Raw genomic sequence first — 576,716 nt, forward strand, 5'->3', positions numbered from 1 at the left:
CCTTCTCCCTCCTCGCCCCCCGCGAGTAGGTGAACCTGCACATATACGAATAAGGTACACGGTATATGATAGGATGCACAATGGGAATATGAGCGCACCGCATTTCTGTGCCCTCGAGCTTTCGCGACTCTCTTGTAAATGGAGAAAAATATGTCTCCGCGCAGCTATACTATATGTATTTGTATCTGTCTCTTTCACGGCGTTTACTCATTTCAGGGAACTCGGTGTGCGCGATGCGAGAGAGGCCACAGGGTAGCAAAACAATCAACGGCTCGCCGGCGGAGGAGTAATTTAAGAAAATTGCGAAAGAGGAATTTAATTCATCAAGTTTATTATATTTGATGGAGTTTTAACAATTGCGAAATGAAAAGTATAAACAGGAGAGAAATTCGACTTGGCCGGCTTTGATGAATTTCCTCGATGTCGTTATTCATCTGAAAAACTTTGTCTCCGCAAAAGAACACGCGATAAAAAAAGATTAAAATCATTCCTCGCATATTCCTGCTGCTGCTGCTGCTGCTGCTGCACGAGGACCCGGCGGAAAGTGGCTGTCGAGGCTGAGTGAAATAGAAAGAGGGAAAGAGAAAAAGGGCGAACGAGACAGAAGGCTTCCTCGAGATTTATCGGTGCGGGTCGAGGTCACGACGTTTGTCGTCGTCCACGTCGTCCTTTCTCTTCCGCCCTCCCGTCGTTTTTCAACCCCTCGTTCCCTCCCGAGGAAACGGCAAAGAGGGCGACCTGACGTCTCCGTATATAGCCTGCCTCTTTTCTATCACATTCCTCTTATATAGTTTTCCCTTCGAAAAACCTCGAGGCACGCATAAGTGAATGACCGGCTCGCCGTCACTTCACCCCCGGAATATCAATACAAATGCCTCAATAACTCATACCACTGAAAAACATCGTTTTTCTTTTCGCGTGCTTATTATAACTCTCGCGATCTTCCATTGGTTATTAAACGAATCTGCGAGGGTGAGAAAAACTTGCGCACTCCGTTTGATGACCAGCGACGACGTGATAAATATTTAGTATATTTCTACAACTCAACAGCGACAGTGTCGAAACAGGACGGAGCCTCTTGGAGGATTTCGCGATAGCGAAGAACATTTATCCGAGACGGTAGAACCAAGAAATCCACGCTATTATGGAGGGACGAAAGCCTTGAGCGGCGTTGGGCGATCCAACCAATTCGGAGGATCTTTTCATAGCGCAGCACTCGCTAAAACTCACCCCGATTCTGGGCTCGATGTTTCGACAGAGTCGAGCCAAGGACGCTTCGAAAAAGATATCACACGCCCACGGAAAAATAGGTAACGATAGTAATTAACACTTTCCCAACCGGAAGCGGCTCGATGGGACGCCAACCCTTCCGAACTGACGGCCCGTTAATCGATTTCGCGTAGCCGCGCTTCAATCAGCCGATCACGTGTGCGTGGCTCGCAAAAGTGTAACTACGAGGGACCAGCGAACTGTTAACAACACTTTTTCTGCTCGATATTCCAGGGGACGATTGAATCTGTATGAAAATGGGTCGGGAACGGTTCCGGCCGAGTTTCAACTCCGATTAAGCGGTTCCCCTCGGCACCGTTCAATCGATATTCCGCCTCATGATTTCACCGTTAATTACGTTTTTGATTTTCCCCAAAATCGTACCAACAACGGAGCCAACTTCTCACGTAATTTGGGTAAATCAATTACTCAGTTTAAGACTCTCCGTGCATAAATTCACACAGATATAGACATGTTTCTTCGCGATCTCTTGTGCTTCTCCTCGAATCTCAAAAATCTTCTCGAGACGTTAGTTAAGTGGTCGACCCGAGTCAAAGTAAGTTTGGAAACTCGCTTCTTCGCTCCTCTCTCTCCTTCTCACCCTCGCTCACTCCGGATGCGGGCGGTGGTCCTCGTGGCTTCGCTCCGGACCAGTTACCTGTACCTTTCTCGCGTATACACCAACGGCGCAAGGAGAAAGAGCGCGAGTGAGATCCAACATATCGCTCCTGTACCGGAGCAAAGTGTTTCTCCTTGGTAAAGTTCGCAACGCATTCGCTAGCACACAAAGTCTTGTACATTTCGAGAGCTCTCTATGTATATACGAGCACGTGTAATCACAATATCCGCTCAATATATATGTCTGTGGATGTAACTTTACTCTACTCTATGGATGTAAGATGACTGTAGCAACTGTATATCATTCTCTAGCCTCTCTCTCTCTCTCTTTCTTTCTCTTTCTCTGTCTCTTTCGCCAGTTTGGTGTCTACGTCACGAGTGTAAGTCTTAACCAGGCTTTGTAGATCGACCCGCATTAGAACTCTGGCTGAAACCCAGTTTCGAATCAAACCATTCCGTAGCAATTGTTCTCGAGTTGCGATTCAAGCATTATGAAATGGCTCTGGACCAAATGGTTCCCAAGTGCTATTCCACGAATGGATATATTCGTAAACCGGTGTAAAAGTGATTAGGATTATTGTTGTCTATGGGTTCGACTGAGTGATGAACGTCTTGAGAATTCAGTTATTTTGTTCGCCTCGGGCACGTCTAACGTTGATAACAATAGGTCGGACGGCAGGAAACGTCGATGGTGAAGAATGAAATCCATCGACTTTGTTCCGCCTCGATGGGATCTCGGTGTGTTTATTTACCGAATTGGCTGCGAGTGTTAAATCCGCAAATAGTTTGACTGGACGATCAATCGTACGCGTTGGTAAATATAAAAGTGAGGAGGGAGCAGGAAACGAGAGTGAAACGAGAACACAAATTACAGAGTTCGGCCTACCGAGCGGCTCCGAGGCGAGAGAGGATTCGACGCAAAGCAACGAAGTATGAGAGAGATCAGCTTACGCGGGTGACATACTGCAGTCGAAAATCCGGGGAATGAACTGAGATAGGGCGAGATACAGGAGAAAAAGGGGATGGAAATATGTCGGTGGGGCTACATTGGAAAGGAAAAGAAATGTGTATGTGAGCCAAATTTACAGGCACAGTTCGACTAATGGCTCTCGAAAAGTAATTGGGATACCAGTTGCACGTGTCGAGATGAATTTCATCCCCCCGAAGGCACACGTATGGGCCATTCCAGTTAAAACATATCGTTTCCGACCCTTTGACCCGTGGCATCTGATCGGCTGCCTCGCTTTTCCCTCGATCATGTAACGAGCCTGGCAACTTTTCGTGTGTTTTATATCCAGCTGTCACTCTTCAGATATATTTCAGGCCACGAATAAACAAGCATTCGAACCAAGCAGTAATCTTCACACGGCGAAAACAGGACTCGGCATCCGACAGTGTTCTGAATATTTCATACCGAATTTATTCCTCCATCGAGCCAAAACGAGCCAAAGCCTGCGTTCAAAGACCCAGTTTTTTAATCACTTGCCCAATTAGTTCGAAACATTTTCTTTGCTGTTTGGAAAAAAGCAAGAAAATAACTAAAATACAAACTGAAGAATTGCCAGCTTTGGGAACTGATTCTATTTTGTTTACGTCTAAATTCAAGTGCTCTTCACAAAATCCTCTTTCATACCGTTGATCGTAACACCAGAGAGCTTGCGACTGCAAGAGATCTGTCAATTGGAACTGAACTTACCCATATTACGATGCATACCCTTTCTTCGACGTGTCTCAACGCTTTGAGCACAGACTCACCATTCCATGCATTTCTCTCTGGTAAACACTTACGCACACAAGTATCATTATATCTTGTACTATGGAAGTTATAGAGACACAAGTCAATGGCACACACAAAGGTGCATTTGCAATTGTACGGAGGCTGCATCGGGCTCGCGATGAATGTGTTTGTGTGTTAGGGGTTACGAAACGACGGAGAGAGAGAGAGAGAGAGAGAGAGAGAGAGAGAGAGAGAGAGAGAGAGAGAGAGAGAGAGAGAGAGAGAGAGAGAGAGAGAGTAATAGATGAAAGGAAAGCAGAACGTGGGTATTGGGGATTCGACGCATTAACCAGTGATCCGAAGTGAAGGCGCAGCATAGGAAGCAATTGTAGGCGAAGTACGGAGAGAGAACCTACTCGGTAATACACCAATCTCCCGGTTTATACATGCAGCTTTCAATTTACAGGTTGATGCAAAATGGTAAAGACTCTTATCCGCTTTCAGGGATGACTCAAGTGAACAACGCTGCGTGAGCGATTCCAAGCTCTTCTTTCGTGTCGAAATGAATAATGAATTTTTACGGATATTCTTATCTTTTGTGTGCATGGACTCCGTGATATTTATTAATTTATATTAAAAGCCAGCAAATGCTCGGCTCTTACATTATTTTTCTCCTGATTTCTGCAAACGTGTTTTTGTCTGGAAACAGCCAACAGTCGGGTTATTCGGAGCTCAAAACTTTTCGTGATACTCCCTCGAAATGATACATTTTTCATGAGAAAAACACTCCACTCTACTTTCGTGGCAAAACATTCGGGTGAAAATGCACATTTCACTCGTTTCTTCCTTTATTTGCATTTTTCATATATATTTACTTTCTTTGGAAGCTTTTTATCACGAGCTTCAATAAAATTTGGTGCTATTCCCCATTCGAAACACTGAGCCACTTTCGCAGCCTCGAACGCACGCTTTATTGTTTGTTTTTTTTTTTTTCAGTAAACAAGACGTGAAAATAGCTGAATAAATAAATGCTCATGGAGGACTGTAAACACGCCAGGAAAACGAGGAAAATCTGCTCTCACTCTGGGCCTCGCCCCATCAAGCTACTGACATCTATTAATGAACAGTGCCGTCGGCCGCGCAAAAATATCAGCTCGAAGCGTTTGTTTGAGATCAATGACTGCGCGACAGCCTTTTTTGTTGTCTCTGAATCCGCAAAACCCTCTCGCTCTGCGTTACTTGCTCCTAATCGTATCGATTTACTTACAATGAACGACGTTTCCATCGCTTCTACTTGAGTATCGAATCGTCCTAATTGTTATGTGACGCCTGACATTGAATATTTCCTGGAACAAAAAAATCCGGCGATTTTATAGCTCTTAATAAATTTGACCAGGGTCGATTTGATCCGAAGTGTACTCGATCTCATCGAGAGCCCTCTGGTCGACTTGAATTTGAAAAAAAATCAAGAGACACTCCAAACCTCTCTCAGTACGGGGGTGTCAGAAAAATTTGAAAAATATTGCATTCAATTGTTTCAAAAATTTATAGAAGAACCTGATTTTCGAACTTTTGACCACTTTACTGAAAAAATTGGTTACCGTTGCATTCGAAATCAATAATCGGGCATAGAGCAACGGGAAATGTCATTTTAAGAGGAAAAAATATAAAATAATGATTTTTTTCACTTCTGGAATTGGATACGCGCGTGAACATGAAAAGTCCTCGGAAAAAAAATTATTTTAGCAGAAATGAGAGGAACGCGAATGATTTTCAAGAGTTTATTTTCCAGCGGGGACATTGAATGGGATTAAAATGATTTCGGGTCAAAGTGAGCCAACGTGTTGAGGTAGGATTGACAGCCGCGAGTGTTTTGACCCGTAAGAATATTTATGAAATTTTTGCTTCGATGCAGGAATGCATTCAGGCATTGAGAGATCCGCGGCGTATTTAGTGAAAATGAAATCTCTCGCTAATGGCAACGTAAAGAGTGGTCAAGTACGAGTCACACTCGCCCACTTGGGTTTTTGTATCATTAACTGCGCTCGGTACGAATAAAGTCAGTTTTCAGACTTTTCACGAAAAATTCCCGAGTTTTCTCATAATCTCAACGAAATAATGAACGTTTTACATATTTCTTCAAGTTTTCATCGTTTAGTTTATCATAAGTCGATTAAGAAATTGAAAGATCAACGAAGAGATCAAGGAATTCGAGGAAATATCTCAGAAACTTTTGCTCAACCGTGCATACACGTCGAAAACTTGGCCTCGACGCGACCCAACGATAAATCCGATAAAAAGTGCGCTGAATTAACACCATTTTCATATTTTCCAAGAATCAAGGATATACCTGAAAGCACTGAATTCGCAAAGGGATAAAAAAAAACTTAATGAATAATCAGGGAGAAAGCACGAGAGCTGCTCAACAGCGGATTGAAGAGCGAGCCGTAAAACTTTAAGCCCTCAGAATTCTGGGAGTTTAACTCGGACCACCTGAGAATTATATTCGTTAAAATCACCGGAGTCGAGGGACGAGGAGGCATAGCCAGAAGCGCGTGAAAAAATCGTTATTTTTGAACGAACCTGTGTGCAAGTCGACGAAAAGCTGTCGTTGCTCGCATGCACCCGTGATTCTGGTCCACGCTCGTCCGCTGCGAGGATGTCTTGTATACGTCTCAAGTGGCATTACGCGCATGAATGCAGTTGGAGTAAGAGCAAGAGAGAGAGAGAGAGAGAGAGGGAGAGAAACGGTCATAAAGAGGGAGAGATGGGGAGTTCGGGAGAAGCAGAGTTAGACGCGGCTGGTGCGTGTGCGACGTGACAAGCTATCAAGTCAGCTGTTTGCAGCCAAGTTTGACAATGCAGCAAGCGGAGAGATGTGAGATTCCAAATTCATGCCATAATCTGACGTATCTGTATGAGGAGTGCACGGATACGTTGATGGGTTCTGATAGGACGGTGACTTCGTCCCTTTGTTGTAGTTCGAGCCAATGAACATGGAATAATTGAATGCGCGCATTGGAAGGGAAGTATTAGCGGCACTTAATTTATCCATGTTTCGAGCAAATCCGCATGTGGAATTGCCCTTCGACAGCCAGCATTTCTCTCTCCCCCAAGATCGATACACATCCGGCGTGTCGTATATTTATTTATACGTACAAACGTGCATTATTATGAAGTACGAAGGAAGAGAGATAGACGATAAACCGCCGGCACAGCGTTGGTGCGCCGCGTATTATTCTGCATACGCGGCTGTGCGCGCATCTAATACGAGAGTCTCAGCAGTGCGATAACTCTCCATATCTTTGGAACGATACAGCGAGCCGATAGAGGATGTGGAGTAGATTGCTACTAGTGCGTGATATATAAGGCAAGACGTCTCGTATTCGTGGGCACATGCACAGTTGCCTGGGATGTACGGCGGTATATGCGGCTGCTCGTATACAAAAGAGGCAAGTGCATAACGATTACTTATATACGCGCGGAATCGCGGGAGATCGTTGTATATGTGGGAGGGACGTAAATATTGGTATCGATGGCCGGATAGCATCGCACGAGGCTTTTCCGCGTGTGAAGAATGTGAAGATGCTCGCGCGTTTACCGGGGGCGCAGCTAAATCACTTAGGAAGAATTTAGCACTGGTGCGTTGTATGCACATTGGTGAGAGTCCAATATTACGTATGCACGCAGCCATACAATTATAGATAGGTTGATGTGTATATATAAATATATTGGAGTGTATTCACGTGCCGGGGGGGCCAGTCTCGTGGGATGCGGGAAAAGTCGAGCCCGAGAGGCGAGCGCATGCGCCTATTTATTAGCGCGAATGAAAATCGATATCCGCCAAGAGGTAAGCGCACGAGAGAATCGCCTTTTTCTCTCTTCCTTCCTTTCTTTCCTCCTTTCTTCGGTACCACTTTTTCCTAGTTGATGCAGTAGATGCGTTTCACCGTCGTTGTGCCCGTTTTCATCGGGTCGCCTTTTCTTCGCGTACACACAGCGCGCATCGTCTTATTCGGTTTCTATCGCGTCGTCGTTATTCCGCATCTTCTCGCCTCGCTCCTTGCCTACTCTCGTTTCTTTTCATAGAAATATACATTATTCGTGTGTATACATACTTTCACGCCGCCTCGCTACTCTCATTTCACATCTTCTCTCCTCGTCACGAACAGCTTCTCTCTGCGAGAGCGGCGCGAGGAGCCGGCCTGAATTACGCGGACCCGGATGTATAGCACGCGAGTGTCAGAGATGGCGAGAGCTTTCGAGCATTCGCATTGGAAAATATACACTTTCCACATGCCCTCACTTTTCCTCCATTTCTATTAATCTACATCTATATAACCATTCAAATGTATATTTGTGTCGGTGCCGCTCGGCTCATGCTTGTTACGTAGGCGCGATATTCCCTCGCGTATAAGTGTGCACCCCTCTTCCTTTACACATTTATATACCGATCTCTATACCGACGTCTTTCGACGCATTCGCCGAACCGTGTAATTCCCACGTACAGAAGAGCTCGAATCCCAGCATTCGCATGCTCGCTCATGTTCCCTCTCTCTCTCTCTCTCTCCTTCGTTTTCACCCTCGCACACATATCGTCCTTCTCATTTCCACCGTGGATATACGGATGCATGTGATGGTGCGAGCTCTTTAAAACCCGACCTGTACCAACTAGACGCGCTCCGAACTCGTTCGATGCACCCTTGCCCTCGTACACACGCTCGACGGTTTATACTGACTTCGCTCACTCCCTCGGAGACTCGCATATTCGCTCACTCTCGTCTCTATAAGCAACCGTCTCTATATACCTTGTTTGCGTAAGGGTGAACTCGCCCTACGATTCAGCAGGGCACGGAGCAGCTCGAGCGATTCTCGCGATTCCTTCCGACAATATCGGGAATCACGGTATACGCGTGTGGGACGATTTGAGAACGTGAATCGTGGCCGAATTTGCACTAAAAGAAGGAATTCATGGAACGGTGCTTTTCCATTAATTCACCGTCGTCAATTCGATGCTTTCCGGTTCGCCGTAACGATCATCAGACCGTTGCACAAGTTCTTTTGAGTTAATGAAAGCTGCATGGGCACAGCCAGTGGTCAGAGGATATACTTAATACTTAATACTCGATGACGAGCTCCGTTCGTTATTTGGACCGGTACTCGGAAAACATCGCTATATGCGGAGGTTTTTTCAGGCTTGTTTTATAGCCTAGCACCACGAGTCTCAGCTGTTATGATCATTGGAATTAACTGGGTCTGACGTTGAACCCACACAATCCACTTTTACGAAGTTGAACTCGATGACGGGGTTGAAAATGACCTCAATCGCTTCTCTTGCGGGCATTAAATGTGCTCTGTGTGCGGAGAAAATGGTTAAGTCGCTTTTAGTATGTAGAAGGAAAGAAAATTTTATGTTGGTTGAAGAAACTTTTGGAAAAAGCAGGGGACGAATTTTTGAATAATTGAATTAATAACGACTTCGACAGGGTTTCGAGCTCACTGAATTTATTGGGAAAACGCATCAGAGCCCAAAATCAATCATCTCTATTTTCATGACGCTGAAGTTTCCAACGTTGGAGTTCAACGAAATGATCGCAAAAAACTCTTCAATAATTCCAATAATTCTTCTATTTTGTTCCCTGCCAAATTTGCGATTCGTAGTTTTTCAAGCTGCACCAACGATTCGTGAAATAAAAAATTGGTGAATTACAAACGTTTTTTTCGTTCATTTCGTTGGACTCCAACGTTGGAAACTTCAGCGTCGTCTATTTTCACGACACCGAGCGTGTGCATTTTCATGAATTTGACGAAAATCAGACAATCTTGACAATGAAATAATTCATAGCGTTCGATTATTCATACGACCATATATTTAACAATGTCGGATAACCTTTTATTATATAAAATATTGATAGGGTTAAACTTACTTTGAAAATTAATCGCATGAAAAGTGGAATAAATTGTCGAATTTAGTCCTGCTGTAACGTTGCATCAAAAGAATTTCATCGCGACAAATCTTCATCTACGTGTTCAATATTACAAACCCAATGTTTCATGTTAAGGGGGTCACCAGGTGTGGCAGCCGGATTTTTTGGGGTTTTTTTGCGGCGAGGAAAAAAATTCGACTTTTGAAATTTGAAGGGTTCATTCATTGGTATTTCAACTCTACGATAGAATTTTTGAACTCTGGGTATCAAACACAAAAGTTCAATTTTCAAAGATGTTTCGAAGCGCGAAAATTCTTCAATATTTAATATTTTTGTATGATTTTAGTTCAGGCTTTAGCTACTGTTTTACAGGTCAAAACTCGTGAAGACCATGGAAAAACGTATCGATTCCTGAGGAGTAGTTTTACACCGAATCGACCCGAGAAATCAGAGTTAAAAAATTATCTGTCATAGAGTTAAAATACCAGTAAATGAACCCTTAAAAATTCAGAATTCTATATTTTTTTTTCCCGCCGCAAAAAAATGGGGAAAAAGCCCGAAAAAATGCAGCTGCCACACGGGGTGACCGCCTTAACAAATATTTACGAGTGACGTTTCCTTCTCGATTGCCAAGTAAAGTATCGAAAAATACGAATGAAAAGAGCAAAATAACCAGAAGGGATGAAAACATGCAGCTTGAAAAGAGTCGGTAACTCCAAAAGAAATGAAAGCTCTTCGTTCATCCTGATGTACCAATATTGGCCACTGTGTCATATTTAACGGTTCGTATATTCCCGTGATCGGATCGTCGAGCATACGCACAGTACTACGAGATCGATTCGGTTTGATACGATCGGGTAATTTGGTGCTTCCGGGGATAGTAAGCCGCGAGAGACAGAGCGCCGAAAGTTGAGTAGAGCGAGACGCCGTCGCGAGAGCCGGGGATGGATAATCCGTCGATTAATTCCATTCCTATAAGTCGGAATATATCCTGGACATTGGGTCGGTTCCGTAACGCTCGCTCTTGGTGCATGCTTCGCAACGATCGGGCTATTAGGGCTGCGCGCATATATAGAATTATAGTTGGACTACTACACGCTTGCCAAAACGAGCGATCGAACTGAGCACATACATACATGGGATACGTGCGATCTCTGTACATGTAGCCATAACGAGAGGCCACTATATCGAAGCAAACTGCCTCGCGAGACTCGAGGAGAAACGATTTACATACAAGAATGTATAGGTGTAGATACAGAGATACATTCGTGAAAAATGACAGGGCGCAACTCACTTTGCTTCGTGGCTTTAGCAGAGTGTGCGTTGCAGCCTTCCGAATTCAAGAAATTCTGATACATGCCGGCGCTGTTTAATCCTTTCGCAAATATCGCGCTAATTATTGAACGCAGCTCGCGGCGCGTTCGTCTCTGATACATAGTATGCAGGATGAGGAGAAACGAGACAGATTCACAAGTATTGGTGAATAGTGCAGAGGGAGAGAGGAAGGGAGCGGCAAAAGGGCTGCAGAAAGAGAGACAGAAATGGAGGCTAATGATACAACTCGGCGTTGGAGGCGAGTCGGAAGCTCATCCGTCATAAAGTTATATGGGAATTCTGTGTTTCCATCGGTATTCCCATCTCCTGTCTCGTTTTCGCCGGCCTGAAAGAGATAGAACGAGAGCAAACTCGCCTCGGGAATATCATCGCCGTCGCTGGCTATTATAGCGCACCTGCCTCGCGCTCTTGTGTGTATATATGTGTATGAATATAATAAAAAGCTTTTCGTACACGCTCGTATTTATTAATATACGAGAGCTGCTGCTGGAGAGAATCCGGAACTGAAACAACGACGGGAGGCACAAAGCAGTTGAGACGAATCAATGACATGCTTAATGCTGCGTTTCCTTCATTGTTGTGGCAGTGTATTCCGATGAAGGAATTAAGCCGATGGGGGGGACTAATGCTCTTCAGTTAGTGGGAGTTTCAAATGGAGGCATTCGGTGTGCGAAAACATACGAGGACGTGGTGACAATTACAAGAATATTTACATTTCATTGAGGAAGGAGCAGATTAACCGATCTTGAAAAATTTCATCGAACTGGATAAAAATCGAAACGCCAGCCGAATATTTACGCGAGGACGCGACGACTCACTGACGATTAAAACCCATCAAAGCATCGAATTGGATCAGTTCTCAAATCCCAGAAATTTCGATCCACTTTTTTTCCACCGTTTCGTACGAATTTAGAGTGGCAATTCTAACGGATAAATCCTTTGATCCTCCGGCTCGAATAGCTTATGCATATAAAGCCAGAAATAAATATAATTGGAAAAAAGTCATTGCGATAATACACGAGAGGGTTTTCATCATTCGAAAATCGGCTTCCACCTTTTTACGTACGCTCGATGGCGCACATCGATCGCAATGGTACACATTTACGTGGAAAGTGTACAGAGCACAATCGAGCTTATTATGTCGGAATTCACCGAGTACCTTCCACTCGATGTAGCCTTGAATCTGGAATCGAATATGAGAGCTATTTCGAGTGGATGCAGTAGAGATACCATCCTGTGTTCACAAGTGAGAAAGAATATCGCCAATTCTCTAATAAATATTTTACTCGCAACGATGATTCTTCGACTTTGAAGAAAATTGGCAAGGGTTTTTATGGCTAATCATTTCGCGATGTTTCTTTATAGTTATTTCGTAGGTTCTTCCTCAAAGTAGTTCAGCCGTTCTATGACCAGTTCACAACTACTTTATGTTGATTGAATTCATGTCTAAATTATTAATAAAATTAATAAACACTTATATTGAGAATATTTTTATCACAAGAATGTAATAAAATGCTTTAAGAATATTATAAAAAAGATCAAATTTATACTTCAACTTGACTAGTTAATGATTGAGTCGATATCGGTGACACTTAAAATACACATAACCCAGAGAACATTTTTATAGTGCGAAAGAAAGTTTATATCGGTGTAACGACACCGAGAAAAAAGGATGGTCAACTCATGAAAAAAAGCAAAGCTACTAGACGAATAAAAGTACGTGATGAGTTAATCTCAAAAATAAATTTAATAAAATTTCCGTGATTCCCGAATTAGCCCGAAGTTCAATCAGCTGTTACCAGCAGTCCAACGTGTAATGCCTGACGTCCGCTTTCGACACGTCGAAAACTAAAGTTTTTTCATGTTTTCTTTTTTAAAAGCCCCGTAAGGGAAAGTTTTTTTTTTTTTTTTTTTTGAAGGAACGGAGTCTGATGGATTTTTTTCGCGATATAAACTTTTCGGAAATTCGAAGACCGTACAAATTTTTCACATATTACTGCGAGTTCTCCATTAAGGTATCGTGTTTAAAACTCAAAATTGTAAACGTAACAATTCAAAATTTTGCCCTGTAAAGCCCTGTACTTCAAATATAAAACAACAGACGAAGCTGACAAAGTCTCGACCCGACGCGCAGTACTTTTCAAATAAAAAGTAACCGCAAAACGTCAAAATCTATCAAGAACGAGGCAAGAATCGTCGGAAAGTAGTGCAAAGATGTCCTTAAATTGAAAAAGTGGTCCCAGCACGAAGGGAGCTGTAAAAAATATCCGCAGTTGTCACACGGTTGCTTTTTCGTTTTCAACTTTGTTAACACTCTCCCCACAACGTATGAAACCGTTAGTTTGTACTTGTCTCAAGGATTAATGACATTTCGATGTGGCTTCCAGGAGCATGGTTGCCTTCAGGTGCGTCTGGCTGGACCGATCCACTAAAGAACTTATCACATTTCTACACAAATCCACTATATAACTATTTGATCAAGTTTTTAACAGAATTGTGAAGAAGCTCTTTGGGAAAAGGGAGCTTTTGTTCTGCACACCAGGGAAGCAATGCATCGATATTTTCTTCAAATCTCTGCTCACGTGCACACATTGAGTTGTGAGGCATGCGTTAGGTATTATTCAGGTCTACACGTACATTTTAAATCTCTACAAACAATTGTGCTCTATTAAGCTGGACCGCCTTGCACGAAAAGTTCCTGGCTCTGTGAGCCAAACCTGTCGTCGTCGTTTGCACGAGACTTCTGTACGCCAAAGAGAGTGAGAGAGAGAGAGAGAGGGGCAGGGGAGGGAGGGAGGGTTGAAATAGGAAGAGAAGAGCAAAAGAGAGTTGAACTCGACAGTTGGAGGGACATAGTGCTATATAGCGTATATAGTCACTAGCGGAACGCGAGAGCGGTGAGAATGGACGCCTGCCTGCTCCAGATCTAGCTCTTTGTTCTCTTACTCGCGCTCATTTCTCTCCTCGGCAAGCTTCCTTTTTCCATTCCCACCCTTTCGTCCCGAATTCTCACTCCGCCGTTCTCACTCTCCTTGCGAACCCTTTGCCACGATTCTCCACTGTTCTCCAGCAAGATCCCGCGAGCCCTCTCTGCCCTGGGTTGTAGAGATGAGGGTGTGTGGGCGCGTCCGCAAACGAGTGTTTGTGACCGCGATGTCGCCGCCCTGTCCGCGCGCGAGCGCCGCCAAACGAGAGCGTCGGTGTACTACGCGAGATCCATCTATCCATAAACCACGCGATTCGCTATAACTATTTCTATCGTGATTTTTCTTCGGTCCAACCGCCATCGGAATTTTAAGTCTTTGACCGATTTTCTTCCCCTTTCACCTACACATCTTTATGTTTTTTTTTTAGCTACCCATCAGCCCCTCCCTGCCGCACTCATTTCTTTTCCTTTTTCACTGCCCCACGCGGGCAACCGCGCGTTTTTACTCTTTAAACCTCATTCTTCTCGACTCTGTGCACGAGAAAGAGCCACCCGCGAACGACAAGACGCTCGTTCTTTATCCCAATTCTGAATGTCTATATAGATAGTTATGTTCACAGTTCCCACGGGCAAGATTTAAGGATATAATCTGCAGGATTATATTTTTCGCCTCTGTCTTTGTCACTATCTTTCACTCCATCTCTCTGTTCTTCCCTTCCTCCGTCGTCCACCCCCCTCGCCCCTCCTGTTCCCACTCTTTCTCTCTCTCTCTCTCTCTTTCTTTCTATCTTTTCGCAAAGTATAATAAATTATAGCAGAGCAAGAAAAAGAGATTACCAACCGCACTTCTTTATTGTTTTTTTTTGTTCTCGCAATTGTATTGTGGTCCGCGCAGGAAAAGGTTGAAGAGAAAAATGTATAGAATACGAAAGGGTGAAGAAAAAAACGATGGGAATGAATAGCGCGTGGGGTGGAGACGTTATCAAAGAAGACGTCGCGCCCGTTCCTTTGAGCAACTAAGAAGATTGGAGCAGCTTCGATATTGAGTCTACTCTGTATGTACATCCGAAAACGTCGAGTTAGGTCTTAGCTCTATGTGGAATCTTGTCGACGCGGTGCGATGCAAGTGATTTCTGTATTTTTGTTTCAACAGTCGTCGCGCATGTATAAACGTTGCGGCATCGGTGGAGATCAAACGACGGATGATACGGGCTTCGAGTAAGGTCGAATCGATACGTCAACGATGATAAAACAACCGAATCAAGCGATATGAAAAATTGGCCGAGGAGAAATGAAAAGGGAGCGACGAGCCACGAAAATTCAAATGAAGAAGGCATGAGCTACGCTATGAAAATCGTTGCCTCTATACAGTGCTGAGAAAAGCTTCGAACCAAAGCGGTGGATATCATCAAAGTTCAATAAAGTTTGATGAATCTTTGAACTATTTTTATATCAACGAAAATATCAAAGGCTTTGACGCACACACGAATCCCGGGAGAGCAAAGTTTTGAGAAGCAAAGCTCAGCAAACCATCGCGAATGGATTTGCTCTCCATATCCGATTTTAGGTAACCGAAAATACTCCATCAGAAGGATAACTCGAGTGCCGGAAGTAATCGAATTTCACTCTTCATTTGTCTGTTTAAAAAAGTAAGTCGCCGCTTCTCGGATCGTTTGACTATTGGCTTAGCCCGCGTTCATCGCGCCAACGTGGAACTCGCTTTTTATACAGCCATTCGCGAGGCTCATTATCGCACAGCGGCGAATTGGAATTATCGACGAATTAGGGGCATAAGCCTTAGAATCAATTATTATCGCTGATACCGATGAGTGCGCTGAGCCGCGGGGGAGTGTTTCCCTGCATACTGAAACAAAGCTTTGCGAATGCATCCCTCGTATTATCCGGATACGAATGCTTCGCGTACTTGTACGTACCCTTGTAGCTTTGTAAGCTCGATGCCGACAGCGAACAGCTACGAAACCATTGCGTCTGTATCAGGCTGACCTCGAATCACGCTCTCGTACGCGTATTATTCCATGCGATCTGTCGCAAGCTCGCAAGAACTAATGATCCCGGCCTCCCATCAAAACATCTCGATTCAACTTTTTCGTTTTCTATCAGGAATCCTTTTCAAGGATTTTTTATCAGAGGCCCAAAATACTAGCGTCCTCTTCTCTATTAAAAGTGCTTCCAAAATCTTTTTTCCCGTCAAATTTGTCGGCTGTCCGAGAGTTGACACAAGACAGCAGAAACTAAGATTGATTGAGCTTCACATTCTAATCTTCTCTCCTGTCGACCGAATTTCTCCTTTTAGCTCATTCAAATTTCGCCTTTTAGCTAATCTTCTTTCCTCTCCACCGAATTTCTCCTTTTAGCGGATGACTTTGAATCGAGCGTACAGTTGTCGGCCTCAATTATTGAATATAAACCATCAAATGTGAACGTTGAAAGTACAAAAGGGTCCAAAACACTGGGACACTGCAGGTCGTCGCAAAATTGTTATTACCAGACTTCGTTATTCCAATTTCAATGCCTCCATTGGATCAAACAATGATGACTCCGGATGGGGTAATTTGGCTTCGACAGAATGCTATGCTTTTTCGTGTGAGTTATTTGGGTCTGGAGAAATGACTTCAAAATAACTTCATTCCTGATTCGAAATTTATGTCAATACTGTTGAAACGCGTGGCGGAAAATTCTTCATTTCACATCAGGACTTCCGGTCAGTTTTCGATGTGGAATTTGGCTGAAAAGCTGTTGGGAAATGTTTGGAACCGTAGGAAATGAATATTTTTCATTCTTTCGGATTGAATTCTTGGTTCGCCTGTTCATTCACAAGTCCGCTTCTTTATTTCCAGCTTTTGCAGATATCGATAAATTTTTTCTCCATTATTCAATTCGTCATTAACTCTCAACTTTTTTGAGCTTTATGACTGAACTCAATATATTTTGCGAGAAAAGAAAACTCCGACGGAGTAGCAGATTTTTGAAAAATTCCAAGATTCGATTTCCCAGAATGCAATCAAAATCGTTTCGTCTGTTGAGCTTAACTCTTCGTCAGCTAAGAGTCAACTTGAAGAGGGACATTGACCTACAAAGTGAAAAAATGATGCCAATCTGACCTTCGGCGCTGTATGGAATAATAATTATTAAACCCAAATCCACATCCGAACGGTCGCTACAATATTTAGCAGCAGCGATACGGTTGCTCGGATGAACGATCGCCGAGCCATTTGCTAATAGAGGTATCGATTAGCAGCGACTTTTTTCACAAGGCTCGCAGTTGTTAATGCCCGGCATTTATACTCGTACGAAGACCGACGACTCGGAAAAGAGATAAAACAATGTTTATCGGCACTGGTTGTCCGGGGTTTTCCTGTGTCATAGCTGCTGGCTTAATTGTAGTCGTTAGGACACTGTAGCAACTGGACAATTCATGGAGACTCGAGTGAAAAAAGTAACGCGAATCGAATGGAAAAGTAAGGAAACGAGTGAAGTCGAAGAAGCCTGTTGTTTTGAGCAGGAATTAAAAGTGAAAAGTGCGTGATTAGAAATTCTGATTAATCGGCCTGCTTCGTGAACTTCGTCAGAAATAAATTGACTTGAAATTTAATCCGGAAGTAAAAAGCATTTAATTCTGTCAAATATTATTCCGTCATCAGAGATAAACCAACGGGGCCACCGGAAAAAGCGAGTGAAAAGACATAAGGCATAAATTATTCTTGGATTATATCGGGATATCGCGATAATCGATTAGCAAACACGTTCAACGGTTATTACGATCCATCGCTTTATACGCAGCGTTCGTATCAGGCTTGATTATTCCGGCGGGCAACCCAACTACCCTAATTTACATTTCATCCATTTCTTGCTGCTCAATCCCTCGACAAACTATATATAAGCTAGTAACTAACGGAAAGTCGTGATTCGAACGATCGAACGTACTCAAACCGATTAAACGTGCCCTTTTGTTTCCTACCTCTTCGTCTGTACATTCGATTTAATAATATTCAACGTTTGCACAGTAGATACACTGTGCAAACGGCAAATTTGAGTAACTCCACTTTGCGAGGGTTAATTTTTGGTGGAATGGATTCAATCGAAGCCTCGAAGTCTCTCTTCATTCTTCGATAGCAAAAGCTGTATCCAAGTTGCTCCGCGAGGACTAACTTTGCCTTTTCTTTCGATCGAATATTCCCGGAACCTCGACATTAAAATCGTCACTTATCGATCCCTCGTTTCACTTCCATTTTCCTCCTTTCCGATATTTCCGATCCGGATTTACGCTGCCTCGCGTAATGAGTTGCGTTTCTCATGCGCACGAGAATTACAAGAGTTTCGAGTGACTATGCAAGGGGATCGTCAGTGACAGTATCGTCAAACTTTCGTCAATGTACTTTCGTCCGACGTTGTCGCGCAGGCTTCTTATTTGAGAACTTTGTCTACGTTCACTTTTTAGTGTCACGTTGAGCGAGCTTTCTCTGCCATTCATGTTGTTAAGCACGTTCTGTGATCATATTTTCTGAAGATTTGAATAATTCCAAATCATTTATGACGCTACAGGAAAACCGAAGAATATTCTCGTTAGCGTGAATTACTCGAAGTCGCTAATATAGGAAACAATTCGGTGTGTCGGGAGCTCGGAAACAAGATTCAACGTCGAGAAGTTATCCGAGGGAAAAACGAAGACAAAATAAAAGCACCGAAGGGAAGAGATTTTCGACGTTCCTCGACTACTTTCAACGGAGGAGTACATTGTTTTATTGTTGTAACTTCAAATCCAACCCTGTGCTAATTCACTCCGAGGAGCTTTTCCAAAATCTAGCTATTTTCACCAAATGTTTACACTGCTGAGAAAAACAAAGTGCAAAAATATTCCACCGCGATCGGCTCCGGTGTGAAAACTTTCCATCGTGAAACACGGATTTTTCGAGGAATCGTAACAACAAGGCAGATTTTTGCACGGGAAATTCTCGCGATTGTAACCGGAGCCGGAATCAACTCGAATGTACTCTGGAATAGCATACCACCAGTGAGGATAATCGTTGTAAAGGAAGGTGAGGAGTTTTAACATTCAGTGGAAATATCAGCTGAACAATGAATATTTATACAACGTTTTATCAAAGTAACAACTTTTTTCACAATGTGGTGACAGTTTATAAAATCATAGATTCGCGTGGCAATTTCCGTATTAAATAATCTGCAGGTGAATTTTAGAGCCTCATAAAAAAGCACCTCGTTATACGCGGGCAGGTGATTGTCGCGCGAACGTGATGAGAATTCAATGAGAGGAATCGCCAAATAGCCGTAATACGAATAGTAATCTGCATTTTTTTTCAAGCCGTTTTCAACGACTCTGACATTGTTGCGATGCTCACTTTTGGAGCGTATTTTTTTGGAAAGTTCGACCGGATAATCGCGCTCCTCGTAAATATGAAGAGGAGCGAATATTGTTTCACTTAATGTAGGTCACGCCATGGAGGTTTGTACAGGTATAACGTCGATTGAATGCTTGACAACTTCTGGAAGTTCTAGCTCTTTGTACTTTTGCACTGTCTCGATCCCGGTACATCGCGATTGTTGCTCCCTTGGTCTTCGTTCACCCGCTACAAGAGCGGGAGAAATATCTCCAGAGAGTAAATACGTGCTGTATTAACCCCCGGCATCGCGGAGACGCAATATTGCTACTGGAGCGAGAAACAACAAGAAGTGGAGAGATTCAGGTCACGCGTAATCGGTGTGCGCAGCAACGAAACTCTCGGATTCCAGGCATCTCTCAGACACGATCGTCGATACGTATTACGTCCTACCACATACCTATGAAGCAATTTCTATCAAGTTTCATTCTACATTGATGACCGTTCTACCAGCATCGGAGAAATCGCGACGAAACGCTCGTCCATGTTTTGATGGATCAACGAGAAACCAGTCCCGGTTGGAACGCGGGGCTCGGGTGGACATCGCGGGGACTCAAATTGAGTCCCAAATGCATTTTCAAGTCGTTTTTACACCGAGCGGAAGGGAAGAGAGTCTCGTTTTGGACTGAATTTGGGTCTTGTTGGTTCACTCGAGTCCCGAGTCCGGATGAGGATTTTTTAGAGGGCATAATTCGACGAATTAGAGAGGTCAGAAGTAATCAAAAGTTTTGATTGAAAGACCATCAGCCTCGTTGCGAAAACGTTGTCAATTCCGAACGGTGCGGAAGGAGCCAAATAGTTCGAACCCAAGTGAAATTCGGCGATCAAAAACTTCGCGTTATTACGAATGCGTATTAGAAACGATGGATTTATTTGAAAGCACAAGTTGACAAAAATGCGTCATTATTGTAAACGAAGACGCGGATATTTTTCGCAAATGTTTTCATTTTTCGTACTCGGGGAATGAAGGAGAAAATATAAAATACGTAGAGACAGACGTGAAAATTGCGATACCCTCGTATCGTTCTCATCAATCTTTCCACTTGCATAATTCAACGCATATATCGCGCCTCGTATCATAGTCATCAGATTGATTAAAAGTGTCACATTACGATGTAGTACACTGAAGTGGTATTTGAGTGCTGGGAGAAAAACGCGTATACACGTATGTAATCGGGTTTGAAAAATCCTGAATAAATGTCTTATCAAGTAAATTGCGGATGATTCCAAAAATATACGAACGAAATATGTCTGATTTTATTTCCCTGGAAGCAGCTGCACAAACATTTACATAAAATTACTTCAGTCTCCGGTGCTCGCGTTTGTCATTTGCGAGAACGTTAACGAAGTTTTTCCTTTGTCGAAAATCGTTTTCCGCAAGCTCTCTTCTTCGAGCCCTCGTGAAATATGTAATAATTGCACTATATGTTAAAAAGACTGTCGTAATTCTGGCTGTTGATCCGGAGGTAAAATAAGCAATTATCCGGAGGAAAGTTGTCAGAGGGAAAACTCATTGGGGTCGTCGCAGCCGTGCACTTGTTAGGAATATTTATAGCGGGTGTTCTGGCTGATTAGTTGAAAACAAAAAAGAAGTGAGCTCGTTTCCAGATTTCTAAATGAGAGGAGGAAAGAAATTGATTAAAAATGTGAAGATTGATTGGAAACTGAAGGAATATTGCCTCGGTCTTTCCCTCGTGAAATAAAAGACGGTTAAGTACGATCCATAAAACTAGTTTTCTGCTTGGAAAAACATTTTTCCTCTCATCTCTTATTCACCAATAGATCCTGGAAGGCGAGGATGCATGGGGTAAAAAAAGTGGAAAAATAAAAGAGAGTGAAAAATCCGTTGATTCTCACCATAGCAAGAGGAGCAGATTATCCGCTCGAGATCTGTCCTCGCTCTCTCGATCACGTCTCCGATCGATTTATATACCGTTACGATACGAGAGAGTGTGCAGAGACTTGGCTTGCATCTTGGATATATCTCAGTACCGAACAGAGAGGAGGAGACCTATTCCTGAGAGTTCATTGGAAAATTGAGTTTCGTTATAGGTACTCCGTCGTAGTCGTCGGCGTCGTCGTCGTCGTCGTCGTCGTCGATTCCCGAGGTTCGAGATGAACGTGGTTGGCTCGGTGTACTGTATAGAGAGAATAAGGCGTATACAAGGAGGGTGACAGTTCTCGCGTTCGCGAAAATTCGTTCGAGCTAAAAGGACGTATAGATACGTACACGCCTATAGCTATACACAGCCGTAGGTGTAGTTCTTCTCGCTGACTCCGTTCGTACAGCTCAGCTTCTGTTACCATCGAGAGTGTTTGATATATATGCCGCATGTAGCATACAGGTAATCGTATATATATTTCGCAGCTTGCTGGCATCACTTGCATGCAGAAGCGTCTTCGGTTCCCCGGGGAAAAGCCCTCGCGTCTCTCTTATCCTGCCTCTTTCTCGGTCCATCCTTCTTTCTCTGGATACCCGGGTCGTTTCCACAATTTGGTATCGACACTATTGTACTGTACTTTTGTTCGCTTTCTGTTCTTCCCGCTCTCCCTCCCTCTTTCCGTCTCTTTCCGGCTCTCTTCTCCTCATATCATTGCACGTGGTTAAATTTTTGCTTGATACGAGCACACCGCTGCGGCTCTATATTCCGTTCTGGTTATACGTGTACCAAAGTGCGCGGCGGGCGAAGGGGGAACGACAACACACCGCGAGGGGCCGACATTAAAGATCGATTCTCGCCGTAGTACCGCGGACGCGAATTAACCAACGAGCGAACAAGCGTCGGAGAGAGACGGACGTCAACGAACAAAGCATTCGGAGATGGAGATAGAGAGCGAGCGGAACGAGAGAAGGAGAGGCAGAGAGGTAAAGTACCGTCGAAACTAACAGAGCGCACTGGCTCGATCGATCGAGCCGGTCTATATATTGGCGGTGCACCCCACGTGCGTTGCACACCCGATATTCGATACCCCGACAGACACGTCTCTCTTTTCTCCGTTTTATTCCCGCAAATTTTGCGCCACTTTTCTCTCCCTCGCTCCCTCCCTCTTTGTCTCTGTTCGGCCCTCTCGTTCTCCGAGTCTTTTTCGCTTATGTCGAGTTCCGTCTGTATAACCGACGAAAATGCGGCATCATTCGATCACCACAGAAATATAAAACTCATCGAAAATCTCCGCCTTACTAATTTCTGCGTATCGCTCAATATCATCGCGGTAATCGTACACGTTGTTGTATCGTGCAAAATGAAGAATCAACAGGTTAAACGAGAGCTCGAAAATCGAGCAACGACATATATATTTGCTTTATGGATAATGATAGTTTCGTTTTGATAAGCCTCGCGAAAGGTCAACGGATGAGTCGCTGAGAAGTGGAAATCACGTGGCGCGGCTCCAATCCAAATGGAATAAACAACGGAAGTGAAACGCTTTTATGCTTTCTTATTCGAGTCGAGCGACAACCCAATTTCATGGGTCTTCTCTTATCTATTTGTTAAAATTCCAAAGTTCAACGTCCAAACGAATGTTCTACGTTGAAACTGCACCCTCCTGCTCTGACCAAAACGATGCAGCTTCACTTGTAATTATCGTAACCTTTTTCACCGGGGCGTACTCTTTTTTCAACGGATATGTTTGTTGCTTTTTTGCCAAATGTGGTTTTCCGTTTTTGCCTTCCCACAGAGGTTTACTTTTCAGTGGTTTAAAAAACAGCGTGTATTCCATTTAAACTTGTTCCAAATGTAGCGCATGTCGGGAAATCACATTTGGAAGAAACCTCCGGACGTGTATGTACGTGTGCTCGCGTGTGTGCTGGATATGCACGCTCAACTGTACTAGCCCTTCACAAATACAATGGCTGTAACTCGAGGACGGCTTTAACTACGGCAATGCAATTCCCCGACGCTGTGTACCAGCGAAACGAGTAAAACCGTATGACCCCTTTATTCACTGTAATGTTTGCAGCGATTCATTTAGCGGCTCAGATTTTATAACACTTTGAATTTTCATGAAACATCTGTAACGACTGTTACTCTGGAAAATTGAGAGGTTTCCAATTTTATTTCCGCTATAAATCAAGCTCGTTTTTTTGCGTGGGTAACGAACGTAGATTTTTGGTCTCGCTTCGTTTTGCTGCTGTGGCATCTTTTTGCGTGTTTATTTTACTTCGTTATTCACCAATTCTTGCTTTCTTATGCTCGCGGCTGTCTCTCCTCTGTCCACGGCTACGATTCACTTGTTTTCCATTGCATCACACCCGTTGAGGGCCAAGGGAATGTTTCTATACGTCGGTTCCGACCCGATTGATCAGTTAGCGCTCGGCTAACTCGTCTGTATACGATGAGAGTCGCTCGTCGAGGCAAGCTTGCCGAGGCGCTTGCGGGACCCGGATTCATGAAAGGTGAGTCCAACCACCAGAATAACAGCAAAAACAACGAGTCCTTTGTCCCCTTTTTGTTCCCGTTGGCTCCGAATCGAATTTCGGACCTCGTGATCGACGGATTAAACGTCGCATGCCGAAAGACAAAAACTACTCTTGCTCTCGACCATTGTTGCTCACCATTCGGCACTCGGAACAAACGTCAGCTTCGACGGATACGTCGGATCGGGGAGAGCTGCGAAGGATACGAAATGAAAAGTGACTCAATGAAACCTCGCCGAGTCAAAAGTTTTGCAAGTCTATTTTCAAGCTGAATTTTCTTAAAACCGGGTAATAAGTAACGAACTGTAAATATGCTCAAAATACGAATATATCGGAACGGCGTCAGAGCTGCAAATCTGCTTTGCTATTACAGATTCAGAAGTTTGTTCATCATGAATGGAGACGCCGAGTTGCTGAAGCGGGCTGACACAGCGGTAACGCAAACAAGATTAAATTCATGAATAGTTCGTGTTCTCCAAAAGCGTAATTCGACGAAAAAATAAAAAAAGTGAAGAAGTCAAGGGAGAAAAAAGTGGATCATTCGCCTGTCGACCTTTCGTGAAAAGTTGACTTTTCTCCTCGCTCTTCCTTTTTACGCTCACAATATATTGATATGAGTGTGACGATTGACGATTGTTGAAGAATTCAATGCAGCGTGCAAAGTGGAATCGTACGGACGCATCGTTAAAAAAGTTTGAATCTCGACTTGGTCGTTCATAACGATTTCCTAGAGCTACTAAACTGTAGTTGTGCACTTTTTTACAGACATAAAGGGACCTCGGAGCGTCGAATCGAGAATCCTAACGACAGTACACTTCCTCTACGGTATAAAGCGATTGCGATCTATAGTTACACGCGTTCGATGAATGCGGAAATAACACGATATGCGAATAAATGCCGAGCGCATTATTATAGAAACGGCAAAACGGTTGCGACGTCAGTGTTCCAACGGGCATTTAACAAGCCTGCTTTCAAACGAATATTTATAGGACGACATGAGTAAAAATCAATTTGAAAGAACAATGCTTGTGCTCACCAACAGGTGGCAATGTGACCGAAGTTTAGTGGCTCATTCCATTTCAGGAAAAAAGTAATTAATAAGGCTGCTAATACTTTTGATTGCTTTGTCGTTCATTTTATCGGTATATTTTCAACTTCTTTTCTTTACTGTTTATTTACATTTGTAATTTTTCTTGTAAAAAGCTTAAAAGTAGCAATCACTTTAGGAACTTTGATGCTGAATTTACGATTTATACAATTTATTTATTTATTATAAATTATATTATAAATAATTGTATATTTATTAAAAAAAAAAAAAAAAATTTAATTAATTCAATTAAAAATATTATTATAAATTAAGATTTGTACAAAAAGCAAAATGGAAATGATCATCAGTGTCGTGCGAGTAGTGAAACGGAAGACTTGTATATTTTTACGGTGCAAATTTTCGTCAAGAATACTCAAGATTGTGTGCCAAAATAATATTTCAAGAAATATCGTTCCTCAATCGTCACTGAGTGGCTGCTTCCACTTCACTCACCTTCACCGGATAATTTGAAAGTTTTGCTTGAATCTCTGGCGACTCGTGAGAAGGAGAATCTTCCAAGCGACTATCGTCGAGCTACGATACTGCTCGAATCACGATGTAATTTAATATAAATGATCGCAATGATTTCACGAAATGATTTTTCATTGCAATCGCAAGGCCAGAAAAACGATTCGCAGGCAGCTGTTGATAAAAACTATAAAAGTGAAAATCTCCATTCAATTTTAACTTCAACTCAGATGCAAAAGTGCTCGGAAAAGAGCGAAGAAGACTTGGCGCTTCACTGTCTGGCGCAATATACTTCGAAAACGAGGGTTCATCTGCCAAAGTCGACGCATTGTTGAAAATATTGCTGCCCTAATATCCGACAAGAGATTGACCTGCTTTTCTCTTCATTTCGAAGCTAGAGAATCGTTTGTTAAAGAATCTTTGTGCATTTTCAGTTTCATGAGACAAAAAAGAGCAGCACTACTTTTGGGTCGCTCGATGTACCATCTGGTAATTCGCAGGATCGTTGTTACAAGTACGAAACGTTAAAAATGTATCAACGTGGTCCGTCGGGCTTGTACAAAAAGTTCGCGAATCCATTGTCATCGGTCAATCAAACATTCATGTGCATTAAAATCAACTAGACGTTCCTGAAATTGATTTTCCTGCTCGCTCGCTCCGCATTGAGCAAAAATACGGCCGGGTTCCCCTAAATGGACGATAAAAAGTGTTCAAATCTGTCACTCAGCGTATCCATTTAAAGAACGAATAATTAATAGGTTTATTGAAAAATGACTATCGAGGATGTCGGGTATAGAGAATTTCGATGAAATAATCGCACGATCTCTCAATTACCAGAGTGCCTGGAACAGATGCAATGCTCCATGCTCTATTGAATCTTTAAAACATCCGGAATTGAGATATTCGAGTAAGGTTTTATACAATAATGCAATAATCTAGGTGACATAATTCGTGGATAAAGATAGCGCTCGAGATAATTTGGACATGATAGAAGAAAGGAGAAAAGGCAACGAGAAATGTGGGTATTTAAGGAAACGCGATAAAAAGAAATCTTGGTGATAAAATTTGGAATGAAAGGGTTAGAAGTATCGTTTTTTTCTGGAAACTTTGGTGAATGTAGTAGCGTTTCATAGCGAGCCCAACGCTGTTGAAAAGTGGAACGAAAGAGTGGGGAGAAAAAAGAAAGTGGAAACGAGAGCGTGGAGGAAGAATGGTGGGAAATGGAAGAGCGAGAGAAGAAAGAGAAAGGGGAAAAAGTATGCAGTCTCGAGAGTCCTCGGAGTCTAATTTTTCTCGGTGGAAGCGGCGACAGAGCGGGCTGAGGAGGGTGCACGAGGGAGGGAAAAAAGGAGCGAGTCCTTGCGCCCTAAAACGCAGTCGACTGGGCAAGAAACGAGAGGAAGAGAGTGCGAGGTAAAAAAGGGAGGGAAAATGGAAACTGAGCTGTGGTTTTTTGAGGTCGAGTACCGCAGAGCGCGGTCCAGCTATACGTGATGTCGGCGAAACGAAGCAACGGGAAGGAACGGAAAAACCTTCGGCAATCTGCTTCTCTCCAGGGAGGAACCGACGACGGGGACAGAGCAAGGGAGAAGTTGTCTCGGACGATCAAGATTTCTCCGTCTTTTTCGGCACGGTTTTTCTTCGATGGGAAAAATACTTCCGATGTGATATGAGTGAAGGACACTTTTGAATCCGTGAACAAGAAATATCCATCACGAATCCTCTTCAACATCTGTAAATCCATGAAGAATCTTCATTGTCTCGAACATCTCGTATTCGAGTGATGAAACGACGTGGATCGAAGTCCCGTCCAAGTCCGGAGTACGTCAAACAAGAAAAAACCTTCGAACCATACAGCAACCGAATAAAAAGATGAAGAATTATCTTTTCAAGTGAAACTTTTTATCCCCTGTAATCAGTGGATGAGTGTGGAAAGGAAAAACGAGAAGGAAGTCAGCGTGTTCATGAAAGCTCAAATATCGAGTCACCCAGAAACGGGGAGGTAACGATTAGTGTCTCCCCACTTTGTACGCACCGCATTATAATGATCACCAAGAAAATATTTTCATTCGGAACGGAAACATGGTACCTCGTTCAATTCGAATCCAACACTCGTTTCAATTAGTTTTATTCATTAGCAAATCAGCCATAAATCCATTTCAAGTCTAGACACACATTCATTTCTAGTGTGACGAGAAATCGTATGACCTAATTTCAATAATTTCTATTCCTGTAAAGCTTGCATGCTTCAAGATTCGGTGAGATACCGATTAAAGAAGTTGAGGCTGTACAGTCATTTTTTTACCCAAAAGTTATGACCTGCACCTTTCAAAAGTTAGGCCAGTTTACAGTTTGGCAATGTTGCATACACTTTAAAGAAAAGTTGGGGAAAAAAAGACGAAAAACTGGTGAAAGCTCAATCGAAAACACGAACGGTGACGATCCTAGCCTCAAAAAACTGCACGGGAAACAGATTATTATTAATATAATCTCAGCAAATCTCCTAAGAAATCTGAAAAAAATTGACATTGTTCGGCAAGCCTTGCTCATGTTGCCCAAAAAATTTCATATTTTTAGCATCATTTTCAACGGAGATATCACTGAATGTGTCTTGACTTCCATAAGATTACATGTTATTTGGCCCAAATTGTTATTGATTTTTCTCAGCAACAACGCTCCTAAACTGTCTGAAAATTTAACTGATTTTTTTTTTACACTTCACTTTATAAGATGCAATCGGTTTAAAAGCGATAACATCATTTTCATTCTAATGCCTCAACTTCCTTAAGCATGAACTCCGAAACACGACGATGTTTCAAAGTAACAATTGAGACAGATGTGACCGAATTTAAAGCGTGATGGAACAACCCACTTCGCTGTATTTTCAAAAATTCCGCAGCACATCGAATTTCTCGAGAAAAAATTCAAGAAACGGCAATAAATCGATATCGATTCCTTAACCTCGTTCTGGAATATACGAAAACTGAATTTTTTGGTGTTTTAGTAACAACAACAAGAAAACCTGACAAAAAAGTGCGTTCATTTTTCTTTGAGAAAAAAAAAAATCGTTGCAACAACGAAATGTCTTTGGTTGATATTTTTGTTGCTTAACCGAACTAACATTCACTTGCGATAAATAAGTTCATTTATCCGAATCCCTAAATTTTTCCTTATGTGAATAAACTAAACGAGTGAAACCAAATTTTTTGTTCGAAGAACTCGAAACATTTGTTTATTTCTACTTAATTCACATACGCTTTTATCATATATTTATTTGAATATCAAGCACTGAAGTATATCTAAACACTTTTGTCGAGGATGACAAATATTTTGTAAAACGAATTATACTGGTTATATTAGCCAACGCGATTTATGCAAAGTAACAAATAATAAATCAATTGTCTATACAAATGTCTACCTCGAAAGAAAATTTCAGTATATTTTGTACCATTTTGTTTTATTCAGCAGGAGGTTCAAAATACAATTATTTCCCCAGCAACCGAATATGACGCTAGAGTAACCCAAATATCGTCACACAACCCTCAATTTCGTTAATCCAAATCGCCCTCTGTTTGAATAATTATCTAAATATTTTGTGAAATTAAATAAATATATTGTCGTGCATATGAGATTAAATATTTCAGTGAAATTGAACACTTTTCAAGTGTTTCAACCGGAAATTTTTGTCTCACTGCAGCATGTTTGTAACTTCATAATAAATTTGTGCCATCTCAATAATCAGAATTCTCTACCAATTTAATTACAGCCTGCAGAGATTTCGCTTCTGCGGCGTCCTCGTCGAGCACGCACATATTTCGAGGCCAGTGTTCCCCGTCGCGATTTTTCCCGATATGACAAAATATTCAAAACGAATAGGACAGAGACGCCGTCGTCAGCAGAGCATCTGACGAACGAGCCAATGAAATTTTTCCCGATGTCACCGACATAACTTGTCATTCAGCAGCAGCCAAAGTAGATCTGCGTCGACGAACGGGGATGAATGAGAAGGCTGCTGCGGCGATGGGGAGACGATGCATTCCACTGAGTGGAGAAGATGCCACGGAGAAGAAACGCTCTGGGACGACAAAGCTCGTACGAATACCAGCCGAAAGCTTCGCTCACCCCGAAGTCGCGTCCTTTTTCTTCCTCCCTTTTCTTTCTCTCTCTTTCTCGTTTTCTCTCTTTCTACCACTGCGTTTCGAGCGTACCGCCATCCTGTTTGCGCGACACTTCGCTTCCGCAACAACACTCCACCTAATGCTGTAGAGTTATAGCGAAAATGTAGCATATAATGCGTGCAGATATGTGTATGTTGCGTCGGATCACATACCACCAACAGTAGCGACATTATAAAAACCCGGTGCCACACAAAGGATTCTTACTTCCGTTGTGTCACCAGTTTTTTGCCTGCATATCCCCCCGTGTGGCTTCGTAAATGTCTGCGGGTGTGTGTTGAGGTTATAACTGAAAAGACAGAAGAAAGAAGGAGGGCGGCGAGAGGCTCCAGTGGAGACAGAAAAAAATTAAATGTCCGTCTACAGGGTGTCCGGGGATCGATGATGGCTTCGGCGGACTTGAATTCGCTGGCGGATTCTGCAGCGAGGATTATGTTTTGCCTTGCGATTTTCCGGACGTCGAACGCTTCGCGGATAGTCGAGGAGCTCCGATCACCTGGCTCTTGATAAAAGTTCTACTGGGAAGCACAAGATCGCCACATGCACTTTCCAGTCATCTCGGAACATTGGAACACTATTAACAAGAAAATTCGGGGCTTCGACGCAACTTCGTGGGAGTTTATAACTTTGGGGCTCGGATTCCGGGCCCGAAGTTGGCATTTCACGGATTAACTTCGGTCGCAGCGCACCCGGTACGTGTGCCTGAAAGTGTACCGATATCTCGAACGATCTCGAAACAATTGCGGAAAATCGACGCCGCGACATTTCTATTTTCTCCGATTCCGTGCTGGCTACGAATTTTCCTCTTTTCTTCTGCGCCCATTTTTTCTTCACCACCGAAAAACGGTGCTGATGCGACCAGCTATTTCCCATCATAAAGTTGTAATCGAAACACGCGCGTGTTCGCGCCTTTGTTTGTAATACAAATTGTATAACGACGATGGGGGACACGGGGGACACGGCTATGAGATACGGCGTCGTAAATATCCTCGTCGCGCGAAGAAAGCCTCTCGGAAAGACGTTTGTAAGAGATTTTTTGAAGCCGCTATTCCACGAAGAGGAAGATTCTTCAGTCGCAGCTTATTCGCAAGTAATAAAAGTAACCGGACTCAGACAACGTTTGTTCGCGAAGGGAAATTAAATTCATAAACTCTGCTACCCCACTCAATTATCTCAAGATCCTGATAAGTCCGATCCACCGCAGAAGCACTCTTGCGAGCTTCATTACACGTTTGTTACACTCATTTGCCAACGGTAGCAAATTATCCTCTGGTATATGGGACAGTTTTAAGGCCTCCGGTTAATCTCTCTCTCTCTCTCTCGCGTATTTATTCTTGGATCCAGCTAAATGGTGCATCTGGCCTTACACCACCTGCGGTTACTTTAATTATCCACCAATTTGAACATATCGAGCGAGAGTTTCGCGTCGCACGATTTACCGACAACGTTTGAATGAGACGTACCGATCGATTTCTCGAATCACTAACGCCGCGTTATATCAATCGTGGCTGCATGGATTTTGACCCTCAACTTATTCTCGGGGTCTGACGAGCCCGAGGGCAGTTTTGAGCCAGAGCGAGACCACCTGGTCTCATTTACTCCGATACGTTTCCATTTTTAGTCGACGAGCGAGAGCTCTTTTGTCTTCAAAAAAGCTGGGAACTGATAGACAAGTTTTTTTGTAGCCTTAATATTCGCATTACTTTTAACTTGGCAACGGTTCAAAGACGCTGAGAGGCAAACTTTACATTGCAGCGAAGTGTACACGTCGGAGTTAAAATACCGAAAAGTAAAGAACTTGTAACAGAGTCCTTCGGCCCACAAATTATGAAATGCGAAAAAAAAGGATGGTTATCACAATAACACGCTTGATTGAGCGCACAGAGAACGCTGAAAATATCAAGTTGTTTTACTTCCAGTTGCTCAAAGCAGGACAGCAATAATTCAGCTTCGGAACTTTGTCGATGTCAAATAATTAAAGGAGCAACGAGCGTCAAACAAATCGATACACATTTCCCTCGTGTTTTCATTTGCGTATACTTTCGAAAAGCGTCGAACATTACAAAACATTTGTTACGCTCTGAATGCTTCCGGTTTTGCTTTAACGGAGGGGTGGGAATTCAATCGAAGAAAATTGTGTTTCAATGATTGAAGTGCAGCGTAACAGCGAAAAGAGTGGCTCGTTTGTGAAAACGATATTCGACACCGAGCGTTGTAAAGAGTTAATTGAAAAGGTCAATCGAAAGGGCGGTATTAATTGATTCAACTAAAAACTTGTATTTTTGTGTACGAGAGAACGGGTCATGTTCCGGCAATCGATATTCCTTCCGAGTCGAATTGAAGCTTTGATCGAATGGGAACTGAAGCTTCGTATTTCTGCAAATGATCTCTTATTTATAGGACTCTGTGGATGATCGAACTCCGCTGAATTGTTGAGCTCGGTCGAATGACGTTCGCATCTGCATGTTTCTCGAAGACACATGTGAGTTCAATAATATAATTAAATTACATTCTGATCCAACTTCGGCAGCTCGCATCAACTATTCCGTTAAATTTGAATTGACTGGCTTGTGATTTGATAGGAAATCAATTCGAGGAACATCGCTCACCCAATAATTCAGCGAGCCGATATTTTTAAATTACGTTAACAGTCTGAATATCTGCTCGAACGAAATGGATCCGGCAATGAGAGCACGGACGAAGCCAAATTTCGAACGTCACAAAAACGATATGCGTCTACGAAAGGGATACTGCAATAAAATCCACACACACAAACACAGGCTCGAGTACGAGCTCGGAAAAAACTAGACAGAGAGTTAATTGAAGCGCCTCCGTGACCGTATGGCATCGGACGAGACAGTCAACGACGATGATGTGGCTCACGCGCACGCCTTGTTTCCCGGTAAACGAATCGTGCTTATTTAGTTTCGTTCATATAAAAGTCCTCGCAGCAGTATAGAAATTAGACGGCAGCAGCTGCTTTTTGGCTGCTGCCGGTTGGGCAAATGGCTCGACGCCGTGACCAATACAAAAACATACATTAACACGAGGAGCAAACAAAAGGGCTTAACGCAGGATGCTCGACGCGTCAAGTGTCGCTCCCCCGAGGCCCTTTTATTTTCCAGCACGCGATATGCTCGTCGACGTGTTCGCTGGTCAGTACGAGGGTCAGGGACATCGTCATCGAAAAAAATTTCGAGGGGTTCCTCAGAGAGCAGACTCGCGGAGGGTCACAGCCCAGTGAATTCGCTCGACCTTCGCCAACCGAATAGATCCGTCATCCGCTAAGATCGTCGCTTATTAAAGAATGCAAATGAATCTTGTGACCGAGCTAATTTTACGTCTGTCTTTATGACAGATCGCCTCGAATATTCACTATTTCATAACTCACGTACTCAGAGACGGATTTAAAACGCGATGGAACGTTATACAAGAGTTTAAAAGCTGCGACTGCGTCGAAATTGTCCTTTCGAAGCTCAATTATGCTTTGTTCATTTATATGCGGTGGGCACGATCAATCGATTATTGTATAGATGAAATTAATGTCACTCTATGACTTCCCCCCCGGTTGAAGCGTCTTCGGACATTAATCTGATAAACGGGAAAAAAGTTATTAGAATAGTCTTGTCATCCTCCTTGTCTCTTTTCATTTTTTTTCTTAAATGTTCAAATTTCAAATTCGTCTTTCCTCAAATAGATTTATGCCGAGTATCCACATCCCAAATCAACTATAGCCTCAAATGTTCTTCTTAAACGACTCTTTAGGAGGCTAGCTTTAATCTTGAACAATCTCAATCTCAACAAAATATTTCTATGCAAGAAATACTTCTGCAGTGAGAAAAATTTTCGTGGATCGCAGAAAATGCCATTTACTTGGGCGAAGATCGAGTGGGCTCGACATTAAAAAAAAATATACTTTTCATCGTCTGTGCTTCCGATCAAACGAATGGCATATTCTTCTACGAACAAAATGTTTTTTTCTACGATCCTAAACATTTCTATGCTCTGATAACTTTATTTTGCAACATTGCGCGATGTCAGAGATAAAAAATTGAAACTTTAAGGTTTTCGATGACATTCGAGCTTAGAAATGCTCGAGAATAAAGTTATTAGAACGCGGATTTGGATGAGAAGAGACTTTAAATAATGTTTACCGCAGAGAGTCATTGAAGATTAGAGTAACAGAGCTGCTTCGAATGAAGATATTCGACGTAGAAATGTTTTGTGAAGAGAGAAATAAAGATTATAGAGTTATTGTACTGTGAGGACGTTTATTTGTGTGTGCTACGCTGAAGAGGAAAGAAAAATTGAGAAAAAGTGGAAAAGATAGAGATCGGGGAGACAAAAGTTGTTGGAATGATGAATGTTCCTGGAAAGTATACAGAACGAGGATTGCCCCGTTCGTATAAGCAACGATGAGGAAAATGCGGGTACGTATTCTCCACGAGCCGCCTTTGGCTACGAGAGGAAGAACAAAAAAGTCTGAATCCGGTGAATATACATTTAATTTGACTAATCCTGATCCCCGTTTCGCTCTTTCACTGTCTTCGTTCTCATGGATCCGGACAAGAGATCACGGCGATGATGTATGTGTGTTCTTGGCGCATCCAAATGAGCCTGCACCGCAGCATACCAATGCGTCTCATCCGCAAAGCTCCTTGCCGCGCACAAAAAAAACGGAACAAAAGTAATGGGCACAAAGGAACGAAATCATTTGATTCTTCGGTGCTCTCTCGAACGTCAGGGCAAACAGGAAATAATCGAATGAAGAACCGATCGAATGCGGGGATTGATGAAGAGGAGAGAGAATAATTCGATTCCCACATCCACTCAATAAATCCTTTAACCAAAAATGTCCTCGAGTCTCCTCAATTTCACGAGGATTCGTTTAAACATAAACATTCAACAAGAAAACTCGAGTGAAACATTCCGGACAAATGACTTCGGTACAGCAACGTCGGTCGAACTGTCACCATAGAACAATTGGCCCGAGTGGCTTTTCACCTCTCCGCTCTCGTCGGTTTCAATTCGAATCAGGTAAAAATTCAATGAAACGATAATAAAAGCCCTTCAATATGATGCAACCGGGCTAATAAATTTCGCACAAAGCGAGCTTTGATCGAGGCCTCGGTTGGAATGTAATCCGAACTTTTGAGCCTTCCGGAGAATGATGATCCGCAGCGATATAATTATAAAACAAGATCGACTCTGGCCATGAGAGCGGAAAAGCAATCCATCAAGCACACAGCGCAAAGCTCGAAGAATAATCCGACCTCAAAGATTTCAGAGCTGGCACCGAATTCATCATAAAAACAGCGTCTCTATTATTTTTCTTCGATCCGTGTGATACGGCTTATTTGTTGATAGCTCCCAATGGGAATCGCGAGATTGACGTTACGTCGGAATTTGCGTCAAATTTGCGGAAGACGTCTGGTTAGCTCTCAGCCCTGAGCCCTCGAGACTTTCATACACGAAATGTACAGTGATAGGAGTGCGGGAACGCGCGTATGTATATCGCGTTATAATATATGGTGGTAAGGTCCGGGCACAATCTGTGTGTAGCAGTCGTGAGCGCAGGCGCTCTCTGATCCCCGAGAGTTTCCCCATCGCACGAAAATTCCCCGGTTAGCTCGGGCTAGCCGTCTCTGCAGGGACTACACCACCGAAAGCAGGCTTTCGTTCGTGCGAGGAGGAGGAGGACACGCGTACGTGTGCGTTGAGCGCGGCGAGGCCGTTCTCGGTTGCGTGTTTCTATCCGCGTATGTGTCTTATGTATTCATGGCTCTATATAGATTGTTAGGGTGGAGATGTGTGCCGGTACGTACGTGTGCAGCCCTCTGTGAGAGCGTTGGTTGGTGCGGGTGTACGCGGCGATAGCGCGGAAGGAGTGGCGCCATTTGCTGGTTCTCCGGGTGGTATCGGGACACCCAGTGGCAAAGCAGAGCCGGACGAGAGCCCGCGCGAGCTAAAGCGGAGTGGAAACGAGCCGAGAAGGCCAGTAGTCGAACGGCGCCGGTGCGCGCTTCTCCGCATAGGGACACGAGAGCACGGAATCGAGTAGGAGCGGAGGAGCGAGTAAAAAGGAATATAACAAAAGAGCTGCTGTCGCGGGCTCCGTTCGAATGTCGCATTCGTCGGAGAGCTGGCAAACGCTGATCGACGACGCTTCTTTTTCCTCGCGTGTATACGCGCATAAGGAGGCAAATAACGAAGGCGCATTAATCCATTATCGATAATCGAATCTTTCGTCAATAGCGGATAATAAACCTGATGAATTTGTTAGCGGCTCGTGCGTTTGTGCTGCTGTTTCAACGAGATAACGACAACCGAGTTAACGCCGAAGGTTACCATGAGGAAAAACAATAATTAAAGGATATCGGGTTGTCCGAGGACTGGCCCGGGGCAATTGATCGAGCAGGGGGTTCGTCGAAGAATCAAAACATTCCACCCTTATCGCCCTGCTTGCCTGCGTTCTACGTTATCGTGCCGACGCGGAGACTCTTTTTTATACAAGAACAATAAACGACTCTCCAGTGATATTTATTCAGATGAGAAAGAAGGGGGAGGGGGATGAGAGTATAATTGCGGTGCAACTGGCAAGGGGGAGGAAGCACCTCGCAGTTACTTCTTTTTATCCCTCGTTCTGCTAATTGTTTGCTCTTCTCGTTTTCTTCATATTTTTCTTCGCTGGAAAAGCTACTGCTAATTGGAAAGTTGATAAGCGCTCTGGGAACACGCACGCACGATAACCGCCTGGTTCTTTATTTTTTTTTTCGATCGACGACGCATACACCGAGCCTTCGTGAGATGCCTTTCTAATAGCGAAGAGATTATCAGTGGTGCTCTCGGGGCCGGATAATTTGGTGATAAACGGAGCCATCGCGCCAGGGGAGTTGATATACGGGAACTCCAAGAGCAAAAGAGCAAAAGAGACAGCGTGCTTCGGGGAGGGAAAGTGGGAGACAGAGAACGGCTAAGAGGAGGGAGTGAAAAGAGTGGGTTGGTCGTGGCAGTGTGGCGGTTGCAGCACGCCAGAATAGTGCATTCACACACAGTGCAACCGTGCACCCAGAGGGTGTGGAAGGCAGGAAGTGGAAAGGTGGGACTGCGGAACTATCGACGAACTTTTGGTGAATTTGCTCGCTCATTCTCTCGTATCCTGAAAAGTGCGAGAAACGGAGACGAAAACGAGATCACGCGCGAAAGAGAGAGAGAGAGAGAGAGAGAGCACGAGCACAAATAAAAGTGAAAAAGCATATCAGGAGAACGGGAAATGTGTGCAGTTGTAACTTTTGAGTGTCGTGTTTTGTGCATTTGTACACATTATTAACCTGCCGAAAGAGACTGCTTTATAGCTGACTCTCCTGTGCGCGTATTCGCCTCCGGAGTACCTGTTCCAAGTGATTTTTTATTCTCTGTCTTTCGACTCGTCTTTGTCCCGCCACGTGCATCTCCTCGCCAGAAATCACCTTCAGCCAAGCAGCATGGATTGCTTACGAAGAACGAGCCACTTGGGCTTGCTCTTTTTTCTCATCATCGCCGGTAAGGAAATTATTTATCGAGTAGTACAACCCTCTCTGCGGTCAGACTTTTATGAATTCATTGATTATTCCGCCCCCGCAAACTCCGCTCGTATTTATCAGATAGCAATCGTCATTCCGCTGTCATCGTCCCACTACATGCTGTATTTGTAAATAGGACTAATATTTTTTCAGAAATTAAATGAGTTATCGAGAAGAGAATAAGCGACATCAGCATGACATTGTTGTTCCTCGAAAACAACGGATTATCGCGGTTAATAAAACAAGCTTCGAATCCACCACTCTCGTAATGCCGATTGATTGAATCGTCGCGAGAATATCAGTCGCTGAATCGACGCGACTATTCGATTCCAGTATCGTCGAATTAGAGACGATGCGAAAGGGAATTAAGAGCTCGGGGAAAGTAGGTCGAACATTCATTTTCGCCTCGGACAATTCGGCTCCGGAGATGGTTAATGAATTTTTGAGATAAATGTAACATTTATTTTATGGAGCATTAAGCCTGGAGCGTGAGTTTATTCGGCTTTTGACGAGGGCATTCGGGAGCACAGGAATTTTAGAGCAATCAGCATGAAGGCGTAACAAAACAATGGAAAAATTGATAGAGCAGTAAAAATGGCATAACCCACGAAATGGCCTACAACAGGTGCATCAACTCTCTGTACGGCTGGGTGCATGCGTTTGTTTTTTTGTCTTGAAAAATGGAAACGAATAACAATCGACTCGCAAGATTTAGAGTGGAAACTCGTGTTTCCGTTTATGACTGCAGTAGGCGTTTACGCGCACTAAGAAAAAATCGTATTTTTCGAGGCACCATTCGACAAATATTCGGCTACGATTTGCACGTCGTAATTCCTTCGTCCCCCCCCAATAGCCTCGCACAATGTTGTATCGCAACTAGGCTCGGGCTGGGCGAACGGCAAATAGAAACGACGCTTTGTCCTCAACTCGCTCCAGCATTATTTTCGTTAGGCATCGAATCAAGCGATCATCGGGAGGATTTAATCGTCACTGTTTGACGCAACCTTACCCGCGAACCTCCGGATGGCTTTCGAGCGAATAGCTCTCGATGCGAAAATCGAGTGACAGTTTTAAATGCTCGATTGTAAACAGGCTTCATTACAAATGCAAAGAGCTCCGAGGAGCGAACTAATCGTCTGGTATCGCTCCAACTCGGACAGTAAAGCCAGCTCGAAAATGAATAGCGAATATTTTTCAATCGAGCTGCTTCCACTCGGTCAAGGATTTTTCACAACGTTTCTCTTTTTTTTTTCCTCCCATTACGAGGGAATACATGTGATGGTTAATGGAGCACGTATTTACAAGAATTCAGCGTCGTGCGTGACTTTCTGTCGGAGACCATCCGAGCGTTAATGGGAAAGAAAAAAATGCGGACTTACAATAGCAACAGCAGGATTCCGGTGCCGAGTGCGGGCTTATCAAGATTTCTATTGTAACACAAATATCCTCGGTCGCTAAGTGCACGCGTTATGGATGTGCATAAATTTTTAATAATTCTCAGAGAAGCATGGGCGAACGGTGTTTCGTGATGGGCGAGAACGATATCGAAATAGTGTAGCGTAGCTCGTTGTAGCCGCGAAAAGAAATTTTGCGGAGTGAGCAAACATCAGATTTGTCGAAGAGGACCCGCACGACGCAGGGCCCGCTTCTCGTAGGCTGTTCTTTACGAGGTATTTACGGGGGTTCGTAAAAACGCAGGGCGATGGGTAAGAAATATGAGGATATAAATCTATCGGACGTTTTGATATAATAAGTTCGTCGAGAGGTTGCAGGTGAGCACACCTCCGGAGCGGCTTTATCCGTGTACACGTAACTCCTCGTTCGGGTGTTCCTTACGAGGCGAGCTTCTCATTGCTGCGGCGAATATCGAAAAGAAAGATGGAGGATGCACGTGAGCGATGGAGAAAGGGAGATGATCGAATGTCGAGGGCGATCGTACAGGTATATAGGAAGACGAAGAAAGCTTCGGAGAGTCCAATGAGCCGGTGTTAGGGAGGGTAAGAAAAAAAATTACGACAAACTTTACGACGTGGCGTATACACATAAGCATATTATACGTACGTGCATATACGAGGGAGGGAAAAAATCGCTTTATCGATTGGTATTTTTCTGCTGGTGCTTTGCTCCGGCACCGGCGGTCACAAGCGAATGTGCACCGCAGAAGCTTCTATATTTCACGTAACATTATATACAAATACGAGGGAGAGCATAGCTGTATATAACGCGGCGGGGAAGAGCTGAGATTTTTGTGTCGTAAACGTTGAATGGGTAGAAGATCCGATAACGCTTGCCAGCGCCGCGGAGAGCAACGATCAAATGTTTTTTTACGCTGTCATACACACCTTTACGCTCGAAACATAAAAGCACACCGGCCGAGAATTAATCACGTCAACGCGAGAGCGGGCTGCGGCGCTGCGTGATGGAAAAATGAGCTTACGCCGGGGCTGAGGGTGAATACGCCGCGCGCTCGGTATACGCTCATCTTGTATTCGATTAAATTAAATCGCTCTCCTATAACGCGATAACGATTTTCCGCAAATCTGCACGCCTATACCTCGCGCTTCTCACATTTTCTTGTCCGATGATCGATCCCGCCCCCGTGTGACGCGCGGCATGAAATTTCATTCGGAAGAGAGACTAACGAGAGAGGGCAATATCGACACATGCACGAGTGAATACGCAGTCGCCCTCTCCACATATTCGTTTTCATACTCCGAGAGATTCGGCCAACGCGGCCAACGCGGACGAGCCTCCATTGACGAGGGAATCAACCCCTTTTCCGGAGCTGCGACATCGCATCGCGAGCTTTCGATACGTGCGTGAGTGGTTGCGTGAAGAAGGAGAGAGAAAGGATAACGCACTCGGGGCCTCCGGTGACACGAGAGATGAGAGAGATTGCTCACACGCTCTTCCCGACGAACTACTCGAGTGAAAAATTAGCGTATAGTCAAGCGCGTATATCGCGCTCGCGGAAACTCTTCCTGCGCAGAGGCGATCACTGCCGGTGAAAAATTAACCGGTTGATACAAAGGATACGGACGACGCTCAAACGCACGCACAGACTTCATCAAACGGTGAAAAAAAAAAAACGTAATAAAAATGATGAAAAATAAAAAGGAGAAAGGGAAATAACGAAAACGCGAAACACGACTACGAATAAACGGATCCCGCGCCACATTAAATGGATTCCCGCTGCTTTTCTTGTTATTATTATCAATCATGCGGAATAATCACATTTCCTATACGCGGAAAGAGATCCCGGCGCTATGTAGAAATACTCCGAGCATCATTGCGCAATCGGGAAAATAAATGAGAACGATACATATAACTAAATCACCGAGTATGACACGAATGAATGAAACGATTTGCGCACAACGGCTCGCTGACTTGATAAAAATACGCCATTTTTCGACTTTATGCGACGATTTCACGGATCAACGTAATCCTGATTGAAAAATCTCTGTTTACGATCGTAAATTGCTTTTGGCAGAGCCCAAAAGCATCGAATATTCGAGTTTATCTTGTTGGAAAATGTCATTCGCATCAATAGGAGAGTAAAAATCCTCTTACGTAAAGATCATTAGTCCCTTTCATATAACGCAGGCACGCGAAGCGTAAATTGGCCTCTCGTTGTCATCCCCTTTCCGCCGTTCTCATTGGTTCGACCGAGTTGCACGCTGCTCGTGTTTCGCGTTGAAGCTCGAGCATCGAATCATCATTTCGAAGTCATTCGCGCTGCTCTGAAATGTCACGATGACAGCGAAGCCTTCCAAAGGTTTATATTCACAAGTCTAATCCGTTTTTGACGCATCGAAGGCACGGAAAAACAGTGGCGGATCGCGATTAGTCGCAATACGCTTCGGGAAAATCAGGTTTCATTGGAACGTGGAAAAGTGAATTACGAATAATAATCTTTCACGTTCGAATCACATATTTGATCGATTTCGACGGTTTTATTAATGCTCGGGTCATTTTTCCATTGAAAATAACGTTGAGGGCGGGCGCGTACAGTCGCGAGTTTCAATAGTCAAGCGAGAATAACATCGGGAATGAAATTTTGATTTTTCGATTTGAACCCCAATTTGCAGCATTTGTATACGAGCGAAATGAATTTTCGCAGTGTGTGTTCGGCTATGAAATGTGGGACGATAAACGAAAATACATTTCATTGCTTCCCGTTGATGCAAATTTCAGGAATCAAAGTTATATCGTCGACGATTAACCGAAGCCCAGAAGTATTCGGAATCGAATTTATTTTGAAGTGAAGACGCAACCGTCTCATCGTGGCTCGTTCCCTGCTGCTGAACGAGCGTACAATTTTCTCCATTGGGGATTGAAATTTGCATAACTTGAGCCGTGTGCAAAGATAGAAAGCCACTAAATAAAATCGCATTCATTTTAGTGGGGATAAAAGCAGCACCGATTTGCGCACTAACAGACGGAAACAAACGGTCTTGGTCAACGAAGTTGTGGGTGCCGACTTCTCTGTCAGGCGTGGAGGGAAGCTTGAAAGCGTAATTTAGTAATCACGTCGAAAGATCAATGAAAATTAATGAGAAGTTTGAGCGTCGAAAGAGCGAGTGTAACTACCCCCCGCTCAACGATGTTTCCTTGTAAACTGACCTTTTCAGCACCTTTCTCAGCACCAGCCAATCAGTGAACCTATAAAAACTACAAGCGAGCGTTGCTCAGATATGATCTCGGAAAGAACTCTTTTAGGGGAAGAGAGCCCCTCGCTGATAGCTGTCTGAAAGCCCGAAAGCACCAGAGATAGCAAGAGACCAAGTAGAAACGGGGAGAATAAAAAATAAGGGCTGACTCTCGTCGAGTTTGTACATTATTATACTAATTTGCCAGACGAGAGGGTCGATGTAAGATTCAACGTTGATGTATTACAACGTTGCGAGATCGAGCTAGAGTTCTGCAAAGAAAGAGAAGGGCGGAAAAGGAAGGAAAAAAATAGAGAGCCAGCGAGCAGGGGAGGAGGGGGGCGCGAGAGGCATAGAGACAAAAGCGTTTTGCTCTGTTGGAAGAAGAGATAGAGACAAAGAGATTGGCGAACTTGCGGTAAGTATATATACACCATAACCATACATACATGTATATACAAAGGCCCTAAGCGTACGCTAAACCGGCTCCGACAGTAGGTTTGCCATATAGCTCGGAGTAAGCACCCCAACAAATTTACCCGGGACGTCATGCGGTCACGTAGCCTAGCGAGAGGGCAACGGAAAGAGAGAGAGAGAGAGAGAAAGCTCGCAAGCTTGGTGCTCCGCGGTAAACGTAAACGGAACGGGCAAACGTCGTAAACCAACGACTCGAAAGAGCAAACACAGGTTGAGTGTAGCCTGGCGAGGGGGATGGTACTACGGTATCGTGCGCATATAGCTTCTAATACGTACAATACACCAGCGCGTTTTAGTATCGTCCAACCTATAATGTACACACCGCGATGCACGTGCATCCATACCTCTCGCTGTTTGGCATATTTGGTACATTACGCGCGAATCTATATTACCGCCTACACACCAAGACCTCAATCGTCGAAATAACGCACCCCGAATTGCGGATTGATCATCCTCTCCTCCTCGCATTCACCCAGATTTCAAACTCCGTGCATTCACTCCCCTCTGTATGATGTACGCGCGCGCCCGCGTCCGTCCCTCCCCCCCCATCAGATCAGCATTCCCGGAGATTTCGATATCAGGAATTACTGTTTCCGTCGTACCGTGTACCGCCGATACTAAAGCTGCGTCCACCTCGTTTCATCATTAAAGCCACCTGCCTAAATTCACAATAATGGACCTTTCCAAAGCTTCTGCCTAAAGTTTACGACTGCTTGCTTGCCGGTGGCGATTTTATCGACCCGGGCCACTCGATCGAACCGTTCACAGAGACAAAAAGACGACGGGGAAACGACGGATCAATTCTTTTGATGATCTGCGGAGAATTCGTTGATTTCAATACCACTTCAGGTTGGGATATTAATATCGAGAGCAGGTGGTTTAATAAGGTTGTTGGATTGGTGTGGAAAGAGCTGAAAAAAATGAGGGAACTCTGTCAAACGTGGGCTGCTGGAAAGAATGGACGTTATCGTGGCAGAGAAAACTGACGTTACGAAGTACCGGACGAAGGATTTTTTCACAATTTCATTTTCGTCTCGCTCCTTCAGCCCTTTATAAATTTATAAATAAAATGTTTTACGCCGAAAGAAAAAACGTGAAATTTTACTTTGCTCTGAAATAAAAAAGCTATGAAATATCTCTTAAACAATGGCTCCATTATTTTGACCATCGCTCTAACCTCGAAATGCTCGATTCGGATATCCGAAGAGCTGAGATCCGAGAGAGCTCTTTACGAGCTCATTGGCCTGGATATAAAATCATAGAAAACAATTACAGCACAGCAGCAGAAGGACAAAATAAAAGGGAAAAAAACGTATTTTATTATTACACGTACAACAGAGAGAATCTCATGAATTTTTTTACAATCCCTGAATATATAGTCCACGTTACTTCATCCAATTTGGATATTTTGCCCATCATAAAAGTCTCTTCCTCATTACTCCCGCAGACACGACGGATCTGCTCGTATTTTCTAGTAAATTGCACCGAGAATTCCATCGCAAAAGGGAAGAAAATTTTTGACAAGTATAGCGCGCAGAGAGATTTTACAGTATCACAATATAAATGTAATTATGAGAATAGACTGGAGCAATTAAAGGCTCGTATTGCGAGGGGGATGTTTGGCGAAGGTACATCTGCGAAAATAATGCGCGTGCGACGTACGCGCTCTATGTACGAACAGCGCAAAACACAAGTATAACTGTGTGCAATTTTCATACGACTAATTGCACGAGAATAAGCTGGAATCCAGATGTAATCGTCAGAGAATAATACAATGTAATGGAGGAAAGTGTGTCTCTCCGGTACACTGTAAACCCCTGCCGCCGTGGCATCCCATCCCTTTCGAATTTAGCTACAAGGAAAATGTGGGTCAGGCGTATGGCGCGACACCGTGCGCGATGAGAAAAAGATAGAGAAATGGCTGAATAAGGGAGTAGAAGGGAAACGGAGAGAGGCGAGTGCATGCGTACCGTCAGGAGCTTTTTTCGCACTCTTTTTCGTCCATGTATACGCTCTTATTTTCTCTCTCGCGGTAGTTTTTTTCGTTCTTTCTCTAGCACCGAAGGCCCAGCGCCGTTCCAGTATCTTCCCCTTCCACTTTTCCATCCCTCTTTCTCCCGTCCTCTCACTTTCGCTCCATCTCGCTGATAAAGTTGCTCGGGGCTATAACGTGTCGTATATACTGAAAAAATAAAAGCATCCTCCCGGGGGCGCGCACGGGGGACTCTCCGTCGCCGTCGTCGTCGTCGTCATACACGTACGAAAACTCCGGTTTGAGTGGATCTTGTACAAGTGTAGAGAACACAGGGGAGGAGCAGGAGGTTAACGTCAGGATGGTCCAGGGAGATCGGGCGCGTATGTGCTGTATATATATATACGAACGCAGCAGCTTCCGCGGCCATCCGAGAGCAGCCCCTGGCCGCTCTTTCCCTCTCTTTTTCCTCTTTCTCCCTGCCTCAGTCCCGAGGGCACTCGTACCGCACGTAAAAGTGTACTTCCGCATATTACGCCGTTATAATACGCGCCAGGAAAAATTCACCGATCCAGCACCCGGCTCACCGAATAAACCGAAATACGAAGTGTGTACCCCGAATGCCTCGACTCTTCCCTCTGCATATATTTATATACAAATGTAAATAAATTTTCAAATATATACACTTGCTGATGACGGCATATACACATAAACCATACTCTCCGAATTTACGCTCGCAAGAACGTACAACTTACGCTTCCAACTTTATATATATAAATATCCGTGTGGACGAAGGTGGCTCTGTGGGTGTGTATCGCACGCATATACTGACCTGATATTATGTATGCATCTTATATTAATATAATCCCCACTGGTTTTTCCTGTCTCATACTTTCCAGGCAACATTTACGTGTTGTTTTTTTTTCTTTTTCTTTTTTTTTCTTGTTTGCTTTTTTTTCATCTTATTCAGGCTCTCGCGAGCAGGTCAAATATTTAACGAAGAAAATAAAGTTATCCCGGAGTACGAGTCCATGCTCTCCGAACGTAGCTATTAACCCTCCTGCAGCCATAATCTTTCTCTCATGCCCGATCTCCCAACGAGCTCAAACGTACTGCTCGCACGCTTTCCTCCGCGCGCGCGCGCGCGTATATGTACGGAGGGCATGCTTCACTCGGTCGTGACGAAATATGCACTAGACACTAAATCCCCTAGGCAATGTACGTATGCGAACTTAGGGGCTGGGGAAAAAATTCTTAACGAATAAAAAACGATCTCTCGCACTCGGGCCACGGGCTTTAAACGGACTCGGCATCAATTCTTATTCCTTTAGCTTATTTTTCATTGGATTTGAGAATTAATTAAAAGTTGCTTAAGAATATGATAATGTATGCGTACTTCTTGGGAATAAATAAACTAGAGTTGGCCCGTGGAGGGGGAGCGATGCGGTGAGCTCTGTTAATGAGAAACTGTGACTCATCGCTTCTCGGAGCTCGCATATAAAGCTTCTTTCCGAGCGGAGAACGCGCTCGCGAAAATAATAAGCGCGATCCAAGTTTTTAAATTGGCGAACAATTATCGCGCGAAGGGTGATTGAAGCCGGGCGTGAAAATCGGCGCGTTTGCTCGACGATCGAATTGCAGATTCGTGGGATCCTCTCTGCGTCTCCCGGTAATTTAATCGTCTTCATAATACTGCTCGTCCGGGGGTCGAGGCTCGCTCGGAATTACCCTCCGGATCGATGCGGAGCTGCCTTCATTGAATCTTTTTGAGGAAACGACTCCGCGAGGCCGAGTTTGCGGAGGGATTAAAATTCGGGGGGAAGATCGAACGCCAGGAATTTAGGCAGCTCGAGGACTCTCCCCCGGCTGAACGGAGTGTCTCTGGAAGACTAATTTTAGGCTACTTAACGGAGGATCGCTCCGTTCGAGCGGCTTCGTATTCAGGGTCGTTTCTAATTCGGCAAGTTCCTCGTAAACTCGTTGCTCGGCAAGTTCGATGCCTCGCGAGACCCTCGCCATGGCCCGCAGATCCGACGCTGCTTTCAGTTGTACTCGAGACTCCAAATTAATCGGGATTAAAAAAATTGCCCGCGCTGGCTACTCCCGCGTGGAGTTCGCGAGACGCAGCCTCCCCTTCGCCGCTATATACGTTTATCTACATTTCGTATACACTCGTAAATTGACTCGTTTTTTCAATTAACGACTGTTGACCGATAAAACGCTGGACGGGCAGCCGGCACGCGTCCGCTCGTTGCCTCTCGTCGCCGCATCCCTCGCGCTCACTTTTCCCTTCGCTCTTCTTTACTTTTTCGGTACATCGCTCCGCTTCTTTCTCTCTCGTTCTGCAAGCATTTTTCCCTTATACGCCTACGTATGGTCTCTCGTGACGAGAACCATCTGGCACTCCGGCTCGTCGGATAATACAGATATATATGTGAAGGCGCACCCGGCTCTCGCTCGCTTCGCATGGCCGTATTCTCCCCAAAACACGCCAAAAGAGAGAGAGAGAGAGGAAAGTGAAGAGAAAGAGGGCGGTATAGACAAAGACGAAGAGAGAAGGAGAAAGAAAATGGAAAACTCTCGGTAGAGTTGGCGGAGAGTCGAGAAGCGGAAAAAAATATGCGCGCAGGGGTGATATGCGAGGAGGGAGCATAAACAGTGAAATTTTGAGGTGGTGCAGCAACGGAACCTTCTGTGACTCCTGTGTGTCGGAAATTTCATATGAAACTCGACGTTATATTCATAATAATTACACCACACGAAAATTTAGTACATATGCGTGTGTACCTAACGACACCTATATATTTCACCGTGTATTAATTATAATTCACATCTCGTGAGCACCAAATGTAAATCCGAGTAAATTAAATTTTGGCTCCAGTGCGAATATGTTTCGAGACGTAATACATATATTAAAGAGGTTGAAATGAAAAAGCTTCTTCGTGGCGCTGATTTCGTTGTGACCAACATCGCGTTCATAATCATGCAACAAAATGAAATGTTATTGCTTCTCGCTTAACAATTATTAATCGAGTCGACGAAAAGTCGTTTCATCGAATTTTCAATCTTCGTAGTTGTTCGTTCACGCTGGGTTATGAAATATAAAAGATGGCGAGGTCGTGCGACTGTTTTAAAACTATCGAGCAGGGAGCGATAACGGAGTGTTCGCGTTTGAATAAATAGTCCAAAGTATCGATATAACCGAGACGTTATATTTTCGTATTTTGTCGTACGAGAGCCTCTGCTTTTAAAAGCGGATTCAACGATAAATCGAATGAATTTATAAAGGAGCGAGTGAGTATTATTATTTCACTTGTGAATGGTCGGGGTCGAAACGTCAAAGACTCGGTAAGAAAAACAGCGTCTTTCGACATATGTGCTCTCGAGAGTGTCACGGAAGTCATCTGAGATCGCTCTCGTGTGACTCGTTTTCTAAAGGCTGTGTATACACACGTATACCTGTATATATACCACAAATACGTGTATAGCTTTCGTGTTTATTGAGTAAACGAGAGCAGTCAAGGGGAACGATAAAACGCGGGGGGGAGAGGACGAGGGGGTGGAAAAGGGGTAGTAGAACAGCAGAGAGACGATGTCGTTCTTCAGTAGCGAGTTTCCTCGAGAAAAAACGTTTCCCCCTCTCTCCTATCTTCTCCCCTCCTTCTCTTCCTCTCTGTATTTCTGCACTGTGTAATGTGTGTGCCCTGAAGGGATCACGACGTTTCTCGCTTCATGTAAGCTAGATTGAGCTCTTTTCCTTCGCTTCGCTCCCCTCTGCCTTTTCCACCCTTTCACTAAAGCCTTTCTCTCTCCACAATCTACCAGCAGTTTCGTACCGGTCCAGCCCATCCTTCCACTTCCTTTCCTTCGTCTTCTCCTCTCCTCCCGCCTCGTTTCCTCGCAGCTTCTATTTCTCCCTTTCTCGCCTGGTTTTCTCTTCCGGAAGCTGCTCTCCCAACGCTCCCGGCCTCCTTCCAACGCTCGTTTTTCCTGTCCTCTTTCTCCGTCAACCCTTTTGCCTCTTAGTGTCGTAAACCAAGCGCCAACCGTCAAGTACCCCAGCTTATTTCAACCCCGTCTTTGTCCATTACGCTCCACAAGCTCCTTCGCTCATTCACAAAGTCATGCTCCTCTGTTTGGACAGTCAACTTGACTCTGACTATTTGTTATTTATGCGCATTTTTCTCTTTCCCGAGCTTCTTACTACTACCTCCTTTTTCCTCACTAAACCCGCCATTCGTGTCTCCTCAAATACCAAATATTCAATGACCATTCGACACGTTTCTCGTCCTTCGAATTATCTCTCGTCCTTTCCTTTCCCTTATTAATTCTTCAATATCATTTTCCCTCGTCCACCAACTTCGAACGCTACGCGTTAACGCGACATCTCGTGTCACACGAACTTCATCCTACGACCCGCTCTGCTCTCACCCCATATCGATAAATACGTTTTTTTTATTACTTATTATAACAACCTCGAAGCACCTTCTCTTTGTACATTAACCGCTCACGAACATTAATGAGGGAATTATTCAAAAGATACACAAGCACGTCGAACTCATTCTTACAAAACTCATGGGTTTTTTTTACCTTATAACTCACGACCAGGGTCGTTTTTCACCTCGTTCTGACGTGGTTCTGGCCCTCAAAATTAGATCAGGTAGTTCATGCACGAAACGATTTTCTTAAAAAAGTCTTGAAATTTACTCAGAGTCTAAATGGGTAGTCGACTGGCACGCATATCAAATTTTAAATGGTTCGTCTTATTGGTTATTAAGATAAACGTGTTTAAATATGCAGAAAAACACACGAGGGTTAAGGGACTATGCGTTAAAAATTGTTTATCTTTTCATATAACGAGGGAACGCTTCTTACGAATTTTATGAAAAAGTACACAATAACAATGCAGTATATAATGAAGATCTGGGGGAAAAATTCGAGACGATTGTCTTACTAGTAATACAAATATATTACGTTGAAAATTGAACGAAATTTGTAATGAGCACTATGTAACCTCACATTTACTTATTTCGGCATTTTGTTTCTTCATGGCTTGGGCCACTCCTCTCACAGCCTTCTGTCTTTTAATCAATACTTTTTTCTTGATTCATTCTCCTTCGTTTTTTCCCTTTGCACTCTTAATGCGATTTTTTACATAAATAGCTATTATGTTTGGTCAGTTATGGATCCCCGATTAATTTGGATCGCTCGTAATTTCATTCGCCAAAAGATCAGTTGAAAATATGTATTTACAATTTCGAATTACTAACTCTGACATTAATTTAAAGTGACGATATCTTTAATTAAGAAGTAAAAATCGACCCAATAACCCATAAAATACGATCTCCGGGCATGATCTACCTTAAACAGTGATAAAAAAACTTTGTCACCATTTGAATCTTTTCGTTTTTTTTTTTTTTCAAACGAATAGAATCACATACGATAAATGCGATTCCATGATAAATAAGTTGACAAAAATCTAAAAAGCAAAGAACTCAGAAAATCGACGAGAATCACATTGCTCTCTCTCCGAAGATGGTTTCACAGTCAGATAAACGGGCTTTATCAGGAAACGGATCACTTCGTTTTCCGATGAGGGACAGAACGATATACGCGGTAAATTGAATCTCATGGAAAATGAGCTGACGAAAAACGTACTTCAAGACCGAATAATTCTAAAAATGAATGAAAAACAATGAAAATTGAAAAAGTAATTGAAAAATCAGTAATTGCGAAGGTAAATCAGTATTTTTCGACATCAAGAAATGCTCATCGGATGAGAATTCTGCTTGAAATCTTCTCGATCCGATAATGATATTCCCGGGATTTCGGTACTCGCGATTATAAACGAACCTCGGATAAATCGAAACGATACCGATAAAATAATCAAGTTTTTGATCGTAATTACCAATCGCATTTCACGAGCCCACGTGACTGAAAAATTATACGAATTATCTGGATTCGGATCAACCTCGATTTAATCACTCATTAATAACTGCGTACTTATCGGTATCGAATCAAGCGAATTAAAAATATCGATATAGAGTCGTTTTTTGATATCGGATCGCTTCGTTTTCCTATTCTCGTGGACTAACACCGGGCTCACAGTTGGTGGGAATCCATCAGAGACCTTTCTCTTCGGGTCACAGTTACGAGATCGAGTTTTCCCATTGGCTTAAACGTACGTGCGCTTTTCCGCACGTTCGTGCTCCACTTTTTTAGGAATCACTTTTTATGAAGCGAATATATCGAAGCCTACGGAGCTGAGAAATATCCATGTAGTTATGGGGCTGACAAAAAGGCCTCCCTCTTTTTCCCTCAATGTATAGATATTTATGGCTGCGCGAGTATTTTCTTTCGTGAGGAATATGTGACAAGTTCCCTTTGACTTTTCTCCTTTCCCGTCACGCCCTCGAATTTTTTATGAGGTAAGACGTACAGAGCGGTTCAAAATTATTCTCAATTTTTCCCACGTTTCAGTGCACCATCATTCCTCAAAAATTTTTTTCTCTCAACATATTTCCAGGTCGATCGTGAGAAAAACCATTCGTTTTTTGGACGATAATTTGTTTAATTTTCTGCTCAATCACTCACAACGTATGAACCTCAATTGTCAGTTTACTTTGGCGATATTTGTTTGCTTCGACACGATTTTGTTCGACTGCTTTGAAGTTTTGTTGGTTCGACTAATAACTAGTTTTGGCACTCAGAAATTATTTCATCTCATCACAAAAATATCTCTTCGTCCATATCGAAATGAATATTTTGGATGAGAGGAGTGGAATTTGATTTAATCAAAGTTTTTTCGTCGATGCTAGTGAACTGAGCGAAGCAGAGCTCCGGGAAATTCCATTTCTCGAACTCGTTGATTGAGCTTCCGCTGTAATAATTCACTTTTCGAAGCAGAAGCGACCGTAGTAAAGTTTCGAAAAGTCTTCTGCTCGGTCTGAATCACTCTGTAGGGCCTGGAATGATCGTATGACAATACGACATGGGGAACAATCGCCGACCCTCGGCACAGTCATTTATTATCTTGTTGGCAAAAAAAACGAACGAGATAATGGAGCTTTGGTTGAGGAAGAATAAATACATAAATGAATCTGTACAAATAATGAATGATGCATTCGGAAGAATGCTCTTCAAATACGAACGAAAGTTTGCTCGCCCATTTTGTGCATCAATAAAAACTCCGGCGTACAGCACAGTTGTTTCAAAAACAAATCGTTACTTCTCTGCATGCTCAAAGAATATGGAGAAACGATATTTACGGTTTGTTTGCCTCCTTTTTCTCGCTTCTTTACGCTCGTGTATACCAGCATTTTTTCATCTTTTACGAGAGAAACAGAACGTTTGTGGAAAAAGACTGAAAAAGGGTTGCAAAAATTTTGAAAATAATTAGAAGTTACTTTGCATCGAGCTCAGTAGCAATTTTTAAAACCAAAAACAAAGAATTTCGTAGGCCTTTTTGAAAAAAAGAGGAAGAAAAGGATCCTAGCTGCTAATTCAGACCGTATGAATTAATAAAAATCAATTATAAAAACAATAATAACCTCTTTCGAAAGTTCCCGACAACTGTAGTAAAATTTCCATCGTTTACACACGTTTATGACTGCGAAGAATTATTAGAAGGCGCGTACACACGAGGCTTTCGCGTGAAACGATGAAAATCTTCCTCCGTCTCGCTTTCCCTCTCTCTCTCTCTCTCTCTCTCCCCGAGGTGCCCACACTTTCTGAATAAGCTCGCGTGTCGCCTCCGATTTACGGTGCGCTTTGGGTTCGTCGCAGAAACGAGAAAATACAGAGAGGGAAAAACTCGCGCGATTTCCAGCTGGTTAAACAGGCGAAAATGATTTTTTTCCGTACAGCTACTATCGAAGACTCTTTTTTTTTTATTCCTCGTTCGATAAAACTGGCCGGGAAATGTTAAAAACGAAATAGTAAAAGGGAAAAAAATGGAAGGAGCCGAGTATAGACGCAGAGCTCTTGCTCCACACGGCCAACCTTATGGCTCCGAGTTTACTATCAGCAGAGACTATTCTTTCCCGCATACACTGTACTCAATTTCGGTTTTTTAAACGTACGCTTTTTTATATCTGTCCCTTTCTCCAAGCTCTCCGAAGCCGATTTATGGTTAAAGGTCTGTGTCTGTGAAACAGCCTCGGGGAAGGATGCGAATTACGAGCAGTAGGGAGAATTCAAACCTTTACAAACCTTCCGGGTTCACTTTTACCTCTCCTATATATCAAACCTATATATATTGGTCCACATGTTTGTATACATATATATTGAGAAAGCTGGAGTAATTTCTCTCCCGCTTTGCAAACTGGGGTAGTGGAGAAATCGAGCGTCGCGATGCTTCAACCCCTGCTGCTCTATTACGGACGAATTTTTTCTCCTTTTCTATCAAGATAAATTTGAGACAATGTGCTACGTGGGCAAACCGCTCTCACGTCCCGACCTCAAGCTCCGTCGGAGCATCCGCCGGAGGAAAAAAGAGGAAAAGCTCGTGAAACGCACCTCCACGCATTTCCATCTATCGACGTTTTCCCCTTGGTGCTTTCGATAGATTTCTTCGAAGTTGTAGCGCCGAGGATCTCCTCCTCGTCCTTTATGTGCGTTCCGCTCCATTCATCTTCGCCTCAAATTGATGTATAACCGAGAGGCGAAAAGGGATGGCAGTTGAAAATCAAAAAATTTCCAGCAGCCCCTCAACAAAATATCGAAAGCAATTTCTCTTCTCTCGAACCGAATGCTTCTGGGATGAGATAAAACAATTTGTCGATGATGAAACTAAAGGGAGCTTCGCAGCATCGGAAGGAAATCACGGCGAAGCAACGAAATTTCGTGGGAATTCATCCGGCCAGTTGGCCTTCGCGGAACTTGATAATTGAGATTCCATAATTAATTGCAGTGGAATATAAAAAATTCGTCCATATAGAAATTTGGCTGAACGAACAATTCATATTTCTAAGCTCGATGAAAAAGTGCTCGTAATCAGTTCGGAAGAGATCAAAGTCACAACCCGGAACGACAAATCTTTGCGGGTGAATGTGCGAACAGAAGAGTCGCGGTGATACCGATGAATCGGCGGCGGGTTCGAGACAAAATATATCGACGAGGAGCGAGCGATTGAACGCGTAGATTCAATTTCGCAGGCTCCGGGCCATATTGTCATATTCCAATATAATATAGTGTGGCAGAGCGAAAGCGGCTCGCAATGTATTTGCATTTATCAGAAAATCGTGTGTGTCAACGAAATGGATACAAAGTTACAGGGCGGAACGCGCTGTTTGGGAAATAACAGAGAACTCGTGGTACGTGTTATAAACGCGTTAAATTGTTGGAAAATTGGAACGTGTGTTTAAATGCATAAAATTGTGTCGGTAAACCGATTGAAATTCACGCGTATCGGACAACGAATTTATCTGATTCGTTAATTGATCGACGTCAATTATCTATAACGCGTGTATGAGTTCGCCGTTGTGGCGGCTTGGCCAATGTAACTTTTGTCGCGTTCACTCTCCGCGTGTATTTTTCCCTATTTTCCCTCGGGCTGTATGAAGCCTCGCTCGCGGATCGAACGAAAATGCTTTTCCTCGTTATTTTTCAATTCCCCAATTTTTCGAAGGTTTCGCCTATTTTTCCGCGAATTTTGTGGACACTTTAACGAAACGAGGAGAAAAGGTTTCATCAATTTTCGTTGTCTAAAAATCCAACAAAGCCCTGCAGACGATATTGGAGAGAAGAAAAAGTGAATTCCGTTGCACTCCGGCGATGCAAACTTCAAAACGAATTCACTTCTTCGTACTAGGATAAAAAAGTAGAACGAACGTGATGCCAGAGCTGGAAGACAGCTGGAAAAATGAGCTCCATATAGCCGAGCATTTTGAAATCGTTTCTCGGTCCTTTGACAAATAGTTGCTTGTCAGTTTCTCAAACGTCACGATACGCCATATTTCGACTTGTCCTTCAATTGCCATCATTCGTCTCAAGATTTCTAGCGATTCGTTGCCCCCGTACGCGAGCAACTTGGCTGCGGAAAGAAGAAAAATTTCGTCATCGATTTCCTGGAATTGAAAATGTGCGAGAGGTGAATGAGCATAGAGAGAAAAAGTGCTGAGATTGAGCGATCGCTCCATCGGAAGCTGCAAAATTCTGGGGCCCTCGAAGCCGCTCGCATCCCCCAAAACGAGAAAAAATAGGGCGACGATGGATTATAATATTATTTTCCTGTTCGGTCATTAGTTATTTCGAGCTGCTATCGAAAGATGACTATTTGATAGGTAAATGTTTTCAAATACTCGTTGACGTTTTTAGTGCACCGGCGGGTTGAGGTTGAGCATAAAATCGACGAGGACGAATCTCGTCGTCGACACTACCCCGTAGCGGCTGTCAATACAACTCGCACGTCTCTCGCACAGCCCGCAGCATCATCAGGGGACTAGCTGCTGGTGTTCTCGCAGTGGGAGGGCGCCAGGGCACAAATTACTTCCGCAATTATCCCGCAGAGCAGCAGTTGTCTACGCGTCGTCGCTTCTCGTCAAAGTCCTCCGATTCAATATATATTCCAAGCATATACGCAATCACATGTGAGAAACTTTGGAAGGAAAATTTTCTCAGTATTTTACGGATATAATCGATTTTGTGAATCAGACCGATGACGGTGGTTGCGAGGAGGCCGATGACGACCGACGCTTTTTGCTGGCTGTTGGCGATGATTCATCGCGTGGCACATCGACAAAAAGGGGCCGGAGCATTTGGAGTCGAATCCCCTTATCGTGAAAGGGCTGCTCGATATACGTACAAATACGGCTCTGACCGTGATCATTTCATCTGTCATGGATATTTTTTATCTCCTTTTTTTTAATCTTTCTCCTTGGCCGAGGCTTCGTCGGGGTGTAGTCAAGTGGAGCGATGTTTTGTGCGGAGGTCTCTATTAGTAAAATCGAACGAAAAAAATGGGTGACTGCAGGCCCATAAATCTTGTCGGGAAAATAAATGTCCGTGTCAAAGAACGTTGATTCGTCTCGTGCCGAGATTTCGGAAGGTCGCGAGCCCTTCGTAGCCGGGGATCTGGAGCTGGTTGATTTTGTACAAAAAGTACAAATAAACGGTTCTTATAATATCGAAGTAATGCCAAAATTAACAGCAGGGTATAAATAATGACGTAAATACTGCAATTGTACTTATAATTTAATGGTAATCAGAATCGGTAAACACGAAGGGACGAAGGGCGATATAAAAAAAGTTTATTCGCACGATAGAAGCAATGCCGAAAGCAGTGAAAATTCGAGGAGTAAAGTCGTCCCGGATTATCCGGCGACGTAACGTTTCATTGGCACAGAGACGAAAAACCTCGGTGCGGAAATGTAACTGCGCTCACTCGTTCGTGAGATAAAAAGTGTAAAAAAAAACGAATATATACGAGAAAGATTTTAATGAAATAGGAGAAGTGAGAGGGAGCGGGGGGGGGGGGAGGAAAAAGGTAAAAAGGGAGATAATTGTATGCATTCGAAATTCTCGTTGGTTGAGCTCGTGAGCCTTTTACAGGAGGATTGTCGTGTATTATCCAGAATCGCAGACGATAAGTAAACGAAGCGTAACGCGAGCGCTGCACGAGCAAGCAGAGAGGCAAACTTATCGTCCAGTTAGATACAAACTTCCGGCTTGAAGGAGTAGAAGGGTGTTCCACTCGGCGTGCGACCGAAAGTGCATTGCGCCCCGAGTGCGTTCTATACCCTTAACTATTCCTCTGTATACGTATACATGTCGCTCAAGTTCTATGAACGCTTACACAGATATGAGTATTTGTGTACAACGATATAAATACACACAGGCACACAGAGACTCACAGAAACACATAAAAGCGTATTATAGAGGCGTAACAGAGCAGCTTCTCTCTGCGTTTTGGAGCACAGGGACGTCGGGAAAATATTTGTCGACGCTGCGAGAGAGGCACTGCTCGAGGGTTGCTGGCTTCTGCTACTTTGGCGGCGGAAAGCTCCTCTTCCTCCTCAGCCTCTCGCACTCTCTCCTCTCCGCGTCGCTATCTCTCTCCTTTGCACCGGGAAAGATCGATCTTGCCACGGGAGAAAAGCTCTCGAGACGCGCCTCTTCCTTCTCCTCCATATCTACTCCTCTTCCTTCTCACCTCTCGCATACTCTCCGCGAGCCTGCCTCGCACTCACCAACTAAATATACCAGCTTCTATACCGATATGCCACTGTGTACACACGAGCATCCCTTATACACATAGAGCTGTAACCACTTTGCCCAAAAGCATCGAATTACCGGGGACGACGTTGAAGAATATATATACACGGATATATCGCCGTACACTTGCATCTTTCGTCTGCCCATGACAGACGAAACGGCTAATTTCCGCTTCTCACGGAGTCATATCCATCGCTCGAGATTCTTACGCAAAATTTGTCTTTCGTTTTTCTTATTTTACTGGGATACATTATTCCGAGAGTCAGCGTCGAAGATTTCGCTGCGTTCCTCTGTTGCCGGGCTCCCGGACGGGAGCGCAGCTTTCCTGGATTTTTAGGGTCGATCGATGGATCTAGTTTTTTCATGGGTGTCGAAAGATTTGAGGATTATTTAGGGACGAATCGGTATTTGCGCTGCTGGCATTTTTTATCCGGAGAAAGCTTCCTTAGAGTCGCTTCAGGGACAGTTTTTTTTTATGAATTGGTGTGCGGCGGTCGTGGATTCCTTCGGATCGCTCGGCCCGCCCGAAGTGTCATATTTTACGATCGAAAGTTATTCAGAAGGCTCGAGTCGCTTACCGCGCGGAGAAGCGCGCCAGTGGAGGCTCCCAAATACGAGAGGACGATTCTTTTCTTTATGAAACGCACGATCGGAGCGCAATTTGAACGACGTCGCATTGAGAATGAGAATATTCGCAATTAAGGCCTTGATTGCGAGACGAAATCTGATCGAAACAACTGCCCCATCGCACGGCTCACTCCGCGCGAGCTCATCGATCTCCGTATTATGCTTGAAACAATCGAGGCGTGCTAGCGGATGAAAAAAATTTCATCAATCCGTCGAGAGTTGTGAGACGTTATTATATGCGAAGTCTCTCGGTGTTTGCCCATTTTTCTATTATTTTTATTAAACTTGACAGGGCTTTAAGAAGAACGCTCAGGATTTATGGTGAAATTATACGACTCGTATCGCGTATCTTTTCTCTGATAAATTCAACCTTCTGGATATTATGTATCGATAGGCTTTATAGGAGTAAAAGGTCGAGACCGTTTTCAGGGTGAGGCATTCTCTATTGTATTATACGAGGGGTTGCTACGTGTGACGCTTTGCTCTCGAGTGTGGCAAAAAAGAGAGGAAAAAAATGAAAAAAGGAGGGAGAGAGGAGGAGACCGGGAACGAAGAAATAGAGGAGAGATTTGAAAAAGGGAATGGCAGTGTCGAGAGACCGAGAGGGAGGAGCGGGCCTGATTTTTTCATTCTTTCGATCTCGCTCCCTCTCGCCCCCTCCCCAAAGGTCGGGGACGCATCGAGACACCGAGAATCCTCTCGATACGCGGTCGGCTATATTGCAACACACACCATGGCGTACGTGAAAAAACGTGGAGGAGGAAAAAAGTGCGGTAGAAAAAGAGAGAGGAGACGAGAGCTGATGTCAGCGTGATTTAAGAGTGGCTCGAGAGGTGTGCGTACGTGTCTTCTTCGTGCTACCTGATAAATATCGCCACTCTCGTTTTCTTCCTCTTTTCCTTCTCCTTTCGTTTTTCATAAGAGAGTCATGAAGAGCGAACCGCGCAGGGGTCGAAAAATTCGCCCGGTTTTGCGGGCGAACCGGGCCGAGTGAAGAAGAATGGGGGTAAGACGAGACTCGGATAAGTGCCGGTGAAAAAACAAGAAAAAATGTAATCCGGAGAAAGTATTGAAAAAAATTTGCAATTCAACGTGGAAATTGGAGTGTAAGAGCTGCCAGAAGCTCGAGAATACTTCTCCGAGCGGTACATACATACAGTCACGTGGCAACGAGAGAAATCGTACTCGACAACTGCCTCGAAGATTTTTCGCTCTTTCCCTCTCATTCGGCAGCGAGCGTACGCCGAGCTCACTTTTCCCTCATGTTTTCACTGCATTTTCACGTGTTATTCTTTCTCCCTCGCTATCTCTATGAAACAATGTACGAGGACAAGCGTGATTGTCGTGTCTGGTTGCACCCCAGCGCTCCACAAAAAACTAATCTAATCTTTCCGGCCGCGCTCCCCCTCTCCGATCCTCGTCCCTTTATCCGTCACATTGTGACTTTAATTCACACGCATTATACGAGAGCGATATTGTAGCGTGGCTGAAAAACACTCTGAAAAACTAGTGAATTTGAGCAGCCTCGAAATTGGCCGAAATAGCTGCGTTGGTGAAAGGGCTTTTTGAAAAACATCCGACGCAGAAATGGTGCGAGCGATGCCCACGGGGAACACTGTGAAGAACGCAAAATTCACCGGGACACACGCGCATTCGCGGACACGCATCAAAGAAACGGCGGGTTTAAAAACACCGGGATGGACGCATCATTCTCGTGGATGCTGCCATTTTGATGTTGAATATCTATCCACTCTACGATTGGAATTGCCGATAAAATTTCACGGATGTCTCGTATCCGGTTGTTTTACTGACCCGTTGGTTATACCACTCGCGTTTTGTGGATACGCGCTGTCAATCCTTTCTACGGACTCGCCATAGAGCATCACAAGCCGTGCAAATACCCAGCACCTATGTGTGTACTCGCGGCGTCACATCTACCGGGTGATACGGCACACGCGATATACGCTTGTTTTCCTTTTCGTTTGCGCGAACCTGCTAAAATCCTGCCCGAAGCTTTTTATCCCAACGATCGAAATTGCGGGCTATTTTTCCATGGACAATTGTCCGTGTTGACCCCACGGTGAATAAACCGGGCGAGCTCGCTTTTATTTTTCCTCACAATATCATCGGAAACGTTGTAAAATCTTCGCGTTCCTATATCGGAAATTCCCATTTCGGATCAGTAACGTGTTTTTTTCCTTCGTTTTTTTTTCTCGAATTCACAGTAACTCGACAATCGAACCTGCAGCCTCAAAGCGAAAAAATGCTCGAATCCCCGTGGATTCGATACTATCGGAGAGCCCGATGACGGGACTGGAACTCTGTGCGTTCGTTTTCTATTTTTCAATGCTACCGTGGCTTTTTGAATGTATCGTCACTTTTTTGAGTTTTCAATCCGACGAGGACACAAAAAGTTATTTACGAAGCTCCAACCCGCCCCGATAGATCGCTTCTGCCAGGAAAACTTCGGTATTTGACGCGCATCCAAACGCGATCTCCCAACGAAATATTGCACAGATATTCATCATGCTCGAAACAAACAAAACTCGAAGACAAACCTCTAGTCGAGAATAAACGTCGAGTCGACAAACGAAGAATCGACTCATCGCGGCTCTTCTCACCGAAGGAATTTCAACAGCGCCATGGACTGAGAAATACCTCACCCTGTATATTGTCCGAACGTATGCGGGTACGAAATTCCGCCTGCCTTTGGGGCAGAATGGACTTCGGTATCTATACATTATCTGCTCGTACATATGTGTACAGAAATAAAAAATGTACAAAATACGTTGGGTGCAATGTCACTGGATGATGTTTTACCGGAGACCAGAGAGACTCGCTTGACTGGCAAACAGTATCGGGGAATTTCCGGAATTCATTTTTTTGCCTTCGCCATTTAACTTTCTATCTCGCTCTCTCGCTTGATCTATTCTATACTTGCCGGTTATCCCCTGCTTCTTTTATTTTCTCTTTGCGTGGGCGTCCGTCTGTTGTTGTTTTTTCTTCTTTATATTCGTTTTTTTCGCCGCGGTTGACGTGTCTCTTCGGGTGCGGTGACACTGCTGCGGTCCCTCTAACCACGTATAAAATCCCTCACCGTTTCTCTCCCCTCTGGCCGCGCGTACGTTTTCTGGGCGCTCTCTCTCTCTCTCTGTCACTCTTTCTATCGAACGAGCGCGCGCTTCGGCTCGGTGGTGCGATAATTAAAGGTGCAGGAGAAGCCCTGCGTGAATCCCCTGCTTCACTGTTTTTTTGTGTGCGTGTGTGTGTGTGTGTGGGTATCTGTATAAATATAGAGAAGAGCGTTTCCGGCTTGAAGCGTAGGTTGGGTAACGCGTCGCGAGCAGGGTTTGACGTATCCCCAAATAGCGAAATCTGCCACAAAGAAAGTTGACAAACTCGAATTTATATATGTTTCAACGGTACTGGTCGATTTGCAGGAGCGGACTGGGCCGCGGGAACAAAGACATTTTTTCTACGAACTTAAATCACGGGGGAGGAGGGAGCGAGCTGATGAAGGCGAGATTTGAGATATTGTCCTCGCGGAGCAGAGAGCTTTTGTTCCTTTGAAAATGGACTTTCGGTAAACCATAGAGAGGAAGGGGCAGGGGAAAAGCACACAGTGGTTCGCCATGCTTAAAACGTACGATCGTGATAATCAAAAGTCGTTTGAGAAGTAGGAATAAACTGGTGGCCATTGAGAGTGACGTTCGACTGGGAGATTAAAGTAGACAAACAATGCGAATATATACGTATGTCCGAAATAGACCGGGGCTTGGCTCGATTTCAGTAAACAATTGGGAGAGCGAGAGAATGAGAGAGAGAGAAATAAATGAAGAAAGAAAGCGAGAGCATGAAATTCCGGTACGCGAATAAATGAAGTAACGAATGGTAGATGACTGGGAAAACGAGTCGAGTGAGTGAACGAGGTAGATAGAGCCTTTGTCGTTTCGCAAATGAAGTTCCGGCAGGCGGGCTACCCTACTTCATCTATCGCTCTGTCACCCGCGCCGAGCAGAGACGAATTTTCCGCGTTTTAGAGTTCCATACATCTACGCTTATACGGCCAACGCTTTGCTTGATTCCTCGTATGCCCGTGTAGCAATGTGCTACTGTCGTTTCTGGATTACTATCTCTGGCCACGCCTCGAGTTCCTCTCTAACCTGGATGGAGCAACATCTATCCTCCCCGGCTGCTCTCCCTCTCTCTTTCTCTCGCTTCCACTCTCGATATATACACTTGCCGCTACACCCTGTCCCAGTCAGCAGGAGCGAACGAATTCGTCTCTGCTCCAGTAATTCCTCGTGAGTTTCTTCTTTTCCCTTCCTCTCTTCTGTCCTTTCTGTTACAGAGGAGAGTAACTGGCATACATAGAATCAGCACGGAGTGACGATACACCAAAACGCCTTTCGGAGACACACACACACACACACACACGTACACAAAGACAGACAGCTCTGGTCCTCGGCTAAACTCTTCATCGCTGTCCATCCGTGCGGCGGTGCAACGCCTCCTTTAGCCTCGAGGAGTTACGAAATAGATAGAGAAACCGAGTGGATGTGACGCTTCGAGCGAACACGAGGGAAGAAAAGTGGCAACGAAGTAAGGAAGCTGCGAGAGAGAAAAGCTTGGGACTAAAAAAAGTAGGACGTTCCACTGAGTGGTCCTGGAAGGACGTTATTAGTAGGTACCTACAGGACTCTTCTCCTATCCTCAAGTTCCTTCTAGAGATAGCAACGAGAGTAACGGCCCAGGAACGTCCTCGCGCCGTATCACTAGACACATTCTCTTATTTTTCTCCCTCTAATCCTCTTCCTCACTTTCTCCCTCTTCTTCCCTTTCCTTCTTCTCTCTTTTCGACTCTTTTATTTCTTTCCTGTCTCACTTTGACGCTTGGCTCTTCGTGTTTATATAGAGCTACTGAATTTATACTTCTACTTATATTCACGAGCGAATTAAAACGCCCCTTCTCCTCTCTCTCTCTCTCGTTGTGTCCTCCTTTCGAACCCTCGGCGAAATGATCTCCGGAATGTCCTGTGCTCGATACCGCTCACGACGTCCTTTGTCTTTCTCCCTTTTTTTTCTCTTCTTTACAACCCCCCATCAAACTCGCTCAAGTTTTCGGCTGTTTCCATCTTCCGTAATGAGGCTACATGTCAGAGTACACTCACTGTGGATTTGAAGATCGATCGACTCGCTCTTAACCAAATTAAACAAGCTTCGCAAGAAAAAAACCGCGATGGAACGCACGAAGCTCAACGACATCATTTGTGTTTGTAATTCAACGTGCTAAATTCGTCTTGACGAGTATACACTGATGCGGCGAAACGTTTCTGGAACTGGAATTTTTGGTAACGCGTTTAATAAGCGACATTTTGAAGGGAATTAATTTCATCGCACTTTTTGCTAAAAACGTTCTCCAACTTTTTCTATACTCACTACACGTTATCGCGTGTTTTTCGGTTTATTTTTCGACCGCTGCAGTTAAGCTGCGAATTCAGTGGGAATGTTTTCAATGAGTTTCTTTCGGGGGGAATCTTAAGAAGGAGAGCTTCAATTACGTTTTTCAACGAGTTCTACCCGATTTTTTTGCAGTTTTATTATTTTCAACGAAAAAAAATGGAATTTAGAAAATGCCAAGTAACGCGAGAACTTTAAGGTTCTGGTGGCAATCTCAATGAAGCGAAAATGGTAATTACACCCAACTTTGGCTCCCCTTACAATTCGGCAATTCGTTTTTCAACCAATCCCATCGTAACGAAAACATCGTGGTTGTTGTTATTACGTTATAGCATCATCGTATTTATCGAGGGAAAAATGTCCTTTAAAAATCAAAAATATCGTTAAAGCGATCGCAACGCAGATTGGAAATGAGAAATGGAATTTTGTGATTTGTATACGATGCAGGACGAAACATAAACGCGTTTGACAACATAATTCCGGAAAAATGCGAAACTTCGATCGGAATAATTCTCATGAACGCTGAAACGTACTTTCCTACTTTTACAGTTGGCATCCTCCAATTTTTACATTTTTAACAAAATAAAAACTGTGAAAATATTTCTCCACCCCTCTGATAAGTGGAGCTCACAGAGTCGTAATTCACCTTGAACTCTGTGATGCGAAACAGTGAGAAACATGAGATCACAGCGAGCCAATCAGAGTCGAGAAAACGTGATGACATTAACCAGACACGTCGCAACCCTACTTTAGGAAAAGAAAAAATTAATCGAAAATAAATACCTCGCTATTGTTCTCTCCTCTTAATAGCTTCTCAAGATCGCGAATCCGAGTAGTCACAGTCAGATAAAAAACCAGTTGTCATCGTGAAACTCTGGAGCAGAGAGAATCGCAAGAGTCACGATTCGACTTAAGCTTTCTTGGTCTACGCGCAGCGTCATAGCGAGCCAATCAGAATGGCGAAAAAGCGATGACAATCAACAGCTAATTCACGCGTCATAACTCTGCGTTTCATAAAAACGGATAATAAACTTTGTACAAAAGGATTGCGACGTAAGTCTGAGCAGATTGAATGGTATTATCTTCGCCGCGCGAGCTCCAGGCGAATTCGTTGAATAATTGAAGAATTCATTCCCACCTTCGAACGTCTCCATTCACTGGCGAACAAGCATGAACGTTTACGTTGGCACGAGATTCTCGAAACGTTTCTCAGACTCGTGTCAAACCTGTTGGAAATGAGATTAGCAATGAAATTCAGTCAAATTGCGCTTGTTACGTCCGTCCCAACAGTGCCCACATGCCGAGCTACTTCATACGCTCAACCCCCCTCTCAAAGCGAATTGTGTCCTGTGGCGAATAATTTGGAGTAATCCTGATGAAAATTGGAGCAAAGTTAGTCGCACAAACGATATGTTTGCGTTGTTCCCGATCGTGTTGTTTCCTCTGGGCTTTCTCAGGCCCGAGTCCCGCTCTCTCTCCGCTGCTCTTTCAACGCGCACAGACGGAAACCCTATGGGACAGGAAACCCCAAATGACTTTCGTATCGGTGGGCGATAGTCCATATTATATCCGCCTGATGTGTGGCATCGGATGTTCACGTGTGTATATTACGTATGGGGAAATGGACTTGGAACACATTGCCGGTGTGTACGTACAAGCTGCGATGGCAACCCTCTCGTTCCGTGTCGATAGCCCGAGGCGCGGTGCGAGCGTGCCAACGGCAGACGGAGAGCCAGCAGCAGCAGCGCTGTACTCTCTACGAGAAGGCTATGTACTGTAAAGGGTTTGAGGCTGTTTCGTCATAATATACGAGCAGTACTCGTGGGAGGTTGCGCAACCCTTCTCGATTTCGCTCACAGCGTGAGTACAGAATCGAGGCTACGAATCGATGCCTTCGGAGCTTATGGCAAACCGTCCAGATCACATCGACAGGAAGATGAGAGGGAGGCAGGGAGCAGAGCGAGTCACGGATCGTGAAAGCAGGGTGTGATGAGACTCATCGACGCAACGGGCGAGTGGCACGTCTGCATTTAAAGGCTTTGCGACCGAGAGCCCCGGGCACGCTCTCCAAATATCCTATCCCTTATCGGATGATAGATAACTGATAAGAGATGAGAACCCTTGGAGGACGGTCATCCACGTATCGCGGGCAAATCTAACTGTTGAATCAAAATTAGGAGCTCTTCTTGTCTGGAATTCCAAAACTGTATATGTCTCGCCTTCCAATTCCCCACAAATCGGATCACGATCTCTCCTCGAGAAATTCACGTTTGAAGGGAATATTGAGAAATCGCGCGCATATCATCGAGATACCGGATCCTTCGATCGGGGAACGCGCCTCATCTTTTTCTCTGTCAACGTCGCGAATTAATCGGAGCTTCGAATGATTAAACTGTTTTACTGCGACACGGAGTAAGCGGATTGCGCGATCAAACGGAAGGAAACGAACGATTCGCCGTCAATTAAGAAATCAAAGTTATTCAATTATCCCATTGAAGCAGATGCAAGCAGGTACGATTTATCGCGGCGTTAAAAAAACAAAGTATACGCAGCGGAGATATCCCTGGACACGGGTGAAGCGTATTTATCAAATAATTGAAAGAAAAGTGCGATAAAACGAATCCGAGTAAACAGGAGTTCACAAAGGGCTGATTAATCCTTCGTTAGCATGTTGATTGCAGTTGGGAAAGTACTAATTTTTGCGAGGATTGCACCAGGAATATCAAACTAGCAGGTATAGAGGGTTGAATTTAGTTTGGTTTAATGGAGCTAATCATCGTGCACAAGTCACGATCTCTTCGTGTACGTTTGTACGCTTATCCCATAATACAATTACCATATGTACAAAAGGATTGTTCAGCGCTGAATCAAGACTACGAGAATGGCATGTAAAGGGGTGAAAACGAAGAAAGAAAGAAAAAAAAAAAAAAAAGCAGTAAAAGTGAGAAAGAGACGAAGAGAGACGACGCGAGGAAAGGGTGGGAATACGACACCCGTTTGCCCTCTGCTCGCACGCACTTAGAAGCAAGTCGAGCCAGTGTCAACCCTCTCGTCAAGGGGGATGAATTGGTCAGAGGTGAGGATGAAGCGCGAATTAACGTCGAACGCTACCGACGCACGGGAATACCACCGACACGCGCATCAACTCATCACGTTTCAAGCGAAATAACGAATGGAATACACAAACACGCATTCTGCAGATTTCTGGCTTCCCTTTAAGGCCTTTCCCCGACGAGTGCTTTGCATCTCGTTTTTCCTATTCTCATGCTCATTCTGCTTCTCGCTTTCTCCGCTTCTGCTTCTTCCAAGTTCCAGTCCCTTTTATTACTCGTCTGTGTCTATGCTCCCAATTATAAGGCCGATCCTAACTCGTCTGGGTGTACGATTTCCCCTCGCGTAAACCGATATCAACGAATAAGAACGTAGCCATGCACATGCCAAGTATCGTCCAACTATGGGGGTGGAATACCATCAAAAGCGTCTCGAATTGATGAAAACTTTACGATTTTTTTATGGGTCTTCGTACTGCGAAAAACAGTTGGCACTTAACATTTTCAGCGGAAAAACACGCGCACGAATTTCTTCGTTTTTTAACCGTTTCCGACACTCCCGATGTACCTGCTCGAGCTTCTTTGCAACTTTGAAACTATGAAAATGCAATATAGATCGCTGAGTGACGAGGCTGGAACGACAGAGGACAGCGGACAGAAATCTTCGTCTTCGAATCACGAGAACGATGAAAATATATTGGAAATACCTTTGCGCAAGTGTCCTTCAGCAGTTTATCAATTAAAATCAATCCAAATGATAGCCATCGCGCCGCTTTGAAAACTCAACGACGAGAATCGATCGGTTTTTGGTGAATAAAAAAAAGAATTGAATTGAAAACCAAACGGAATGTGTGTTCGTCGCGTTTGAACAAGGTGGGGGCTGCGAGATCGATGAAAAAGTTTCAACGAAAATGAATTCGAAAAGATGTCCGGTGGGTTTATCGGAGCAGATGAAAAATCGATATGTCGAATGGTTCCTTCGGTGTGCAGAGTTAATTGACATGTAGAATTTTACGATCGACATTTTGTTTATGGAGAGAAAATAAAATGAAGCGCAGCGAGCGGTTGTAAAGTAGTTTTATGGTTAAAAGTGAATTCTTTAAAAAATGAGGGAGTCGTTGGACACGAATGTGCAGAGTTGGATCGTCGAGCGAATGGAAAGGCTCCCTCGTCGGGAGGCGACACTGAGGAAGGGCCACGACACCTGACCTCACCGTTGTGTCTCACTCCCCATTGATATATACACAGCCCGGTGAACTTGCAGCCGAACCTCGACACCGACTACCACGAGCTCACGTTTACCGGTGACTGGACACGACGGGGGTGGCTTCCGGCCTTCTGTAACAGAGAGCGTCGCGTCGCACCAAGAGCCTGGGGGTCTTGTCACGGCGTCTCTAATACGACGGCTCCCTTTCCCTTGGCCACGTTTCTCCCGGCCACTTTCGCCCTCCTCCCGTTCATTCATTCTCTTTCTGTTTCTGTAGGACTTCGACAAAAATCTAATTGCATGGTCCGACGATTCGCGATCTCCGCGGCCAAAGGGGTGGAGGAATAAAGTTCTCGTGTCTCTTCGTTACTTCTGTCTGTCCGGAGTCTACGCTTCGGGGACGACCGCCCGCCCGACAGCGAATAAAAAGTGTCACCAAAATAAGTGAAATAAAAGAATGAAAAAGTAAGACGAGAGTAAACTCGGATTGTATTGTCTACTTTGAGAGAGACCAAGCCGCGTGTTGAGGCGAGCTACGAGAGCGAGGGAGTCCCTTAATTGAGAAAATTGCAAGCTCGCTTGAACTCGTGTAAAGAACCGAGTCGAGCTCTCGACTCGTTTTCTCTCTTGGACACTCTTTCAGCTACTATATCATCGTTGTCGCCGACGACGTCGTTCCCAAAACGGCCGAGAAGTGAGCAAGTCGCGAAAGAACGAGGGAGAGAAAGCAGCAGAGAAATAAGACAGAAAAAGGGAGAAAGTAGGAGGAGACGAGAGCATAATTGCACGATTTAAGATCGTGTCGAGAGGAGGCGAAAGCGATACTTGAAGCAACGCTCGCTACGTGGTCTAGTTAATCGTGTGCGCATTGTCACACGAAACAATTGGCCATAAATTCGAGACAATAAATAGACGAGCTCGTCCATATAGCGAAGCAGTAAAGCTCGTAGAAGCAGTAAAACCGATTAAAAAGCGTCAACGAAAGCACCACGAAATCGTAAGTGAGGAAGAGAAAAATATGTCGAATTCACCAACGATGACGAATGAAAGGCGCCAAAAAACTTAACGCACGCACTATTCGAACGAGCTACCCCCCGCTTCTACTTTACACCGTGCACTTTATACGGCAAATGATTCATGGAAACGAGACTCGTGAATGATAACTCATGCATATTGAACACCGCGGGTGGTGGCAAAAGGAACTCGGCGACTGGGTCTCGAAGATCGAAAGACATTGCGAGCACACCGTACTCTCGGATTGTTCGCTGTGTGAGTCATCGCCGGAGAGCCGAGCTCGCACAGAGAGAGCACGAACCAGAAAGAAAGGGAGAGGGAAGCAGAAAGAGTCACTTCCGAACGTACACGAGGGGTTGAAAAGCCTCTCTACTTGCTCGCACCCGCCACAAGTCGTCCCATGCGATGAATAAGAGGCCGCTCAAGCAACCCAGAAGAACTCGTCTATAACGTGTACGTGAGTTGGCCAGGATACTTAGTGAAAACCAGCGCGTCTTTCATCCGCCATACCACTGCGCAAACCACTCCATATTGTTGCCTACCTATACGACGCGGTGTACACACAATTGTGTACACATAAATGTGTACGGTATACACGCCCGCGCGTCTAACGTCCCGGCATGTAAGCTCGGCACACTCAAACTACCCTTCGCTTGGCACGTCTTCCACTGCGCGACGGTACCTCAATTTTACACAGTTCGCATGAGCTAATCCGCGCAAACACGATCTACTCCTTAACCCCTCGCGGGATTTAATACAGCATTTTTTACACGTTATTCCTTCGGAGACAAACGGTCCGTGCTTTTTTTCCTCTTTCTCAGGCGTCCTGCCGCGTGGCACAGGAGTCGACAAAATCGTTGGGAACGAAAGATCATTTGCTGGGGATTATGCAGTTTGGATACTTTTCCGAAAATCGATGCTAGTTTTTTTCTTATCGAAGTTGTTGCATGGTCGGACTGTAACAAGTGATGTTGCGTTGTGGAAGACTGACATCCTAATTAATGTTATAAATGCGAAAGTGTGTTTGTTTGTCCTTGGAGTTGGTCGAAAAGATGGAGAGCAACATTGGCTACTTTCGGTAATGGAAAAAAATCAAATTCCCAAGGGAGATTTACAGGTATATTCGTATTTTTACACGAAAAATTGCCTTTCGTTCACGTCCTAACAAAACAACCGATCGACTTGATTTTTGGCATAAAGACAGTTGAAAAGACGAAGAGTAAGATAGGCTACTTTTACTCCTAGTCGGCGTCTTATTCTTCCTGGTAAAGTTTTCAAATTACCACGCGAGCCAAGTTTTCTATAAAAACCATAAGTTATGAGGTTTTAAAGTTTTTGGAAAAATTTGATGAAATAGAGTAGGGGAACATGGGGCAAATTGAACACACGGGGCAAAACGAACACCGTGTTCGTTTTGCCCCGTGATCGCGAAATCCGGGGCAAAACGAACACGACTCGAAGCGAAAAGTTTAATATTAAAATTTCCTGTTTTTTTTTTTCTTTTCGAAACCACAATGGGAACTACGAAAAATTCTTTAATTCTTGAATTCCCTTATTTTTTAAATGAAATGATGAACAATGTAAGAAACAAAGAAAATTGAATTCATTGGAATTGTTTTCTACAGAAATCGCAATGATACAATTCATCCGTCTCCGGATGAAATATAATCCACGGTGAAAAAAATTGAATTCATCCCAGCGTCTTTATTGCGAAAAAACTAATTTTTTGATTTTTCATGCCTCCCAGAGGCTGAGTTCGTTTTGCCCCACATTTTTTTTTTACGAGATTCGAGAAAGAGGGAACGGGAAAACTGATTTAGAACATAAACATAGTTGAATCATGATTTATATATTGGTGCAGTGAATTTGGAGTTAATTTTTTTCATGTTATAAGAAATTGGTGAAAAAATCCGCGACTTTAACCCATTTATTCGTCTCGGACATGAAATAAATGGGCCCGAGGAGGTCCCATTTCTTTTCTCACATAGCAGAGCTCGTCTTACGCGCGGACGCCGTCGCTTCCAACGCGTTGATTGTGAAAAATGCAATTTTCGGATTTTTTATGCCTCTCTGAGGCTGAGCTCGTTTTGCCCCACAAATCGTTTTTCACGAAATCCGACCTACGGGGAACGGGAATCTGTTTCAAAACCTAAACATAATTGAAATATCGTTTATACCCTGGCGCAGTGAACTCCAAGTTAATGTTTCACATGTCACCAAAAAATGGGTTTAGAAGCGATCTGCGACTTAACCCCATTTTTTCCTCTCGTGCATCCAATAAATGGGCTCGAGGGGGTCCTATTTCTTTTCTCGTATGCCAGAGCTTGCATTACATCCGGGAGCAGTCATTTCCAACGGCTGTATTGCGAGAAATATATTTTTATAATTTTTTTTGCTTCGCAGAGGCCGAGTTCGTTTTGCCCCGAAATTTTTTCTTTTCGAAATTTGAAAAATTAGCGATGGTAGTCAGTTTTGGGACTCAAATACAAGTGAAAGACCGTGTGCTCATTAATGAATTTGTCTTAGTTTCTTAAAAGTTCAATTTGCCCCATGTTCCCCTATATTTGAATATTTTGGAATTCACATTGGAACAGGTGGACACACACACACACACACGCGCTCACCTGGTCTGGGAGTATTTCCGGAAGCTGATAATCAAATGACGCAACCGTAGACATCAAAATAATCTTCGGATTCGATTCGAGTCGATCGATATTCGTTGTGAATCGAAACTCGTATCGAATCGACAACCGATTCGAAATTCAGATCGTTCAATCGCAAAAAACGTTTCTTCAACTGTCTCTGCTCTCTTCAATATCACCCTTCAATCTTTGGCTACTTCAAACTGGTAGGTTTTTCGCAGAAAGCGGTAAAAATAGTTGACAAGTTGTCGCGAGCTCGCATATCAAATGATGCGATTAGGAGAAGGATGAGAAGCGTGAGTTCTCGCCGGTATAATTCAGGAAGAGACGACCCTGGCTGATTTTCCGTCGATCATAAATACCGAAAATATTTCAGGATGTCCGTTAATTGAACGTTCAAGTCTTCAGCTCGGATGTGTATTTAAGTATGTGGCATTTCCGTGTGTGCCGAAGCCCTCGTTGACGTTGAATGTCTCATATATTTTCCCTCGCTTTTCCATACGTAAGCGCACATGTTTGTATACGTGGAAACGCGAAGCAGAGTATATCGCGTGTTCCCCGACGAAATTCCAAGTCAAAGGTAGACGCCTTGTGCGAGCCTACCCACGAGCTACACCGGGCTTTGTATGCACACATGCGGCTACACTAATTAGAACGAGCGCCGGCACTTTCGTACATAACTATTGGGAGCGTGCACGAAATACAGTGATGAATAGGTCCGCGTGTATTGTTGTGTACGTGCATACTTCCAGCGCTCCCTGGCTCGAGGAACATTTGAACATCTTTAAGGTTCAAACGTATATACATAGCAGCCCGGGGAAAATGAACGCCTCCAAGTGACGGATTCTGCCGGCCGGGGTGAAGCGCGCCGGGTGAACAATCAACCCTTGCGAGTTTCGGCCTACGAACTTCCGCCCTTTCTCCCATGACTTTGCTTCATTTTTCTTCTTTCTCTCCAACGTCAAATCTCCGGTTTCAATTTTTATCCCAATGAAAAAACTACACGCGCCGGTGTTTTGTTTTGTTTTGTTTTGTGTTTCTTTGTTTTTTTTTGTTCATTCGTCATTTCGAATGATCTTCCAACTCCTCACAAGCTGTGGACTTATGCCACGATCGTTGTAACGATTGTTCCGACGACGATGCCACGATGCAGCATCGGTCACGATATCCGTCGAGCCCGAATGACAGCGTTTGTTCAGACAATTTGAGGAGAAAGCTCCGCAAGCGCGGAAAGCATGAGCTTCGGGAAATAGGATATTTGATGAATTTGCAATGCGTACGCGGGATCCACAGACATATTTATCGTCTGAGAATATATCCGGTGGAAATGATATGCCGCCACGACAGTACGTACGACGGCAATCTAATTACGCTCAGTTCCCATTTCACTCGACGTACCGAATCTAAAGTTTAACATGTACGTGCGAGAAGACCGAACGAGTAACGATAGTACTGTTTTTCATTGAATTATAGAATCAACGTGCCAGATACGCGATAAAGGAACGTTTCCATTAGGCGGTATTCAAATGGCTCGTACTCCGGAGCGGGAAATTTTAAGAGATTATATCGTAAAGTCGTTCCGACCGACACTCCAACGAGCAGACTCGAGAGTACGAACAAACTTCATAATAATACTTCGTTCACCGTAACTCACAAGAGAAATAATAGATAACGAAAGAGAATATTCGAGCGAATTATGTGCCTCGCCACCCCGAACTTCGAGGACACGCTCACAATGGCCCGACGCAAAGACACCTTTCATTTAATTATTCTCAAGTTCGATCTATCGCGACTAATGACGAAAGCTTCGAAATTTTTTACCCTCAACTTTCCAACCGGCCGAGTTAATGTTGAACTTATAAACTTTTCGATCCGCATTCACCGGCCAAGTTTCCCATTCAAGCCTCCTGTTTGTACCCTGCCACGTTATTAATTACACTTGCCACCAATTATCCTCCCAAATTGTATTAAGCCTTGGGGCCGCCGGGGAATTTTCAAAGGGAATATCGCCCCCCGAATCACGACGGTTCAAAGTCACCGAAGTGAGCCAAAAATTTTGTTCGAATAAATGTCAGTTCGAGTGTCTTCTGCGTTCATTCTGAACTTTGGGTGACAAAAATTTGCCATTTTCACTCAAGATCGACCATGTGCCTCATCAGATTTATTTTCATGCGTGAAGAATGAATAAAAGCTGGCACATTTCCGAATGCGATAAAAGTCCCCCTAACAGATATTTCATACAGGTTTTCATGTGCTGGCAATAAATAGACAAAGGAACATCTCGTCGTATCAGGCCTCTCGGGGTGGCCTGGGGCCTCGAGTATACACGAATCCTATTCACACCAGCTCATTATGCCATCATAATCGCCCTTTCTCGAACTGAGTTTACAAGTAGGTCGATCGAAACGGTAGATTAATTCTAAAAATGATTCCCTTGTGTGCGAGTCGAGCAATGAATATATTTTGGAGTCGAGAGAACTTCGAAGTATCGCAAGCGATCGCAAGCCTCGCTTATGTGGCTAGAAAAGGTCACCGTGTTTTCGAGACTATTACACTTCGAAATCAATACCCTTAATAAGTTGAACTCGGTCCATTTTGGACCTCCGACTATCAAACGGAAGTTATATACTTATCGCTCAGAGTTAACCTCCCATTCGGTTATTTATATCCTTATAACTTTGGGACATGTACCTTCTCAAAGGCTTGTTTCATTCGTATCAAAATTTCGTACCAAGTTATGATGCTATCACACGGGCTTCATTTTACCCTGAAAATTATTATGCTTTTACAGTTACCTCCAACTACGATACACCGTAACGAGGAAAGTTCGGGTAAACAATGTGAAGAAACGATATTATTTAGTGAAATTTTCCACCAGCCACACTGAATATTGCTGTTATTTTACGATAAACACGCTCAATTTTCGTGTGGGGCGAAATGCTTTCATGCTGCTATGAAAACACGCATTCTCAATCGAGGCGAATTTTTTTTCTCAATCGAGGCGAAGGATCCAACATCGGAGTGAAGCCTCACAGAAATCCGCTCAATTATGATTGCTGTGACACAAAACGTTTGAAACCAAGATTTTTGGGACGCGCCACTTTTTCCAGGAACTTTTTTGAGAATTTCGACAAAAAAAACTGGGGAGCATTTTATTGTCGGAATAAATGAAAACGTAGCTAGAAATATCCTCGCGGAGATTTCTTCGCCAAAAAGTCTCGGTTTATCGAGGTGGGAATTCCAGCAAAATAACGATGCTCTAAAAAACGTACCCGGGTGGAAAAAAAATTGCAAAAATTATTCAGAAATAGCAAAACAAAGCTGAAATTGACTACCTCAAAATGACGTTTATCGAATCGAGTTTTTTTTCGAGATATTCGACTTTTTGGGTGAATTAATTTTTTTACTTCCAAATTTGATGGCGTTTTATTGTGACATCGCACGAGCACGGAATTACTAAATTAAACTCTAAACGTTATACAATAGTTTGACATAATACCGAATTAGCCCGTTACGAGGTTCACTAAAGTTGCATGAAGGAAACGAAATGAAATTTAAACGGTCTTTGCATGAGCTCTGCTTTGGTTGTTTTCGTTTCAAGTTGATTTTCGGTGGGGGTCCGGTCCTCGAGGAGTAAGTTCACCTCGTGCTTGTTCTACTTTTCAATTATAATGAAGCCTGTTTTATTTCGGTATAACGAAACAAAAGAAAAGTTGGAGAGATGAAAACAGGATGAAGAAGTGAATTTCGAAGCGAAGCCCGCACGAGTCCTTCCACTGAGAATTCGTTTTTCGTCTAATTTCTCAATTGCCATCAGCCACGAGCGAGTTTCCCCGAAACGCTTTTTTTACTCGGATTAAGCAGGAATCTCCCTCCCCACGATCATCTTCCAATTTGTACCGCAGCATTTTGTACCAGCACAAAAACACTTTTACAACGTGCGTTCATTGTCAATTACCCAACAGTCTCTCGAGCTAATATCATGAATAAAGAATCTAACGAAAGTGCATAATTTCGTGGGATAAATACGAGGAGGGGGCATAATTTAGCGGTAGAATGGGATCGTGCAAAATGGGAGGGCCCGCTAAATTGGCTCTAATAAGAATGATAAGGAGAAAAGGGCTTACGGAAATCGAGACGACGAGGAAGGGTGGCGAGCTTCGTACGAAAAGTTCTCTCCTGCTCGAGCTAAAAGTTGGCGATCGTGCGTTCCGTTTTTGCTCCATCAGAGGGTAACTCCTACAGATCGTAGCGAGATATCATTTCGTCGGGTTCGGTGTGACTCATTGAAAAGGGAAACGTAGAATGAGCGCCGGGCTTTCTCGTTCGGAGTTTCGCGCCCAGAGAAACGAGTGGTAAATGGCGTGCGACGATGTCGAGCCGGTCGTGGGCGATGGTGCGACGAGAGGCAAACCGGAACGAATGAAAATTCGTTGTGTCGGGTGGCAGAGCGGAGAAGCCGCACACATCAGCCCCCGATCGCGGACAAATGAATCGCGTGACTCCGAAATGTAACCGAAATTCGAGACGCTCGCTGTGCGTCCCGCTAATTAAGGGCCACTTTTTCCCCTCTTTTCTCTTCTGCCGTCCCTCATCGTGACGAGTTTACGCAAAATTCACGCAACTCTGATTAGCGGAACACTCAACTCTGATGAAATCGCGTTCGAAGCAATTTCGCGGGCTCGAGAACTCTGACAAACCCTGCAAATGTCTGTTTGTACTCTTCTCAAGGGAGCGACATTTCCGGGCGGAGTCAAAACTCTTGACGAAAACATTTAAACGCACCGAACACTCGCTAAGAGATTTACAGTTTATCGAACTCCCCACCCCAAAACGCCAAAATTACCAGGCACGCCGAACAAGTTCGATGACAGTTATTGAGTAATTACTATCCGCAAATCCCACGCGCTCCACTCCGCTCGCGACCTCTCTTGACCCCACTTTTCGTCGAAATAACTTGCAGAGACAATTTTTCAAGCATCGATACGCCATCGAGTAGATCCTCCCATTAAAACCTCGTCCGAGTATTTTAAGACGGAAGGCTGCTAAGACACGAGCTCGTTTGCGCTAACGAGCATCGATTCAAATCCCTCCTCGCTTACACTCCGGGACTCGAGAGCCCCCGCACTATTTCTACATCGCTTACGCGTTCGTTACACGTTAAATATGACGAACCGCACTCGTTCCCGAGGATCAATGACTTCTTGATATGCTCACCATAAGCCCAGCTAATCTGAACTTGTACGATGAAACGTGATCGATTTATCGAACTCTCGAAACGTTACGAACGCGGAGCAACGTTTCTAGAAACGAGTTCAAAGAAACTGAGACAAGAACGAGGGAAAGAGCGAGCCACGTTACAGGCGACGAGACAATTCGAACTTTCAACATTCCTGCTCGCTTCTGTCGTAATCTCGTAAAACTCTCACCCTCGAATCAGACTCTCCAAAAGTCTACCACCCTTTTTCAACGCTGCGAAAGAATTTGAATAATTCTCGTAGAAATCGTGAAGAAACAACGAAACAGAATTTTTTTCCAAGTGATCTGATGAGTTTTTCTTTCCAGTCAAATATTTCGAATCACGAATCGAAAAATCTGTTCCGCCAGAAACACCGGCAAGGAACGTATTAATTAATATTAAAATTTCGACAAAAAATTGATTTTGAGCCTGTCACAATTATTCATTTTTTGAAAAACTCTTCATCAGCGATAAATACGAGAAAATATTTCGTCTCGCTATATTTCATCATACGAAATAATCCTTCCTGCAGCCCAGTCGATCAGAGGCGCAGTAGCGACGAAAAAAATAGACTCATAAAATTCTAATAAGATAACGAACAGACGAGCAAACTTTTTTAGGTTCCTTGATAAAGTGGTTATTTATATGTACATTTTATTTCCAGGAATTGATGCCCTGAGGATGTTGGAGCTTCTGATACCCCAGCACGTGGTACGAGGCCAGATGGTAAGGCTCGAGAGCACTTTCGACCTGGACAGCGAGACACTGTACTCCGTCAAGTGGTACAAAGATGGCAATGAGTTTTATCGCTACGTACCAAAAGACATGCCGCCGGTTCTGGTCTTCCCGCTTCCCGGTGTGACCGTTGACGTAAGTTATCGAGAATTAACTATTTTTTCCTGATTACCTTTTTTTTTATTCAATATTCTCGTAACGATTCTCGAAAATGCAGCGATTACGGGTATCGAGACTATCGAAAACTATTTTTGACATTTTTTCGTCACCCTCTTTCTGAATCACTTTGAAAAAATGCTCTTCAAGAATATTGCCAAGACTTTCATTTTTTTCTTATAGTCATACATTTTTTTCAACACTTTTTAGCGAGAAGAGAAAGATTTTTGGGTCCCAAAGAGACGAGAGTCTTCGATATTTCTTAACGTGCAAAAATACACATTTTTTCACAGAGATTTTCACGAGGTACGACGGCAGTTAAGGGCGGGGAACGTAAATTCAGTGAAAATAGTTTTTAGGAATATTTTTAGACCCTACACATAATACGTGTCTATTTTATTGATTGTGACATCATAATTCGATATATGAACAAGATTTCCTGAATTTTTAATACTCGAATATGAAAACTCGGTCGATTCTTTTTGAAATTTACAATAACAAAGAGGCATATTTTTTAGGCAAAAATCAGCGTTTTCACTTGCAAGTGAAAAAAATCCGCTTCGATTTATACTGTTGACCGATGGCAAACTTTTTTCTGAAGTGCCTCTGAAGATTTGCTGCCATCGAGTTAATTATTGATGTTCGGGTTTTGAAAATTTCGAAAATATTGTTCATACATTGTAACATGACCTCACAATGAAAATTGATTTGTTATAACCCGTCGCGTCTGAAAAAATTCTTATAAAATTGAGCCTTAATTTTCCACCGATTAGACGTTACCCCGCCCTTAAGGCGGTTAAAAATCACCCGTTTTTTTCATACAATATAATTTCATTCGTTGGTACGAATACAAAGTTTGTTTTAGAAATAATAAATCCATTAGAGAAAATGATAACTTTGCCCCTGGACGGCTTTGGTGCTCGACTCTTGGTTTTATTAAGTTTTCATGCAAATTCCTTGATTTCTTATTCCGACAGTCATTGCTATGTATGCGCAGTCTTTCGCGAACTATGGAAATCATAATTTATTAACTTGATTGCATATATCCGAAGGCTGAGCATCGACCTCCCATTCCGTAATCTGCGCAAATAACGAATAAAACAAAGCTATCGAGGTGTGTGGCACACTTTCGTGAATACGCACACACCGCAAATATGCGCGGGGCTCATTTTTTCTTTCGTCAAATTTGCCGTTGCTTCGCCATTGTTGAAGATGCTTCATTCTCAATTAGAACGTCCTAGGACTTTGATTGCTTCGTGAAAATCTTCTGCGAGCCGCCTCCAACGAAACGGAAGGAAATAACGAGTCTGAAATTCTCATTTTTCAGATTCATAATTCGACCGAGAGATCGGTCGTGCTCAATTCAGTGAACCTCATGAGCTCGGGGCGATACAGATGCGAAGTTTCTGCCGAGGCACCCTCCTTTCAAACCGTTTCGGAGCACTCGGACATGCTCGTTGTCGGTAAAGATTTTTTTTAAGTGACTAAAAATATCCACTCCTCTGATTTCAGGAGGAAAGGAAAGTCAATTGAAAATGAGATTTTTTTTCAATGGATTGCCGGAGCGTTCGGCGATATTTTTACTCTTTGGTGAATCGGATGCTTGACAATTACTTTCCATTCGTTAAAAAACGCTTGTTAGCTCTTCCTGCTCGATATTTTAAAATGTTTTGTTCTAATCCGGGAACAAATTTCATTGAAATTATTGAAATTATTCCTCAACGCATGGAGGTTCGTTGTATAATTGAAAATGATTTTCAATGAAATTTATTTTATCGAAAAATGTACAGAAATTCGTAGAAAAGTTTGATATTTGCTTCTTCTTATTTTGCATATAAAATCCATGCGCGATGCTCCGGATTTCACTTTTTTTACTCTGTATTCGCCAGACCAGAGTTATTTATCCGATAAATTTCTTGGAAAATACATGAAGCTCGACTGCCAGGGAGTTTGAAATAGAATTATCGGCTCTTTCATTCTCGTGCGGCAAGTCCGTGCTTTTATACTTAAAAAACGCTCCCGATCACTTAATTTTCCATATTCGTTTTAAGCTCTGCCCGAAGCCGGACCAGTGATAACCGGAAGAGCAGGGAGACCGCGTTATCAGGTGTCCGACGTCGTCAGGTTCAACTGCACTTCGGTGAGATCGAAGCCAGCTGCCATGCTCAGCTGGTTCATCAACCGTGAACCGGTGAGTTTTTATACAAGACACGAGCCAAGAAAATCCCAAAATATTCAACATTTTCTACCCTCGAGAACGAATTTTTTTATAGAACAATAGTCGACCTGTTTGGGCAAATTGAATTCAGACGTCAAAAGGTGTTCGATCGGGCGCAAAAGTGGCGAGTCGTAAAACAGACCAAAAAATAAGCGCAATACCGAATTCGCCGGGTGAATCGAACATGATATTTTTGAATTGTCAGATAAATCATTGTTTTTTGAACGCTGCAATTCAGTCGAGATTGAAAAATAGAGTGGGAGTTTGGGGTTCGGCGAGGATAACAGAAGCGTAAAAACGATAATGTATAAAAGAGGGAACGGAAAAACCCGCTGAGAATTGTTGCGGATATCGCGAACTGTGCATTAGGCTTTTCGAGATAAAAATCGTCGACCGAATCCACGTAATAAATGGTCGAGCAAGAAGAAAAAAATGAAGAGTTGAAAGAGAGTGGGAGAGGAAGAAACTTTTAACTTCTTTGTACACAGGTCGACCCACAATGGTTACGAGGACCTCACATTATCGACGTCGATCGCGAGGGTCTCGAGACCGCAGTTCTCGGTCTTGAATTTCGCCTGCAGAGAAAACACTTCAAACATGGCGACATGAAGATTAAGTGTTTGGCTACGATAGCGACCGTTTATTGGAAGTCGAATGAGCTCAGCATAGAGGGCGAGAGGCCCTACAAGGCGCCGGTTATGGAAAGCAGAGAGACCAGGGCCCAGGGTCACACGCACGCCGAACACATTTTAGGTAAATCGATTTGCACAAATGAGCTATCCGCGTGTCTGTCTCTCATCGCGATACTACCTTCGACCGAATATATTTCCGGTCATTTTATATAACGCTCTTTTTTCGTTTCCTTGCGACAAAGAAAAAGCCTGAAAATGTGAAAAGTTCACTCGAACCAAGGAGACGCACGACACGCGCCAGTTTCCTGTCGGAATTTATATTGCTGCGACGTTGCAAAAATTCTTCCTCTTTTCAATCAAATAACATCGTATGAAAAGTCGTGCTCAAGTTGGAAAAAAAAACTTTTTTACATATTCGAAGCATGCAAACTTAAGCATCGAGGTGAAGCGCGCAGCTCTCGATGGGCTCGAATGTGCTCGTTTTTCAATCTCGGCTTATTTCGCATCTCAAAACTTTTGAAATGTTTTAAAATTATTTCAAGATATTTAGCCTCTCGCGTGCATTGATCGAGTGAACTTGGTTTTTCGTCAGAAAATTATGTAAACGTCCATCATTCCGTGTGACAATTATTTCTACCTTGATCAGTTCACTTTTCACACTATTTTCGAAATATTTTACGATAATTGTACTCCCATAATACTGATAGTCAACAAGTTTCGTGGTTATTGATAAAGACAAACGTGAAATCTCATTTTTTGAGATAAAATTTGAAAATCAAAACGAAATTACGAGCCGGATGAATTTCAGTCTCGAACTAAAGTAAAATACTCGAAAGAGTGCTAAATAAAAAAGCGAATAAAGAGATTTCGTATGATTCTAGCACCTAGTCAAGGTTAATAGCAGTAAAAAGAGAATTGAGGGCCAGAAAAAGAGGTGAAGAAAGAGTGTGCGAGACAGAAAGAACGTTCCCTATAATCCAAACTTAATAGAAGGGCGGATGGAATAACGTAATGTGTGATTTTATTACAGCAGGTTCGAGTCGAAGAGCCACTGGGTGTGTTCTATTACTCGTACTAACAGGACTGTTGATTCTACGGTAGAAAAGGTACTTTCGTGAAACTGCAAGAACCATTGCGAGTAAATTGTTGCCCGAAAATAAAGAAGAAGAAGAAGAAGAAGAAGAAGAAGAAGATGAGGATGAGGATGAAGAAGAAAAAGAAAAAGAATTTGAAGAAAAAGATGAGAACGACGACGATGAGATGTTGCTATTCGAGCCAAGGTCGTCGAGTTATCTCTCATCGTTCCAATGAGTCAACAATTCGAAATATGAATATAAATATATGTGAATATATATATGTCGAATATCCATGTATATGCACATATACGTATATGACGTATAACTTCTATAAATTATCGTTGTTTCTATTTTTTATAATCGCACTTAGCGTACCGTACCGAGAGAATATTGAAATTATGAAGCGTCAACGACGTATCTATAGATATATCCATTACTTCTAATATCCAAAGAATTACGAAAAGAAATTTAAAAAAAAATCACTATGAAGTACGTCTCAAAACGATAAATGTTCTATCGTAACGATCGAATGGCCGAATATTCGATTGCTAGTCACGTGAGGAATAACAAACGATAAAATCGTCGTAATCGTGTCTTCGCGCTATTTCCATTACGTTTCCGACTCCGATTCTCACGGATGCGTTTGACCAGGGATTGAACTTTTCGTTCCGGATATTGAACAGTTTTATGATTCCAGAAAAGTATTTCTGCATGAAGGGTGCTGCTGATAGATTTTGTGGCTAAAACTTCCTCGTACTTCGTTGAAATTTCATTGGACTTTTCGGTATTTTGAAATTCTTCAATTACGTGTACCGAATGTGATGTTCTCAGATTTATGTTTCCTTTTCTCGTGAAAATACTCGGATGGTGAAACTCGTTCTTCCAACGATTGTAGAAACTCGATGATTTCGCTTGAGGATGCATTGCTGATATTTCACAACTAAATACTGCGTGCCGAATGTTTACAACTGGAAAAAAATCAAGACCAATTTCAATCGTTTTTGATACTTTGCGTTCATTAATGATAATTAGGATTGTAAAATCATAAGATTGTTGAAAGGAAATAACGGTTGAGACATAATTACTTTTTTTTCGTTACACGTAATAAATTTAAACATTTTTCTCAATGTTTTTCTTAAAACTTGAAAAAAAAAAGAAAAAATTCATGAATAATCATAAACTCTGCACATATTTTTGTAAAAATATTCAACATCAAATTCACAAAATTGCTGAAATTGCTCAAACACTTTCTGCAAAAGAAAGAAAATAAAAGAAAAAAAAGAGATGTAATTGATGAACTGAAATATCATTCATTGTCGAACGAGTGTTGGAACAGTTTGTCAAAAATTGATCAGCTAAATTCGTTTAGATCTCTTGAAAATCGGCAAAGTCTGGAAATTCGATGAACTAAAATCATTGTAACTTCTCAATGAACGAAACTTCTCTTAACGAAAATCGAATTGATTCACAGGAGCATTACAATTTTTTTTCATATAGAAATTATTATTTCATGAAATAGATATTTCAATAGACACAGGGACGAAACGAAGTTCAATCGATGGTCAAACGCACGTATTACATGCAAAAAAATGACAGTAAGAAAAAGTGTATATGTATACAGCGGTGGAATTCACGAGGAAGCGTGGGTGAAGAAATGTTCTCATGAACGCTTAAATCCTCTAATATCGAGACGAATCCTCTTCTCCCCAATCTCGATTAAAAGATGTTTTCATTTCCAGCTTTTACTGATCTAGTCCATAAAGATACTTACTCGTACGTTACACTAATCGTAAAGCGAATAAAAAAATAAAAAGAATCATTTTTAAATATAAGTTATAAAAATATATATTCTGTACACCGCGATTGGAGGATTTAAAGAGTAAAAGGATAAAGAAAGAAATAAGAGAACGCGAAATAATTGTACGAAAAAAAGGCGTATAAAAGTTGTTTATGTATAACTGTATTCATCGAATTTCTAGCGTTAAATTTGAAATGCTACAGAAGGGAGCGAGAACAAAAAAACATTCCCATTGTTAACCGATTGGAAGTAACTTCATTGAAAGAAAAAAAAAACAGACGAATTCTCGTTGGAAATCTGAGAGAAAATGCAAGGAAACGACAAAAAAATACCTTTAGCCTTTCACTGAGTGTCACGTGTAAGAAAACTTTGTAAATATGTATATATTGAAAAATGAATGATACGACTTTCTTTCTTTCATGATCTAATAATATCAATAATAAAGAATGTTACATGTCGATAAGTGGAAAAAGAATTGAGAAAAATATTGATTCAACGATTAATCTACCTCTCGCATGGATCAAAGAATTGTTAGAGATCGACAGTATTGGTGAGACAACGATCGGAAAAAAATGAGTGTTTCGATCGCTGAGCTTTCCCTGAAGCCGGTGGTGTGCGAGCAAAAAATTTCAATATTTTAGGAGCTGCCGGAGATTCCGCCTCGTCCTCCACGTCTTCCCACTCAACCGCGAGCGCTTTAGACTCCAATATTTTCTCTGCGGTCGACCAACTGAATCTCACTATTTGTGGGAATCCAAAAACTTGGTCAATGTTTTCAGTGAGCCATTTTTTTGTCAATGGATCGTTGGGATATCCACTACCATATTCTGAATTGTAGTCTCCTTCACGAAATTGCCAAGCTCGCAATGCGTGATCTCTCGATACTTTGGCACATATACTTGCAGCACTCACTATCGGATAAGTTGAATCAGCCTTCTTAGCCACTGTGATTTTCTCTATATCTGGAAATATGGCTTTCAATTTCGCCTGATACTTTTCTGGCTTTCCTACTGTATCGACATAAATTTCTCTCACGTTGACTCCTGCATCAATCGCTAGTTTTATCAGATTTATCGCAGAATTCATTGACACATCGTTCAGCGATACTTTGCTTCGACTGTACATGCTGTTCGCTATCACATTTGGCGATATCGCCTCTATTGACCATCCCATCTCCTCATGCTTCTCACATATCTTGTCGAATATCTTGTCTCTCTGTTCCTCCGTCAATGTCTTAGAATCTGCACAACCTAAATCTACCAATGTTTGCTTTCTGCTCAACGGCGCATAAGCTATTCCGTAAGACATTGGACCTAGCACCGGCCCACGACCAGCTTCGTCTACACCCAATTGACATGGTTCCTCTTTACAAATTTTTGGCACCTGACAGAAGAGAGATTTATGGAGAATTAGTCTTCTTGAATAGTGGAGCCGTCTTTGAGAAATGAATGAATAAAACTATTTTGGTTCTGAAACTAAGGAATAAGAGTTCTTGAAATGTTTGGAGAATCGAAACTGTGACTTATCAGTCTATTGTTTGAGTTCGATTTAATGTGTGGGATACATATTTTTGCAAAAACCTAAAGTTTTGGAAAATCTGTATGTTGGACTATCCTTAAGAACATAAATGGTCAAAGGTTTCATTTTTTACCAATGAACTAACACATTTGAGTTGATGGAAATTTTAAGAAAAATACTAGTTCTCAGGGAAGTAGCGATTCTAAGAATTTGAAACTTTACAATGCTTCCTCTTAAGAAATGTTCATATAATTGAAAAATCTTTGATGAGAAATATGTCAAATCGAGTGTTCAGAATTCTTTTGAAATTGGGTAGAAGTTTTTTAAAAAAAATTGGACGAAACAATCATAAGGAAAAAAGTCGAGCAATAATTCAAAATCATTTCTACACAGAGAATTACTAATGAATTTTGGTACGATACCTTTGAGCAATGTAATTTGTTGATACTATTATCAATCTTTTGAAAATACGGTATCAAATCCTGTCTACACGTTATTCGATCCTCGTCTTGGTATTTATCAATCGTGCCAGCATTATTACCAGAATCGTTGATTTTCCCGGAATCCACCAATTCTTCAGGCTCGCCCATTCTGAGTTCTTATAAAATTTGGAAGAATTCAATCAATGTTTATGAATTAGCACTGCGAGTAATTAACCTTTTTGAAGAGAAGTGTTTTTTTCAGAACAACCGCCAAAATCGACATAACAAAATTCAGGACGGTGAAAAAGTAACCGGATTAAAGGTAGAGAGGTAAGCACACACGACAATCCAACTCCAACCCCATTTAGCGTCCCTCTGACGACGACCGATTCAAGTGTGTTCCGACTAATGGGCAGTATCATTTTTGCAATTGATATATTACTTCAATATTTGAAAACTCTATTCAATCGAAATTAACTGAATATTTTGAATCCATGATAATTTTAAAATGGATCGGATTTTATAAATTTGTAAATATTCTTCATTTATTACGGCTCGATTGGTAAAACACACTATAATCGACTAACGGTATATATCTACGGCAAAATAATACGCACTATGGCCCTCTGGTGTGAATCGATAAAGACGGAAGTGACAGAGCAATGGGTGAATTTTCACAGCGAACACGATTTCCGCCTAGAAAATGGTGCCATTCGTCGAAATAATTTAAAAGGTTACCCGCCTATCAGTATCATTATTCATCACTGTTCATGTCCGTTGGATCGTGAACTGTAGTAACAATGACACGACGAATCATTTGATGTGTATACGTGGATCGCAAGAGATTCGGGGCGCATTTAATAATCGTGGGGATCGTGGGGTAAAAGAGGTGGTCTGGTAAGGTGCGCGAGGTAAAAAAAAAATAATACGTATAAGGAGCGAGAAAAAAAAGAGGAACGGCTGGAGCGATAAGTGTTTTCGGGGGGCGAAGGCGAAGGCGAAGGGTGGTTACAAAAACAGACGGTGCGTGAGGAGGCACGAAGAGAAATCGAAAAAAACGTTAGGAAAATAAAACAAAAGCTAAAACAGATATATAAAGAAATAAAAATATGAGTGACACGAAGCCTCAGCACGGTACTCAGGAAGTGAAGGGCTGGCTGTTCAAATGGACGAATTATCTGAAAGGTTACCAGCGAAGATGGTTCGTTCTGTCAAATGGCCTCCTGTCATACTACAGGTATTTTGTTTATTATCATTTTTCATTAGAAACAAAATGAAATACCCGGAATCTCCCAAACGTATTACGAGAGTCAGCTGTCAACGTGGGCGAGTATTTCGCAATTCCCGGAAGTACTCCCGTCGAAAATTCGTCTCGTCGTTACCGAATAAATGAAACAGAAAACTCTGAAAATGCGATTCAATTTTTTCTTCAATCTTTCGATAGCCCGTTTTTCTATAATTATTGATTATCACCCGCTGTCACGCGTACACAAACACGCAAAACGCATGAATTGAAGTTTTCCTTCAGAGACTACTGCAAACCACACGTTAAACTTGCTGTCGCGCGTTGACCTCTTTATTTACACTTTTCCTTCCACCTTGTCTCTCGAAACTTATTTACCAAGCAGTCCCTTTCAATAGCTTTTGCACCCTTTCAACAAAACCCTTTTGTTTATTCCTCAAACTTGAAAAACTGTGTCAAACATAAACGCAAGGGATTGACAATGTTCCTTGTTTATAAATCAAGTTATTGTCATCATTGTTATTATTAATCTCATTGTTTGAATACCTTTTCTCTTTTGAGTTTATTACAAATCTTTGTGCATCCTTTTTCTATCGTTCCCTTGCAGTAAGCTATGCATGTACGAGCTTTGTACGTAGCCTAAAGATTGAACGTTCCGTTACACCCGATTCAATTGATTTTTTTCTGTTACACTAGTTTTTCGGATTCGATACACAATTTATCATATCTAATGCATGATGTCAAAATACCTTTTTCGTTAATTTTAAAGGGTACAAAGAAAGCTTATGTAGTTTAGATAAAATTCTATTTTTTCGTCTATATTTTGTCATAAATTTATTTTGGGAATGTTACAAAGCTGAATAAAGATTTTTAAATATTTTTGCAACATAATTTTTCAAAAAACTGGTGCGCAATGCTAGCATAGAAAAGGCTTTTATTCGAGCACTGCTTAGTTGAAGTTTATCGCCAATGTACGTCTTTTGTTGAAGTGAAGCACAAGTTCTACCTTGATGTGTTATTTTATTCATGGGGAATTCATTGAATAATTCCAACTTAGCATATATCAGGCTTAGGCTAAATAATATGGACATTTTTTCTATTTTGAAGATATAACGGAGTTTGTTTTCAATCGGTTTACAATGAATTATTTATTTCCAATCTCTCATAAACATAATGATGGAACAAGTAACAGAAACTTCAGGATTTACATCATTCTAGAACTGGAAACAAAGAAATTTTGTTATATCTGTGATGAAAATATTCCAATTGTATCAAACCAAAGTAGACAACCCTCAAGATTTTTCTAAATCGGCAAAAATGTTTATAAAGAAAAAAACAACTGACAGAGCTTCCTTCTCTAAATATCCACTGGCTTCTCAATTAGCATTTTTTTCAATAGCTCAATTCAACTGCAAGGTTTATCTGAGGAATGAGGATTCAATGAAGATACAAAAAGTTATTAGAATTCGAATTCTGCTTGGATTAGGTTTTCACCTTTCCATTGCTATTAAAATTCAATTGGTGCGCTATAAAAAGGCAATAAAAACTTTTTTGTCAGATCAAATGGTACACAGGGACAGTCTGTAAAAGTTTCCTGATGGTTTTTTTTTCAACTTCTCGAGGAAAAAAATAGACACAAAACCATCTGACATAAAATAACGACATGACCAAAAATAGAACATTTTTATTCATCACGGTTAACATCATTACCACAAAATGCCTAATGAAATAAAACCAAGAGCAAAAGATTGATACCCGACAAATAGAAGCTGTTACAAAACATTCGAAATATTTGAGAAGAGAATTGAAATACCCGCACGTTCCATATTCCGCATGAAAATAAATACTTTGCTAGACCAGTAACTAATTGTATTGTGACCCCGATGAGCATGCACAAAGAAACATAAAATTTACTGAATCAGCGAATAAAACCTCTCTAGAAGAGTTAAATGGCTGAAAAAAAAATTATAAGAATACAAATACGTTAATCCATCTTCAAAATAGAATCTATATAACACGAATATTTTCATCTCTTCGAACCATTCCAATGATTTTTCATCTCCATTAAAAATAGAACGATTTCGAGATGAGTATTTTGCCGAGAGAAAGCCTCATAATAATATTGTGCAATGATAATTGATGTTTCATATATTTTCATTCCCATCATCGAGAGGATTGTCGTTGTATATAGTTGAACGAGTATTATTCTTGTAATAGCACATTGAAATTGATAAATCACTCGCATGTTTGTGAAAGCAATTCTCGCTATCACATGTGGCGGATTGTTATGTTACTAGACCGAAGACTCGTTAGCGCCATTTAATGTTTTTTTTCTTTTTTCTCTGCCTCTGTCTTCTGGCCTTGCAGACCTTGGCACTCGATGCAAAGTACATATATGACACTTGTATATATATTTTGCGTCTTTTCCTGTGTATATAAATGTGTGTTGAACATTTGTACCATTCGTAAGGAAACATATCGAACATAAATATTTTTAGCCCAATGTGTCGTCGATCATTTAACAGAGGTTACGTTTCCGTTTACCGCCATTGTTATATTGAGACGTCAGTCCTTGGTTATCGACAGAACCAACAAATCGATCATTATTTAATTCTGATAATTATGATGTGAAGCAGAAAAATTTGATAGTTCTTCGTTTGAGAGAAGTGAAAGAAAGGACAAAAGGTGAATGTCGAATTCCTGAATGTTTTTCCTCCTCGTGCGTTCTGTCTTATTTCCCCTTGCTAGATTTGATCTTCGGTTACGTACTTGTCTTGTGCCTCGCAGTGTCCAATCCCTAATTTAACCTGTAAATTGAAAAATAATAAATTCAACAAAATCACTCAATCGAAGCATACGTTAGACTCGCCAATTTACTGAATTCGTAAAAAAGAGAAAGAAATACATTCGAACGAAAAAAGCTCCGATTACCTTAACTTCAAGGCCTTCATTCAAATCCAATCTAGACCGAGCCTCGATCGATCAATACGAAATTAAAGACAAACGGAATTACGAGAAAAAAGTAAGAGATAAAAGAATCGATTGAGAAAAAAATACAACAAAACCCTCTTTTTTTTCTTTAACAATGTGCACCAAGTGAACGTGGGCCTATTTGTTTTGTGGACTGTTTAGGGCTGAACCGACAGGGGGGCCTAAGATTTCGGCGCGACGCAAGCGGAGGGCTGGCAGAGCCTCCGAGTAAGTAAAAAAATTGAAAACAAAAAACGAGACGTAAAGACTAAAAAACCAAATAAACAAAAAAAAAAAGATGCGAAATGAGAATATAAGAAGGGACTCTGAAAACTTTGACCTTCCGAAAACTCCTTCTCCGAGTACCGAATGTCTTGACAACGACAAAAAACCACTTTACATTAATGAATTCTCGAGGAATTCTCATTTCTCAAAAGATCGCAATCTCTTTTTATTCAAATGTAATAATTCATTCTTCACGCGACAAGATCGTTTCTCCACGCTCCCTTAATCCTCGTCTCCTTATTTTTTTTCATTTATTTCGCACTTTCTTGCTTTTCGACCTGCCGCTGGTGCTTGACACGTTTCACTTCAATTTCAATTCTTCACGGAATCATTCCTCCCTCGTACACGACCTTCCTCACCAAACGTTCGACTCTATCTCGCTTTAATACATCGCTACAATGGCCGATTTATAAAACTCCATAAAAAAGTCTCGAAATATTAAAAAACAATTCACGTAATCCCGAATCGAATCGTTCAATCCAGGGCATCAAAACTCCGCGGTTCGAAAAATCGGAATAATTAGTAATCTGCCAAGTTTTACGAACATTCATTTCCGACAAATTTTTTTTTAGTTTTCTTCTGGAAACGTTGGATGAGCGCCCTCGATATTTATTTCAGGATCAATGCAGAGCTAAAAGACACGAAAAATAGTCTTCGCCTCGGGGCAGTGTTTTGATTTTTCCGGTACTGTGCAGAATAGCAATGACACGTAACTTTCTGTTCTAATTTCATTGTTCGTTGTTATTTATCGAAAAAACTCTTTCAGTCTCATCTACATGGAACGAATCGTTTGAGCGAGCGTGTCGGAGGCACGTGTCTCGGAGAGTTATTTATTTTTTGTAATAGTCACGATGTTGCATAATGCTGCGTGTGCGTAGACACACATGAAGGAAGTACATGTAAAACGACGTGTATTGATAGAATCGAGTTTCGAGTTATTCCGCACGGTGGAGCTGCGTTCGCGTTGTAGTTTCCGACGAGCGAGGGAAACTGCCATGTAACGCCATGTTTTCCCTCGTTTTTATGTTCCCATTCCTCATCATCGTAAAGCTGCACACCGCAAATGTGTCCTCGGCAGAATATTACACTTTTTATGTCGCACAGTGTCGTTCATTGTTTTGCAAGATGTCGCAACGCTAACGTTCGATTAAAAGCTGTTGAAAATAAACGATTCGTCAAATAATATCGAAGAAGTTTTGGGAGGTCTCGTTCTCTCAAAACTTCGTTAATAATTAACGTGGAGCTAAATATCCAAGCAAATTCTTTCGAAGATACGCACAATGAAAAACAAACATTTAAATATTCCATTTAAAAAATGCGAAAAACGTTCGGCACAAAAGCTTTCAAATTCCTTCGCACCAAAATAAGAAACGGACTATTGCAGACCGTGCGCTTACGGAACAACGGGCTTTGAAATTGCACAATCTATGTCGGATCGATGCTCAATTCGTCCAATTGAATTTTCATCTTCCCCGATTGAGATTCGATTGATTGTCCCACGAGGATGCATGGCATCGATATACGCACCATTCTTGCTACGATTATTATCATTTACAATATTTATTTAAGGCGGTACGAGGAATGTCACGTTTTTCATGAGCTCGTGCTTTATTTACGATAAGTTTGTTCCCCTCGAAGGCGATGCAGATTATTCGTGCTGTCATTTTGTGGATGGGTTTACTCGTCAGTTGAATCGTCATGAATCATTATCCTCGAGCTCCTTCCATCGATTCTTTGTCAGTCATTAAAACAAAGAGAAATAATGCATTTTTTTTCCACGTAACAATCTTTTGGTTTTGTCGCATTTATATTAACGAGTATTCGGAGGTGTGCTATCGAGGTTTTGAATTGAGTTTCTTTGCGCACATTATGAAGTATTTTTTACGACGATACGTCCGTCATCCCGATCCCAATATTTTCTTGGTACGAGTAGCATAGAGAAACTCGTCTGTTCACGTAATTTGTTTAGAAGCCCAGCCGAAATGGCGCACACCTGCCGTGGAACGATTTCGTTACACGGGGCCTTAATACACACCGTCGATGCTTGTACCTTCGTCGTCAGCAACGGTGGCACTCAAACCTTTCACATCAAAGCAGCAACAGAGGTCGAACGACAACAATGGGTCACTGCGTTGGAACTTGCCAAAGCCAAGGCCATTCAGGCTATGGAATCAGGTTCGTTCGAGCAACCTTAATGTTCAACATTCTCCTTGCACTCTCCAACGTCTCTCGTCCTTCTCCATATTCCTTTGCTCTTTGTTTTTAATTAAAATATACGAGAAAAAATTTGATGTCTCAAGAATTGTTGAATCTTTTGAAAACGTTTTTTTACTTACTTTAGTTTCATTCATTTGTCACCATTGGAAGTATTTACGAATCTCTGAATCTCGTTTGTTGAACAAAATTCGATGATCTTATTCAAAAGTTCGAGTTTCGAGTTCCCAGTTCAGTTGAAATTCAATTTTTACATAAAAACGAAAACTCTTTCCCTCGAAGATGAAAACTCGTGCAAGAGCCTTTAAAAATAGTCCAACACTCTTCCGGTGATGGACCGAAAAATTTTCTTTTCGTAAATAACTATTTCTTTTTGTATCGAAAAAAAGTAGCTTTAAAAGTGTTCGTTTTTAAAAGAGAAGTTCAAAGATCAAAAAATTCATTTCTGTCATTGATTTCTTGATTTATTGAAAAATATGTACGTCTGAGATTCGAGTGTGTCCGGAGATTGCTTCATGCTGATTTTTTGTCCAGAAGAAGAGGAGGAGGAGTATCAAGACAACGAGAATCAGAAGGGTGAACAGGCCTCGATAATAAAAGATTTGACGGGACGTCTCGAGGATTTGCAGACGTGTAACGACCTCATAGCAAAAAGAGCAACGAGTCTCCAGCGTGCTCTCATTGATTTGGAATCCCTCGAGCCCGGGGTACCCGAATTCTCAGCGAAGATCAAAGCGGTTCACGAGCGAGCGATAGCCTTCCGAATTGCAGCTAATGCGATGATAGGTGTAAGTTTCTATAAGCCGATTTTCAATTACCACGAAACAAACATTTTGTAGGGAGGAAAAAAATAATCCGACACAAACGATTGCGATTTTGAGATATTTTAGCAGCGAACGTATCGAGGGACGTCACGTAACGAGCTGGAATTTTCTCACCTTTCGGAATAATAATTTCGACTTAAAAAAAAAAAAAAGTAATTTTCCCTGATTTTTTTTAACCTGAAATAAAGAAAAACTTTTTTTCGATTCCATTTAAAGGTAGCTAGAAAAAAAAAGCAGAATTTCTGCGTTACATTCCATAGTTTTTATGTTATCGACAATTGTTTCGTGTCTGGTACAAAATTTTTTCTCATTTTTCCAACAAAGATACTTTGGCAAAAACGTTGAATCGAAAAAAATGTGTATTTTATTGCACATTGAAAATTGTGTGAGGTCGAAAAAATATTGGACTGGTACTTCGTTTTTTTTTTAATTCAAGCAATTTTTTAGCATGCTTCAGTTAATTAACTGTTCGATAAAAACTGTCCATGGACTCCAAAATCTCTCTTGAAAAATTCAAAGTACTTGATTTTTTGGCTTAAACCCTTGGAAGAAAATTCAATAATTGAAAAAGCTGTAAATAACTTTGGAAGAATGTTGGTTTTTTATTCGCAGACGAGCTCGGACTATCTCCAACTGGCTCAACAGCAGGAACCCAAATGGAAAAAGCTACTTCAGCACGAGCGCGATCAAAAAGTACGAATAGAGAAAATGGTTGAGCAACTTGCACGTCAACATTCTCATCTCGAGGAAGCAGCTCAGCATGCTCTACCGTCGTCTATACCGGCAGGTGGACACAGACCGTCTCGTAATGTTGCATTTTGTTACTTAATACTTAATAACTTATTTAAACATTTAGTCCGACTAATTCAATGACCAGCAATGTGCTTATTATTCGATGATTTTTCCACTGAGGCGTTGTGTCCACAAGCTTTTGCTTTTTCATCCTGAAACCCTACAACGTGGAAAAAAACGACCCAAGATTCTAGTAGAAAAATGTTTTTTTCTATTTGTATTAAAAATTTTTTGTACACCGTTCTCTTCGTCATTAAAAAAATGAAGAGAACGCTGTATAGTTGAATCTTTTGACACATTCCAAAAGCATTTTATAATAAGAAAAGGTTGGAATCGTTTCTGACTCTGTTGTGGGGTTTCCTTAAAAAAAATGAAATTTGTGTAGGATAGAATCTCGCTTCATAAATTTTAGAGAGTTGTGAAGAGCACCTTTGACAGAATTTTTAGCTCGAAGTTGTCATATCATCGCAGGGAGACTCCAGATATTCGAACAGAAATAGTGATCTTAAAATTAACGCGTCAGAGTTAGTTTTTGAATAAGAAACCTTTCGGTGTTCGATAATTCAAAGTAACGCGAATTCATAGAGTGTCGAAAAAAAATTAGTGCACCTGCCAAGCATTACCATTGATTTTTACACCCATGTTTGAGGAATTTTCATAATTAATGTGGAGTACAATTTAATGTCTGTGTAACTATTAATTCTCTAAGACAGTAACGATGATTTAACAGTTTTTTCATAATTCCTATTCAAGGTTTTCTCATACGATTCCTTTTCGTCGACCTTTTTATTCCGCTAACTCACAATAATAACGACGTAATCAACTTTCGAAACGAGTTCAGTTTTTATTTGGGAAAAAAAAACTGGATACAGGAATTGTCGAATAACTGAATTATAGAACGGTCGATATTTCGAAATTTTAAAAGTTGTGATATCAGTTTGGAGAAAAATAAGTAATTCGAAATTCTTATTCTCGATCGACTATTCAGCAGATTGCGTATTTAATTAAAAATTCCTTCTTTGAATTCGTATTTACCCGAAAATATATATTTCAATAGTTTTCATTTCGAATGCAATTTTAACAGACCATCCGAACGTGAAAAGTTCATATTTTCGAATTCAAAATGGAGAGTAATTGTTTTACAGACAGACCAGCAGAATATCGAGTAGCAAAAAATCGAAAGTGAATTTTTCGAGCCTATAAAACTTAGATATGCAAAAAAGGCGAAAGTCAAAATGGCGATGTTTAAAATTGGAGATGACCGGTCTAAGTAAGTGAGTGAGTGAGACGCGTGTATTTGGAGCTCCACTGCATTTCTCTATTTTGATCGATCGACTTTCTAACGTTTCGCTATTTTGACTGTTCGACTTTTTGGTGTTTCAGTATTTCAACCTCAGTAATATTTGGTCTTTCGTTATTATATTTTCAAAATTGTGAATTTTCACAGTATCACTGACTAGTAATTTATGAATCGAAAGAGTGATAGTCGAATTTTCGAAAAATCGATATTTTAGTCATCGTCCTATGGGCGATTGTTACATTCTATTTTCCCTGTAAACGTGCTTCGAACCTTGCAGTTTCTGCTTTATTTATTTTAGGCATTCAAAGCTCCAGTCGAATCTATCTGTCTCCATATTATCATTTGAAGTTTATAAACTCGAGATTTTAGCTGTTCGAAATTTGAGTCATTCCAACATTTGATCCGAGACTTTTCTGATCGTTTCATTCTCGGCCCCAAATTCTAGGATCGAAAGATACTTTTTTTGACTCTCAAAAAATTTTCCACAATATTTTCCTGCAATGCCACAACGAAGTATATGTTTTTTAATGTGATTGCCGATTATCTCAAATCAGGAATGTTTTTATCATTGAAAACATTTATTCTCAGAAGTAGTAGTAATTATGAAAAATGAATAACCAAAATATTCTTCGTCAGATAATCAGACTGACGTTTTTCAATATACTAAACAAATTGTGTAATTGTTCCAAATGCATATGGACAGATCTCGGGGCGAAGTAAAAAAATCTGAATTTTACCGCGTTAACTGAAAGGTTTATTCGAATTAGCATGAGATGGCGCTGAAGTCGAATGCCCGTGCTCGCGTGCACCGCGGGAATTGTTATTACTCGATATACACACATCACACATCGAAGATTCGCATCGATGATTCAATCTCGTCCCGTAACATTACAAAACTGGCTTGACACAGTAGATTGACGAAATAACGTGTGTATTGCTATTTGAGAATTTCGCGATGTATATAATGGTGTCAGAGAGGGAGGGAGAGAGCAAAAGATAAATCCCCCACTTTGACACCTTTCTCGAGTGACACTGACGTGGATGGCCTTGTCAGACTTTGGTGGCTATTTTATTTTTTTTTCTTCCATATTTCGTCGATCATTCCTGAATTTCTTGTAGTGTCGTCGTGGTGGGGACTCGAGGGGGCAGGGGAGGGTCTCTCGAACGACCATCGATAAATTGTATGAGTGAAATAAAAAAAGAAAACAAATATAATTCGAATTCGAACACGATAGAACACGAGCGGCGGGATAGGGGAAGAAAAGGAGAAATATATGTGAGATAAGCAAACGATACGATTGACCAGCCAAACGAACTAAAGTTGCGGTTGGCAGGCGCTTTTAGTAGAGTTCACGTCGAGACCGCGTCGACGCTTCCGACGATTTTAAATGAATCTTTTGTATTAATATCCTCGAGGTCCACCAGGTGAACGTCTATTTTATTTATAATATACTATCAGTGAATATGCTCAAACGAGCAAGAAATATGTAAAATATTAGGCAAAGTATTTTCCAGTTTTGATCAATGTCAGTGTGTGTTCACTTTGATTTACGTGAATTTTGAGTTTTTCAAGTGTGCTTCACTTTTTTCGTGGATTTCCTATCGTTTTATTTTCGAATATCGTACTTTTCGTATTATTTTTAATTTTTGCAAATTCATTGTCACGTTTTTGTCCTTTCTAATCATCAGGAATTTTTTTCTATCAAGCGTTTGATCTGATTTTTTAAACAAATAATTCATTCTTGTCGGATGCCTCATCAGCATAATCGATTCATTTGTTCCCCTGTGCATTCTTTATTATTTAATTTCCCTAATTTTGGATAAATTGCAACTCAGACGTTCCGGCAAACACATCACCGTCAGAAGACGAAGAGGACGGCGTGGAGTTCTATGATGCTCAAGAGTCGGATACATTCACATTGACTATACCGAGCGGTGCAACGGGAAACTCACTCTCGCACGAGAGAAGCAGAAACGATTCGCAGGGTAGTGACGATGGATCTAGTTCTGAGGGAGATCCTCAAATGCCACTATCAGGAAACGATACTTCTAGAGGAGAATCCTACCTCATCGTGACCGATTCCACTGCTGCCACTGAACCGGCCCAAGGCGCTTCCATCACAGAACTGGACGACGTAAGTATTGATTTCTTTTCTGATGATTTTGATAATCTTCGAAACTGTTATCGCTTCATAAAAATTCGTCAAATATTTCTAACTCATCCATATTTATTAATTCTTCTATCTAATATCACTGGATTTCTTTCAGATTTTTGCGACTCATTAATTGTGTCACTATACTCTAATTTTGTAACCTACTCCCCTAATTTTTGATGATTTTGTCACAGTTCCCTTAAATATCCCGAGCGCAGAGAGTCTTTCCTATTGTTGGGAATCTGTTGCAATTGAGTAGATGCTATTTTTATCAGATTTTGTGTCAGTAAATACAGTCTTAAACTCACAAACCGTCTTTTTTTGTAATCTGGAAATCTTCCATCAATCTTGGATACTTGCACATTTTATTTCTACTCTATTCTCCAATTTTTCAAACATTGATGTTTAAAAAAAAATGTACAATCATCTAAATAGTGTCCAAAGTGCTAGTTTGGATCAGATTATTAATTAATTTACTGCATTCGTCATCTTCTTCTTCACTCATTATGATTTAAAATTTCCCTATTATTTCTGCTATAAAATTTTCATATGTAAATGAAAATATTCATTTAATCTGGTTTCAATTCCTCTTTGTATACAATATTAGAATATTTGTAATTGGTATTATGATAAAAACATATCTAATAGTCATTAGCGAAACCCACGACTCCATTAACATTCACATATAAATGCTCATATTAATACTAAAAAAAACTACACAAAATATTGATTGTTTTTTGAACTGGATCATTTCTTACCACTGCAGATGTAAAACAATGCCGCGAATTGTTATTTGTTTTCACAGACGGCCTGGCAATCGAACAATGGAGGAAGTAGCTCCGGGGTAACAACGATCTCGCAGCGAAAGAGGAGAACGCGAGTACCCGAGAAGCCCAACTATCCTCTGAACCTATGGAGCATAATGAAAAACTGTATTGGCAAAGAACTGTCCAAGATTCCAATGCCAGTCAATTTCTCCGAACCTCTTAGTATGCTTCAACGACTCGCAGAGGATTACGAGTATGCAGAAATACTCGACAGGTAAGAATCAACCAAGAGTGTAATCTAATTTCGGCTACGAGCATCGCTCCAACTGTTTTAGACCTTCGTGAAAGTCCGGGACGAAACAAACGGGGAAATTCGGACAACTTTTTCATATTTAGGACAAAAACAGAGATTTATTTGAATATAAAATGCGCGATCTTTGATCAAAATTTTCGAACAGTCGTTTGACATAAACACGAATTACAAGCTCTCGTTACGTCGGGAACAAAGTTTTCCGTGATACATTTGTAAATTGAATTATAGTCGTAACATTTTTCTACACATCAAAAGCTGGTTGGTAGACTATTTTTTTATTAAGTAAAGTTATCTTTTTGCATGTAAAACGAGTTTAATATACGAAGAGAATAGAAAGTGGGATATTTTCAAGAAAAGAGAACAAACAAAAAGAATCGATGCATATTCAACGTCTGAATAATTTTCGTTGGTTGCAAAATCTGCATGTAAATTAACACTTTTAATCTCCTTTTAATAGTGATGCTCTTGTCATGTATGCATTTATTCACATCAATGAAAAATAAATGAGCTTCTTACGAAGAAGGGGAAATAAATCTAGAATTTATCTCTATGAAAATTTGTACGAACGATCAGAAAGAATAAAAACTCGTAGGTGTGATTTTTACCCCCTCTACGATCGTCAATTACGATTCTTTCCTCCGCAAAAAATAATAGATCTTTATCGTTAATTGTCTTCTTTACTTTTGCGCAACACAGGGCAGCCGAGTGCACAGACAATTATGAACAAATGGCCTACGTCGCCGCATTCACGGTTTCGAGTTACTCGACGACCGCCTCGAGAACAGGCAAACCCTTCAATCCTCTGCTTGGCGAAACTTATGAATGCGACAGAACCGATGACCTTGGATGGCGTTGTGTCTCGGAACAAGTTTCACATCATCCACCGATGGTTGCCCAATTTTGCGAAGGGCGGAAATGGCGATGTTGGCAAGAATTCACTATGGCTTCCAAATTCCGTGGAAAATATTTACAGGTAAAGAACGAATGGATATTTTGTTTATTCAACCACCTCGAAATTCAGCGAATCAATTAGTTTCCTGAAAATTCAATTATTCGTCGATCTTCCAAGAAATTCAATTAGTCGTTCATTTTTGGCAGAATTAAATTGCCACTCAATTTCACGCGTAACTTATTTCTCAATCGAATGTGAAAATTATTTATCGCGAAACAGACAGTATTGTTAAAATTGGAAAATCAATCGAATAAAAATGGAGTTCAAAAATTGCTTGCAGAAGCTCAGCTTTTTTTGCTCGACCATCAAATCGACAGGATGCTTACAAACAGAAAAAAGTTGTACATTTTTCGTTATTAATATGTTTTTTATTATTATAAAAAGTATCGATTTATACTCCACAACATAAGTATGATATAATAATAAATTGTCAAACGTTTAGAAATTGCACTTTAATATTTATTGTATTGGTGTGAAATTTGATAAATGATGCAGATTTTTTAGTTATTTATGTTCGAAAAAACCCACGAGGTTGAAAATAAAACGGAAATTTCATTTCACTACAACTGTTCTATAAAAATGTAGTTAAATATTTGATGCTTGAATATTTCGATCGACGTCCGCAGTCCGCTTCATCCGCAGTCGTGCGTGGGCGTAACTTAAAATCAATAATCGAGGCGCCAATGAAAAGAAAAGAGTTTTTGAAGTTCGCTGGTTGGTGTGGAACGATATTATTTCTTGTATTTTTCAGCAGATATCAAAATTAGTCTGCGACATTCGTCTAATATATGTGTGTGACCCAATTGTGAGAAGAAATTGAGTCAATTTTCAATTCAGTGAAGATTGTTTTCGCTAGATTCCAAGGTTTCAAAATTTAAACTATCAAAGAGAAAAATGAGCAAAGAATTTTGAGAAATTGTTGATAGAGCTGAAAATTGTACTGATTCGATACCTAATGTGAAATCGAAAATTGGCAGGTGATACCGTTGGGAACCGCTCATCTTGAATTCAACAATTCGAAGAATCATTACACATGGCGTAAAGTGACTACGACGGTGCACAATATAATCGTGGGAAAACTTTGGGTAGATCAGAGCGGTGACATGGACATAATAAATCACAAGGAGGGCATAAAGTGTCATCTAAAGTACATACCGTACTCGTATTTCTCGAGGGACAGTCAGCGTAAGGTCAAAGGTGTCGTGATGAATTCGAGCAAAGAGGTCAAGTGGGTTGTACAGGGTACGTGGGACGCCAAGATCGAAATCGCTCCGGTAATCAACACTTCCGGTACTCCCGACAATCCTGTATATAAAACGGGACCCTACACACTTGCTTGGAAACGTCGAATGCCTCCGTGAGTGTAAAAAATAGAATAGATGTGGAAATTAAATTTTACTATAAGACTGAAGTTTTGCGAAATTTCCCTCTGGATTTCACCTACAAAAGATCACTATTTGAAACAAATATTAAAATTATGGGATTTAAGAACATTTTTTCAGTTCTATCATTGTATAGAGATATTGTAAGAAAATAAGGAATTTTCTTACAGTTACTTTGGTAGTGTGCTGTTTACACTTGAAAAAAGAAATGAACGAGACTTTCGTTGAGTTTTGAATGTTGATATTTATGGATTTTCTTGTACATTTACAATGCTTTTTGAAAAAGAACAAATTCTAAATGGTTACAGGGATGATTGCGAAAAGTATTACTATTTCACGGAATTGGCATGTCAGTTGAATGAGCCCGAAGAGGGTGTCGCGCCAACGGATTCCCGTCTCAGGCCCGATCAAAGATTAATGGAAAACGGTCTTTGGGACGAGGCCAACGCGGAAAAGCTTCGTCTTGAAGAGAAACAACGCGCTGTGAGACGAGCGAGAGAGAGCGAAGCAGAAAAAGCGACGGATCAAGGTGACACAACTTTATTTTCTCATGAGCTTCCACGTATCGTACGCGTGAACACGTAGAAATAGCATCGAATCGATGCCTTTTTTAACAAATTCGTTTTCACTCTGTTAAAATATTAAAATGATCGATGTAGATCGAACCTTTTTTTTTGTTAATTGAAGTAAAACTTCCGTTCAATAGTTGTATTCATTGAATAGCGTTATATCGAGAACTGATTCCGTCATTTATCTGGGTTAAAATTATTATTAGATCGTACGTTTGAAACTTCGCAGATAGAAAAAGTTGGAAAATGTACAGCAACGTTTCGAACGCCACAAATGCTGATTTTCAATAATTTGCATTCCTGAATTTTTTACTAAATTAAAAATGTTTTCAACTAAAAATTACAGGTTTACCTTACGAGGCCTACAAGCCATTATGGTTCGAAAAGCAACAGGATCCGTACACGGACAGTCTCTATCACGTTTACAACGGTGAATATTGGGAGTGCAAGAAGAAAGGGGACTGGACAAGATGTCCGAGCATATTTTAGTATGTCGAGATCGCGTTCTTACTAAAAGTCTTTTAAGGTAAAAGTTCGATGATGACAAACTTGAGTTTCGCTAAAAGTTCCCAAAAGCTGGAGGAGGAGAAAGGTCGTCGGTAAAAGGACAGATGGAGTGTGTGCGCGTGTAAGAGTGCGTGATATTGGGCAAGGATGAGGTCCAGGGTAACGGCTTAAGCTCCGAATCTCTTTGAGAGATGTTCCAACGAGGACGAAGGCTATTTTGTTTATCGGTTTTAAGGAAATGCAAGAAAACATTTCCACGAGCCCGAGCGAGTCTGGGCAACTCGCTCGTGATATCCCGTTCTTTGGCATGTCGTGTAAATTTCGTTAAATCATGCCCCAAAAGCGTAGATGCGTAGTGACAAGTACGAATTATTTGATTTTTGTAAAAAAGATAAATATTATAAAGTCAGATTAAACAAAATAAAGAAATAATTAAAGAACAAACGACTATAATCGAAAAAGTATGCAAAATCAGCTACTGCTTTGAAAACTCTACTTCCGGATCAACTTGTTTTCTTTTCGAATCACCGCCAGGATGAATTTGTACAGAAAAATAATAAAGCCTCGCTCGTGCCGTTGATAAGGAAAATATGAGATTTCGAGCTAACTGATGTGAACTCAAAAAACTGCGTCCAAGCTTCCTATCTAAAGAAAAGTAAGATCGAACGAAAATAAATAATAATTTATGGATGGCCTCGAGCTGTGTTAACAATGTTTTGAAAAAAAGCCTCATTTTCTTCTTTCTCGCCTGCAAATTCAAATTCGTTGACATTTTTTACCAATATATGTACGATATATGCGATCTTTGAGTCAACGTATGCATATTATATAATGACATACTAGAAAAATCCAGTCATAAATCCGCCCTGCATCATCTTATGATTATGGCCACGCACACTGTTTCGTTTGAAAACAAAACATTGAATAACGTTTTATTCGTTCGAGCAAAACTTTTTTCGTACGTCCGCAAGAAAAAAAAACCCACAGTTTGCCCGAATGACTTCGCGCGAAACAGTTCGATTAGCTAGCCAAGGTTTTCAATGACACGAGTTAAGTCGCCCAGACTGTACTATAATTTTAATAGTCGATAATCAAGGAAAATTATATGTGTGTGTATATATATATATATATATATATTTAAATATAAATATACATACATATATATGAATATATATATTTACTTGTAAACAATATGAATACAAATTGATTATTACAAAGGAAGAAATAAAGTAATTTAAATATTTAAACAACAAAATGTATATGAAAAAAAATCAAAGATGTTGAGCAGATCCGCTATGTCTTGGACAATTTTCGGTCTTGACTCTTCATCATTTTTCTATTAATGATTTTTCGAGAGATATCCTTTGAAAGAAATTTAGCTAAGTCATATTTTCAATGGTTGTAATCGTCGTTAGCGACTGCGACTCATTTTGAGGCTTACGACTATTCACAAGTTTTAAAATGCTCGTCGAATTTTTTTTTAATAAACTTTCTTATGTTTCATTCTTTTAGAAGCAAAAAAGGAAAATTTTCAAAAAGTGAAGAAAATTAAACATCGAAAAGTCTCGAAGTTATCGCTGGGAACGTGAAATTTTCGAATCCTCGCTATAAAAATTGCATTCGAAAGGGAGGAATCATCGACTGAAAGGGCCGCAAATCCGACAAAGTAAATCTTTTTCGTATTTTGGTGCGGAATAAAACAATTGTAATCTGAATTTGAAGAAATATGGAAAAAAATAATACGTCGTCGAGACTACAGCTTTAAAGCCGAAATTTACTTCATGAAATTGCGACAGAATTTACATCTTTTTTGTATATTTATACGAACGCGGTTTTAGGACCCGCAATATGCCTTTAGAGGAAAGTTTTGCTAAAGTAGAAAAGACGGTCGGGTGATATTGACTAGTCTAAAACGCCGCTCCTTAGCATAGTTTAATAAGCTTGTTAATTTTTTGCGACTGTGGCCTCCCGTTATTAGCGGGAAAAGTGGTTTCCATCGTTCGAAATTGTTATAAAATCACTTGAGAGTGATCGATTGACTAAAATATGTATTTTTGCGTTATAAAACTATATTTTCCGGTTTCGTGATTTTATTGGATGTAGAATTTGACGAGATTTAGTTTTGTAAATTTCTTTACAATCGTTTCAACGTTTTCTTAAACCTTTTCGTTTTTCTTTTATTCCAAAAGTTTAGAACACTCAATGTCTGACACGACTGTACGAGACATAGCAAATCTTCTCCGAGCGTCAAGAGTTGGGTGAGTTTGAATGATTATTAGAGCTTGTAGATTAGCAATTCGTTTGTAAGTTGTTACGCAATGGGATTCGTTTTTTCTCTGTAATAGCAAATAAATTAGAGAGTGTGAGGAAGTGAGAGAGCGAGAGAGAAAGTTGAAAAAGTAAAAAGTAACGCCACGATTTAGTAGTAATTTTTTAATTGAACATGTGAGCGATCTTTATTGTCGTAAGTGCCTAAGATTTCTCGTTTTCTACCAGAGATCGACACATTCTGAATATCTTATTTCATTGTTTTGTGATTATGATCATTATTATTGTTGTTCAAACCGTTCTGACGTTTTCCGGATGTTTCATATTATTTGATAGATCGTGCGTGAGTGTGTCTGAGAGAGAGAAATAAAATCGTAATTTTTCTATGCAGTTAGAGAACAACGATTTTCCGCTGTTTTATAATATAATTAATCGTTATTTCCGAATATCTTGGCACACGAGCAACTGAAATTATCGACTGAGCAATCGATACCCTTTGTATATATTATATTTCTTGTCACAAAAAATAAAAAGAAGTCGAAGCATCGGTTGGAGGAATGAGGATTCGTTCCTTCGGATCCAATTTCCAGTCGAATTCGCGATTCAGAAGTAACGAATTGGAAATCTATGATTTTTCACTCATACTCGACGCGATTACAGCCACCAGCTAATTTAGAGCGCTGTGGTCGAGAGATGCACAAGATTTTTGACGAACGCATGAACAAAGAAAAAGCGCTAACGGATCTGTCGAACAAGTTTCAATTGTATAGTAGTTTTGACGGAATAAAGAGAACGCAAAAACAACGTTTTTGCAAAGTCATCAGTCATTGTTCTTCATCCGCTCTTCCATCCGAAACTTCGAAAATGTCTTCAAGTTAGGACATCGACGAATCGAGAATTTCGCTGCTGTTTCTTTGAATTGTAATCTTCAAGAAAAATATTGAAATTGAATTTTATGCACTACTCCTCCACTAATGATTGTTTTACTTGAAGATTTTCTAATTTTTACAGATCTTTTGCGTTTTTTTTGGTTATCTCATTTGGATGAGTTTTTTATTCAATTGTTGGAAATTATATTTGAAGAAAATGGATTCTATAAAACAATTGTTTCGTCAATACGTTTTCTGTAACATATTTGTGAAAATTCGGACGACACATTCGAAACTCTTCCAAACATAGCGACTTTGCAAAAAGTTTGTGGCAGTTGCCAATCTGCGCTACAAAGACGAGGCGTTCGGAATTTCGGAAACCGTTTACTTGTGGAGAACGATTGAAATCTCATATTTTTGGGTTAGGGTTTCTTAGTTGTTGTGATGAATAACACAAAAGGTAAAATTTATCAAATGTGGGAAACTTTTATACTTCCCATGTTCCATTACGTTTTGACTTACTTTACTTGAGATCATCGGCGCTGAAGCTGAAATCTGAAATACCTGAAATATTATTTGCTGGAAAATTATCGAATTACAATATGGCGGCGATAGGTCCCGGCGCGGGAACGACTTTCAATGGCGCGAAATTTGAATCTAGTAATTTTCTCTTGTAAGTGCGTCGCCCGAACGTTGGGGACTTTTTCGTTTATGCAATCTCTTTTTCATAACGACGACAGAAAACTATTGACAAACTTTTGAAATTTGAATATCGGAGAGCTTCGAAAGAAAAAAAAATAGCTGTTAAAAACCACGTTGTTGTTGATACGAAAAAATGCAGAATATCAGTTTTAAAACTATTGGAAATTGGAGAAACTTGGCGTTGGAACACACTTTATTTAAATTTTTTCTTGGTTCCGTAAAGTTAGCAATAAATTTCGAATTTAGCGCGCAAGAGCCATCTATCGTTGCAAACGATGTTTTTTTTCACGCGTTTTCTGCGCATGAGAGCCAATCGGTGAACCGCTAAAGTTCCATTGGTCGGGGAAAGCGTTTCGATCCGTACGCAACTCCTTTGAGAGTTATACCTGTATGCATAAACGTGTTTATATATTTGCACATAAGATATTCCAGCGAGGGAGAGAGACGGAGACGGAACTGATTCGATTCGTCCCTTACCGGCGTCAGTGTTCTCCAGGCGTTCCGTAGTGTTATATTAACCTCGAAGTGAAATACCCGATTCGGTGAAGATTCAATCGAACGAAAATATCATTTTCAAATCCCAAAAACAAAAACGAAAAATCTGTCTAATCCGTTCGTGTTGAGCGAGGGAAAAATTCAAGAATAAAAAAACCCGGATAACCGATAAGCCGGGAAAATCTAAAAAGAGCAGTGTCCGATTCATAGAATACATCGAGCACGAAGAAAATTGATTTCTGCCATTTTTTTGGTGTTTTCATTTGTCCCTTCGTGAAGCGAACCATCCTTTTTGAATAATTCCAGTGTCGTACCTGTCTCTCTCTTCACGTCTCTGGTGGCGTTTCGTCCGTGTGACGTCACGCGCGTAGTAATACACCCGCCGCAAAGGAGAGTGTAGCGCTGTTAGAGATCCACTAGGCCCTGGGGTTTTCGGTGTTGGTGTCTCTTTCTGTTGGACGATTCTGCGCCGCAGGCCGGGGGGAACTGCTTTCGATTGTTGGCGGGCGCCGCCATCTTGGTCAGTGAGCTCGCGAGCGGCCGTACGAGAAGCCGTCCGTTAAAATCGTCAGAAGCCCGTGGCGCACACACACGCGTTACAACAAAATATATATACATATATATTTGCAAGAAAAAAATTACTTTTTGTCCCCGTCTCTCTCTCTATCCCCCCCCCTCCGTGTCTGTCTCGCTCGGTTAGTGTGCATCTCCTATAATCAGGAAAGAAAGGAAAAAGAAAAAAAAAATTTCGTCGTCCCCCTTCCCCCGTATCATCAGCGTGTTACCGCCTCGCGAAATACAACGGCGCAAACGGAAAAGCTAGAGAGAAGCCGAGAGGAATAATAAACGATTAAAACTCTCTCTAACGATTTAATCGGTTGTGTTTCATTTGAAATCCGCGAGCATCCAGGATGTCGGAACGGGAGGACAATGTCTACAAGGCGAAGCTGGCCGAGCAGGCTGAACGCTATGACGGTAAGCGCATATTTCTATCCACTTTTTTCCGGGAGTTTTACGGACAAGGGGAAAGGCAGGGTGCTGCGGGAGTAACGCGCGATATCGCCTCAAACCCGTGAGTCCGCTACGGCTCCACGATTGAGTGAAAAAAGAGAGATCGAAGCAGGATCGTAAAGAAACAAACCCCACGATCCTTCAAACTCGATAATCCTACTATCATTCGCCTCGAATTCTTTCGACGTGAATCCCATTTTTCGTCTTTGCCTTTTTTCCTTTCGTCCTCGAGACTCCGCCGCTGGACAACGTAGATGCGTACCGGGGAGGGGGGAGAGACTCGAATTACGTGGGTTTTTCGGTACCGTCACAAACGTGTGTATCCTTAGCTCGCTCTCCAAACGCTCTCCAACAATTTTCCATACATTTTCATAACGCATAACGCATGCATACCCTGTCAATTCGGCAAGAGAGCGTTTTGCACTGAGAAACGTCAAAAGTGACTTGTGAGAAAAGCGCGCCGCGTTAAATTCAATGAAGCCGGTTTTACCCTCTCTCTCGCTCTTTCTCAATCGCCGTTGACGCACCCAACCTCGGATATATATATTTCGTACCCCCGTATTTTCCGCGGGATTACCGGATTCCTGCCTCGTGTCATTTCTCGACTCTCCGCGAAACATTTCCTCCCGCATCTAACCAGCATTTTTCATTTTTCCTCGGACATTCATAAATAGTCTCGATCTTTTTTTCCTTCGTGTACCAGCACACTCGGAAAACGCGTGGAAGCTTCTCGTAGCCGTTTCTCCGTCCTTTTCTCCAGTCATACATTTCTCTTCCCGTGAGCCACGGGAACCATCTCTTCTTGAAAAAGAGAGAAAAAAGTCGAAGGAGGGGGCAGTTTCGCACGGGAGCAACGTTGCTAGGCGTGCTTCGCGTGTAACGCGAGGTTCCCCCTCTCAATTTCATTTTTTTTCTCTCTCTCTTTCCCCCTCCCCTCCCTCCCCTCCCTCCCCTCCCCTCCCTTCCCTTCACTTCCCTTCCGCGGCTCCCCCTCTTCGCCCGGCCGTTCCTGCACACGACTTTATAATAGATAACCCGCTCGACGACTCGGTTCCTTTACACTCGGGTGACGCATAGAACCCACCAACACCCACACGAACTCCTCTCTCACCTCCTCGGAAAGAGAGACACACAGTAAGACAGAGAGATAGAAAATCTCCTTTACTACGTACGTAGTAACGTGTGCCCGACTCCTCGCCCTCGGCCTTGAAGGCAGACGAACCCAAGATATGTTCAGCGGAATTTGACCAGTAAAAGAGCAATAAAATACCTCCGGATTCTCCATACGTCAATCTCAATCCCCTTTCCCGATCATTTTTCGTTACGTTTCTTCATCGATCTCTTCCGATTGACCGAATTTTTCTCTGTTTGCTTCGTACCGACTCTCGTCGGGTTCCGATCACTGGGAAACATTTTTTTACGAATTCTGGAGAATTGAAGACGAAACGTTCGTTGGAAGCCGAAATCGTTAATTTACGTTCGGGGTGGCAAACTGGCGTGATGCAGGCCAATGAAATAACAAATCATTTCGAGAGTTTTTTTCTCATCGACTCCCAATTGGAGGCTTTCGTATGACGCGTCATTGAAAAAAATGAAAACCTGGCTTTACGGTCGTTCATTTTCACCGAAATTCAATTGAAAAGTTCAAGCTGCCAAAAAAAAACGATAAAACGGAATCGCGGCTGAAGGTCCGACGTAATTTTCGTCGGTTCTGCAACTTGACGACATTTTTATTTCATCGTGTCAATCGGCAATAACTTCGCAAAGCCTTGAACGATTCTCTGTGTCGGGGACGATAATCCTGATTAATGAAATCGCTTTCCCGAATTCACAATTCCCTTCGACGAATGACAATTTTCCGGGAAATTTATGCCCCTCATGTTCTTGTCCAATTTTCACGTTTTTTCATTGGCTTTTGTCAACCATAATTGTCGACATCATTGGGAGAGCCAAAAATAGAATTAAAAACGGTTTTTCCCCTACCCGTTCCTCCCACCCTCGAGCCTGTTGTTTTATTGATCACGTTGAAAAAACGTAATTCTCAGTTGCATTCGAGGCGTTTATTGCTTAAATTTAGTGTCAGTAAACTACGATAAACGAAGTTCAATGACGAGATAAAAAAGTTTTCCTTCGCCGCGTCTAATCTCGTTGCACATCGTGAAATTTATCTGCGCCATCTTCGGCGTGTCATCGAGATTTCATATTTGCGAATGGAAAGGAGAAAACACAAAAACCAATTCGTTTTATAAAAGTTGACAAATAATAAAGCAAGCGCGACTCGTCGAGAGGGGAGCTCACTCCACCGGAGAAGTTCAAAATGAGCTATTATTTCTGCCTACTCGAAACTCCAAGTACCGGAAACGAGAGATCTCGTTAAACGCCATTTAAGATAAAAATAAAAATGAAAATAAACAAACGAATGAAAAAAGAGTTTTCTGCAATTGCCACACGAGCCCAAAAAGTAGTGCGGAGCAATATTTTTTTTCATCCCCGTCGAAAACCGTTGACAGTTTATCGAATAATAAACGGGAAAATGTAAATAAAAATAGCGCCCTAATACGATCGGCGGCTCTGTTATGTCGAGGAAAAAAAACGTCTGCACACACGTATTTATTTGATCTCAGCGTGAAAAATAGGCGCGAAGGGGATGGGGCTTAAAATTTGAGGGTTCGCGAGAGCCCGAGAGAGACGGAGTGTGTGTGCCGGCGGAGGGTGCCGCTTTGCAAGGAGGGCGGGAGGGAGGGGTGAGAGAAGGGAGGTCATAGCTGAAGGAAAGTATTGATCTGTACCCGCCATCCTCTGTTTCTGTATAAACCACCGACCCTATACTGCCTTCATACTAATTCACAGCCTCATTACGTAAAATTTATTTTATACATTAATCACGCCTTTCACCGAGCCGTATTCCATCAACGTTTTCCTTCATTATCAATTTCATTGGTTGTATACTCGGTCACGAGTAAAACTCGAAATTTCAAATTAAAATCGCTCTCCAGTCTCGCCATTTTTCATCTCGTCCTCGAACCATTACGAAATTCTAAATGAATTACGTATTTACGAGGATAATTCAACGTTTCATCGAGCTCGGCAAAGCGTATATTATTACTTTGAAATTCCACATGATTTAATCACAGCACACGCATTTACAGAGTGGCACGTTTTCTCTAGCAAGAGTTTACGCTCATCCGATTGAAATATAAATTCGAATATATCGTTGTAGAGATTTTTTCCGAAATTTTCTATTTTTATGAAAAGAAAAAAGAATAAAAACCACATTGCTGGAAACGATCGTTGATTTCCACATCACTTGATCCACCTCGTGCTACATTTGCTCATTCACAGCGGCCGGAAATCCAGATGGATTTGGCCGGAACGAAGAGACTTTCGTTCGAGCACCAAAATTTTTAAAATGCTTGATTTTTCATGGAGAAAGAGCGACAAAAAGTTTTGAAAAATAATCGTCGATGACGGATTTTAAAGATCTCAATAGAGAGGAAACATTTTTACGATGCTAGAAGTTGAAAGTAGATTCGACAGAGTCAAAAAGATGCATAATATGGTTGAGGAGAAAAATGTTACGAAAATCATTTCGATAAGAAAGCTGAAAATAAATTGGACACCAATTAAACCAGCTTTCGCCAGTCACTTTGTTTTCTTTAATAAAATTTCATACTTTGATTGAAAGATTTTTAACAAATGATTGTGAATATTTCAGAGATGGTTGAGGCGATGAAAAAAGTCGCCTCCCTCGGTATCGAGCTCACAGTCGAGGAGAGAAATTTACTCTCGGTGGCGTACAAGAATGTGATAGGAGCGAGGAGGGCTTCCTGGAGAATAATATCCAGTATCGAACAGAAGGAAGAAAACAAGGGTGCCGAAGATAAACTCGAGATGATTCGTCAGTACAGATCTCAGGTTGAAAAAGAACTCAGAGACATTTGCGCCGACATTCTGGGTGTACTCGACAAACACTTGATTCCATTCGCATCCACCGGAGAGTCCAAAGTCTTCTATTACAAAATGTGAGATTCGTGCGAAAATGATCATCTTCGACATCGTTTACATCGTTTTTTTTCTCGTTCTATCATTTGATTGTACGACCGAACGACTTTTTCGGGATTCAAGGAATGGAAGTAGACTCAATTGGTCAAAGAGAATCCGATAATTCACAATAATCTGCAGCACGCATGATGATCGTGCACTACATTTTAACGTAGCAAATCACAATGCCATTTTTCATGGTATTGAATTTTTCGATAACGTATACCAACGATCGAATTTACTCGAGGCTAAACCAATTATGCTGAAATACAATTTGAACGAATTAATATTAAACCGGTAATACCTGAATGCTTCGATTCGAATTTTCGACGCTATGTTCAGATGTCATGAAATCCAAAGCTCAAAGTCGTTGTGATTTCAATATTACTTAGTGAAAAAAAAAACGAAAATTGTCAATGGAAACAAGAAATTAAACATCCCTGATCGCTTCTGCGCAAAGTTACAACATTTTTCTGAAATGTAAAAAGAACGAATAGTTTTTACAAATGATAAGCAAATAATGACGAAGATTTTTCGTTTCCTTCCAATTATGCGAGCTTTTCAACGTTTTTTTAAATATTTCATCGATATATGTTGATTATTATTGAATGTTCGACTGTTCCGAACGATTATAGGAAGGGCGATTATCACCGTTACTTGGCGGAATTCGCGATCGGTACCTATAGGAAGGAAGCTGCTGAGAAATCGCTCATAGCTTACAAAGAAGCGAGTGACATAGCGATGATAGAACTACCACCAACTCATCCAATTCGTTTAGGATTAGCCCTCAACTTCTCGGTCTTTTATTACGAGATATTGAACAGTCCTGATCGGGCATGTCGCTTGGCGAAAGCGGCGTTCGACGATGCGATCGCTGAACTCGATACGTTGTCCGAGGAGAGCTACAAAGATTCCACGCTCATCATGCAGCTCCTCAGGGACAACCTCACCTTATGGACCTCGGATATGCAGCTCGATGGTACATGAATTCAATATTGGCCATTATTTTCTATCATCTATTCACAAAAACAAAGAGAAAAATAATCAAAGTAATTATTTTGTTATTCGTTCCGGTAATTTTTTTTTTTCTAATTGTGACAACGTTTCGTAAATCTAGACAACGAAACTGAAAATCCAGTTCCAGAAGCATCAAACCCCGTGCCAATTCCTACGGACGCTGTTCAACCCTAAATTCCTCGTTGTTTCCCATCGCTCGCAAGGGTACCAGAAATCCAGAAATTGGTGTTGTCGTTGTCCGGATGCAACAAAACTCATGCTAATTAGCATGAGAAAATTTGTTTTGTTCTTTTATTATCAAGCTGTTAAAAATGGTCGATATTTAGTTTCGATATCCATTACAAAAATCATCAAATCTCTATAAAAAAAAAAATAATAAAAAATAATAAAAAAATTGAACGTTGCATCCGAACGATGAGAATTCAACTCCTTTTCACCTATTTTTAAAGTTGCTGAATTCACAACTATTTGGAACAATAGTTACACTTCGTGATATTAAATTTTGATTATTGGAACAAGCACATCTTTCATTTTTGTTCGACATTCTTGCAACGTTAAATCTTCAGAGATTGTTGATTGATAAATATTACAAAAAATAAATCTATTTTCATCAGTACAATTGTTCCAGCTCGAAGCTGCAGTGAGAATAATGAGAAAAAGTCACTTAGAAGATAATTGTGCTTCAACGCTGAGAATCTCAATAAGCTTTAAGCAATAAATAAATTCGAAATCCTTCAATCTTAATTATAATTTCTTACGTTCCCAGGTGAAGGTGAACAGAAAGAGTTGACGCAGGATGTGGAAGATCAGGACGTATCGTAACTCTAGTTGCAGTGAGTGTTATTTGCGCATACAAATGAGACACGAGAAGAAGAAAAAAAGAAAAGAAAAACAACAACAACAACAAAACAAACTCTTAATAACTTTTAAGCAAAACAAAAAAGAAACACGCGATTTAGCAGGTGGGTGGCCGGGGTGGGATATGAGAAGAAGATGAACGAGGAGCGGAAAAGGGGCTGCGCGATAAAAGTCTGAGGGAGTGGAAAAGGGGAAATGGATCTTTAGAGATCGCGTAATCCGAAATACGCATGTACGGTTATTCCAAGTAAAAAAAAAAAAATCGAATCAACAAAATAGAATGTCTTATGAATAATAAACAGAATAAAACAAAAAGAACACAACCAATCGATCGAAAAATCACTAAAATACCATGTCGAAAAGAAGTATAAACGATGGGCACGAACAGAAGTTTTTGACGACAATGGAACCCACGCACCCGGCGAAAGTTTAGTGATTTCATTGGAGAGTTTTAGCAGAGGCGTTACAACAGACCAACTTTTTTCCCCTCGAGCAACTTTAAATGAGGTTAATAAAAGCCGGCGAAAGAAACAAAAACCGGAAAGTTTCGTTCAAATCCTTTTCGCATTCGTACCGAATGTTCAAATTCCTCAATGATCAAAGCTCTGCGTTCGTCATTCAAGCAAAATTCAAACAAACCTTCACTTGAACTCTCACTTCATCATTACCGAAATATTTTAACGTTTTGTGCCTGCGTGGACGATAGCCGAAAAGAATACGCGATTAACAACAGCAACAACAACAACAACGACAGCAATGACAAAACAGGATGGAAAAAGGAAGGAAACCCTTGTCACTTTGTCAACCTTTATCGCTTTTTCCACCTCTTTGTAAAACGAGCTTTTCTTTCCTAATCGATGTTAAGAACTGTCGATACTCCAGTAGCAAGCTTTATCGAGCTTCGATGTGGAATTTCTTTGGAAGAAAAATTCTTTCTGAGTGCAGTGCTGCAATGAATGTAATTATTGAATTTTTCGTCTCCCGCTTCGTTGATTCTTCGCTGTGACCACATTCGAGATCCTTCGGATTTTCCTTTTGTTTTTATATATTCATTCGTAAAATAATACGAGAGAGAGAGAGAAGAGTGAGAGTGAGTTGAAAATGATAATGAATTCGTGAGTAACGGAGCGCTATCGTCCAACGTTGATACAGCAAAAGGCACAAAGTTGAGAACGAAATGAGAAATGAGAAAAGTAATTTAATAAAGGAAAAGGAAAGAAAATAATCGAAAGAACGAAAGTAGTGTATAAGAAAATATCTCGAACCCATTGCAATAAAGAAAGAATAAAAAAACAAGTATAAAATTTAAAAAAAACTCGTCGGTATTTGTTAGCTTAGCACCTGTAATCAAAGATATAGAGCTTGCTACGGGGCAATCTCTCCGTAAACGTTTTATCCACCCGAAACGAGAGGAGAAGGCTATTTAATTTATATATCACGAGTAGTTGATTGTTCGAGCGCGACAAAACGTTCGAGTCGAAGAATGAAAAATGAAGGAAGAAACTTATTTACATTAAATTCTCACGGATTATGTCAAAACTCCAACAATTATGAAAGCAAATTGATGTTTATACGGAGATGAAAAAAAAATAAAAGTACAGAACAATACACAACCGATCGATCCGTACCGTGTCTCTGGTCTCGTTTCATTACTTTCGAAAAGAGAGCAACTCTCCTTCCTCACGAACGAATGAATTGTCACGGAGCTCCGGAGAATTCAAACGAGAAAAACAAAGCAGAAATTGAATATAAAATCAAATCGAATTACAATTCAGGGCATAACACGATCGTGCAGAACAATTAAAATCGTTTGCTCATCGCTGAAGAGAAGCCAATTTAGCCGCTCCCGCATTCATACCGTATAACAAAGCAAAAAGGGGACATTGAAACACACGAGAAAAGGAAAAAACAAATGATTATGAAATAAACCTAGGGAGCTAGGTAGCTTGTAATTGTGAATGTACGTTTGCATATGTCCACTTATGTGAACTGTATCCGGTAGATGTGGTATGAAGAAAATGAAGAAAAAAAAACAAAAATGACAGAATAAATGGCTCTCTGTACCCTGGGTTTTTTTTAACTAATTTTCTCTTCTATTCTCGTTCTTATGTTCAATCTTTTTTTGTTTCTCACTCTTCTTCCTTTAGTGCTACCCTTTAGGCCTCGATACTCGTCTCTCACTCTTCAATTATATGATTATATAATATACATAATTGAACTATAACAGAATTTCTGTATTTCGGTATGTCAGATTTTTTTTTAGATTCACCTCACGAATATTAGCTGAAGATTTGATTTCCGAGTTTGCTTTCTTAGAATCGCATGCCAAATCGTGGAATTGAATATGAGGGCGAAAATTGTTTATCGTATTTGAACAGTTTTAATTTTTACTTCATCTGTTCTCTCGTCAAGTCATCTGGATGGAATCTTTTATCATTTTTTTCTCCAACTAATCGATTACCGGAGAGATTGCTACTCGTTCGCTGAACAACGATGACTTGCTTATTTTCTCTCTTCCTCTCTCTCTTATCAATATTCATGCAACGGCTCATAGGTTTTTGTCGTTTGGAGCTCGAAATATAGGAAGCGAAGTGATAAAATTATTGGGCTGAAAACTAATTTTTCGTTGCGGATTTTGTTTTCATTTTTCATGCATTTCTTCTCAAGCCCGGAAATAAGAGAACGACTGAATTGTAAGGTGTAGAGTTTTAAGGTTGATTGTAAAAGACGATGAAAAGAAAAGCAAGGAAAACTGACATTTGAAATTGAAAATACTTATACGATGACAGAAGTATACCGCGGCGTGTGCGACGTGCCCCTGGCATTTAAGTATTATATCACTAATATTGATAATCATGTTATGAATATATTACAAAGAATAACATTAAAGTAATATTGATAATACCGTAAGTAAGAATAACAAGGTAATAAAATATTGTAAGGAGTTGAGTAGAAATTAAAGAGAAAAGAAAAACGAAAAATAATGAAGATTTAACTTTTGCAATAGAGAGGAAGTGGAAAAATAACGAAAGGCTGACAATGAAGGTTGAACAAAATGTAAAATCCCACGAGGAAGGGCCCCCTGCGAAAGGAGCGAATTAACGCGAGTAAGATTCCATAGAATCGAAAAAATATTAACGATATTGAACGTGAGTTGCATTTTCGGAGGAATCTAACTCTCAACGCGCAAAAACAATTGAAGAGAGAGTAGTTCGTGTTCTTTATTGAAATGATGAATACAAGTGCGAAACGAGACGAGTTTCAACAAAGTAAAAGAAACATTAGCTAATTTCGACCGAATTTCACGTTCGCTTTGTATTAGAATTTTAAAAAATGAAAACAAAATCCACAAAAAAAAACAAAAAGAATGCCATTTTTTTCTGTAAAATTGAAGAAACGTGCTGAAATACTCGAAGAAAAATAAACTGATTACAACTCTGTACGTCGTGTTTGGCGTGTCAGTGTTCTTTTATTGTCGACAGAATATATAAATATATAATGATTTTCAGGTATTTTTTCATCATTTTTCGAATTTATTAATAAGTCATGACCCGTCGTACCAGCTCAGAGTAAAATAATAGTCAAACTTTCATTCGTGACATAAAAGAATAAAGAACAAGTATGAAATAAATAATTCTTGTTAATGTACAAATATAGAATCTCCCATGAATCTTTTCCGTCTTGGAGACTGGTAACAACCGAAGCGCTGACTTATTACGCTGGTTATCGTTTTTTTCAATTCCCACGTATATTTGTATTTTTATCTCTATCACCAGCTCTTGACTTTTTTTTTAGTACGACCGTTCGGCATCGATCCATCCACCAGCAAAATTTACTTCCAAGGATAATGAAATTATGCGATTATAGAACGCGACACTTTGTGCCTCGGCTCCTCATTTGCCCATGGATATTCTCGTGTCACGTTGTTCTCGCTTCTCGTCGGACTTGGTAATCTTCTCTTCGATGCTCTCCTTGGATTACTCTCTACTTGTCGCAAAATTCTACTCAGAGGACTCACCGTTCCACCCGCCATTATCGGGGAAATACTCATACTTGGTATCGGACGATTCTTCAGAGAGTGCGCTCGCCTCGGCGACCTTGAACCTTGGTCGTTCGATACTCTCCTCGTGGACTTCAATTTCACGTTTCGAAGCATGTCCAATGAAACTACGGGCCCTTGCAGCGCCCTCATAGATGGTTTTATATTTTCCTAAATGAAAACAATTTTCGTTTTCAACACGAATGAGGGTGGGAAGAATCTCAAACAAATCAATCAGATTTAAAGTTGTTCAAAAAATCATTCGTTGTTGACTCTTGTGCTTCGAAATAAATTTGCAAATTTTTTCTTCCGCAATTAATTCGATTGTAATTATATTCGTTTTGTGACATTGAAACTTTTAAAGCGTTATTACTTGGCTATTCTCATTTATTGTTTAGGTCAAAAGGCAAACTCGAAATGATGAAAATTCTCGGAAAATCTTCAGCAATTCAAGAGATTCTATTTTTCCTCTAATTTGTGTAGTATTTGGAATATCAAAATCCCCAAATGGAAAAATGACAAATTCGAATTCCGTACAGAAAACAAATATTTGATCAGATTTTGCTTCCGGGTGTCCGGTAACGAGAATTTGACGTTTTAAAGTTTTACCTTGTTATTCTGAGGAGCTTTTTTAAGTGTTACTTTGAGAAGATCCTCAACCGTAATTGGTGGCCTGCTATTGGATAAAGGTGTCGAGCACTTCCTTGTTGGAGTACGAATCGCTTTTTTCCTGCTGCTGTTCGGCGTTGTTGGGATGTTCGGTTTGGAAGATGGTAGTGGCGGTGGAGGAGGAGGCGGCGGTGGAGGAGGTGGAGGTGGAGGTGCAAACATCGGTGCAAATTTGGTACTCGTTATCGGTGTCGATTTGTCACGTCCCTCAACGAAACTTGTAAACTCCTTCGTTAATACTTCGTTGTTGTCCGCAAGTTTGCTGCTCAAACCTCTCAGCTCTCTTATTTCGGTCCTCAGCGATTCCAAATTTGTCTCGTTGCTGAGACGAACCTGTTTTGCAAAATTTTATCATTTTATTCTCACACATAAAAGTACGTTTGGAAAGTTTATTTTATCTGAACAAATTTTCTATTCAATCAAATACTTCTGATGATCTTATCATTCGTGTTTTTGAGGCCATTAATTTCTGTAAAGTATTCTTCGAACTTGAAAGGGTTTACACTAAAGAAAGTAAAAAAAATCTCGACTCGACCGGATCGATAATTGAATAAAAACAGAATAATTCAAAATATTAGGATCGTAATCGGTACTTTTTGTAATCAATTTCTCTTCGATGCTCAATTGCTCAATGCTGATTCAATGCATTAAGATTGAATATTCTCGCGAATACTTTTTTAAGTCAAGTTTACTTTAACAGACCTGAACAAGTTCGTTCGACAGGTGATTGACTTTCTCGACAAGAATCGAGAGTATACGCTCGTTTTCTGAACGTATCGCTGACATAACTTGCGTCAATTCTTTGTCCGGTTGTGATGCCAAGTTCGAGTGAGATGATGTTAAAGACGAAACGAGAATAGAACGAATTGCCTCGTAGCTCTGTCAAACATCAAAAAGGTTAACAAAATATTAAAAAATAAAATATGATAAGTCAAGATTAATATTTTGAATTCTGGTTACAGAATGTTTGACTCGCTTTCAGACCTATCGAGAAATCAAATTAATTACCTTTTGCAGAATAAGTATAATTTTTTTCGTAATCCATTGATAAAATGCAGTGAGCTTTGCGTATAAAGTTTTCGTATCTCCACTTGATGAAAGAGCGTTTTTCGTAAATTCATTTTTATCCGTTGTCTTGTCCATCCTCACATACGATTCTGTCTGTGAAAATATGAAACAAAACATTAAGGGCATTTCAATTTTTTAGTATTGCGAAAGTTTATTTGGAGTTGGAAACTGAAACAATCGATTTAACTTTTTTGCGTTTTCAATATTGTATTACGAAACATCTTATGTGAAAAAAATACTACATTTTAAAAATCAAATTTGGGAAAGATCACGAAAGTGAAAAGTAAGAAAAATCATTTTGATGCTTGGCAAATTGTTGAATTGAAGGTCATGAAAAGTAGTCAGATTTATAAAATACTTCTATTTTGCTGTACTAACTTTCACCATTTTATAGTCCAAATTCAATGCTGATTCAGCCGACAAAAGATTTTCTGATAGTTCGTCCCAGAGATTTTTTGCATTCTCAAGGGAGTTTTCATCATTTAGACAAAGCGTTGAAGCAGCAAGAGGTTTATGAATTTTAGCGGGTTGAGGTATCAGTCGAGGTCCTTCAAATTCTTCGAGTTTCCGAGCAGGCCGATTTCTTTTGATCGGTGGTGATTCCGAGGAAAAGAGATCAGCAGATTTGTCCCCATGTGGATTTGAATTGTCGGAACATTTACGTTTGGTTGTTTTCATATTTTCTTTTTCAGACTTTCCATTCTTCGTTTGTGAGCAAGTGCTCAAAATTTCTTTTCTTTTCATAGAAGACACAATGGGTCTGTAGCGAGGAAAGTCAGTGTACTGGAAATGTTTTGCTAAAGCATCTTCGTCGACACTTGACGCAGAAATCCTACAATTTTTTCCAGTTCTTTCAGATAGAATTTCTGGTGTTTTGAAATAATCTTTCGTCTCAGATTGTTTAGGGGGAAAAGCTTCCTCTGCAAACTCCATGGAACAATTTAATGGCAGTTCTAATGATACAGAATCACTCGAAGCTTCAAAACCCAGAAATGCTTCTTCGCAATGGAAAACATCATTTTTTGGGGTGACACAAAGTGCAGAAGCTTCTTTAGGAAGCTCCTTTGTCTTTTCTAGAGTTATATCAAAAACTCTTTCAATAGAAATTGTTTTATCCAGCGCATAATTGTTGATGATCTCACTCTTTAATTTCGTATTTTCCAAAGTCTGGAATTCCTTTTCAGGCATTTGGAAAACCTGTTCTTTTTTCTCTGTTATTGAATTTGTGCGATCCGAGTCATTTTCATCCAAGGTTGGTTCAGGGAGATCCAAATTCAGTCGTACCTTTGGCATCCTTGATACTATTTTTGGGCTTAGATCTTGGCAACATGATAATTCTCCTGATTGCCATTCCAAAAGCACTGACTCTGGAGAACGGTTATTGGGATTGGGATATTCCCGGTCAATCGACTTGGTAATATCTTCGACTTTGCAAATCAAGCTCTGTTGTGATTGCATCGTAGATTCATGGGTTTCTTTCCGTTGAATATTTGGGTTTTCTCTCTGGAATCTGTGCTCAACTTTCCAAAACTCCTTGCAGGACTTGTTTCAAATTTAATATTTTTGGAGGAAAAACCCACATCCTTATGGCTTCTAGTATGGTATAGCTTTGCCATTTGACATTTTTCTATTCTCCATGGAATAGAGAACTGCAATAGGGCTTATTTGAATATTTCACTCAAACTAGCAGCAAAACAGGAAAAAATGTAATTGAAAACTTGCGATGGATTGGCCTAATGGATTAGATATAGTTGAAAAAATAAATAAATTCTTCAGCAGAATAAACGGAAATTCGAAAATATTCGGAAGAAAAAGTTTGTTGAAAATTTTTTACCTGTTCCACTAGGAAAAGTTTACGTTTCTTTCCTGTTGTGACACCATCCAAAATTTATTTCTCTACGCACTTTTAACTGAGGCAAAGTTTCCATCAAACATTGACTGGATAATCAACGAAAGTTTGGATGAAAATGATACGGATATTTGTGCAAGTTAGTCCAACGAGAGATGTACTCGATCTTCAAATAGTCAGAGGACAGAACGTCCAGTATTTGTAAACACGAATAGAATTGCCGGTACATTTCCGAAGATGTATATATTTCTGTATTTCACGCGAATTGTAAGAACGTAAACACCGAGGTTCGGGCTAAACAAAGGGCTTCAGATCCAGAGCATGCAGAGCAAGGATCCAGAGGAAGGGTAAAGGGTACGTAATCTATCGAAGAACTATGTTGAAAGAAGTTTCGATGAACAGATATTAGCTGTCAGTTATTGTATATACTGATGAAACAACAGCGCAACGATATTAAAATTAGCGCCATGATGCGATAGAGATCACAACGTTGCCGACCGCAAGTAGCATGTTCGTCGTCGTTTGCATTCGGTAAGCAAGGAACTTGTTAAGCCCGCACTTTTCTACCGCGGTTTGCGCGGAGAGCATGCAGAGAAAATATTGACACTTTTCTACATTATATTATCGTTAACCTCTGTTGACACACATGGGTCTGTGGTGTCCGGTCTGTTTCTGTAAATCGGTAGGTCCTAACGGTTAGATCATATTTCGGGTTTTATCCCTGCCTAAAAAACTGTATTGGAGGAACTCAGGCACCAATAATCAGCAACCTTGGCCCACAGTTCGTGGCGAGCCACCAAGCTATTTACGTTGGTAGTGGGCACTGTAGACCCATGTGTGTCTGGGGAAGTATAGTGGTTTAAAAAAATTATTTTTTAATTCTTTCATTTTTTCCTTATATATTTACTGCAACAGTATATGTAAAACCTCAGTAAGATCACAGTTGTCCTTTCAAATAAAAAAAAATCGCAATGTGCCGCTTTATAACTTTTTTGAGTTTTACTTTTCAATCTAATAAATTTTCAATATAATCGAAGTAACCGTAAGCAGTATCAATTCAATTTTTATGAATAAATTATAGTAAACCGAAACAAAAAAGTGTTGAATTTTGACTATAATTAAGTTTAAAACCAAAATTTCCCGAAAAAAGAGCAATTTTTCGAGTAAAAATTGTCGTTTTTCAGTAAGCCAAATAATTAAACTTTTTTTTGAATTTCATAATGCTATATATTTTTTCTTTAATTAATGATTTTCTCATTCTCTGTATCATTTTTCATTGAATAAAAATAATAGAGATTATTTTTATCCATTTCTTAACGCATGCTCTCGTTCTATAGATATCAAACTACATTCCTGAATTTTTTCAGATTTTTTAAACGAGTCTAGGTATGATGGGAAAATACGGTAGGACACTGTAGACCCATGTGTGTCTAGGGAGGTGCGGGAAAAATATGTGTGTCAACGGAGGGTTAACTATATGAGGTTGGAAATAACCCGAAGTACTTTTTTTCCTGGTGAAGTTTGAAAGGATTTTTCGAAGCTTCATATTATCAGGACGAAAATATATCGAACGGTAAGTTAAAAAAGTTTGATAGCGAATTCTTCAAATTCATATACACAACGTTCAAAGATAAGATTTACAGGTCGGGGAATTCGAATGAGAAATGAAAGTCTAAGATTGAAATTTTTAACATTACTTTTATTAATCGTTATCAGTGTAATATGCCATGATATATATATATATATATATTTATATATATCTCAATGCATACATGTGTATGCGCGTGTGCGTATAAATATCCAGGTATTTATGTATACGCACGCACACACCCACACACATACGCATGCACACCCATACGCACGCAGTACTCGACATTAGCGATTGTTATAAATTATCTACAGTCATGTGTGTTGGCCAGTGTCGATGTGTTGTTCGTATATATATCTATATATATATCAGTTTCGTGTATGTTTTTGTATATCATTTCCTTTATGGTAATATTACCATTGACGTCGGCGCTTCCGTTATAACCACAGAAACATTTACTTATTTTCAACTTCGTAAATCGTTCTTTCCTCTTTTTTTTTTCGTTAGCAATCTTTCCGCCCATCACACGAATCTTGACACGCTTTACGTACCAGTCTCTCTCAATAATAAATAAATTATTACCTATATAAAACATTTACGTTTCCTCTCGCGATTCTCCCGCAATATTTACAGTTTCATGGGCAAGGGTGGGAGGGGGCGGAGGAAAAAAAGATCGCATTAAATAATAACACTCATCAGCCTTTGATTACGCTTGCGAGCTGTATTCATGTGACGTAAGTAAATACAACTTCCTCTTCATCTCACATATAAATTCGATTTTTTTTCAATCTCTCGTCTTTTCTCTTTTCATCATCTTTACAAAGTTAACCTAAAAAAATTACGCCTCGAATCCTTTTACAGTGATATGGATTACTTTTACATGGCTCTAGGCTTTCTCTCTCTTTTTCTCTCTCACTGCACAGTCTCTGATTCACATTTTCCCCGCTTATTATTCGCATACTAAAGACAAATGTGCCTTGAAATCAAACCTTTTTTTCTTAGTTTATCACTCCTCGGTCTTAGATTTATTAAATTAGGGAGGTCATCGATGTTTTATTTTGTTTTCTTCGTCACTGAAAACACTGCGGCTCGGCTGATTCATGTTCGAAATTCAAGGCACGTCAACTGAAAAACAACGCTGTCGTGGCATATGATTCGGGCGGGATTGACACTACAAGTACGGATTATGATATACCCTTCTAAAATTAGTAATCTCAACAACGTGTGTACTCGTATTAACATCGAAAGTTCTGAAGAGCCAAGCTCAATTTGTAGAATTCCTAACACACTCGCGGTGTTTTAATGGGAATTTCTATTATTCTCATACGTGCTTTTTTCTGTACTTCGGCTTCTTGTTTCGTGTTATGATCTGTTTGTGTTTTTTCGTACGCTGGAGCTATTTTTTATTATTATATTCATTCCAGACTATTACCACAAGTTTTCGTAACGGCGTCAAATTCACGGATCGATTCACTTGTCATCATACTTAACGTATAACGCTTGTAAAATAATTATAATATAAAAAAAACAATAATAATAAGAATAATGGTCATTATTATACAAAACTAAACGCACGATCGCATCAACGACCCAACGACTCTACAGGGAAATAATAATGATAATAATAATACATTATGCGTTGATCTCCATTCGAGAGGGCGCTAGCGCTCTGGTAAGCGTTCCGTAAGAATTCCCGTTTCCCGTTCGAGCCTGCCAAGATGGCGATCGTTCACTCTTTTCGGTGAGACTGTGGTTTTTCGGTGTTCGATGAGTTTTGACTAAAAAGTTATTACAATTCACAGATCATCGAAAAAATGAGTTTCTACCAACTTCTATGCATATTCGCATTATTTTTATCTCTATAATTACATCATTTGAAATTTCCATTTGAAAATAAAAGTCACCGTAGTCTTTGGTGTTCGACTGATTCGAAGTTTTTTGTTATATCAAGAACATTCGGTACGCACTTCTTATTCTCGAGGGTTGGCTCATCATTTTTATTCGAGCAAAAAACAAAAGAGATGAAAAAAATGCGAATTTAAGAGGTGGTCATGATTTTTTCGTTGATATTTGAAAACTCGTGAAAACCTTTTTTCTGTGTGGAACGTTTACATGTGCTAGTTTTGCTGGATGGATTTTAAACGATATTATATTCTGGTTATTGGTACAGTTAAAATACCCATTACGTTTCTCGTGTCTAATAGGTTTCGCAGCTGTGTACGTGTTTCGTAAAGTTTTTTTTCCTCTCGCAGTATTCGAACGAGAGTAGTTTTATTGAATAATTTTTCAGGAGGAAAATCTTCTTTGAAAATATTTTCAAATCTCATGACCTCTACTCGATTGCAATCACTGAAAAAATGAGCTTCGTATTCGATTTTCTAAGAAACGGTTGGCAGTGATTTTGACAAAGAATTGTGCCATAAATGCGGTCCTTGATCACGTTATATTTTAATACTCGAGACACACGATGCTCTAAAAGCGGAAAATTCCCATCACTTCGAGGAAAAAAAGTCAATTCTTTTTCATCATTCTCCCAAATTCATCAGCAGTTTTCTAACTACAGTTTTTCCATTCTTACCACAAAAAAAAACGTATTTTTTTCACCTATTTGAACACAATCAATGGATCATTCTCTTTTTTTTCGAAGCAACGAGAAGAATGTCATTTCCGTTTAGCAGTGAGATTCACCTCTTTCAGGCAGTTGAGTTCGTCATCTATTTTATTATTTAAATAATTACATTGAATTTGAGCGATTATATGGCTTGTCAGGGCGGGATTAACTACGATAGTTTCTTATTTAAGAAACATATATTTATATACTTCGCTCTTTCTCTCTTTTCCATATGCACCAGAAGATTTTACATTATTATAAACCATTCATTCCTCTCTCACATTACACGTTTCGCTCTTCTACATTATTCGTTAATATATTTATTTAATCACTCTGTATTCACAAGGGAGATATCTACAGATGAGAGATTAAAGGGAACTTTGTTCGTGCCAGACAGTGCGATCTTGTGTCAAGTATTTTTGTTCCTCGACCTTCATACATGAGATTGGATCGAACTCTTTTTTTTTTTTTTTTTTTTCTCTCATGATTCCCGAGAACCCTCCATCCCGAAAGAACATTTCTAAACTCAGTTTGAACAACCCAATAAGTTTCGTTCCCGAAAAAAGAACGATATTTTCCACAAATATCGTTCGATTACTCAGCAATTTTCGACTGGCATTCTTCGAATTTAACCCTCCTTACGTTTTCGTACCAAAAACTAAACATTTTTTCGACTTCGCATCGAGATTCAAGCTGCTTCGTAGAAAGGCCAACACACCCATCGGAGATTCGTTTTCGAAACTTTGAAAGCCTCGATCGTCGTGCTCCCAACACTTCAAATATCGCCTGTCACATTCACATTCTCACTTTATTTGTCACGGCATTGGGAAACGAAATATATTTCCCTATACGACTTCCGGTACACTCGTTTGTGTAAACTAAAATAGATATTTATATATTTATTTATATAGACATACAGTGATTCGTATGTTTATATAGATGTTAATAATTAATGATACGTAAATTAAAAACTAGTGACTAAACTTGTTTATAAACTTTGTACAATGTATACAAAAACCACTTGATATGATTATACAGCTTACTGTGCTATTCTTAATTATCGCATTCGTAAATCGTTAACATTATTTATTTAGTAAGTATATTTGTTTTCTGGAAGAAATATATACGTCGATTATAATCGCGATAGTTGGCGACCATACGATTTTTCGTCTTTTTTTTTTTCTTTCTTATTATTATTATTTTTTTTATCTCGTGTGAGTGTGTTTGTGTGTTTGAATTGAATTTTCTCCGGTTAACAGTTAGGAACGTTATATCGAAAATAAGGTTCGTTATTTATCGCGTGACGATGCGGAGAGTGAACGAACCGGGGCGTAAAAATAAATGCGATCATCGTGTATTTTCGATAGTTATTTTGTCTGTTTTTGTGTTTTCGCTCGGTCGATTGTTCGCTCGTGCGGAACGACACGGGCGTTCTCGCCGCGTTCGAGGCTCTTCGGACTCGCTGGCGACGGCGCCTACGAAGTTTTCGGCGAATATTCCACGATCATACGTGGATGAGGTTCGCAACTGGTCGATTCGAATTTTACTACACTCGTCATCGTCGATTCGAAAAGCCCGGAGAATAAAATTCCGCGATTCGATTATTTGGGGAGAAATAACTCCCGATCGCAACGAAACGCGATGCATTCCTTCGAAAGCTCCTGCTTCTGGCTTTCAATGCACTTGAGCTTTTCGGACTTGACTCTCGACTCGGGGTCGCCTTTTTTATTCCTCTTTACTCACTCCCTACGATGACACGCTTTCGCAATCCTTTTCGCTCTCCTCTTCTCTCTCTCTCTCTCTCTCTCTCTCTCGGCCTCTCTCTTCGTCAGAGTGGCACTTAACTGTCTCGGTGGTCGCTCAATCGACTCGTTTCACTCGTCCCGTTCGGATTGTTGCTCGCATTCATGAACAGACTGTTCAGCTTGTTGTATCTCTGGCTCCCCGAGCTGCTCATCGTGTTCGAAGCTGACGAATTGTGCTGGCCGTACCCACCGGATCTCGGAAAACTAGGCACTTTGTCTGTCACGAAGGAAATAAATGTGAGTTATTCCATTCTCAGTGAGTCGCGTTGGCAACGATGAGAAATTTATTGAATCGAAAAACGCGCGTTTCTGATACTAAGACAGAGCAGTCAAAGGTTTTCGGCAAGAATAATATTGGCGCAGAGTGTAACCGAACTCGATATTTTTTTTCAGAATTGGTCACCGGTGGAAATGGACTTGCGGAGGAAATGACAACTGCAGCACGTGCGAATTGACGTTTGAGACTTAATCGAACGGGACGACTTTTTGGAGACGACAAAATCGGAGGGAAGAAAGCAGCGTGCTGACACGATCGGAAAAGTTGGAACTACGAAAAAGACGAAACTGAAAGATGGACATGGGGAAATTGAGTTTGATTGAAACGGATGGAACGTTGAGGTTCTTATGAAAAATCACCGGTCACGAAGTTATGAATCGAGAGGATTTGAGGTGAGATTGAAGAGAGGATGAAAACGAGGACTAACCTTTGCTACGATTGTGCCTGAGCCTTTCCTGTGAATTGGCTGGTCCGCACTGTCTCTGAGGAATGCAAGAGTAGTTGCTATCGCTGCTGTAGGTGGGTGAAGAAGTCCGATTGTTTCTTCTCCGGGGGCTGCGATTGTTGCGATTTCTAGAAGCACTGCCACGATTGTGAGCGCAGCTCGGTCCGAATTGGTTGTTGTATTCCATCGTGTCGGCGTAGAGGCAGCTCGATTCGGAGCAGGAACAGCACAGCTCTGAGTGGGTGTTGGAATCGCACGACTTCCGGTCCCACTCGTCGTTTTCCGGCTGGTAGATATTATCGCTCCGGAACATTTCTTCGTTGTGACGATAAACCTCGTCGTTGAGCGTGCCGTGATCGAGGTGGGAGTTGGGATGGTTGGTCCGATTGTAGGCGGAGTCGTGGGGTCGATAATCATCGGCGAGACCGTTCTGATGTCCGTAAATGACGGAGCCACTCTCGTATTCGTTTTCCTGGTTCTTGTAATCGTAGTGATTGAAGCCCTGAGGAAAAGAGGGAACCGGAGGCGGGTTCGTTTGCGGCGGCAGAGTCGTGTAGCGTCCCCCTTGCTCGCGATGGTTCACGTGATTCGGTTCGATCTGCGGAGGCACTCCGTTCCACGGGGTCGGTGAAGAGGCGAATGAGTTTCCGACCCTGATCGGCGGGGTCGGTGGGCTCTGAGAGTTCGTGGAATTACCGGCGTCGAGGTCGTTCGGGATGCTGCGTTTTCCCAGGTGAGGACTGAAGGCAGCTACTTGTTGCTGCATCCTTGCCGACAGCGAAGTTCCAGCTGGCGGTGGATGTTCCGGTGGCGGTGGGAGCATGTCGCACCAGTTCGGCATGTTGGGCTGTGCGTTTTCGCCCGTTGGAATTCTGTACTGTGGCCTCCTCTGTTGTTGCTGCTGCTGCTGCTGCTGCTGCTGCTGTTGTTGCTGCTGTTGTTGAGCGTCGCCGTTTTCGTCGGTGTAGACGCTGCTGGCGTTGTCGCTACTCGGGGACATCGTTGACTGATTGTGATCCTGATTTGAGTCAAGATTCGAGTAATCCGGTTTCAGGCAGGAATCACTGGAGTTGGATTTCTGGCCACTCGTCTCCATCGAATCGGGACTTCGGTTACCGACGCAGAGGGTCGTCGTCGCGTAAGGCTCCGGTGGCGCCTGCAGCTGTTTCCTAGCGTTGTAGAAGGTCGTCAAATTCACCTCGGCGTACTCGGAACCTGCCATACTGACGATTCCAGGGGCAAGCATTTGCTGGTTGTTCAACAACTTCGTCTCGCAATCCTTGTCGTTCGAGCCCTGAAGCGTATTCGTCGGTCTCCAGCCTCGCTCCAGCCACAAAGTGTCCTTGTTCAACTGACAAATGTCGTTCGCGGTCCCAACAGGTACATTCAGGTGGCCCAACTGCTTGCGCATCACTTGACGCCGCTTCACGTAAAGCGCACCGACGAGACCAGCCACCAGAGTGAACACCATCGTTATCATCAACACCAAAAACCACGTTTCCGTTATCACCGATGCACCTCCGTGACTCGGATCCGTACGCGGCGGCAATTGAGTCAATTGGCCCGGGTCCATGTTCAATATTGTCGGCGATGAGAACGGACCTAAACCTGCTCGGGTCAACCCAGCCACCCGAGCCGTGTACAAACCGCCGGTCGTCAAACTGTTTATTATCACCGATGTCGTCGATGCGTTCAGTGACATCTGACCCAATACTTTGTTGCTGCTGTTACTCTTTATCTGGATCTGGGATTTAAAAAAACTATTATTACTCACTGTCGATGAAGAAACGAGATTTTGGGGGGACTTTGGGGGGAGACGAATTGCTTTTTATCCATTTTTAATGAGACGCTGACCAGTTTTTCCAACGTTCGGCACTTTCTTTCTCCGTTTGCTGAAATTTGTGCCAAAAATCCAGGCAAAGATAGTGCAAGATTTGAAGAGAAGAAAAATAAACTTTTTGTTTGAAAATACAATCGTTGAAGCCGAAATGGAATTGAAGTCAAAATTAACTTTGGAATAAAAAAATGCAAAAAGCAATAAGAATAATGAAAAAAAAAGTAAAAAGTTTTTCTCGCAATTTTTATGATATTGATTTTCCATAAGATTCCATAAATTTGTGCTGATTGAGGAATGTTTTTTGATGTTTTGTATTCGAAAGGAGTTTCTTAGAGTTTCAAGAAAGCACTGAATTATTACCTTGTAACCGACAAGCTGTCCGTTTTGTTCATTTTTAGGTGGCGGAGCCCACTGTACAAAGGCCGAGGTCAAATTGATCATGCCAACGTGAACGTTTTCGGGTGATCCGGAAGGAACGTCCTCGAGTGTCGTCGCCAGTTTTACGTTGCTCGGTCTTCCTTCTATCGTTTTGTAGAAGGGGACGAGAAAAAATTCGTAACGAGTGAATTTCCGGAGATTCGTCAACACGTAACTCGTCGCACCGGCGTTCAGCACCGTGACCATTTGGTATTCCGGTTTATCCGATATTTCTCGGTACCGGATGTAAAGACCTTCGACCAAATCTGCTGCTCCAAGAATCTGCGAGTATCGTTCGATATTGTTATCAATGATTGTTCAGCCTCGACATTTTCGTCGAAAAAGTAAGGTAATGAGAAAAAATGAACTTCAATGTGACTTACATCCCACATTATTTTAACGCTTGTGCTACTGATCGGTTGAACTTCGCGCAAGTGCAAAATTTCCCGATTCAGTCTGTCTCGAGCTCGAATCAATTCGGTCTGTGGCACAGAGAATTGATTGACGGTCGTTGTGTGAGCGATGTCGGACAGCGGTCCGGGCAGCGAAAGTCCGTGACTGTTTTCAGCCCGGACGAGAAACACGTATTTCGTATCGGGCTTGAGATCGGTTATCTGTTGGCAGAGAAACACAATTTCATTAAAAACTCCTTCAATTTATTATCTTTTTTGTCAATTATCCGATTATCCCGTAATCCAGTTAATTCGATTGGCGCGTCGTTCCAATAAAACGCTCCGACGCTTCTCCTGTTCATAGTATATTTTTAAAAATGATAAACGTTTCATGCATTCAATGAAATCAATGATCGTTATTTGTTCCACCATGAACTTGTTCAGCTGCACCAAAGCTTTGGTGGTTTTACAAATCATTTTGCCTCGTCGCTCTTATCGATCTTCCTCGTTCACGTTATATTTTTGATCTTCGTTGTTCTCTTTCGTTTTTTTAAATATGATTATTGAGTTTCAGAGAAACGAGGTTTGTTTCCTGCGTGCTTTTATCAGCGTATGGAACTTACGGTGATAGTGTCATCGGTGACGCCGGTCGCAGCGACGACCCACCCGGTGTTCAAATTGCTGCTGAAGTACTCGATGTTGTAGCCGATTATTTTGCTCTTGCCTTCGTGACCCGGGCTCCAGGTGAGGGTCACGGAATTGCTAGTGATATTGACGATTCTCGGTTTCGTTGGGTTCTGCGGCAGGGCTTGCATGTCCGGTGTCCTATGCAGCGTCGTCGTCGAGCTCACGCTCAAGGTCGCCGACCACGAGGTGTTGCCCGATTCCGATGAAGCTATGCACGTGTAAAGCCCCGCGTCTGAAGTTTGTATCTCCGTTACAACGAGAGTTCCGTTCGCTAACATCGTCACTCTGCTTCCCAACTGGACGAGAACTCCGTCTTTGTGCCATTGCACCTTCGGCGTTGGGGTGCCGACTGCCCGGCAAGGCAAATACGCTGCACTCTTCACTGGCAGAGTCTGATTCGCTGGCCCCAATTCGATTATCGGTGGGGGAACTTCTTCTACCGGAGTTACCTGAAATTTACCTCAGTTTTAGATATTTCGAAAACCTCAATTTTTTCTTCATTTCTCTTCTTTAGAAAATTTTCCTTCATTTCTGTATTTTTTGGTTTTTATCCATTTTTTTTACCGACAAAATACTTCGTGTCATCACCATTATCACATAATTTTTTTAAGGATCTTTTTCTGAACCATTTACGATTAATTGAGGATAAAAAAATGCAGAAAGTGATTTCAATAATGAAATTTAGGGTCTAAATTCATACTTTTTGTTTTTTCAAAACTTTTCAACAAAATTAGTTATTTTTTTGCAAAAATGGTGTAACGATAATACGAAACTCGGAGGAATGTATTCGAAAAAGATTCGTTGAAGGGAACGAATCGTTCTTGGCTTTGTGTACAGCTGCAATTCAGATTTGATGAATTCATGAATTAATTGAAGTTTTTTTTGTTACCTGTAGATAAATCGTGGCTGTACTCGCTCCGGCTTGGCTGATAGCGCTGCACACGTAGTGACCTTCGTCCTTCTTGATAGTTTCCTTTATGTGCAAACTTCCGTCGTCGTTGACGGTGTAACGTCCCTGATAGACGTTGCCGGGAAACATCAGCTCTTGGGAGCCCTCGCGAGTCCAGAATATCGATGGTTTCGGCGCGCCTTTGGCCGAGCAAGCGAACGATACGTCCGAACCCGTGTTCACTGACTCGTCCTTCGGGAAATTCGTGAAAACGGGACGAGCTGCAAAGTAACAAACAAGCGTATTTGAAATTTCAGCTACTTGATCTTTTCCATATTTCGACGCGCCAGTAAATGGACCGAAGTCTCTTTTTCGTACGCACACGATTCTTAAATTCCAACACCGAATCAAGCCCCGATTCGAATATTTTTAATATTTGTTAAAAATCGATTAAACTTTCGTTCGCCATGAAATTTCTCGAATTTTCAAAATATTTCAATCAAAATTCGCCGGTGAGATTCCCAATAAATTTTTGCGTATTTTTCAACGAAAATGTACGAATTTTTCGCCACTTTGGCTTGATTTTTCGGAGCTAAATATTCGAACAAAATGGAAAAAAAGAAAAAATTGATAAATTCTCTTTGAAATAAAAGAAAAAAGTGTTCGAAAGTTTGAATTCTCCTGATCGAATGGCGACGCAACTGTTTTTTTTCTCAAATTGTTATCGAAGATAAAGATTTCGGTCTGACGAAAATTTGAATATTTCATGTAAACGTCGCTACATTTATAAACTTACACTGAACGGTGAGCGTTGCACTGGCGGAAATCGCACCGACTCCGTTTTCGGCGTCACATATATAAGTCCCCTCATCCTGAGCCGTAACTCTCTCGATACGCAGACTCTTGTCATCGGTGATGTGTCCCCTACCGATTGGCATCTTTCCGTCGTTCCGTCGCCACAGAATTTCCGGTGGCGGATCGCCCCCTACGCGGCAAGCGAATTCCGCGGTTTGATCGGTCAGGATCGTTTGATTCATCGGCGTTGCGAGGAAATACGGTTTCACTGCGAGCAAACAAGTTCCAAATTAACTTCGTCTTGTCACGCCGAAAAAATCGATCAACGAGAAACAAATTGCATCAGCAATTCAAAAATTCACAAGTTTCCATGCAAAATTTCAAGCTCAAATAGTGCTGAAAATGAGAAAAAGTCTCTTGTCGCGAGCTTACCATGAACGGTGAGAGTCGCGATGGCAGATTCCTTTTCACCGACGACATTGGAAGCGACGCATTGGTACCTTCCCTGGTCAGTTTGTTTGACATCGGATATCATGAGATTTCCGCCATCGACGAGTGTAATTCTGCAGAGAAAAAAAAGGGAAAAAGAATGGTGAATTGTTGAAAATTAACGGACGCAATTGGAGTGAGCGATATAACAATCGGAGCTCGACAAAGTTGGTATTTTGCTGTCGTATTTGGAGAATCTATCGATAGAATTGTAATTAAAGCATGGAAACGCGCGTGCACCGTTACATATACGTTTTCCGGGCTTTGTGGAATGTCAGGTTCCTCTCGTCTATGCGGAATTCTCTGTTTAGCGGTATGAAGGGATGAGAACGAGGAGAATAGGAAGAGGCAGGGGGAGGGGGAGGAAACATATCCCTCTGGCTCGACAACGTTCAGCGAAATCGATGGCTCCTCGATTGTGTCCTCTAATTTATAGTATCAATTAATTCTGTTGACGGGGTTCACGCCGGGAGTAACTGCAGAGAGCTGTGTCCCTTGGGTTCGGAGTGGCTTTCGTGCGATTCTCTGTGCAGCGAGATCGGGCGAGGGAAGCTCCTCGAAACACAAACCTGTACGCCGATGGGAATGGATTTAATTTCTATCAGTGCTTCTAATTTATCGTCTATTCAGCGAGCGTTACACGAGCTTGGAGTCTCTCAGAGTCCGCGTAGATGTGTCCAATTTGGATCGAACGAAACTTTGAAAACGTTCGGAGCAACGAATTCTCGTTGGGGATTGACGGGGCGGTGGCGGCTTATTGAGCAAGGAGACGCACAAAAGTCGTGATTCGATTATAAATTATCGATAAAATGAAGAAATTCCCTGTTTCCAAAGCATATTCGAGTGATAATACGAAACGCGAACCGCTCTTATAATTCAATAAGTACAGAGAGACTTCGGAATTACGGCGATTATACTCGATGGATAATTTTATGTATGAGACATTTTACATCTCACTCCGTCTACTCCGAACTTATAAATAATGAGTTCGTTCCTTTCACGAAAGGAGAAGAGGTCCGGGAGAAGAATGTGCAAGTGTGTGCAAGAGAGAGAAAGCGAGATAAAGATGGAGAGAAAGTACACGAAGATAACGCGACAAGAATTATGGGGGACATCCTTTAGCGCCATTCTCATGCAAATGCGCGGTAGATTACGAAGGCCCTTGTGTCTTCGGATTATTACCATTGGTCGTGCCGCTCTTCCCGAAGAGCTCTGCTCCTCTCTCTCCCTCTTTATCTCTTTTTCTTTTTCTATTCCGTCCACTTTTATTCCTAATATAACTGTATATCTTCGAGAAGAAGAGCCAAAGGGACATATACCACCCTCGCACGGGTCTCTTCTCTCCTGAAATTCCTTTCCGAGCTGTTTATATATATAAGAACAAGGAAAATTGATGATAGGAAATTACGACGCTGTTCTATACACTTTCGGAGAATCTTCCTTGGACCTTACACTCCTTTTTTCAGCTATTTAACTCCCTTCTTCTTAATCCTCTTCCCAACCTCTTTTTTTATTAATCTTCCCATTGTTATTTTAATCCAAAAACTTCAGAAACGTTCCTACTCTGATGGAAATTCGTTTGGAAATATTGGACGGTGAATTGTCAAGGGAACTGAAATCGTTGGACGAAATGATCGGGTTCAATGCTTCTAACGTGTGTTTCTAAAAAAAAATCTCGTATTCCGATTCTTCATTTTGTTAATTTTTAAGCAACTGATCGAACGTGACGTTGAGTTGTCAAAAGTATTTGATTGGAATACAGCTTTTTGGGTGAGGCAATAGAAATGTTAATTTGGACGAAATAATCGAATGGGCGATTCTAATAAATTTGAATTAATCTTTTTTCTAGGTAACCGTAAATTGAAGATTCTCCTGATTCGCTGTTCGTCCAAAAGCCTCGAGCGGGATGAAGAAGACGTTGGAACACCTTGTCGCGGTTGGATAGTTGAAGAAAAAGACTTACCTCTTGACAGCATCGATGTCCAAAGTGTGTCCGTTTTTCTTCCAAGAAAGAGTTGGCTCAGGATGACCGCGGGGTGGACCGCACTCGAGAAGCGCTGTCTCACCGGCTGCGACCCTCGTGTTCTGAGGCTGAGCCCGAAACTCGTCTCGCAACACTGTTAACAATCGAGAAAGTGCAAACGAGATTAGCCGATGGATATATACATAGAAAAGTGTGTGTCCGTGCGTGGTATATAGAGGGAAAGCAATTAGTCGTAGACTTGCAAGTCCCCGAGGTCGGGGAAAGGGTTGCAATTCTGTTCCATGTCGACGAGCATTTGGGTGTGGTTTAGTAAAGTCTCCCATGCGTTTCTCATCATAATAAACCGTGCGAAGTTGGCTCAAGTTTAAAGAAGATCGAAATCTAACTGATGAAATCGCTGCCGGACTTCGGTCCCGAATAATTATATCGGATATTTTGAGAGGAAACTTTTGACGTCTTACTTTCAAAAGTATTGAGAATACGTTTAAATAACAACGAACGAATAACCGTCTCCGAATGTACCAACTATAATAGTTTTCGAAATCTCTCGTTTTCGATATCTTAATTAAAAATGACGACGATAGGAGCGTTCAATTATAGATAGCAAAACGTTATTTGCTAATTAAGAAGTTTCGTTCGGTCGCCGAAAGACGTTTGGGCGGTACGCATACACGATTTTTCACTTATCTCGGTCCGGCTCCGTGCTAATTAAATTTCTCTACACTTTATTAACGTGAAATTCCCGGGAGAAAGTCGGCATTGGATTAGATTCGTTGAACAAGCTGAGCATTCATGAAAATCGTGCTTGTTTCAACTTTAACGCCAATTATTAAGGTTCATTATGAAATAACTTCAAAGATTACGACTTTTGGTTGGTAGCGAAGACGAGAGTGTGACACACGCGCTCGCTATTTATTCGAGTGCAAAATATATGAATAAAATATTCGCACAGCGAGAATAACGCGGCTTTTGTTCGCGTACATTCGCAGCTTCAATTGGACACACCGCGGCATATAAAAGTAGTGAGTGCGCAGTCGAATACGCGCTTGATGAACGTCTCGGAAATACAGTAATAACGACGTAAATAAAAATGCATCAGCAGTCTAGCAGCAGTGGCGAGGAGTGCAAAACACGCGAAGGACGCAGCCACCCACGATTCCCTTTTGACACTTCCTCTCTTCATAAAATTTTAACGAAGCAAAAATCCGCGCTCGTTACTTTTCCCCCGCGGCTGCGAATTTTCCACAAGAGCGTGAATTTTCGGTCCTGAAAATAATGCAATGCGGAAATGACCCGTGATCACTCCCCCTGCGCAAATATAACCGTAACTAAAGAAAAATCGAATAAAACGAGCGTGATAAAAGAGACGAAAAAACAAAGAACAAAAATAAGCGAAAAATTAACGCAAAGAGACATGGAGAACGAAGAATACATAAAAGAGGAAACGCGCACGATAAACATTGTTCGTTCGCCAAGCTCCGGCGTATGAATAGCCGAGAGAAGATTATAAAAAAACGTACAAACGTAAAAAAAAACGGTCGCTGAAATTTTATTGCTAATTGGCTGTCCCCACGGCTTTATCCGCTCTCTACGCCATCAACTCACACGCATATACATATCAGCGAATATATATACACGTATAAGGACGCCTAGAAATGTGTTTTGTCCCGACGGTATAGAGCGTGCATCCCATATACAGCGTACAATGCATCGGAGAGACGTATACACGCGAGAATTGCATTGTACACGTGAGGTTACGAGATGCGACTAAGGGAGGCGAGCGAGAGAGCGAGCGAGAGAGAAGCGATGCATTGTACGTGCGGTATTGCGCGTAATTGCGCGAATGGTGAATGGTCCGAGCCGTGCCAGGATTGGTATAGTGCAGTCGGGAGTGTTCAGCTGTTATGTGCTGGCCAGCGATCTCCGGCAAATCCGGTTAACCAACGCCGTCGAAGAGGGAGCTCGAGAGATAGGAAAAAAGACGAGGGATGAGGGAAGCTGTAGGATTTTCCAGTCGCTCGTTCGACGCGGGTATGGGAACGAACGGGTCGGACGAGAGTTTACTCGCGAATGTAGAAGCTCGCGAAAATCTACGTGCACGGGGACGAACCAGGGCGGAGAGATTGATTGCGAATCGTCTCGCTGTGTCCTCGTGCCACCAAGTGCCAGTTTTTCACGAAAGAGACAACGATCGACTCGCAACCGGTGCTGATGCGGTGAAAAGATCTTCCGGAAACTCGCAGTGGCTGAGGATCTCCCGAGACAATGAATGTCCCGAGATTTTTCGAGCTTCCTCGCCGAGTTACCCTCCGTCACTGACATATACTTAGCCAAATTTGTCGTTGACCGAAAATCGGTTTATTCCATGTGGAATAACCGGCACACGCGGGGGGATGATAGCCGCACACGTCCCATTTCATATTCAGGCCACGCGTCCTCACGAGCGTGACGTACCGTCGGCACGTGACCGTTTTGTTCACCGCGCATACACTCACTCGCTGACGACGCGTTTGTATACGCTTGGGATAAGATAGAGCGTGGCACAGTCTCTCCGGTAAAACACACACCGATATCGGCTGTTAGCACAAAAGGGCGTATCCAATAAGAGATTCAACACGTCAAGTGATATATTTTGTTTTGTTTGCTTCCAGCTGATACGGAGATTCCGATCGTGGGTAATGGCTTTGGGCGGAGGCAGTCGGCCTGCAGGAGGACACACCAGGGTGGTCTTTCGACGAGCAAACCTTCGTGGATTTTATAAGGAAGTCTTGAAGTTTCACGAGAGTGGGTCATTGCCGACGAACGACGTTCGATTGTTCTTCCAGGCACGGACATCGGCACGATAAGAGGTCAGTCGTCGCGTCATTGATCATTGAACTTGCTGATGTGAACTATCGTTACGGCGCGAGAGTCTGCACAACTTGGGAACAAAGCGTTTGATGCTGGACAGTTTCAGTCTTTGTTCAAGACCAATGTCCCAAATCACTCCGATGATTTGGAATTGTTTGGGAAACGGACAGTGTCCGATGATCGTGACACACGTTTCGATCAAATGCACTGATTAGGAGATCGGGGAGAACACGTTTACTGTGAGAATCTTTTGGTATGGAACGAATCTATGGAAACGTGACTGCGTGATCTTTGTGGATGTAGGAAAGAGGAAAACCGTTTTTATTGTAGTGAGAAATACCGATTCGAGCCAACAAATTCATGGTGCTCGATCAATCAACCAAATTTTTCTTTGAGTCAACGATTTTCATTTTGTTCACTACGATTCAACGGACTAAGAAAAATCATTGAATAAGCAAATCCCTTTTCTCAGTTTAAGCAGGGTCTCGCATCGCTTCAGTCGTATACCCGAAGAAAATTAGCCAGTGAGAAGTTCGAGTAAACTCGGAAAGGCCAATGAATATTATTCTGCGTCGCTGTATCTTCTTGGTTTCCTCGTGCAAACGTCTCTCAATACGGACCTGGCTGCAAATAGGAGGACAGAGCTCGGCGGGGGATTTGGATAGAAGGGTTCTGGAATACGTGAATGTGGTCGATTGAGGTCGATCGTCGCGAGGCACCGAGTAGACCAGAATACTTCGTGTACCTGGAGCATAACCGTGCGCAGTTACTGGCGTTGCATCATTGATTTCCTGGAGGCTCGCATTGGCCCGAGTTCCTGGGGAGAGACAAATGCAATAACTGTTTTTTCCTATCGTTCAAGATTGCCAATAGATTCAGCGTCATTCGCTCTCCACGACCTTGCATTTTCGTGCTCCGCCGTCAAACTCCGATGTAAATCGGGCCCGGTGGGACAACTGATCCATTCGAATGTCTGTCTCGTCGTTCCCGATTATACGTAACCGCAGAAGCAGCGGCACGTAACCGGCATTTCCGTCGGTTTCTCCGGCCACAATCTTAGTCGCTTCGCTTCTTCGCCAATCTGCAATCCATTGGCCTTGCGACTGCGAGTTCAATCGAAGAATCAATTGCCTCGAATGTACTCAAAGGTGAAAGTTTCGCTCTGGGAGACACAGAAGATTGGAGTCGTGCTCGCATATTCAACGCTCGCCGACGCGATTTAACGCACCGTGCAATATTCATTTCCGGTTTTCTCTTCACACTCGGAGCCGACTTGAAACGGTTGACACAAGAAAACGCGCGTTCTCTACTTATGAAAATTTCGTCCCGTTTGGTATTCCGACTTCTGGTGTATTCCCAAGTTATTTCGCTCTCATTAGCATTCACTTTTGTTTTTAATTCGAGCATGCAAATCCACCGGAATGAAGGAAACGTGAGAAAAACTGAGATTCGTCTGGTGCGTAATCTTGCAATCTCAAACCGGATTCTCATTTTCGCTATGTGACATCCGTGCTGTACGCGAAGAGCAGCACGCTTTTTAATGCCATCACGAAGCGTCTGAGTGCTATGTACATCGCGCAATAAAGTCTCCCTGTTACCTGCTCTATCTACACCTTTTTAATTAATGAAAATGGTAACGCTCTTCCAGGAATTCCAGAATCGTTTCATTTGAAACGTGACGAGAAATAAGGGACTCGGTATTTGCACAAAAAACTGTGCTTCTCGCCCTTTTGAGTGAACTCATTGGAAAAATGGAATCAGCGGAACGACATCGAGGCTCCAATATTCTTTGCATTAAACTGCAGTAACAAAACCGCTGCAAGGCTCACTTGTCCCTACGAGCACAAAGGGCCTTTGAGCCCCATTACGTAATTTAAAGCCCGAACGATTTCTCCCCCCTTCCTCGACGATCGTCGCGCCAAATGATCCGTGATACGATAATTGTTTCAACATTTTGTTCACAGAGAATAAGACGTAAGCAGAGCGGGTGCGAACAGAGCCAGAGTAGCATTCAGAATCCAACTCTCTCCTGGTGGACAAAGTTGTTCGTCGGTCGCTGCGTCCAGTCCTCGCCGCACATACACGGAGGGTCGAAGCCCTCGGCTCTCTTTGTCCACACAGGGGTGAATTCAACCCCCGCCCTTCCGCCCCTGTGCGACCAACGCGGCGGACAGCTAATGTAGCCGAGCGTACGTGTTAGCCGGTGCTAAGGGAGCGCAGGAAAAAAGGAAGAAGGATCCACCGGTCGTGGGTTGTTACGAGAGTCGATGTTTATATTAATGCCAGCAGGAAATCCAGGGAATGAGGAAGAGGAGGAGGTGGAATCGACGTTCGTGTGTGTCCGCGTCTCTCGGCTCCCCTCTTAATGCACTTTACACTTTGTACACTCGGTACATGTTTGTACAAACGCGGATGTGTCCAAATACACTGGTGCGCTTGGAGCTGAGAGTCGGAAGGGCGCGCGAGGCTTCATTTTCAACATCGGACGTTTGAAAATACGTCCGGACGGGATCGAACCGGCGTCACAGAAAGTTCGATGGGAACGCGATCGTAAACCGTAACTCTGACGTGCGGGTAAAGCGACTTGTTTGAACGCACACGCGCTCCGGGAACGGGGGAATTCGTAATTCGCGACATTTGTTCCCTGTTACCGCGAAATACACGCACGCAGAGGATTCCCCCGACAGGAAGAACGAGAGGAGTGTAGCCTCGTGGAAATTAGATTCTCACTGCGAAAATTGGGGTAAACTACAACCGAAAAGGGATCCACCCTGTTTTTCTATCTTCTAGAGTCCTCCTTTTTTCATCGTAGGGATGCATTTACGTGTATAAGCTCCCTCGCTCTTCCTGTGCCATCCACCAATTCTCCTTAATTATTCATTTACCGAGGACCGGAGAAATATGGAGGAAAACACACGAGAATTCCTCCGGCGTCTGGAAGCAAGCTCCCGTCATCTAATTTTCTTTAATCCGGATTTCCGGGTCAGAATTTCATTAGGCGGAGCCGAGAGAACGGCAATCTGTCCGAGTCCCCCGAACGGTATGACACGGAATGACGAAATGTTTTGTCGCTAGGAGAATCCTCGTGCAAAATTTATTCCACTCGGTAAAATCGACCGTCGTTGCATTGCCCACCGTTAGCTTCCACAAAGCAGTCTCTCGCCGACTTTCAACTGATACCGTGAATTCACATTAGAACTTCGTTTTTTCCACGTTAGTAAATGGAAATGGTCGAAGAGAACGAGAAAATAGTTGTAGAGAAGTGTGGATTAAGCGGCGAGCCCAGGGCATAATGGCCTCGGCGAAGGTCAATTTATAGCCAATTAAGACTAAATCCGGCGATTCCTTAAATTACATACATTCATACGGGAACGTATATGCAACTGTATTTTACCGGACAATGGAATCGCGAAGCCACCCTCGACCATTCAATATATTCATATTATTCGGTCTAGACAGGAACTTGGTAAGCGCGGCTTGAAAATCTCCTCTTCGTTGCATTCGCGATTCGATACTTTCCTCTCGATCGGCTTCGATCTTTCGCTTCCCATTAACTATCACTTTCCCATATTACTTTGTGTAATCCTCGCTGCCGATGAAACGGCTAATTAGCAGTGCTCTCCAGCAGTGTTATCCTCGATAAAGGAGACGCGAAAAAGTACAAACGTTCTCGACAAACGTGCCACGGTATTACAGCGGCGAATAGTTTAATAGAGTTGAACGCTCGATTCCTCGTACCCCGAATCGGCTCGTGCAACGTTCGATATCATTCCCAGAGTCGCTGATGCTCCTTTCATTAGCTAACCAAAAACTGTTCCATTATCGACCAATCAAACTTGGAGCAACCGCGGTTTGCCCAAATCCCCTATTTTTCCACTCGATTATTCTGTGATTACCCTCGTTATTTTTCTCAAATTAGAACGAGAACCATCAGGAGGGATTTCAACAGTTGTCGATTACCGAGCAGTTTTTCATTTTTTCCACCCGATGCATTGACGTTTTCCTCAAAAGTTATTTGGCTTTCCCAGCACCAGAATTCTCGAAATTCCCATGCCCCAGGGAACGAATATTTGTCGAAATATAAAAATATATATTTTCTTCTACGCAAATTCAACGGAACATTCCCCGTTCGCTTCTCCAAATATTTCGGTAAACGTACAGAAACGGCGGTTTTAGTCTGTCAACTTGACATAAACTCTTAACTTTAACATAAAAGGTACAAAAATGATAAAACCTCTGTCTCTTTATCCCCACGAACACGATACTTTCGACGTAAAGCCTACTCCGTTCGTCTCTCACACGATATTTATTGAAACCGTATATAAAAAGCGGATTAGAGTCATTGGTGGAAGCACGGGTTAGGTATAAGTGTACGAATTACTGAGACGAGGTCACGTAGTAAGGGGATGAAGGGGGTTCATGTAAAAAAGGTAGAAATAACAGGTTCGATGTACGCCTCTATGGATTTGTTGAGTGTATATTCTCGGAGAATCATTCTAAAATTAGTGCAGTAAAATTATCTCGGCTGTTGGTAGAGCGAGACGACTACGGACTCGTTGAGCTATACGTGTGTACATCGATCTGAACAAATATACGTGTATGGTTAAGAAAATCGCATTTACATAGGAATGGCGAGCGTCGTAAGTAGAGCTTATTTATGCCCTGGAGGGGGGGGGGGGGCGGTTCGCGGCGAGCTGGAGCCGCGGGCACGCGATCCCGTTTTGACACGATACGAGCATGTACGTGTGCGATTTATCCAATACCCGTGAGTTGCTCTCACATGAACATGAAATTCCGTGTGCCAGAGGAGGAGAGTGACCGGTCCGGTGCGGTTCTCAAAGCAAACATTGTTAGCGAGCCGCTCGTGCGGCGCGAGCTCTAATGCTGTCGCGATAATTAAGGGGTGGGGAACTCATCGCCTCGAACCTTCTTTCGTGTTTGGGTAGCGGCAACGAATAAAAATTCGACGCTGGCTCATCGGAGCGTGTTTTGTGTTACGGGAATCTCGAGAGTTCTGTTCCGCGTCAACGATCAGTTCTCACGAGCATGAAACCGGAGTCGATTGCTCGAAAAAACTAGCTCCGGATTCATTATCGACGCTCTATGTAAAAATGCCGATTTTGGCTCAACATTTATAATAAAATGACATCGACTATTTAGAGAAACGTTTCCTCACAACGTCTCAGGTCTCCTCAAGCATCTCGACGTCGGAGGAAATGAATTGGGCTGCTCCAAATCCTCCAAATTCCCAGAAACAGCGAAAGTCGAATAATTTTGTGTCGGCGCGGCCTCTGGTCGGTGGTAAATGAAGAGAGACGAACGCTGTGGATAAACCGTAATCACTTAATGTCTCTGGAGTTAAGTGCGGAGACGGGATGAGAGAAGGGTGAGAAGATTCTTCAGTTTGATGAGTAAGTAGACAGGGCGAAAGGTCTGTATATACGAGTAAAGTTGAAGATGAAAAGGGCGTATGAAGAGTACACGAGTGAGGAGATCGAACGTGCTGTTTCGATGTGTTTATGTTCGCAGGGAAGCTTTTACCGCACCGAGTGGCTTCTCTCCGGGCTGTATCTACTACTTAGCGCAGTGTGTACTTAGCCCCTCCGTGCATCAGAATCTATCGTCCATTTGGCGTATTGGATGCACACGAGAAGGATCGAGAGCGGGAAGGCGCGAGGGCCCCGAGGGCGTTCTCTCCGCGATTACTTTGAGGTTTCCGCAAGGACGAACTAAGACGGGGAAGAGTTTGGTGCCCGCCGACGTATAGCAGCATTCGTAGCAGACTGACATCAGTGGGGTGGCGTGTGCTTGCTGCTGGCTTTCGCGTGTGCCCTCGCAAATACCGTAACAAAGTTATGGCTTGTGTGTACTCCGGCTACGATGTGTCACGGTCCCTCTCTCTCGCTCGCTCTCCATCTATCATCCCCTGTATCTCGAATCCTCCCTAAGCATGATTGGGTTAGCAAGATCAACTAACCGGGAATCGTGAACAGACGCCAGGGAGGTGAAACTACGCGAGGTATGCGTACATACGTATAGAGGGGAATGCAGAGAAGATTGTGCCCTCCCGCCGCCTCGGATTTTCGCGATCGTCCCTCAGGCCGCCTTCGGGAGTATTTGATCGAGTATACACGTGATTTGGTGCCTGTTTGGCTGCTAAATTGCTCCGGGTCTCGCCGATTTCTTGAGGACAAAACTCCCCTTAACGAAATGCAGGAACTCTCGTTAATCGCTGAGCGCGTTTAATCGGCAATTCTCGGTCCAAGTTCGGTTCATCCGGTCCTGGCTCGTGTGATTCTCGCGTTCGATAGAGTCGAGCCGAATCCCTTCGAAAATAAACAGCAATGGCTCTCCATTTTCTATTGTATATGCGTATTAAATGGAATTACAGAAGCGTTAATTGTCGGACGATTTTGCTCGAGCAAACATGTACGTGATTGGAGCTCTCGAGGCGATAGCGTGTTCCCGCAATAATAATATTTGTGTGCAAGCTTCACAAGCAGGATCGCGTACACACTCTCGAAGACTCGTATATACACAGGCGACCTATATGACGTATAATAATCACGGACTGATCGCACGCTTATGCGATGTAACAATATCGCACGTGGATAACCATAACGTGCGGAGCTTTACTTCGTACCACTAAACCGAGAGCTTTAACCCACGTGTATACGTCGCTGTAATCAACTCTGCATATATCCACTTTGCCCCGGCGTGTACGCTGACATCGGCTAAACAGTCTGACTAATTAAAACAACGACGACGGTGCAAAAGCCGCGAGAGGATCTCGCGACGTGACGCCCCGTATATCCCGACTCCTAAACCGAGACATTAACCGCGAAACACGCGGCTGCTCGTGACGAAAGAGCGAGCGAGAGAGCCAGCGAAAAGGAAAAAAGTGAGTGGAGAACTCGTGCACGAGTTTCCTTTCTTTCCGCGTACTTTCTCACTGGAAAAAATCGATCGTGCAGCACCCTTTTCGCTTTTACGTGCTCATAATACTCACGTGCATATGCATCCACGGGCATACATATGGACAGTCGAATAAATGTACACCCGAAGTATAAATACTGCAGGTAAAGCGAGACTTTATTGCTCGTACTTCAAATCTCTGTAGTTACTTTAACCACACACGATTATATGCCTATATTCTCGCATGTACGTTCATACGTAGACGTTGATAGGAGCACAGAGACACAGTCTCGTTTCGGATCGTGTAGCACGTCACGCGGTCAGCGCACACGACTCACTTCGCGATCGCGTGACAACGATTTCTCGCTTCTCCGCAACGCGACCGATCTTTTCAATAACTTTTCTTCCCTCCTCTCTCTCGCTCTCTCTCTCTCTCTCTCTCCCCCAATCTTTCTTGTTTTTTACTTCACTTATTATGTTCCCTTTGAAATCACATGTCGCTGATTAAAATTACCGAGGTCTATCGTCCTCGCGGAGTTTATCGACTATGGGAAATGTGTGATAAAAACAACCGTATTTATGCGACGTAAATATTACGGCTCGAAGACACCTGCCGGCTGTTTAAGGAAGTCGAGGCTGTACAGTCATTTTTTTACCCAAAAGTTATGACCTGTACCTTTCAAAAGTTAGGCCAGTTTACAGTTTTTGGCAATGTGGCGTACACTTTAAAGAAAAGTTGGGGAAAAAGACGAAAATAACGGGTGAAAGCTCATTCGAAAATACGAACGGTGACGATCCCAGCCTTAAAAAACTGCACGCGAAATAGAGATTATTATTAATATGATCTCAGCAAATCTCCTAATAAATCTGAAAAAAATTTATCTTATTCAGCAAGCCTTGCTCATGTTGCCCAAAAAATTTCATATTTTTAGCATCATGTTTTAAGGAGGGTGGCTACACTCGTCGAAATGATAAGAAATTGATCAAATTTGGTGATAATGTTCTTCAACATCAAGTGCGAAGACACCATTTTTTTCAAAATTTTCTTCTGCTTAGTTATCGAGTAATTACGCATTAAAGCAGATTTCTTATGCCCGGAATGTATACCTATATATATGGAAACGCTATGCTTATGCATTTGAACTTTAGTGATCAATTACTCGATAACTGTACAGAAGAAAAATCTTAAAAAATTTGTATTGCCAAATTTGGCCCTAAAGAATATGTTCACCAAATTTTATTAAATTCTTATCATTTTGAAATTTTTGATGTATTTAACATGGTTTAGCATGGCAACATTGTATCGTCGGTAGCCACCCTCCTTAACGGAGATATCACTGGACGTGTCTTGACTTCCATAAGATTACATGTTATTTGGCCCAAATTGTTATTGATTTTTCTCAGCAACGACGCTCGGTCGCAGTCGGTTTAAAAGCGATGACATATCATTTTCGTTCTAATGCCTCAACTTCCTTAGGGCGAGAAATCTCTTCGGAATTTTGGAAAAATTGATTTTTTTTACATATTTCGAAATAAGTATGATGCCCAAAGAATGTGCTGACCGAAGGAAAACTCAAAATATTGAATATTCGCGGAGTAATCGCCTGTAATGAAAAGTCACTACAATTAATAATTTTCCCATGTTAAAACTTTAAACGCGATTATCTTGGAACTACCTTTTCAAAAACTGCTCGTGTCGTAGCTCAAAAAGTTATCGACCGATCCGAGAATGAAATTTTGGGAGGTTACTCTCGGTAATATTATCGGAAGGGTGCGCCTAAATTTTGAAAGGTGGCGTGGCAATAAATCATTTTTTTGGGGTCAAATGTGTCGAAAAATGGCCAAAAATTCGAACTTTCAAGAAAAATCGTTCGCAATTTTTCAATTTCGCACTTTGTCATCATTTTTCAGGTACATCCTTTCCCTCGGTATGTCAGTAAACGATTGGCATTTGTTGAATCGTTTTCAGTTGAACAGAAAAGCGTGACAACTGGCGCAGTTTTCGATGTCGCGGAAAACAGGCGTCCGAAGACCCTTAATAACACCGCTATTATCTTGGTCATCCGAAATACAAAATTTTTTTTTCTAACTTGACAGTTATTAGAAACTCGTCTCAAAATTTGAAAACGATCACATTATTTTACCCCCTCTAAAAAAATTCTCGAAAAATACCCATTTTTTTACGCTCTCGAGGGATTTCTCGCCTTATTAACGAGCTTTCAACACCGATTTTCCTCCCTTCATTTTTTACGAGCCTTCTCAGCAAGTTTTTTCCCTCTCGGTATATTCGCTCCGCGCTTTTTTGCGATCGCGAATCGAAAGCATGTCCAATCCCGCGCGTACCAATCGCGTAGGCTTTCCGTGGCGTTCCCTTCGTCGTTTTCACCGGTCAAGTTACCGGCTCCGGAGCAATGTGAACACCGTTACGTTTTGTCGAACGCGATCATTTGTCCGTGACAGCGAAACGCAAGCTGCGAGCGAGTCGCTGAGTTACGCATACACGCGGATCGAGATATCCCATAAATTTAATAGTCCGAGCAACACCGTCGCCTGCATTGCGGCCACATGACCAAGTACGTTTCTGTACAATTGTCTGCTGCTCCGCGTGTATGCAGACTCGTATCTCTTTCGGTGCGCGAGCTCTAATACCGGTAAGTGTTCGCACGCGTGCTGCGGCTGCTGACTCCTTTTTTCCTGTTCAATGTACCGTGCTTATCTCGGATTCGTGTATACAACCGAGATCGAAAATTGTGCGTATAGCTTTAGTTTCCATAGGAGCAGCCTCGTAAGTATAAAACGCGCTGGCGCATGCGGAGCGTGCGCAAAGACCGGAGCACTCGGATGAGTAATGGCCAAATCGTTTGGAATATTCGAATATCCGTTGACAGCGGCGGGGGAGTCTGGGGGGAGGGAGAAATCATTATGTCGGTGGAGTGCTCAATTTCCTTATGGAATAACTTTTCGCATCGACTTTACGCGCGGAAAAATTGATCGGCCTGATGAAATACTCTCGTTAACTCGGAAGCGACGTTTGCGTACGATCGCGGCGGAGTTTGAGAAACGAGGGTATGGAAAGTGGAGGAATTTGGTAAAAGTAAAGAGCATTGAAAGTGAGAACGAAACTTGTGTATCGGGAGACTCTAATGTACTTCGGCTTTCCCCAAAGGGAACAAAGCCCTCGGCTTATTCTCTAGTTCGAATAAAGAGGCTGCTATGAGACTAAGAATTAGCTGTGCAAAAAAGAACAACGATAAAAGGAGTATTGAATTTTCTCGTGTACGTATATCGCGCTAACGAGGAAACAAAAAGGGAAAACTTGCCTTTTAAGAAGTTCACGTTTTTTCTTTCTGTTTTTATTTTTTTTTTATTTTTTTTTTTTTTTCATTTATTTGATAACTTTTGAAAACTCCGGTTCGCTACCTAAACCTCCGCTCGGGGCCACACGGCGAGGAGGAAAGGGATGGTTTCCCAACGCTCCGGTCCTTCGCGTCTCGTCCCCGCCTCTCTCGTTACGCGTTTAATGGTATTAGTCGATGGCCCGAGACCTCGAGTACTAGAGAAACGAGGAGGAGGAAGGAGGCAATGGGAGAATAGCGAGGGAGCAAGATCGAAGGTATATAGTATACGCGCGAAAACGTCGAAGAGTCAGGGCTCCCATTCTATGCCCTAACCAACACGAGCTTCGATGGCTTCCATGCCCTCGCACCCACTCTCGCAAAACTCCCGTGCGATATTCTGACGAGAACAAACTTTCCTCTCTCATCGATCAAAGGAATTTGATTTTCGTCGAGAGTTCTTCCTGCATCCCTTTCTCTCTCTCGGTCTCTTCGCTCTTGCAGGCATCTCGAGCGTCCATCTCCATCGGATAAATAATACATACATTTCGTATAGTGTGTTTACGTCCAATAGGAAATTCATTGTTGCTGTGGGTTATGGAATCAATCAATTATTCATCGAATCTTACAACATTTTTCTTCAGTACTTTGCTTCCTTTCTAATATCTTCCGAAGCTCGATCAAGGTGGTTCGAGTTTTGGCAAACGTTGAGTGCTCTCGTCCCTGAAGCTTCCAACCACGCGTCCAATCAGTTCGAATCCGCTCTTCCCTTGTTTACGGATTTTTACCATTATTTATTTTTTCCTCCGTGCAGATTGCAGCGAAAGTTTCAGCAGCAGTAGCAGCAGCGGCAACAAAACTCAAACGGAAAATACAAAGCCATTTCCGCCCGAGTCGTTCAATCATCTTGATTGCTATTGTTTCAACCCCGGGTCATTGGCCGCGTGGAGTCCGGAAGGGAGAAGTTCTCGAGAGATCGGAACTATTTCGGGGAATGACAAGCAGCTGGATGCCGAGAGTGGACCGAATGGCGTTGGGCGTCGGGCGCTCTGCGATACGCGTTATACATCCCAGTGCAAATGTACACAAGTATGTTCGTGGTCAGCAGATAAAATAGTCGAGAAAGCGAACGAAGAAGAATGAAAAGTAGAGCAGCATCGAGGAGGAAGAAACGATTGGCTTTCAACGGCGATCATCGACCGGTGCCGGTTCCGTTGCCGGAGGCGAATCAACGAGAGCGAAATAGAAAAGGTCTCGGCTGCGTTCTCGATCTTCCGTTTCCTTTCTACCGCAGCCTCGTACGAGCCTGCTTCATGGGTTTTTCTTTCTTCTCGTGTCATAGCTGATTCCTACATGTGTCTGGTTCACTCGAAGCGAGTACTTTTTCTTTTTCCCCCATGTGACTCATCGCCCCCTTGGCCGGATCTGGCAACCGCCCTGCTGTTGTACTTGTTTCATCATCGTTAGCGAAAGCTTTGTACTTTTGCCCTATGGACGCTGGGAAGCAGGACAAACAGGGGAATGAGAACAGCCTGAAAAATACACAAACAAACACGAGGAAGCATTGGAAAGGAGCGAATTGCCTGACGACTTATCCCGTGGCCTTTCTCGGGGTGCGAAGAAAGCATCCCTTGGCCATCTTCCTCCTTAATTCACCCCTGCCGGGCTATTGCAGTCACGATATTCTCCTGAATCCTCCTCCGTTGTGGCTCGCGCACGTGACTGGTCAAACTAAGAGTTTAATTAGAACTCTATCATTCGAACGTGAGCCCTGCACATAAGCCTTTAACTCCGCTTCTTCCACGTTCTTTCCATTCATCGTCTTTCTTCATCCCAGCAACAACCCTGGCACCACCGTCTCTCTTCTAATTTACAAACTACGCTCAATACATATGAAAACATTCTCTTCTACGAGTAAAGACAATGGGAAGGAGGCCACGGAAATTTCCAAGTTTCTTCCATCGTCTCCGTCCCCGAGAAAATACCTGATTCTCGCTCTAACAAGAGAAAAATACTCGGCTGAACGACCACTTGGACGAGGCAACAACAGGCGACACCTCCCTACCTCGGCTCTTCTCAGCGTCACAATTCATACGCACGTACTAATACGTGCTCTTGCCTGTATTAAAGTAACTCGGCGTACACACATAAAGTGTGTACTGCTTGCTCGTGTTGGATGGAGCGACCTCCAATTAACAAACGTTGGATTTGGAGCGAAAGGATTGAAGGGCTCTTTGGCCCGAGCTCCCTTCCTGCCTCTTTTACACCCACCGTTCCTAGCCCTTTTTTACGTCGCTGGTCATGGCTTCTCTTTCACGATGCTCGCACGCACATACGCACATATGAATTTTGTATACGCGTCTCTCCTCAGCGAGACTCTCGTCTAATGAGAGAGCGAAACTTTGGCACGCGCATACTCTCGTTTCTTCTTTTGGTATTCTCGGTGGCAGAGACGCAGCAAGAGCTGGGGCGGGTGAGGGTCGATGCTGGGACAATCTCGAGGCCTCCTGTAGGGCGTCCATGCTCCGACGAAACAATTCGCACGATGCGACCGCTCGGAGCGCGCCCCTCTTTCTGCACTCCGCTTTCTCTCTGCTCTTTCTTTCCTTTCGAGAATTCAAGGATCTCCCTGCGACGTACTCGCATCTGCATACGTATGTATACGGCAACGATTGGAGTCGAGACAATGAGGAAAGAAATCTTGTCCACACCCTCGCGAATCTCCGCGCAGATGCGCGCCCGCGTGCATGCTTCTTACCAGCGGGCAGCAATTCAAGACTCGGAAAGGGGCTGGAAAATTATAAGGGGCGCATAGTTTGGAGCATGTGGCGGCTCGCCACTGCGAGCGAGAGGGTTGCAACTTCGACTGGATTATTCAGCAATCTTGCCTTGTCAGTCGCTCGGAATCTTTCCTGGTGGCGATCCGCGCCACGAGGCTTCGTACAGTTGAGCTGCAGTGCTTGCAGTTTTTTCTTCGAGGGTGTGTTTGTCCCGCCGCGGAGGGCGCAGTGGGCTCTGCGGTGTTTCTGAGAGGGTCGCTGTACACACCACTCACGATATGCACACAGGCTCCTTCTTCTTCTTCTTCCTTTATTAATCGAGCAAAGAAACGGGCTTTGAGATTGCGCGTATTCGAAACTCTGAAACATTCAAAGGGCTCTCGGGGCGGGCGCGTTTTTTCCTGCTCGCGTTGTATGGTCGAAAAGACTCGACTGCCTCGGAGAGCTATGTGACTCGCGATATTGCATCTCATTAGTAAACGGTGCGTGTATCCGCCATATTTATCTTTCGCTATTGTCCAATGACTGACTCGAGTCCTCAAAGGAACACGAGAGCGCGTGAGACTTCTGAGAGACTGAAAAGATCGTGAAAATTCCGGTGAAATTGTGAGTTAGCGGGGACAGACTAAAATCCGTATCGTTTAAAATCTTTTCTCAATTTTTAAATTGCCCTCAGGATTGCCGGGCACCGGCTTTCCCTGTGCCTCTTGAGAAGCTCTTTGTTGAACATTCTTCCGCGAAGGATATCGCGTGGTATTCTTAATGAAGGCAAACAAATGAATAAAAGCGAATTTAATACGCATTTCCAATGATTCGATCGCAGGGTTGTATTGGTTGTACGATGGGAGACGGGGGCAAGTTTATTCTGTTTTTCACGTTCCTTACCGAGGCTCGAATGCTGCACTTTGGTGTGCATTGTGTATTGTTCGCCGCGTACGGAAATGCCGTACTCTCGGACAAAAGAGGGGCGCGGATTTAACGCCAGCATTTGCATCCCGCGCGGCACAGTAGCGGGTGCGACAACGAGAAAAAAGGAAGAGTAAGAAGAATAAGAATAAGGAGAATTGAAGGGAAGAGGCTCTTACAATCGGGATGAGAAGAGAAATCACTGGGAGAAGAAAAGTTGTGTGAGTCAGAGTAAGAGAAAGAGAGAGAGAGAGAGAGAGAGCCGGGGCTAAAGCGTTTTCGATATACACCGAGATAAAGGGGGAACAAATGCATGTGCGGAGTCTCGAGTGGCCCAGTTGCGTTATCCTTTTAAGGTTTAGTGCGGGTGCGCGACTCCGAGTGGACAGAGTCCACGATTTTACTCATTTTTCTTTCTTTCCATAGCCTTTTATCGGTTTGCAGCTGCGTGCGCTTACACAAACAGCCCTTTTGGCTCGATCATCGGTCTTTTAATGAGAAGCTCACGGCAATGAGACCTCGCGAATATCGCATTCGGTATTTTATTATTCCCTGTGAATAACTTTCGTAATTTCTGAATCAGCCTTTCTCATTAGATTCCGATGGAGATAAAAAATAAAGTTATTCACCCGGCGAACGGTTCGATTGAATAGTTCCCTCCTACAAGTCTCTCGAGCTCCCGATTCTAAAAAATATTCTTCACGCGAGCGCGTACTCGAAGACACGGAGGCTAAAATATGCCCATATGTACATGGACGCGTACACCAGGAAAGCGCGCATATAAACTATCGTTCCAAGCTCCCTAATAGCGCGAAGGGTATCCAGTGCCGCTCCCGGGATCCACGCAGGCTACGAAAACGTACGTCCTCTCTGTACCTTCTCGCATATATATTCCTCGGCTCCTCTTCCACGTATATATACCACTCGGTGTAACTGTTGCTCATATATACGTACGTATAACACGGGACCATTATACACGACGCGCCCCGGCTCTCTCCCACACCATATTTGATATAATTAAAGTCCATAAATAAACACAATGGTACAAGGTACCGGGTGCAGCAGCACCGACGTCAGACCAAGCTCTATCTACTGTCTACACACGCATACGTATCATCCCAACACTGTACACAGCCAGTAGTAGTTGTAGAAGGAACGAAAGACACGAGTAGCTAAGGGTATTCAATGCAAATGCCCAACGGTCTCCCTCTCGCTCGCTCGCACGCTATTGCTCTTCGCGCGCGTCATCCTCAGGATACGGGGACTCTCGCGGGTTCTCCACTCGCCAGTAGATACTGGCCACGAGCATTACCTGCTTCGTCCCCTCTCTTTCCCTGCTTCTCTTGAGTCACAATGTCTCCAGGCAGTAATAACCATCGTTGTTGTGCGAACGTGCAAGTAGACGAATCATACGTTTTTTCAGGGAGCTTATATTCCTACGTAAAAATATCAATCTCCATTTATCTTTACGCAAATTCCTGAAAACGGGACAAAAATTTCCAGGAGGGATGATGGCTCAGCTCGAGAAAGCTCAGCTATCGAGGAGACTATGCTCGAAGGACCGCTCTTTTTCTTCGCCTATACGCTGACCCTTCGTTCAACGCTGTATCTGTATGGACATCAGTTGCATTATAAAAAAACTATTTCAAACATAATGGATCAAATGAATCTGCTGAATTATGCCAATTATGGTAATGCGTGAAAAATGTTTGATTCTAAGGAACAAAACGCGTTGTCGAATAAATGCAAAAGTGACGAGTACACAGGATGACGAATGAAAAAAATTAAAAACTTCATGGTATGTGAAAAAAAAATTACGAAACCAACTGTAAATAATTTCAACACAAGAATTAAGAACAAAAATTCACGAATCATGAAAAAACATTATATTTAAATAAAATACAAATCTGTAATTATTTTGTAAAGTTAAATGAAAAGTTCAAATGGAACGACGTGATAAATGAAAAACCGAAAAATCGCGCTTGAATAGCGCATATATCAGATGTTACATTTTATTATCTATACGACTTCGGTCTCATGTCGTACACGAAGCTAGTTGAATGCATCATCATTATTAGCATCATAGCCATTATCGTAACATTATCATTGTTATCGTACAAAAGCCTCGCGATAGTATGTATTACAAAACTGAACTGTACGTCTCATCACGAATCGTGATTATCATCGTAATCCGACCAGCATTGGCTGTCGGTAAAATAACGTGGATAACGAGCGTGTTATGCCTCGTTTCTCGCTACTTTCACTGGGTAAATTAAATGCAAATTTCTCGTGATCGCGATATCGAGGTTTAGGGCACTCATTTTGGCGTATCTTTCGTTCTTTTTTTTTTTTTCGTATAATTGTGACAGGTCGATAGGGGGATAAGAGAAAATGAGAAATGTAAGTATAGCTGATGAATGGAGGAATGAAAGCGAATGGAAAAATGTACGATTTCACTTTTTTTCATTGCTCTCTTTCGTCGACACTCGTAGAAAGAGTATCGTGACAAGAAGAGCTTGGCATGTACTTTGTAAAGCATGGGACAGCTATCACGTCACACGGAATTACAAAGAAGAACGAAAAAAGCTAGAGAAGGAGAAAAACGCTCGTGCCCTCGGGCCCAAATTGCATCGCAAAACACTCGGCATTTTTTCCTTCAACTTCAGCCCCCCCCCCCCCCCCGCCCCCGCCCCTTCTCGCTCCTTCCCCTTCCATTCCTTCTCTCTCACTTTGTCCTCGATACATACACCTTCAGTTTTCTTCCTTCGAGCTGTCCTCGCCCTTCCGTTTCACGTTCGCTCTAGCCATGGAATGAATTCCTCTCTTGACGGAATGAAAAGAAGCTCGCAGGCCTCGTTCCCTCTCCTCAGCAATGCTTTTTCGCACAAACTCTCGTGCGTTATACACACAAATCGTCGAGATTTCGAGCCGAGGTTCTCCACGTTTTTCGATAGCTAGACGCACACTAAGCAAAAAAGTCCTTGTTTTTTTCTCCCTCTTCTTTCCACTATCGATCGGAGGAAGCAAGACTAATGATAAGGGCAAATTAGATGAATTCGCCTGAAGGGGGTGATTTGAAATAGGATTATAATGATAAAAAATATTTTGAAAAATCATTTCAAAATATCATTCTTTTCGTTCTTACTTTTGAAGTCAATTCATGGGAGTAAAATAGATGGAACAAAAAACAGTGACGTTTGTGATTACATGGAGTGTCCGATGCTTTAATTATTTGATAAATTTGTAAATTTCATGTGACGACTCATTGGTTCACCAGTCGAAAATTAACGGGAATTCGTATTGAAAATATGTGGAAAAGCGCAGATATTCGATTTCGGGGATAATGAGGAGCAGCATTAATAAACAGAAACCGGAATAAATTTATAGCAGAAATAAAGCGAATGTTGAGCTTTAACTGTCACGTGATTCTCGGAAAATCGTGGTATTTCGATCCGGTTGATAATTAATCTGAAATATTACCGCGCATTTTGAGCTACATTGTCCAGAGAATCCGCGGTGTTTTACATTTCGCGAGTAGATTAAAATAAATAATGTTTATTTTTTTCGTTCGTAGCTTCGATTTTGTTATCGTTTTGGTAACGTCAGCCAGATCAGTTTCGTATGTGTCTCGACTGTCCGATTCAGTGGTCGGGAATGAAAAATCTTCTCATTACTCATGTAAATTTTAAGCTGGTCCTCCCGAGCGACGTTCGGTGAAAATGAAAAATGCATAAACGTACCGTGACTCCGAAACATTAATTTCCAGAGGCCGCAAATAACCGTGTAAAAATAGCAAAACCGAAAAATTTGTCTTCTTCCTTTTGTCACAGTCCGACGAAATTGTGTTATCAATTAAAATGGCAGCGGAATATATTCTTCGAGCATTAAGACCGAGAGCGCGAGATGAATTGTGAAATAACTGGGATCAGAGAAGAAAGATAGTTTTGTGCGTTCGTATGCTCATTGCCTGGGGGATTAGCCGAGCGAACGTCGTTGGGAAACCCGCGTGAGTTTTTAATTGGACGTCACATGAGCGGTGCAATACTTCGGATTAATCTTTCCTCGCACGGATGTTTATACGCACGTTTTATCTTCTGGAAAACGACGTTCCAAGCGAGCAAATTAATATCCATGATTTGCAGGATTACGAAATAAACGAGAATGGTGCATGCTGAGGAAAGTAAAGATAAGCAGAAAGCAAGTGCGTACGTTCGCGCGCGCTCGGACCCATGAGCAGCGTTAACAACGTTGAATTTTCTGAAATGTTCAAATGTCACAGAGATAAAATCTCGACTTATCGAACGTCTGGACCGTTTTTTGAGGGGTGCAAAGAAAAAAAATGGGAAATCTATGAGTTACGATTATCCATCGCTCCAGATCGGATTGTATTTAGCTAACTGGACGATTTCATTGGTGCATATCTATCGGTGAAGGAGGGGCGGGGGGAGGAGTGTTCTACGGCAGTGCGTCCGCGCTTATCCGGCCTCGATCTCACTGGACCAGTTTGGCTATTTGCATCGTCACTCGGAGCAAATCTCGGTGGGATGTAATTGGCAGTGTGCGGTGGCGGTGCGGACTTATCGGCGGGCCGAGCAAAAGGGGGAGCAGTGAGACGGTGAGAGAAAGAGGGGGGTGAGCGCGCGTGAACATCTCAACGTATGAAAGGTCGCAACCCGGACGCCTCAGCATCCGAGATCGATCGTGTTACGGCGTTTCGTTTCTCAGGATATGAAATTCGTGTCTTCGCACACATGCGCATACGCATTTCCTCCTAAATCTGGACATCTCTGCCGTGTGTTTCAACGAAGGGAGTCGGTTCGAGGGAGCGAGAGCAATGGAGAAAGATAGTGCGAGACAGAGGCGAGCTGTCGATTTAGGAAGGGTTAGGATTGTCGCTACGATTGGTATGGATACTCGGAGAATGCGATGGGATCCCAAGGCCCGAGTAGTGGACGAAACTATCGATGTGCACGTGCACACTAGTTCAGTTTCGTGCCATCAGTACGCAGCCATACTACTTCTTGGGGATGAAGAGCAAGCGACAGTTTGCGGGTGTTCCAGTTCTCCCTTGGCATCTTCCTCTCTCGCTCTTGCTCCGTTCTTGGCCCCATATCGGAGGGTCCAACTAACGTAATCTACCCCAACACGTGACACGTGACCGGCTGGCTCCCTCTCCTATTCTCCCGTGACGTAATTGGCGCCTGATCCGAGGCGTAGAGCACAACTGAGGGTAGTTTCGAGGTTCCGTCGGACATTCATGTATTAGGGTTGATGCGACGTATGCTTCGATATATCTATAGATAGAGGTGCATGTGTGTTTATATGTATACGGAGTGATAGTTGGAAGGCTGAAGGGGAGTCGAGCCGGACGTTATCTTTCGTCGGTCGTAGCGGCTTATAAATTACATCGACGTCTCGTTCGCCGCCGCAGCTTATTCCCTTCCCCCTGTCCTCGAGCGGCCAAGTATCGCAGGGAGTTTACGCTTCGCACGTTATACATTCTCCGAATTGCACATTTGTGTGTCCCTGCGTGTGTGAGTGTTATTTATGTGCAACCGTACGCGAGCAGCTCTCGATGTGGGAGGAACGAAGGCTTTTGTCACCATTTTCCACGAGTGTTAAGATAAGAGTGCGGCCAGCAGCATCCACGTGGGGACGATCTCGCGATTTGTTCGAAACTTTATCTCGAGCGAGTGCGTTGCACGCATGCGGGAGAGAGCGGGCGGCTAATCGCGGAGGCTTGGATTCTCCCGGAGGGCGAGCAACGACGCGCCCGCCGCGTTTAGCGATCACAATAAAAGATCGATCCTACGATCGCCGATAAAACGGTGACGTGGGTGCAACGAGCGCTTCGAAACATTGGAACCGACTCACCCGGGTTATTGCTGCTTCTCATTCACCAATGATTTACTCGACTGCGGAAACGTACCTGAAACAGATTAAAAAAGGGCACATTAATCACCCGGTACAATGCCAGCGACTATAAATATCGCGGAGAAAACGTCAGCGAGTTTGTTTTTTCATCCAAGTAACTACGGATGTTGAAACGGAAAATTGGAATGATTTACAAAAGCGAATAAATGCCGATTAATCGGAACGCGCGAGAAAAGTATAAAGATATCGAAATGGCTCCTCAGCTCGGGGAGAGCAATTACAGGCGACCCATTTCTTCGGCGATATAACGAAGCCGCACGACCCGCGAGCGCCGTGCCTCTCTCACCGAGCCCCGGAGTCCCTGTAAACTGCAGCCTCGGCTTTCTGCTGGAGCTCCGCCAAATCCGGTGACAGAGAAACAGCACAGGAGACACTGAGCGCAGAGTGAATGTGAATGCTATATCGCCTATTATAGTACCCATCTACATTTCCACAATGCCAGAAGGAGAGAGGTTAGTTAAAGCCGGCTTAAGTTAGCCGAGCTCCTCATCGGAGGGACGGAGCCCCTCGAGAATGTATTGCCATCGGTCCGCGGCTTCTCTCGCTCCTTGTCAAATAGAGAAAAGGATATTCTGCCAAATGGCACACGCTCGCTGATATAAAACAGACCACGTATTATCTCGTTCATGGAGTACTTTGTGTCTGCTTTACGCGAATACCATACTTCGGGATACGCTACTGCGGGAGTTAACCCAGATCTCGGAAATATTGCTTCGCCATGCTTCTGCATACTCGGGGGCCAAAGTGCACCGGCAATTTTAACGACGCGGGCACCCCTCTGCCTCGTATATACGCCAGCCTCCAAGTGGATCGAGCGTAGAAGCGTTTTATGATTCGCATATACACATTGGATTATTAAAACCGGAGAGAAATAGATACAGAAAGGGAGAGAGAGAGACGCGCGTTCTCGTTTCAATTTCTGTGGGTCCGGTTGCTTGTTCATTGAATCTGAATTAATCGTTCATTACCCTTATCGGCGATGAATCATTGCCCTGCGCAGAGAACCAATATGGCTCTCGCGGATTGTTCGCGTTGATCCGTCATCCGTTCTCGAATGTCGAGAAATTACTCGTTATTCTGCCCGGTTAATCTTGATTTACACTCGCACTCTCGTTGTTTCGAAGCTTCGTCACGAAAATTTGTACGAAATCTGAAAATCCGATCGGCGATCGCAGTGTATGCTCGTGTTTATGCAGCACTCGCATCCCTATCTTTGCATACGTGTCCAACTTCGATAATCTACTTTCTGCCAGCGAAGAATGCTTCGATCTCGATAACTATGTAGCCGCACTTCTCTCTTTCTCTTCGCGTACCGAACGGGCGATCTGATAACGAGAAATTATTCCAGGAACGACAATGTACCGCGGGAGGAGGATGGGAGAGAGCGCGACTCTGCCGTGTGTCTCGCAGAGCCGATCTCACTCGTTCTTCAGTGAGGCGCGGTTCGTTGCTCGAAAAATCATTTTGAGCTGTACACACGAGTATTACTATCTCCGGAACAGAAGCGATCATTAAAGTGCAATAATGATAATACTCGGCGAAGTACGCTCGCGATAGAGAGTTATCTCGTCGGAGCGATCGATAATCCAGATAGATAATCGCTTGTCTATAATAACTAGGCTCGAAAATTTCTCGGAGGAAGCCACGCGAGGGCTCGATTTTATATTTCAATTGTTTATATGCACCGAATGAAATCAGATCGGCCCTCCGCGTCCGCACTGTATTTATGCAGAAGAACAATAAGCGATAAACTCCCGAGCGTATCACTAGTTTACATATAAAATAGTGAAACGAGTGTTCGTGTGCGCGGATAAAATGATTCGCGAGATTCGAGACCGCTGAACTTTCCGTCTTCTCTGTCCCTTATTTTTTCTCTTTTCCCTCTCATTTTTGCATCCTCGAAGTATGTTGAAAGCGATAGAAAGAATTGATCATAATCTCGACGATGCAGCTGTTATTCGCGAGAACCTCCAACGAAGCGACCAGCAAGACTTCCGTTCCGAATGCTCCACGATCGGCGCTCCATCTCAAGATACAATGGGAACCGATAAGGACAACGAACACTTTTTCCAAACATTTTCTCCGCGCTATCTCATTTTCATTCCTATTCATTTCTGAGGGTATCGAACCACACGAGGAACAAATATGGTGGGGCACTATATTCGAGACCAGTTTTCTATCCTGATCGGAATAAAGAACCGATTTTCCGATGGAAATATCGTCCGGATTGCTGGGGAGGATTTTTTTATTGAAGGAAGTTGCTCCCTTCGTCAAATTTCTTTTTTACCTCGTGACAATCTTCGCTAATCCTCACTATTTGTACACACATTTGTATCTCATTATTTCTTTTCCTTTGCACAATTGGTTGTTACTCAAACTTCTCCGCTGCGGCTATTGCCCAGTGCCTTAGCATTGTCTCTTCCTTCGCTACATAGATTAAGGTTGTTACTTGATCAGTACTATTTACATTAACTAGTCTTAAGTATCCTTAGCTCTGCTCTTATTTTGGTCAACGCTTGTCAAACTCACTCATTTCTCTATTTATAAATTGCTACATATGTTCTCTTTGTTTTATTTATAATCACTTTACCATGTTTTCCAAAGTTGTGCTGGAGCATAAATATATCAATCAATCAATCAATCAATCAATTCCTGTTTTTGGAATATTCTATTGAACGTGAGTTCTCAAATTCTGTTTCGTAAAGATTCTTTAGTCGAACTGTAAACTGCATGAGAGGATGGAAATGTGACGTATTGTTTGTTCGAGGGATCAAGTTCCGGGGGCACGAGGTGTTCGAGGTAGGAGAAAGGGAAGAAGAGAAAGAAAGGAGGATGGCGAGCAATTATTTAGCCTGGAATCATCAATCTCGAGATTCTCACTCGTCTTCGTCTTTGTCGTCAGGGCGTCGAGTCTCCGCTCGGTTATTTTCTTTTCCGTTTGCGTTCTTTCCACGCGGTTATACCGCAATCTGCGAAAATTAGGAGCATCCACGAGAAGCGGGGAGGGAGAGTGTGCAGGAAAAAACAGGCGAAACTCATTAGTCTCACGCGGGTCATTCCCACCATCATCATCAGGCGTAGTGCGTGCAAGAAACACTTCATTTGTCACGATAGTTTCTCGAGGTTTCCTCACCTTCGAGGTCCGATAAGACTCGTCGGCTAAGACGACGGAGGGCGAAACAAAAGCTGTGCTCGCAGGGGAAGCTCCACACTCCGAGGACCGAGAGCATTTTCCTATCGAAATTTCCGCACGCGCCAAGAGCTTCGCGGGATCGTTGACCGCATGGAAAATACCATGCGCGAGTTTGGATTTCTACTATCAGAGAAAAGAGGAGAAAAGGAGGGAGAGAGAAAGTAGAACTTTTTCACGAAAGTGGAACAACGCGGTTCATCGTCTTCGGAGTCGGCGTTTCCGCACTGAAGTCGCGCTCCCGCGTCGGCGAATGTAAAACAAGCATGAGCGTATTTCGCGTGGATGTAATACGCACCCGTTTTGTAGTCCGGAGAAAACACGACGCGATAAAGAGAGCGAAGCGAGAAGTTGCGGTTTCGTATGTACGCGTCGATGTGTGCACGGGAAACATTAAGAAAAATCGCTTTGAAGCTCGCCCCCCGTTCGAGATCTTAATTAGTGTGCCACTCGCTGGGAGTATAATTATTTTTGCAGCGAAGAGAGTCCACAAGCAGGAACGACGATCGTTATTTTCTTTCTTCGTACGCCAAGAGAGGAGAATTGCTCTCGAGCGTTTTCACTCCCTGCGCTCGCGCCCATGCCGGTGCCCGGTAACGTACGTTAAATCACTTATGCGTATTTTATTTTATCGCAAATACATTTTTCCCTCCCGTTCTTGAGGTTAGATACAGTTATCGACGTTCATGGGCCTTGCGAGGACACGAGCAATATATCTGCAGATACATTGGAGCTCGCTAAAAATACGTTTCCCCTCGCAATCTTAATATCTGCGGGAATATATTTTAGCGCAGCGAACTAGTTCAGCTGCCAAGGAGTTTCGTCGACCTGGCTAAATAATCAGACACCTCCGGCGCAATTTATGTTACGGTACTCGTAAAGGTCCGTGGCAAAGGACTTATCATCGCGATGGACGTCCGAGCAGCTAACTCAGCTCGAGTTCTCCCCGGTAGCGGTTGCATTAACTTTCAACGTGTCTCCTGTACGCGATACCGGTGCTCGGACGAATAGACTCGCGTATATTCTCAAGATTTTTACGATTTCGTTCAAGTGACACGAGTTTGCTGAGCGCCTCGCGGGTGCAACTGGAGGAGATGATCATTATTTTATTTTAATATCTCGTGGAAGAACGCGGAGTCGTGCGTAAGATAGCGGAGCATGGAAGTGTCGGATATATATCAAAATAAAATGATGAACTCCTTTCGCATGTGCGGCGAGATTGGCCAGCCGGATTAGAGTTAAATCTCATTGATTATTCCTCCGAGGCGCTGGTCCATACGGGAATTCCTTCAAGCCCTTTGCTCCCGTTCGAAATCCCTACAGTTTTTACCTTCGGTATCCCAAGGGCCGTGTGTAATCGAAAGTCCGTAACGAAATAAGAGCTCGAGGGACCGCGAGATGCTGCTCTCTTTTTCGCATCGTCTCAAGAAGACACACGATTCGGTCCGAAGGAATTTAACGACGTCAGCTTTATTGGCCTGTCAACCACTTAACGGTGCGGATACAGCGTCGCAGTGTCGGCAAACGTATTCATGCATGCGTTGGACACGAGCGAGTTCTCGCCCGTAGCAGCGCTTCGTACACGCGAATACTCTCGGAACAAGCTTTACGAGCCAAAAAACGGAGCAGAGGCTCGAGCAGCTTCTCTCGCGCAAGATCGGCAGAAAGAAGAAGGAGATTGAGAGAGTTTCGATAACTCGGGGAGCTAACCTTTTAATATTCTGCTGTCAAAGCCCAGAAGGGCGCGCTCCGAAAGGTGTCTCCAGCGAAAAACAAGCTGCCCTCTTCCCTTCTGGCTCTCAACCGTCGATTTGTATCGTGCCCTGCAATGTATATCCTTCCATTCGAATTACGAAGGTTCGATGTACGCCACATAAGAAACGCCCTCAGCCCTCTCGAGCTCCGATCGTAATTCACCATTCGGCCCTCCAGACTTGATTCCTTTATAGCAAAGGGAAGGAAAGGGCAGGCTTTCCGCTCCCTGCAATATCCATTCTCTGCTTTTTATTGTTCAGGGCTCGACCTTATCGTTTGGCCTGTCCCTTATCATTATCATCATCCATTTTAGCCCCGACCCTACATTTCCGTTTCTTCAATTTCTTTTATTTTCTTCATTATCCGCGAAACGAGGATATAAACGTTGTGATATCTATCCCCGAATATCAATAGCCGGGCATCCGCGAACACTGTTTTTGTGAAACTCCGAGATGAGAGCAGCACTTTCACGTGTGCTCGATAATCTCGAGTCGTCTTTGCCAACTTTTACTGCTGTTTGCGGTTCAAATGTCACGTTGTTTTTTCTCATTGACACTCGTGATGAAATCCCATCCTTGGACGACCACGCGGACAATGCCTGCACTGAGCGTCCGGCAAAATCATCTCGAGAGGAACGTCTGGTGGGAAAAATACACCGTTGGATCGAGGAACGCGTAAACGAACGGCAGAGCCGACACTCCGCACGTGTCTTTATTACGTTTCTGCGTTTTATTCCAAGAGCCGCGGCTCTCGGTGCGGCTACGTTTATTTGTCAGAACCCGCATCATCTTTTTTTCTTCAAATTTTCTCTTTCGTCGCTGCGGTACTCCCCGCGCGAGAGCCTCCGCGGCAACTCTAACGCGAAAAAATAAGAAGACGTCCGTTTCTCGGACGTTCCAATCTCGGGAGATGTAAAACTCTTGGTCGAGCGACTCGCTACATTGTCACTGGCGAGTTATGCCCGTTAAACGGCTAATACAATTGCCAAATTTGACGTCCCGCACTCCCGCAGCTCGATGAGGCCATATATTTAGAAAACTCATTACGCCTAACGCTTCCTCACAATGGGACCCATTCACGTGTGCACCAGCCAATAAAATGCTCACACTTTTACCGCCGCGGGGTAATAGCTCACCGAACCATCAAACGCCTCTTATTTATTCTCATTATTGTTGCTGTTACTTAACGTTTCTCCTATGAAACAGTCACTTTGAGCTACGCCTCTATCCGGAGAACGTCACTCCCGTAATATTCAAGGCGATAACAAATTTAACATTTTTCTCGAAATTAATTAGAAGAAAATCCACGCGATCCCGTTCGACGTTTTTATTCCGATAATTTGGCGAGCTCTGACACGATGATTCTATTCTTTCTAAGTCAACTTCACAGACCAATATTTCGTCGAAGTAAGAAAAAGCTTGTGCGTTTAGTCGACCGAACGAAAGTTCATTGCTCAGTTGATGAATTAGTGAATAATCAATGAACGATGTAGACGAATTATTTCATTTTTGCACACCGAAATTGCACGAGTTTTAACCCGTAGACACCACACTGGTGCAAATTTTCACTTTGACTTTTCAAAACTTTCTATTTCATCCATGAATGTATGCGGAATTAATCTTACAACGAGACTTTTCAGGGGTAACAATTCCTCAGTAATCGATTACAATCATTTAAAAAATTGAAAAATCAAGTTTTATTATAGAGAAATGACCAAATTGAAGAAAGGAATTTTGAAGTTTTAGACACTTGAAATTTTCGTGAGTGCAAATTTGCAGTGTCTACGGGTTATTCCTTTTGTCTCACTATATTTAATCAGTAAAACTGTCAATTTATGACCAGTGATCATAGCCACCTTGTCACGTAAAAAGAGTTTTTTTGACCTCAAATATCCGAATTTTGGAGTAAATGACAACACTCGTACAGAAAGTCCTCCTATAGAAATCGCCAAAAAAAAGTCCATGCTCGGTGTAGAACACGCGCGATTAAGCAAGTGAGAAAAAAGTGTCATTGACCTTTTTCCCGAACGACCGGGCGTGCTGATGTCGAAAGGAAATTAACGCCTCGTTCTAGTACTGAGGCTGCTTCATTGTTTGTCGGCGTCGGCATCGGCGGGTAAAAAGCCCCGGGCCGGGACATCGCCGGGATAAAAAAGTTGCTAGGACACGAAACTCGGATCGTCGAAAGATGATTCACGTGGCTGTCATCGTTATGGGTATGCGAGCATACGTGAGAAGCCAGAGGCTGATGTAGGGCCAATTCGAAGAGTGAAATCTGTCAAGTCAGTGTTCCCCGTGTATAGGCGAGGCAACGTAGCAGAAAACGAAAAGCTCTAAACTTTTAAATGAAAAGCACTTTCTCCGCCGTTATTCCAGATATCCGCGAGAAAATCGTGAAAATCAAGAAACGTATACGAGCCCCCATTAATCAATGGAGCGCCAGGAACATTATGAATCGGTCCACGCATAAATGCAGCTCGTCGCCATATACACAGTCGTAGGAGAGTAAAAGTTGGCAAGGATGATTGATCTCTTTTAGCCATTAACGTGATATTCATTCCGAACGAATATACTCGAATGGGAAGCGTATAAATGATGACGAGACGGTACACGCGGACGAGACAATCGAATATGATGAACGTTCTACTGCGATCTTTCAATGTTGCCTCGAGAGCGCCTGCATAATATTGAGTTTGATCTATGCAGCATCGCCCGGTTCGTCGGCGGTGTGCGCAGCCGAGAGGAGCCTCGTAAATACGGGTTCATTGTAAATTCGACGATACTCATCGACACTTCGGTTCAGTGTTACAAAGGTTACTGTAATAAAATCGACATGGAGACAAGTAACTTTTGATTGAATTTAACAAGACCATAGGAAAAGGAGTCGAAGGAATATTAATCCGTCGTTGTTATTTCAAGTCAATAGCATTTAGAATTGTCATTGAATTCAAAGATGGGTGATGATGTGCTATTGGATAAGAGGGTCAAAGAGGCACGAGGTGGAAAGAGAGCCGTCGAGCAGAGCCATGCAATTTGTCCAGACTTGTTGCCGTTGCTTAAATTTCCAGGCCCAAAGTCCCCACGCTTATTCTTCGCGCTTTCATCTCATGCGGCTCTGTTTCTATGCCGACGAAATAAGAGGCTCCGCTATATCTATGTTTCAGCTTTTCGCGGCACAAAACCGAAAAGAGAGAAAATATGTTTGGTGGAAAGGCGAGAGCGACTCTGGTATATTGTGGAAGGTTTCTTCGAGGTCTGCTGTGTCTGTACGTGTACGTATGTACAGAATGGAAGAAAGACGCGTACCAGCTCGGTGTACGCTAACTTTATTGGGCCATACTCCGTTCTATGTGTGCCTATACTTGTACAAGCACAAGCGAACGGAGAAGCTAATAGCTCTTTCGCGTTCGAGACGACGAGAAGCTACTAATGCTCTTTCACTCTCGCGGTATATTCGCCACATTCTCTCGCTTATTCTCTCGGCTCTCCTTTCCTCTCTCTTGCGCGGGCCGAGTGAGAGTCTTCTCTCGTGCATCCAAGGGGCACATTAATCTCGTGCCTTCCACGCGCCCTCGCCTTCGCTAAAGTGCTTCCGATGCTTGCTTCACCTTTCTCTGTGTGATGCTGCTCCGCCGCCAGGCTCGCTATACTTTTTATATACCTTCGCTTTCTTCCTCTCGCTCTTTCTCTCGCTTTCTTGACAGCCCCCTGCCGCCCCGACTTGAGAGAGAAGCCACGAGGCTCTTTCCCGAAAGTACGCTCGCTATATACAACTAATCTTCCTTCCTTAATACTCTCTCATTACGCTGCGATCGGTCCAATGACAATGCTTGCTGAAAAATAAGAAAACTATTTTCGCAAGTACTCCCAGGAGTTTTTGTGTTGTAGCTCCTTTTATTGAAAAGTTTACTTCGAATTCGAAAGTATACAGTTTTTATTTCAAGACTCTCGTGCATTTTGAGTGCAAAGTTCCAAATGCACGCTTGAAATAACCATTTTCATTCGACGAAACGTACTAATGGATTGCGCAATTAATTAATCGATTGATCAACGTTGATTGCTCACTCAAATGAGCTCTTCGTATTTAACGTGTTTTAGAGCCAGACAGTCCCTCGGCATTCCAATATTCTCTGCTCATGGGCGCGGTCTCCTTCAACGTTTGCGCATATTTCGCTTATTTCGTTCCAAAAGAATCTCCGTGACAATTTAACCTATAAATACGAATTTAAACCACTCCAATTAAAAGCAATTTTGACTATTTCTGCTTGTAACGTATCACCGTTCGATGTGTCCCGCGATCCACTCGAATCTCATCAATTTTGCATTTCGCAACTCGAAATATATTGAAGCTCTCGTACCAATTTTATCTCGTTCGTTCTCTTATCGGTGCTCCACGCGAACCTCAATTTAGATTTGATTTCAATGTACATTCTCAGCTTTGCTATTCAAATGATTTTATTTATATTCCATCAATTCATGTTCTCAGATAATTGACGAGTGCTTTATTTTTGTATGAGCAATTCCCGAGAGTGCAGGCCTCGTGGGTTTCGGAAAATTTTGCAGCAGGATTCGCGTTCTTTTATAGAATTTTCATCGACACCGCGATATTTATATGAATATTCATCAGTCTATGTTAATATCGTTTTATGTTTGGGAAAAGGGCAATTTTATAAATATCCTGGAAGCTTCGACGGCTCGTGGGCTCGGGATTTGTGCTGATCTTTTGTCCGGAATCCATTTGGAGGTAAATTTGACTGTGAAAAACGTTCTGTCGCTGACGCTCTGAAATCTGCCACTCGAAATCATTTTTCCCGAGACTGAGATAGCGAGGACACCCACGTGCGGACGTCAGCGGCGTGACAGCTCTTCGGCAACCGAGAGCAAACAACGCTCGGCCATCAGGAGTGAATACTTTTCGTCGCGATTGATGAACGATAGACGTCAGACACGTCACGAGGTATGAATCCTTTTATTGTGAATTTTAACGCCCCTCTGGCGAGCTCTACGCTAAATACGCTCGTATATGTAACGGATATTTGTTGCACGATTGTTGTTCACGTGGCGATACGTACGTGTGGATTCACCAGCGAGACTCAAAGTGATTTCCATCGGAGAGTGATGAGGCGAGGTGAGGACAGGACTTGGGCGTAACCCGGAAACGTCAATCAATCTTCGACGAAGCTCCTACTCAATTTCGATTATTCCTGCGCGGTGTGTAGTACGTGTATGAAAACGATTTATCAGCGCGTCTCGACGAAGACTGATTCGTGTAGTCGCGCGTATTATCCCTTTTTTTCTCGTGTCTCAGCATCCTTTTTGTTTTTACTTAACTCGATTGCAACGATCCTCCAAGTTCTGCCGCTGGGCGAGGAACGGAACCAGCGCGCGAGAAATAGGAGCAGCGTGTACGGTTCGCTGAAAAGGACAACCGCAGGGCGAATGTTCCCGGTATTTATTAGGCTTGTTTTGTTCCTAGCGTTAGTTAAAAAATAAAATGGGCATTTTGAAGCGATAAGAACTGGCACGGGGGAAAGATAAGGCTATCGCACACGTTATCGCGGCCCGAATGTCTCTCGCTAATTTTCAATCAGCTATTCATGCACGTATCTCTAACGATATCTAACGTCGTAACATATATTCTGAAAACGATCCAATAAAGGAGAATTTTTGTCAATTGAATTGAATCGGAGGGGGAAAAAATGGAATATGTACGCGGCGTATATATTCCATCGGGATTTCCAATGTTGTTTTTACTACTCGTTTTATCGCATTTGCGATTTTTCGTCTCTCTCTCTTCTCCGGTGGAAATGCACATAGTCGAAGTGGCGGTGCGGGTGGGCGGTCGTGCAATGCACTGCGCCACAGCGAGCGCTATATAAGAGTTGTAGAACGAGTCAGATGCGCGTGCTGCGAGGTTCCTCTCTCTCCTCCTCTGTCCGACAAATATCGGGCCTCGAGCAGCTCCGCTCCGATTTACATATTTGATTGTGACGCACGGGCCACCAGGCTCCCGTAAATCGCGCGAACCACACGATCTCTACCGATGGGAAGGAGACGGCGAATGAGAAGTATCGCGCGCTCGCCTCTCGGAAATTCAAATCTTCTACACACCCGCGCTGAAAAAAAGAGAGAGAGAGAGAGAGAGAGAGAGAGAAAAAGGTATTGCGAAAATACTCTCTCGTACAATGAAAAGACGACGTGGCTTCTCATATCTTTCACGCGGTTCTCCTTTCCCCCATATAATTGCGCTTCTAACGCTCGGAAAGTCTCGGCAAATTTACGATACTCCTTGCAGATTCGCCCCACTCCCGCGGATAATACATCTCGGAATTCTCCAGAGTGTGGGTTCACAACTCGGCTATTGTCCTGGGGAACGATCTATGATGCAAGCCACGATTGTTCTCCGCTGAATTAATCTTCCACCGAGTACGTGCATCTATACTAAACTTAAATATACTCAAAGTGCTGTGAGTAATAGACAAATTGCTCATAGTTGGGGTTGGAAGTCACGAGACCAAATAAAACGTGTCAACGCTGACGAGACGTTTATGGGGAACCGTCAACGAAATGGAGTCGAGTGAGAATTTAGTGGGGAATTATCGACGGCGGAGATCTGAGGTGACCGAGAATTTGTTGCCAACGAAGTGTTTTTTTTCTTCGAATATCATTCGACACCAGCGTTCGAATGTTTGGAATCTCCCGATGAAAAACTGGCGATGGGAGCTCTCTTTTTTCGGCCTCTTCTGAAATTCGACTTTGAAATTTTCCTTCAAAGTTCGAACACCCGACGAGTGTTGTTGCTCCGCGCAGATGATCGCTCCGTTTTGACGGCTCGCTCCGCAGCTACAAATACAGCTTATAAACGCGTCCCATCCATTTTTTGCCCTCGTGTTTTTTAAAAATGTATCCACGAGGGTCCATTTTTTTAACTTTTGTTTATAATCCTCCATGCGAAGGAGTCAACGTCTCGGGGATTTTCTCCGCGGAGGAAGCGGCCTGCGAGCGAGCAGGCCACGAGACTAATTCATCGGGACACAGTTTTTACGCTTGGACAGAGGAGCAACGAGATGTTGGGATTCCAAGGGCAATGAGAAGGAGAGCGAGCAACAGGGTGAGAATGAGAGAGAAAGTAAGCGCCTTGACATCTCTCGAACCCGTCAAGGAAGACCTCACAGACGGTTTCCTCGTTTCCTCCTCCCTCGTTCCACGGGCTGCTCCTCCATCTCGAGAATTTTAGGAGCTCTGCATTAATTGAGACTACAAATTGCTCCATTAATAGGGAATTTCTTTGTAATTTACCGCTCGGAGCTGCGCGTATCGCGGTTCGAGTACCTTCGAGTTTTCTCCTCTCGTTGCTTCGAGGCCGCTTCAATATTTCAATAACAATCAAAATGGAAGAAAAAAATGTACAGGCGGTTCGAGACAGAGCACGAAAAACACACGGAGCCTGTCGCGAGACAATTAAGACGATCCGCCGGTTCGTCTCAACCCGCTGATGAGTTTGGGGCCTCGAGAAATTAGTCGACAGCCGCAGGAGACTCCAAATCTATAAAACGTGACGCAGAGATCGTGAGGGAAATACTGTACACGGAATCTGAACAGTCCTCGGGAATGAGTGCCGCCCGAGAAGCCAAAAAAGCGACGAGGCTCAAAAACTCCTTAGCGTCTTAATTTCGTTCCCCGACTCTCATGCATTTTTCACAAACTATATTGAAAATCGTATATCTGAATATTCTCCACTCGATTATTCGAAACACGAGTGAACGTGGCTTCGCCTTGCTCGCCTTATTTATCGAGGGATATCTTCCCTGCACCAAACAGTCGAACAGACTTGTATCGCTTCTCATCCCCTCCGTTCCTCCCCCCGCCCTCGGACTTCCCCTTTTTGCGACTCTTCCTTTCTATTTTACTCTTGTTTCCAAGTCTCCTCCTCCTCCTTTCTTTCTATCTTTCGCGCCACGTGGATTTGCAAGTCAATGCTAACTCCGAGAAGTTATCAGCCTATCCATATCTCTGACATTCTTTTCTCGTGCCAAGGAGAAGAAAAATAAGAAGAAGAAGAAGAAGAAGGAAGGACAAAAAGACTTTCTTGTCTCCGGCGTATCCGAGTCCTTTTATCCCGAGATGCAAACCAACTCTCTTCACTTTCTCTCATCTTTTTTATCTCCAGCTCACAGAGCCTGTCTCTCCTTCGTATCCTCGAAAAACAAGACTTCCCCTTCATTCGATACATTGCACTCTTGAAGTTGTGCAGGCACAAATTGTCTCGCTAACTCATCCGATCGAAGACCTGGTGCGAACCTTCGGTCCTGAAATTCTATAGCTGAACAAAGATTCGGTTGATTCAAAAACAAAAGTTGCTGACTCAAACGAACGTTGTTTTCATTGGAGTTCAATATGGACAAAAGTTTTGTTGAAATCAACAAATTTCCTTTAGTTTGTCACGATTTATTGATCGACCAAGCAATTCTGTTTCATAAACCAATTTCCGATAATTTTAGTGCATCCTTTATATTCTCCGTGCGGTGAATCCAACAATTTGATATAAATCAGCACTGAATCGCACTAACCGAACGAGTTGCGCGAGCATTCGAATAAATTCGGAGCCTTGACCGAATAAAATTGAACCGAAAATAAATCAAATTAAGTACCAAATTAAATTCTCTAATAATGAATCGATTTAGCGTGATAATGAGAAGCCGGGACGGTAACCAAACTTACACATTCTATAATTAAGCCACTTAATCAACAACGTGAATAAACAATGCGACTTTTTGCAATAATTACATTATTATTAACCGTTGAATATTCATTAAAACCCGACTGGCGCGACGAGCGTCATCCAGAACAGAGGAATATAAAAGAGTTTTCGTAGCCAAAGAGATTTTTGCTACGTGCCAGGATTTTTTTCGAATTCCTTCATTAATACGCGAACCAAAATTGATGGCTTGTACCGAGGCACAGGGAAGAGGGCGATAATGATCGTAATGAGAGGATGAGCAGACAGTTGGACGGGATGAGATCACGGATGGCATGCTTATCGAAGTTTTGGCACGTTGTACCAGAACTCTCTTCATATTTTACCGTTTAAATATACGCTTGCACAAACGTAACTGTCATAAGCACGTTGTCCCCATGTACAGAGATGGAGGGAGAGAAAAACAGGAGGATAGTGCCAGGAGCATGGGCCAAAAGTGTCCCACATTTACGTACTTCTTTTTCAAACCGTTCTCCGCGGTTATCGTATCGACCACGAAATATATCGCGCATTTTCTGGCTTCGATATCAGGCACTTCTCTCGAAATGGAGTTTACGATAACGCTTCATGAAGCGAGAGGAAAAAAGGGAGTGGAAGAGCAGCGTAGTAACGGATTAAAACTGCATCATTTCTGTCTCCGTTCGGATTAATATGTGAAATATTATCACGGAAATAGTATACAGTAAATGTGTATAACCAATATATGTTCGTATGTACGGTCAGTATTTAATATACTCGTTATTCCGATTCATTAATCCGGTGAATAAATAGTGCGCCTATCTCGAGTCTGCATGGAACATCGTTAGAATTTTAGCTAAATAAAGTTAATTATACACGGAGAAAGCGGATTCGTTTTGTGTTGTGAGAAATATATGATTTTTCAAGAATTTTCAAACTATTTAGCCACCGCGATTACAAACAGCATAGTATTTTTTGAATTTTACAACTTTTCGTCCCTTTATGTAGATAGCAAAAAATAATGCTCGTGAGAACTACATTTCGTTTTGTTTTCGATTGTTTTTCAACGTGTCAAACTAGCACTTACTGACTAGTGGAAATGTATTTTACGTCACAAATTTTCACTGTCAGCACAGTAAATTTTATGATAAATGCACACACCGAATACGAACATTTCAAGTGGCTGAAAACATTTTTTACTACGCTTATTGAGATAAAAACTCTTGAGTCCTTTGAATAAAAGGTATTGGTCTTTTTACTATGATGGACAGAACAATTATTCTTATTACTGCTTTTCGAATTAATGCTGCAATTCAGTACGTACTATATGCTGTCCCCGAGATATTCCTAGTAATTTCCTCTAGAATTTTCGGCCTCGTTTTCTCCGCGTACATCAGCGTGCTTTCGATTTATATAAGTTTGTGCGTGTATTACTTTAAAGAGAATGTTTGCAGGGGCTTGATACGACTTCCGGTGAAAATGGCGATTAGATAAATCGTGAGTAATTACCGTGATCGCTAATCCCTGTCTCAGGTTGAGAAACTGCGTGAGTCGGTTGCGCACATGCACGCGCGGGAAAGCGAAGCTTTTATGCCGAGGCGCGGTGTACGAGAGTTTATTTTGCAATCGGATCAATGACAGGTTACTTAACCTCAATTAGCAACGGCGTGACTAACAATAAGACGAGTGTGTAATTTGCACGAGTTTGACGCGCTCTGTTCAGTAGCGACGTGGACGTCAAGATAGCCGCGCGCGCGCGCATGTAAAACTTCCTTCGCGTACTCTTATTTCTCTTTCTCATTAATCGGCGTGAGGTCAGCGAGTGTGGAGAATGCATAATAGCATGCCACAGCTGATCTTGGCTGTGGCGCCGCGAGACTCGACGCCTCGACGTCGCCGCGTTTCATCGAGTCAACTATTATCGGATTTATGAGGTTAGCATTAAACCAAGTTCAACGCACGTTTCTATTCAGCTCTCTAACCCACCATTTTAGTCCAACTTTTTCGGCGATATCGCACTCAAAAAGTCCTTTTGCATACGCACGACCGCAAACCGAAACTGAAACTCAGTTCAGTTTCAGTCTCATCGGATTGCGAGATCATACGAACGCCCCACGATGCTGCGTGAATTTGTCCACTGGCATGCGACTCTCTGTACGTTGGGAATTGGATAAATCGAAATATTAGATAAATCAGCACAGCGGGTGTCGGAATTGGAGTAATTTATAATAATAATAGGAAAGAACACACGGAGGGACTTTTATACGAATATTTCGGATGAATTTGCTAGAAAATTTTCTATGTTCTATAGCAGTGCTGTTCTACCTCGCCATTCTATTACATTTCACCAAAGTGCACAATAATTTTGATGCCGAAAGCAATTCTCTCAAATTTTACTATGTACGACAGGCAAAATTCAGGTCTGCGACATTCTTACATCGAACGATGTATCGATATCTGAATAATGTCACTCGTGTCTTTGGCGAAATGTTAAAAATTGGCGAATTGAACTGGAGAAATTGCTTGAAATTTTACTATGTGCCACTGGTTAATTTTCATCTTTATGCTCGCAACGCCTCATATAATTGGCATAGGCGCATGAATTTTGCTGTGTTATTGAGCAAAATTCAGTGTGGTGAAGGGGAAAATACGAAATTATGTAAATTTTTCGTATAGCACAGAGAAACGACTGCTATGTTATGTCCTAAATTTTCATCAAATCATTTCATTATTTACTATATGTTTTTGATCAAAATTCGCTCGGTGTTCATTTTTGATATAGTACAGTTTACTATAAATAAATAAATAAATTTAATATGAACTGTGGTAATGGTTCCCTAAACTTTTGACATACTCTGTAGCGATTATTATTATAATATCGATGTGGTCCTGGTTTTACTATAAAAACATAGCAATTTTTGCTATAAAAGTCTCTCCGTGCATGTTCGTTTCGAGGAAGAGGTTTCAGAGCATGGAGAGCCGAAAAGTGGAATCCCCTCCAAGGAAATTTGACTGATGAAACATCCGGCCAAGTCAAAGTCGTAATTTCTGAACAGGGAAAAACTCCACAAACCGATTCCCATCGACGATCTTCCAGTAACGAAATTTCATTCAATTGAACAACAACGTAATTTCATGTCGAACATCCGTACATGGGTTTTGGATTCGCGTACCAATGTTCGTGCTCGAGGCGAGTTGTGCCGAATTTCGGTGAGGATATCCTATAACTCGCTGCGGACAGGAACCCTTATAAACCCCCGAAGCGGAATGTTTCCTACCGGTGCGGCGAAAACAAGCAACCTCGCTAAAGCAGCAGCAGCAGCAGCAGCCTCGAGATCCTAATTCCTAAGTAAAGTTTAGTCAAGCCGGCGCCGGTGCAGCACAGGTCTATGATTTATCGGTCTGCTTTCGCGCCCAGACTCGACTTCTCTACTATGCGAAGCACCAGAAACTGCTCGGGGGGCCATGTGCCTTGTTCCCCATACGTACACACCTCGTATTGTGTGTATGTCTCACGCATCTCTGTACAGTTATCTTCGTCGAATATATGTGCTGCGGACGTGTAAGTAATATCCACGAATCTTTTAGTCCCCTGGGTATATTCGCTTGTGATACTCCGCTCTCGAGTTTACACCCGAACGAACCGATGAACGAGTTCAAGACTCCGGGACCGAAGCAGGACTAATGCGGTGGGATTGGAGCTGGAACGAGCACCGAGACGTTGACGACGATACGTATTATGAATGTTTGTTTGAATCATGCCCTCAGTCGAAGCGACGTTTTCCATGTGTCACATCATATGCTAAACTCGGGTCCGAGCGTCATTGGGAGGCTCCGGAACTCGATTATACACCCAACTTTCGCAGGTACTTGGATCTCTTCAGTCATTTCGTGCCTGCGTGAATTGCCAAGGCTCTTTCTCACTCCTCCTCGCTCTGTTCCTCCTCTCTCGTTAGTTTTATTTCTCTCTCTTCTCTGTTAAGGTTATTACACCATTGGCTCGTTCAGGCAGAGCGCTCTGCGGTCGAGAGGTCTTCATCTGCGGACCGGAGGAGAGATCGCGAGCGAGGAATAAGCGGCGTTGGAAAACCAGTCTGGTCAATTCTCGCGAACAAGAAACCACGAAGTGTCCATCTTTCTCATCTCGCTGTACATACACGGCTCGTTGAATACCGAATATACGTATACACGAGACTCTTTGCGGCATTCGTTCTTTCGTGATCAACGGGCATCTTTCGCGTCATGTTCACCCGAGTCGAAGACGGAGAGAGAAGGGGCGAAACGAACGGAACACAGAAACAGACGGAGGAGCCTCGGGACACAACCGCCGATCTTGCGGGTCCCGCAGGGTCGATCGTAAAAGTTTGACACCGAAAAAATGACCGACAGACGCGCGCCTGCTAGATATATAAGTGAAGCTGAGAGTTAGAGAAGGAATCGTATAGAGAAATGGAAAAAAAGAGAGCGGTGTGGTAAGACTCATCGAGTTTTATGAGTTTAGTTTTCAGGGGGCGTTTCCTCTCCGCCCGCAACGCCTGCACGCTGCGGGGCTCCTTTTTTATTTTTACTCCTTCACCATTTTTTCTCCTTCCTCTTATTTTCCCGCCCGCGTAAGCCTGGCATTCTGAGGCGACCACGAACATTGTTCCCATCGCTGTTTGGTCCTTCGTTCCAGAGCTCTTTCCTCGTCGAACTATAGTTCGAAGTGCTCCGATTGCGTGGCCATTCGTAGGGTCTGCTCTAATGAAGAGTAACTTCGGAATTCAAGTTTCATGGTTCCACTTGCTTCCAGCTCGGATTTGATTATTTTCATCACTTTTCGCTCGTCAATGCAGAAACGTTTGTTTGCAGCGGTGAATACGAACACTAAAAGCCGCGAGGAGGTGGCTTTCGTGGCCCAAAAGACCGCGCGCGAATCTTTTTCGAAGAAGAAAGGGGCAAAAAGTTGCGGAGCAAAAACCTTGACCGGGCTAAGGCGGGTGATGCTGCAAAAGGAATAAAATCTTGGCATTTCAGGGGATGAGACGGGAAAGAAGGAAATAGAGAGCGAGAGAGCTCTCCGGATTCTGCTGCATACAATTTGCCTTCACGGACAAAAAGAAATAAAAGAGACATGCACATACCTCGGTCGAAATTTGCGAACGCGCCATGTCGGTTCCTATCTTAACAACGTATTCGCCGATAAAGCTCGGAAGGGTTAGAAAGGCCGGAGCGTAAAGTAATAGAAAAAAACGGATGAAAAAGAGGGAGCGAGGCGGAGCGAGGAGATCGGCGATTGGCGGCAAAGTATCGGGGGCCGCGTCGTGGAGCGATCCGGTAACTAAGAGCCGCGAAAAAAATATGCGGCGACTACTCGCGGAAGACTTATTCTCCGTGAGCTTATCGGTGCGCGGGGTTCAAAACAAAACGAGATGAAAAAGGGCTCCCTCTCGTCCTTCCCTTCGTTTCTCCGAGACCCTAATTTATAATTGGCAATGCTGGGCCAGATAATAATTTCGGCCCGAGGAGTGTCAATCGCCGTGAAATATATCGAGGCGCATAAATAAAAAAACAAAATATCACGCGCAGGCGATAGCAACGCGGAACAAAAAATACGCTCGGGTCCGGATAAAAAGTTTCCTCGAGAAATTTGTTGCTGGCTAGAAATCAGAAACGAGGAAATGTTTGTGCTTTTCGATCAATAAACTTCAGCATTTAATATTCGCGTGTAAATATGATGCTTCGCTGGATGAAAATATAATTACAGGTGTTGGGGCCCATTACGAAGTACATCGGGCCCGATGCGACGCAGCTTTTGCGGTACTTAAATACGCATTCGTAAGAACGCTTCTATATCTATACATTCTCATATATAATATGAGAATAAAAATTGTAAAATAATATATGCAGATAGGGCTGGGAATATAGGCGATAATTACGAGCGTTTAAGAGAGCCGTCTCTCGTTCTTTCTTTCGGTATCTCCGTACCTCTTGAACTGTGGCGAAAGAAGGTTCCGGGACTGGGTGAGCGTGCTTTGGCATCGCGTGGGCTGACTCAATCTAATAACACGTTTCGCCAGCTCGATATGTGTGTGTGTGTGTATGTTCGTTAATGCAATATCAGAATGCTATATACAAATACATACGAGTTAATAAAATATTGGTTAATTTATATACTTCGAGTGTAATATCGAGCTGGGGAGAACGAACCGGGTATTCTTTTTCCCCGAGTTTGATCTCCCGGCAATTATTCCGTTTGGCGTTTTGCTTATCCAACAATCGCAGCAAACTCGTAAAAATTTGTTGGCCTTTCGGGACAAATAGGGTGAGATTCGAAGGAACCTGAAGGATCAGTGGACGGTGGAAAAAAGTTCGATGACGCGAAGGAGGCAGGTGCGAGAAGGGCTGAAATTTCGTTTTCTTGTTAGATAAAATTGGAAGAATGAAATGAGAAGTTTTCGCTCGACGGCAAGTGCGTTGTAATATCCGGGGATAACTGATATTTATTAACGTAATGAGTAACAGGGATTATGGCTGGTTTTTCCTCTCACATCGGAGCCGGGACTCCGGTAAACTTTGGCCTCTCGGATATGTGGTGCTCGGCGTCTTGGGCGGCACGTGCTCTCGCGCGATTTATCCTCTCGCTTCCGAGATGAGAGAGGCGTCGCGCCGCCACGTCTCGGTGGCATTCGCTAGCAAATATACGTAGATGTGGATGGATACGTGCACGTATAAAAGCGTACACCCGTATGAGCCTCCGCGCGTTTCAGTGGGACAGGGCATGGGGCAGGCGTGGGTGGTTTCGTCTCTCTCGCTCTCTCTGCCTCGCTTTCCCGGGGGTTCTCTATGCAACATGGCGAAACGCTTGGCACGCGATAACACCCGAGGAATGCGCTATAAAGCGGAGAAACAAATGACTGGCGTACCTCTCACTTGTCTAGCACGTTGATGTGACAGCGGGTCGCGTTCACGAATGACTTTCGCGCGACACCAGATCTCTCTCGCCCTCTTTGTTTTTCGCTGTACCGCGAGCTCGCCAGAAAGAGACGATCGTTTCTTGGCATTGCAAGAGCAAGGCGCTCGTACTCGGCGACGATTTTCTCTATTTGCTCGTGTTACGAGGCCCGCCGCGCGTACCCGCGGACTCGTCTCGTGTTTCATACTTATGTTTGTAATATCTCTATGGAATACGAGCGTCAAATGGCCATGCATAGACTCACGTATATAGTAAATAACATTCAAATATTTATGCACATTTATATACGCGAATGAGGTATGAGTCTCCGGGATAGTACGTTTGCCAGGATGATCTACGGGCCCGTACAACAGTAGGGATCTCCCCTTCAATTATCTTGATCTTCGTACAAAGTAGCCTTGCGTAATACGTACTCGTGCATACGCCGTGCGAGCAGCCTTCAGCCTCTTCACAATTACTCGCGCGCTCGCTCTTTCTTCTCTTTTGTACGGGAACGAATCGAGCCCTACGAAAAACCCTTGAGCCTCGGGAACGCTCATCCCTCCGTGCGTGCATTTCTCTCTCTTCACACACCTACGAAAGGAGCCGTACCTACGCCCGCGCGTACACGCTCGCTCGCGTACCGCGGAGCTACACATAGAAGCGGGCTGCCCGGAGAGTCTCGGCACGAACGGACGATTTGTCCTTCACTCTTGGCCAGGAATCGCGAGATTTCACGGCGCCCTCGACAGAGATAGAGTTACCGGGGGAGAGACGATCGAATGAGTACAACGATTTGTTCGTAACTCAAACGAGATCGCGGCTTGTCTATAACCTTAGCTCCGCTTCGAGCTTTCTTAGACCGTTACAGGCTGCCTCAGAATTGATATTTTCATTATTCAGAGGAGACCGCGCGCCGTCGAGATTCCCGGCAGGGAAATCAGAACTTTCCGAAACTACTTTTTTCATAATTTTGTCGAGATTTTTCAAGCGCGGTTGATCTTCCGCTGCGATCAAGTCTGGAAATTTCACTTGGAAGCTCCGTTTCAGGCTTCAGCTACGGAATGGAGTTGCGGGAAAAAGTGGAGAGCTGGACAGATATAAATTCTTATTAGAGATGCAGCTTTCGGTGTCGCAGATCGTGGCAAATGCAGCGATCCTGGATCGCCCTGTAGATCAGTCCAGGATATATCGTGGGCAAAGATCGAATCTCGTGGAGACAGCGCGTGTTCGAGCAAGCCCACGTGGAAAGAAAACCGCGAGAGAGAATATAAGGCGCTAGTCCCCGCTCGATTGCCATTTCTCCTCCGCAAGTTAATTCTTCGTTCGGTTCTCGCGCGACAACGATGATTCTCCGATTACGGAGATCACGATCCAATCTACATCCCGCTGCATGCCCGAGATCCTCGAGTCCCTCGCGATCAATTCGTACGCGACAGTTTTTTAAACCCCGACGAAAATCGAGGATAAAATCAATGTTAAGTCAATTTACTCGTATATTATTCCTCGCTGAGATACACAGAGGTACGAACCAACACATATTCGATGGATGAGAAATATAAGTATCCCGAGTTAAGCAGCGCGGCCGCGAGGATACGAAAGATCCGAGACGAGTTCGCTCTCCCTCGTCTCGCTTCACCGTGGGACGATCCATATACGGAGAGATCGAGATTTTCTCGAGTCACTCTCCACCGACCGCATGATTTTGTCCTCTCTCTCTTGCCCTCTTCCTATTTCACTTACTCGGGGGGTGCACTTTCTCAGTGTTCATACGATCCACAACCGCAATTTTCGATCCGACACCGTACGAGATGTGATACGACGACGAAACGTCGAAACACGTATACGACGAAGAAGGCGGTGTGCGCGTCGTGTGCGCACTTGTCGAAATTCATGATGGATTATCGGTAAAAGTGGTAGAATTCCTCGAAAAAATGAGCGCATGGGAGAACCTCGCGATCGATAAAATGAAATGAAAACGGACTTTGTAACTGGGCGATTCATCTTATCAATACTTTCGTTCAATTGGTGCGGTTCGACGTCGATAATGAAGTCCTCATTTCATTCAATAGATTTTATGAGAATAATGAAAGTGCTCGTACGAATAACGGGTCTCGATGATCCACGAGAGATCGAGTCGAATTATTCTTAATTTTCATTGTTAATTAGATTTCTGAGAGTGCGGGGGAGGGCCCGAGGATGATAATTGAATTCTCGATGCGGGATATCGACGTACGGAGACTCATCGGGTTAAATCAATCCAATAATCGGTTCTAGTTTTTTTGCCTGCTCGTGGTACTTTTTATTTCCGGGTATTATTCACTCAAGCAAAGCTCAACAGTTTTGCTGGTCAGTGAGGTGAATTATCCCCTCGGTTGAATGAGACAGTGGTAATATCGGTGCGGATCAAGTAGGAAGGTTCGTTCGTGTTGGTCCGGCGGTGCTCATAAGAGGGAAAAAAAGGAGTGAACGCGAGCCAATATACGTATGCGGAGAGCATTAAAGCGCGAGGGGAGGCCATCGAGTTCCGAGGGGGGGTTAACAGGACGTCTCTGTGCTCTCGTGCGATCGCGGACGTTCCGCCGCGATTGCGTTCCTCCATTGTTTAATTTAACGTGTCTCTTTCGCGAATGACGCGCGCTCGAGAGTAAGAGCGCGAGAGAAAAAGAAGAGATTAAAGTGAGATTAAAAAAACGTACGAGAGGGACGAGATCGTTGGGAGAGTCGATCAGAAACGAGATTCCGCGAGGGGTTATATCCTCGTTGCACTGCGCTCGCTCGCTTCGATTGCCGTTGCTCCGTCTCCCTTTCTCTGTCAAGAGAAAAAGAGAGACAAGAGATTTTACTACTCGTATACGATACTCCAGAGGCTCTGTCGATCTCTCTTCCGATATATAGACGCGCGTATACAAACGAGCGTAATGCAGATATGTGTCCGGAGTATAACGGGAGTCAAAAGGGCGTAATTCGTTTCTCATTACTCGTTGATTCGAGTGATCGGAGTCCTTTAGTTTGCGAGGATTCGATATACCTCGAGCCCGCTCCGCTCTTTGATTGGATAATGTCGAGCGAATTAAACCAATCGTGGGATTAATTGTCTCTCCGCCTCCTTCCCTCGCCCGTGGCAGAACAATCTCTAGATATATTTATGTGCCCTGCTCCCGGTATATGCTTGTCTCCTTCTCCTCTACACGTCTATGCATATCCGGTGCATATCGATTTATATAGCCGGCACCGCGACTCTCGATTCCACGTTCCGAGTTTTCCAGCTTGCTCGACAAATTGTTCGCACTAATTGGGAACGACGAAAAAGAAATAAAAACACACAGCCCCGGTGTGCTCGCTCCATCTCCCACGCGCGGGGCGGACAGAGTTGCGGGATGAGGACTGGACGGGCGCGAGAATTCGCGCTGTGTGATTGCGCTCCTCAAAACCGGTGAACTATGCATCGATTTTTTAACACATTCATATACGCTCGCGTACAAAGTGTTTTGTCCATTGGGTTTGATCGAGTGCGGGCTGAGATTGTGAATTCGTAATACTGGACTGAAATAATGAGTGCATTGTCGAGCACCCGTCGAAGTATCCGCGCTCTGGTAAAGCCCTCGGACAGCATCAATTTTACGTATCGTTTATATAAAAACAATTTTCCCAGTATTATTCAGACGCAATGGGAAATTTTTTAGTAAATCAACGCGTTTAATTCTTTTCTTTATTTTTCATTCGAAAACTTTTTATTTTAGTCCATTTTATTTGTACATTTTCAATGTTGAAATGAATCTCTAAAAAAGCTGCGATTTTTTTCTCCCTCGCTCGCGATTTCTATGGTACTCGATTTTACGCTCGGAATATCTGGAATGATTTTATTGGAGGATTCGTCAAAAATAAATACTTTGCTGAGCACGTGAACACGGAAAATTGTTCGATTCTATTCGGCGACTAGAAAAAGTGTGTTCTCGTCACTCTCGCTCGACACTATTTACGTAATTTGGAAGCTCTTTGCAATCTTATCGAGTCAATGATCGCCACACCGAGTTGAGAGCCAACAAGGCAACACGGCCGCTAAAACCCTTAAACATTATTTGCCAGGACCGTGAAGATTGTCATTCCTGTGGCTGGCCAGTGTACATACGCAGATACATGTAACACCCTCGCTTTGTTTTCATCCCGTTCGCGTTTTGGTGACTGTGTAGTACGTCGCCCCTCGGCACACACCGGACAGACAGACAGCGGCGACTGACGGGGTTGCTCGGCCGCGAGACAGAATAAACGAGCGGAGGTTCGATTTAACTGTCGCATTTGGATCCGCGAGGCAAAAGCTTCCGAAGCGAAAGAGAGAAAGCAAGGGGGCAGCCAGGGTGGAAGACAAACTCGACGAAGAGAGCAAATGCACGGATACACCGACGCGCAATGTAGAATCGTGTGCTCGCTAACCGGGATCGCGTTCTCCACTCACCCCTTGCTCTTCATCACCCCCCAACCGCCCATTCCCTCTTCGCTTAACATTTAAATTGCATTGTTTCTGTCGTGAGCCGTGCCGTTCGACCTCATCCTCCTCGAGCTCTCTCTCTCTTTCTTTCCATTTCTCCCCCTGCGTACAACCGGATGAATGATATAACTAACCGTCGAGGGGTGTGCGGAGCCTCCCTCACCGCGTCGGGCTCTCTCTCTCGCTACGATCGAAACGCACGTTGCTTCGGCCTAAACGAGAACGCATTCCGCAATTCAACTGGTACAGTATACCGTGCGACGTAAACTGTATATCAACGTATAGAATGAACGCGTTGCGTCAAAAAGGGCTGGAGTCCCGAGCACCACCCTCGACAAACGATCCATGATACGTCCTTCGGTGTTCCGACCCTCAAAATATTTATGCATGAGCCATTCCACCTCCAGTGCACCACTTTTCGGTTAAAAATTTTACGATTTTAGCCGCCCTGTAAAATTCCTCCTCCTCCACCGACCTGCACCGTCGTTTCTCGTCGGTCCAATTTTTTCTCAATTTATTATTTTTTCATTTTATTTTTGCACATTCCTTCGTAAAAATATTCATCAGCGAGCCGATCCGGTTCGGATGTCGTGTTAGCACACCGGTTAAATAAAGATTGAATCGGAATTCATACATGAAAACAGTTTAGTGGGTTATGAAACGGCATTTTTTCACAATTCCAGTTTTCCCGATACCGATACCGCCCCTTCGATCCCCAGCGTTCGTATTCGTCGTGCAGTCAACCAATAAGCGCGTTCTTTCAGTTCGATGTCAAAAAAATCATGCCAATAACTCGAAAAATCATATTTTTTCTGATTCAGAGGCGGTGGAATCCTTAAAATCTGATGCACTTTTCCTCATCGGTATCGCAATCAAAATTGAATCACTTGATCGCAGAACTTTTTCAACGAGGAACCAGCAGAAAATGAAAGTCATGAAAGTACTTCAAAAAGTATTGAACGTTTCGCTGTGAACCGGTTTACTCGACGTGGAATTTCCTGTACGAGCCCGGGACTAGAAGGGGAGGAAGGGAAGGTTACCCTGCCCGGAATTATTCCCGGGAGCAGCTTCCGTTGTAGAAATATCTGTGTAGATAGCCGACCGTACAAAGCGGTGTCCACCGCAAATCGATATAACATTGAAAACATGAAACTCCTTATGGAAAGTTTTTCCGAGTAAAAAATAAAGAAATGTGAATGGGGGGAAAAAAATAAGGAAATGAAATGAAATAAAAGCATCGCGTAGGTTGGATACGAGGGCCGGATCGACGGTTCCGCGAATGCTACATAATACGAGGATGTACAATGACGATTGTTACGATTCGATTCCGCTCGTGTATCGATTTGTGCTTGGCGAGGGAGATAAATGAGAGAAATAACAAGCGACTAATGGAGAAGGGGTTGTGGAAAAATGCCTACGTGAGATACGGAACGAGCGTCGAGATGGTGCAAGGAATAATGCGAACGTGTATGAGTAACTTTGCGAGAGCAGGTGGGCATGATATTTTTTCATCGAATAAATTGCATCTTCAAGGGGAGACCCCCAAGGGCTGTGTACGATTGATTTTTTGCTTCCCGAGCCCTCGCGTCTGTATCTCTCGTTTTTCGATATCATTATCATCGTCTTCTTCTTATTTTTTGTTTTGCTCTTATATTTTTCTCATCGTGCAGTATCTATCGCGATTACGCGACGCGGCGCATCGTCACGCTCTCACAGCAGTCAAAGATACGAGGGAAAAGCACTTGACTCTCTTCTTCGAGAATCCCCTTCAATCTCTCGAGACGATCGAACTCGCGTCTGACGATTCGCGTTCTCGAACGCGTCCGGAGGGGAAATTTCTCTCGCTCGGGATTCTTCTTCCCTTCCGATTCTTTAACGATCTCTCAGCCTCGGTCCTCCTCTCTTTACATCCAATTTCGCTTCGGATCTTCTGCTCCCTCCGGCCAAAGCGGATTTCGTCATTTATGCATAAGTGACTCCGATTATTTATCTAACGAAGTTAAGTCTCGCAAGCTCTCTGAGAATTCTGTATGCTCGCTCTACAAGTGCATCGCCTCGCCCGAAGCATTTAAACGGGACGGAGCCTCTGACGTGTAGCGATTAATCGCCCTCGCTCGGGCATTCTCGACGACAGAAATGGGACCGAGTCTTGAAATATTTTTGTACTTCTGTCTCTGTACACAACTGATACGGACTTACCCACGTGACCGCGATGATCGCAGGGGCATCGTAAACTCACTGGCATTGCAACACTCTCGAGAAACATTGCTGTGGGGATTTTAAAATGCATGGACAGAAAAAAAAGCCCGGGAATGAGATGAAGAGCAAAGTCGAGCTCACTCGTTTTCTTCCTTTCTTCCTCGCCGATGATACATTCTCTACCCCCGGACTAACCCGACAAAATAAATTTGCGTTTTCGCCCGTACGATGACAAAGTTGTCACACTTTATCCCTTTCCTTCTCGTCCTTCCTGCTGCTCGAGTTTCGAGAATACTTTCGGGCATGTAGCTTCACACCTTCTGGATAACGTATTCACGGAGCAGACGTTACACGAGCCTGTGTATGATGCGAACACACTACCTTCTGATAACGTACGAGCTCATAAACCTCCCAATGTCTCGTGTGTGCGCTCGAGACCGAATTCGCGCTTTATAATGATGTGCATACACGGAAAATCCCATCGCCTGCTTTTTATATCATCGAAATTGTAAAACTATCGTTTACGAAGTTTTTGGGGGATTAAACATCGAAAAGACACACTTTTTGATGAGGTAAGATCCCAAAAATCCTGAGTGAACGACAGTTTTGTTAATATAGAATAGTGAGAAAAATAAGTATTGAAAGCTAGTTGAAAAATTCAGGAACGCAGTAATTGCGATTTCGGAAAATGAAAGATTCATTCCCAAGAATTGTACCGAAATTTTTCCAGGCCTTAAAATCGTACATACCGTCTCACGACTTTGCCTGCCTGGAGATTCGTCAAAAGTTTTCGTCTCTTACCTGAAACAAGAAGAAACAAATGTCATGAGATTATGGAAAAAAAAATTGGATAGACGAAAATAAAACGTCGATTCATAGTTCCCCGCGATGATTTCAGTCTCATGAATTTTTCAATTACGCGTCAACAGTACTGTGAAAAAAATAGCCGGGAGAGATGAAGCTGATTGGAAGCGATGGGTTCTCGAAAAGCATGGCTGTCACCGCAGAGCTTGAGGGCAGTTGATCCCAGTGGGAAGAGAGAGAGTAAAATATGGCGGTTTGCCAGTAAAAATCCTCGCGATCGATGCATATTAAACGGAGGCTGATTACTTTTTGAAATTTCGTTGAAATTGTTAAATGGCACGTTCGAGGGCGATTATCGCGTATTAAGATTGGTGTAACTGGTTGTATAATTAATCGGTAAAATCGATCATGATGTGAAATGATCACTTGAACGTTGCATTGAAGTGGAGACTGTAGCTCGAAACGCTCGAGCTACTCTGTATATGGCATATTAACCCTCGGACGTGTTTCGAGGTGCCAACACAGCGAGGCCACTCGATCACTCAATTAGGCTTTGGCGTTGGTGGGCGTGACTCTCGCCGTCTATGGACCTCATGTGCGTTTATGTGTGCACATACACATTCGTTAGGTTAATATGTGGGGAGAAGGTATGTTAGGTACGCCGTTGGTGCCGCCGCGTGTATAGGCAGAGCAGAGAGCTTCGCACCCTGACGAGATCCTGTATATTAGGTAACGCATTAAACACGTGTATGTATAGCTTCGTGTAGATCGGGTTCTGAATCACCGACAGCCGTCGAGGCTCGCACCATGAATTTACTTCGACGTGTCTTGTCGATTATTACACTTGGGGTGCGGCGTCATACGTGTCAGGCGCTCCTACCCGCAAAAGATTTGTTAACTTTGCCCTTAACTATGAAGGAAATAAAGAGATGTGAGGCGCCCCTTTTGTTCGGGTTTTCCCCATGAAGGATGCCCAAATTCTGCCGAAATTGAGATTTCATTGAGTGAGTGAATCGGGGATGGTAATGTTTGATGACGCGAGACTGCAAGACTGCTAGGAGCGATGGTTAGCTCTTGAGAGGCCGATTATGCGCGACTTTTACGGGGATAAATGACAGGGAATATTCCATTTTTGCTGTATTTCGTTAAACAACATGCGTTGTAACGAGAAGTTTCGTCATCGTCGTGTTTTGTGTTCAACGAACCCGCAAAGACGAGGACGTCGAGAGGACGACAATAAACGAAGCGCTTCCCGTTTCGTTTCTTCGTCTCTGGTCTTCGTCACTGTCGCGTCTTCATCTCGTCCGCTCCTCGAACGAAGGAGGAAACCGCCCACGCATTATGTAGTCTACCGAAGCTCTGTGTTCCCTCGTTGCTGCTGTTTTTGCTGCAGGACGCGCGCTACTTTCGTCTCTCACCGTAACGTTGGCTCACTCACTCCGACTCCGTATCTTCCTCGACGTACCTCTCGTCGTTTCGTACCGAGTATCGGCCTCACGGGCTCTTGGCTGTCGCGGTAATTAATGCAATTCCGAAATATGCTAATTCACCATCCCAGTATCAGTCGCCCGCTTGCGTTTTTAACGCTTTTTTTCTTTCCCCCCCCCCCCCCTCTTTTTAAAATCTCTCTCTCTCTCTCTCTCTCTTTGTATCTTTTTATTTTCTTTTCTCATTCCCTTCGCCCATTCTTCGCGGATATTGTAGATGTGTATACCGGCGCCGCCACCACCGCGCCACATTTGCCGTCTCGAGATTTCGCCCTGGTGGTCGCGTCTTTGCGTTCTGTCCATTTACATATTTCGCGCACTCTAACGGCCGAAACCTCTTTCTCTCTTGCCTTTTCTCCTCCCCCCCCCCCCTCTCCCCCCTCCCCCCTTTGCCTTCTTCTTTTCTCTCTCCGCTCGAGAACTCCAAAGAAATCCTCATTCTGTCCGTCCTCCGACGTTTTCTTAGTCTACTCTTTTACTCGTATTTTTTGCTGCTCCACTGTGGCATCGCACAATGGAACTCGCCGGGCTCTCTTCGGAGCTTCAGTTACCCTTCAAAGTAACGGTACAAGTATATGCAAGCATTTGACGTACTGCTATCTCTGAAAAAGTCTTTCCATCTTCCAGAGAGATTAAACGATCGAATATCCACTCAACTCCGTCTCGCTGTTTCTTTGACTTGACTTTCTGGAGCAAAAAATAGCACGATGCAGAGGGAGCCAAAAAGCTCTTTTCCACGAGTGCCCACCGACTTTTCTCGCTCTATTTTTTCACTCCTCCGCATCTCCCGGTTATACTCCATCGAGCCTCGAGGATCCTCGGCGTCCGACATAAAATCCCGGAAAGCGATCGATCGACAGGAAAAAACTAGTGGAAGAAATAATGGAAAAGTTCATCGCGTCCGTTATTAGTGGGGTGCGAATAATACGCGAATGAGAAATGGAAACAAGCCTTTTCGACCAGATTGAACCTCTCCTCGAATCCGTCCATTATCTTCTGGTACATTTGATTTTCACATGACGTTAAGCTGGCTGTGTGCATGTGTCTGTGTGTTTTTGAGATATATCGAGAGGACTGGAGTCTCGGGAAGCATACGATTGGCAAATTGGCTCCGAGTAAATTGGGAGTAGCGTAGAGTAATCCAGAGTTATTGACTCGCTCTGGATTTGGTCGCGAAGATGAGGGAAGCGGAAAGTGTATATGCGCAGGAGGAAATGGGGGAGAAAGAGTTTTCAGGGAATCGGAGTCTCGTGCTGGATTCTTGAGAGGGAGAAGAGAAGCTCGGAGATTCGGGGGAGCGTCACACCGAACGACGCGATAAGGAGGGCGCGGGGAGAGGCAGGGTTGCCTCTCCAGCGGAGGGTAATTACGATAGGTAAGTGTCTCGTATCCGGTCGGGCGTAACCGTACTGGATATTGGAAATTTGTTCCAGTCCCCGGCGTTCCCTCGGCTCGGGACGAGACCGGCGAACGAAATGGTTAACGAGAGAAGGAGAAAAGAGAGGAGAATGAGAAAGAGAGCAAAAGTTAATTCTCCGATACGAATACTAAAATATCGAGATAACCCCTGCCCCGAGCTCGGATTTATGCCAGGATTCCCGGACGATTATCTCGGAGCTCTCTTTCGTCACGTCTTAATACGCCATCCGGATATTGCTTCCGTTTCTTCGATGCGCTTCTATAATACGTCCCTACCATAGCGGAGCCACTATGAATTCAGACTTCGATCCTTTTGCGCTAAGCCAACTAACTCGTTTTGATCTTCATCTCTCATATAACTTTTCTACCTTAAGCCTGATTACATCTTATGGAGGTTCCCGAAAGGCGGCGACTCTATCTTCACTTTTGGCTTAATTAATTGCTCCGAACCGCGCTCGCGTATCTTGGCGAACATAAATTTATCAATAAATATGGCTCTGATTTATGTTAGCCAATGCTCTAATGCCAGGAGATCTCTGTCAGCGCGCTTTATCTCATAATCCAATAAAATGGAGAGCCAAATCCCATCGCTACCTCGCAGTCCAAAGTCCCAAAGTCGCTCTGCATCGTTGTCGTCCTGCCCGACTACACTAAAGCGAGAGTACTCCAAAAACGCGACATTCCGTAGCAATTGAATTTGTGCACGCAGAGTCCTTGGGATTTCGGGTAAAGACACTACATCGCGTATACGCACGTGGGAGGCGCGTCTCTCCGGGACTCTGTTCGACGCCTCGGCTCAGAGCATCGCGCACCATTATGTATGAAGCAATTTTGTTTGCTTGTACGTAAATCATATACATATATATTCGTATGTAGAGAAAGAGGAGTCGACTTTGCTACGCCATTCGGTAATTGATACATCAAAGGCCTTCGCTTCCTGCGTATACATCCGCCGCTCTCTCGCTTTTGACATCGCTAGCCTGGGATGTACGGGCGACGACTGTATCGCGCGTCGTGTATATACGAAGCTCACCGCGGGTTGCTCGTCTCTCCTCGTGCGTTTGGAACGCAAGCTGCGTAAACGCTTGGACCCTGATAGATGAGAGAGAGAGAGAGAGAGAGAGAGAGAGAAAAAAGTGAGGGACATCGAGAAAGAGGGGGAGAGGCGGGGCGGAATGAAATGTTGGTGAGCGCAATAATTTCCGTTCAGCGTGTGGTCGCATGCTGACTTTGCTGGGAGTCCGAATGGCAAAGCGGGTCCACGCGAGCGTAAAATTTGCTGCTAGTCGTTTTGTAAAATATGTTTAGTCCTCTGTGTAGAGTCAGATAAAGTGCGAAGGGAACAAGCGAAAATTAGTGGAATCCGGAAGAGAGAGAGAGAGAACGACACGGATTGTGCGTTGGATTGTGATGGACCAGGAAGACAAACAATATCATAAATTCCTGGCAGTTGATGCTCGGAGCTGGAAATATCGACGAAACCCTGGCGTTACACGAGCAAAATGAATAGGGCAACGAAATATCTCGAAACGGAGAATTCCACTGACTTTTTCGTCGAGGATATTTGGCTTGAAATTAATAATGTGGAAGGCGAAGGCGAGAGAAGGCGAGAGCTCGCATGTTTGGTGAGCTGATCTGTGGCTCGCTCGAGGAGGGTTGAATCCGAATCGTATAGCGCGCACATGAGCTCGGTAGGTTTGGATCGACGGGCCTGGAGGTGGAAGGAAAAGCGAGTGTGAGCAAGCGGCTCACCCTTAGTCTCTCGTTCACAGATCGAGCCGAGGCCAATTCTTGGATCACGCGATGTACCTCCGCTGCCGGAAATATAATAGAAATTCAGGCGGCTGGCTGTTTCTCCTGCTCTCTTTCTCTTATTTTGCTGGCTCTTTCCCGCGAACGTGCCACTCCTATTCACCAACGCGATTCCAGTCAGTTTGCTTCCCGTCTCTTTCACCTTCTTCTACTCCCATTGTGCCTCTCGAATCTCTTGCTCTCTTGCACAACACGACACCATATCCTTGCGTTCCCCCCCCTCGGGCCACGAGCCGCGTCCATCAGTCGCATCGATTGCACACCGCTGATGTGCTCGAGACACGCGAACGGTCAGAGAGCCCGAGGGTTGCACGGTACGGCAACGCAGACCGCGTGGATCTCTCTTACACCCCCGCAAGATACGAGCTCACGAATGTATCCGCTAAAACACACGCGCGCACACCGACGTCTAACCAGCGCTTTTTCTCATCCCTTTCCATCTCCCTGTCTTCCAATCCAGTCGCGTCCACCCTCCCCTCTCCGTCTCTTCCTCCCGCCGGCACATATCCCGAGATATAATTCAACTATCGATTCAACGTTGCGTTACAACTTGATTGCTTCTAGCTGTTCCAGTGATATATCTGCGAGAGATATTCTTCCGGGTAGTGTGTATGACGTGTAGACAAAATGATGAATAAATCCGAGAGATATCGCGCGTTCGAATAAACGAATTAAAAGGAGCCGAGGGAAAGCGATTATATGGATTGGAATATTTATCGAACGTCGTGTGTAGGACGCACACGTACGTCCCGCGGCTTGACGACTCACCACGACACACATTCCAGCACCGAAGATTTTCACCCACTTTGCACACCGCTCGTGGGATCTTATCGAGAGGTTTATCGATTGCCGGTAAGCTGAGGCCTTCCGCAGAGGTCCTTAGTCTTATCTTTCTAAACGATCCAACCACCTCAATCTCCCTCTCTCTCTCTCTCTCTCTCTCTGTCTCTCTCCTTTCTTCTTCATGTCGCACACTCCGTCGCTGTAAGAGCTAACGATCCTCGTGAAGCTTCTCTAACGATCTGCGAGGGTCGTTTGGAGAAATCGTCATGGTTAAGTCCCACTGCGTGATAACCGTGGATGTACAATTCATTTTGTATTATCTCGCGAATCTTTGCGCTCTCGTAGCAAAGTTTCAAAAGTTCGAACGAGTTTTTATTGACAGGTGCGCTTTTTTCTTTTACGTTGACCGTTTCAGCGATGCGCATCAGCTCGACTGCTCTCCGGCGTAAATTACGTAACGAGAATATCCGACTACAGAGAACTTTTGCTGATCAAAATAGCTCGGGTGTTACAGAGTATTTAGTTCGTTATTGAAGCTATCATTGCGAATAGCCATCTCCGTGGCTGGGAGGATGATAAAAACATAGCCATCTTTCCGTGTACTCGCACGAGGGGATATTTCGGCGGGCTGGACATTCGCATAAATCACTAAATAAACACTGGCTTCGAACAATTTAGGTGGATTACTCCCCTCACGGCGAATTGCCCGGAGCAGTTCTCATGATGCAAACAAAAGCTGTGTGGGCTTCCCCCCCTGCTCTCGGTCGGTACAAAAAGGTCCAGCCAGTACTCGTTGGGGTTGTTCTCGGCCCCTTTATCGCTAATACAGCCGTCTTAATTAACGCCCTGGGTAGTTTCCTTCACACATGCTCAGAGCCCTAAATCGCGGGCACGCGGAGCGCAAGGCAAAATGAGCACGTTTGCTTTCACAAATTCGTGAAAATAATAGAGATTCGCCACGCCCCGGTGTTGGATTCACGCGCCCCGAACTCACATAGTTCCATGAAAATCGTGTAAAACAAATTGAGGAAGAAACGAGGGCGACGAAAAAACATATCGTCGGCCGATTAAAACGGTCGCTATAAATCTGGAGCGACTTCCGACACGTTCAGGGATGCTTTATTCCCATCGTTTTCTTCAACGCGTAGCCTCTCCTCGTTTAACGTATCGCGTTGATGAGCCAAACGAAAAAACGAGCCAGAGATGAAAGGAAAAAGAAGGAAAGAAGCGAGTCTATTTTTTTCGAAAATCTTCTCCCTTAACTATATTCCCGGCTCTATGGAACAAACAAGCACTTCGTGTCGCCCAAGAGTACACGATGGACGAGCTTTTACGAGTGACTCGTCGTAGTAGCTCGCCGAGTCAAGCTGGAGGCTCTCGCAGGCCGCGACGATGTCACGGACGACGACAACGAGTCGATCGTTACCTCGCGATACGACCCAATAAAGTTCCCGTTGATTTTACTGGGCTGTAAATCGTTCCTTAGCACACCGATCTCTCGATCTGTCCCTCCCTCTCGCTCTCTTTCTCTCATTCCCGGTCTATCTGGCTATCCCTGGGCGTGCATGCGTACACGCACCAGTACGTTACCTTCTCTATGGTCATTGCGTACAGTAATAAAAGTAATAATAGAAATGATAATGATGATAATAATTCTGAAAATGGCCGAGTCTGATTCATCGTTCGTATACATGTGATGCGATCGTATTTCACTGTTCCAGAACGTTAGGCGTTAGCATATCGTCGTGAATGATTGCCCATACAGACTTTTGCCGAAGCAGCTCATTAATCAATCAAACTTTATTTGTTTTTCGTGCCTTTTATTGCTTCGTTCAAGCGAAGGGCTTTCGTTCGAAAAATAAATGAAATATTTTTCAAACCCTGTCAAACCTTGCTTTCGTCCCAATTAACTGTCCATTCGAACGAAGCCTCGAGAGCTGTGAACTCGTGTAGGATTCGACAAAATTGATTTTATTCTCTAGCCCCGACGAAAATCCGCGTGCTCACTGACGTAGGAGACCAATGAGAATCCATCGGATTCGAATCACAGCAGGAATGTTTTGAAAAAAACTTCAATGGAACGAAGAAGAATGCATTTTGGATCCAGCCGAGCCTCGCCCTCGAGACCTACGCCACAAATTCTGATCCGCCTACTCCACGGTCCGATTATCCCCATAATTCTAGCGTGATAATAGCCAGGACGACTCTCATCGATAAAAATGAATGAGAGCCACGAAAAAGGAAGCCACGATCAATGCGGGGGGTCCTTTCGAAGCTGGGATTTTCCGCAGCGTTTTTGGAGCTTGTCCTCAGGCCTCGTGCGCCATGCGGGTAGACTGCATTAATCCGCTAATGCAACACGGTTCAGCCATTAGTAGTGCATTTCTGCAGTCTCCAGGGACAACGCACGCAGCACCGGTGGCAGCAAAGTACGGGGAATACGTACGCAGTTTGCGTGGACCAGTGCCAGATACAGGGCTGGATATATAACGGCAGTAGCGCGGCTGACAGCGATGGTGGGGCTCGGAAGGCCCCTTTTTGCCCTTGTTCTTGCTCCAGTAATTTTTACAAAATGGCTTTTCGTCCCTGCTAATGGTCACCAGTCATCGTCAACGCGGTTGACCAAAGTGGCAAAGACACAGAGGAACTTTGCACTAATGACATTTAGCCACGGTCGGCCTGCTCCTTTTTCGATGCATTCGTTGTTTGAATGAGTCAAGTTTCCTCGTTATCGAGCAAAGTCGTGGAAACGGCGCGGTATATAGTTATTTTGAAAAACTTTCATCGAGCTCCTCGAGCGCGCCGTAATTTATGTTTATGGGGGAATAATTGTACGAGGAAAAACGGTATCGTGTTTATGTTCATTGAAGAGAATAAGTTTTTTTTCCATCATCATTCGTTTATCCTCGTTTCGGCTTCTTTGTGTACCGCTCTCCATATGTTAAGCAGAAAATAACTGTATCGCCCGAATAAATATATGCTTTCTCGAGAATGCCCTTTCGATACTACAGATTTATGCGCGCCCGATTGCTCCTCGGCTCTCGGGCTCGCATCGTTATATTTCTTTGCTGGCTAATTGGCACGGGGGTCCGGCGTAGCTTTCTTAATTGCCTGGGTGCAACGAGTGCGCGACGGTGCTGGCGACACTTTGGACACGCGACCGCATCGCCAACCACCCAGCATGACAGACTGACACACCGGAGAAGTGTGAAGGAGAAAAAAACCAACAACGAATTAAATTAGGAACGTGTGTGACGAATTTTGGAAAGCGTGCCATCGTCGAGCGGGACGCTGAGATGATTGAGCGATCGCAGCACCGTAATAACGATCGGGCACTTTTTTCAATCCATTTTTTTTCTCAGCTCCTCGCAACGATGGAAAAAGAAATTGCGATTTGCTCAATCTGTCGTTCTGCTAATTAGGCTTTTGGGGGAGGAAAATATCGGGCGCGCTAGTCGATTCAATCCGGCACATGGGAGCAGGCTTTCGGGCCAATATTTGTTTTCTCAAGCTGATGTCATCGAGGATCTGCGTCAAGTACTGTGGGGCGGGCTTGGCAATGGTGGCGGCAAAAGCTTCAACAGAGCTCCGTACGTTCTCTTATTTTGCTGGCTCCGCACGTTTTTTTTTATCCCCGTTCTGACTAGCTCCATGAAAGGCACTAATTTCGTAATTTCTTAACGATCCGAGTGCTGCTAACGAGAGTGCCCGAACGACATGTGTGCTTTCGCTCCCCGAAGCTTCTTTATGTCCGCTGGGCATTTAATTTTCTCCTTTTTTCTCCGAGGCTCCGCCGTTTTTCCTGTTTTCTGGTCGAGGTATTTCCGCCTAGCTTTCCTTTTTCATGGGATTCGTTATTTTTTATCTTGACCGATGCTCTCGTGGCGTACACACCGTTCATCGATCATGCGTTTTTTTATCCTCATTCGCCGATACACACACTTGAAAGCTTTGCCATCTTCTTAATTAGCGGCAGTGATATCTCGCAGCTTCCCGGAAAAATCTATTAGAACACACTCCATCATGTTCGATAAAAGAGGAAAAAATACGAGAGACAGTTTTCCAATCACGGTACCGATATACCTCGAAAAAAAAATCGATTCTTTCTACCCTCCGTGCGCGTCGTCGTCTTCGCTCTCTCCGCCGCTCCCGCTCGCCTCGTACACTCCACCGCAGATTTTTACTCTCACCCCCAACCCCCAACGTCCTTTCATATGCTCGGAGGCCTCTCGAACAGAGTTGCGTGTGTGCGTGGGCTCGATAAAAGCACCGAAATGCGATTAACCGAATGAGATAGCGAATGAAAGAGCAGCGCCGTGTGAGTCTCGTCCTTCCCTCGACTCGGCCTCTACTTTTATTAAATGCACGCTGCGCGGCGTCCCGGTCAGAGAGCTTCGCGTAAACGCTGCACATCGCCGGGCGCGGAGAGATTTCACTCTTGAATATGAAAATTTCGATATATGAAAGCGCTCTATTTTGTATGAGAAAAACGGAAATACATTCTTGCCAATAAAAATTGGCGGCGTTTGTAACTCGAGCATATTTTTCGACCGATGAATCATCCTCGTCCAATGGAAATGAAATAATTCGAAAAAATATGAGTTTCAGAGTTCCGTGGCACTTTAGCCCTTTTTGCCACTCTTTTGAAAGCCCAAATCGACGAAGGGAGGCTACGAAAAATGCGACGATGCGGAGACACCGCGGGGATGCAAGCTTTTTAGTTACACACAACGGCGGCTCTCGCGCCGGGTGCATCCGCGGAAAAAAAATAACGAAAAAGGGGCGTGCGAGCCGAGATAGCGCGGCTGCAGCGCGTGCCACGCGTCGATAAGTCGAAAGCTCTCGTTCGTGAAAAACCTCTGGAATATCATTCGGTGCTTCACACGCCTCTCATTTTCTCCCTCTCTCTCTCTCTCGATCTCTCCCCTCGCAGCCTTTTCTCCTTCAACGCCAATAATTCTCCCCATTTTGGTGCGTTGTCATTTCTAAACGTTGTAACACACGCGACTAGACTGGTGTGACTCAACCAGGCCGATAGCAACGCAACGAGTGCCTAAAGAGAATATAAACGCGTTAACAACCACAGCGATTTGCGTGTTTCGAACTCGATATTGTTTAACGAGAGCTTTACGATACTCCGCATACTTTATTGAGCCTCGTTTCATTCGGAGGGGAATTGGGAAGGCTCTTGGTACATGAATACATCGAACACTCTCGTGCCCACGAATCGCCATTGAGGATAGTTCCCTACACGCGAATCGATCTAAACGAATTTCGTTTTTATCGACTAAAATATTTGCTCTGAAACGAGCAACCAGATATGCTGCAGGATTAAGACGCAACGCGAGTTCGCTCGTGGTCCGCGTGTTTCCAATAAAATTTGAAAAAGTACAGAGATTTCCATATTTTCTATGATTATTTTTGGTCCGCGAGGAAAAGGGTTTTGCTTGCATTCGAAAAATGTAAGCTGCTCCCGAGCGAAGAGTCTTGACAGGTCTCGGCAAAAATTCCTTCCCTCCGAGTATTGAATTCCGGTGAGTTGGGGAAAAAATTCCGTCGGTTCCTTGGCAAAGTAAATGCACTGTCATCGCCGTTTCTGTACTACAGACAACCGGAAAGTCTCGGTTCTCTGAAGAACCACGTGAAAGTCGGATGGGTGACGTTCCAACAAGTAGATCAACCGAGTTTCCTCATTCCGGCGAGTGCAATATACATTAGTCGAAAGAAAGCGACGAAAGTATTGTATACCTGCACACAAATCCGCGAGCTTTTCTTGAATATCTGCCTGACAGCTTGACGCATCATATACTGGCTAAAGTTGGCGAGAGGGAAAGTACGTCGACGTATATTCGGAATCCGTAGCTCGTAAACTCTCATACTGATATTAATGTTAATACAGTTATAGCGAAACGATGTGGAATGCTCGCGATGTGATATGTTTACTTCTCACGAGTTGCTGGAAAACTTTACAGTTCGGAGTACATGTTACAACGTTCGCTAAATTTTCTTTCTTCATCTTCTTGAGAATGGAAGAAAAATATCGAATAAAAAATACTCTGTAGGAGAAACAATCTCAACTTTTGGTAACCCAGAAACGATTGTCGAAAAGTTGACATCGATATCCGCCTGTTTTTTCAACGACTCACAACGTTGCTTATCCGATAAGAGAGAAAAACCTGGAAGAAAATCGTGCTTCGAGCCCAAAAATGGGGGACGATCTAAGAAGCCTAAAAGTCGAATCGAAACAACAAATTCATTGTGGTACGACGGTGAATGGAAGTCGATAATCGCGGTGAAAAAGCATCTGCGTTCGAGGCTCCGGATGTCTTGCGGACATTTTTCCAGTGTCCCGCGATTTGCTCTCCTAATCGCGCGGCTATCAAGCACGCGTGTCATCTAATCTTCGCGACCTCCCGGGGACGTGAGTAATAATGATTATTATGAAAAAGGAGGACGAAGAGGGACAAGAATGAGGAGGGAGCCGAAGGTGGGAGTCGGACATTGCGAATCGCTCCAGATAATGACGCGTGCCCGTTGGGCAACGTCGGAGTGCCCGTATGAGAGATAATATATGAGAGAGTACGGGAGAATGATGGAAAATAAATAGCAAGAAGAAAGGATGGCAAGAAAGAAAGAGCGCTACGCAGAGCAGGCTGGGAGTGCAAAGAGAATTATACTCGGAGTTTGGAGTTTCACTATATTTATATTTACTTACATGTAGGTACGGATATATGGCAAGGGACTCTCGGAGAAGGGAAAAAAGATAAGTGCAAGAAAGGAGGTGGTAGCCGTGAACGGGAAGAGAGAAAAGAGAATAGCATATTCTCTTCTCGACGTTCCAAGCCTCGTAGTATTTTCTTTTCCTGCGAGGATGCAAGCACGGCCTCGGGCCCAAGAGCCATTATAATTAGAACAACGATAATAATTCTCACTGTGCAAGAGTGCGAGCGCGGAAGCCCTCGAGAGCCAAAAGAGCGTTATGTGCTACTCCCAACTGCGTTCCTACGAATATATCCGTGTGCGTGTCTTCACCTATAGAGGAAAGCAGAGTGTATACCGTGCAAGAGTTTTTTCGGTTTACGTTTAGCCGTTTCGCACACTTGCATACCCGCGACCGCGAAATAGAGCTGGCGTGCTTGTATATTACTCCATATTCCATTGCGCACTCGGAGCCAACGCGGACGACAGACTTGTTGCAGTCTCGCGGTTATCGTCGCCTCGAGGATACCGGGTCGAAAAAAATTATGAAAGTTCCGTCTCCCTGTCGATCTTTCTCGAAGCTCGTCATCGCTTATATTTCCCAGAGGCCTTCTTTCCTCGTTACAATCAAGGAAGTTTCATCGTGCTTTAATTAAAATGAAATACTTGTAAAAATTGATGGTCCTCGAGAGTTTGAGGCTTCCGCGGATACCTGCTTTGTTGGGCTTTCAAAGTCATTTACGATTCTCATGATGCTCGAGCGTTTCGCATAATTATTTTCAGCACGTATAGTTGCAAACTGAAGTTCATGATGTTCGTGAGAAACAGAAAAGTATTCGAGGCCTTTAAATCCCCGATCGCTCTACAGAGGCGATCCGAACTCCGTGACAATGCGCCGAACGTCTATTTCGAGAGCGCATTCTCCCAAACGTATGTATACGCGCAGCGACCGAATGGCGAAGTGCATCATGCACACTGGCACACGCAAACACAAATGAGACATCCTCTCGGCAGAGACGAGACCCTCGAATAACCCGCGGATCTCGTCACCCGCGGGGTCGCGAGCGTTAAAGCTATTCCGAGAGCTTTATTCGCCGGGGTTCGAGTGCACGGGAACGAGAGACTTGCCAGTAGGACTCGGGGCGTATCGTTGCCGCGAAAGAGGACAAAAAGATGTTGAAAACAAGCCTCGAAAAGAAGGGAGAAAATACATCTTTGGGAAAAAATGTGTGCAGCTTCGCATTAAAGCTCCCCGAGAAATCCTCGTAAACGTGCGCACGCACGTTTGAGGTTTCGAGGTTTTGTGTGACGTTGGCCTGCGCTCCAGTTTGCGTCGACGGGAACCAATAAACGTCCCAATAATGACCAGCCCGCCGTTATTCTTGTCTGCAAATATTTACCGAGCGGGATACTCCTCCTCCCACAGTCTGTGCAGCTCGCATCCTCCTCTCGTATCAGAGGCGGGCTCGCCACAGTTGTTAAAAGATGAAAGAGGACAACCGGAGTCGAAAACGCAGTAAGAAAACTTAGGAATTCGGCACCGAAGAATTTTCGCGAAGTGGGACGATCCACAGACGTTCTAACTCTTCCCAAATGCGACGCTCTTCCGAATAACATTTCCTGTCGTGCATTAAATCGGCGCATCATCAGATACGACTCGCAGCAAATTTTCGAGTCTCGAGTACAGAAAATTCGAAGAAAAACGAATTTAGAATCTTCCCAGTTCGCCTTTTCACTCGAATGAACTTTGCTGCCTTCGTCAACTTCCACGAAACTTTGTTTTCGGATGGAAGATAATGAAAGATATTCAAAAATAGGCTGATTCAACAGTATGATTTTATTATTTCTTCGTGTACGACACACAAATGAATCGCACATTGGAATCGTCCTCGGCCATATACAAGAGCGCGTATCGATATGATCGCTCGTTAAATCGAGAGGATTGTGGGTGTCTGGCGTGGGTGTCGCGGTTGGAAACCGCGCGTTCACATTACCCCTGTGCATTATGCGTTTTATACTAAACGCTGTTGAAGAGACTGCTCCTCCGGTATAAAGGTCATAAGCGAACGGAATCGTACGGCTGTCTCACGCAAGCAACTCGTGGACATGCTTTTATAAGGAGAAAACCCATGGGATGAAAAACACAGTGAAAAAAGGTTGAAAAGATGATGGGAAAAGAGAATGAGACAAACGGAGAAAGAGATAAAGATGGAGAGGAAAGAATTGCACACCGGTAGCGTTATATTATAAAGTGTTTGCATTACGTGCTGGAAATAACTTTAGCCTTTCGTGCTTTTGGTCGGAGCGATTCAACCTTCGTCTCCTTACGAACTTGCTATTTATTTTTAATCCTTTTTCACGTACACCATTGGTTAAAATCTCTTGTAAATTCCACAGGATCGTTTCAATCATGAAGAATTTCGTTGGATGTGCCATTGTCATGTTAATACGGAGGTATATTTTACTTTGAATATTATGCATTATAACTACCACTCTCTGTATCTTATGTGCTTGCCCTGCGACCTTTTCGCGTTTATCTTCGTGCGGTTTCGCCCTCGCATCCCTTATTACGAAGCTCGTTGCATCGATGCGTAGTTACGTGTGCCTTTGTACACAGCATTCGGTTGGTGAAAAACAGCGTGAGATTCATCTAATGGTGTAACGTCTTTGGGAAAAATGAAAAGCAAAAGAGTCGCGAGATTGTGAGCTGGGAATATCAGTTGAAGCAGCAAAATCTTTAGCTGCGCGTCGGACCGGTAGGCGTATCGCTCTTCCAAGCAGAACGAGCTGCGCTTCGTTATTCTGTTCTTTTAGTCGAGAAAAGTGCAAAAAAGCCAAAAGTATGAGAAAGAGAAAGGGGGGGAGGGAATGAACAGCGCAGCATTGGGACTCGGGGAAGAGCAGTCGCGGGAAGACCGGTAGATCGCTTATGGGGCTGCTTGTCGGTTGTCACAGCAGCAGCATAAGCAAAAGTCCGTCCTCGGCAGCAAAAGACCATAAACCCTGTAACAGACTTGATATTCCCTCTCGCTTTTCCCTTCTCTCTTGCTCATACGTTTCACAATTCTCTCGCGTCCGGATGATGGATGCTGCTCGTCGTCTTTCGCGACTCTCATCTTCCTCTCTCGCACGAGCAATATTTCTTGTTTCTTCGCTCATCTTGTGCTCATCCTCCTGCTCCCCCTCGCTCCAACTCCCATAATCCCTTGTTCGCCCATCTATTCGAGATCCCACCAATGATGGCCAACTGGACACACTCCGGTCCAGCGTGCGCGTCTCGAGCTCGCTTCGCAAAAGCTTGTAAACCCTAACCGATTCTGCGTCTTCGATTTTTCCAGCCTCCTCGTCATCTCTCTTTCGCCACGCTCTCGCACTAACAGATGTGACTAGATGTACGTTTTTGTACTTGTCCTGACAAGACAGTTCTGATCGATCGGTCTTACGGCGAATCCCTTCGCTGAGGGTTAGCCACGCAAACGATTCGTTTCATTCGAAAAGGTGTCATTTGTAGCGAGTGAAAATAGTTATTACCGACGAGTAGTTGTGAATATAATCGATCGAAATTGATTGGGTCCTCAAAACGAGTTCATAAAACGCTCGCTTTTTTGCTTCCTTATTTTTCAACTAGCAAGCAACGTTTTACACTCAGGAATCCTCGGCGCACTTATCCGAATTTACTGGTCGGTGCGGTTGCGTATATCATCCGAGACTTTCCCTCTTTCGCCTGTTTTCCTCTATTTTCGTATTTTCGTATTATTTTTCCGTTTTCTTTTTGGAGGAGGAGGCGGTTGAAGATTTCAAGAGCGGTATCCCCGGCAGAGTCGCCGCGCCGGAAGTCTCGTCTGTGCACGAGCACTTAAGCTTTTTCCTTCTTTCTTCTTCGCTCTCTCGCGTGTCGAGTGAGTGCGAAGCTCGCGCTCTTGTTTTTATGTACACTTCTCTACCTGCGTTGGCTCACTCTTTCGCTATCAAAGAACGCGACAGCAGGGCTCTCTAAAGAGCGATGCTGGGCGCGCGTTACACCGTGGCAAAGAAGCAGCCTCGACTCGCTCCATTCTACACTGGAAAATGCGGTGTGCACACGTGTGTATTTTGCGTTACGTGCGCGCACGTGTATGCGTGTCTATTCGCCCGAGTCCGTGGCGTCTGGGATTTTAATGCCTTTTAGCATCGAGTTTCGCTCGCACACTCTCGCGGTCTCAAAAAAAGGGGAAAACACAACAACATGAAGAGGATAAAAAGAAGAAAAAAGTGTTGAAAAGGAACTAGAACCGGTGCGCGCGTTCGCTAAGTTCGATAAACTCGCTCAGCCGCGGTGCGGAAAAGTGAGGGAAAACGTAAAGGGATTAAAAAATCATTCGAGCTCGTAAGATATTTTGCTCCCCGCGACGACATTCAGTTGGCACATCCGCGCATCAATCTCGTGCCTCGACTCGTGTAATTAGTCTTATACCATACGCTGGTGCGCCCAGATATACGCATAGCCTCGAGCAGAGTCGAGGCATCGGAGCAGCGACAAACGATAGAGAAAAGGCGAGGAGGAAAATGAGCGAGCAGCTGTGACATTAATCCGCGTATGGGTAGCCCGGCGCCGCGAGCTCCGATCCGTCGAGGATGGTGCGTCGACACGAGCGTCACCATAGATCCATTTGGGTATGAAGGCACGACAAGAGTTCCAAAAGCCGCCGTTTACGAGAAGCGCGCGAACAGCGTCGCGATTCCTCCACTTCCCCTGGTCCCGCGCCCTTTCCGATCTCACTCCGCGCACAATTTGGGTGGCACGATGCGGGGATGATTAAAAAATTTCGCAACATGTTCAGCCGACTTTTCACCGGGAGTTCCAATTCGTTTCGGCCATTAGCCCGGCGAGTGTGTACGCGCAGCGTTCTGCGTAAATATGAGCCGCTCGGCGAGCCTGCCCAGAGCAGGTTTCGCAGCAGCCGTTTGTTACGAATCGCGTTTGCATTAACGCGCACATAACACGCTCCTGTGGAAACGGTACAAACATATATAAATATATAATTTACATATGTATATGAAGTACGTTATATGATAGAGAGCACGTTCGATTCGGTGGAACAAACGAGCGGGCGACTGTCCACGAGCACTGCCCGCGCGCGTACCGCGCATCTTAATGAGGCGCCCTGCTGTCATAACGAACCGCGCGAGCCAATCAATTATGTGCCTGCGGACCCGACAGGATGCACACATGCCGGAGAGACGAGAGACGAACTCGCGCATCCAAACGAGCGCGATTGGCTATTTCACAGAAGGGCTCAATTCACGTTAATGCACCGTGCTGAATCGCTTTTCCTTCGTGCCCATTCGTTTGCTGCGCTACGAAGCTCGCTCTCGCACAGGCCCATACGGACTTCTGGGAGACGAGATCTGCATCAGGAATAACGAACTGCGTGTGCATCGGAGCAAACAACCAGCACACTTTTGCTCTTCTTGACGATTCGAGGAGCGAAAAGGGGGAAACGAGATGAGAAAAAGGCAGGGAGAGTGCGAAAAAGGGAGAGGGAGAGCGGACGCCTTCACGCAGAGCAGCCACACACGAATGAAACTGTTTTTTTTTCCTGGGTTTCCTGCACTTTCCTGTAGTCTTTGTTTCTCTTCCTCTCGTACTAATCCGCGAGCGCTCTCATTGCATTACCACCTACGCCGGATCGGAGCAATTATCGAGATCGCGCGGGCGACCGGTTTTCTCGTGTTTATCAGCACCGAGCAATTGACGTTCTCGCGATGAAATTGGTGGTTCCTCCCGAGGCGACGCGATCCCCGAGGTCCTTCGTATACCACTGCCGACACGGCTGCGCGAGCATTATTGTCATTTCGTGTCGTATATTAGCTTTTCGACAGCGCGCTGTCAATAATCTCCCACGGGACTGCTACGTGCTAATTCCAAAGGATGCCCGACATTGTTTTATCTAATTAGCGGCTCCGTGTATCTCGGATAAACGCGCGTGTTCGAAGCCTCGAATAATGGAGGTTCGCGAGGAATTCCGAGCACGTATTACGCGCACTTTCCCTGTTTTCTCTTGGCAGCGCCAATTTTTTCATCGTATACAAGCTTTTTATGGACTCGGACCGAGCCTCCTGGTATTAGAGCTCAGTAAAAATCGATGAAACGATTTTACGCGTCAGAATTATGGGTAAGTTACGGAGCGTTTCGAAGTCAACGGGCAGTTTGAGCTCCACCGTATTTTCAGCGAAGAAATCGAGGCAAAATTGTTAGCAGTTGAGCCAGTTTTCCTCGGACTAGATGCACTCCGCTCGCGGGTAGGGAATCAAAGAATTAAATTGTTGGCTAGTGTCAGACACGAGAGTCCGGGTGTAAAATGCAGCAAGATAATATATCTTCATATACACGCGTACGGACGCAGCGGCACGGCCTTCTTGCTCTTTGACGATCTTGTTCGCACCATCGAACCTGTCGACGCTTCTCCTCTTTCCCTCTTTCGACCTGCTCGTACATAGCGCAGTCATTTTCGACCACGTGCGCATTCGGATCTCGATGCGGCAGCGCCAAAAGGGCGTAACAATTGTCGCTCGGCAGCCTCGATGCGACCGTCCGAATTGCCAACGGCGATGCTCGAGCGAACACACGCTCGTACATAAACTCCTTTGACTGCATCACGTTCCGGAGAACATTGGCGATACGAGGCTACGAAAAGCGACTAAATCGCTTTGCGCATTTTTATAAAGCATTTACGATCGGACTGGACACAGCAAAGACTTATAAATTTCAGTGTTTTACTGCGCCACACGCTATTTTTGCCATTGTCGAGCACCCCAGAAAATGAGCATTTTCGAAACTGCCTTTTTGCTCTGTAATTGAACCGATGAAAAGGCAGATCCTGTTTGTGGCATTGCGTCCAATTTACGGGTTTCTTATGCGTGGCAGCGAGCTCAAGGAATAACGAAATCCAACCACCGTCCCCAGTCGGACAAACGCACTGGTTAATTCTTCATCCTTTTTTTAATCGAATTGAACCGCCAGCCATTTTAATCAGTGCATGCGTGAGCAGTCATTTGGTGACGATTCGTGGCGAAGTCATCTACAAAAACCGTCAAAAGTTCGATTTCGCCCGAAGCTAGAATCCGCTGAATTTTTAGTGTGTAAAAATCGACCTGGATTCTCACGAACTGCCGATCGAGAATCCACTATTCTCGAACCCCAAAGTATCCGGAGGCGTGGAAAAAGTTTGCGAATTTAGAAGTGGTCATCGGACTCGAGTTCGCCATGTCGAGATTCCGGCTCGCGGTCCATGACGTGTTTCCGGCTGAACGGTTCGATGCCCCGCTGTTTGTCGGCTATTTAGCCGCGAAGCAGAGATTGGAATGGCGCTTTCTCTCTCGTTCGGATACGGCGGAGCTCCATTCGTGTCATGTTCACTGTTCATGCGAAAATCCTGGATTCAGTGCTTCTGACGTTACGATGCATATATCCGTGAGTCCCTGCGTCCTGTTACAGACATCCTCGTGCCCATCTCATTGGGAAGCAGCCCACCAAACATCACTACGATGTACAGTGTATCTGGCGATGCCATAATTGATGTTGCACGCACAACGTAAGTGATCATCATGTTCACGTCGAGGTCTGTTGCAGAGAAGGAGGCTGCGATGTGTTCCAATTCGATCGAAGTGTTGGCTCGATACCGAGAAAAAGTTGATGCGAACTACCGTTTGCTTATGATCAGCCTCGGCTATTCGAGTTCGTCACACTTCGCGTCGAATAAAAAGCGAAAATTATGACAATCGCAGGTACAAAAGCGTGTTCGATGTTTCTGGATGAGAAAAGACATATCGCGTAGCCGCTACTGATAGTTTTAGAAAGGCGCCCACGTCGATAATGCCTTTTTGAGTGATCTTTCCACCTCTTATCGTTGATACAACGGTGGTCAAAGTACTAATAATACGATGCCGGGATGAATGATGATTTTACGTGGGCGTTGGCTAAGCAAACGCAGCAGGATGCTGACGAATTACTAGCGATAAGTCCGTAGCTGCGAGCACATCGTTTGTCATTACGTTGAGAAAAAGAAAGTTTCAAACAAAATATTGGCCGCACAGTTTAACGCGCGGGGCGATTGGTGTAAGCTTTGCAAACTGTGAGTCGTTGAAAACGAGCGATTGTCTGGCTCATCCGTTCTCTGTACGATTGCCATAGAAAATTTGCTGAATTAATGGACGTCACGTCGCTCCGCGTTTACCTGTCAGTGGGGCTTCTTTTTTTTTAAATCTCTTTTTATCACTTATACACATATCCTCATTGCCATTAGTTGGCGTCGGGCGATTTCGTTCGACGATTCTCATGCCCAGGCACCTGCTGGCCGCGTAATTTTTTCTTTTTTTACCCTCCCCCCTTCACTTTTTGTTATACATCTCTCGTTAATCCATCTCCTGTCTTCTGGCATGGAAGCTCAAATCCTTTTCGCGAGAGTACTGAATACTCAGGAATCTCTTTTAACAGCCACACGCGGCGAGTAATCTTTAGCCAAACGCTCGGACATCGGCGCGGGTAACTTTTGTTTCGTATATTATATAAATCGTCCACGTGCGAAATCACGATTTATTTTCCCACAGCTTTCACTCTCTCTCTCTCCTTCTCTATCCCTGGTGTATATTCGTGTGTTGCTTTCCAGAGTGCGTCGTCGTTCTCTCGTAGTTTTCGCTTATTTAGAACTTGGAGACTGCGTATATAGGTACACGCTGCTGTCACACAGGGGTTAACGTATTTCTCTCCTTCTTCTTTTACTTTTATTCGTCTCACTCTTTCATTCCTTCCGTGCTCTGTTCTTACAGCAGTTGAAAAAAGGAAAGAGAATAGTGGCAAAAGTTTTATCTTCTCGTGATGTACGGGCCAACTCCACTGTTTCGGGGAGCGAACCCAATACGTGGAGGAGCACAGTAGCAGAAGTGCAACGATCTATATATGCAAGGGAGCAGCCGTATACGTATAGCGGAGTATAACTCGCCAGGATTTCCCTCCTATCGCCCCGAGATAAATATATTTTCCAACAATTCTCGAAGACTCTTATCTCACTGGTGAGATGTATATACGCGTGGATAGGGAGAGTCCCGAGCCTTACTTTTTTCCGGAATAAATGGACGAGCGAATATTTATATACAGGAGTAAAAAATGTTCGGTGCGCTGAAAGCGCCAGCAAATTTGAGAATTCCTCTTGCCTCGAATAAAGTTTGCAGCTAAAAAGCCCGGCCAGGAGCACTGAACGAGGGTCACGAAATAAAAAACCTGGGTCAATGCTTTTTTTGCCTATCAATGCTCAAATCGTGCCCGCGTTGATTGCGAGTGTTTACACAACCAGGCACTCCGATACGCCGTATAAAACGATATTTGTCTCGCACACGGCTTTTCAACTTGTCACCAACAAACACCGCTCTCACCTTGTTTCACGATTTTTTTTACCTCCGATATTACGAAAATTGGCCCAAGCATTTTTCCCATTTTATGCTACCTTTTTGTAGCCCACATTGAGCACGAGCATTCACGTGCACGGATACTCCCGGCTTTTAATTATCCCGTCGGAAGTTGATAGGGTAGAAGAGTGCAGAGACACGACCCTTTTGTTTTGCCTGGCAAAGCATGTCACCCGATCGAGGCTATAATAGCTTCTGTCCTTTTCACTTTACACATATATTTCACTGCATATCGCAATGCCTGTATATATCTTAACACGTGTATACACACATTTTAAATATGTTTATTGGCTTTTGTCAGTTTCCACAGTTTATGCACGTCGAAGGGACGTTGCTCACTCAAATTCACCGTGCGCTTTTTTCTCTCACGGTATTGCCTCGCGCGCGCGCGCGTGTGTGTAACTTTCACGTGTTCCACGTTACTCCCGTGGTAAAATCGAGTGCGCATGTGTGACAATACGGCCCGTTTGTACGCGGCGAGTATATTTAATGAAGCAGGAAATTGGCAAATTAGGTAAAATCCGTGTGTCACACGCCTGTTCCTATGCCTCGTCCTCTCGTTTCTCTCTTGTCGTCACGCATCGTTAATCGTTCAAACACATATGCATACGCAATCTCTCGCTCGTTGGAACAACACGGGGGTGCTTCTCTCGCTGCAGTGTTCGAACCTGTGCAGATTTAGCGAGCCTATTCTCCCGTTCATTCAGCAATTCATGCTCCGCGCACGGAAACGACGCCACGCAAGCTGTCCCTCGAGCAGCACACGTCGCACTCTCCGCTAACTTCGTTTTGGCCAATTATGGCTCGCCGCGCACTTCTATCTCCCTCACGCTCGATATCTCTCGATCATTCCCGTCAATCGTCCTTCTCCTCGCGACTTTATCGATTGGATCGTCGACTCGATGCTTATGCGAGTCTTTTCCTAATGGTGAGACAAAACTGTTGGAAGAAGTGGAGGAACAATTCGTTGAAACATTTTCCCGGGAAGTTTTTTGTCGAAATTCCGTTAAAGTCGAAGGCCTTGAAATTACTCTGATATCGACGCTATTTTGGTGAAGGCAATGGGGATTGGCAGGCGGTTCGATGACGAAAATTTAAGATCGGGAAGGCAAGTGCGCCGAAACGACATTTATCACGAACATAATGTCGCATAATATCGAAGCAATTGTGCGTGTGAAAAAGGACAAACTTAAATGACAGAAGGAGCCCGTGCCTAAGCGCTTAACGATGAGAAAACGCGTCTTTGCCCCTTGCGGGTTTTCTCAGTTCAGCAAACTTTCTCTTCCCCCTCGGAAAATGTTTTCTTGTCGTTGGCTTCTTCTTGTTTTCGCTATTTTTACAAGAATAATATACGGAGTGTCGGGGCTCGCACTATCGAAGAAGTGTCTTCTGTTCGTTTAGTCTTTCCGTTCTTGCGAGAGGAACTCTTTGCCGGATGAGCGTAGAACTCGCGCAGAACGAGAGAGAGAGAGAGAGCGGAGCAGGAGGAGGAGGCTCTATTAATTCGAGCGTACGCCAGCTGCGAAGTAGGCAGGATTTATCACTTTGGTCTCACGCGCGGCTTCTCTACGCTATCTCTTTCTCTGTCTATCAGGCAGTACGAAGACGACGCGAACGACAACGACAACGACGACGACCACGACGACTAGGCGGCTTCTCTCGATCTCCAAAACCCTCCGTCTTTCTCTCTATAGTTTTACCCCTTCGCTTCGCAACTTAGCCGGCATGGCAGCCGGCACTCCGAACGCGGTTAGCCGTGTGATTTATTCCTGCCCCCGCGGTTAATCTCACCGATTCAGCGTATGAGAGAATAAAATGAATACGGAGAAGGAGAAGAAGTGGAAGACAAGAAGACAGGAAGACGACGGAGATAAACGGGAAGCGCGTGAAAACTACAATTTTTTTCAATCGATTCATCTCTCCCGTCGGTACGATTTATTTTTGGAAAGCACTTATTTCTTCCGTCTCTCTTCATAAAAATTGATCGAGTCAGACTTTGTTGCGGCTCCAAATAAATTTAACACGATCTACGATCGCTTTTCTTTGTTTTTTCATATCGTCACGACTAATCGATTCAATCTTCTGGTCCAACGTTTTGCCCGCGCACGTTCAATGAGAGACACGAATTGTTTCATTATTTTCAGCCACATGTACAGCTATTCGCCTCAACTTTCGCCTTCATTAATCATGAGAACGTCACGCGCGCGCGCGCGCTCAGTCGACCCGCGACAGATGCGCGCGACCGAAATATAATGAGCTCATTTGAATCGATATCTGATCCGCCTAATGCTGCAGGCGCTCCATATGGAAGCTTGCATAGATTTTGTTTCATCGCTCACTTCGTCATGATGCAGTCTCGTTGTCGAATGTAAATCAAATTTGCGACTCTCGACCGATCTCATTGTCAGAGACCTCATTTTTCGTTTTTTTTTTTAAGGAGGGTGGCTACACTCGTCAAAATGATAAGAAATTGATCAAATTTGGTGATAATGTTCTTCAACGTCAAGTGCGAAGACACCATTTTTTTCAAAATTTTCTTCTGCTTAGTTATCGAGTAATTACGCATTAAAGCAGATTTCTTATGCCCGAAATGTATACCTATATATATGGAAACGCTATGCTTATACACTTGAACTTTAGTGATCAATTACTCGTTAACTGTACAGAAGAAAAATCTTAAAAAATTTGTATTGCCAAATTTGGCCCTAAAGAATATGTTCACCAAATTTTATTAAATTCTTATCATTTTGAAATTTTTAATGTATTTAACATGGTTTAGCATGGCAACATTGTATCGACGGTAGCCACCCTCCTTAAATCAGCAGCAATCAAATTTTGTCACATTTTGCAGCGAATTGAGAATTTCCGGTGTTACTAGTCGCGTTCCATTCACAGTTTTCTTATCACGGAAATAAATGAATTTGGTTTTCAACGCGATTGTTTTGCACCTACTGATTTAGACGACATAACGTAAATCGACGACATCGGAAGGTGATCAGAGTTTCTTATCAAAATCGGTCTCGACATACCTGAAACATAAAAAAAAACGAATGTCTTAGAAAAATAGCAATATTTGCGGGGAAAAGAATGTTTTGGGAAGATAAAACGAAGGAACGCCGTAAATAGCGTCTCGGAATTGAGGCAAATAAGACTGGCAATCAAGACCGGACAAAAATGCCCGCACCCGAAAGAGAGAATGAGGCTGCTGGTATCAAAGGAAATCTTTATCCGGCACATAACGCTCGCGCAAAGGCTCTGCCACTGGCGAGCATGTGACTATATATATCATGACTACTGGTGCTCGTTCGTGGAAAAGGAGCCACCGCACTAACGTCTAAGAAATGGAAATATAAAGATCCTTTATCTTGGGCCTTCCAGCAAAACGCTTTCTTGCGTTTCTCTTCGCGCAGGGCGGTGCTGAAAGTGGAGAGTGTGAGAGAAACAGGGAGAAAGAGAGAAAAAGGAAAAATAATGAAAAAGTGCAGAGACGAAAGGAAAAAATATTTAGACTTTGGAGAAGGGGATCGGATCTCTGGAGGCTGAGGGCAAAAAGGCCCGTTACGCATTCGTAATTACATCTCGGAAATTTCTTAGTCAAAAGATCGTGTATCTCTCGTTGTAAAGAGTAAAATATTCTTAATAAACGAAAACATCGTTTAGTTAACGTAATGTGAGGCAATCTCGATAAAAATATTGTTATTATCATGAAATTACTGAGGAGCGATGATTAAAGTTCTCGGAGTTGGCGCGTTGATGAGTGAAGCGGTTAGTTCCACCAACGCCTCGCATAACCCGTATTTTCTTTTTCGGCTTTTATCTCGCAGCCTTTTCCGTGTCTGCGTGTATGCTCCAGAGAAGAGACGATCGCAAGGAGGCGGCGAACGAGAGAAAAAAATCGTGCAGGATCGCGCGTAAGATAAGAAGTCCGGACATGCGATCCGTACATAAAACGGGGGGGTTCGCCCCAACCTGCAAAAACCTTTTGAGCTGCAGCTCGCGAATATACGAGACGACCGAGGTCTTGAGAAAGGCCTTAATTATCTGCGTGTCTGTTGAAGAAGATTGATAACTTCTTGGGTTTTATACTGATAGAAATGAAGGAGCTGCGGAGACCAAATCGACAGTCCCTTCGTTTTCGTCCTTACAATAGTTGCATCAAGCTTTTGATTGTTGTCTGGACTTTGATCAATAAAATCGTAACAATAACCCCTCAATCTTTGAGCTTTTTTTTCGTTCATCATATTTACGGATCAGCAGAAAATCTAACATCCCGTGTCTAAGCCTTAACAAAATATTTCAATAGTTTCAAGGTAATCCGACTAAACTTGGAGCTGCAATAGTTTTGGGCTCAGCGTTCGAAGCGCCACTTCCATTCCCGCAGGCAGACCAGTGGACTTTTCATCTAGAATCTGCCGTAGGAAAATTCAGTCAACGGAGACGGAGCGGGTTACAGACGCAGAGCTTCATCAGAGACGCTCGTTCCGGGGGGCGAAACTGTGAAAGGGAGCGAAGGGCGGTCTGATCGGCGATGCCATTGAATCGCTACGGTTTCGCCAGGGTTTCGAATCGATTGAAAGTACAGCCAGGTTTCCCATCCAGATTATGAATGTCCTATATCGCCTGCTCAATGTACGCAAACTATATCCCATGCTCGGCCGATGTACAGTCGCGACCGTACGTAAAGTTCAAACTCTGGATCCTGGAAACTTTGACAACAGTCCGTAATCAAGAGCCCATAGCGCTGTCACAGCTTAGCCCTTTCCGTCGGTCGCCGCACTTAGTCCTCAGCTCCGATCACGCAATTGCCTCTAACTTCTCTGTTTTCCAATACATCAACGAGCAAACTACGATTCCAATGTTGTGGTGTTTCCTACTCGGACAATCGGTCATTTTCATCGTGTGCTGATAGCCGTTCGAGTCACTTTTATTCCCGATCCTCTAACCGAACGGTGGAAAAAGGTTTGAGCTGCAATCGTCATCATTGTTTCCGGAACAATGTTTTCGCTCCCATCGACTCAAAAACGATAGCGAAAATAGTTGCGATTGAATTGTCCGGACGAGCGAACTGCCGAATGGAAACGCTGCATCGAGAGCCGGGGGAATCAGGCGAAGTGCTGAGAGAGGAAGAGAGAGCACAATGAGAGAGCATATATAATGGTGTTTGCACGCGATTAAACTCGTGGCTTTACGATCCTCGTGGCAACACTCTCCACTTATTCCCATAAATATAAGTGTGGGGGTTGATATAGGTGAAGCTGATACAGCCATCGGGGAAGGTATCGAATGTACAGTAATAAGGCAACTTTGAAGTTCGTGTACACAGAGTATGCGGGGAGTTATCGAACGACATCGCGACAACGCTGGGCACCAGGGTAATAGAACCCGTTATTATTATCCCAGTAAAAAGCGTCTCATATCGTTCTGGATGTGTTTAATGTACGAGTTTAGGATTGCTGGTGGTGTGGCGGAGGTAATACAGCCAGGACCTGCTGTCATGCGAATAGACTAATGAGCTTGTTAAGGCGTGTTGCCGACGCTCGTAAAGCAGCTCTAGACACCCCCGTCCCCCTGCTCGCCTTCTTCCCTCCGGAGAGAACCGCTCTCATGTCGCGTTTGTCGGCGATTGCTTCTCTCCTCAGAACGCCAACGGCGCGCGCTTTAATTCCTACGCGGTTAGCGAGCGATTTACCTGACACTCGATTTCCATCAGACGCGCGGGGATGCAAAAAATCAAAGATTTACGGAGCTGCGAGTACGAGCGGGCTGATCGCAGACACGCGACGCGCGGCTTTATATCAGTACGTTACGAGAGTGCCCGGAGGAAATTGATCGTTTGAATTTTCATCGTTATAAGAATCATTTAATTAGAGACGTTCGAATGACACGAGCCCCCTCGTGCTGGATATCGCCGATTTTACGTTGATCGTTTCCTTCCGGATTCATCTCGATTACTGGAAACCCTCCCATTTTATTTTCGTCCCGATAATGCGGCTATTTAATACGATGGAGGCTCGTTGAAAGACTTGGACTCGCCGAGGCCCCGCAGCGAGCTCTGGAAATCGCTCGTGATAAAAATTTGTTTGTTAGGACACGTGTTCGAGGCACTTAATTCAATCGCCATACGAAACCTCATCTTCCTTCCAACACGATTTCAGACGAGCACACGTACGCTCGCGTACACACACACACGCGCGTTATGTGTACTTTCTCACTTTTGAAATGCCCTTGTGCCTATATCACGACGAAGCGCGTGTGATCATCAGTGAGAAAAACGACTTCCGCGCTCGCACGCTCCGCTCACCGAGCATACTCGCAGGCCAGTTGGAATAGGCATTTGGGATGTCGTGGGTGTGATAGATACACAAGGAGAAACGAGTCTCATCCTCGTGCCAGTCGCTTCGGCCAGCATAAGTTCGTGTGAGAAGTTCTTGTGGCGACGAGAACGCGGGACGAGGTGTGCGTGCGATCGTAGGCGTGCGCGTAAATCCCCCACATTGGAATTTCTTATAACGCGTGCTCGTTGAAGATGTCTCTTGTATAGTGAGTTTTGTGCGATGCCCATCCCTGCTAAGTCTCTGAATCGTCTTCCTCGTACTTGTCCTCGCGCGCTAAGATTCGAGAGCCCAAGAAACGGCTTCTCTCGCCTGTTTTCTCCTCCTTTTTCTCTCCCCATTTTTTGTTTATTTCATTCCCTACCCGAAATCTCGGACAAGTTTCTCCGGAGAAAGAGCGAGAGAGAGAGAGAGCCGAAGAGTCGCGTGGGTGCGGCTAGACTCCGAGGATCGGTCTCGGCTCTCACGCAGATCGCGCTTGAAAACGATCGGCATCAACGCGATCCTTCGCGAGACACACGCACTCCACGCACACCCTTGACGAAAAGCGATAAAAAAGAAAGTCGACTCGCTCCTTTCAGTCCAACGTTCTCTCGCGTATCGACCCAACCGGACGCTCATAAGTTTGAGCTCGCGGGACATCTGGAATGAATCAGCCCTATCGGATGCATGTATTCATTGCCATCTTTTTTCCCCAACCATACTTTTCTTTATGTTCGAATTCTTCCATATTTCTAAACATATTTCGAAGAATGTCCAAGTTGCAGGCTCTTTGAATTGTTTTAATATTGAACGAATTGCCGCTGCTCACAAATTCTCTCACGCGCACCATCGTCATCAGGTTCGTTGTCATCGTTTCCATCATCATCATCGCTCCCGGCATCGTCATCATCATCATCATCATCATCATCATTATGGTCATCATCATCATCATCATCATGATCATCATCATCATCAGCATAGATTGGACATTCCTTGGTGGTGTACAGCGAACATATTACCAGGGAGTCGAATGTATGAAGCAAACAAGCAGCATACACACGTTTAAGTATTTACGTATATGGTGCTTTGAGTATCTGCATACATTGTATATCCGAGTGTAAGAGCACTGCTCGCACAGCTCCTGCTTATATATACGTACGAACTGATGTAAATCATATCTCGGCAACTTTCGAACGGGCAAGTACTTGCATTACTGTGTATATACGCCTGCCGCGAAGCGGCGACTGGTCAGCATCGTTTTTCTCCATTTATTCCTTGTCTCGTTCATCGTTCGCGGTGTCCTATCTCGCTGCAATCTTGGCGATACTGAACGTGTTGGCAATCCTTTATGAAGGCAGGGGATCCTCACGGGGAGAGAGAGAGAGAGAGAGAGAGAGAGGGAGAGAGCATAACGCGAGACGAAGTTTCGAATACGCAGAGATTTCTATTCGTCGAGTCTCCGAGAATTGGAGAATCATTGCGGTGATTTAGCTTCATTTAACTTCATGTCTGAGATTATTACTGGAAGGCGCGCAGTCTCCGTATCGCATCGAGCCCCGAATGATATCGACAACGCGCAAAACCATGTAACACGGATAAACGAAATGATTTATCACGTTTGATAGCGCAGTTGCACACATCGCCTGTGGCGAGTTGATTTTTATTTTTGCAATTACAAGCGCATAATCACCAGCGGAATTCACAGGATAACTGGGTGGGCTGTTTTTCTTTTCACGTATACCGGAGAAACGAAGTATGCCATATAAGCTACACGTGTCGTGGCTTATCTGGCGCCGCACGTATACCACATATACGCTGGATATAAACCTCCGGACCTAAACAACCTGCGATTGAGCGATAAATTGCTCGCAAAAGTACGTATTTCCACTGATAACTTAATGCGACGAGATTAAGACGACCGGCTCGCACTGTCCAGCCGTATCCGAACTCGCAGGCTCTCCAATTCCTGCTCTTTCTCTCCCCTGACTCCTTTCCTCGTCGCGTTGGTGGGGCATAGGAAATAATATTCCTAGTCTATATACCACTTTTAATAACTTACCCCACGTACTCCCATAATTTTGCATGTTGTACCAGCGTTACTGGCTTCGTATGATTTGTTTGTGGAACGCGACGCACGAGTGTTCAAACCCCGCCCCTGGAGTCCGAGATAGTCGTCGAGTAGGCGTCCGTGCTGCGTTACGTAACGCTCACTCCACTCGGAAAACCGGGGCCGAGTCCGATGATTGAACGTCGCACGAGGTTTACGCATATACCTGGAGGAATATATATGGCACCGGAGTACCGAGACTAAAGGGTCGAAAGGGCTGCGCTCCAACGCAACTCGAGAATTAGCTTGGGGCGCGGCAAAAGCCCGGGAATTGCACCTGCCATGCAGCTAAGTATCGAGTGTGCTGGCAGATTAAAATGCAGGAGAGAAGTGGTGGGTGGTGGAATCGTATTGCGGAGCGTTCCTCGTAAACTCCAAAGATTCCTATCGTCGCATGGTGCAACAGACCATTTTGCTGAAATCGATTCCAAGACGCGTATGTCATCGTACTCCAAGTGCATTCTTCGCCGGGTAGAGCCGCGGGAAGCTTTCCCCTTCCCATCTGTGGTTATTTCTATTCAAATTTTAATGAACTGCCAGATTGCTCCTTCGATAATCGTTCATATTCAATTTACGGGAGGTCGATTCTCGTGTCACCTGTAGATTCTCCTCCTCGCGTTCATGTCGCTTAGAGATGAAATATTTAACGCGAGTGCTCTTCTCTCCCGGCGGAAGTGTGAAAATAAAAGAAGTGTCAAAAACGCTCAGCTCTGTAATAAAGTGCTGAAGGTGCGAGAATCGATTTAGTTCCGATTACGCGAAACGAGAGAAGCGGGAGTGTCGAGTTATGCGAATAAAGGAAAGAAATGAGATACGGAAGAAAGAAAACGCTGATCGTTCTTTGCCAGCTATCGAGGAACGTTTCCATTCGAAATCGAAGCCCATTATTGTCATCGCAGGCTGGCCATTTGATAATATCGTTTCGATTACCGATACTCTCTTACGTTAGTATAAAAAGGAAGCTGCCTGCGGATGCTGCGCATCTTTTCAGTGATAAATATTTCGCCACGCGAGAGAAAGCGGATCTATGAATTTGTATGATTTTATTCCCGGGGATATTGCCAACAGGAAAGATCGTTCGTCCTTCGACGAAGGAGCATTCAATGCCGCGATTCATTTCTTTCAGTCCAACATTCTCATTACATGCGCGAGAGAGTGAAAGGAACAAAAGGAGCAACGTGAAAGGTGTGTCTCGTCTGCGGAACACTGCGAATAGTACGCTATTGTGTTTCGTTGCGAAGAGCGACGGTCCGTCTTCGATGAGGGAATAGCTTTTGAAGCGAATGCGAGGATGCCGAGGATGGAGAGACCGAAGGCGAGTGAATAGAGACCTTCGGAGCGCGTCCATGACCAGGTTGAGGCGATAACGAGAGGCTCCGGAGCCGCGTGTGGCTTAGTATCAAGCGGCACGTGCGGGCACGGTAAAACCTTTTATCCATCTAACGCGATCGTCAAATTACCCAAATAAAGAAAGTCTTTCACAAGCAACATTTAGAATCAATCAAGGCTATCAGCCAAATGGGATCGTTAGTCCCATTGAATCCAATGCCAGGCAATAGAATTGCCATCGCGTGATATAATAACGGAGGATCTCTCGTCCGCAGTTTCATTCACAGGATAGGGACAGACTGTATTATAATAAAAAGACTATCGGTGTGTATTCTAACAGAAGAGCAGGTAATTTCCTAGAGCCTAGAGGGAAAGTTCGGGCTGCGAGAGAGTACTCGTGACTTTGCTTTGCGATTCTTTCCTCTGTCCGTCTGTCTTTCTTCCTTGCACTCTCTTGTTTTCGACGTGGTTGAGAGGGTACGCGCGCAAGAGGATCCTATTTACTACGGGCTCAGGATATGCTTCGCTTTCTCGAGGCTCTCTTCGCGTCGTTCGCCTTCGATCCTGCGAAGGGAGACAGAGAGCCGAGGGCTACAGCGCTCTATATTTTTATCCTATATAATACAACCTCTCTCTACCGAGTCTCGTTCTATCTCCTGGCAAAACTGTGCGGTGAATGCATCGAGACTGCATTGCCAGCACACCGATGCCAGTCAGAGCTCTTTTCCCATCTTTTATACACCTCTGAAGATGTGTGCATCGTAGATGCATGCACTGTACATGTACATCTATACGTGGACAAGAGGCGAATGTAACAGTGGAAAAAGGGAGGAAGAGTACATAGAAGAGAGGTCCAAGGGCCCTGGCCGTGCAAAAGCGAGATTCAACCAAGTAAGGTGCTTCGCTGCGCGCGTCTCCCTTCCTCCTCCTTCTTTCGCTCTTAGCCGGGAAAAGCGTACTCTAGTCGTGTCGTTATTTCACCGCCGCGAGGCCAACCTCTATCTCATCTTCCACGGGATACGCGACTCGCTATATGTGTATACACGTTCGAACGAACAAGGAGAGCAAGAGAAATGAGGATAGGAAGAGAAGCACCGCGAAGGGAGATGAAGGGCGCTTGCGAGGGCTCTCTTTGCTGTATACTCCGCCAGAAATGGCGTGCACAAACTCCTTCTTTCTACTCCCTTGCCGCTTTTTCGTTGCAACATTCTCCCTCTACAGCAGGATACAGCCTCTTGCCATCTATATATTTACACCCGTATATAGATTCATATCCTTCTTTTGAACGCCACGTCCAAAGAGACTGTGCGCTGCGACGCTCCACTGTGGCCAATCTTCATCGCTCGCCCCAGAGTCTTATAGCCCTTTTGCAAAGACTTCTTTAGCTTTCGAAACGCGAGCTAGGATTCAAGACTCTAACCATTTTATATCACGTCAGTTATGAGAGCTATCCGATGGTCTTTCGGGCTTAATCTTATTGAGACTCCCCCAACGGAGTTGACCCAACCCGAACCATTTTATTCGATTCCTGTCAAAATTTAGTCGGCTAATGAAAGCTGCTGACCAACTCGCGTCGCTACGATTTCGGATGAAATTTTATTCAAAGATTTGGCATTTTTCCAGGAGGCGATTGCTGCCGGTCCCTCGTCCAATCACTTTTCCTGTGTGCTGTTCACCAAAAGTGAAAATCCATCCACTCTGCATATGGTCATTCCGTCAGCTGGGGTCACTCCATTCCTGTCCCAAGCCTCGTGCAGCAATCCTCCTTCTCGCATGTGAGAATTTCAATTATTCCTGTTCTTTGATCGTCTTCTCTCCGGGTGCATGCGATACAGAATCCAGAGATACATCGCATCTAGGAAACTTCGGTAGAAAAGAGCGTCAAGAGATTGGAGCAAAATATTTCTCCCGCTGCAGTGGACCGCGTCACTGCATACCCGATTCTGCACTGTCGACATCACCCATTCGTGGACCTCAGGATTTGCGTGCTAAGGGGCGCTTGGATGCACATCGATATTATAGTACGATTGTACTCGTTATTTACAATGTTGCGCCGGATACAGAGGTGTCCGCGATGGTTTTAAATAAAACAATTGGCTTCTCGCAAATGTGTTAATTATCCTGATAATTTCTGTTAAATAATAAGAAATGTTATAAAACAAGAAATGGTTGCCGCGTAAAATGGGTTCAACTTGTGTTCGTAAACTACGCGAATTTTGAATTCATGAATTTTTCTTTTTCATGAAAACTGTTAAAAAGTTGTAAAATACGGATGTCGTCAATAAAAATAAATCTCGATGTGCTAAGAAAAAAGTTAAATGTCGGCAAGCCTGTGATATTTTCAACGAGACGAGAAGACTTTCTGCACCGAACGATTCTGCCAAATAAGACTTTTGGATTGTCGAAAGAGGCGCTCTCTTTGCCTCGGCCCTTTTCACTTCTGAGGCACATGGAAATAAAGAGCGAGGTTAAGATTTTTCGTACATGCGTTTGCCTGTAGAAAAAGAACTTTTTCCGTGTTCCTACCGTAGTTTCTTCTGCCTCTTTCATTTCGTGTGTTGGCTACGCGGGTGTTGTTTGGTGACAGAGATTCACTAGCGCCGTGGGGGCCGTGAATTATGGTACAACCGACGGCGTTAGGTCAAAGCTACCGCTTGTGCGTACAGCCGCGTGCTCTTTCTCAATGTTAGATTCTCGTTTGTTACTGGTTTTACCTCGTGGATTAAATGAATAACGCGCATTCGAGATTCTCGATGCGAGAAAATTCCTACCCTTATACGCGTTCTCCCGACCGCACTATTATCCTGGACCGCGAATGCGTAAGGATGTCCTGGCGTCACGCGGATCTTGTATTATATACAATTTGCAATCCGTCGAGGAGAAATAATTGAATAAAAAAGTTTGCTTGGCAGAAAGAAAGGAGCCGGAGGGTTTGTCTATGTGTCTGGATGCATGAGAGATGAGTCCGCGGGGACTTTCGAAAGGGTCGACGATCTTTCAGCAGTGCCCACGAGAAAATAAAAGAAACGAGAGGAGAGAGAGACCAGGCAAAAAGCTTCTCCGTTGTTCTCTTCGTCGTCTTCTCCTTTCACTGTTTCTTCTTCGCATTTCTTTCTCTGCTGCGCACCGACGACGTTCGCGAATCTTTTGGGTCCCGCTCGTGGGAATCTCGAAGTTTATTAATAGGCTCGTGCGTGCCAGCGATAAATTAGGTACTTCTCTCGCTCCCTGTGGGCGCCTGGCATACTCTCTCTCTGCGTACTACGTAAGGGCTACTATATGCGGTGGAGAAATAACGGGTGAAGGACGGCGAGGAAGAAGGAGAGAAGGAGAAAAAGTGCAGTAGGTGTCGAGAGTGTGCTTCTCTATCTCGCACCGTCTCGGCTCTTCCTCCAACGTCCGATGTCCTTTTTTCCCTCGATTCTTTGTTCATTTTTATTTTTATTATTTTTTCTTTTCTTATTTTATTGTCAGGAGGATCGAGAACGAGCACGAAGCTGGATGGCGTGAATAATGTTCGCGGCGGGATCCGTCCTCGCGGAGAGGCCGACCTCGCGAAACGAGAAAATCGAACGAAAAGAGTGTGTTGCTCGCAGACGTTTCTCGTAACATACACTTCGAAGTTATGTCTATATTTATCGACGGACAGCGATGATTCGCCTGCTTCGTAGCAGCATGCCCAATTAACAACAGATGCGAAGAAAACTTGTAACTCCTTCCAAATGAAATATATCCGATCGATGGGGATTCCCAATGGAAAGCGACCTTTTATTATCACGCAATAATCGATTCAGTACAAAGTCCGAGTAATTTCGAATCGCGAATGATGCAGTTTTTGTAAGTTCTCCACAAATGGAGATAAAATAATGTCGTAGGCGAGTATCGTCTTCTTTCTCTTCTTCCTGGACAACGATTCTCGTGTTATTTATCGTATTTCCATTTGATCCCCTCCCCCACTATAGATCTCGCCCGTATAGGAAAAGGCATTATCCTGTAGCGCTCACATAACCTATCGATTCGCATTCCGACAACGGGTTTTGGCTTATCTTAATTCCTTTCTATCTCGTGGCCTATGCGACATTTCTATACATGTATACACGTGTGTCTCATCCGTGTACGTGGTTTTACTTGGACAGATCAAGGCTGGAGCGAGTCATCGGGGGACCACATGCGCGGAGAATAGTGTGACTCGTACGTTTCCGAATCTTTCTTTCATCTTTTACTTGTCGTTATTCTTCTCATTTATTTCTGCCCCCTCCCCCGAGCGATGAGCACACAATGAATACTCTGAGAATTCTTTTGACTGTGGAGCGATTCTACAAGGGCGTTAACATCGATTCGTGGATTTTCTCCTGTTTTGCTTCAACTTCGTCGTACTGCGCTTCGAAGTTCCGACGTAACCGAATAAATTCACGACTCTATTTTCGACGTGCGGCTACGACGAGGACGAAAACGCCGACGACGACGACGACGACGACGAAGACGACGAACGGGGAAGAAATCCCTGGTGCTACTCGCATTGTTAACTGCAACGAGTGAAAGAGATAGCGAGAAACATCTTCGACGAAAATAGCTCGGGGAAATACTCTCTTATTCTTATTTTGGATCACACTGGATGTGTAGCAGTGTGTGAACGAGAGATGGGCATTTTAGAAAGTCGTTTTACTTCGCCAATTCTATACTGTTTTGTTTCATCGTATAATTCCATCGGCACCATCCCGGGAGTGCCTGATCTTCGCTTAACATCGAAATTCTCTTTTATTGCTCGTCTTTTTTTATTTTCCTTCGCGTTGTTGTTTTTTCCCTCTTCTCGAATATACTCAATTCTCGGAATTCTCTCAATTTTGTGTCTTACAGCGTAACAAATTCATTCGCACCACGAGCCCATTTAAAACAGCATCTTGAAGTCAGCGAATGAGCATGCCCATATATCTGAATCCCGCATGTTTCTCGCGTTCACCATGAAAATATTTGTGTCGCGGTTTAACATTTAAATAAGATTGAGAGACATTTTGGAAAGAAGCTTTTCTTAAATCGTCATTATCGCGCCCTCTTTCCTCGTTATAACGTTTCCCTCTTTTTTATATATATAAATAAAATATATACAAAGGCGGCGAGAGGAACGTAAATATACGACGGTTAAATTTATTAAGAGGTCTAATCGGCACGTCTTCATCTCGTATATATACATATATATATACACAAGCGTATCATTCGCTCATCCGAGTGACGAGAATAGTTGGATCCTGGTGATGCTGGCAGCGTGCGCGAGGTAACAGCTAACAGAGACTTGGACCAACATTTTTCTCTTCTCTCGCGTATAGTGTGGCGCATTAAACAAACGGGAGAGTGGAAAGACTCGGTTTCATCTTCTGTATGCGGCACCATCAACGAAGAGATTTTCACAAAGCGGACGTTTGTCGTAATGAAGACGGAGAGAGGGAGAAAGCAAGAGCGAAAGAGAGACTGATGCAGAAAAGAAGATCTACGAGAAAGATGTTATAGCAAATGTGAGCCGGAGCTCGTCGCTGCTGTGCGGATCTCCAAGTTTATTGTTACAAGGAGTTCATTCGTGGCAGGGCCTACGGAGAGGATATGTGAGAGAGAAAAGGAAATAAAAAGAGAGCGAGAGAGTTTGACGGAGAGAACGACGCGAGAGATATAAAGGAGATGAGGAGGGCGAGAAAACAAGAGAGAGGACGGAGAGAGATGCTCCAAAGGATCGTGAGAGATAGCGAAGAAAAAGGAAGCAAACGGTAGAAATGAGAAAAAGAATAAGGAGAGGAGAAAAAGAAGGAAAGTGGTGATACGAAAGCATGGAACTCGCAACGAGAATGGACGAGAGAGATGGGGAGTTTTGTGTTTATTTCCGCTCGAAATAGACGCTTTGTAAGCGATGCCCGTGCACTCGCCGCGCAAACACCCGGACAACCGTACGCACACACGTGCACGAGCGCACACGCACTTTTAGCGAAGCATCTCGCCGAAGGAGCGAGTAGTCGCAGTAACAACTGCACTAACTAGAGTATGTATGCGTTAGACACAGAGGATACTGCATATGGAATGACCCGGGGGGGTGTCCACAGCTCACCTCCGCGATGTACATCGGTTACGTCTCGACACATCCGACTTCTATATATTCGCATTTCGTTTTGTTACGTTTCTCTCTCGCTCTCTTCCTTTTCAGATCTCTGGCCTGGATCTTTGCACCGAGTCCCATATACACCAATTACCTGGCTACTACTAATTCAAACGGCTGTTTGAACAACTTTGACAGTTATAAATAATTGGATCGTTCGAATCGTTCGTTCCTTATACTCGGCAGGATTGAACGAGGCTGAACGATGATCGAGTGCGAGAACACGAGTTTGCAAACGCAACTCCTCGCACACACGAGTGTGCCAACACACGAGGCATGTACATTCGTGCTAACACAGATATAAATGCAAAGATGTTATAAGTTAGAGAATATCGATAGCCCAACTGCATGTACCTCTTGATTGCACTCCAGCACTTCCATCCCATCCTACCAACACGCTTATTCCCCGTTTCCTCTGGTAAAACAGTTTGTGATATCGCGTGTCGGACTTCCAGCTAGAGATTGGCTCGAGCCAACGCCTGCTTGAACGCTCATCGACCAATACGAGTTATTAGATTGCCTCTCTTTGCTGTGGAGTATTCATAAATACTCTTATCAATGTGGGATCAACGGAGATAGAAACTTGACATGAGCAGTTTGTGCTGGAGATGGGGGAAAGAAATCAGAGGCGTTGAACAGCGCGTAGACTAGAGACGCAAGAAAAACAAAAGTTTGGAATACCGAACACGCGGTTTTTCATCTCGCTTGCTACGCACAGCCGAGATGTTAATGACGCGACATTTGATCTCCAGCCGCTTTGGATTCATTTCCATATTCTACCGCTTCGCCCTCTTTTTCGTCATTATAGTCTTCAACGCATTCGTATAAGTCTAATTGTATTAAATTGATACAAAGACTATCAGTTTTCTCTCGTCCCTCTACTCACGTTTCAAGACTCCCGTTCATCTTTATACTGCGTTAAAATATTTCAAACTCTCTTTATATTCGATGCAATCCTGTTGGCCCAGAGTCCTTATCTTAGTCTGGCCTCTCCCCGCAGGCAAGAGCTCTTTTGCCCCGTACGGATTATACAAGTCCTTAATTATACGTGGCCCTCTTGCGCGGTGTCGAATTTCGCATCTAAAGAGGAGCGTGGAACTTTCTACCCAGGCGTCATCTTTCTCTCCTTCTCTCTCTCTCTCTCTTTATCTCTCTCGAGAAGATACACGCTCCGAAAAGTTTCTTTCTTGCATCAGTATCGAGCAGATTTTGGTGCTGAAGAAGTGCAAGCGGGAATCCAAGGGTCTTGGTTTTGAGACTGGGAGAAAGAGGAAAACGAGAAAAAAAAGGAACGATGCCCGGAATTTCGTGTGTGGCGAAGAAAAGATCTTTCTTAGGGGAATTTCTTAGAAATTCCTTATCTTCTGCACTCCGTGTACGTGTGCGTATGTCTGCGCTCAGTTTACTTTGGCAGGAGACCTGGAAGCGTATTTAAACAGGGTGCACCGAGCGACACCGATGAAGTCTCGCACACGCTTCTGCCAGCAGTGTCGAAGTCTGCGAAAGAAGCGCGACAGACGCGGCTGCCTGCTCGCCGGTGGTCTCTCCATCCGACTATCTCATTTCAATTCTCATTGCGGGAGCGACGACGGGCCATAGGGTCGTTAAAAGATTAGCAAAGGAGCTTTAATTAAGCGCGAACCGACACTCGGCCCGAGTACCCGACAGAATCTTCTTCTATCTTCGTCTCCCTCCTGCTCTCTTAATCGCTACGATTGCAAAGAGCTCAATGAGATTCCGTAGCGATGTCTCGAGAACTTTCTTTGAAGTTATCGGGAGCAGTTACTTCTTTAAACTCTCATTTCTCAAATACATAAGAAGAAAGGATTCAGTGCACTTTTTATGCTGAAAAGTCATTGGGAACCTCCGAAAAGTATAAGATCCGGTTACAATAGTCGACGTCGATGGCTACAGGGCTTTCGTATCGAATAAGAGAATAAGAGAGAGAATGGAGGAGAAATCTGTATTGGCCTTAAGGATATATGACAAAAGCGTGAGCATATGCTTAGCTCGGATAACAGAAAGTGTAAAGAGTGTACAAAATGCGCGTGCACTTTACCGTTGTTTCGCACGAGGATATAAAACGTACGATCTCCGATATGGAATTTCAACGACGTGGGTGTTTTCAGATACAACATTTTACGAGGGGCTTACACACGTGAGAAAGAACGAGAGAGACACCTCTCAATCTCTTATTTTCTTTTCCTCTCGATATCAACCGAACACTCGAGCTATTTGTTCTGTTCTCTAACGTTAGAAATGTTTTCGTTTACGTAGAGTGTCTCGTGAATAGTACGCGGAGAAGTTGCTTTTCAAATAGTACTCAAATGTAATAACGTTGAAGTGGAGAAAGCCTGTGACTCGAGCGAACACTCCGCACGGAATTAATTCATTTCTCAATGTTTCTGTTTTATCGAAACATATTACATGCTGGGTAATTCATGCCTTTATACGTGCGCAGATAAACAGCGTAGAATAGTTCAGAGGATTTGCCCTATTCAACGTTCTTACAGGCGAGAGCTTGTGAATAGATACACCGAAGGAAAATTCAAAGCGAGTACGTCAAAGCCTGAAAAAAGACTTTGCTGTCCTGTAATGCTGTCGGCATTGGTGAGCACTTTATCAAGTTTTTCTTTTGGAACCGCTCCGAGCATATTTCCCTACCGGACTCTCTCTCTCTATTTTCCACCAACAAGAAACACATACGCGCTTTACGCATCATCCCACGTCTATATTCGAAATACTCTTTGCGTCTGCCTCTCGGGTTTCTCCGAGAGCTTCGTAGGAGTAGTAAACGGGTTGAGGGAGGCTACATTTACATAGACGCCGAATGCCACGAGGAAAAAGTGCTTGGCGAGCACATATACAAGAGGGGAGAGGGTCCGTACCGGGAGGTAGCATGGCACTCAGGGGACGAGTCTCGAGAGGTACAGAAAGGGAAAATGATGCAAGGAAGCTACCACGCCGGGGTATGAAGAGTTGCTCCGAAGATATGGGAGGGCGGATGAAAGGAGAGACTGGGAAAACGGCAGGAAGAGGATGCAGGCGAAATAGTTAAGTAGATAACCCTTGTGGCTTATGAATATTGTATCAGCCTAATCCTTCCAGATTGTGGATAAGTCAGCCGAAAGTAGAGAAAAGACTGAAGTTTACTCAATCCGTCTAGCAAACAACGTCGTTCATCCCCCATTTTTAACTTGCTGACAAAAGGGTTGTATGCTTCGATCACTCGATAGTCGATCCCCGTGTCCTCTTCCTCGTTACACCAGCTATTTCGTTCCGTGGAAAGCCAACTATGATTTTTGTACGTTTATTTATTCTCGGGTTCATGGCCGAGGTATCGGCGTCAATGTTATTTTAAATACCGTGTACTTCCAGGATTATCTCGCCACGATTGATATTTCCTGAATACTTAGATAAGCTCGATAGAGACATTACGGTATACTATGCGTGGAGAAAATAGAACAAGGTCTATGATCCGTACGCACATGGGCACACGCACGGGCGATATCTCGAGCGTTCACCGATAAGGTGCGAATGGTGAGAATACATTTATATTAGTATAAAATCTATCGTCGTTGGAAAGTGCGAGGGATAATAATAATACTTTGGTGATAAAGTCTCGATAGGGCCCTAACGATATACACATTTCGACTTTATTGCTCGGATTGTCATGAAATAAAGAAAATAGAATGTCACAGTTCGACCACCAGAGGAAAGGGTAGAAACGTTATCCACCCGTCCACGAGAGAGTTTCGTCTTATCGACGGAAAGGTGCGCGGTGAGAGGGCGACAGAGTTAGCTCTGGCATTGTACACGACGATATTACATTACATTTCGATAGGGTGGCCCCGAAGATAGAGAGGCGGGACGCCCACACCGAGTCGCAACTTCTTCACCGCGCGAGGCCTCGGTTTATCGTATCGTTATTTCGATCCCGCCGGGGATACGGAAACGCGTTCTGATGCACATTCCCGGCTGGTTGTACAATTCATTTGGTGAGAAAAAATTCATTTGGAAAGCGATACGTAGCGATGATCCTGTGCAGCGTGAATATACACACGTACGTGTGCCCCGCAAATCTGTGTGCCTCGGAGTCCGCGCATATGCACCACGTGGGAGAGTCGGAAATGGCTGGTTCGCTCGCTTCTCTCTTCCTTTCTCTTGTTAGCGGCTGTACACTCGCTTCGACAGCAATAATTGCCAGATTGCTTGTAATTGCGAGTAGCTCTCGAGACAACGAGTTGAAAGAAATGCGGGAGTGTACAGAGAACAAGGAAGATGGTACGATGTGGAGGAGGCAAAGAACGGGAGAAGAGTCGTGAGAGGACTTTTACGACGTCTGTACGACCTAAAAGTTCAGGAAAAGAACGAGATGAGGGTGGGCTGTTATTAGCCACCGCTGCTCCAGCCAGACAATACAGCGCAGGAAGTGGATCTACTTTTACTTCAGTTCCTAGTCCTATGTACTACCCCTAAGTGAAACAGTGATAATGGCACACAGTCCCATTGTTTTCTCTTAAGAAAACCCATTTTCTACAAGGACCACTGTACAAGAAGTACCAACTATCGTCTTGTCGCGATATACACCTGCGGGATCGAAAGTCTCGCTGTCGATGTTTCCCACAAACTTGGATGTTGAAGAGATGAAAAATAAAGGAATTGAAACTTGTAGAAACTCGAGAGCTTTTTGTGTAGTTTGCTATAAAGTCATTTATCCTGTTCCGTCATCCGTAGAATCAATCGAATTTTCACGTTAAAAAAGCTTCTTCAGCGAAAATGATTTCACGCTCGTGGTCCACAGGGAATCTTCGACGATGAAAATACAAAGGTATTTATTCTTCATTCGCATTCTGACTGAGAGAGAATGAGATAAATCACGAAAACGTTGATTCAGCAAGACGAACGCTGCAACGAAGAATCATAAGGACTTTTCCGGATTCGAGTATATTTTATATACTGAGAGCAAGGGCTTCCATTAGAGGACACTGTCGAGTAAGGCTGGACCAGCAGAATCGGAGCAATGTAGCCCCAATGCCAGACTAGCGACGAGACGACGAGAGAGTAGGATATGAAGGACGAGAGCCCGAGATGGGGACGAAGGGAAAATTCGCTGGAGTGTAAAGCCCAGGAGCTTCCGAGGGTGTCCAAGGATTAATAAACCAGTGACGCTCAACGCACCGACAACCCGTCGGGGCTCCCGAGCGGATATCCGTCGAACAATAGCTAGGCAGAGAACGATGTAGCCCGGGCGAGCTACGGTCCTCGTTCTCTTGCTCGTGTCCCCGTTGCTCAAGTGATATATCACACCTAAAATTGCATTCCTCCGCCATTTTGTGTTGGCAGGCTGGAACAACGAGGCGGAGAGCAGGGAGAGCACATTCTCTGTGTGCCCTTCCGTTGATCCAGGTACACCCTGGCGCGAAGGGGATAAAGATTCGTTGTTTCCAGGCCGGGTCGTTGTGTCCTGCTTCGCTCTCAGAGACGTAATATTCCAAGTCGCTTCTGCCTGTGTGTTTCGAAGACTCAGGATTACCAGTATCTTTTAGAATATGCTATTATTATCAATGCTTTTCTTATTGAGTGGAGATTCGAAAGCTGAATCATGGCTCGCTGGATCCATACTTCCGTCGCCCCTCGGTAAACAATCCAATCGTACGAAACCAGGAGCGAGCGACGAATCCCGGCAATTCTATCCTCCCAGTGTTACGTGTGCATTCTCTTTAATTCGGATGAGCCCGCTCCCATTCGAACGGTTTGCTTCGCATTATCACTGAGCAAAAGGGAAGGACAATGCTTTCTACCAAAATTTCAAAACCCTCCTCACTCTCTCTCTCTCTTTCTCCCGGCTCTCTTCCCCTCCCGACAGGTTGTTCTCTCGCCTGTAGCGCTATAGTAATTAACCGGGACAATCAACAAAGCGGTATTTAACGGCGTTTAGCCACGCCAGTGGTGGGCCTCCCTGGCGTAGAGCCTGTTACACTGTACCGGGCCCTGCTTCCTGGCTGCTAGCCTGCCGATAAGGTCGCTAACAATGCTCCAAATCCTGTATTGTCCTACTCAATACCCACAGACGGCTTAATTACGAATAAAAATTCAACTGCTCCCTTCCTCCATCTCATTCCGTCGCTCTCCCTCTTCATCCACTTCAATTCCTCCTGTATTTTGTTTTAAGGCCACCCTCCCAATGTGTTTTCCATATACAGGGATACATAAATGGCTACAACAGAGGCTGGTGCTAGGTTACGGGCGAGCAAGTTTGGCTTCATCATGTACCGTTACTCAAAATTTCCTGGATGTTTTGTGTACTCCGGGTACACACTTTATCCACGTCATATACGGCGAGCTTTGAGGATTTGCGTAAACCCTCTCTATTCCGCTAGCATTTCGTTTCGGCCTTCCTCTTCCCCTGCGCAGGCTTCATTGTCATTTTAATCGGATACTACAGTTATGATTTTTCGTTCCTTTGTGCAGTCGCTCCCCAAGGGGGAGGGGGATCGCGAACGATCATGATAAATTCGGGCAATTTTGCCAATCGTTTTACAAACTCCCTCATTCTTGAGCTTAATGTTCATTGTTCGGAAACAATAATGCTGCTCGAGGGGATGAAATTACTCGTTAATATACTCAAACTCTATCGATGATGCGATCAATGCGTCATTATAACGTCGTCATTGACAGGAGAACGAGACGAAATTGTTGGTTCGGACACTTAAACGCGTATGGTTGGCTCGATATTCAAAGCAGGAACGGTGAAAAAGTGAGGGAAACGCGAGACTTAACAACAACCTGACCGTGTCGAAAACGTAAATGTGTATATATAAACGAGTTATATTTTATTTTACAGTCTCGTAAAGGTGGAACGGATATACCTGTCATCCAAGCCCAGTAGCATTCTCTTAAAACTCTCTCATGTTTGCGAGACACGCGGGAAAATGTATGACGTATAGCCGACGTAATAGTAGCTGTTTGTATGCAGAAATCGGCTTCCGGGGTGGCGGGCTCCGGGTTTACGACGTTGTGCTTTCTATAAATGCGATACGTCAGAGACGTCGTCGTTGGGATAAGCATGGATAAACTTGCGCAATAAAAAAGCTTGGTGGGCTTTATTTCTCAATAGGTTGCTCGTTCGCTCGTCGATATACAGGCAAGATAAAGAATATTTCGCGAAATAGAGCGACGTATGTTTCGTGTGCTTCGCGCAATCCAATTTTGAAGCTGCGCGCTTGGAAATGCGCTGTGTAAAAACGGATGAAATTTCTCACTTCTTTGTTTGTCCTTTCTCAATGTCGTAAAAAGACTATTTTTCGTGGATGTAAAACCGGACAAAGAAAAAATACGATGGGTGAGATAAAGAGTTGCAAAGTGTGCACGACTAAAGCTCACTCACCGAGTGACTCCGCGCTCTTTTTCTCTGCCGTTAACTCTCTGGATTAATCCTTCGTTCTCTCGACAATTTTCGCACCATTTGCCCTGACGAATGTCGAGTTGCCGCAAGCACGAGCGAGCGCGTCCCGCAGCAACTGTACCGTTTTAGTAAAATATAATAGGTGGTAAACAGTGTTCATGAATATTTTACGAGCTGTCTACAGCAGCAAAACGCTCGCTGCTCGCTGAAACGGGACAGACGCAAAAAAAGTCGCTGTGATTCGAGCACACCCGCAAACTCTCTTCTACTCACTTTTTCACTTTTCCCTCGTGCTCTCTCTCCCTCATTCTTTTCCTCGGATTCTCTCGTGTCCCAGGAAAATATAGACGAGTCATTCAACGACGCCTAAAATCGCATGTTGAGACACGACATTTTTTCTTTTCAACTAACGCGCTCTCGCATTATCCGTCAAGTGAAAAGTACACACAGAAAATAGAGAGTGGGGGGATGAGCTAAAAGGCTTTGGCAACAAAATACGGCAAAAGAATTTTGCCGAATGAATATTCATGAGCCGCGACTCGGAGTCCATCATTTCTTCTTTTATCTCTGATCCTCGTCGGCTACCGCCAACAACTTTTGCTACATCGACTTCGGAAACTTGAAAAGCAGCAAGGCCTACCCTCTCCAACTGCCGCTTCCGTTTCGTCGTTTTCTTCCTCCTCGTCGGTCCTTTCTTCGGGACCTTGATCCGCCTTTTTCTCACAATTTCCTCATTCCGATGGTGAAACCAACTTTCCAAAGTTCGAACACCGCCGAGGACTGCTCTGAAAGTGAAAAGGTAACTCCGAGGAGTGATTTCGTTCTTAGTCGAGATTTACTCGAAAATTGTTCTTCTCTCTTTGCCAACAGTTGACATTTGCTATCAATCTAGCGGGTGGTCGTGATCTTTTCTCCTCTCGCTTCTATTCATCCTCGTTCCCCACCATTTTTTCATATTAACCTTGGTAATATTCCACGGTCTCGTGTTCATACGCATTCTTCCGGGTTGCTTTTCTCCGGGGCGTCATCGTTCACTACAAGCCGTCGAGTTTTCTGCAGCTTCATTTTCTGCATTTTATTTCGTTCTACCAGCGTCTCTTCGAGCTTTACCTGCCTCACCGGATTGACGTTTGAGAAAAGCAAGCAGACCGAACCGTAGGATCGCGTACCTGGATCGCGAGTATAGCTCCAACTAAGTTCAAGATAGCAAGAGATTGTAGCGCTCATCCCCGCAGCCTTTGCTCCCCCTCGAATAACTTTGTTAGTCTAATTTATCGGTGAATTCCACAGCGCATTATTAATAGCTTTCATTCTCTTGTGATAGAGCAGAGTTGTTGTGAAGTCTCGTGAGAAGCTTTTGCAGGGGATGAAAGTTCGCGCGGAGAGACTGCTGGTGTACAATGTTATTACACCCTCGTGCCTTAATTTTCATCTCTTGGGGGCTTTTCAGAATAAACAAATTAATCGAGCCAATATTGTTGGAGCGATAATAAAACGAAACAAGAAATTTATGTTTCAAGTGATCGATATTTTTTTCCAGTAACTCCTGCCTCTTTTAGCCGACTACGATAACTGTGTTTTAAATGTCAAAACTGAAAGTTGCCTTCGGTATTAAGGTACCGTATTCCCCCGAAGTGCACACGGCTTCGTAGGGATTTATATGTGAGTCGGTAATCCTGAAGTCCTTGCGATCCTGAGAAAGCTTATCGACTCGTGGCAGAATGACTTTTGACTTTAAACTATTCCCAGTGAATTTGGCATGTACTTACAGGCCAGAAATATCGGCTGGAGTATGGAAGGTGTTTGGGCGTATACGTGGCTGGTACAGTAGGAACGCTAGCTCGAAAGGTGATTCGAGGGCGTAGCAAAGGCGTTAAAGTTCGAATCCGGGTAATTTCGTCAGCACGAGCAACTCCATTCGATGTTGAGTACCGAGTTCGTGCTCTATATAGGTTGATCATGCGCTACGTTGGGCAACTAATGCGCGGCAAATAGTTTCGCAACAAAACGCGGGATTGAGACTAGGCTTTAGTGTTCGGGTGTATTCCGAAAGCTTTAAAACGGAGGCTGGCTTGTTGTTTCTGGAAATAAGCGGTGGATAAACTGGAAAATATAGTATGTACGAGTGGAATGGAATAGATACATGATATCGCAGCTCGCCTAGCGTAGAGTGACAGAGATGAGGAGAGCCAGAAAGAATAATGAGTGCGTGAGAGGGAGGATCGCAAGACCGCCGGATTAAAAGCTACAACCTTTCTCTCCCGCTCCCTTTTCATCGGGTGCGCTTCCCTTCGGCCCCTCGTTCTGGGGCATCGTCGAGGAGAGAAGCACCCTAGCCCTGGCACGATTTGTGCGGGACTCGGTGCACCCCCGCTAATCAATACACGCACAGCACGACTCTGCGCAAACTGGTAGAAGCTACAACGAAGTATACGGCTGTTTATATACACGAATCCGAGTATAACGAGAGGTCGTAGAAAGTGAAAAGTGGGAGGAGAAAGAGGGAGGGAGAGAGTCGGTGTTATCTCACCGTGCGGAGCGTGGCTCCCTGTGCGCTCTAGGGGAATTGTGAATTTCGTTCGTGCTCTCGACTCTTCATCCAAGTTTGCAACGTGTCTGGGTGGCATCCTTACACAGAGAGATATGGGAGGAGGGGAGTGTGCGGGAGAGCATTGCCGCTTCTTCATCAGCGCAGTGTTTCGTCGCGTATGCGGACGTTGGTAAGCCCGCCTAATTGCCAAATTTAACCCCGCCGAGTTATCATCCCTTGCGTAATTGACTGATTTGCAAAAGCTTATGTCCATACCGATGTACATACCTACATAAGCATCTATTTAATGTGTTTCACTGGGATCTCCTTTCGCACTGGTGTACTTTCTATCTCCCGCTGCGTAAATGCACGTACACCCTCGCCAACTCCGTAAGTGGATACGTATACGCACTCAATTTTCAAAGCGCGAAGCAGACAGTTGCGGCAAGGTCATGCAGGGGTGAAGAGGTTGGGTCGACGGCAAAGGGAGTCGCAGGGAGGAACCAGGAGCTTCGCTTCTACCGAGCACTCGAGGGCACTCGACACAGACCCTCCCAACCTGATTCCCCTCTGCACTGAACTCTGGTGACTGAACTTGACGGTGAGCGGTACTATATGCTCGGCAACACACCCGGGTGTCGCCTTTCAGCCGAGTACTTTCCATTGCAACTGAAAGAGACTGATAGAAAGAGAGAGAGCAAAAATGCTCCACGGGGTTGGGTTTAACGCGCGGAGCACACACGGAGATTGAGTCAACGACGCGACTTTGTCAATCAACGAGGTTGCTGTTCGATTCATTCTCGCAATCTCGCTCCTGCGAAACTCTCACCTTTCGTACAACGATCGATGCGTGATGTAATATTGCTGTTGAAATACCTGCAGTGCTTTTTATTTTCGATTGCTAGTTCCTAGCTAACGTTCTTCGACATCGTACCGTACGCGGGTAGTTCGTTGAGGGCAACGCGTATCGATCGTGCACGAAAAATGGCTCCCCACCTTAAAGTTTGTTATTGTTTTTGTCGTTTTGTTTCCATGCTTCCATATGATTCGACTATACCGCATCTTCCAAGGCTCGCTCGTAGAGGTGACATTCACGTGCGCTCCAAAGGGACTGTCCATCGTCAGTTAAGGACCGCTTTAACCCCTCGTACGTGCGTGCCACGAGAGAAAACGCTGCTCTGTGGAAGGGGAAGAGGAAATGGAAGAGTAAAGAAGTTCTTTTCTTTCTTCCAGAAGAGGCTGAGTAAGTCGGAGCTACACGTATATAGCCCACCGGCTCGAGCTGTCTACCGTACGTGCCTGCGTGTCTCTACAGTTAGCCTCCGCTGGAAAGAGGTCTGAGAGAGAAATTCACCGAATAGGGTGGAGGAAGTAGTGATAAAAATGGAAAGTGATAGTCGCCGGCTGGATATGGATTTTCATGTCCAATTACATTACTGCTGCACCGGCTTCGCCTTCTTCATCTTCGTTTGTATCTGGCTACTTTTCTGCCGTGCATAAAAATGCATTTGCTATTGAAAGCGTGGTTGGTGTACGCGTACAGCAGTAAGCCGACGGGAGCGTTAAAATGATGGATTGTGAGTTTATGGATTCACGAGTTCCAAGCTTTTCCTTTTTTCGTCATAGAAAAATAGTTCTCGGTATATGAAAGTACGTGATACCCGAGCACTTCCTGTACACGTAATGTTACTAAAAAAAATACAATTCTTTCGATGACATTGGGAGTTTCTTTGCCCATCTTTATATTGCGTGTAGTTTGGCGTTGCAAAATTAACCACCGTTATAGTACGCAGAGAAAGTCGGTTCCCGTGGGTATCGTTTACCACCTGCCTTGCCTCATTCCCGACCTTTGCCCTCGTCCGTTGTGTCACTCTTCATGGCCAGTGGACAATCTTCCTCCAAACGCTGAGGCCCAGAAACTCTTTCTGCCGTTTGTATTATTCCATTGTGAAGGCCACCCTATACCATGGTGAGTGATAAAAGAAAGCGAGGGGGGCAGCAGAATTACGTCTCTCAATCCGCTGGCGTGTGCTTGATACGAAACGTGACCGTGTACAACTCCTTCATTCTCAAACCCCGATCTTTCACATCTTCGATTTTAATCAATTTTTCTTTATGGACCCCTCAGTATGCAGGGAATTTTTAAATAAAGAACTCTCCGCTGCCACGTTGCCACGATGCCTCGGGTATGACGAAAATGAAATAACAATAACGAAGTACGCTATTAAAATTGATTGAGTCAAGGGGAGATGAAAGGAGTTTCGAAAAAAAATGGCAAGATACCGTGACTATGCACGGGGGAGAACGACTCGACGAACGCACGAGAATGAGTCCTCAACCCCTGACCGATTCAGGTGTTTCGTTCCCAGACGCATGAGGCTTTCGCTATTTCGTTATCTGTCAAATCATCTAGAGCTGCTCAACAGACGCCTTCGTTCACGGGATAAAATCCGTTTCGGAGTCATCATTTTTTTTGGCTCTCGCGACAAAGTGGAACAGTGCATAATCCGAATGCAAGAGGAATGAGACTCAATGACGCGATTTTGGTTTCACCATTTCATAAGGACGGAATCTTCGGAATCTTAATGATGAACAAGCCTGCAATCTGTTTGATGGAGAGCGTCGTGTGGCTACTTGGCGCAATTATTTCATGGTCATTTTCATAATCGATGCCAATCATCGCGATAATCAGATGGCGTGTCAAGAATTAATGCAGGCTCATTAATGGTAATGAACGTTCTGTCGATGGCTGGTCATCCCTTCATTTTATCGTCCTTTTATTAACCGCGATAACGATCGGCGTTATCATTCGCGGAGACAGGCAACGCTCTGAAGGATTCGGGAATGCGCTGTTCGATGAAAGTACGCCATGGACAACTCTGCCGATTGTCGCCGAGGTCCTTTGATCATCGCGACTATTTCTGTAGCGTGCCATACGAAATGAGAAGTGAAAATCAAGCGACAGAATTATGGCTGACAGGAGATGCTGGGCAGTTGCAAAGTCTGAGGATGAATAGCTTGAATGAGATTTTTCACTGCAGTCAAGCCTCGACGGCCATGATTCCTGATCGTCTTTTTGTCATTGACCGTATCCGAGACGGACAGCTCGGGTATCGGGCCCAAGAGGCACTTGGCCCTAATCTCGCATACGCACATTCAGAGACACACTTGCATAACGAACATGATACGTAGCGATGAATGGAGAATGCATTTCTTGACACTCGACGTTCTCTCCTGGCATCTTTCTTCTCGCATCTTTTAGCCATGCAACATGATAGTCTTTGTTGTCAGAGTGAGCTGTGCCAGCGATACCAACCGCAGCGTTGTTCGACTGGCGACCTGACAGATTACTGCATCTTAAACGATTTCTACCATTACTACCGTCGAAAAAGCTAACAACGAGTCGGTCTTCTACTCCTGCGAGCCGAATGGCCTTCGTGATAAAAAAAGGATAAAAATGCAAAGAAGAGACAGAAAGAAGCATGCAGCTCGCCATGTCCATCTGGTGAAAATAAACCAATCTCTGGACTCGATCGAATAAATGTCAAGTCTGGTGTTCTCTCGGTGAATATTCAATGGGACGTTAACGTTGCTGCTAATTTTAACGAACGAAGAGAAAGAACGAGTGGAGGTTATCCAGTTTGAGAAATTTTTAATGACTAACGTTTTGTTACGTTATTTCGATCGTCATGAACATTTTTGTCTTTCGATAGCCACGAAATTCTCGCTTTGATGGTATCTGAATATCGTTAAAAAAATGTGAAGATGTTTAAAATTATCTACTGTGATATTCGAATAACTAGACGGAAGGGGAGCCATGAAAACTTTAATGCCCAACAACTCTGAGCCAAACCGCATAACAAAAGTGCGAGTTAATATGAAAAATGCAGAGCATGTTTGATGGTAGGTTATATAGAAAAGCATGGTATCGAAGGGAGCCTGAATAGCGGCGTTATTGAGGGTGAAAATTACGATTCTCGTATTACGAGTGAGCTTGCGATCCAGTCTTTTGTCCGTGCTAGTTTCGTTTCCCTTTTTTATATTCATTTATTTAATAATTGTCAGTTCTCTGAGGGTGGTTGAAAATCGTTGACGGGCCATTAGTTAGCCGTTTTGGTGTTTGACGAGTCGATTGTGTGCGCGGTATTGTTGGTGAACAAGGGAGATTCGATAATCGGCCGTGTCATCCAAAGCTTTCAAACAATTTTTCTTTTCAAGGGAAAAAGATTACGGATGGAAGCATTTTCATTTTTTCTGTCAGATAAACAAGCATAAATTCTGCGGTCTGAAAAACCCTTTCAAGTGGAAACTATTAAAATGGATATAAAAATTTCACTTTTGCAATGTCACGTCCAGTGTACACATCGCTTCTTATGGTGCAGCCAGATTGCACGTCAAGTGTGCTTCACTCGGAGACGAAAAAATGGGCATCTCACCAACGCTGTGGGATCAGGCTCCGATCAGCATCGCCAAGGGTTGTTTCATCCCTTACGTATGCTCAACTTTTTTCTCCCTCAGTCCTCCTCGTGTTATTTCGCACGACTACACTTCTTATGTACACTGTCGTAGCCATATAATAATAGAACACATTGTGGCTTCGCTCGGGCTAAGACTTTTGTGCCAACCTCGCGTTTTTTTCACGAGAAATCACGTCGTCTCTTTATACGCATCGTCAGCGAACACAGAGCTACGAGATACTTTCCGTTGATCCCCTCCCCGCCCCGTCTACCTTAAATATAGACCCAGCTTGTTCGTGAACACTGTACGCGAAAATCCGAGGGAATAAAGATTCCACGATTACGAACGCAGGAAAATATATTTTTTAGAAAATATTGTGACTTCGGATAAAAAATCGTTCTACCCTCGCTTTGGCGATCGGAATTCGAAACAAAATGGACGAAAATGATCGTCCTATTTGACTCTAAGTAACCTGGGAAACAAACGAATGGGGATTGCTTGGAACGTTTGACAAATCCGCGCATTCCTAACGAACCTGTTATTTCAAGGACGCTCGACTTACGAGCTGTGTGTCTTCTTCGTCATGGCGGAGCTTCCATGAGCTCTCGCTCTCTCATTCAAAAATTGAACGCTTTAATTCCGTTAACCTTCGTTATACTGCGCTTACCGTTGAGCCTCTGTGATCTCGTGATTTTTGTCAAACGATATTGAACAGATTTAGAAGTACTTACGTTCGTTCAAGAGTTTATTACTCGTCAAAATCAGGCACGAGATCAACTGCGTTCGCTTACCTGCAACATAAACGGAAAAGGATATTAATTATAAATTTGCAATGATAATTTTATTGAGTAATACAATCACCGGGTATTCCAAACATCATTTCAAAACCGGAGATGAATAATAACGGAAGCACGATCGACTCTATGAAAATTCTTTCTTCCGACGTCAGTAGATCGTTGATAACATTTTTGCAGATTCTAGATGAAACGACGCAGATCCCTCGACGCATGCGCGACGACAAAGAACGCCGCGGTTCGGAACGGATGTTGAACAATCGCTTTTGTTGTAATAAAAATAGCCATCTTCGAGAGTGAAAAAGACACGGAGAAGTGAGAGAACTTTTAAGCCTTGGTTGAGTGATTTTCCGCGGAGAGTCGAACACAATGTCGTTTAAAAATAATTTATATCGAGCTGAAGGAAACGAGAGAGGAGTGGATTAAGAGAGCGTCATTTGTTTCGTCGGAGTTTCGCATTTCTGTAACTGGGCATTAAGATTTTAAACGTCCCCGACATACCGTCGCTTCCTGGCTCCCCAGCAAGGCGATGAATATACTTTTATTTTGCACGCTGGTCGAAACCGGCGAGGGAGCGACAGGGAGAACGCGATCGAGAGAGCGAGAGAGCCTGCGGCCTTTTAGCGAGGAATGTCACTTCACGTGCCGAGACAGAAGTCACTCGGCGTAAGCGCAGACTCCACTCGCTCGCTAATGGTGACTTATCCACGGTTCGCACTCGACTAATCTCACACTATATTGTCGTACAATTCCACTGAATCTCGCGCGTCCAAACAACAAAACGTCAAAACAGATGAGACTTCACAACTAAAATCATCCTGTTTGACGATCTTTCGTTTCGCATTGTTTTTCGTATAATGAGTTATGAGATAACTCGTGTCACTTATGACCGGTCAAAGTTGCGGGTTAGCGTGTTTGCCGAACACTCGAAATCTGACTTGGATGAGCTAAAAATACACATTCCTTTCCTCAAAGGGCCAGCGATCATGCTTTCAAAACACATATCTACGCCAACACCCATCCAGCGAGTGCCTAACGCGCGTAAAATAGACACAGCCCAGTAAAAGGTCCATGTATATACACAGCTGAGGAAACCCTTTCAAAACAAGCGTTCGAGCGCTTCCATACCGAACTGCAGTGGGTTGAGGGAGAATTAAAAAATAGAATGGAATTCATTGGTGCGGCGAGTTTGGGTACCGTGGAAAATCGATCTTGGTTGTTGAATGAGATGACGATTATGAAAAGGATTGCAGTCGGGTGTCTTACGAATTTATATCTATAACTGGTTCTTCGAGAGAGTGATCCTAATGCGGATTAAAGTGATCCCATTACGATGCTGATTCGCTCGATGAGGAAAAAGCTGGTTTTGTTTTCTTGAAAAACGTCGGACACTACTCTACACGAGTTGAAAAAAGAACAGAGACTCGACTAGATTGGTGGATATGATAAGAGACCTGGGGCTCCGAACTCGAGACATGGAAACCAACAAATAATGGTCTCTTTGCGTCGACAAGAGACTGCTTCAATAATGGCTCGATAATATGCTTTAAATAGATAAGCGAGAGAGCATATTTTACATAGATAAGAGAAAGCTGAATTGAAAAGACGGCGTTGATATATCTCTCGCATTGTTCGTATCACTGTTGCGAGTTGGAAACTGATCTATTTATAGAGAAAAATGAATTTTCCAGTCGTACTTTTCTCTGTGTATACGAACTTGGTGAATGCATATTTATGTTGCCCTAAAAAAACTCGATGCTAAAAGGACGGAAATAATTTGATATCCTGTCATAACAGTAGGTAAGCCAATGCTCTGTTCCTACAATAATACTAATGGAAGCTGCTTCGTGAATCCCGTTTATAGCCTGATTCCCTGGTTTACACTGGTATTAGTGCACATCATCCCTTTTCGGTTAGCCTCAGGCTGTATCGGTGCATAAACACACGCTGACGAAATGCTTTTCGTGTTACGTAGGTTGGATTCATGGTAAGTGATCTTGCCGCGAAGCAAAATAAGGGAAGGAACGAAATTGAGAATAAAAACATCTGAGGGTGGTGGCATCAGCCCGATTTCTCGAAGCTCCAATTCCTGTTGAACGAAGGAGCTATTTTTCGACCGCGTCTCACAGCGTCTCATGTTTTTCTTGCTTCTTTCTCGTCAAGTTTTTCTCAACGAAAGCCGGTGGAAAATCCTCGAAGCGTGAACGCTGGCTCGTGGGGATGATCCTGAGTCTTAACGATTTGGTGAAAGGGAACGAGGCTGGAAGATTCGCATATGTTTTAAAATGATTATCTTGCCGATGGAAAGAGACGCGATCCGCCAAGCATGGGACGAGGGCTCGAGCTAAATAAGCGATCCCTTCTTCACGAGGAATTTTCGTACTTGCGGAACGGATAATTAGTTCGTCTTCGTTAACGGTTTTCCGCACGAATCTCTTTTAGAATGAAAGAGGGAAAGGTTGTACGTGCTGCCACGGTGAATTCAATCTCCTTGCCTCGCTTTCCTCTTGCTCGGGTGGCCTCTGAGGAGTTTATTTCGGTGTTACGAATCCTCAGAGAGAAGTGAATATGCCAGGTCTGAGAGGACTCGGTGCGTAACTGCCTTCGTCCGCTCGTAGTAAGCTCGCAAGATCGTCGTATGAACTTACAAAGCTCCATTCATAGGCGAGTCTCTTCGGTAACTGTACCCTCTGTTTCTCAGTCATTGCAGCTTGGCGTATTACACGAAAGGGGCAAAAGAAGGAAAGCTGAAGAAGCCAGATTGGAGTCGAGTTCGTCTTCGTCTTTGCGCTCGACGAGGCGAAGCTCGCTGATGTTTAGTTTGCCTCTGAAACCAGAGGACAGATGTGAGCAGCCACGGCTGTCACTCATCTGCGTCAAAGGATCATCCCCGCTTATACGTTCGCTCTAAACTCGTATCATCTCTTACCTCGGCCGCTTGAGACAACCGGGGCAACTGAATAACGGAAGATGGAATGAAATCGGAGATTTGATTGCCATCGCTGGCTCGGCTCCCAATAAAAATCTCCGTATTTCATAAAAATAGCGCGAACACAATACACCTGGGCTTTTGTAATCGTCAGAATAATCGATAAGCGTTCATATTAATGGCTTTCACTGTGTTTCGAGCGATCTCAATACTCAGCGTTGAGTTTAACATCAGAATAATCAAGACCCAGTCAATGGGAGTTTACGTAACTCTCCATTCATTTCAAACTTCTCTGCGCCGGTATTGTTTGTTTTATTTGCGTTTCTCCAGCAGCTTGTCTGTTTACGACACTCCAATTCGTTATCCAGACAGAGTTAAGTAGAGCGTTTTATCATAATTGTAATACGAATTTTAGTATTAATAAATAAGCGTTTGATCGGATCCGATTGTCAATTATAAAAGCTACATTATTAATGTTGAGTAAAACAAAGCCGCAGGCAAATTGCAAGCGCGTTTCTGGTCGTCCGCGGCCTTCTCGCTTCGACGGGCTTGCGCGTTTTCGTCTCTGTACAAAGGTCCTCAGGGACCGTCCATTTAAAAGGGCCCTGACACGCGCAACCGGCTGGGCGCCGACCGCGCTATCCCCTGGGATGATCTCATCGGCTTCGGTATCACCCGTAGCAGCCGCAACACCCTTTGAGACTCGTTTCATTCAATTTACTTTGTCACTTTAAATTCTATATACTCCGGAGCCCGCCGAACGCACCAGTGATTTTCTAATTTATAAGTTTAAAAATTCTCGGTTTTACGTGTCAAACGTTTCGCCAAATTTGCTTGCGTTTTATGGAAAGTAGACTTTGGAAAAAAGGTGAAAAATTCAACGCATTTGGAGGTTGAATCTCAGAATCGCAGCTGTTACAGTTCTCCGTAATCGCAACGACTAAGGACCGAGTCGAATGTACGACGAAGGCGAAGATAATATTGTTGATATCGAGATTTAATAATGCCCCGATATTTTCTGATCGATTAACTCCTGACTTACGAACCCTCTTCCCTTTTCATTTTCGAAGCTCGCGCTCTTTATTGCATAAAGGGTGCAGAGGAAAGTGTGTACGAAAAAAGAGATTGAGAAGAGCGGGCAGGCAACAGTTTAATATAGGGCGCGCCATATTTTGAGAGAAGAAAAGAAAGGCCGGGGCTTGTCGCAGGGTGCTGACGATCGCGGTGAACCCGGGAGTTTTAGCCGCATCCGAGCTCGAGGAAGAAAGCGAGAGGGAAGAAAACTCCGGGGTGTGTAGTACGTATTATGTGGAACTGGATCTTGGCGCATCTTTTGTTTTTGAGAGTGAAAAAGTGGTGGATCAGGTCAAGATAAAAGCTGGAGTAGCACTGTACCCGATAAGAAGGAGGCCTCAAGTGTTCTTTTCTCAACCAACTTTCCTTCTCCGTAAATCACTCTCGATTTACGCAGAATTGATTATACTCCGATATAAATTAGTTGGATTAAAGTGAACGAATGATCGTTCAATAAATCATCAAACACGATCCTGCTCCCTTTGTAATCGAACGATCTTTCACCACCATTACAATTACTGGAATCGAATCACCGGACTAGATCCGTTGAAATGAAAAACGTTTGGTTCGTATCCTCGCTTTCTCTCTTTCTCTCTCTCTCTCTCTCTGCTCTCTCTCGGTCCAGACAGGAGTAAAGCGAGCGAGATTGAGTGAACGACCGTTCGATTGACGTCGCACAGATTCGAAGTTTGCTCTGGTAGAATCGTGGTTGTCGGAGCACACGTGTCAATTAGTCAATGGAACGAGAAACGAAAGCCCCGGCGAGGAATAGAGCCAAATACACGTGTATATATAGCGTTTCTACATCCGCACTGTCTCGCACGTGTCGGAGTCATTGGCCGCGGACCTAGAGAGACCTGCGCGAGCAATAATAAAATATACGTGTACGTTTCTCGATGAAGAAGCTTTTCTTTTTCGAGTTTTAAAATTCTTTATCATCCCTTTCCCAGAGCGGCTCACCGAGGGCTTGAATCACCGCCGAATATTCGCGGTCTCATTCTCCAGCTATGCACTCCATTCTCGCTCTATTAATTTCTTGAATATATCTCGAGCCTTTTTCGACTCCTCCTTTGTGCCGTGGCAAATCACGTAGTTCTTTCTGCACCCTCGTTCACAACTTCATACATGCGTCTAGGATCGTATAACTCTCCGCAGTACGTGCGTAACCCACACTGAAAGTCTTGGCCCATACGCATGCAGCATGCGAAAAAACTCATAGAGACTTTCAACGTGCAAAGTGTCCCGATGAAAAGAGTACCGACAATAGAAATCGGTGCACACACTCAGGGGCGCGGGTGGCACTGACGGCGGAACGGGGAAGAAGGGGCTGCGAAAAAAATGAAAGCCAAGTAGGTGGGGCTCGAGTGCCCCGGGTGCACTATTTCGTTGCTGCTGCTGCTGCTGCTGGTGCGACAGATGTAGGCACCACGTGTTGCCGATTCGTACCGCGTGCACAATGTGCGCCAGAGAGCGTGCAAAATACGAAACGCTTTCTAATTGAGTAATCACTGATTCTCAGTGGACCCGGCCCCGATGAGCATTTACGTATATTTCATTTCGAGCTTCGAATACTTAATGACATTTTTTGATACTTCATATCTTTTTCATAGGGATTAAGGTATCTCTTTCACGGGGCAGGCGGTCGGAGGGGTACTCCTATGCTTTAACATCGAAAGCCTTTCGTCTTACCAACTGCACGTGAATTTAGTTTCTCGTTTTCAATTTACACGAAAAAATGACAATTGTGTACTTTTAGATGAAAAAATAACTATTTCATAATGTTCCTAATTTTGGCGAAAAAGCTTCTTGTGTTATGTTTCAAAATGTCAAACCCAAAAGCCTTGACAGCAGCAATGCAGGCTTATGCTTTCAGTTTTTTACTGTTGGCTGCCCTGTTCAGGCTCGAACAGGGCAAGCTCTAAGTCGCCTTGTTTATTATAGCTATACGAGAATGGGTTGATCGATGCGACGTTGCCGCGTCTGAAGCTGCGTCCGCCAGAGGAGAGAGACAAACTTCGTTTATTCATTTTTTGCACATCGCAGGTAAACGGTATGGTGAAATCACTGCCAATTTTGCGAGAGTTATCTTGACAGTTGGTTCATATACCAGTGTGTGTTTCATCAAAAAGTGGCTTCTTTAAGAGTAGTTTTTCAATGATTTTTTGCCTTTTTGACGCTTTTCCATAAGATCGAATGTAAAAAAAAAATTCAATTTTCTCAGAAACGGTATGATCGAACCCGCTGAAATTTCGCAAGCAAATAGTTTACATACTTCCGAACGTATGTACCAATTTGCACCATAAAATTATGAACCGCAACTACGAGGAATCTTGAAGAAAAATGTGATTCTCTTTTCGCGTGTGATTTAAGATTGTACTTTTTTCTATCTACCAGCTTAATTTAGCTCGAGAATTAATTTTTTCGTAAGCTCGCACTATTCAACTCGTATGAATGTCAATATTCGATTCACTCGCTCATTCTTAATTCGAATAAATTACTAATTAATTAGATGTGTGCGAGAGAATTTGATCGTTTGAGATAGAGCCATGGACGAGCTCGGCTCCCGGTAGAAAATATCCAATAGGAACTGGACGTAAACGAAGATGAAGCTGCTGCCGCGCTCGATTACGGTAATTTAAGCCTTATTTGCTCCAATTTATCTTAACATCCATCGTGAACGCGGGATAAGTCGCGGTGCGTGCCGAAAGTTGAATTAAGCTGTTTCAATTAAGTTTATGTGTAAGATTGGTAAGTCAAACACGAATTGGACACACGAGACTTAAAACTTTTGTTTCAAATAACTCGTTCCTGCACAGAGAGAATGTAATACGTCGTTGAATCGAATATCCTTTTAATTTAGAGCCCTAAATTCGAATCGTTTTCTGACTCCTTTTATCATCTCTATGAAGCATGAGAGAATAACAGAAGCGAAGAGATTGGGGGGCGAGCGATGACGGCGATGGTGTTGAAGAGAAAAAGGGGTGCATCGATGGCTCGTTGTGAGGCTTTAATGGGAAAGCACCGGGGCGTAGTGAGTTGTACAAGAAGGTAGAGGAAGCGAAACAGAAAATGAAAATGGAGAAATAGCGATAGGGGAATATGGAGAGTCTCCGATCTACGAGACAGGCAAGAGGGCGAATCAATCTTTCGTAATCGGATGAAAGCATCCGGATTGTTCGTGGCGAAGCAGCGAGGGGGTGGTCGCGAGGGAGGAACCAATTGTCAAAATCAAAATCCTAAATTCAAATATCGCACTCGAAGTAATCACGCCAACTCGTCACGCCCGCGTTTCGTGGTCTATGACGTTGTAGATCGAGGCTGTGCTCGCGTATTTATAAGGGATCCACAAACATACATATCGACATGTAAATGTGTGTGTTTGAGAGTTCCACGTGTGTGTGTTGGATTACGAAAGCAAAAGAGCGAGAGGCACAAGAGAGGGGGAATATGAAGGGTTCTCCGGTAGAGTAAAGGGCCTCGGGGCACAATGGCCTCTCGTCCCAGCTGCGGGTCGGTCGTTCGACCCTTCGCGACCCCACCGAAATTATTCTAATGACGGGTAGGGCATAGGAGGATACACGGGTAGTCTGTGGATCCTTCTATACCGATACCATTCCGTGGACTCCTCTGAAACGCTCGAAGAGAAGAGTCTAAGCGTTCCTGGAGCTCGCAGGAAACTTCGTCTCCTTGCAAACTCGGCAATTTGCTCGCTCTTCCTCTCTCTCTCTTTCATCCAAACCTTTACCTCCATTATCGTAAGTGTCACGTTTTCTGCTACAAACGCTAATTAGATATTGAATTAAAACATATTCTCCGGGCCGTCCCCTATTGCGTCGATTATATTCTCGTCAAATGGATGTTATGTAATTGCGCTGATTGATGGATACCGAAGTCGAGGGTCTGAGCCTCTGCTGGGACGTTATTGTAAGATGAATACCAAATTTATTTTTTTCCAGGATTCGTGATGATCGCGCGAGTGGTTTCTTCGTATTGGAGTGCCGCAGGAGTTCGTTGCCTTTGGCAGTCGGAAGAGGAGTAGGCGACCAGGAAAAGCACAGTACTATTTCCAATTGTTCCTTTCCGGAGGTCACAAGATCGTTGAAAGCATTGACGTGCACGCGCTCTTTGACCCATGAATCGGTTAACTTTGACGCAACGATAAAAGTTAAACGTTCATGCTTAATGGTCGTACATATATAGCAGCAAATTGCTGATGAATAGCGATGGAGAAAAAATTCTGACTGCAGCACACGCCAATATATTTGCACGAAAGTGTGTACTCTCGGATGGCTCGCACTCTCGTTTACGTGTCGTTGCTCTAATGACGAAGCAATAGAGAAAATCGAAAAAGAGACGGAACGAATGGCACCGAGGTCAGCATTGCCAGAATTTGCTTTCCCCTGCGACCCTATTGATTTTTTCGGAAGGTTATTATTAAAAATCCATTTGTGGCCGAGCGAACCAGTTCGTTATTTCCTGCCGATACCCCCGGGGATTGGCCAGCCGCAGGCTTACGAGGTAAATCGAGCTTTTCGAAAATGGAACGTTGCCAAAAAGCTGTAGAGCCACCGTCCTTCCCTTCGCTATGGAAAAATCAGAAAGAGATTTATCCACTGCGTTCTCCACACTTGATGTAACAGTGTATTATCTACGTCAACGACAATAATGAACTGGCACGAGCGCAGAGATAAATAACGTTTTGTGAAACTTGATCACAAAATGTGTATGTCGGGTATGAAAAAAACAAAAACATTTTATATGGTTACACAGTGTGCTGCTGGGAGAAAGCGGCAGTGCATCACGATTAAGGAATTTATGACCCGGTATGGGAAGCTTTGCCAGGTCTTTGACCTTTCTTCTCACACCTTCGTCCCCCAGCCGATTGCATAAAAAACGTATCACTTCGGCATGGCCCAGGATCTTCGATTCTCCGGTAAGAGACTGTATGCAGCGACAGAAATGCTCTCCCCTTCCTCTTCCTTACTCTCTTTTTCTTACCTCTCTGGCGGGTGGCAAGCTCGCAACTCCCAACTCTCTTTTTCTCGGTGCGAGAGTGCGAGATATCACGATAAAACGTTTCTGCTCGAAGATCGATTGTCGCTCGAGATTCTTTGCTACCGCCGATTTATTACGTACTCCACCCTCGATCTCTCTGTGATTCTGCAGCCCCCGAGGCCATCCGGTTTCCTCCACGTACAGACTCCGTCTCCTCCTTCCCATTGGCTTAATTCCACGAAGCATACCGGCGCTTTAAATCATCTTACGATCTGTCCGTGATCAGAAACCGCATGTACACAGAGCCCGCGGAGACTTTTCTCTACGAATATAAACCCCGTGAAAAATCGTCTAATATCAATTCGTTTGTATCTCTGCAACCGGGACAAAATCATTCCGGATCACTTTGTTACGTGAATTTAGCATTAAATATTATCACTGTGGGTGTGGAACTCTGTGCCAGGAGCGTATACGTTACCTTCGATCTCTTGGGTGCTAAATGTACGGTACCGCGCATAGATGAGTGTGCGAGTGTGCTTGTCTCGGAATGGAAAAATTGTCAGAGTCAAGTTTCCGTCTGCGGGTATATGAGTCTTACCAAGTACAGTGCTCTATGAGTAAAGACAGCGAGTTATAGAGGCGAAAGAATAGGAGTGAGACGAAGATAAAGAATATATAGTGACCGGCCACAAGCTACCGGTATCGCTCATCTCGGCGCCATATTTCATGTCCTATCTACACACTCGCGGGGCTACGCCTATATCGTGCTTCGAGTCTCTTACTCTCTTTCTCGTACTTGTTGGCTGATGCTTTTGCTGTTGCTGCTGTTACAATGCCCCTAGCCGAGGTTGTGCACAGCAACAACAACAACAACAACAACAACAACAATAACAACAACAACATCAACAACATGGATGTGTGTGCCACGGTGAATGCGCTTTGTACCTCTCTTTCTATCTTTCTTTCACGAGAGAGAGAAAGAGAGAGAGAGAGAGAAAGTGGCCCCCGAAGCCACCGGGAGAGGTGGCCATTGTGTATCGCCTCATCCAGATGACTCCTCGATCCGGCAGGAATGTGACCATTGCTTAAGACCCGCCCCGACGTTAGTGTACCTTACCTTCCTCGTATATTCTCCCTCGAGCTACGTCGCTGAGGAGGATATCTCAACGACAAAAATCGCAAAGTTCTCCCTGCGCCGGAGGGTGAACTTGGCTCTCTAGAACTTACTAGTTCGAGCGCACCAACCCAGGTGCGACGGAGCAGAGAGAAAGAAGGAAAAAGTCGGATATGCCTCATGCAAACTAAACCTGCTTGGACCTTACCGGGACTATCCTCTCTCAACTGCTATTCCTCATACCGTTCTATGTCTATTCGATTTTCAATGCGATACATACACCGGGCGATTTATGATTCTCAACTGGAACGCGCGATTCAACTTTATATCCACCTTCGGATATGCCCCATTGTCCATTATTATTCATGCTCGATAATTCTTGCATCCGTGACCGCGGTATATTCTTAGAAATGACAATGGGCCTCGGAAGATTCGAATTTTGAGGAAATCGTTTTGTGGGCACGAGAATTATTTCGAGTATCATCCAATTTTCGGTAGATTTATCACCCCCTTCTTTTTTATGGTTCTTCCCCAGTTCTTTGTTCCCTCGGAATTTGTATACGTTAGTTAACATCGTTAGAATTCTCGATTCGAATATTCATCGCGTCCGAAAACCTCGAGTTGATTGTACCTCAGGAAACGTGGGTCTTTGTGATTCAGCATCATCTTTCATTCGTCGCTTTTTTTCTTCAACTCGCCGTTTTTCAGTGCCGGTCGCTCTTCCATTTTATTCACACGATTTTTGGCCGCAGACGATAACAAGTGGGAGGCTATCGAGACGAGGATCATGAATCACTTCGGTGGTGAAGTCATGATTTTTAATATGCAGGTTCTGTTATAATTATCAGCGAAAATTCAATAACAGGTTGTAAATACAGAATGGGAGTCTGACATACGATCGTCGGAGCCGTCCTAACCGGCCGTTTCATTGAAGACCCTCGAGATCATGTTTCGCTTCATCAGATCTTAACAACACCGCTGTGCATGCGTCGATAGGGATTTCGAGTCTTTGAAGATGATCAGCGCTCTCGTTGCACGACGAGAGCATGTATTTTCACGTTGGTAGATGCAGTCGATACGATATGTCATGCTATCGATTACAATCCGCAGACTCTTGAAGCTTACGGCTTTGACGAGTTTGTTCGCAAGGGGTATTTACGTCATACGGATCTGGACGGCTCGCTTTGGTTGCGCCCTGACTCCGCTGTTGGCATTATGTACGGAATGAGCATCAATTATCGCGGCATCTCTATTAAGCGCGGGGGTTCTTTCCAGATGTGTAGATAAAGAGTTTTCGACGCTGACGGAGAAGCCGCGAATGAAAAGGGGCGAGGAGGAAAGAGAGGAGGCCGACAAGATGCTTCTGTACAAAGAGAACTCCTCGAGCAGCCCTGCCGCTTATTCTTCATCCTACGAGTCTTCGTTTTCTGCTTCTTCAACTTCTTCTTCTTCTTTCTTTCGTACCGGCTAATGAAGGTAAAACCAGCACGATGAAAAGGATGCTTCAAGATATCTTGCCTGATTTTCTCGCACAGGGTATCCCCCCTTCTATACCGAGTTCGATGTGACGGAAGCTTCAATCATTTCAAAACTTATTCTCCAAGGTCTTTTCATGCATTTTGCTCGTACGAAACGGCCCAGCGGTATTGTAGCTGGAACACAACTGTTGTCTCACCAGAAAATTTCTCAGCCCATCACTGGCAAAGTTCTGCGTCGTTGTCGCTCCTTTTACCAAGTATATTGAGTCTACCTTTCCCCAAAAGTACTTGCACTGGCCATCTTCGTGTGATGGAAGCATTGACGGATGATTCACATTCGGGACTTGCGGGAGTACGCCAAATAATCATCGACGGAGATGATTAAATTGCTCTCGAAATGAAAAGCTGTAGAAAAAACGGTCCTCATCTTATTTTCCAGATGCTCAGCTCTATTTTTTCTGCCCTCATATTTTCTCCCCGTGAAAATGCAACTGCTTAAAAGCGTTGGCTGCTGAACCAATATATGTGTTGTATTGTTTTCCGATCACTGGTGAACCAAAGCCAGAGAGCTCGAACAAGAACGAGAGCAGCAGCTCATCCGGCCTAGATTGACCCACTCCGCTCGCACAATACCCGATCTACTTGCTCGTAGTGGGTGCTGTCTTCCGGTTCTCTCGGCGTTTTTTTTCGTTTTGTCTCGTGCCGCGTGCGGTTTACGAGCGAGAAAGCGAGCGTAAGAAAGATAAACCCCCCAGGAGAGCTCATGTGCCACGCGAAGGGCCTCTATTTATTCTCGAGGGCTCGTAAAAATCTCTCCTCCTGGCAACTCGAACTACCTCGCCATGGGTAGTAAGCTAAAGCCACGAATTCTCGAGTACAACTCAATACACCGGAGCGTCGTCTTGGTTTACTCGTAAAATTTCCTCGCGTGTTTTACCTCGCACGCTAGACAATCTTGACGATCGACGGATTTATTTTTACTCACTTTTTAAGAGACAATGAAGCTTGGTGCTCAGCTCGCATCAATCGTTATTAATAATAGACGTTGGAAATACAACGAATTACGGTCTGATTCATTACGAGATGCAAACAAGAAAGCAGATCGTGATTCTTGTGCCCTAGCCAAAGTGGTGGAGTACGCGAAAGTTGGCTCATTGCCCTCAGCTTGCGGTCAGGATACAACCAGCAGTACGGAAGTAAAAGGGTTTCGTAACAGTTTCGCGTCTATATACATCAACAGATGTGCCAAGTACGGAACGAGTTTATCGGACATTGATGCCTCGAAGGGGGCGAAGTGTCGTTCGATTCGGAAACCTCGAAACTGTACGAGAATCAGGAGAATCTTCTAATTCTTTTTGTTCTTCCTTGTCAACATTCCACCACTGAGAAACCATCGGTTTCCGATAAAATCAACGCGCGAGGACTTCTACGATTCTCGGGAAAGCCATTAAGACTTTTTTTCTCGTTCTCTACCGATCAGAAGCTCTGACTTTTTTCTCAACTTCCGAAGCTGCATTTCACCACTTGAAAGCAACCGCTCATTCGCGGTTGCTTCCAACCGGTGAAATACGAGCTATTCGTTTCTTCAGTTTCTGCTAAAGTTGCTTCGTATTTTCTCAAAATCTTCTATTGATCATGAGTTTGGCATTTTTTCACCACACCAAATGGCTGGACCAGACACATCGTACTAGCAATGCATTGAAGTTTTCCAGTTAATAATCCGTCTGACGTCGAAGACTGTATTCATGACGTTGCTCTGAATTTCTGGGTCATACGAATCATGTATCTTACTGAAAATATTATTCAGTCAAATAAGCCTTTTGAGCAGGCTCTTGTATTGTGAAAAGCTTCTATATTTTGGATTGAGCCCAATCACAAGGACTTTCTTTTTCGAAAGCTTTTATGTTCATCGTGTTTTCATCTTTCATATTTTATTCTTGTGCCATCGTGTTATTCCTTTGTATCTTCATCTCTATCTTTCTCTGTATTCGCTCGCAACACTCTCATGCTTTTTGTCTCTGGATACAACTCCCACATGACAATTCGATAAAGCGATCACGTACGGTTTTCTGACGCATGGTTAGTTTCCCACGCGCCCTCGACATACGCGGCGAATGGTCGAATCGCACACCTTAAAGTACTACATATAAATACACACAAGCGCACACAGAGACGCTCAAAATAGAACAAAAGAGAAATGCCTTCAGATTCTTTGAAGCAAATGGACTTGTTGTATCTTCCTTGTAAAAACTAGTACGTGACGCAAAGTGTTAACCAGAACAATAATAAAAAAAAAAAACAAAGAAAGAAAAAAAAACGAAACAAATCGAATTTCGATAGCATCGAGTCCGTCAATCATGAATCGAATGTTAAGAAAAAAAAAAGGTAATCCACATTGGACTTGTTCTTCGGTGTGCTTGAAAATTAATGTGTCTCATGGAGAGCGAACGAAAAGCAATCAGAAAGAAGAGCACCGAGAGATAAGATTCTCGAATGATTTTCATCGACGTTCCGTGTTAGCCAGAATGACGCGGTAGAATATATTTATGCTTTTTTATCAGGAAGATGACGCATCGAAAGATCATGGGAGATATCGGCACGAGAGAAGATCCTTCGACGGAGATACGTTCCCGAATGAAAGCGAGTCGTTTTTGGAACCCCCGTTTTTCAGTGGGACACCCTCGAGGGTGGTCGCGTGCTGTAATAAAACGCAACGTTTTCTTTTTTTTTTTACATAAAACTAATTAGCCGGACGTGCTAAAGTCGCGTATATCTTAGTAGCGCAGTAGAAAAATAGTGGCTACACAGTTATTCATTAGCGATGCTTGCCCATGTAAAATGACGTTTACGCGCAGTGGACGAAACTCTGCAGCGAATGGTCAGAAGTTATATTTTGTATAGGACTTTTGGTAACTAGCATACGGTAGCGCGCAATACAGCGGCAACTCATTAGTTGATGGAAAGCTTTGGAGGAACGAGTACGGAATATTTCACGTATGTGGAAAACGACGAGCCGGGGAGAGATCGAGAAGTGCTGAAAGCTCAGTGAAGTTGGTAATATCCGATGTCAGCTTTTCCTCTGGTTTCTGCTCCAGCTGGCTACGGTCTTTTGCCATATAAATTGCCATATATCTGTACGATGTGTCAGGATATATACAGGCCAACAGCACACGTTATTAGCTAATGGAGGGAAAATCCACTACGCGTGATGGAGCGAGGCGAGAACAGAGCGGTTTCAACGAAATTGTGAAATTATGAGAGACTGGGCTGACTATCCATGGAAATGGGCACGTTGCTTCTCCCTCGTAGCTCTTCTCCCGGGCTTCTATAGCCTCTCGCCTGATTTTCGAGTACGATAGAATGGGCTTTTTCTCGCCTTAGCGTGCTCGCACCTCTCGATAATATAGAGAAGCTGTGTGTGTTCGGTAGGGCGCCTCCATTCATCCCCTGTATCGATCCTCGCCGGTGCAATTGAGATACTGCGTACATAAATATACTCGTCGTACTTTAGCCTCGCGCAATACAAAAGTGAGACTTTTCGTTAAATTGAATGTTTCAATTCGGAACACAAAGATCCGTTCTGATTGACGGTGGTAAAAAACGATCGGGGCTTGTGTTTATTAAAGCAACTTCCTTACTGACGCGAACAACTCAATCGCAGTAATCAGTTTCCATCTAAATGGGTCATCTCTACAAGGAGCGTATTAAGAAGTGTATTATTTCATAACGTGTGTCTACGGGCGTTGCTGTCGGTGGTGCTCTCTTCTGGTTCTATCATCGTCGGCACGACCTATCCCAAGAAAAACGCAAAATCATCGATGCTCTTATTCGTGTGCTCGGTGCGAGTGGGATTGTCCAAGTAGCTGTGGATCAAGGCGGCTTGTATTCCTCTCGGCGTAGAAAGGCGGTTCCGATGGAGTTGCCTCGTCACTTTATTCCTCGTTCTCTCATGATTTGCCGGACATTTGGCTCGGGACCCGATGCTCTCTTTGACCACGTCAAAGAGGATGTGTCTTACGAAATTGTATCTTGATGGTCCATTGTAACGAGATGATTCGATGAAACGCGCTCAAAGTGGCGGGCTTGTGTTTCGATTGAATTCTGATCGGTCAATTTCTATTTAACAACGATGATTCGGGCCCGTGACAGAGAGAGTGTTTCTTTCGGTACGTAACGTGGATAAAGTAATATGGTGAAATGATGGACAGAGCTCGAGGAGCGGACTTGGTAGGGCAAGAAGTATCGGTATAGATGACTGAAAGGTTGGCGACCTCGGAATACGCTCGGGCGAAAGAGGCGAGAGGCAGCCGGTGTCGGGGGGGGGGACGCGGTAGAGGCGAAAGCGAGCTGCCAAATCCGCTCGTGTTACCGACTTCGTGTGCCGAGGTCCAGAGCGAGACAAAAGAAGAGAGGGAGAGAGAGAGAGAGAGAGAAAGATGAGGGTACTGAGCACCACATGCCTCCTTAGCCCCCGGCAAAGGCATATCTTGGGTTACTGTGCGGCGTATGCTTCTTCGTCGTTCATCTCCACTCCCTCTCATTATATTATCTCTCACTCGTCGCTATATACCGGGGCTCGCGCTTAAGACGAGCGACTTACACCGGGGCGTATAATTCGAGTATTATGCCCGGCACTTGTCTCGCGAGACACGCGATATCTGCAGTTCTTGAAGTATATGCTATGTAGGTAATACGTCTGTATATGTATATAAGTTTTCTTTGGAGCTGACGTTACCCACGACTTTGGCCGTGATGCCGGTGAGGTCTTAAAAGAGAGTCTTCATCGCCGGCGGGCACGTGCGGCGAAATAATCGTGTCTCGGTGCAAAATCATATTCCCACAGACTCTCTCACACTCCCGTGTTTCGCCGGGGGTAATGATTGTAACAATTTTTATCATGACCTCGTGGTGAATGCAAATTTAATATTCTTCGGTATCTGGCCGGGTCTCTCCCGCTCCCTCTCCTTTCGATTCACCCAGCTGTTGTCGTATAATCTGCTAATCCGCATTCGAGTCAGTCGCGCTTTCATGACGAGGTATCTTATCGTCTCTCTCTTCTTTTTATCCATATATACATATGAGATGCATGCTGCGGCTGTGTATGACGAGTGAGAATATTTTATGAGGACATTTAGAGACGTGTCATTAAATGCGAACACGAGGGAAGGAAGCGAGGAAGGAACGAACGAACGAGAACGGAGAATCATTGCCCATGGTGAACATGACACAACGACACGAAAACGACGAGGTGGGCGCTCATGTTAAAGGCCCAACTACGAGACCAAAAGAAGAGTAAAGGGAAGAAAAAAATCTGCGCAAAATATAACGCAGGGGCGCCAGCCGAGCGTAGTCTACCAACGGTCCGGCATAGCTGGCTCGTTAGATCTCGCGGGAGGTCCGATCTCGAAACAATGGCTTGGCGCCCGTTGGTACAGCGCGTCCGCGCCTCTTCTTCCTTCGCCCTCTTTCTCCTGGCCTTCCGTCCACCAGTATATTCCGCCCTTCCTAGTCTCTCCATACACCGAGGGATGTGTATGCGAAAACGCATGGCACAGCATGCTCGCTCTATACAGAGAACGCCTGGTCAGGTGAGTCAAGGGGGAACTTTTACGCCACGGGACAATAGCGTCCTGGGCTACTCTACATACGTTCCCATTAAAGCAGCGAGCTGTACGCATTATAATGCTTGTGGCGCGACGGTACCCGCACGCGGCAGTTTTGCATGTATGCACCCGCGAATCATGGACGGGGAAGGGCTCCATCCCGCGAACCCTTCTTTCTACATACATCAACGAGACCTTCCAGAAGAAAGACTCGAAGGGTTACCTCGCGGCTTGAACAACTGCTCTCTTACACAGGAAATGTTCCGCTGTATCACTTAACCACAACCTGCTCTTCCACCCTTTTCCACTACGCAATCATTGTCTCTGATAAAACAGTGTTATTTTTCATCCTCCCATTGTAAATGTGTATGTGTCCAGCTTGAACGTTTCGAGTCCGCATTTCTATTCGAAATGGTTTCATCAGCGACCAGGCCAGAAGTAAATTCGACTTGGATCAAAGTCAAATCTTGACTTGGATCTCCAGGCATGAGGGACAGACGCTTTCGCGAACGCTCTGTGTTCGCAGAGACTTTTGTCGTCCAGCCATCGATGTCTTCCTGGAATCCATACTTCGAGGAATCTCTAAAGCCAGACTCTTCCACTTCCTGTGGCATCGGCGATTCGAGGGAGATTCCTGAGGCTGCAGAATACATTGGGCAAACCCTTTTTTCTCGCTGTCACCGTCCGTTTTCTCTCATTACATTCGCCTTCTCCTTGCTTCGTCCACGTCCGGTTTATACGTTCCTGGTGATAGTGGTCGTGTTATATGTGGCACTTGAACATCGCTATATCAACAAGAGAAGAGATCCGTGTCGTACCTACTGGCGGCTACGGGTGTGTGGGCTCTCCCATGCTGACTCATCAGGACTCCGGAATTCCGGTGTGTAGTACAGCTTACCGCAGCGCCAGCGAAGTAGAGCAGGCTTGTAGTAAAACGCCGAGCACGCACTTACTTACTCACCGAATCCGGATTTCGCGGAAGGGTAGCCCAGAAATCAACGGAGCAAGAACCATTACAGAAATGGATAGCCATCTGGATCATGCAGCCAGCGGCAGCAGCAATTTGTATACGAAGAAAGTAAAAGATGAGAATATGCAAATGAAATATGTCGAGTTCCATGCGCGTTAGAGGATTGATGTCGAGCACCATATCGCTATGGTCATCCTAAGAATATCGAGCGCGTTTTATATATTCGAGGAGAGCCGGAATCCTCGATTCGTCGTTTGCACACGTACATTTATACACTCGGCTGTATACAAGCCTGTGGTTCTTGTACAGAATGTACGTATCCGCGACTAGAGACCAGCTGAGTTCTCACCACTTCACATAAATCAGAATTATTTCGCCTGGTACTCTCTCTCTCTCTCTCTCTCTCTCGCGATGTTGAGTACACAGGGATCCGCTATCCTATCTCTCGTTTTCCTGGGCGAGGCGTTGGTACCGATACCGCGTGCGCGTCTGCCTCCGTTCGTGCTATTGGCATATTTACCGCAGCCATTGCCGAGAACGTATTGCCGAACGGGTGCGTCCCTCTAGGAATCGCTCGCGCGCCACTGATACACGAGCATCCCGCATATACTACCCTTTCGTTCAACTGTCGATTCACCGCTCTCTTTCCACACCCCTCCGCGGTACAACCACAGACGAAACCCATAGATGCATTTGCTCGGAAAATAATTGTTCTACATACGAGCCGCTATCGTGAAACATACGTTACTCTCTTTTATTTTATTTTCCAGAGCGACCGCCCGCGCTGCGAATTCTCGTCTATATTTGCATGAATTTGTCTTGGCTGCGCCGACCTCTTCCCACGGAGAGCGGTCATGTCAACGAGCTCAAATTTTCAATGGAATTTTCAACCACTTTGGGGTCTTATTTGATTGCAATATTCTGCTCTCATTTTTCCTTCATTGTACTTTGAATAATGTTATAAGTTCGATATACTTGCACATCACTCCCTCATTAGTTTCGAGCGAGAACGAATTTCTTTGCGGCAAATTGTCCAACAAATATAGAGATTTTTTCTTTCATTGCGTCCTCGATAGAACAAAGTCGTCTAAATGACAACTCGTTTGTTCATACTTTTTCTCGGGAAGCTAAAAAGTTCGTAGGAACGAAAAAATGGGGTTTCATTGAAGCAAAAGAACGCGTACATACTTTGACACCTTTCTTCGTACCAAAAAGCGAATGAGAGAGATAAATGCGCCTGCTGAAAAGCTCATATGCCATTTCGTGGATGCATATGGGAAGGATGGATCGAGACTGGCTATGTCGGGCAATGATAATCCCCGGGTACCCGGTACGCTTGAAGAATGGCAAAACGAAGTACGTATATAGAGAGCCCAGCACTCTAGAGACAGAGTTTTAATCGTTGCAAGAACCATTTAGATCGGACTAAAAACGTTCTTTGAGTATGGAATCTGGGTCGGCGATATATAGAACTGGTCGAGCCGCAGGGAGTGGTGCGATTATGAGGGTGAGAAAAGGAGAGAAACATAGCCGGAAGAGCGGAGAATATTTGAATGTATGGACTCGTTTCTATGTATTTTAGCGTCGTTTTTGCGTGCGAGATCATCCCAAACGCTTTATCTCTCTACCACTTCCTCTGGATATTAGCCTCGGAGCTGTCTCTCTTTCTTTGACCCAGCCGTGCGAGATATGTGGCTAAATGCACGAGCAGTTCGTATTTATCGCAATAATTCCAAGTGCTGCGCTGGTATTTTTTTATTATCCGTGCATTTTTCGCGTATCTTCGTGAATGAAGTATTTTTTTCTTTTCCGTACAATTGTGCAATGAAAGTGGGGCTCATTCGTATGCGTTTCTTGCGAGTCTCGAATTGAATGGCTGTACAGAAAGGGCGATAGAGCTGCTGGAAATACAGACAGAGAAGTTCGAGTCTCGTAATTTATTTTAAAATTATCGTAATTATTCCAGAAGCTGAGCGTCGAAAATTCTGAACGACCGAGCGCGCAGCTGACTCGAGCCTTGAAACATATTCTAGCCGAACAATCGTAGTTCGTCTTCAAATAATTTCCGTTCGGTTCATTGTTCGCTGTTGTACGAGAGATTAGCATAAACCAGAAACTGTTGCGATCGAGCTCAGTCTTCCCAGTGTGTACAACGTTAGCTCCGTTTATTTTTATTCTCCAGGTAAACACGAATGGCTCTGGTATAACGAGAATTTTTATCTGGCTCTGCGAGAGAGTTGCATCAACGGAGCAATGGATGAAAAAAATAAAAAAGAGAGGAGAAAAATAAGGAACACGAGAGTAAGCGTTGCAAGGGCTCACGAATAACATGATGGGGTGCATGTCGGTGTGCGCCCTAGAGCCACGCAACAGGGCTCGTTGTCGCTGCGTATACGTGTCGGAACTACGGAGCTAAGGCATTGTACGGATACGTATAACACACACGGAGGTCGGCTCGGTGCGAGAAAACCGCGGGGATAAGATAGCGAGCCCCGCGCTCGCTCGCGGTCCCCTGCACTCGCGGTCCCCTGCGCGCGCGCGCGCCCGCGCGCCCGTAACGTGTTTCGCGAAATTATATGCCAGCACGCCGCAGATATCGCGCAAAATTGTAAACAAGCACAAGGCTCCCCACTCCCCTTCTCTTTCTCACTCCTGTCCACAACGACAGGCCGAGCGGTATCGTAATTAATGCTAATTGCACTCGCGAGCTTTTACGTGGGAATTATGCAATTCGGGCGATAGCCCGAACGCTTCCGTGGCGCACACACGGGAATATAACGCGAAACGGCTCTACGCGATTTCGATTATTTATTATCGTTCCATACGCCGTTTCGTCCTGTCTACCAGAACGATTATGTACACTTTTCCATAGTTAATTACATACATGGATTCCATATCTATCGAACAAACCATATCCTGAGATTCATACGAGCCCAATCCGCTCTCGCGATATTACATACCGAATTTCATATCTCTATGACTTGTCTAGCTTGACGGAATGCTTTACAACCTCAACGTTACATGCTAATAAGATTCGGTATCGTTCGCCAGCGATCCGCTGCTCGCTACTTTATCATTCGAGTGTGTACACAAATTTTATCCGGTTCTACGATAGTGTTTCTCATTTTATTACCGAGGCTCGAAGCAGAGTTCAATTGAATAATCGTGAATGTGAGAATTTTTTTTAAATCCATCAAATTCCGTACTTCAATGTTCTGTTATTGCGGACTTGAGTATCACTGAAGGATCGATCCGTGTTTTCGGATCGGTCGAAACTGGAAGAAACAAATGAAAATTCGACGCGGAGCAACCTCGGGGGCCTGCGGGTCGATTGTATCTTCCTCGTGTTCATTGAGACGAAGCGTAAACTTGTTGCTACCGAGTGTCATAAATCTTCGGGAACGCTCTACATATGACGGTAGTTTAAGGTAGTACGTGCGATCGTAACGGGCGCGAGGATCGATGATTTCTTAATCGGCAAATATATACGATCCGTAACCCTGGTGCAATAAACTTGATCAATTCTTGCGGTTAACTGGCTCGATTGCAGCGAGTGCGGTGCCGGGTAAGGAGATGGTTGGACGAACCGGGAGGTTGCACGATCGCTGCTGGGTCTCGACCTCTCTTATGCCCTCTCTCTCGGTCCCTCGCCCTCCCCACTCCCACTTGATGTTGGACCTCCGGAGCACAGCTCGCGACTGTGCTGATATCGCATCACATATCTCATATCGCAGGCTCACACCAAGCTGAGAGAGGATCGTAATCGTAGGTCTCGATCCGACTATAGACGTCGATCGAGTAGATGAAAACGGCGCGTCGCTATTGCGAGCGCATCAACTCTCCGTACACATGTGTATTCGATGCACGCGATACACCGAAGCTTCTCGCACATTGTATCGATTGATATACACGTATACGAATATATACAGATTCGAATAAATTCGATATGCTGGCAATGCAACGATGTGCGCGCCCTCTGGTAAATCGAAGCAGCGAGAGAAGAGCGAGAAGGATGCGTGCGGGTTTACGGACGCTACGGCATTTCGAATTTCAATGATTTATCGGGTTCACGACTTGCGGGCATGCATAATCGATTCGCATCCGTATCTCTCTTCTCCTCGACTTCGAATGACCGCTCCACACGAGTACGTGTACACTTGTATGTACGCTCGAATATATCCACGTAGAGATACGTTAATATGCTTAAACTCCGGTCTCGAATTGCCTCGAACTTTTAGCGATGAGATAGTCCACGAGCAGGCCATCGTTGCTTCTAGGCTGCACGAACGACCGCGATACTTCCGACAACATATAAAGCAATTTGTTTTCCTTCGGCTGTTGTTGCGCTCGGCATACAACAACTCCTTAAATACAGATGTACACGTTGAATCGATGATTTATTATGATGAGCAGCTTATCTCTTACCTGCTACGGTGAGGGTGGCGTTCCTGCTGCTGACGCTGCCCGCTGCGTTCTTCGCTACGCACCAGTAGACTCCCCCGTCGTGTTCCTTCTTGCCGTGCATTACTCTCAGGAAGAAAAGCGAACCAGTTGGCAATAGGACTCGGTGGGATTTAGCGTCACCCGGTGACGTTTGGACCGGCTCGTCGTCCTTGTACCATTCTATCGTTGGCTCCGGCTTACCCTCCGCTTTGCAATTCAACGTCACGGGCTCGTTCTTCGCCGCTATTATGTCCGACGGATGCTCCGTTATCCGGGGCGCTCTCAGTTGGGCTGCAATCAGAAAACAATTTGTTTACATGAAAAATTCGTTGATCGATTCGCGGATTAGAGAAATTATCGGATCGAACTTTGATCTCGGGAGAACCGTCGCTATCGAGAACGGCGGACACGTTCATCATAACATCAGGAATTCTCAGACCCAGTCAGATTTTCTTTGCCGCAGCAATTTGTTACGCACGTCGCATAGATGCATATACTGTCCGTTCATTCAGAGGTCAATGACACAGAGACAGAGACCCTTTAATGCTCTCCACTCGCTGGCATAACAGTCCGCAATACACTCGTACTACGTGCATGTGGAAAGAGCAAACTTGGCTGTTCGTACGCAAAGGAATTTCTCCGATAGGAACTATTATTCTTCGATATGTCGATGTTGCTGTTGCAATAGAAAAAACCGTGCAACCAAAGTGGCCAGAAAAGCAATCACGATCTGCAGAAACGACTCGATGGCTTAAGCATGCTGCTAGTACGTGACAGCCGGATGATTCGGTGGGTCGTTATTGACATGCAACCATTCAAATATTGTTACAATATGTTCGAATCTTTTTGGCGGCTTTTGTCATTAATGTTTGGACGTAAACAACATGACTGTCGCGTGTCGTTCGTGGAGTTTCCGTCTCTGGGCGAAGCCCGGATTTCAGTGGGAATCAATGAATTCGTGACGTTTGCAATCGGCACGGAAAAATGGTTTTAATATTCCGTGTTGATGGTGGATGCTACGGGCTAAAGTTCGCCGCTGTTGCTGGCACTCGGTTCATGGAAGATTTCAAGACTTGGGGCAGCTCGATATGCGAGAGGATTTCAGAGCGAGATAGAAACAGGCTTCGTCGTGCTGGGAACATCGATCGATCCCTTACGGCGTTTCACGCACGGGGTGCCCTAATGTTCGCAGTTCATGCGATGTGCACCAACCTTCCTATTGGCTCTTGTGTAGAACAACTCTATAAATATAGTCGGTATTACGAGGCTGTACACGTAAATCCTCTTTTTCCGATTACCTCCACCTTCGGTTTGCGTTTCAGCTCAATCAAAACTTGGCAGACATATCGAATGAGGAAACACTGAACCTTTGAACCGAACATTCAACCGCAATGTCAGTATAATGAGCGTGTGCATACTGATACACTGACATTTGCGTTCCGATCATTCCAATTATGAAAGGCTTTTCATGCTTGAGTTGATGTACGGAGATTAAACAAGCAACGGTGGTTCGTTGATTTCCGGTTTCCACTGAGGCACACATCGAACGTCGAATAATGAATCGATGAACGATTTTCAACGTTTAAATAAAGAGGGCAGAGTCAGATGGCGTTACGAGATCCGAGAGGACCGAGAATAAAGGGATGTGAGGCCAATAGCTTTTAGTACATTGGGAGCTGCGCTCCCAGTTAAAACCCGAACTGGGTATGTCGTTGGCCGATTTTCAAAGAGGACCAAAGTGACACCGAAAACGACAGGTTGAGCTTGAGAGCTGGAGCAGAGCGAGGCGCGTTTACATGGGAACGAAAGTGATTGCAAGCTCAGCAGAGCTTGATGGAATTGACAGCAGACATTTTTCCTAAAATTGTCTGTCTCTTTTGCCTTTTTTACAACGAGCGAAACGAGTCGCGTGTGGTTTATTTACGGCGTGCAGTGAAAGAAGAGGGCGATGCGTTGAGCTTTATTCTTACGATGTGCGGTGGTTAGTCGGATTGCGTGAGCTTGCATATTTAGGAGGATAAGGCACGCCGTACGATCTGGCCAAAGGGATTGGTATTGCATAACTACGAAGCGAACACCTCGCCACCTTTGTTTTTTAATTCTCGATTTTTTATTCGCACTCTCGTTTTTCCCCGGTGCTTTTTTCATTCACTCGTTAAGCTCGAGTGAGTTTCACTCGTCGTTGGAACGCCTGATAGATATACACGTTATTCTCAAGCCACCCCTTTACAGCCAACTGCATTTCTCTGCTCTGGTTGCTTCATAGAAAACCCGGAGCGTTGGGCCGCTCGCTGCACATCCGTTGAATCAAAAGGACTTTGTAATCATATTTTATTCAGGGAATATATGCATAAAACATTGAACAGGCGCGTTCGCGTATATTCCCTTACCCGGGGGACGTTATGTGCGACTGCGAAACTCGCACGCACGAATATCTGTATGAAAACTTTCTCATATCCATGCTCTCCTTTTACCGTTTTTATAAGGCCTAGCCATGAACGTATGCAGCTTTTTTTATGCATGTACGCAGGTACGCGTTCGTTCATAGCCACTTTTCTTTGGAAATACGCGCGAGCGACGAGCACACGCATATATGTTTCACACAACTCGTACAAAATATGTTGAACAAATATGTATATTTGAATGTTCACCGAGGAAAGCGACATCACTTTATTCTATTTTATGTAAAAAGAGAGGCTTCGAAAAGGGAAAGAGCGAATGGAAAAAAGGCTACAGCGAGAGGCGTCAGATCGCGAGAGACAAAATGCCCATCAGACCAGCAAGGCTAAATCCAGTCTGATGCAGCCAGACCCTAACGGCGTAACAGCGGATTAATACCTATATGCATACATGAATTTTCGATTATTCCATTATTTTTACTCTTTTACTGCCACTGGCTATTTCCCTCTTGCCTTCATTTTTCCTATAGCCACGAAAAATGCTTTGAAAAACAGACGCATTCGCGTACTTCTCCAGCGCTGTTATCTAATGGATATGTTTCGCCGAATGTTGGTTTTTTTTTTTTATTTTTATTTTTTTACTTTTTCATCGTTACAACTTTGCCGGCTCACTTTGTAGCTTGGCAATTTGTCGTTCGATCTCGCTCGATCGATCGTTATACAACCGTTTGTAAAGATTGTACTGTTTTTTGTCGAGCCCGGACAAATCCACAGTTCATTATCAAATAGAATCGCTTGAGAAGTGAGTAGAGAACGCGCGCGCATTGAAATAAACTCGGTCCGAAAAACCCCGTTAGCAATAGCAGTTTATTCTCATGGTGTTGGCTCCAACATAATAACGGAAACAATCGTTAAAAGCTTCGAAATAAAAACTAGGAAAAGAGTTAAAAGTCCGCAAAAAACGTACATTATAAAAAGCTCTCGCGTAATCACTTTGCTCTGTATTCGAGCAGCAGTGCGCTCGCGAGAAACACAAAATCCAACAAATGAGGTGATGGGACGACGAGAAGCCAGGAAATGGCTTCGCGAACTAAAAACTACACAAATAAATGCGCTCACTTATTAAAACTGCACGCGCACCCACACCTGCCTTATAAAATGGAGGCGAAAAATGGGGAAGTTAAAAATATATGCGAAACTATAAAGCAAAGGAAGAGATTTCGTGCTAAAAGAAATCCCATAAATCGGTATACGGCGGCGGCGTACTGCTCCGAGGGACTCGCCGCAAGGGTGAGTCGAACGTTCCAAAGCCGTTTTTACTTTGCTTGGATGAAAAAATGTAAATATAATAAAGAAAAGGGATTCGAGGTTTTTAAGACTCGTCTATAGCTACATGGCAAAACAAAAACAAAAATTATCGCGCAAATTCAGGATCGTTGGTAGGCGTATAATAATGGTTCAGGGAGGAGTACTACGGTTCAGGCTGGATATGTGTGAAAACCCAAGCCTCGGGGATCATTAGAGCGTACAAATTGTAGCTCACCGTTCAACGTTGCGGGACGCGCGTTTTCGCAGTCTCGTGATAAAGACATTAGTGAACGCAGTGTGCGTGTCTGAGTATTTGTGCCTATACATAGAAAAAGAGAGAGAGAGAGAGAGTGTGAGATGAGAGCACCAGAGAGAATGCCGGGCATTGGGTACTGCAAAAGTGAAAGAGGCATTAAAATGGAAGAATGAGGCAAATGGTGGATAGAGAAAGAGAAAGAGTGCGGGAAGAGCGTTGAAAACGGTGGAGGCGTAAACCTGCGTGCGAAACGCAACGAGCTGCTACGAAAAGCGGCTGTTGCTGATGCTTTTGTACATATAAAGGGATATACCTAGAGGGGAGCGTGCGAGCGAGCGTTGATGAGAAAATGATTAGCCGAGCAAAGTGATGCGACCAGCCATCTGGCTTGATTCTTCTCTGCTCCGCTATATCCCGAGATAATTTTCTATCTTTCCTCTCCCCTGTATGCTCACTCGTTGGGCAAGAGTTGTAATATTTAACGCTTCATCTTTGTGCGGTAATAGCATCCTTACAATAAAATTTATAGTTGCTCTCGACCGCGCTTTATCCTTTCCGCGAATCGGTCATCTAACTTCAACGTTTCAAAGATACGAAGCAGCTTCAACACTCTCTCATATTATCCAGTCCATTTTTCCTGACGGAAATGTCGATAAATTGGCTGCCTGATGTCGACGACAGTAACTCAATTGCGGGAATGTGATCGCAACAAGTATTGAAAGCTCCCCGACGCAGTATCGTCGCCATCGTTCGAGGACGCGTTGTCAAGGGACGAGCCAAGAGTCTTTCTTCCCTTCGCGGCATCGGCTTCCTCCGCGAAAACTAAAGTACGCGTGTATACGAGGAGCTACAGGGGCTTACTCGCCTCGTGATATGGAAGCGGGAGGAACGTTTCGCGCGGTACCGCAAGGCTCGAGCTATTCCAACTATCCTGACGGTGCTCGTGTCCTACAGGGTTATTGAAATATGCGAGGAATCTATACAATCGTTCGATATCGGAGGAGTTTCAAGGGAAAACAGAGATGGGAGAAGGAGGAGAAGGCGGACACATAAAGCTCGGAGCTTCGAAAGCTTTCTCCGTGCTCGAGAATGCTGGCGATTACGCACTCGGTAAATTCTCCAGGTTAAATCCACGGAGACGTTTCCTACGCCGTTATAATATAGAATAGCCGAGGTATTACGGTATACATTCGCCCTCGTACGCTTTCGTTCTTCCTACAAACCACGAACTATATACGAAGTCCTGCGGAATTCCAGTGGAATCCTGAGCGTTCGCGCTCCCCCCCCCCCCCTCCCGCCCCTCCCCCGTTCAATTTCACGTTGCCCCTTATCTCCGATATTGTATCTTCAATTTTACAAGATTTCCTACAATGAAATCACTCCCCCGGTCTCTATATCTTCTGTCGCTGCATATAATCGAGCTTAATGCATGCATGCGTACATATACTCACGGCAACGGGAAGACACGGTATTTACAGCGACGAGGCTCGGGGATAGAAATATACGCGATGGAATAACGCAGGATGAGGATGAATAAAAGACGAGCAAGATGTACGTTGATCTATAAAAATTTGTCATGCGAATAAAACACACATATTTTTATACGCATTCGGTGTACCGAAGGTATACTTTTTATATTTATGCGTTTGGAAACATTTGCGGAGAGTCGTTGAATCCCTTGGGTAAGAAGGAGGGCTGTATTATAGTGTTTCTTTACGAGACCGATGCCAAGTATATAGCCGGCAAAGTATGTGGGAGGGCTCGTGGTACTGGCGGAAGTTCTGTGCACTTTCGCCGTCTCGCCACAGTGGCATATTGCTACGCGTAAAACGTGCTCCCGACGCAACGTAAACGACGATGATGTACGGCGCCAGTCGTTGGCATCGATGCTCAGTTATTGGCCGACGTTAGACGCACGACGGAGGAGGACGCAGCCATGCCAATATCCGATAAGTAGCATTATTCCGGAACGATCTTCGAGTACGAAATGAGCATATACATTCTCGAGGCGAATACATGAAAAGTTCAATGCTGCTGATGGACGCCAATAAGGCGAGAGCCACTAAAGCAACGGGAAAGAGAATATGCAAGGAAAATACGCTTATGGGATGTTGCGAGTGAATCTTTAAGGGGCGCAATCGCAACGGGAAAGAGGAAACGACCGGATGAAATAAAGGAGTTGAGACTCGAGCGTTCCTGGAGAAAGAGATATATAAGCGACTTACACTTTTTTCTTCTCGCTTTTATTTCTTCGCACCCGCCCTAGTCGCACTAACTATTTTATATTTCCGCTCGTCCGGACCACCCCACTGAGGAGTGAAAAGGCCCGATTTTACACCCTCCGAAAAGAACATTATTCGGCTGAATACATCAATCTCGTAACTTTCATTGGAACTAATTTTTATAAACTCGGAATTTCTTGCGCATGACATTGTTCCGGGCAATGAAAGTTTTATGTGGGGAGAATCGTGGGGATGAATTTTTCGTAAAAATATCACGCTTCGTTTTGATAAGTGATTGACGCTCATTTGGCCAACGTCGCTCGTCGCAATAGGAGAGAAAATATCGAAATTGTAACGGAATATGCAACGTTGAAATTTCGCAGCGCGTGCCTTTTAAATTGACATAAGCTTAAGATGAAGAACCCACTGTGATTCAAGTGCAAAGAAGCGACCATACGTGACGATTTGTTCATGCCCGCACACATGAATAATCCGGGTAAAAACCTTCCGTAGGAGGATCGAACGAGTGAGCAGAAAAAGGGTTATGCGGAGGTACTCGCGTGCTTAGCGTGCCGACACGTGAGTGTTTTCAGTGTTTCGAGGCTTTTTACCCACATAAACTTCAAAGCGGTGACTCGGATTTACGTCAGCCAACGAATTCAGTATTCAACACGCGTCGAGAAGTCGGATATTCGAAAAATTATACCCGAGAATCTCGTTCAAATGAATTCTCTGTAAATTCGATTGAAACAACGAAATAAAATCTAAAATTGAAATGCGCTGAAGCTTCCACTTTTTTCATGCCACGAATTTTTTCTCCATCAAATCCCAATGATTTCCATTTAAGAGCCTGTTTCAATTTACACTCGCCGACGAAAATTAGAGCGTCGAGTTGACACAAGGAGCACTTGCCAAGTCCGCTTGTGTATCAAATATTCAAGCAACCGAAACTTCCTGCTGAAGTATCAACTTATTCGCGCAACGACATGCAAGTTTCATGTACCTGTAAAGTGAGAAGGTCTTGGAGAACTTGAAGGAAGTACAAGCTCAGTTGCATCACGGGAAGAAAGTTACGGAAGCCGGAGCAGTTTAGAGTCGGATGTAAGCACGTAGCACGTTACATGTACGGAGTTCGAGAACAAAGCAAACGGTAACTAGTATATACTGAAACTGCAAAGATGATGAAAGTCGACTAGTTTTGTCATCGTAGAAATAAAATAAATGACGGACGTAACGTTTTTTTCTTGAACTTGTCCTCCGGTGAGTCTCTCTATCAGTCTTTCTGGCAATTCGAGGCAAGGGCTAGGAGAAAGGAAGAGCCAGGTTTATATGCGGCTTACGTCGCTCGTACGCTCGACGACTTACGTCCCCCGGCTGTCCGAGATAATCGAACTCGTTACCCATGTCGAATAAATCAAAGTCGGCTATCTTTCCTCTTTCCTCGTTTTTCCCCCTCCTCGGACTGGTACTATCGTAATTTATATTCTCAGACACTCATCCTCTTTCGCCCAAGTCTCTTCCTCCGCATCTTTGATTTTTTCCTCTCCCGGTTGCCCGATAGGGAGCGATAGGAGAAGCGTATCTCCCGTTGATTTTTTGAGAAAATGAATTAATCGTTTATTACGAAGTTCGTTACTGAATATGGCGGTGATGCGATTGTATCTTCGACAGTAAAGAGGAAATAAAGCTTTGATACGCGCATCGTACGCGCTTCGGTTCGTGCGGAGCGCCAAGACGAAAAAGAAGAGGAAGAAAAAGAAAAGGAATGCGACTCGCAGGACGGGTTAATCACAGGCTGGTTTTACCGAGGGCGCTTATAACGCGTACGTCAAGTACGGCGACACATCAAGACATCATTCTCGCGGTCAGAAAATCTTAAGATTTACAATCCGGACTGTGTGCTCCGGGAGAGCGAAAAAGATCAAGAGTCGCCTAACTTGGTTAGGGCAGTTCGGAGCGGACCCCACCTTTCCGTGCCCCACGTTCGTCTTTCGCAGACTGTTCGCACGTGTGTGGGAGGTGTTTACGAGGGGCGATCTAGACGTAATCCGTGGGAGTCTGTCTCTCTCGTCCGTGCGCCGCACCGCTATAAAACTCAACATTATTTTTTACTTCGAGCACGCTTTTATTTTTCAAAATCTCAAATACGCGCGTGCGCACGCCCAGCTTTCGTCCTACTCCTTTTATCCCGATGGATAAACGAGTGTGATTCGTGGGATCGATTTACGGCGGGTGTGCGCAAGAAAAAATACTTTGATTCTTCAGCCCCTCATCGGCCCGGATGCCTGAAGATATAATGGCAAATATTGATGAGAAAAAGATGATAAAAAGTCTTGAAAAGCCACCTGTATGTGTGTCAGGTCACGTGCATATATCGTGACGATAATCAATTTAATTAGTTCGGAGAACCGTGAAGTTCGCTTGCTCGGTTGCGCGATTGAGGCACCGGTGTATCGTTCATTCCCGTGCCCTTTTTTTCTTTCTCATAGTGGCTCTACGGGAGGATTAACGGCGAGAGATAAAGACGCGAAAGAGAGTTAAAGGCTAATGCAGCCGCAAATGTGCAGCGTGCCACGGGGTAGAGAGAGCGTCTGGGAGCGGCATAATAATGGGACGACAGTGTCGCGCGGTGGACATCATCGCGACGAGAGAGAAGATTAAAAAAAACGAAGAGACGAAACGAAACGAAAACAAAAAGATGAGAAAAAATCATATAAAGTTTCTCGTCTCTCGCTCCTTCGCTCGGAGCTGAAGTAAAATTAATGAGAGAAAACCGAGATAGCACGGTGACAGGATAGCATAAGGACGAGATTGAGCCGGAGGGAGATTTGATGCAGCGCGGGAGAAGGAAATAGTCCGCGCGATGAAGAGCGGGAGGGAGAAAGATACGTGGATGGAAAGAGCGAGAAAGAGAGCAGGGAAAGTGAGAACGAGATATTCAGTCATCAGCAAGAGCTAGCTCTCACATGCATGCTCCGTATGGGATGCGCATAATTATTTTTGCCCTCGTTACATCGACTCGAATCCCCCGGCTAAAAGAGCTTATTCTATAGACGGACTGACAAAGAATGAGGTATATTTATAAGTGCACAGATAGCCATGCATAAACACCGTTCTGCTAAGTTTTCTTCTATTATCTTTGGGCTCTCCGCTCATCCCCGCGAGTGTGTTTCCTTGTTCTTTTAATCGATTCAAGAACTTAGCGAGACCCGGACGTGCACAAAATCGCTCTACCGTCTTATTAAAGTCCTCATTTCACGTTTTATTTTCCCGTTTCTATATATAGGAATCCGTACGGAATGCGAGAAGTTGCATATTAAGCGAGATTTATATGCGAAATATAACGATCGAATTATTCCTCCTGACTGGCACAAGTAAACCGATCGAATTGCCGCAACCGCGTGCACAAAGCCATTCCTCGTAAATACCAAGCCAGCTATGGACTCTTTAAACTTTTAACGATTCCAGAATAGCAGAACAGCCAGTTCCATCTGAATAATGATTCGAAAGATTGTACGATGGAAATGAAAAAAATCGTGCGATGGAAACGCGACGTACGCGGCAAACGAGGAAATGTGTCTTACAGGAAGTCAAAGCGAAATAAAGATTCACCTGTAATAAGATACCAAAATTTATTACCCGAGTTCTCACAAATTTGGACCAGATTATAAACTCAAACGAGTCTCCTCTTCCTTTTTTTCCCCCCCTCAGACTCCAATAATCATTTCGTCGAATTAAATAAACGATCAATATCGATATTTGCACCGTCTCTATCGGCTCGTTCTCCATAATTATATAAATGCTGCTCTATAAAATCTCAACAGATAAAATGCACGTAAATGAACCGATATTGACGAAGCGGAACGGAAATAATTGTGGGAAATCCATGACGCGATACGAACATTTACAGAACGACTTATACAGCTGCTAGCCAGAAAAACTATCGCTCTGAAATAACACACACGGTTGGTACGTGCGCGCATGTGTACACTGGAATCGCGAAAGAGCGATGGACGCAAGGAGAGAGTTTATACGTATAAGATTTCCGTGAGTTTAAGACGTTGAGAATTCCGTGCAGAGATCACCTCTATCTCTGGTAAGTAGGTACGGATAGCTTAATTAAATATCTCGATTGGCATCGGCCTGAACATTTTCTTCACCGATATACACATGCATTTGATTGGATTTATATATACAGCTCTATTCGAATACATATACATAAATAAGTAGCCATACGCGTAGCTCCGTCTTGATATTCGAGCGCAGTTAGCGGTGTGCATAAAGGAGGACCAAAAGGAGCATCGCAATAGGAAGATCGAAGGCACACGCTCTCGTCGGCTGCTGCTTGCGCCGCGTGTAACTGCCGCGACCCACCGCGCGGCTCAACCCTGTCGCTAATTAATAAGACTTTAACGTTGAGACGTGACCAGCTCTGCTGTGCAAGATTCGCCTGTACGTACAGCTTCGACTTCGTTCTTGGATGTGATCCTACGGAGACAACGCGAGGAATCGAGGCAATCGTTCGAACAAGAAACTTCGCGAGGAGATATTTCAGAGGTGACCGATGCCGTGCTTGACTTTCAACATCTTTACTCAGATTTATTGTCGATGGATCAAATTAATTGGTGTTTACTTCCGGATGATGTTGCGTCGGTGAGATTTGCATCAGAATGTGACAAAAATTGACTGGATCAGCGGGAGAATTTAGGATTTAACGAGAGATAATACGCGAGGAAAAATGATCCTTTTTTGTGATTCGTGTTTAATGCAGAGGAAAATGGTGATCGCAAGAGGAGATGAGAGGGAGACGATGAGAATGGGAACATTGTGTTGGACGGGACGTGGAAGGGAGTGGAAGTAAGGAAGTGAGGAAGAAGGAACGAGGAAGAGGCAGAAGACTATTAATTGACGCAATTAAGAGGGGCCTATCCGCGAATACGAAGCAGGCATAAAGAGAGGAGTGTACTCTTGTCGTTGTCGAGGAGGAAGACGTTGAGAGAACATGCCTCCAGGATAGACAACACAGTGGCGAAATTAACGTTCCTCTTCTTCTCCTTTGGAGAGCAACGCGGGATTTTCTTTAGTCTTTCTGCTCTCTGTCTCTTTTAACGTGTGCAATATCTTTATACATCTTTTCCTATATGTATTGCTCAAGATATAAAATGACTACACCCATATTGCAGAAAGTTTCATCAACCGAGCTATTTGTAATTTTCTTTTCTCTTTATCCCTCGTTGCATCGCGTCCAAGAGATTCTCATTAGCACAATTTATATTCTCATTGATGGCGGGCGTATAAACGCTCGAAAAATGCGATAGAAAGAGTCGAGAATGTACTGCATAAACGCGAGAGTACAAAAGCAAGCAAAATATTTGATTGAGCGTTCTGACTTGGAATACCAAATGATTTTTTCTCATCTAACGATTTTCAATGCACCACCGAGTATAAATTATTCGCGCGTGCGCATAGTTCGCGTTGCTCATTATCCCAAGCTGTGCGATTCAACTCGCCATTCCTTTTTTCCATAACGTTCCTACTTTATCGTCGTATGATCCCTGATAGAACGAGAGAAACGGAGTGAAGCAGAGTCGAAGAGACCTCATTGCTCACGTGGATATGGGTGTAGCGACGACCGCGAATTTTTCCAACGCGTTAACGACGTGCTAATTATCGCGAGCTTCGCAAATGGAGATGGGCTTGTTTGGTATGACATCGTTTTAATGTTACGAGCAATACGTACAAGAGGGTACAACATTCCACGTCCCATCCGATGGAATTTTAACATCGAGAGGCATAATCGAGCTCAGATTTCAATGCAATGCGCATAAATGAAGATATATTAATGCAGCGGACATAGAACGCTGGTAGAATGGCGTATATCGATACTTGGACCATTCCAATTGCCACACGATTCTATAGGAGCTACGTATATATTTGAGTGTAGCTCTGAAGGTACGAGTAAATTTTATCTATACATATATAAGAGAGGATCGTTAACGAAGGAATAATTTATTCACCCCTTTCGCGACTGGCAGGATTCGTGTCTGTCGAAAACCGCCACCGCACGTCGTAATTTTCATTGTGGGCGGTCGATACACGTTCCATCTCACCCTTTACCTGCGCTTCTCCGCGACTGCTATTTTTTCATGCCTTTTTTTGTTTTGAAATTCAGTTTCATCGGTAAATTCGATGGGACTCGTCCAAGAGATAATCAAACTATAGGCGCCTCCAGCGGCGCCCCCTCCGGCTAGACTGTTCAGGACCACACGGATCGATTATCGGACGATCCAGAGCAGAGCTCGCATAACTTTCCGTCTTCTTGTCTCTCTCTCTCTCTTTCTATTTTTCATCTCTATCCGATATCATCGGAAAATACCTTTGGGTTTGAGCCTCGCATATCGTGTTACGAAAATCCAATTTTCGTGTCGCCACGCAGTGTGTCCTGGTGCCTAACAAAGTTAATCTATCGCTATGTCTATATTTGTACAAATGAATGTGAGTATAAGTTACATTCATCCGGTTCGTTTGTCGTAGCGCCAATATTTTTTATCACTCTCATCAATTTCTGTTTTTTCTTCTCCCTCTGACTCTATTTTTCTTGGGCATATGTGGCTAATGCTCGCGCCAACGGGGAATTATTGGGCTTCGAGCCTCCGCTGACAAATTGACGGGAATCAATAAACTCTCAAATAATACGCATGGCGATACGAGCGTTTTTGGGGCTCTCGCAGGTCGTGACCCCTGCTCCAGTTCAACCCTCGTCCGCACACGTCACCTATAGAAACACCAACTACCAGAACACTATCCTGCTCCTCGTGAACCTGAAAGAGTACGTAACTCCTTATCTCCAAGTCCCATCGGAATTGGACTGACGGCTTTTCTCCTCCGATCCGCTCGTAGATGCGTGACTCACACGCCAGCATTCGACTGAGCCAAGTTCATATGCCGAGCCTATACATGCCTCTAAAAGTACGGTAAGTGGATGTGAAATATATATAACTCGCTTTGTATACTCATGTGTAGGGTACACGACAAAAGAGCCATGATTCATTGAGGAACCTGCGATATTTATCTATCCGCGCGACGAGGGCAAATAGATTGTGGTCAGAGCTCGCGATATCCTTAGATACGGACACGCACTTACTTTTTTATAATCTCGGTTAGCTTTCCACCTCGATGAAACTCGACGAGTCTAATTAAAGCTCGAGCTCGTTGAAGCTTGAAATAAATGGAATGACGAAAAGACTTTGATTCCTAGATTGTTGGCTTTTTGTTGGAGATTTGGATTTGTACCGCAGTGTGGTAGGAAGATTTAAAATGTTTCGTTGCGACTTCGATCTGATGAAATTCGACGCTAGAATGAAATTGTGGTGTTTCATTTATAAGAATGAAAATCGGAGGTTCGGCTTCATTGCAAATGATGCGGATGCAGATACGAAAAATATGGGATATGAGATTCGAGGGCTAACGAATTGCCGTAATAAAGGCGTGCAAAAGTTAATTGAATAATAGTAGGCGAGCGAGCGATGGCTTCTGTGTAATGTCTCATTCTCGTTGAGTCGTCGCGAGGAGTGCAATTTCGATCGTGATCGTTACAACAGAGGCGTCGATGTGCCACGAATTTGAAAAATATGCGCGTTAACGTAGGAGGCGTTGTAGCGAGGCTTCCTGCGTGGAAAGAACGCTTGCGATCGTTATTCATAAAAATTCATACATCGGGCCTATATTCTGCAAGCTGTTGGCTTTGACTCACATAAATTATTTATACTTTCGTGTTCGACGATTATATACACCGGACAGGTATATACGGCCGGGTACGCACATGAGAATCGCTGCCCTGCCCTGTTTCGCCGTCGAATCGATTATTTTGCGATTATATGCCAGTTTTTTTGTGGTTTAACGTCCCTTGGCGAAATCCTGGGAGGAAGGCCTGAAGGGATTCTTCTCTTGCTCGCCTTCGCGTGACGAATCTATCGCCATCGGCCTCCGCGTGTATATAATCCGATCGATGCGTGGATTCGTAGTTTCTTATACGTACATGGCGTATCACTTACATATTTATTACACATTACGTACGAACCTCGCTGAGCGTACCTTTCGAAAGTCAAATTCGGAAATGCGTGTGGGCATTAACATATTGATTGGAGATTTTTCGAGGCTCGTCCGCGCACGTTTACCAACTCGTTTGTATACGTACATTGTGAAATATTTCCATTGGCTAGGATGAGTAACCGCACGTGGATGAAGAGTTTTCGTCAAATAAAATCGAGTTTATATATTTTTTTATGATATTTTCCCATTGGAAGCGCGATGGGTGCCCGCGTCATGGATTTGAAGAACACGCTTCGTAGGTTCATATCGATCTTCTCGTTGGATTCGAAAAAAAAAAAAAACAACGAGTATGCATACGTCTATCTGTGCACCTGCAGATACGTACGAATCGATCAGTCGAGTGCACCCAGCGATTTTCGGTATTGGCACGCCGGGAGCTGTAAGTTCGATGAATAGCGACTGATGACAAACACAGAATAAAATTGTATCCAACGTGTGTTTTCCGTTGATCCATCCTGCATAGCTTCGTGTATCCATAAATCCACAAATCACGTAACAGGGCTCAAGAGGCTACGACACTTTTTATTGGATAAATAAAAAATTGCCTTGCGAGGTGGGTTAGCGAACGTATGGGAATATCTGCTAGAGCCAGCCAGTTGCATCGGTTTGATTTCTGAGCAAACAATTTCACTAGTTCGAAAACTAGAAAAGAGATGGAGAAATCATGGCAGATCCTCGCTGAAAAGATCCTGTTGGAATCTAGTGCCAGCTACGACGACATATGCACGAAGATAAGTTTTTCTATTACGTAAAATAGCAAGTAAATCGTACGAGGAATATGCACCCGTGCTGTGTGCATCGACGCGACAGACAATATTACCGATGGAACGTGTACTCTCGCTCTTCTATTATAGATAACTGAATTACCAATGAATTATTGGTTCGAAGAGAGTGCACATGCACGCGAAAGAGTATACAGGATTCGATGGAGGCCTTATGGCACCTCTGCGGATCCTCCGTGCCATCGAACGTGCGAGCTTATCCTTGCGAGCTTTCATCTATGCAGTTCCTGTGTACACGAGATATATGTATATCCAGAGAATACATAGAGGTTCGTGTCATATCCTCTTTTCGGTGCGATACACCGGGCACAGTGTAAGCTACGTTGCGATGGGAGGGCAGAGAGCGAGAGGGAAATCAGGTTGTGCGGCGCTCTCGTGGTGACTCGCATTACCTGCGGTTACACGTGTCATTAGGTGTGCGTGGCCCTTGTGACACGCTCGACAACCTCCCTAAAGCTCGCCAACTCTCACCTCTCATAGTCATTTGATATTATAACTCGATAAAAGGAAATTGATAGGGCGTTGGGGTCATCGCTGCGGACGCACTTTCAATGTCCACTGGCACATGTCGGCATGGTGAAATTGCCCAAAATTACTGTGTAATCGTATTCGGTAGAAATATATGATCGGGTGAAGGGGAATTTGGATGGATTGCGAGAATCTGCATTTCGAATGGGGCTAAGAAATTCGCAGGTGAAAGTCTCGTGGCCCTGCTGGCTCTTCGGTTTCTTTTGCCTCTTCCGCATTCGCGGAGTCAATGGGTTTGCGATGTTCGAGTTCGAAAAACCCGGAGGCAATAGAATAATTTGACTCGGTCTTATTACGATTGGTGCTCGAGGCTGGACAGTCGAAATTTCGGGGTGCCCACAATTATCCACGCATTTTGATTTCGTTTTTATACCGCCCTCTCGCGGCCCTTGCTCTCGCAGTTCTCATGTTTTTTATCGTAGCTTCTTTCTCGTGTCTCTCAAGTGCCGAATCGTTCCGGCTCTTTCTCAAAGCGGACGGATGATCGACAGATGGGCAACAGTTTTCTCGGTTGCCCCGCGGCTCGGTTCTTTCACGGGCTTTATGAACTCAGCGAACGTGTGTACTGCGCGAGAGCCACAAATATGAGATAAGGAGCTAAAGATCAATGTGTATACACGAATTCAACAACATCTGCTTGGCTGCTGTGGCTTCGGAGGGAGATGAAGATCGTGTTTGTGAGCAGTGCGCTCGTGTTCCGACCTTAGCAAAACACGTACACGAGCAGGGTCTGTGTACATCAATATATAAGAGAAGTACGCGCGGCGCAACCGGATATTATCATTGGAGCCATGAAATATAGCGAATGCCTTGAGGCAACTTCGATTCTTGCTGATTGCCCTTGCCCAGTTCTTCAACCTTTATTTTTCCTTCCCTCTCTGCTTTCCGCTTCAACCTCATACGCGGGGCAGAGTGAAAGTAGTAAGAGAGAGAGAGAGCACGAGATAGATTTTATTCGAGGGTTGAAGCAACAGAACAATTTTAGGGTCCAAAGAATCGATAATCAGACCTCGCGAAAGCTCAGAGGCACGTGGTACTCAAAGGAAAACATGTACCTTCGAAGGCATGTAATCTCGATCGAGTATTCGCGAATATGAATAATTGAATATACATTACAGCACCGAAAAGCGGAGTGTGTGCGCGATCAAGTTTTGCTTGGCCGGATGAATAATAATCCAACGTGTAGCGAACACGGCAGAGGCAGTTGATTTAAATCACATAAATCGAATTCTCGCTGCGCCTTTCAATAACAAATTTTATTGAGCGCCTTTTTCCTCGCTTAATACGGGGTGGATTTTTCGGTGGTAATCCCATGTACACATATATCGATCGACGAATTATACTCGAAACTATCGCCCTGGCGAGGTAACCAAAAGTACGAGAAAGCCTCTGCCCCTCGCTCACTTTTTCTCGCTCTCGTGGAACAGCCGAACAAAAATGTTCAAACTCTCGAGTCCATAAATTTATTTGTACGAATAGTCGAGCGTACAGAGTAAAAGCGGGGCTTAAGCTCCAGCGTTGAATCAGCAGAGCCAGCGAGAGCACCAAAATCCCAGCAGTCTCTTTCCCGCTTACAACCTGCCCGCAGACAGAGATAGTGAAAGATTGTTGTATATAGTGCGTGCAGGTACACAGAAGGGGGAGGTTTAATTCGTTGGACGATCGATCCCCAGTATTTTCTCTGCCCGTGGACGTCCGACTCTACGATCAATTTCAGCGAGGGAGAACGAGGCAGGGCAAGAGAGCGAGATCCGAAAAAAGTATACAACGCAATGAAAAAAAAGTATAGACGAATGAAATAAAAGCAACGTTTATTGCATGCATATGGAATCGATAAATTTGAGTGAAAATAATGGACGAGAATCAGCGGCGAATGGAGGAATTCGATATTTCAGAGAGCCCAAAAGATTAGACAATTTCAATTTTGAATGAATATCGAGTTACGAACTATGCGGCAGGTTCCCTGGGCCAAGGGGCCCGAAGAACCGCTCTCATATCGCTCAAAATCCTCCGGGGAAGTACAATCAAAATTGGACAGCCAAATTGGTGGAGATTCACAAATTACACTAAATTAGGCGATATCGCTTAAGAATTTATCAAAATCCCTAATACAATGAGGACGATTTTGCCAGTTATTCGAGCCAGCACGAACGATCATTCATTCTTTTCTCTTATTTTGTTATTTTGCCTTTTTAATAAATCTTTTTACCCGGCTTAACCCTGATTTTGATTCATGACTCGCGCATCATTTAGGTCGCATTACGTAGCGATAAATTTCGGCGTCCGGCACGTCCGAGGATCGTTATTTTCGCAAAAGCCATAAATATATGTCTACTCGCGGTCGCTCGCCGGGATCTACTACTACCATACACGCCAAAGTCCTACCGTATTGTCGGTAAGACCGCGCGGTGATCGCAGAACGCGTAGGTATATCCCGAGAGTAGTTGGAGAACGCTCGGCGAGAATCGTTTTTTTTCTACTTGCGCTCGTCCCAATTCATTCTCCGCGGTGCGCTGGCAGAGCTTGGTAGGCACATGAGTAACTATTTCAAGCAAGGGAGTCGACGACGCCGACGTCGACGATATTCCTCGATGGGAGTATCCGCTCGACCCGGATGAATTACAGTCGAGCGTTATATTTTTATCGGATCGCAATTCCTTTGCCGTGGATGAAAGAGAGAGAGAGAGAGGGAGAGACGAGAATGCCGCGCATAAATTTCAGTCATACGGCGATAAATACCCTCCTCGTGCAGTTATTTAGTCGCCAAAGGTGGATATGCATATGGCTTAAGTATAAGTAAGCGGTTATGATACGATCGATACTTAGTTTGCGATTCTTTCTCTTTCTCGGCGTTCATCTTGGCGCGCGAAAAAGCTCGGAGCGGACTCGCATCGTCGCTATCCTCGTAGCTTCCATGGAATATTATTTAAAATGCCGATAATGAACAGCAAAAGTGTTTAGTGTTATGCCACAGAGAAAGAGGAAGAGACAGAAGAGTGCTAATTTAGGTGGACGATAAGGCTCGATCCAGCTCCCTCGCAACGTTATCGAAGGGCTGATATAACTCATAATTAGTTATATAAATTGTTCAGGTTTAATACTTCCTGGGGGATCGTACGCCCGGAGGAACGGATGAAGCAAGGTTACACGGTGTTACAATGTATAATACAAATTCGCAGGCTCCCTTTATATCTGATCGTTTGATCCGTTGGAACACGGGTTACGTGTACACCGAATATCTTGCAGCTTATCCTCCGGTTCCTCTTGCACAGTCCCTTTCCACATCGACATTGTTTATAACCCACTAGCCGATGAGATAGGTAATAGGAATAGGTGGTCGCTGCGCGGAGAGAATCGTCGGGCGGGTATACCGAGCGGCGTAATTCCGGCTCGCGATAGCCATAGAAATCGGGTTTCCTACCGTTTCATAGTTAATTTCCCGGACGGCAATCGGCAATGCTCCACCAAGCCCACATCGAGGGAATACACCGCACACCACCACCACCGCCAATGATTATCGTACCTGCTCGTTACGTACGATCCAAACCACCGGTGCGATGTTGCGTTATACGTCTCCTTCTCGTACCACACACCCTCTCATGGTGTAAGCGAACATGGCATTGTTTACACCCTCAGTTACACGTTAACTTACATTACGAGCAACCGTTCCGGTGCCTCATGAATTCTCTCCGTCCCAGCCTCCGATTCGGCCAACGCTTCTGGCTGTCCTTTTGCTCTCTCGCTCTTCGAGCCTCTACTCTTTGCCCGAGCTTTCTATCTGGGCAGATTCGAAGCTGATCATGAATTCGAACATCCCACGAGTCGATCCATTTTATGGAGACTCCATTTTAATGGATGTCCTTTCTGTACGGTTTCGCACTCGAGTAAGGTTTTTTGATGAAAAGGTGTATCATTTGATAAAATATGACGAAAAAAGGGAGTTTTTGGATTTTGAGATCTCGAGAATTGTGTAAGCTAGAACGAAGAACGTACTCAAGTGGATTACCTTCTCGTAAAAGCTAGTATCGGAAAGTTACGTATGCTGACCGTTCGTATACATCGAATTCTGGAACAGTTGAATTGTCTCATCAATATTTAGCCGAGGGCTCGACGTTTTACTTGTCTCAGAAAATAACAAGAATTATAACAATGAGGAAAAGAAGTTATTCTCACACTTCTATCAGAACTGACGTGCGTACGCCAAATGAGTGTATATTTTTCTCTTCGCTCATTGCCCTGACGGTTAACATGCAATTCCTTAATATGTATTACACGTAGGAGCGCGATACTAATGCTATGAATTAGTCTAAACTGGTCCCGGGGCTCTGGTGGAAAATTACAAGCGACTCGTCTCGCCGCACGAGATGCTGCATCGCGAAATCTCCGTGTGCATTGGCTCGCAATAATTTCTTGTACATTCGTGTACCCGTTGTTTGCTGTGTTCATCTTGTTCGTATACACGAGGTTTCTGCGGAGACAGCAGTTCCCACGTATTTACATATACTCTCGTCCCTCCCGTTCTCTCTTTCCCTGTTCTTATAATGTGCTCTCCAGCAGGCGCTCAATGTTGTAAATTGCACGAGGCATGCGAGCTGATAACGCGCGTTAACGGCCGACTCGCAGCTTCGCTTTTCTTCCTGCATGCCGTTCACAGCTCAGCTGAGAGTGCGTGCGCAACCCTGACGCCACTGTGTTTCACCTTTTATTGATAATAATGAAGAATATCATTCGCTATTCCGCGGATTACGCGCGCTGAGAGCACCTGTAAAGATATTCGTTCCTCGAGGGACGAAGCGTCGCTTGCGCTCACTGTTTTTTTCATTGCTCTTTTCGCTGTTTCGTCTTTTATTCTCTGTTCATCCGGAGATGCACTTCCCGGTTATCATCGCCCACTCTATTTCGACGAATGCTTTCTGAAGTGAAATATTGTCTCACATTTTCCTGCTTCTCGAAAGCAAAACAGTGCATTTATAGTTAAGTCTTAAAAACACGTGTTATTTTGCGGTTTTAACGGTCTGCCGAGTTTTTTCGAGGATCGTACGAAAAGTTGGCAAATTTTCAATGCACGAGGTGCTCGGAACGAGCGTAGGAAGCGAGAGAAGATTATATGCGAAGGGATGATGGAGAAACGCGCCCGCCATTATGGAAATTCAAGCCATCATGTTTGAGCTCGTTGGGGGGGAGAAGGAGGAAAGCAAGAGAAAAATGGATGGCTATATCCAGAAGGCAAGTGAGTGAAGTGAAGAGCTTTCGGACTGAGAGTAAAGTGGTTCGTAAGTTGAAGGTAACGGTCACTCTGAAAATCAGCTTCGCCCTTCCAACTGTCCTCCTTCCGCCTCGAATTTTCTCTCCGTCGTCCGTGGACACCGCACTGAGATATTTGGCCGAAGAGCAGGACAGGGAAGAGCAAAAGACTCCACGGGATTTCACCTTCGCGAGTCGCTGACAGCGGTAAGTGACGTCCGGACGAGAAAGACGCGAGCGAGCATCTTTCTATATTGCTGCGCTTCTATATTAACCGTACTGGGGGCATGCGCACAAATACTACTCCGATTTTGCATAATATTTGTGGAAAAAGGGATCCTCCGGCTGTTCCTTCTCGTTGTATGTTCACTCACCAAAGTAAATGAGGGCCACGTCCTAAAACAACATTCTCGATCGTCCCCAACTTATTCTGCCGCGTTCACGACTCTCTTTTATCCTTGGAATTTATCAGTAGAAAAAAATAAATAAAACGAATGTGTATATACGAGATTTGTGATCATAACGATCGTTTAACGGACGCGGTTTATGAGCTTTTTTGTGTATATAAAATAACGTCGGTTTCTCGTGCTCATAGCCTTATCTCCCTTCCGTTTTATTGTTTTTCATGAGTCGAAAATAAATTAATTCATAAATTGGATTGCCTCGCTACCACGAAGCTTTTCTGCTTCAAGGATGAAGGCTAGTTTTGCTGTGGAAGAAGCAACCGAATTGTGGTAGGCTTCGAGAATCGATGAGATAGCGGAGTCGATCGGAGGAGACAAAGCCCATCGCGTATAAGGGCATGAGCCGAGCGTGTCCGATCCTGATTTTCGGAACTGCAAAAACTCGGGCAACCTTTCCCTCTCGTAGCCTCGCTCCGCCTTTCGTTCTCTGCTTCTCTTTAGTCGTGTCGACGATTCTTCAGCGACGATTCAAACATTCCATGAGAGGTTTTTTGCTCTCGAAATGTAGTCTCGTTTCTCCCTCTGTGGTTTACGAGGTTGGCATTTACGATAGTATCTTTCAACACGTACTTATGCATGGAAAAACTTTGAAATTCATATAACTACGATGAATAAGTATAAAATGATGATTGGATTTGGAAGAGAATTGCATTTCACAAGCCTCGCGAGCTCCCATAAAAACAGAACGTCAAAAATAATTCGAGATTAATGGGAAGATATGAATGGAGAAGAAACGGAGAAAATTAATTGGTCAGCTCAGTCGGATCGGGGGGATGCTGAAGAAGAGTTCTGCACTTTTGGTCTGGTCGAGCGAATCCTATGACACTATTTAAATGGTCAGGCCCATGTGCACAAGTTTATTGCTGGCAGTTTTGCGAACGCGTAATGAAGGACACAGGAGTGGTTGACTCGAGAGAAATAAGGGCTGCTGGATAAAGAGTAAAACGACGAGCGAGGGAGAATGAGAAAAAATGAGGGAATGGAGAGAGCGTTATAGCAGTGACGAGATTGGAGGACGACGAGAGAACGAGGAAAAGGGCGATAGAAAGGACTGCTGAAGAAGAGTAGGATGTTTTCGAGCAGAGCACCAAACCTTGCTGGTGGAATGAGAGCAACAGAAGCTGAAACGGCGGTCCAGACTTTCGTCCCATCCTTGATACTGAGGATGGGATGAGTAACCAGTGGAGCACTCGAATGTGAATGTAAACGAGAGAGAAGAATAGCCAGAGAAAGTGAAACGTTTTCTTTTATTGCTTCAGCATATCCATGTATTCATCGTACATAAATCTGCATGGACATACAATCTTTTAACTAAATACCCAAGCACCAAGGCAAAGCGGTGTAATGAGAGAATTAAAATAGCCTTGTTTTTAAACGATGACATTTTTCTTGCTGAAGAAAGCAGAGTTTTTTCAAGCCTTGCACAGACACACGTTTGAAAATAAAAGTCTTGCGTACCGAGCCTCGGAAACCAAGGAATATTCGAGTGTATGCGAATGTCATGTATCCCCCAGCATGGCCGTAGAAATATAAGTTATAGGACAAAGTGTATCATCGCTGAAATTGGCCAACTACCAACGTGTGTGTCACGCAGCCCTTCTCAGAGGGTTCTCTCACATTTTCGGCGACAAAGCACTTTATGAATTGTAAAAACGTCAAGAAGCAGGACTCGACTAGCGAGTGCCTCTTGTGTGGTCCGCTCATTCCATCGAGCCATTTCTCATGCTTTGGTCTTTCATTCTCCTTCCCTTTTCATCTCTCTCCATCTCCCTCCCTCTCTCTCTTCTCTCTCTCTCTCTCTCTCTCGTCCCCGCTTTGTCTATCTGCTTAGGTTACTTCCTTACTGTTTCTTTTCACGTTCGAGTCTTCTTTTTATTTTCTTAACTCAGCCGAAAATAGCGAGACGCAACCACAGAAATAGGGACTCGTTATAGGACGACCGCAGAGGTGAAAAGAGAGAGAAGGAAAGGCGACGAGAGATCTATCTGTCGGGCGAGACGTCGAGAACGCTTAGTTTTCTCTAATATATACAGAGCAACGATCCAAATGCATTTGTGGAAGCTCAACTACCCTACTGGTCGGTTCATCTCGATATTCCTTCGGGAGTTCCGACTTTTGGATTTGTCGTTGTCGTCGTTGTTTTATTTTCTTTTATTTCGTTCTTCATTTATTCTCGACGAGGAGAGTTTCTGCAGCTGCCCGCCATCTTTCAAGCTTTCGATCGTTTAGAACTCTCTACATGCAACCGGAATGTGAATACAAATAAATGTCGCGAAAAAACGAATTCTATTTAACTCTCTGTTATTTTTCGAGAAAACGTTTCGTTCCCTCCGAGATAAAGAAGCAGCGAGTCTGTTTGGGTTTAAAGTAAATCCGAATCAGCTTCCAATTTGTTTTGATCTTTTTATCGCCCCTATAAATAACGAGGAAGTTAATAAAAGTTGAGTCGTAAAATATCAAACGAAAAAATCTGGAAGATATTTCTCACAATTTTTTGTGGCGCACACTTGTTTTGTTTCAGCGATTCAATTCCGTATCACTCTCTATATAGATCGAAACGCTACACCGTCACGCGTATAAAATAGTCTGACAGAAGGGCAAATTTAAGGCCGGTGCTCTTGGAGAAGTTCTCGAAATTGAATTCGATTGGAGCGAGCGAGACTTTAAGGCTGAACGAAGGCAGTCGGGCAAGAAGGACACTGCTGTAGCGAAAGGAGTTGAAAGAGGGAGGACGAGGAACGTACAGAAAGAGAGAATCGAGAGTGAAATAGGGAAACCGCAGTGGGCTCCTCTTCAGAGTCGTGTCTCGTCGGAGCCCTCTAAATATTTATAACTATCGGCAAGAAGTTCCCAGGAGCTGCGAGATGCCTCTCGCAATGGACTTAAAGAGTGCATGTTTGCTTCTCTTGGTCCAGTTCTTTTTCTACGCTTCGACTCTCCGAAGTATTTATCTGACAGTTCGATTGGTCCGAGTGAGCATGCAATGAGCTAACGCTCACCGCTTGGGATTGAAACGTCTCGAACTCGTACGTTTTTACGTCTGAATTGTTTCCAACTACGTCCTCCTGCCAGTAAGGCCTCGTGGTACGAATGTACGCGAGGCATTTGACGGAAAATCGATTCGTTCGTGACCCTCGAGTTCTGAGATTTGATCCACATTCTCCGTTCCGTTCGAACAACCATTAAACTCACACCATTTTTCTATCCATTTCAACGAAATTTTCTCTTGCCTCGTAACTACTTTATCATTTCGCTTCAAACTACAAGAATTTCAAGTTTTTCTCTTTGCTTCCACGGTTTAAAGAATCGATACGGCTGACTACGAAATGATGAAAAAATATTACGAAATGGAAGATGCGACGAAAGAGAAGAGTTTTCATCGCTTCTCAACGATGCAATCCACCATCTACAATACCATTCTCTATTCTTTCGTGTTTGGTTAGCCATCACGTCGGACAATGACGACAAAAAGTTCTTCCATGCAAAGAATCTTCTTCCGTTTGACACTGTGCACGACTTTTGAGTTTCAATTGAAATGGAGCAGGCCATGCAAGCCTGCAGAATTGGAGTGTTAGACGAGCGGCGTTTCATCTAGGGAAATAGCGTCGAAAGTGTTTAAACAGACGTGGCAGATATCACCAAGCCGGAGCGGCCAGTCTACGACGACGCTACTGTGACAAGGGAAAGGATAATGAATTCACGACTGAGAGCGCTCGTCCCAAAGGTTTAGCCCGACAGTGCCAGTCTAATTAGTCAAGATACGAGAGACCTACCTGGTGCACTTCATCTGGGCTGTCTCTATATTCATACGCAGTGTGACTATCTTCGCAGGAATGCCAACGTTTCGGATCAATTTTCATTAGTGTGTGTCAATGGGAAAGAAGGTCGCGTAACTTGGTTGGACGTCAGAATATTCATTGAAATATCATTTTCCGTTGCCCTTTGTTCAATCGATTGAAAATCTTTCTGACCGAAGCACTCGCTCATTCGTGAAAAATTCATAATCAGCTTGCATTTGGAGGATTCTGGTTGGTTGAAAAAAATGTGTAAAACCAAAGACACTTTTGATGAGGCGAGTTTAAATTTGATTGTGTGCACAGGACCCCAGTGAATTGTTTGATTGAATAAAACATGATTGAAATAAAATGAAAGCCGTTTGTAGAAAGACACCGCAATAAAGTAGCGAGCGAACGTGCACTGCTTTATCTTCGTATTAACACATGGCTTCGTTACAATGGCGTTGACCCGATAACGCTCTGCTCGGTTGTTGCTCCATCGCACACAGGAGCGTTGCTCCCTCCAAGTTCTCTCTCGCTTTCTCGTAATAGTCGTCGCTCGTTCATCGTAGTCGCTGGCTGGTCTTCACCGCGCGTACGCATGGATGAACGAGAGAGCTTCTATACAGTGTATAGAATGCACGTGTGTCGCATAAATCACTTTGGTATAAACGCATCGTTAGCCCCACCACGCTCGAGCGAAGCATTATTATTTGACTTTTTATTTCTCCTCGCACCACCGACGCGCCCGTTTCGTACCGCAAAACCCGCAAAGATGGAGAACCGAGCATAAAGTCGAGCGCGCGCGAAACTGAACAGTCGTTAAGGAATCTGCTGATCGTCCGGAAAGATTTTCAATTTCGATAATAACATTCGTTCCTCGAAGGGACATTTCGTCCTGGTAAAAACGAGAATTTCATCGGCCGAGGTAATTGTCTTTCGATGTTACTAATTGATGGAACCACCAGATAAAACGAACTCAACGAGGCTCCAGAGCAGCGCGGTTATGCGTCGAGAAAAGTGTGCTTGGCTGGAAGGCTCGCGGCTTATCTCCGTTATCCATAACCATCGTCAAATGCTCTTGAACTTTTCGACGATTTTATACACTCGAACATTATTTCTCAGGGGGTTATCTACAGGAGTGTATGAACGAGGACAAGAGAGTGGAAATGCTGCTGATAAAAGTGAGCATATGAATAATGAAGAGAAGGAGTGAATTAATGTAGCGCTTTGTTTCTAGTGGTCCTAGGAAACGGTGCGACCGGCGTCAGGGACCATTGTTATCCCGAGTTGTGTATCTCACTGAGTGTATAAACATATCAATTATCAGTAGAGAGATAAGGGAAGCGTTTTTCATCGTCGGTGATACTGCGACTCTATGAAAACGTACTTTTCGACTATTTATAACGTTGACGCCATTTTTTTGGCGTGGAGGCCGAAAAACATCGACGCCAATGTATTCGGAGCTCGAAAATATCGGACAAAGGTGTGTCCATCGCCGCAATCTAATGGCTATACAGCCAAAGCAAAGAGTAAACTCCCATTCGCTTGGAATTCGAGATGCTTTTTTGAACATTTGTGGCCAGTTGATGTAGAATCGGAAAGTCAATCACTTAGGGAAGCAAACAACGGTTACGAGCCCTCAGCCACCGGGGACGGTGACAAAATACCGTCGTGATGGAGACGAAATTTCGTTGAAAATTTGTATAGAACACATCGCAAACAACCAGGGACTCGTCACACCAGAAACATATTTCAATTTTTGCATGAAAACGTCATAATGAAAAAACGTGATCAAACAAACGCTCCGATGAAACCTACGCCTCTCAACTACCGTACATTTTGCCTAATATCGATTCAGTTCATTCTCATCTCTGCATGTTTAGCCAATAAATACATTTCGAATATTGCAAAAAATGAAACTATTCCACTTTGATTTGATAAATCATTGTACATCTTTGCACTGTCATTCACTGAAAACTTTTCCTCGTTGGTTTTTCATTTATTTACCTGGCAATCGAATAGTCCATGGAAAAAATTACTCTCGTTCATATTTGTCGGTTGCAAACAGTGTTTTTCATCGCTCCTAGCACGTCGATCGATATTTCTCACGGTTCATCGCACTGTGATTTTCGATCATAACGATTTTCACGTTGTAATTGATGCGAATATTTGCCGAAAATTGTAAAAAGAAAGAAAAGTCGGATCAATAGGAAAAATATAGAAAACGAAAATATTATATCCCGAAGAAAGTGAAAGATTAGAGATGAAATCGAAGTGATACAACGTTTCCTTTCAATAGAACAGTGTCGCAGAGCTTGTCGCGGGTGAAATGAGTGACTCCGTTGTGAGAGAGCTGTCCGGGTGCGTTCGTGCGAGTGCATAAAGTTCAACGAGATGATAGAAAAGCGAGGTTGAAGCGAGGCGAATAAACGAGGTGGAGGAAGAAAAATGAGAGGAAAGATAAAAAGGAAAAATCCAACGACGCTGGAGAGAGGAAGATGGAGCAGCTCGGCAGTTGAGGTTCGCGACGGATGGACAAACATTCGTAGTGATACTGTATAGCGGCGGCGAACCGAGTGGAAGGCCAAAGAGATCGAAAGACATATGAAGAGTCGTTCGGTTATATACATGCGAACATGAATTATTTATTATCTATGATAGGATCCTGATGTGCCTGCCATCCTTCAAGAAGCAACCGTATGATGCATCAACTCGATGCACTCCTCGTGTGTATAAGCAGTGCGTTGAATTCTCTCCCCCTCGCCCTCGCCCCTCTTTTTTCATTCCTTTTATCCATCGTTTTCTCTCTGTGTTTCTCTTCCTTCTATATACATTTATCCTGTAGTTTGGTATGTATCGTAGCATCCCGAGAGTAATCCGGAGACACGCTCGGTTCTCTCATGCGTTCAGACTCAACTTTTCGTCTCATTTCTCCTTCCATACGCCTCTGTGCATACTTTGTACGAGTCCCTGTGTGACAGACGCGAAATTCTTTCTCTTCGTTCATTCCCGGCAAAGTAAATCGTTTTCATTTTTATAACAAACTGAGTTCCGAAAGGATTTTAAAAAGTGGGCTAACGCATAAGCGGTAATGTTATTTTTCGGTTGAGTATACGATCGAGAAATTTTTTCCACCTGACTACAATGATTTATGAAGTTTCGTATCATCATCTGTTGAAATATTGATTTATCGAGCCTCGGTACATCGTGATCGATAACGCGCGACCGTTCATTGATAAATAATTCCGGGGTAACGATCACTCGATACTCGCATCGATGCTTCTCCTCGATGTGCCGCTCGGAAAAGGAGGGCAAGCGTCGCACTCCTGAAAATTCGACTCCGCCTAAATCTTCGAAAATCGAGTTTGAGTTTATCCTCGTTCCAATCTCAAGTCGTAAAATATTGAAATTTAAATCTTATGGTTTGTACAAATTCTGAAGAAGAAACGCTTCAGAGTACGAAGCAAAATGTGAGGAGAAAACCGTGACTCTGGGGAAGATGCGGACGTAATACGACCATAAACCGATAACGAGAACATACCAAACCTCGAATGAATGAGCGAGACGATGCCTGCTCGCAGGATATAACGTGCTCAGCGGAAGATAACATTCGAAGGTATTCATTCGCGACACAACTGTAGAAAAAGGCGTATCTTGGAGAAGATTGAATGTCTAAAATGGCGTGGCACGGCCTTCCGTAGCACGCAATGTACGATAGTGCAAAAAAGCTCAATACGTTCGATGCTCACGCTTTTTTCTATGCCTTACATTCACGTGGTGAGAAACGCGTGAGAGCCTTCACGCACGTGTTCAAATCCTCCGGGCCTCAGCACCTTCGTTCCCAGGGGCCGCGATGCTGCATGCGTTCAACATGTTAATCTAGTCGGTGCGCAATAAAGCTCGAGAGAGCTGCGAGAAACGAATGAGATAAACTGAGCACGTTGATCTCGAAGCTGCACGGCGACAGAAGGAATGAGAGAGGGAGAAAGGCCTTGAACCATAAAATGTTGAGTTTAATCGTAGTTATTTGCAAAGTTTCATTACCGTTGAGTGGATGCATTTGGAGGTTAGAAGCAGCCAAGAATTCCTGATTCTTTCAAATCATTAATCACTACTGTGAATGCGGAAGACACGGATTAAGAGAATTTTAACATCGGTCTCGAGATCAAAGTCACTGAAGTTGATGCATACCTAGTCAGATGTGCGATAAATACTGAAGAAATTCTCTTCCCGGTTACGATCTTTGCCGTCATCTTGCTCGCTCAATTTTCGTATTTTTGTTACCGATCACAAAAACACGAATGAATCAGTTGACACGAATGTGACTCGTCAGCGTACAAAGTGCACAGCAACGCCGGCTGCTGCACACTCATTTTTTTCAGCTCTGAAATATCGCGGAGCTTCGTGCGAAACTATGATGCAGCAATGTAATCTTGGGAAGGAGACTCCGAAGATAATGGCGGTAGAGAAAGAGTCAGTCAGTCCCGCGGTCTCATGTTATGCTCGTGTGCTGCTCTCCGCGGAAATATCTCCGGTGGAAATATTCGACACAGAGTCGTGGGGAGGCTCGTATACAAATGCGTTTGTAGAGGGATCTCGATTTGTGCTCCAGGAAAGTGAGAAAGACGTTGAAAGAGCGAAGCGGGGGAGGGCGAAGGAGATAGACAGACAAAAGGTGCAAGGTGGCTTCGCACACGCAGATAAAACGGAGGAAGATCTGTCGAAACGGCTTCTCCCATATGCATAAAGATATGTAGCTTACTCGCGCGTCCAGCAATGATTGTACGAGGAGGCGGTCGAGGATGAGATGAGGAAAACGACAAAGACGAGAGCGTTGGAAATAATATGCGTCATAAAGTTTATGGCGGTACGGAATCGAGACGAGACTCGTTGGCTCGACGCGGTTGGAGAGAGCGAGAGCTCGCCAAGAGCACAGCAGTGCACAGGTAAGTATCGGGTAGAGTCCTGAGGACGCGAAACACATTGGCTCGTGAGGTGCAATGGCGGAGAATTGCGTGCATGTTGGCTTAGAAAAGGCAAATATACACACGAGTCGACTGTCAAACAGAAATCCGATGCTCATTCGTCCAGCTTCAGTATGTGCTCTTCTTACCATGTGCTGGCAAGTTGTCTTCTCTCTCTCTCTCTCTCTCTCTCTCTCTCTCTCTCTCTCTCTCTCTGTGGACGATAGACATTCACGCACTCGAATAACCACCGGTGCTGCAGTACGCCCTCAAAGGTATTTGCATCGCGACAAATGGCTTCGCAATTTCAGCTCAAAGCCCTCTGCGTGCTGTCTTTGTGACCTAAAGCTCGTTCTCTTACTCGCTTGTCGTTTATTTCTATTAATCTCTCTCTTTCTCTCGCTCTCTTTTCATCTTGTTCATGCCGTGTCTCGTGCCCTCGAATGCCATTACCACGGAGCATCGAATGATTAATGGCTCAAAGAATAATCAGACGAAGTCAGGCATCTTGTGTGACAACTCGTAAGAAGCGGGGGCTTAGAATCGAGCTGCGTCGTTTGAGTAAACAGACTGATCGATGTGCCCCGAATTTTTCAAAATAATCGAGTTTTTTTCACTATTCTGAAATCTACTACTATTTGCTAGCGGACTTATTTGGAGTGACAAAAAGTGGGAAAAATGACACGAGAGCAATGGGAATGTAAATGAAAAAATGATCGACTTTGGGCCTGCGATTATTCTGACAATGATCGAGGAACCCGACGACTTAAGAATTCACGGCATTGATGATATATTCCAATGAATTATACGAGCAATGAATCGCCGTCAGGAAATTTGAAAGCCAGCCGATAAGATAATGAGGAAAAGTTCAGTTCCCGAGCCACTCGGCTTTCGTCGCCTTCTTTCGGGCAACCGAAATTTTCTATTTTCTACGTTATCCAGAACAAGATAAGCAGAGTGACATGCGTGGAGTGGTGCACGGCCTGGTGGGCCTGAAGAGGGGCGAGCATTGTGTCAAATTAAGGAGGCATAAAAAGCAGAAAGGAACGCGTGGGCCACTTGGGTCAGGTTTCCTTCAATCTCCTGGGGTGTCATTTCATTTTCAACCGAGATACGAGTGGATGTTTGCTGTGGAAAAATATATGCTTGGAGCTACGATGCGCAAAGCAAGAAGAGGTTGGATAAAAGTGAGATGCCCGCGTAGTCTCGGGAATTCGAGGCACTTTTGTCGATACATTAATGCGAAGCTACGGAACGTTGGTTGCGGGAGGACCAAAATAAAATGGAAGATGAGCCGACCATTTTTTTCTCCTTTACGGTTCGTGGAGCATCGGTGCTCAAACGAAACCGCAACGGAATTGAGCTACCGGAAAAAAGGTTAATTCCGTCATTGGATTTAAATTGAATTCATAGGGGCATCAAGATCTGTAATCGGATCCGGCCAAGTTTGTATTCGATTTGGAAGACTCTCGTGTGTACACCGAAGAGCTGATTTGGAAGTCATCATCCGAGAATTTGATCTCCACCGTGAACGCGAAGTGGCATCTTTTTGCCGGCAATGGGAACACACGAAACCCAATATCTGCTCGAACACGCTGGAATTAGTATGCGGTTTGTGCAACGCAAATTCCCGGAGGCGAGTGCATTCGAGTGCAGCGTTTACCTAACTTGTCTCCCCGCTGCCTCTATTCGCTGCTCTTTCGGTACATCCTAGTCCCAGCGAATCACGCCGCGGTTCCGTGAAATTAGAAGCGTAGCTTCGAGAGCATATCGTATTGTTGCATGATACAATATTCTCGGAGTCTTGCATCGGCTGCATCTTCGGAGATGAAATGGCGCAAAACTCTCTCGCAGTGTGGCTAATGCCGATAAGACTAGCGGAATAGCAATCAGAGCAGCGGAGCGGAAGAAAAAACTTATTTAAATAAATGAACTTCACCAATCTTTTGATCCCGTAGAATACATTCAACTGAGAATGAAAACCGAATGCAATTATGGCGTCGTGCCCCACATTTTCGTTTGCCGTTTACCACAATTTTCTTATTTACTACATTTCCTTTGTTCTTATCCTCCGGAGATTTTTTCACTGCAGTATTCCATCTCCTTTTCCCTACAGGCTCGTGAGCCTTGATTGGCCATTTCGTTTCGTGGCACGAACCGACGGAACTGGGTCGTGCGATCCAGCATACGAATAAATATGTACAGATACTACACCCACATTCTTGTATCCGTATATATATTCCAGTGTCCAGAGGCCTCTCCCTTCTTTCTGATATGTCTGCGCGCATTCCCTGGAGAGATGCATCTTTTAAAAAGAACTCGGATATTTATCCTCGCTCACACACAGTGAGAGAATCATGCACAGAAACGGGTATATACGAAAGCCCGGAAGATCTTCGGGGAATGACTAATGATCTTTATGAATCACGTGGAATTAGGTTCTTTATCTCGCGGAACGTCTCCCGGGACGCGCGTTTTCTTACTTCCTTTTCATACTTGTCCAGGGAAGCTTTCTCTCACCATTCACTGCTCTCTCTCTCTCTCTCTCTCCCTCTCCCCCACGATCCGTATTCCTCTGGATTCATCGTTCCGACTCGATTGTCTACTCTTTCCACTCGTTTTCTCGTTTCTCAAGTCTGCCTCCTGCTCGACGAGGGTCTCGAGTCCAACCCGTCCAATCGACAAATCAAGATTAACCCCTCTCTTTTTCCAAGCGCGTTTTCCTGCGGGATAACTCGACTTTTGCCTCCTCCCGACTCTTATCGGTGAACCTACACCACCGATAAAGATATTTGCCCGAGATAACCGGGCGCGCACGCGGTTCCGTGAGTCGGTTGAGGAGCTCGAGACTCGAACGGTGAAAACGACTGACGAGGATTGTTTGCTCGTATTAAGGAGCTGAGGAATGACGTTATTCCAGTCAGAATTGAGACGTTATAGGTTCGGATACCCAGCATTGTTTCATCGAGCTGTGTACTACCGAGTGAAATAGTTACACGCGTTTATAGCCCCGTTATTATGTCCTATACATTGCCCTCTCAATGTACACACGTAACGTGAAATACAGCTGGTAAACGCAGCATCCGAGGATGCAAACCTCATCGTTGCTCCGCACCTCTCACTATAGGCTTCTGTTACACGCCACCTGTTACTCAGCCTGTACCGCGATGCTCTCTTAATCCTGCTGCGTCAGCCTTGCCTCTCAAGATCACTCGCACGAGCTCTGGCTTCATGCTTCGTTGGGTTTTCAACGATTTTGCGGTGATTCTCTACTCCGCGTGAACCGCAGGGGGCATCGGGTGCTTCGAGGGGGATGATTTTTCATTTTCGACAATAGAGACACAAGCGTGAATTTCAAAAACCATTGTTGACGATCCGCTGGCTCGAGCGCAGATGAGCCAATATCGTGGATAAATCGTGACGCAAATGAAGAATGATTGCAACTTAACAATTTCGTTCACGAACCGGCAAGGCAGTGACTAAGAAGTGGACGTTAATTCGTCAACACTGATTGAGTCTGTGGATCGAAGTGCTCATGGATATTAAAGTAGTTCGGCCCTTCTATGACCAGTCGAGTTTGCAACTACTTTATGTTGATTCATTTGAAGTCTCAATTATTAATAAAATTAATAAACACTTACATTGAGAATATTTTTATCATAAGAACTATCAATTTATTAAAAAAAAGCGAAGCCACTAGACGAATGAAAGCACGTGAGTCAGTCTCAAAAATAAATTTGCCCGAAGTTCAATCTTACCAGCAGTCCAACGTAATGACTGCCGCCCGCTTTCGACGCGTCAAAAAAGGTATAATGTTTTTTTTAAAAGGAACGGAATCTGCGGTGAATTATCTTCACGATATAAAATTTTTTGATGCTCGAACATCGTACAATTTTTTCACAATTAATATTATTGTGAGCTCTCCTACAGCAGGGTACCGCAAAAAAAGTGGACCTTCACCGTAGTTTATTGAACGGCCGGACTACTTTGGAAAGGTAGAAAGTGCTTATATAAATGGAAATAGAGATCGAAAAGTATCGAAGTAGCAAACATCCGTGGCAATAGTTGGATGAGTACTATTTTTCATCAGTAATAACAGGGATGGATATGGAATATTTCAATATGAAAGATGTGAACATAACGGAAGAAAAATACGACGGAGTAGTTGCTATCTAATCCCGGAAAATTCTCTTGTATACACGAGATTTCTTTTTCCCTAGACAAGAAAATGTGGAAAGAAATGCGAGAGGTTTGAGAGCGCGGAGGGTTTAAGGCCGACGTACGGTCAACACGCGTATTATACCTAAACTTTTTAGTGGCTCATATAAATACGACATCGAATGGGAGGAGGAACGAGAAGAGAAAGAAATCGGTGGAGAAGACGCTGAGAGGGTCATTTATTAACTTGTTATAGTCCTCCAAAATTAGTCGGATCCAAAATAGCGCGTGGGCGTTTTTCCTCATGTCACAGAATCGACGATAATTCACGGTAATACCGAAGGAAAAAAACAAGCGGTTTCTCAATTATTGTATTTTATTCGAAACGACATATGGTTATTGAGGAATGTCGAAACGATACGAAATGTATGGGGATAAGTGGCATTTCCAGCAGTTTGCACGAGGAAGAAGAGTGAAGTATATAACGATGGTTCGAGTGGTCGGTGTTGGCCCAGACGGAGAGGAGACGAGTGCGGGGAATAACTGGGATTTAAATGGCCTCGCATCGGAAATGGAATAGGAAATGAAACAACGTGCTGAGTGGAGAGTATAGAGCTCCACTCAATCTGCATATATACATAGCTGTGTATATAACCCACATATATGTTGCTAAGGCCTTCGGGATGCATCAGGCTGGAGTACGAGCAGGGGAAATTCCGAGATTTTCCTCGCATCAATGTACTATTGCTCTGTACACGTATGTGGCTGCCTCCACAACACACGTATACGTATTTATACGTTTATAAAGAAGGATACTCGAAAACAGCATTCACCATTCAGATGGAGTTTCGTACACTGAGATATGAAGTATTTATTTCGAGCGAAGGGGGATTTTTTTCCGGTTGAGAGCATTTACCGGCCCGGTTTTGCCTCCCGAGTCCAACCGAAAATCGGGAACGAAAACAAAAGCATTCGTCGATTCCATTTTGCATCGTGACACGTCTCCGTGGAGCATCTTCGCTCGTTACGTTTTCATTCCCGCACTTGACAGCTGTCAAATGATCTTGATTATTTGTGAGCAACTCCTCCATTCGCGAGCCAGCTTCGATGTAACGAATGTCGACAACGCAACGAATCATTTGAAGCGAATCGAAAGATCGGGGATCTCTGCCATGTCACAACGCTGCTGCAGTTATCAACGTTTCCCGAAATCACAACAATGCGCTTCCGGTTTGTACGCTACGCATTTGAATCTACTGGAAATATCGTCCATCTCCGTCTCATGATCGATGAACGAAAAGATGGCGAAAAAGAAGACCGAAGCAATGACAGTACCTTGACGTCAAGAATCCGCGAGGGACTGTCGGCAAGTGGAAAGAAAAGAAGATGGAGAAAGAGAGAGAAAAAAGGATGTTTCTGAAGAATTCGCAAGATTGGAAGCCATAATCGTGTACGGTTAGTACGGTCGGAGACGTGAGCAAAGCAGAGCCATAGTTTCCGCTTGCCAAAGGGGCATCGCATCTTGGGGTTGGCGCGAAAGCAAGAAGAAAGTGTCTATACACAAGTATACAAAGGTACGAAAAGCAGTAAGAAAGGGGAGTGGATATTGCGAAAATAAGACGAAAGGATAGAACTATTTCGTGAGGAAGCTGAAACGAATTCGCTGGACGAGAGCACGAAACGAGAGCAGCTCCGCGATCCAGGTACACTGGTTAAATAAATACGTTTCTTCGTGAACGACGCCAGCAGTGAAGGTGGATGGAGGAAAGGGTTCCTCGAGAGGCGAGTTGAAAAACGGAAAAAATCTCGAGATCTTGGAAAGAGATGAGAGACGAAAAACTGGCAGGAAAAGTTTCATCGCCGAGTTTGGGGCCTGTGCGAATGGGTGTTTGAGCCGATATAATATAAACCGAGACGAGTCTGAATCAGCAAAGCCACTAGGAAAAAGGAGAGTTGAGACTGGGGAGAAATACTGTGGGGATTCAGCGACGACAATGAGGATGGGAAGCAAACTTTCCCCTTCTTTTTTCTTCTTGATATCGCAGTTCTCTTTCCACTATCAAAAATCTTCGATACAATACAAATAAACGATGCAAACGAATCCTACGAGCATTTTTATATCGCTTTTTTTCAGCTTCGTTATTTTATAAATACTGTACCCTGCTGTAGACATTCGAGGCTTTTATGCTTGCTGAGCATTCCATGACTCATCGATCCCTTACCTGCAACAGATAGGAAATGAAAAATTAATACAAAATCGACGTACACGAACGGGAGATCAATAATTCGTTCAATCAATGATACACACGCCATCACAGATAACACCGACGAATGAAAAAGTAATTTGTTTTTCCTTCAATTATCGGGAGCAGATCGATGCGTTGGACGCAGTGACAGTGCAACGAGAGAAAAAAAAACGAGGAGCAAAAAAAACCATTACGTTCGTCGAGTTTTCACGAGTTAGCGAGGCGGATAAACCAACCTGGGCTCGGAAGCGATATTTTCATCGCTTAATATTCCGATGACGCGAGAAAAATATTCGATTTACGTTTGCGAGAAAACTCGTCGAACGATACGAGATATAGAGAGCTGACGAACAGTCGTGTGATTTGATCGAGTTTCCCACCGATGTGTAGTAGCTGTCATTGAATTTTCTATAGCACGAAAAATAGGCCGCATACACTCGAAAATGGAATCTGTAACTCCTGTAATAGCCCTGTTCAGTATAGTCAGTTTTTTTTTACGTTTTAGGCTTTTATCCAACGAGTGGGAATCAAAGATTCATGGAAAACGAAAAAAGATACTTTCGTGTGGAGCAAGCGATAAAAAAAACTGTAATCAGAGTCCCCCGTTTATTTTGCTAAATGAATTCAATCCGGTTGTGTATTTTTTGCCTCTTCTGTCATTAAATTATTTTTGGAAAATGAAAACACCGCTTTTTTCATACATTCGGAGGCTGTGAAGCGGTGATGGATGGAAAAAAGTTGAAATTCGTTGATCCTCTGAAATTTAGTAAAATCCTGGATGCTCTCGGTTCGTCAATTGAATCTAAAACGTAGTCGAGAGTCACGAGCGTGAACATTGCGGAAATCAGAAAATTACGGGATAAAAGTGCTGCTTCTGTTCTCGGTTAGTCGGAGCGCGGCGGGTGGCGGGGGCTGGTGTGCGAAATACGGTTTTGTCGAAGAACCGAACATGAGAGGAAAGCGGAGAGGCGAGCTCGACGCGAGTGCGCCGAGTTTCGCTTCATTTGCGTGAACTAATGAACCCGGGCTGGCACGAGTAGGCGACGAGGTAGTGTCGCGGGTACACGGCACGTCGACTCAGCAATTCGCGCGAGCAAAGAGTCCTCGCGGTCGTTTAGGATTTTATACACGAAGACGAAAGAAGAACGAGAAAGAGAGGGAGAGAGAGGAAGAGACAGGGATGAAGGCACCGCCGGAGAAAAAAATGGCGGAATCGAGCCTATACGAGGAAGAGGGAGATGGAAAATAGTGAGTCTCGGAGAACGGTTTTTCTCAGCTCTCTCCACTCCGGTAATATTCCCTTTCTAGCTTGGCACGTTTCGTAGCTCAGCTCCCAAGGGCTCCCAAGACTTTTGCGCGTTTTCTCTTCCTTCGTTTTATTTCCTTCTTGTTCTTCTCCTCGTTTTTGCCTGGGGGCTTTCGCAGTCCGCGTTTACCAGCTCTTCATCCCCCGCCCGCCCCCCTCCCACTGCCGCGCGAGTGATGTCGACGAACCGCGACTCTTAAAATTTTTTATCATCGACGGATATTGAAATATTCCGGCGACTCGACTCACAAGCTCTCCTCGCCTGGCCATCTTGGCGAAGATTGAGCAAGAGAAAAGGACGGGTCGGAGGTGTTGGTTGAGGGCAAACTCTCCGTGTCTTTCTCCCTTCCTGAGCACATGCAGTCCTTTCCTCTCGCCATCTTTTCACCAGGTCGTGACTTTACTGTCGATCGTAAAGAACTTCTGATGCAAGATCTCTCTCACACGGAGGCTCGACTCTCCACGGTGGGTAGACATTCGCACGAGCACGCACACCCGTGCACGAGTCTTCATCCCGTAAACAGAATGCGGTAGATTTTTCACTACTCTCTTTCGAAATAAAAGAATAAATGGAGGAAAACTAGATCGACGTGTCATAAGATAAAATCACATGTGTTCGCGGAGTGGCGAAAGAGAAGAAAAATGTCCAATCGCCTGCGGACTGTGTCGCGGCGCGGCGGGGAGGAATGGCGAAATCCCTTTGCCGATTTTATTGATCCGTCGATTGATTTTCGTATCGCTATCAAAGCAATGAAAGCTTCGTTGAAATATTTTTACAACAGCGCTATTTTTTTTCGTCCTCTTCCCCTTCCTCGCGCCTCCATTTCTAGCTGTTCGTTCGTACGTGAACAGTGCGAAATCGCACTTTATGCCGGAGGGCAGGGGACGAAAAAGAGATGCGAAACAGAAGTTCGTCCTTTTCTATATCTCTTCCGCACACACCTTTACAGAATGTAATATTCGCTGGATGTGTTAGTGGGATCGATATATCCTTCCTCTGTGACTTTCTCGCCAGCCAGCGTCGAACGCGTCGGGGCAACAACTACACGTAGCTTTTGCGTCGGGCGCGGATGCGAGCTAATAGCCGACATATTACCCGAAATGGACGAACGTAGCGTGTCGATACGTACGTGGTATGGGAGAAGGGTGATATTGTGACTTTTGTATTGAGGATACAGCGCGAAGCATTGGGACAACGAAGAACGACAAAACGACGAGCCACCTTCACGTCCCCGCGATCACGGACCATTCTATTCAGTGTGTTCCTCCATTTTTCTCGCCTTCTCCCTCGCTTTATCTCATTGTACATCGGATTCAATGTACACCGCACGCAGTCCCTTTTACTTCGATGTATACGAAAGGGAAGCATCGTCGCTCTTCGATTTACCACCCTTTGTGATGCTCGCTAGATAACGTATAGACATATAACCGAGCGGGACAAACGTAAGCCTGCCAAGCCAGCAAAATAATTAGAAATGACTTTGGGTGTTGCAGGGTGTAGGCGAAAAGCTATATATTTTGGGGACCTCGCAATAATGGCGTATCTCGCCCTGGGATTCTCTATCGCGTGAGCTCGCGGTTGTATGATTAGTTGTATGCTGTATTAACGATATTGATTTCAAGCACTCCGCGATAAAAGGACTTTTGAGTGATTGTTTTTCGTTGGAACTGCTGTGGCAGTCGATTTGATGGCAGTAAATTCAGGATCCGTGGTCGGGAAATCACTAAATTTCAACTGAATCTTCAGTATCTGAAATTGCTGACGTTCGTCGATGCATGATCTCGAGCTGATTTAACGTTGAAAAATATCATGCGACATCCTCGAAATATTGGTATTTCGACTACGAATATGTAATTGTTGTCTAGCAGGGCGAAACATCCTCAATTATAAGAGAGCACCGTGTACCTTGACTGGGATCATTGTCGAGCCGCGAGGAGCCTATATATTTGGAGTAAAAACGGTGGTTGTACAGGTACAGTTAATGATGATAAAGTTTAACATGGGCGGACTATCTCCGATTACCTTTCGTTCGTTACACCGAGGGGGCTTGGGCATTCGCTCGAGCAAAATGACCCGGTGATTTCGCGAATGGCACAGTAGGGAGATTTATGTGTGCGTGTGTGTGCTCGTGGCTTGTACGGCCCCGCGGTAGGGCTGCTGCGAAATAACTGTAGATCAGCGAAACAATGGGCAGGGAAAGAGAAAGAGAAAGCCCCGGTGGTGGGCTCTCGATATATTCACCGGGCTCTCTTTCACTCGAGAGGACAGTGCACGTTTTCGAAAAGTACCAGAATGAGCTAAAAGAGAGAGGAAGACAGGGAAGGCCGTGGAGGAAAAGAGACGATGGGGGAAGCTGCGCGTGCATATAGATATTTATAAATATCTATATACATGTGTAAACATATCTATATAAAGAGGGAACTGCCTGTGGTCGCGAGCGGTCCTGGCGTTTTATGAAAATAGCGCCAATTAATTAACGAATGCCTCGTCGCGTTCGCGGCTTGGCAATGTGTAGTAGGCTCTTTCTCGTTGCTGTACACCGTTCATCCGGCAAACGTGGCTAATGAAAAGCGATTGCTTCATTGCAAATACGCGGCCCCACCCCGGGCCCGTGGCTTTTCTGCGGCGGTCTCCTGCCCTGCTCTCCTCTTACTCTCTTTTTTCCTCTCGCTTTCTCTCTCTCCCGAGTCACCCAACGCACCGCAATCTCCACATTTTCCATATGGCTTTCGGCTTTCATAACGTTACGGGAGACTCTACTGGAAATTATGCTATCTCTCATCCCGTGCGGATCGTAGAGTTCCGGATACTCCACGGAGTAGTGTCTGGGAAAAAACTTGTAGCGAAAAAAGCTTTTTCTACTTTTCGTTTCATCTCTACGTTCCACGACTCAAGCAGCTTTCAGAAGGAACAAAAATAATCAAAGAACGAGACTGGCATTCAAAGTATTTCCTATTTTTCCACGAGTTTCATCGGTTGTTAGAGCCCGTGTTATCGGAATCATATGCACCATGTTTTTTTCTCGTCGTCGTACATATTCCCCCCGTGCGGAGTTTCACTTTTCGCACCCTCCCATGCTCTCCCTTGGACTGCCTCATTCCCTGTCAAGCTCGCGACCTACGCTTTTCCTCTTTGCCCTCATCCCCCATCGACGCGATCTCTGCGTCCCTCGAGCTCGACAAACGCGTAAGTGCACTTAAAAAATGGAAAAACACTCGAGGAACGACTGTCGCAGCTGGGCTCGTGAATTTCCCTTGGCGAACGAACATTCGGGCAGGGGGTGGGGGGCGCTGCAAATGTGCGCTCAAACGTTCGTGCATCAATGCGGAGCACACACGAATAACTTTTGTCGATCGCAGTGAGGAGGCAGGACGACTCGATCTTTCCAGCGGAGCTTAGCTCGTCAGTGTGAGCTTCCTCGTTCGGTGGAGGGCTGAAGAGCAACTGAGATTAAATTTGAAAAATATACAATAGGGCAGCTCTGGACTTGAGTTTAGAAAAAGACAACCATATTTTTATCTTGGGAAGGTCGGCCATGCGACTTTTTGAAATCCTCTCATGATTAAAATAACAGTGATTCTTGTATTCACGTTTAGTTCGAGCGAGCCCTTCCGCGTTTCTTGCAAACGCTGAAGGCAGTGCGACGAATAACGTAGCGGGTACTTAAACTATGCAAGGCACCGTAAAACGCATACATGCTCGTTGCATTTCATTTGCACTTTTCCTCTCATTCGCACAGGAGAGAGGTAAATCCCAGTGGCGGCGTCGCAGCACTACCCTTCCGTCCAGGGTCATTTTATTTTCACTTTCCGCATTTTATTTTACCGCTCGTACGGCGAACGAAGTCTGACTCGAAACCAGGCCGAGGCTACGAGCGAGACTACTGCCGTGTATAAAAGTGGGCAAAAAGGAATGAGATATAGTGGAAAAAAGCGTGGGCACACGGCGGGAAAGCGAGAGGCTGAGTGGACTAGCGGAAATGGGAGCGGAAAAAAATGAGGGGAGCGAGATAGGACCGGCTTTAAACTGTGTGGTCGAGCAGACTGAGCCGAGAGAGCCGCACGTAGACACGCCGCTAAGCCTCGGACTCTCCAGCTGTAGCGAAAAAGCTCTTCACATGTCTATATCTATTTCATTTTTCCTCCTGCGCACACGGATTAAAAGAACGTAATCTACCCAGATTAGGGATTCGCGAGAGCGACGGAGGCGGAGGAGGAGGAGATAGCGAGAGCGGGAGCGGGAGGGCTAGCGACGGGCTTTTTCTGGATCGTGGAACACGCAACGCATGTGACTTTCGAATGCTTAACCATCGCCCGCTGTCAATCCCTTCGCACTCGTTCCCCTCCTCGAGCAGGCTACCGCGTTCGTGCCTATTTCACTTTCATTCTTTGCCCTCGCAGCTTTGGATTCAGCGAATGACTTATCGATCTGCAGGAGCACAGCCTCTCGCGTGAGTTGGAAACGAACCCGCTGAGGGGAAGTTGGAAAAACGGTGAAAGTTCGGCCTCGCGAATGGACGGACGCAGAGCAAGAGGATTTCATTTAATTGGAGGCAAAAAATTTATACGTTTTTCCTCAAGTTCATTCAAGTCGCGATGATGTAGTAGATCGTCGCAGACTACTTTATTCATTCTGAGAGAATATTTCACTCCGAATAAATTCAAGCTTCTGGAAGATCCTTATTGAAAAACGATTGAAATCTTACAGGAAAAACAATCGTTCATCGAACCCTGCGAAAAATGTGGCATAAAAGATCGAAACTTCCGTTGACATTCGACCATTTCTCGAATTATTGCAAACATTGTGTTTCAGTACAAGGCAACAGGCTATCTTTCCTTCCACTAGCTTCGGAATGTCTGCTGTGGAGAAACGAGCGATAACAACGTGTAATACGTATAAAGTTTTAGGGAACTGCTGATATCTTTACTAGATTCGGAAGAGAGGAATGGATGAGGGTCGTTTTGGAGCAGCATGATCGCCACGGGTTTTCGAAAGAGCCAAAAGACTTGGAATTGAAGCAGCGGTGGGAGATGGAGTGCTCGTGTATCTGTATACACGGGCATAGAGAGAAGAGATTTCGGTGGACGATAACGCGTTGAAATATCGTGATTCGGTTCATCGGCTTGCGGATGAAAAATCACTTTATCCGAGCGAGCCTAGCACCTTTCGAGATAGACGGAGAGAAGCGAGAGGTGTGCAGCAGCCAGCAGCCGGAGAGCTGACGGTGAGCACGAGGACGTGTCCAAAGATTTTATGACCCGAAACGCTCCGATCGAACGGAAAACATTGGCCACTTCCAGTCTCGGGCTATTTGCGATAGCTCTCCTCGCCACCATTCTTCCCATGTATCAAACCACCTCGAGCTTTTCTATTGAAAATCCTATATGCACTTGGCTACATATAAATCCATAGAAGTATCTGCACCCGTCGTATTGTTTTACCGGCTATTATACGAAGTAGAAAGGAAAAAACGACCGCACGTATCTCCTCGATGCATCTACGTGAGCGAAACATCTTCGGATCCTCCTAAAATCGATCGGTGCGTCTCACCATTTCCGACAGATTAAGGGATTTCTCGACGTTCGATACGGAAAATGGATGAAGATAGAGGAGCCCAGAGACAAAGGTGGAATCGAAGGGATCAGTGATAAGCTCGGCTATACTCGGAGATCAAAATGTCAATGCGATAAAGTGTATTAGAGAAAAAACGATTACATCCTGCCTGCATAGGATATGGAAGTAAATATTTATATGCAGAGTGACAGAAGTATTCGTAGGAAAGAATTTTCGAGAGTTTCAACATGAAATATTGTCGTTGGAGGGGGAGACTTCCAGCGCCATAACAAAATGTTTCATTCGACGGGAATTAATTAAGCACAGATAATTGCCCGAGCTCTCGTTTCTTCCACGAGCTGATATTTCTCGGATGTACTTTCCGAGGTTTTTAGCAGTGTAGCTCACCGAAGCAGCAGCCCAAAGCAAGGACAGCAGGCAAAGCGGATCCTCGAGCACAGCCACTTTTCTGCGGGCCTGCGTGCTCATTAAACGCACAAATGATTCGCGAAGAGCTGCTCTCGAGTGCAAGTATATATAGTATCGAGTATTTATTTACACATATATAGATATAACTATCCACATATATTTGTATACTCTGTGCTATGTAAAGGTTCTGAGACCTCGGATTATGGGCAGGGCGAACTGAAAACCCTGGCGCTCTTTAACGGGAAGCCAATCCGAAGGGAAAGCAAAATACAATAGCTAACCGTACTCATATATGCGTGCGTGTACGATAATCGTTCGGAATAGCTGGAATATTCGCCCTCTATGCATTCTCCTCGAGTACACAAGGAGGAGCGAAAGAGGGAGAGAGATGACGTTAAAAAACGAGGAAGGATTGGAGGAAGAGACGTGGGAGATGGGTCAGAATGAAAGAGACGAAGGTAGAGGAGAGGAAATTTATCGTGTATGGGAATTCTCTCGATCCGCCCTCCACGGAGCAGAGGAGCAAATCAAAACTGAGAGTACCATATTACGTGTGCTTGCCGCAGATATTAAAAACTTGGTTGGGAATTTCAAACATCGCTCGATTTGAGGAGATGAAAAGAAGAGAAAGCAGCATGTGGGAGCGATGGAGAGAATGAGGAGGCGGGAGCAGAATCCGTCAAGCAGGGAAGAGCCAATAAAACAGCATCAGGCTTTTCTCCCGATCGATTTTCGCCCAATTTTCTCGCGATTCGCTCTCGAAAATTCTCATCCTCGGTCGGTGACGCGCGCGTATTTTCAGCGTATGTCGATTCTTCACGAAATTCTTCGTCACGTTCTCGCTCGCTTTTCGTACGGATCTTCAATCCATCTTCCTCTTTCCTCGTCGGCAAAGATGATTTTTTTTCTTCTTATATTCACTGTGGTATCTCCGGGAGAGATACAGTGACGTGCTCTATGCAGCCTGAGGATTTTCTTTTGTTTCCTCGAACGGGAGATAGAGAGCCGGAGAGATGGGGGCGGGGGAGGGGGGGAGGGCGGCGGCGAAGGAGAAAGAGAGGAGCTTGGCTCATCCGCGCACCATCACACAATAGACATTGTGGCTAAATTAAAACCGCCTCTGGAGTTTTCATATTTCGCTGTTGAACAGAGAAAACCGCTCGACGTTGCGGAAGCCAACGCCGCGGGCGTTTCGTTTCATTTTGTGTGTCGTCCCGGCATCGTCGTCGGGCGCTCGTATCTATCCGGCTGCTTGGCACCGTATGTGCACCGCCTCAGTATACATATGTGGGCATTGGCCGTTTCAGAGTTTGGCCAACATCGCAAATAGGGTAGTAGGAGGAATGCCTCGTTGCAGGTTCAGCGCGCAGCGATACAACGAGCTCGACGATGCTTATGGGCGCAGCAACGCGCCGACATAGTCTATCAGTTCGCTGAAAAAAAGTAACGTCAAATGTTTCCTTCTAACGAGGAAAAAGCCTCGCAGCTAAGATATCCGGATAGCCAGGGGCTTCTGAATGAGGGGATAGAAGAAAGAGAGAGCTTTGCTCAACCGCGCGACAATGAGACTCTTTCCTATACGTCGGTGGCGCCCGCATTTGGGTCATACGTTGCAAATTCCTTCCAACCCCGCATCGTGCTGCCTCCTTCCTCCTCCATTGTGATAAGTGTTACGTCGGAAAAGCTGCTGGCTGGATGAGAGGAACCGAGCCAAGTAGGCAAATAGGCCCTCCAGCGTTGCTGGATTATTTCGGTCACATAATCCGCTGGATATTAAAATGTTAGATTTGCCAGATAAAAACAGGACTGGAGTCACGTGGAATTTAAAGTGCGTGCTCCACAGAAATTCAGACCGCCGGGTAACTGTGATCCGAACAAAATAAAAACTAATAGAAAAGTTTTAGAGGGTCGTCCAGTGCAGAGTAAAACTCTCCCTTTGAAGAGCCCACCGCGTAGGCGCTTCGCCTTTGTCAAAGCTCCGCGAAAAAAGAGAAAAACTCGCCTTTTTGTTGTTCGGCTGGTGTCATATCTTTGATTGGTATAAAATGGAGCGTACTCGACTGCATAAAAGTATTGTGCGCCCCGTTGGTGTAGCTGTTAAAAAAAGTCTGCGGAAGAGATGAATTTTTGTTTGCTGCCGAGTAAAGCCCTGCACCGCGGTGTGCGACCGCTGGATATATACACAGCTGTTGTAATTTAGGCGCTATAGAAGCTCGTATCGAACGCGATGTCGAGGACGCGACACCGGTGATGCTATATACGCACGAGTGCGGCATCCATCATTTGCCTACCGAGCGAACGACGCTTGACTGACACGGTCAAACATCGAGGTCCGAGTTATTCAAACGATATTAGTTTCTCGTGGGCACGAGTGAGTGACGGGGCCACTGGCGACGTCAACGTTTGATATCCAGATCATCCTTCCACCTTTCGACGTTTCGACGACCAATACTCTCGTCCATAATATTCTCTTTTATAAATTTTCGCCTGTGCAGTCGAACCTCGTCGCTCGCACATGCGGAGTTGGGGAATTTCGTTTTCCTCTTTACCGTTTTTATGTGCTTATCCATACTTTTATCTTGTCCGCACTGCCCTGTAAAAGTTCATGACAAATGTGCGGTCTGTGGTTAGTGGTTTCTTTTTTTTTAACGAAGGACTTAAAATCCGTAAATTTGAGAACGAGGGACCAAACGGTGCGCTCTGTCGTATTTGGAACTTTTAAAGTTGATATGCGAGCAAGAAGCCGGTGAATCTTCCTTTAACGACCTCATTTGCCTCGTCAACGTCGTGAAAAAGGAGGATAAGAGGGAAGAAGAAAGTGAAAAATGAATGAAGGAAGGCGATAAGAGAGATAACAGTCGGAGAGAAATGGAAGCGGCATCACGGTGCGCGGTGGCGTTCTTCACTGTGGACTTAATACGACGCCATAATCTCGTCTGATTTGAAGCTTGACGTTGAAATGCCGCAAAAGAGCCCTGGAAAGTAACCAAGAGGAAGGAAGTAAAATAGGGGTAAAAAAGAAAGAGGGCGAGAAAACGCGGAAGAGAAATAGAAAGTTAGCGAGGATTTTCATGGAGCGGGACTCGCGAGAGACTATTTCTTGGTGAATGATTCGAGAGGATTTGCCGAGGAAGCTGAGTCACCCCTTTCACTCGAATAATTTGCTAATCGAGTTGAATTATAATCCCCTTGTCCTCGCGTATTATCCTGATTGCACGTATTTTACTTTCTCTTTTTCAGCCGCGAACGAACCCTTTCAAGTTTTTAGTATATTCGGAGCAGCCATAATCCTTTCTTTTTCTTCAACCAGAATAATATCGTGGCTTGGTATTGGACGCGTTTTCCGTTCTGCGTGAAAGTCGATTTCGAACCCTCGTCGTTTCGTCACTCCCCCTCGAGAAGAGGCGCCTCCTCTCAAAGTAATCGTAACCGTGACTCGCCGGAACTTTGGTAACACACAGTTGAGAGACGTCGCGACGAGGATTGACGATTCTCGTCCAGTCACTAGCCAAAGGAACTGTCCCTGATGAAAAAAGACGAAACTGTGCCCGTTCCACGGTTATTGATCATGCCCTGAGGGGCCAATCACTGTGGAACTTTTACTTTTTCAGACAAGCCAGCGAACGCAGCGGAGTATCGATTTGCCAAGGGTAGAGACACACTTCTCCGCTGGAGGGTCTCTTCTTCTCTCGCATCTCTCGACAGGGCGAGCTCGCTTCCTCCCTCCTCGTGTCTGTCATTCTCATGCGCTCTAATTCGCCATTTCCTCCCTTCGCTGTCACTGTCGCGAGGCGTTCCGGTCACCAGGCTCGACGAAGACAGAAACGCCAGTCAGGAAGGTCGCTGGATAACGAATGAGATAGTGTGACAGTCTGAAAAAGAGGGTACGCACCGCGAGCCTCGGAACGTGGAGACAGGTGCTCTTCGCTTTTGCATCATAAAGAGCGTGACTGGATACTAACTTTTGCCGAGAAATATCATTCTTATCGACATCGCATCTTTTGACATCGAATTTTCAAGAGTTCGTCAAGATGTGCTCTAAAAAATCCATTGGGCGAAGCGCGTACAATGAGCAACAGGCTGTTCCGTTTTCGCACTCTCCTTTAGCTGTGTTTTTTGTTCCCGAGCGAGTAGGTTATTTTTCCGATAAATTAATAATGGCTTTTTCCGGGGTGTAGGACATCTGAGGAGCTGTGTCCGCGTGTACACGGAGTGAAAAAGCTGCATTACGGAATAAAACATCTCGGTAAAAGTACGTGGTGTGGAAGCCAAGAAATTTCATGGAAAGTCTTGTACGCGTTGTACGGAGAGTAGATGTTGGTTTGGGAACAAAGTTAAAGCACGACGACGAGTAAATGAAATCATCGTAAAGTTGAAGCATCTCTCGGTGGCAGAGGTTGAGCCTCGTCCGTCGAGAGTCTACATGACTGGGGAATTCGCTTGACAACGTGGCCCGAGGGCAATATTAAATAAAACAATTTCTGGCGAGCTGCTGGATCGTGTTAAAAGTCAACTTATTGCGTCCTGTGTATACCGTGACAGCGACTTTTTGTCAAAGTACGTGAGAGATGCGCGGATCGCCCTTGGTACAAGTAAAAAATGGACAGCTGGGTCAAACTGTTGCAACGTTGACGCGAACTTTGCATCTCCGCGTGTATCGCTCCAAGTAAAAGAAAAAGTAGATGCGGATGAAACTGAATTTATATATACTGGGCCGCGTTATGAACTGAGTAGCGGCAAAACTTATATAAAAAAACTTTTAATCGGGCAAAACTTCGAGGAGGAAAGAGGAAGCTTAGAGTCACAGAAACTTTATTAATTACGCACTTTACGTCGAGTAAATTCGACGCGCGACAAAGTTTATTCCATGGCCTTTGGCCGCTGATTCTCTCTCGTGCTGCTCTTTCTCTTCTCCCGAGTTGCTCCAAACACACGCGTCCCAGAACTCACTCTCCATCCACTCGCCTCCTCGTTTGCTTCCTCTTTGCTCTCGAGTTTGAGATTCGGCTTGTACGCGCGTTGTGCTTTTCTCCGCCGGTACAAATGTATGCGTCCCCGTGTACGAACAATTATCCCGCTACGGGCACTTGGCGGGCAGCCATAGAATCAGCGAGCTACCGCTAAACTGAGCCAAGTCATCCGCGCCTCCCGCCCTATGCTCGTGCTCCCGAGCCAGGTAGAGCTTTAATTCTCTGAAACTCGCTGGGGAAAATCGTTTAAGGGTATTATCTCGCGGTCTTCTCTCCGGAGATCAAATTACCAAAAACCTTAAGTCAACGCAGACTCCGAAACATTTGTACACCGCCGGGTGTCGTTATTTCCAGGAGTCTGAACTCTTTTTTTTCAAGACTCTTCATCGACGTGTGTTTAGGGAGAACGAGACAAAGATGAGCCTTCGTCTCATATGGAGAAGGACACTGACCTCGGCCGATAGAAAAGTGTGGAAATCACGATGAGTAAAAATGCAATGCTACCTAATATCTGTCTCTTTATGCTCTGCGAGTTGAGATCAATCCATACGAAAGCAGTAATGAGAAGCCGGCGAAGTACGAGTAATTTCGTAGCGAGTGAGGATTCTGAAGAGTGGATACAAAGCATGTAATTTGTTAGAGGGTGAAACCCGGAGGATCGTGTAAGAGATGTAGAAAGGAGAATGAAAAGGAAGGGCAAGGGTGAGAGAGAAAGAGGGCGCAGGAGCTGCTGCTGCGGCGAGCGCAGGAGAAGAGTGTGGAAGGCGTTTCTAGGTTCTTTCCTGCTGCTGGCTATTGAAATAGTTTACGACTCATGAGCATGTAATTATGGAATCGTTCGGGTTGCCTGTAGACCTTTGGGTTTCTCTCGTACACGGGATCTCTGTTGAACTTGCACACGCAGCAGGGAGCAGTTATACGGAGGTTACCTTCGCGTTCGACGAAACGAAAATTAAATGGGTCTTTGAGGAAGGAGAGCATGAAGTGGTAAACTTCCATTCTGCAATTTAGAACCACTAAATGTCTTACTCTACTGGAGAAAGGAAAAGTAAGAGAAATAAGTGATCGAATGAACACGTCAATTCAACAGACCACTCATTCAATTATGAGCAATCACGTGGAATAATAAGTCGATAAAGAAATCAGAGAAAGAGCATGACAAAACACGTAGAAATTGATACAACCCCGCACCAGTTTATCCACTCCCAAGGGGTCGTCTTTTCCGGAGACATGGGAAAGTACACAAGTTCGTGTTACCACCCGCGAGTCCCCCTGCGTACCCCAACGCATTTCGAGATGCTTGCAGTGCAGTCGATACATTCGGGTCCGTAATGACTTGGTAGAGGGTGGAAAATTGCTTTGCGGCAATAAGAAAGACTCGGTGCGTACACGCGTGTTTGTCCGCCTAGAAAAGGCCGGGGGAGTGTGGACGAAGGGAGCTCCGAGCGAGGCATCGTGGCTAATCCCAAAATATAAACGGGAACGGGCTTAATTACGTTTCCTTGCGAAATTCTACTGCGAAGGGTGGCGACATGAAGCGGCGTGGTATGACACGGTCAAGGAAAACAGCGTTGCAAGCAGAAGGCTCGAGTCATCGGACAGGATCGTGCCAATAAACGTTCGATGCTATTAGCCCGGTGCATGCTTCCGCCTCTGGCATCGTGCACCGCAATTTGGTGGATTTCGTGTTGGAATATCTCGTCAAAAACAGACGACGGGTGAAAACAAATGGTCTGGAAGAAGCGTGCTCGCTTCTGGTCCATTTCTCTGGTATACGAAAGGTCGTGTGTCACTCGTATGTGTGTGTAGTGCAATTGGATCTTGGAGGAATGTTGAAGAAATACAACGGATGACTCGAGCACGAGGGATAAGCGATAATCGAATTATCGACGAGTCAATCTCCCTCGAGCCGGAGGGTCGTCTGCGCGAGCCATCAGAATTATGCATTCGCGCGTAGCACGAAGAAGCCAAGTCTTAATTATAATAATGACTGAAAGGAGAGTGCAGGGTGAATTTCTCTTAGTCGATAAGCGTGACGTTAATTCAGAGAGCGAGATGAGGCATCGCCCGTACATCGATCGGTATCCCGTTTACTTCTTTCCCGCCGCGTTTTCACCTTCATTTTTCGTCAGTGCCTTAATAGTTAAGTTATGGCTGTGTCAAGTCGTAAAAATTTTATCACCCGATTAAATAAACGAGAGGGGTTGAGAGTTTTCATTGGGTTCTCGGCGAGAGCGAGGAGAAAAACAGAGCTCTCTTGGAGAACGATAATTTGCAGGCCAAAACTGCAGCGCCAACGATGATTAAGCGCTCGAGAAAAGAAACGAGGCAAGCTGCTGCTCCTTCTCCTGCTCTCCAGCAGCAACACAGGGATGAAACAATTAGCAAGCCAAAGAGAAAAGATGCGAGAAAATGGCAAAAGAGAAAAAGCGAGAGAGAGAAAGCGCCGCAGGAGCAGGGGGGAGGTGCAGGATGGTAAAATAGTGAATGGGGGAGAAAGCAAAAGCCGATCGTTGCGCGGTGATTAAAAGCTTTTTGCCAGCACACGCCGCCCCGATGAACACTCCCGCACTTTCAGTTATCGGTAGAAAACGACGGAGCCGGTATAGCCAAGAGCGGAATTAATCTCCCGATACGCGACGAGGATTCTGAAACCTCAGTACACTCTTCGCACTTTTTTCTTTATTCCACGTGATCAGGACATTAGTCGATGAAGAGGCAACGTTGCTCCGTACTTTGTCTACGGATCGACGTTTTTCTCGTGTCAGGATACACTCGAACGTTCTGCGAGTCATTTTCGATTGCACCTTTCCTACAAAATTTAATGGACAACTTTCCTCATTTTTTCAGTTCATGGCATACCGCAAGTTGCTCTTTGTGGCTCCATTATTTCACTCACTTCTACCGAAAAATACGCGGTCTTCCGAATGGCGAGTTCCCTTGACGATTGCGCATGAGATTTTTTGCTCTTTTTTCTCTTTTTTGCATAGGGGTTAACTCACCTACCACTTTTCTATCTGTATATACAAATATAAAGCCTTTTTTAAGAGCTACATCACGTGGAGCCTGCAGAGAGGAGGCAAGAGATGGAGTACATTTGGCGTCTGGCCAAGACACGACGGGGCTAATTGTTGCGAGAACTGCCCTTTCGGAAACCATTATCCGGTGCGTTTTCCCATAGGAAAGTACCCACACTCACGCCAGAAATGGACTGGTTATCGAATATATACATATCAGGTGGAGAAAGCGCGGGAGAAACGAGGACAGAAAGAGCAAGAACTGGCGAGAGGATGGCGGAAGATGAGAAACCAAGAGGGAGGGAGGGAGAGAGAGAGAGTGATAGAGAAGGAGAAAATGGAGCGAGAAACTCACCGCAATGAACGAGAAATCACGAGAAGCTAAAGCTATTGTTTTATAGACCTCCGGTGAAGTTTTAATGGTTTATTCAAAAAACGAATAGGAGCAAAAAGCCTAAAAAAAGTTTGTCTCGTCCTCCCTCCCCCCCCCCCCCCCCGTCGCAGGGCGTGTCCGAATGTTCATGAAGGACGAAATCGTTAAAGTCTCGAAAAATTGAGTCGTTTTACTCAGGGGGACGATATTATTACTCCATTTCGGGGAATTTCGTAGACTGCGAGGAGAAGCATCGAAGAAGGGGGCTAAACTCTTGATGAAGAGGCCAACGCGTGCTTATTCCGAGTAAAACTCTAATTCTGGGCAACTTTTAGAATTCGGAAGAGCTTCGTCTAGTAAACAGGGGCGAGAGGATATAAAAACTGGAAGGACACAGAAAAAGCCTAAGACAGTCGCCCGCTATGCGTCGACGTTTATCGACTTCCCCCCGAGTGTTTCACAGCCCCCTCTTCGTACACGAAACCTCGCATTAGTTCGTGCCCCCAGCCGGGTAGAGAACCATAAAAATGTCAAATCGTTGGTTCTTAATAGTCGATGGATAACTCCGCTGAGAATTATCAGGCTTTAATGCGGCATCGTCCACAGTGACTCCATAAATATATCAATAGAGCATTCCGCACAGAGCATTACATTTTAGGTGCTCGGTTTAAAATTTCATCGAATGAACGTCCACTTCGGTTTTAAAACTGCTGCAGTGACGTCAATGAACTAGAAAGGTGGGTATTCGATTCATGAATTGTCGATTGAATGAAAAATCAACTGGGTACAATGAACCCCTTTACATGTTTCATCGCACCAATGTTACATCGAAAGCAACAAAAAGAGTATCATTGGAAACCTGATAAAAAAAATCATGAATGCGTTGAATATTCTTTGGTCTCTATGGAGATTGAAATTTTCATTATTCAATCAATTCCTCTGGCGAATGTGATTTTTGTTGGAAAAGCGAGAAATGAGGTTTTTCAATTCATCACGTTTGTTCCCGATTTTTCGCTTGGACAGCACGTTCAAAAACACGCTACACACGTACGTGACGAATGCTGAGCAAGTCAAAGTGAAATAATTGCTCGACGAAACTTTCAATGTCATCAGTATTTTTGCTTCAGTTACAAAACATGCCCAGAAATGCTCTTGCCATCGACCAACACCATTACCGCTTCGCTATAACTCGTAAAAGTGAATTGTGCTAAAGTTCAACGAGAGAGAGAGAGAGAGAGAGAGAGGGAGAAAGCTAGAGAAAGAGGGCGCATCACGAGCATGATGGTTGGCGCTTGTTCTACAATTTGTCCCCTTTGATTCGTCAAAATTCCATTTCCCTCTTGCTCTCCCCCCGCTTTCCCTTGCGCCCTGTTTTTCGTATGGAATTCTGGGATTTTGCGACCGTTTCACCTGCGATGACCGCTTCTCTCTTTCCCTTCAATGAAGAGAGGAATTTTCAGCGTTGAACAAACAAACATCGGCCGAGGCCGAGCAGCTTGCCCGGCAGAAATTATGTTCGTAACTAATGTTACGAGTTTGTGATGACTGTAGCATTGCGGTATGCGAAGAGGGAGAACGGAAATTGGAAATGCGATTGATAACGAATGACGGCATAGCTCAGTGCTGCGCCATTTTACAATGGACCCAGCGAGCGTCGGAGTCGCGGAGAGAGAATGTGTTTGTGCGCACTAAAAAATTGGAGTGTCAAATTAGAGTCGAGCGTTGATAACCGGACGAATATGAAGCGATTGCGAGTCGCAGCTGAGCCGGCTCCATCAGCGTACCAAAATGCAATAACCGGCGAGACGTTTGTTTATAAATTTAATGAAAGATTTCAACGATACGTGGACGCGTTGACAGGCGAGAGATCAGGAAGGGAAAGAGATAAAACCGGGAGAAAATCAGCTCTGCATGTGCACTAGGCGTTTTCACTAGGCAATCGGGAAGCGAGAGAGAGCGAGTGAATTTGGGGCTGAAACTTGTCAAATGAATCGTCCGGTTTTCGACGGTGAAAATATAACCTAAACGTACACATGGCCACACGTACATTCTGTTTGAACTCGCGTGGCACTCAACGCCATAATTCTCCGCTTCGCGAGACCTTAATAAAGAACTTAGTCGGACGGTAATGGAGACAAAATGAGAGCTCCATTAAAGTTAATGCAATGTTGGAAGGAAGCGAAAAAGAGCCTGTTTTCGTCGGCACATCGGAGGAAGACGAGAAGTGTGAGTAAGGGTGAGAGAAGAACGACGAGGAATACAGAGGGAGAAAGAAGTTGACTCGAAAGTTCATAAAGTAGGCGAGTTTCCGTCTATATCTGTAGCTTCGTGAAACAACTATTTATAACTCAAAGCACACACGACGATCGATACACACCAACCACGCGAGCCTTCTTATGCAATGCATATTTCTGCGCGGTGCTGTCTTTCCGTTTATCTTATATTAGATTTCGCGTAATGGAGGCCAAACGAGCCCGCGAGGGATTGATCTATTTACGCCAAGAAAAGGCGTACCTGTGCGAGGCGACCTCGATCGCGTGGAAAAATAACTCGTCGATACTTCGCCGCAAAGGAAATAACACTTTTTGCTTAAAATTCGGTCATAACTTTCCTAGCTTATGAATATACGAATTGAAGTTGTTTTTTCTTTCTTTTCATTCGCGAAACAACGACCGTTACCAGAAACTACGAATGTTATCTCATCCCAGGAACGTTTTCAACGTTTTTTTGTTTCCCCGCCAGCTTCTCAATTTCTTGGTCCGACTCTCTTGCAGCTTTTCACTCGCGAGTCAACGAACTGCATAAAAACATTGGCACGAAGTCCGGTGGTGCAGCGGTAAATCTTCGAACACATGATAACAGTCGAGGTCCGTGAAAACGTGTGTCAGTGTCTGCTGGCCTCGCAAAAGGGAAAGATAAAAATCGAGGAAAGTGAGACGAAGGAGCGAGAGAGACGGAGAGAAGAAAAGATACCGAGAGGCTTGAATTGGGAATGAATCGCCGGAATGTTTGGCACACGAGAGAGAATTCTACTGTTAGTATACACTAAGTACGAACACCGAAGCGCCAGAAGCTCTCATCGAGACAAAAAGAGACAATGAGCGCCAGGCAGAGAGAGAAATGATTGTATGGACCGAGTCCAACTGACTGATTTCCGCTTGAATCTTGGCTCCGTGCTGTTTTGCCACAGCGGTTATCGTACGCGACAACTTCTAGAGATAACTCGGTCAGGGTTGTTTCCAGAGGAATTTCTCGCCCTCTCGAACAGTTATCGCGAAAGATTCCTCAGCTCGGTACCTCTGCAATCGCGGCTCGAGAATTCTTTCGTCCGTTTCATCGGCAGGGTCGCGATATCAATAAATATTTCTGCCATTAATTATTACGAGAGGGCCACTCTCCAACTGCGCCTCATCCTCGGGAGTGTTTCTCGAGTCTCGTGCCAAGGTACGTATATCTTATTCTAAAGATTTCCACCAATGCATGGATACTTTTCTCGAAAATATATGAATATACAAATATTTTAAGGAGATATATACGCGCATAATTAAGAATTCTGAAGTTCTCGAACCCCGACACGTTTCCATCCGGAATAGTTCCCCGGAGTATCGTTTAAGAGGGAATATGAAGAGTGAAATATCGATTGTCCCGTTGAGAGAATGAAGAAAAGTTGGAAGCTCGAGGATATTATACGGTAACGTTCTCGTGCAACGCTCCCGCCGCTCGGATCCCGTTCGCCCCGGTTATACGTTAATTAAACCGGAGAATTTCACGGCCCGTACCGATGTAGACTTTTCATTAAGCGAATAGCATGTGAGCCGGGCTCGGCTTACCCCGTTCAATTTTCCGCGATTTATACTATTTTTCGAAGTGAGCATATCGATCGCGGTGAACCGCACGATCGCTGCCCTCGGCCAATGGGAGTTTATTCGCAAAGGGTATCCCATCGACGTAGCACAGCGGGACGGACGAACGTACAGATATTTCGGAGGAGCAAGAAGAGCGGGATGTGTAAAGGGAAGAGGAATTTTACGATTCATTTAGCGTTTTGTCCTGCCGCAGAATGGGTTAATCCAGTGTGGATAACCGGAAGCGGCGTGTCCGTCCGAAGAGAGAAGCTGCTCGTATCGGGCGTCCTTCTCGTCGCGATAACTCTTCGCAGTCCTCGGTCTCGCTCGCGTTGTGCGATGTTTCTCTGGATTTTCCTATTGCTCTATACAAACGCGTTTACTTGAGCGGTGCCATTCGGCCCCGATTTTCTCTGGTACGCCTGGTTACGGGCAGGCATTGGGAAGCCTCGCGCTACCCAAATCCCCGGTCTCTCTTTCCCCTTTATTTTTATTGGCTTTCCTGGGGTATGCGAATGCGATAGCAATCCACACGGGCGAGGGCAAAACTCTCTCGCCGCGATCGCGTTGTTCTCCGACGGAGATAGAGACACCGGCGAGCTAACGGATTCCCTCCGCGATTTATATGTCTCTGTACGAATGCACGGGTGCTGTATGAAAACGCAGAAAGTGCTGCGGTGGAGCCTCGGTGCCGAATGCGCTCGAAAAAAAACTCGCGCTCGTCCGACACTCGCGGTTATTACACGCGATGCTTTTTTCCTTCCTTTTCGAGCGTTTTCGAAGGCTCTACAAACGGTGGAGGAACGTAAAGTCGTTACGGGTTAGACCGCCGGGAGGAAATAACTACAGAAACACGATGTACGTTAAAAAATACTCCAGTCTCGATAAAATGAAGAATAAATAAGCGGAGAACGGGAAATTTTCTCTCCGAAGGGTCCAAGGACATACGTCCACGTTGGTGTGTTAAAATTGCGCGTGTTTGTAGCGCGTGTGTGTAACGCGGGATCGGTACTTTCGTAATTTGTCGAGGGCCAAGAGGATGGGGACGGGTGAAAGAGAGAGAGAGAATCCACTCACGCGAACACCGCGTAGAATTGCTTTCGGAACGTACGGGAGCCTTGAGGCAAGCAGCGCGGTCGATTAAAGCCTCGTACGTTGCTTTATTAAATCCCGTTTTAATCTGGGAAAATGAAAACGACCCTGCGCCGCGCTCTCTCGTATCTCTTCTCGTCGCCGAGACGACGACGATATTAACCCTTCCTCCCTTTTCTCTCATCCCTTCCACGGTGCCCGTTAATCTGGTACATATACCGCCGGGTAATACAGGCATACGAGTCGAGGGTATAGCCGCGACGAGAGGGAACGAGGAGTTTTCAAATGGCCACAGAGTGGGCGTGTTTGAGCGGGAGTAGATTTTCGCGAGCGTTTCTTGCGCGTTCGCGAGTTGATTTACACGACTGCACATCGTCCGGCTGCGGATGCGGCAACGTTATGTATATTTATATGAAAAGTATACGCGATTTCGCAGCGGGAAGTGGATTAGAAATTCAGAATATGTATTCGCCAAAAGTTTTGCCGACCTCTCATTTTTATAACTCGCCCCGATGCTACGGAAAAGCTTCGCGATTTCATTTCGCTTCAATTCATCCTTTCAAGCTCTCCCGCCACGAAGAAATTTCTCTGTAATCATGGACGCGATTCAGTTTATTTTATATACGAAATGAATTAATTCAATGTTTAAATAAATTGAGAAAAGAATGACGAGGCGCGCAAACTCGAGCAGCTCTGGTTTAAGTAGGACTCAAAGTATAGTAAGGAAAAATAAAATTGTCTGATGAAGAGATGGAACAGAAGAGGAAAAGACGCTGCGCACTGCCTTAATCATCTCCTCAGCCCTCTCGCTAATTAAAACGTTTGAGTACTCGACCTCTTCGTGGATTCTTCGTTCTCCTGACCGCGACTTTTGTCTCACTGTTCTTCCCTCCCCGGCCACCAATACATACTCTTTCTTCCTGTTCCTCTGATCTCCTTGATTATTTCTATCTTTTCCATTCTACTCGTTCAAGAAAATCGCTTACATCCGTGACTCTAATTGTCGCGAGGTCGCTGTCTTCATTGTTCCAATTTCAGCGATTCTTTTATTTTTTAATTTTTTTATCTTCTTTCGGCCCGTAAGCCTCGACGACCCGAGACCAGGGCTCGGGAAATGGGAGATAGTTCCTTCCGAGCTTTATCCAAGTATCGGAGAGCAAATTAAGAGCAAGAAATTCTCGATCCGATACTTAAACGGAGCTATATCTCTATACGAATGTACACTTATCTGTATTTAGGTGAACAGAGAGGAACGGAAAGAGTAGTAAGACTCACTCAGCCAAGAGATCGGAAATCAATACCCCGCCATCGACGTAGCTCCGAATCTTTTTTTTTCTTCTGATAACTCACCTGAAATCAGAAAAAGGGAGTAATGCATGAGTACACACTTGAAAAATTAAAGGCTATGTGAACTGAAAGAATCGTTCGAGTAATTGGGAATATAATTGCGATCGGATTGCTCGACAAACAGCTTGCCGATTGGATTCAGTTAAATCTTTATATCGCCCTGCTGGCTCTTTATCAATTTCATTCAATCTCTACGTGCCTCGAGAATTTTCTTATGATTGAAATGTGCGCAGCGGAAAAGCACGATTCACGTTTCTTTTAAACGGAAGAAGATACGAAACAGGAATTACTGCTCTTCGAATCTTTTCCAACAGGCTAAATACGTATGAGATCGTCAAAAAAAGTATCGATTATCGGATAGATCTTGATCTGACGAACAATGGAGGAAAACAAAACATTTTCCATTGCTCCCTATGGATGTGAGCTTCTGATTCGACGCGACTACGATTCTATTCGCGCGTTCCCAACTTTCTGGCTTTATAATTCTCAGCAATCTGGACCCAAGAGGCTAACTCTGCGAGTGCGTATAAAGTACGACCACGATAAAATGATTATCTTACATCCGATTGTACGCGTGTAGCCACAAAAGGTAGTTGGTGAGTTTCTGCTCTATGAAGTTGTTAAGAAACACTAAAAAGACGCTCCCTTATCTCTGCCTCTCGGTATATTCGTTTGGTGGAGAAAGCCTCACGAATTTTATCGTCAATTATTCAACGTTAGACTCTCGTCAGAGCCGAGCTTGCAGCAGTACAGTTTTTATCTCCCTCCTACGTCGGCCCTCGCGAAACTTTTTCTCTCGTATCTGTCGTAATAATTTTTTATCCCGCAAGTTGGTCCCTTACACAATAGGGAGAATTGGATTTACTTCTGTAAAACTTTGCTCCCTCTGCCTTTCTCAGAAGCGCGCGAGCCAGCGGGGCGATAGCACTGCAATCGAAACCAAATGTGTGTACGTGCAGAGCGGTGATGTGTTTGTAGGAGTTTGAAATTCCACCCTCGTATAGTTGATGTATAGAACGCTTGGAAAGTGAGAGTGTTATAAAGGACGCAGGGGCTGCGTCTCCGGGATCTGTCTATTTCGCCCTCTGAGACGACGAGTCCGATAAGACGGCTTGATATTGCTCGTAGTGGGGGAAAGAGGGGCGAGAGGGTGGAACTTTTGGTTTGTCGGTCAGTGCGGCGGCGAGGCAGCTCTTGGGAAGAAACAGTTTCATTATTTTCGATCCCACTCGTCGTCCGGACCCGTGCAGCCGCAGCCTGCGTGAGATTGACGCGGAGAGCCATGGACCGAGGAGGGGTGAAGGTCTGATTCGGAAAATAGAAGGAGAAAAGGAATCGGGGAAGGAGATACGGAGACAACGAAAGAAAAAATAGTTTCGACGCGCGGCGAATTCCCGAGCTAAGGAAACCTAAGACAAGCAACCCCAAGGGGACACGTTTCCTCACCAGCGCTTTACCACCCCCGACCACCACCCTTTTCCAGGGTTGTCCAGAGCCATGAAATAAACGAAGAAAATACAGGGACGCGCGCTCGGCGCCGGGCGGGGTATAACAGAGCAAGAATAAGGATGGCATCACGTAATGCGCACGAGGAAGGGCCGAAGGGCGCTGGAAGCTCCTGCTCACGACCCTTGCACCTCGCAAGAAATCGTCTTACGGGGTGAACCTTATCGATCGCTCGTTTCCCCAGCGATTCCTCCACGGGTACACACACACACACACACACACACACATAAATATATGAGGGCTATGAAACGCGCAGGAGGGAGAGGGTCGCCCTTCGCGTCCCGAGGGCAAGTGACTCGAACTCTTCTTCCTTTTTCATTCTGCAAGCTTTACCGAACACCAAAACACATAGTGTTTGCCTCCAAGACGTTTTTCCTTCGTACATTTTTTATAAGACTGCCGAGTGTTTTCCGCGTTAGCCATCGCAAAAAGGCTCGACCTTTGGCATGTGGATTCAACGATATTTCGATGGCTCGAGCTGTATTGCAAGAAAAAAAAATACGAAGAAGTAGAATAACCGAGGGAACGAATGATTTGCTCGACGCGAATAGTCCTCGCACCGCGTCACCCTCCTCGCTATACCGAGACGAAAAACCCGTAAAGGAATTCCGAGTCACGCGTGCCCGAGCCTCTCGGGATCTTCCTCGAGTGGTCGTTAGAATAATTTTTCCGAATTGCGTGAAAGTCGAGAGTCCTTCTCGCCGGCTGTGTGTATTTCGACGTCCCTTCAATCGTGATCGGGAATGGAGATTGCTCGTAAAAAGGAAATACCGAAACTTTTCTACATCGGACTTTCCAGACCGAATGAATCTTCTCGTGGCCTTTCAGATTCACTTAGTTTCACTAGTTCAGAAGCCTGCTGTGACGTTCCAGTTTTACCATTTCGAGGATCTCTATTTGTTCGTCACTCCGCTGTAATATCGACTGTTTATTCCAATCCATAGAAATTTTGTAATTTTCAATCCATGGCTGAGCAGGTTTTATGACTTGATGACGAGAATATTTGGCCGAGTACGGTTTACATTCATAAAATATGCACAGCCGACGAATCAATGTTTGCCTTTGAAAAACATTGGTCGAATGAGATTTCAGTGGAATCGATTTTCTCGTTTCGTACCCACACACCCACCGTCGCGAGGGTGGGGATCGAGAGAGAGAGAGAGCGCGGGGAAGAAATGAAAAGGGTGACGAAGAGCTACAAATCCGCTTCCATGATTTCCTCGAATTCGGTCTCTTCTTCATTGACGTGATTAAGATGGAAGGGCGAAGATTCGTGCAAAAGCTTTCGGCTCTCGACTCTGGAGGACCGGTGAGCGGGGAAATATTGTATGCCCCGATTCTCGAGTTCCGGGAGGACTGAGAGCTGAAAATACTGGCAGAGGGCTCACCGGATTTCCTGCATTTTCTCATTATCCCCGGTGGTAGTTTCGACACTACGTGGGTCCTTCAATTTTCTACTGTTGCGAGAGAAATTACGTCGGCAGAGAAAATGAGGCAGCAGGAGACGGACGAAGAGAGCACGAGCGTATCACCGTCCGCCATAACGAGGAGCGCCATGGAATTAGAGCTTCGAGTGTTAAACAAAACAAGAAGAACGCAGCAGATCCAGAAAAATGAGACACTTTTCATAAATTGTATTCGTCCACTTGCCTTTTGGAATATTTCTAAAAGATGAAAGAGAATTTGAAACAAATGAACTAAATAATTGAGAAAGTCCCTCAAGAACTTTCCCACCCTTCGCAAAATACCGGTCTGAAAACCAGAGACACAAAGACTCGATGTTGCAGCGCAAGCGATCTTACACGAGCGGGGGCCCCGCTGTCACTGGAGAAATCCTTAAGCCGAGAGAATATAATTAAAAAATAATTCAGCCGAGTGGGGGAGTTGCCGAAAAAAAGGGAGACTAACGCGAGATACATAGACCGTGAGCACATGAATTAGTAAGCCGTAAGAAGTAGGGAGGGCGAGACGAGGCACAGTTTTAATCGGCTGTCGAGTTCTCTCCTGGAGAGACAGGAAAGGCCGAAGAACAGAGAGAGAGGAGAAAAAAGCTGCGAGGCAAAATCATGATTCCCGATGTCCCGGCGGATGTTTTCTCTACCTCCGTGATATATCCCTGACGACCCTGACTCGACGCAGCACCACCAGTCCGGTAATAATTGATTAAAAAATCAAGTGGCTCGAAGGGCTCGGCGTCCAACGGCCAAATTCGCCAGACGACTCGCGTTTGATCTCAGGCGCGGCTTAGACTTTCTTCTCTCGTTTTCTCTCCCGCTCTCTCCCTAGTCCGCGTATCTTCTCATCTTTTTTCAGGCCTCTTTCCGCTGCTGTGTTTCCTACATCAGATTTGTTCGCTCCGTCGAGCCCACAGACCAGAGGAAGGCTCTGGCTCTCTCTCTCTCTCTCTTTTTGATCTACGTGAAGGAAAGAGAATCAGAAGGCAGCGAGACCGAGGAAACGAGCCTGCAGCTCATTCCTCTTTGACAATCTCGTGACGAATTTGCCGATCCTGGTGTTTTGAGGGATCCGTTTTGTTCTCGCATGATTTGACGTTCAAGCAAGTGCGGACATTCGTTCACGAGCATTTTTTCGTTACAGAGCTGATGAATTATCGGCAGGTTTTTCATCAGCATTGAGCCTCTGCAATCATTTTTCTCCACTTCTTTGCAGCTGTTTCGTTAAAAATTAGTGAACCGAGACTCAGCTTTACCGGAAGGTTGTAAACTCTTATTCTTCTTCTTTTTCTTATTTCCGCGAGTGCTCCGTTCGGTCTCGTCCCTTCTATCCCTTTCTGCTTGCTGAATCTTTTTTCATTCAGCATCTTCGTTGTTGTCGTTTATACACTGGTGTGGTGCAACGAGCTACAAATGCAGATTAGGCAGTTGCTCGGCCCCGCGGTTTTAACGACCGTGCAGAGCTCTGCTCGGGTTCCCGGCTAAAGCGCATGCGAGCTCGGCTCCGCGATTGTCTCGCATCTCTTCTCCGCTGTCTCTTTTTTGTCCTCCTCGTTCTGTGTAGTAATTAGGATGTAAATCAGATTCCGATTCGGAGAGAAAGAAACATAAAGAGAGACGGAAAAGAATGAGCGAAAGGAACGAACGGAGATCAAGGAACTTTGAGGGTTGCGAGTGCGCTCCAAACTTTGCGAAATCTGTGTATACGTGATAGATTTGCTTTCTGATATATCTTCGTGACCCATGTGTGCTTGTGATGATAGTTATTTGGTCTCGAGGGACCGAGAAGGAAAAAAAACACGAGCTCGCTTGCTCGCGTGATTTTGAAACCGAGAGAACCGAAGGCTCCTCCATTTCTCATAGCCACGCCCGTCTAAACAATTAGTCGCTGGAATTAGATAAACCATCTGCGAGAAACCCGTTTTGTGCGTTGGACTCAGCTGAAACGAGGAGGAAAAGAGTTGCCTAACACAAACACTTGTACTCGAGCACTCATTCTTTTAAGACTCGAATAAAAGGTTTGAAAATACTCTCCATTCTTTTTATGAAAAATGAGGTCACCGAGATCCTCGGCCAGTACAATAGAGAAGAATACTCAACCCTCCCATTCTCGTGATGAAAATACTGTTATTAACAGAAAATGTTGAGAAAGTAACGTCCTCGAAATCAAGTACTTTTAGCACAGTAATAAAACCGACGAACTTTATTTGTCAACGTGTTTTTTATTCTCTTCTGTCAGCGGTTGTAAAACTCTCCAATGAAAGTCTCGATTTTTTTTCCATTTCTTACGAGAACGGAGTCGTCTCTCGGTGAGAGGAAAAGGGATTCGAATAGTCAATCTACTCTAAAATTGGAGTGTGTTCGGGACGAAAAGGCGTGGAAAATTGTTAGGTTTACTGCCCACCTTTTCCATCGAGGAAAAGACGTGTGCGATTGTGTCGCAGGGAGCACCGAGCCTTTGACCTTTTTCCAGTCACCGCGGTCGTAACATCGAGGATATCAAATCTGCTGCTGCTTTCTCATTCTTTATCTCTCTTGTCTTTTGTGACTAGATGAAAGTGGTTTCGATCTTCGTAGCGGAAGCCGGAGAAAAAAAGAGGAGTATTCACCCCGGTCGCTTTTCACACGAGATGGAAACGATGGAATCGTCCAATGGCATCATCTTCGTTGTGCTTCGGTAAGGGCTCTTTTAATTTGTATTATTGCGTGGCCCCAAGCACACTGCGGTTTTGTTACTCGGCTTCCGTGTCCTCCCGAGCAAGCGGACTCCGCTGAGACCGCGTTTCAACTAATAGCAGAGTTTTATGTTTGACTTTTTCACGAATTGCTCGACCAGTCATATTTGGGCTTCGCTGTCCTACCTTTTCCCCCCTAGTCGAGCATCGGAAACGCTCGGAATCTCTCGTTTAAGGCATTACGATCGGGAAGCCTTTTCGGGGGACTCAATAGGCTTCTTCGTTACGTAATTATAACGGCGCGATGCCCGAAAATTCGGATGGTTACACACAGAGTCCTCGGAATTGGGATTTATTTTAAACCGCAAAGGGCGAGTGATCATAAAAACGGTAGTAGCGGGAGCACTGCAATTACAAAATCCACATTGAGATGTCAGAGAAAAAGGGGATGCAAAGTTATTCGATGAAGATGAAAAGTTGTCACGTCTCATCCACTCGGAGTCGGCCAAGCGGACAGAAAAATAGGAAAGTCGTGTCGCCAAACGGGAGCTGAGGGCCCGAGAAACTTGAGGAACGCCCGGAGCTTCTCCGTTTCAATTCTCAAAGCGACCGGCTCCGAGGACGGTGATCTTAACGGAATTTTGGGCAGTGCACAAGGTCGAGAGAGATTTTTAGTCTTCGGATCGGCAAGGGAGGCTCCGAGGAGGCGCGAGACCGAATCGTGAGCACGTACCGTTTCACTTCCTTCTTCCGTCTCTCTCAATTCCTCCGCCGATTTTCTCACAGCGACGCGAGTATACTCTCGCAGCATCCGGTGAATTCGAATGACACCGGGGTAGAGCAACAGCCGTGAGAGAGGCGAAGTTTTATCGTCCAATAAACGTGTCGTCTAGCGGCGTCGCGCCGCGAGGCAGTAACACTCGAAGCGACGAATTAAAATGCAACGCCTCGTAAATCCATTGTCTATTCCACGGTAACGATTCGCGCGCCCGACTAGTTTCCCTCACCGACATGGGGGCACATGACGCTGCTGCGGAGGCTTCTCGAAAAACTTCCCTGCGTGCTCGTGTCCCAGGCTTTGTTCGATCGGGGCCCGGGCCTCATTCCCTGTATTTTGATAAAAGGAAGCAGCGAGGTACATGTTCGGGTAGAGCGATAAAAAAAACAAGCACGCGGGCGGCGTGAGTCGGAGAAGGGAGCTTGGAGCGAATCGCTGATGTAACGAGGGAAAGGCTGCTCGAGCTTTTACAGCGTCGGTCTATTTAAAGATAAACGATCTTTTTGGTGGCGAATAATCTTTTCGCTGGTACAGCGGAGATCGGATGATTCGTTGAGAAAAGAAGGTCGCACGATTCGGATGATTACTCGAGAAAAAAAGTGACTAATTATCGACTTTAATTATCCTTGAGTTTTGTTATTTATCTTCTTCCTTTTTAATTGGCTCCGACGAGAACCGAATTTCTGTTTATGAGCTCGATCCTTTCGTTCTTTCTCGAGGCAGTTCCGCTCGAGTGAACTTTTACAGAAGCTCATCTAAAAATGTAGATTCCTCAGGATATACGCGAGAGCGGAGCGCTGGCCTCTGAAAAAAACGGAACAACGATAACGAGTGCAGTCGGAGACGGCGGGCCACGAGAGGCTTGCTCCATATACCGTCGACGGCCGCGGCGTAAGAAACGATCGTAAAAAGAGTATTGGACGGAGAGCAAATTCGACAGTGTCCGCTCGAGGACCATTAAAAATGCAATTACAGTTAAACGCGATTCCGCCGTCAAGGTGCCTCTTTCTCGCGACTACCGCGCTGTATATTCCCCACACAAATAGACACGTGTATTTATACATTACGATCCAAGTGCTCGGCACTCCCGTGTACGAGAGAGTTGTTATTTTACGATCCAACCAGTCAAAACTAGTCGCGTCACCTCAGTCGCCATACAATTTTCGTAATCCCGATAAAAAATATTTATTGAAAAAGTCACTATTGGAGTATGGTTCGATGGAAGTGAACACCGATTCGCGAGCATAGAAATAAAAAACTAAAAGACAGCAAAGTTTACAGAATATTTCTTAATCGTTAAGGAGAGCTAATCAAGGGAAAAATTGGCACTCATATTTGTATATTTCCTGATGCGATTACAAAATTTTTGCTTCAAACGAATCGCGAGATCGAGATAAAGTGAACAGTGGAGAGACAGCCGATTTGGAAATGGCCTGTCCAATGAATCATACCGAAACACACATGCTTCCTCGTGAAAATATATCCATGAGGAAATGGCCTTAAGAACAAAATGATGCAGATTTATTTTGCTGGCTATGATCACACGCGGGTTGGATATCCAGAGAAACATTCATCGACTGGCACACACGAAGCTTATCTCGAGAATATTTAATCAAAGTATAGCGACTGGTATCACAGTGTGTCGATCTCTGCGGAGTTGCGACTGAGATCGAAAAAATCTAAGGACTCGGTGAACGCCGAACAATTGTAGTACAAGTTTCCGCAAGAGAGAAAAAGAGAGAGAAGATCTACAGAGATCTACGATTCCTGCTCCGCTCGTCCTTCTTTCTCTGATGCTTGTCAATTCGTTCGCGTTGACGCGTACGCGGACTCGTATACATAAACGAAACATTGCTCGGTACACGTAGTACGTGGCATGTACGATGGGCAGACGTATAAGTACGAATGTGGCAAACATCATGTGTGTATTCTTACATGAGGGAGGAAAGGTCGAGTCGAGAAAAGCGATGTGGCACGAGTGGGAGTAATAAAGCGTAGCAAGGTCCTTCGTGGGTGAGGAAAGAAGAAAATTGTCGGTAGTTACTGGTTACAGAGCAGGCTCTGCGAGCGATTTATCAAGGGCTCACAGGAGGGCAACCGGAAGGTTTTCTTCTTCCCTTGATGTTTTCTATCGTCTTGTGCACGTACGTATCCACCGTGCACACGGATACTCGCGAGATGGAGTTGAGGTTGCGAAACGAGAAGCTGCGGTGCACTAAAAGAACTCGCTACGAAACCGAGCGCAGCCGGTCATTCGCACACTTTATGTGAACACATACGTTTTATATGTGGGAACTTCGTACATATGTGGATACGCTGGCACAATTTCTAACGATTTCGAGCCCCGTCTATATGTGTGTCGAAAAATAATTCTTCGCCCGAGTACGCTCGGGAGGCTTGTATGAATCTTACCTTTTTTACAGCGGTTGGAATAAGGTGGAAAAAGTGAAGGAAAAGTACAGGAATAAAGTTTCTTATCGTCTCATGACTCGGTATGATCGTTTTACGATACAATACCGGGGTATAAGCGTTTTTACGATAGGAAGCTTACGTGGTGGGAGGATTACTCCGGTAAGATGTAAACCGGAAGCTCGCGTAGGCACAGCTTTTCTCGACAGTAGAATTTATAAGTAGCTTCAACGCCTGTCGCGTGCGTTTTGTTGTATCCGCGTACGACGATCCCCATATTCATATTTATGTCATCGCAATAATCGCAAGATTTGTGGGCATATTGTCTTCGGCTAGTTGGTGGATAATCCTGTGGACGGAATCGCAAGCTTCGCGTACCCGAGGGATTTTATACGCGCGTGCATTTGTTTTCTGCGATGCTAAAGGGAGACGCCGTATTGCGTGGGCATAAGACACGGGACGTGGGATTAATTGAGGAAACTCGCTGTAAAAAAATATTGGACTTTAGGGGAGTCGCGGCGAAAATACGTGTATGCAAAGTGGGAATAACCGTTAGAAGGTTCGGAGCAGCAAATTGCGCTACCCCCTGTTGCTCCGCGATGTAGCGAAACTCGGGAGAGGAGCTCATAGCCAGAAGAGGGAAGAGTGGTCGGAGGGAAAGACTGGAAAACATGAAAACGTCGAATTCAGAGAGCATTGGGAAAAGTCTCGGCAGACTCGGAGAATATACGGCGCATAAGGGCGAAAATGCAACGGTTGAATGAGAAAAGAGAGAAAGTGAAAGAGAGAATGCGATGTTGTATACATGAAAAGTTTGCAATCGCTGCGTGCAACACGAGATTGGACGGGCCAACGACAACGACGCCCCGACGACGGGAACGGCGAAGCGTTCCCGTGCTACTTTACTCTCGCACGAACAACAAGTTGGTAATCCGCACGTTCGCGTCGAAAATCTCTCTTTCGCTCGCTTTATTCTTTACCTCTGGCTTGAGAATCTCTCGTAGCACACGAGACGAAAAATAGTTTTAAAAAAGCGCTACTCCGGGGAAGGAAAGAAACGTCGAAAGCAACGTACGAAAGTACCGAAAGTAGAATTACCCCTTGGCGAGAATCTTTCCACTTCCCTTTCTTTTCATCCAGCTCGATTTCTTTTTCTCGTTACTCCTCCGACCGAATCGATGAGACGCATCCACCCCCACCCCCCAAGTTTCTTCACACTCAGAAACATCGGTTTCGTACATAGCGTTGTTGGTACACGAGCCCACCTTCGACACGAAATAAAAAAAATAGGAAGAAGCTGAATCAAATACATGCGCATCGAGAGAGCCGAAGAGTCGTCCATTCCATACGCGTGAGCAGGAAAGCCCGTTGTGCGATGCGTCCCCGTTAAACGCGGGCAGAAGCGGGATAAATGAGCCACACAGTTTCGCGAGCTCTTAGTCTACGTTTATGACGTGAGGGAAACCCGCGTATAGACGCGTATGAAAGGAGCTGTATGTGTATCGAACGAAGGCGAAACGATGGCGCGTTGCAGCGGCGGATGGTAGTCTTATGTGTGGTACTTGAAACACACCGACGCCTCTTCCACAGAGATCGCGGTATCTCTTGAGGCTTCTGAAAGTGATAGACACGAAGTGAAAAAGAAAAAACTAAAGCGATGAAAAAAGCGCGATAAAATCGAGACGAATCTGTGGGAGATGAGAAGGAGGAAAGTTCGCTTTTGAGTGAATGTTTTCTGCTCTCGTGTGCGTAGTTCGTGGTTATTTGGAAATGATAATTGAATACACAAAATAAGAAATTGTAAAATTGTGTATTAAATATCTGACATTTAGCATGCCCCGCCGGGATGAAATTAACGAAGGGAAAAAGCCCCGCGTCGTTTAATAGCTTTAAAACCGAATGATTTACGTAATAGAGTATGGTAGACGTTTTTGTCGAATTTCTTTGGGTAGTACGGAAGAATTACAACGTTGATTCTGTACGTGGAATCGTTACAGGGATCGTTAAACTACGAAGGGAAGAGCGAGAAGGGGAGAAAATTCACGTTCAGGTCTATAACAGAGAGACGACCGCTACGTCGTGAGTTTTACGATAAGGCGAGTGTGCCGGAGGTCTCTCTCTCTCCCTGTCTCTTGCATAGTTGTACGAGCGTATGATGCGAAACGTTTAAACCACCCACACTCAGCCGGTACATGGAATCGTTGCTACTTACTGAAGTCGCTCCACAAGTAGAGATCGAAGGGTTATGGCGCAAGAAACTTCTTGGTATACGAGTCAGCTGATCAAAGAAGCTGTAAAGCTACGGCCTACTTCATTTTACATTTGAAACTGGCAGTGACTCATCCTTGCTCGTGATGCTCAAAAGTCCGATCATCCTTCACGTATATTTGATGAATTTCGAAATTCGTTTTTCACTCGGTTCCAAAACTCACGTTACCGACGAATCGTTAATTTTGAAAAAAATATGGTGCGGAATAATTACTTCGCGGTCGGTTCGATGGCAGGTGAAATGGGGGGACGGAGTCGAACGTACCGAGAGAAAAAATGCCACCGACGACATCAGCGAGCGAGTGGTGAAAGTGTGCGGGCAAAGAAAAGAAGAAAACCACCGGAAAAACGTGGCGCATGCCACAACCATTCTCATTAGGCGCCACGTGGCGTTGAAATTATCTACGCGGCGGAGCTGGCAGAAAGAGAGAAAGAGAGGTTGGGCCGGCCGTTTCTCACCGGGCGGGCTAACGTTAGCTAATTAGGCACGAGGCGTCGAACTCTCGCGCGTCAAGCTCGGCCCCAGTGAGCGTTAATCACACTGCAACACTCCGCCACGAGAGATATTTACTCTATAATGCTCTTCCTTCGTCTCGTGAAATGTTACCAGATGCCTGCATGCATTTCACGCCAGACGGCGAGCGTTCGTTCCTTCATAAACCATTTTTGCGCAAGAGTTCAGCAGGATGACAAAAAAAAGTACAAATTATTCTGAAAAAGTCACATGCCCACCGAGAAAAAAAGTTTCAACGGTTCCGGACCGTTGCTGTGTTGAGAGCAACATATTTTAAGGGGCTATGAAGAGAAACTTAAAATCGGAAGCTGCGACATTAGAAAAGCGTGATCGAAACGCGATAAATTCCCATCGACGAAACGCAATAGGCGCACCGCCCCCGTGCTGATGAAAACTGCAGGGCGTGGTAGCGGATCGTCCCAGATGAAAAAGAATGAAAAGAAGGATTCGTCGTTGCAGCTTGCGAGGTAGCGAGCGGTGTCTCCGGTCTCCGTTCGTAAGAAAATTAAAGGGAGCCCCAGAGCGGGGACGGAGGCTGGCATCAGAAGGGATGACGAGTGGGTGAGGGTCGCGGAGACACAATAAGTTGGGCTTGAGGGTTGGACAGACGTGTTGTAAGAAAGTTGCCACCGGCGAATGGAGCAAAGGGAAGAAGGGTGGTAAAAAGTTTTTCTTCATCGTTTCTTTTTCATCCAACACGAAAACCCAAGGAATCCAGAAGAAATTGGAAGACCGAAGGGTGCGCGAGAGCGAAGTGAGTGGGAGTAAGGAGGGTGCGCAATGTGGGTCTTTCGGATAGATTAGAATCTCGAAAATCATTACTCCGCTCTCTCGACCCAGAAGAGAAGCACATCAGGAGCCACAGACACTAACCAAACTTCGGGGATAAGGGACAGAGAGGGTTGATGGCCCGGTCGAGAGGGTGGAAAAGAGATGAGCCTGTGATGTCAATGCTGCCACGGAGAAATTGCAATGTCCCTGGCGTTTTCTCCTCAACGTGCTGTATCCAAGTGAAGCGTCCCTATATACTTATGTATACAAAGAAAATTGACTTATTCTCGGTGGGGTGAGTTTAAGAACATCGAGTGGGTGGTAACCAGCCATTTGCTCCGTCTCTTCTCCATCACGCCAGCGGATCCCGCCTCGTGAACGAGGTACAGCGGAGGGTTGCGGAATGAGTCTTCCGCAGCAGCCCTTTCTGCTCTTGCATAAGCCCTCGCCGCATCGGGTCGAAGTGATTGGCAGTCCAAATTAATAATGATAATGATGAGAGAGCGAAGAAGACCTTATAAGCGAAGCTTAGAGAATATGAAGGGTCGTTGAGAAACCGCGAGGCGGAAGAAAGGCTTCCTGATGCATGTACACCACCGTGGAATGTATGATCCGCGGTGGTGGACTGAAAGATGAATGCGATTGAGAGCTCTGTTTTCCTCGCTCGAAGCTTGAGAACACAATCGTGAAGCTTCGCCCGAGACATGACTGCTGATGAATAAACGCGTAGTGCTTCTCCTTTTGACAGTCGAGAGCTCTTGACGGTTCATTTCGCTTCACGCTGAACAGGAAAAACACGATGCCGAAGATTCTCTTACAGCTTCTAACAGGCTTTGCTCCGTTTGCAATCTCCCTTTTTCAGGATACTGAATGCTCTCGTGACGGAGGAATATCTGCGATGGAAATCGATCGATCCAAATTGTCCGAAGACTTTTTAGATCATAAACAGTAGCTTGTTCAAGCGCGGACGTAATTACTCGACGTTTATACCTCAACGGAGGTGCGCCAGCGGTCTTTTTTGCACACTTTTAATAAGCTATAGAGACAGAAGAAAATCGATTGGGGCGAGACGCAAAACAGGCGGTACAGATACGTTCGATTCGTTGCGCACTAATTGATCGGTCTCGGTAAACCATACTAAACGGCGAGAGTATACAGCTGATTGAAAATTATACTATATTCCAAACCCTGATATACCAAAGTCGCTATTATTTCGAAGAGCTATTGCAATTTCATCAATTTAATTGCACTCTCCGTAGTGTATAACGGAGAGTCATCGATCGAAGCGGGAGAGCGAGAGACTCGATATGCTCCTCGTGAGCGGGCGGCAGGTTGGTTATGTTGGCGCGCGCGCGCGCGCGAGCGGGCGGTACACGCTTGATGAAGTTGCTCGTCGCGTTTCTTGTCCCGATTCGCTTTCTCACGACGAGAAAGAACAACTTGTACACCGTAGATCGAAAGAAACCTCGAGAAAAAGAGAAAAGAAAACGCGACGAGGAACGCTCAACACGAGCCTGATTGCTGGAACCGAATGGCCTTTTCCAAGTGCCGCGTGCGATGCTTTGCCCGGTTCGCGTTGTTGTCTCATGGGTCTCATGTTAAAATAGACATACAGCCTAGCAGTCACCAACGCCGCTGTGCTTTCTCCTCTTTTCTTCCGAGTTACCACGCCGGCTCGCATTCCCTTAATAAGAATGGCAAAGAGCGTGGGCCACGAGCATCCGGAGACTCGTTTTGAGAAAATTGGACTGCCGCTTTAGGGTTCTTAAAGACTTGCCGAAACTTTAATTTCACCCCGCCAGTCCACATTTGAGCTTTAGCAATACAGAGAAACGTAACTACGCAGCGTGTGTTTATGCTTTTGTATTTTTCATTCTGCTCTTTCTCATATTCTAATCGCCCTTTACGCCTGGTGTAGCCTTTCGAAACCATTTTTCCACAGGCACTCTCGTAACATTCGCCGCGTTCTAGCCTCGGAATGAGCCAGCAGAAAGAACAGCTGAGAAACTCAAGCCCCCAGAGTCTTTGCCCTTTGGCGCTGATGAGAACTTCCAGTCGCATAGTCCCGGTGGCATTCGTTCATTTTATTATGCACGTCAAATGGACCGTAATATAGTTTAATCGATATGAATAGTGGTTTGTAAGCTACACAGCATTGTCGAGAGGCACCGATTTCAACTTTTTCCTTGCAGTGTACTTTCCTTATACTTTTCGGAGAGTGTAATCTATCACGGTGCTTTTAGTCATTGTGCTATTATTCCACGAATCTTGGATTAAAATACAGCATGAAAAACGAGCAAGCGAGTATAGAATTTCTCAGATCTAAATCAGCCTATTCCAGGTTGCCAGGTCTAGAGACGAGAGGGCGGAGAGAAAAGAACCGAGCGATCGTGACGAGGAATCTTTTCGCTGACGTCTATCAACCTGGCACCTCTGCTCTCTGGTATCCTGTAGCTCCGATTCATAAAATAATAGCTAATTCGTTTTAGACTAATTCGCCGCTTCATTAAACGTCTTGATGTTACCGTTTTATAGAAAAAAGAGGGGAAATAAGTGCGATGCTATCTCGATATAGGTTTCCGTTTCGTACATTACTGCATTGCGCCTCCGTAGCCTTATCATTCTTCATAGAACTCTCTCTGGCGCCATATAGTCAGGCACGGTACAAGATATTGTCTACTTTTATTTTCATCTTGCTCGAAACGAAATGTCTCTACGTTTCTGACAGTTTCATTGTCTTTTCTGTATACATCATTCCCGTATCTCTTTCGAATGATCTCATCTGGCTCGTCCTATCTCGACTAACGTTTTAACAGACGTAAGACAATGCGTCCTGGTCCAATCTGACACGTAATAAAACGTAGATGTCTTATTTTCTTCAATTTAATTAAATCTGAGAGTTGTTGAACGGGTCTGTACACGTATATATCTCATCTGCTGAAGCTCGACCTTTCCAGGGAGATAAAGTTAACGAACGAGAAGAAGAGGAAGAGCTGAAAAGTGAGAGAAAGAGAGAGAGCTAGGAGGACAGATAAGAATCGTATTTTCTACGGTTTTATATAAACATTTACATTTACATTGATGTAGTACAATAAATAAAAATATCAAGTTACCAGAGGTCGTCATAGGATTGCGAGTGAAGAGACGCTCGTAAAGTTCGATTGGCCGTGAGTGATAGACGAAATAACTGGCATATTTCGTGCTCTTGCTGTGTGCCATAGGATTTACAAACTGTATATGCAGCATCGACGATTTCGTATATCACGCAAGGAGGTAATCGACGAACGATATCATCCAAGGCATAAAATGCATCGAAGAGAGTAAGGGAGAACGTGAGATCGCAGCGAGGGAGAGAAAAAGAAGAGAAAGAACGAGTGCAAGCAGAGCTCATCTTCTCTGGCGCTCTCGTATCCACCGCGAGAGAATTTATCGTGAAGGAAGTGTCGAGAATTTACGATCATCCACCGAGACTATCGAGAGGATGAGACGGTATCCATCGTCCGGGGATTGAGATCATCTCTGGACTCGCGCGTCCGAGCTTCGAATCACGGCAAAGTCGAGAGAGCCGCGCGCCTCCATCGGTCGAGCCTCTCACACTTTCTCTCTCTCCCTCCGACTCTGTCTCTATCTCTTTTAACCTCCTCGAAGAGAGCTATGGAGAGCGGCGATAGATTGAATCGTTGGCGAATCGAGATCATAATATTTATGGAACGTTTTATGGGGACGCTCCGGATCGACGCTCGTCGTGATGCTCCGGGTTTTGATCTCTCATCCGGTCCGCGCGAGTACGAACGGTCCAGCGTGTTGCCTCGCCGAGAGAATACTGATATTTATCGTGTCGTCGCTCCAGGCACTTTTATCAGAGGGAGAGATGACTGGCGGGGAAACCGAATAAGAGTGGATGCCTCGATGAGCGAGAGCTCGCGATTCCGAGTCCTCCGGTGGATGTCCGGTGACGCGCGCGGGAACGAGGTCGATCTCTATTCATTGAAAGAACACCCCGGCATGTTCATAAACATAGTAACTATGGACAGATCCATGCACCGATACGAGCCGCTCATCTCTTCCGTTTGAGCTGAAATGTCGAAAAGTACCCTCGAAAAAGCAGGAATCGTCGAGAACGACGGAAAACTTTTTCCACGACACGGACGAATAAACAAAGTCGATAAACGTGCCGTGGATTATTAGTAATCCTCGAATTGGCACTTTCATATTGCCACGCAGTCGCGCTCTGATGAACGCAAAAAGGCTTTTCGTCCCGTCTGCGACATGCCGGCATAGGAGGAGCCTGATGGGCGTTAAACGGCGATCAAATAACGGATCATTATCTCTGGTTAACCCAGATATCAGGGAACGCCGCGTCCTCCACTCGTGTGGATCTCTTCGCCGCTTTTCTATATACAACGCTCTCTGTAAGCGTGGTGCTTAAACCGAGGTGCGGATTCAACGTACACGCGCATGCGGGATGCGGCACCAGGGTGTGTAGAAATCGACAGGTATACGGAGGAAAAGCTGAGGACTCAAGCGGCCTCTCATCCCATGATATCTGCCGGACTCTCGCGAACAGCATTCCCAAAGCCGGTGTTTAGAGCTACACTTTATTCCCGCTGAGCGTAACTAATCCAGGTAGGCGGTTGAGTCTCGGTATTAACGACGTGTATCGTTCGCGATGATCTCTCTTTCCCTATTTTCCCTTGTCGTATAGCTATACGTGCGCTAAAACGTTTTCTATGTTTCACTTAAACTGTAGCGAGCGGGTATAACGAATGGAATATCGCTTTTTCTGCTGTTGGGACAGCTAAGCACGCCGAGTAATCGATGATTGAACCGGGAAAACGTGATCGACGTTGGGCTCGCGCAGCCAGCTAGCATCAAACTACACAGACGAAATTCCCACGTATCTATAAATCACTGATCTGAGGAACGCGCGGGAAAAAAAATTCCTTCCACAATTTACCACGGGGACTAATAGACTCGATAAGAATCGATGAAACGATTCGCCTGAAGATTGAGGGAAAAATAAAAATAAACTCTGATGAATTAAACGAGGGCGATAGGGATGACAAATTGAGGGAAGAAAGAATAGCGTTGTTCGTGGCGATGATGAAATGCAATTAGATTGATATATATGAGCGATATTGGTTGAGTATCGTTTGATATTTTGTCACGAAATACAGAGTTAAATGGTTATATGATTAGCCTCGGGATCCTCCAAACGGCGTGTTCTCGGAAAATAGTGGCACAAACGAATTGAGTAGAGCATTGATGGAGGAAAGAGGAAATAGGCTGTATACGTAGGAGCGAAGGTGGAGAAATAATCCCGCGAGACAGTCGAGCGCGTCGTTCCGTGAAATAGGCGGCAAGATTGCCAGGTGTAAGCGCCGCACGGGAGAACGGTACAACAGGAGCGGGAAAATAAAAGATAGGAAGGAAAAAGAGAAGCGGCGAAAGAAGAGGGACTCGATGGCGATCCGAGCCCGCGAGTCTGTGTTGCCGATAAAGGATCCGATAGCGAGGCACGAAGAGAAGGCAAGAGCTTTCGAGAAAAGAGCCAGAGACTTTGGGACACGTTCTCAGGGGAAGCGCTTCCTCTCGCTCATTCTCCACAGCTTCGTCTCATCTTTTTCTCACACTCGACAAGGAGAGCTCGGAAAAGTTGCCTCATTTATGCTAAACTATATCTTTCGTCTTTATTCCTTTCGTGAGTGAGGCAGCAGGCGCCCTGCCTCTCTTCTCGCCCGGCGCATCGAGAAAGACGGCTCTCGGGGGCTCGTGAAGAGATGAAAGGCGCCGTTGGAGTCACGACGCGCCGACAGTCTATCCTCTCGCTCCGTCAGAGAGACAAGGAAAGAATTACGGGAAGAGACGGAATAGACAGTTTACAAGGGCGCAGCTATTGCAACGCGAAAGAACGATGAGTTCACTCTCTTAATTGCGATAAGCTCCGCGATTCCCGTCCTCGCTCGCACTCCAATAAGAATAAAGTATAATAAGTATTGTTTTACAATACGTAATAGAAAGAACAATACGAGAAAAATTGTTGTTCTACTTTTCCATGTTTGTACAGCCGCGTATACTTTTCCAAGACTATTTTCTTCCTCAACGTTTTTTTTCTTTTACCCATTTTACTGTGAATTTCTCGAGCCTGTTATTCTCCCCGAAGACTCTGTCTTTCGTATTATTTGAAAAGGTTGCTTTTCTCGCTCACATACCAATTTCATATGACGTGTGTGCGTGCCCATATGAATGTATAAGCATCCGGGGGAGATAGGACAAAGACGATGAGGGTATGGGAATCGTTGAAACGAAAAGAAAAAAACGACAAAAATTTAATCTCCACGTCGCAGAACGAGAAACAATAAAGAAAAAAGGAAAAGGGAAAGCGAAGGACGTTGCCCTCGGTCGAAGAACGATTTGCTTCTACACCCCACGTATAATACCGGAGGGCTGTTGTCTTATCGAAATAAACTTCGATCCGAGAAAGAGAGGCCTCGTGAGCTCGGCTTATATAGGCTTTATGATTAATCGTTTTACAAAACCGAAATTTGAGAGGCGAGCGTTCGTTTTACCGAGTCCGGGTTGACTTTAATGTGCCTCATTCCAGGAGCACCTCGAACGTTTCTCTTATTTTTTTTATCCTCGAGCGCGTATTTCGAGCAAATTAATTTTCCACCGTGTTGAATAAACTGGAGGCTTCGCCACTCCCCTTCAGTAAATAATTCTCTTAACTTTTTGTATCTTCGTGAAATTTTCTTTATAAATACTCGAGAACATTTTCCTCCCTATAAATGAGCTTTAATACCCTTGTAATTAGAATCTCGAAGAAATTTCGTATCAGGCTTAATTTTTTTGTAGAAAAAAAATTATCTCATCTTTCCTATCTCCTTAAACATTGCTCTAGAAAAAAAATCATGAATACTTTTTCCACTCTCCGCGAGAGACTTAATGCCATTGTAATTAAAAAAGAAGAAACAAAAACAATTGCGAATACAAACAATTTTTCTTTTTTCTTCTTCTTCATCTTTATACTTCAGAACAAAATCAAATGAAAAACTTTCTCCCCTTTATGCAGAGGCTTTTTTTCAACTTTTTTCCGATAATCAGGTCACTTCGTCTACGTTTCCCGAGCTTCTCATCGTTATTATACCGTGCGCTTCGGTATCACTTCATTTCACGTGATGGGCCCCTCCCAACGAAGGAGAAACAGGGAGGATACATAACCGCACCGTGGCATTCCCGGGTTCTTGTGTTTCAGGCCTGAAACTGATACCTCCATCTCGGAGGGACTAAAGGCGAGGTTAGCGCAAATAAGGGCCAGAAAACGAGAGAGAGCGAGATACGAGATCGACGCTGCCCGGGAATAAGTGAAAGAACATCGCCGTCGAGAGAGAAGGAAGAACAAAAAGAGAAGAGAGAAAAAGAGAGACCGGACCAGGGAGAGTCCGAGCGAGGAGATACGTACACTAAAGTCAAGACCCGGGATCGCTGAATGTTATATACACGAGAAGAGATCGTCGGGCGCGAGAAGTAGTAGAAGTTGAGACGTCAGACATCTTTTTCGAGAGCGTAAGCGATACTTGGCTAAGTGTCTTTTCTGCTGCCGACCAGGATCACCCTGAAGCGTGCTTATACTGTACGCAGCGTGGTTCGTTGCTCCTCAGCGTTAAGCACTGCGCACACTACTGTAATGTAGGTTATGTAAATTCTGTTATATTATCATTATAATTACATCAGCTCGAGAATTCTGTCACCTCGGTTAATTTCGACACGGAAAATAACTTTCCCATCCACGCTTTATCGCCGAGGGAGTTACTCGACCGTTCCGGTCATTCCATTATCAAGGCGAGTTCCAAGATTTTTCTCATCCGGAGGGATTGATTTCTGCATCGTCGGAGCCTCCACTCGCCACGAAGTAACGAGCAGAGGCCCATTTACGTGGGTATTTACCGAGAAATTGCGAGTATTTCAGTATTTTGTGTCAGCTGCCGTGTCACACTGTCGCAAAGATTCGATGTACAGTGAGGGTCATTGTGCCAGAGTTCCCGTCTAGTTACACTCGGTAATCAAGCCAAGTTACGGGAACGCTCTCACCGCGAGTTCTCCTGGCTTTGGTAGCGCGCAAGTTAATGCACATGAAGGTATTTAGACACACGCACGCACACGCCGACGAGTGTGCGCCGCGATCCTGTAGACTGCTGCGGCTCACCAATCAACTGTTACTTTGCGCCGATATACTACGATGCTAAATACACTGGTATACGGGGCGGCTGGTCGCCTCGCTGATTACCCAATAACCATGTAATAGATCGCCCATTACCTGCCGAGTCTCGGATGCGATGAGAGCTAGACCGAGAGAGAAAGAGAGTCTCGCGTCTCGCTAACGCACTGTTTTCTCTCTGCACATACGCCACTTCCCTCCATCGAGTCCTCAGCGACAGTTTCCGTTTTATCATACATTGTCGTTATCAGAAATAGTGTATCTGTGATAAAGCTCGTCCAGCTGACTGCTGCTCGTGATAAATTCAACGCTGTCTCAGGGGGTTTCGTATCTCGCGCGAGGTGCGAATCGATGCTAAAGTTTGCAAACGTTGGCAAACGATATGAACGACAAAGAATATTTGTAATTCGCCAATTTTTTATTTCACGAGTCATCGATGTAGGTTGGAAAGCTACGAATTGAAAATTCGGGAGGAAACAAAATTGGACATTTACTGGAGTTATTTGAGAGTTTTTTAAAATTATTTTGTTGGACTCCAATGCTACAAACTTCAAGGAATATCACTCCTTTCTATTTTCCAGGTTTTCTAATATTTTTCATAATATTTGGTAGGTTTTACCTCGTGAGAGACTCGGAGGAAAAAAACGGTGGAACTCGGAATCCCAAATGCACGGTATGATTGTTAATCATGATATTTATCTGAGAAAGAATGAAAAGAGAAAAGAAAACACGGAACGGTAGTCAAGCTGCTTTGCATATGCAGCGGTAAACGTTTGTATACGTATATATTATTCGAGGGCCCTAGTGCACTCGACGAATCAAAAGAAAAAGTAGGCGCAGGAGGGGAGGAAGGGAGGAAAGATATTCAACGACAAATGTCTGGTAAACAGGGAAATACGAGACGAGATTATTCGATTCGTAGACTCTGAATGGACGCCTACACACTACTCGGGATATCTTGGATATAACCGAAAACTCAACTCTAAAATTCTTGTGGATGCAAACACGAAAATGCTAATTCGTAAGCAGCTCGTTTGGTGGTGCGCTCGCTTCTTTCTCGTGTATATACGACCACTCAGAACCAAATTTTCACCGTGCATGCATCACGAGACAAGGAGAAAAAACGTCCACATGATTTTCTATATGGCTCGGTGCGGTGTACTACTCTGCGAGAAGAGCATATAGAAGTCAAGCATCCAGAAGAGATTGAAGTGCTTATTCAACAGTGTGCGCGCACACTCGACTCTCGCTTTCTCGCCCCGCTCGCCCCCTCCTTTTTCTTCTTATTTTTCTTCCTCTTCTTCCTTTCTTTACTCTCTCTCTCTCTCTCTCTCTTTCTCTCTGAGGCCTCTTCTTACTTTTGACCCCCTTTACATGCTTGAATTACTTGCTCAGTCGCGAGGGGCATGAAAATTTACAAATATCTCCTTTCAATCATCGCCGTCGATGCGCTGCTCTCTCACAGCAAAGTTCCTTCATCTTGAAATTCACACTTCGAGGGACGTACTATGAGGCTCCCCACGAGACTGCTTCGCGCTCAGGAATTCATAAAATGATTCATCGAAGTAATTTTAATCCGGCATTATCACTAGCTTCAGTGACTTGGTTAGAGCGACCGGAATTTCAATTAGATTCTAAGGAAAGTTTATTTTTTTTCTGATTTTAAGTTTATACTTATAATCCAATGCTATTGAGTGACGTTTTGTCGTTCGAAAAGTGATATTTGAAATAACGAGGACGATGACGAGCCGAGGTGTTGCATCACACTCCTTGTACGGTCAAACCTCTTTTGCAAGAGCTTGTTATTAGTTCGTACCGAACACTCGATTTCTAAGAGCTCTTGGCTCTTGAAACGCTCAATCTTGTGTACCACGAGATTCTAATACTCTGCTCCTCGTATTTACCTCTGCCAATCACGACGAATTTTTGGACTATGAACCTGCTCAATATGCAGTAAATTTGAATCGGTTGGCAGAATTTGTTTTCTAATCGTTTAGATCGAAATAAAAAAAAGAATCAAAATATTTCGAAAGATTTTCGTAGCAAACGTTGCATCTCCAAAGAACCGTGGGCTCAACAGTGAATAAACATCTGCCACGAACTTGAAAGGAGACTTAAAAAAAACTCGTGGATTACCGAAGATGAACTGAAAACGATAAATTAGATGTGTCCCCTTCACAGCGCCAGCACACGATCGTATAAAATAATATTCTTGGAATTTCGAAATCTCTTTGAAGATGAATTCTCCCTCGCTCAGTCCCTCCTTGGATTGTCTCCCAGCTTTACAGTACTGTAAAGTAGTTATTTGATTTGGCACTCTCGGCACAATATCTTTTCTGTGAGAGCTTGATCGCAGCGGCGGCAGAGCATCAGGAGAAGCCGATAAAGAGACAAATTAAAAGGGTCGGACACGTGGCCCTTTTGCTCTCTGTGAATCGTCGATCTAAATACGTCTGATACGAGCATTTGTGCTTACAGTGGTCGTTCCCTCATGAGAACGACGCGTGGCGCGTTGCATACTTGGACATCAAAATGATCCAAACAATGCTGCGAGTAATAAAGCAACGGGAGATTGATGACGCACTGCTCTTGTGATTGTCAGGCCGTTAAATTTCCCCCGGTTATTGCTTCTCGACGTTATTGTCAACGGAGAAAAATCAACGATCGTGTAAAGTGTCAAAAAAAATGGTTCCTCCGTTTCGGTGCTTCTCGGAATCGACGTTTCTCACTGCCCCGTCGCTGTAAGTACTGCAGCGTGCAACGTTTCATAAAAAATGAAAAACCGAGGCTGCTTTTTCGTTTTTTAGCTATTATAATAACTACTAAACTGAAAGGAATGAAGGAAAGAGCGAAAACGACAACGCCACCGCCGCCGTTGACGACGACGAGCCGATAACGGGCGAGACGTGTGCGTGGTTACGCGCCGTTCGCCACGCATAATCGATAATCCATGGGGGTGCGCTGAGCAGCTCACCAGTACGTCCTTGAACTCGCATGAACGCGTGCTGAAGATAAAGTATATAAAAAGCGAACATGAAAAGGAGGAAATTGAGGAAAGAGAAAAAAACGCAGGCGGCGACAATTCGATCACAATATTCGGAATGCATTGGCGATTTATTCACTTATCGATACGAGATTGTGGGCTCTTTAAATCCCGAGCATTTCTCACTCCATCGTCTACTTTATCGAGCGTGAAAAAGCCTTGAGCGTTGCGAATTTTTTCTTTTCCTTCTCCCGTAATGCCTCAAGACCCACGTGGCTTCCGTCATCTCTCGCATTTTCTACATCCACGAAATATCGCAACACCCGCTTTCCGCGAGGCTCCCTCACACGCATTCGTGTACAAGAACATAAATGAGGAACGCCGTCAATTCTAGCGGCAGCTAGGCGCATGGGAGCAGGATTTCTATCTTTATATCGCGGCGTTGCCGTGCGCCTCGTCGGGGATCCTTCGTCCCTCAGCGTGCTCTAAAACGCCATGAGGTGCTCATGCGGATAGGGACGCGGGGGAGTTTTACGAGGGTAAGTTGCGGGAGCTCATCGTGTTCGGAGCCTTAGCACCACCCGGTATATTATGGAAATAGAAGGGCCGGGTTAGCCTACTCTCTGGCTTCCGAGTGAACCGAACTTCGTCCTACAGCATGCTTCTATATGAAGGTATAAAAGTATAGACGCGTATACATTTTCCCAAATAGATCGGCCGTTTGGAAGCGAAAGGGCGCCGAGGAAGCTCAATTTTGGGGTTGAAGTTTGGAACTTGTGCCCTCGTGATGTTGAACAATCGATAAATATATTTACGTATAAACGGGGAAGCCGGTGAACGCGAAGGGCGTGAAGGTGCACCGGTTCAGCACGCCAGATCGTGGGAGTTACGCTCTTTTCGTTGGGACCGTTGGAAAACGCGCGGGTTCGTCTGCTCTCGTGTCGTGCGTGCGTCGTTAGAGGGACCGTCATATATTTTGCATTTTTATTGCCGCAACGCGCGACCCTCTGCAGGAGCGCGACCGCGCGGACACTTTCCTCTTTCCCTTTGAAAACGTCGCCGTTTCAACAACGCCAGTGCGATCGTTTATATAATACGGAGGTTTATACGCAGCCCGAGACGCCGCCACGTTTCTTCGTGCACGTGACACGCACTCTCTCCCATAAATACGTCTTGTACGCACCCGCGCGAAGTGACTAAATGTCAAGAAAGGAAAAACGAAAAATACCAGAATCATAGGGCAGGCAGCACGCAGCGCGCGCGAACGCTCTTTTTAAACTTTCATATCTCAGAGCATTAAGTTTTACCACACCGCGGGAGATTGGTCACTCCTCGTAGGCATTATCGCCGTGGAAAATCTCGCCTTTATTTTCCACGTTGCCGTTCTTCGTTGTCACGTATGCAGCTACCTTAACCCTTTTATTTTTCTGGCTTATCGCTCCTCATTAATTTGTATTTCTCTTTATCTTTCGAGAAAATACACATAAAATATGAGGAAGATCTTGTTATAGAATCGTGGTAAAATTATCGTACACGCGATGCCGCGTTTCCAGTTGAACTTTGACGAAAAGTCGTTTAGGGAAAATTGGGATAATTCCGACTGCCTAAAGGAAATTTATTAATGACCAACCACATGACGGAATTACCAAATAAATTTTCGGTCCAGTTTATTCTTCGATATATTGTTTACGATTTCCGGTGGAAATTTTAACAAATAGATGGAAAAATTGCTCGATATTTAGTAAAAAACGGATTTACCGTAAAATCCGGATTTACACCGAACCTCCGGAATGATTGCATTAGAACGTTTGCTACACATCGCAAACATATTTTCGACTCGGACTTTCGCTCGTGCAACTTTGTGAGTCCTCATTTCACACTCGATTCACATAATCCAGTCTTTGGATGGTGAGTTTCCATATTTTTCAAAGCAATAATAATTTTTTTGTTTTCACATCGTTCACTGCTACATTTGTGTACTCGATATACCATAAGTTGGTGTTTTCTTTCATATGTGTTTACGACGTTACTGAAATTTGATTTTAAAATTAACTCAAAACTGTGAAAGTTCAAATATTAATTAATAATTAAAAAACAGTAGGGTAAGCCCAAGTTTGAATTGCGTTAATGATTCTTATATGGAATAAGGATAATAAATTAATTTTTACAATAGCATTGAAACCGTTTATCCCGTAGTTTCATCAATTTAATGTACACGCAAAAATTAGATCAAAATGTACAAAATTATTTGATGATCGATCTTCCGTCGAAGTAAATGAATCGGAATATAAAGATATTGCGGTCTCCATATTTATCCTGCGACCGGAATTATCCCGCTCTCCTCTAAAGAATGATTGATTCAGTCCTCGGTAGACACTGTCGTTCTTATAATAAATTCTCATATAAGAATGAATGTTCCCTGCTAAAATTCAGTGACGATACTTTCTTAAGGCGTTTATTTTAAGCGCGTATCGTTCAGTGCGCGATTTTAATTTATTCAGGCGCCTCGCGGGTAGTTCGTTCTGGCAGAAATGTGAGGTGCTCGCACAGTCGTTCCGATAAGAATTACATACACAAGTGCCATTGGTACGGACAGGAAAAGAGAAGAGTTTGGCGTCAACGAAGCTAGTTGTGTGCACAGAGCCATGGTGAATCGTAATCTATTTGTATCCAGGTAGGAAACTTGGTTAAACAGTTCTTCAGCGCATTTCCAGAGCGTTCACAGTGCGTCGCGTATAATCCTCGGATAATTAACGAGCATGCGGCGTTCAACGACGGACGGAGGCGTCGGAATGATGAATTACCGGTGTGCTCTGTACCGAAGCGGGAGTGTGGGAGAAAGAGAGCGAGAGAGAGAGAGAGAGAGAGCGACGTCGAAGTGAAAAAACTGGAGACTCATTGAAGCGCGCGAGGAGGGATGCTCGCCGGTTGCTCATCCTTCAAACTGTTAACTATATGCACGCGCGTAGCTTATATTGCAAAAACACGTACAGAGATAAATCTCAATAGGTATTCGCATGAGAATCACGATATTGAATAAAAGGGCGTAAAATAGGGCGATCTCGTGTGTTGGATCGTTCGATCCGACGCCTTCCAATTCCTCGCTCCTAAAAACGTGCCCCACGCTTCTTTATTCCGTGCAAAGGCGAAGCTTCGTAAAACCGGATGACTCGACGATACCTCTCAGCTCCGGATATCCCCTGGCTCACCTCTCTCTTTCTCTCTTATTATACGAACCGCTATTTTCGTTCTTGAAAAGCGATATCGGTCGCCTCGCACCTCCATCCCTTTAAGTGTTTATTTCACTTCGATCTAATAACGCGACTGGGCTGTCGTGATTTTTTTTCCATCGAGACACAAGTATAAAGATTAATAGTGAAGAAAGTAAAAGGACCAGCAGAAGGGTATGGCGAGCAAATGAGAATCGATGTGGAAGCTCGTCTCGGTCATACAGAGCGGGATTAACCCATCGCTATATCGATGTACGTGCGCGGTGATCTATCATATTACGAATCGCATAATCGTGCTTTTGATCGCCTCGCGAGCCCCTGCGTCCCTGTGTGGGGAGCACGCGGACTCGTGTTCGTGTATTATCAATGGAACAGGTAACAATGGATAGCGGGCGAGGTTAAATTTGCCTATGAATTCAATTTCTATGCACCTCTGTGGCTCCTCGTCGCGTCGTCGATTGTTGGTAATAAAATGTATGTAGGCCAGAGCGTCCTTATGTACAGGCGGAACGATTGGAGTGGTTTGTGTATGTGCAGTGCGAGGCGAGAGCGATCGAGAGATGCAATAGTCGTCTCGATATTTACCTTCGTCCTGGTCTGCGTAATATGCGAGTAGTGAATAAACGTTCCTTTGATAGTACAATAACATACGACGTTTAATTGCACGCGAACTCGTTCGGCGCCTCCTTCCTCACACCAATAATTAACCTCCTCGTCTCTTCCCGTCTCATCTTCTAATTGCACTATTCCAGAAGCTATCAGCACTTACGTCGGAACGCGAGAGCGATACGGATAAGCCACCTTACGCGTCCGCCCTGATCCTTCGAGATATAGAGAGCCGGGCGCGTGCACTCGCTCCGAGGAGAGAGAGAGAGAGAGAGAGAGAGAAAAGGCGATGTTTCTCTCCGGAGGAGGCTGCGATGAAAAAATAAACTGGTCCTCGCCATCTCGCGATATGCGTTTCTCAGCCGCGATAGATACCCCGGATACGATTTACTCCTGCGACTCCTGTACGGCTTTGTATTTTGGCGACGCGAATGAGAAACCATCCGGGGAGTGTTGTAATACAATTATTGTTAGTCCTCGGTACACTCCACAGCGTATGTGCGCGCTCGAATGTTGCAAGGATATCGCAATGGAAGGAACACATACAAGTGGAATTCAGTTGAAACATGACACCCCGTAATGCGAGCTCGCAGGAGCCACGGTTCTACAGTAGTCGTAGGCAAAGTTAATTGCTACTGTAATTTCTCTCTCGTCTTTCTTCACACACGCATGAGCTCCACCATATTCGTTCGGGAAACGACGACGAACGCACAACTTTCACACCGCCTGTCTACTGTACCGCGCTCCGCCGCGGTATCACTCTCCTTTCTACGAGATTCTACGGCTTATAAAGCCGCGAAACTGCGCTCTGGTAGAAAACCTAACCATGTATATGTATACGCTCGACGTGTGCACGAGCACATCGAACCAGACTATTCCCTCGCGGCGAAAAGAGTAACGATTATTCCCGTCTACGTGGCTAATTTGCCATCGCATTTATATTGCACCCGGTTGCAATAGAGGCACCGAGTTACGACGACACCGATCACGACGCCGCTTATCGAGTCCCGATTTTAAAGGCGTTTTCCCCGAGCCTCGTGCTCTCCTTTGCTCCAACACTATTGATACTGTAACTGTAACTCGTGCGTGCTTTAGCTCTCGACTCTGTGATAAAAACGCTTGCCTCGAAGTAGAGGGATAAAAAAGCAAGGATGTTAAGGCGGAGCGTAACGATCATTTCGAGTGATTTCGGCGCATTTTATAATCGCTTAAAGTTTGTTTGGGCTTCAATGTTTTTAGTTTCATGTCTTTTTTTACTGTGCTCGATCGACGTTTTCGAGGGCCGCGTATTGAAACTGTTCCATGGAAGGGGCGAGCGCGATCGCTCGATTTATTCATCAGCTAACAGTATCCATAAGGGTTCGCGAGCAAGAGGCTCAAAGTAACAGGCGTTCTTACGGGCGCACATGCAAATGTATTTTTCGGTTCGTGGCGCAGAGACTTACATCGACACCGCAAAACGATTGACGGAGCTTGTACCAACTGACTTTGCAAAGTGTGTAAAACGATCGAAACCTTTTCCGGGCGGAATGAGAGATGAAAAGATGGTACGGCAACGAGTGAATGATTCTCTCGCTGAAAATGATGAATCGCACGAATTTTCGTTACAAGCGCTCGTTCCCTCGCACGATATTCTCGAAGGTGTGTCCATCCTTCAGGGAAGAGTTTTAATGTGTGCGTGCGATCGATGTACTACACCGACGAATGCACGTTGAATTCGTATCTGGAAGAATCGACGTTAAAGGGGGCCGACCGAAAGGATGCCGAAGATTCAGGACTTTTAAATGTTTTTCGATTACTCGAGTGCTTTAAACGAATGAAAATATATTAATGAGTGGAAGAATTTAATCTGCGAAGGAAGCAACGATATTTCGTCCACACCGAAATCACTCGCTAAATAAAACTCCCGACAGAGGACTCCTGTTAAGAAAATGAGTGAAAAAAATCTCACAGTGTACCTTGGATCATGAAATTAAGTGGGAATCCACACGCGAATATGTTTTTTCGAGCTCTAAAACCGCACGAGGATGAGGAGAAAATGTAGTTGAGAAAACGAGTGATCCGAGCGAGCGGCAGGAGTGAATGCTATCTCGTGCCTCTTGTTTGTCCGGGGATTGGGTCATCGTTGTCGTCGAGTAAACGAAACGTTAGCTGGACAAATAGCCTCGGGGGCCGACGAATACCCAGCTAGACTGCGTACCATGGCGTGTACCGCAGGCTTCGTATACGTCGAATGTATATTCGTTTTTTTCTTTCGTTTGCAAACTTGCGCACTCCACTTTTTTCCCCTTCGTTTTGCTCGGCAATTTTTTTCCTACACCCGATAGGAGCGCAGTAATGTACGAAGCCATTTTCGTTTATTGATTTTGAATTTGTGCCTGAGAAATTGCAATAAGTTTTATAATTTTGGTAGAATCGTTAGAGATGGTTGAGACGAGAGGAGAAAAGAATGCAAGAAAAAAATGTCTTTTCAACGGCGTTGATCGCGTTGACTGTAAACGCGTGTGCAGCGCCGCTTTAAAGTTATTTTTTTTTCCACGCAAGTGTGCAACATTTTATCATGCTGGATTCCTCGTACTTTTTCCTTCCGAGGCTTTTCAGTCCGTCGCATATCGCGCTGGTTTTTTTCGCCTGGCTTTTTAGTTAGACGAGACGCTCGTCTCGCGAGTGCATTTGTACGAAAAGTGTGTTTTATTCATCGGGTGTCTGGACGCGTCTTCCCTCACGGTGCCTTAGAATAGCGCGCTCTGAACCCTTTGTATACGTAGCTTTACACACATGCACACTTCGAGTGTATGGAGAGTCAGGGAAGAGTGTAGTCGCACCTTGCGATAGCTTTCTCATAGCGAAGAAGCCAAGCTCGTTGGGAGGTTGAGAGGATCGGGAGGGAAAAGGAGGGAAAAAAACTCGTTAAATTAGGGAAGGCAGACGTGAATGGACGTCGGTAATTATGGCGTGCATTACTCATGACGGGGCGAAAGCTCGGCTCGCCTGCTGCTGTTGGTTCGTTCACCGGTGGTTTGCTTGGCCGGCCGCCTCGTGTGGCTTTCTGCGCTCCTCGCATACTCGCTATGTATATATTGATAAGGCCTCACGAACACGACGAGATTCTCGGCCAGGGGTTAAAAGGCCTAGGCTACGTGTTCGTGGCAACGAACGCACAGCTGACGCTGGTCAAGTTTCCCGAGGGTGTCCATGCTTTTTTCAGACCACTTCTTTTAAATCTCCCATATTTTTTCCTTCTCGCTTGTTTGCTCGTGAAACGTTTAATGGAATACTCCGCAGAATTCCTCTTTCCGGAACTACCTTGGCTTGATACTGCACCGAGTCCCTCAAGAGGAAGCTCGTTAACCCAAAAAATGTTCAGCATGTTCAAAAGTGCATTATGACTAAGTTTTTTAAAGGTGCGAACTTGCACGATTTTTCATAATAAATTATTCGCACGAAGGAACCGCCAATTTGATGGGTTCAACAAAATCGTGCCCCGCAAATCGTCCATCTTCGTCGAATTAGTTCGATGATTCTCTCTGTCGAGCGCGAGGCTGCTCCAGAACTTTGCCATTTTTCTAGCCGCAACGAATTGCTAAGGTTTCATTTGGCTTGTAGCGGATTTAAAGAGAAGGCGCTTCCGGGTAGCTCGACTCGAGCGGAAACGTGTTGCTCGTGTGGGCCACAATGCAGCACGGAACCACAAAGCTGTTCCTGGGCAAACGAATGGCTTTATTAGGGTACAATCGTGCGGTTCTGGCTCTTTGGTCCTTCGTGGTTGTATTATTCGCGTACCAAGTAGCACCCGGGCTTCCGTGAGTATCCGAGAGAAAAGCGAGCGTCCATCTTCGCTCTCTTCTCATCCCCTCCGGCCTCCTCACCCTCCTCTATACGTCGCATACAGAGGGCGTGTTGTCCGGGAAGCGCGACAGGCCCGATGTACCGTTGCGCTAAATCAGAGTCCCCCATATCACACGAGGAGAACAACGCGGATCTTTGTTTCTGAAAATACTTCAGTGTCTCGTGTATATTCGGATGTCTCGCTGTGTTCTTACACGTAAACACATGTGCGAGCATTATTTTTGAAACTCAACGGGTGGGGATAAAATGTTAGAATGACTAAAATTTCCAAGAGCCAAAATCTCGAGTTTATAAATTTCGAATGATAATGTGGAGAGGGGTCAATTCGACTAGAGCTTTGGATGTGGAAAATAAATAAAGTAGAAACGTCAAGGTTCGAAGCACGCGTTTACATCGAAAATAGAATGTAACAATCGCCCATAGAACGACGAATAAAATATTGTTTCGAACATATAATAACGAAAGATTAAATATTACTGAGGTTGAAATACTGAAACACCAAAAATAGTCTATTCTATGAGTCTTCCAATAAAGTTTATCTTTAAAACAACTACTCTCCATTTTGAATTCGACAATATGAACTTTTGACATTCGTATGGTCTGTTAAAATTGCATTCGAAATGAAAATGATCGAAATATATATTTTCGAGTAAATAGGAATTCAAAGAAGAAACATTCGGTTAAACACGTAATCTGCTAAATAGTCTTTCGGAAATAAGAATTTCGAATTACTTATTTTCCTCTGATCTGAGATTACAACTTTAAAAATTTTGAAATATCGACCATTCTACAATTTGGTTACTTGACATGTTTAACCCTACCCAAACTCGACCACATTTTCGATCAAATTATTGAAACTTTTCCGGATAAAAATCGAAAAAATGGGCTTTTCGTTGATCATGAAAGTACTTAAATCAAAGTAAATTTATTTTTTGACGTTGCACAGAGAGTTGTATTGGATCCTGAGCTGAATAAATGAATTAATTTCATTTAACCGGATTCCAGTTGAACCCAATTGATGCTTTTTTCTAGATGATTGAACCATACTTAGCTCAACATTTATCTTTCGTTATTCAAGACGTGTATAAAATCGGATTGGAGGGAACACGGACCAGCAATTTCTGTCGAATCAGCATAGTTGTGTGAATTCTTTTACGATGCCGACTGGTTGATTTTCGGTGCAAGTAGATTTGAATAATGGTCGGGGTCATTACGCAAACGGAATTGTGAATTGCATTGAACGGGGGGACGATTATTATTCGTCGCGATTGATTTATGCCCGCCCGACTAATTTCATTCGTTCATCGAACGGCCTCAATTATTTCTTCATTGTGTGTGTGGTAAAGAGAATAAAAATAAAAGTAGCACGCAAAGCACGCGCTTTTTGTGGCGCGCGGTACCATTATTAATTCTATTTCCAATATATCGGGCTACTTTTTTTAGACTTTATTCGAGCACGGGCGCATTCGTGGCAATCAGTATTTCTTCTATTTCCAGCGTGAATCAATGAAGGTTATAAATGAGAGACAAAAGAAGGAATGAGCGCGGGAAAATACGGAGGTAAATAATGAAGCTGGAAGCGGGAGCGTTTGGAAAGCTCAGGCTCGATTCTGTGCATTCATCTCGATTCTCACATAAGCTCGGCTATTTATTCGCTCCTTTTGTTTCCCGGGGTTCGCCGTTTCGGTGCTTACTTTTATTTTTCTCCTGCTGTTGTTTTTTCGATATTTCTTTTTATTACTCTCCGGCCAGTCTATACGATATTGCTCGCGCATTAAAGAATCAAACGTCCAATTAGGTCGCTCGCAAATTCGTTATACTCGAAATAATGCAACCGTGCATTCGTTCTCATTGCTTCGTAAAGGGAGAACGCGAAGAGTGTTACGACGCGGGAGGGGCGAGGAGCCACCAGCGAGGGAGGCTTTTCACTCCCCGGCACCGCGAAACTCTCGTTCTGTCTCTCGCGTACTTATTTACATACATTCATATTCATATCAGGCCGTTTTTTTTTACGAGCCACTACGGAACGGAACGAAATAGAAGAGGCGGAATACATATACGTATAGGCGCTTGGAAACCTTTTCGCGATACTCCCAACCGCCCCTCACCCACCGTCCTCCCGCATGAGCGGAAATATTAATTTATTCAAGGCCGCGCCTCCTCAGTGACATGCGGGGGAGTAACCACCCGGTAAACCACTATTTCAGCACGCGTTTTCTCTGCTCTCTCAGAGAGCTCGAACGTCACGATGATCCCCGATGTCATGGGAGACTGGGAGACCGATCTTCTCGACGCGTCTACGCACGGCAAAGTTCAAGAGCAAACCGCGATTGAAATTTCGCTATGCTACACGCCCAAACACTCTCTCGATTCTTCGGATTCTCATTAGTTAGACGGTAAAAAAAGTGAGCTTTTTCTTCCGTTCCACTCCCCCGGCAAAACAGTCTTTTCTTCTTTACACACTCGCCATGGAAGAGATACAGCAATCGGGGCCAAGCTCGTGCTCCGAAAAGAAACTTTTTCGATTTGAAAGTCACGAGAGGCTATTCGGCCACGGCGGTCTACAAATCGGCTCATCGAAACTATTAATTCCGACGTAATGAAGGATTCAGGCCCTTCCTCGGCTGCTATTATAGCCTCGTAACGAAGCGGCATTCTTCGTCGCACAAACGCGCTGCGCTATATATAACTGCGATAGAAGGTGCGGCGATTTACCAAAGAAAGTGTACGAGCCAAAGGGCTACCACGTAGAAACCGCCACCGCACGTACAATCACATGAATATCAATGTATCCATATACATATATTAATTTATTTATATGTGGAACTCGAAAGCACAAATGATCCGCGGGAGAGACTCCTTGCCCGGAGCGAAGCAATCATCGTGCATTGATTTCGAGCGTTGAGACTAATCGAGCGGCAATGCAAATGCGTGCATTTTTAAGAGGCCTCGTAAATATCGGGAGCTTCACATATTTCCGATGTATTTTCTTCAGCACTCTGCTCCTTTGAGAGATCGACAAGTATAAGGGAGCTCAGCATTTACCGAGACAAAGAACGAATTGTTTTTCTCCGTCGAAATACGACGATGCTCTAAGCGCGCGTCACGTGCGCGCATGTGTCGTAAAAAGTAAATGTAAACAGGTATTACGTGTTTGAGGAAAAAAGAAAATTTCGATCCGACCTACACGCGACGGACCAACCGCACCAATAAATCTTACGCTTTATTTGGACACGCAGAACTTTTGAATATAAAAATATACATTTTCTTGGCGTTTTGTCTTACAAAATGACATGAAAGATAAAAGCATATTTACGGAGTTTTGCTCGTAAGCTACGTACAGGGCTTTCGAAACCGTGTTAACGGTTTTCTTCTCACAATCACTGTCATTTCGATGCAAATATCTTTCCCATAAATGCTTTATTCCAATGCTCGAGTATGAAGAATCTTTTGGAATATAAAAGTTGCGATTCTTGTCTGAAAAATGTGCGCACCTTTCGATGAAAATGTTTCTTTACGTCGATAAATGTTTTTCTTCTTCCAGATCCACACGAGTGAGCAATCAATTAGAAAAGTAAAGCAGCGGTCTCGTGATCGAGAGCCGAAAGAAAATTCAGCCCTCGTCTGACAACTGAAAATGATTCGGTCCAATATTTTGATGCACCGAAGCGTAAATCACAGTGGAAACCAGAATGAAGAGTGCAGTTGAGGATCGACCGATTGTCCATAAAATGGCCCATATGAAGGCAAAGATCCATAGAGAGCAGGAAGATTTCTCGCGTGTTCACGGCTGCGTACACAAGTTGTGCAAACGCAGCAAAGATTTATGGTCTTGTGCCACACGCGAAGATGCGCCGCGCGGTTTGTATGCTATACGTACATCGAGAGAGAGAGAGAGAGAGAGAGAGAGCAGGGCGAGGTACGTGTTTAGGGAGAGCGAGATGCGCAAGGGGAAGAGAAAGAAACGAAGAGGAGAGACACACCGCGGTTTTATTCCGTAACCCAACTCTCTTCCGGATCTTTGAACCGTGACCGAAGCATACATCGTATAATCTTCTTTCGCTAGTGTACGCCCGAGTGTCCTGGATAAAGAAGGTTTGTTGCTGCACCGAGAGCGCACTTAGAGATCTCGGTGACGAGCATACACATTCGCGTCTTCTCTCGACCGAATATAAAGACACGTCCGTTGCAGGACACATTTGCTTCGCACACATTTGCTGTTGCGGACGGCAACATTGTCGAGGAGCGTAGAAAACAGGCGTGAAAGAGAGCGGGTTTCGTCGGAGGCAAGTTTTACGAAGTCGGTCGCGCATCGATAGAGAGCGAAGCAATGAGTTCATCGCGAGAGAGAAGCATTCAAGGAGGACTCGTAACAAAAGGACAAAAGGAAAATGTATGCGTCTTTCCAAAGGAAGGGAAAAAACTGGTAAAAAATGTTGTGAAATGTGGACGAAAATACAACGACAATCTCGATTAGCTCTCTGGTTCGTCACTTCCATTATACGAGCTTGTTATCCAGGCCAGCAATTCAGCGAGGTTGATATTTGTCCGAACGAAAATAAGAATTGGGATTACACGTTGGGAGTTTAAATCTCCGGAAAAATGTTGCGATTCTTCAACGTCGCTCGACCTGCATTAGGCCGTGAAGCTTTCTCCGTTCTTCGTTCCCTTTGCCAAAGGATCTTGCACCACGTGGCCTAAGTGTAAGAAGCGTTTGGCGAGACGGAAGAATCCGTTTAAGAGCCAGTTTATACGCGGCTCGTAAAAATGTGTCGGTCCAAAGTGGATGAGACATCCGTCCTTGGCCTTCACCTAAGCCAGGAGTAAAGTCTCGTTCTCCCTTTTTTTCTCATTATACTATAGATTCAATGTCGCGTATATGTCTGACGCGGTGGGCTTATGATGTGTCGAATGAATGGATGCCATTGATGATGTGCCACGAGGGAACGAAAAAAGGGACCCTGAAATATGTGCCAGCTGCCTTCGGACAGAGCGTTGGAAAGTGCGCGCCTCAACGCTTGTTTTCTATACGAGGGCGGTACCTGAAAATATACGCAAGGTACGAACGCGGCAGAGAGAAAGAGAGAGAGAGAGACAGAGCGGGAGAGCATACATTGGGTCGCAACTTTTATACCGTCGTTCCCTGTACAATCATCAAATTGTTACGCATCTGCGGGCGGTGTGAAGTTCAACAACACTTTGGGAAACACGAATCTCAGGTAGATGGAGGAGCACCTGCGTCTTACCGGGGGAAGCGAGATAAGCGGAAAGCGTATTTAAGGTAGTTCATGCACCAAACGATTTTCTAAGAAAGTCGTAAAATTTACATAGAGTTTAAATGGGTAGTCGACTAACACGCATATCAAATTTTGAAGGGTTTGTCTTATTGGTTATTTAAATAAACGTGTTTAAATATGAAAAAAAACACACAGATGTTTAGGGACTATGCGTAAAAATCGTTTGTCTTTCCATATAACGAATGAACGCTCCTTACGAAGTTTATAAAAAAGTACACAATTAATTGTTTTGTTGAAATTATTTACAGTTGGTTTCGTAATTTTTTTTACATACCATTATGTTTTGAATTTTTTTCATTCGTCATCCGATGTACTCGTCACTTTTGCATTTATTTGACAACGTTCCTTTGAACCAAACGTTTTTCATACATTACCAAGATTTAGCAGATTAATTTTTTTTATTCATTACGTTTGATATGGTTTTTTTATAACCTTTAGCAATAAATTGCTCGTTTGAAGCAAGTTTTAAGAGAATAGATCGAACAACTTCTTATATATCATCGTGCATTTGTGTTTTGAACTACACGAGTGTCACATAGAGTTTCGCTGAGACTACTGCCCAGGTGACATAAAACATGAATGTACAATTTTTCAACAGCATTCGTGCTGCTACTTATAATTCACAAAAGTACACAATAGCAATTGAGTATATATAATGAAGGTTTGGGAAAAAATCCGAGTGATAAAATTATATTACGTTAAAGATTGAACGAAATTGGTAGTGAGCACTCGTATAGTCTCACATTTGCTTATTTCTGCATTTTATTTCTTCTTGGCTTGAGCCATTGCTGTCACAGTCTTCTGTCTTTTTATTAACACTTTTTTCTTGATCCTTTTCCCTTTGTGTTTTCCGTTTGCGCTCTTTAAAGCGATTTTTACATAAAAAACTATAGGATTTTAGCCAGGGACGAATGAAATTTTGGGTTCGGTTAGTGATGAATCCCCTTTCAATTAGTGGCTTTGAATTTCATTCGCCAAAAGATAAGTGGACAAAATTTATTTACAATTTCGAATTAATAACTCTGACATTAATTAAGAGTGATAATATATTGAATTGTGCAGTAAAAATCGACCAAATTTAGACACCCATAAAATCCGATCCTACGGGCATGATCCACCTTAGAGGAAAAAGGAAATAAAACAATGAAAAAAACCGTCTGCGGTCTGACAGAAATATGAAGCATTCTTGAAGTGATCTTTTTTCGATACGTCAAAATGTCAGAAAGTTTAAAGCATCTTGCAGATTTTCCGCAGCTAAATTCGTGATTGATCTCGATGGGGGAACAAAATGGAGACACTATGACACGAGACTAATTGCAGTGTCGAATAAATCGCGAGGCCATTTGGCAAAGTGCGAGGTTTTGAGGTTAAACGAAGCGATTATTCAAGTTTCTCGATCACGAGGAAGCGAGATCGAAGGCCAAAACGGAGGAGGAAGGAAAAGAGCATGAGACGAGTGCACCCCCATCGGGAAAAGTTTGATCAAGTAAGAGCAGGAAAGTTCTTTCGATCAGGAGTTACCACAATCGCGACCGAGCATCAGCATCCCGAAGTTAGGAAGTGTTTATAAAGGTATGATTATGTGTGCGTGTGATATATTTGAAGGCTGTGTATAAGTGAACTTGTGACGCGACCCCTGACACTGTGGAGCAGGCGAGCGAGCGCAGCGGGCATATAGCCGACGTCAATTTCTTATACACGTCTTAAGATTGGCTTCGTCTTTGGTGGCTGCTCCAACGAAGGGTCTCGGGCGGTTGAGCTTTCGGAATTGAGAGGGTGAGTCGTCGACGTTGTCGTCGTTTTCATCGTCGTAGTAGTCCGCGTTCATAATGGTAAAGTGCAGTAATACGATCGCTTCGGGGCTCTAGATTAATAGTTTTCTTGGAAGCTGCGGAGAGGAAGGAGAGAGCAGGAAGAGACAGAGAGGGATGTGGAGACGCGCGCGTGAGCTTGATTTTTTGGGGTTGCTCGTCGGTCTCGTGGGTGCAAGGAAGCGGGGCAAAGAAAGCTGTTTCTGGGAGAAAAAGAGAGAAGGAAGAAAAAGGAGAGGAAATATCTAGTGCAGGAATAAAGGGAAGGAAGAAAGAGAAAATGGAGGCCAAGGAGAGCTTATGGAGGGTGAATTTCGCGTTAAGGGAAGGTGCGAATAATTTCTCAGTCCCTGCGCGTAAAGGAATGGATCTAATGCTGGGGCTCGCAGAAAAGAAGACGATCGTGAAGTAGAATGAAGGAAAGAAGGGAGACGAGAAAAGACGATGGAGGGCGTTAGGGCTTTTGGGGTGTGCGTGCGCGCACCGGCCTAAGACGAGGCTGGAGGGTTGCCGAAAAATGCGAGGGTGAACGAGCGCGGAGGACTCGCCATATCGAGCGGTCGTCACTGTGCCCTTACGACCAAGACGTTTGTTTTTATTCTTGGGTTATGGCACACGAGCTTTCGGACGATGATATTACAGTGGTTCTCATCTCCTTCGTGTCAAAACGTTTAATTACAGTCGCTCTCGGTCCATGATAAATAAATTTTCACGAGTCGACAAGGTATACGGCACAGCCTGGTTTTGCACTTGAATAAAACCAGGGACCCAATTAAATGCAACTGATCAGTCTCCTTCGACATGAGAGATAAGAATCCTACCGGAGAACCACACGAAAAATAAACACGATGCTGAAGCGTAATTAGTGCGGATTCGCGTGTCGAAGGAAACGAGGAAAAAGAATAAAAGCAAAGAGGTACAACAAAAAACGTCTAACCGGATCAATTCCCCTCGTTTCTTTGGCACCAGAATTCCTTTTGCTTTTACCGCACAAATTGCCATCTAGTGCAGTTTACCAGGAAGACGAAGAGACCTTTGTGAGTCTCCCAGCGGAAGAGCGGAGAATCGAGAACGAATCTCTACCAGGGAAGAAAAGAAGCCCGGCGGATTCTGTGTTTCTCGGTGCGCCTCTCGAGAACAGCGACGACATCCAAGTTGTCGAAGGAGTAAAAAGATGGAGAGCGGGAGGGGGAGAGACGAGGATGAGTAAACTCGTGTAGAGCGTGTCTCGGTACGAGAAGAAGAGGGAAAGAGAAATGAGTCTCTATATTCGCCTTTTATCATGGATCTTTCATCTCGTTCCAGGTCAGAGGACATCCGCGGCAATGCTCTCACAGCCGGAGCAGAAGCAAGCAGCGGTGCACGGTGTTTCAAGGCACACACAGGAGTGTGCACTCCTGTAGTAAAGAAGAAGGAAGAAAGGAAAGACGAAGAGGGGCCCATAGAAGAGGCAACTCTGGCCACGAGGTTGGACGATTCCTAATGCGGAGCAAACACAACTGGAAATCGAATCGGATGAACCGATCTCCGGGTTTGTGGCCGTTGTATTCTCCGTCTCAGTCTTCCTTGCGATCTCTCCCGCGAGGTTAACTACGGTTCGCGGAGCACGGTAGGCTGGGATTTTGTATTGCGCCGAGTCCCTGTGTACAGACAGGGCATATTTATTTGTGTCTCTTACTACCACGGGACAAATCAATCCGCTCCCGTGATCCGTCCAATCTGGAGAATGTCCCCGCGGGGTGGAAAACTCCCAGCAATCTACGGCTCCGATCTCCTAGGGAAGAGACCGATTTCTTTACGTGCGAGGGACTCCCGCCCTGATCTTGGCGCATCTATATCTACGTATTTTCTCATCGAGGAAGCAGCACCGCAGCGTCGTCGCGACGCGCCTCTCCCTCTCGTGGCAGCATCAAACGCGAGGCAAGATGACACGGATGCTGCTCGCTTTCGTTCTCTAAAACTCCGACTAACTATACAAACCTGTGTAGTATTAACGCAATCGAAAATTTCTTGGCTATTTTCTAGATCAAAGTGCTCCCTTCCCTTTAGAAATGTACACACGCACTCTTATCGCTTCGACCAAGTTTTTTAGAGACCCCCACAGCAGCGGATGTGACGTCGATGCGTGGATGTGTGCACTATTGAAAGTCGAGATCAAGAGACTGATTTTAATCCATTTATCCGATGTTGGCGTTATCTCTACGAAATCTGCTCGGATCCTCATGCCGAATGAACCGCGAGCAATCAACGATCAGCAGCATTCTACCTCGTGGATTCGCAGAGGAAACGATAAGGGAAGATTGGACTTGTGAATTTCGAATTCCTGTTGGAGGAAGAAAAAGTTGATGGAGGATGCTGAAAGAGTAATCGTTCATCCAGACGCGTGAAGAGAGGAGCGAAGGAGCCCCCGTATGAGAAACCCTGGCAGGGCCTCCCCGGAGAGTCGTAGACGCGGCAAAGCTCTTCCCCGTGCTTCTTGGGGGCGAGGGCAAGCTGGTGGTGCGGGGCTAAAGGCGCGTTCACGCACGAATCTTCCCATTTTCTCGTAGACCGAGTTTCCCGTGTATTCTCCGTTGGGGAAGAAGTTAGCGGTCTTTTGTGCGTCGGCGTTTCTCTCACAGAGAACAAGGAAAAACGCGGGTGTAGAGGTAGGAAAAGAAGTCGAAAAAGTTGTACGGAGAGCAGTATGAAACAGGGGCAAAACTGCGAAAACCGATCGGCGCGAGTGCGTACACGCAAGCACGATCATGCTGCGCCCTTTTACCCGAATCAACGGCTCTACTGAAGCAGTGTGGGGAGGAAATCGGGAGACCCCATTGAAGGGTGAATTCTCAAGAAGTTGTGTGTCTTGCATTGGATATCCTATTTTTTTATTTGTCGATATTAGACCTATGTCTGAAGATATAATATACGATCGAAGGGCTCGAACACTTAAACAAATGCTTCGTATAATATTGGTATATCCATTTCTTCGCGACGGGACTCGGAGCAATGCAAAGATGGGGGGACGCTTCGTCGTGCGGATACCAGCGGAGGAAGCAAGAGGGAAAGAGACGACGCGTATATGGATTTCGTGAAATATAAAGAAAGAAATGCGTCGATCCTTGGAGGAGGGAGGGGAAATAGCGCCGAGCTTGCAGCTCGTATCGGGTGAGCGATATATACACGTATTATGTGCGAGGAACATATTTATACATATTAGGTACGAGGGTGGAGAAACACGAAGAATAAGCACGAGGGAAAGAAGATGATGCTTCGCTCCTTGCGGTGCTATGTTTCCTCCGATAGCGCATTCTTATGGGGAGCCTGAGCTCAGTCTGCCGGAGAATTGCGGGTGTGCAGTGACCCTCAAAACTAAACTGTTACCGCCCTCGGGGCTTTCGTGCCGCAGTCGAGGAGAAAGAAGAAGATGAAGAGAAGGAAGAAGAAGAGGATGCCGAAGAGGACGACGATTTCGGTGACGGAGACAGAGGACGAAGGGAAAGGAAGGGTGCAGGACGAAGGGACGAAAGAGAGCAGAGGAAGAGAGGAAAAAGAAAGTCAAAGGCCCGGAGCTAAAACGCTCTCGTAGGCACCGACCGCCCAAGGGAAAGCTCCGCGCTCTAGCGCCACCGCTATAACGTCACCGCCGAAGAGGGATTCGCGAATTCATTCTATTTGATATTTGATTAAAGTTAACTTTGATTTACCCAGCAAGAGAGGAACGAGGGAAGGACGACAGTCGGCAGTGGCGAGGATCTGTTTGTCCTAAGAAGTGATATATTTATGCGCGTCTATACTCGTATACGTGTGTACCTGCAGCATAAAGACTGCTCTCGGTGAAAAAGAGGGGGAAACTTTCAGCTGCTATACAGTAAACTTTTTAATTCAACCCCCAGTTTTCCCCCTGGTATAAAAGCCGAGAGCCAGTGATTTCACGGAGCAAGCGTCCGCGGGCAAGAGTTCCTTCATTTGTCTTTTAATTATTTGCCTGGCGTTGCAAGAATTTACAACCAGCATTTTATTTTATTTTTTCAACCGTTTTTTTGCCTCATCTCTTTAAAATACTTATACTTTCACGCTGCTTATTCTCATCCTTTTCGACGCTTCCCCTGCGCCCGGTTCGCCATTTCTTGTTAATATTTTACGGAGCTGCGAATACTTTCATATTTGAATTTTAATCAGGCCGCGTGTGCCTGCCAATTAAAACATCGCTTTACTTTTCTTACTAGATTTTATGTACACAGGAATCGATGATACAGCGAGGGCTCGAGTGTGTATAGCACTCCGAAATATTGAAGAACAAACGCGAAAGAGGCCAAAGAGCAACTCATGCATTAGAGATTCTCTGGAATTCCAGAGATCCTCTCCGCCTCAGCTCGTGTGAAAGCTCGGCTCCGCATTCGCTCCCTTTTGTCAGGGTCATCGGCTCGGTCGCTCTATCCCTCGGGGGAAAAAGAAAGAATAGCCTCCTGCGTTAATGCTCGGCCAGACATACATGGCGCGAGTTCCGTCGAGAAGCGATGCCCCGAACACGCGTGTATGGATGTAGCAACAAACCACACCGCCATTACCGTGTATCGAGTCATTACTTACGTACACCCACGCCAAGACTGCTCTCGGCTCGCTCCCTCTTTCTCTCGCGTTCCGAACGAATGTTCTTGATTTCTACCACTTTATAGAGCAAGAGAGAAGGGAGAAGGCGAGAGATAGAGAAAAGGGAGATATAGAGGGCGTAAACTTTGCTGATTACCAAACTTTTCCGATTCGACCAACGACCGGAGATTCGATCAGGCACTCCAACGTGAGACTCTCGTATCGTGCACTCTTAAGCTCGATGCGCGTTCCATCTCACCGAGAAACCAAAAGATCCAAGAAACTCTAACGCGTATATACTCCCCTCTCGATCTCGGTGCGAACATCGGGAATCGTGAGATATATTTTCAAGGAATGAGAATGTGTGAGTGCGCGCTCTAATACAGATGGATCGGGTGCGCCTCGACGCACGAGCACACGTGCATTGCCATTTCGAAGTTGCGGTATTTTCGTTGGGAGTCCGAGGAGAACACATTTTTCGTGGTTCAGTTCGAATTTCACTGAGATTGTGAAAGAGAGCGGGGGGGGGGGGGGGGGGGGAGAGAAGCAGGTGAGAGACGAATAACGAGAGCGGAGAACATAGGAAAAGTAGGATCGAAGTGAAACGAGACAATTATTTTCCTCGTCATTTACTTCCGATGAGAAATGAGGGTGGAAAAGAATTTGACGGGGGACCTGTATACGTATATATTGCACGCGAAGTTTCGATCTCTCGTGAAACGGAGGAAGCGATTTCCAGGGTGCTCCGAGCGCCCCATGTTTTTCGGGAGTCGGAAGATCGCGGCGAAAAGGAGCTTCACTGAAAGGAGAAAATAGAGGAGAGACGCCAGCGAGAGGGCAAGGTCGAAAAGTGCTCTCGTGAATTCCAGCGTCAGTTTTAAAGGATGTGCTCTCGTTCTCCACCGTAAAAGGTAGACCACACCGCACGCGGACGCAGCTAGATCCTGGGGCGAAAAGATTTACGCGGGTCCGAAGGCCAATTGCGCTCTCTTCGGATTCCTCTCCCTCACCTTCGTCCCCCGCCCCCTCTCTCGCTCTCCCTTCCAGCGTGCATTTGGACCGCGTTCTCTTTGCTGAGATCGAGCTAGCGAGTATTTACGAGACAAGTGCAAACGCTCGCGGCAGAGAGGACGCTCAACCGGCCTGCGCCGTTCGCGAGCTCTACGAACTTTCGCCGGGAGCAATGAAAGAGTTAGAGCCGAAGCAGCGGAGGGAGAATATTTAAAAAATAAAGAAGAAACGTTGGAGAGCGAGAAAATACGTGTATACGTGGAAGAGAAACGAAATGATGAATCATAAAACGAGCCGTAATTAATTAGGCAGGATTGCATTAGCATCGGTGGCACGCGAGACTCTGCAGAGACTCGTAAAAACGTCGCGTATTTTCTCGCTAGTGAAATTCTCTCGCGTTTACGCATAAATGCATACGCGTATACTCAAATGTATGGGACACTTATATATACACGCGGTAAAACGCGCGCCACGCATTGTTTCCCGTTTGCTCTGAAGCGTTGTCCGCCGGTAAAACGAACTATCGCTGCGTGCTCAAGTATTTTACTCCGTCAAACACGCCAATTTTGTACTCGACTCGCACGCGGATCGTAAGTATTTTGTTTACTCGTGTACCTGTCTACTGCCAATAAACAATAAACCGATGGAGAAATAGAGTTGTCGATTTGAGCAGCTCGAAATCGACGACTCTCATATAGTTTCATCACAGATCTGTCCGTCCACAGAGTGGCTATTCTTGTTTCAATTTCGTCCGATTGACTCGTCAATTTACGTCACTCGATTACGTTAGAATTCGCGAGTTATCTCAGGGGAAAAAATCTCATGGGGTATTCCATACCAAGTGGACCAGCCCGGTTTAGTAGAATTTCGAAATAACTTCACGAATTTTTACTGTATCGTTTGAAGTGTCAGAAACATCTACGAATAATTTCGAATTTTTCATTGCTCGATTGTACCCACAGTTTTTGGTTTTCTATTTTTTTTCTCTGTGTACTGAAAACTGATAATTACATTTGAAAAATGTGGAGAAATAAAATTTCATACTTTCTAATAAAACGCCTTCCTCAACGGTCCACGTTAATATTAGCTTAATTTTTGCCAAAACTAAACAACATGACACAAAAAAATGGGCGTGAAAATTACATGAAAAGCTTAAGGAGAAACATCAGCTTCACGTAAAGTGAGGTTATGTAAGTACGAATTTCATTTTTTTTATCTAAATTATCTAGGTTATGTAAACCCTGTTTGCTTTATTTATACGGGATTAACCCCCAAAAATACGTCATTTTTGGATGGAATTTATGTGAAATATAAAAAAATGGTAGAATTAAACGACCTCCAATTTTACAAACAGGTTCTTTCGAGTTCAAACTGTGGAATAGTACTTTTTTTTTCTAATCTATCACCATTTTTTATTTGTTTTTGAGTATGAAAAGATGCGGTCTGTGGAGTTATTTCCTATGCGTAGGTGTTAAATATTCGAAGTTTGGAAATGATTTACTAAAAAATGGCTGAATTAAATAGATCAAAAATCGGAGAGGCTATAGAAAATATATCCAAAAATGTATTATAAAAGTTTCAATAAGCTATCACCACTTTTCTCAAGCTGACGTTCCTCCTTAAGGTCCATACTGATTTGCCATCCCGCCGATTTTTTTTTGTCGCTAGTAAACAGGAGGAACGAAAACCTCTCAAATTTTCAGCTTTCTCAAAAGGGTCCCTCTCAATGAAATTGGGGTGGTCCACTTCGCATGGAATACCCCAATAGCTTCCATCAAAAGTGAACATGCACCTCGCGGGGTCGTGTACCTGTAAAAACGGTGGCAGTCGAGCGTACGTTTGCGGTTTAAAAAAGGAGTAACACATCGTATGGAAAGCCATATTCGAGCCGCTTGGATAAATAACGTTCTCGAGCCGAGTTCTGTCTTTCCTCTCGACCCGGAGGTATATATCTTCACTAGCAGTTTTCCGGTTAATGGTGGAGGAGCACGCGTCCCAGTTGGCTCAGATAGGAAGCGAAGTAAAGCGTAAAAGAGGTTAAACGCGAATCAACCGTATGCAAATCCTTCGTAGGAGTAGGAAAGGCTGAAAAAAGTACGGAGGGAGCGAAGCAAGGATGCGAGGGGGGGGGGGGGGGGGGGGACGAAAATAAATTTTCAACGTAAATTCGTTTCTCGGTTTCTCCAGCTCCTCCTGCGATCGCGCACACGTAACCAGTAGCCCGTTGTGTTGTGGCCATTAAAGAAAAAGCCCCTACGAATGCGAGAAATCCACTGGGAAGGAGCGGGGTGGGGGGGGGGGGGGGATATCCGAGGGCAAGGGCAAAATTATGCACTGGTGAGGTACCCTGATAAATTGTTGTCCTTCGCACTCTTTTTTATCGTATATTCCGCAGGTCGCATTAAAAATTTGAAAACTTGTTCGCGATGGATGGAGGAAACGAAAAATTAGTACGTCACCCCGGTAACCATGGCAGCGGTAACAGTAACAGAACTTCATTCGAAATGGGATTCGATGCTATGGTGTATGCTCACCTGAAACAAACGAAAACAAAAATTGCTCATTAATACGATCGTCGGTATAGGTTGGTGATAAAAAATTTCACGAAAAATAATAAGCTCGTTGAGAAAGTGGAGGTTGAAAGTATGGCGTGTTCGGAGTGGATAAAAGTCGCGATGTATCAACAGCGCATTCAGGCGCGATGTTACATTTCAATCCACTCTTTTTACCGGCGTCTATTCATATTTTTCTATTCACTTGACGCACATACAATCCCGCGTACGAACATCGTGTACACGCTCGTGTGTGCAGATTTTTTGAAATGGCTTTCGGTGTAGCTCGCAGTCGATGAATGCGTTCGTCATCGATATAGAATCGAGGATGTTCGAAACATATCGGGGAATCGGAGAGAGGATGAGGCAGCTTCGCTCTTTTCGCACAAAAGGGATCCACCCGGTGGAGTGTATCACGGGTCACGCGCCATTTTTGCCGATCGACACGGCCAAATGTACTAGCTGCACTATGGGGCTGCATCAATACTTTTTTTCTGCTCCCACTCCCTTTGTCTCTTATTTGTTGTCCTTCTCTCTCTCTTCCTCTGTGCGCGCTCTTTTTCTTTTGGGAGGAGGACGTTTTTTCGAGAGAGAAATATAAAGTTCCGGTCGTCCATTTTCCGGGCGGCTTTGATGCCGCGGAAAACGGAGGCGACGGATTCGAGAGCGTACGGACACGTGAATATGCGTTTTACATCGTCTCGATTCAATATAGCGGAGAGAGATCACATGGACGGCCCCATATAGATGTGCATTTAGGGGTATATGCGCGGGTACATGGGTGGAGAAGAGAAGCTTTGATCTTTGACACGGTAAGCTCTTTGCCGAAGAGAATGCAGGGCAGCACGGGCTGCGTGCACGGCTGCATGAGTTCTCTGTCCATCATCGTTACGTCCGACGAAACAAACGTATATGGGTGTAGATGTACATAAACACACGATAATAAACGCGAGTTATTACTGACAAAGCGAATTCGGTGAGGAAGCAGCCTGGAGCGTTTTGCCAGCGGCGAATTACACGGGGCCATGCAGGGGCACGCAGAGTTCCGTAAGAACGAATACTCATTTCGGTTTATTTGGTTAATGGTTCGATGGACACTCGTCGAAAGAACGGCCAGGGGCACGCGAACGCTTGTAAAAAACCGAATAAATTCAATATTCTATCCTCTTTTGACAGGTCCCACTTTTACAAATGAAAATTTATCATCTACGATGCATCGAGCCCGATCACACAAAGTGTAATTGGATTTAAAAGCCGTATAATGATACTCGCATGATATATTCGCGTATGCCCTCGTCTCTCTTATTCCCCGTCTCGGTTCTCTCCTCGCGAGGGAAGTGCCGACGACATTCTGTCACTTGAGGCTCTTCGCGTATAAACATGGTCACTATCGTCGTCGATATAAATTTTATTAAAGCGCCCTCCATCATTTATATGCTTGATGTATACGCCGTGAGGCATCAATTGACGAAGGAAACGACGAATTGATCGAATTGATTGAGAGTAGTTTACAGAGGCGCGCGGCTCTCGGCCTCTCATCATCTCTCTCTCTCTCTCTCTCTTTCTCCCTCTTCGCCTCTCACTTTCTCCAATGAAACAAAAGAAAAAATAGCGACGAACGGAGATATAATAGCGCCAAATGAGAAAGACACAATCAAAAGCAACGCCACATCCATCGATATATCTACAGATGAATACGTGGCTGACTGAGAGAGACGAAAAGAAGGAAGCGGCGATTCGGTTGTCGTCGTCGCACGGCCAAGCGAGAGGTATCGTTTCTCGGTATCGCGTACCGCCTCAATTAAAATAATCGAGACCCATTGCCTCATCAACATACGAGAGAGGCGAAGCGAGCAAGAGAGAACGAGCGGAGAACGAGAGAGTAGTGGGAGCAGAGAGAAAACCCCGATAGAGAATCGGCGGCGTGGCTGAAGAGTGAGGGAAGAGGGGACGAGGTGGTAGAAGTGCAATGGAAACTGAGCGAAGGGTCAGAGGGCACTCGTCGGGTTCTCAGTGCACTCTACACTGTACAAGCAACTAGAAACAGTGAGCGAAAGCAACGAGGGAGAGAGAGAGAGAGAGAGAGAGTCTCCGCTGTCTGAAAGCGTTGGATATTATAGCACACACGTATCTCGGCGAATAGAAAGAGGGAGATGAGAGTAGACTGATACACTCGACGCCCGGAAACTGCTATTACGCTGTTTTAATACGCAAGACCTCGAGTATTTAAGTTCCAAGGGGCTCTAGGAAGTGGGCGGCGTGTGTGGGTCTCCCGCCCGTACAGAAAGGGTACTTTATTACAGTTCTGGCTCAATTTCTCCGTCATATGCGTTCGTTACGATGTACAAGAGGAGGATGGGCGTCCATATAAATCATGGAAAGGAGTTCTCGCAGCGTTGAACGCGCGGCCTGAGCACGAATCAGGCGAATCAGCCCCTGACAGATGGGCACCGGAGAGAGAGTCGATCTGATTGCCCGCATAGATATTGAAAAGTCCTGCGATCAGGTCAAAAAATGTAGAAGAAAAATAGCGCGTGATCTTCCCGCTCGCTTCATACCGACGACATAAAGGATGCCTGGATTATTAACGGATCTGTGAATCGCCCCTGGGCTATGTTTCGTCCGCCCCATCCATGGGGACTGTGAGCCGGAGCGTTTTAAGATAATTAAATATACCGGTGGCCGAATATATTGCTTTTTCGCCGGAATAACGAAATGACGAGAAAATTTGAAGCCACCGATCCGGAATGATACGTTTAACCCTCCCATACGTGTGTTAATGGTGTCGCAGCTGGGCGAGAACGTCGCCGGGATGTTGTACGAAATCGTATGAATCGAATGGGAGCACAAATGTACTTTATGTACATAAATTATTTCGCTCTTTCGCGTAAGAAATCATCGGTGCACGCACACGCTTATTAAACCTATGCACAAGTATACAGGCGCAGCTCGCCCTAGGCAGTTGCTCCAGTGTCCGAGTGTGACGCGGTGGAGAGGAAACGGGCAGCGAGATTGCGCCGTGATCAAACGGCGACAGCCGTGTCGTAAGCCTGTCTTGAGGAATCCAGATAGGATCTTGAAGTGGCGCCGTTTTAACACCGCGTTCACAGCGAAATAGAGAGAAGGAGAGGAACAGAGCAGAAGAGAGATGGAGCGCCACTCGCGTTAACGGGTTGCAGAAGCACAGTTTACGCTCGCCACGAGCAGCACACAGCTCCGCAGCTATCTCGCCTCTGTGTGTCCAGTACCCGAAGACACGTATGCGAAGAACCACCTAATGCATAAGGCGCGATATAGACGATCGACTTTTGAAGATCGGGACGAGAGATCGCGCGCCTCGTGCATGCTCGTCGTTCGCCTATGAAACCACCTTCTCGGGTGTGTGTGTGTGTGTTGGCACACGCATTCTCGTGTTTGTAATGAAATGCATTTATGTTACTCGTTCGGACTTAATTGAAATATAACGCGAATGCAATTATATCAAGAGGGAATTAAAAGCCGATAAATTTCATCTATGCCAGGGTATATTTTTCCCCGTATCTTGTTCGGCCCATTCGATTCTGTGTGTTCTATCGACTTCAAGCTTTCATAGTCGGTTTGTCACATGTTGGAATAAAAATCTTTAAGGGAAAAAATGAGATGAAAATAAAGCGCACCGCTTCGCAGGGAGCGGACGAGATGAATAAGTCTCCTCGGTGCGACGATAGGAACCTCGGTGAAGCTCAGCAGTTCTGTTGGCATGTGGTATATTGATTCATATATGTATACACACACGCGGCTTGATCGCGAGAGCAAAACCGAGCGCCAATTACCACTCTCTCGTTGCACTCAGCCGCGTCGACAGTCGGAAGTGCATTATCGCACTTTACGGCTCGGCCTCGTAAGTGCAGCCTCACGTATCGACCCGTGTGCATGTACATATAAATGTACAAATATAAATATCCATGTGTGCGATATTCAAGTATCTATAAAGCTTTCTCTTTATCTCCTGCCCTCTCTCGTTTTTCGCTACTTATATTCATCAAAAGACAAGCGCCTCTTCTTTGCTACGAGCTCCCCTCGGTCTCCTTGGAATCATGGTCGAATGGGGAGGAATTCGTGTGTTCTAAGAAACAAATATGTCGACCGGAAGGAGCTTTCCTTACTCTTGTTTCCTCCTTTCCATTAGCAGTCTCTCGAGTTTGAACTTTCGTGCCTTTTTTCACACACCTCTGAGCTCTTCAGCATCGATTCGAGAGCACGTTACGTTATTAGTAAAATATATTCGTATCAGGCGGAGGGTGTGAATATATTTGAAAAATGGGTACACACGACAACGATTCGTCTCTCTGTTTCCCGGCTCGGCCCACGGTTGTTTAACCGTATCTCGGTCTTACACAAACGTATCGCGTCAACTCGATCTTAATCCCCGTAACACATATATTACGAGCGTGTGCGTGTGTATTTGAGTGTGTTTATGGTATGGTAAAAGGTTTTAGAGCTTTGGTGGAGCTGGCTCGCTCGGGCACGCGGCTTTTTTGCAAATGATAAATCACGCGAGTCCCTGGTTGGAGCAACTCTCTCTCGCTCTTTCCTCATATATTTCGAGCGGTTTATCCCTCTGAGTAGTTTATATGTACGAAAAGTTTCGTGAGAATCTCGATTCCTATTCGACACGGATATTAGTCTCGGAGAAATCCGGATCGGTCACCCACACACGCTCACATGTATTCACCGACATCCAACACGGGAAATCAGGGGTTGTTTTGGATCGAGAGAAAATTCTCAAGCGTCTCGTGCCCTGTGCCCCCTCAATAATTCGGCTTACGTACGGGGGGGTTCGCAGTCAGGAATGGACTTTCGATACTGTCACACAAAGAGACTGAAATCTCCATTGCTGTTGATGGTTTAAACGAGCTGCAACTTTCTTCTTCTAGAGGTTCACATCAATGGAGAATTTTTCGTTGAATGATCGACCATCCAGAGCGACAAAAATTAGTCGACTGATCGCAGGAAGACATCGAAAGACTCACTAAAAGATGGAAAAACTCTGTGTGGAGGTCCACCGAAGCAGAGTAACTTCCAAAATGAAGAAATACCCAACGTAGTTTTGTGAAACTGCCAATATAAGCGGAAGATCGACACACGTGTGTTGTGTGTCCTGGACGAAAAAGTTAGTGCGCACAGTCGACGATCAGCAAAAATTCTCCCATAGAAACGTGTCAGGTCGAAAATCTGCTCTCGTATATGGGGAATGATCGCACTGGTGAGCTCACACACGACGATGTGACAAATCCGAAAGACCAACGGGGCATGATGGTGTGGTGTGCCATTACCATTTCTATGAGCGCGGTAAGTCGTGGAGAGAGTTGGCGGCACGGTGAATGCGAACCATAACTGCCGAGATATATGCCACTCGGTTGGGGAAGTGCGAGAAAGACGAAAGGTTGACTCCCCTTCCCCCTTTCCTCGGGTCCCCCATGCCCGATGTACCGTGCCCGAAGCATTTTCCATTGGTACGAGTCGCTCCGCGAGCCGGGCTGGGGCACCGATGCTCCCCGAGGATTCGTTAGCGCCCATAGTGTAGTTTTTAGTTTGGTCCCACCGGGATGACTTTGTATTCGACGTATACGAGAGTATATAGACGTATATCGATGACTTACCACCGCTACTCTTATTCGATCTTCCCTCGATGGTGAAAGAGGGAATATCGCACCCCTGCCCTAAAAGCCTTTCGGCGTTGCGGTTTTTAGGAACGACGGAAAAGCCAACGCCATAGACTGCAAGGGCTCGAGATGGGTGAAAAAAGGAGGCAAAAAAGAGAATAATAAAGAAAAGAGAAAAATCGAGACACTAGACAGGCCGAGTAAAAATACAAGGGGGATAAAGAAAAGGCGCGAAAAAGAGCAGAGAGTTCTGTAGCCTGGTAAATACGAGAACTTCAACGTTGCCTTTCTTTATTTCGCAGTGTGGCCTCTCCTTCCGGTGGTTTTATTTCGGCTTTCTATCGAGAGTCTATGCCGGGGAGAATACTGTGTACACAAGACGGCAGGAGTGCTCCACCTTCGCTTCCGGTCTTCCGGAGCCGATTTTCTTGCCTCAAATACTTTTTCGTTCGTTATTACGAGCGTGAGCGCCGGAGAAAAATGTGCACACTGGTCTGAGATAAAAGGAACTGAATGCACGGGCTGCACGGTTCAATGGATTCTAAAGGTTCGTTCGAAGAGTGGATGTAATGTAAGATCCCAGTAATTGGATGGCGCGAGAGATCCTCGCAACGAGTTATAAATAACAATTTGGCATACATTTGAATTCTTCTTGGAATAACGCGTGTACGAGTGGTGATCTTATAAATTGAATTGGAATTTAGAACGCGTTGGCGAAGAAACGGTTGTTGCGAACGACTCCAAAATCAACGAGACTCTGCTTCCACGCATGGGCACCAATTCGCATCCAACGAGTGTGCGCGTGTGTGTGCTGAAGATAGTAACAGATTGTCCATAAGTGTGCGAAAGTTTGAAAGAGTATTTGCAGTGGCTTTGAATCAAACGGACGTTTGGTCGGATCATTATTTCTGGTGGAGCGCGCGGCTACGGAAGCGAAAGATCGGCGGGAACTTCGCTCGATCTAACGAGAGACTCGGGGAGAAAGAGAGAAAAGGCGAAGAGTGACGGGATCGGGAAATGAAAACTTGGTGGCACAGAGAGAGACGAAGAGGAGAAAGCGAGAGAGAGAAAGCAGGGGAAGATTGGGATGGAGAAAGAGAGGTTAGGATTGCTGGAACGAATCGAAGCGATACCAGGAGTTAACGATCCCGTCGGCCCGAAGCGAGCCGTTAATCACGCCACGAGGCACACACACGCGTTTCTCCACTTCCAAGAGAAGAGACCGAATACCGGACGGTTTTCCGTATCGTTTCACCTTAGAAGCTATTCACTTGAAGTTTATAAATGTATATTCCTCTACATGTATCGTTCCAACTCTACGGACACACGGACCCAGGAACATACCACAAAAGATCGAGTTTCAGGGCCACTGAATGCATCTCGTATGGAGCAAAAGTCTCTCGTCTATGCATACACGTGTGTACTGTACGCATAAATACGCGGATATCTCATTGACAGGTGTCAAAATGAGCGATGCGACTTCTTTGTCGTTGGTAATTACTGATTGGACATCCGTACGAGACACTGGAAAAAAGTCTATCAGGCAAATTACTGCCTGGCCAATCACAATAAAAATTAAACATTAGCACTAAAATCTCTATCGGGGAAATCTGAATGACTTCGAGCAACTAGCAGCAGAGCACTCGGCATGATTTCTTCAATAGAGATTTCATTGCTAGTGTTTAATTTTTATTGTGATTGGCCAGGTAGTCGCGTGATAGGCTTTTTTCGAGTGTCTCGTATGCGGTTGCCTACTGGTTGGAAGAGAAGAGCATCAGAATGAGTGTTCTCGTCGTGGAATCGTCAACTTGAAAAGGAGAAACAACACGAGAATCCGGAATTTGGTATCTAAAAATAATATTCCTGTGACTGAAATACGACAAACATGGGAATCGGTCCATCAGACAGAATATGTGCTGGGGGCAATCCGAATTTTCTATCCTCGCAAAAATAGACTCGCTAAGAAATTGATAAGTATAAAAGAGTAGGGAAGCTATTACCCAAGATTTCGTCTCGTTGGAGGTAAAACGTCGCCACGAGAGATTGAGAGCTAAAACTTTTGAAGGGATGGCAAAGAGTCGAGGGAAGGGCAGACGGGTGGTTGAAGGGAGAGGATTATCAACGTATAGACAACGCCAGTGTGGAGGTACCAGGGTGACGGGAAGTTGGCAAGTTCGACGTTGTCGTCTCGACGATGACGGCGACGTCGGCGACGAAGACGCCCACACAGTCTCAGCTTCTCGTACTTTGCCCCTTGAAATTCTATCGCGTGATGCTTTCGTCGTAGACAAGTTTCCTGCCTCGGAGAAAGCTCCTGAAGCTTTACCTTCACGAGCTGAAAGTGTTTCCTGACAACTGTATGTACCTGCCCCATATATGTACATCCGACAGCATGCACCTTTTAGGGGACTATCGAGTTCCATATTTACGGGTGTTTATGAGTATAGATGCCTCGGTATGCTAGATGAGCTGCCTACAAGTTTCAAGGAATTCTGCATTCATCCATTTCGATACAGGCCCATGCAATTCTACAAATTATCGAGTCAAGAGACCCATCTCTGGAGATGAAGAATTGGGAACAAGGCCCAATTAGACCCTTGGACCGGTGGAATCGATCGCGTCGATTTGCAGTTTATTCAAGACGAAGAAATGCCTTGCAAGCTTAGTTTTGCAAGGATCTTTACCTAATGAAGATCCCATAAGCGTGCCTAAATTTACGTCAATTTGGGAATATTTCAGGCTCGTGTGCATAAGTTTCTACAGAGATATATTCAAATCCGTTTGTATTCTGTGCATGTAGAGCTGCGGTGGTTAACAATGAGAGAAGTTTTTGACGTTAAGGCGTACTATCTCTAATGATAATGGGCGACGAATATGATTAGCACGAGGCGGCGAACAATACGAGCACGTATACTACTGGGCAGACTGCTCGGATGCGTGAGTGAATGTAAAGATTCGCAGGATTCTACGTTGGCGAGGGTGTGTGTATGGGAACTGGGAGAAGGCGGCCCTGGCGGGTGGCGATGCATTATTTAGTGACGCCTCGGCACAATGCTGTAATCATTATAAATCACCTCCCTCCGAATAATATTCAGTGTCTGTCTTTCTCCCTCTCACTTTCTTTCTTTTCCTTCTCTTGCCGCCACATTGTGAGGTGAATCTCACGTCCGGAAATCTCTGCTACGACTTCCTGTTGAATATCATCTCGCTCCAGATCCGAATGCAGCCCCCTGCGCCCCATACATTTCCAATTCTACGCATCGAGCGCTCCGAGTGAAAGTCTCACCCTAAACTTTCGACGGTTGTGACACACGCACAGGCACGAGGAGAGTGATCAGAAGCGTGGATTTCGCTAACGAGCTTCGTCAACCTCGCCATGAACAAAAAGATGCGAAACATAAATGAATAAAAAACGGGAAACGAAAAAGGAAAGAAAAGAAAAAAAATACACGCACGCATCGCCGAAAAAGTGCAGGCATTTTGCACGAACTCAACAAAGAGATGTTGCAAACGAATGGCAACAAAGAACCAGAGCGCGCGATGCGAAAGGGTTGAAAATCAATATGAGTCAAGAAATTTTTACGTGCACACAACCATAACATTTTACGTATAAGGCCTTCTGATCGAAATCGTTCAATCGAAGGAAGGAAAACACTGTGCAATTGGGCGTCAGTGAAGATTGAAATTTATTTTTCCGTCTTTTATGCACAATTCGAATGTTAATTTTGCTTCTGCGAATTGGCCTGATGATTCCTGATACAAAATTAAAAGAAAATCCAAAGTTGAGATTTTCCTAATATTCTGGTTACCTTTCATTCAGAGGGTGCAACCACAGGCAAGTAACGAACTAATTTCAACAAAAACTAGCTGCTTTATTTTCTACTATACGTGTTCATTACTAAAACAAGGTGAAACTTGGAAAGTGCAAGCTTTAGTGAGATTTCAGACGATGTTGAAAGTTCTCTCTCTCTCTCTCTATCTCTCTCGGAGAAACGAGCTTTTCCAATATTGGCTTTCGCCTAGTTACTCCGCAAGGAAACGTGGAATTTCGAGATAGCAGTTAGCAGCTTTCAATTAGCCAATTTCACAATTTCCCCAGTTTACGCACCGCGTGGAAAATTCATCTCGATATTTCCCGAAGAGTCCCGAGGGGACAGGAAATGAAATTTCAAAAAAGACGATGAACCGCACCGGGTTCAGTTTCACGTCGAATACCTCGTATATAGATTTGTGTGCTCGGTGGGGAGATGGGAGGATCTGTCTCCTAGGGGTCCCATTGTTTGTGCCCTGAGGCCCGTGCACGAGGCGCGCAAACTGCGCCGATGTGCCAATGCGCCTTTGGGGTCCCAATGTACCAATGCGCCTGGGCTCGCAACAGAAATAAATGGAGAAAGAGCGAGAGAGAAAGGAGAAAAAAGAGGAGCGAAGAGAAAAAAAACGTGCCCCGAGGTTTCTCAATCCCGTTGCCCGTTCTATAGGTGGCTTGGAGCGTGGCACTTGGTCCTTATGAACGCAGCAGTATGCTTACAGAGTGCGTAAGGGTGTGTTATAGCTCACGCTCGTTTCATCCCCCATGCGCACGCGCCCAACTGCACATTTATTGCGCCAGAACGAGGAGTACCGTGCGTTGCGGAAGTACGAAATTATCAGCTAGTAATGTCAAACGCGATGCTTTTTAGAACTCATAGACGTGTATGCGAGAAAAGAGCACGGAAAGGGGGACCCGGGGGGGGGGGGGGGGAAATCGGGGGGGGGTCGTTGAAAAAAGGGGCTTCTCGATTCTGCCGTAACTCGATGCTCGTAAACTTGTGTTAGATGGAGCAAAAATGAAATATTGCCCCGAGGTAAGAGAGCGAGAGAGAAAATATGTATGAATGCAGATTTTTTTTTCTCCGTGCGGAGAATTGAAGCAGGACGGAAAATCATTATGCTCGGAGCTCCTACACGCGACCATTATGAAAGAAAAATCTTTTTTCGTCACGTTTCGTCGACGTTTCCCGCAGTGTTTTCGGAGAAAGATTGTAACAAAGTTTGCCATAAGTTTCTCCTAAAAGTCTGCTTTTTACGTCATTAAAAATGTATTCGGAATTCAGAGCGGAACACTTGCTCTCGTATATTTGAAAATGACGAGGTTTTTAGGTCACAAATTTGATCATTGAAGCATGCCCCGAATTCTGGGTGGTTGAAAAAGAAATTTCAGGATCTTTCTAACTGCACGTGACCGTCGTGATAAATTTTTGAACCCGCGCAGCTTTAATTATTTCATGTATAAAATGAGAGAAAAATGAAAGGACTTTTCTCACTTGCTACCTCAACAATATTTTTACCTCACTTACATTTCCTTCGTGGGGAAACTCAAATGAAAAAAGTTGCTCGATCACGAAGCGAGCTTAGTCCTCGTGATAAAACATTGAACCGCGCAGTGTTGCAAGTTTCAAATTTATACAATTTTCTCTCTCTCTCTCTCTGTCTCCTCTTTCGCTGACATATAAACCGTGACGAATTATCACATTTTACGAAATACTTTTTCTTTTTCTAATCCTATATACGTGCTCAGAGCATTAAAGAGCCCGCAAGCTTGCAGGACCTTATTCTTTTTCTTCCTGTGTTTTTATAGGATCCAAGGAAACTCGGGGTGTCGAATGACCCATCCTCGGAGTCGTTTAGTTTTGCCAACGGCACGAGACTCACGTGCTCGCACGTTAGCCGCCCGTATTTTTCACGTAGATAAGCTTCGGGCTCCATTTCGGCCACGCTCTCCTTTCTCCATTTTTTTCTTGTTGCTCCTGTCCTTTTCCACATGCTTTATTTTATTTTCCTAGTCGTCGGATCAACCTACGCTCTTCGGACACGGGTCGAGGGTGGGTTAACGACGACGTCGGTTCACAGCGCCGTGTCGTTTTCCCTCTTATACCTATTACACACTCCACACTACCGGCGACCGTTCCAAACGACGTTTTCTTCTTTTTTCTATCCTTCTTTTTCACTCTCTTTGACGTAAGACACGAACGAGTTGACAAATTATATAACAAACCTCTTCATAGAAAAAATCCAAATGATTAATAGCGAGGAAAACAAGGGATTGAAGATTCAGCGAGAATTAATGAGAATTAAAAAAATTACTGGCTTTCAATTTCATTAAAAAAAATCTAAGATTTTCTGTATTCAGTGAAATACAGAACAAGAATCGACTCACAAAAAATACAAATTTGGAAAAAAATTACTTGAAAAATGGCCGAATTTATTTTCGGAATGAACTGCACAAAAATCTATTGAGTGCTATATTCAAAAATCTGACTCTTTCCATAAAAAAAAATTCGTAATCCATTTCATTCAATATCCGTTTCCATTGACCCGTGATATCGACAAAGATTATTACTTAGCTCTTCAAAACTGTCGGTTTATTTTAAATGCTAGAAAGTTTGAGGTGAAAAAGTGGTATTCGAATTAAGTACAGAGTAGTAAAAAGCGTGAAAAATCATTTTCTTTTCCGCAAAGTTTAAAAGCGCGAAGCGAGCGACAAAAGGTTTCATGATTGTGGTCGTGGCGAGGCGTCAGAATAGCGGTGTCGACGTACTGGATATGAATGGGGAGAAAAAGTTCGCTGACCAGGAACGAAAAGTACTGAAAGATCTACTAGAGCGACGTGTCCAACAAGCAGAGCGCCGAATCTACATACACGTATCTATATCGAGGTCGAGAGGGGACGAAAAAACCGGATACGCTGGCTCGACGCGTGTTCTCGTGCGGCCATAGGGCCTCGTCGTCGTCGTCGTCGTCGTTGACGGCGAGGTTTCCAAGCCCTATTATACAACAAGAGTCACGCCATGTTCTTTTATCCAACGCAGGAGTGGGAGATATTACCCTAACGGAGAGCTCGAGATAGAGAAACCACTAGTGGCTACGAGAATGTCCATTATATCTACTTCCGGTATTAGTGGTGGCGCCGGATCAACGCGATAGGAAGAAAGAAGCAAACAAAAGTCTGCGCGACTTTGAGTCACCAATTGGGACAAGAGAAATTGATCCTAACAGTGTCAAAATGAGTAATCGATCCTGTGTCGAGACTGAAAATATGAGAGCGTACCAAAAGTCCTTGGTTCGGATAATGACCGAGGAAACCTGAAGAATTGTAGAGCCGTAAACTTCCGTAAAAAAAAGCACGAGGAAGAGAACAAAAGTTTGTGTTTCGTGAGGAAAATTTTTCCGGTACTATCGTAAATTCTAGTGGTCAATAATATATTTTTCGTTGACCTAAAAATGAGGTTTTTTACCCAAAAACTGTGTCATTCGTTAATACATTTCCATAAATCTCGTTAACGATTTATATTGAAATGGAGGACTGAAAAAACGTCGTTTTCTCAAGACGAGAAGACCCGGTGACCTTCAGAGTAGGTTGGGTAACGACTTCTGAAAAGTGTCAAAACAGAATCGCCTCCTTTGGCGAAGCTGTCAAAAGCCTAATGACTGTATTTCGGGTTAAACGCGGGCTTCTTTCGTTGAGAATACAACGTAATCGCCGTTCGTGCAGGCCAAGGTGTCTGAGCTTCGAAAAGGAGGTTGGAAAAAGAGTGAAATTAAAGGCATTAAAGAAGACGATGCATGCACGCGGACGAGGGTCATTCCCATACGTGCAAGTACTAAGTCACATGAAATGACGGGAGTAAAGTGAACATAAAGCGCACTTTGAATTTATATCCATGCACCACGTATATATTTTGCAAAGTAACTGGGAGGGAGAAGGAAGGAGGAGTAGAAGGAAGAGAGAGAAACCGGAAGTTGACTCGGACCCGTGCCAGAGAGCTGCATGCTCGTCCATATACATATACATATGAACGAGCATGGTGGTCTGAAGCACCGTAGCGATTTCAACGGCGGCGACGACGACTACGTCCGAATACCATAATCATGCCACGTTACTTTTCTCAAGAGCACAAGTGCAGCAGAGAGCAAGAGAGAGAGAGAGAGAAAAGGAGAAAAAGAGGGAGATTAACAAAAAGAGATGGAGAAGGAGGGAGGGGGAGAAAGCAAGAGCAAGAAGAACGAAGAACAAAAGCATTAAGGGGGGGGATGAGTGTGGCACACAAAGTGCATGGGATCTTCGGGGATACGAGATGAAAGAGTTTTGTGTATTGGGCAGTCTTCACTGTACATTTCACACGCATGTGTGTAGCTCAGTGAACGAATGCACTTTTGACGCATATGAGTGCATGCATACTAAAAAATAAGTTGAGTCTTGATCATGGGGAGTGGGCGGGTTGCCGGAGGCATGAAGGACGATCAATCCAATGACAAATTTCGCACTCCGAATAACTTTCGAACAGAGTCATTATAAATAATTCATTACCAAGATTAAATATTGTCGTTTGTGTCGATGTGCAAACGCACCGACGCTCGCACAGGGAGGAAATTTCAATCCCGGGAAAATCCAATGAAATACATTCGTCAAATTGAAATATTAGATTTCGCTCGAAGCACCGAAATATCTGGAAATTCAGTGTGCAACACTTTCATTACTGCAAAAAGTATTTATACGTCTGACGTATACACGCGCTTGTTTGCACACACGACTGACTGTTACTGGATCTTGCCCTCCACACACCCAAACCCGACCCACCGATGTACATTCCCTCTTTCCCTCGCTCCCTACAATGAGCAAAAGAGAGTGTACTGCGGCTGAGAGTACACGGAACGAAGAGTGGAGAACACACCAACGTCGATCGAGAATCAAGTTTCTTTATTAGATTCTCCCTCGGATTCCACGCTGTACCCCGGAGGATGTTTCCATCGAAATCCGATATAACCTTGCCCTGCTCCTCAAGCCTTGCCCCTGCCCAGTCTGTTCGTACTACATACGTGGCGCTGTTGCCTCGAATTTCAGTGATTACACGTGTACTCGCGGAGGTGCACGTACGAAATACATAAACTCATATACACAAGAAATATATATAAATAGCATATTCGTGTGCATTTGTGATACGCACTCACACCCTTCGATATAAATGGGTAATACGGATACGTGTGTGGCAAGAGAGTGCACCAAAGAGAGGCCCAAACTTCGTTGTATTACTGTACGTTTTGCTGTGTGTTAGGAAACTTCGAACTCTCTCGCGTGTCTACATTTGCACATACCCTCCTTCCCTTTCGCTCCCTGCTCGACGTTCCTCTTTCCCTCACTCTCTCATCAGCGATAACGCAGTTTCGGTAACAGTGTAAACGAAGTATCGAATTTGGAGTTTGTTTCATGCTCGGTCCAACTGGTAATGCGCGTACCGTGGTGCATCCACGTTATTTCGATGAAGTATATGAGCCGAGAACAGGCACGAAGTACGTGTATGAATAACAGGGTGGACATAGACTCTCGGTTGCGGGGCTTCAACTCCGCGTAACTCGGAAACGATGTGACAAAATCGAATTGACACAGTGTGCGAGCAAACATCGGCGAGGACGAGTCATCCGCGCGCGCGCGCGAGTTCGCGAGTTAATGGAGTGAGCGAATTTGTGTGCTTCATCGAAAAACGTGGAGCGTTGGAAAAATCGTCTGGATCGCTCCCGAATTAATGGATATTTCGAATTTTTAGTACGATCGGGTTGTAAAATTCCTCATAGATGGTCGCGCAGTGTCGATTATAATTGAAACTCTCTCGTGCTTTCCGAACGATAAACACAGTGAATCGAAGGTACGAGTTCGCTTCGGCGTGGCGCGGACCGTCGAATCTCATGGTCGAGACCAATAATTCAAGGTTCAGGGGACTCGAGAAAAATACCATTTTCGGAGGAACGCAGAGGCGTAGATTGGTGAGTAAATCACTTGTAGAGGGTCGCCGGGAGCGCGACAGGATTCTCGGAGCTTTAAAAAGTGTTATCCGCACGTAGGTCCACGTGTGTATTTTACTTCGAGAGCGTGAAGTGCTTTTCCGTTGAAATTTCGAGAGCTTCTCTCCGTCTCACGCGTGTTCCTCGTAGAGGAGCCTGGTGCGAAGGAAGGCGCTGTTCATCAGAAGAAAATATGCCGGGGGGTGTGCGTGTGCGTCCGTGTTGCAGGTTATCTTATAGAAGGTCGAGAGGGCGTGTCTGATAGAGGAATTCTCGGATGCACACAAGTTCACACAAATAATGACAAACGCCCTGGTGCGGATACTCGCGCATGTACGAGCTCGCACATGGGGCCTCGAGCACACAGATTGGAAGGAAGGCGAGCCTGGTGCGGCCCGTGAGAAGCTCACCCTTTCTGGGCGAGAGCAAGACGACGTAAAATATATGAAGGTTCGAGTAAATCCAGAAACTCTCGAAGTTGGTGATGCCGGTGGTGGCTCGACGTATCGTGCAACACGGGCCAACACACAAAGTCGTCTCTCCTTTACTTTCACTCTCCCTCGTTCTCCATCTTTCAAGTTCATGGGTTATGAGAACCCGGGAGTTTGCTCTCCTGGCAAGAACTCGCGGGAATATACGAGGGGTAGTAGACAAGAGGGGGAGGAGAAGGACGAGCGAGAGAGGGGGAGGCGTGGTTGGAAAATTACGTTGATTAAATTCATGAGGCTCTGGAGAGAAGCGCGAGTGTATAGCTCTCGACGAGTTCTCACTCTCTCTCTCTCTCTCTCTCTTGCGGATAAGGAAAAGCAGCGGGGAGCCTTGTGGAATTGTTCACGTGTGCGTACGACGAGACAATGCACGCAGTATCGCATCAGACTTGCACGGGGTTGCGGGAGCGACGGTGAGCATAGGTATACAAATTAATGCTCATGTACTGCCTAATATATAAATAAATATTAAGGTAGACGCGCGAGGTTGGCTCTAGATATGTGCGTGGACGTGTAAATATGTACGTATGCATAAATATATACGAGAAGGGTGTGCTGCAGAGCTCGTTGAGACTCCCCTACAAAGCAGCTCACCCAATATTCCCCTGTAATTAGTTCCCCGTTCGCTATCTCATGCGTCTCCGTCGATAGATATAAAGGCGATCAGTCTCCGTCAGTGAGATTCGCAATCGTTCATTCACGCGGGTTCTGCTGCGTACTAGAACGAACAGGCGTGCTGCAGCGTGCGCGATTCGATCCCATAATCGCTGTATAACGACAATCTACCTAATCACGCAAGATTGAGATGCGGAGAGAAAATCGAAATCGCAAGATTTATCACTCGCACGATATTGCCTGTGCAAGGAGGATAATCATCGTTGTAATAGCAGCAAGAATATAATAGCACTAATAATAATATGCAATTAAATGCTTGCATTAAGTGCTAATCGAGATACCGATAAGAATTGTATGTTGTAATCGGAATGTGTATCTCGTACCAAGAATTAATCGGAGATCATTATTTTAATTAAGATATCCCGCCGCAAGACACTTTCGATTAAAGTCCGTTGTCGCGGAAATTTAGTGCACAAGTTCGAGCGTTCAACTGCTCTGTTTCGCAGGATTTTGGCATTGACCCTGAACGCGCGCGTACAAGGCTCAAGTAGTCTGTGCGCTTCATCAAATATTTCGAGAGATACAAAAAGCGAAATAGCCAAAGAGAAAGAGAGGCAGAGAAAATGGAGAGATGAGCAAGATAAGAGAGAGGGAGATAGAGAACGAGGCAAAACAGGGAATGGTACAGTCTCGCCGGTACGTGTACAAACGAGCTTCGTAATAGGGATAACGAAGACGGACGAGGAATTCACGAGCACTTGCAGTACACACAGTTCAGCTACAACCTACGTAGATCCGTGTGTGTAGCACATATTAGAGAATAACGTGGCCATGAATGTTACTGAAACGCGTCTGCTACCCGGAGGAAAAGCTCACCGCACGAGGAGCTCCATCTTTTTAGCTGTGCACACACACATATACGTATCGCTCTTTCATAGCCCATTTGTATCCGGACTCAACGAGCCAGACACAACGAGACAGAAAAGCTAATTACATATACCTTCGTATTTTAATACCGTATCTAAATGTAGCTAATATATTACGGATATAAACGTATATAAAGACAACACATAAGTGCATTATTGCTCGTACCGTTTAGCTTGCCAGTAGACGATGCCATTTAATAAGATGCATCGAGTGAAAGTGTACCTAGACAGGGACCTCTTCAAACTTGTGAACGTTATCGGATATCTGAGCTTCGTGAAATGAAGATTGTGCCCATAATAGTTCTCACTCAGAAGCATCGTCAAAGGCGGATGGCTTGATCGATTATGGCCAATCCGTCGCGAGGCGAGACGTCGAGTGGAAAGAACGTTTTTTTTTCTGAACACAGCCGACGATGGAGTGAGCAACACAGGCAGGAAATTTGACTGCAGGATCGGGAGTACTTTTGCGCAAATAAGGCGGAGTAGCACGCAGCTTAATCTCTGGCACTCGTGGCTAGCTGAGCGCGAGTCGAGAATTTTGGTAGACTGGTAGATTCGAGCATCTTCGTACGAGCCTGAGGCTTAATGGAGTAATTCCAGCTTTGTGGAATTGCGAACGCCTCGTGATATGATAATGCAAAGAGTATACAGGGCGGCTTGATACAACTGTGAAATCGCACACAGATTATGCGTTTATACACATTGAGGATGTGCGTGTGTATCAAGTTGAATTAGGAGCATACGCCGGATGGCTGGAATTCGGAATAGGAGCTTGTTCAAGGCGTGTGTATCCTCGTGCTTGGGTAATATCTTTCTCGTCTTCTCGCTCCTTTCCACTCTGAGTATCCCGTTGTGCTTTTCCCAGCTCGCTACATTAGTCTCTAACTCATGATATTCCGGTTTAAATTATTCCGCAAATTCGCGAGGCATTAGCGCGACGACGCGACTTCGCACAGAGCGAGCGTGAGATGCCTACTCGCGATTTTGTCACGCGCTCGTTCGACGAGCACCGCAACCGCAACCGTGAATCAAAGAGGCGAGCAAAAAATCTCGTTAAATGCCTCGTTATTATCGAGTAAGGACGGTCATTACTGTCGAATCGGGACTCGCCCATCTTCCTCATCGACTAAATTAACCGGCAGTGAGAAACGCTTCGATCTTATGAGGTACAACGCGAACAAGCAAAACTCCGAGAGAAAGAGAGGGGAATAAAGGGAGAGCAGATTAATGAAAAAATAGGGAAAAAAGAGCCGCGAAGATGAGCACGCACGGCGTGTGCATCTCTTTCGTTTTCCGCACACGACGTCACGCGTCCGTTGAGGCCTTTTTCATCGAGGACTGTATAGTTTCTCATCCACGTAATACGTATTATAATACAGTATAATATTATAGCGTATCGTATATGCGGATGGCGGCAGCAGCGTGAGAGACCAGGATAGAAAACTTGATCAGAGGAAGCCGCCCGCGATATTATATATTTGCATACCAGAAACGCGAACTTGATTTATCGGTGGCGATCGCTCGATCCGATAGCAAACGAGTGATCCCAGTCATTAATACGTCGAGACTTATACGCGGTTATGTATAGCGATATAGTTTTCGGCCTAATATAAAAGCGGTAGCAGGAGAAAGCGGCGTCGAACTGGGGGGATGGAGGAGGATGAGAAGAAGGGACGCCCCGCGTGCACAAGGAAACCACGATCTTCTCATATACAAAAGATAAGTATAGTCTCTTTGGCGACTGTTTGAGGGGACTAGCGAGGCGATTAAATCTCGTGATTTCGAAGCTCTTCTTCAATGAAATACGGGAGGAGAGAAAGAGCAGGAGAGTTGCACCTCTCGTCGTCTTATCAGATCGAGTCGACTGCTCATACAGGAGAGATAGCATAATTCTTGGTGAATCAGAGATTCCGTGTGACAGGGGCGGAGGAGAGGGAGACGGAAAGAGAAGAAGCTCTCATTCTTTCGTGCTCTTTTGCTCTGCGGCTAACGGTACGAGAAGGTTGGACACGGGAAGATGAGAAGAGGCGAGAAAATGAGGAGGTTCGCGCGCAGGTAGATACATCAGCGCGTGCGTGATCACGCGAGCAGATTGGGATGGGAGCGATGAGAAAGCCGCCGGAGGAAAAACAACTACGAGAAAGTAACAAATTAAAAGGAGGCGAAAGAAGATTAAAAGTGCGGAGAGAACATCTGAGGGAATAGTCGATGCCAGCGTTGCTGAATGTCTTCTGTGTTTATACACATCGCCGTTTTCAGATCGCGCGCGCGCACTCTTCCCTACTTCGCGAGAGCTCGAGCAATTAATAATTATTTAAAGGAGGCGGTGACGCTGGACACGTACCAACATCCCTGGAAACGCGTGATATTAACCTCTGCCGCTCCTACTCACCTCTCTCTTTCTTTCTCTCTTTTTCTCCCTCATTCTCCTCTCCTCCACATCGCATGACATTAACCCGTCTCGAATCCACTAGCTTTTTTACATTCGTTTTTGACTGGATGAAAAAATGTCCCTTTGAATCATTTTTCCCGTCGGGGATATCCGCCCACGCGCATTAAACATGCACGTCTCGTTTAGAATTCAATCGTCCGAGAAGAAACGACGTGTGTAAGGAACGTTGAGCCAATGTTTTGATGGCTTCTGCTTCTCCAAGGGAATTATGATGGGCATGAAAAATATGTAGACGAACAACAAAAACCTTCGAATTACACAATCCCCCGGTGATTTTTTAATATAATCATTCCATTTTTCGTCGAAATATTTTAGGGCCAATATTTGCATAATGTGATTCTCAGGCAAGGAAAGATCGGAGCGAAAACAAAATCGTTCCGTCAATTTATTAAAGAAATATGATGATACTTGGAAATGGCAGAGTGAGGGAGAGAGAGAGAACACGTTAAATTTCGAGCTCCTCTATCCTCGGACGAGGCGGAAATTTAATTATAGAATTCCTATCGTAAGACGTTTATACTCGTCGCGTTATGATAGATAGAGATATTCGTACGCTGTTTCCTCATTGGATGTTCCTCGATGTGTGTTTCGGAGGGAAAGAGCCAAAGACTCCCCATCGAGAATCTAAACTCACTTAAGAGGAATAAGAGGAGGAGTGTCTTGTGCGTTTGTGGGTGTCTGTGTTAGTGAGGGAGAGTGCAAAGAGAGAGAGAGAGAGAAAACGGTCGATTATAGATTTTATACGGTTGGTACGAGATGAGAATATAATTATGTCTCCGTGGAGAGAGTACACGCGGTCACGTGCGCAACTTTTCCGCGGGCGGAAGTGGTACGAATGGCAAACGTTTGAACGTCTCATGAAAATAAGAATAAAACAAAAGGAAGACGAGCGCCGGAGAATATCCGCGTGAAGAAAAAAGTCAATAACGATTTATTTATTGAAACTCTCTTGTTCTTCTCTCGGGAAAAGAAATTTCTGTTCGCGAGACCTCTTGATTTAATCTCGTAATTATGTACAACTTGTCATCCGTAATTATCGAGTAGTTTGAATTGAAGAAACGTTATTCCCGTCGGCGAGACGTTCGTCTCAACGCGTCGTTTTTCCGAAAACCCGATAAATTGTTGCTGCCGATGCTCCAACGTGAAATTTGTCCGATAATTGATCGCTTCTCTTAATTAACGTGACGACTAAATTTTCCGGGCTAATGATATCGCAGTTTTTAGCGAAAACACTTAGCTCGGTCGTCGACTCGGCGAGTGATCGCGGGAGGTCGATAGTTCGAGGAGAAGCTCACCGTGAGCGCGGCGTTGAGGGTCCACCGAAAGGAGAGAAGCCCAGTGTGCCAATGTCGCGTATGTAAATTTAATTAATTGACCAGACGATCAATAGCATATGTATCGCCGGGGGTCGAGAACTCCTCAGCGTACGTGTGTGCACATACAGCGAGGAGGAGTATCGTGTGTGCATATAGGAATCGAGCCCTTCAATTCCCATGCCCGAGTGTAAACGATCCGGGAGTGTTAAACTGTGCACGAGTCTGCAAGAACGAGGAGTCCGCATAGCGCGGATCACGGCACTCTCGTATTCTTTTTTCGATCAATTAAAACTGTCAGAAGTGTCTGGACGTCTCGACGAGACCGAAAAAACCGCGAGAGAGCACCGATGCATTTATATCCTTGGCATGTTGGATTGGAAGGATTGGGAGAAAAAGAATGTACAACGTTCAGCTCTATTGAGACTGAAATGAAAAAAAAAATCATCATTTTCACTACCGAGCGCTTGAAACTCATCGAGCTGTTAACTATTTTTTAATGAATGAATTTATTCAAAAATAAATTCCGCATTTTCCAAAGAAAGCGTGAGAAATCGGTGTTTCCTAAAAATACAAATAGACATATAAATGGAAATGTTTAAATAAAGTGAAATGAGAAAAATGGAGGCGCGGCGAGCAAAGTTTCCAGTCGACAGATGAATAACTAAAGTTCGGTATTTCAGTTAAATACTTGTGATAATAATTCGAGTAAGCAATCATGGGAGGATTATTCGGAAAATATTCAAGCAGATTCTCCAATTATAGGGGCTCAATTAATCCATGTAATGGATGAAATATGAAAACGTATATTAAGGCTGCATAAATTCGGATAATATTTTCATAGATGGGGATTAAATTGTTGGGGAATAGATAGAGGTAGGCTAAGGTAAAATCATAGGTCGGTTGAATTTGGAAATTCTCATAATCTCGGAGGCCAGCATTCGTATCGGATAGATGCGGGTTGCTAGGCTGGTGGGAGGGGCGAGAATCTCCCTTAATAAATTCGTGTATAACCGATGTTGTACGAACAGATACACGCGTGTTTAGCCTTCCGCTGTTGGTCAGTGGTCAGCGGAAGTGAAAATTTCAAGTGTGTGGGGGTTTGTATCGTGACGATTATTGTTCGTCGAGCGTAAACGCTCGATTGCACCACAGCTCGAGAGAGTCAATTTATAGATCCCCGATATATATCCCCGTTGAGCCTATTTAGTCAAGAGATAAGAGGATTAACGAACGAGAGAGAAAGATCGAATCTATTGGTCGCTTGGTATTTACGTCTATATATCTGAAGAATGAGAGAGAGAGAGAGAGAGAGAGAGAGGGAAAGATAGAAAGAGAGTTAGAGAGGAAGATAATAAGTTAACGCTCTCGAGACTGAATTTTTTTTCTCACACGAATCGAAGTCCATATTTTTTGGTGGTAGTGCGGAGAGGTGCAATGCTGTGTAGAAAGTCTGTCTCCAGCTTTCAGGTCCGGGTGATAAAGAAGTTCATAATCATAGAAATATATGCATAATCCCTTAACGGGATGATCGATTGAAACGGAGAAGAAGAAATGGAAGGCTGGCGTTTCTATTTTCGAATCGGAAATGAGCCGAGTAGGAGAAAAAGCGGAGGATGAAAAAAATAATAAAAAAGTTGAAAAAAAAAAAGAGGAGCGAGAGGAAGAAAACATTCAACAGCTTTCTCGTGATTGTGAGTAAAAAATCATGTTTTCCGAGGGTTGGTCTCCTAAGAGCCAGGCACTCGGTGTGCCTCGCAGTCAAACACGATGACAGCTGCACGAATAGGCAGAACGATGACGACGACGCCAACGTCGAGGATGATCAACGGGACGAGTCGTCGACGACGTCGACGACGAATACGGGAAGAAGGCCAAAGTGCAAGGCATTAAAACACACGTCGTGGATTTCCTCGAAGAGGATTAAAGAGGGAGGAAGAGAGAAAGCGCGAGGGAGAGAAAGCTACGACTATACGGATCTCTTTTATTTTAATAGCATGGGACAAGACACGCGAGAGGCGAAACGCATATACGCAGTAAAGGCGCGGCACGCGGGACCCGATATAAAAATCTCTGCCCGAGAAACCTCGAGGGCTGTGTGCTCGATGTATACATTTTTATATGCTCCTTTTTTCCTCATTTTTTCTCTCGAATATCTGACTTTTTGCGTCCTATCGCCGCAAAGCGAAACGCAGAAAGAAAGAAAGGACGAGGCGCGTTCGTAATGAAGTTGTCGCAAGCGCGTGTTGGCCATATCTCAGAGCCACAAAGTCACCCTCTGTTCTCTCAAACAAACAACAAAAAGAGCCAAACCCGCGATAAAAAAGTACTCGTGTGCCTGCGCTGCTTACTCCACAGTTTGCTGTATACGATGCTCGTACACATTTTTTTAACCCCTTTCTTTCCTACATTTTTTTCAACGAAATGAAACTATTCTCATTCCGATAACTAGACATTCATCGAAGATTCTCATTTTTATTCCTGTAAATTTCCCTCCGAAAGAATTTTGCGTACCTCTCAGGAAATTATAGTCGTCTCCTCATGCACCATTTCGCTTACGCCTGCCCACGAAACTTCCCTCTTATTCGCAATCTAACGAAAAACGAGACAAAAAAATACCAAATTTTCCACAAACCACGAACGGTAATATTCAATGTGAAATTCACTGTAAAATTAACCGGATATATATTTGACTGCGGGAACAAGTTAACGAAAAATATTTATTCCAGCAACGCACTGTAAATTTTCAATATTTTGCGCAATTTTCACTTTTGTTATAGTAAATATTACAGATAGTAAAATTTAAGGTACGTATACTAAAATTTACAAAACATTTAGTGAATTTTAAGATGCATCACAGTAAAATATCTTTGCCCTAACCTAGCTACTCAAACGGTGATTTACACACTTCGACGAAGGCCTGAGCATATAAAAAGAATGGGGAAATAGGCCGATACAGCGACAAGATACTCCTACCATGTCCCCAGTGCAGCCGCATCCTAGCATGATCATTCGTACGCCAATTTTGACAGTGCAGCGCGGTAAAATTCACCGTGACGTCAAAATTTACTAAATACTTTAGTAAAAGTTCTTACTGTGAATAATGAATATTATTTTCTTTATAGAAAAATTCAATTTTTTTCCCACAATAGTATCATGAATTGCAGCTCGTCACCGCACTATCGTCACTGGACGGTAATATTCAAATTTTTCATTCGGTTATCGTCGTAATAAAGTCCGTGACCCATTCCGTGCGTCATCGAAAACACATTTTTGTTCATCATCAAGTGGGTGTGATACAATTCCCTATACAAGAACGTTTCATTGCTTCCTGCTCATAAAAAGGTAACTGTCGAAAAGAGGATTAATGGATTTGGCATTTTCAAAGTCTATCGATCGCTTTCGATTTCATTTAATAAGCTTTAGTCTCGTCCGCATGTGGGTGCGTAGAAAAATCTAGTAACGGCGACGATAAAATTCTGCGTATCGCACATGCACGCGAACACGGTCAGTCGAGCAAAGCGTAAATTCAATGTAGCACTACACCCGTGGCTGTATATTCGCGTATTCAAATGCATATAATATAATGCTTGTGCGCGAGTTAATTAATTACAACGCGGCGGCTATATCGCACGACAAGAGTCCGCTGTAGCTATTAATAATCATGCAAACGATGAATATTAATACGTTTCCATCTCTCTCCGCTATATTCTGCTTTTATATCCCGCTATTTATGTGTTTGTATAAGTTTGAAGGACGGAAAGTTGCGTTATAATTTCCTTCTGATTTATTTATCCGCGACATTAAAAATACTTGAATATAGCTTGCAACAAAATATGTTGCCGTTAAAAGTGAAGAGTGGAATGTCTCGGCGTTGAGTATGCAGTGTTTCCACAAGCTTTTTTCATTCGTAAAAAAGTATAACGAATCCGCATATACCGAGTTTTTTTTTCAAATCCCATACAATCCCGCGGCCATTAATAGCTTTAGGAGAGCGCCAGTTTCATCGGGGAATAAGTTAGTCCGATATGCAACTCGATTCCTATTATTAAATGTGTGACACCGGAGCTGGGATCATCGACCCACTCTTTTGCTCTGGAGCTCCGCATATGTCGCTAGGCGACATATGTCAACGTCTGGCAAAACGTTGAACGTGACTGCGTGTATAGATGCACACGAGCATTATCACTGGCAGTGGTGTCTCTTTGTGCACACTGGGTGCAATCTACCGGTCAATGAATACATGCATATTCGAGCGTGTGAGTTTGTCTGTGCGTGGTGTTGATGATGCAGCGAGATCGGCCGGGTCCATTCACACTCGCGATTGGCGCTGTGACGTCGACTGCGGTAAGTGACACCGACGAGGTTTCCTGGGCCTTCCGGGCGACGTGAAGAATCGCGTCGATAGGAACGCGGGCACGTCGAACGTGCGTTACTTTAGGCTGGAGCGAAACGAGGAATCGTCGGCGAATTTCGGCGGGCCAAAGGGAGCAGGTTTTTCGGCGTTTCTCTTCTTTCTTTCAATTGACATTTTTTTCTTTCGTTTGTTTTTTAAGGGTTAAGAGGAAGATCGTAGAGAGCCAACTAATTTATCGAGAGTTCCACGCGTTCGCGCGATTCAAGACCAAGCCCTATTATCCCGCCTGACGGGAGAAAGAACTCGCGCGTCTCGCAAACACGCCCACGAACGACGCCGTGACGGTATAAAATCCGTAATTACGCCGACGAGAGGATCCGCCAAATTGAGGCTCATCGCCACATCAGGAAAGCACTCTCGATATATCTATACTTTGAGCGCGAATCCCATCCGCGTCCGCCCGCTCGCTCATTGTCTTCGCCTTTAACTTTAAAGACCGATAATTCGCGACCTACCGCACGCTCACTCCTTCGCGCTGTTCGATCTCGCGCGCACCGTCACCGCTTGTTTGTTCAGATAAGGGAGAAAATAAAAATTACAACAAAAGGCAAAAATAACGAGAGAAGAAAAGCCAGCTAAGACGCTGATTGCGTCGAGTCTCCTTCTTATTGCTACAACAGATGCACACGCTCACAGACTTATCGCTGATGACCTGGCAGATTAGAGAAGAAAATTCAATGAAACAAAGTAATGATGAGGCAAGCATCTACCAAGGTGGAATTAAAAAACCGAAGCCTACGGTAATCATTTCTAATAATTGCGCTGTGAAGCCTGATTGAAGATTCAACCGTGAAAATGTTTCCTGCAAAAAATCCTTGCTGCAAACTTCAAGCCCTCGATGACTGAACCTTTGCGGTACACGGGGATAACTAAACGGCAATATTTAGCGTAAAATTCACCGTAATATTAATCGGATAGTTAACGAAAAGTTAACGAAAAATATTTATTCCAGTAACCCACTGTAAATTTTCAATATTTTGCGCAATTTTCAGTTTTATTATAGTAAATATTGCAGATAGTAAAATTTAAGATACGTATACTAAAATTTACAAAACGTTTAGTGAATTTTAAGGTGCATCAGAGTAAAATATCTTTGCCCTAACCTAGGTATCGATCACTCGTTTCCAAATTTCGTAGCACGCACTGAAACGGTGATTTACACACTTCAACGAAGGGCTGAGAATACAAAAAGATTGGGGAAATAGGCCGATAGTCCCCAGTATAACATCCTAGCACAATCATTCGTTCGCCAATTTTTACAGTGCAGCGCGATAAAATTCACCGTGACGTCAAAATTTGCTAAATTCTCCAGCAAAAATGGCCTACTGCGTTAACAATGAATATTAGTTTCTTCATAAGAAAATTCAATTACTTTCCTATAATAATAATGTCATGAATTGCAGCTCGTCACCGCGCACTATCGCCACCGGACGGTAATTTTTCAAATTTAATTCTCTCCGTGTATTTTCTTGGATAGCACTCCTTCGAATGATCGTCCAAAAACGAAAAAAAAACGTTTGACAAATTCACCAGCCGAACGTTATTTAACCAAAGTCTTAATGAATACCGAATGGAATGAATGTAATTTAGATAAAAGATAAATTAATCGAAATTTATGCACGTTCGAGGGGTCACGAGTCACGAGAACGGTTCATTTGAGGTTTCAAAAGTACCGCACTGGTCGGCGAGCACGAGCGGAGCGCGCTCGCGCGATTGATTCAGTCGAGTTTTTCAAAACAATAGCGTTTCTCTTATCGGTTCGAACTAGCGAAAACATCGAGTCTCGATCGTGTACGAATGATATAACTATAACGCGTACATGTAGACATAAAACTTGGTTGACTACCATCATTCGTTCGCACTATGATTTATCGGCAAAATGCAGCGAACACGGGGCACACCCGCCGCTTGCTCGCGCAATCTTTTTGCGCTCTCGGAACGCGCGTGTACCGCGATTAATCACACGTTGTCCTATAGCCTCTATGTACGGGACACGCACACATATGGATCCGTTATTTATACATGGCATGAGGAGAGTCATGACGAAAATTTATACGTGGCGGAGGGCCGTGGGACGGAGGAAGGAAGCCGCGGGTGCGGAGCAGATTCGAGTCTTGTAAAATTACGAGAGTACGTACGTGCTCATTTTAACGAAGTACCTCACACGATATTTCGACACGGATATACGCACACGTGCGTGTCTCTTTCATTTCGGAGGTTTTCGGGCTCTCCTATCTCCAGGGGCTATCGGTGAGTTGGTCGAATCGTGAAAGCTCGGGGAGAGCAGCAGATTCGAGATCGGAGCGGAGCAGGAGCTTATACGCGGCAGACACTCTCGGGCGCTGGCAAGGCTCCGGAGGACCGCGGTAAATTCGTGAAAAAAGGAGAATGAGAAAGGTGATCGATAAGGCGACGGAGAGGAAGGGAGGAGGAGGCCGATCGATCGATCATCTGGGAAGAAATCTCTCGCGAAATTCGTGGATCGGAGCACCGAGATATTTCGTGGAACTGTTTTCACATAATTGAGAAATTAAAAGGATAAAAGTGATTGAGAAATAAGAAGAGCGATATATTTAGCTCCGAAGTACCGGCAAACCCGTTCGACCAAAGTTATACGTACCGAAGTGACAGCGCGGAGAGGCGAACAGCGAGAAACTGAGAGCGAACAGGCGTCTCATAACGAATCGCATTTTTCGGGGAGAAAAAAGAAACTCGGAGCAAAGTGCGTGAGGAAAACGCAGCGGGCGCGAATCCTCGAGGATTCTCGATTCCCGGAGAGTCGTGATACTCGACGCGTGGACATAAATACTTACGCGTATCCATTTACGCTCTTCCTCCGGCGCATCTTCCGCACGCATCCTCACAACCGAGAGGACGCCGTCTGGCTCATTCGCATCGCGGAAAACATTAAGATGCTCCTCCGAGATTAACATAAATAAATAACTGGCGGGTGGGGGCGCCTCCCCGGACCACGAACGTTATCTCGGGACTCGCCGCTAACGTTGTAATTAATGCATTATTAAAGGCGCGAGAGAATGTAATTATACTGCCCCGCGGAAACGGTGGATAATCATAGCCTTCTGCGAGATGCGCGTGTGTTTATAACTGAGGAAAGCATGTATAACGTATAACATTTACGAGAGCCGAAGACAGTAAGAAGAAAGAAAAATGTAAATAAATGACCGAAGATATTTTTCCTTTTGCAGGAAAAAGTCAAGCGTTGAGAAATACGGTGAGTGTAAAAACTTTGCGTCCAACACGAGGCTCGATGCTCCAAATTTTTTCATTCCAATTCAATTGAAACAATAACATTAATCAATAAAGCGATTGATAATGATAGAATTGAATTTATTTGTTTTTCTCTCAAATTGAGAACAACCAGCGTGTTTTATCGGCCATTTTTTCTGTCGCAGTCTCATGTATATATGTTGTTGCAAACGTAGGAGCTCGCGTATTGAATTTCCGGAGATACGCAAATAGGCCGATCGAAAATGAGAGCGATAGGAGCAGCAACTTGATTGACGTGTGTACGCTCACAGCGGCAACAAAGGCCTTATTTAAATGTTTCTACAGATTAGCTCTCGTCAATTAATCATAACTTTCTGGACTTGTGTGTTCACTCGTGTTTGATGTATAAAATTCTACATCGATAAGACATCGCCGACTTTGCACTCGTATTACTAATGATCGATGGTCCACATTACTCGATCGCTCTTGCTCTCTCTATCTTTTGGCAGCGAACTGCATAGTCTTCTGAGAAAATGATTGCACCGAGTCCCCATGCATGAGCCAGTCACTTTAGATGACTGGTGCACTCGAATGTGTGTGCACAAAACCGTCTCCATGCCTCGAATCTCTCTCTCTCTCTTTTTCTGCTGTCTCGATGCTTGATGCACAAGACCACCGTCATCGAATGCTGCGCCGAGGAATACCGAGTTGGTTAACTCAAATCCAAACGCCTTCGTCGGACTTGCGTAAACAAGGCTGAGAGCGAAACGAATGAAGTGGCAATATGGATCACTGGATCTTCGATTATTTTCTTAGAATCTGACCAAATGCATTCGTACATTGGAGAATTTTTATTTTCATTCTTATCCACATGGTATTTGGTAACATCGCGAGTGCGAATTGTTAGTAATGGATTGGGAATGAGATCAAACATGAAGAAGTTGCAACGCGAGATTGTACGGCAAGTTTTGAGTTTAAAACTTTTTCCAAAAGCAAAAGAATCGACGACATTATTATTGAAATCATTTAGGAAGAGAAACAAGCGATAAATGAGGAATGAGGAGAAGGAACGAGAAGAGGAGGGGGGGAAGATTGGTCGTACAACGAGACAGCGAAAGAGAGGAAGAGAGAGAGCGAGTTCGTCTGAATGTTCATTGGGCACTGGTAAGACGAACAAATATTTACGAGAGACCAACGTCGGTCGACGTCGGTCGACGTTGTACGAACGAGAGAACTCTTGTTTCCCTTGCTCCCTCGTTCTCCTTTCTCTTCTTCCGTCTGGACTCTACATCTGCATTTCTCCATAACCTCCATCCTACCATGCTCATGTTGAGAGAGAGTACGAAGAGAAGCTGCTCGTTATGTACTCCCATAATATCGGAGTCTTCCTCCCGCTTCGAAGATGAGAGCTCCGAACGTTGGATCGCTACCGAATTATTAATGCTTGCTCAACTAAGAATGACACGAAGGAACGCGCGAGAAGCAGAATTAGAGATGGAAGCACGAGCCCGAGGAACGAAGGGAAATGGGAGAGCTCGTTCGCTCTCTCGTCACCTGTCCGTTATGGTTAACCATTTTCGAGCTGAAATGTTCTTGGCATTTGGATCCAAAGGTCCACACGTGACCAAGATCCGATTAAATAGAAATACTTCATTTTCAGTGAATTCTATCCATCATAAAAGCGATGTAGGCGCTTCCGCACATGCGTGCATGCGTCCGAATATATCTTCGGAGTCTTCCGATAATTGGTCATTTGAGGATTCCCTTCGTCGATTATTTGCAAGGTGATTTTCAGTGGAATCCATCCAAATAGTGACGTTGAGTGACGTCGATGAATATTTCGAGGGAAACGCATTCGTTAGTAGAAATTGGTCGTTTAATTTTTGAGGCGAGTAAGCTTTAAGGAGCTGATCAACAATTTACTAAAATCTGACGTCAGCTGTTATGAAATGGCAGACATTCATCGACGGTCGTCCAGCAAGAAACTTATTAACATTTGAAGTTAAGAGTTGTGTGATCCTGGGTTTTGCTCTTCATGGAGTTCGGCGTCCATGCTGATCTGCGAATGTGATGAAAACACGAGCTCCAATGGAAAGATCTTTTGAGGAAGAAACACTTCCGCTTTTTTCTCAATGGGGAAGACGAAGAAGATGTTTACGAATTAAACAGGTGAGCCTCAATCGAGCGATGACGCGTAGCCGGAGGTGCTTTCTTCCTTTCTGGCTAGTTCGTTGGCACGTACGTCTCATCTGGCTGAGCCCCATTTTTGTGTACGAGGTGAGACGCTGACGAACGTGGGCGAGGAAAGTGATAATGTTTCGGAGCGTTTTTCTCATCCCGCAGAGGGATGGGAAGAGCAAAATGGGAGCATCTACGAAAACTATTTAGAGGGAAGCTGAAAAGTGAAATAAGGAGAGAGGCACGGATCCTGAGGAAGTGAAAGAAAACGAGAGGGAGAGAAAGCGAAAGTGAAAGAGGGAGAAAACGAGAACGTGCTTTGGCAAGTAGGGCTGGATGGCATCTGTGCTTAAGCGTGAAGTGGCTGATGTGTGTGGGCTTGGCACAGTTCTCTTGGCTTTTCGATGATGGGAAGATGGAGCAGGGAGAGAAAAAGGAAGAAAAAGATAGTGGAGAAGGTATATACTTCACTCTACGAGAGATATAAAACGCTCTCGACTCTTGAGAAGCGAACAAGAGTGTCCCAAGAAGTGAAGGATACGAGGAAAGCAGAAAGAACGGAGGGATGGTGTGAAAGAGGATAAAAGATCCAAAGAAGAGCTTCGGATACGAGCATGGAACGAGGAAATAACTCGAGAAACTCGGCGACGGAACGTTTAAGCCTTACGTAGAACCAAGAAGAAGAAGAAGAAGAAGAAGAAGAAGAAGAAGAAGAAGAGGAAGAAGGCGCTCCGAGGCGCTCTCGCAGCACACACACATCCGAGAGCGTTCCACGCTAGCTTAATGATGTTTGTTCAATGAACGCGTCGGCCAAGCTCAAAAATCGTTCTCACACACAGTACACGGTGTGAGTGGTACCACGTCTTCGTGTACGTGCTCAACCGTACGTGCAAGGATCGCCCGAAAGAGACAGAAAAGCCATGAGTTTCACACGAGCCATTAATAATTGAGAATTCGCGCGTGTGAGTTCCCTTCGAGTGAGCGTGTGTTGTTTGTGGGAGCGGGCCAATCCCAGGGCACGATGGAAAGAAAAAAAAGATACTTGCACGCTGCTGGACCAAAAGAAACTTCGCGTACAGCTTTTTTTGAAAATCGTGCCGATCTACGCTACTCCAGAACGATATTCTTATCGCAAAGGATCTTGAAAGTCGAAAATCCGATCACGCTTCAAGCCTTTTTCGAAACAGAAGTTTCAGAAATTTTGAACGTTTTTCGTCGCTATCGATCTCGACAATGAAGCACACGCCGCAGCACGCACCAGCTTTTCCTCAACCGTTGATCGCGAAACTCCGAAGTTATCGTTTTTTATCGAAGTACAGACTCGTCAGAAAAGGATCTTTTTTATGGCGAGTGGAACTACGCCGATCGCGCCACCCCGGATAAGAGAGAGTGTCTTCCTGTAATCTTCGTGTCCGTCGAGACGAAGTCTGATGCGGCGATGCTTCAGAGCCCGGGACGCGCGCGGACCACTCGAGTCTCGCGTCACGTCCGGCGTTCGTGAGAGCACTGGGCACTCACTTATTTTATACGTATGTCCACAAGCGAGCTGGATCTCGCACACTCTGCGACGAGGCTTGTTGCTTACGGGCATTGGGAACTGTGAGTTTTCGAGAATATAATAATGTACGAACGTGAACGTTTCATGCTGGCGTGTCCGCGTACGTGTATGGATCTCGTATACAGCCTCACTCATGTGCAATTCTATGTAGTACAGAGCTCGGAGGGAATGGATAAGTAGCTCGACAAACTCTCCACACGCATACAATGTTAGCGGAGCTGGAGAATACGAAAGATTGATCGATCGCCAGGATTTCAAAGATCTTTCTTTCCGTCTTCCTTTTCCGCTGCTTTGTCCTCTTGGACAGATGACTCGTGACTTTTGCCAACTTCCTCTCCTCTTTCGCTTTCACGATCCGCCTCTTTTTCTCTCTCTCTCTCTCTCTCTCTCTATTTCTCTCGCTCTCCGACACGGTAAAACTGATTTTGAAACGAGGCTATGCACACATCGATCAGCGATTACGATCAATAAAAAGTTATGTAATCTCGAGCCGTCAAACTCTGTGGCAAGCTGTGTGGATTCGATTGACCCTGTGTGTGCTGTTTATGGTCGAATATCAGGCTTTTTCGCACCGACAAAGGTTCTACTTTTCGGAACTATAGCCAGGATACATAGGTATAAACACATGCACTTATAAAACTGAGGATCTATAGAACGTGCGAGCCAAGTACGAGCAACCGGTGGTCGCTGATCCGAGGAATAAACAGCTGTACATAGTAAATCTGCTTCGACGTACACAGAGACATCTCTATTCTGGTATAAAATGGGAGTGAAGTGGAAAGACGAAAGGCGATGAATGGATCGAAGATTCGAAAATCCGTGATTACGAAAATGCTTTCTCAGCTTTTCATTTCACATTGTCAAGTAGTCGAGTGAAAAGGGGGAAAAAAATGTGAAACAAAGAAAAACTTCTCCGATTAATGGAGAGAAACGGTTAGTCTGAGGGAGAATAAATGAACACTTGTCAACGTTTCCACATTTATAAATCGATATATCACTTTTCGTCGTCGTGTGTCTGAGTCGCGGGCGGGGTTTTATAGTGGAGTAAATATATATCGGTGTATGGTAAAAAAAGGAAGGAGAAGGCGAGAGAGAATGAGAAGAAAAAAGTTGGAGAAGGAAGGAAAGAGTACAACGAGGATCGGTGAACGACGTCGGGCGCGGAATAACGCAGAGAGGCTGTTGTCGTTTGTGGGAATATTGAAGCTTCGCTTCTGCTGGATGTTGGTGTGGCTGAGAGCTGTCTGTGAGAGCAGTGGCTCTCTCTCTCTCTCTCTCTTTCTCCCCCGCGCTCCGTTCCTCACAATCATGCAGAGAGAATAAGGGGACAGAAAAGAGGAGAGCGAAAGAAGAGAGAGAAGGCTCCGTACAAAATGCAGCGCGACGAGACTCGAGAGAAGATCCTCATGGGAGCGAAGGAGCGAGGAAGGCAGATGGAAAAAGACGGAGAGAAACGCAGACCGTAAGCCCCGTCTATATCAATTACGCGTGTTTTCTTTGCCCGACGACGAGAAAGACGAGCGAACAGAAACGCGAAAGTCTCTCTTGCTCTCCCCATGTCTTTCTGACGGGCTGCAAACGTGTGCGTAAATATATACGCGAATAAATTGGTGCGAATTTGAACCACCGTATAACACGAACGTTCACACCCCATCGATTCCAGCAATCTTCTCAACCGTTATCCTCGTAAATCAATATTTTTCACACGGACCAAAAAACAGTTGGGATTAATCTCCGACAGCCGAAACCCACCGAATTATCCCAATCGATCGGATTCATGAAATTCAATGAATTCAAACTCAATATAAAATCCAATGATCCAATTAATCGTAATCGGAAAAATCACTGATCTATCAGCAAGTTTCCACCCCAATGTACGATCAGCAGCAATGATTGAAATCGTCTCGTCGATATGCGAGGAGAAACTGCGAGATGATCCTCGTCCCAGCTTAACGGTGGTTCAAATTCGCACCGAAACACTCGTGTTTGTACACCGACAGAGCGGCGGAGGTTCAGCGATACACACCGACGTAATCGGGAACAGAAAACAGCGAGAGAAGAGCTCTCGTCTCGTCGGGGATAGATAGCATTCACGGAATCTCGTAACGAGAGGCTGACAAACTCTCTACACGGACTGGCAATGACGGCTTTCCTTCGCTCCTACTTTTGCCCCCACCCACTTCCCGGCTGCACGGAATCTTGCTACAAATTTTACGGTATATATTGAATGTTTTTAATGTAGAACATAACTATGAGTATACAGGTAGTCCGAACAAGAAGATTCTTAATAATGTGAACTGAAGTGAGGGTCGAAAAGCGAGAGTCGAGACAGCAGCTCTTTCCGTTGCGATTACTCCGAAAGCTGGTGCATGGGAAAAACGCAAAAATCTAGGCAAGCCAATGTTGTTGGGCCTCAAATACGCAGCGAAGGATTTTCCGTCAACAATTTTCCGTCTCTTTGTTCTCGTTTTTCCTGACAGCGGTTTGAAAAATCACTTGAGAATCGTGAGGGAAGCAAAAGTTCAATAAAAGCTGGTGAACGCAGCGAAAGAACGAAACGGAGACAAGTTAATACGAAAGTTATTTCGATCGAGGACGTTTTTTTCGGGCCGATAGTCATTACGCGTATATTTATTTTATCCGAGGAGTTGCCGGTTTCGTTTTATCCCAATAAAAGTAGATAGTAGTAAAAACGAGCTCTCGTCACTGCGGGATTCTGTGTTTTCCTGTATCTCATTTCTGTCATCGCCTCGAGGGGAGAAATGAAACATAAGAAGTATAAAATAGCTGAGGAGTGGAGGAAAATCTGCGGAGCTGCGTGCGTGCCGACGCGGGAGAGAATCTCGTCCATAACTCGAGGACGGAAAAAATATCTTCGGCTTATCAGCATGTATTACGGACGTACATGAACGCTCATCCGCGGTCTTTCTGCTCCACGATTTTTCTCGCCGCTTATTGTAATGAGGTTCGAATGTGGAATTGAGGAGAAACGAGGTCAACGCGCAGGAGACCGATAAGATTAAAAATATTCGATATTTTTCTTATACTCGAACAAAATGGAGGGAAGCTACGCCATGATTGAGCTCATTAACGATTTCGCGTGCACGGAATAAGGTCAAATCGTGATTGGAATAAAAATTACTGTAATGAAGGAAGAGCTCGGTAGAGCGCGCGAGAACAGGAAGGAAAGACGTGGAGGCGGAAGAAAATAGGGCGGGAGGAGCGCGGACGGAAAAATAGACGAGAGTTTCCTATCTGGAGGCGCCTCTGGCGAGAGCGCTCGATCGAGCGTTCGACAGCTGAGCGCATACACACTCGCATACACATTTACATCCATCCACATGGAGAATCTACACAGCGCGGTAGCGCCAAACGAATAAGAAGTTAAATTGGTAGAGAACGCGGGACGAGAAGGCAGAGGCAAAGACGCGGCGGCGTCGGTCGCGCGCACGCGGTTCGAGCAAATAAAGAGCCCGAGAAGACGAAGAAGATGAAGAAAGGAAGCGGAGGTGGCGGAGTCCCGATATATAGAGGCGAGTCGCGAGTTACGGGTGTATTTTACATATTTAAATTGGAAGTGTCGATTCCCTCGTTCCTTGGATTGACAGTCGGGCCGCAGCAGCACCGACGTTAGATCGGGCTATCGACTCTGTCTCTCTCTCTCTCTCCTTCGCTTCTACGTAGTGGAATCTCGTTTCGTACGATATCGCTCGCTCGTGTGTGTATTAAGCCCTTGGAATGGCGAGGAATGCAAGGAAATCCGAATGCGAAATCTCGTTGAATCGCACGAGGAGTTGTGCACAAAAATAAATCTGTTCATAATCCTATAGATTCCCTGAAAAGTCGTATTCCATGCCAGAAAAATCGACGTCGAGCACTCGATTTTTCTCGCGACCTCTTATTGCCCTCCACTCGCCTATTCCAGTTTTTTCCTTTGCGCGTACAGCCATCATTTTTGTTTTTTTTCTTCCGTCAGTTTTTCGATGCCTACTAGAAATCGGGGTTTCTGGTACACGATGAGTGTGCATGCCACCCATTTTTTTGCTCTATTCGATGTTTGGCAGCATCGATTTAGTCGAAACGAGTCGAGCGAAATATGAATTTTTCGAGTACTCCGATTACACAGACTTCAATGATTTTCATAGCGTAAGCGCTCGTTTTTCTCTTGGCACGTAATTGCAAAGATATTGGAAAGGGAAAAGTCGTGCGATCGATTATACCATGAAATTACGCGCGCAGGCGTACGAGGCCAGAATTCATTTCCAGGAAACATGACAATTTATTATTCAAATTCAATAGCGAGCTTCGAAATGAGTGTTTCAATACGCCTTGAGCACGAGTCGATTAACTGGACTTGGCGTCGGATGAAAATAAACATTGGAACAAAAAAATTGAAGTGCTTCGAAGCGCCGAGAAAAATCGAGATCCTGGAGTGTCAAAGACGAGCGAATATTACATACGTCCAGAATTTTCAAAAAATCGATTTTTTTTTACAGATTATTATTCTCTATAATTTCAGGGATATTTCTGTGAAAGTCGATTATAAAAATTCCCTATGGCTCGAAAGTTATTATAGAAAACGTGACTGCCCAACGAGAGAGCCTGATGTGCACTTGAAACTTTAAATGCGTTTTTCTCAAAACTACTTTTTCTGGCGCGGTCTGCACGATAAGTCATACAGTTTTTAATGTTTTTTTTTAATATTCGAAATTGCTTTCTCTATAGTTTGTCGAGTCGGATTTTTGATATTGTGATTAAAAAATTTCATAAACATAATTATAGTGTGAGATTTATGACACAAAATGCAGACTTTTTTTTAAACTGCTGTAAATTGATAAATTTTTCGAGATTCATTTTTTTTGCGTTTTTCAAATCTATCAAAATTTCAAGAAGAAATAACGCTGACCGTGGAGCGACTTTTCTTTCGTAATGCTTCAGGAAACGTGATTTTTTGTGTTGTAATTTTAGAAAAAAAATGAAATAAATTTGTTTACAAAGTTTAAATACCGATAAACAATGTGTAAAAATGATTATTATTAATTTATATTGCTATCTTTTCTAAAAACAGTTTTTCTTTCATCGCGTTTTAGCCACTGCTGGACACATGTAAGGCGCGTTAACTTTACACGCACGGAAAACGAGAAAAGGAAAGGAACGCGGAGAGAACACCAATTAAAATTGTAACGCGATGAATTCCCCGATAGAACAGCTGCTCGACTCACACGCAGCTTCGCGCAACCTTTTACCAATAATATTCAACGAATCGATACAAAGTTTTTCGATTCAAAGCATCATATCGATTTCATATTTAAAGTAAAATAAAAAACATCACCAGAGTGGATTCGTCACCTGGGAGAGTTTTGTTTCACTCTCAACTGAGTTTTCAATTCGATCGCATGACACTGTCTTTTTTTCTTTCTCCGGGTGTTTAGCGATCGCTGCATGCATCATCCGCACACATGCGGCAAAGGGACACGTATTTTTATCACTTTTATCCACACACAGACGTGCTTGCACACACACACACACATACACAAATTTATCATGCTTAGTCAGTCTCATGTTCCCATAACACTGACGTTTTCCGACATCACTCCAGCACACTTCAATTATAGGTATATACCGTGTACTTAGCCTACGTTCTTCTCTCTGTACGCGAGCACGATCTACATATGAACGTAACGTGTACAATAATATAAGCTCGGGGGACGAGAATGGGGAGGAAAAATAAGAAAAAAGGCCCGTGATACACCTTGCGGGAGGCGTTCGAAGAGTTCCGAGCCACTGAGCATCGACATCAATTATTCAGCTCGAAATTGTTCCCCGGATGTGTGCTCATACGTATATATAAACATGAATGTATTCACGTGCGGATATAAAAATGGAAAAAGAGAGGAACACGTGGTGAAAATCTGCTTTCGTACTTCGCCACGGGGTTTTCGCACCAAGAAAACTTGTACACGTCAGCTGTGTATTTTGCGACTTATTATCGATGGAATAAGTTGAGCCTGTGGAGGGTGGAACGAAATGTTGCTATTTCGAACTCGTGCAGGTATAGATTTCGATTAATTATTCGGGGTGCTGAGCGTTGCTCTGGATAAGAAAAGCACCGGAACGAAACTGTACGTAAAAACTCGCTTATGTGAATGCAGCATAGATAAAAAAAGAACAACTGGCCGGGCCGTGTACTAGGAATGGAACGCGACTCGGAGAGTACACTCGTGAATTATTCTCGCTTGTCCCATTTTCATATTTCAGTCTCATCAGCCACACACCAAGTTTTGTAAGGGGAATAACAACAACTGGGGATCCGGAGGATTATCGATTATTCAGCAGCGTCGATATGTGTACGCGATTGGAAATGTCCAGTCAAATTGAATCCTCTCCCGAAATCGCGCGCTCGCATTCTAAATTCGTCAGGCAGCGAAGCATTATCTTGATATTCTCGAAATGACTGCGCTGTCGACTCGACATCGACGGGATTCTTACCGCGTCTCTATGATTTTTTCTCCTTCTGCAAAATGCTCTAGAAGTGAAAACTTTTGGAAACTTGTTTGTGCACTCATCAGCTGCCTACGCCTCAATAATTCAGCGTCTCTTTCAATCGCTTCTTCATAAATGAGCTGAAAGCTCGACGTTGAAGAACGACGGATAACTCTCCTCGCGATCTTGGCTCGACTAGTTGTAATTTAATTTATAACTAAAACGTTTCACAATGCGCTTCTCTCGCTCTTGGATTAATTGCACGAGCCATTAACTCAATTGATGCATTAACGGATTGCGCGTTATTCGACTTATTGTGTTTATACACCCCGTGTGCACTCGTTATGCATGCAAGATTATTCGACAGTCGAGGTGTGTACCCGTCGCACTTAATTTCACCAAAGAGCCTGCCGAAGTAAGTCTTACACGTAAAGCCGCTTCGAGACTTCGAACGACGATGAAGTGACGAACGAGAGATAACTGACGAAGAAGGGTTGTAAAGCTCTGCTACAAGACACGTTGACAAAGTTTTGTCTTCGCTCATGGAACGACGGATAATCGAGTGACGCAGGCCCGAGACAAAGTGCTGAATTAACATCTCGTCGATGCTGTTAAACAATCGGCGGAAAAGTCTACGATTTAACGACAGACTTCACGGATACAAATGTCTCCGCGAGGTGCTAAAACATCGGAAAATCGAAGCACGCTCCCATCGGAACTTCCCTCAATCTTTCTTGAGAGCTTTCACTTTCACGAAACTCTTGTTGTTTTACCGTGATCGCTGAATCCTTGACGACTTCGGGAACTCAATTTTTCTTGAATTCTGACACTTGCTTGGGTGCTCTTTGGAAGCAACGACTTTTTTTTTTGACACATTTTTACGGAAAGTTGTCTGACTTCTTTGGAATCTACGTTGAAGAAAGAGCTTCCTTTTGTTAATTCAATATTTTAACTACTTTACATTATTCATTGCGTTCGAGTTTCAGTCCGCGATATTTTTGTCATAAATATTTCATTGGGGATAAGACCGGGATTCGATCAAACGGAATTTAACTTTGAAATTTTTGATTCATGGTTTGATCCAATGGAGGCGATTCTCAAAATCATACTGAGACTGATATTTTCCGAAAGATTTGTAATTTCACGGAAAAAAGTTTTTTAAATTAAGAAGAAGGAAGTTTACTCCAAATTTTTACTCCCCATTTCCACTCCAAATATCAGCTTCAGATTTTGCTTGTGATCGGGAATCAGCTACGAATTTCTACTGAATTTTCTTCTCCACGAATTGGAATAATATCATGAAAACGGAATTTTGTTGCCGGAATATTCATGTCCAAATATTCCGCTTGAATTCCCGAGAATTCTCACGGATCGTGCCTTCCAGAAATGCAACAACGAGCTTAGCTTCCATCCATTCGTTAAGAAGTGAATTTCGAGAAACTTTATCCTCGCATGAATAATGTGCGAGCCCGACGAAAGATACGGGAAAAGTTGACTCGGAGTCGAACGTCACGAAAAGAGAAATTCGAACAAAAGGAATTCCGGTGCATCCAAAAACGCAGTTATCATAAATAATGCGCAACTGACCTTGAACGACGGTCGCAAGGGCCGCCACGACGAGAAGGATCTCGATCCTGTAGGACTGCATTTTGGGTAATATCCAGAGAGGCAGGTAAGAGATCACACTTTGCGTAAAAACTGTACGTTTTACGATAAAAACAACTGGTTTATCACCATCACTTTATCATCGTAGAAATAACACGAGCTCCCACTTATTTCCTCGTTATGTTCCCTCTCGCGGGGTTATTTTAATGAGAACTGATGGGATCGAACACACGTGAATAAAAGAAAAACACTGAGCGATTTAAATATTCGGTATTCACTGGGTCAGCACACTGAAGATTCGAAAACGTAAACAAACTAAATTTCAACTCGAGGGGATAGTATTTGGGAGTGGAAACGAATTTAGGAGCGATTGTTTGCGATCGCGCGCGAGGCGATCGCAAATCGGAAGGAAACAAGCGCGCTGATAGAGTTAAACACGCGTGACCGGCGTCGTAGAACCGATCAGCTCGTAGCACGTTTGGGAAGCAACAACCTCACATTTCCCTTGGCATACACGTTAACGAGAAAAACCTCGTTGCTTATACTCAATTCCACGAAAATTCCTCTATCGTTAATCCCCAAGGAAAGGGGTGCTAAACATTTGGTACTTTCGTTCGATAATCCACATCACTCGTCGTTAGCTGCTGTGAGCATTAAGCACAAAACCACACCGTCGTTTCTCTTATTATTTTTCCAAACTATCGATAGCACGATCCATTTTTATTGGCAAAAATGATCATTCTTGCTCAGCACTGGGCAATCAAGTCACAGTTTTCACGATACAGGGGCAGGCCGAAAATCACGAAGTCGTTGTTCGATCGTTCGTTTCCATGATGAAAACTTTTCGAAATAGTAATTTTAAAATCGAAAACTTTTTCGATGAAAACCGGCGAATATTTGGTCGCAATGTTAAAGTCGACGGAGCTGCGGCTCCGTTCGTTCAATAGTTAAAATCAAAATACTCCAAAATTTATCGCGATGGGTGATCGCGAATCGACTAAATTCCGAAGAGCGATCGAGCGAGGTAGAAGGGGAAGTATACGCAACAATAAGTATCCGTGACAACGCGACGACGGTCGTCTCGCGACTGCTGTGGCAGAGATTCGGACGCGGCGCCACGCGCCCCGACGCTCCCTCTCGTGTCTATTCGGCGATCCTCGGCTCTCTGGCGGCTAACTCGAGCCGCGCATGCTCACGAGCGTCCGCGACACACGCGCGTTCTCCGATGCTTCGAGCTCCTATCGAGGGGGTTGAGTGGCAGGATTACATCGTCGAGCACAGACCGAGGGATGAGTTTTTTTATAAGTTCCTTTATACTAATGCGTATACGGAGTTTGCTTACATATGACCGGCGGACAATACCGAGCCCTGGAAGGTCCCGGTAATCATCAACAGCATCGGCATCGTTTCGTACTCCGTTCCTGTCGATTCTAGTTTCTAGATCAGAAAGATCAGTCCTTTTTTTTCAAATTCCTCGTTCCTTTTTTCATTTTTTCAGCTCAAATACAGTGCAAAATTTTCATCGTTTTTAAGGAGGGTGGATCGCGACGATACAATGTTGTCATGCTAAACCATGTTAAAAATATGAAGAATTTCAAAATGATAAGAATTTAATAAAATTTGGTAAATGTATTCTTTGAAGATATCTAAGATAATACACATTTTTTAAGATTTTTCTACCACATAGCTCTCGAGTAATTGAACACTAAAGTTCACGTGCGTAAGCATAGAGTTTACAGCTGTACATCTCGTGCATAGCAACTTCCATTTGACGCTCAATTATTCGATAAGCATGTGGCAAAAAAATTTGAAAAAAATTGTATTTGTATACTTGATGCCAAAGAATGTTATCACCAAATTTGATGAAATTCTGATTATTTTGATTTCGTGATCCACCCTCCTTAAAGCGATGAAAATAACTTCAACTTTGAGGAAAAAATTAAACTTTGATGGTATCAGAACCCTTGAAATAATTTCATAAACACAGTTTTACATAAATATTGTTATTTGTTATTTCCTTACGGCGGATTCAGTTGAATCTGGTCTTCTCGAGGCGTATTGACAATTTTTTTGCTATTTTTGATGTTTTGTTTGTAATATAAAAAATTTATAACGTAATATATAATAAACAACAATAAAAAAAAATAGGCAGTTTTCATTTGCTGTTCTTCTCTCCTACCCATCGGGGTATCGTCGCGAAAATTAACGTAGATCATGCCCGTAGGATCGTATTTTATGGGTGTCTAAATTCGGTCGATTTTTACTTCCTAATTAAAGATATCATCACTCTAAATTAATGTCAGAGTTATTTATTCAAAATTGTGAATAAATTTTGTCAACTTATTTTTTGGCGAATGAAATTACAAGCCATCAATTAATCGAGGATCCATCACTGATTGAACCCGAAATTTTATTCGTCCCTGGCTAAAATACTATAGTTTTTTATGCAAATACACGCTTTAGAGAGCGCAAAGGGAAATGGATCAAGAAAAAAGTGTTAATAAAAAGACAGCAATGGCTCAAGTCAAGGAAAAACAAAATGTCGAAATAAGCAAATGCGAGGTCACGACTGCTCGTTACCAATTTTGTTCAATTTTTAAGGGGGGGGGGGGGGGGTAAGGTCAAATCATACGAAAAAAGCCATGTTTTTGTGAATTTTTTACTGACGACACAGTAAAAATATCTTTACTTAACCAGTGGTACATTGAAGTTTGATATTTGGAAAATATCTTCTCAAATTTTCCGAAAAAAATATTAAAAAATACGGCAATGGCAGCAATTTTTCAGACGTATCTCCGAAAAAAGTAGGTTTGCGGTGCCCCTCGTAACTCGCCGCTGGATCATCCGAAATCAAAAAATTAAAATTCATTCGTTAGATAATAGTTTTCCCCAGGTAACGCTGGGAGGGTTTTTCGAATTTCCAATTTTTCCGACCACTTTGAAGGGAAAATCACAATTTTTTGAGAAAAAATCGGCTAATTTCTTTATTGCAAAATAAAAATTATTAACAAAAAAAAACTCTCCAGCGTTACCTGGGGAAAACTATTATCTAACGAATGAATTTTAATTCATTGATTTCAGATGATCTAGCGGCGAGTTACGAGGGGTACCGACTTTGAAAACGTGAGTTGTGGGAAAAACGCTTTAAAGTTTTAAACACTAGATATTATGCATTCAATTTCAAAAATAAAAAAAAATGAAAAAAAAATTAAATACCTTATCCCCCCCCCCTTAACGTAACATTTCTTCGTTACTAGTAAAACAATCGTCTCGAACTTTTTCCCAGACCTTCATTATATACTTCATTATTATTGTGTACGATTTCATAAAAAAATGGTAAGAAGCGTTCATTCGTTATGTGGAAAGATAAGCGATTTTTCACGCACGTTTTTCTTCATATTCAAACACGTTTATTTAAATAACCAATAAAACGAACCATTTAAAATTTGATACGCGTGTCAGTTGACTACCCATCGAAGCTCTGTGTAAATTTCAAGACTTTCTTAAGAAAATCGTTTCGTGCACCTTAAATTGGATTTTCCACAAATATTTCTGTCATCCCGACGTTTCGTAGTAAACAAAACAAAGAAAAAAATCAGAATCTCGAAAAAACAATAAGAAAACTGGAATTCCAGGTGTTACTCATGAACTTGACAGAGCATTTGAGTCTGGTCGAATAAACCGATCAATGGTAACTTGAAATAAGAGCAAATTTTCATGGTCGAGGATCACAAAGGCAGGAGGACGAGAAGTTCGAGAGTGTATTAAAGTGGAATGAGCGTGTTTATATTCGCATTACAATATCCTGTGTTGGCACGAGGCTAAGCTCGTGAGTTTAGTTGCTCGTGTATAATAATCGTTCTACATTGTATATTATGATATCACATTCCTTCATGCACACGTGCATCTCTCCGAGTGTGTGGACAAGACCGGCCGAGAGAATGATCTTCTTTACCGCGTAAAATCGAGCACGAATGCTTCTCTCGTGACTCGGAGCTATTATTGCCTCCATTTGAAGAGTAAGGTGAAGAAAGAGGAAGGGAAAAGCTCAGCGGAGTTTAAGGTGGGAGAGGAGAGGGAGGCGAACGGCTTTGTGAACCGCGTTGTGTGTTCCCCGTGCCACCAAATTGTGCCGTATTAATCTCACCGCGAGAGGAACGAGTTATAATAACAAACCCTGTGAGTTCTACCTTCGCGAACGGATATGGGCCAACAAGAATTACAAACGATAAATCAATGCGGGGGCATTGCCTACGATTTATCGCCACAAGTCCGCCGGATATATACATGGACGCCGATTTGAGCGCTGGTGTTTGTTGCCCTGCGATGTAAAATCAACGTAAATCGAGAGATCTGCCGAAGGCTGCATACAGTTATAGAGGAAGAAGCTGAAAACGAAGATACTCCGATAATAATCCATCGAAAAACAGGTTTGACCCGCATTCTCGTCAACATCTATGGGTTTGTCGAATCAATATAATTTCAGATGAATTATCGACCCTCGGAAACACTCTAATTATTCTCGACGTCATGGAAATCAATTGCCAAGGGTCACCTCCTTTATACGTATGGATACTCGCACACAAAGTTCTCTAATTGAACTAACGATGGATCCGTCCATTTGCCTAATGATGAGAAACTCTTGCGATCCTGCACCATTATTCATATATTACAATGAGACACGCGGTAGCATCTCTCGACGCATATTAATTAAAGACGAAAAAACGCTCAAGAGAGTGGTTCGTTGGATCTAAGAAAATTATTCGTCCGTTCCTTTCCTGGACTGCGGTCAGTTTTTTTAAATATAAAAATCCAGAGAATTATTGAAGCATCAATTTTTAAGTTTTTTATTCCTCTCCCGTGAACTATCCCATCGGTTTCTACTTCCGGGAACTAATTTTTGTGTTTTTATTCTCTTCCTATGAGCTTCGGAGGCTCCTCACAAAGCTGCATTTTAGTTTTTCAATAAACATTTTTTCTGCTTTCCCATCGACAAGAAAAAGTAACTCAACGAATGTATTCTCCTCAGAGTTTGAAGAAATTCGTTTAAATAAATCGGGTCCGGACGATTTGAATTACGAAAACCGTGGCACACGCGCCCAGCTTACGAAAAATGACTTTTCCGCATTTTTGTTTACGTTCACAGGTACGTTGCTCGCATATTTGCATATGAAATTCGTCGCGGTTCTTCCGGTAAAAGCAACCCCTGAGCAGCGTAAGAAAAGAAGGAGAACTTTTAGTCCCGAAGTTATCGGTGCGCGGTGATCTCGGAATACGGTTAGCCATTAGTCTCGGGTCGTGGTTCTTTCAAGCTGGAGTGTCTCGTAGTTGTCGCAAGTATACGGCCGTAAGGGCGGCCCGTATTAAACTCAAAATACAACGCTTTTTTCCATCCGCTTTGTTCCTCTCTCTCTCTCTCAGTATCCCTCAAGCAAGTTTTTTAACGCGCGTGTTTTCTTGTAGACTCTCTCTCTCTCTCTCTCAGGCTCAGAGTTTTCCATTAGTAAACTGTGCAGGGCTTCGGCAGGGCTGCTCTGGACCACCTAGCCGCACGTTTATATTCAACGGAGTCAAGGATCCATGACGAAATCACGATAGAAACGCTCGTGTATAACGATACAAAGGGAGACGTAGCGAGTGTACACACGCACACACTTCGATGGCTAGATGTATATAAATGGGCAGGAGAGGAAGGAAAATACGTATGCGGGAAAGGAAAGCGTAGGAAAACACAATAAATAAAGAGTAGTGAAAAATATGGTGGTTTTTTGGAGAAAAGGAGGAGAGCGAGGGAAAAAGGAGGGAGAAAAAGAAAGCCTATGCGCGACGTAACATCGCACCCTTAAGTGCCATGGCGCCCCTCGGTCCTTGTACTCGCGACTCTGCGACTCGCTCCCATACATCAGAAGTGACGCTCGTCGACTGCACACGTCGAGCATGTTTCTCTCCGCGGTGCAGTCGACTATCTCAGTCGAACTATGCCACGGTGCGTTTCGGTTGACGAAAAAGGGAAAAACTGGCGAACCGAGTCCCGGAGTTTTCGGCGGTGGGGGCGAAGAAAACCTCTTGGTTATTCGTTTAGTTTATCGTGGAACGGAAAGGCAAATCCTCACGAGTTTTTTGGGCTGGAAGCTCGGCAGCAGATGCCTCCGGGGCGGAAGGCTCCGCGCAAGATTTCATCCGGATAAGGAAGTTTTACATTCGACTTTTGCCGCGTCCCGAGCACGGCTATCACCGCTAAAAAAGACGCTGAACAAGAGCACTTTCCGGAGGCGGAAAAACTTGAGGCAATTAAAAAAAGTCGCTCGAGTCGACGGACAGAAAAAAACGGGCTTTCGGCGGACACGATTGATAAAAAAGAGCAATGAGCTTTCACCTCGTGCGCCAATTCATCAGGAAGCAAAGAAATCTGAGATTTGGGAAGAAAATATAGAAGCGAGCGAACTTCTGCTCCGGGATCGAGGTATCAATTCATCGGGTTTACTGCCTCGATGATTTTCTTTCACTCCTTTACCATTATTTCGCAAAAGCCAGAGACGAAACTCTCGTTTGTCCTGGTCATCCTCCGCGACCTCGTGCGGTTTAGTGTTCGGATCATCCCGGAAATGCCCCTCGAGACCAAGAGCCATAACCAATCCCCTTCTCCCACTCGCTCACCGACACATACGTTCGCCACTATCGCGCAGCCAAAGGGGTAAAACCAGAAGCAGCAGCAGGAATAGGGAACACATACGGAAGGGTCAAGCGCTCAGATCTTTTGGCCTTGTTCCAGAACTGTACTTCGCTCTCTTGTATAAATTCACACATCCGAGCCCAGCTTCCTCTCTCATCTTCGTCATCTTGGCTTAAGCTCCTTCGAACCCATCTGCCTTTTTTCTCCTTCCAATCTTCGCCTCCTTAACTTTTCCCCATCTTTTTATTCCACCCAATTTTTCACCTGCAACAAGCTGCTCAACGGATCTCATTCGTTTCTGAAATTGCCAAGTTTTTTCGGGCTTGTCACCGCACTCGAGGCACGAAACAGCCTATTACTTTTAGCCATTTATTTTCAGGGAGGCTGAAAATTCTCGAATATAACTTTTGTAATAAAATGATTATTTACATATTTTTGGTGTTTGACATTCGTATTTTCTTCTCAGCAAATTCCCACTAGAATGTTGCAACTCTTTTCGCCCAAATCCTACAAATAAGTTAGCAAAGTTGAGATCATTTTTGTAAACTTGCCAAATGAACTTTAACCAATTTTCCAGTAAGTTTTTGATTCCATCATAATCCGACGAGCACCAACGAAAAACGTCAAAATTATGTTCACAACCCTTTTCGTGCAAGACAAACTTCGTAACCGCGCTCGGTCTACGGACCTTGACCTTTCGTAACATTGAACAATATCCTGAGTAAAATTCGTTATCGACAAAATCGTGGAACGTAACAACGAGATAACGGAATCGAAATCGAAGTACCATTCGATGTGAAGTTCGATAAGATTCTACCAAGTTTGAGACGGAGGATGACGAGAACATTTTCGTCGTTGTATACACCCGGGGGACTCGATATTGGCAATCTGGAGTTTCGGTATTGCTGGAGGCCTCAGCAACGTACAGGTTAACCACGAGCAGGAGGACGGAAATCAAGCGAACTGCTTGTGTGCCGGGTTTATTAGTTATTATGGATAATTTGACGGCTGCGATTGAGTGTACAGGCGAGTTTCTCTCTTCGAATTCAAGAGGGATGGAGGGATCGATAATGCCGAGTATTTGGGGGCACGTAACCATCGCGAATTTCCGATGTTCGATCCGGCTTGGACGATTCACGTGTGCATTATATTCGTATAAATAATACGGTTTGTAGACACATCGATGTAGCCTCCGTCGTAGGGAAATAACCACGAGGCTAAAAGACACGTATCCCAAGTATAAAAGTATATCGAGGGAGCGAGTCGTTCTATCCGTTGATCGAGAGGAAGGTGGAGTTAGTTGATTATACAGCTCGTTGCAAATATATGAAGGGTAATCCTTCTCGAAGTTGTTTAAATAATACACATAACTTTGGTGAAATTGTGAGAAAAGACTGCGAGGGCGAGCACGAAGCTTATAAATACAGAGTCGTAGGTAAAATGAGGGGAGAGAAGGAGAAAAAAGTGGACGTACATCGTGGATCGATATGAAATTATGCGGTGGAGTATTATGCATGATAGAGCTGATATTACAGTCACGGAAGACATCCAGGATGTGGGCATCGGATAAGTTTCGCAAGGCTTCGCGCCTGTATCCGTCTCGTTCATCTCCCGATTTTCGCGTATTTTTCCCGCGCGGGCCGATTCAAAAAACACGTGGAAAATAGGAGGAAGGAGGCGAGTGGAAAATAAAAATGATATAAAATAGTAAATAAGAGGACCGTGCGCGATGCACTTTCGTGCACGATCCGAAGGATTCTTTCATGGCCAGGTGCACGCGACACGGGCTTTTGTACCAACGCGCTACATTATGTATGGGACACCGGTGTATTTTCAGCTATACTTGTATTGTACGAATATAACAGTGTATAATGCAATAGCGTAGAATATTGAGACTGTTTTCTTCTCCTTTTAGCCAAGCAGCTCCGCGAGAGAGTCCGCTACAGTATCTCGTTTCTACACGAGCTTTTGCAACACTCTCGAGATCCGAGTCCGACCCTCTCCACAGGGAATCCGCATACCGTGTGTGCATAGAAAAAAGAAGAAGGAAAGAAGAAAAACTCTAGGGATATAGGTACAATCGTCGTCGTTCAGTCTACCCATGAATATAAGCACTGCGCGCTGCTCCGCCCTCTCGTACCCGAGCAGTCTGTGAATGCAAAAGTATAAAATACGAGAAAAAACGTCCAGGCTGACCTGAACGAGTTTTTCGTTTTTGTCACTCTCAACTTATGGAGAAGATCCTCGCGCCCGAAAGTGGTTTCTTCCGGTCACTTTTTTGTCGTTCCCTTGATCGTGGGGCTTCCTCCTTTCTCATCTGTGCGCCTCTTTTTTCTTTACATGTAGGCACACATACGTGTGAGCATATAAATGTATAGGTGCCCGGAGTGCCAGCTTCACCGGGCACATCGGCAGCTTATCGGAAAGATTTTCTACTCGTCTCGTCGTCTCGGCAAGTCATACGAACCATCTCGAGCGAGAAATTGGAGATTTTGCAGCTTTACTTTCGTCCCAATCTACCAGATAAAAATCTTGATATTCACCGGGGAGACTCTAGCTTCTTTTTTATTTATTTTTTTCATTTTTTTCTACCGATAATTAGCCGATAACGCCGAGTCGGTAAATCTTTTCTTACTTTGACGTTGCCTCTCATATTGTATACAATGTTTAACGACCCGTTAAAAAAGTATCTCTCGTAACTTGATTCTCGGTCGCCCGACCGCTGGTTTTACGCTTTTCAAACTACACTTTGAGACTTTCTTTTAATAACTGTGCGAAACAGATGACACAACGGTCTATCTGATAATTGGAGTTTTTTTTAACTCATGTTTAAGGAGTTTCGGTACAGAAGTCAAAATATTAAGAAATTGATCAAATTTGGTGATAATGTTCTTCAACATCAAGTGCGAAAACTCAAATTTTTTCAAAATTTTCTTCTACTTAGTTATCGAGGAATTACGCATTAAAGCAGATTTCTCATGCCCGGAATTTATACCTATATATATGGAAACGCTATGCTTATACACGTAAACTTTAGTGATCAATTACTCGATAACTGTGTAAAAGAAAAATCTTTAAAAATTTGTGTCGTCAAATTTGGCACTAAAGAATATGTTCACCAAATTTTATAAAATTCTGAACTTTTTGAATTTTTTAATTTTTTTAGCATGGATTAGCATGGCAACATTGTATCGCCTGTACCGAAACTCCTTAAGACAGAAAAACGAATTTCAAGTTCCAAACTGCATAGAACAAGTCGATATCGAAGATTAAGGCTTTTTTTGCATAAAAAATCCTTTTTCTGTTCTTGACTTATAAAGTTCATAAGCCATGGAATTGCAGTTCTGTCATGACTTACTGCAGTCTCGATTGGCTCACCATGACGCTGCACGTAGCTCGCATCACCTGCTAAAGTTCAAGTCAATTATGAGATTGAAGTTATGCTGGTTGCTCTAAATACCAAAATGACAGTTTGTCCATCAACGTGTCAATGGCAGGTGAGACCCGCCTTCGCAAACTTGTGAATATGAAAAAAAGATGACGAAAGCGAATAATTAACACACATGTCGAAAAAAAATTTTTTATCGGGACTTCGGTGAGTGAATCGTGAATAACAATCTTTTACGAAAAATTTACTTTTTTCAATCCATCCTCATTGAATGATCGAACAATCCCAGTAAATTTTAAAACGGTGCAATGACAGATTTTAGTGATTTAATTATTAATATTTAATATTAATTATAATAGGGTATCTAATCCTAATCCATTATATTAATTTTAAATTTTCATATAAAATTATTGATATTAATTAAAAAAATTATATTTCACTAAAAATTTTATAATTTTATAAAAAATATTTATTTTAATAAAATTTATTAAATTATTTCAATTGTTTAACCGCAATTGCTGGCACAACATTCATTAAAATTATAAATATATTCTAAATAGAAAATTATTTTATATTTGAATTTAATTATTAAATTAATTAAACTTTTTTTTTTTAATTTTTCTAACAAATATTTATGATTTCATTCTCGACCTTCATTTACCACAGCCACTAACTAAGTTCTGATTCCTTTTTTGAAATCAAATTTCATCGAGTATACGAGTATGAGGTTTCGATTGGTAGTGAGCTGGATCGATTACCAATTCATTATCGATACAGTGAATGATGTCAGGTTGAATAATTCGAGCACTTGAAGCCAAACAAGGAGAGTCGGTAGGAGGCACACCTACAACACAATAGAAAGAGGCATAGAAAAAGCCTAGCAGGGACGGTGTAGCGCAACGGCATGCGGTATAATGTGCGCGAAGGATATCTGTACTTTTGCATGACTTCAAAGTCCCTCCCTTTACGTGGACACACATTTACGTTGCAACGTTCATTTGTGGCTCGTTGCAAGAAGTGACTGAGTCCGTGACATAGACCACGACTTGGTCCTTCTTGTAGCAAGCCACAGATATTTAGTACATGAATATTTGCTTCTCTCTCTCTCTCTCTCTCTCTCTCTCTCTCTCTCTCTCTCTCTCTCTCTCTCTCTCTCTCTCTCTCTCTCTCTCTACCTGGTTGTCCCCCCTCGCGATGCCTTCGCGATAGAGTTGGCATGAGAGACTGCAGAGCGTGGATATGTGTGGAGAAATTCACACAGGAGCACACGAGCGATGCTCATTGTCGTCGGCAGAGTCGGCGAGGCAGCGGATCGCGTTGTTGCCGACGCAGCCGATACACACGTTGGATATTTTCCCCTCGAATCAGCGTCGCCTCCCCTGGCGTCCCTCCGGTGCATTAGCATCGGCATTCACTTATTGTTTTCATTCGGTCTAGCGCAAACGTATGGTGGCTGGGCTGCGGCAGCATCAGCAGGGTCCAGCTCATGTGGCCGAGAGTTAGTCTCTCGTTACTGGGAGGGAATGAGAGGGACGGAGAGCCGCGGGAGGGGGAGGGAGAAAGAGGCAGCTCGCGTGTGTGCCCGACTAGCGTATTTGCAATGCTGATATCCGATGATAACGCATTCCTATCGTTCTGTGGCAGTTGCATAGCTCGTGGCATGGTCCAACATGCTTCGGCTCCGTGCCGGAATCGACGCGAGGGCTGTGTGTGTTGACGGTTTTCTTGCTTTTCATATCTATATGGAGACGTCCGTGTGCCTACGTATACAGGCTCGATGTCTGCACACGGTAACCCCGGCGATGGTTGATGGAAGCATGGCAGAGTCTCTCGCCATTATCCTCCCTAGTTATTGTTTTGATTGTTCGTAGTTGCTCAACCGCGAGTAAATATTAATTGAAAGTTGCAAGTTTCACGGGACTTATATACACCACGGGCCGATATGTTCCAGACCGGTCTATAACTCTTCCCTTCTCATTGTCCCCGATGTTTTTTGAGCTTGTTTTTTTCCTCGGTTCCACGGTTTTTGGCCGCGACATATCGCTTGGCAGAAAGCACTATGTAGCAAGCCGCGGAGTCCTCCCTCGGGGAATTCGCGAATGGGCTATCGACAAACTTTCCCCCATATTCATAGGGTTCTCGACTCCGTCTCTCGGTCCCCAAGTTTTGTATACCGCTGCACTGCTGGCACACTTTTTCTCTGTTTTTTTTCTCTCTCTCTCTCGCTCTCTTTATCTGCCCTGTTCTATGATCGTTTCCATTCTTCTTTTCGTGTACTCTTTTCATCGCTGTCGCCGTTGTTGTTCCTGGTCTACGGTATTTTTTTGGCGGGTCGCGAGCTCCGGATCGTTTCGGAGCATGCGACGAAGCTATCGACGAAACGAGGAGACAGAGCAAATACAGGACAAACGGACGATATTCTTTGTCGAACTCTTTTACCTTCGATGTCCATTCATCCTCCCTGATAATAAGGATTATCCATTACTTTTGAAGCCAAATTAAAATCACAATCTGATCCTTGAGATCGGTTAATTAATCAATTTACAGGCTCGCTCTATCGCGAGAACTTTCAGTGATGTATAGCTCGTGTACCCGGGTTATATATTTAACGCTTTCTGAAAGAGAACCTTCGACACGCCATTCGAAGACCGCATGGAGACCAGAGCGAATGGATTCATTAAGGTCCGATAATCTCTCGTGATTGCCCGCGTGTTCGAATGTATCTTCATAAACGCTAGTAAGCGGGTGCCTGTGTGTCTCTGTGTATGTGGGTGTTTCTGTTTATAGTAATGAAACGTTAGATAAAAGCCACACGGAGCAACGTGAAAAATGAGGAGGCCAAAGGCATCTCGTATCTCTTCCGAACGTCCCTTCGTCCCTGGGCCGTTTATCTCTCACGTTAGTTGTGACCGGGAGAATGAGTAGCGAGTTTATTCTCGAAGCACAGTTATATCGAAACGAAACGTATAATAGCAACGTGCATTCGACTTTGTTCGAATCTTTCGGCCTGCACCGAGTTACCAGCACCGACACTCGGGTAATTAGCACCGTAATTAATGATTACCGGTCACTTCGTAGTGCAAGATGGCGCGTTATAAATCAATTAATAACGCAGCTCATTTGTTTTCCGCTTCCAACGGTCACGCCGCCATCATCCCTGGCCTTCACCCTTTCGCTTTTATCCCAACGCTGCTCGCCGCGTCCACTCTCCGCCAGCTCGTTTAGCCCATATTTGCATGGATATATTTGCACACCAGGCAACGAATATTAATCAAGCCGTAAACTGAGACGCGTCCGTACGACTATCTTACGTTGTTTTTATTGCTTTCTACTCCTCCACCCTCCGCTCATCCCCCTCAAACTCACGCTGAGCTTCCTATACAAATATTCCTTCTCATACGTGCATCCCACTCGGACACACACGCAACAGCCCTCTGCGTTCGCTACACTCAGCCTTGTTTCGTCTGTTCTCGGTCGCCTCGGCGCCTCGCGGGGGTTCTCTTTTATGCATCATCGCCCAGGCCCATATCCAGGCTCCATAACCTGGGCCACCGCCGACGGTCTCGAGATGAGAAAATGGGATGCGGATACGAGTGAAAACCGAGCGAGAAATATAGGTGGTAACAGCTGGATGAGAAGAAGCTCCACGCGGCTTATGTGGCAGCGGGGGACGGGGCATCGACCAACTTCAACACACGAGAAAGAGATATAATAGTCTCTCCTCGTAATACCTGTATATATTTTACACGTATATGAATATTGCACCAACGCGGTAACCTTTATGCTCGAGTATCTGACGTACAATACTCGACGCGACTCCAACCAAGATCATAACATAAGAGTTCTCGTTCTCGGTCAGTCCGATCTACGAATCTACCACTCGTGTACCAGATATTCTCCCATGGGGCTTTCCATGTGACTTTGGAACTTCGCTGTCTTTGCTTGTCATTGCAATATCGTATGTTTCAAGTGTCTCTTGTTTCGGTTCTTAAAGTTTTTGCCTCTGGATGGATTGGTCTTTAATGGAATCGACTCTTCTGTGGGAATCGGAGGATTTTTCAATTGCCATTTTCTGGCGTTCTTATTTAATGTTTACACTAAGAGAGATAATTCGTTGAACGGATTGTGGGAAATGGAATAGAACTCGTTAGCTTGTCACTTCATTTGCTGAATGAAAGTTCTGTTGATCAACAAATTTCATTTAAAAATTTCCATCCCAATCGCCAGCTTTTGTAGATCCTACGAAAACGTTAGCTGATTGTTGGATCAGCTAGTTTCTTTTCCGAGTCTTGAAATTGAAGATCCAGTTGGAAAATCCGACTTCTTGGTGTAACGAATGGCTGTTTATTCACTTTGAAGTAGGACTCCGATGCTGTAATCTCTACTGACGTATATTGTGGGATAAAAGTGGGTTTAAGACTGGCTTCAAGACTTCGTTAAGACCGCGTGCTGCTCCTACTTTATGGAGAAAAACCTCCAAACAATTTCGAGTGTATTATCCTCAGAAATTATTTTTTTACCCTCATTACTTGATTGCCTCGCGCCACAATGCTCTCGAATGAATCCTCTACGAATCCATGCACTCTGAATTAACTGAATTTTTTTCTCTTCGGAATGAAAACATAACAAAACCAATAATTCAATGCTCCAAAGATTCCAATCGATCGCTTCCTCTCGTTCATCTATTGAATCATCTAAAATGTACTGTTGAACTTGTTATAGTGAAATTCGACCTCAACAATTGATACCAACGGTCACTAAACTCCCTTCCCGCAAGCTTGCCGAGTATTCCTTTTATTTACACTTAAAATTTTCGATAATTCATTACTCCAAATCGGAATCGCCCGTACTTATATGTACATGTATAAACCTCACGATATTCGATTATTGCCCGAGGCTGTTTCGTGTGCTCCGGCTCTCGATTCTCATCCTGTGTGCTAACCGCGCGATTCTTCCGTGTCTCCTGGCGTATAGGGTCAAATTGTGCACGGTCAAAGGTCCGGCGGTACGGCAGTTGCACGCTACGGCCCCACGTTGTGTTATCCCCTCCTCCTGCCCCTGTTGCTCGCCCCTCGCAGCCGATTCTGTACTGTGCATATACACACGCTTTACCTACATGCATGCCTACGTAAATACAGCATTGTTCTTACAAGCTCATGGTATGATTCAAGACAAATTTACCTATCCTTTTCTTGCCGAGCACGTATTACAGTACAAAAAAACCTTCGCTCGTCCATTATTGACAATCTCGTTTTCTCCTGTTCTCTTGCTCCAGTCCCTAACAGACTTCCTTTTTGTTATGTTTTTCGAGTGTGTTGGATCTCCTGTAGCCGACTTGTTCTCCGACACGAAGTCAAGCAATGAACTCGTTCAACATTTTCAGTCGAACCGAAAGCTCATTAACAATGGAATTCATTAATGTCAAAGCCTGCTTTGGAAAAAATCGGAGCTGGAATCAAACCTGGAATTTATCTTGCAGAGCTAAAAGTTCTCATGATAAGGATTTTGCATACGTGATGATGGCAGGCCTGTTAAGTGGTGCAATAACGCTCCGGACTGTGCATTCTCGCAGAGCAGTGAAAGGACGCGAGACTTAAAAACCGTCCGTAGGTCATTTACTATTCCCTTCTGTATCTCCGACGAATGACTGTGGTATCGGCCCCTTCTAAGCTCTGTTCTTCATTATGCATCGTCGTTAGCTCTCATTGCTAATCGTTAATCGGCCGTTCAGCGGTTCGTGGGTGGAGAATGTCACATTAAAAGAAAGAGAAAGGTGAGCACCGTTCGGCTTCGGCAGCACGTGTTCATAATTCAAATGGATCCGATCCACGGACGGGGTTTATGAACGGGATTTTATTTCTGAGACTTTATAGATTCGTCCTTCGGGATCGCTGTGATTCTTAAAGTATTCCAGTTTCTTGAATGAGGATCGTGTTAATCGCAGTCAAGAATCTCAGCCGTTTCTACATCGATGCTGGAGCCTCGGAGCGCGAAGATCCTCTGCCCACCTTCTCTGCACCGATCGTGATAAACATGAACAGTTGAAAGATGACCGAACGAGCTGCAGCATCACAAATATCAAAGTGCATTCGTAGCCGTTCAACTACTTCAAAAGCAGTGGAAATACCAACTCGAGGCATATTTCGCTGGACCCTTCAGAACGAAAGGACGAACGTTAGGAAAATGGTCGGTGATTCTGGCAGTAGTTTTTTCGTGGTCTTGTCTCGAAGGAAAACTGGGCCACGTCGCTCGTAAATCATTTGCCAGTATTCTGGTTTGTCTCTTTGGAGCGCGGTGACCCGTGTCGTCCTATCGCTGTCCTTCTTTTTACGAGGCTTCAAAGTCTAACCTGTGACCGAAGAGACCCTTACGTCGACGGAGTAGGATGGATGGGGAGCATTGTCGAGAGTGGCAAAAGTAGCCTGCTGACTCGCATCCGATATTCGTTTTATCGTGCTTCTCGAATATCCTCGAAATTTTTTCTCCCTCCGCACGTAGCATCGCGTTCACTGCTCATATTCCGTTCTCGTCCTTTCAAACGGTCACCAGTTTTCCGGGAGAATGCGAGTATTTGTCTCGCATCAAGCACGCCACTTGGAAAATCGCCCGGCCCGGACTGGAATTGGATTAATGCAAGTGTCGTGAGCACAGCAAAGTGTTAATTTTTCATATTCGTGACAGACTCGCGATGACGAGTGAAACGGACTCGTTTTCTCTCGGTCCCTTTCGCTCTTTTCCTCGCTGCCTCTCGCTCTTTCTCTCTCGCGTCATGTTCGCTGCTCCGCGTTGTCTGTAACAGCTTTGTTTTGCGATCTCATTATAATGTGGCGCTTCACGGGTTGTTGCACTTATGACGGACTCACCGCTGCTGGCATCTGGTCATTTATCTAATCCATGTGGCGCGACGCATACACAAATATCCGTACAGTTTGTATTTATGCGAACGCATATGTGTCAGACTCCGACGTACACACTGTTAGTACGTAAATAATTATGCTGGTCGCGCGGCTCCAACAGTTTTACACGAGTGCGATGTCGAGCGGGTGGCGCTCGAGCGTGCTTTTCTAAATATATTTTTATGCTCGCATATATTTATGTGTGCAGGCACGGTATTTGATGACAACCGGCGAACCTGCCTGGGACCGATCTCAGCGTCGATTAACGTAAGTTGAGCCTTTTTCGTTCTCAATTATTACGCTTGCTCACGTGTTTCTTATTCGTTTTAATATTTCATAGTGCAGGGAGCACGTCAATGGGGTCTCTATTTCTTAATGCGTCGAACGGGTCCGTAACACGATTAAATCGAATAAAAAGTCGCATCTCCCTCGACGCATCAATTACCCATCGAATTAATTATCACGGATCGCCATGCCGTGCAGGATAAAAACTCCAGGGCATTTCCCAACTTTCGTATCGATCCGTGTGTCTCTACTTATCTTCACTTCACACCACTCACGAACACACTCCTTGTCGACGCTTAGATCTCGGGCTTGCAGAGTTACGAAATAGCTCGTAAATTACATACGATGTCGAAGTCTTCGTGGTTCATGAAGCACAAAAGACCGAATTTATCTTCGTCTGGTCACGAGTATTATTTGACCTACTTTTCTGCGAAGGAATTTTGGGCTTTGGGTCCTTTCATATTCGTGAAAATGTGAGAATCAATCGGGCGTGAAAAGCCTACTCCAAGGGACTTTCATACCCGAAGTTTCAATTTACAATTTATGCGACAGTTACATAATTCTTTCCCTCTTTTACAAAGTATAATTGTAACGTGTAAATTTGCTGCTCACCATCGCTCTGATTCGTTCGTTACGACGCTCCGTGAGCTCTCAAATGTCACAATGACAGTTGATCTCATATTCTCGAAAAATAGTGGAAGCATAGGGGAAAACAGTAGAGAGGAAATTTACAATAAATTTCGTAAAACAGCGAATTTTGTTAAAACTTGAGCAAGATGAAGAAATGCTTTTAATGCATGAGATTACAATTTTTACATCGTTTTTAGGCGATTCTGGTTATTTGACTTTGCACACGTAGCTCGTGTCACGTGGCAAGAGTTCAAGTCGAATTAAGGCCGAAGTTATTCCGATCGCACTCCCAATACATCTTGGAAACGGCAGATTCCATTAAATCTCAAGTGGGTAAATAATAAACGATGATCCCTCATGTATACCGCGTTGTTCCGAATTCATTTGATCAGTTTGAACAAAGTCGAGGTTCCCTTCATTATTTAAAACAACGTTGAATGGTAAATAATCGCTCGTCGCGAAGCGCTTATTTAAATCAGCAGGTCAACGGTGTGAGAATCCGATACGAGCCGATTTCGGAGTCGATTCAACGAACGTCATACATTTTTTACTCGTCACTGATTAAAAAAACACTTTTTATGAATTTTTGTTGGAGAAGTTTGCAGGTAATTCCGACTCACGAAAATTGGAGTGATTTTCTTCTGAGGCAAAAAGATAAGAAATATTTGACCCAAAGAAAGTGGCTTAAGTTTTTCTGGCACCACAAAAGGTCCAAGAGTTATGATTCATCCCTTTAAACAACATCGTTATTCCAACGTGCTATTATTAGATTGTTCGCATTCCTATTCGAAGGCGAATGTGTATCCTTCCAATTAGAAAAAGGCAACAAAAGCTCTGCAAGTCAGATCGCACACAGTGGGTTCATGGACTTTTGTTTTTTCAGTGGTTCGTGTAACAAATACAGAAATATTTGAACACGAGAGCAGAAAGCATATATGAGCGTGAGATCGCGTAGGTATATTAGCTCGCAGCTCTTCGACCTACGAACGCCAGTGGCGTGCGTGCATCGGTGGGCGAGAGAACGACCGACCAAGAATGAACTTTTTTTCCGGCTCTCTTTCTCGCTCGCTCTCCTTCTTTCTCTTTTTCTCGCGAACAAGGAGTGCACACCCTGAAGTTCATCGCGATGTCTTGGTGCACTTACATGCATACACGTGCGTTTTGTGCATTCGTTTCTGTGTGCTTCTCCACGGGCATCCAGACTCGGTCCCTCGCCGCGCGCTCCACTCGTAGACTATAATTACGTGGCTTATTTAGTATTATTTCAATTATCGCGTGCCACACGTACGGCCGATAACGCGTTGATATAACGCTGTGCTCCGCTCTCAAGCCTGTTAAGTTTCTATCTGTCTATCTCTCTCTTTAGCTCACGCTCAACTCGACTCCTTCTTCCTCCCTCCGTTCCCCGCTTTCTCACTCTCTTTCTCTCTAATTCTCTCTCGTTTTCCTTAGCATGCAGTACGAATAAGCAGCGATAGGGTTAAATGTGTTGAGTCAAAAGTCAGCCAACGAGGTTTACATCCGTTCGTGGATTTTCTCGCCCACTTCCGTCCACGTTAACAAAAGGATTCGCTACCCTCTTCGTGTACACAACGGACGAGTCTAAACTCGGCTCTTTAATTGTTAGATTTTTATCAGAAAGATTACTTCGTCTTATACGTTGCTTGTTATTTCGAGGATTTTTCATTATTTCGATCCAGAACAGTGACGCGTTGGTTTTGCTACTCCTACGCGAGCCTACGAAAGCTCCTCGTGCGGGGTTTAAACAGGTGGAAAATATATTTATAACACACCGCTACGTTGAGTTTTTATATGTGGAACGAATCCGGGCACAAAGATCGTTTATTGCATCGACCACTTGAGCGTGTACTATCCTTTTTTATAGCGTTCAATTCTCGTCCGCACCAACGCAAAAAGAGGTTGCTCAGTTCCGAACAAAACCTTTGGTATTTTCATCGCGAGATACAAACGTGACGCGTCTCAAAGGTACCTCCCAGCATTTACAAATATTGATTTTTTCAACTGTGTGCTCCATTATTCGCGTGAGCTTTATAATTAGAAATTGCGATTCCCATCACGGACTCACTGACGTCAGAGTTTCCGAGCCTTGCTAATTATTTAACTTTCCACCTTCGTAGATTTTAGATGAATGAATTAATTTATTCTCTTTCCAGGTTTATTCCCCTGGCCTTTCATTGCACGAGCTATTGTTTCATTATCTCGAATTCCCAACGTGTTTTTTCTTAATACCCAACGTATTATCACTATTAGATTTATCATATAAAAAAAAAACAGAATTAACAACTGTTGCGAAATGTAATAGAGAGCAATTTGTGGACTATTTATTGTGACATTTCGCTTCACGTAACGGTGATTAATCTTTCCGTGTTATTTGGCAATTTAACCGCGGCAGTTTACCTCCCCTTCAATCTTCTTTTTGTCGTCTCGAAAGAAAAAATTCACAAATTAAATATTTTCACGAAGCTTACCCCCATTTACTCGTTTCTAAGGAAAAATCTTCCGCGTCGATGGATTTTAGTTTCATTTATTTTTTATTGAAATATCACTCCAAGTTTCGAAAGACTTATTTCCATACAACAACACACATTCGAGTTAATTGAATGAAATAAAATAGAAAATTTGTCAGCTCAAAAAATTTATAAAAAAACAAATTATTAAATAAAAATTAGAAAAAAAAACACAAATTTACGAGAAAAAATTTGAGAAAATTTTGAAAGTAGGCAATCTCTGAAAAAATATAATTTCTCGAGTTGCCCTCCATTTGACATTCCAGCGACTATGGTTACTGATTAAATTTTTCGCTATAATCGTTATTTTTTCCAGTAAACGTCAGCAGATTTCGAACGAAAAGCTCCGAAATTAGGCAAAAATGATTAAAAAAATGACACAGAAAAAATATTACCCAGACTCGATGATTCAATTTCAAAGAATATTGATACTTCGTCAGTTTAGATTCTCTTCAAATTAGTAGTACGTCGTCGTAAGTAACGGTCATTAGATTCCCTTGAGAAGCCAAAAACAAGAGCAAAAAGCAAGCGATATTTTCAAATCAGCAAAAGTTTTTCCAGCAATTGGACATTGCGGAGCGTGGAAAAGCATGGCAGTTACCGAAAGAAGTTTTGATCACAAATACAGATTTGAAGGCGTCAGAAAAAAGAGACAAGAAGCAAAGGAGCAGCATGTCAGAGGATCACCTGACGTGGACATTGGTGAGTCCCGTTCTCCTAGTCAAACTGGCAGATAAACGAGCGTGAACGCCTCTCTCTGTGAGACTTAACAATACGTTTATCCAGAAAGTCTGAATTGGAGAAAACATTTGTATACGTTGGTACACGTAGGAGATTCCCGAACTAGTTCATACATTCAATACATCTTGACTGAAAATCACACACATCAAACACACGTGAGAATGCATGAAAGTTCAAAGGGCGTAAATCTGATGGCTCGAGGCTCCAAGGTCTTTAAGAATCGGGCGTTTTGACAGCGAGTTTTGGGGAATCTGTCGCAGCAGCAGGTTGTGTAGGAATACGAGAGAGTTTGGGTTGGTCGCGATGCACTTTGGGACAATGCCTATGGCGTGCTGGGCAGAAACCAGCACTGTCACGGCTCAGTGAATTATTGCGCGTATTATTAAACGCTCTCTCACTAGTGAGCTAGCCTCGGGACTGTCTAGCAGGGTTTCAACGTCCTGGCTGCTTCGTCGGAGCTCTGCGTCCCTCCCTGGCTCTTCTCCGGCTTCATCTTTCTCTAGGATTTCGTATGTATGTTGGTGCGCTCGTATGATAATGTAGAGGGCATATGAGTATCGTATATAATGATATAGAGAGGGAAGTCAAGGTGGAATATCGTAAACGTATTAGCCCGAAACGTGTATGAGAATTTCGTCGGCAGACAATGAATACCAGGTTTTGAGATTCCACGGAGTGAATGTGCGGTGACCATCGCTGTCTGTCCGCTCGACGGAAACGCCTTCAGCATCCAACTTTGCATCCCAATAATATCTGAGCTATTTCGGTCTCCGGTATAACTCGCCCTGTTCACCGTATCACGCACACAAAGTCAGTACGAAATACGGCGTCCATTAGACCACAAAAGGGCGTAGCCGAGAATGTTTGGCGTTCAACGTATTACGAGAATCATGGTGTTTTGCTTATAAGCAATCGATACTCCTCTATGGGTTTATTATCGAGTTCGGCGTAGGTTGGCAGGTTCAACGGATCGGGGAGAGAGCTGCCAGTCACGCTCGTGTGACTTCGAATAGCGTTGATTAATGTTCGCCTTATACCCACGGAGGTTAAACGATTTATTTCTACTTATTTTTCCTTCTGTTCGATCTCTTTATAAGATAGTAAGACATTTTCGGTCTGCAGAAGATTCGCAGCTTCTTATTTTTATTCGTCTTTGCTGCTGCATATGCGGGAGTTCATTTTTTTCGATATTCCCTTATCCCTTTGAGACCGGTTAAAAATCGATGAATGGTACGTTACACGAGAGAGAGAGGGGGGGGGGGGGAGATATTAAAGAAATAAAAATATGCCTAGCCACGAGAGACGCTCGTTGACGGCGGTGGGTAATATTGTGGAAAATATTCGAAATATTTTGGTTCGTGGAGAGCTTAAAAAAGAAGAGAGCCTCGATAAAACCATGGAAAAAGAGGTAAAGAGGCCCGCGAACTTCTTATCTCACCCTTTACAGGCCCCTCGTGCTGTTCCTCCCCCCCCCCCCCCTCCTTTCTTTCTTTCACTCTCGATATTCGATGCATCTCGAAAATGCTCCTTCGACGTAACACAGGATCATGGTTACTATATACTTGCACGCAGAAGAGTTTTTAATAAAAACTCCCCGTCATCGCTGTCGTGTATGTTAGTGTCTGGCGGCGGCAGACCGTTTGATCGCGAAAGAGGAAGATCTCTCGTCGAGGTTAAGCCATAGACGCGAAAGAGACTTTGCCGGTTTCTGTTTAACCCAAATGCTAGGCATTGCGGACTCGGGGCCTGCTGGCTTCATTCCAAAACACCGCGCATACGACGTATATTCCTGTCCTTCTTGAGAAAAGCCGCAGTCGAATAGCGAGCAATAGCAAATTCGTATTCGCGTACATAAGAAATTGTTTCTCCTCTATATCGTCCTAGCTCGTTTGTTTCTCCCTCGTTCTCTCTCCCCTTCGCCGCTATTTACATGTGCACTTTGTCCCATTCCATACCGCTGGCCCAGTTCTCGATCTTCGTCCTTTGTCGAACACATTTTTCTCCTTTTATTCTTCTTCGGCACAACATGCGACCAAGTTTCGACAAGAAATGAAGCAGAAACTCACAATAAGGCATTTGCCCAGCATTGAAATAGAAACTCTGCTCGCTCCATTCCCGAAGGACGAATTCATATTAAATACGAGTTTTCTACTACTTCCTACGACTCAAAAAGACTTTCAGCTAAATTGACCCACATAGAACATTTCCTCGGAGAATATTTCCGTCAAAATCGAAACAACTTCTCGAGTGCAGAGCCCCGCAACGGTCAAATGTTAATAAATTCATGTATGTGTCGAACGTTCTGGAATGCATTTACGTTAATTAATTCGACACATTAATAATTCAGGCACTGTGCAAATATACACCGAGCTCCATATCTGAATATCCGTCTTACGGTTATGCTCGTGTGCCTCTATGGGATCTAAATATTATGACTGTGGCCTGAGCTCAGACATCAGGAGCAGCACATGTCGCACCCAACGAGCGCGTAGAATCGAACGCCCGCGTGTTTCTCCGACGGTTATGTGCATATGCGATTATATAGATATGCACTCGAACAATGCACACCGCCGAGACTCTGCTGCGGATAATATGCCTTCCAAGTGCGCGGTTTCTATATCTATGCAATTAGCTTGTAGGAAACTAAACCTACATATTGCTGAGATGTAAGAATTTGGGTCACGTGCTCTATGGTTCCTTGAAATTCGGATTCTAGTGACACACACTCTGTTCTAAGCGAACATCCAAATTTTGTGTTCATAGTTCCGATGGTACGCGAGTCGTTCGATGTCAATCGGTGCCATTCGGCATTTTTTCATTCGAAAGCATCGTTCGAATTGCAACTTTGTTAGAATTTTGGGCATGAAATTATGTTTTAAAATTGGAAAAGTTGGACCGTTCTTAAGGGTTGGAGAACCTGTCGATGTTTCTCGTTTGGATCAATCGAAGTTTTTGAAATGATTGGTCCTGGAGTGATGGAAGAATCGAGCAATTGATCGCGCGTTCGATAAAAAAGTTTTGTTAATTATTATTTTTATAACAACGATTGTGATCTCCGTCGATAAAAGCGCGAGAATCCGTGGAGTATTTTCGTCAAATAAAAATGTAGTACAACCGCGAAACAACGTTGGAAGCCAACGCAGGTACGAAAGGCTCTGTATTTCGAGTGAGAGCAAAAGTTGTGGACGAAATGATCAGAGCCGCTGATCTTTCGACTTTTATCAAATAACCCCATGCACCGTTCAGCTTTTTGCTGTGTGGCCGAATCACCTTACATACTTAGCTTGTAGAATTTCTCGTCTTACAAAAGGACCGAAGTGTACACACACACATAGTCCCGCGTTTACATTCATGGGCTAGATTACTTCTCGTGCTGCTTTTATGCACCCAGGACATTATTATTTGTCCATGAGTGTTGGACTAGTATCAAGTACGTGTACGTGTACAGCACTGCTCGGAGCGTATATATTTATATACGTTTAAGTATGTACGAGGGAAATGTCATTGGCATTACCGTACACATATACGGTGAAAATGCTTGTTCGTGCCTTCGTGAGGACGAAAACTGAGTTTTGAGTCGACGAAACACGCACACAAAGGCTCATGCGCGAGGCTGCATACTCACACGAATGCACTTATACCAATGGAAGCATGTACACAATATCTTCTCGCTCTTTCCAATATTGGGAAACATTCTGTCGCTTTCTAGCTCGTTTCGCTCGTTGCCTTGGCTTATATATCGCATGTGCCCTGTGCGAAGGCATTTGACTCGGGGAAGGTGACCTAGCTGAAGTGAGGAACCGCAGCGTTCGCCTATTTCTGTTTCCTCTCTCTTTCTCTCTCTTCCCCATGCGGTCTTTCGGGGTCTTTTCGCTCGTGTATTATTCGAGCGAGTCGCCTTGTTGTACGGAGTCACTTGTGCAGCATCTTTTGCCCTTACGAGTGCTGCGAGGAATCAGAATAGAAAAGTCTTGCGAGGAGCGTACTGCTGCTCATCCTTGCTTCGTTCCGCAGCTGTGGCTCTCGACGTTGGAACGTGTGCTTTCTAGCCTGGCTCTGCTCTTCTTCCCAGTTGCACGGTGCAATTCAATATACGGGAAAGCGTGTCGCTGGGTCAGTGTGCCCCGGCTCAGGACTTTTGGCATTCGCCTAAATCGATTCGTCGATAAAAAATAGAACAGAAATCGCTCTTCCTGTCCTCTCGTTCGTCCTTTTCTTTCGCATATGTATGAAGCATTTTGTTCTTCCCCAGCCGTCTTCGGATTGACGAGAGAGCCCGTGCGGGGCTAGATTTTCATCCATTCCCGGCTTATGAGCGTATACTTTATCTCTTCGTCGCACGTATTGGCTTTTTCCATTCTTCCACTCGATCAAAGAACAAATAACCTTCGAGACCAATGATGTAACGTCGAAGAAGAGCAGAACGTACGTCCAAGTTACTTCCCCGGGATGATGAGATATCGTTTCAACGAGTTAGGCTCGCTTTCGTATGAGAAAAAAGAAAATTGGACTTACACTGAGGCCAGATTACAGGAAAATTGGCCTGCTCGTATATAAGATTCATCCATCACACACGCACACACACACACACATACCAGTGTCTCCATCTTTCCTCTTTTCTCTCCGCCTCAATCTTTTATAGTTGAGCGCAATTGAGAGGAGGCTATCGTAAACGAGGAATCAAGTCACCGGCCGAGGAAGCGATCACAGCAGCCTCCGAGCCCTATTTCGACTCGAGAAGTTACGTATAAAAATACGTGGCCATTGTGCAGCTTTTACTCTCCGAGAAACTAATTCCGAAGATTTCTTCATCTCCAGATGTATCTCGAGCTCCTTGGCCTCTCCTCTCGATTTATCGTGTATCCTGGAGCAAGAGAGGGACGCGATGCGAGGCGAAGAGGAAATAAAGAAAAGAACGATAAAGAAGGACGGTCCGGATGACAGGTAAATTAACAATATCTTCCTGATAAATTCGACCTCCTTTGTTTGTTTCGGGAGGCATTTATTGGCATTCCACGCTACAACGTAACTGCTCGAGTGATACGGTCGCTGTGCCTTCCGGTTGTTTCGTCTATCATTTATTTTTAGGCTCCCTCGTTTCATTAAGCGGCTTGATCGATAGGGATAGTTTGGGAATAGTTGTTATATTCTCGCATATATCGCGTTTTGGAAGGCTCTGCGCAAAGATTGGGAAGTTCGTGTTGTTTATGCGAATTGCGGATCCGCAATATTTCGTGCCGATAAAACGAGCTCTTTCTCTCTCACTGGACAATAAGGCAGCGGAGGCTGGGGCTCCGGAACGAAAGTGTACTCCAATATGTCGGCAATCGCGCACCGTCGGGTCGCGACGGGTCGCCACATGTTGCGACTAATAACGTCATAGATCAGCGACCTGGTCGAACTTTGACTTTCCTTTCGCACGTCCTAAGTTGCCTCCGTCGACGTTGCTGGCTTCGACGTCTTAGAAAGAGGAGAAAAGGGAGAAGGTTATCGCCGACTTTAACAGAGTTTAGGATCCGGACGTCGACACTTTGGACAAAGTCAAGGGAGACCCACGTGCCAGCTGGGCCAATTCATGCCACTTCAATATCGAGTTATCAAAAATATGTTGACGGGAAAAACGAGCCTGTTAAATTTTCATTTGTACGAGGACTTTTATCAATTATTCGTCCTCGAACAGGCTGGGTTGGGTAAAGAAAATTCTGGGAATTCGGTGATTAATAAATTGAAACTGGCCACTGTGTGAGCAAGTGTTACAATTAAATATTTTCATCGTTTCAACAGCTGATGCATTCCAATGAAAATGCTAATGGTTTTTGTACTTTTATTCCGATGCTTTGCTCCCTCCGCCTCGGTTTCGTTGCATAAATGTCCTCGTCAACGAGTTTCAATGTTTGTCGTCTCTGTCGCGAGGGAACCATGGCAAGAATGAGACACCAACATAAAGAGGGAAGCGGTTGTCGAGCTGTTAAATCCGTTCGAATTTCAACGTCGTGCCCGTCGCCTCTGGCATCAGTTGGTGGGTTTCCTATCTCTGCGGCTCACGGAACGGACGCCGTTCATGAATAAAACAAGCTGATGGTGGCGTACGTCAAACTGTTGAACGCACGCGAGAATTCCATGGAATTTAACGTTTGTTCAGCACCGGACCTTGTTACCCATATGCGTATACTCCGACACTAACGTTTGTCAAGCTTTGTTGAATTTACGCCCTTTCGTCCCATCAATCTCCGTTCTCGGTACGGTTGCCCCCTGCAAATTATTTTATCTCCCAGCTCCATAAAGAATACAATCGTTATCGGGGCGATCCTATCGCTTCTCGATTCCCTCGCGATCAGACATTTTTCTAAAACGAGTAAAAACGCCTCTAAATTCCGACCAAATACCCCCGGAGATAAGTCCTCAATTTGAATTTGCACGATTGTAAATATAGCGGAATGTGGGATATTTTTTATCCGGCTCTACGAAAGTATGTTTTGGGAGGCTCTACGAGGAAAAGATTTTCATCGGGAGACTCGCACCAGACCCATTTGTACGAAAAAGATAGTGCGACCGGTGAAAAAAGCACGGTGACGAGAGAACACGAGAAAGAAATGAAAAAACGGGCGTTTTTCAAGGGATTTAGAGGAGTCCGTACAGTCGGTAAGATTCGAGAGAAGATCACAGTTTGATAGACGATAAAGAGAAAGTGAAAGCTCGCAGAAGGAAACGGGAAGGACGCGAAAGACTGTCCCGCCCTCGCTCGTAAGACAAAACGCTTTTTCTCTTTCTCCTCCTCCCTCCTCTCACATTCAAGCCGTTACTTCCACGAGGCGTTAAATTACGCGAAGTTTGTGTAGATCCATAAAGAAAATCTAAATCGTAACGTTCCCCGAGGAAATGGATCAGTTCGGCTGGGACTTTATGATATTCCCGTTGAAAAAACATGCAAATGAGTAACTCCGCAAAAGCTCCTGCATTATTTTTTGTCGATTGAGCCAATTGGGCTTAGCTGAAACCTCGCGAAAAAAGCACTTCCCACATCTCCACCATCCCATTAACATAAATCATACATTTTTTATCACACATCCGCGCCGAAACGTTTGGAGAAACGTTCGAGAACCCCGGTGAAATGACTAATCGTCCTTTTTCTTTTATCGGGTGCGACGAGCTACAAAGACATTCCGAATTTAGCGGGAGCGAAAGCGCCGCGAAATAATAAAGGAAGCTCGAAAAAGCGCGTGGTACCCGCTTCCCGAGAGATGCTCGCGATCTCCCTCGCCGAGTAAAACATCGCGTAACACTCTCCCGCACACTTATATTCCCCGTCTCAGCATTTCAGGAAGAACACTGTACAGCGGGTGAATTTACTCGAAATACCTTTTAAAGAGGGGAACGATTGAAAAGGTTCTCGCGGGGAAGGGCGGGAAAGAGGGAGAAACGGCGGCGTGATTTTATTTAAAACACACCGCGCGCGCGAGAACGGGAAGCGTTGCGCTTTAAATAAGGCAAATAAGGAGGAGCGCGTTCCGGCGGCGTCGTGAGCGCGGATTCTTCGTTTCTCCCTCACCATAAGACGTATATTCGTATGTTTAATATGTAGGTGTAATGCGCCGAGAAGAGTGTGCGGCTTGCGGAAATAAGGAGGAATATAAGGAGCGATGCGCCGAGGAGGTTACACAGAATGGGCGTGCGAAAGAGGAATATACGCGATAAAGGAGATAGAGAGAAAGACGAAGAATCGTTTCGACCAAAAGGAGGAAAGAAAAGGATCCAAAGTGAAGGTGGAGGTGGCGAGCGGACACGCGAAAGCCAAAGTGCTTTACCTTATACCTGCCGCGTCGGCATAATACTACACGATGGGGGCGCGAGAAACGGGCCTATAAATGGATCCGTGGAATTTAAGGCATCGCCACTGTGAATAAGAGCCCCCGTGACACCTACACAAACATGCCCTCGCGCGCAAACGTTACTTATAATGCGAGAATTCTTCCGTTTGCATCGTATTCTCTTTACCGATTTCTAACCGACACACTGAGAAAGAGAGATTCACGTTTATGTTTCGGAGGACTGAAAGAGAGCGAGAGAACAAAAATCCTATCGGGCTACAACCGACGGCGACAAATGAAATCGATAAAGTCGAGGGTCGATGGGTCAGCATCGAAAGGTCATCAGAGAATTAACCAGTTGGTGAGATTTCACAATCATCCGCTATCCTCAATCCTTTTCACGTGCTTATTTGTATCTTGCAATTCGATAATACTCGCAGCTCCACTCCGACAAATTTCCTAGTGAAAAAAGATTTGATTGTTTCCGCGGTGGACAGGAACTTATGAAACTTTTCCGAATATCTTTTTATACTCTGGTTCGAGGATCTTTATTCATAGAATCGATTCATTCACTCCTGCACAGGGAATTTCGATTCTTTTTTGTGGGAATCGACGTTCTGTCGGAATCTTCAACTTCAAATCTGTTCGATATACGTTCACGATCAAATATTTTGTCATAAAACGATAATTTCATAACTTCGTGAAGTATGACGAGCAAGCGAAATTCCCTGGTGATTCGCTAATTGAAGATGCATACCGAGTCGCTGCACCGCGACGGCCAAAAGCCCGAGTTATTTTTTCCTCTCCGTCCTTCGGTTGCATCTCTTTCAAGTGTTGGTGGGACCAGTCCGAGAGAGTTTCCTCGAAGTCTGGTTTTGGGATAGGTCCAGCCCGCGAGGCTGGCGGGCTTACGGTCCTTTTGCTTTTCGCCGAGTATTCCCGGCCTAGATAAATGTATAAATGCACGAATGGGAATGTTCGTGGGCACAACCACGAGGGAAATGCGCGCGTACACACGCACAGAGTCTCGGTACACGGGCATTCGGCAAAGTGTACGAATGTTTTTATAAATTGGATAAAATTTCGAGTTGACTGAACCGAAGAGGCGTGCTTAGTCATAGGTCGAAGAAAGCGCGAGGGGGAGGAAGAGGAAGAAAAGAGAGCAAAAGAGATCTCGTTCGATGGACTTTTCGAGTCGCTCATATTTGGCAAACGTTTGCAAGCTTGATGCCTGGCGCACCGTGTGTGATCCTTTCCTTCCTTTTTTTCTTCCTGCTCTCATACGCTTTTTATTTCTGCTTTTCTGGCCTCTCATCCTCTATTTCTTCTTCCATCTCGACTGTGCATGCAACGTACCGAAGCTTGGCGCTAGGTGAATCCAATCTGCTTATTGCCCATTTGTAACGTTTGTACGCGCACTACCAGCTGCATGGGACGTTATACGAATACACATTTGTATACGGCACTGTAGCTGTGCCCGCATCATCCTTTTTATCTTTTTCTTTTACCTTTTTTAATATACTTTTTTTTACAATCCAACCGCGAACTTTTCCATAGCGAGATTGTACGATCTCTCTGCGGCTGTCGTGGAGAAAGCCAAGCTTTTAGATATAGCTGAGCATATATGTATATATATTTGATAGGAACATCAGATACGTGGAGCAGAGGATGCCACGGATAACGTGGAGTATTATTATACATCTATCTAGTCTAGGCGTGTACCACGCAGTCATTCTTTCTGGCCGGGAGCATTCTTTGCTCGAATAGCGCACATTTGTCTTTTCGCCCATGCCTGGGCACACTCGAGCCATGTAGACAGTATTTTCTCGACTGTGCGCCAATAAGAAAAGCTAAACACAACAGAATTCACGAAAAATGAGAGATAAAACTTTAGACAAACAGCATTTGAGTGAGAATGGAAATGATATTAAAGTCATTTTTCAGCACCTTCATCGAGAACTTGGCGATCTATGAGCCCACGAATTTTACGCGGTTAAACAGACCCATGCACGCAGACACGTATCAAGCGAATTCGCTGCTGCGCGAGTCTCGAATTACACGGTGTATCAACAGTCCCGATTCTTCGTGACGAAAAAATAAAATCAAATAAATATGGAAACCGACTGTCCGTGCGTTAACGCCCTGTAGAGTTTTCGCGTGCCAAGAAATCGCTGGCGTAAAACCGATGCATATTAAAATGATGAGAGCTGTGCCGAGGGCGCACTGGTGTAACACAACGAGAGAGAACTCTCGCCCCACGGCGACACGTTTCGTGCTCCAAACGTACTTTTACACGTTACGCGTATCCTCTATACATATACGACGTATTTAAATCACTGTATGAACTTTTTGCCCAGGGCTGCTCCAACGTGACTCTGCTTATCAAATATATGCGGAAAAAAATTTTAAATAACACTCGTGAACAGACGCGGACCTCGAGACGCGTCGGTAAAAATCGCGAAACTGGAAAACCAGACGTTGGCTAATGGCCTCCGAGTACAAAGAAATAAGGATTGGTGCCAGTGGGAACGGATGTAACGTCGCTTACGAAGCTCCCACCCTTCGTACACTTTCCAACTCGATGATTCAACGTAACTAAACGATTTATCGATATCTTCCAACTTTCCACTTTTAAACAACGTCAGATATAAAACACTCCCGGCTCCGAACTTCCGTTTCGGATAAACTTTCAAAAATAAGTACAATTTCGAAAGTGAGTTGTTAGCCGTATCGATGCGCCGTAACAATTTTAGACCGGATTTCTTCTCGGTGCTGTCTACAATTTTGCTTTTTCTTCGTTTTTTCATTCGTGTTTACTTTTAGCTTACGTTAAATTACTTGCCTCCTTTTCTCTACGTTCTCAACAGCTGTCGTCGCAACGTTCTGAACGAAAATATTTATTGGTGATGCAACTAGTGAAAATTTTGTTACACAACATTGAAAACATCGTTGATTCAACGGGAATTCTTGTTCGATCTACAATTCGTACCGAATTAAATAATATTTATAATGTAAAATGATCATCTAAATCATCGAATGCAGGGTTTGAGTTTCTCAAATTGTCAAATTTTCCTGAACCTTGTTGAATTATAAAATTTGATTTTTCCCCCCACGAATTGTTGGTTCGATAAAAAGCATTATTAAATCTACTTCCTCTTTTGAGTGCACGAGAACTCTTAAACACAGTTTAATAATGACCTGCCGCACTTATTAGCAACGACCTACAATCGTACATCTCGAAATATTTGCTCTGGATGATGCCATCGAAAATATCAGATTTTTTGTTCGTCCCATCTCGATGGGTTTGGAAGCTGAGCCAGGAGATGAAAAGGGAATGAGTTCTGATAATTGTATATCTATGACGAGGGGTTTAATGGACTATCGACAGTTCATGATGAAAGACGTAACTGCGAAGCGTTGGAATTGATGCTCTTTTTTCTGACAGTCTGCTATTGCTAGACAACTATCATTTTATGTGGTCAAGGGTACTTGTATGAGTGCGTATAGGGATATGAGGAAGAAGAAAGAACGGCAGACGTCGAGGAAAAACGAGAGAGATCGCTGGAACATCGATCGACTAGGGATGGCAAAAGGACGTCTTGGGACTTGGAATCAATAATTACACAAGGTCTGGAGATCGATTCTAAGCGCCATGAAACAGAGAGAGAGAGAGAGAGAGAGAGAGAGAGAGAGAGAGAGGGGTGGGGGGAGATTTCCTACACCCGAAGCTGGCCAATCAATCACGAACATTACTTAACGACCGTACGCGCCGGCCATTTCACGTGTACGCGACGTTTCGCTGCTCTCTCTCTCTCTCTTTCCCTCTTCCTCTATCTCCCTGACTGTTCTCACTGTATCAATTCATCTCGCTCGCGTGATTGATTGACTGGCTCAAGTCTCATGCTCACGGCTTCGCGTAATTGATTCCGCGCATTGCCCCAAGATCCAGCATCACGACAACGAAGCCCAAGACAGCAGTTGAACGTGAACACTGCAATGTCGACAGCCACACAATTTTTCCTTTCAATATCGAGTGTATGGAATCTCCAGTGCGGTATTGAGTTTCCGGCTATTTCATGTATATTCCTCGACATATTTGCCGTTCATCAATTTCATCCGATGATTGTACTACGGATTTTCTTCCGGCGAAAAGATTCCTCGGTACCACCGTCGACGAGTTTCTAATTTGGTTTTTTATGCTCGCCTCCTCGACTGATTGATTGATTTTGACTCTAGCGACTGAAGATTTTTTTATTTTTCACTTTATCGAAGGATTACGTCATCGGTGCGTTATTAGCGTCGATCAAAGTAGAAATATTCGTGCTCAAATTTGTCCTTGTTATCAGGAAATTAAAATGCACCGAGTCAGAATAATCAGGATCAACGTACTACGAAACGAAATATAGTTCAGTTACGAATTTCAATGTCGTGGCAACGGACTCGAGACAACTGGAAATTGTCAGTTATTCGAAGCAGGAAACAGCTTCGAAGGTGTATCCAGGAAGATCGAATGTAGGATTCATGTTTTGAAATCAGACCACCGTGGGTCCCGAGAAAAAAAGGTTATGAACCCTCGCATAGAGAGCGTGGGTGGCCACAAATTTTCTTCGTGTTTTACCCTTGTTTTTACTGGATTTTTTTCATATACTTTTTGGCGGCTTGTTGATTTAGGCCCCCCCGATTGTTTAATGATCCCAGCCACTCGTTTTTTTCCAACTTCAAGGTTGTGGTATGCCGCACATTCTACAACCTCTGTTTATCGATGCTTTGTTTTACATCAATTTTTCTTACCTCCATTCTTATTGATACTCAATGCTCGCGGTTCTCGGTAGCTAAATGGAAAAGAAGAGGGACGAAATCGATCTTTATTCCAAAAATGACCTGCGGCGAGGTCTCAACTTTTTTCACGATACCAATGCAAACAAAAACAGATGAACTCTCGTCACTGAACAAATTCGAAATCTTTTGACATCCAACTCACTTTTATATCGGTTCGGCGCTCTTGTTTGCGTAAAATTTTGGTTTAAAAGTTGTTCGATATATTATTTGTTTTTTTTTTCTCAAAAAAAAAAAATTTAATGCTGGCAAATGAAACTTTCATAAACTCGTTACTTTGTCGACGCAAATGATTTAAAAACAAACAGGAATAGAAAGAAGTGTGAGCCCTCGTTATTTAGAGACATCCCTTTTCGTGCGATTATCGTTCGTGCTGACATGTTAAATGTTCGCTGAAATAACGGAAGAAAAAAATCCTGTTAGAGGATTTTTTTTCAATAACGGATTCTCACCGTATGTGGGAATGCAAACAGGTCCCAAGATTTTTCGAAGCTCTACTAATGGTAGAAAGTAACGAGGTGATCTTTTTTATCGTGATTTTTGTGTGCGTGTGTGTGTGTTTTTTTTAATATAGCAACGAGGACGTCGTGGTTGACGAGAAAAGCATGAACGTTGCCGGGCTGCTAGCTAAGCTCACGGAGAAATGTTTCAACGACTGATTCGCTGGGAAGATCTCAGCCAGCATGAAGCACGACATCATCATCAGGCATAAGAAGAAAAAGAGCGAGAGGAAAGAGAGCGAACGATCTCACTAATGCGTCGAGCAGCCTCTCAGCATGCTTGACGCATATATAATCATCAGTATAATTAACTTCCTCCTGATATCCCATCCGTAGAATTACCGAGGGTTGTTCAACTTGTTTCGTACATCATATGAAGCTCCATGAAATTATTTTACTGGCTTCGTGAAATATCATGCATCCAGCAACCCTTGATTACAATTCAATATTGCCGTCCATTAATTACTATTCCTTTCAAATTTTCTCTTCAAGGGGAAACCTTTTTTTCTCAACGTTTGACGATGGATTGATTACTATTCCTTTCGAATACGCTTTTGGAACGAAAACTTTTTGTATCTTCGTGACATTTGACAGTGGATTTCATAGTTTTTTTTAGTAATATTAAAATGCTGGAGAGTTAATTAATTTTATTTATTTATTTAATTTTATTTAAGGGCAGGGTAACGTCAATTTGATGAGAAAAATTTTAAGTATTTTTTTAGACGCTACAGATAATACAAATCTATTTTATTGATTGTGACATTATAATACAATACAAGATTTCCTGAATTTTTAAAACTCGAATATCAATAATCAACTCGATGGTGACGAAAGCAGTTTGGAAAACAGTCGTGAACAGTGTAAATCGAAATCTACTCTCGACCGACATTTGAAATTTGACATGGTACTTCCGTACACAATTGACCAGGTATCTACGAGAACTGTTTTCCAATTTTTCATAATTATTAATTTTATAATAACAAAGAGGCTCATTTTTAAGGCGAAAATCAGTGTTTTTATTTCTAAGTGTCACAAAAAATGCAAAAAATAAAAAAAAAAATCCTCTTGTAAATGCCTGGTCAATTGTGTAAAGAAGTATCATGCTAAATTTCGAAAGGATCGGTCCAGAAGATTTCGATTTATACTGTTCACCGATGGACAACTTTTTTCCGAAGTGCCTCTCAAGATTTGCTACCATCAAGTTAATTATTGATATTAAGGTTTTAAAAATTCAGAAGATATTATATTACATTATGATGTTACGATTAATAAAATTAATTTACCTGTAACGTATAAAAAAAATCTTAAAGTTGAGCATTCTTTCCACCAAATAGACGTTACCCCGCCCTTAATTAGAGGACGGGTTCGCATCATGATCGATTTCACGCGTTTTTCATGTTTTTTAAATTCAATCCCGCCGGAGCATTCCCTGTAGTCAGGAACGGAAAGAGATGAAAGTGTGGGTGTCTCGACGTCCGGCACAGGTGGCAGCTAGGCAGAGAAACATGGGAGATGGATAAGCACGTCATGTCGAGTGCTCGATATGAAAATTCTATTAACGGCATCAAAAGAAATTCCACACCTCGAGCTCGATTCCCCTAGTTAGCAAAGCTCACTTTCTCTCTCTCTCTCTCAATTTTGTTGATCCAAGGCTTCCCGGCACTGAAATAATAATGAAGCGTACACGAGACAGACTGTGCGTGAGATTTGAAGCCGAGAAGCTCAGAGGTCTCGAGCAAAAATTTTTTATCTCTTTCTCTCGTTTCCTCTGCCTCCATCTTTTCCTCCATTACTTTTCTTATTAGTTTTCGCGTTTCATACTTGATCTACGCAACGATGCGAAAAGCAGGATAACACGGATGCTGCAAAATCTTACGCTCCGCCACACATTTTCTCATTACATAAAAGACTAGCTTGGTCTCATCTCTCAACCAAATTTATTTGTATCTGTTTTGATTGTACCTTTTTTTCATTATTTATTAAAAAAAAAAGTATCAACTAACGAACGCACTGCGCCGCGTATCTCAACTCAAAATTTCGAGATTTGATGACTCCACCGATACTTAAACGTCAATATTGCAATTTTAGATTGTTTTTTTTTTTTTTTTTTTTTTCAACGAAAGAACAACCTTGATCGTTTCATTCCTGTAATTCTTTCACATCTTCATCTCTTTGGAAATTCTAACTTTATCTGTGTTTGCTCTCACACGTTTTTGAATCCACTCGTCGTTGCACGGCTTCTTTATTTCTAGGGTATTTCTCACATGTGCATACATGGATATAAGGATAGGAGAAAACAAGACTCAGAGACCAGGAGAAAGGAGAGAGTGAGAGGGAGAGATAAAGTGAGAGAAAAAAGAGAATCTGGAGTGCGCGGTATGAGAGCGCCAACACGAGATTTTTCAAAGGGTTTCTCCGCTCGGGTCTGGAGACTTGCTCCGCCAAGAGAGCTCTGCGTGATGCTCTCGGTGTGTGTCTCCACTTCAGCCACATGGAGTCTATCTTACTCGTCGCATTCCCTCGATATGAAGCTCCGATCTTCTTCTCACTTGCATCATCCTCGTTGACGGCTTTATTATAATGATAAACTCAGCCATGTTTATATTCGTATGACGATACAATAATAATATATCACTTGAAACGTCGAGATTTCACACTATCTCTCCATATCTATATATTATCTCGTTCTCTATATCGCGCAGTATAAATATATGCGTATAAACGTTTATCGTAAAATCAATTGATCGAGTAATGATTGACGGTAATGTGAATATACTGAGCTATGAATAATTGAATGTATGCTCATCGCCGAGTGCTCTTATTCGCGTTCTCTCTATTTTTCTCTCTCGCACGCTCTTCTCAATCTCCCTCATCGAGATCAATCCATACTGGATCAAGGAAGAGTGAGAGAGAAACGAGAAAAGCGTCAAACGAATGGAGCGTCCGTCGCGAGTGGCGAAGAGAGAATGTACGCGATAGAAGATAATGAATTCAAGCCAAGGGGCACGAATTATCGAAGTACTCCACAAGAGAATCCCTTTTTCCCCCGCCTTCAACTCGATCGAGCAATATGAACGAGCAAAAGCACCGACAGGAGAGCAACTACGATACACGCTGCAGTTTGCCACGGTTGCAATATTCTTGGATTGATGCTCCGGCTTGCAATTTCATTCTACCGCCGACACCATCCCGACTCATCTTCCTCGCCTGGTACACGCGAGAATATATTCTCGCGTTAGATGAGTTCTGCGTTATTATTGATGCATATTTTTGCAGGCCGAAAGTTCACTTTGAAAAAATTTTCTTCATTTCTGCTCACAGCATCCTTTTTTCGAGGCACAGTGCTTAGTGGTTCCATTTGATTTGACATATTATTCTGGCAATTAGTCACCCAAACGAGGCCACGAACGTTCGATATTACTTTCGTATGCGCTTTCGAGTTATGTGGCAATGTCAGTGGAGTCGATTTTGAGAAAGAAACCAGAACTGTTGCACTTCAAACCTTCGATGATTTATTCCAACCTAATTTCGCTGGAAATCGACGGTATACTCATGACTGCGGGTGCTGAATCGCTTGAATTTATTCCAAAAACTTTAGGAGTTTTCGAAGCAACCGACAAGTATATAAAAATCGATTTTTTTCAGAGCCGAATTTGATCAGCAAATAAATAAATTTACTAGAAATCCAGAGAGCCTTCGAGCACTTCCAAAATGATTTGTTTTTCGTATTTTTCGAAAGAGTATAAACCTTGTTGCAGGGTCAAAGTTCCAAAAGTGCTGAATTGATCGTCGCGAAAATGGTGAACCACAAAATTCCGTCATTTCGAAAGAGGACCCTAAAACTTCAGTGCACCGCATGCGAAGATGAATTTCGGTTGCATGGAAGAAAATGTTTTCTCGTGTCGGAGCGAAGCTTCCGTATACTTTACGATCACAAAGTGGAGTGCGACCCAGCACTTTGTCCCACAAACGTTATATGACTGTCCAGTTACACATGAGAGCATCAACTGTTATGAAAATACCAAAACGTTGTTTTCCTCATGTCCAAACGAGCGAGGACCGGTCCAGTGTTGTTCACCAGTGGATGGTGATCCTTGGGATTTCGCGAGCAAAATGACGAGCATTCTGCCATTTTCGTTGATGAAAACGATATGAAATACGGAAGTGTATTAGAGAACGAGAGACTTTGTTGGCTCCTTGTCCAGCATCCAACAGTTTTCGGATTCCCTCACGCTTTGGATGTGGACTCAAGTTGCGAAGTAACAATAACTTATAGGTCCGAAGTATCTCGAGGTTGAGGGCACCGCAGTTTTCAGGATTTCCATATATTTTGCATGCAAAATCCGCATGTAAATACACACGTGAATAGAGCAGAACACTGCACGAGCCCTTCGAAGAATCGTTCCTTACACGGGTGCCTCGTAAATTTCCTCCAAGTCTCTGACCTTTTCCTCTTATTTTATCCATTCTTTTCTCGTCCGACGTCCTAACCCGGTATAAAATCGCCAGAGAATTACGTAGACGTAGAACTCCGTATAGATGTCGACACACGAGGAATCGCACGTCGCGCGAGACTCGAACTTGTCTCGCACTCTTCCTCTACCAGCACGTGCATCTTCGGAACTTTCCGTCGTGGCCCATGGACCTTCTGCGTCTCTGTCTCCGGCCATTTTCCTCCCTCATTATATCGTTGTATCCTGCGACTCCTCCGGCCGTGCTAACTCTCGTGGGGCAGTGAATCGGACACTGGTTATCACCGTTGTAAAGCGATGGGGAGCAGCAGAACGTGCAGTGCCCCCCACTATCGAAAATTTGCCTCATTTGTCGCAGCCACGGATCTTCACGAATTCACGCTCGTTACGTATCGCTCCTCATTGTTATTGTGCCTGCCATCCCCTCCATGAATAATACCAGTGTGTATTTTTTCCGGTATTACCAAAACCATTAACAGGACATTCATCTGCTTCCGGGGAAGGTGCCCACGCCGGATATACCGCACGGAATAAATGACATAGCGACAGCCGCCAGGATCGTGGCCCAGGAACGCCATCAACGTGGTCGAATTTACTCCTCGCAATCCAATCAATAACGACCGAATTCCACTTAAGGAAGTTGAGGCATTAGAAAGAAAATGATGTCGTCGCTTTTGAACCGATTGCATCTTACAAAGTGAAGTGTAAAAAAAAATCAGTTAAATTTTCAGACAGTTTAGGAGCGTCGTTGCTGAGAACAATCAATAACAATTTGGGCCAAATAATATGTAATCTTATGGAAGTCAAGACACATTCCGTTAAAAATAATGCTGAACATATGAAATTTGTTGGGCAACATGAGCAAGGCTTGCTGAATAATGTCAATTTTTTTCAGATTTATTCGGAGATTTGCTGAGATTGTATTAATAATAATCTGTTTCCCGTGCCGTTTTTTGAGGCTAGGATCGTCCGTGTTTTCGACTGAGGTCTCATTAGTTTTTCGTCTTTTTTTCCCCGACTCTTCTTTAAAGTGTATGCAACATTGCCAAACTGTAAGTTGGCCTAACTTTTGAAAAGTACAGGTCATAACTTTTGGGTAAAAAAAATGTCTGTACGGCCTCAACTTCCTTAAATACAAATGCAAACTAGCGCCGGACTGGGACATCGATTGAAGGTACAGCGTCACTAATTGGTGCTGTAATTTTTTGTGCCGGATTCCATGACCAGGCTTGCGTGACATTCCGTTTCTTTGGTCGTGGCTCGGAATATACAGAATCGAGGGAACTCGAGGAGTTCTGGGAAATTCATATTGAAAAAAATAGATCGAAGGTGGACTTTGGATTTTTGTGCAGAGAAAATAAAAATCGTGTCACTTTGAATTGAGTGCCTTCGGAACAAAAATTTGTTTATTAAACTAAATGCGTGCGCTGCAGGACAGTGTGGCAGATCCAGCAATTTTCTTTGATGAATTGAAATATTTTGAGTGACGAGCGAAATTATTTTCGATCGAGAATGTTGGTATTGGACTAATTTTCTATTGAGTTGGTATCACTGCTATAGCGCAGCTTGCATCGTGAAATCCTCTTGCTGGAATTCTACACTTCCGTTGGAGATATGATAAGAAACACATGTGCACTGTACAAGTAAGAAACTGTATCCGAAATTTAGAAGATGCATCTAGAACAGAAAAGTGCGTGCCAAACAGCAAAATAAAAACTGAACACGTGTCTCGTACTTTGTTTCAACGCAGCCCTCAAAAAATTGAACAGTGAACGTTTTTGTTCTCAGTGTGAAGATGAAGCCGCTGATATATCAAGAAAATGCAGCTTCCATCGGGGTCGGTGAAACTTCGCGACTGAAACTCGTCAACAAACGTCTGCAAAAGGTGTTTTTATAATGCTGCTGAAGTTATTTTCATAATTCGATGACGCTTCATTAGTATCAACATCTGATCGGTGTCACCGCGTTTCTCTAGTAAGGTACCTTAGATGCCGTTGACGATTAGCGAGCTCCGATCGCGGAAAGTTTGCCTGGCCGCGCGGCGTGGCTCCATCGAATGTAATTAACGACGAGGCGATCCGGTTCGATGAGACTCGGAGATTTCCACTGCGAGAGCAGATCACGCCGCGATCGCTGTAATCTTCGAGATTAACGCCGGTCGCCTCGTTAGCCCGCGATCCCCGGGCGCGCCAGTGCGTGATGGACCATCTATATGTGCGATCGTATACCACTTGCGATGTACTTGTGCCCCGTATTCGAGTATATGACGCTACGTGCTTCGATTCGCTCAAATGCACTCTCCTCAGGGACGCAATCATGTTTGTGTCGAGAATCTACTGAGCGCTCGGTCTGGAATTTGGATCGATCGAACTTGTGCATAAATTCAGCATCTCCGTGCTCATCGATGCGACAATTTTTAGCTCATATCTGAGCAAGCAGTAAATGATTATCGATCGAAGCGAGAATGTTTTCTAAACGTGCACGAGCTATTTTCGATTAGAGCTTGTACGACATGGCTTTGAATCACTCTAAAATGGCTTGTCGTTTATGGAGCTACGAACAAAGTAGAAAGCAAGTACTGACGATCGAGATTCTGATCTACGACTTTTTTGACGTTTCCCATTTTCGAGTGAATGGAAATGAATTCTCCGCGGGTGAAAAGATCGATTGATCTTTCCGAGAAATTGGATATAGAAAACTGCAAACGTGAGAAGCAAAATAAGGAAACATTTTTGTTATATTTAATCCCAGGATCGATGGGAATCCAGATTTTTTCATATGTAAATTACTTCTTGGGTGCAACATGAATAATAATCCGTGTCGCGCACGCTGCTCGTTTCACTTGATCTTTGCATACCGAATTGCATCTCCGTTGGCTGCGAATCGAATCGAAAAAAGCATCGATCATTTTGGCTCGACTTCTTCGCAGCGCGTAGTATCGAGGGTTTCAAGCAAGAAGCTCAGTTTACCACTGGGACGTGAAGAGAAATCGTATACGCAGTATGTTCACCAGACAGCCATGCGAGAAAGATGCGACTCCGCTGCTGGAACTTTTATTGGTTAGACGCTGCCCGTTGATGCTGCACGAGCAAGTACGTTTGCACAGAGACGTTCTGTCCATCGAGAGAATGATTGATCGTTCGACTCTCCACGTACAAACTTCCCTCCACTCGGAACATGATCTCTCATGCTTTTCTCTCATATTCTACTTTATGTGCATGAGTTTCCAAACGAGCGAGTAAGCTTTCACGGATTTATCGATAAATACAGCGTGAAAGGACATCATAATATTCGCTCAAAGTGAATTGGATGCTTCGTTCGTGGCATGGACAAAAAAAGTACACAGGTCGATGGAAAAAGCACGTTGAGCGCACGATTATCTCGGACTCGTGTTTCTGATATTCTGTTTAATTATACATTGAGTTTTTTACCTCCAACATTCTACTTCCGTCTATAAGTATGTACATTTTTCGATAATGGAAGATCGGAGAGAACTGACGAACATGGAAGCTGGAGGACAGCATCTGGTTAATAAAAATCATTGTGGGGGGGCGAGAAGCGTCCAATCCATTTGTATGGAGAGTGATATCGATTGTACGGGGGTGCAGGGAGAGATTTTAATATCGAAAATTGAAGTCGGTTTATTTAAGGTAGATCATGCCCGAAGGATCGTATTTTATGGGTATCTAAATTGGGTCACTTTTACTTCCTAATTAAAGATATAAACACTTTAAATTAACGCCAGAGTTATTAATTCGAAATTGTAAATAAATTTTTTCAACTTATCTTTTGACGAATGAAATTTCAAGCTATTAATTAATCGGAGATCCATCACTGACTGTACCCGAAATTTCATTCGTCCCTTGCTAAAATACCATAGCTTTTTATATAAAAAATTGTTTTAGAGAGTGCAAAGCGAAAACACATCAAGAAATAAGTATTAATAAAAAGACAGAGGGCTATGACAGGAATGGCCCAAATCAAGAAGAAACAAAATGCCGAAATAAGCATGTATGACGTTCTACGCGTGCTCATTACCAATTTCGTTTAATCTTTAACGTAACATATCTTTATTACTAGTAAGACAATTGTCTCGAATTTTTTCCCAAACTTTCATTACATTCTTCATTGTTATTGAGTACTTTTTTATAAACTTCGTAAGAAGCGTTCGTTTGTTACATGAAAAGAAAAACAATTTTTTACGCTTAGTCCCTACAACCCTATCTTTCTTCATATTTAAGAACGTTTATCTCAATAACCAATAAGCCGAACCCTAAAATTTGATATGCGTATCAGTCGACTATCCAATTAAACTCTGTGTAAATTTCACGACTTTCTTAAGAAAATCGTTTCGTGCACGAACTATCTTAATGTCGAAATTTTCGAACTGGTTCGAACACGAACTTGCTGTCCGTACGTAAACGAAAAAAATTCCATCGCCCCGTAGAATAATGACAAATGAAAAGAAATTGAATGTGCGTTTCACGTCTGTTGAAACTGCACGTTTCTACGAGAGCTGAAAAACCATCCCGTCGTTATATGGCTATATTTACGAGTGAGGAGACAAGCTCCCTCTGTGGTACGTCATGGAGCTTCCGACGAGAGACTGCACAGGGAAGTCAAAGCTCAGGAAAGGAGAAAAAAATATTGGGATATTCTTAAAATAATTTCAAAAGCGAAGGTACTAGCCCCTATTCCAAATAACCAGACCCTCTTTTCCTTTCTGGTTCATCACCTCTGAGAAATTCCAGATACGTTACACCGCATGAAAATCTCCATGGGGATCTTCCCTTTACCAGGAAAGAGTTCATTTTACAGCTGTGCACAGTAAAAAATATAAATGAAAAAATAAAATAAAAGAAATATCGCCGCGAGTCATGCAGCGGCATCGTGGAATGATAATAATAAAAGTAGTAAAATCCACCCCTCGTACCTCGATAGTAAATAATGATCCCATAAAATGCTTCGGCTCAAAAAGTAAAAAATAAAAAACCAGTATGTATTTCACATAAATTATACTACTACTCGAAATGTTGAACGCTCTGAACTTCGCTCGAGTGATTTTTCGAGTTTTCTCATTTAATCGATCGTTGCTCGGCATTTATGATTGTCATGTCAACCAGACGAGGAGAGCCACGCGGAGCCGTACGGAGATACAGGAAGTGGAGGAAAATTAATAGAGGTTGTTTATAGCAGGCTATAGAAAAGTTTGGTTGGCGCGAGAGCAAAAACTACTCATCTCTCACCTCTTTCCCTCCTCGCCCCGTGCCAGGAGTGGATTGCATTACAGGCACACTGGATATTCCAGTTTCGTATCGTTAGCCAAGAGACCTGGAGCCGGAGCTGTGCTTATAGACTCATCATACAGTGTGAGCTTATCTTATCATTTAACGTTTCTACAAATACTCGTTATTCCAAACCGACTCAATTTAACTCTGCTCCGAGATTCGTTTTATGATTTAGGAAACAAAACAGTGTTTGCACCGGTACAGAAAGGCTTTTGACATATGCGGAACACGTTGAACGCTACTCTCCGCAGTCTCTGAACAAATGAGCGTTAAGTTGACACGTGCATTTTCCGAAAGCGTTATTGCCCTTGTCATAGCACACTCTCTCCTATACGTTCTCCATCATATGCCGAAACTTAATAACTTTTGTCTCGCAGGTTCCTCCGCTGCTATCTTCCGGGGAAGATTACATCCGATGGTTTCCCAAAGGGATTCTAGCCTCAGACACAGGCCGTGTAGCGCACACCCAAAATCACTAAAACGTGCTAATGAACTTTGGCAAATTCATCTCGCGCGGGAAAATCGGATGAAAGTGTGAGCCGGAGCGGGGAAAGACGACGGCGAGCAGCAGATATGGAGGACCAAAAGTTCTGGAGAGCAGGAGAGAGAGAGAGAGAGAGTTACGGCACCGCACAACTCACCTGTACGTACGGAGTTGTGAGTACGTACTTAAAACCTCGAGACCCTTTGAAACCCCTTGACGGTAATTAAGAGTCTTGGCGGAGCAGGGGAGCGGAGTCGGGGGTTATCGTTGCGAGCGAAAACTGAGGGGAAAACGTTTCTTCGGGCGTCATTTTTCACGAGAATGAATGAGGCCGAAAGACGTGGGAAGACGAATTCTTTCGGGTGTTCGTTAACAAAATTAGGGGATATTTTGGCCGAGGTGAAATTCGGTCAAACGCTTTTTGCCGGTGACGTGAAATCCGGTGAAAATCTGTTGACGCTGCAGAAGTTCTGTCATGGAAGCGGACGAGGTGGAGATGCGGAGGATGAGCGAGCGCAAAAGCCTCGGCATCTTGAAATAACACGGGGACTCCATTACGCCGAGTGAATCCTCGGGGTTTATACACGAGCTATATCCAGTTACAGGCCTCTCTATACACGTGAATATGTATGGAGAAGGATAAAAAGGAAAGAAAAGGGGAAGAAAAAAGCGACACCTCGCGAGGAGCGGCGGAAGCGAGGGGGGCTCGTCATCTCGTAAGGCGGGCACAGAGACCAACGACGGGCAAAAACTTTGAAAGCGATGCGAACCGAATAAAAAGACGAAAGAGAGGCTAAAAAAAGAGGATCTCCGGTGAAAAAACAGAGGGAGTGATCGCAGGATTCTCTCCGTGCAAGATACACGCGGATATGAGAGAGAGAGAGAGAGAGAGAGCGGGACAAAAAGAGAGAGAAACGAAAGAGCGTGCGAGCAGCACGGAGGTCCGTTCAGTGGAAGCTTTCTTTGTGTCACGTACATATACGCCTGTTGTTTTAACGCTTTGAGGCTCTCGCGGTCCCGACATTTACGGATTCTAAACGCTCTACAGGGAGGACAGACCACCGCAAACCCTGTTTCGATCTACAATGTTTTCACATTTCTTTTTTCCACCAGCACACTCAACCCTCTTTTTCTCATCCTATGCAAAGAATATAATCAACAAGCGGTCGAGAGAACTCGGAGGTCAAAAAACCTGCAGAGATTCACCCCGATCAAAACCCGTGCTGAGAACAACGCAAACGTTTACCGGTTTTTTCTGACTCGTTGCATCTTTCCAACCAGCCATGGTCCGGCGAAGATCGCTTCGCTAACTTTTTTATCAGCCTTGTCACAGCAAAATATCGACAATAATTTACATACTTCAACACTTTTTCTAGCTTCCGGCCCCACGAGTCCAAGCTTCTTCACAACCCGAGAGTCTCCACACACATTCGCTTTCTTTCATTAGCTTATCATGAGCGCAAATTTTCTACGTAAATGTCAAGCAGGCATTCGTGGTTGATGCACCACGCTTCTCGTATTGTTGACGATTCTACCGGGTACGCGATCCGGTTGAACTGGCGGACTCAGTATGCCGAACTATGAGGCCTTTCACGCCGATTCGACCAACATTTTCCCTGATCTCGGCCAACTCGATTTATTTTTGCAAATACAATTCCATCGGGTCTCAGAGACCCTGATTTTTGTACAACTGTACAGTGTTCATTGGAAAAAAATTGAAAAACCTCGTCCTTTTTAAAAATTTGAAGAAAACCTTAAAAATCGGTTGAGAATATTTAACGGGAACAGAGTCATTTTTTGAGTTCGGAAAAGTTCGGGGAAATTCGATAAAAAGATTGCTTTAAGGTATTCCTTTGGCATGACCGTATTTTTGGTGGCGCAAATTGAGGCACTCGAATTTTGGACTGATTCTTAACCTCTCGAAGTCGCGGTTATATAGGAAAAGCTTCTGCTTCTGCCATTTTTCCAACTTTTATCGTTAACATCTCTTTTAAGCATTCGGTAACCGTTTATTTTTATCGTTGCTATGGTTTCCTTATATTTTTTCTACCATAGTTTGTATCAAGAATTTAGAAACATTTAGTATATGAATTATTGAATAGAAATGTGATGATGATGGAATCTCCATCAAATTCCCGTACAAATTTTACGATTTTTCAAGTTTCAATTCCTCATTAAATGTTCGGTAACCTGACCTGAAATTTCGCCACTCTATTCGCATGCACTTTTCCTTTACTGTAATTTAAAATCAATCGCATTTGTAGAATATTCGGGTTCGTGAAAGGAATACCTTAAGCAGTTACTTGAATAGCGTCATTCCAAAATCGATTTTTCCCAACACTCATACAATTTTCAATCACCTCGAAGTGATTTTCAATTTTTTAGGAATCTTTCCGCCGATAGTTCGTACAATACAGAAAAAATCGTGTCTCCGCTACACGCTCGGAAATTAGGTACACGAATGGAATGCCTCATACGTTAGCAACATAAATACGGACATATATCGACACTGTTCAAAAGCAAGTGTAACTGTACAGCCTCGATCGTTTTGCCTGTCACGTTTGACTCACTTTCTGTATATTTGTGTACGAGGAGGGTGCACACATGTGCGTGGAAAGCAATGTGATACTCGAGCGTCCTTGATTGCATCAATTTGTTACTGCAAGTTAAAGCTCCTCGTTGACCGGATATGGACGGTACGTTCGAGCGGTTGAGAGTACGAGGTGCCGGAGGGCTTGGTATGTGACTCGATGGGACTGAACCACGCTTTGTCCAAAATTTCGCACCTCTGTGTTGTGCCATTAGACATTGCTGTATCGTGCTGTCCACTGAGTACAGATATATTTAGGAGGATGAAGAACTCTTGCGTGTGAATTGTACGCAGTATAATTTCCGATGAGTTTTGGTGTCTCCGTCGAGTCTGCTTGCTCCCATGTTATTCCATGGCTTTCCAGAGGACCAACTGCCAATCATTTGTAACTACGTATGTCTCTGTGCGTGCGAATATGTCTCGGTAATAATCGTGTGTACGCAGAAATAGACGGATTTAGGTTGACAGCGCACTTGACCATCCACTCGGTGGAACGCTGCCCAACGCGGAACCGCTCGGGGGATTCGTAGTCGAGAGTGAAGGAGCCGCATGCGGACTGGGGGGCGCAAAAAGAGTGCAAAAAAACTTTGGCTATTTGCATACAGATATAATAAAAGGGGTGTAATATCAGGGACGAGCTGACCGGGGCGTGGGACCAGCGAGAAATGATTTAGAGTTTTACAACGGTTATTCGTGCACCCGCGTCCTCAAATTACATGCCACTCGTTCTATATGCACGTTTATGTTTGTACTTGAACGCCTACGTTTGTGTGGCACTTGTTCATGCTCGTTGAAAATTCTTGTATGTCACATGTACGAGAACATTTTGTGTGAAATCATGGAATATATGATGAGGGGCGTTACATTCTCTCCCTTTTTCCTGCTTTCCTTTCCTCCTCTCGCCCCGCGTGTTGCAACTCGAAATCTCTCCAGCACAAACGTTTTCTCTCTGTCCTGTGTATTTATAAGGTGCAATCACTTTAGTATGAGAAAAGGAATTTGCTGATTCAACAAAACTTTTGTTGGGTCAACAAATCGTGACGAGCTAAATTAAATTCATAAACACAAACAAAAATTTGGTTGTTTGAAGCACTTTGTTTAAAAATAGTTATGTGATGGAAATATATGTGGACGTTTTTCACAGCAAACTAATCTTATATTCACTGTCGGTAACACTCCGATCAATTTTTCTTTTCTGGTTTCCAAGGAAACTAAGAAATCAACTGAATCGGTATGTGTGTTTTTTTCTGTCTTCGATGTTGCGTGTTTTCTCAAAACCAGTCGAAAAAAATACCATTGAATCAAACTTTAGTCCATTGTAATTTCTTTTCCAATTTATCATTTGACATGAATTGCACTCATCTCAATTAAGTGTTTACTTTGACTATTCGTTATTTTTGGTTTGCATGGTGCTTACTAGTGATAGTTTTAATTTGAGATTATCAAAAGAATTCAAATGTCTGAAGACACCAAGTTCACCCGCTGATTAACCAGAACCAGACGCCACCGCAATCCGGTTAATCTGTGTCTTCAGGTTCCTCTCCTTAATCTTTCTTCTGATCACGAGTGTGGCACGCTTGTACCGCTTTACACTCGAAGTTATACCGCTTCATGTTTTAACCTATTTTGAAAACCAAGAAGAAAGGTATTAGTTATTCGAACACACTTTTTTTTACTCAACTGAGTATTCCTTACTGCAAACGTTGGATTAATCGAAGTTTTGTTGAATCAACAAATTCAATTTCTTCTCTACGATCCGTTGACCTAGAAAAAACTTTTTTAAATCAGTGACATATTTTTTCTCGAGGAACACGCAAAATAAAATGGACCTCGGTCATTTGACCCTGCTTTGATTGGTCTTTCTCTCCTCCCAGGCATTTTTCTTTCTCCTAATGACGTTCGGTGTCACGGTCAATGAAGACGAGAAAAGTGTCGGCGTGAGCGCACGTGCCTGCTCCGAGCCCAAAGGAGCCTCGGTCCAAGGGTGAAATTTTATTGCAGGCAAGTGTGTCAGAGTCCAGAGGCTCTCAATGCGCTCCTGATGACCCGCTTCTTTGAGTTGCTTCCTTAGGCTCCTCAACTCTCCCTCTCAAAGTCTTCTAATTACAGAGCTAACCTATAATTGTGTTTTGTCTACGGGAAAATCCTTAAGATTAGGGAGAAGCACGTTCGGAAAACTAGGCAAAATTGGAGGGGACGTCGAATTTCGGTGTTGTTACAAGCTCCGATGAATTCATCCAACAAACATCTTTTTTCATTTGATATGCGAACATCATAGTGCTGATTCTTCAGTGCCTTCCTCTCTGTCCTTGTCTGTTGAAATGAACCTCTTTTGGTTCAAGAAAATGTATGATTTCTGAAAGGCAATAAGCATTAATTTGATTATAATGCAGTGATTAAGTTGAAAAATCTCATGATAATCGAAGACGATGATGATACTGTGTCTTGCTCCAGTTTGAGAATTTGAGAATTTATTGACGAGACGTAATTATAGAATTGAGGTAATCGATATGATAGTTTTTGAGGAGGAACTTTATTGAATTAGAGAAGAAACAAAAGTCAGCAATGGAATAGAGCATAGAGATTATCACACACGCAAATACAATATAATTACTCCAATAAAAGTGTGAATTATAAAGAAACGTTCATTTTTATTAGATTACCTGACGAAATCTTGATTCACTGTAATTCAAGTGAAGGACGAAATGTGATCCATTAATTCATATCCATCACTCCATCGTTTGATCACACAGTTGTAAATTTCATCACGTTAAAATATCTTCTCGTCCTTTGGCCAGCTCAAGTACAATTTTAAGGGTAAAGTCGTAATTATAACACAAAATATCGACATTAGATAAACCGATTGAATATTTCCATGACGTAAACTTTACGTCTTTTTTCACAGTTTGTCGGAGAAAAACTGTCTCCAAGTAAACAAACGTCTACTTCGTTTGTTCCCTTTTTTCTCTTTTATATCTGTATTCATCTATATATTTAGACTAGTAAAAGACAGTGTGACCATCTTCACTGTTAGTATACCAATCGATAATATTAAGGTATTCCTTTCACGAACCCGAAATCCCTACAAAAAAATTGATTTTAATTTACAGTGAAGTACAACTGCATCAAAATAGATTGGCGAAATTTCAGGTCAGGTTATCGATCATTTAATGAAGAATTAAAATGCTAAAAATCGTAAAATTTTTACGGGAGCTTATGGAGAATCCGTCATCACCACATTTCTATTCAATAATTCGTACACTGAATAACTCTAAATTCCTGATACAAACTGTCTCACGGATATAAAAAAATGTAAGGAATCCTTAGCAACGATAAAAATAAAGGGTTATCGAATGTTTAAAAGAGATATCAACGATAGAAAATGGAAAAATGACAGAAGTAGAAGCTTTTCCCATAAATAACAGCGACTTCTCCGAGGTTAGGAATCAGTCCAAATTTCGAGTGCCTTAGTTTGCGACACCAAAAAATACGGCCCTGCGAAAGGAATACCTTAATACTCAATTGAAAGAATGAAACATTTATCAACAAGTTTCTTTATTTTATACCATCTTTTAAACACTCCGCTATGTCACTTTCGCTCGGATCGACGAATGCGCGTGCCGCTCTCAACAAATGTGTATTCAGCGAAGTATAAATTGCAATTTATATATGTACACAGGCATACGAGTGAGCACCGTACACATCGAGATCGGAGGAGTAAACGAGTAAAGCTCGCTCTCAATACATATAATCATGGGTGCGTCTATAGTGACTTTCTGCGTATAATGTATAATTATCGTAATCCCTATAATTTGATGAAAAACACAGCGTAGATCCTGCATTTATGCTCGACGTGTATTACCTATTCATGAGGGAAGCTTCCCGAGTACGAGAGAAAGCGATCGGTATCACAGATCCGTGAATGATTGCGTTAATAGCACTCGATAAACCGTAATATTGGCGTAGTTAGCAGCAAGTAATTCATGCCCAGTTGAAATTTTATAAACGGGCGCGTGTTCGGGGTCCTCGTTTGGAGAGCCGACGATTGTTTCAGTCCCGAAAACTTGCTGGATCGAGCGTATTGTTCCTCCACCAAAAGTTGTTTCGTTCAAGAAATTTCTTGTTTCCCATCAATCAACAACATTTGGTGAAAGCGTTGACGATTTAAAATGAAAGCTCGCGACACTCGTGCCTCGTCGAATCTCTCTGTATTGTCCATCAGGCTTACGACAACTAACCTTCTGCCCGATATACAATTCCGAGCTGTTACCTTTTTCTCATTCCTTTTTTATCTTCGACATCCTATTTGAAAAGCCTTGTAGGCGGGTATATCGAGGAAAAACGAAGAGTATACAAACAAAACTCTCGATTCCGATTGCAAAAGCGTGTTCGATCGAGCGTCGAGATATCCAGTGGGGAATCAATCTTCCATGCATCCGGCAGCAGTGTATACGCTTCGAGTATCTTTTCTATATATACATAAATGTGTAGATTTATATTGAAAGTGTATACATATATATGAAAGTGTGTTAAATAGTACAGCTCCGTTGTACCGGTACATATTTTTGGCTCGAACGGTTTTTGCTCTATACAGCAGATAGTGTCCGGTCTCGAAGGTTCAATCGATCGAAACTCTTTCGAGTTTGGAGCAGCAGGCCCTAGTCGCTCGGTAGGTTCGCTCGAATTTCCGCGAACTCGTATAAACGTCACGAAATTTTTGGTATCATGATGCCGCGCCTGTTTGAATTGCACGCTCGAAATCACCGACGAATTTATTAGCCTGCATTTGTATATTCAGATGTATTCCCATTGAAATTTATATCGGACGGTCACGCTCACTTCGACAGGCTCGTTGACCCCGGAGTCTTTGATGCAATCGCGAAATTTCCTACCGTTTATTCCCCCCGCACGATCGAATCATACCTTTCAATCGTGCTCCGCAGTGCCCTGGAGAAATTATTAAATGGAGCGAAGTTGCCTCACTTTTTATGGAGCCTCGAATCAAAGGCCAGGAATTTCGACTTTGGTCAAAGATTTTCGAATCGTGTATCGAGATGGTCGGAAAACCGTTTGTAATTGCTCTAACGGGTCGAGTCCCGTGGGCTCGGTTTCCGCTCGTGAGATTTTATCAAAACTCTTCTAATCTGCTGGTCCAGGTGATCACGAAGAGCGTCAAAGCGCCGAACGTCCTCCAACTCTTCGTCATGTCGACCAGAAAAATATTCCACTAACCGAGTTTTCATGCCTCCACTATTCCGAAACGTCGCACAGTTTTTATCCAGCGTAGCAATATCAGCCGATTTGAGATGCAGTGTGTCAACGACAAATTGGCTTGTCAAGCAATTACGCGAGAATAGAACGCTAGCGTGTTTCGCAGTAGGAAAACTCTTTCACGGAGAGTGAGATATTCCGATGCCGTGAATCGAGGAAATAGTATACAATGGGGGTATCAACATCGTGTGTTTATACACACGTATAAATCTATATATATGTTAGTTACAGATGGCAGAGCCACGCGAACATTGCCATGCCCCCCGGTACAATTTTTACCCCAGCAAATATATAGCTTACGCTTTCATGATTTCGCACGCATTGTTGCGGAGAATAGTGTCCGATAACATCCGTATACAGCGTAGATCTGCATACGAATATGCTGTACATTGATCCAACAAACAGAGTGGCGTAAGTGACGTTATTCAGGGCTTTAGATCGTACCAGAGATGCCATTTTGTTTACACGAAATTGTTATTCGTATATTTAGATATACTGCATGTGAGGGTCGGTAACAGAGTGGCGATGAGAGATTCACATGTCAACTGTGTGGCAAACCGGCAGGCTATTGACCGTGGCGAATAGCCAGAACTCCGTGTTCACGGTCTGCTGTTTCGCTCGAACTATTTTATTTCATGTGTGCTTCTGCTCCTATTTTTGTTTCTTTTTCATCCTCAAGCCGGCTCCATACTTCATTGTTTTTATTTTCCAACAATCCATATCCGGGCATTAGACAGATTTTTTTCACGGTGTAGCGCTGCTGCGAAGGTAACTCGTTGATGAAAAATGTAGTCTTTGAGGATTTGTGCATTCGTTCGTGATTGGTGACGACTTTTCGTCAAAGTGCATTATTCAGGGCTCACAATTAGCGGAGATCCGGACTCAAAGACCTCTTGGCTGATGCACTTTCTTTCGAGGCCATGCGTGCACCCCATTCCCTGTGAGACTCGAACTAATATTCGTAGCTTTCGTTTCTGTCGCTATTAAAGCACGTTTCGAGATTAAGAGGATGCCGCGCCTTGCACTCTGGATCGCGATGCATATACGTCGCTCTTCCAAGCTTTTACCGAGGGAAAGCGAAAGAGAGAGAGAGAGAGAGAGAGGAGCCGGGTGTTCGATCGTCACGGTTTTTGGAGAGCATCCAAGTTATATTCGAAGACGGATAAGTGGTTGTCTCTTTATTTATTGCGGCGGACAGCCGTTCCTTCGAGTATTTCTCTCCTCGTTTACGAGAGAAGGAGAAACGGAAGAGGGAAAGAGAGGGACCAACGTGGAGAGCTGGCCCCAGTCGGAAAGATGTTGCTCTCGAGATTTTTGGTTTTCCAAAGTTATGCAGCCTCTCTTTAGGCTTTTACAGCTTTTTTGTTCGCCCCTTGCCGCGGCCTCTAAGCATTTTAACATTAGACAGACGCATATCGTTTCACATGGTCGACATTTATCAGTGCTGTCGTCGATGCAGCCCCCTGGAAGAACCTTTTCGCACTCGAGATTGGTTTTCTCCTCATTCCCTTGAGCTTTGAGCGTATTTTCTACATCTTTTAATTCCACTATTTTCCTCGGCATTCCTTTACAATGTTCAATATCGTCCGACCTCGTATTGACATTACGATAAGAACTTCCATCCTTGGAAAATTGTCCTACAGCGCTTATTGCATATTCCACGGAAATTTCCAGGGCAAGCTAATGCCCTTAATTTATCTTTATCTCCCTCTCTCTCTCTTGTCATAACGCAATATTCGCATTCTTCGAAGAAAAATAAATGAGTATTCGTTCGGTCCATTTGAAAAGCAGCCTTGTAAAATGAAAATTCATACGCGTTCCACGAATTTACACGATGGAAGGATTTTCGTTTCGCGGAAAATTCCGCTCTTGATTCCATTCGATGTTATGAGGAAGCACCCAGGCTACATGCACGGTTTAAAATAAAATAATTTACCTGCTATTATATTTCGCGTTTAATAACGAGCGCGTTTTGCCGGGAATTCCAACTGGTTCCCCCGGGTCTTGCATATCTGGAGCGGCTTCTCTCTCGCTGCGTATTCCACGTCCATGAAATAAACTCTCAGTTTGCATCCGAAATATGCTTTTGCGTTAATACCGAAAATGAAGTCCATCTAACTGTTCGCACGAGAAAATATGCCCGGAATTATCAAAACAAAACGCTGTTCACAGAATCCATGCTAAATAATATTGTCCACTGCTTTCCTGTTTTGTATTATATATACTTTGAATTCCGTTGCGATCCGTATACCGATAGGCTTTGCATAATATGCTGGTGCATTATCGTGACTGCATTTTCGTATGATAGCACGAATACCAAAAGTTTATTGAATGTCAACGAAATCATAGGACGCACGTTTGAGAATTTTCGTTCACCATACATCTGCAATAACTAATTAGGCTGCGAGTAACAACGAACGAGATGTATATCAAAATTTTCCAAAGCCGAGTTCGTATGGATAAAATTCTCGAATATACTTGTTGAAATTGAACGAATAATAATGAAATTCAATATTACGAAACGAATAAACAAAACCAATACTGAAGCTTCTGGGAAAAAGATCACGATTTTACTGCGGGCAACGAACCGATGAACTCGAACGTACGAATATTGATGTTCGCGAGCACTGAATTCATTACGGGATACGAAGTAACCGTACACGCAGTGAAAACATTGAAATCAAAAATAATTTTGGTTTGGAACGGAGTTGTTTCGTCGGGGCATCCCGTGATACGAATACAGGCACAACTCACGTAGGAAAATTACACTGGGCATACGGTATTATGTAGCCTTGTAAAGCCACATAATGGAGTGTACCATATCCAGGATACACGGAAATCATGAATAGGACCAGAGGGGAAGTCAGAAGCAGCGGCAGTAGCAGCAGAGCGAGGGAGAGAGAAAGAGAGAGAGAGAGAGAGGAACGAGGGCAAAGCAGGAATTTCTCTCTTTTTTCAATTCTCTCTTGCTCATCATTCGTTCCTGTGAAACCGGAAATGGACCGAGTGATCAAACAATTGCAAACTTGTCACAGCAAATACCGGAAATTCGAGAAAAATAAACAAGCATATATTCATCGAGCGTATATATAAAAGGATCGTTCTCATTGGAAATTGGCCGGGAAGCTAGCAACGCAGTGCTAATTTATATGTAATTTTAGCTTCATTCGTTGACCGCTTTTATGTGGAAGGCTTGATTAATTCAACGGTCAATATGTGAGTCCGGAATTAACTCGTAACTCGTTGATGCGAGACTATCGATCGCCTTCCCCAACTTTCAAACAAGAGATAGAGCTCGGGAGAAAGAGAGGGAGACAGAAATAAAACTGCGCTGGCTTCTCGTACACAACACACCTCTCGAGTTTGCCGAAGTACAGTCGCAATGACGAATTTACACAGGGTGCAGTTCGAGCTGCAGGTTGGCTCGTTCAACGTGTGGGACGTTAAAGTGGCCCTGTGCACGCCACGATCAATTATCGCGCTATTATAATTTCCATATATAAACCCGACAAGAGGTAATACCGCCGCAAATACGTGTACTATAAGTAGATTTCGAGGACCTTGTTACGTCGCTATTTTTTTCCTCTTTCGACCAAACCATTTTTATGCATATTTTTCTCGTTTCAACGCACGAACGATTTATCAATTCAATACGCAGATCGTAATTATAGATATAAGGGCTGTCATGTTGCAGCAAAAAGTGGGACACACTGGCGCGCTATTTTTTTTTACGCTAAATATAGTTGTTTGCTTCTGGGAATATGGAATTTGAGGATGGAGTTTCACGTGTTAGCGTCGCATTACTTTTTCAGAGAATTTTTATCGAATTCCATTTACTGACTTGGATTTAGAATTCATTTATTTAGAGTTCGGTTCGTCAATCCGCTTCAGGTAATTATGCAGAAGTGGGGCTCCACCCCAAAACAACTCCAAATAATTTTCTATGGATTCAGGACTATACTATGACTTGGGAATATGTATTTTATGGTGGCGGAAGGTGGCTAAAATTATTTAAATTCCCATAATTTGCAAATTTATAGAATTATGAGAAATTCTGATAAATTCGTACTTACAATCGCAACACGGATTCCGATATATGTCAACATTCGTATGACGATTATTTCAGTCTTAAGTATACAAAAAGACGGTTCTCAAAACAACCATTCACTAGTAACATGGATGGCAAACGTTGCGCTCCTTGGCTGGGCTACTCCGGGGATTTTGACCACAAATTCCGTCTCCCGCTTCGCGCCGGGGAGACGAAATTTTTAGGTCAAAATCCCCGGAGTAGCCAAGCCAAGGAGCGCAACCTTTGCCATCCATGTAGCCTTCAAATCAACCATTAAACGTACTTCGCATAATAACTTTATTTTCAATGTATAAAGAATAAAATGAAAAAAAATTTTTTTCTTGATCCCCAAGGTCATGCGCCACCACAATATTGCGTGTTTTCATGTTTTATATTCATAAAAAACATAAATATAAAAATTCAACCCGATTGTAGGTGGAGCCCCACTTCTGCATAATTACCTCATTTATTTATCGAATTTTTTATATCATTTACTCGAATTTTAATAAAACTTGGCTTTTTGCAATATTTTTTAACAATCTTTTGCTGAGTTTTCATCGACATATTAAGGGGTCTACCCTAATTGGACGGGCAAAAAAAACTATTTTCACGATTTTTTTTGACCGGTATAAATTATAAATATGGATATAAAATGCGTTGGGCCTAAAAAATACACTCTTGAAATATACAACAAAAATTTTTTATATTTATTTTATGCAGTTTTCATACAGAAAAATGGAGAATAAGAAGACAGGAAAAAAATGGGGGTGCGTTGTTGATAAAATCTCTGGAATGGCTGATCGGAGAAAAAAAATAAAAATAGTTTCAGATTCATTAGGTAAACGGCTATAACGTTATATTATACGATTTTTATTTTTTTCAAAAATCACAAAATGCCAGACATTTTTCCAAAAACTACGAAAAAGCACGTTATTTTTCTTCGTTTTTTGCAAAAAAAAATATCTCCGCTCAAAATTTCAAAATTCTTATGATATGCGCTATAGCTATAGTCATAAAGAACATGTGGTAAAATTTCGGTAAGGATCGGTTGAATAGTTTCGGAGATTTTATCACCAAGCCATCCAAAAACGTAATTTTGAGAAAAACGCGTTTAATTAAAGACAGGTACGAGGTACTGCACTGGGCGGTGCATATTAGCGCGCTCAGACAGCCCAGTAAACGACTCTCAAAAGTAAACTTAGGCGGCTCAGATCTTTATAAAATTTTAGTATGATACTTTTAAATATGAATGCTTTTGAAAAATATAATAAAAACAATTCAATTTTTTAACAATTCTAACAAGAGTAGACCCCTTAATACCCGGCGCTGTGACATTGAGGAGCAAACCGAAGGTCATAGCGAATCTAACAGCTAATTCACACATCACAATTTTACTTTATACAAAAAGGATTGTGTGCACTTGTTTTTTTTTCTTTATTACCAACAAAGTTCAAATTTTTCTTATTTCTTGTTTGGCCCGTATGTGACTCAAGCTTGTTGATTTTCTCTGTTCCTTCCTGAGCTACGTGTCAACCAAAAAGCATCCGCAAAGAGGACAGACATATTACCTGTATATAATCTCGCCACAAGTTAGTGACTCTGCGAGAAAGAGTGAGGAGTGTCCTATGGTCGAACTTCTTCCGTTAATTGAAAATCACGACGACCTACGTGATCCGGATGCCGAATTGGAAGGTTCGATTGGCGCTAGGTCTGGACTCGTGTATTGCGCTGGCCATTCGCAGTTTCGTTCAGTGCTTCACTTTACGACGCCCGGACTTTTTACCGCTGAGCCTCACACCCTCTCGCGCGTCATCATCGTCTAGCGCACGTTCCTTATTTCAACTGGCTAAAGTCTCAACGCGTCCGAGGAAAAAACCTGGTAGCCGGTAACGAACCTCAGCGTCAAGATGGTCGTCTCGATTTTCTCGCAAAGACTCACAAAACAAAGAGCAACGAGTTTTCTCCTTGAGTTCAAATGCTCCCCGCAGTGCACTGAACGAACTCGCTACTTTTATTTGTCGTTTCTTTTTTCAAGCTTTCCGGGTTCGATGTTTTTCTATTGCATTCGTCGAAAGTCCAACGTAACGTTTTTTTATATTTTTTTTTAGAAAACTGTAGTAACGTCTGGTTTCTTTATTTTTTTTTTTCAAATTTCAAGGCATACGATGAGTTTGCTTGCGGCTAACTGTTAATGGGAAAGTCTTTGATCGGTCAGAGCCGGATGGATCCAGCAATACCCCCCCATCAGGAAAATCGCTTGCCAGGTACCCTTCGGAATACCAAACATGATGCATCTCTTTGAAAATGTAACCCACCAGCCAGGAGTCGAGCAAAAGCTTAGTGGACCAAAAACGTTTCTGAGGACATTTACATACTTCTAAGATCGACCGTGACTCGAAAAGCATCGCTCGCATCCCTTCTCATTTTATTCGACGTCATTTTATTTTTTTCACAGCACAAAAAACCGAATGAACCAAATAGACGAAACTTTTTCAATTCCCCGCTTTTAGCCACGAATATTACCCAGCTCACGTGTGTGAGATTTCGTGGTTGGCTCGTGTGCATGCGAGCTGGTGGAAAAAAAAAATATTAAATGACGCTAGCAGCTCAGAAAATTCCAAACTAAATTCCATTTCTCAGAGAGTCGAGGAGGATTTTCCGTGAGAGGCAATATTCTTGTGTGGGAGTATGTAACGTACTCGAAACCCCGAGCACATGCAACTCTCGGGAGCGCGTGCCTCTCGCAGCCGGAAAATTCTTTCATACACAGACGCTCTCTGCCTCGTTATCCTTCGAGTTTGGCAAATTCAACGAGCCAAGCGGCGGAAAGAGGCTCCCCTCCTTTTCCTCCTCACTTTTCTACTCAGGCTGACCTGATTTTTCGCTGCAAATCCCTTTCGGGCAGTCAACCTCATCCTCTATCTGAGCTCTTCCAAAGTATGCACAATCTCTGGATTATAACCAATTTATATAAAGAAGAAAGAAAATCTTATCCTCTACACTAACCGGCGAATTTACTGCTGCACTGCACTACCAAATCTTCTCGAATTTAGCCAAATTAAGTCGTACAAAATACATCGAATTTGTAAGTCCTAAAAAACGGACCAACTTTTACGTAGCCATCGTTCGCCTCCCGGAATGTTTACGTCACCCAAAGTAGGTATTTATGAATTTGATCGAGTCCATTACGTTGAACTTATAAATGAGGTTGAGCTCCAGTCAACCGATTATTTTAATAAATCATCCTTCGTTTATCTCGGTTTCTCTATAGCTGAACGCTTCCCTGACACAGTGGAAGTTTGTCGTGCTTGACGCGGTGACGTTTAACTCTTTGCGAACTCGACGAAACTGCAATTTTTTTCCTTCAACTGCATTAACGCTCTCCTCAACTGGCACTGACAGACCTTTCACCCTCTGGGAAAACTTTTCCATGGCTTTCGTCTCTTTTTCCAGTTGAATTCACGAACCAGGTGGGCGAGTCCAGCAGCATTTTTATATGCTAGACACGGATATCAAGCTGATACAGTCAGTTGTACGATTTTTGGTTTTCAACGAAAAGGCGAATATTACAGCGAAATTCAACGAGTGACCAGAATTCTTCTGATCCTGTCAGTGTCACGGCAAAGTTCCATGAAATCCCCGCCTCGTTCTCAGCGATCTGCGAATATTCTATAAAACGGAATTACACGATAATCCGACAAATTTACATTTGAAAATCGAATCGGATAGTCCGGGCGATAGAATAAGCGGAAACGTAAAAATGTTTCTCTCAGAAGAGAACGAGAAAATTGCCTCGGTTGACCTCGATCCAAAAATCGCTGACAAGTTCCAAGATCAAAATACAGTCACACTACCCACGCAAAATAGTGTTATACAAATGACCAGTTCGTCTTTGCCACTTCGCCTTGACGACATCTGGTTCAGATCATTTCGTCTCTGCGAGACGGACAAAATGCCCAACATTCCGCCTCTCCAGGATTTCTACATGCTCTCTGAAAAGTGAGAGCCGTCGTACGTCAAGCCTATAGAAATACGATCCTCGAGCTCTTCGAAAAACGAGAGTTAAACGGTGAAGACCAATTTGTTCTTTGAATATTTCAGTGGAGCAATATTTCAATGGATCTCGTATGGTGCTCCCTCGCGGAATCATCGTGCCAACGCTGCAGTGGACACCTCCGAATTAGTTGGAAATGCGACACCGATGTTTGGTCTCTGTAGAGGAAGATTTGCGAAATTTGAATTAGTGTGAGTCTTCGTGTCTCGAAGCAGTGCGAGGCTTACCAAGTATATCGGTTCAAGTACTATTTTCCCTCGTAATTTCTCATCGCTTCACTTTACTATCTACTTCGTTTTGTTCCCAATTTCCTGACACTCTTCTCTCCCTGATTACAGTTTTTCTCTCCTTTCATCCGCATACATTAAAAGTTCAACTTCTCTCATATGCTCGCTGTCTGGTCCAGTGTAATACCAAACTCTCGAGACAAAAGTGATTCATTTTGTTCGGAGAATATTGCGCGAAGCAGAGCACACTCCGGGCAACAGTCCCCTTCAAAACTTGACAGTAATGTGGCATTTTAACGCTAATTAAATATCAAGTTGCGCATTCTACAAACGAGGAGCGTTGTCAGGCTCGGTTTCTCTTGTTTCCGTGCCAATTTCTCGTGTAGTCATCGAATATCAAAGAAAGATTCGCGCGCGCGTGCGCGCTTGACACACGAGCGGACTTCTGGGGAACCCTTTGTTTAATTTGGCGCGTTGACTGTCCTCAACGTCAAATTTCCTCCTCGCGCTCGACCATCCGCCGCTCACAAACGATCGAATTTAATTATCTTAACGCGCACGCAACAACCAATTGCCAATTGTCTCACTAACTCAGCCTCGAATTTAAAGGCTCTTCTGATGTCGTGACGTTACAAACCATTGCCTTGTACTTCCGCCTATACCTGTCAAAAAACAACGAACCAACTCTCACGCACGGCATTCACATCAGCCTCATGTCGAGCCGAGACATCCCCGTCTGTGCTCTATACCCCAAACAAATTCAAAACTTGATTCCACGCAGCGAATACACCGGGGAGTCATTAGTTCACCCTCCAACTTTCAAGATAGGCCAGTCCCCTTCCACCCCAACTGAACGAGCATTTCCTTTGGTATTCCGATAGTACGGATTCTCAAATGAGCTATTGATTTCCATAAAAACATTCATTTATTCGAATAAAATCATGATTTTTTTCAAATATCGATAGCAAACTATCTCTAACCAGTATAAAGTTTGATATAAACGTTTTCCACGTATCTCTAGAGATTGAAATCAGCTTTCTAGAGATTGGACATGCATTAACGGAGGTTCACTCCTGAAAAGAGATAAATTTGAGGATAATATTACAAGAATAAATTCAACTAATCTGTCGGAAGCCAAAAAATACCTTAAGGTAGTTCGTGCACGAAACGATTTTCTTAGGAAAGTCTTGTAATTTACACATAGTTTCAATGAATAGTCGACTGAACCGCATACCAAATTATAAAGGTTCGTCTTATTGGTTATTGAGATCAACGTGTTTAAAGGTGGAGAAAAATATGAGTAAAAAATTATTTATCTTTCCATATAACGAATGAACGCTTCTTACGAAGTTTATGAAAAAGTACACAATAACAATGAAGTATAACAAAGATCTGGAAAAAAATTCGAGACGATTGCCTTATAATAGTGATAAAGATATGTTATGTTAAAAATTGAACGAAATTGGTAAAATAAGCAATCGTAACCTCACATTTGCTTATTTCGGTATTTTGTTTCTTCTTGGCTTGGCCCGCTCCTGTCACAGCCTTCTGTTTTTTTATTAATACTTTTTTCTTGATCCATTTCTCGTTGTATTTTCTCTTTGCGCTCTCCAAAGCAATTTTTTACATAAAAAGCTATAGTATTTTAGCAAGGGACGAATGAAATTTGGAGTTCAGTCAGTGATGAATCCCCGATTAATCGATAGCTTGTAATTTCATTCGTCAAAAGATAAGTTGAAAAAATTTATTTACCATTTTTAATTTAGACACCCATAAAGTACGATCTTATGGGCATGATCTACCTTAAAGCCACTTTGCTATTCTAGGAAGATTTTGGTGACTAGGCACAAATACAAAGCAAAAAAAAAATTTGTGAAGGGTATTAGTCCATTTTCAGGATCGAGATACAATTCGTTTAACCCTCATTAATTGGGAAGCCAGTTCCATAACAACGTGTTGAGTAAGCGTTGCTCGTACCCGAGACAAAGGTTCTGTTTCCCGCAGCATTTTATTGGTCGCCTCATTATCATCGGCTCGAAAATTTCAGCTGATTCCGAGGAATCTCGGTGAGTTTTATCAAATTTTCTGAACCGCCAGCAAGAATTGTGTAACACGGATCTTTTTGGGGTAACAAAAGTGTGCTAAAAATCTGCTGTGATGTTAGGGTACCGCAAGGAACGGAGGCCAGCACAGCAACAAATGCCAATTTGGTAGTGTGCGCTGCTGAGCAAGGGGTCTTTGCGGGTATAATCTCGACTTTCCGGCTCTTGCCGGGGGCGATCCCTTGTGACCAGCGTTTAGGAAAGATTCGAGGGATATAGAAAATATGAACAGCAGGAGAAACCCGCCGAAGAGTGAGAGACCGAGATGCGGAGATGAAGGAAGACAGAGAGAGAGAGCAAACTCTATATTCATGCATGTAATAGTTTGAAGCAATGTGTAAGCATATACGTACCGGTATGGATTTACAGATGTCAACTGTTTTTGTAGCCTGGCAGCTGCATGGGGCGGAACGTGCCGGCGAGAGTGAAGGAAGGAGAAAAACGAAGAGAGGGAGAAATCTCTTGGTCTCCCTGTTTCGTCTCTCCTGCGTATGAACGCACTGCAGAGAACAGGCTGCAGCGCTTTTCGCGCGTGCATCTCTCGTGCATCCCCCAAGCCAGAGCCTCGTACATCGAGACCCGACATGACTATCGAGTTACCGTACAAATACCTTATCCCTCGGTCCCGACATCTTCTCTCTCGTACTCCCCCACTCTCGCTCTTCTATTGCTTCACATACATGTAGAGTATGAAATCGATTAGGACTCACAGATGTATTGTGCAGCCATAAACTCGAGTAATATATATTGACTGTATAAATGTGGCACATGAGAGAGAACTGCATGGAAACTCGTACCCGCCCATTGCGCTAAGTATCCTGATAGGAATTTGAGGGAGTGGATTTGATAGAATCCCCTCGTAAATTGATTGTCGTGATTCCTCCCCCGTTTCATTCAACACGAATCCCTTAATTCCACAAATATGATGATAATATTTATTTGCTTTGATAGATCCTCCAATGGTATTCTAATTTTGTGCTCCATTTATGTGTTCCGTGTATGGGTATCCAAGGGATTTTTCAGGGTTTAATCAAATATTCATTACCCCCAACAGAGCCAATGCCTCCCGGTCTCTCTCCCTCTTTCCATCTATCGCCTTATTGGCTCGCTTTTTGCACATTTCCATCGACGTTTCTTTCTCCCAAGCTTCCCCGTTCGTTGGCCACCCGATTTCAGCTGGCTGATAGGACCCGAGTCTCTTTCCCTTCCCGTAAGCATCGTAGAATGAGAATGAAATTAGCATCTTGCGATCGAATGCCCGAAGGCGAGAGATAGGGAACTCGATCGAATGGATTGCATTCCCGAAACTCGTCACGTACGAGACGTTCCTATGGATTCGGAGGCATAAACGGACTACGTGGCCCGTCGCAATTTCCCTTTCGTTCAGACCCAACGCTCGGCGGAGCTGGCCAACAGTCTACATGGACGATCCACAGGAGCTTTCTATATTTATATTCCGTATGAAATGTATCAAGTACACAGCGAAGGAAAGGACGTAACCGAGTCTCATTCTGGTGGCTGGAAACTTTCGGTTACGTCTTTCTGGCTGCCGCCGGCGACTACGAGTTTTGTCTACAGATGGGTACTTTCGGCTCGACAGGGCTTGGTCAGCACAACAGGTGAAAATGGTTTCGTTTCATCGCTGCACCTCCGTAAATGCGTTCATATCTCACGAAATTACACACCACAATTGGCTCAACCGGTGCCCGTTTCGTGCCGTTCAATTTCCTTTGGAATTCTATCCGTTTCTTGGCCTCTGAAGTCTTTTCCAACCACCTTTTCCCATCTCCACAAAAACGCAGGTTCCAGCCTCCGCGGAGGGAAACGAATACGTGCCGCATGATACGCACGAGGCGGCGTGGTGCACTCACGAAAAATTATCTCCCCTTCTCAGCCGACGCGATGTCTCTTCGCTTCCCCATTGTCGGTTTATCCGATACCCCGTAAATCTGTTTTTATACCAAGTTCGAATACAATGTGCCATTGTGGTGAGTCCAGGCTGCGAGATGAAAACGGCGTTAGAGAACGGGAGACCGAGGCCTAATGTTTAGCATGCGGGTATATATGGATTTATCTTTATAACGATGGGCGAAGGTATGTTGGCAGCCTGATCTCCGAATATTTGCACGAAATCCCATCCTCGCTCCGTCGTTTCCACTAATTATTCGGAGTACTCTTGTAATTTGAGAGGAAGCCCAATTATTTGTATAATTTTTCCCGAGTTGCCAGGTTTTTCATTTAATTATTTAAAAAAATCCGTTTCCGCTAACATTTCCTATCCCAATTTCCATGTTTCATTTAAACTCTCCAAATTTCGAGGTTCTCTCGTCAGCTTTTAAACAAGCCCCTGAAAAACTCGCTCTTAATTACCGTTCCGCTCATACGAACGAGCCTCGGATGAAACATTTTTTGTTTCCCGATCCCTCGATGAATTTGAGTGATGTGAATGCGGAATATACAAAGCTGCGTACAATCAAGCGCGAAGAACAATGCAGTTGACGGCACGCTTCGCCTGTGCCGCATGGCAAGGTGCACACCAGAACTAATACGCAGAGGAGAATCCCGTTTGCTCAATGGTTTCATCGTTTTCCTTTGGGTCCACATGGCTCCAGCGCGCACGCACACACCCACCCATACATTTATTCGTTCGTACGTACACGTTCGAATTGCCCAAGGGCCATGTGCGTAAATGCGAAATGCTAATGCGCCATCCGCACTTGCTCGCACATATGCACACTTATCTTGGTCCGAGGATCGATCGCGAGAAAAACAAAAGGCAACGACCGGTGATTAATAAACAAAGCCGGCGTGAGTCGACGGAGCTAAATCGCTTGTGCACACTCTGGTTATACTCTGTAACCGTACTTACGAGTACACATTTATACACCGGTCATCGCCCACTGTTTATACTTTGTGCAGACTGCACTATAAATTTGTAATTGATCCAGGGAGTCCAAAGCGCAATTCTCCACTCCATTAAGGTTTCTGATTGTCTAAATTGGGTCGATTTTTACTTCCTAATTCGAGATATAATCACTTTAAATTAATGTCAGATTTATCAATTCGAAATTGTAAATTTCTTTTTTAAACTTGTTTTTTGGCGAATGAAATTACAAGCTATTAATTGATCAGGGATCCATTACTGACTGGACCCAAAATTTCACTCGTTTTTTTATGTAAAAAATCGCTTTAGAGAGCGCAAAAGGAAAACACAACGAGACATGGATCAAGAAAAAAGTATTAATAAAAAAACAGAAGGCTGTGACAGGAGCGGGCCAAGCCAAGAAGAAACAAAATGCCGAAAGAAACAAATGTGAGGTTACGATTGCTCATTTTACCAATTTCGTTCATTTTTTAACGTAACATATCTTTATCACCAGTAAAACAATCGTCTCGAATTTTTTTCCAGACCTTCACTATATACTTCATTGTTATTGTGTACGTTTTCCATAAACTTCGTAAGAAGCTTTCATTCGTTATATGAAAAAATAAACAATTTTTTACTCAGATTTTTTTTTCATATTCAAACACGTTTATCTCAATAACCGATAAGTCGAACCCTTTAAAATTTGGCATACGTGTCAGTCACCTGCCCACTGAAACTCTGCATAAATTTATTAATACTTTATTAAGAAAATCGTTTCGTGTACGAACTACCTTAAGCTTGAATTTCTCTCTGTTCGCAAGCAACAAGAAAAAAAGCTTTCTTGATCTCTCATCCGTGCCTTGTTCTCCCCGGATTATGTATGGCTTTTTGATCTCTCATTAAATGTGATTTAGTTAAGAAAACTGAGAGCATTGAAATATTTGGAATTTCTTTAACTTCAAAGCTGTTTTCCTCTTGATTAATTGGCTTCCTTTTCTACACTCTCACAGTGTGATGAATGATTTGAGTTTTGTCGCTTCGCATGGATTCCCTTTGATCCATCGATTTTCTTGCTGCGTAATTTCACGCCGAGTTTCAAAGCGGCTCGAGTTCTGAACAGGTTTGACTCCCATAAGTTTCTAGTTGATAATTTAGTCCCGAGGTCTTTTCGTCGCGATTGTTCAATGCCAACAATTTTTTTCTGGCTCTTTTCAAGGTTATCAAGAGTAATATGAATGCGTGTATCAGGGTGCTATGAAAAGGCGACTATGAGCTAGTAACATTTATCGCATTACAGATCCATTGTCAGGCGCGTAACAAATCGGCCGGCTTCGAAAAGCACCTAATCAGGAGAGCATTCAGAATAAAAAGTTAGGCGCTCACGCTTCCACGCAGCAAGCTGTACGCACGAATCGAGCACCTTTTGTCGCGCTCCTGCATCATTAAAATCGTGTTTAAAGTGACTCTCGCACTGAAATTTCGAAACGAACTCGTCCACCGCAATGCTAGCCACGAATACAGTCGGACAAACTCGTTGAGCGTGTTGGTATACATTTCGTCTATGGCCTGGTTTTCGCCTTTGCTCTCTTGTGTGGTAACTGCATCAGAAGCTCTTCTACCGTCCAACAATGAACCCCCATAAAAGTCTTTGAAACGAGGGTGAGCGAGCACTGTTTGAACGAGGAAAAAGGAGAGGAAGAACGTAGTTTGAGCGAGGAGGAAAGAGAGAGAAGGAGAGCGAGAATGCTTCTCCACACATGCGAGATTTTCTATGAAACGTTCTGTTTTGTGAGCTCCGACTGGATTAGTGGAGTATGTGACAAGAGGGATTCAAAGTGCATACGTCAGACTTTCGTTTCTTCACAGTTTCGTATACATCCAGGCAATAAAATGACGAGAAAGATTGTTGGCTACTTTTGAGAGCGAAGGAAAACGTGGAACTTCTACCACTCCTCCAATAAATCACTCTCGCGTTAGGTGCGGGTGATTCAAAGAATAAGTAGACGATCCTCAAGAAATATAAGTTTCACCTAGAAGCCCGTTCCTTTTATCTGGAAAGCCACAGCCATTAATAACCATTAATTTTCCAGGAATAACGATTTTACCTTTTAATCGAGCTACAACGAAGTCTCCCGTGACTATAAATCTTTGTTACAAAATCATCTCGGTAAGATTTCATGATTACAATTATTTCCAATTCAAGATGAAACTTTATTTCCGGTTTCACAATGATGATGCGTGTACACGAGTAAATTAATTGTCCGTATCGGAGTTAAATGGCGAGAGAGAGAGAGAGAAAGAGAGAGTTAAAGGAGGAAGGGGAGGTCACATCGGTAGGGGAAAAGGTTGAATAGATTACTTTACACTTCATAAAAGCGCGTGTTCAACGTTGCCATTCGATTGATCGTAAATAACCAAGCAACGAATGACGAGGGCGAAGCATTTTACAATGTGCGCAAGCCACGTCGAGTTTCGTGTTACATGCACGATTTTGTTGTATGAATAAACTGCACACACACACACACACGCGGTGCACCCTTCGATGTGGTCCGTTAACGCGCATACTTCGTTGAGGATAAACGAGATATTCGCCGCCCACTGACACAAAGAATTTATAATGCAATCTCGTTAATTCCAACGATTTCGTTGAAATATCGAGGTTGCCAGGCTACGAGACTGCACAAGGAACTTTATCCGCAGTTATCAATCTACCTGCTCTATATACAAGCGTTTATAACCTAATTATTTTTCGAATCGATATTCTCAACACGTAGATTGATATTCCTCGATTCAAACATTTCTGCAGTCTCTGCGTTCCCATCATTTTACGAAGCTTCATCATCGATTAAGACCCAAAGATCTCGGGTCACGAGAGAGAGCATGAGATCGTAATTATTTGAAAAATGAGGCAGTTACGTTTTATTGGGGTGTGCTATAATGATCGATATCAGCAATAGAATATCGTGAGCATCCAGTTACTCCACTCTCTTTATTCTCGACGTGAAAAAAAAATCTATCTCTCTTCTCGGGGTCCTCGTGTACCCCGTAAAAGAATATCCGAAAACGTTTGAACAGATGTGCCCCTTAGATCATTCCCGACGTCGACTGGGTCACAGACGTGGCATAAAGTAGCAATGAATAACCATCCTGACATACTCGTTTTTCCATGCATCGATGGAAAACTATAGCGACACCATAATCCTCGTCTTCAAAACATTGTCCAGTTCTTCCCTCAAAATAACGATAATACGACGGTTGGAGAGATAAAAAACATGTTTCCGCAGTTAAATTCGTCTAGGACAATGGTATTTCTGGGGCCGGGTTGAAGTTCCGAACGGTGAGAAATCAGAAGGCTCAAAAGTCCGAAAAACTAGCTGGGACTCGAAATATATAGATATACCGCACTAGCGAGATTTTCGGACTTTTGAGCCTTCTGATTTCTCACCGTTCGGAATTTCAACCCGGCCCCGTATTTCTGTGACACTCAGATTTTCAATTCGATTAGTTGCACCATTTTTTCCCCTCGGACACAACAGTGACAGAAATGGTCAGGAAAATTATTGAGAAATCCTTCAATGGAGTATGAGTTCGAGAGGAATTTTCTCATCTTTGGTTTCATAAAATTCAAAATGAGTGAAAGCCAAATATTTTTCATCGACGATATTAAGGTAAATCATGCCCGAAGGATTGTACTTTAAGGGTGTTTAAACTCGATCGATTTTTATTTCCTAATTAAAGATATAATCACTAATGTCAGAGTTATAAACTCGAAATTGTAAATAAATTTTCTCAACTTATCTCATAACGAATGAAATTACAAACCATTAATTAATCGGGGATCCATCACTGACTGAACTCGAAATTTTATTCATCCCTGGCTAAAATAATACAGTTTTTTATGTAAAAAAATCGCATTAGAGAGCACAGAGGGAAAATACAACGGGAAATGAATCAAGATAAAAGTATTAATGAAAAGACAGATAAGGCTATGACAGGAATGGCCCAAGCCAAAAAGAAACAAAATGCCGAAATAAGGAAATATGAGGTTACGATTGCTTATTTTACCAATTTCGTTCAATTTTTAACATAACATATCTTTATTACTAGTAAGATAATTGTCTCGAATTTTTTCCCAAACCCTCATTATATACACTTCATTGTCATTGTGTACTTTTTCATAAACTTCGTGAGAAGCATTCATTCCTTATATGGAAAGATGAACGATCTTTTATGCATAGTTTCTAGAACCCTCCTGTCTATTTTTCATCATATTTAAACACGTTTATCTAAATAACCAATAACACGACCTGTTTAAATTCTGTGTAAATTTCAAGACTTTCGTAAGAAAATTGTTTCGTGCATGAACTACTGTAATTGGAACGTTCTTCATAACGATTTCGAACTTCCTGCATCGTTTGTTTCATTCTCAAACAAAAAGATTCTTGGTACGAGAAAGACTTTGGGTATTCCCGAACGCTTGTTTGGGTACAGTAGTAGGTGTAACACGCTATTTGAGAGGTCGCATTGGCATCGGATCCGTTTCCTCACATTGGACACTGAGAACAGCAACTAAACAGACTGAAAATGATTTGAAAGTGTTTGTCAAACCGAATAGTATTGTCAAGAGCCCCGAGTCCTGTCTGCTTGTCACTGAGTTTTTCTTCTCGTGTTTTCACAGTGGCTCAATGAAGCTTCCAGTCGAATATAGAAGGGAATCTGTTACGCGATACCAAGTAGAGTACCTGCAACTGCAACGGAGACTATGAGGGTGTCAATCGCACTGAAAGCATTCAAAAAAGGTTGTGGCCTCGGTAGGAGAATGGAATGAAAAGCGAGAAAAAACACATTCCGATGAATGATCGCGCCAGGAGATCGCCCCATAATTTACACCTTCGAGGAGCTCACAATATCGATGAACACTCGAGCTCCGTTGGAGAATGTGTCCAAAGCGAAGGCGTCGGTGTTTGGACACCCGCTGTCACGCGTGAATAGAGAGCACGTATTTGCTGTGCGAGTTCAGAATGTCCCCATCATTCGTAAGCTCCTTACACCCCGAGCAGCACTATAAGCAGAAGCAACAGACTGGTTTACGGAAAAAGCAACGGTATGCTGGCACAAGGGAGTGAATGAAATGGTAAGGAAAAAAAAATAGCTGAGTACTTTTTGTATATTTGTAAATAAAGATGCTCGGGAGAGTGTGGTTGGTTTTACGTGTAAATGGGTGAGAGGTGGTTAGGTTTCCCTCTTCAACGGATTTTCACACGAGGCCCGTTCGCGCGACAGTCGTTCGTAAACCGGAGACTTTATCCAGACTCTCATATTCCTCGAAGCAGCACGATGACAGAGTTGGAATAAAAAAAGGCGGCAAAAGCAGAAGGAATTGAGGATAAACAGAAAGAGATAAAAAGCGATGGCGCCATAAGGCATAAAAATATAAGAAAAATGCTCAAAAAAATTAAACGTAATATACCGCGTGTTGGAGCTCCAAAAGGGATAGCATATTCGCAGTTTTTCACAAAGTTGTGCGATAGAAGCACCGCCGCGCAGTTTGAAAAGAGAATCGCCATTATGGGGTTGAGAGAGAATATCACACAACGCTCGAGCACACCCACAACCGTGTGCACACGAGACACCGAGAGCGATACGCGATGGGGTTGTTAACTCGAACCTGCGGCTTGCGATACTTGCTCGGCACCCTCACCCCGACCTTCCTTTTTTCTCTTACCTCGCCGAACGAGCAAGCGAAAGCGGCTGCCCATGGATTTTTCCTCGGTTTGAATACTAAACGTACGCGCTTCGAAACTTTCGAGACTACGCGCTCTCAACGATCGGCAAAACGAGAAGAAGCCTTCGAGAAGCAAAGACCGAGGGATATGAGACGGGCCTACCACCGCGACGTGACCCTCCAGGGGATTTAAGTTTTAGTTTTCCAGCTCGGATTTGCCTGTTTAACGCTTCACGTAGTACCAGGATAACGCTCTTTCGAGCCATCCACACACGCGTTTGAAAACTCTCCAAGTACTTCGTCCCTTCTCTTCCTTTTTCCATCTCTCTTTCTCCTTTTCCTTCGCCCAACATGATCCTTTGCGTTCGCAGAAAAAATAAAACGTCCAAAATATAAATTGCACGATTCAATGGAGACGCCGGCCAGATTAAATTCCGGGAGATCGCTTCGTTAAAGAGTTTACGCGTCCAAACTTTTTGACTTTGTAAGAAATATCGCGGGGCCCAGACAGGAATTACGTGCTATAAAAAACTCGCTGAATCGCACAGAAATATTCTCGGTTTTATTGGATGGAAAGGCCAAAAATTTTGTAACGAAACTAATCACCGGCTTCACGGTAACGTGGACACCGTCTTCGGTACTCAAATTTATAAATTTCTTCGATCATTTGTAAGTGAAAGAACCGTGATTATTCATCTTTGATTCCCAAGTTAATATTTTTATTATGAATTTTGAATAAGCATGCTCGCTCCACGAGAAGTTAGGACTCAATTAGTTAGGACTCAATTACGACGAGCAATAAACTCCTAATAAATGTTGCTCCAATCACAATGAAACTCATTTGATTTGCAGAATCAAATGAATTCTCGTGTCGCTATTGTTCCCGGGAATTTTTCAGTTGTGCAGTTAACCCAAGCGCACGAACGTGAAGACACATCAAGTAAGCCAATCTCTTTTTACGATCGGGGTCTAATTGAAAAATACCATAGCCGAAAAAGTGCTGACAAAAGCTGAGTAAACGATGGACAAAAAATGTTCTTTGCGTTTACCGTACAATTCGCATTTCTCTCACGTCTCCTTTATTATTCCTCGTAGAAGATGAGGGATATTTTTTTACGACTTTGTGCGAGAGGTACGGAATTGCGATACCGGGAAGTCTCTGTTGGTCTCTCGTTGTCGATGACAAATATCGAGATGTGTCCGCGTCCCGTCGACGTATAGACGTACACATCGCTGAGCGTGTAAACGAGAAAACGACGTTACTCTCGTCGTTTGTCCAGCACACGGAGAGTTCATTCGAACTTGGAGGGACTTACAAGCGGTGGGCAGGTGCCTGTGGGAGTTGACTCAACATGGAATAGAAGAAGTGGGGAGCCAAAGAAGGATTGAGAGAGAAGAAAGGTACGAGAGGGTGCGAGATACCGAAACCCGGAGGATCTTTGAAGTGGCGGTATAATCCCTTCTCTCTCCTTCTCTCGAGAACTGTGCAAATATTTTGTCACCCCTGAGGCCCCGTTCGCGATAAGCTCACTGATTTTTGTGTCCTTGTGTATCCGGCTTACGGGCATATTCTCCGCAGCCTTTGCCACCTTTTATATCCATTCTTTCCTCGTTTTTTTTTCTCCTCGGTGTATACAACATCGAGAAATGCACTCTCGGAGTTTGAAGAGCGCGTATAGACCGAGCGGCAACTGCGTGGTTAGTAAACGGTCTCGGAGATATCCCAGTGCAGCTGAAGTAAAACGAATAATATTCGAGTGCGCTGAGGATTGTATTCAAGGATTACGAGTACACGGACAACATTCTATTTCCTACTCGATAAATATTCAACGTTGTAAATAAATAAGTGTGCTTTTATTGATTCCATGAAAACGAAAACATTTTCGTTTACTCGTTTTGCATTTTCGATCGTTTTTTTTCTTCGTAGGTAATAAAAGATAATTTATTGATGAAATTCAGTGTTGGGATGCAACTGGAAAAACATCTGGAAGTGTTTCCTGAAACGTAAGAGGTTGGCACGTGCCTCCCACCCCCCGAGTAGGAAGTAAAAGTCCTCGAAAATGTTCCCTCATTTCTTGACGAAGTTGAAACCGGGGGAACGAGCACGTGATACGACCAACTGACCCAGCTTGTCATCGTCGACGAATTATGTCAGTTCTGCTGTGTGTATACCTCATTATCCTTCGCGCACACGTCCTCGGAGATGAAAACTTTTTGGTAAGTCTTCCCTAGCAATTAGCAGCAATAGAACTCAGCATTTGAAGGACGCAACGGCTCGGAAAATTGGACAGGACGTCGCTACTCGCTCGAGCAAAGTCATCGTCAAAGTGGCTCAGTCGGAAATCCTTGGAACAGCTGAGCTTAAATTCCGCTTCGTCCCAGTACAAGGTAAGAGAGAAAGAGGACGAAACATTTTTTGATAATCGAAGATTCGTTTTCGCAAATCATTCTGCATCAAAGAACAGTCTTTGATCCTTTATTCGATTGTAAACCTAAAATTACAGTGTTAAGTTGAGTAAGCATAAAATAGAGCACACGCAATTCATATTTTATCACTGAATTGAATCTTGTATTAATAAAAATAAAATTCAGTTGTTCTTCCGACCAAGAAAATATACATTCGTTATTCCGAGTGAGCGATGATGAAATAAAAATATCTCAAGTGTACGTTCCTGAGGGATGCTGGGAAGCGGAGAAGGCTGTGGATGGACAGAAGATGTAGAACACGAAGACGAGGCTGCATGCGCGATGTATATACTGACCCAAAACTCAACGACGCGGGGTTAACGGTATTTGCATAGACGGAAGCAAGCTACGGGAGTCGAGCGGAAGATGGAGCGAGATAGGAGAAGTAGAGGGAAAGAGATGAAGTGGTCCGTTGCAGAGGATCCGTTGACGAGCGGATCCGGAACCCAACGGGGTTCCAACGGCCCTCGAGTGGCAAAAGGACTACGCGTTGCTGCCCCTCATCCTCTCTCTTATTCTGCCCATGCTCTTGCTCATTCATCGGCCATGAGCGGGATGAGGAACGAGCGAGGTGGAAGAACGACACTCGGAGACACGGAAAATGCAGCGAAACCGGACAAGCGCAATTTTCCGGGCTACAGTTTTACCGGAAGTTGAGTGGACTGGGGTGAGTGATGCATCGGCTCGGACTTCCGTCTCCAAAATTCGTCAAATCTCTGACATCTCCATACAGAATCCAACGTAAAACGATAGAGAACAAGGGCATTTTCCGGGCTTGTGCGAGATTACGAAAATATTCACACCAAAGCTTTCGCTATTATATTATATGTATTTTCGTTTTTCTATTGTGCATTTCATAATGATGAACGCTCCAGATACGCAGCCAAGTGAAACGAGAACGTTGAATCCTTTGGTTAAATCTCGCCCTTGCTCGAGCACGGACGACCCTTTTTCCCTACTTTCGTATCTTCCTACGACCATCTCCCTGGGCGTTTGCGACAACCTATATTCAGCATAATTAATCGTTCGCAAAATAACGCGCTCGCAGCCATTCATAAATCACACATGCCAACTCTTGGCTCGCCATCTCACTTTGCTCTTCATACGTGTACTCTCCTTTTTATTTTTTCACCTGTCTCCGTATCTGGCACAAAGTTTTGACGAGCATTGTCTAACGTGCACTCCGTGCAGTCGCACGAACGTATAAAAAACGAGCGACTGAAATGCCACGCCTACCTCGAAGAATCGTACTTTTTTCATCGAACACGTTACTCTGCATTTTCGCTGTCGTTATCGATCATTTTCACTCTTAGATCACTCCCGGCGATAATATTGTCCTGATCGAATGAATTTTGCATCCATTTTCTTTCTTCCTCCCTTTTCCTCCCCGCCAAGGTACGCATGCCTCATTTTTTCTACGGCATGATATAAAACTTCGGAATTCCAGTCTCCAATGCTCTGTGAATAGCCTGAGGAAAAATCTGCTCAAAACAGCGCAGCGGGAGCGCATCGAGGGACAGTATCTTTCAGAATTTGTCGTGATTCTTTCGAGGAAATCCCATCAAAACTCTCGAAGCGTAATCCTCAAAAACGTTCAGTTTTTTTTTCAAATTCTTCCTATTCTCATTCTCCAACATCTCAAGTACCATTTTGCTCTCCTGGGGCATGAAAATACAAAGAGATCAAACGATCATGCGAAACCGTCATTCTTGATGAGAGCAACCAGCAGATTTTTCTTACCTCCTGATTCCCTTACTAAAGTAACGCTCCGTTCAACTTTGTATCTTTCCAGGAAATCACTAGAGTCCCATCTCCACATACTCAGCTCCTGATTTTTCAATATTTCACGCAGAATTTTTCCGTCCGATTTTCATTGAGGAGGTTCACGCGAATCTAATGGAAACCGAAAATTCCGGCTTCAAGAGTTGAAATTTGAAAATATTGTAACGAGTGAACTGATCATGCTCTATTCGAGATTCTATATTGGCGCCCAAAATGTCGCGTGTCATGTGGTTCTCCCCGATAATCCACGGACATGCGTATAGTGACCATCGATCAAACGTCGATCTCCCGAAATTTTCGCATGACTCTTTCTCTTTCGTTCCGGGGAATTCGTCGCGACAAGACCTCCGAGATCGCTCCATCGCCAACGAGACGACAATTCACAAGTCGCTACATGACCAGGATATCGGAATGGCCATCCGAATCCCGAGACCATTCTTCGAGCTGTGAGGTGTCCCCGGAACAATTAGAAAGAGCCAACGTGGGAATCAAACAAGAGAGATAAGCGATTCTTCTTGATAATATTGTCAATCTATATATATACATATGCTTATATCATTATTTCATTATAATCTCGCCATATTCGTAAAACAACTACTTCGGAATGTGTGTGTGACGACAATATATCTATATATATCTATATTACATACAGTCGAAACGAATTTTCTTATTATAATTTTTCATCCACAACAATAAAAGATTACAATATTCTAGAAATATCAGCGTGCATCTATTCCCGGAATTATTATAGTCGAGCCGTCGAGAAAACAATTAACGAAAATCACATTTTTTGAAGGGTTATACATAAGCTCTTATGGCAGGCACGCTTAGTGTGCAACGATTTGGATTTAATGAAATAAGATCCTCCCCACTTTGAAGAGGCAAAAACGAAAATAAGAAAATATAATGTTTTTAGATAACAATGATGTCTCGAGAAAGCCTTGTTACCGGTGGATAAAATGACTTGGGAATGAAAAAAGAAAAACATTTATTTGAGGTTAACGATTAATTACGACATAAACAGTGGAAGGTTCGACAACGCCATGAGCCAGCTGATTTAAAATATAGATATGCATGCGCATATAAATACCGTTATCATTATATTAAAAATTAATCAATCTCAAAAAATAAGTTACCCATAACTTTAATAATTGTGAGAATAAATTTGAATCGTTTCTTTGATCGTCAAAAGAGCAAATAAGTTCAGTTGCTTTTTTGAATTACAAAAGTATCGCGTGATCTTCCTTGAGCAGGTTCATCCTAGTATAGCGAGGGGAACAAGTTTTCGATCCAAACAATTTAATCCACGTAAACAACTAACGTTCTCCTGTGTGTACAGGCAATAGTATGCCAACTCGGAAATGAATATACGGGGAACGTAGGTCGTATCAATTCGGACTTACATAGTGCAAATAGACGGGTGTTGAGCACCAGGACGTTGCACGAGGGTTGCTCGATTCAGCATCTGTGCACATTCGTCCCACTGTTATTGTTTTCTCTCTCCCCCTGATGATGCTCGTAATATTCACACATTCCAGCGATGCATGCAGGTTCTGTTGTCGATGAAAACCCTCGGAAGGAAACGGAAGCGGAGGCGTATTGAGAGACGAAACATTAAGCCACGAATAGATGCTGCAATGATCTTAAATGCGCGGTAAATTTTGAGAGAAATTGAGAGAACAGCAAGAGAACGAGGAAGAGGAGAGGACGATGGGGGAGATCGTTGCATTATCAATTAATGCTCTTCACAAGACTAATCTATCAAACACACTCTAGCGATGATCTCAAACATAAATGGATGCCTAATTTTCATCTCTCTCTCTCCAAGAGCACGACAGAGATATATCTCGCGGTCTCTTGCTCCTCTTAGCAAAACAATCGTTATCGCGTGTGCGGATATTCAGCGAATTTCGGAATATGTCTGTACCGAACGAGGGAGCTTGCTTCCCTCGTATGCATCTGATGTGTGCAGTCTCCCGTTGAACTTTGATTTAATGGCATATTAACGCGCTCCTGTTGCTGCTCTCACGGTGTATCACACATGGTGGCGATAGGCTCGATCACGAAGACGTATATAGGCAAACAAGCGACAAAACCGATACCAGAGTATCGGGAACAACTAATATCCATATTCTCAGGTGTTCTCTCAAACGCAATTAAACAGGAAGCAACCAGGTGGGTTTGTACCCGGGGCGTTCGTTCCTAGAATTGAATTCGTTGAGCTGTCACTTAACGAAGAAACCGAAGCGAGAGGCTCGCTTAAAAAAGAAGCTACGAGCGCAATAAGGTCACAGTGCGTCAAACAGTTTTGTCTTTATTTAGTGTCTATCTAATTTCGTTCTGTGTTTACTTTATTTAGCGTTTTCGTTTGCTCTATTTTATTTCGTCGAGAGAATAGAGTACGATTCAAACATCGAAGAGAGAAAAGAGACACGAAGGAATGATTCTCCCTCGCGCGAGTTGTTCAAACATCGGGCCCCCGCGCGCTCAGGTGGTCCGCCGTGAAATGAGCCACTGTGCACACACTGCTCCTCCATTCTCTCTCATCCTCTTTTTCTCTCTGGCTTTCTCTTGCTATCCATAGAGAAAATAAGCCGCTCATTCGGTTTGCGCTACTCGGGATGCCCCATTCTTTAGGGCTACAGACAACTTGTATCAACTGATGCCTCCTAGCAAAAAACGCTCGTAACCAACACAATTTAATATGTAAAAGGGGTACCGAGACGCCGTTTTGTTTGCTGAACGTCTGTCTGTGTATATCTAACTGTATAAATAGTAGGATGTATCGGCCTGCTACAACTGAGGGGTTCCCACTAGCTTCGCCTTCCTTGCGAATCACGGTTGCTCCGGGCACTCGCTTCGACCTTCTTCCTATCTCGTTATACTCTACTCTCGTACACATCGCCTCGGTTTATGATCGGTGTGCCCTCCCTCCGCTCTCCCAGCACACCCTCGACATTCTCCTAGTCGGGGCTGGACCAGCCAACTCTTTGAAAGTGCTTACATGGCTTAGACTCCGAAATCCCCTCGTGGATTAAATGTGCATCCCGTATCCGCATATACCCGACGCTTATACGATCCCGACCGAGGGATGATTCTGTCATGCGGAGTTCCGATACCTGCATCAGCTTCCCTTTCGATGGGGAAATTGAAATGAAAATTTCAAGAACTTCGGTATTCGGTATCGAGAAAACGCTCAATTCTAAGTTGATATTTTTCGAATGCGATTTCATTGACAGAGGGAACTCTGAGTGGCGAAGAACGTGAAGGAAAAGAGTTTTTTGTAGTTTCCACTTCATTCGTAGCGTGAAAACAGGCTCATTATTGGCATCTTTTATTTTCAGCTGTAACAAACTTTTTCAACTTCGTATTAGACGTTTAACGAATGACGACAAAAGCCCCGCTCGATATCCCTCGTTTTTCGTAGCCTCGGGCGATACGTGATCGTCGTCTCGGGTCCTGAAAAAATATTTTTCCTCAGCAATCGTCGAGAGGCGACTGGGGACGCTGTCGCTCGCTCCGCGTTTTCCTTCATCATATATATAGAGTCGCTCGCGGCCCTATGGTTGACTTAGGACAGGACACACGGGGACCTCATAATTACGTATAGCGCTGTGAAGCCGAAGGCAAACACTGGTAATTAGGTTACTTGAAGGAGAAGAAGGAATCTCGTCGATGCAACAAAGCGAGAGAATTCATGGTGTCTGTGCTGTCGCTCGCGTTTTCAAGGGGCGTCGAAAATCGTCCATTACAAGTGGAGCTTACACGGTTTTTAACTTTCTTCAAATGTATCGAGTCTATCTATGATTTCAATTAGGGAGTGGATTTCGTAGGATGGAAGCCGACTTCCATGGGATCGGAAAGTAATAAATAAATAACTAACAGATCAATAGTAACGCTTCGCATTCCCACTGTTCTTATATGTATATTTTATTCACCGCTTTTGTCGCAAGACAACCGGCGGCTATCCACGACGTGAATGTTCTCCGGGACCACATAAATCTGCGACAGTTGCTGGTAGCGACCCACCACTCTCACTCGCTCCGGGTGAATGTATCTCGCGTGTAATGTGCGCGCCACCGTATTAAGACTAAGCTCGTAATTTAAATGTAGATCGAGCCTCGGAGAGCCTCGACTCTTCTCCCCCTGCACGTTTATACTTGCACTCCCGTTCCTCCACTTTCACATGTCTCACAAACTCATTGAAATAAAAATTCACATGTCGATGTTACGTGTGTGTGTTCATTTACAAGATATATTTATACCCGAGAAGCTCGCTAAATACGATTCGAAGAAGCAATTACGACAGCAATTAATCGTTTATGGAATCAATTCCCTATCGGTATCCTGCCAAATGTAAACGATCTTATTTGCATGAAACAAACGAACATTAAAACGACAACTCTTTTGTCACCCTGCTGATAAGAGCTTTGAAACTAAATATTTTTAGCTTCCAGTTTTATGTTGTTGAGCTTGGATCAAAGTGAGTTTTAACATGCTTCGTTGCTTGAGATTATGTGATCAATCGTAAAAGTTCAGTTATAAAAAAAGAAACGTTTTTGTTCGTAACGTTTTATTTATATGAAGTGTCACGCAAAGGAGAAATTGATAATTTATGAATAAAAGATCAACGACAGAGAGAGAGAGAAATGCTGAAATCTCGGGAGGAGCGTAACAATATGTGCGAACGTTTTACGGGACTGTAAAGCATCGGGAACAGCTGGATTACATTGGTTGCGCTGCATTACTCCTGCCATGGGCACTGGTTATATAACCAGAGAGTGTGACCAGCAAATGGTCCCTTTCGATGTGCCCCGTTCGAACATTCGACTTCGGTAACTCTCTCGTTGTCTCTCTTTTTATCTTCGCGAGCTATAAATTAAATGACATAACGCGTTCGATCAACGAGAGAATAAGACTCCGACACGATCGCCAGATAGGAACTCTCAGCGCTCGTGTTACGAGAAAACAGCACGATGCTTACCCCTCGTAAATTTTACAACTGACCAAAGTATTTATAACACGCTGAACAAGACATTGGACACGCTTCGTGCCGGGGTCTCGGGGTTTTCGAGGCACAAGAACCTGCAGGAATTGAAAAAATCTCAACTTCGATCAAATTCGATTGAAAGATCGTTAATTAGAAAAATTGTCCATAAAATCGTGGGACCAGAATTGCCGGAAATTTTCGTATTTCTCCCCTGTAATTTTTTCTCTCAAAGGGCTTGACTGTAGCCACGCGAAATCACGCAGATCTCGGGTCTTCCAGACCCGAAGTGTGCTCCGAAGTTTCTTAATCGCAGATCGCGTGTCACAATATGAATTTACCTTGCCCAAAACGAAATGACGTCACACGTGACATATTCGCAGCTGCAGTTTGAGCCTACGAACTAACCGTAACTGGCCCAATTACCACGCGTCCCTTCATATTCCATCCTACTTTCTTCATAATTTAGCTCTCAAACGCACTCATACTCGACCCCTTGAGAGTCCAAAGACACGAGCTTCCTTCAACACAAAAACAGTGCTCAGGAAAACGACAGCTGTTTTCAAATAATTTACCTCTAAGCCGAGTAAGTGTCTTGATGAGGATTCAACAAAAAATGGGTGGAGAATAACATTGAATGCGTTTCATCCATCGAGCCAAGAAGGATGAGAGCACAGCCGAGGGATTAGACTGGTATTTAATCCTTTGAAATGGACCACCCTCTTTCGTAGTCTGTTCACCAGCCTCCCCCCTCATCTTTGCTCATTAACAAGTGCGCGAGTACCAGATGTTTTTCATTGGAGGCGTGTTCACACGTGAATAACGCACGGGTAATAGCTGACATATATGTTCATATGTGTACGTGTGTTGAGCAATGACCGCGATGTATGCTGACCGGTAAGAGCAATGCATATTCCTTGCCCTTCATCTCTCGTCACTTTTGCTTCCATGTAAAGGGTGTCCGGAAGGTCGACGACATCGTGCAATGATAATGATTTTTTCTGAAGGCAACAATCCGTAGCCATCCTAGTGTACGCTGTGAAAAATGTGACAGCTTTTTTTTCAATTCGAATTTGGACAAAGAACATTGATGTTCGAACGAAATTGTCCAGAAATGCTGGAATTGGATAAATCGAAGGTTTTCCGAGAAATAATTCGGCTTCGATTCATTGCTTTTTTTTTACCCACAAAGCTAGCAGTCTCGATGTCATAAATTATTCGAAAGTGAGGAATGAAAATAATAATTTTGAGTATTCACTTCGTACGATTCGTAACTCTTCGGACATGGTGTATACGTTTATTTCTATCGAATGTCGCTTCGCGACGATGTATAAATGCATTACAGCTCGCTCCGGTAAGACGAAGGTACTCATATACATATTCAGCGTACAGTCGTCCACCTCGTGGCCCATGAAAACGCGTTTCTTCATCTGATCAAACGACGAATACGACGACAAGTTGGCGCGTATCTACTTAACGTACAACATAAACAGACGAGCATAGTAGTAACGATTATTCAAAGCGAATGAGTTACGATGCGTCTCTCAGAGCCGCTTCTGCAAGGTGTCCGAGAGAGAGAAAGATAGAATAAGAAAATGAGATAAAGAGTCTGCGAATGGGCGTGTACGCACCATGTCGACATTCGCGTCGTTAATAACCTCTCGATGGTCTGATGGAAACAAAAACACGTAAACAAAAGTTTACAACAATCAATCGAATCGCCAAATAAAAATGTTGGCATCCGATTGCATGAGTCATTCAATTTTTTTTTCATATCGTTCCATGAATTCGATATCAATCGACACTGGAATGGAATCAAAAAAACTTACTTTCTCATTTCACGTATATTTGTATCGTTGCAACAAAGGCTGTAAAATTTTTGTCCAAATCTTTGATCAATTGGTTCCGAATCGTGTTGGTTCGCTTTCTATTAATTTTTTTCGTCCAAATTAACAAAATGAAATTGTTTTTGTCTTATTTTTCTTCATATCCTGTCAAATTACACAGAAATTCATTGGGGAAGAATGAAAATAGCACAGTCGCTACGTTCACGACGAGTGACTAAAAGCTTAAAGGCCCACACGAAGTCCAGTCTAATCTGACCGCACCACGAATGATTATTCGTTTGAATCGCGCGAGGACCGCCCACCGTGAAAACGATATTAGACGATTATACCTTCGTACAATAAAAAAGCTCTCGAGGCTGCTCCCGATCCTAGACGATCTAGAGACCACCGCGGTGTCGGAAAGTACCACTAGATTAACGCTGTAGATTGAACGGATCCGGTGCACATTCGTAACTAGCACAGCTCCTCTTCGCCTTGTTCCCGGTCTTATCGAACGTTTTATAAAGATTTCTTTTCATCGACTCTTTATTCCAAGCCGCAGAAAAAGGAGCACGATATGAAAAAGGTTCGAAAATCAGCAGAGATCGAACAAACAATTTAGATCAGCGATAGAACCCGATTGCGATAAAATGAAACAGGAGTTGGTTGTCGCAATGATTTTAAGGAGAATCTCGATGAACCTGCCATCATTTATTCAACCAATGCGCAGGGGAATTCCAGAAGATTTCCTAACATAAATCCATCTAGGAATGCACAATGAAAAATTCACGTTGAATACAACCAGCGAAGATTTGAAATTGAGAAAAGTTGCCCTTTTCTCAAATGACAACACTCCCGCTCGTCGCTTCGTTGTTCCTGCCCAGTCAAAGTCCAGAATCAAATTCGAATGTAAATAAGTTAAATCCTTATTTGTACGATTTACGTGGATTTATAGCAAACCAATTGACATCATTGGGATAACTATAATGGAAGAAAGTTTTCACTGAGTCTTTCGATACGCGTATGAATCTCTGGCCCCCCACTGCAAGGTTATTAGTACTCGTCTGTGAAGGCTGTTTGGTGAGGGTGCAAGCAGGGTCACTTCGTTATATATCCGTGACTTTATACCACGCGCATTCACCCACAGCACCATGCAAACTTCTCATATTTCTGACCATCTGGAACCGTGTCCCTGACACTCCTCTGCCCCTGCGCTCCCCCACTTTTCTCTATATACCCCCTTGCCGTTATTACTTAATATCGCCTAATCCATATTTCCACCCCGTGCTAGCTTCGGACCTTATACCACGTGTTACCAAATACACCGAGACCCACACCAGTTTTATTTCTTGCTCAATCTCTGCTCTTTCTCTTTCTCTATTTCGCGAGCACATACACAGATATACGCACTGTAATGTGTACTCGCATATACAGTATGAGGCGCCTGAAACGCGATGATTTTTTTGGCCAAACCTGCTGGCATAATTTATGGCGGTTTCTGCACACTTACGCACTTATGTTCTCGCACATGGATTCATGGACGTTAACGTACAGCGAAAATACGGGAGAATTTATCGACAACTCGAATTCAAGCTCTCGTACGAAATTTCTTTTCGTTATCTGACGCGCCATTCACACACGTTGGCTCAAAGTATACATTTTACTGCAGAATATCAATGTCTATAGACATATTTGTTGCTTGTGTGTGTGTGTGTGTGTGTGTGTGTGTGTGTGTGTGTGTGTGTGTCGCAGTCAGAAATACTCGATCGCTACTTTGATGCCCACGCGCCAATGCAGTAGTTTACACTCCGAAACCGACGTTCCTATAACTGTACACGCTTCATCCATACACTCTCTCAGGAATGAAGTTTACAACAAAACGATTCCATGGGGATAGTGTTACACCTTCGATACGATGTAGAATAATTGTTCAATTAATCCAAGTCTCAAACGTAATGGGAATCAAGATAGACTTCTCTTCAGGCGAATTATAATAATGAAACAAGAATGATTGCTACTCCTCCAGTTTTTTTATCTTCGTTATTTCAATTGCAGATTCGCAGAATTAACTGCTGAGTGGCATAAAAATCGAATTACTTCGAGCAAGAAATTTCAAATGGGCCGAGACGAATTTCCTTCCATTACATTCAATTTATTACCAGCCTACATAATTGTCTTTCAAATCCATTTTCGAATGACTTACTGAACTTCCATCAAAAGTCGATAATACTGTTGTGCTAATTTCCAATATTTCTCTGGCACCGTTGAATAAAGAGCTCTTTTCAGTAGACACTCGATTGCAAATTTCCTTTCTTCAGTCCAAGTCTCAAGATATTTACAACAATGCTAACACCCCAAATGAGTAGTTAGATTGCTAAGTAATTATTCAAGAGCCAGTATCCTGAAGTGTCGCACTAAATAGCATTAAACGATGCAATTAATTGCCAACTCTAACCACATCGATCAAAAATTCCAACTAGCCAGACACTCGTATCACAATTACGATTATACGCCTATCGTTACTAATTCTGGCCAGTTACGAGCAGACGAATGAATCAAAGTTTTGATGTACGTATGTGGTCGTGTTGAATTGATGGATGTTTTGTGGTATTTATGTATAATACATCGCACGAAGCACTATTTACACGAATTTACCAAGGATTCATAGCGACTCGGTTTCAAAGTGCCATATTGCGAGTTATTAATGGAGGTTCTTGGGTTCGCCTCAACGGCCAACATTTGCCGAGACCTCCCGCACTCGCCAAAACTGTTCGCCGATCTTATGTCGGCGCAAGCTGGTGCACCTTGCCCGCGATAGATCTCCCCGTTTAGGGAAGAGGCCGAGATATGCTAGAGCTGCCGTATAGTTTGTATCTCTTTTCACTTCTCTCTTCCTCTCTTTCTCCTACGCTCGTGGAATTTCTCGTGGAACGAGTTATTTTACACGAACTCCGAGCTTCCGCTACTTTACTCCAAGCGACAACGTGACCTCTTGCCGTGAGGTGGTCCACGTCCGCACTCCGCACTTTCTTCCTCACTTGCCTGCGCCGCTGGCTTTGATCCTCTTGGACACTGCACGAGTACATTTATAACGAGCATTTGCGCCGGCTGCATCATCTGCTCCTTTAACGTTTTCCATCAAACGCGTCGCCGTAACGAATTGCCATGAGGCACTAGTGCGCGCAGTCCAAAGTTAGCGAAAAACACTCCAAGCAATCCAACGGTTAAGCCGAAATTAAACATTCCTCATGATTCATTCATTACAAAGTTACGAAAATAGTTCCTGATCGAATACTTCGATAAATCTGAAATTCGCCTTCGTGAGATGGATTAATTGAAGTATTCCCGGAATTCCGAAATTGCTGGATGAATTAAACTATTTTGAATTTACTGGAGAATATTATGGCAGAGTTCTTATTGAATTAGTGACCCCGAGGAACTCGAAGTCTCTGTCAAACTTGGCGTTTCCTGTTGCAATGACAAATTTTGATAGGTAATTGAGACTGATTCAGAATCCTCTTGTCTCAATTTGTCAACCGCCGGGCCTGAGTAACCGATTTCGTCGAAATAGGACAGAAGATCTATGACCAATTCGCCGCGCGGTCTGTTGAAGAACAAGCCGACGATTTCGTGGATGTCCCGATCAGGTTTTTCCGACATGACGTGCCTGTTTATTAAATCGAAGTGAAAATCTCGATTCCCGAGTCAAAGTCGGCGTATCGGAGGTTAGATTTTCAACCTTGTCAAGAGTTCCTGACATTTGTTTTCATTCGCTCGAGAATCATACAAAAAAGCTTGCCTGCAGATGAGAGATACGAAGCCACGAACTTCTGGATGAGCCTTGAGATACATCTCGTTATCTATTCTCTGCCTCGTCTTTATTTTGTTCAGTTCCCGTTGTTGATCTTTGCTCAGAGATCCGAGATCGAAGTTACGAAGGCCGTGAGGAGGATCGGTCGGATGGAATGCATGCTTTTCAAGAATTTCCGGTTCGTCATCGTACATTTTGACCTGGAAGGTGACTGAAGGGCTTTTGATAATAAATTTGACAACTTCCTGCGTTCTTGTCAACTGTTTTTTGCCACAGTACGATGTTTCTGGCGGTGACGCGTTTTCAAATCGACATACCAAATTAACGTGGAGAAATTACACGAAGCATTCAATCAGAAGTTGAAAAAAAATCGTAAGAAACGTCACGTAATCGGTCGGGCGAAAATCTTGAATCCAAAAGTCCCACGAACGATTCTCGTAACTGAATTTTATTCTTTAGATCTGCTATCAATCGGCCACGCTCTATCTTCGCAGTCTTCGTCCTTCCTCCCCGTGCATGCTTTTTCCACACTATCGAAAGTTTGAGGATTTTATGAGGGAAGTAGTTGATACTAGAGTAGACATTGGGAGCAGACGTTTTCGTACGAAGATAGAGGAGAAGAGAACGAGGGTTGGGGGATTGATCGAGAGCGTTGGGCTGCTCTCGCGACGGAGACGACGAGAATCGAATCGAATCCGCGAGGCTCATCCTCGTAAATATTGATGAGCCCTACCGTAAAGTTCAACCACTCGTTTTACAACCGGCAGCGGGTGACGGGGGTGGACGTACAGCATCCGTTTCTCCGTTCCCATATCTTTCTTCCTTTCTAGCTTCTCTTTTCTGTCTCCTTCAGTGTCACACTGCAAGCCCGATGAGCCCCTTCTCCGCTCTATCGCCTTCGCGCCCCATGGCCTTCGCGCTCGCTACTCAATATTATACCTTTGTACACTTTGATGCACGCGATCGAGCAGATTCTTATCCGGGATCACTGTATAGAAAAACTCTCGTTCAATTTCTATCGAAGATGCCGTTGGAATTTTCTTCCGCGCATAACGACAATGGAGGTTAAGGAGGCGATACGGTTTTATGAGAGTGCGGCTCTCGGAGGAAAAGCTACGATAAATAAGTTGAGGAAACGAATTTCGAATGTGGGTCAAACCAGAATCAACGTCAAAACGGAGTTCCTCTCAGGAGCTATTCTGTGGAATTTCATTATCTTTCTGGATTACAATCACAAATTATGCAAAGATTATTTGACGTCATTCTAGCCCGGGAAACGAATGAAGCTCGGATATCGTTCTCTGACCCATTTCGATCCGAAAGTCTCTCGCACGAGAGATAAAATGTGACGTAAAAAAACATGATAGAAAGGATCCCCGCGGGTAATCATGCTCCAGCATCCGATCGATTGCGGCTTTGCATTTTATTGTGATAACTTAACACGCGCGCGTACAAAAGTCTCGGATGCAATTCCTGGCAATCTTATCGCCGGGCCCGAAACATCGGTGTCTCGAGGCCTCCGGTTTCCCGTGTAGGACTGGTGGGTTAACAAGACCGTAACTGCACGAAAGGACGAGAGGAATTGTCCTCGGGGCGAAACAAGACCAGGCTGTACGCTTAACACGTGTCTCCTGTCTGTGCGGAGCGCGTTTGAAATTCATCCCGACATTGCTCTCGTCGCAGTAAGACGCATCGATCGATAAACCGCGGAAGAACGAGGCGGAGAGAGAATGAACGAGAGAGAGAGAGAGAGAGAGAAAGTGGGAGGAGAGATTCAAATATGCACGTGTACTCGTCACGAATAGAGACCGAACTAGAGATGCACTTGGCACAATATGCGCATCGAGCAAAGTGCAGTGATTTGAGAGTACCCCGTACATGGATCGAAGCGCATGTGGAGTGAAGAAGGAGGACGGAGATGGAGAAACGCACAGAGCCGGAGGAGCAGAGAGGTCAGTTAACAACGGACAGAGCATCGTATAAACAGGCACCCAGGGGGTCTGGATCGCTTCTGGCTGCTGGCCTCGCAGCAAATCTCGTAGCTTGTACTCTCTGCTGCGTTGATACACACGTGAATTCACGATCGACGGAGCGAGTACATGTTCGTACGTATCGCGTGGAAACCGCAAGGACACATCCTCTTGGCTCTCCCTCGTCATTGCTCAGATCAAATTCCAACTTAAATTCAAACCTGCTCTCGACCCTTTTATTAGCAGTGGAATGAAAAAGTATTTTCAGAAAGCAACTTTTCCTTGACAGGTTCTGCATACTCTTGGAGAAATTTCTTATCAGCTAATATTGGATGCAATACTCAGGACTAGATGCTTATTGTCTATGTAAAAATTCTTTAGTTGTGCGAAACGATAGTTTTTTTTTTTTAATTAGTAAAGAAATTGAAAGTGGAGATCACAAATTTATCGTTCTACGAACTCTATTCCAGTGGCAATTATCATAAAGAGTCATTTTTTCTTGGTAAACGAAGTTGCTGCTGGAGCTGTAGATAAAAAAGATTTTTGACCTTCCATCTGCTTCGTTACTGGTCGAAAAGTTAAGAACATAGAGGGGAAGGTGAAATGAGGAAAAGCGCGCGGCCATTTAAGCGTCCTCGTGAACGAATTAGGCTTTTCCGTCTCGCTCGTCGGTGTCGAACTCGCTTTCCCTCATCAAGAGAGTAGGCGCGCTCTTTTAATCCTCGCATGTACGTCGCACTGCGAGTCCGCGTGTGTGCGCAAGCTTCGTAAGCTTTAGTAAGGCAGCCTTAATGGCCTAGCTTTATTCAAAATTTAAGCAGCTTATGAAGTCTCTGGTACATACAGAGCCCGGGATCGAGAGCTTTCCAACGGCGTATCAATTGTCCGGTCTGGCTTGGCAAGTTCGGCCAAGTCCCGTACGATTCTACGGGATAACATCAGAACCAGCAGAATCATCATTTCCTAAATTCACCCTGGTTCGCGATCATTCATAATGGAAAATTTAACGGAGCTCGTTCAATTGAGTACGCGTGAATATTGCAACGAGTCGAAGCTTTGATGGGACATGTCTCTCTGTGTTTCTCTTTCGTGGGACGATTTGGTAATGTGGCTTCGCATGATGCACTTAGTGATCTCTAGCTGGTTGACTGTTCCGTGCAACTATTATGTTATTGCAGACATCTGAAAGCCTTCTCTTCAATCATCAATATGAAATCATTCAAAGAGGATTTTGCATGGGTTTGGTCTAACAATCTATAAGCTCCACTGTGGCCAACGCAGCTTTCAATGTTCATCGGAAGTGAGCTAGGACTATCGAAAAAAACTTGGACTATCGTTTTTTCGCTGATCTAGAAAAATGTACCTTGCTGAATCATTCTTATAATTTTAAATTCATTATTTTAAAAAATTTTTTCGTATTTCAATACCAAAAAATTTAGGGAGCCAAAAAAGTAGCTTTAGAATATTATGATTATTTTTTTGTGAATAGTATATTACACTACAAGGGCAGAAAGTTTGATATTCCTGCACTGCGCGTGTGGTGTATACTATTTCTCTTCATAGCCGGTCGAAAGTACGTTTCTTCCGAAATACGCATCTATCGATAGAAAATGTTTTGATGCCTGCCCCGACATTTGCTGCACGAGCGAAGCGAGTGCTTCTGCTTTGACAGCGCAGAAATGTTATACTTTCGACTGAGGTGTGCAGAGAAAAATTTTTGCGCCCGCTGTCACAGCGAGCGTGTTTTTTTTTTACCAATGTAGGAATGTTAACTTTCGGCCCTGAAATCGGGGCCGAAAGTGCGTACTTTCGACCGAGGTATGAAGAAAATATGTTTCGAGAGGATTTGGATGATTAATTCCATGCTCTTGAAAGTTTTTCGTATTTTTTTTTCGATCTCTTCAAATCATTGGACAGATAGCATCAAAAAGAAAATTATGCACGCAGAATTTTGTCTCAGCATCTTAAAATTGGTGAGAATTCCAATCTTGTAGAAGGCTCAAGAAAGCGAAACAAAAAGGAATCCTCATCGTGAACCGCGGTGGCAGTTTGGCGCCAAAAGCTCAAAGAAAAAGTCAGCTCGAGCGCTGACGCATTCTCACCAATTCGAGTCTCCTTATACGAAAATGCAGAAAAGATAAAAGTAAACGAGTATTTCTAATCTGTGCGCGTACGTCGAGTTTATGAATCTGTTATGTGTGTACATACCCGGAACGTAGTAACGACTGAATAAATCAATTTTTGCATGGGTGCGAGTTTGAGTTTTGCGCTCGGTGGCGCCCTTCAGTAACATAATATGACTATATATAAATCGAGCGTATTTCTTGTGCTCTCTCTCGCTCTCGTGGTCTGTAATTCTGTTCCACGAGTTCGTAGAACGCACAAATCAAGCATCGTGACTTTAACGTCGTACGATGTCCGCGGGCGAAGTCGGCAAAAAGTGAGAAATAAAAACGAAAATATAAACAGCGATATGAACTGACGGGGAGATACAGACAGAAACGAGTAGTTTCTAAACGCTTTCCGGCGTATTTCACCACATACATTCTCCATTTGGACTCGTTTCTTGAACGTTAGCTACCCCAGAAAGCCACAAGAAACCCTACAACTCTGGCGGTCTTTTCTTTCCAGCCTTCTTTATCTTTATTCATTTTTTACTGTGACCATGAGGAGTTCCGGAATCGAGTTTATTCTCCTTCCATTCCGGCTCCTTTTTAAGCGCAAGGTCCCTGTTTAAAGCGGCCCTTCGTCGGGCGCGAGAAACGACTTTTCGTGATCACGCCTCGAAAGCCAACGGAAGACGATTTCCCACCGCGTGCAGATAAATCACCGACGGTAATTAAAGATGTGTTGAAGATAACACGCCGCGGCGGGCCTCTATCCCTTACAGTCCCTTGGCGCACAAGATCTTTCGGTATCTCCGTCTCTTGAGATGCGTGATATCGCTAGGGCGAGCGTGATCTTCGCGGTGTCTGTTGTAAGCTCGCATCTTCCTCTACTAATTCTCCCTCTTCCTTGCTCCTCCACACACCCCCCCCTCCCCTCCCCCCATCCTCTTTTCCATGTAAATACCGTTCTTATGGGAAAGATATTACGGTCTCGCTTCCACTAACTCGCTTTCTGCTCTTTCGAGAACACAGTACCGTGCATTATACATGCACTATGCAACGTGCTCGTTGTCTACAAGCCACAACCGACTCTGGACATCGGATGCAAGACAATATATACATGCGCACCTACATATTTATACGTATAAATACGAGAGTGTCTCAGTGTGCGTGTGTGTGTATCTTCTCATGGCTACACAGTCAAGAGTGCAGAGCACCTTCTCTTCTTCTGTCACTCTCTATGTCTCTGGCTTATATACTCTCACCACCCACGTTGCATGCACGACGATTAGGCGTTAACCCGCATAAACGATGCACTTGCCGCGCGCACATCCGCCGCAACCGAATGGGCCACTCTCTCTCTCTCTCTCTCTCTCTCTCTCTCTCTCTCTCTCTCTCTCTCTCTCTCTCTCTCTCTCTCTCTCTCTCTCGCTTTATCTTTCTCTCCTTCGTTTCACCGGGATTCTTGCCCCTGTTCTGTACGCTTCGTATCATAGAGATAGATACGTGGTATACTATTGTACTCGTATAATAGGTGCAACGTGACGTCTAAGAGATGAAATATATACGTTGCATTGAGGTAGTTATTTGATGCATCCGTTGGATGCACGGATCCCATTTCTAGTTCGACATGTTCCATTGTGTTCGAGGTTGCATTACGCAGTTCATCCTGGAAGCTCGAAACCATTCAATGAGGTTTTTGATCGAGATTTTTAGGAAGGTTATCACTCAATGGAACACCGGGATGAGTAGATCCTAATGAAACTTGAGAGATCATTTGAGTCGTTGAAGAGGATCAAATGTTGACTGATGAGCTGAATTGTGCTGAATATTTCTCACAAAGCTTTTTCGGTGATCCTGAAATTTCGCTCGATTAACGGATTCATTCAGTAAAAGTACTTAGGAATTCAAACTAACGAATTTATTTTTTTTGCTATTTTTTGACTCGACTGATCTTTTCCGATGATTGGAAGAGCCTTGGAGAATAATTTTTCAATAGCTTTCCATTTCCTTCCTCCGCAGCGAAAGCGACCAGCCTGTCTCCCTTGAAAAGTGAATTTATCACGACCATCATTTCGTACCCCGGTCGCACACACACAGGCACTTTTAACCACAAAGAATGTTGTGTTTTCTCGAAGGCAAAGCCGCGTCGCTTGTACCTGTCGGGCATTACGAATTTCACAGACTCGATCCCTTATCGCTCGAAACACATGGACAAAAGTTGCGATGTATCACTAAATATATGCTACTATTATAGAAGGACTCTGACACTAAACGACGAGTGGTGTGTGCATCTACTGAATATTCCAGTTTGGCGTATCGCGTCGCGTTTATTCACTCGCCGTCCTTGTTCGTCGCTCTGAGAGTCTCGCGTGGCGCCAGTACATCCACGAATTTATTCACAAACTCGCATAGCAGCCAATACAATCGTTATTTCTTTCGAGTTAGCCGTCTTTCATCTTTCTCTTATCGAATTTACTGCATAAACAATTCACGGGGCTGTATGTAAAATTGATTCGCGAGGGATAAGAAATGAGATGGATACAAGTGTGTACGCATACACGAAGAAAGGGAGTATGTTAAGGTGGCCCACCCCGGATTTCAGAGGTCTTCGACACTGGAATACCGAGAAGATCGTGAGCAGCCTCCAAATTATGTAGCATTCCGTGAGAATTTTAGATACTCAATTGACTCTTATTTTCCACCTTGAAATATCGCATCATCGACTACTCAGCGTTATACTTTTCGTTAAAAATTCCAAGTCAATCGAGTGTTTATACGTGTTTTCGTCAAACGATTCGTTACGATCCAAGGTGAATGAGGCTGTTAGTTTTGAAAAAATGTTCTATAAATTTCCTCGAAATAGTCCCTTGTTAGGAAACGGTTTTGTGCCTTTTTCCGTTCGCTCGCTTTTGTCTTCGGTCGATGAGAATAAATAAAAGAGAAAAGGGAGAGTTAAATTATGCGCAACCCCTTGTGTCAGCGTGGCCTCTGGACGAAAGGCATACGTCTGTCTTTGGCTCTCCTCTCCTCATCCAGGAGGCTCCATTCATCCGTTCGAAAAATAAAGAACAAGCATGCGAGACTTATGATACGCCGCTCACGAAACAACACCTCCAACGAGCTATTCTTTTTCGGTCCCTCCGTCTATAAACGGATCTTCGATGATCCGGCCGAAGGTTAACGTGAATATACGTACGTGTGTATGAATACACTTATATTCATGTTTACATATGTATGTACGCGTGTCACTTACTCGGACAAAGACGAATGCGAGTGAAATATCCAGAGAATACAAATTCCTCTGTAACAAAGAAAATACCCTTTTAAATGACTGGCGCTTCGCCATATATAAACTCCTCTTACCGTCCTCCTGTCCTTTCAAAATCGCTTATCTATCAAATAAACCTTTCCACGCGATTATCGCTTATTCAGCTCTTTTTCTAACAGATGACAATGCGAATACATATAAAGAACTTTTTGCCTACGAAAGTCGCGCGGCATATTCGTTTGGCAAAAGAAGAAATGAGAAAATAAGTAGGATAGTCTAAATGCAGAGAGATATCGCAGCAGGCTGGTGCTCCTCCTGATGGCCTCGTGTCACATTTTTTCTCTTTTTATTCCTCGCCTCCCTCTCCAACTCTTTTTTCTCTATTTTTCCTCGCCGCCCTCTTCCTCGGTAAAATAAGGCACCAGAAAAACAGACTCTAAACTCCCCCCTCCCATCATTTACATACACTTCACGTTGAAACGAGAGAATTTGAGGTCTTTTGCTTCCTTCGCAGAAGTATTTTTCTTCGCAGGACAGTATGCACGAGCCAGGACGCGTAATCCGGGCTATCGCGTTACAATGCTTCTGTCGAAGTCTTTCTCGTGTTAGCAGTTTGGTTAGAGAGGGTTGGTGAACGACCAGCACCTAAGAATCATACTCTCCGAGGTTCCATCTCTCAGCCGCGTTTCGTCGACAGACTCCGAGAAAAGGATAATATTGACTCAGCAATGGCGGGCTATGTACTAGTTCCTCCGAAGATCTCTCTGCGGACCACCATCTAAAATATCTGTGTTCACATCTCTCGTATATACAGAGGAACGAGAATACGAGCGGAGCTTGTATTTCCTACTCTTTCACAACAGATATCTTTCTTCGAAGGAGAATTAACGTTTTTTTCCCTCAACTTTTAACTCGAGTTCCGAGACCCCATCTCGTTGAAACTTTTCTACTGATGACGCATTGAAGGTTCGTTCGCTCGTAATCTTTTTACTCTCGTGGGAAAACACGATTTTATATGGAAATTTTCGAATAAGTGAGAACAGTAGCGACGTTTCTTTTCGTTCGTTTCTCCACCTCCTGTTTCTCGCACTCGATAAAAATTTCACTCGCAGCATACGTTTGCCTTGGAGGAATACAAATATTTCTCGAAAATTCAAACAGGTCTCAGGCCAATTGGGAAATTGTTTTTTTCGAGTTTCTTTTGAAATGGAGTCGTCGCAACAGTCACGTGCATTTATATCGCTCTGTACCGGAATAAATACCTCAGCAAAACTTTTGTGCGAGAAACAGGTTCGTGAACCTTTTAAGCTCAGCAGTGGATAGAATGGCTTTCGATTACTTTTATAAACCTCGTGAAATGAGGCTTCCAAATTTTTCGTATAAATGCAGCAAAACTTGCATGGAAGAACACAGCCTTCGTGATTGAAAAAAAAACGCGAGTTGCTCGGGCTCCTTTTTATGCCTGAAGCATTGTATTATCGGCGGGGGAATGCCCATTGAGTTTTCATACGCGCATTTATTTTGCTGCAGGATTCACTGCGGCACATCGAGAAAACAGCATTTCGAGTATATTTTCAATATAATAGCTCTCTATGATACTCGTAGATTATCATACAGTGCTTCGTTTTTGAAAAAAGTGGAATTTGATTTTTATGCGAGCGTGCTTCGGAATCCTTTGAAATTTCACGTATTTTGTCCATCCGTGCAGGTAGAGTTTTATGCTTCTACAGGATTTTTCATCCGGCTTTGATTTCTCCCTTTTACATTCATTTTTTTCCTCCGCTACTTTTATACGCAAACGGTTGCCCCATTTTTTTTTCATTCGAAAGGCCATTTCAATACGGGAATCCAGTTGTTGAGCGTGTACAAAATGAAAAAGAATAAAAGAATAAAATACAGCGAAGATTTGATCAGCGTTTGTTGCATCGATGCAGCGGACATTCAAAGCCCGTTGATAGCCGAAAATGTATCAATAACAATGTCTGTGATCATGAAAAAAAAAAGCGAGAAAACAAAAATATGAAACGTTCTCGTGTCGAGAATTCCTAACTGCAAAAGCAAACAATAAAAAATAAAAACACACAAATTTTCAAAGTTTGACAATAGTATTCGAAATTCAAATTCCCGAAACCACTATCCGGTTTATAATGATTCCATATAACGATAAAACCCACAAAAATTTCATTTGACAAACTACTTTTGCGTCATTCCCCGCCCTTCTGAAAAGTGACCTCGGCTCGGTCCGTCTCGGATGCACGGCAAGCACTAATGACGTGAGATTCCGATAGCTTTGATAAAGGATCCATCGATTTCTTTGCAGAATACGAAAGGTGGGGCGGAAGGGAATGGAAGAGTGTGCGCTCCGCACACGCCGGCAGCGTTCTCAGCCGAAGCAATCGAAGTCTTATAATAATTGCGAGGGCACGTGAGTTACATTTCCGACGAGGAGATGACGACGAGAGAGTGTATACTCCCAAGCGGATGTATATGTGCATATGCATGTATAATTCAACATTGGCTTATCGAGAGAAACATAAATCATGTGTAATTGACGTCGGTCGGGGCACAGGTATCGATTCCTCGGTCTTTGACGAGAGATCGGGAGCGTGAGGAGCTCGCGCGTGTTCGCCATTCTGACTGTAGCGCATTCTCTTTATTTTCCTCTCGTCCGGGCAGCTCCGTGGACCACACCTATACAGAATTTCTCGATCGTGATCCTCGCGCCGAGCGTTTTTTCACTGTTTTTATTTTCGTTTGTTTTCCATCGTAAACGTATGCGCGAAGACATTTATGGGTGAGCAGTACCCGTGAGCGTATTACTCCGCGGATTCAAGTGCATTAAGCTACGAAAGAGTGTACGAGGTCGGGAGAAATATGCAAGAATTTATAAGGCACGCATTCAACACCTCGCGCCACTTGATATTAATATAGAATGTTAATCCGAAGCACGCGGTTCGCACGTCGATCATTCACCGGCCAATTAATGGGAGCGTGTTCACGTCATCGGGGCGCAGAGAAGAACGGCGACTGCGAATCGAAAAGCAGCAGCAAAAGCGAAATCGAGCGAGGGGAGCAATGATCTAATTCTTGACACATACATGCGGAGAGATTCGGCTGTTTCGTTGAAATGCCCGGCGGGCCATCCCTCCGGCATGCATTCTCAATGATTTTGATGCTCCTCTGCATTAAGCATGGATTTGGCAATACGTGTGCTACCAAATAAATATACATATTCGTGTTCGTACGGACACGTGCACACACGAGGATCGCAGAATCGCTTCGATATATCCGTTAACTCTCGTAGAACAGACAATTCGAAGAGTACAGCCACGACACATCCTCTCAATCATCATTACATCAACGGTAATGATCCATTAGCATCCGTCAAGTGGCTGTCGTTAATGTTCTGCTCGAGCATACAGACAGCCTTGTATATCGATATACACATGCACAGACGCGACGACAGCTGATGTGCCTAAACTCACCTCGAACACTGCTCTGGAAACCTCACGCTCGATCGCAATGGGGGAGAGCAGTTGATCTCGAAGCCACGTCACATGCCTACGTAGATTGTATCCTCGCATTCAAACCCCCCCATTGCCTCTGATGCCACGGAAATGCTTGAAACAATCACGCCTTCGTAGCGCTTCTGCGAAGCTTGCCCGCGAGACCGAAACGTGACCGCAATAATCTCCGAGTCCGCTGTATCCATCATCTCGAATGATGCCACTATTTTGGCGTATACTCACGAGGATTGGTGGGAGATGATATTAATCATGTTTGTGAAGGAGGGAAGAAGTGTGTCATTATTGCTCAATGGGAAGCTATTGCTTTAATCTACTCAAGGATTTTTCACTACATCGTGGTCTTTAGACGTTTCCACGAGGATCGATGTGGAGATCAGATGATTTTGATGCTTTCTTCTCTTCTGAACTGGATGGCAGTGGACCCAGTGCTGGAGTAATCTTGACGAAGAAAATCTGAAAGTTTGTTACCGATTGATTAAAGTAGTTTTTCGGGATTGTAAGCCGTCAGTTGAGTGCAAGAATTTATGCCTCGTGAAATCCAAGAGCCGGGGAATCTCGTTAAAGGCAGCAGACAATAGACACGGAAGAAAAACTCATGGGAGGATATGAATTAGTGAGGAGGGAAAAACGTTTTGCTCTCGGGCGTGTCGGTACATCAGAGAGTGCGTGATGAAAAAAAGGAAACAGAGAAGGCGAGATGCGCGAAAGAACCCCTGTGAATGACGAGAAAATGAGACGCGTTAACTCTTCGTCATTTCGAATGACGAACACGATTCCATTCGGCTGATAGCTGCGGCAGCTCCGACGCCCACAAGAATCCTCCTCCCTTCCTCCTGCTCGTCACGACTATTCGTTTCTCGCGTTACACGCGTTGTCCCCTTGTCTATAACGAGACTCGGCACATATATGCGCTTTCATTCGTTAAAAGACACTCTTACACACTCGTAAAGCTACAAACGCAGTGTACACATTGAATGTTCGTCGTACAGGCACGTTCGATGTTTCGTGTTACGTCTCGAGGCGTTCAGACATTTGTAATTATATATTTCGAAACAACATCCGCAGCTTCTACCTTCATAACATGCCATGTAAAGCATTTATGCACAGGATAGTAAGTGCAGCCGGAAAAGAGATTAATCGATGACGATAGGAAGGTAGGCACAGATACAAACGCATGTGCGAATGGAGCCACGTTTCTCCGTGTGTGTGTGTGTGTGTGTGTGTGTGTGTGTGTGAAAATAAAAATGTACAACATTGGATGATATCGATGAAGAGAAGTTTATAATTATTTCACGAAGGATCCACAGACTCCGCGAACGTTAATGCGATTTATGAGGTACTAGCTGGCGTTGGGAATACGCGCGTTCGCAAACAAAAAACTGAGACCTCCCTCCGCACACGCCTTTGCTGAAGAATACCATTTTCGGCTGAGAAATTCGTAAATCATAGAGACCGTTCTAAATGTTCTAAAGATAATATATTACTGCGAAGGATGTTTGTGTTGGGGATACTGCTTTGAAGAATAAAGTGTAACGAAATTGAGGTGAGAGAGAATTTTGAGTAGGTCGTTCCCCGTCATTGTTAGTTATTGTATATTATTTATATTTATGCCCGTGCGTACATTTACTACCGTATCCATAAATATAAATACAATGTTTTTAGTTTTTTTTTTTTCATCCACCTTTCCTTTTCTATTCGAGCTCCATCTTCACACCGAGCTCCAGTCTTTCGACTCTGTTACTGTAACGTAATTTTTCTCTCGCATTTCACCGGATACTTTGCCTGCCTGGGCACTCGTACGTGTGAGTGTGTGAGTGTATTTGGAGCGAAAAGGGTTTGGGCAAGAGCCCGCTGAAGCTTAATTAAATAAAACACCCCAATCCTCATTTCCAAGGGAGTCAGGGGTTTCACCGTAAAATGTGGATGACACAGGGACCGCTAGTAGTACGAACACGAGTACGTCGGAGTCGAGAGCCAGAGGGTTTGGTTGTACACTTTATCCTCTCTCGTTGTCGCGCATCCTGCTTGGCTTCTGCTCGCCCGTGGCCTGTTCAAGCTCGCCATGCACTTTCCCTCATCTTCCGCAAGCCCTATTCCACCCTCTCCGGCCTTCGTGTCACACTTTCGTGTACACCACCTTCCCCTTTTCTCTCTCCTTCACTCCTGAACCATCTCTGTACACGAAAGCCTTTTCGCACAGCCTTGAAAACAAGCGAGTGACAGCCAACGAGCTACTATCTTCTTGCGACTTCAACAGAGCCGAAGCACTTTCGAGTTTCGTGCGCCCGGAGAGAAATTTTCCTTGAACTTGCAGCTCACTCACTTTTCACCGCAAAACTCCGCCGACACTTGTTTCCCAAACGTACATGCACACCCGTTATACTACCCTCCAAATTTACGGCTCAGCCCTCCAAGGCGTTTACCAGTCGCCGAATACTCTTCGAGGGGAACACTGACAATGTTTCCTTTACCAGCGACGTAAATGGCTCGGTTTTTCATCATTATTATTCCTTGTTAAGGCAACGCACATCCGGTGGACATTTTTTTAGTGCCTTATTGAAAAGATCGCAGAAAAAACGCGACGATATCTTCATCAGGAATTCAAATCTCAAATGTAATTAATTCTAAATGCTGTTTAATGCATTTTGCGAATGATTCGCTCGAAAAGTTCTTATTTCCTTGGGAATGACTGCCTGCTCATTCGCGAATCTCTTCTCATTTATAATGCACGGATGCGACGTGGGTAAGGTGGAGCAATTTGCCAGCGTGCCACTTGCATCTTATGCGAATCCCCTCCTCAATTATTCCGAGTTGAGTTGTGGATGTTGAAGACCGACAAACGCGTATTCGAAGCAGCGCTGAGATGAGAGGATACGTCGTTGCAAAGGTGGCTCCCTTGTTCCAGCTGCATCCTGTATTTTGCTGCACCGCTAAGTAGACACGCGTGTACGAATATTTTTTCGTTTTTTTTCGACTCTTTCTATCTCTCGATTCTGCTCTTGTTCGGATGTCTCTTTTTTATTTCTTTGTATTACATTCGACGCCGGGTAAGGACGACGAGAAGCCGCGGTCACTTTCTACGTACTTCTCGAGCTCTCGATCGCCCACGTCGCGTCACGCGAGACTGATGGAGGCTTCGATATTCCTCGATCCATTCGCTCGGGCTCTTCCCATCGCGGATATACACGCTCCTCGCCAACCCTGCACAACCGACTCGCTTTAACTCGATATTCATACAGATACATCCTCCACATTATACGTATAAGTACGACTATAAATACTTGAGAGGCGGGAGAACGATTACACTCGTCCTGTTTCTCCTTCGTCTTTTATTCTTGTCCAGCGGCTTCCATACCGTTAATCCAACATGAAATATATTGCACACACCCTGGTACACTGGCTCTCTGACCCTGCGATCTCATTTGTGGCTACCGGTGTAAAGAAATGTATAAATTATTTGCTGTGATATTGCTACGAAAAAAGTTTCGATTCGCTTTCATTGAAAACAAAAACAACTTCTGGACCGTCCACTTGTTGTGTTCGCATATTACGATCCATTATATCAAAGTTCATGAAAAAAGAGCTTTCGCTTCGTTTATTTTTGATCGATTGCACGTATTGCTTCAGTTTCATAGGTTTTTGATTGCCTTCGTTTAAATGGAATCCGCAGAAGTTTCATCCGATTCAATTGATGGAATAATCGAATAATCAAATTGGGTATCAAATGAACTGTAGTGAAATCTGAACTCCAGAAAGATATTCGTTTTAATTAAAACGTCGAGTTGCTCGTTAATTGGAAGAGAATCACTGTAACAACGTTTTCAATAATGTTGGCTTCGTTACATCCTTATAAAATTCATAATCCCACAAACGTGCAATCAGAGCATTGTATTATGAATGAAAATGAAGCCAAGTTCTCAAAGTTCTGGCCTCCCTCTCCCCATAGAATTCGTCGTTTGAAAAACGATCGATAACTGCCAAGCGTGTGCTTCTCGTTGGATCAGACAGAGCCATATGCATATAGCTCGTGTCTAACGTATTTATATCGGGCCTTATAGCAACGTTATGATGTATGAATTGTAAGCAATATGCAATAACGTTCATAGCTACCGCCCACCTCCGGTAGTTTTGCGTGAGTACTTCGAGTCTCCGGCGACACGCGTTATCTTCGTGAACGCGCTTTTGCAACGATAGTCTACTCTTAATCTCTTCTTTTCTGTTTTCTCCTGCTCTCTGTCGCGCAGTTATTTTCGTTCGGTGTGTGAGGAAAACGTGCTACGAAAGCTAGAGCCATAAGATACTCTACATATCTTTTCATGATCGAGCATAGCATTACATCTTCGTTAGAGGCGCGAGCTGCATATAGATCTGTCGAGGACAATGGCCTATCGATCATCGAGAATATTTAACCCGAAGGTGAGGGCCTTTCACTTCGACAGAATGGTCTCGAGTTGACAATAACTACACAACTGTATTATTAGACCGTACTTTTAAGGGGGACTCCGAAAGATCACTATTGAATCTGCAGATTTTTTTCTTTCATTGTCGAGATGGGAACCATCGACGGGAGAAACTCAGTGATTTCGTCGATACTCGATCCAACCAATTCTTTTATCCCTTTATCTTTATGGCCTTGAAGAAAAAGATTGTGCACTGCACTCAAATTAATAACTCGTGATGCATTTATACTTTGCGAACAATCCACGTACGATTAATTCAATAAATAAACCTGTGCGTTGTAAAACAAACGTAGATTGTAATACACCGAAAGATAGTTATCTTCATGCGATTTCGAACGTACTGGAAGTGACGATTTACAAGTGTCATTAATCGTGTAACGCGCAGTCTTAGCTACTCAAGGTACAAGTACAAGTCATAACCCGAAGTAGTAACTCTGGCTAATCGGTGATACGATCATCGCACGAGGCAGTGTATAGGTATTGACACTTCTACTAGTCAGCCATTTGATCCATATAGTTTTAGAGTGTGCTCGTTCTATAATCGTTCTCAAGGAAATCGTTCCAATAATCGTTAACCGTAGCTCGTTAACGTTACGGAATGTTCCGTCTCACACCTCATTCCGAAATTTCTGTACGTAGCAGGCTAAATAAAAAAGTTTTAATATGGGAGATAAAGCCAAACGAGATATTTCCGTAGTACGTAGCCTTTTCGGGCGATAGTTCATTTAACCTATTGCTGAAGTTGGTCGTCGAAAATTGAACTGAACTGGGAAAGGACGGCCCTGACGGAAACTTCGATATCGCCGTTCTCGTCGCCAAAGTGCTCCGAAAAATTAATCAATTCCTTACCGAATGTGACAAAAAAACATTATTCAAAATTAACTAACGTTTTTAATCACGTGGAGAAAACTCAATGGATACGTAAACACTTGATTTTTGCAAATATGAAAACGCCTCGATATCTTGGCTTTGATTGGTTATGATACAAAAGTGCCTACGGAGACTCGATAGGACATTTTTCTGGAACATTTCAGTGCCACAAACCGCAGTATCAACCGACAGATTACGCGGTGGTAAATCGATGTATGTAAATATGTATTTGATGTGTGCATATATATTTATGAGTGTGTCGAAAAGGCTGTGGTGTTGAAATGCAATTGAAATTCATTTGTCTAATCGACGGGATAAAGTGTCAATCGATTAATGAGTCTTGGGATGAATCAATCATGCGTATTCGTGAGTATTCGATCATTCGGTAAATACTGAGAAAAAACCTCTGGTAAATGTTGATTCAGCGAACGGTTAAATGCAGCGATGCCTCTCATGATGCGCAGATACATTTTGGCATTAAAAACAACTTCATATTCGAACATTACTCGCGATTGTCTCTTGTTTGAGTTTTTGGGAAAACTTCTCTTTGACTTTATTTTAAAAAAGTTCGTTTTTCCTGTGCAACTTGGTGGAAACTCACAATTCGCAATGGTGCGAGCTTAATTATAACCCTGTGAATTTAACGGACAATTTCTCGAGGAGCAACGAATTTCCCACTGGAATATAATAAACGGCTCTCCCTTTCGTTTTCTCACTAACCGTACAAGTCGCTATGCCACGGCGCGAGAGCACAACGAAAGACCCTTTACTCGACTCTCGCAGCTCCCACCGGTACACTCCAACATCGCGCTCCGTAATTCAAGAGCGTCTTGTAACTTTCCTTTTCATAATTGCAGATTGTTCGAGAGGTGTGAGTCAAGGACACGCTGAGATCCCAGGCATACCGAAAGACCATGCAGTTGTATCGCGTTGTGTGTTCCGGGCCATTCAACTTTGTTATCTCTCCTTGAACTTGAGTTCCATGCATTTTTTTCGCTGGAGCTCGTGATGATTCGGAATAATCTAAAAGTTTCAGAAAACTATGATGAATAGACTGCGCAGGAAATTTAATCAAGAATTATTGGCACCACAAACCTCTCATAAAAGTTTGAATCTTTCGGATCTGTGCGATGGCGATACGCTGAAACTCTGCGAGGCTTCCACCCAGAAGTCTCAAACTTTTATATTCATTTTTTATCGGAATTTTGATTTTTCATTTAACCCGTAGACACCACTGGTGCAAATTGGCACCCACGAAAATTTCAAGTGTCTAGAACTTCAAAATTCCTTTCTTCAATTTGCCCATTTTTCCATAATGAAACTTCATTTTTGATTTTTTTTAACGATCGTAATCGACTACTAAGGAATTGCTACCTCTAAAAAGTTTCGTTGTAAGATTAATTTTATATATTCACGAATGAAATAAAAAGTTTTGAAAAGTCCAAGTGAAAATTTGCATCAGTGTGGTGAGTGTGTGACCTCAACCAGAGTGTGGTGTTTATGGGTTGAAATCTCAAATAGTCATGATACTTTTGCCTCAACTCTAAACGGACAATGACTCTGTTTTTAGTGCGAGTAGTTGAAGTTGATGATAAAATACCGAGGAACTATGGTGCCACAGTAATTTTTCTTCGTGTTATCCGAAAATTCATGTTGCTGGCCACCCCATTTTCGCCCTTAGTCATTATAACGTGGAAAAAGGGCGTGACATGAAAAATCGTATGATAAGTTGCGCAACACCTGCAGGAAAATGGTCGAGAGTAGCCGCTAATAAATCCGTAGTCGAGGCGGCACGTCGAGCAGATGTGAAACGGTCTCTTCGACTTATCTCTCAGCAAGGACACTTTCCGGGAGTTCGAGGGTAATGTATAATGGTACAGAGAAAGAGAGAGAGAGAGAGAGAAAGAGCGTGGTTCGGAGCGCGATCGTTGGTAGCTGTGAATGTTTTGCTCTCTGGAGAGGTTTACGAAGCTTCTGAGCACGTTCATTCGGTACATTAAGCCCAAAATGTGAGCTGGTATCCGTGAGTATCGGTGTGTGTAAGAACGGGTGCGTTTGGAGGATCTTGGCCCCGGAGTCACCGCGAAGACGAGGACCAAGACGCCGTCGACGATATATCGCGCAAAATTGTCGTTCTTCGGTAACCAAGGCATTAATCACCCCGAAGGAACAGACCGCACTCACCACCCTAATTCTCGTTTGCCCACCCGCCGACTCTCACGCTCGCGTTCGTGGGGGGTGGCCCGGGGATGGTCGAACTCTACCACGGTGCGTCTTAACTCTCTCTCTTCTTCTTTCGTTCCTCTCGCTCTCTCCCGGACGCTCCGAAGTTTTAGTTCTCTCCCGCGCAGCTGCCAGCTCTAGAAACAATGGGAAGGAAGTGGTTTAGCACGAGATCACACCGCACGATGCTCGCCGACTCGATACTAACTCGATTACGCACCACTCGTCCTCCATCTAATCTTGCACACGGCTTTCGCCGTCTCTCTCTCTTTCTCCCTCGCACTCTCTCTTCCTCCTCAATTTCTCGTTTCCGTACTCGCCATCTTGCAAACTGTACGTGAAAATTATCCACGAGCGTTGAGTACGGCCATTTATTTCACAACTTCACCATACACTTCCGCTCGCTCTCCACCTTCTCGATTTACGATGAAATTTCATACGTGATATTTTGATCCGGTTGTATGCATCGCGCTCGAGTTATTAATTTTCGTATTATTCAGTCCGACACGTCATAATTTATGCAAATAATATTTTGTCCTTGGTTAATGACGCTCTCGTTATTCCTTCCACCCTTTTACGACGCGTTCATTACATTTTTTATTCATCATTTCACGCAGTGATTACGGCGCAATTAAATTTCATTTCGTGCTCCCCGAGTTTTCGATGCTTCGCATTTTCCAGCATTTTCAATTATTTACTGTTATAATCTCGTACTACTCGTGCAGTTGCACCACCACAATTATGAGGCAAAGAAAATATTTTTTTTCCATTCGTCCAATCCTTTTTTCTTGACAGTCTTACTTTGTCTTCTGTCTCGTCGAAGCATCGTCTGTGACCAGTTCCGAAAAAACTACCCCAAAATGCCCCGCTCATAGCTTTCGTTATCAACTGCATTTTCAATTTATTCTTATCTGCATTCACTTCCATATTGTTCCATTGTAATGAGAGCTGCATTTTTCACGAGTTTTTATTGTTCGTATTCCCTGCACAGCCGTTCAGGAATGTCAATAGCGTCTCCTGTCCCTCAAATAGGGAAGATTTTTCCTCCCTCGCGTCGTCTTCCACAACACGTGGATTCCCCGATCGCTCGGAGCCACGCAATTCAAGTATACGCACCGCTCTTAACACGCGAACTTATGCATCATGAACGAGAATATAAAATACCTATATGCATGGGCAGCCAAGCCTCAAGAGCTTTCGTCCCCCCCCCCCCCTTCTTTCCTGCCCCTTCCTTTGCAGACGCCGGCCCGAGGGCACGCACCCAGCGTACCCCCTTAACTGGAAGAAAAGAAAGTCCTTAATTAAAATTTGTAACAAAGAATATCAGAGCTCTCTCGAAGGCAGTCCTCGCTGTGGAAAGATCGAAGCGAGATTCCATGCAACTTACACTCCTGAGAACGTGCAATTAAAATGATTTGTAACGCATAAATATACTCTGTACGCAAATATGCGTGTGCGCTAACCACGCACGTATGTCCGTGACGCATTGTTCGTTATCGCAAGCTTCAATGGCTCCCATTAATTTTAGTTCTCTGCATCAAAGGATCTCGAGCTCAGCATATTCGTGTCTACGAATTCCAAAAGACTTTTATTTACTCCAGATATGAAAAGCCTCAGAAGCACAATTTAAAAAAAGCTACGAGAAAATGTGCCCCAAAAAAGGTAATGAAAAATTGCAAAACTTAATCGAACACTTCATTCAATCGTCATCGAACACTCACTGAAATTCGTTTACTAAAAGTCTAAAAACACGAACAAGGAACCCCGAAGACTTTTCATAAATGTTCAATGAACGAAGAGCTCGCAAGATTTTATATTTTAAAAATCTTATTCGCAAGTATAATCATGGATGTGCACTCGCCTTGATACCCTCAAAGAAAAACACACAATATTTCTCAATGCACTTTATAGCAACGCATTCATCTGTTTCACAATTGTCATGGAAAATAAATCTACATATTTTTGATAGAATAAGCTCCGCCGACAGGGAGGTTTTTCCATGGCAACATTATCCAGCTGGAATATTGTAACTCTTTCGCATATAGTGTATTGAAGGAAAATAGGGATGGAGCCAAGATATGGTAGCTTACCTTTGATCTCGTGGATATTTATTTAAAGAATATGATGCTCTGTTGATTCTGCGTATCCCTTGCTTCAAAGCACAGTTGCTGAAACGTATACACGCACGTTTGTAGAAGTGTGTGCGCAGTGTGCATCCCTTCTTTGCGGGTTCTTTCTGCGTCCTGTCAATCGGCGACGCGTCTATACCCGGCCAGACCCGCGTGCATGTGTACACAGGGACACGTAGACAGAAAAAGACAGGGGTTGCATCGTCGGGGAACATTATATGTCATTATATCGACTTATGGTCTTGCACGTTGTTTTCTGTTTTTCCATCCCTTATTTCGTACCCAACTTTTTTCAATAGCCTCCACCCTCTTGCGGTGAATCTATATTTGTTTTCATACCGTCGATGTTGTCCATTTATATTTTCTCAGTTCGCCATGTATACGTGCTCGTCCGAAGGGCGCACGTTTGGAAACGTCGGTACCAGTTGAGAGTCAATACAGATACGAGAATCCTGACCACGTGTACACATAAATTTTTATCCTCCCTGGTGGAAGCGTTAGGTATAAAGAAAACGATAACTTCCAAACCCGCCGAGTCATCGATCTCTCCGCCTTCATAAAATCTGTACTTCGTCAGCACCGAAATTCCCAACGTCAAAAATCCTCGCAAATAAAACCCCAAATTTCAACTCGCACTTTTATTGCCACGTACGAAAAGAGATACCGCGACGAGATTGAACTAAACTTCCGAGAGAACGAATAAGGGGGTATAAATTTCCGAGCTTCAGACCACTTCGAATCCGTCGAAAGTGGACCAATCCTATACGCCCGCACTGTAGATGACATCTACGGCATGTAGTAGTAGTCAGTATTTTCACTGCTAAAAAGAAAAAACCTCTTGCGCTGTTTCAGCGAATTTAGAACCGCAACAATATTTTCCTCCGCGTACATCGCTCGCTGAGCTCAATTTCAGAGCATGCCAAATCGATTTTCGGCATTGTTTTATATACACCTGAGTGGTAGCGTTTCTAACAGTATTTCTTTTTGGTTACTGGGAGCCATGGCAGAGCTTGGGCGCCAATAAAATTGAACCGGGATTCTCTACCGTTCCAGGACTGCATGGGAAAATATTTGGTCATCCAGCTGCCTCTTCACTTGGCGCGACAACTTTTTCGGCGTTTTTAAACTGAGAGATATTATTTCTGGGCTACTTACACATACTCACATGTAAACGGTTGCACGCAACAACCGCACACTTCAGCGGCGCAAGGTACGTGCTGACGGCACAGCAATGCCGGACTGCATCCAACGCTCGATTTGCATAAAGAACTCGCAGGACGATTTCAGCTGTATTGCGAAGTCGACATCGGCATTAAAATCGTTCGTATTTTATTTTACTTGAGTTCGTTCATTGACCTGGGGCCTGGCTCGAAAAGCAGAGAACTGCTGAACATTGGAGTACTAGCGGAATCCTTCAAACTTATCTCACTCTCGACACATTTTGCCTTCTCGGACGCACTTCGACGAGATTCGCTGCAGCTATATACTGCCGGCAACACTTTCAGCATTTTTTCTTGGATGGCAATATTGCAAAAAAAGGTTACAGAGGGAGGTCGGATATTCGATTATGATTTAGCACTCGAGCATGCGGCATTTTTAACGATTATCATGATTACACTTTATTCAGACGCTGGCATTATTAACAAAATGAGAGAATTAAAATTAGCAGATTTCCGATGCTCCGGTTGAGGGTCGCTCACGTGAGTCTCCGTTCAAGCGCTAGTTCGCTCGACGAATATTAATTAACGTTTAATGCAAAAGCCCACGTGAATGGATGCGGGGGCGTTTGTTCTCTCGTGCGAGGACACATGCTCGTATGATTGACTCATCGTTTGTTCGAATTATTAATTATCCATCGGGGGAAGGATGCACGAGATTGTGGCACGAGATACTAAAAGCTTCATTGGCTTTCGGTGCTGTGACGTTTGATCATCAAACGTTCGGGCGAAAGACCGCAGGTTACAGAAGAGGACTCATTCGTTCGAAAATTTAAACTCGATTACTCGTGTGATATCCGTCGTAATTGCAGCTCTATCCGTTTACGAAATTTCGAAGAGAATTTCATATAACCATTTTTATTGGAGAATGGAACGAGCGAGACGAGCAAGAGAAATATTGAGGATTTTAGTGCAATTTACCAATGTGAAAATAATAACTGCGCGTAATAACCTCGACCATGAAACAGCGAGGAATTTCTCGTATTTTATAAAATGAGAGAGAATGAGAGAGAGACACTCGCACACAGGTATCCGTATAATAATGATGCAGGAATTCTCTGCTGAAAATGATGGTCTACCGAAAGGTTTACGAAGCACATTCCCTCCCTCCCGTGAATATTTGTCTTTTTTTATTTCTCTCTCTCTCTCTATTCTTTCGGTATCCGCATTGTTTATGCCGACATATAAAAGTGACGCATTGTTATTACAGGGGAGAACGTGCTAGATGTGTAAATCAGGATCTATGCCGGGCTGTGGCGGCGCAATGAAAAATACTATCATCTTAGCTCGAGCTCTCTCTCTTTCTCGTAAGCTCGTAGGCCGGTCTATATCTCGTGTAACGTTGCTGCTCCTTCTTATGTTTCGTTATCGTCGTCTTTTGCGTTGAGAGGGAGAGAAGGGGCAGAGATAAATGAGGGAAAAAGAGAGATATCTTGAGGTTCATCCCGTAGGCAGGATCTATATACTTGCCCGAGGTAACACGAAGGCAGGACTCGAGGCGAAAAGGCTATGGGCTATAAACAAGTCGTCGTTTTATGAAACTTCTACGTGTGGCAAGCTCTCTATCGAGCATCTCGATAAGCCGAATCTGTTCGGAACAACGTGAGAGATTTTCCGCCCGAGCTTTTAGACTCGCATACCCCCGTAGGTGAGTACACTTGGATTAGTTATGGAGTAAAGTGTCGCGAGAGCTTTGGTGGTCGATGATATGCAAGAGCGCTGCTCCCCAAAGTGTTGGCGCGGCAGTGTACGAGGGAAAGAGAGGCAGTGCAGGAGAGGAGGAGGAGGAGGAGAGCGAGCAGCAGGGAAGTGCAGTGGCGATATGATCCTCAATTTTATTGGGTTATACATTATGCTTAGAGAAGCGAGAGGAAATTGCGATCGGGGCGCGAGCTGTATAAATTGAAATCCAATAGCGATGCCCGAGTAGTCTAGTTTGGTGTGGGTGAGCAACAAAAAAAAACTGTGCTATCGATATGGTATCATACTCTTGAACGATAAGGAAACGAAAGAGGGTGAAAAAAGGAAGAGAGGAGAAGGAAGAAAAGAAGGGCGGAAGAGGGGCGTTGGTGCGGAGCGGTATTTCACGCGAATATTGGTCATTTTTCTTTGGTTCGTGGAAGAACCTTCTCGAGCGGTGGGCAACCGCCTTTTCCCTGAGCACAACGCCACGACGAGGAATTTATTGTCACCCTTATACCACCGAGTCGAACGTTCCAGAGGGCTTTTCCTCTCCTCTATATATCCCAACTATAAATGCCGGCTCTCACACCCGAGCTCTTCGCGTCAGCTGTTTGACCCAGATTCCCGCGATCAAGAGCATCCACACAGGTCCGTTCTCCGCTGTGCACACTTACTCTGTTACATCCCATTGTATAATATACCCGCTCGATACGCGGGCAACGGAAAAACTAATGAAAATATAAAAACCCTCCCGAGAGAAATTGTGCGCGAACCCCTTTTGTACGCCGAGATGAAATTATCGATGAACAAATATTGCCACTCGCCCAAGTTCCTCACACTTTTTTCCGACGAGCTTATATTTTATTTTCATTCGTCATATTATGGTCTCAGGTACACTCATAAACGTCCACTCGAGCTCACTGACATCGACAACCGTCCATATTATTAGTTTCTCGTGAAACCATCCGCGGACATACGTACCAAGGAGCAATGTTAATTGGATGTTCAAGTAAGAGTTGATTGACAAATACGGAGGCGTTTGAAGGAGGGTAAGATCATTCCACGACGTTTTAAAAGTTTGAATTTTCAATTTACATCGAAAGGAAGATCTTTTGAAAGTCAAACCGTTTTGAGACAATTCTGCAATTAGTTTGGAATGAATTATAATATTTCTGTCGCTTGAAACCCGCCTGGAGCGATTCTCCTCAGGAATTTAGAAGCATTCAATTAATGTTATCCATCCATATTATGGGTTGAGCGATGAATTATGGAGTTTTGCCTGGAACGGGTAGTTTTCATTAGAGAAATTTCTCCGAGAAAATGTAGATGTAAAGGAGTATGGAATACGTGGGTGTGCGGTACCCAGCCATTCTCTATAAACTTGAAGGAGCTCTTCGCGAAATTAAGATTCAACTCTCGGCTTCGAGCGTACATGTGTAAATCTCTTGTATTTTCTATTCGCCGTGAAGTCCTTTGGTAATTTGTTGGCTGATACAACGAGCAAGGCACGTGGTTTACCAGCTTCGTGAAAAGAGAGTATGTCGCGTCCGGGAACCTGTATAGATAGTGCAAGCTCTAACAGCCAGTTTTACTTTATTTCCAGCTCTTTTTCTCTCGCGCCTTTTCCACCTCGTCCTCGCTCACGTAACCATCATATTAGGAAACTTTGCGCGGCAATATATCTTCCGACATAGCGATCGAGATACGATTATTATACGAGGCACGATAATTCTCCGCTGGCCTCGTGTCTCTCGTCTTTCGCCACACAGTGACTCGTGCAAGTATGGACATTTAATATTGTATGTTATTAAATATTATCGTCAAAAGGTTGAATCGAGTTTGCCTCCGACACAAGCCCGATGCTCTTTCGGCTTGGAAGGATCGAAGCAGGCTCCGTTGAAACATTTTTCATGCCACATTCTTCGGCCAATGGTTCTTCGTGGAGCCGCGCAATGCAAGCAATTAAATATCGATAAATATAAATCTCGCGGGGCGGTCCGTTTCCATTACTCTTCGAAAATATATTACTTTAAATGCAAATCGAATGATTAAAGAGCTCTCGTAATAACAACAAAGACTGTAGATTCTAACTTAGAGATTATGCGAAGTGAAATTTACTCGAGAGATGAATCGTATTTGCAAAAATCTTTTTAGATCCCATCGTTTATAGCCGCGCTACACATATCGACAGGCTGGAGAAATAATGTTGAAGAATATGAGGAAGATGGAGATGCCGGCAAGAAAGATCAGCGGCCCCGATAAGGGCGCTCTCCATACATGCGTACAGCAAAGCGAGAGAAGCCACCAGAAAAATGATCATCGAGCCAATCGGGTCTCATCGGCCTCTTGGGGGGTGCCGAACCGTCTTCGCTCGGGCTTTCTGACACGAGCTGGCTCGTTTTGCTGTACACGAAGGACCGGTGATTTATACCAACAGCGCGTAAATATGGATGAAGATGTTCCGCGAGTCATAAATACGACGAGGAGTCCATTCACAGGCGCGTCTCTCAAGCTCAAATTTATTTACGGAAGATGAAGGCACCGAGAGGTAAAATAAAGCGTGAGAGAAGGAATGAAGTGAGAGAAGATGAGAAAGGAAGGGACGAAAATCCCGAGGTGGACCGATATTGTGTGCGTCCAACGACGGAGGTTCAGTATTTGCAGCTTTATGTCACTCCTCTCGTGAACTTCCATCTGCCTTCTTTACCAGTACGTAGACATCCTCGTATACGATAATATACTCACTCGGGTTTTGCGAGAAGAGCGAATGCTTGCGCACGAGCCGAGATACACCTCTGATGCCTGGTGCGAAAGGGAGCGCGAAGGAGCACGAGACAAAGGAAGAAGGAGAGAAAAAGAGAGGAAGAAAAACGTTGTGCTCGCGGTTTTCACGCACTCGAGTGAGGACTCATTCGAAATCCGCAGGATGTTCCTGCGCACGTGTATACATTCGTTTGCTCACGTATTTATATAGATGTACACAAGCCGCGTGTACGGCTAAGTTTCGCGTATGTGCGTTTACGATCCAACGGTTGTATGTACTGGGAGAGAAGCAAAACATGAAGTGCATAAGTCAGTCTCCGTAGCGCGGGTGGATGCGCGATCGCCGCAGGAAACTCACCAGGCCAAGGTGGCCGTAGCAACGATAAACTTCTTTCACGGAAATGGCACGGACGTTGAGAGTAATTTACATCTTCTTACTCTCCTGGCCCCGAGGGAATTCGAGCGTCGTGCTCCCTCTCTCTTGCTCTGTCACTTTCTCATCTCTCCCTCTCTCGTTCTTACAGACCGATAAAAATACAGAAAGGTCAGATGAGTCGAAGTAAGCGAGTCCATCTTCGCCGCAATTTCCAACGATCTCAGGTTGTCTCAAACGTTTCTCACTCTACGAAGCATTTTATTTGGAAGACTCGTCGCAAGGTCGAGGGTATTCCTCGAGAGTAGGTGGCTTCGGAAAGTTCGTAAAAGTGAGAGAAGGCAACGATCACGGGAGCAACATCGTCGTTCATCTTGTTTATCGTTCTTAACGCTTGCCCGCCATCGATTATCGATAAAGAGAAAAGTCTAAGCCGCAATATGCATACTAATGGAAGAGGAACTCTTTAACGTTTTCTGCTAAATACGTTCTACGCATACATCGACGTTGGACAAAGTATTTCAGTGCAGCAAGGATCACCGCTATCCAAAGCCAGTACCAGCAGCGTACAAGAGCATGACAACGGAGAAGATGACGAGGAACTTTGCAAAAGCCCAACAAGAAAGTTCTCCTTTGCACTTCGCAAGCTGACATACGAAAGGGATAACTTGGACGTTATAAGTTAGACCGACGTCGAGAAAAAAGGAAATAGCGAGGGAGAAAGGAGCTGAGAAATGGGAGAAGAAAGGACCCGGATGGCGAGCTCAAAAGGGCGTGAAGGAAGTGGATTCGACGGGGAAAGGATAGTTTCAGTTAATATGAAATCCTGCGCCCGGTGGACTGTAGATCGCCGAACTAGCGCTAACCTCTTGCCCGCTTTCCATAAAATTCATATTAAAGACTTCTGGCGTCATTGCGGTGGCTTTAAAAGGGCAGTCCAGCTCCAGGCCAGTTGAGCGAGCAAACAACCTTTCTCGAAAGCGTTAACTCAGAAGAAAGCGCGAGCCTTGATACCCGGTATAATGAGTCGAAGTATATAGTGGGTTTATATACTCGAACGATCTTATTCATCCGCTTGGCTCCTCGTTCTTTTTCTTTGATGCTTAGAGATAATGCGCAGCGCGTCGGTATAACGAGTGCAAGAAAGGCAAGATGAAAAATTGAGGCAGGAAGATTAAGCTCACTCCACAAGCCAAAGTGCAAATTCAAAAGTTATTTAGCTTTCGTATTCTACTTCAAAGTTTTCACTGGGTTACCGAGTTCTGGTCTAGATCCAAACAGTAAGAAGGCATCTCGACCCTGCCAACTCTTCATATTGCCTATTCTGCTCTCATAATGAATTTTTTTTCTTCTTCCTTTAGTTTTTGAAATTTCGTTCTGGTACAGTGTTCAGAGATGAAATTAATCGCCAGTCCGTTGTTAATTTGGGCTAAATCGCGCGGTCAGTCCTTTGGAGGTTTCGTGTATCGTTTACGAGGAAGACACAGACTACGTATTGTGGCCTACGAGAGTGTGAGGCTGATTCAGAGTTCCTTATGAACGTTGGAGTGCTCATGGCATTATGCCTGTGCACACTTACGTGCACAACTACACAATCATCTGCCTTTCACCCTCGTTCAACGTCCCACGTTAAATTAGACCTCTCTGAAATCCTGTACTGGGTTAATATAGCGCGTCCTCACCATTGCCATATTTTGACCGTGATGGTCACTCCACCGCCACGCATTGCTCGGAGAGACGCCAAATTACCGCATCTTGTCTGCTGCCTCGTCGGGTTGAGCCCGCTCTTGTGTCCTCGTCTTTAGCTTCAGAATTTCGGCCACCTCCATTATCGCAAAGCTTCTCCGTTAGTCCACACAGAAATTTTGCAAAACTCGGACAAAAAGCAGCACAAAATGGCTTCATAATAAATGGAGTTGGGGAGGTCGACGTGGAATTAAATTTCAAGAAACATGCGAACGATTTGAATTTTATTAGCTATGATTGTTATATATTTGAAATTGTGAGTTCATAATTCATTAATATTGCGTTAGAATGTTTGAGATCGTTGGGAAAATAAAACATGAAGAAATTATGAATTTCTTAAAAATTAAGGAATCGATGAAGAATTTTGTGCATTTCGTTCCTGCTTTGCTCGCATCGTGCCCTTGATTTTATATCAATAAATTATCGGTTAAGATATACGGCAACAAAGAAAATTACATTTTTCAATCATCATTGCAACTATAGCAGAAGTCGAAGTGTAGAAGAAATTCTGTCTGACCTTCTGTCTGTCTTTCCTGTATCCTTTTTTCGTAATCAACTATTTGTAAAGAAAACTAATGAGGAATTTGTTCTTTGAAAAGGTCTGGGAACGTTCCACCACAAAGTATCATAGAACGTTATCTTTCCTCGAAATAAGAGCATACTCCCATGGTGGAACACCGAGAAATAGTAATTCAAGGAGGCGTTAACGAACGACCTGTTAGAATAGGTAAACTTGAAGGTGTCGTGAGGAAACGAACCAGTAAGCAGTTGCATAGAGAGTTCAGCCACACTATACCCTTGCTAATGAAATGTAAACTGCTAACTGTTATTGTTGACGTTTGCACACCTCCGGGCTCTCTCTCTCTCTTTCCCTCTAAGTAGAAGTCTGCACCATTTGCTCCATCCAAGACAATGTACTCGTAATAGAAAGTCTATATAGAAATGTAAATGTGTGTCTTCATGGTCGTCTTATCGTTTGCAGCATTTTGCCAGGTGCTCATTGCCACAGACAATACATTCAAGTGTTTATAGATTTCATGATAAATTTTCGTGGCAAAGGTTCCAGCAGGAGACCAAGAACGTTTGCTATGATTCCGATTACTATGTGGTAAAAAAGGAACTCAACTTTTCGTCGTTCTGTTTTATTTTATTCCGTCGAGTGTTCGATTCTCCGATCCTCTGTGTTGCCACTGCCAAATAACTTTAGTCCGCCGTCCTAAATAAACGGAGTCTGGGGAATTTCGAGAAGGCCGCTCGCCTGCGCGGACGCCAAAGTCCACGATATCAATGGCACTAGCTCCCCTAGAATTTGCGCGACACAAAAATGTCTCTGGTATCAGAACACTCTGCTTCTTAGATGTACGCTGTATTCCTGCGGGGTATTACGAGCGGGAAAGTGCTGTTTGCTTCGCTGGTAAACAGGGAAATCTACGAGAGAAGTTCAAGTTGTACATAAGCCGCGACCTCGAGCGGCAGCATACACTAGTCGCCGATTCTGCCGGAAATAGAGACAGTCAGATGTCTTGGCGTGGTACTGAATAATGCAACGCTCGAAGAAAATTGAATAGCGACTATGGTTGTCGGATAGAAATAGAAGAGACGAGGCCGGAGACTGCGTGGAATAGAGGGAATTGAGAGTTGCTATATGCCTGAATCCCAAGCGTCTCAGTCAAATGAAAAATGAAGCGAGTCACATATTCGTCGTTCTGGTTTTTCCGTTACAACTTTAATGGCTATGACTTCCGTTGGTGTAAGAAATTTTGAATGTTAATTGATGTCACTGCCATCGAAGAAATCATTCCGTTTAATTATTCCAATATGTGTACTCAGTTTCCTGGTGTACGTATTCAGGTTTACTCTACAAATTCCATGTCTTAATGATTGAACGAACGTTTCAATCGATAATAGATTCTCAACTATTTCTTCGACTCAACGATCAGCGGAAGTTTAAAGTAGTTTAACTCGACGCCAAGGTTCCTTCTGGGTGTATTCTCGCAATGAATTGCCACAGTGATATCTATCTCCGACTGAAGGCTGCACGGGAAAGGAGGACGGGAAATGGCAAACATGGGTAAAGGGAGTAAGGGCGTTGGAACGAGAGTGACAAAGAGGGAGGCTGAGGGAGGTTACTTTGTCGTGGTTCGGAGTCTCTTCGGTTGTCTATATTTAACGGACTGTGGGCAAAGTTTGGATCATATTTACATTCAATTACGTACATGTCTGCAACGATCCATCGCTGAGATACGAGCAAGTAACTTGAGTCTTTTAGAAAATGAAAGAGTCGATCATTCTCGTTTATTGATTGAGGTGATGTCCTATAAATACTTGATTTATTTTGCTAGGCAGTTTGCTCAAAGTACTTCCATTTGTGGGCAAAAAAAGAATTTTCGTTGCGTAAGAAAATTCTACGAAAAAATCTGCCCCATTTCAAACTGAGGAGAATTAAGGAATGCAAATTTATTCTACGACTCAGACAGGAAAAAATCACTGATCCGTTCTAGCTGTAAGATTAGCTTGTCTGAATGGGAGCTGTGATATAAGAGGACTCCTTAAGGATAGATAACACAGCAGGATGTCGCAATTTAACATCCACCGAACGAATCTCTCCTCCGTAGCTCTTCCCTGCGGAAGCTCCCCGGTAACCAAAATACGAAATCGATTTTCTCGGCCACTAATTTCCCATTAACTAAGCATTTTCTCAGACCTCCCCCGTTGTCTAAAGACTCGTACGTCTACCGATTGCACCCTCACTTTTTGCTTAACCAAATTAGGATGTACATGTTGCAGTACGGGGGATCCTTGGCTCGAGAATGTTTGCAGGGCGCCATGAAATACACCCCGAGACTTCGTCATGGTGCGTCGAAAATTACACGCTAATGTAATTTTCCAAGTTCTAAGTCTGAGTACTGATTACGCGAGATTGCTCTATTTAAGAGCAATTTTCTCAATTTCGTTCTACGATGTAGCACATTCTACGTAAAGACATAACCTATCAGACTTTGTTCCAGCGTTACTCGACATTAAATCCTTCCATCGCTCTACAATTTAATAGAAAAAGACCTTCCCAAATTGCTTTTCCAGGGTTTTTTTTAAACCATGAATTTACCACTATGAGAGTCTTCGTTCCAAACATACATTTTTCTAGGACTCCAAACCTTTTTGCTCGATTTCGATGTATTTCATATAATACTGACGACGTGGTAATGTTCCAAAAGAAATAAAAAATTATTTAGGTTCCGACCTCTCATACGATCGTGTCAATGAATCTCCGAAGAATTAAAAAAAATGTGACCAGAATTGCGCGCAAAGCATTTCAATTATTTGAGAGACAAAGTTGCAAGGCGACCCTTTACCTTTTACAGGAACGTTTATATAATTTATCCGAATGGTAAGATCAATAATTTGCTCCTGAGTCTTCGAATATTGAATAAGAATCAATTAACCGAATGACGTCTTACCTTAGACATTCATGTTGAATTAACTGCAATGCGCTCACGAATGCGTGCTCGTAAATCAGTCTATTTTCCTCTTAGCTGCTGCTCACTGCAGGAGCAAGCTACCGGTATTTTCAAACGAAGAGTTGTAATTCGTAATCTCTTTCAGAATTAAATCCCCAGAGACTCTACGCGAACTTTTAGAGCGCATTTCCATACTTAAAAAATAGCCGAAGCTCCCTCGGAGTAACCTAGTTCAGAAGTGAATTTGCGTTGCAGTTTCTCACGTAATTTGCATCCCGAATATCAAGAAAGAAACGAGCGGAGAGACGCAAGATAAATGAGAAAAGGAGCGAGAAGGTGTCGCAGTCATTCGGTCGAAAGAGTCGTGCGAGATTCATGCACGACAAAGGACGAAAATCAGGCTGGGCATTGTGTTTTTGTTCGAAGCTTGACGGGTGAGAGAGAAAAGGTTGAGGGTGCAGCTGTTGTCAGCCCACGTCCCTCTGGTAATGGATATGAGTTGCACCCGCAAAACGGGGAGCTCAGCGGAACATCCAACCGATCTCGATGTGCGCAAACGGGTGCGTTTTGTATATCTATATATTTATAAATATCCGAAAATAGGATAAACCGAAAACTGAGCGGAACGAATTCCGCGCGTCTCGAAAAGTGTCTCTCCCTTTCTGGCTCGAGGTCCGCGATGCACTCTTGGAAACTGTGAAATCCGATTTGCCTCCCTTCGTTCTAGTCTTTTCATTGAATCTCAATTCAGCGGTTTGGGCTCGTCCCCGATGCTACATCGCTGGGGTGGAATCGATATGTGCCTAAGTTGATTATGCGGATACTAATTCTGATTAAGACGGAAAATTCGAGGTTCGTATAAGAGATTAGTGGAATGAAATCGGAGCTATGGCGAAGGATATTCGAGACATTGGATTATGCAGAATTGAGGCAATATCGCCGCCAATACGGCGGCTCTATCGACAGCTTGATTAACGCTCATACAAGCAGAACACTCTGTAATGGGGTCCGGTTAATTTCTTAATTTGCTACTTACATTCGTATATTTCCTATAGGCTCCGCGCGACCGGTTGGGAATTAATAATCGCGTTTATGCGGGACAGGTGTTTAAGGAAGACTAATGTGACGGGCATGCTAATATTATCGACTGTGTGGCAGTAATTTCGCAACTTGTTGAACTAACTTCCAACGAAAGAGTCTCTCTCGCGTGGTGACTACTCGCCGTAAAGTCGAGTTTTAACGCTGTCACGGGGTGGTCTCGCTTTTTTTCCCTCTTATGCTCCGCGAGCAATCTCGTGCCGTTTTCACAGCCGATCTATCCGCGAGGTCGTCGCGAAACTGCGAACACGCGATACGCGCGTTACGCCTTTCGGCTGATAACAAACTCATACCAGTTTCGTGACGGGGAAAACGGAAAAATGGAAAGAAATCGATGCTTGCGGTTAATGGCGCTGATAACGCTGAGGATTTGAGCTCGATAAATCTTCGTAAGTTCACTCTCCGTTCTATAATAATACACTCGTGAATATTATTCTTGAATTATTTACGAGTTTTCCAGCTAACCACTCAAGTCCTGGATACACATTAAGAGCCCCGCGCTAATTACTATTTAAATAATCACTCGATTTCTGGATAAACCGGCTGAAGCTCTTTACCATCATAAACTGTTTAATATTTTCCATTAGTGCTGGATTAATCATTCATTGCGACTTCTCAAACAATTGCTCTTCGCGTTGGGTCGTGCGAATAGTGATTATTCATTTTCATACAAACTGCAATCCGGTTCATCCGCTTATACTTGAATTATTCACGCGCTCTAATGTGCAGCTTAAGCATAGAACTGAAAAAGAAAACGGAGCAACTCAATTCGATGAATAATATGAAATATTGAGTGTTCAAAGTTTCAGCGACGATTATTATGAAAATAGGGTTCGGAAGTTGGAAGCAAACGTGGATTCAATGTCCATTTAGAAAAGGAGTAACAGCAGCCAACGAATAAAAGGAAGAGAGGAGAAGAGAGAAGGATTCCCCGCGGTGTAGCGCTAGTTAAATTCTACTAGAGATGATTAATCGCCGTCTCGGCACACGGTCATTTCTTCGTTCACCGTGTTCGCAAAGTCTTGCGAAGAAGAAAGCCCGCCGGGTGGATATAGCTCGGGCCCGCAGGATAAACGCACAGTCGCGCGATTCCCTGCTCCCATCCAGGCATCCCGTTGCCATTCCAAGAAGGTACTACGGTGCGCGACGAGAGGAAACGAAAACTTTAAATGAAGCACCATTCAGACAAAGTCACGAGGACGCTCGCTCTTTCCCCGCGTCCGTGTCATTTGAATATGTAAAAGGTCGAGGATCAATGAAATTTCCTTTTTGGCAAATGAGTTTAAATATACTATTGAATCGTCTCACCAACCGCTCGAGATTATAGTCCGAGGGGACCAAAGCTTCGTTCGAATCTCTCGTCCTTGCTGTTCCATCCTCCATTTTTTCTCACTGAACAATTTTTTACCCTGTAAACTTTGGCCGTGTGGCGAGAAGAACTTCGCTTCAATATTTCAGCTTCATTTTCATATTCGCACGACTATTACTTTTCTGAATATCGAATTGTTCAAGTGATAGAAGAAAAACAAAATTACGAAATTGCATGGAAATTGCAATCCTGGAAAATTGGGAATCTATTTTCGTGAAAATTGCCAAACAAAAAGAGACAAGTCCATTTATATTCTGTTTATATATTAGTATTACGTCGATCAAGCGAAGGTATGATTGAGTTAGTTGCTGTTTGTTTCTCTGGCACTATCGACCCAGTTCTGAGAATCGAGGAAAGAACTGTTAGAGCAGCACTGAGTGTTGTGTCATGATGACTTCCCCTTCACTGTATCTTATAGAGCAGCGGTGTACCTCTGGGAAATATTCAATTATTCCCTTCAGATGTCAATTTCTATAATGAGAGAGAGAGAGAGAGAGGACGAAAGAACGGGAGAGAAAGAATGAAAGGGAGAGAGAGAAAAAGCGGAACACACTTGCAAACCCACTTTGTGCTGCCAGGATTTAATTACATCGGGGGACGCAGTTTTTCTCCCAGAGCAATGTATCGCAAAGAAAATAATAAACCGTTTACCGAGTTATTCAAATCGACGTGGAATCAATAAATATTTATTCCGGGTCTGAGGCATTAGGAAATTTGATGCACAGCGAAATGTTACTTTAAACAGATTAAAGTGATGCGGGACGTTAAGTTTTCTCATGTCAGTCGATCCTTTACAGCGATAAACTCGCTAATGCATTCATGTCCGCCTCACAACGTACGTCATTTAAGCGTTTTTTGACATTCCCAAAGATATATGTTTGACCTCGTCCCTGATGGATATACGTAGCTCTAGTTGATATTGTACAAAACTTACACTGATAAAAGGCAAGTATAGAGGATTTTAGTCTGTCGTTCACGAGAATAAGCAATCGGTTTGCTCTCGTTGGTGTCCCTTGTCACGACAAGCTGCCTGTCTGTCGTTTCCAGACGCTGTTCATTATTTGCACTTTCGAGAGACTTCTCGTTGGCCTGGAATAAGAGGGGAAAGAAAGAGAGGATCCATTCGTGAAATATAGATTGTGTGAAGCGCTTGTGCATTCGTCTCTATCGCATGTATGAATGAGCGACGTGCTAGGAGAAATATACTAAAATTCATAGCGAGATTGTACCATGCACGCGTCAATCAAAAGTACTTCGAGATGGAATCGAGATTTATTTATTATTTTAACCAGTTATTATTACACAAATGGCTACGTTCAATTCGCCGAATGGCCGAATCCTATTCCAAGTTTATAACACTCTGATAATATAAAGACGATGATTAACGGTTTAAAGTTACGACGGGGCCGCAACGAAGAGACCAATCGTGATGAAATATACACCCCGAGTTTTCGAACAATTATTCTTCCCTGTCGGGACTCAGGGTGACGGAGAACCGAGTTAGCTTCCACGTGAAATATGTTTCGTATAGTTGGAAAAAGAATTTTTCAAAATAACCTAAAAAAGAGCGTCCGCTAACATCCTCGTTACGTACACTGCGAATATGGACAAATGCACGTAAATAGATACGAGTATAAAGTGCGATGGCACAACGTTACACGATACACGTAACTATGGTCGGGAAAATATGTTACGGCATAAAACACACGAAGCACATCGTACCAACGGAGTTTTGTTTCGATCTGAAAAAAATGTTTTTCCAACGTTTCCACGTATGTGGCTATTTGCCAATGAACTTTCAAACGTTGTCCTCGCGATATGTATTTCCGAGCCGGAGCGATCCGCAGTGAAACTTCGCGATGCGCGCCCCTGCTGTAATTCGTTTTGCAAACGGTCTTTGTCGACGTCACCGCCACTTTTATTTCAATGCTCTCGATCCCCCAAGCTCGTCATTCAAAGAAATAGAGGAAAGCGAGGAAAGCAATGTAATAAAAGTGGGAAAGCGCGTCAAAAAGTTTCGCGCAGACTTGATAATATTCGATCTTTCCTGTCATCGAGCTCCTTCGTTCTCACTTCTCATTCATGCGCAATCTCACAAAATAACGGCTTGGAACAATAAAAATAAACGAAAAGTAAAATTCTCCCGGTATTAGGGCGTCAAAACACGAGAACGTTTGAGCAAAAACGCGATCCAAGCATCGCCCAGAGATGCCTGAAAACCTTTACCTTCGTCATATCCAACTTTTTGAGAACGTAAGATTGGAACGTCTCGTGCTCCGCATCCTCATCCGATGTGGGCTGCACTTGTATATCTATATGCCCAATGGCAGAGGGCTCTCGTAGAAAATATGGGGGATTCAGAGCTACGAAATGCTTCTCACACAGCTGCAAAGGGCGCGGGGATTGAACAGGGTCGTGGCGGGTGAGGAGGATTGCAAAGCTGGATTCACAATCCGGCGTAACCTAATTTGGAGCTTCCATCCTTGCAACTATACCCGACTCATGTTGAAATGCAATGGAACTGTCTCCTTTTCTCCGGCCCGCAAATTCTTAGAGGAATAAGAGGCAAAAGCTCTATTTTCCGTGGGGCTGAAACGCGGTAGTCCTGCCACCACAAACCGTAAGTTTTATTCGTCCATGGTGGAAAACCCCGAGCGCACTAGGCATCCAACTATCCACCTGCTGGTAAGGAGCTTTTCTGTCCTGTTTTCGCGCGAACACGAAGATCGTTGAACGGAGAAAAAATGCCTAGGAATATATAAATTAAGTGCGGATATATACGTCGACGTAAGATAGGGCACATGCACCAAGCGAGCCCAAAGTAAGCCGCCATACATCAGCGAAAGCTTACCGTGTATAACTAACTGTTCCGTTTCTCGCTCGCGTCTTATTCCTATATCCTACCTGGGATACGAGAGCAGCACGAGAGCTCCTGGTGGTTTCTCGAAGGGAAACGAAAGGGAGTAAGAAACGATGAGCGGAACGAGCAGAGTGGGAGGAAGGCAGACAAGAAAGAAAAGGTGCGAGAGAAGAACGTTCCGAGCCAGTCCGGAGGGAAAGGACGAGAAAAGGGAAAGAGAGAGGGGGAGGAGAGTGTTTGAAATGCTCGCGGAAGAGAGAGAATGGAAGGGAGGCGAACACCTTCGCTAAATTAAAGCCGACCGGCGGCGTCGGAGCCACGGGTACCAGGAGAGCCCAGTGCTCTAAAACTGAAATATATCAGAAAAGATATATCGGTCTGAAGCGCTGGTGCTACTCCTCTTTCTATCGCTTTCTCTGTCTAACGATTTCCGTGGTAAGAGCCTGTGGGATATAAGCTTGAAGGACTTCTTCAGCTCCTAAGGGATGGGAATCTCTACGTCTTCTAGCATAACGTCGCCATGACGCTGGCCTCCCTCTGAAGATTTTGCTAATTAATGACTTTTCTCTTTCTCACTTACCAGCTCTCCTTTCGTCGCTCGTACAATTGTCACCAAATTGCCTCGTACACGAATGAAGCATTTCACCCCAACTCATTTCGCTTTTGACCCTACCCTCACAAATCTCCTCTTTTGGGGCTTTAATAATAATGAGACGAATGAATAAAAAAGTGTAAGACAAAGGATAGCCAAAATTTAGGGCTCTGAGAATGATTTGTAACAAGCTCGGATTATCAAGATGGTCCGTTGCAAGTACTTCTTTCGTTAAGTTCTTTCCGATGTTATTGGAAACTACTATTTCACTGGGATTGAATCATTCTCGCTCCACACTCTCGTGGTTATGTGTATGTGTGTTTTTTTCTCATTATTATTGGTATTTTCTAGCACATATTGCATCTTCCATAAAATTTTGTTGAAGAATATCCGGCTTAACGAGCCTCCAATTGAAAATTGTGACGCTGTCAATGACCACGAATGACGTGCGCCACAACTTTTTTTAGTTCCTATTATTATTTGGGCTTTGCCATGTATTCGCAGGGGCACAAAGAGGAGAGATAGATGCTAGATAAAGGGACGCGTGCCAGCTGCATCGGTTCCCAGTCTCTGCACTTCTCCCTTCTGCACTTTGACACCCAGGGTGTTCAACGATACCTTTTGCGCTCTCTCACTTTCTCTCTTCCTCCCGCTCTCTCCTCCCCTTTTCTCTCTCTCTCTCTCTCTCGCTTTCGATCTCTCTCCACTCACCGACTCATCCATATACCCCCTCGACGTTAACCCTTGCTCCTGACTTGTCGATGATGGATCACCTGACGGGGCATTGTTTGCTATGTGTACACGTAAACCTACGGTCAACCGAACTCGTCCCCTTGTCCCTCAATTGGGGAACATCAGTACCGCACATCACATCTCTCGTCGCGTATCAGACTCCCTTTTGTTCCAGGATATGCACCGTGCCGAGCGAGCTCAAACTGAAGTCACATGATCGATCGATGTCTAACACTTTTTCCCAAAAATTTCTATTTCGCTGAAAAGGTAAAGGAAAAAGGAATAAGCGAATTTTTCACGCGACATATCGTATTCCGTGATATTCCGTGGGAAATGATTGCGAGAGAAGGAGCCTGTTTTAACGACGTTTCGTTAAACTACATATCCCGGTATTAAATTGATATCGGAGAAAGATATCAGGGGCACGTTCAGAGTTCATGCTCATGCTTACCTCACGCTCCAACCATTAGCAAATGTTGCCCTCTCTTAATTACTTCGTCTAATTAGTAGTTTTACTACTGTTAGAGAAGCGTGGAAACTCGAGATTGCCGTTCCTACCGTTGGTGATTAACGGAAAAAAGGTTCACTACGTACGTGGTATTTACGTGGGATTGTAGCTTGCATTACAGACACACAGTACTCAGAGACGCATGAAGCTTCAAGTTGATTTCATCGTTCTCCATCTACTTTCCTCTCAGAAAAATAAGGAGAATATTTTAAGGTATGATAGAGCTTAATATATCGTGGAATGAACCTCTTTCGAACAAATTTAGCACTCTGATAGTCGAGCATTCAACATTATCTTAATATCGAGAAAAGCTTATTTTTATCTTTCGTATTCTGCCGTGTATTTTTACAACATTTTTTATTCCTACGATCGAAACTTCAAAAATAGAGATATCATTTTCACCCAAGTTACATGAACTTGCAGCATAAAGAATGGCAAGTTCCATCCCCTCTTGCAACTTTCATAGAAACAGGTCAATTTTATTTCCCCCACAGAGCCTCCGGTGTTTCGTGTACGTATATGTGCGCGTATGTTTTTACTCGGCTATCACGTCCGTAGATTAGCTTTTATTTCTATTTTTGTAAAAAAAGAGAGCTTGTTCGAGGCTCTTCGATAGGATCGATGTGGAGTGCGCCCTTCTCTGCAGCGTTCGTCTATTACGTGCATGTTATTCGTCTTCGCAGCACTCAGTTTTTTTATAGTTCGCTTGTTCTTCCAATATCTTCTTTGCTTTTTTTAGGAAAAAAGCGCTGAATTACCTTCGAAAATAGACCATTTTCTCTCGAGAAATCTCCTTCAATTTCTAGATCGGAGACAAATACGCGAAACTATAATAAAATTATATTCGCGTGACTCTTAGAACAGGATTACGTGTCGGAGTGATAGTGCTACCTACGCTGGAAGTAATTTGATCGACGAGCACTTCGTCGATCATATTTGGTCTAGCCAAGAACAGCATTTGATTGAATATAACCTATCACGAAGCTGTGTTTTACGACCGACGTTATTTAAAAATGTATTTTCTCTCCGTCGTCTCCGATTCTATTCTGAAACTCATACACCGAGAATGATTTTATGCCGAGAACTTGGAAACTCTGGTTTTTTAGTAATAATACCTGGTCCGGATATAAAACTCGTGTCAACGACATGCAGAGACTCGAAAATGTTCTTGAGCCGAGACATACCCCTCATGAAGCCTCAATCACAGTTGCCACTGTCATTAATCGTCATTACTCGTAGAGCCTCATGCCAAATGAAGAAATAATGAAAAGCAAAAAACAATGGGATTACTCCGAGTAAGGAGTGATAGACGAAGTATTAAGGAGAGTCGAAGACCACCTCATTAAATTAGCGTCTTGTGGAGGGTTAACCGTCATGAGTAAAGTGACATATACGCCCGGGACTTGTACTTAACTCCTAATTACTCAACTCTGTGGAGATTAAGTTGCTCAGGAGAGGAGATGAACTTGAGCGTCTTCTGGCGCAGCTTGGAGAAACGCCTTGGGTAGATATACAGCTGAAACTGAAGTTCCTTGCGCTAATACGGATCCAGGTGTCTCGGTTGGATGGCCTTTGCTGTATTATGTATACACTGACACTGCACTGGGAGTTGGAAACTGTTTCTGATAGGCGCGGCGTATGCGATATATATGAGTATTTATGTACTGTGAAGTACAGTTATATCCTTATCCGTATCATATATATTCGTCGTATAGCAAGCAGGATATACCTGTACATGGTATTCCTCTCCATTTTCACCCTGCCTACCTCCTCTGTTCTACAATATTTGCCGTACGTATCCACTACGGAGGATGAGAAGAGCCGTATAGTTTGCTCCTAGATAACATCACGATCTTTTCAACTTCCTCTATTTCTCTTCATCTTGAATTCGAGCCTGTACCTAACCGGCTGTTGCCTCTTCGTCTCACTTCTCATCTTTTTATTTATTCCCATTCCAATTTTCGTTCGCATCGACCTTTCTGCATTTGCGCAATTGTTTTGAGCTCACATCATACTTTGATAACGACTCTTACTGCTGATTAAGTTGAGACGTTCATTATGAGCAGGTGGATCCTTTTCCTATTTCTTTCATTCTCTGGCAAAATTTGTATCGTACTATTCCGATGGATGATGAAAATCTACGGCTCCAATCGTGACTTGCTTCGATCGATAATTTTATCTTCCTGACGTATTGGAACATATATAATTATGCGTTTGTACAGTTTCAATTCGGTTCGTAAGCCTACGAATGCATGCAGCCTTCAGGCATCACTCAAAGGCATTCTGGGTATGTGCAGCCATGATGTCCCGTCTTAACGCATTGATTCTATTTCCCTAATTCCCTTAGGTTTACGCGGGCTCTATTCACGTATTTGTCACAGAATTTGCCTCAAGGCTAATTATTCTGGTTATTTGAATTGGCAAATGTTATTGATTATTTGAATATACCAATGTATCAAACACCCAACATTTACGGTGCAGCAACACTCTGCAGAACACTTCAACTATTCAAAAGTGATCCACACAATAGTGTATTCAGCAAAGAGCCGACGAAGATATTCGTTGATGCAATTTCAATTTAATTTTTGAGCTCACTAAGAATATTTGTGCTGCATTACAGTCGCCCCAATTATCCTCTTCCTAAAAACTCAAACTTCGCTCACGAGCATCGAGGCAGCTAAGGACGGAAGTTAGAGAGATCTGAATGAGAGAGATGTACAGTCTCTATGAAAAATTCGAAATTTGCACAGAGGCAACACAGTGCTGGAAAAATCCAGTTGAGGGATATCCAAGGATAGAGAAAAGGAAAAGAGGAAGAATGAGAAATTCAATGAAATAGCGCAACAGAAAAAGGTTGAGAGAATTCGTATGTTCACTAGAGTTGTGAACCCTCGTCGGATCCGAGTCAACGAAAGGGGTGTGTGAGAGACAGAGACATACCTCTACACCGGTGAAAGGAGAGAGAGAAAAAGAGAGGGAGAAGAAACGAGCAAGAAAGACAGAGATGAAGCATAGAGAGGCTGCTGTGGGTGACGGGTGGCCGAGTGCTACTGGCGGGTGCTTAACTTATTGTCCTACACGCTAGGATTATAACCATTAGCCAAATATTTTCCTGTTGTGGCGGCTTGTTATGCTCGTTAGTTGGTGAGAGTAATCCGTTGGGCGAGAGAGGGCCCTCGTAACGTCCTCTTTTGTTCACGACGAAGTGAGAGCGTTACGCGCGTTTTCGCGAGCTCTTCGTATATACACGAGCATACTTTCGTATGTTGTTACTCTAGTAAAATATTACCCAGCGCTATAAAACGTGGTGCGGACGCGAGCAAGAGAGCAACATTGAATTCACCCGAAGCAGAACAGCTCATTTCCGGATCGAGAGACCGACAGAGGATTTATCGGGAAAATTTTCAAAGCGAAAGGGAATAACGGCTGAGTTTCATGAAACGACAAAGTCCAACGACGAAAGATGATTCTCCTTGTCCTTCTCTCTTCCCGAGGCTGCATCATGAATGCAGAACCTGGCAGCAACCGAGACCAAGCATCAATGGGATCTGCAGCCCTGAATATGGATCTCTCTCTTTGGAGTACCTGCTCGGGATACTATATCTTATTCTATTTTACTTGGTATAAGCCAAAGAGGCTTATAGAACAGGTGCATCTATTTGATAATTAATTAATGTTCTTAACTTAAGGGACTCTATTTGATAAGTTAGTAGTGCTTCAACAAATCTCTGTGCTTTTGAGCTTGCGAAAGCTAATTGCTTCCTGAAATTTTAGTCATTTAATGGTTGCTCCAAAGGTCCTGTTGACGTACGACTTTTTACATCGATGGATCAAAGCACTATACAGGGCTTTGAAGTTCCGATGACAAACCTCTTTGCAGTGACCGAGAAATACCATTTTCAAGCAGTACTTTACCGAAAGTCAGTCATAGACCTCTAATCCCTCAGTGTAGATTCAATGTGCATGACTCCTGGGGCAGCTTAAGTTTGAAATTGACCGAGAAATGTTGGTTAGAAAATCTATCGCCCACCCTGTGATTATCCTACGTGATTAGCTTTTATTGACGCATGCAGGATTCCAGGTTAAAAAAACATTGTCAAGCATAACACAAAGTTTTTCCCCCTCGACATCCGGTAATCCCAGTGTAGTTTCCATCAGACGAAAGGTGCAACTAATATCTACACGTATATCAGTTTTCTTAGATCATACAGATTTAACGTAGTTATGTCGACAAACGATTGAGTCCGCGTATAGTGTGTTGGGGGAACATTGAGATGAAACGAACGAAACACCCGGTACTTGGCTTAAACACAAATATAGTGGAGCCGAAGCTATATTCAACAGCCTCCGGTATGTAGCTTGGCTCACATACACCGCGTGCCGAATCCATATCGTGCCGCTCCTGCCGGTTGGATAATATCAGACGATCTCAATGACACGCTCGAGGGGAGTTTATTGTTCTGGTACCGGGGGGCATTATCGGCGTGAGACCTCTCTCGCATGGGACGCAAAATTAGAGGTTGCATTGAAATGTAATAGATGAGCCGATACGATAAAACGGTTGTTCAATTCTCGTGGGACTTAGCGCTCACTCAAAATCTCTATTTGTCCCCGCCTCCTGCTCCATCCGATTCATCGCTGCTCTCGACACCCCATGCGCCAGGCATTTCCCAGATTTCATCTTCCGTTAAATATTTGTGTTAACTCTTCCATGTGTATTTGACAATAAGGACCAACGGTTTCAGCACATTCGCCTTGTTTTACAAAAGCGTCTCTCAATTTTGAAATCCCGTTAGTATCACCCAACACTTTGATCTTGCCACGTGTGCACGTCACAATTTCGTTAGCCAATGTCTCCGGTATAAACCTGGCCCGAAGAGGATACGTCGCCCCTCGTACCATTGACCTAGCATAAGCCAACCAACATCAGCACCGCAGACATTGATCAGCATAGGCAATGTACAACGGCGTTTGATACGGCGTGATGGTAGGCATATAGCTGAGGGATGAGAGGATACATTTTGGATGCGGGTACCTACCATTAGATCGGCTGATAAGGCAGATATAGTGGCCTATAATGTCCTGGCAATCCTGCGCCCTAATAGACCCTGTGCGCTTTGGTTGGTCACCCGATCGAGATGTACATAGACTGCTATACCATCAGGCAGCTCAGCCATGTATGTACTGTTTCTATACTCTCTGCAAGGAATATGAGTGCCAGAGGGAGACGAAGCATATGCATTACTCTCTACCGTCCATAATTTTCGATCATACGACACGCTTTGGTACTGCCTAGCTCCAAGCCTCTATGCCTGTATTTCGAATATACCTCTGCGAAGTTGCACATAGCTGCAGGTGAATTATGTATAGTTTAGGTATATCTTCTATGTATAGCACGCATCAGGCTTCAGCCAGTTCGGTCCACGTGAAATGAAGCTTGTCACGGAAATTTCGAACGTAGATACTCGAATGACATCCATTGGAAATCCCTAATATATCGACCTTCTGTTCTATCATCAATAGTCGCTAAATACATTCTAACGCAGTGCAGAAAACGTTTCATCATTCAAATTCAATTTATTAGGATAAACTTGTAGACTGTACTATTGCTAGGGAATACGAATACGTTGATGTTTTTGCGTCAGGTACCATGAATGTTGTCATACGCGTCTACCCATCCACGACGAATGAAAAAAATATATTTACTCTACTTCAGCGGCCTAAAATGTTCGAGAAGTTAATTGATGGATGAGAACGTGACAGAGTCCTCGAAAACACTCTACGCTCTTTGTATCATCGAGAGAACCCTTATGAAAATCTACTAACGCTCCACGCCATATGGATTGAAGGCAACAATGTATCTCAAGAGGGTGGGCACATCTCTGGAACGAGACCAAAAGCGTGGGTGATGAAGGAGGGATTCTTCAAGTGTGATGGATCGAGATGTTTTTCGATTCATACGAAAGAAGGGTGGATGAAAGAAAAGTAAGAATAGAAGGTTAGAATGCTCGAAATAATTTTTCCAGTTGCTTGTATTATCAATACGAAACCGACTGAGCACAAGAGAAATCTTCAGGGAGAAAAATCGAAAAAACTGGTATGCTTGAACTATACATGAAGCTAATAAATCTGTTACAAAAAAACTGAATTCGTTGAACCCTCATCGAACTCGAAGCGAAAGGGTGGTGGCGGCCAACATTTCGAGAATCCGGAAGACTTACCGGAGCGTTCCATCCTCGCGGTTCGCGGTCGACATGGTGGACGACCAAGCACTTGACGATGCAAGAATTTATTTCGCAGCATTGCTCAAACGAGGTGGACTATGACGTACCGTGATACTTTGGTCCTCGAGCAACGGTTGCAGGCAATTGCAAACATTCCCTACGGCATTGGTTGCCTACGGAACCATCCCACATGAGTGAGAAAGACTGTGGTGGAGAATGAGACAAGGATGAGAGCATAGTGCAGGCCGAAGTAGCACATACTAACCTGTCGGTATTCGCTCACTCACACTCCTCTCTTTGTCTCTCGCTAAGAGTTAGATAGTCGTATGGATACGAGCTACTACATGCATGTATTACAGATATAACAAAACGAAGCAGCAGAGCACAAGCAGCCACCCTGCAGCTTTGATCCTCTTGCTGACCCCCGCATACGGGAGACTCGCCGTCAGGTCTCAGTCGGTCCGTCAGCGTGTCGCACGCACGTACGCCCTTCTGCTTCAATTTCAACTCACGTACGCACCAATCACAACGCCAACGCGCCTTGGGGATCGAAACCTGCTACTGCTCCCCTGCACCACTGGAACTAGGATCCACTAGCGGTAACAACGGAAGGAGTGGAAGGTTTAGCGCAGCAGGATCGCGGGTGAACCACGGAACCATGTCCGCACAGGACCAATGTCTCTCTGTCGCTGCACCGTCTAGTCATCCTCCACATTCCTTTACCCCGACATGCGAGACACACATAGCAGGAACGATTTCGTCGTGATGTACGTTCGCGAAACAACGTTTGCACACCCACTATGCATCTGGCCCCCTCGCTCGGTGCTGGTGATGCTGCTTTTCGGCCGACAGATTACTCTCCCTCGCTCGGATTTAGGCTCGGTTGGATAAATGGCTAGAGGGACGAACGGAGGTTTCGAAATGTCCTTCATTCTCCGGTACGCATGAGTATTAAACACATTTTGAAAAAAAAACATCCTCCACTGTTACATACTCTGATATTGTTTTGTCCGATGTGAACTAACGATGTATCGTTTTATGCCAAATTCGAATTACCACTAGATTAAATCTCTGCTCACAGCACTCAAGGCCCTTCCGAAAGACGATTGTTTATTCGGGCGTTCTTAGTCCACGGTATTTGTCAAGCCAGTTTTCGTTATGTTTCGTGAACGTTAATACTGTATTCGAGCCGCACGAAAGTGTTTTCGCTTCAAGGTGCATTCGCAAACGTAGAAATCTGCACTGGAATCCGGGCTCGGTATAGTGACGGTTGGAACTGCGTAGTCGGGCCAGCGAAAACCGTGTTTCATGAACCGATACAACCCTACCAATTCGTGTTCGTCCACCGAAACAACGTTCGGGTGGACATTTGTCCAGTTCCGCGCTTTTCCAAGCACCGATTACTCACCGCGCCTCAAGCGAACGTTCCGCAATACTCGTACACCAGCCTCTGAACTCCATACAATATCGTATATGTGTGTGCACAACGACGTGTAACTATTAAACGAAAAGGGAGGAACGTACAGGAAATACGTTTCCCCAGAACGCTGTAAAATGTTATGGGGTTTGATGAGCCTTCGAGGCGTATTTCTATATATCTCCACTGCTGGACGAATGTTTTGTGCTGGCTTAAATCAAATTGAACCTCTTTCTGTCCAGTGAATTATCTCAGTATTATACTGCATCGCTCCAAGCTCTCGCAAAAAGCTCAAGACAATTTATTGTAGGTATATTTTAGTTCGTGATTGAATTTTTTTATTGCAACGACACCCTTCAAAAAACAAGTATTTGAAATAGCGTTTAACCTGGACATTCAAATTTGCCCGCCGAGCTACTGAAATTATGTTATTGAATTGAACTCTGTGGTAAATTCGTGACGTCGAAAATTTTCTCCTACGTTGCTGAGGAGATTCGCACTCTCGTTGACTCGTCCTCTTTCGCTCCGGAATCGTCATCTGATCAATTACACAGAAGAACGAAAATATCATCGGGCTGGCCAACCATTGCATTTATCAATACGGAAAGAACATTACTCCAAATTACGAACTTCGAAAGGAAATTGGAGGTCTTGCAGCAAAGAAAGAGGCAACAACGAGGGACTTGTCGTCATAAATAAGTTAAATTCGAAATAATATAATCGACGAGTAACGCGACGTACAAAGAATCTACGCAATTAGAAAATCATTGTTCTGCAACAAATTTTTATGTGTGTTTGAAGCATTTGTCTGTTTGAAAAACATTAACTAGTTAATATACGAAAATAAAAAGTTTGTTACAAGCGAGCTGCGAAAAGCTTTTCCTCACTTATCGTTCCGGAACAGCCAAGTTTTATAAATCCAGTCATGAGAACAGCGAGACGAGGAAAGTGGTTATTACGTGAGCGAAAGCAAATGTCCACATTGATTATAATCACGAAAAAATGTTGCCACTTTGAGTCAAGCCCGGCTGACCAGTCTCGTGGTATGATTTTTGATGTGCGAGGGTGTATTGTTACGGCAGGACCCTTCTGAAAACAAGTGCACAGGGTTACAGTAACATGATACCTATGGCGGAGTATCATCATGGCGAAACGCAGTCGAAGTAGGAGACCGCAGGCCCTGCTGACAAGTGAATCCCTTGGGTTCTGGTTGGTCCTCTCTTCTTGGCTCCAGAATAATATAAACTCGGACGTACGACTTTGTACGTGGACCGGGATAGGTGTATGTGATACCAAGTCCAGAAGGGAGCTAGATAGCTCGTTTCCTGTTAAGAAGAATGGACGTAGGTATCTCAAATGAAACTTGGACGACATTATCTGCATGCCAACTTGATAAGGGTTGTTGCCCGGGCTGGTGTACTGAATCTTATGGGGACTCGTATTACCACTGGCCTTGAAGCTAACTGTACATTAGGTAGTCAATGTCATAATGGCAATTCAGCAGTGTTTGATGAGGACCGTCCTCATAGTCTCTCTCTTTCTCTTAGTCACAACCCCGCTTAGCATGTCCTTGCTTAATGGACAGTTCACGAGTCGCAAGCAATTCAGTTTATTCTCCAGGTACACGATTACGAAGGTTTCAACAATTAACATACTCAGGGTGAATAAAAATGAATTGGACATAACCGATGCATAATAAGAAAAATAATATGCATGTTTCACGATGAGAGGGGAGTGCTATTCTGGGAACGCGTGTAATTGAGACGTGTCGGCGGTTGGATGCTACTCTTCCCTGTGAATTAATTATAAGAAATGAATTATTCCGGTCGCGGGTTAGCCACTACGTGAGTTTACGCCACGAGTAAATGAACCGAGAGGAAGAACGCGTGGCTGAATGAGATAGTTTAGAAGGGGTAGGAGGATCAAGACGCGAATGAGATGAAGTGGAGGAGAGGATAAGGATGGAGTGAGAGGACAGTAAAGAAGAAGAAGAGGCGTGACCGTCAGCTCGTTAAGGTCGATGTAAGTGGTAAAGCTCGTTAAATTCGTGATCCTGACGATACTTAACACTCTTTAAAACAGCACTATTCCGCAAACCTATCGCATGCCACTCATCCTGTCTACTGCTTTTTTCCTCTCTTTCTTTTATGCCTCCGTCACTTTAGACTCTCAGAATTGCATTATTGACGTGAAAATCATTATTCTCAGATGAAATACAATCGAGATATGAATACAAGAGTTTTTTTGAGCACAGTTAAGTAGAATCTTTGGCTTAATATTTTTCACATTTATGTTTCAAGTTCTGACAGAAAATCACTGACAAGCTGATTATGCGAGTGTCGAAGGTGACACCTAGTTCAGCTTCAGTTAAATAAACCCCAACAAAACTGCCTACATCTTTTGAATCACCTTTATTACGAACTTAAAAGTCTAATTATATTTTCATCTCAATCGATTTATCATCCTCGATTTTTTTCGTCACAAACATAATCCATTTTGCTCATTAAGAGAAACTTAATTTTTCGGACTCGAGGATGCCTCTAATCTTCTCTAATCTTCCGTTAATCAACGAGGAAAGGGAAGAAAAGATATTCGACTGATTAAGTTGGTATCCTTCAGATCCCTTGTGATTATCTACCGGTATGTAGCACAGGCTTTGTCAACTTCGCGGTCCCGCAACAACGGCGAAGTACTAATACTGTTCTGGCAGATCGATACCCGTGACGGTAAGCCATCGCTAATACTTCCTCTTTGCAACGTGAGAGTAGGATCAGCCACCCTGCTCGATGAATGCATAGAGTGTGCTCGAGAGCTTCGTGTACCGATGCTAAGAGTTTCTAAAAAAAGGTGAAGATATCTAACGAACAAATGTGAGAGCATTCACATATAGCGAGTGGAGAGTGGAAGGGAGCCTCAAACATCTAAACAGACTTACCTACACAAGTAGAATCGCTATAACAGAACATAGCGAGGTTTCGTTTTCATTCTTCGTTCATCTTGTTACTCTGGTGTCCCAGCACACTTTAGGATCATGTAATCCGTAGGAGGAAAGATATGAAAAACCGGACAATGGTTTTTTGCACCCCTAACAACCCCAGACGTGGCTGGACATTTATAATCGTACGTTTTTTCTCGACTCGTACATTCGTCGCTACCGAAGAGAGTGGGATATGGGACACTTTGCTAAATAAATTGCTGAAACGCGGAATTGTGACGCAGCGTGTGGTTGGCGTAGCCGGCAAGAGGGAGCAGCGGCTAAAGTAGAAATGGAATCTTTCTCTCGCCTGTTCTCTCCAGTTGTCTAGACGGGAGCGTACCAACGTAAAACGGAGCTGCGTGTTTTAGCCACCGAGTGAAACGGAGATGAGAATCCGAGGGTGAGCAAGCTCGCAAGCTCTCGTTCTCGGAAAATGATGGGAGGAGAACGAAAAAAGAGCTACCTATGGGGCACTGCAAGACAGAGGAAAACGCTAAGTAGCCCATGTCGTGTGGTTTATATGTCCGGACGCAAAAGTGCCAGTGAATCCAGAAGAGAAAAAAGAAAGAGAGAAAGTAAGAGAAAGGGGACGTCGACTATGATCGGGGTATTTATGGGAGCACTCAGCGTTCGGTGATATACGAACCGAATCTCAGCACGCTACCCTTCCGGATAAATCTATCGAGCCGAGTCGGATGGCAGAGTGGTGCATGCTTACAAGCTCAACAAAACAAGTTTTTTGGGGTTACTTCGTACCAGAAAGCCGTGTTTGCCACGTGATTGGGAAACGTCACTTATTCTCTGGGACTTTGAATTCTCATGGTGATGGTTACTTCTGAACTTAATACTAGAAAATAATTCGTGTCTCTTGACTGTTTCCGAGTTCAAATTCATGGAATGATTTCCTCTACTTGAGAATTACAGTATTTTATCCACATGCTCGAAAATCACTCAAGATCTCACGTGCTCAATCTGGAGAATCAATGTCGAGAACTAATTTTCTTCAAGAAATTGATAACCAAGTTAAGTTGAAGTTGAGTGTTAGGTGGAAGACTTGTACAGCGAGAGTGTGCTCTTGGTCATATATCGTCGACGACACATCCATCCTGAAAACGACGCTCGGCTGGTAGGAGTCGTCGGTAGACGGAAAGGAACATAAACGCATCAGCAGAGGAGTGTGAGACGAGTGAGACACGCTGCTCGTAAGTATGTTACCGCATGTAAGGAAGCGAGAACAGTCGAAAGACTGACAAGCAGCACGCGGTCTTCGTAGTCTTATCCTCGCGGTGACGACGTATGCAAAAATCTCTTCTCGTCTTCCATCTTTTTATCTCTCGCGCGGCATACGTTGTTCCCGGAAACTTATGTATGCGTATGTTCTATCTGTATGCAATAATACGCAGCAGTTCCCGCAGTCTTCGCGCTATGCGAAAGAACTCCTCTCGCAAGAATAGGAGGGAAAAGAGGGACTTTTACTGCTCACTCTCCTTCGCACGTGATGGCAAACGGAGTGATCCTTACACGCGTTCCAGACCCTCCAGTTTCACGTTCTTCCTAGCACATGTACAAATAGAATTGCTTGATTGTCTGTGCTGTAATGTATGCGCAACTTTTTAGAGTCCAAGGACGGAGGAGAGTGCTTGAGAGTTGCTTTCTTAGTTTTACAGCTCTGAATGTCGGGGTTCCCTCACGTTCTCCCATTCCTTCATTTCGCACACTTCTCCATCTTCCGCACCTTCGTTATTGGGGCGTTTTGTGTACAGAGATTTACGTGTGTTTTCGCGCATCAACGTTTCGTCGACTTCGAATGAATACAATGACACTCGACGCTCGTTCGCCGAAGCGGTCTTTGTGTCCTCAACGATGCTAGATTTTACGACTAGGATCGTATGGAAGATTCTTCAATATTGAAACATGCAAAAAAACATTCCATACACCTTCTATCATTTTGCACCTTTTTGTACTCGGCGCATAATAATGTTTCACGTAGGAAGATGCTTTCAACATTCCTCACTAAAATTTTCATACGATATTATTTTTCTACCAAACATCCGGGACCGAAGGATACGTCAAAACTTCAGACTGCGACCACAATGAATAAACACTTTGAAACAAAAATCAAGCCGCAAGCTACCTGCAAGCTAAAAAATATATTTCAAACAATAATAGTGGCAATAACACTTGAATCATGTTGGGACTTTTGAACATTTGAAACGACCTGTCTGCAACATTTACGCACATACTTTCGTGAAAATATGGCAAACGTAATGGATGGAAAGATACTGAGAGGGCAAAGTGTGTCATTCCATGGCTGAGTTTATATAGCACAGTTTCTCTAATACCTACTCCAGGAGGAACATCATAGCATCGGTATAACACCAACAGGAGGAGAAATGAGTACAGCCGAGGCATGCAAACGAGCGAGAGAGAGAAAGGCCACGGTTCCTTCATGCAACGAGTACACGATGACCAAGAACGTGGTCCCCTGGTGAACCCACAGCACTGCTTCTATCTCCCTCTCCATTTTCCTCTCTCTCTCTTGTCGTACGAACTGCCGAGTGGGTAGTAAGATAAATCAAAGAAAATTCTCGTACTTCAAGCGTCGTGGAATGTCGTTTATGTGCGCAAAAGACGAGACGGGAAACGCCGGTACGCCTTCTCACTGCTCCTGCATCTTCTCTTCTCTTTCCTCGTCTTCCCCTTTCTCTCTGCCTTTTGGACTATCTGGTTCTTGTACGTACTCCGTACTCTCGACCGTCTCGGTTATTTACGTACCCAATGCTCGTAAAGAGCATCGCCAACGGCAGAGCCACACGACGCAATTGGTGTTGTATTAGTTCCTGGATACGGGCATCTCCGGTATCTCTCGCTGCAAACACGGGGTGGTCGTCTCCCGGGGGTCTCGTACGACTGTCGAACGATTCCACCCTCATCCTCCTTACCTCTGGCGCTCTTACTATTCTCTTTCTCACCTTCCACGACCGACGATATCAAACTCACCGACGAAATTGTTCTTGTCTAGACCCTCGGCGTTACGGGCTACGCTTGTAAATTTCGGCAATATCTATACGTACGTGAATATAGTCTAAACGTGTATGTACGCGAGACGTGAAAAATAAAATCCTGCTGAGCGAAGAAAAAATTCCGTTGATTCTCCATCTTTCGAACGATTATACTCGTTCACGACTACTCGAAATTTTTGTTATCGTTTTTCGAGTGGCCTGGACTTTGATTACACGGACATAAAACCCATTTGCGACGATGATTCATTTCTTAAAAAAGGAAATACGTTTTTCACATATTTTGAGAATCAAGCATACGAGAATGGTTTTCAGAGCATCGACTGGATAATTCTAACGAATTATTTCCTTGCAATTCATATTGATTTTCTTCAGTAACTTCGCCGATTCAATTAGTTGTTTCAAAATTTTATCAGTGATCTGAACCGATCCCGAAAGGGTCGGAACAGGAAGTTCGATCAGGTTGTTCTTGTTTCTTTTCTGTACATCAGATTATTTCTCATAGAACAGCCGGTGTTGAATATGGACGAAACAAACTTTTAATATTTCTCGAAAACGATGAAGCAGACGAGCGTGAAGTACGAAGCGAATCCAGGCAAACGAAAGTCATCAGAAAGTTGGAAGCTTTTGGTTATTCCATCCGGTACGTGGCTCGATGTACCGCACGATCTGATATTAAATAAAATATTGACATTCGTCGATATCGCTGCTTCTTGCCAGTGTAGTACGGAGTGTGTTTCCAATACCTCGATACCGTATTTGATTTGGTTTACATTATAATTTCCCTGTAAGGTCTCGAGTACAGCGTTTCTCTTCCTCATCGTCGGTGAATTTTCCGTTGGAATCTCGACGTTATATGCAGTTACAATATTTACTGCATAAAGTATATACGCTGGAGGAAATCTGCCGTATACTTATCCATGTGAGAAGGAGGCTAATTTACGTTCCCGTTTAGAGCGATATATGGGGTCGGAATGCTTGTTTTGACTCGGTAAAAATCAGGACAAACTCAGGATCATTCGTCACCAAGCAGAAGCTTTAAGTGTCCATATTATCCGAAAATATCTTCCGAATGTATCAAGGAAAATTAAAAAATCGAGGAAACAACGATCTTCCTCACGCTCGCGGGCGGAGCATCGCATGATTCTGTTTCGAGGGTGAGTTTATTTGGTTTCTCTCCGAACGTCATTACATTACGGTTTTTATCGCGCCCGCAAGTTTCAGCGCAGCATTGAATCCCTCCTCGTCGAAGGGGATCGGTCTATGGGGGATGACGGAGTCTGTATATGTGCGCAGGAGTTACATTATTCCGATGGGATAAGCCGCAGCATCCCGGCGTATTCCGCGGCTAGAGCGGATGAACAACATAACCATATTTATAAATTTCTATGGGTGTCTATAGAGCGAAAATATAAATGGAAAAATCTTGTTTCGACGCTCACTCACGCTATACCGTTGTAATATAAGCCGCTTGCGCAAAAGCCACGGGGACGTAATAAAATAAGTTCGTGTTTACACTTTATCGTGTGCGTGACTCTTTATCGTAACGCGATTAATTCAATTTGCTCGATCATCGAATCGTGCTCCGGTGTGCCCGAGCGCAAATTCCTGTGTATTTATATCCCGCGTACACATGTACATGCACAAATAGCTGTACGTATAACTCAACTGCGTACTCCTGCATCACATTGGACGACATTCGATTTGTATTTACTCGTCCATCCATATTCATGCGCACGAAATCGGTGTATCATTTGGATTTACTATCGATACGATGTAACGAGAGGTCATTCTGCGTTTGTCACAACGTTTCCGTCCAATCACATCACTCTCGTTTAACCTACCCGGAGAGTATCGTTGCACGTTCAACTACGCTATTGAAATCTATTACGCTTTTGGAAAAAGGGAGCGGAAGAGAATAATATTGACAGTTTCAGTTCGCTGGGGCAATGCGATTTATATAATCCGCATCGAATGAACAGGATAAATCGTCCGCTAGTTCGTTCTGCGATGACAATCGGATTCAATGAAGTATCATTGTAAGCTTTTCACGAGAAGCTGGGAGGGTTCATGTGCGTTCGATGAAATGAAAATTCACATCGACGATTTTGAAATCATAGGAACCGAAAATCGTGAGATGTCAAAACGTTGGTAACGTTTATTTCGGCGGGATTCAATGGCAGGGGACGTTTAAACCCCTTGCGCGACGCTGCAGACAATTGTATCCATCGGTCTTCGTTCATAATGAAATTTCGTAATTCATTCGTTCGTTTCCCACTGAGGAATTCCAGTTGGCGTTTCTCCTTGTTCCAGGCAGAGGTATAATTGAACTTGAAGATGTTGCCAAACTCGTGAGAACTTTACCACGACGAAGGGAGTGGATAATGTCCTTATTCGCGAGATTAACATCGCCCCTCTCCTCGCTTCTTAAACTCATCGTGGAATAATTAATTACCGTTGTGTCAGGCTAATGATATCGCCCGGACTATCCGATAAAATTCTCGCGTCATTGATGGATTCATATTGAAATATCGAGACTAATCGCTCTCGTGACTTGTGGAAAATATAAAAATTGACTTACACGTTCCCTCGGTATTGGAATCACTCGATAAACATTACATTCAGTCGCATATTCAAGTGTCAATGAAAACAAAATGGTAGAGAATTCGTTTGGAATAAAAGAGCAAATGAAAACAAAAGACCACTTTGGATTCGAGTAGCCTGAAACCGGGCAAAATATTTGCATTCTTGTACAGAATAGTATGATCGAAAAAGAGCCGCGAGGAGATTTCGAGTTTTTCAAAATTACTTGTAAATTATACTCGAAGGAGGTGGAAGCTTCGTTTGAGTCACGCGATGGAGCGGTGATGAACGTTTTGCTTGCTCGGTAAAAATTTCATATATAATCTGCTCACGTAAAACGCTTTCTTTGTCTTTTTATTTTATAACTCAGCGTTCCCTCGCTCTTTGGAAGAGTGCTTGTCACGTAGCACGCAATGCGAGGCTTTGCTCCGTGGTTTTTCGCACGCGCCATGCGTAGCGTGTGTTGCTGCATTTGCCGGCTATCAGGCTCGATCGCATTTGCCTTCGAATCGACGTCAATCTCATTGCCCCTTGTCGTCCTTCGGGGGTCCGAGCCGAGATCCTCGTTCGCGAGGAGAGAAAGAGCGAGAGTTTATTTATCGAGCTACCTCGCGAATCGCATCGTGCCAACGTCGTTCCGTCTCGTCTTCGTACAGTCGCGCAACGGCAATTCGCGTTTTTCACTAATTAAGATCGATACTTTATTGGCTGGTTTCTTGCCTACGATCATGCGTGCATCTCCTCGCGCTCTACCTTCCATACATTCCTCCGTTTCTATCTCTCTCTCTCCCTCCTCCCTCCTTCCCATCTTCAACGGTTATATAGTAGTTACTACTATAATATATTTGCCCAATGATATACAGCCGATCGTCCGGAACGACGGAAGAAACCGAACGTGTGCCCCACGGCGTTTATGCGTTTACATAGATACTTATACCTAGCTGTAGCTCGCTGTCCGACCCAACAGAAATCTCGGGCAAGTGCCTCGTTATTCATTCAATCGGCGGACCTTAACATCTATACCCGTAGTTGGTAAGCATATTAATAAATCTCTATCGGCACTACTAGTCGCATACTCGAGCAGCGTCTACAGCCCGCTGGCACACCGTTAAATACATCAATCGGCTACGAGTCCTGTTCTTATAGCAGCCGTTTTTATCGTTCAGTACCAAAGAAATAATGGATATAATGATGTATCGATACGATTTGTAATCATGATACAGTCGGCCGTGAGTCGAGAAACATCAATCAACGCTACACGCTCGCTATTATCATATTGTTATGAAATTCACTCGAAGATAAGCTCGTAAAGGTCCGATGGCGTCGATTAAAAGCAGCTACTTCAAGCCTGATGGATGCATGCTGGTTAAAACTGGAAGGAACTACACTCGATGATTGAAACTCGAAAAATTTCGTGAATGAAACTTTAAATTTAGTTCGAATAATCCCCAGTTTCTACGTAATAAAGATCGGGATGGAATGAATTCGTAACTGTCGATAACGAACGTGGCATTGAACGCTGTCAAATTGCTCGACAACCCTTACATGTGGAAGTGGTTGTTTTTTATCTTTTCTCCCATCGGAAAGTAGCACAGTGACGGCACAGTCACCGATGAATGACCAATTTGCGAGGCCCGTAAGGGTAACGTGGCCCTAATTGCGATTTTAGACTCTCGAACGAGCGTCAGGCTAGTTTCCGTTCATTCTCTTGGCAACTCTATGGCTTACTCAGAAAGAAGTAATTCTCGACTTGTCCGAAGGGGGAGAAAGGGTGAATCATGCCAATCAATCTCTTGTGCCGTACCGGATTGTGCTCCAGCAGCCACAACGGCATTCGTTTTCGTGCGCGGTAACGCCGGCAATGCGGACAAGAGAAAAAGAACGAGAGGCGAGGCATGTGCACGAACTGGTGCACTCTCTACTGGGACTTCCCGCAGCGCGTTAATGAATTAACTACATATTCAGTGCTCCCATCACTATGACGAAGGGTGCAAGGCGAATGGGGTTGCGAGAATCATACTCAAATTCTACCACGTTATTCACCTTTGAGCTCTGGAAGTTTCACCAACTTTTGTTAACACAAGTTTCTTCCTCGGCAATAGCCGATCGATCAAATCGTTGAATAATCGTTCCAGTCTACTTCCTTCATCTTCTCTCCCTTGGCAAACGAAAACAATCACTACACGTCTATCTTCATATGTTCTCCAACGAACTCTCGACGACTAGACAGAATATTCGAGCTCCACCCTTCTTATTCTTGCGGAAAAAGGCTTTCAAGAATATCTCACAGAGTTCACCTAAATTTAACGAATTCCGGACGCAAGACCGCAGGAAAAATACATGACTCATGATTTTCATCCCCCTGGAGGCAATCGACTGAAGTGAAAATTCAAACAGGCGTGAGCCATGTGCGCATTCGTTCCTCTTACAAATGCAGGTTAGTTGTTGATCAAGCATTCGACTGGAATCAAGTAACGAGATTTCAGAATTGAGATTCGATCAAATTCCGTCGGAGAAGGAATAAAGAAATGGTCTCATGATTTCCCACGTTCACTTTGATAAAAATCACCATTCAGTTCTCCTGCAACGACGTACGAAGGTGTGAGTCTCTTCGTTACGAGCAGCTGGTATTTTCAGGTGCATTTTCGTGCTACCCAATGATCTCACAGCAGCCGGTGATTGTGTGGAGAGCAGGAAAAGTAACATCTTAATCTGTGACCTAGCAACACGACGGCAATACGAAAAGAATGAGAAAGGCAAGTGTAAAAAGATAGAAGATTTTGTCGCTGTTTCAGGCGCGTGGGATGTCGGTAATAGCTGCACCGGGCACGTTGTTATTTCAAGTCAGCGTCTGGTGGAAGGTTAAATGGAGTTTTTTTATTTTTTTGGAGGGCTGGGAAGTTCCCTCGTAGCTCAGATCGGTGTGTATATTTCTCAGAGCCTCAGGCTGGTAATAAAATTATCATTTATTCGTTGTGGAAAGGGTGGGAGGGGAGCGAGCGAGGAAAGGAAAGAAAGCCCTTGGTGAAGGAGTGAGAAAGCGCCGTGGGGCGGTAAAGAAGAATGGATGTGAAAGCAACGAGGAGAAAAGAGATGGAAAGGAAGGGCGTTAGCCGGAGGAGGGAAAGATGTGCAAGAGAAAGTGAGAGGACCGGAGGAGCGGTGAGCTAAAGTGGGTGGGCGAGCAACTGTTCGAAGTTTGATGCAAATATGCCATCTGATGCATTATTCAGGAAGGAACTATTAGAGTTCGTATATAATACAGTGTACATCTCGTATACACATAGAACGTGCGTCTATATTTATTTGGTGGAGGTCGATGTCGTGTACCATTGGAGAGAGTAACACAAAGATTCAGATATATGTAAGACAAGCACATATCGAAGGAGGGGTGAGGAAAGTGCAGCCGGGCGCACTAGAATGGTCCGGGGAAGGAGAGCGTGGACGTTCCCGTGTATTTGTTCGTTCCATATATGTTTTAATGTATTCCTTCCGAGCAGTTTGTTCTCGCTCGTGCACAAATCCACGACGAGCGCTAGTTCAAAGCGGCGCTGTGAGAGAGTGAGTAGCGAAGGAAACCCTTTAAAATGGCTCTTTCGTTGGCGGTGACGTAATTTGAGCGAGAACCTCACGCCACCAACATCCAATTCGTTGTCTCGTTCTCTATTGCATGATAAACGGTCTGACCATCGACACTGGCACACGAAGAACGATATCGGCGAGTGCAGGAAGAGGGAGAAAGAAAGTGTTTATGCATTATCCATTCGTTAGCCAAAGCAATTTGACAATTTTTACGACGCCTCCGTGTCTTCCATCATTCATGTTGTCCGCACGCTGCGGCGGCTCTTCACTCTTTATATTTCACTCTCTTTCTTCGCCTATTGATGTACACCGCTTTTGGACCCCGAGTAGGTAATAATTTCGTCGTTTCCGGTGCTTTAATTTGTGTTGGTAACACCACACGCTATCGTTAAGCAACTGGCTATACATCTTCAATATGTGCGTGTGTATGTGTGCGTTCGTGTGCAAATTTTCGTCTGAGACACGAAGCGAACCGCGTGTGTTGTACACGCTATTTCTTATTGCCCAGCTCTCCAGAAGGGCTCTCTTTGGCCCGTACAGGCGTTCCGCAGCTTGACGTTCTATACCTTAATGAACAGTTAGGTATTGGCTCCCTAACAAACTACCCCCTTGCGACTACCGGCTTTACGGTGTGCTAAGATATATGTATTCGCACCGATAGAACTCGTCTCCCCGTATCTACCGTACCACCATCCAAATCCACAGGATTCACGGCCTTTGAATATGCAAATCCCGCGGCCTGTCTAAGACGTGGCAGTTAGTTTAGTCGCGGTGAGAGTGAATAGTCGTTCCTACACTTGCGCATATCCTTGTAGTCTTCCAACCATCCCAACCATATTTACAACCTTTACGACAACTAACCGACTACTTTTAACTGACGCATTGGTCATTCTAACCGTCGCAAATTTCTTTAGCATACCCCACTCCACGTCATCGACGCGTGTATCCCAACTCGACGCATATCGATGCATCCATGGGCAGACTCGTCAACCATTCTCACTCTTTTATACTCGCGGAAAATGTACTCTCCGAAATTTATATTCGCTCTCAAGCATACTGACTGCAATTATTAAAACGTATCATACAATATGATTGCGAATTCGGAAGGGTTCTCAAGCACTAAAAGAAACCTCTGGAGCATGTCGTTTCGTGTCCATCATGGAAAAAACATTTTATCAAATATTCCTTTTTCGATTTTTCAAGCATATAAATATTTGAAAAATACGAAAATTATTGATTTCAATCATCTAGTCTCTCCTATAGAGTATCTTTTGTTCCAATGCTTATGTGTAATCATTAAACTCCAATTTACAGATTTTTAAAATCTGACATTACTCACCAAACAAACTTCGTTCCAATAAAATAATTTTGTTCTTCCTTTATGGATTTCAAATCAATCGGTCGCATTTATGCAGCGAAATGTATTAATATCCCAATCAAATATACGGAGCTGGAGAGATGAGTTGGCGGGTGTCAAAGAGAAGGATCGACAGATCTGTAAGTGTAAACGACAGTCGAGCAGAACGAAAAATCCATTCGAAGCAACATTTCGAATAATTATTCCTCATTTTGCCGGCTTGAGTGACAGGGGGGGAAGGAACACGGTTTTTGGCTCTGCGCACACGCGTGTTTTGTTGAGAGCTGCAAAGCCGATGCGATTCTCTAATGGCCTCGTAACGAAGATGTAGCGCGAGAGCTCGTTTCACCGGCAGTGAAGGGGTGAGAACTGGAGATGGATCGCGCCGCTTCCGATTCGTTAGCTCGAGTTGCCCGAAAGCCCGAGAGGGGTAAAAGGGAATAGCGAAACTCTACCGTACGGAAGTTCCACTAAATCTTATTCTATCGCACGCTCCGTACTCACGAAAGGGTTGAAGCTGAGCTCACCGTTAGAGACAAGGGTGGAGAAGGGAGAAATCGTTGCTATAAATCACGAGACTCGACAGTTCGTATGATTGGTAATGTTGGATTCTTGACTGCATGTCGAAAGGACGACTGAAAGTTGATCATTTCACGATTCCAATATTATGTGTAGCCCCCAACTTTTCAGTGTTTGATAAACGCATAAAGCAAAACTTTTTCAATCATCACTTCGAATTTCGGTTCAAACGAAATCGTACCAAATGATAACACGTTCGAAGCGTGATGATGGAACGGCCAAGGAATCTTAATGTCCCTTCGAAGATAAAGGAATAAAAATAGAAGAAAGAAAAAGGGGATAACTTAATAGCTTGTAAAACGGGCGAGGGTCAGAAGCAGAACATGGAATTTCGAGAGTAACCCAAAGTTTCTTTCGACATTGTGAGTCTTCGCGAAGCTATTTCCTTCATTACCCTCATCTGGTGCGGTTAGGAGCTTGGATCGCGAGCGGTTCAAATCGCTTGGGAACCAGTAAAAATTAAAATAACCCCGTACACCGTGACACTTCCAGGAAGAGCTTCGCTGTATTAACTTCGTTCGAAGTAGTCGTCGCGAGCAGGTTACGAGTCCAAAAAGTACCGCGGCGTTCTTTTAATACGCGTGGAAAGAGAAAGGGAACTGGTGACGCTGTACGCTGCTCTTGTTCGACGCGTTTCACTGCATCCGTACCGATGAACTTCACGTTCAGACTCACAGAGTCACAGCAAGAGCGTGAGGCGTCGACAGACGCGCCAGGATTCTTCCCCTCTCCTCGGCCATTTGTTCGCACGTGTTTCCGTTTTCAAGACTTTTTTCTCAACTCAGCTCTCGCCTGTACTCCCTCCAAACTATATTGATTTATAGTTTACTTTTGGGAATTCGGAGATATGACAGTGAACACATCGCTCTGTGTGTTTCTCATGCCGCGCTCCACGTTTCTCAAATCATTACGAGAAATCTGGAGACTGTTAGACTGTGCAGACATGCGGGCACTGGGCCCCATAAATACGCTCGGAAACTTCGTAATTAGATATCTGCAGCTCCAAATCTTCGATTAACATATCGCCTTCCTGCGTTTGATGAAAATTAGGAAGCTTCATTGTTAGTGATTCAAAGTACTGCCAGCTCTCGTCAGCTGAATCGTCTCGTACGTATTGGCACGTTTTATGCAAATAGAAAATTCAAATTTATTCCAATGGAAGAACTCAGGTTCTGTAGAATTCCATTTAAATACGCGGTCTCGAGTGTATTCCTAGGCGAAGCAACAATTTCATCTGAGATACCGAAATCCCTCGGCGGACGAACCTGTTGAAAAAGCCTCGAGACAAGAGTGGAAACTGTCTTGATTATGTCGAAAACAATCTTCTTCGCGTCTCCAGCCCTAAATAACTTTCCAAAAGCTTGAATGCTGAACGCGTGAAAGTGGAAATGTGATAAGATGTTTGGGTGTTTTTAAGTGCGTCTGAGAGATCTCCATCCCAAGTCTGGAGCGGGCGAAGATCTGGTAGAACAGCTCTCTCGAACTAACTGTGCGAGATCGTAAATCTGTCATTGCTCCTATCTCATATACCAGTATAATCACATCATGTAACGAAACAGCACAACGCCATTTCATTTAAGAGGGTGTGAAAAATTATACCCAACGAATTTTGCGATAAGCTGATGCTAAGTCCATATATTTCGAGATAAAACATCCGAGGCCTCATTTTCAAGGACATTGTATTCAGCAGTGGCCCTTCAATCTTTCCTCAAAAAAGTTTGAAAAAAAACTTCAAAGATAAGTTTTTCAGTGTCGATTTCCTCCATCATCCTAACAACTAATGAGAAAACAATTATTCATTTCTTCATCTGTCAGCTGCTTCAAAGAATTCCATTTTTGTTCATGACTCGTTCAGATTTTCTGACATTTAATTTCAAGTTTTTCTTCGTTTTATGAGTAAACGTATAGAAACATCTAGGATGAGTCGGTAGATGTTTTCCACTCACCTATTTTCCAGTGATCATACATAGAATGAAGCATGTGCAGGATGAAGACAATACGGGGTTCCAAACAGATATCAGCTGCGCTAATGTGCACGCTAAATTGGTGACATTATGGCTCGACGTAACCTGTATTATCATTGGCGACGTGCTAATGCCGAATCAGAGTGAACATAGCATTTACTATATGCATACAAAAGCGAGTCCCATAAATTGTAATTAAACCATAATGCATAACCTGGAAAGGGGGCTGGAAACTCGAGATCCCCTTGATTCTCACTATCTCAAACACTGCTCTGAGTACACATTGTTACCTCGGTGAATGCAGGTGAAGGATGGATAATGGGTATGCTCATAATAACAAAAATAGTAGAGAGTAAGTCGAGTAAAAGAGCATCTCGTGGAACTTCTCTCATTCGATTCCATCCGCAGGTTTCAGATTCCACAGCAGATTCTTGTTTTTCTCGGACACGCATCCAACATTTGAAGAAAATGGAAAGTTTCACTTCATCATCTGAGGAAAGTAGAAAAGCGTTTTTCTTTCTTTGAATATTAAACCTTTGAGAAGAAAAAGCCCAGCAGGTTTTTTTTGTCCACACTGATGGACGACTTCAGAAATTTTCGAGTCAATTATATGTTGTTAGCAATTAAAAGGCGAATTTCATGAAAATGAATCTTTTACCATGATTTGGATAAATGGACAATAATGATACATCATTTTTCATCATTCTGTTGTAGTTTCACAAAAACAGTGAGGGTTATCAATTTGAAATCTGCATGACACTTCTGGCGTGTGTCTAAGGACGTATTCTTTAAAGTTCAACCAAATTGGAACATTTAACTGAAACTTGCAAATGTTTTTTTTAGAGAGCAGAACTAGTTTCTAGAGTCTCAGAGTACGAAATGCAGCAACTCAACGGTGAATCGTTGTCGAGAACTACTTTTGGTAAAGACGCGTCCACGTTCAAGAGTATGCATAGAAGAGGAAAAGTCTTGAAATAAATGGTGGTCGTAAGGGAGTGAAGCAGACAAGATAAGATATAAAAGGGACAGGCTACGGATGACTCGGCGTTTGAATTCATCATGAGCTCGCCCAGTGCTCTACCTTAATCGTGCTCGTTTCGCTGCTCGGAAGCTCGTGGAAGTTTGACCTACAGCCAATCCTTTTGTTCCGGTGTAAAAGCTGCGCCACGGACGAACGCGAATCAATGCTTCGTTCGAGGAACTTGAACGTTCGTACAAGTTTTGCATTTGCGTGAATATTCATTTGTCGCCGGGGGGAAAGAAGCTCGAGAGTATTCAAGAACCTCGAATACTTTGTACGATTCCAATAGGAGGCTCGAAAACATTCAATGTCGAAGTGAAACCGGGATCCAGCGACATTCCTGTGTTTATTAAAACGTTGAGAGAATTTAGAACATCCCGGCTCGAAACGAACGCTCACGATTTCTCTGATCGATTTGAATCATACATATTTCAAATTTTCCGAACAATCGCTCGTGTACTATTAAACCTCAACTGCGCGTCCCGGTTTATAGCGAATTTGAATTTCTGGCTTGTCTTCAATCAGCATAGAAAACAGCAGATTCTACTATCTTCTAAATGAGAGACAATCAAGCGATCGGGCATACAAAATATGTGTTCCGAATATTTGGTACGTGAACGTAACATATCCATAAATCAAGCGGACGTCCCATGCATAAATTCGTTTTCAATACATTAAATTTCAATGGAAAATCCCGGAGATAATGGAACTCAAACAGATTCAGCACGAAAACCATTGCAAATGCTTCCCAAACACCGATCCATTTCCATTGCTTTTTCCAGAATTTACGTCCGCATTAGCTAAGTAGAAATAGAAAATTGATGGGATTGAACTCACATTGACGTATTAAATAAGTCATTACATTTTTGGGATTATTTCTAGCATCACCGAGTCTCTGTTAGCGAGCATTTCCATCCATCCCGGAATCTCTTTTGTTCTCGCTGTTTCTTTCATCCCCGTTGTCAGTCCGTCAACGAAGCCTGGTGTTCCATGTGACTTTTGTTAGCCAAATGAAATTATGATTTCATTACAACAACCGGCAAGGGGTCCGTCGGATGAAATTGTTTGCCGGAGAGCAGAGAATAGCCAACGATATGATAGGGAGCGAGTTGCGCGCGTGTACGTTGAGCACCGAGGAATAGGATATTCTAGTTGGGAGGGTGCAGAGTAGCACATGCTCCAACTGATGGACATGTGGATGAAAAGTGCTCGCAGCCTCGGGCCCCTGAGAACCAATCGAATGGGAAACATTGCGGTGTAATCGAAAAACTGTGTCATGTGTATTTTCTGACGTGCTGACTGCAGGACCCTTCACAATTCATTCGCAAGTGGTTGATCAACATTTTTGTATTCTACATTTCGATGTAGAGAACCAGGGATATATTTTTTGCAACGATGCATCTGGAAAAGTTGTCCTTCGATACGAAGATTATGGAACGTTACGATCAAAAGAAAATCCATAAACCATGCCTGTTTGTTTGCAGTTCATTGCACTCTGCTCGTCACATTAATCCCCTTATCCTTTGATTGATCGAACACGTCGACATCGAGCGACGATCCATCACCGATCGGCTAATCAGCCAACGTTAATAAACATCGTTAATGAAATGTGCAAAGGATTATTGGCCGGGGCGCGTTCGCGTACGGCGAAACCACTGAACCCCAAAGCAGGGCTCGTAGCTTCCTGATTAATATGTTGAATGTCGTTAGGATTTTAGAGTAGCTGGGATTAACGCGCGATGTGTCTTGTCATATCAACACAATACGTAATAATCCACGAATTCATTTGATTAGAACATGCCCTCATTGTTGTCGGAGGATGCCTCAAAGCGTATTTCTCGAGAATCGTTCATTACGAAATTTTCATTGAATTATTCATTCAGCGCTTATTCATTTTTACGATGCATGCATCCAGAATACTTGGTAAACGCAAGTGGATTCGAATCAAGAATTCTTCCAGCTTTATCTTGTATAAATTCTTGCAACGTTTGTTACGAAGAATTTATACCAACAATGAACAATCTATTCATGACCCTCTACCTCTGATATGAATCCCTAAGGATCCACTTTATCAGTATAACGTTTGTTCGCAGCCCGTATATTTACTGCAGCTTCATCTTTATTTTCTCAGTCTTAGAACTCACAAAAAATATCTCTCCTATCAATTTAATCCCCCTCCCCCCGCCTCCCTGACTGTGAACCTTTGAAGAGCACGTCGCCTTGTAATAACACTCAAAGGGCTTCAGACTACCCCAATCTCTCAGTCTTGAAAACATAGTTTTAAAATAGCATCAAATTTGTATTTGCAGCAAGCGTTCGAACTTGAGCCTCAACACTTCGAGGAACGATCTCGATTTTGAGGATATTTTATACATCAGTGATGTGTAAAAATATGTATTTAGGGAGAGAATAGTAACGAGGTCAACGAACGTGTTCTTACTGCAGACATGTTGGAATTCATTTAATCCTCGAAATGAATCTCCTGGCATCTCCAGAACTCGATAGAGCGACCATCACTGTGCAAACTCATACATCTCCAGTAATATTTTGGTTATCTCGGTTATCTGGATGCCTCACTATCAAATTGCACCATCGCATAGCAGCAGTGTAACAAGGTCAATATTATATAGTAAATCACGAGATAAACCTTGTGTCCTAGAACCGCATGATTGCCGAGGCCGAAACCCAGCTCTGGCACGGACAGGTAGACAACGACTGTGCAGAGTACCATGTGGCCGATGTTTGTGGTCATGTACGTCTAAGCGCCTGAGAATACGATCAGGCCAAGCCTGCAGTTGAGTACTATCATTTCAAGTTTCACTGCGGTCTACCTTTAGTTTACAGGCTTCATGCTTACGCTCCAAGTTTTGTACACTTAGCCAACATTTTCATAGCGCTGTTTGGCTAACATGGTCCAACAAAATTCAATGGGATTAGAAACTTTGTATTCGACCCTGGCTGGTGTCACATTTTCAAAATGACCTCGACATCATTTTTATCGACCACACAAATTTCAACATTGGACCCAAATTTTTATCCAGCGGATCTAGCCAATGACAATATTGTAATAGTGGACGATGCATGTATCGAGATCAATGATTGGGAATAATGAGCAGTTCAAAATAATTTTCCTCGTGATGATTGACGCTTTGATGGCTGCATTAGCTGTTACTGCTCACAAACTCGATGAAAAAATAATTATTTTCATTACGAATTTTCTGAGGAAATTTTCCAGACGATTTACTAGTCAAATGATTGTTCTCAAGGGGAATTTCCAGATGACCAATCAACTTGACAGTAGAATGGATCAATTTATTCTTTTGGAAATTGTATACCTGATAACTTCTGTGGAACTTCATACTCGATGGAGCGTTGATAGAGTCGAAATAGAGGCACTGAAAACAACAAAATATATTGTACTTCTAACGAAGATGAATTAGAGACACGAATAACAAATGTGACTACTAGAAATGCGTGATGGCATTCTGGACAGTAAATGCAAAGTAATTCTCATCCTTATTTCACGTATCTATCGGAACTCCCGCAATTTTATTCTTGCTACGAAATCACACGTGCAGTGGAGATCGAGTAGCTACATATTCCGTAAAACGAAATTAAATAAACGTCGAAAAACGAGTTTTTCATTCGCCAAAAATATTCGAAATGACGAAAAAAATGTAAACGGCCAAGTAACCGTAACGTTTTCAGCAAGTCTCGCGGTGTTAGGCCAAAGCAGTAATTATCATAAACGGATATGGAAAAACCAGAATCACAAGAGAAGCGTTGAATCAGAGCTGGAAAGCGTCGCGGCTGCTGCATTCTCCCTCCCACTTGTAAAAGTTAATTATAAATGCAAATTGTCAGTAGTGCGCTCGTGCAGAGTCAAAGAGTACCACCGCACGACCGCTTACGAATATCAACAACCGCAACAATTCTTCAATGAGTCAGCCACGCCGGCAGCACGTACTTTCAGACCAGCCTCACACTATTCTAACAAAAGTGTTTCTCACACACATGCGGTGTGTATATTCCCGTGATACGTAAATCCATAAGCAACTATACGCAGTGCGTAGTGATACGCAAATCAGTTGGCACCATAGCAGCATTCCGAAACGACGCACGTTAGTTCCGATTCACCTTTGGCCGGATTAAGACTGATGACATCGATGGCCTGATGCGTTGATCGGGCCGATCGAACTTCCATCAATCACAAAATGGTGATGCTCCTGCACCTTAAATGCATCCTCATGTTCTTCGTGATCAAGACTGCGAGTTCTACTCATTCTCCAAGTTATCGAAAGTGTTGTGACAGCGAAAGCATTTTGAATGACTGGCTCGAGTGTACTAAGGTGCTTCATAACGATGTTGACAATGGAACTGTTCCGAAGGGATGGCTTGACGTTGAAAACGAAACTAAAACGACGCACACAGTCTGCCTGGAAAGTAAGGATAAATTATTGGTAATCAGTATTTGAATGAGTTCGAGAATTTTATTCAATACAGAAAATGTCCTGAACAGATGGTGAGGCTGGCAGAGTGGTCACCGAAGAAGATGGTCGTGGAAATGATTCCGTTTGTGTGGATAATCTAACGAATGGTACGCAAATTCGATTGTTTTGCGACTCACAATCAGTAGTGTTCAATGGAACTTCAGGGCAGTGTGATAGCCTGTTCAGTCTGATTCATTTTTGGGGTGCATCGATGGTTGTCTTTGCTACGATAATCTACAACATACCGTTCATCATAGTGGTAATTATTTATTGCGTTTTGCCAGAGCTTCGTTACCGTGCTTACGACCGAGCAGTGAGTAATTACAACGCGTGTTACATGGTGATTAACTTTTTACTGATAATACTCGGATTGTGTACTCTTTGTCATTCTCCAATGTCAGTGACAGCATATCGATTCTTCGGTCTGAGTCTGATGTTCTGGACTCAAGGAGCAGTGTGTTGGCTATTTATTATTTGCTTTGACATGACACTGGTGATAACGAGATTCCGTTGGGCGCCAAAGGGTGGATTGGAAAGAGGAAGAGAAGAAAAACGAAAGTGCATGCTATACGCTGCTTGGGGCTGGGGTTTTGCTGGCGCCCTTACTTTCATAGCAGCCTTTTTCGAATTCGTTCCAATACTTTCCGAGGATTCGATCATTCGCCCGAATTTTCATAAGATTCATGAAGTTAACTTGACTGTCGTCGTCTATGTGATGACCGGGCCGGCATTGGTGTGCACGGCCATTACGTGCCTCTTTATTTACACGACTGTCAAAACCATCGCAGTTCAGAGATCCACTGCTGTTATCCAGCAAAACCGCAATTCTAATGTGAAAAAAAAATACTTCGTGTTTTTAAAACTCTACCTTCTCATGGACACGCCTTGGTTGACCAGTGCACTCGCCGCCGTTTACGGAGATCTGTGGATCCTAAAATTCATCAAAATCATACAACCGATTCTCATAATCGTATTGATCGTACCACGCGACAGAATCTTCGCTGCGTTCAAGTGTACTAAGGAACAAGGCGATAACCAAGAACAAAATCAACTGAATGAGAACGACAAAATAAATAAACGAAGCACCAAAACTCCCGATGCAGCTGCGGTTATATGATTGAACGTACGAAAATAAAATGCGAACTTGAATTTTCTCTCACTGATTTTTTTTTTCCAACATTGGGATATTAATTTGCACAATGCCCAAATTGTTGCCGCTCAATTTTACTCCCCCTATTTCTATTACAGCGACGATCATTTCTTAATTCTTGCTCTTCCATTGTGTAACTATCGTCGCTGTTTGAGTTTAAACTCTGCTCTGAAAAATCTCTTGTGAGAAAAAAACTTCGAACCATCAAAATTCAGGAAACGTTCCTGATTCTATGCCTGTCACGATAATTATACGGTTATTTCGCTTCTACTTTATTTCCATTGTTGCGAAATAGCGATATCGTATAAGTGTGTCCGTATGTGTATGCGTGTGCACGTGAGAGCGATTAAATTACACAAATCTCGAGTTCTTGGCACGAACGCGTATATTCTAATGGATAAAAATAGTATTTAAAAAATGAAAGATTTGAGCGTTTGAGAATAAAAAACAAAGATAATTTTTATATGCACAGTTTTATATTTTGTATATTCCGGACGGAGAACAAGCGTTGAAAGTGTTTTCAAAATCTCAAACACTTAAATATGTAATAAAATTCGTTATTTTTCCAGTAAAAAATATGAAGCCTTTTTTTCTCACTACGTTACGATCATATAGCCAATCTAAACGCTGAAATAGTCTCTCGGAACTGAGAGTTTTAAAGCGAAATGGATAAACTGAGCAATTCCCAGGCCGGTAATGGTCATAGCACGTTCCTAATAGAGTCCTTAACTAGGTTACGCGCAGATTGAAACACCGTCGACCCTCAGCCTTCGATTGAGCTATGAGGGATGCAGGGGGCTCGCTCGAAATTCGCTTCGTCGACTCTCGCTTATCGGTTGAAGCGTTATTAATCCATTGAGCACATTTGGGTGCCGATGGAATCGAAATATTTGCACCTGTATCAACGGATTTATCCAGAGTTCTCATTCTATTTATTTTATTTTAAAAAAAATTGATCTGAGCACAACAGATATGCTCATAGGGGTAGATAACATCGGCTGTATACTCGATTACTAAACCGAAGTGGAAATTTTCAAGGGGATTTGGATCGGGAATAATCGTGGAAAAAGAAGCAGTTTTATTTTTATCATTCCACGTAATCCACATCTGTTCAGGCGTAAAGCATTTTAATCGAAACATTCTCGTCAAATGTGACAAACGAACAAGCCCCAAATTCAAAAGTTCAAGTTTCCAACACGCAAAAGCACTCTTCTCCCATTCAAATGTTATGGGAATTCGCTACCAATTATCCGAGTCTCATAGTAGTATAATGCAAAGGGCACAAAATCATTGATCTACGAGAAACCTTTGATTGAACTTCTCTCGTGCCGACGGTGCTCTCCGTACGAGGATCCTGTGGCCATTGTATTTTCCAATTTAGACAGGGAGAAAAGAGCAAGGAGAGAGGAAAAAAGTTTCGTCGAGGTACGAGAACTCTGAAAGTACGTAGACTCGAAGGGTGGATGCGGTGAAAGCGGGAGAGGGTGGCTCAGAAATCGGTCCGGATCTTCGCCAAACGACGGGGAAAAAAAACTTTCTTTTATACGCGTGAGTGAGGGAGGTTTCCGCTTCTGCGCTGCTCCTGCTGTTCCCGGCAGGAGGGGAAGACGACGACTTCGACGAGGGTCACATCGCGGCGCGGTAAAATGCGTAGCTTTTCGCCAAGATGTAGAGAGAAAAAGAGCTCACGTTAGGGAGAGCACAGAGAGAAAATTGAAAATCGAATCAGCCAGCAAATCGGATTACTTCTCGCAACTCCCAACTTAATAACCGCAGGCACAAGCGCGCCGCGCCTGCTGCACAGGGCGTTCTGTTTATATCGTCATCATCACTCCAACTATCGGTAATGCCCTCTGTCTCAACACTTTCATGTCTTCGTAAACTTTCAGTGCGGCACCTTTCTGTCTTATTGCATGAACATTCCGAGAAAAGTCCCACAAGATTTTCTTTACGATACGTGAAAGCAATGACGATTCTATCGCACTAGAAATTATGCAATGATTCTTGTATTCCTGAAAGTGGAGCTGCAACGCTGTCGCCATTTTCTCGGAGATTCTCGCCGAACTTGTTTACAGAAAAAGTTTTTTAACGAGGATCCCTTATCCTCGTGGAATTCGGTTGTCTAAGAAACAAAAGTTCTTTGTTGCTTCCTTTCAGCGGAGGGGAAAAAGTTCTTCGTCCATTAAAAAGTACAACGAATGAGGTACTTCGTACTTAACTTTATGACACGTAACTTCATGACGATAGAATTTTTTATCCATAACTTATCAAACATCGTGGATATCGAACGCGTGCTCCAATTAGTTTACACATTGAATAATGGCAGTTAAAAAAACGTACATCAAGCATAGAAGATGCATGCTTCTCGGACCGCTTAAAACCACAGGAAAGTCAGAAGCCCGTTAACGAGGTACCAATTTTGCCTCTTTTCCAACAAATAACTTTTCGAATGAATTACCTTACAACGATATTGTGTTACATAGCGAATTGAAGAAGCGAGTAACGAAAGAGCCAAGACTTTCTTGGCCCGAAGCATTGCGTTCAACGCTAACGCGATCGTTCGCCTAGCTGCTTTTCCCACTTCTGTTTTCACGGAGCTAGCGGAAAATTAAAGTGGGCCAACTTTCCGGTTCAAGGAAGCGCCCATATTTCTACCATCTTAATATTCATAACCAAGCAAGAAGCTAGGCAATAGTTTATCTTTCGGACGAGCGAGCGTGAAAGCTTGATAGAGGCTGCCCAAGTGAAGAAAAAATCCTCCTTTCTCACTCTCTTTTCACCTCAAATAAGAATCTGTACTTGCTCACTGACCGGAAAACTGTCAATGACATTCGAGCTTTCGATCGACTCGATTCGTCCACTGGAAAAGCCGTTTTCGCTAGAAAACGGTGAAGGGTTCGTTATTATGAAATCAAGAAAACGTAGATAAAGAGAAACTGCGAATTCGGAAAGAAAACGAAGGTAAAGTTATTCGGAAAATATATATATCAGTGTGTCCCAAACGATGATCTTTCTCATTACACGCGAGTCCCTCTTCCTCCGGATATGCAGGGAGGTTGACTGCCATAAGAAGTAAGACAAGAGTGATGGACGCGTGGCCATATGCCAACGGACGTGAGTAGTCTCGCGAAGCTCCGGGCACAATATTACCCTCATTTATACGGGCCCCCGTCGCGAGATAAGACTTCTCTTCTGCTGTCTCTCGGCTTTCTCTCTTCTCCTCCCTCCGTCGGTTTATGGGGTGCGTCTTACGTGTTTGTTTCTCAACGAACTGAATTGTTCGGTCAAAACTTTGTTTTTGATAGTCCCCACTCGGAAAAGTTGCACGAGAATTTGGACAAGTTTGAAGAAAGCGGCGAAACGAAGAGATACGCGTGATAAAAGAAATTCACTCCACTGAATTTCGATACAATTTACACCAAACTTTCGTATTCCCGTTCTCAGCTCGTCAGACTCTCAAAAAATAAGGAGATGAGTCGAGTGCTTTAGAGAAATCGGTGGAAAATTAAAGGGACGAACCGGGACAAGAGTACGGAAGACGAAGACACGCCGAAGACAAAGGTTTCTCGTAAAGATCGTGTGACGGATTATCACGTTTTTATCTTCTACTATATCATCCACATTCGTATCATTTTTCACCGCGTGTATTATATTAAAGATGGAGGGAAAGAGAGAGATTACGAACAGAGAGAGGGAGAGAAGCGATAAATGGATTTTCCGGATATGGGCGAAAGCGGGAAAGATACAGAACAGAAGAGAGGGAAAAGGACGCGGAGCTGGGACAAGAAGAGGGCGGGACGAGGGAAAAATATTACGAAAGAAGACGCCAACTCGAGAGAGCCGTGAGAAATATAGTCAGATTGTGATACAGAGTACGATTTTTCACATCTCTCGTCATAATTAATTATACTGGAGATTACGACGGTAGATTTGCTCGTTTCACGCTCGTGGGCTACGGCGATTTTCCGATTCACGTGAAAGGAAAAGGTCGAATGAGCGAAAAATATCTCTGGCGTGCGGGCACGAAGGAAAATCCTGAATGACTTAGAGATGTCTGTAGGAAAATAAAGGAAGACTGAAACGCGTTCTCCCAAACCTATGGAGCTTCGCCGAACGCCAAGAGACCTTTAGACGTTCTCTTCGCTCTTTGGTCCTTACTGCTCCCAAGGCTGCAATTATTCTCCCTCGTAAATTTACATTTGAATAAGCGAGAGTCTACTATTGGTCCCTAAATTTGTCTCTACCTCTGATATCCCGTTACTCTCGTGCGCGATCGTCGCTAGCTCGATGCGAAATTGCGTACTTTTCAGATTTATTTGGACCGTTTAACGACCAGAATATTCGGCTCGGTAGAGTCCCAGACGATAGAGATTTTCGAATGCCTCGTGGCATGAACGTCCCGTTGCAAAACCCATTCGAAGCCGTTTAAATGAAATTGAAAATGGAAAAGAATTACTTTTTAAATAGCCTGATACACGCTACCGTCCAGTCGTAAACGTTTGTCTCTATTTCCTATGGACATAGATTACTTAAGTGTCGGAGATATTCCAAAATCTTCTCACGAATTTACGGGGAGATTCTTTCGAGAAAAAAAATGTCGGACTGTGCAAATACAGACCGTAAGATCGCATCAGCGTATGAAGAGACGCACGACTGACTCAGGAAATTCTCTCAAAGAGCTTAAAATGGGGTGAAATTCGAGAAGGAAAATTAACCATCCCAAATGAATTGAGTTGTTTTGACAGACTTTTTGGTAGCTCACAAAAAAGTCATTGAACGAAATCGTGGCAAAGCGCAAGAGAGCAACTATCGATGCGCAGCTCTGTTTTCCTGTATTTCCCATTTTTGCTCTTCTATTTCATTCTTATTCTTCGGGAATAAATTCGCATTGTGCTTCAACGCGGCGCTGCTTGGCTCTCTCGATTCGTTTGCTTAGCATTCGCCTCGCTGCGATGGAGAAAAGAGGCGCCTCGAGGGAAAAAGCAAAAGAGAGACGAGGAGAGAGCGTTGGAGGGAAGAAAGAGAAGGAAGCCGACAGCCCCGTAGCGTTTTCCCTCCAAGGCATCGTCTGCGTCTACATAACACAATGGTGAGACAACGAACCGAAAGAATAACTCACCCAGAACACGACGCAGCCTGAATGCGGAAGCAACACTACCGGGATGAACCGCTACACCCATCCGCAGATATATGTATGCGCTATCCACGTATATATAGATGACTGCGGCCAGGTTTCTCGTTTTCTTACCGCCATCAAGAAAACCGCACTCGTACATGCGCGAAGATCGCAAAGGTTTTACGCCAGGAGTGTCGCAAGATGTGCCTTTTTTCCTTTATTTTTATCTTGCTTTCGCCCCCTTGCTTTTCTCATGTCCGTGCGCGCAGTTGTTCACTCGCCAAAATTCAAACGAAATCATGCCGATTCGGCACGTCACGTATCCGCCACCGTGAATCAGATGACGTACGTCTGAGAACATACATTATAGCTCACCCGACGCTGTGACAGCTCAAGCTCACACGGTTGAAAAAAGACCAGTGGAAGGTTCAACTCTTCTCCTAAGAGCAATATTTCCGAGCGATCTGCTTCAAGACCTTTTCGCCTGACCAGAACACAATTCGTACAAATCGATGCTTTACCAACCGTGCTTGATGTTTTTCCATTACGAATCTAGGAATAATTTCTTCGAACTGTTATCCAACAAATTGATTGGAAAAGAATTTTGCTAGAGAAATTTTAACCGAGATTTTGGAGCGTTCAGTTCCATTAGATACGTGATCAGGAATATCGAATAAAAGAATCGGACGATCGGTCGGAAGCAACGTGAAATAATGTGAGCAACGTAGGAAACTCAGTTCATCGTATAGGAAACCATGGCAAAGCACAACATTCACTTCTGGTAAGAACCAATCGGCAAATTCGATTCGCTTTCTATTCTGTTTCATGAAAATGCAAAATAGAAAAATTTTTATCTTCGGCCGGTTACATCGAATCGGTTGAAGTTTCAAGGACGATTGGGGCGCCAAAAAAGTACGACTCAATCCCATTGGAATCGTCCCGATCGTTCGACTCTTGCTTTCCCTCCGAAGGGCCCAGAGATCGTGCGTGTAGCCGAGTGAAACGTGGGTAAAGAAGAACCGGAGAGTTGGTTATGGCAGAGGCCACACGCTTGATCCCAGACGTATAATACAAGTCCTCGGTGCACCCCCGAACGACGAGAGCGCTCCATCGAACTCGGCAATAATACTACCCGCCCCATCTAGAAGGATCTCCGCCAAACGTTTCATTCATCTCCCCGAACTATCCCGGAAGCTCACCAGCATCGCTGAAACAGAATCAGTTGAGAGAGAATATATCCAAGTTGGCTTCATTCTTCTTTACTGCACCACAAAGTTAAATCGCGTGGGATGAAGCTGCCAGATCTTTGACTGTTTCTCCGATTCCAGGCCTCATATCGATTTTCCCATCATTCTTATCTGCGCCCTGCTGCCTACTGGAACTTATCAAACGTTAAAGTTACCAGTGTTACTTACACAGGTGTGTCATATTAGGTTTTCACGTATGTAAAACTCCGGATTTCCCTTTGGAGCATTCCACCCGACAACCGCTTCGAGCAGAGCAATCTAATGATTTCTTTTTGCCCTCGAAGCACATTGAGGTGTAGGATCAAAACTCCTATGATCTTGGATTCTGTACCAAAATCCTCGGTTACACCTCAAAAGCCTACGAGTATCCGAAAGCGTAGGGTGTGGCTCCCGTATTGAATAAAAGAATTTTTAGGCTACGATCGAGCTCACTTTCCAGACACAAAGAGATCATGCCATTTGGAATATAAGCGATTCGTGATATCAAAAGCGATTGAAACGCTGAAATTGCGTGGTTATTCGATGAGCCTCCCCCTTCGGTGACACGTAATGAATTGTTTTCCCATGAAACATACATACGTTACTCACAAATATCGTCGTCGAGTTAGTCTCGTCACTTTTCCCAGAAAACAATAATTTTTCCCAACGTGAATACACAGCTGCAGTTGGGTTTCAATAATCATAAGTTTTTTGTGAGTCCTCGGATTTTACAAGATTTTCAACACAGTGTGAAAAAAGTAAGCGACGCAGTCATAAAATTGGGGAATTCCTTTTGTTCGTGGCCTCGAATCACCGGCTTTGACGACGCGGCACTGCTATGGCGTCGGTACTAAAACCTATTCAACAATGGGTTTTCTACATTGGTAGCGTAACTCCGTATTATCATTGTCCTCTACGACAACAACGGTGAACAGCAGGTCGTGTTGCTATGACCCGTTGGAAATACAAATGGCTTATCGATATCCCAGTTGCAGTATCGATGGAAAGAGGAATCAAGAGAGCTATACAAATGGTAAGCGAATAGTGGAGACCGAGAAGCGGGCGAAGAAAAAAAATCGCGTATTCACTACACTTTCTGTTCTATTTTTCGTCTCGGTCCACAGCACTTTCAATCGCGTCGTTTATCGCTATCGAATTCTATTCCCAATTCAATATTCACAACGCGTAAGCGTCGGTGCTTCGACTCCTTTTTCCCTCCTCTGAGTTCGTCTTTCTGATGTCCCGCGCTTTCGACGTTGCTCTCGAGGCTCCTGCTCCTTCTTCTCCAACGACACTCGATCTTTTTCACTCTCTGCTTCGCACTTACTGCCCCCAAATGCAGGCAAATAAAACTACTTTATGTTCCTGAATTCGGCGCAACTGAGAATGGCTCTCGAGCATGGACTTTCCTTCCACTTAATGACTCTGCTGATAATCATTTTTTCAATCAAAATTGATCATTTCAATGAGAATAAACGATCGATAAAATTTCACACTGAGGATTGCAAACCAAGCTGTTCTGATATTACGGAAGAGATACAATAAATTGAACTGAAAATTCACCTGCATTCGGTTTTGCAGTTATACAAAATCATTGGTCTCCACAAATTCACATCGGAGGTAACCACGAGTGACTCCAAAACATTTATTTATACTCAATGATATTATTATCAATTTCGGATAAGGATCAAACTCGGATCTTGATGAAATATGGCGCAGCGCGGGGAGCGGCTGTGAGAAGATGTTGCGGAACAACGAATCTCTCTATCTTGTCTTCGTTTAACTTTGTAAACCACTGCGGCAACCTGTGACAAGTTGGTCGGAGCTCCGCGATTCTCGTTTGCGTCAGTAATCGGAGAAACTGGGTCGTGAAGTGTTTCTGAAGCTTGGCGAGGGAATAGCCAAAAGGGATGATCGTGGCCAAGTGTCCATGTTGACTGTGATGGTGGTCGTTCAATTTCACGAGCTGTGAATGCGGCTCTTATCGTCATGGTAGTGTTGTTTGGGGCATCGTGCATGTGAGTGCACAGACCGCGGAATACATGTGAGGGGTATAGGGAAACGAGGGAAGAGACTTTCTGAACGCGAAGCTTTGCCTTCGCAAGCTCGGGCTCTCGTCGGCACCTGTTATACAGAAGCCTCTGTAGAAGCTTGTGCAGGCCTATAGATGTGCTTTGCATCGGAAACCGGAAGTAGAGCACTGGATCCTACACTGATGTGCTCTTATACGAAGCTGTGTACACAGATAGAAGAGAAAGAAGAAGAAGAAAGAGAAGGGGAGAGGAGAGAGATGATAGAAAGAGAGTCTCATCCACAGAGTCACGAGGCTCTCATCCTCATCCGAGCCAAGTTTGTCTTGCTCCAGTTCCGGCGTCGAGTGTCCTTGAGAGAATCTACCTCGACTCTCTCTTGGTTGCCTCATCTTCCTTCTGCATCACGACAGGAGGTGAAGTAATGGGAAAGAGAAACGAGCAGGGAAGATAGAGGGTAGGCCTCTCATCTGTGCTGCAGGGATGGCTTATATGTGCACACTTTCCTGAGCTCTCCGCACAAGAAGAGAGCAACAGCAAAAGTAGAAATAGCAGTAGTGGCGAATAGCTATAGCACAGCAATGTAGGCCCCCCGTGGACCTCCATCCTGTAGCTTTCACAACCCTACTAGCGTCATCATCCCCTTATTGGATTCCACCCACAAACCTGTCTTTCTAGCAAGAAAGCTTGGGCAAAGGATTCCCAACTTCACCAAGCACAAATAGCAAACCCGTTGAAATAGGGAGTGTCTCAAAAACAGATCGAACGATGAGAACCGTTTATCACCCCTGTGAACCCATCCAGAGTTTGTAACACGGAAAGGGCGTATATTACCTCGTGGTGCTTGCTCGAAAGAGAATAGAGATAGACTTGGTTTTCGCCAGTCGCAGGAACCTCCTTCGTCTGTCTTCCCCTCGCGCCACTCCTCTCTTCGTCTCAAGTCGCTGATGTTAGGCCCTTAGCCCTTAATTAAAAGCATTACCAAGCTAAACTAACCGCCCGCCAAACTGCCTCGCTGCCTTTCTTTCTGAAAGAAAGCCTTCGAGTTGCGAGAACGAGTGAAGAGAGGAGAGAGCGGCTTCCTGTCAGAGAGCTAAGAAAAAGTTTACCTCTCAAACCCTTGAGCCCAGCCGGCACCTTAAATCTCTAATCACGTTCCGAGTTTGCTTTCTGCCAACACACCGCAGAACCGAGTGAAATCTAGAATCTCAAAATACACCGTGAACCCGCTGAGAGAGATGTTTCGATGGATTTTCCTATTGGAGGCGTAAAATCAGTAAAGAAAACGAAGCTTTGCTGAAATCTTCATTCTTAAGTATTTTGTTTTTATTACTATCACGATTAAGGATCGTTCTGAATTCAAGCTAAGATCTTCATAGCTCTTTTCACCTGTCCCAAAAGCTGAATCAATGCTTCTTCATGCCGTCAAGTTATCAACGGACTCGCGTCCCTTGTGGATGCTCTAGGAATGATGAACTTCATCCACTCCTCTAATACCGTTATTACACGGCACTTGTAGATGGCACGCAGTAGTTGCACGGATCGTGTTGGTCACGAACGTCCATTAAATCACGATAGGACTTCGGTCAATCGGTGCGCAAAGGCAGATTTACGAGAACTTTCGTAGTTGTTGAAGCTATGCGTTGTCTTCAGTTTATGTACACGGGCTCATCATTTTCTGAATCTGGAAGACCTTACGGACGTGCCACGAGCATAAACAAGTTGCCTCCTTCCCGTCTCCACTTCAACATCAAGCATAGGCTGTAAACAGTCTGTGTTCTGTTCGTGCTTCATATCCGAGCACGGAAACGCTGAATGATTAATGAATGGATTAATGGATTAAAAGCCACAAACTAATGCAGGTTACCTTGTAAGTACGTATAGGATGTGATTTTAAGGGGGCGAGGTTTCTGTACAGTAAAACAAGCTAGAACAAGCTGCTGCTGCTGCTGCTGCTGCTGTTGGATAAAACAACCCTCTCTCATAACCCCCTGAGCTTATCCGGCAAATGTTCAACTTCGCAATATGTTGCCAACACACAAATTATCGACTTTAATTAGTAGAAACGAATAGAAGCGCGCATGTGTTACAAGAATCAAGGGGATTAGGAAAAGTTATCGCCTTCGTTGCAACTTTCGATTGTTTTTAGCTACACACTAAATTTAAAAAAGAGTACACAATCTGCTCTTGTTCTCGAGCACTTTCCGAAGGTTGCACAGCTCTCAGGCACGTTTGGAAGGATACGAATGGAAGAAAGTAGTCGATCGAGACGATATCCTGCTGGCCAACATCCAAGGGAGACGCTCTCCTGCAAACAGAAGAAAAGAACAAAACAAAAAAAAAAGCAAGTATTCGCGACTCTAAAGACAACGCACGGTTGTCTACTCCGTGCGAAAAGGATTTTCAATTTTAGTCCATTTCGATTGCTTTTTTTCTTCCCTCTTAGTAGCGGAGCCAGGAATTGTTATCCACCGGATCGTTAAGACATTCAGAAGTTCACGAAAGTGCGAGGTGCCAGCAGAAAGACACTGATGCATATTCCTGCACGAAGTATCCGCAAATTTGCGATCCAGCATCGACTATCCTCCGAAGGAAATTCGAGACCGGCACAGCGGCGAAGGCATACCCAAAAATTGATTTATTCCAGCGTCGTTGAGGATTTATGTGCTACATCGTGTCAGGTTACACACCGAGTCTCTTTATTATCTTTTTTCTTTCGCTCGCCTCTTTGAACCGACGATAATAAGCTTTTTCTTTATTCGACTCGCCTTGCCGACTCAAGTACACAAACAGGGCAACGATTATTCTGTGCAAACAAATAATTTAGAAAAACTTGTACGTAAATCTTTTTCACTGGCCACTCGAAATCTTGTCTTATAAAGTGCCGGCCATTAGCATCACTGTTTACACAACATAAATGATGAACCATGATACGACAGGGTCGTAGGATCCTGTCCATTTACAAACAAAAATCAACCAAAGATTGTTCTTTTTATTCACAAATCCCAGGATCGGGGTCCAAGAAAACTTTACTTTGTATCGTCCAAGTTGGCGATCGTCGGACAATACCAATCACCACTTATCTTCGCTCTTAAGGGATAGAAGAAAAAAGGGAATCAATTTGGTTAAGGGGAACCTCGTAGCGTTAAATTGACGACTCTCGGATATTTCGAAACTAAAAGTTCTTGCTAAATTCGCGCCTGGAGATGGAGTTTGGTGTGGCGTCAGCTACAAATGGCTCAGGCCAGCGGGGTCTTCCATGAATTTATAAGGGTATTAGAAGCGGCGATCCAGCAGAGTCGAATGCTCTCGTAGGAGTGAGAGAGTTGGAAGTTTCCGATAAATCTGCGATAGTGAGAGGTCCGAAGAACGGGGGTTCGCTACGGGGTCGCCACTCTCGGTAACGCCAGTAATGGTGGAAGAAGTAGTTGTCGGAGTATAGTCGTAGCGAACAACGGTCAGCACGAGACCGGGTAAAAAACAGGGCGAGCAAGGAAGGACACGCAAGAAATCTCGTATCGGTCCTCATCGCCGTCACAGCCGTTTTTTGCATTGGTTTTGTTGCAGTGGAGTGTCACTGGTAGGATCAAGACAAACGAATCGAGGAGAATGCCCGAGGAAAAGAGAGCGGACGAATTGGCCAGCGAGCCCACCACTAGCAAGGCCACGGGTTAAACGTGTGTTACGGCCCAGTGTCAAAGGTTCACTGCCGTTACTTGCCCTGCAGTTACTTCGAGACATCTTTCCCCCTCGTTTCTCTCTTTGTCGCCGGCTCTTTTTGCCTATTCTTCGCTCCGCATCAACTCCCTCGGTTTATGCTCTCTTCGGTGAACTGTAACGGTTGCCTTATGGAAATTTGAGGAGATAAAGACTGTCGCAGGCCACTGGTCTTTTTCGCGCTTTGCTGTCTCTCCTTTCGGCTTGCCATCGGATTTTCACATTTCCATATTCGCCTCATTACATTATCGACTCCGGGTACTTGGATTCGATACGAGCGTGCTGTTGGGTATCGAAGTGTCATTGATACAAAATTCCTTACTATTCATTCGTTTGTGTGAACATTTTGTCGAGTACTTTTTGGCGAAGATTTGTATGAACCGGTGTAGACGCCATGAGTGTTTCAAGTGTTTTGACATTCGTTCAAATGGAGAATTGGCAAAACGTGTTATTCTCCTGCCACTCTCAGCGCATTGTAAAAGTTTGTAGCTCCGAAAGAAAATGAAATGCAAGTGAATTTCCGGATTGAAGTTTCTCACGTATAAATGGTTCGCGCGCCAATGGAGTTTTCGCGAGTGGAAAGCACGCTGCTATACGTCTTTTTTTATGCAACTCAGTGGATGCGCGAGTAAAAACTATGAATTATGAATGAACGTCATAATATATATATCCTAGGAAGAATAACTGCGACGACGACGTTTCACGCTTTCGTCTAAATGCAATTTAAATTTTTGTCACACAAAACTTCCCTCGGCACTTGGTTGCCTTTTACGACGGAAGAAAGAGGATTTTCTATTCGTATGATCTTAGCACCGTTTCCGTTTTACCGTATTCATTGGGAATATAAAAATTGAATTCCAGGAAAACTTACGCAAACACGGAGGCTCGTCAACAAGTTTTGAATAAAAATAATAATCGTGTGTGTGCTAATTTCGCTCTTTCATTCATAGTTCGAATGTTATTCTCCAATCGTAAAATAATAGAAGCCCAGTACGGTATTAAACTTTGTGATTCAACATAAAATTGTATGCATAGATTTGTTACAGCTCCATGCACTCGTTGACAAAGAGGGGCAAGAAGAGAATTAGTACTCAACTTGACCCCGAGCGAAACAACAGCTTCTGCATCAAATTAATCTGGAAAAATAAGGGGCTTGAAAAAATTTTATTCGTTGAACTCTGCTTTTATTTCGTTCTCGATGGTACTTAAAAAATATTAAAGCTAAATTTAACGAACCGGAGCAAATGCATACAAGATTTTTGCTCATTAAAAACTGGAAAATGGGGTCAGCGGCGATTTCTTTAATTTCCCTGGCAAGCGAGCTAACTTTTTTTTACAACTTGTAAACCTCGTGCTGCGTTGTCCGCCTGAAATCCCTCACAGTTGGATGGTGCGCGGAGCCTAATTTATAAATCGTAAAGTTGCACCTCGTGTGTGTAATGAAAAAAAATTTACGACACTCACAAAACGTGGAAACATCGCTTGCGTTTCAGTTTTACGATTATACATTGTTCCCGAGCGGTCTCATCAAAAAATTGAAACCGATGGTAATTGTCTGCAAGCGATTATCCGTCAATTATCACAATTTAGGTTCAAAAATTTCAAGCAATCATCGTAACACCGTTCGCTCATTGAAAAAATGAGAAAAATCTTCTGACGCGCGGTAGCAAATGGATAGTAACGTTAAACGAGCACTGCGACAAAATCGGAGAGGACGAAGACGAAGATTTTCTTTAAGAGAAGAAAAAGCTGTTCATTTTCCACCACGTACTGACCTAGTGTGTGTCGTCTCTCATCGCGGGAGTAAAGGCCATGCGCCTTAGGTACGGCGGGGGCCGTTAAATCAGCAGGCGAGTAAATTACGCTTTACACCTCATTTTTCGCAACGTAGCAGGTTGAAAGAGCGCTACTTTAACGGCACGAAGGCGCGAAGATCGGTTGAACGGTTGGGCTCTATACGAGCGGCAAAGAGTCCTCGTATACTGTCGTCCGTATATAGTCGTTTTGTGGCAAACGGAGCGGTATATTCGCAGTAACATTTACTGCAGCTGTTGGCTCCAGGGAGAATCACCAAAGAGGGGTAAAAGAAAATAGAGGATGAGAAAGAGAGACGAAAAGAGCAAACAAGCCCTAATTTACGACTTAATCATCGTTCGATAACTAATTACACGCTTTACTGCAGCAAAAATCCTTTTAATGCTTTACATTCCGGCTATTTTCTCTTCGTCTCCCTTTCTCTCTGTCACCCTTTTCGTTCTTTTTCAACATCCAAGTACTAATAAGTTTTGCTGCTGCTGCTGTGGCGAGTTTCGTTCGCCACCGTTATATCAGCAGGTCTCGCATCGGCAGGGATTTCAAGCCGAGCGTCTCACGGCCAGTCGTTTGCCAATTATGCTTTTATCTGATCGGACGTTTTATGTTGATCACTGCGATCATTTTTCTCCCGTTCCTTCGATGAGCCACTCCCCTTTCTCGTGGCTGCCAATATAACTGAGTGCAATAGCATATTTAAGTGGTGTCAATTTCAACGCGCTGCTTTTAATGTCAATCTATATCCGTGGCGAATCAAGATGCTAATTAAATCATTTGAATAATTAATTTGAGTCTAACACACAAGCCAATATCACGGTTATTTAGGATCAATTCTCAAAATTAAGCGACAATTAAGTCATCGGTTATACCATTCGAGAAATACTTTCTAATATCGAGTTTACACATGCAAACAACTCAACGGTGGAACGATAAAAACGACCTTTTTGTACTTGGGCCGTACAACGATAGCACATAAAGTAGTGAATGTATTGCTATAACTATATAAAAGGCTGCTGTACTACTCCGGGTCCTTGAAATCATGGTTAGCGATCACGTCCAGGAGCCGTGCGTACGTGGCTATTAAACAAGTTACCAGGAAAATTACAAGCTACCGTAGAATGCATAAGCTCCGCATGATATCGTCTCATAGTTTATAAGGGTTATAAATTTTCAGGTTTGCACAAAATTTACTCTCAAACAATCACGTCAGGAGATAGTCCTTGTATAATTAACTCTTCACAAACAAGTGCCTTAAAGAGCAAACTATGATGGTCGTTACTATGGTCTGAGGTTGTAAAGTGTCCGGGTAACAGGTACCGAGATGTGTCACAAGATTGAGCTCTAAATCAATGATTCTCTGACAAAGCTGAGAGCCAACCTGAGAAAGAATGGTAATTGACGAATATTGTGAAACATGCGATAAGCAGAGCTGCAACTTTAAATTCAAATGTTTATCACATAAACTGCGTAGGCAAAACAGCATAGAAGTACTTGCTGCATCAAATGAAGAGCTGTAAGAAACTCCAAGCAGAGTCTCATCTCCTTCGATGTATATAGTGAATGCACAAGTAGTAGACAAACTACAGAGAGAAAGAGAGACTTTGTTAGAGCTGGTGCACCTTTAGCGACGTTCAAAGAGTCTAATATTACTTCGGCGATAATTCCGCAATTAATTTTGAACGCACAGCACGTTTATGACGTGGACCTTAAGTGCACTCCAAGGCGTCCAACTAAGTCGCTGTCGGTAACGCCTCTTCGCGTTAACCGCACAGTTCGTAGACTCTGCAGAGTCTATATCATTAAAAAGATAAGTATACAGTCGAGGTTTATTGTGTCGTTGTACATTCTCATATTTTACCCAAATATTGCGGTTTAGTCGACGGATAATTTCTTTAAATCTCGTACTCTTCTTTCTGTTTTGAGAAGTTACAAAATGCTACTGCGGAGATGAAAATGCTAGGAGATAACAAGTTTGCAGTGTAAAAGCTTTCTTTCCCCCTCAGTCAGTTCAGGATTCACTGTCGCGCTGAGA

The 576,716-nt window shown here is 43.9% G+C and overlaps 7 protein-coding genes and 1 long non-coding RNA gene across 13 annotated transcripts; 5 read left to right on the forward strand and 3 right to left on the reverse strand.

Moving 5' to 3' along the window:
- Positions 1-35,283: 35,283 nt before the first annotated feature.
- On the forward strand, positions 35,284-82,558 carry LOC122411125 (beaten path IIIc). Its single transcript, XM_043419680.1, has 6 exons — positions 35,284-36,898; positions 76,133-76,338; positions 77,687-77,822; positions 78,411-78,550; positions 79,066-79,330; positions 80,240-82,558. The coding sequence occupies exons 1-6, from the start codon at positions 36,841-36,843 to the stop codon at positions 80,308-80,310; spliced, it is 876 nt and encodes a 291-aa protein (XP_043275615.1). The 5' UTR covers positions 35,284-36,840; the 3' UTR covers positions 80,311-82,558.
- LOC122411114 (ribonuclease H2 subunit A) lies at positions 80,587-84,408 on the reverse strand. Of its 2 annotated transcripts, XM_043419670.1 has the most exons (3): positions 84,024-84,408; positions 82,592-83,466; positions 80,587-81,253 (listed from the first exon to the last, which is right to left on the reverse strand). In XM_043419670.1, the coding sequence occupies exons 1-2, from the start codon at positions 84,189-84,191 to the stop codon at positions 82,615-82,617; spliced, it is 1,020 nt and encodes a 339-aa protein (XP_043275605.1). In that variant the 5' UTR covers positions 84,192-84,408; the 3' UTR covers positions 80,587-81,253; positions 82,592-82,614. The 2 variants fall into 2 exon arrangements, with proteins under 2 accessions (XP_043275605.1, XP_043275595.1); XM_043419660.1 differs by lacking the exon at positions 80,587-81,253 and having other exon boundaries at positions 82,230-83,466.
- Positions 84,409-84,788: 380 nt separating this feature from the next.
- On the forward strand, positions 84,789-103,366 carry Osbp (oxysterol binding protein). 4 transcript variants are annotated; one of them, XM_043433545.1, is made up of 11 exons: positions 84,789-85,260; positions 88,399-88,464; positions 90,491-90,696; positions 91,270-91,523; positions 92,172-92,346; positions 95,488-95,786; positions 96,610-96,845; positions 97,581-97,857; positions 98,814-99,193; positions 99,527-99,747; positions 100,134-103,366. In XM_043433545.1, exons 1-11 carry the CDS (start codon positions 85,133-85,135, stop codon positions 100,274-100,276), a joined length of 2,385 nt encoding a protein of 794 aa, XP_043289480.1. In that variant the 5' UTR covers positions 84,789-85,132; the 3' UTR covers positions 100,277-103,366. The 4 variants fall into 4 exon arrangements, with proteins under 4 accessions (XP_043289480.1, XP_043289477.1, XP_043289479.1 ...); XM_043433542.1 differs by having other exon boundaries at positions 84,790-85,260; positions 92,172-92,364; XM_043433544.1 differs by having other exon boundaries at positions 84,790-85,260; positions 91,273-91,523; positions 92,172-92,364.
- Positions 103,367-104,594: 1,228 nt separating this feature from the next.
- Positions 104,595-113,618, forward strand: 14-3-3epsilon (tyrosine 3-monooxygenase/tryptophan 5-monooxygenase activation protein epsilon). The gene is made up of 4 exons (XM_043433549.1): positions 104,595-105,603; positions 109,355-109,661; positions 110,316-110,659; positions 111,464-113,618. Exons 1-4 carry the CDS (start codon positions 105,540-105,542, stop codon positions 111,517-111,519), a joined length of 771 nt encoding a protein of 256 aa, XP_043289484.1. The 5' UTR covers positions 104,595-105,539; the 3' UTR covers positions 111,520-113,618.
- A 1,381-nt stretch (positions 113,619-114,999) lies between these two features.
- On the reverse strand, positions 115,000-119,554 carry LOC122419203 (uncharacterized). 2 transcript variants are annotated; one of them, XM_043433548.1, is made up of 6 exons: positions 119,166-119,554; positions 117,710-118,980; positions 117,272-117,424; positions 116,966-117,142; positions 116,204-116,596; positions 115,000-115,765 (listed from the first exon to the last, which is right to left on the reverse strand). In XM_043433548.1, exons 2-6 carry the CDS (start codon positions 118,787-118,789, stop codon positions 115,409-115,411), a joined length of 2,160 nt encoding a protein of 719 aa, XP_043289483.1. In that variant the 5' UTR covers positions 118,790-118,980; positions 119,166-119,554; the 3' UTR covers positions 115,000-115,408. The 2 variants fall into 2 exon arrangements, with proteins under 2 accessions (XP_043289483.1, XP_043289482.1); XM_043433547.1 differs by having other exon boundaries at positions 117,710-119,014.
- Positions 119,555-120,858: 1,304 nt separating this feature from the next.
- robo1 (roundabout 1) lies at positions 120,859-406,227 on the reverse strand. The gene is made up of 11 exons (XM_043416409.1): positions 405,140-406,227; positions 259,514-259,822; positions 133,376-133,529; positions 131,356-131,486; positions 130,925-131,191; positions 130,129-130,409; positions 129,176-129,688; positions 128,544-128,774; positions 128,104-128,442; positions 125,889-127,650; positions 120,859-125,401 (listed from the first exon to the last, which is right to left on the reverse strand). The coding sequence occupies exons 1-11, from the start codon at positions 405,198-405,200 to the stop codon at positions 125,220-125,222; spliced, it is 4,230 nt and encodes a 1,409-aa protein (XP_043272344.1). The 5' UTR covers positions 405,201-406,227; the 3' UTR covers positions 120,859-125,219.
- LOC122409125 (uncharacterized) lies at positions 125,276-128,273 on the forward strand. Its single transcript, XR_006260606.1, has 3 exons — positions 125,276-125,421; positions 125,578-125,853; positions 128,142-128,273. It is a non-coding gene; the product is annotated as an uncharacterized lncRNA (long non-coding RNA).
- Positions 406,228-559,132: 152,905 nt separating the features above from the next.
- On the forward strand, positions 559,133-561,346 carry LOC122415764 (G-protein coupled receptor Mth2-like). Its single transcript, XM_043428207.1, has 2 exons — positions 559,133-559,586; positions 559,663-561,346. Exons 1-2 carry the CDS (start codon positions 559,358-559,360, stop codon positions 560,748-560,750), a joined length of 1,317 nt encoding a protein of 438 aa, XP_043284142.1. The 5' UTR covers positions 559,133-559,357; the 3' UTR covers positions 560,751-561,346.
- Positions 561,347-576,716: the final 15,370 nt, after the last annotated feature.

Source organism: Venturia canescens, chromosome 1 (genome assembly GCF_019457755.1).
Source record: "Venturia canescens isolate UGA chromosome 1, ASM1945775v1, whole genome shotgun sequence".
Lineage (NCBI taxonomy): Eukaryota > Metazoa > Arthropoda > Insecta > Hymenoptera > Ichneumonidae > Venturia > Venturia canescens.

Excerpts from the sequence above, each read along its gene's own strand:
- LOC122411125 (XM_043419680.1), top strand. The coding sequence starts at position 36,841 with ATGGATTGCTTACGAAGAACGAGCCACTTGGGCTTGCTCTTTTTTCTC. Across the intron at positions 76,339-77,686 it reads TTCCCGGTGTGACCGTTGAC|ATTCATAATTCGACCGAGAG; the intron begins GTAAGTTATCGA and ends CTCATTTTTCAG. Across the intron at positions 79,331-80,239 it reads GCACGCCGAACACATTTTAG|CAGGTTCGAGTCGAAGAGCC; the intron begins GTAAATCGATTT and ends ATTTTATTACAG.
- LOC122411114 (XM_043419670.1), bottom strand. The coding sequence starts at position 84,191 with ATGGGCGAGCCTGAAGAATTGGTGGATTCCGGGAAAATCAACGATTCT. Across the intron at positions 83,467-84,023 it reads ACAAATTACATTGCTCAAAG|GTGCCAAAAATTTGTAAAGA; the intron begins GTATCGTACCAA and ends CTCTTCTGTCAG.
- Osbp (XM_043433542.1), top strand. The coding sequence starts at position 85,133 with ATGAGTGACACGAAGCCTCAGCACGGTACTCAGGAAGTGAAGGGCTGG. Across the intron at positions 85,261-88,398 it reads GGCCTCCTGTCATACTACAG|GGCTGAACCGACAGGGGGGC; the intron begins GTATTTTGTTTA and ends TGGACTGTTTAG. Across the intron at positions 97,858-98,813 it reads TCCGTGGAAAATATTTACAG|GTGATACCGTTGGGAACCGC; the intron begins GTAAAGAACGAA and ends GAAAATTGGCAG.
- 14-3-3epsilon (XM_043433549.1), top strand. The coding sequence starts at position 105,540 with ATGTCGGAACGGGAGGACAATGTCTACAAGGCGAAGCTGGCCGAGCAG. Across the intron at positions 109,662-110,315 it reads AAAGTCTTCTATTACAAAAT|GAAGGGCGATTATCACCGTT; the intron begins GTGAGATTCGTG and ends GAACGATTATAG. Across the intron at positions 110,660-111,463 it reads CTCGGATATGCAGCTCGATG|GTGAAGGTGAACAGAAAGAG; the intron begins GTACATGAATTC and ends TTACGTTCCCAG.
- LOC122419203 (XM_043433548.1), bottom strand. The coding sequence starts at position 118,789 with ATGCAATCACAACAGAGCTTGATTTGCAAAGTCGAAGATATTACCAAG. Across the intron at positions 117,425-117,709 it reads TGGACTATAAAATGGTGAAA|ACAGAATCGTATGTGAGGAT; the intron begins GTTAGTACAGCA and ends ATATTTTCACAG. Across the intron at positions 116,597-116,965 it reads TGTCGAACGAACTTGTTCAG|GTTCGTCTCAGCAACGAGAC; the intron begins GTCTGTTAAAGT and ends TTTGCAAAACAG.
- robo1 (XM_043416409.1), bottom strand. The coding sequence starts at position 405,200 with ATGCAGTCCTACAGGATCGAGATCCTTCTCGTCGTGGCGGCCCTTGCG. Across the intron at positions 259,823-405,139 it reads CCTTGCGACCGTCGTTCAAG|CCCAACTGAGAGCGCCCCGG; the intron begins GTCAGTTGCGCA and ends TTCTGATTGCAG. Across the intron at positions 125,402-125,888 it reads CAGGCACAATCGTAGCAAAG|ACAAAGTGCCTAGTTTTCCG; the intron begins GTTAGTCCTCGT and ends CCTTCGTGACAG.
- LOC122415764 (XM_043428207.1), top strand. The coding sequence starts at position 559,358 with ATGGTGATGCTCCTGCACCTTAAATGCATCCTCATGTTCTTCGTGATC. Across the intron at positions 559,587-559,662 it reads GCACACAGTCTGCCTGGAAA|ATGGTGAGGCTGGCAGAGTG; the intron begins GTAAGGATAAAT and ends TGTCCTGAACAG.